The sequence below is a fragment of the Carassius gibelio genome, chromosome A4 (genome assembly GCF_023724105.1).
Source record: "Carassius gibelio isolate Cgi1373 ecotype wild population from Czech Republic chromosome A4, carGib1.2-hapl.c, whole genome shotgun sequence".
NCBI classification, from domain to species: Eukaryota; Metazoa; Chordata; class Actinopteri; order Cypriniformes; family Cyprinidae; genus Carassius; species Carassius gibelio.
The window spans coordinates 29,680,949-30,142,187 of record NC_068374.1 but is presented as its reverse complement, the minus strand read 5'-3'; the positions used below and the strand labels follow the sequence as shown (position 1 = coordinate 30,142,187).

Below are 461,239 nucleotides of genomic sequence, written 5' to 3'. Positions count from 1 at the left end.
CATGATGTATTTGCAATGTCTAAGAACGTTCCTTGGATGTTATTATTCAAATCCAATAAAATTATTGTTGTTAAAAATGTAAGCAGGCGGCGTTATCACGTGGTGTTTGTTTATTTCTTCTGTTCAGTCTAAACTAATCAGCGTCGTTTGTGATTGCCCTGGATAATTTTTTATTTATATATATTTTTTAATTAAATATTAATGAATCAATATACCCGTTTGTTATAAACAGATTGATATTTTTGGACTAAAGAAATAAATAAAATGAACATGAATGGCTTTTCCTCCAATGAGAGTAACTAATGTTTTGCTTTTTAATAATTTGCATTAATAATTCATTATTAAATATACCATGCTAAGATAAAAACAAACAAAAGTTATACGATATTTGAATTAAGATGTTTACCTATTTCAATATGCTCAAACTAGTATTATAATATAATGTTAAGGCCTATATATTGCTTGTCGACGACACTAATGAGAGTTACTAAAAAGGTTTCCAAAATGTTCTGATATAGAGTCATTTGCATTGTACAAGCTCCCGACAAACGGAGGAATATCGCCCTCTTGTGGATAATATAATATTTATTTTGCAACCGAATATATATTTCATATATTAAAATATAATGTAAAAAATATTATGCAAGTTCTAGTATACAGTGCCATCACATTTCAGATTTGATATCCTCATCTTACCCTATTGTTGTCCTCATTAACACATACATGTTATTTTCAAACACTTCTCACTAGATGGCAGGCAAATGCTAGAATTATTATTTATTTTTATGTTTTTACAACTGAAGTTTGATGAAACAGCTGTTTTTTCTCTCTCTGATTTATTTATTTACATATAAGACTGCTATTGAAACTATTATTTACTATGGGATGATATCATAATTAAATATTTGTATTAAGTTGTTAAAGCATGACCCTCTGTCACTAAAGTGTTTAATAATGTTGTTTCAGGACAGACCCATGATTTCGGCATCTAAAGAGATTTGCTGGTCCATCTTTACAGTCTGTACCCAATGATTTATCACCTTAAGACGTTGAAAAACAGCACAAGAGAAGTTCCATTAACCTGTAATATCCGGTCTATTTTCTCTGCTTTTTGGATCGAGGCACTTCTGTGTCCATGGCAACCATGCTCACTGGGAATCATTTTAGTCCTTTTTCCTCAATGGCACAAACATTACACTTATTTTGCCCAACGAGGCAAGAGTTTGTACCCTGCCTGGGTCAAGTTGTCACTCTTGGAAAAGTACAAAGTGTACTGGAGAATACGGGACAGAACTTATTCAGAGTTACTTCCCATGTGAATCCCAGCAATTTTGTGTGGGCATAGGTATTGCTGAATTTAGCGCAAGTGAATAGAGGCATTGAAACCATTGACTCACTGTCCTAAGAACACAGAGGACGCTCATTACAGCAAACACCCCACACCGAACCACCAACATAAAGGGGTTTTTATGCAATCATTTTTGCATCCAGGTGTTTCAGTCAGAGATGACCTTTGTTTATTTCATTCGCTGTGTATAAGGACACAGCATGTTAATTAACGGGAAGAAGACCAGCTATCTCTTTCTCTCACCTGGGCAACTGCATGGTACCACTCACCTCTGTGCATGTAAGAATGTCATTTTCCCAGAAACAGAACATTCGTCCAATGCCTGTGATTAAAAATATACACACAAATATTCACACAGTGGGAATGAAGAACGTACACTGAAAGCAACAACTAATTTACTTGTGTATATATTAAGCTATTAATAGCACTTTGTTTATTTCATTATTAATGTATTATTTTAAATAATTCAATTCAATTCAATTCAATATTCTGAAATTCTTCATCATATCCCAGATGTTTCGATTTCCATGTCCATTATTCACTCATGTTCCTGCACACTTTTGTTTTTCCTCTCTAAATACCCACTGCGAAGAAGCTCGAATGCTGAAGAAAGTTCTTAGAAAATAGATTATATTTAGAGGCATTTAAAATAAACTCCCATTGAAGCAATGACGTTATTTAGTCGTCAATGGGCCTTGTTTGTCGTGAGCGTGCTGGGGTGGAATTGCTGATTATGATGACCGTATATTCTTAATGGTCATTCAGAGTAGTTCTCAGATCCGGCTTGGTGTGAGTAAAGCAGTGACTCATGCATGGATTGGTCTGAACAGGATGCCACCAAGGCAAATGTTAAAGCCTCAATATCTCTCTTTTTTTTGCATGTTTATTGTTTATTTTTAAATTAAACTTCTAATGTCACTTAAAAGGATAGTTCACTCAAGAATAACAATTTTCCAAGATGAAGTAAAATCCATCCAAGATGAAGATTGAGTTTGTTTCTTCATCAGAACAGATTTGGAAAAAATTTAGCATTACATCTCTTGCTCACCAATGGATCATCTGCAGTGAATGGGTGCCGTCAGATTGAGAGTCCAAACAGCTGATAAAAAAATCACAGTAATCCACAAGTAATCCACAAGACTCCAGTCTATCAGTTCACATCTTGTGAAAAGCTGTGTTTGTAAGAAATAACCCCAACATTAAGATGTTTTAATTTCTGAGACATTTCAGCACACATTCTTTACAACCTTCACAAAGTAACCAAGCCTGAAAAAAAGAAACAAGTGCAATATAAATTATATTCAGTCTCTCCATTTTCATATTTTATTTTGGGCACTATACACCAAGCTAAAAATAATGATATATGCAGTGCACATCCCTGCTCTGTCAGGTCCTCTATGCAGCTGAAGGGTAATAGCAAATCAGCTAATGTTTGAATAATGAAATTGAGAAGATAACCCTTCATGCTACATGAATACTGTACCCTTTCCTCTTACTGATGATAGCAAGATGATAGAAGTGTCCTTATATAGTATGTAAAAAGCCATTTTATTTTGACTGCACAAATAACACCTAGCAACAAGTATAACCAGACAGAGTTGTCTGTTGCTAACAACAACAAATACTCTCCGAGAACCCAAGAACATGTATGTTTATAATTGTGTACTGCTATGGTTTAAAAGAAAAAAGTTGTTAACAATAAAGCCATTATGATCTCAAACCAGTAATCAGTAGTTCAAATTTCTGAAATTCTAGGGACATAACAAGTATTGAGATGCACAATATATATATTCATGCATGTTCAATCAAAAATCAACCTTAAACATGCATGTATTGTGAAAACTAAGAATAAATGTGTTGATAACAATGTGCATGTAAATTTTCCTTCTAAAACTGAAGTCTATGCTTTCTTAGTGATAACAAGCAATCCCGCTGTTTCTTTAGTGCCTTCAGTGCTAAATCCTCTTAACATTTTTTTCTTTGTTCATACGTCTCCTTGATGTCTTTCATTAAAAACTGCATAAAACTTTTGTGTTAATAATGATTTGCCCTTTGAAATAAATCAGTCTTTCAGACAGTCTGTCGTCTCTTTGTGTGATTACATTATTTCTGATGATGTGAATGAATAAATAATAGAATTGTCTACATACTTTTGATCCTTTATTCATTATCCACTTTCATAACTTTCAATCTGTTTGTCTTGGAGTTAAACTGTAATTAAGTAAAACCAGTCTGAGGAGAAACTCAATAAATTAAATGCGTGAAATACAATCTTTCCTTGGAGCTTTTAAACACTGGCAATGAGACCCACTTATCTGCCTAATTAGCACATTGAAAATAAAATAAAAATGAAAGATATACACAACTGGAAAACATTAACACGCATTAATTAATCAAGTCATTTGCATGTAAATGAAAGGAATTCGATATCTTTGTATGGTGGTGTCTGCATCTGAGGGGGGTATTTGTGCCGTCTGGAAGCGCCAAACCAAACCAAACCATATCACTCCTCATTTTCATTCAGCCTGAGTTATACAAACTCACTTTTCTGCATGATAAATGTAATTATGCATACAGAAGGACTCGCATTAGGCCACCTGTTCCAATATCATATCACTCATTAGTCTCACATTGTGAGAGGTGCTGTAAATCATACAGTCTAAGTGGCTGAAGAGCCGAGTAGAACTTACAGAGGTCTGTTGCACATGGACATGAGCTTGTTTACTAAGATGCATTCAACTGGACGGGTTTAAAAGCAGTTCATTTAAGGACAGTAAATGTCCTACAACATTGCTGCAAAACAATAATATATTGCTGCAATAAATCTTATATGGAAAATAACTTCATGATCCTGTTCTGTAAGAACTTTTTGTTATTGTCCTTATAAACCTTACTCAGAATTATTACCTTGAATGGCACGATTGATTACAGTTACCATCAAAATGGCAGCTTTTAATTTTAGTACGAGCCTGGCAGCATGCGATATGGGGCTCTGTTTGATGAGAAATAGACTTGATAGTGATTTTCTGCAGAGAGTGTTTGTAAAGCCTAATCCTCTTTAGACATCCCACATCCTCCTAAAGAAACAATGGGAACCAAATAAATAAATTAATAAATAAATGGCACCCAACATGAAGCTCCTGTGTAAACGTTTGTTGTGTTTAATGACTGGAGCCGATTATGTAACAGCTCTGGATGCTGTTTGGTGCCTTTGAAAGGAGATCAGGTGCTGGCGGGTAGTATGGCATTGAGCTAATTGTCTGTCAGTATTACATAATTCTTTTAACCAAGATCATTATATCCTGCTCAAATGCTCATTTGAAGTTATGACAACATGCCATCCCCCTTGAAGGTTAACAGTTACATAACAACAGTTCTGGCTCACCTGTAAAGGCCACAGCTCCAGCTCGCTGCTGCATGCATATGAGCCAGAATCATGAACTCGCTTTTTATCAAGTTTTATTCTTTATTCATTCACATAATCAGAAACAATGTAATCACAAAAAGGTCTAGAGACTAAACACATCTATCAACAAAAAGGTAAAGCCATGTAGTAAAGTAAAGTTTTAAAGTTTCAAGTTTTATACATTTTGAGAATAAAGGAATCCACTGATATTACAAATCTGGCAAACGAACTGTATTCATTTTATAGTAAATAAAGCAAAACCTATTTTGAGAAAAAAATAATAGTACAAATAATAATAATCAATTTTAAATTAGGTAACACATAATTATGTTATTAGATTGGTTAGATTACATATATTGATTAGATAAAATGTAAACATGTTGATGTAAAAACAGATGAAAATGATCCGACACTGACCAATTTCCAACTCAAAGCAATCAATTAAACAGTATACTCCCAATATATTGTGCATGCTTCTTGACAAGTTAAAGTAGCTATAATGATCTTGCTGAATAACTGCAGATCCGGATTCAAAGGCATGAATTCCCCAAAAACAATTTGGGAAATTTACTGCAGCTTCTCTTATAAGGAGCAATTTGCATGTTCAAGGCTAGGTTTGATTATCCAGATTTAAAAGGTAACTCTGAAGGCAATCTGTTTGATTTTCAGCACAAATGGGCATTTATGCTTTGATAAAAAAAAACGTCACTTTTGCAGCAAACAATTTCAAATCAGAAATGATGTTCAATGAGCAGTACACCCAAAAGCATTTCAAGCCATGATTAAGGCTTGTTGTGACCTATGAATATAGATTGATGGTTGGAAACAGACACATTGACAACATTTAATGAACCATGAAATAATTCCCCTTTCAGTTTGTAATTGTAATAATATTCGTCTCTAGATCTATCCATATATGACCGACCTCAAACAGCTGATAGTACTCAAACAATGAGATGTACTTACAAGTACTTGTAATCTCAAAGTCAGCTATACCACAAGACAGTTGTTTAGCAGTAAAAGGTCACCCATGTGAATGTTCGTCAGCGGCTATGTTAATATTGTGCCAAATGCTTTGAGGTCTTTCCCAACAAGGACTTCATAAAGGTCAGGCCATGTCTAGACTTCCTCAGCATTTCGTCTTCTTAACCAAATGCCAGCAAACAAACACATTTTTGATAATAGCATGAATTTATGACAACATCAAAACATACAAATAAAAAAAGGGAAAAGAAAGCCGAATAACTCTCTGATTGTGTAAGACATCTTGTAATCTAGGCTGTCAGAGTATATGTGTGGAAAAAGTCTCACATTTTCCAGGCAAATGTTCAAAGTTTTAAGTACTTACATCTGCATACGCACATAAAGTAGCACACTTGAGTGAAGAAGAGTGACAGAAGGCGTAAAGTGCTTTTGTTCCTTGTGTTGCTGAAAATGGTAATGAATTCAACTGTCAGTCTGCAATCCTCAAGTCTGAACTATAAATCTGTTTAAAGAATATGATACTGACCTTCGAAAAGACTAAAAGAAAAAGAAAAACTCGACAAACTAATGGAAAGTTGAAGTGGAAACTTTTCATAAATCCTAAGAGTCTCTCAGTTAGTAAATATGCTTGATTGTGGAGGAGGGAATGTGTAATAATTTAAATGTTATTCTTTTTATATTTGCGTTGTTGGAAAAATTGCAAAGCTCAGGCTGCTGATTCACTTCAGTAAGCAAGCAATCATTTCTTTTGGGCAAATACTGTAATGGTGATGTGCAGATTTTCTTTTTTCTTTTATTTGCACATCCAGATCACCCAATCATTGGGTAAGCCAATACTATCATCATATTTATTTAATTATTTATTTAATAATTTTTTGCCTGATGCAATGGCGCGTAAATTACACAATTTAATATGATTATACTATTAGTACACATATAGTTATAATATTATTAATAACTAATTATTTTTATTTTTATTTAATAACATTATACACTTCCAGAGGTATGCTCACCAAAGCTGCCTTTATTTGATCAATGCAATACAATGAAAATAGTAATATTCTGAGATATTACCATTTGAACAAATGTTTTCTATTTTAATATACATTTTTAAAATGTGATTTATTCCTGTGATGGCGTAGCTGAATTTTCAGCAGTTATTTCTCCAGTCTTCAATGTCACATGATCCTTTAGTAATCATTGTAATATGCTGATTTGATGCTCCAGAAACATTTCTTCTTATTATTTTGAATTTGAGAATATTGTGATTTCCCATTTTTCAATGAACAGAAAGTTCAAAAGAACAACATTTAGTTAAAATAGTGAACTTTGTAACATTGTAAATGTCTTTCCTGTTACTTTACTTAATTTACTAATTTAATAATAATAATAATAACAAAATTGACACCAACTTTTGTCTAGTTTAAGAGAACATAATGCTTTTCAAAGTTTTGTCAAGTAAGAAAATGTTTGTCTGAATCATCCAGAAAAATAAAAAAATTAAACATTTCAGGATTCTGTGGCTTATGATTCCAATTAGGTTTTATAACTAATTATTAACCATGTTTCTTTGTAGCACACACTATATATATATATATATATATTGCCAACTGTTTTTCTCAGAAGAGAAGAAACTCCAGCTTTCTGAAGCAAATAAAACATTTCAAGACTTTTTCAGCTCTGCTTCGTGCAAGCCATCATCACTGTTTATGAGGAGAGAGAGAGCACTTAGTGACTGTGCCACTTTGAATCCTTTTTAGTATTCCTTCTGGCCTGTTTGTCCTTTATTACTCTCAGAAAGACACTCATACGGACAGACAGCAGGATAGATAGATAAATGCACACACAAATGCATACATCTGTGTATTTCTGTTTGTTTTTTTTTCTATTCATGATCTCCTTTTTCCTTTTTTGTTCTTTGTAATCTATTGCCTGTTCCAAGTTCTCAAGCAAACACACACACTTTTCTTTCACTCTCCATCCTAAGAGTTTTTTTTTTTTTTACTTTTTTTTTTACTTTTTTACTTGGATTGATGTTTTAAAGGTTGTAAAGTAAGGATTTTTGACAACTTAGTTCATAAAGCCCTCATTTCTGTAACGACAGGTAAATGAGGAGGAAGCAATTGCAGGCAATAAGATGATGTTTATTAGAAAGAGAGTCCAGAATGTTGGCAATGGCAAGGAAGGTCTACGGTGGCGTGAGAAGAGCTGGATGGTGAAGTCGATGGTGCAGGTGAAGGAGGTCAATGGGTGAAACCAGGAACAGACCGGAACACTGACACGAGGACGACAACACGAATCCAATCCAGCACACGAACACGGAAGACGGTAATCCAACTAGGACACGGAGACATGAGAGAGGATCTGACAACAGAGAGAGAGCGAGGTGAGTATAAGTAGCTGAGGTGTGATGAAGATCAGCTGGAGCGAGACAATCAACACCCAGGTGATGACAATCAACTAAACGAGCACATGGGGACAACGTAAGTACAAAAACAATCACAAAACATGACACGGAGGAAACACTGGATTTCCTACCGTGACAATTTCACTTTTCTCAAAACAACTCTAATTAAAAATTATTTAAGCAATTTCAACTTTTTTTATTTTAAATTTAAGGAGCCCAATTTTAATTTTAAGTTCTTTTTATTGGCACTTATCTTCCAGATCTCTGAACATGGATTATTATGCAAAAGTGAAATTAGTAATTCAAATTTGACTATACAGTACTTGTAGTACCATTAATGTAATCAATGTGACTCCAGTGGTTTAACCTCCGTTTTATGTGATGCATGTGCTTTGTTTGAGTAAAAAACATACTTTACTTTATTTAATAATAATAATAATAATAATAATAATAATGACAATATCCTGTATATGTCTGTGCATTACCTGAGCTCTCCTACTATTTATTTATTGAAAAAATGCCACAATAATAATATTAAATAAACAAATTAATTTAAATAACAAGAAAATAAGGAACAAGATGACAGTCTGTTCATTCTCTGCACTGTCCTATGAAGCATAACAACAACAACAACATGTTCTTATTAATATAATAATAATGCCTATTTATTCTTTGTATTCTTCTTCTTTTCTGCACTAAAACATAAGGATTAAAATATGGTAAAAAGCGGTAGCTGAAAGCTTAATAAAATCAAAAACAACATATAAAAATGTGTAAACTGGGAAATGTGAAGGACAGGAATCTGTGAATATTTCTGTGGGATCCTATAAACGCACATACAAATGCAAAAACAGATAATGAGAAAACCGTAATTAAATGCTAAAATAGAAGCCCAGTTTGGCCTGAGCAGATGTTTCTCAGCTGGATGAAAGAATTAAGTGTTCAGATCTATTTTAGAGGACACAAATCTAATCAGAACCTTCACCCAATGAAACTAATAAAAAAAAAAATAAGACTGTTTACCCATTATATTTGATCGTCTCAGAACAGCACGCAGAAATCTAAGACAAACTGTTTAGACATGAGCAACATCGGCAATGAAAAAACAAATTGCATCTAGAAATTACAGATGTCACATCAGAGTAGTTTTCACTGAGAGTGTATTATCCTGCTGCATGTTGTATCATCACACAGAGTCTCATCTGCCCCTGCTTCACTTATATTGACACTGTAATGCAGATCTCAGTTGCCGTTATGGGATTCATAGCGAAATACGCTTTTGAGAACTAGTCTGCAATTAACATCTGACCTCAATCAGATCTAATAGCTCTGAAAGCTGATCTGCAGCCATGCAGCAGCAACAGAGCAGCTCAATCACCAAATAAAACAAAAGTCCAATCCCATTACTGGAGTTAAAGGGGTCCAAAGGGGACAATCCCTTCTCCCACTGACCTGCAAAGGCCAGAATTGGAACCTCTGTGGTATAAAATTGAGTAGATATGTCACTTAAATGCAGTAAAATCAGAATGCATTGTCCTCTATATGCCTCAAAAAATGTCCCTGCCATCTCTAGCCCCAAAGTCGGAGGGGTGTTTGTCAAGCAATCAGGAAGTGCTGAGGGAGAGGCAGCCAATCATGGACGAGCTCCGAGAGGAACCGTAGGTTATCTGCAAGACGTCTCAGCAGTGTGAAGTGATTTAAGGGTGGACTGGAGGTTAATTAAAAAGGCAAGACAAGGGCAGAGAGAGGAGAGGGAAGGAAGATGTCTGTGTGTGTATTTGTGTGACTGACATTATGCTGGCAGGACTTTCAGACTGGCTGGCAGCGAGCAGCGAACACAAAGCCCAACAAAATATTTGGCCATGCATATCATTTGTATGATTCCGTGAAGGCAAAATCTTTTGCTTGAAAACATTGCTGCAGTTTGATTTTATGCTATTTATAATCAATTTATTTAGGGACAGTACAAACAATTAATTAAAATAAATATCAATTACTTTTAAAAGTATATATATATATATATATATATATATATATATATATATATATATATGTATATATGTATATATGTATATATATATATGTATATATGTATATATATATATATATATATATATATATATGTATATATGTATATATATATATATATATATATATATATATATATATATATATATATTTATATATATATATATATATATATATATATATATATATATATATATATATATATATATATATATATATATATATATATACAAAAAAGATGCATTGTTAATATGGAAATTTGCATGCCAGGTCCCTAAAAATGTGAAAATAATAACAATATTATATGGCGTCTATTTCTTTTATCATTCTTTATATATGTTGTCTGAATGTTAAACATAATGTACATTAGCTTAGTTCTTAAAAAAATGGACACAGATCTCAAAATGTGAGGGAAGTCAGCATGAAAGATTTCCAAGCACCAAGGGCCAAACAAAATAATATCAGCCACACACAGAAATGTCTCTGATACCCGAAGCATTTTGTTAGATGACTTAAGACGGGCCTAAATTATTAGCGTGCGCTTATTTCCTGCTGTTATAATGAGTTCGAACAAATGAACTGAATAAAAAATGTTTTAATCATAATGTCTTGTTCAGATGTGGCTTTTTCGAACACATTGTGCCACCATCATTTTAAGAAAGTGTAACCACACATTATTCAGTCCCACTAAATGATGACAATATGGGGCAGAGAACACAAGCTCAAACTCACCTGCTGTGGAGTTTGTCTTGTTTGAATGGCCATCTGCCATCTGGCCTTGCACGGAGGGTTGTAACAGTTTAGATCTTTTCGTGTGCACAGGCATTGATTTCAGCTGATGAGATCAATTGAATGAAGCCACGGCCACTTTGTCTTCATTGCTGGAGACTCAGAGGGACAGCTGTGTTTGTGTGTTATTCTACACCAGGAGCTGGCATTCCCATTGCCTGCATGTCAGTCAAGCTGAATGTCAACATCTGAACGCGGACGTCTCGTAGTTATTGACTCGGGGATCCTGAGCACACCGGAGCATAACCTCAAACTTGGATACTTATTACCTGTCAGCCAGCAGCTGCTTTCTTTTTCTCTGCTTGATTTCATTTGATTCGGCCCTTACGGTCAGCTACTAGACTTCTCAATTCATCTTTGTTTTCTTCTGCCTCTGAACTCTCTGAAGGTTCATTGAGTTTGTAAGCTATCTTAGTGCTGGGACTCTAACACTTCTTAACACGGAGAGGTTTGGAGCCAAAGTACTGCAATTAAAGTGCAAATGTGCTACCAAGAAGAGTGCATTTTTATTAAGGATTTAAAATAAATCGTATACACGTGCAATTTCACAAAACAGTAGAAAACAGCTGAAAATCCAGCTTTGCATGACAGGAATACATTGCAATTAATTTTGTTTAATGTATTTATGTATATAAATGTATTTCACAATATTAGTGATATTACTGTATTTTGTTAAATGCTGGCTTGCTGCACATAAGACAATTTAAAATAAATCAAACTTTTGAACAGTAGTTATTAGGATTAAGCTTAAAATTGCGCTACCAGTGCAAAACATAATTTAAAAAGAATGTTAATTTACTTCAATCATTTTTTTTAAACATTAGCTTTTCCTGAGGATACCACATTTTCAAGGCCAGCTCATCCATAAATTTCAGACGTTGAGCAAGGCTAACTCTAGCCACCGATGAAAACACAACACAGAACAAGCCTCCGACCCTAGTGATGTCAAAAGCATCAAAGCATGTCAAAAGGTATTTAATTCTTTATTGCCAAGATAAGTTTGTAGCCAAGTGTCTTGCTTTGATGCCACCCGACAGACACAAGGTGGGTGCTGGAAAAATTTTATGCCCTGCCGATTTCCACGTCGCGTTTTCTGTAACCGATGCTGCCGGCCCTGTCGCTGTCAATCTCGCCGGCGGTGGAGCGCTGGCATGTTTCTTCCCGCTGAGCTTGATCATGATGGCAGACCGCTTATGTAACCCATGATGCACGGCCGCGCTGCTGCTGTTGCTGTCAGCCAGGAAATCAATTTGCCTGGTGTTTCAGCAAACAACCTCATCTCCTCTGCGCCACTGTCTTCTTTTTGTGTTCATTTAACAAACCTCTTTTGCACTACGTTCACTTGGAAGCCTCTCTCATTCCTTCATTTGAGAGAAACTCTCAAACTGTGCTTTAGTTCCATACTTGTTGCTAAAGACTGTTGTGTAGGTGTATCTGATTTGCTGAACCCAGACGTTTTGATTCTCTTGAACCGTTTGACGCATATTTTGTGTGAAAGAGTCGCCGCAGGCATTGAAGTGTCACCAGTCGATCTGGGTGGATCCTGCAGGGCAATGGCATAGATTTGGCCACCTGCTTTCTGACCGATTCAAAAGCAGGTGAGAGACGCGCACAGCAGGTGAACAAGAGCGTCGCAAGACCAGACACGCACACAGAAACCTTACTCGTGACATTTATTTGACCCCAGGCGGAGTATTACTTGCCGTGGTGACCTTTACTTTGTTGCCTGAAGGATAAGATTTTCATCTTTCATTATGTGACAGCTCCCCGGTGAGATGTAGACATATTTTGTTGGAAAAGGAACATGCAGTATCTGGCATTTACATGTACTCTGTATTTGCATAGGAGTCCGTACATTGCAAAGCTTCTCGAATAATCAGAAAATCCAGACATTTTTTTTTTTTTTTTTTTACTTTAAGTGTTTTATGTCTAAAATTTGTTTGATAAATTTGGACAGATATGTAAATAATGATGGACACTCACATGAGATGAACCCCTAATTCATCAGTTGTCTAGAAAAACCTTTAGTTTCATCTGGTGACCATCATTTTAAGATCAGGTAACCAGTCTAATACTAAACAAATAAATTAAATTATACAAAATGTTTCTGAATGACCTAACATCTATTGATCACAACAGCCTCATACAGGCAGGGGACATGTAGTTGCCAAGGGCGCAAAATGACAGGGGGGTCCCACACAAAAGTTATAATGAAACCTGTAACTACTTCATAGCAGTGTGCTCACTGATAAATAATTATCACCTTATAACATTCATCAACCAATCAGAATCCAGCGTTCAACAGTTATAACATATAAAATACAAAAACAACCCTGTTCTTCAGCTCAAATAATCATGCAAACTGATTTAGTCCGCACACTGAGGGTTAAAATTTTCCCCATGATTTTTTTCTACTAAGATCCTTCTCCTCTCTCTCAGGTCTGAATGAGTCAGCTGGGGTGGAGACGTCTGTTTTACATGATCTTGAACAACACACAGATGATCTGCACACGTCACCCAGTGTGCCGGCACCACTCACAGTCCTGTTCTATTATTCATGTCCGTGTTCCGGAGTATTCGGTGCTCAAGGGGAGAAATCAATTAACCTTTAGGGCGATAGGAGACACATCGCCCAGCTTGAGAAATGGAAATTAATCTAAAGGTTAGAGGGGGGAAAACCCCTGGCACAGTCAAAGTCATGCTCTTTCATGTTTGCGATGCATCTGTGTGACAAAAACAAAGATGAGTGTTACAAATCATGCCACTCTCTAATTTGTATAATTGCTCTACCTGTGTTAATGTGCAATATGTTTTCTTGTATGAACAGAAGATTTATACATATTTTCCTGTGCTAGACATAAGGCAGCTTGTAATGTAAATATCTTGCAGCTCAAAAACACCTTGAAAAGAGGCCATTTTCTGCTTGGCTGTAATGAATAACGTCTGGCTATGGGTCACCGCCTCTGTTTTGAATATTAGAGGGGATCCAAAAGCCAGGACAAAGACTGCTCATGTAGATTGTTGATGCAGGCAAAAGCAGGATTGAGTCAATTATGTGAGGAACTCGGGAGGTTAAAAGGATAGAAAAGGATAGAAAGACTCTGCTAGACTTGGGAGGTTAAAAAGAAAGAAAGTAAAGTATGACCAAGCTAAACACAAGTCAAATTGAAAGAGCCAATTGCACACAGAAAAACTACTTTTCCATGAGCCGCCGACCTCAAATACAGATTTGTAATTTATAGGGTGTATATAAATAGCTAAAGGGTGCATTTTAGTACTACCTACTTGGATTACTAATTTGTGCCCTTTGGGAGTAGTTTTTGTACTAATAAAATAATCTTTTTTTTTTTTTTCTGACAACACATTTTGTCACATAAGCTACTCTGCATTACATTAAAAAAAAAAAAAATTCTAAGTAACATCTATTACAAATGTCCTTTTCCCAGGTAACTTAACCATTAACTAACATATTTTTTTTTTTTTGCAATGACTGTTAATCAGCTTTAAACTACAAATGGCTGAGAAACTATGTAGCTGTTATCCAGCTAGTCCCACACAGGTTTATGTTTTCTCACTCTGGACTTAAGTGTGCGCTCAGAAGCTCTTGACATTATGTCGGCTTTGAGAGGGTAATTTCAAACTGTGGATGAACCAGATAACTTTTTGGCACTGCTAAAATAAAGATTTGATGAATTGAACAAAGGAAGCAAGTACACTAGAGCACTCCCTCTTGATTAATTTTTAGCTCTATTTCCAATCTGACCACAATGCTCTGCACTTCAGCTTTGAAGAGTGCCTCTCTTGACCACATCATTTTGCAATGTGATTCCCAGATTAATGAGGAGTGATAATGGTTGGGTCAGTGGCACACTGACAGAATTAATAAGAATTGCAATTGACATCCCATGAAGGCACAGCATGTGACTAGAATTAAAACTGTCTCTCTGTCTTTCTCTCTCTCTATATATATACGTATATCATTTCAGAAAAATATTACTGAAACCTATTGAATTCTATGCAACAATTTATATACAATTATGAATATATAGCAAAAAACTTGTTATCCTTAAATCCTAAATAAATAAGTATACTGTCATTAGATCAAACCACAAAAAGTCCATGCTTCTAGTCCCATCAAAAGTTGGACACTGCAAAAAAAAAAAGATTAATATAACGAAAAAAAAATCAGGCTTTAAAATAAAGGCTTTTTGTTAACATCTATGGGTCCATAAAGAATCTTTAACATTGTTAGATCCTTTGAACTGGACAAAAGGATATTATAGCGGAACGTTTTTTTTTTTTTTTTTTGATAAATCAAGTGTTCTTAACACAGAGAAAAAAAAAATTACTCTTTTAACAACTGTTCACTAAAAGGCTTTATTGTAATTATTATTGCTATGAAAACTCCTTTTTGAAAGCTTAATTTTTTTAAGTGTATGGGCATATACAGTAATACAAATATTCACATTCAAGGTGTGAAACCAGGTCAGTTCATATCATATGCATTGACACTGAGCATAGAACAGTTCTCTGACTCACAATCATTGCCATTTTCAGCATCATCCATGACGCAAATATGATTACTGCTTTATCTGTATGAGCAATTCATAAACAAGACATCCTTGGAGGGGATGAGGCTAAGAAACTAAAGCTCATGAAAATCAAACGACATTATCATCATCATGATTCACAGAGCTGATCCAAAGCTTAGAAAACCATGACTCACTTTTTATAAAGACTGAATGAAAAGCACCAGTAGACTCTGTGAAAAAAAAAAAAATCAATTAGTGTTGTCTACAAATACATATTTTTATTATACTTTGAGTGATGACTTTGTGCATTAACAAGGTTTCTTGTTGCTTTAACATGCTACACTGAGAGTCAAGCTATTGAGGATCCTCTAATCCACTAAAGTGTCCAATTAAACCAGTGAGAATCTCACTGTCACTAGAGGAAAGAGACCAAACACACCATGCTTAAGTCTTTTTTGGAGCAGCTATAAGGCCAATATTGATCTCATGCTGGCTGCCTTTTTCATGTTTGCAATTCACACTTTTGCTTTTGCCTAGAATGTTCTCCTTAACGCAGAACCTCCCCCATGCCGGAGGTGAAGTTAGGACTCCCACCATATCACTTCCTAATCAGTTCTCACAGTAGGCCTCGTTTCACAGGTTCCAATTCATATCGTTCTCATGCAGAGATGCTGCACTGAATGCTTTTAACTTTTATAAAAGGCAATGATGCAGTTTCACCTGTGTATATCGGGATCTATCTCTTAAAGTGCAGTACTTTATATTGATTTTAAATTAACTGGAGTTTTTGCATTTAATCTCTGTTTGTTTTAACCAGAAACCACTTAGATAACACAGCATTGACTTTTTAAGCTTATAATCTAGCCCACTGCGATTGAAGAGATCCACAACGGAAATGCAAAAAACAAGGCTCCAAAAAGGTGTCAATAAATGGTTGAAAAAACTTAAGTATTTAGCCAAATGAACAGAAATGCATGCTTACATATAGAAGTTTCACCTTCCGTTTGTATCCCAAAGTTGCACAAAACATCTAAAGCACAAAGTCATTTGACCAAAAAAAGGATCAAAACATCACAGTTTGACCTCTTGGCTGAAATTAAAGATCACGCAAGCATCTGAAATAGTTAAACAAATGGTTAAAAAGATAAGAAATAGACACCCAATTACATGAATATGTAAATAAGTGCTGAACACAAGGTCAGCTGCAATTTAGTATGCAAATGTTAGTCGTTGTTTAGATACTGATTTTCATTGTAATTGTATCTTAAGTAATTATTGTTGTTTTTATGATTATAAAACATGAATTGGGTTCTGGTTTGGGTCTGTTTCTGAATGAACATGCTGTTTCTTTGCTCTCATGCTCTGTGTTCACGATACCAGCAGTGAGAAGAAGCACAGAGCAGGAGCGTCCTGTCCCAGACATTTTCTGTAAATTAAAAGCATGGTCCATTTATCTCCTGTCAGCAAAAACTTTCAGATTTGACGGGACGTGAGTTCAAAGAAAGTGTGACAGCTGAATACACAGTGGGATCAATTTCAGATCCAGATTTTATTTCATGTTACATTCTGTCTTGGTGAGAACTTGAGAACTACTTGAGCTGTTGGTTCATTGTAAAATGTGCCTATAATTTTATTATATTGTTTATTTTTTTATTTTTATTTTTTTGCTGTGGTGCCATATCTGACTTGGCAGTGATGTTGTTTTGGACTGTAACAATCAGTGATTAGTGTTTGACAATGAGTGGGTCATTTTGAGTAGAAAATGAATTTCAGGTGTCACAAAACAGTATGTTACTAAAACAAACAACAACTATCATCTAAACTAAACAACTAACAACAAAAGCAACTATAAAACAACTCAAAAAGAGTGAAAACATTTAACATTTTTTATTATTCATGTCCCATTGCATGATGGGAAATATGGGATCATAACTTTCATATTTACTTAAAGAATCCTACTGTAGTAAACATTACAAACACTTCCAAGTAAAATATACTTACAGTACGAGTTCCAACTTTAATTTTTGCAATCTTAAATTGAGCGCTAACATAGAATTTACTTTATATTTTTTAATTCTTGCCTTAACTTAATTATTTAATGTAGAAATTAAATTTGTTTTTATGTGGTATTTACTGCACCACAAAATCATTTTAATCAGTGCACACATACAGACGTAGTTTAGTCTTTGGTTCTTTTAATTGTGATGATTTTGGCAAAAAGATTCACTATCTCAACAAATTAGAATACTTCTTAAGACCAAAGGAGAAACCTCACTTTATTTCCCATGCACTACATGTCAAATTTCAAAAAGGCAAGTATTAAACAAAAGTGCATTCATACTCTCCTCACTCTTGGCTTCTGTTTGTCTCAGTGTCTCAGTGTGAACAAGTGTCTAGATAAACCTGAGCGAGCAAACAGATAAAGTTAAATAGGAAACCACAAAAGATCACACCATGAAAACAGGCTCTACACACCTTTGGTCTCACTGTCTCACTGTCAGGTGTGGCATGGCAGCTAGAAGGAAAAGGTCTGATAACATCGACAGCGGACCCAAAAGGGCAGTGAGCACATAAAAGGCTGAGGTGGAACGTACAGCTGCTGCCAGTGGTTATTCTACTCACAGATCACCCACAGAGCAGCGGCGCAATACATTACATGCATACAAAGAGAAAGGCTCCAGTCATTCCTACTGCATCTAATGGCAAGTGCTCACTGCATGCTGAATGCTTTTAGCTACTGTTGCACATGCTTTTGAAGTTATGGTACACATTATGGTTTTTAAATGTGTGTAAATTTCAATAGTTTACACTTATGTGAAAGAGAATATCAACAAAACACTTGGATGCCATGGATACTTATTATAAATGATACATTTCTCATAATTTATTATTATAAAATGAATAGTGACATTGCTAGCTTCTGTGTCAATACAATGTTCCAAATGTGCTAAAATCCATGACAAGAATCTGTTTTTGCAAGACAGTACAACATCTCAAACCTTATTGCTTTAAATGATACATCTAATAATAAAATAACAACAACGATGAGACAGTTATTTCAAGAAAGAAAGAAAGAAAGAAAGAAAGAAAGAAAGAAAGAAAGAAAGAAAGAAAGAAAGAAATATGAATAAACAAATGCTAAACCCAATATGATTCAGTATGCAAAAAAAGTCATTGTTGGTTTGATTAGTATAAAATAATTCTATAACATAATTAAAATAAAATGCCCCCCCCACCCACCAGTTTTGTTACATCTATTTGACTAGATTAACAGTGCAATTTTTTGTTTCACTGTTTGCTCAGTTTAGTTACTCACACCAGTACTCAGATTATTAATATGAATACATGTTAAATCTATTGTTTCATTTATTCAGGACATGAGGATGATAGGCTGAGAAAGACTGGGACGAGCATTCACTATAAATTTCTTAAACCTCTGTTAAAAGCAGCAACAGTGTTTCCAAGCAGGGTGTGATGTATAACAATGAGATTGAAACATCCCTAATCCTGCTCATCAAATATCAGCTATTCATTCACAGGATAACTTCTCAGTAAGAGCTATCATTCACTCCTGTCCAGTGAGCTTACATAAGCTTCTCTTATATAACGCAGTGTACCTGATTACGTAAGGTGTAGTTATAACTTTTAGACAGTCTCAGAACCACCATACAAAACACACACCTCTGTCACAGAACTGCTCTCACTAGCCTCTTTTGAAGGGAAGAGATTGGGGTGCTTTGCATTCATGAATAGACTCTCTTAGTGGATCTGCTGGTGGGTCGGTATCAATGGAGAATGAATGAAAATATCTTTCAATATTTGACCCCCGGTTGATGAGTGAGAGATTTATGAAGCATGGATTTGTTGGTCATGACTTGCGCTGTAAAAGCAATTCAGCCCTGTCTTATACGGCTACGCTTGACCAAATGTCTCACTGGTTAATGTTTCACATGAATGCTTCTGTCAGATATATTCCCAAGAGAGCTATAAAACTAATCTTGAAAGAGTACTTGGCCATTTACTCAAAACCTGAAAATTTATTGATGTCATTACTTCACCAAAATATCAAACCAAGCACCCCCCCCCCCCCCTTTTTTAAAGAAAGACAACGAGGACACTTTTCAAGCAAAACACTTTCAAGCACACAAAGTAACTCTCAATACTGCCTCTAAAATCTAAGTTGCTCTGTACTAAATTCTTGTTTAACTGTTCAAATCAATGTCATCCTACGCTAATTAATTTCTGAGCATATATCGGTTTTAAAAGGCTTGTTATTGAGTAAGTAAACCACATTGTGATAATCTTAACATTTTAACAGTTATGCTGATAAAATACGCTGTGGCTAAGAGTGAAAATCATCACTCTTCAATCAAGAAGTTGACGTTACTCTTTTAAAAATCAGATGCTGAGAGGATAATAACTAGATTTCACTGCAGCTCCAGAGACTTTTAAGAATGCTCTGTCATCTATGAGATATTAAAGAGTTGCAAAACCTGTTTCATACACAAAAGACCCAATAATCAGAGCTTTTCATGTTTATTTCTTATATTATATATAATAAATATTTAAATATAATAAATTGTTTCTATATAATACATATGGTGATTTTCTTCTTCAAGTAAAAGATCTGAAGCTGTAAGCATGAGGGTTTAATCTCTCTCTGAATGAGGATGAGCGAGTCACTGGAGAGTTGCTGCTCACAGACATCTTTTTTCCATCATGTTGCTTTAAGCTTCAAGCTAAGCTTCTCCATGGAGGTCTCAACCTGGAACCAGCTTTCCACATTCATAGCTGATTTAGATGAAAGCAGCAAATGGCCAGTTTCCCCAAAATGTCCCTGTTTCTTCTATAAATGTTTCCATTAACCGATCAGATACAGCGCAGGGTGATTGTCGCTAGTGTACTGCAGTGTGTTATAAGGTTTGAACACATCCATTAAGCACACGTGCAGTTGGAGTGCTCCTGCTGAGACACTTTCTTCCATCTCTTCCTACCTCCTTGTACGAAAAAGCCAATGGCGAAGATTTGCAGTGGATGCTCAGTCTAATTGGAGTTTAATTATAGCTCAGCTAGACAGTAAGGAAGACCTCCACCGGCAGTCCCCAGTATTGACTGGCGATGGGGTTGCCTTGGCAACGAGGCAATCAAAGAGCAAGACTGATGAACGGTGAACGCCTATTTGAGAGTAAAGCTGCGGTCCAGAGCATTCTTGCATGGACATATTCACACACACACATGCAAATGTCACACCATGGATGTGCTTTGGGAGACTTGTGAGGGTGTTTCATATTGACAATCACTGTATAATGCTCTTTATGGTCAAAATATTTTAAATACTGATAGGGATATCTTCAGATTTAATATTTATTTGTGTTGGCATGCCAAACCACACTAGTAACTGACCTTATATAGATATAGAAAATACTTCATACTCATTGTTACAACATTAATATGAAGTAGCACATCGGTTTGTTTGCACAAATCTCCATTGGTGCTAAAACAGATGTTGTAAACATAACTATAAAAAGCATCCTATTGTCATTCTAATCACATATTGTTAGAACAATCAAGATGTTCCTATACATTGACAAATATCAGCTACTAAACAATTGAGCGTGATTGTAACAGCCTGCATACAGTTTCCAATTGGCTCTGTTTTGACATTTTAATGTCATTTGTTACCATGGTGATCCTTGAAACGATAGCACCAACAAGAGGATGCAAGAACTGTTTTTATTCGTCAGGCTTGCTCCTTTTGATTTTTTCCCTCATGGACAATGGGAGAAAACAAAGATTTGTAATAAAAGAAAAATACAAATTGAGTGTTTTTGTTTGAAAATGGCAAAACAATTAGTACACTTAGGTAATTATGTCAATTATGAGAATTAGAATATGCATTTTAGAATCAGATTTTTTTTATCTTTTTATTTATTTATTTATTTAGCTTTTTTTTGTTATACTGAAATGAATTATAAATGAGAATACACTTGACTTTGACGTATACATTACAGGACACACATTACGATGAAATGCATAAAAATAATGATGCAAATGATAATATGCATTTGAAAAAAAGATTCTGAATTCACATTCAAATAAAATTAAAAAACGAACACTACTGAACAATTGCTATTGAGCTTTTTAAATCAGAACATGACTGATAGAAATGCACTACAAGAAATTGTTACTGTAGTTATGCAAGAATCGCCTCTTTTATGAATAATGACTTCACAATCACAGGGGGTGTCCAGCGGGTTAGCCATGCAGAGGTAATCACTCAGAACAGCTCGGTATGAGGCTCTAACAAACCTCTGCTCATCTTTAGACGTGTGTATGTGTGTGCGCATGACAATGTATTTGTGTGTGAAAAGATGATCATCAATTTCAGAGTGTGTTTGTGATGTGCGCTTATGCAGGTCCTCTATTGATTGTCAAGCAGCAGTTATACTAAGAGAACAACATGTTTTTGCTGATGTATTTACAGTTTTTCTGGAATGCACATTCAATGCATTATTGTCTTTTTGTCACTGAATTAGTACTAGCTAGCTAGGGAAATACAGAAAATAATCTTTAAAAAAAATCATTGTAAGCAGTTACTTGGTTTTAAAAAGGGTGACTTTTACAATCCTACAATGGGATTCTTGGGCAATGAACCTTAACACAGATGAAGAATTAATTTAACCTTTCAAGGAATGAGAAAGGATGTAGCAAATTATACAAGTGGCCCTAGGATACTGTCTGTTAACCATGTGATTAAAGGAAAACAACAGCTTATAATTAGTGGCAGGAGAAACAAGGAGTCGAATTTAACTTAGTTAAAGGTCAGCATGCTTTCTTTGAACCACAAAACAAAAATGACTTAAAGGGGTAGTTTACCCAAAATAAAAATTTGTTGAATATTAACTCACTGTCAGGGCATCCAAGATGTAGATGAGCTTGTTTTGAGTTTGTTTTTGAGAAATTTAGCATTAAAACTCTTTCTCACCAATGGAATCTCTGCACTGATAAAAACCATTATAATTCACAAGTAATATTTTCACTTCACAAGATGTTAACTGATGTCATGTTGTGGATTATTGTGATGTTTTTATCAGATGTTTGAACTTTCATTCTGTCGGCACTCATTCACTGTAGAGGAACCCTTGGTAAACAAGCGATGTAATGCTACATTTCTGTTCCGATTTAAAAACAAAGTCATCTACATCTTAGGGTAAGAAAATATTCAGCAGTTATTATATTAATATTTTTGGTTGAAGTATTCCTTTAAAATATAATGTTTTGCAACCTCTTATACTGTTTATGAATTTAAACACAAAATAAAACACATTATATGCTTTAACATGCAATCACCATATACTTTGTACGAAAACATCTTGCTCCTTTCTGGCTACAACAAAATAGCATGTGAGGAAGTATATCTTAATTACACAGTATGATTGCACAAAGGATAAAAACTGGAAGTTAAAGAAGTGACAGAACATAGATGCAGTATTGCTAAGACAAATCAAGAATAATAAAAAAAAAAAAAAAAAACTGCTGTACCTCATAAACCCAAGAATACATGCCTGAAATGTGCCAACATTTAAGAACAAGTCCTTGCACATTGTTTTTACTGTTTCATCTCCCAAATAGCTTTCAGTGTCATGAAAACAAATCTAAGTGATATTTCCTCCATGGCGAGAGTGTGAGATTTTCTCTGTAAATAAAGAGATAGTTACAAGAGTAATTTGGGTTTCTGCATCTTCCTGCTGCTCTAATGGATGTTTATGGACATGTGAGCCATGGGAGCGTCTGTACTTAATGGCGTGCCATAAGAACCGTATCATTGAAATGCTAATTGACATTACTTATCTTAAATATATTCGTCATTATTTTAGGTTATGGAATCTGCACATGCTATTTAATGCTGTATAAATACAGTGTTTTGACTGACCTATTGAACCGAACCAGCCATTCTGTTCTTACATATGCCAAATGGTGTTGGTTCAAAAATAAATACATTTTATGACCAGAAGCTGCACTAGTCTCTCATACTTATCAGTATTATTACTGAGAATGATGCAAATATAACTGACTATATCATAAAGTTAAAGTTCACCCAAAAATCTCACCCTCAGGCCATCCAAAATGCACCTTAATTTTCTTTTCTTTTTTTCTTTTTTTTTTTACATCAGAAAATACTTACAGAAATTTTGCATTACATCAATTGCTCACCAATGAATACTCTGCAGTAAATGCTTTTTTTTTTACTGTCACTTCTGGACAAAATATGAAACCATAATCCATAAAAAACACTTCCTCCAGGGAAAAAGTCCATTTTTTGTTGTACTCTCAAATAAAAATACTCTGACATTCTATATAATTGTTTTATACTGTTTTAACTTGTAAATAGTGCTTGAACTGTGCTGATTCTAATGAGACAACTTTTTTCCACTTGCCAAAATGATAGATGAGTCAATTTTAGCCATAAGTAACAGTTTGAAGTTAAAAATTCTCAATAATGGATTTGTTTACTACAAACAGACAGCTTTATGCGTGATAAGATGTTAAAGAATGGACTAGAGTCATGTCAATTGGATTATTGTGATGGATTATAGTGTGGCGTATTGTGATGTTTTTATCAGTGGTTTACACTCTCATTCAGACGGCACCCATTCACTGCACATGATACATTGGTGAGCAAGTGACTTAATGTTAAATTTCTCCAAATCTCATCTACATTTTGAATGGCCTGAGGTTAAGTAAATTATCAGCAATTTTTTTTTTTTTTGGGTGAAATATTCCTAAAATGTGCTAAAATACCTGCATTTATTCCTAAATTTGGTAAGAGACCTGAATTTATCTATGCTGATATGAGCAAAATATTTGTAAGTGCTGCATTTATTACATTAGCTCTTGCACATTAACATTCATCTGAACTTTATCCAGCACAATAGTGGCTCTTAGCTGTAAGTACAGCCTATTATAATTACATTTCAGCACCACGGACAGCCCCCATTGCTAGCAGACTGAGTAGACTTCATGAGAGAATAACATGCCACTTAAGCCTGAGAGTAAGTACTGTTTGATGGCAATCATTTTCATGGTTGTCATTCCTGGAAAGAGATATTCCCAGCACAGGGCACGTGCACACACACTCACACACCTCTAAGAAACCAGGTCACGTTTTTCTTATAGCATTACACTGTTATTGTGTTCAACAAATGCATTAGGAAAGAAAATGGTCACATCCAAATAGAACAGGAGCGAGACTCAAGGATGCATAAACTGCAAAGAAAATGTTGATTACATTAAACTAATCGGAAAACAGTTTGATTACTTCCATTTATTTATTTATTTATTCACATCTCAGTGGCACAGGAACAATGAAATGGAATCCACACTGATATTAAATTCGTGATTAAATTAAATATGTTAGAAACATTAATAATAATATTAATAAACTGCAGAGACAACTATGTGGAGATTTTCAATTGCGGTCACTTATTCAGAAAAGATCTGCTACATACTGGGTCAGTCAGGGTTTTGATTGAACCCAGAAACTTTTGTTCTATATCCAGTCTGCCTGTATAAATCAACCAGGCAAAACTATGTCCATGTGTTTAGTGAGACAAGCGCATTCTCTGAAGTCGATGGTCTTACAGGGCAAAGCCACATACACATGGGTCTGCATGAGGATGATGCCTCTACTGCTCCCCAGTTTGTGTTTGGTTGTCAAGGAGATTGTCAGACTGTATGAGCAGCACTGAGTCAAGCACATAGTGTTCTCTCATTCATTAAACCTCGTGTTCTATTAAATACAAGGTCTATTCATATCTGACTTGTTTCTACCTCTGAAAATTAATGTTTACAATTCATTTGTAAACTCCTTTTGTATAAATAATTGATAATAAAGTAAAAATACGTTCAATGAACTATTACACAGAACTTTATCAAAGAGCTTTAAAGTAGAACAGTTAAAGCAAATACAAGTACAATAAAAAAAAAAATTATGAAGCAATGAGTGGTCATGTATAGGATGCATATATTCATATAAAATAGAAATAAACATCATACTGCATACAGTGCAGTTTGCTTACAGCTCATTCTCAAAGAAAAAGCATGTTCCATTGGAAGAACTTGTTTTCCCTCAAATAATGAGAACATAATGTATATTTTGCGTTCTATTTATGTTCCTCCCTCTCTAGACAACGCGTGTCTCCGATTGGGCAGTGTAGAAATGCCCCTAACAATGTTTCCCCGCGCCAAAGAATCTGGTGCGCCTTTGCGCGGAGGACATGGACTTAGATGCATCACTCTCTCTCCATTCCCTTATGCATCAGCTGCGCTTAGCAGCTCACATGGTGGCCCAATGAACCCTCGCCCTCACGCAGCGTCCAACATACAATGGATTAATAGGAAAGACATGAATGTCCGCACAGAGGACGGCATCAGCCTGTGCCAAAGGGCTATACAAATAGTGACGGAGCTGTGCCTCGCCGGGCACGTCGACCGGGAGAAATGCGCGGATATATTTCCACTGGAGAGCAACATACCAGGTAAAGGAAGTTCAGGTAAATGTAACCTAAACGATGTTTTGTTATCCTCTCACAAACATATTTCCCCTGGAACTTTAGTTAGAGAGGCACGCTCACACGAGCGCGCCGAGGAAGATCGCTGAAAGTTTGAAAAGTTTGTTCACGGTTATAGAAACATTCTTAACATTACCTGAAATCATCCATTACCCTGGCAGACGGTTCCACTTGTTGATTTTCAGTGAGCAAAAAGTTAGAAATTGGCAACACTATTCGTTTTCAGTTTTATTTCACTGGGCCGGTTTATAGTAAGGTACAAATGCTGCAAGATACACATGTGTGTAGATACACCATTAACCTCTAAATGGTACATATTAGAACTTTAAAATATTAGTGCCTGAAGTACTTTTCTTTTTTTGGTGTAACATTTCTTGCGTCAGACGTTTCGTAAAAAAAATACTGCATGAAAAACTCGCTAGTTTTCTCCGATAAAACGTAGTAAATAAATGTAAGTAGCCTACTACAAGTGAATAACGCATATATTTGATCTACAAAATCTGCATGTTTCAATATATATATATATATATATATATATATATATATATATATATATATATATTTTTTTTTTTTTTTGCCAAAAACGTATCCCTATTCAATTAAGTGTGCAACCTACAGCACCACACTACTAGGATGAGTAACACTAATGCAATCCATGAATGTTTTGTGCATTCATTTATTGTGGAAATCTTGGTCAATATATTTGTTTTAACCCTGAAGTCCAGAGCAAACCGAAATTAAATACAGAGCTACAAGTGACATAGGCTTTAAAGTCTCTTGAAACATCAGACAGCACAAGATGTTCTATACTGCAAAGAGTGGGGAATAAGGTTCACAATGAAGTATGGCCATGTGTATCAGAAGCCAGAAATAAAATTACATGACAGAATGCTGATGCAAATGATATCAATATATTTTTATAATCATATTCTTAAATTTTCAGGGAAGTGGTCATGTATGAGAAAAAGTCCATCTCTGTAGCTCATTTCTTATTGGTTAGTAGCACCATTAGCAGGATGGTGCTAAAACTCTCTTCATGATACAGCAATCAACTATAATTATGTGTTGCACTGTGCAGTGCACTAAGTAGCGGAAACTCTTGCACCTGTTGGACACATATGTAGGTTCAACAGTGCCACTCATTCAGAGACCTTTTAGCATCAAAATTGTGACTGAGATAATTAACATTTTTAAATTAAGTTTTTTGAGTCCCTGTGAAACAACTTTTTTATTCTTTGGTTGCATGGACCACCAAAATGGGGAGTAAAATGACTCAAATCTCTGCTTTACTAAACAAGCACATTTTTAGTCTTCTTTTTCTTATACCTTGCCCTCTCTTTCTTTTCTTTTTCTCTCTCCCTCTTTCTCCTGTTTGTCTGTCATGCATAATTTATTGTTGCTGGTGCTCTCTGTCTGCTTGTCTGGTGATCATTTATCTCTTTCTCCTGTCCTCGTCTCCTTTTCCCCTCACCTTCTGTTCTTCACAATCTCCTCAACACACTCTCCTTCCAATCTTGCCTCTTTTCTCTCTCTCTCTCTCTCTCTCTTCCTCTTGTTGCTTGTAGACATCTCTGTAAGTCTCCTAGCTGTGGTCGTAGGTTTCTGTGGGCTCGCCCTTTTGGTAGTCTCTCTCTTTGTCTTTTGGAAGCTGTGCTGGCCCATTTGGAGAAGCAAGGCGCTCTCATCCAATGCTGACAGCTGCCGGCTGGAGGTGCTGCCTGAGGCTCCCCTGTCCCCAGCCCGACCTCCGGTGACTCGTTCCGTTTCTCCTCATCCTGAGGCCAAGGCAATTGGAACTGTGGGAAGGCAGCCATCGCAAATCCAGCATGAGGATGAGAACGATAAGAAGAGGAAGGTACCAGAAGTGAAGGTCAATGGGCGCAGCTCGGTTAAGATTCTGGAGGCAGCCATGAAGATCAGCCAGACATCACCAGACATACCTGCTGAGGTGCAGCAGGCCCTGCATAACCATCTGAGCAAGCAGGCCAAAATCCAGAGGCAGACCACTGAACCTACATCATCCTCCAGGTGATGCACACATCTGAATGCCAATTGCATGGTAAAGTACAGTACATAGAGATCTACTTTTGATGCTGGATTGCACATTGTATGACACTACAGAAGGGAGTTAATCATTTCATTATTGCCACTTGAGTAAATAACTTAAGTAAAAAAAATATATATATATGCTTGGTATAATTGAGAGGATATGCTTATAAAGGGATGCCTTTACTGAATGATAAACGTGTACCGAATGGTTTGATCACTGCCTTTGAATGCAGCAAATGACAGAGCAGCTGTTTTTTCATTTATGAGATATCCAGAATTATGTTTTTCATGGCTGCCTTCCAGCTAGAAATAAAACAACCTAAGCTGCACCAGCATTTATAATAAAAATCATTTTGAAAAACATTTTCTGTTACTGAACATCTATTTATACTACAAAAAAATCTATACAGTATCATTTTAAAATATTTACATTATTACAAAGTAACTACTTTAAATGTTATTTAAACAATATATGTAAAATATATGCTTCTATATATACTAATAGATGGATATATATATATACCCATATATATATATATATATATATATATATATATATATATATATATATATATATATATATATATATATATATATATATATGTATATATATATATATATATATATGTATATATATATATATATATATATGTATATATATATATATATATATATATATATATATATATATATATATATATATATATATATATATCCAAATAAAAGGAATTAAGGAATAAAATAGTTTTTTTTTATTCTTTGTAATTATTATCAAAACTCTATTTTTACATATTCACCCTGTTGATGTGTGATGGCACATCTCCTGGTTGCTGCATATGCCCATTAATCACTATAGCTCACCAATCAGAGCCCTAGAGTCACATTGCCATGGCAACAGAATTACATGACCCCAGCAATTAAACAATCAGTTTTTCTTCACTTTGTTTCACGTGGAACCGTGTTTAAAGAGAGCAGGGATGTAATTAGTGTTGCCACGCAATAGCCCTGACATGCTGTGACCGTTTGCCCGACTGGAGAGGTGAGGAACAGCTGTGCTCAGATTTACATGGAATCCATTGTTGATACGCCACAGAACTGTCATCAAAAACTTCAACGTGCTTTAACAAATAAGGTGTCCTTGATGGGGTGCACATTGATGGGGTGCAAAAAAAGGTTAGGTAAAGCTACTGAAAGGTCATAGTGAAAGACTGGCTGGCTCTACTTGGGTTGACACATCCCCCTCCCCCCATTCTTCTGTCATTTCATAAATATTAACTTATCTGGAAATACATTACATGGATTCGAGTTTCACTTCTAATATTAATAAAACAATAAAATAAATAAAGAGGCAGATACTGTATGCCTTGAAATAATGGCAAACCTTCTTCAAAAGACTTTAAAAATGCTAAATGTGAAGCTAGTTTCTTTGAAATGGTCATTTCATGGTCGGTTGATCACTAAAGTGAGCAGAACTATGTTGTGAAGAAGATCAAGTTAAACTATTTTTAATGAGTTAATGCACTATTGTAGGTTTTTAATCATTTAGTTTTCTGGAGAAGAAACTGAAGATATGTGAATTGTTATTATTATGTAACTCCTTATTGTTTTACAATGCCTCAAGTGCTTATTTCGAAGATTTGACTCACAGCCACAACCCATTAAGTGCAGTAAGAAATTACATACTTTTTTCCACATATAAAGCAAAAAATATCCATTAAATTCATTTATTATCTCAGCTGGAATTCAGGTCTGTTTCTATTGTGCTATAGTTACAATGTTATATTGAAGTATGTACAATTAATTTAACCATGGATGAGCATGATGCCCATTCCTTCAAAAATTTACTTTTGCTGTAATTAGATAAACACTATTGTTAGATAGCTCGCATGAACCAAAATCAATGAGTAGAGAGGTTTTATTTCATGTAGTGAATAGGTTTTAGTTTATTTTGCAACAGGTGACTGACAGGTATATGTGCTAATAAAAAAGAAGTGATCTTCCAAACATCCAAAGACAGTAGTTAATTATATCTTCAATTCATCATTGCATTGTTTCAGGATGTTTGTGCAAATTGCAAGGTGTAATGTAAAGCAAACATGCAGGTGACAGACAAGAGTTGGACAAACTAAAGAGAGAGAGCTTATTTTTTCCAGACTTATAAGGGGGAAAAAATGTTAACATTTGGTAAATATTATGATTAATATATCAGAAGTTAATTATGTTAAATTATATAATACATCACTTTTTCGTATCATGCTGTCATTGTCATATGTTTGTTGTCATCGTCCTAAAGGTGCTAGTTGCTAGGAAACACCAAGGATAAGTAAAGAACTATGATTTCCTCATGAGTCATGATGAGTGTTGAAAATAGGTTTTCTAGTAAAAAAGATCCAGGTCTAACTATTGTGATATTGAAATATTGTCAAGCCTACATTATAAAGGTTGCTAAAAATGAAATCAAAGAAGAACATGCCATACTTAAGTGCTAGGGAGTAACTATCTAAAAGGAACCTTGCTACTATTTCCCCAAAAAATTACATTTTGCCTTGAAAACTAACTCACACTCAGACCATAAGATGTAGACAAGGTTTTTCCCATCAGAACAGATTTGGTCAAATTTAGCACTTGCTCACTTCCTCAAATGGATCCTCTGCAGTGAATGGGTGCCGTCACAATAATCCACAAGTAATCCACATGACTCCAGTCCATCAGTTAACATCTTGTGAAGAAAAAAATCTGCACGTTTGTAAAAAAACAACAACTGGTTAACTGGTGGACTGTGTTGTTTTAATCAGATGTTAGAACTTTCATCCTGATGGCACCCTTTTACTACAGAAGATCCATTAGTAACTGCAAAATATTTTGATAAATTTTTTCATAAGTAGCAATAAAGTTCTTCTCTTTTGTTATAGGCACAATTCTTTCCGCCGACACCTTCCGCGGCAGATGAATGTGACCAGTGTGGACTTCACCATGGACACTCTACCTGTGCGCCAGTCGTCTACAGTCAGTATCGGTCGTATCAAACCTGAGCTGTACAAGCAGAAGTCTGTGGACTCTGAAGAGGGCGCCAAGGAGCCGGTAGAGACGTGCGGCAAGCTGAGCTTTGCCCTCAGCTACGACTACGAGGAACAAGCTCTAGTGGTTCGCATTCTAAAGGCCCTGGACCTGCCCGCCAAAGACTTCACAGGAACCTCTGACCCCTACGTGAAGATCTACCTGCTTCCAGAGCGCAAAAAGAAGTTTCAGACGAGGGTCCACCGCAAGACGCTTAACCCCACGTTCGACGAGACATTCTGCTTCCCTGTGGAGTACAGTGAGCTGTGCAATCGCAAGTTGCACTTCAGCGTGTTCGATTTTGACCGCTTTACGAGTCATGACATGATCGGTGAGGTGGTGGTTGATAACCTGTTTGAGCTCTCTGACCTATCACGCGAAGCTGTGGTTTGGAAGGACATCCTTGTTGCAACTACAGTAAGTACAGTCCATATAGAAAACAAAGGCCATAACCAGTACTTTCCTCTGATACCTTAATTAGACCATATTTTTGGAATCGTTGTCCACCATTCAGAGTTCAATTGGGAATGTCTTTCTAATTAAATTTGTATTGAATTTGAGTTAAGGTGGCAAACAGGAAGTATAATTTGAATTTTAGGAAACATAACTTTAATGAATACAAACTTGACAAAAATTTCTTTGAAAAATAAACGAACAAATGGATGAAAAGAAGTACAAGGACAGCTGTATTCACATATGTACTAACTGGTCACATACTTCTTCAGTGAAACAGAGCTCAAGGGGAACTGACTGCACATATGTGGAGGTCTCATTAACGGATAGATTGATCTGTTATGTAAAGCTAGGTGTAGGGGAGACTCATCGGCAAACTGAGTCACCCTTTCAGGGCACCCACATACCCCTTCCAAATATAGATACACTTGCCAGTTTCCAGAGCCACAGCACAGGAAGCATGATTATCAAGCCAGAGCCTTCAAACGACAGCCATGACTAATCCAACAGGTGTGGAATTGAGTTTGTTCTACCGTCCCACTGACTGCAGACTACAATAAGAAATGTTATTGGCAGTACATTTTTAGGTCAAAGGAACATAAACAGTTTCCTCTGTAGTATTTTTTTAGGTTGCTTAGTCAGATTGGCCTACATGATAATGAATCCCACTCACTACGCCTCAGTTAATATATCAGAGCTTATGTAACCGCACCAGTCATGTTATTTATGAGGGATTTTTAAGGACAGCTCTTATAAAAGGAACAGTTCTACCCAAAATGAAAATTCAGTCATCATTTACTTACCCTCATGCCATTCAAAATCATTGTGACTTCCATTCTTCTTCGGTAAATAGAATATATTTTAAAGAATGTTATAACCGTTTTTGTTCATATAACATATATGACATAATATTTTTATAATATGTTATTATTATAGTAGTCAATGGGATCCAAAACAACCCCAGTGGACACTCATTGACCTTCATTGTATGGACTGCAACACGAGACATTTTTCAAAATATCCTATTTTGTATTTCACATATAAAGTCATACAGGTTTGAAGCAACATGAGGGTGAGTAAATTATAATATATATTTTTTTCTTTTTGGATAAACTATCCCTTTAATAGATAGCGTTTGAATAATATAAAAGTATTTAGCCTTATCATAGGCATATACTATATTACTAAATATCTGAAGAAAAAAGGTTGTAAAGGTTAGGTAAAGAAAAAGGTTTGGGCACTTAGTTCAGAATCTATGATATCTCACAGCACCTCAAACATTAAAACCTTTTTAAGTGGTAATATGCAAACAAGTTTGACGTTATATTATATATTATTACATTACTGACTTGTCAAATTGCTAGATGATGTGTAGAGGTGAAAGGCATAGTTTGTCACACTCACCTCACTTACAGTGATTCAGATGCATTTAACAATGACTTCCCTCTGCCTTCCTGCTTCAAAGACAAAGTAAGTGGTGACAGCGTTTCATTTTGTTCACCACAGAGAGAATCTGTAATGAGTCATTCCTGTTTGGGAAACGCAATTGCGTCTTCCTACTTATTTGATGCATCATTCTCTTTCAGGCTCATTAATTTCCTCATTGTGTTGTTTTCAGCATATTTATTCATTTCTCTGTTGTCTGCTTGACAGGGATGCACATTTCGGTGTCTGTCAAAGCACTTATGTTGTATTTTCTAACATTTGGATCATTCTCATGCCATTTCCTTCTCATCTCTTCAACAACTATTGCTTTGCCTCATAGCTACAATTCTGAAGTATTGATGTTTAGTGTTGGAAAGGCAGTGGAGAGATTTCGACCTGTTGTGCTCCATTATAAGAGTATTACAACTGCCCTTTAGGGACAAAAACTGACTCTCAGAACCAGACCAGCTGCTCTAAGGCCCCCAACTGCGGAAAGAAGCTAGTAACTCTCAATTCCTAAAATAGTCGGAGCCATAGATTGCAGCCCTGCTCCTATACACTTCCGCCTGCACATTGAACCCCTCTATTTTATCTTTAGCTGACGTTTGAAGGTCTAATTTTGTTCTCTGTTTTTGGAGCACATTGCTACTGTGGCACAAGGCCATTCAGATCTGGAGGAGGGGAAGCTGGCCAGTCAAAACAGGAAGGGTATTATTGCCCCAAAAAGATTTGTGAATTGTTTTGGACATAGATGCTGATCGTAGATGTGACTCCAGAACTAGCCAGTGGCTCTCTGTATTCAACAGTTGTGGTGTGGATAACAAGAGCAGTCAGAGGAGGGGATAGGATGTGACAGAAAGGGATCTGACATCATAATACAACAGAGGAGGTACCACATCTGTTTGATATATAATCAGTGTTGGGATATAATCTTGTCAATTATGGGCAACTGCATGGCTTTGTCAGAAATAATGAGTGACAGTAAAGACATTTATATTGTTACTTGACAGATTAATAATTATTTGTAGCTGCCTTTGAAGCAATTATTGCTGTCTTATTCCAGGACTGAAGGGCTGTAAATAGCAAAATACACACGGGCCTTTTAGAATAATCTTTACCACCTCTGGAAAGCTAGTAAAGGTCAGAGAAGCTAGATTTGTCTCTTTCAAAATTGAGTTATTTAATCGCACGGGAACCAGCCACCCAAACTATACATCCCCCAGAAACGCTTCCGCACACAAACACAGCTGTTATGAAAGTCTTAATGTCTTTCTGGAAAATGCTTGCTTTATTAGAAAAGTCATATTTCTTTCCACAACTGTGTAGTTGTTTTCTCCCTGAAGTTTTTACAGATTTAATATAGAATAAGGCTTTGTTTAAACCTGATGAGCAAACATTAGTCCAATATCTCCCAAGCTATGTTGTTGTTGACGAGGCAAATAAAAGTCTATTTGGAGAGTCAGTCGATAACGATTTTGTTTGCAGTCGCATGAAGTGCTCTCTCGAGAAAGACTCATACTCATATGTATTACAATATATATACAATATTCTTTCTTTCTTTCTTTCTTTCTTACTTTCTTTCTTTCTTTCTTTCTTTCTTTCAGGAGAGTGTTGATCTGGGTGAAATTATGTATTCTCTTTGCTATCTTCCCACGGCTGGACGCATGACCCTCACCGTCATCAAATGTCGCAATCTGAAAGCCATGGACATAACCGGCTACTCTGGTCAGTGTTAACCCTCATTTTCTGTCCCTCACAATTGTACTGTCTTTATGCTTTGGGGTTCCAAACCTGCTCCTTGCAAAGTTTAGCTCCTGCCTACCCCAAAATATTTGCTAATATCCTAAAGACTTTGATTAGCTTTGTTTAATTAGGATTTGAGTTTAATTCTGCATATTAGTGCCCCTCCAGGAGCAGGATTAGACACCCCTGATTTAGAAACTCCAATGAAAGTGAAAATAATAATTGGAATTTTTGAATCAGTTCTCTCCTTATTTACAGAAACTGTTGAAACCTAAATAATCAATCAAATCACAATTTAGACATGCACTTTTGAAAAAAATGTCAATAGTATCCAATATATTAAGGTTTTAAATACAAAAATGCAAGAGCGTAGGTTTGCTTTTGAAATTGGTGGGGACATACAGTAAACCCAAGTACCCCCAACACCCATTCATTTTTACTGTTTTGATAGACCTTTTATCACAGTTTCATGTCACCTAAAGTCTTCAACTATAGCTTATGTTTGCCAACATATTCATAACTCCTAAACACGTTTTTTTAAGTATGTTTAACAGACAATGATTACACAGCTGTTATTTTGTGAACCAACAACATCAGCATCAGAGTGCTGGTTGTCTTTATCACGCATCACTGTATTTAAAAATGAATCAAATTGGTCCCAGGATTATTCTAATTCTTATTTACTCCGCTGTATAAAAAAAAAAAAAAAAAAAAAAAAAAAACACCTTTAATGCGCATCTGATTGAACTGCATTTACATTTATATAGCACATTTTCTAAACACTGAAAGCGCTTTACATTGCCAGGGGGTATCTCCTCATCCACTAATAATGACTTTATCCTAGACTGGAAGATTGTGTGTCTTACCGCACAACCTTTTTCTGTCCATATGCTTTTATATAGGGAGCTAATAATAGCCATTTATTGCGCTTTCTCTTTTCATTTGCTCTGTTTTGTCAAACACCTTCAAAACGTCAAACTCATCGATGCAACTTTGTTAATTCCTGAAGTGAACTTTTATTTGAACTGCTGTCTTGAATTGAAATGCGTCCGAAATTACAATACTAAACATACATATATTTAATTGTTTGAACAAAATTATTGCTGGGGACAGTTTGGCACTTGCTGGATATTGGTAGGGACAAGTCCTCCAATTCTACGCCCCTGCAAAAATGTATTGTAGGAAAATAAATCCAATTAAACTACAGGCAGAAGTTTCTTTCTTCAGTCAATCAGAAGAAATGTGAAAATTAATTGCATTTTGTTTATGCCTTAGGTCTCTGCAAACCCCCAAAAAGATATACAGTTTTTTTATAGAGGACACTTGATGCATGTTATTAGGTTAACATTTTGTTTATGTATGAGTTCTCATAAACCATCAGCTAGACACATCAATGTTAAGTACATTTGGTGAGATATTAAAATATCCGTGGGGTCTGTCAAATCGCAAGCAGAACATAGGTTAAGACAGCTAAAAAGAAAATAAATTAAAGTGAGCAATATCACACTCATAGCAATGCAGTATGGCTGTATATCAGCATGCTGTGATTACCTTACAGCCGTGCCAATATACAGTCATATTGCATTGCTCCGGGTGTGATATTGTGTTACAAAGGCACAAATGAACCACCATGAGAAATACTGCAAGCGGAGTGGTACAAACATTGAAATGGTCGGATTCTGAATATCACACTGTTGGAAATGGCTCTCAGCCAATTAGATTCCAAAACCAGAAAGAACTGTTGTATAAATGCAAATAAAACTATGTTCTTCCATGCATAAACTATTATTTAGGTCTGTTTGATTTTGGAAAAAAGCTTTACTCTTTGTGTTACGGATCTGAAAAGATTCAGACACATTCACTTTGCTGCTTTCCGTAGATCCATATGTTAAAGTCTCCCTCATATGTGATGGTCGGAGACTGAAGAAGCGGAAGACGACCACCAAAAAGAACACACTCAACCCTGTCTATAATGAGGCCATCATTTTCGACATCCCACCTGAGAATGTGGAGCAGGTCAGCCTGTCGATCACGGTGATGGATTACGACAGGTCAGTCCTTGCTCCTTTGGATGATATCAAAACTGTGACCATACGAATTCATAGCATACTGAAGACTAATTATTCCGGCATGAAAGATGATAATGATGATGATTATAATATTAAGTCAGATACTATGTCAGGAAACCACTCATGCTTGGCAGTTGTTATTCAAATATTGGCAGCAAACATCTTAATGGCGATCTTTCAGTCTGCTCTTGTAAACACTGCTGTGTAAATGTATTAAATCAGACAGCTACACTATAATTAAGGGCAGATTATGGCATCAAAACATTCCTCAACCAATAAGGAGTAAATATATATGTGGGTGGATGTGGGACCATTTATACAAAGGTCCTGTTGATCAAGTATAATATTTCCTCTGATTTCCTTAGTCTTTTTATCTGGATGCACATACTTTCTGTCCTGAGATAGCTAGCTAACGTCACTGCAAACGGTTTCTAAAACAAGTCTTATGTTGTGTTTCTCTTTCAGAGTTGGACACAATGAAGTGATAGGGGTGTGTAGGGCAGGGCCAGATGCGGAGGGGCTTGGGAGGGACCACTGGAACGAGATGCTAGCTTACCCACGCAAGCCCATCACCCACTGGCATGCACTTTGTGAGGTGAGAAACTAGGAATCTGAACAGAAAGCAGGAACCAGCTGTCATTTGCCCTATAGGAAAAGTGTTTTGCATTATGTGATTTTTTTTTATGGCTTTTATGTATATTATTTTTATTTTGTGGGATTTACTGAATATGAGTTTTTTTTTCTTTTTCAATAACTAATTAATAATCAAATATTATATATTTGCAATGGACCTAATGCAATAAATATCTGTACTTTGGGCTTATTCTGATCCATTTGCCAAGTGCATTTAAGTATAATATGTCGTAAACTACTTGATATTTTGGTATTATCTGTCCCTGCAGTGGCCAGGAAGAGCATCCAGTTTTGAGAGTCAAGGATCATGTCCATCCCCAAAACCTTCACAGACCCCTTAACATCCTGGAGTCCACACAAATCTAACTGCAAAACACATTTGGTTTGTATAATTAATAGGGTATATTTTTCTCCAGTTGTAGCTTGTAACGTTGCTTTTTTATTTAGAAAATGACTAATCAATACTGGTATCCCTGCTACAGACCCAATCAAGTATTTGATTCTTCGACATTTTGTTTTAATGGTGCTGAGTTTATGGGCTTCTAAAACAATAGTTTTCAGGTCACTTTGAAGCTGAGAGTAAAAAAAAAAAAAAATGTTACGCCTCTTGCTGTTTGACAGTATAATGATTCCTTGAAATTTTACAGACACATTAAAAGAGAGTGCTTATAATTTCGTATTCTTAAACATTTCAGATACATATTCCCCTGTCTGGTGAAAATATTTGACACATTTAATGCAGGGTCAGGGGAGTGAAAATAAAGAGGTGTTTGAATATGAAATCAAGACCTGTTTGGTATGCAGTACATTCATACAAGACCAAATGGAGAACAATGAAGTTGTCAACATTGTTACAATTATTTATCAAGACTGTAATATGTCTATACTTTACAGTTGCTTAACATTTCTTTATATCAGCTAATATGCTGAGATGTCAAAAGTCTACAACTGAGCAAAGATAGATCTTCTTTCTAGAGTTTGTCATCATGACTCTGAGGGGCATTATGAAGGAGAAAGCATTGTCAAAGCATGTTTACAATACATAAATAACAAATCTACTGACTGACATCATTTGCTCCTTAATTGATGCTTTTAAAAACTTCATGTTAATAAAACTGTTGTAACACTGATTTTAAGGTATAAACATTAAATTTAATCACATATTATAATTTAATGATGTGCTCATTATACTTGAACGTCTCAAAGTTGGTAAATAAATGGAAAATGTATAAAAAATAATTCAGCTTTAAAAATAATATATGTATATAGGATAAGAGGATAAGAAGCTTCATGAAGGTATTGATGTGTTTATCAAATTTAGCAAGCACTGAAAGTTAACTTAAGAGCTGTCATAATATACCAAATAATTAGGTGTTAAAAAAAAATTCTTAGAAAGCATATACTGAAAATTATGGTCAAAATCAACAGTAGCCAATGTAGCATGTTTTATTGTAGTCGTTTTTGAGAAGAAAAACAAACTGGATAAAATTGTTGATTGCTCCCAATATCATCAACACGCAGAATAATGTTGATATAAATTGATATTATCTTTAAATACATGAAAATCTTACCGAACATTAAATTCTCAAATCTAAAAACAATCATCCCACTCCTGTTCTCATTTCCTAGAGTTATTGATGTATTATTAAATTTCACTGCTTGCAACCAAAAAATTGTTCCTTTACCATTCCTAAAACTCTTAAACTTGAAAAACATTCTGATTGTGTTTGTAAAACTAGACAAGTAAATTAACTTTTAATGGTGTCTGGCACATGCAGAGAGATCCCGCTGTTGGAAAGTTGCATGCAATTCTGTTAAGATGCTATAAATAATTCCATCAGGCGAATATTAGCGAAAATATGCTATATGCAGATCAATTACTCCCAAGACTTCAGATGACATTCAAAAGGAAATCAGTGTTGATGTGTCATTAACAATAAAAATAAAATGAAGATGATGAGCTTCCTTTAGGGGGGGTCAAGAATGAATTGTCGTAATTTTCAAAGAATTAATAACATCAAAAGCAATTAACGTGATAGATTTTTATTTTATTTTTTTCTGCAAAAATAGAGGTGGAACACTGCCAACTGCGCAAACATTAGGTACAATTCATGAAGCATCCGCTTTCTGGTAATTTAAAAATGGATGGACAATAGAGAAACTTAATTTACTTTTCATCTGAGTGAAATTTGCGTGATGATTAGTAGCCATGTGGTCAAGTTTAGTATTCTTTGTGTGAACACATCCAGCATATATCAAGTCGGTATGCAAATAATATGGTACACATATAATATTGCACACCTAATGTTTTAAAGTTGGACCCTCATGATTGGGATTTCTGACTGTATTCTGGTGTGTCCATTAAGTAATAATACAATGATGGCAATTACACAAATGGCTGTGTACTGTTAACATTAATTTGCACAAGACAGTGCTTCTGCCCCAGAGCTCGGTCGATGTGATAGAACAAAGATGATGTATTCTTGTAGCATGCTGATACCAGTACATTAAACATTGTTTAGAAACTTAAACTCCTATTATTACTGAGAGGTATAATTTTTTATTTCATTTCAAGTGTGTATATATAATTGAGGATTTCTTTGATTTATTATGTTGTTAAAGTGCATTTCTATGGATCGTTTGGTGATTGGTTTGTACTATGGGCTCGTGATCTTGAATAACTTTATACACGATTTGCATATATTGTGTAATGGCTTCTAAAAATTGTACAACTGTTTTGATTAGCACTCAACTATTTGAGGTGACTTCTTGTTCTTGCTATTGATGACCTGCTTCTCAGTCATTCTTTGTCATACTTGCACCTGACAACTAAAACGATCGCTGTGTATGTTGTTATGATGTGTACAGTTTGTGATAACTTTTGTAATGAAAAAAAAAAAAAAAACAAAGCAAAAAAACAAATGCAGTAAATATTTGAAATATAATTTTACTGGATGTTTCAAATGTATTTTAACTAAATAAATTCTTAATTGTCAAAGTGCATTTTACAATTGTTGTATATATTGTTGTTTTATTGCTTAGAGTGTCAACTTAAAAAAAAAAAGGCTAGAAAATTATTACACAGAGCATCTGCAGCCAGTGTTATTTTAGCATCACTGAGATGCTATTCAATTTTGTATAAATATTTTGCATCAGTTTTTATTTTTATTTTTCATTTTCATTTTAGTAGTATTAGCAATTTTGTAGTTTTTGTCATTTTTATTATTTTTTAGTCTATATAGATTTTATTGATATTTCACATTTTTATTAATTTATTTCATTTATTTGTTTTAGTTTTTGCTCATCAAGTTAAAATAAATTAAAATAAGAAATTATCTAAAATGTATTTAGTTATTTATTCAATATCAGTTTATGTAACTTGTTAATGTAAATGTATATGGGTTTAATTTTACCATAAAAGCCCTGCTTGCAATTATCATTTCTAGACTTCAATTCCATGCATATGAAATATTATGAGATTATTCTATTATATAACTTATTATAGAATATACATTTTTAAACTAAAAATGTACACAGATATATTCCACATTTGAAGCTTTTCACATTTGTCAATTTCAGAAATGGCGACTAAGTATGGATGAAGTAGAAAATGGTCCATTGAGTATGACACTGTATCTTCTGAGAGATGAAGCATGTCTTTCAGATAGCAGCAAGTGAGAGAGAAAGCTCTGTGCCCTGCGCTGTACCAATTTTTCAGACAATTTACTTAATGGTGTCACACTGTTCAGAGGTAATTAGGCTTTCCCTCATGTTTAATAATTAATGACACAGACAGAGTGGGAAAGAGAGCGAGAGCACGAGAAAGAAAGACCTCAAGCCTATTAAGGAGATGAAAGGCAAGACATTTCAGCGGTTTGTCAAACTAACTCATATTTGATCATCTTTAAGTGGAAAATACCTTTACAATATGCAGAAAAGCCCCTATTCTGTCTCTTATTTTGTTGGAATCACTATAAAATGATAGACATTACAAAAAAAATCTCAAAATGTAATGGCTGTGAAGAAGCAGTTGTGAACAATTCATGTTCGGAGACATGAGTTTGACCCACATCAAGGATGCATTAAGCAAAAAACCAGAGCCAAATGGCTAAAAGAGAAGATAGAAGCACCAGTCAGATGATGCATGTATTGAAGAATAAAAAGCATGCTTAACACAAAAAAGGAGATGCTGGTGAATGAGGTGTTGCTTTCTATCTTACCTCTGAGCCTTGGACTGCTAAAAGGTGCCTCATCAAAAGAATGGCGCACCTAAGAAAACCTTGATCAGGCTGACAGGCAACTGCCATTTCTTTCATCTCTGCGGTTATCAAAGAGTCGTCTGCCTCAATGGTTTGCAGTCCACTTGGTTTGCTGGGGAAAGAGATGGCAGAAAACCAATTGGACCTAATGTTGAGCTTACATCTTGTTATCATGAGCTAAGAGGAATATCATGATATAAGAGGAACTGGATTGAGTCAGACAGTCATTGCAAAGGATATTTAGGGATATTTACTGTCAAATATTTAATTCAGATTTATTTACTTAAATACAGATTGCCATGATTGACCAGAGTCAAGTATCGAGAGAACATCAAGAAAAGTGTAAAACGGTAAATATTTTCAAGAAAAAGAAAATAAAAGAAAAACACACACCAAACACATAAACAAACAAAACCTCCAATAATGGTTTTAATTATTCTTCTAAAAATACAATATTTGTCTGAAATGGTAGTCAATAGATATGTCTGCTAGACCCCTCCAGAGTAAAAATAGGACATCACCAGTCTGCTCAATAAAACCAATAATAAACAAAAAACAAGTCTCCATCAAAAAACACAGCATCCAGGAATAAAGTATGAGAGAAAGAGTTTGAGGCTACTGTCATCTTAATGCCCTCTTGAGTTCTATTATACAGGAATGATTGGACATCTGAGTGGCCAAAGCCTGCATGCTGTCTACATCTTAGAAAATCTACCGTGCATTTAGTCTCCTTAGATAGAGGCTTTAGGGCCAGCAAGTGTGAATGTGTTCACCTTGTCAGTTTAATTGTTGAACTGTCACTCACAACAAGGCAACAAGGGTCCATTTATATCCCCTCGGGCTGACGTCTGACATGTTCTCCATTCTAGCCATTTCTGGAGACCAACGCGAGACGATGAATGTGAACAACTTGTGCTTTCCTGGTATCTGAGAAACTGCTTTAGACTGAACGTGTTAATGGGAATTGTCATCATTAATCCAAAACATCTACATTTATTCTTATATTATTCTGTTTTCAAAGGCATTTTTCATTCTTTCATAATTAACCTACAAAAAAAAAAAAAAAAAAAAAAATAGGATATCTCAAATAATTAACTTTTTTCCATATGATGAAAATTGAGTTATTTTAGTATCATTGTAGGATAAAGTAAATGCTGAAAGAACTGTTTTATCATCAATCTGAAAGGTTTAATTGATCCAGTTTTATACAGAGTGACGTTTGGAAATTATTGGAAAAGCTTTATAACAGCTTTTTTTCCCTGTTAGAATATCTGATTAGGTGAACCAAATTAAAATATCAGGCATGTAATAAGCCTTCAATAGCATCTAATAGCACATCAGGTGGTTGTAGTCCACTGCATTTGTTTGGTTTAGTTATAATGAGGACTTTTCTCCAATGTCCTCAAAACTGAGGTCAAAATGAAGAAAACTTTCTAATATGCATGTCTGAACAATTTGCTTGTCAGACTGTACATTTCCAGAGCAAGAAATAACAACTTCAGTCCTAATTGTTATGATGAGTTGAGCAGTTTGCAAACAAGTTGAACAAAAATTAATCCGTCTCAAATGGTTTGGGCTTCTAATTGATTTAAACTTCCATTGATTTAAACGTCTTTCTATAAACATTTACAGCTCATTTTTGAGGGAAGTTATCCTCACACAAAATTTTAGCAGACAAGAGTTTTAGCTCTGCTGAAAACATATCCTGTCTTCTGTCACTATACCTCATCTTTGATTTTGAATTAGTGCTAACCTTATCCCTGAGAGACAGAGGTTATATGAGTGTTTTCATGTTGAGAGGACGTATGGGACAGGGAGCTCATCTCTCCATTATGAGGTTTTTCACAGTCACCCTTCCAAGCCCAGATGATTTTAATGCTGAAAACCAACAAAAAGTTGTGGATTGAATAATAAGCGGGAGGACAGGTAGCAATGCTGTACTCATAATAGCCCCAGAGAACATCTGAACACAATGCTTCCATATGCATCTGACTCATAAATGCCATATGTCCTTTTCTGTTCAGCAAAGAACTGTTATGTCATTTGAAGGTTTAATTATTAGAGGGCATCACATGTCTGCTGCTTATATTTCACACATTCTGTTTGAGCAGTCACAGTCAACAATGTGCTCAATCTGACTGCTTCCACTAATATTATGTGAAAAAAATGCATTGAATTTTTAAGTATGAACTTCAGTCATCTTTAATCTATATGTGCAAAAATACGGTCATGTAAGCGTGAGATGGCTAAAAAGAATGCACAAAAAAATGCATCGTGACAAAAAGCATGCATAAAAATACATGACAAAAAAAAAAGAAAAAAAAAAAAACTAGAGAAAATACTAATAAAATATATATTTTTTATATAAAAATGTAAACAATCTAGACAAATATGTGGTTAAATGTGATTTCAACATACATTTTCATATTTTTCTAAGGCAATTTTAAAGTTAAAGCACATTCTTCCCAATTAATAAAGCTACTAGCTTAGTATAATTTTTCAATATGCATTTTACCACTAATGACTGTTTAGAGAATCTCTATCATGGTTCTCATTGAGCATTATGCAGTTTGTTAAACAATTTAATCAATTACTGTCTTTATTTCCTGAAATGCTGGCTCTCACGTATAAAGCGCAGCGCTGACTTTCCAAGCTACTGACAGAGATGCCGGCAGTGGATGTGTATTGATATGAGGAACCAGAAATAGACATTTTGCCCCTTGGATCAGAGCACAGAAATCATCTTTCATTAGAGCTCTCTTGCCTGATTTACTCTGACACACACACCCACACATACAAACTCGTGAATAAACAAAACTGGTGTATATGTGTGTGTGAAAGGAGAGGGAAAACAGTTCACATTGGGATGCAGTGCAAACTAAGGGCATGATCAAATATAGAATGGATCATCATCTAGCTTTCTGAAATTGTCTGACACATGCTTTTTTAAATCCGTTTTCATGCAACACTGGAATAATCTGTCTGAACTCAGGCACATTTTGAAACAACAATTTGTTCAGTTTGTGTAGAACGGAGGAATGATTTACTAAAAAAAAGGTTAAATTTGTATGCTGATTTCATTGGAAAAAAGTGCAAATATCTTCTAAGCATCACAATGAGCCTAAAAGTCTTTGTTATTCACAATTGTGTTTGGTGACTCAGGTGGGGAAGAAATTACACACTTCAGATTTATTTGATGTTCTAGTAAAACAGGTACTTTTTTCAAGACACACATCCTATTAATTTAGCTTGTGTCCTATCCGGTCTTCTTGATGCTTTGAAACTCTCAAGGATTAGTGACTGCATCTACTTCATGTGTTATGACAGCATTCCTATCACTTACAGAGCTCCAGCTCTAATTCCCTGAATTATGCATCTGACTTTGACTCACAATCACTTCGCATTGGTGACACTAAACATGTTTTTTAATCCAAGTACTGCATGTCACATTCGGTCATCCAGCGTGGTCTTGGATTTAAGCATGGTTGCCTATTCCCGTTCCCGTCTAATCTGAGAATGCTATATCGTAAATCGCTAGCGAGAACAGAGAAACGTGATGGTGAATTTTAATGATGACATTCATTACAATGATCAATGAAGAGTAAGCCATCATGGTAAATACAGCCTCATGTCTTTCTCCTGCTCTCTGCACACACTGTCCTGCTCTCATAAGCACATAAATGGCCTATTTGTTATAAACATAAAATACTAAATGGCCATGTTTCCTTTTAACTCATATAGTTTTAAAGGAACCTATTAATGGTGGGCAAGAAGATAAATGACTGACAGACAGACAGACGGACGGATGGACAAATGGATGGAAATTGATAGATAGAATGATGGACAAAAATGCAAAGACAGACAGATAGGCAGATGTATAGAAAAATGATTAGACAGATAAACAAATGACAGAATGAATGACAGATAGGCAAAAATAACAAAAGATAGATAGATAGATAGATTCTAATGAACATGCATTTTAAAAAGTCTTTGAATGTCAGAAAAAAGACAAGGAAAAATAGTTGATTATTGATCACTACAACCCTTTTTTTTTCTCTTTGTAAATTACCCAGTGACACTCAATAACTAAGTTCTGTTCTTTGGAAATGTTATTTCTATGAATGAGAGTCCAGACGCCTACACCACACAATCGTGAGTCATTGACTGAGACTTGGTTTCTCAGAGTCAGTGGGTGCCGCCAACTGTGCACTGTTAGATCACTGCACTGTGAGACATGCACACCAAAACACAACTACACAGACTTGCTGGAATTCTAACAAGCTAAAATCAGTGCTGCAGTTGCAGAGGTCAAATAAACTACTATTTTTCATAATTAATCTTAGATCATTGCAGTTTAACCCTCCTATAATATAAGCAGAAAATAAGACCAAATACCAAATTCTCAAATGTGTGTTTAATCTCATCTGAAAAAAAAAAGTAAAAACAGGTCATTCAATGCCTTGAAAAAGCATTAGCAAATATCTGCAATATGCCCTAAAGTGAGACTGCTCACCATCTGGCACGTAATCATTGAGCTTTTAACAGCAGGCAAAACATCTGTGATCAGAGTCTGATGTCCATTAAGAGAAGGCAAAGCTCTGCTGTTGGCTTGAGCGGTGACAGGCTTGAAATTTGAGAATAAGGATCATAAAGGGGAAGGTAGATTGATGCCCTCATGGTTGAGCTAAACCTGTTTGATACTGTCGGCTAGACACAGGTCCTATCTTAATTTGGTGAGCAGTGGAGATAAACCTGCCAGTGCTGTGTGCAAAACTGATCCATCCATCCTGGTGCCAATACAATGATAAGAAGCCCAGTGCGAGAGTGTGAGATGGAGGGTTACAGACATATCTAGCCTATATAGTAAATTATGGAAGCGAGGTGCAAAAAACCTAGCATTACCTAGAAATCTAGCATTACATCACTTGCTCACCAATGAATCATCTGCAGTGAATTGGTGCCGTCATAAAGAGAGTCCAAATAGCTGATAAAAACATCATGATAATCCACAACATCAATTAAAATCGTGTGGAACAAAAAAACCCATCCAGAAAAAATACATATTCATAATACTATCCACAATATTGCTCTCGCCAGTAAAAATGTCTTCTTGTCTGAATCAGGAGATAAATATGCACAGATCAATCAGTTTACAGGGTAAAACAGTCCAAAACCTTTTTAAACAAATATGTTGATGGATTTTGATGTTAGTGGATAACTAGGAATTAACTTTTTATTGGACTCTCAATCTGACGGCACCCATTCACTCATCTATCTATCTATCTCTATCTACTGTATCTGTTTGTCTGTCTGTCGTTCACTTCATTAATGGCTGGGAAGCCGCAGGGTGTAAAGATAGTTTGGGCAATGCTTATTGTGGACTTGGCCTCCTGCAGTCTCTATGGAAACCTCTGTCTGCTTCTGCAGTCTCTAAAAGAATTTAACAGGTATACCTGCGTTCCCACTGTGACCAGACGGCAGATAATGCTGGCATCAGTCACAGCTGTTCTTTGAGAATGATTCTTTTATTGCTGGAGCACACTTGTGATTTAATTGCTTGTGAGTAACACTTCGCATTACAGCATCATCCAGTTGAACTGCAGTAAATAGACCCGTGATTAATATGAGCACAATATCTGTATTTTGTAGCAAAGCTGTGAATCTTACCTATCTCTTTTTTATTGGCTACAGTAGTGCAGTGTGACCTAACATGGCTCTAGTTTGACAATCTTTGGCTGTTTAAAGGATAACAATTGAATGAATACATACCAAAGAATGCCAAAATCTAAATTAAGAATTTGATGTTACTTTTGTTGTTGTTGTTTTTAACTTATTTTAGGATAAAGGATGGATAGAGAGACAGACAGACAGACAGAGAGAGACATGACACATATTTCAGGAGTTTAAATATGCTCGGCCAGTCACATGTTTCCATCTTGTGATTAAAATGTGAACTGCAGTTGAAAATGTGCAAGATGTAACCTCATCTAACCTCATTTGTCCCTGTCACTTTCAAATATGACATACTGATAAATTCCATATTCCTTAAGAAAAATAAGTATAAAAATGTAAAAATGGGTTTAAATGTAACCATTACAACAACATTATAAAAACAACACAAAAACATACTACATCATTCATTATGTGATAATGACATTTTAGAAATACAATTGAATGATTAGGCTGTTTGAACAGCTTGGAACTGACATCACAGAAAAGCACAAAAACTATTCAATGTATGGGTAAATATGTTATCATTGGCTATATGGGAAAATGAATAGGAAAAAAGGGATATTTGGGGAAAAGGATAATGGAAGCTCAATCATTGACACACACACTCATGTTTGTTTTTGTGAAAAGTGGGGAGATCCCATAGGTGTAATGGTTTTTATAATGTAGAAACTGTATATTATATCACCCTTCACCAACCCTACACCTAACCCTAACCTTTACAGGAAACTTTGTGCATTTTTACTTTTTACAAAAAACATGCACCCCCCCCCCCCCCCCCCCACACACACACAAAACACACACACACGTGTGTTTTTGTGAAAAGTTGTTCAAAGACGGAGAGAGAAATGTTTTAATCAATTATCATTTTAAAATAAAACTGCAGGAATGTTTGATAACAACTGTATTGTCGTCTTAAATCCAGAAGATGGCAGTAAATAAAAGACGAAAAGTAATGTTAGACCACCTGAGCAAGGGGTGTGGTTGTTTTAACCCTAGCCTACTGTACAAATAACAGAACACGAGCAAAGAGAGGCAGTAATTTTTCGTGGGACTATGCACAACCAAATATTGGATTAAATTAAACATGTTAATGATGGCAGCTCGAATGCATTTTATGTGACGTGGGTATTTATACCATTACATCAAGCTAAACATATTTTTTGGCTTTCTTGTTTTTGGTGGTCAATTATTTTCATGACACGGCAACGGAAATGAGCTGAACTACAGTGTGGACACAACCAGCACCATGGACAGCGACCGCTACATTTCAGCACCAGTGTAATGTGGGCTTCTAGGAGGAATGAGTCGAACCCTCCGACACAAATGGAAATTATTCAAAATATGACGCAGTTACTAAAGTAATGTGTGATCAACTTTACATATTAAAGTAATTAGAAATTAAATCAGAACAAGCAATATGAAGAAATGAAAATAAGACAATTGTGAGACAGCTTTACCTGTCTTCCTGCCTTCTGCTGATGGTTGTATGAGAATGGGTAAATATATATATATATATATATATATATATATATATATATATATATATATATATATATATATATATATATATATATATATATATAAATATATATAATTTTTAAGCAGATTAATACCAAACATGCTGATTTAGTTGATTACCTGATATTAAAATGCACCAGGTAGCAAATAACAACAACAATTATAAGAAACAGCAGAAGCAGTAGTTGATCACACACTTTTTTCATCTTAAATTGGCTCCTCTTCTCCATGCTCTGTTACAAAAAAGGAGAGAAGATTAATCAGTAAATATTGAGATAACATCATCATGATTCTTTGAGTTTTTCTTCTAAAAATGTAGAACAAATTGATAAACACTTGATACATTGAACACACTAAAAAAAATCACCTTCTCTCATGGTTGTTGCATCATCATAGACCTCAGTTGTGTCATCTGTGAAAAAAAAACACAGATACAATTTCACTCTCTCTAAACTAAAATTAAGCTGTTTTTGCTCCTTACTACATTACTTTATTTTCAGAATGACCATTTTAGCATGGAAAACTCAAACTCACAATTCAGTCTATCAGTGTTGACATATTCTTCTGGAGCCTCTTGGTCCATTTTGTCTGTATAAATAAAAACCAATAAATCATACACTAAGAAACGTCCATTAAAAAAGTTCTAAACAAATATAGTGTTGAATTTTGATGTGCAGGTGATGACTTTTCACTGGAGTAAATTAACTTGTATTTCAGCTAGAAGCAACAGTTTAAAGTTAAAACATCATGATGGATTTGTTTATAACAAACACTGTTTTTCCACTTTACAAGGTATTAACTGGACTGAAGTAGTGTGGATTGCATGTGGTTAATTGTGATATGTTTATCAGCTGGTTGGACTCTTATTCTGATGGCACCCAGACACTGCAGAGAACACAGTTGGTGAACAAATGATCTAATGCTAAATTTCTCCAAATCTTTTTCAATGAAGAAACAAAGTCATCTACATTTTGGATGACCTGAGGAGTATTTTAATTTTTAGGTGAAGTTTTTAGTGAAGTTAGAGTTCAGAAACACTGATTTGGATATCTACACTTGTTTAGACCTCACCCTCAGACTAACACCTGTGTGCTCTCACACTGACTGCAGCTTGCGCAAACCTTTTTTTTTTACACAAACACAGCAATGTGGTTTCCACTGCTGGATTCTGTGGTTAAAAGCAGGAAGCCTATCAGGATTAACATATCTTTAACTTTAACTGTCAAAAAAGACATGTAGAAACATTAGACATATCAGCATAGCAAAAAAAAAAAATAATTAAAAATAAAAAAAATTCAATTATAAATTCACAACTACAATGTTCATAATAAAGGTGATCATTTCAGGAGCCTCACCCTTCTGAGTGAAGTGATTTTGTCTGTGATAAATTTCCTCATAAACGGCCTCAGACATCGTCCTGTGTCTCCTCTTAAAGAGAGCTGTGAGTGTAGACAGACAAACCTGCTGTCAGTTCACAACACATTGATCACTGATCACACACTCAATAAGACACAATATGACAGTCTCTGGATCTCTCCTACCTCTCCTCATCACTCTGTTCTGCTGAATCAGTATAAGCAGTGGCACTAAGAGCAGTAAGAGCACAACTCCCAGAACAATCACAAGCACTGGGGAAGACACTGGTTGAGGAGTTTGTGGAGGAGAGACTGATGTGGAGCGCACTGGAGGAGAAACTGGAGGAGAAGCTGACGATGTTGTGGCAGGAGTAGTGGACACTGACACATCTGATAAATCTGCCAAAACAGAAACAAACATATTATGAGTACATAAAATGATATAAAATTAATATTATTACTCAGTGTTTTTTAGTGACCTGCACAGGTGAGTCCAGCGTGCTCTTTGTGGGAGCAGTCAGTGTGGTTATTCAGGGAGAGAGGACAGTCCCACAGGTGAATCTCATTCCCTCTGCACTCGACTTTGTTCATCCACACAACACCTTCACCAGCACCAAAGACTGAATTCCTATCAGCCCTCAGTGCTGCTCCACAACCCAGCTGCCTGCAGACCACCTGAGCATCGCTGATGTCCCAGTGATCATCACAGACTGAGCCCCACACAGTGTTATGATACACCTCCAGCCTCCCAGAGCACCGGCCGTCCCCTCCACTCAGTCTGAGAGGAAGATAGTCTGAAATAACAAGGAGACTCATCAGTTATCACTTACCAGCCAGACAATTCACAACTATAAAGTGAAAAAAAAGCTATTAGGCATTGATTTATTATTGCTTTCATTACTAAAATAAAACCTACTCACTTGAACACTGTCTCTGGTGAGGAGATGCTGAACATGTCGGACGACTCTGTGTAGACTCAGGAATCTCTTTCTCTGTGATTATAACATGCAAGACCCAACAAACCTCTGATTAAGATGGAAACTAAACTTTCATGAAAACTACATAACAAACAATAACGTATTCATGATTTTGATTTACTGTTAAAAAAAGGAAGGAAAAGAAAGAAATGCATTTTTAATCATTAAATTAATTCTTACCAGAGCAAATGATATTGGCCACCTCATTTTCATAACAGCTGTTCTGGCCCCAGGGTAAAGATGGACACTGCCACAAAGTTTTGTCATCTTTTCGACATATAAGAAGATCTAACCAATTAGGAGTAGATCTAAGTCCCTCTGAATTACTGGGTTCACTGCCAGATCTTCCACAGTTCAGCTCTTGACAGATCAGACTCGCTGTGTCTCTGTCCATCTGGTTCCAGCACACATTACCCCAGGATCCATTGTAGAAAACCTCCAGATTCCCTTGACAGCCCTCAGTTAACCTGATCTCTTTAAACTCTAGATGAAAGATACTGCATTTAATTCAGTTATTAAATTGTGTAAATACCAGTACACTGAAATTATTTGATTCTAAAGGTGACTAAACATATATATATATATATATATATATATATATATATATATATATATTATTTTTATAATATATATATATATATATATATATTTTCCAGATAATGAAAGTAGCTGCTGCTGGTAATTGTTGTTGCCAAAATGTGTGAGACTTTACCTGAGCACACGACTCCTACATCCTCCTTGTGTATGCAGTCATGTTTTCCCCAGCCTGGAGAAGAGCAGCTCCACAGGGACGTCTCATTCCCCTCACACTCCACCTCATCCAGCCATATGTGTCCAGAACCAGGACCAAACCAGGCTGGTACCTGCTGGTTACTGAGGGCCACTCCACACTGCAGCTGTCTGCACACCACATGAGCATCTTTAATATCCCAGGAGTCATCACACACTGTCCCCCATGAGCCGCTGTGAAAAACCTCCAGCCTCCCTGCACAGTCTCCCCCAGAACCCACCAGCCTGATGGACCCCCGACCTGATATTCAGAGACAGAAAAACACATTATTGATCACGAACAACTGAAGAATCTGTCCAGATGTTGTTCTTCTCACCGATGCAGGTGATTGACAGCTGTTGTGTGGAGCTGCAGTTGAGAGTTTGTGGAGAGCTGCAGTTCCCCAGATGAGCTTCACTCCCAGAGCACTGGAAGCCCGTCACACACTCATGACTGTGTTCAGGACTGGATGAAGAGGAGCTGTAGAAGTTCAGCACAGAGCCACAGCCCAGCTGTCTGCAGACCACAGAGGATTCAGAGAGACTCCAGGAGTCCAGCAGAACTCTCCTCCAGACCTGATGGATGAAAACTTCCACCTCCCCCTCACACTGTCTCTCTCCAGACAACCGCACCAGACCGTCATGAAGAGCCAGAGAGGAATCTGAGTTAAAGATGTGGCATTTTATTAAGGTATTACATGGTCATCTATAATATATTTTTCATTAAAATCCTCTCACTAGAGCAGATGACTCCAACATCTCGTCTATGAGAACATTCAGCTCGACTCCATGAAGAGATGGAACATTCTGAGAGTTTGGTTTCATTCCCATCACAATCAATCACATCAGCCCAGATTTCACTACTTCCCTCTCCAAACCAGTCTGATCCCAAAACAGACACAGCAATCCCACAATTCAGCTGTCTACAGAGAACACTGGCAGCTCTCATATCCCAGCATGCATCACACACTGTGCCCCATTTACTGAAGTACTGACGTTCGACTCGACCAGAACAAGAGTCTGAACCATTTACCAGCCTGAGATCAGTGTAACCTGGACAAAAGTTAGTGAAACAAAACAAAATTTTTAACAATACTTACTCTTCTTTGGAAAAGAGAATGTTTTTTTTTTTATAATTTTTTTCTGTATACTGTATATTACATGTAAAGAAAGGTCAAATATTACTCAACCAGAGCATATTAATCCTACAGCATTTTCATGGGAACAGTGTTTATGTGAAGAGTTGGATGTAGAACATAATTCAATGTGTGATTCGTCTCCTCTGCACTGAATCTCTTCTTTCCAAATCTTAGCATCTCCTTTGCCAAAAGCAGCTGCTCCCAGCACCTGTACAGGAGCCCCACAGTCCAGCTCTCTACACACAACCTCTGCATCCTGCTGGTCAAAGACAGCGTCACACACTGACATCAACGTCTTTGTTTGAAGTATCTCTAACCTCCCAGCACAATGATGAGACCCATTTACTAGACTGGGGAGGCGACCTGTGTGTATACATGATAGAAATAAATATCAAAACAATCATTTCATTATAACTATTGTTCAGTTTTTTCTCTCTATGAAATCATTCAGGAAGATTGGAAAGTTTGACCTTTGCAGAAGACTCCAGCATCTTCCTTATGATCACAGTTATTGTCACCCCATCCTTTTGTTTTACATTTCTTCAGTGTTGTCTCTGATCCAGTACACTTTACTTCATCCATCCAGATTTTTCCTGATCCTTGTCCAAAGTGAGCAACGCCAACTGCACGTGAAGGTTTTTCACAGTCCAGCTCTCTACACACCACTTCAGCATCAGTCATATCCCAGCCATCATCACACACCGTTCCCCACTGACCTTTATGAAAAACCTCCACTCTACCAGAACAGGGACTGATACCACCAACCAACCTCACATTGCCTGTACACAACAGACACAAGAGTCTTTTGCATAAACATTCAAATGTAATTTATGCTCTCAAATTACCTGATAAAAAAATAATAATAATAATAGTAATAATAATAATTGAAAAAAGTTTTTCTGCTGAAATAAAAACAGTAAAAGCAGCTCCTAAAATATTACTTCTCTTTTTTTCATTTTTTTTTTTATTGAGTAATTTACCCGATACAAAGAGTGTAAGTACAGAGCAGAAACTATTACCCAAAAACCCCTGCCCGATAATAGGCTACAATGAAGTAAAACAAACTAAAGCTAATAAAGCAAAGCATTTTGTCTGTAAGTAAATAATTATTTAACACCAGTAAGAAATCTTTAAGTTAAACACTGAACTGTTAAATAATTTTCCAGAAACTCTTTGGCCCATAGCTGAAGATTCACCGACCTGCAGCAGTGAGTGTGACGACTGTCGACATTAAGAGGACCTCCAGACAGCTTTTCATCTTCCTCTTCCTCTGCTCTACAACTTCTCATCAGCTTTCAGTGATTATGAAGAAAAAAAGACTTCCTGTCTCAATCAGGGCGAACTTTCAAGAATTAACAGACAAAATCACCGAACAGCTTCAGTGACAAACTTTTCTTTAGAGGAATTTTCAGCTTTCTTTATATACATATAGAGAACATCAATACTGATGAACAGGACTCCTCCTCCACCTCACAGAGAGACAGAAAAGCTGCAAAAGTTAAAGTGCTGACAAAGTCCCCCAGCTGTCATGAGACTGATTGTGGGAAACACTTAAGTGTACATTCAGCATCAAAGTCTGACACCTGCAGAGAAGAGATACAAGCACTGATAACTAACTGCTGATGACAAACACTGACAACAGCCCTGGTTTGAGGAGCACTGGGTGTTTATCACATGCTAAGAAAGAGAGACATACTAAAGAACAATTTGTAAATAACAATAAACATTATTCCACAGACTCTTTATTAGAAAACAATCTATTCAAAACAATCACATAGTAAGCAAACCTAAAACAAATATATGAAACAAAGTCTGTTTAAAAAAAAAAAGCTCAGCTCAGAGTGCATGTCATGTATTTGTGACTGTCAGAAACCCCCTCTGCAGGACATAAAGTGAACATGTTTTGATAATTGCTCAGAGCTGATGTTTGTAAGAGTAGATTTTACACTTAGTAGATTCCAATGACTTTTAGCAAAATATAAAAGTCCACCAGCAGTGGGTCTACATTTAACCCTCTGGCCCTCTTTGGTCATTTTTGACTGAAAAATTTTATATTTTTAAATTTAAAAAAATCGTAGCTTCAACGGAATGAGATGACACTTTGCGACTTTTGTCACATTAGCAATATTAACAATCATAGACATGATTTGGATATGTTAAAGAGTCCAAAAAAAGTCCTTTCCTTCTTCGCGGTCAAAAATGACCAACATAGGAAATTAATGGGAAATACGAAAACATTTGAAAACACAGTGAATCTTTTGGTGGAACAAACTACAAATCAGCCACTGGTCAGGAAAAAAAGTGTGCAGCAATCAAGGGGTGACTCTCCAGAACATCAGGAGTGCAAAACAGACACCAATCAATAAATGGAAAAAATACAAAAGGGGCTCTCTCTCTCTCTCTCTCACACACACACACACACACAGAAATGAACCGGTAAGACTCCAAGAGAGCGCATTGTGAGAATATATGAAATCAATAAATGGAAAAAAAGGCTTGCATTCTCTCTATCTATCTCTTTCTCTCAGACACACAAATTATCTATTAAGACTACATCAGAGTAATTTTTTTTTTTATATAAATCATAAATCATTTTTTGAATGATCACTTTTCATTCGTTATTTTGTTAGATTTTTTATTTATCAAATACTGAGTAACATAAATGCTTTCTATTTGTTCCCTTTCTAACAAGATTTTAATATTTGACTGTAATCATAATGTAAAACCTGATACTTATCTTACTAAAAATATCTAAACCTTGACAAAAAGTAATCTTTTAGAATGTCTAGATATAGATCTAAATGCAAAGCCTAAAACATGAAGAGATGAGGTCTAAAAAACTATGGGAATCCAAAAGCCTCTGTATATATCTATAGAGGGTGCTAATACAAGAGGTTATGCAAGATTACACAAGTTTTTCTTCAGATTTCAAAGGATTTTAAATGGTTTCACTCTATTTAAATGTGAACTATTGCATTTATTAAAAAATAGTAAATAAATAAAGAGATAAAAAAATATTTATTCTAATGGAGAAAATAGCTCATTATAATTGAATAAATATTGCATAGTATCCTAAAATTAGCTAAAATTATAAATAATAATAATAAAAAATGATTAAACAAATATATATTACATTTGTTTTCCTGAAGAAAAAAAAAATCAAGTAACATTTCAAGGCTTCGGTCACTTTTGACCACGAAGAAGGTGAGTGTCTCCTAAACGAAGAGGGCCAGAGGGTTAAAAGTAACAATTTCATAAGTTGATGGTGCTGTGAACTGTTACAGATTCAGGCAGTGGCAGCTTAAAGGCAAAAATTCTGAACTCATCACAATTATATAGAAAATTATTGAATCTTTTATTTTTGTATTTATTTATTTATTTTTCTCGCAAAGGGTACATGACGGAAATGTTTCAAAGCAAAATGCAGCAATACATTTTAAAAAACCCATGAAAGCAGAAGTTTTTTTTTTTTTTTTCAGAAATTAAAACTGATTTAGAAGATTTTATGACAGAATATTGGTTGATTGTGGCTAAAAATACAGTATATAGAACTCAAACACTTAAACTCTGCAGGCCACTTAAAACGCTGCTTTGAGGCAGTGAGTGTGGTTTAAATTATTCAGTCCATCCCTGTTTTACTGGATCCTCCTCCACATCACCATAGTCTGTTATTAAAAAAACAAGGTCAAATTTATGTATCAGCAATGCATGCTTTAACAAGTATAATTAACACAATGTTTGCAGTCAATTTAAATTAGCTAATGTGACATCAGAAATTGTTAGATTAAGAGAAACTGATAATATAAAGCTAATATAAAAACCAAACCATTATGATTCAGTAACAAAAGGTGTTAATAACATACCATACAATGTCAATCATATATTCCCTGACATTCTTCACATCATCATACTCCTCCTGAACACCTTCTGATATAAATGTGGCTCCTATTAATAACATAACATAAAAAACAGTATTCATACTTTGCATGCCTCTATAATTTGAAGCAAAAATAATGAGAAAAAAAAAACCTTGTTCTCATGTAGAAGTGTATAATTCAAAACCCAGACCTGCTTTATCATTGCAGAACTGTGGTATAATGACGACATCATCATAGTCTTCTGGTAAGTCATCTACAACAAAATAAAGACAAATTAAATGCATCCGTTATCATAAAAAAAAAAAAAAAATCTATTTATCATCTTTCTTTATTTAAAGAAAAACACTATAGCTTTAATTTTTTTTTCTGTTCTAGCTTCTTGTTTTTGTGTGTGTGACTGGGTGTGTGTGTGCGTGTTTGTTTATATATATATAAACAAACCCAATTCCAAAAAAGTTGGGACACCGTACAAATTATGAATAAAAACTGAATGCAATAATGTGGAAGCTTCAAATTTCTATATTTTATTCAGAATACAACACAGAGGACATATCAAATGTTTAAACTGAGAGAAAAAATTATTTTAATATATTTTAGTTGGGACAAGGCCATGTTTACCACTGTGTGGCATCCCCTCTTCTTTTTATAACAGTCTGCAAACATCTGGGGACTGGAGGAAAGTTGCACAAGTTTGGGAATAGGAATGTTGTCCCATTCTTGTCTAATACAGGCTTCTAGCTGCTCAACTGTCTTAGGTCTTCTTTGTCGCATCTTCCTCTTTATGATGTGCCATATGTTTTCTATGGGTGAAAGATCTGGACTGCAGGCTGGCCATTTCAGTACCCGGATCCTTCTTCTATGCAGCCATGATGTTGTAATTGATGCAGTATGTGATCTGGCATTGTCACGTTGGAAAATGCAAGTTCTTCCCTAAAAAGAGACAATGTCTGGATAGGAGCATATGTTGTTCTAGAACTTGGATATACCTTTCAGCATTGATGGTGCCTTTCCAGATGTGTAAGCTGCCCATGCCACCTGATCAGGAAAAAGCCATTCACATCCACGTCTCTTGGCAGATCAGTCTGATATGCTTGAAGCACCACCATCATGTGTAATAAAGCCTCAGCCTGACCTGCCGCTGCGTATGCCTTGACATTTAAGCAAGATGTATTTCTTGAAGGGGCTTAGATGACAAGGAGGGAGATCTTTCTACACGGGACATCCTCTCATAGCCATTTTTGCACAACTCCAATGCTGAAACTGATGGATGCAAGAAGAAAATTACCTCTTTCATTTCTTTCTCTGTATGGAGAACAGGGAGAAATGGAAGGCTCACCTGAGCTGGAGGGCTATGGTCAGAACGATAACGTTCATCAAGGCGGTCCCATTGTGTCACCTTGTAAGCGCACTTTCATGGCAAGTCCAACTTTGCCGTAGCACGGTCCATAACCTCCAACAGCTCTACATACGCTGGGCAGGAGAATTGAGAAGGCTCAGCCCCAGCTTCTTCACCATCCTCAAATATCTCCTGCTTTTCCTGGGTAAAAACCCAGCAGAGCACTAACCTTAGTATCAGAAAGTGTTAAAGATATAACATCGTCCTCCCAAGGCTCTCTCTCATCCGCCGCCATTACGAGCATGAAAGTTAGGGTCCCTCTATAAACCATTCATTACAGAGCCACCTGAAATTCTCAAAAGCTCATTCTCCTCCATGCCTCAGCAGCGGCGGGTCCTGAACTGTGGGAAGCAGATAGCTGACTTTTTTTCCTCGGAAAAAGAGACGAACGAGAGCTGAGCTCAAAGATGCACACATTGTCCAAATGCTTGCTAGTAGTCGCCATGATAGACAGAAAAAGATCAATGCAACAGCGAATGGCACAAGTGGATTGTGTTCACTGACAATGTTTCTGGAATTATTCCTGAGTTCATGTTGTGATTTCCATTGCAGTAGCATTCCTGTATGTGTTGCAGTGCCGTCTAAGGGCTCGAAGATCACGGCATCCAGTATGGTTTTCCGGCCTTGACCCTTATGCACAGAGATTGTTTCCAATTCTCTGAATCTTTGGATGATATTATTCACTGTAGATGATGATAACTTCAAACTCTTTGCAGTTTCTCTCTGAGAAACTCCTTTCTGATATCGATCCACTATCTTTCGCCATAGCATTAGGGAAATTGGTGATCCTTGGCCCATCTTGACTTCTGAGAGACACTGCCAATCTGAGATGCTCTTTGTATACCCAATCATGTTGCCAATTAACCTAACAAGTTGCAAACTGGTCCTCCAGCTGTTCCTTATATGTAAATGTATCTTTTCAGGCCTCTTATTGCTACCTGTCCCAATTTTTTTGGAAATGTATAGCTCTCATGAAATCCAAAATTAGCCATTATTTGGCATGACATTTCAAAATGTCTCACTTTCAACATTTGATATGTTATCTATATTATATTGCGAAGAAAATATGTTTATAATATTTGTAAATTATTCCATTCCTTTTTTACTCACAATTTGTACAGTGTCCCAACTTTTTTGGAATCGTGTTTGTATATATATATAGTCAGTTTTCACTTCTACAGCAGATTTTTTTTTTTTTTAAAGGAAATACATACATATATTATTACTATTATTATTGATTATTGATAACAACAACAACAACAACAACAACAATAATAATAATAATAATAATAATAATAATAATAATAATAATAATAATAATAATAATAATAATGTACTGAATGATTAATAGAATTTAAACTCTGCTAAGATGGATGTTTTTAATTAATTTAACATACATACTTTTCTGTGTGTAAAGGATAACATTATTATATTTCAGTCCTCTAACCTGAAATAAGATCATCAGCATCTTCATACCCAGATTGGTGTTCGGTAGAAACAACACTTCCTATTAATATGTAATTGAACAATCAGAAAAAGTTTACATTCACAAATCAGCCCCCACCCACCTTTAGCTCATATAACACTATCTGTATCCTTACAGATGACACAAACAAGGTCCCACAAATAAATCATTGTGATTTACTCTACTCACCCCCTCTGAATAAAGAGATTACCATATGGATCTCCACAATTCTGACACTATGACACTTACTCACCCCTTTGAGTGAAGAGACTGTGTCTATTAGTGGGTCTGTGCTGAATCTCCTCATAAACGGCCTCAGTCGCCATCCTGTGCCTCATCTTAGAGAGAGCTGTGAGTGTAGACAGACAAACCTGCTGTCAGTTCACAACACATGACTGATCACACACTGAATGAGACACAATATGACAGTCTCTGGATCTCTCCTACCTCTCCTCATCACTCTGTTCTGCTGAATCAGTATAAGCAGTGGCACTAAGAGCAGTAAGAGCACAACTCCCAGAACAATCACAAGCACTGGGAGAGACACTGGTGGAGGAGTTTGTGGAGGAGAGACTGATGTTGAGCGCACTGGAGGAGAAACTGGAGGAGAAGCTGATGATGTTGTGGCAGGAATAGTGGACATTGACACATCTGATAAATCAGTCAAAACAAAAAAAATTCCATATTATGAATACATAAAATTATCTAAAAAGTAATATTATTCCTCAGTGTTTTGTCATGACCTGTACAGGTGAGTCCAGCGTGCTCTTTGTGTGAGCAGTCAGTGTGGTTATTCAGGGAGAGAGGACAGTCCCACAGGTGAATCTCATTCCCTCTGCACTCGACTTTGTTCATCCACACAACACCTTCACCAGCACCAAAGACTGAATTCCCATCAGCCCTCAGTGCTGCTCCACAACCCAGCTGCCTGCAGACCACCTGAGCATCGCTGATGTCCCACTGATCATCACAGACTGAGCCCCACACAGCGTTATGATACACCTCCAGCCTCCCAGAGCACCGGCCGTCCCCTCCACTCAGTCTGAGAGGAACATAATCTAAAACACACACATCAGCACTGACCAGCTTCCGCAAAACATTCACAACAAAAAGGATACAACCTGTTTTCTAACAGTTTAAATCTGTTTAATTTAGTGAAGTGAAAATAAAAAGTGTGCAATAATTATATAATTTATAAAATACAAACATATAATAACTACTTGTACACTGTCTCTGGTGAGGAGATGATGAAGTAGCACATGTCAGATGACTCCGTGGAGACTCATGGCTCTCCTCCTCTGAGATTACAAAAAAATTACATTTGCAAACATCATAAATCAAGGACATTCTACTTTATAAATAATACATAAAATACAGACAAAACATAACAATTTCAAACCATCTTAAATCAGTTAAATATAATCTTACCTGAGCAGGTGATCATGGCCACTTCATCGTTATTACAGTAGTTTTGACCCCAGGGTGAAGAAGGACACTGCCATAAAGTGGAATCATGTCGCCGACATTTAAGTTTATCAAGCCAATTATGAGACTTCAGTCCCTCTGAATTACTGGGTTCACTGCCAGATCTTCCACAGTTCAGCTCTTGACAGATCAGACTCGCTGTGTCTCTGTCCATCTGGTTCCAGCACACATTACCCCAGGATCCATTGTAGAAAACCTCCAGATTCCCTTCACAGCCCTCAGTTAACCTGATCTCTTTAAACTCTAGATACAAAAGCATGAGAATCAACCTCCAGTCTTTTAATTAGGAGTAGCAATAAAAAAAGAATTTAACAATTCCTCCATTACTATTTGTTTGTGTGTGTGTGCGCATCAGGACATTTGATGTGCAAGAAGTTCTGTTTTTTATTTTATTTTATTTTTGATGGATGATGAAACTGCATATAAATAAGAATCAATTCTTAGTTGTACAATGCAAATTCAGTGGATAATGCTAACCATCAGTGCCATGCAGTATATGGGTTATTGAAATATTATTATTTAAATTATCGTTTACAGTTTACCTGAGCACACAACTCCTACATCCTCCTTGTGTTGACAATCATGTTTTCCCCAGCCTGAAGAAGAGCAGCTCCACAGGGACGTCTCATTCCCCTCACACTCCACCTCATCCAGCCATATGTGTCCAGAACCAGGACCAAACCAGGCTGGTACCGGCTGGTTACTGAGGGCCACTCCACACTGCAGCTGTCTGCACACCACATGAGCATCTTTAATATCCCAGGAGTCATCACACACTGTCCCCCATGAGCCATTGTGAAAAACCTCCAGCCTCCCTGCACAGTCTCCCCCAGAACCCACCATCCTGATGGACCCCCGACCTGATATTCAGAGACAGAAAAACACATTATTGATCACGAACAACTGCAGAATCTGTCCAGATGTTGTTCTTCTCACCGATGCAGGTGATTGACAGCTGTTGTGTGGAGCTGCAGTTGAGAGTTTGTGGAGAGCTGCAGTTCCCCAGATGAGCTTCACTCCCAGAGCACTGGAAGCCCGTCACACACTCATGACTGTGTTCAGGACTGGATGAAGAGGAGCTGTAGAAGTTCAGCACAGAGCCACAGCCCAGCTGTCTGCAGACCACAGAGGATTCAGAGAGACTCCAGGAGTCCAGGAGAACTCTCCTCCAGACCTGATGGATGAAAACCTCCACCTCCCCCTCACACTGTCTCTCTCCAGAAAACCGCACCAGACCGTCATGAAGAGCCAGAGAGGAATCTGAGAAGAAGATGTGGCAATATATTAAGATGTTGCATGGTAATTTATAACATATTTTTCAATAAAATCCTCTTACCAGAGCAGATGACTCCAACATCTCGTCTATGAGAACATTCAGCTCGACTCCATGAAGAGATGGAACATTCTGAGAGTTTTGTTTCATTCCCGTCACAATCAAACACATCAGCCCAGATTTCACCACTACCCTCTCCAAACCAGTCTGATCCCACAACAGACACAGCAATCCCACAATTCAGCTGTCTACAGAGGACACTGGTGGCTCTTATATCCCAGCATGCATCACACACTGTGCCCCACTCATTGAGAAACTGAACCTCCACTCTTCCAGAACAAGAATCTGAACCGTTTTTTAGTCTGAGATCTGAATAAAGTAACCTGAAGATAGAAAATATAAAGTATAATCCAGTTGACAAAGAAATGCTTAATTTAAAAATAAAATGAAAAGACCCTGAATATTGATACTTAACTAGAGCAGACCAGTTCCACAATGTTGTCACTGCTGCAGTTCTGTTTGTGTGATGATGATAATGAACAAAATGAAATCTGAGATTCATTTCCTCTGCACTGAATTTCTTGTGTCCACATCGGAGCGTCTCCTTTGTCAAAAGCAGCTGCTCCCAGCACCTGTACAGGAGCCCCACAGTCCAGCTCTCTACACACAACCTCTGCATCCTGCTGGTCAAAGACAGCGTCACACACTGACATCCACGTCTGATCATCCATTATCTTTAATCTCCCAGCGCATAGATGAGATCCATTAACAAGTCTGGAAGGTTTATCACCTGTTTGTTTTACATACATGAACAGAGACAAAAATAGATAAATTCCATTGCAAAAATGAATTGCTGAATTCCAGAAAAAAAACATAATAATTATCTGTCAACGAGTTAAATGATTTACCCGAACAGATGACTCCAGAATCAGAACTGTGAGTACATTCATGTTTGCTCCATCCTGATGACCCACAGTTCTTCAGTGTAGACTCTGATCCAGTACATAACACAAGACTCATCCAGATTGGTCCTGATCCTGATCCAAAATGAGCATCACTCAGAGCATCTACAGGTTCTCCACAGTCCAACTCTCTACACACCACTGCAGCTTCAGCCATATCCCAACCAAGATCACACACTGTTCCCCATTGACCTCTATGAAGAACCTCCACTCGACCAGCACAGCGACTGTTGTCACCAGCTAACCTCACATTTTTTTTATCTAAATGAGAAGAGAGAGACTATGAGTAAAGGCTTAAGATAATTAAAAGCACAATATGTAAGATTTTTTTAATTAAAATATCCCAAAACCATTAGAACAGTATTATATATTTTGCTTATATGTGTACTTATATTCTCCCAAATGTTTTTAAGGATGTTTAAATCCAGAGAAATAAGCACTTTTAATTAGTTTAGTTGACCGTGTCCATAATTTCATTGCGTCGGCTGCCAATGATGTCATAACCCCTTGATTTTTCTGGTTCCTTTTCATAAGTATACTTCAATGCTGCGATGACATCTTTCGCTATGTCAACGCCTCCGGTGTGTCGAATGTCTGAAGCCCTTATACCATCACGCAAATTTATTGGCAAATAGCACTTAGCACCGCCCCTAGCATGCTGTACATCACATATGCTCATACATGATTGCTGCATGCTATTTCATCAGATTTTAATTCCTTCAGGAAGTGAATCATCTGTCGCTTGTTGGTAAGAGATTCTTGTGTTCTAAGCAATCTATTTATATAGAGCAGTTTACTCTTCTAAGGTGGACACAATGAGTTCTCTGGTATGTATGGATGCAGGTTAAATGGAATCATGAGGAAACAGGTAGGAAGATTGCTTTGCGGCCTTTACCTATTGTGGAATCAGTAATATCTGTGTTTTAAAATAAGTTGCACTCTGGGCTCACTCTCTTTCTGAGGAAGGAGAGATGTTTGTTCAACTCGCTGTTCTAGTTCTGCGGTTGCCGAGGCACCACACAAGCTCGGCACTTGGGGTGACGGCGATGAGCCAGAGTGTTCAGAGAGTAAGAGAAATGAATTAATCCCCTTCTCTCGCTATCTTCCCCGGACTGCGTGCGTTCATCAGAGGAGTGACTCGTGAGACAGGTGGTTAGTCAAATCTAATTCCTGCTCCGGAAGCTCGTAATTGATTATTTCGGCTGCGGATTGGATGATGGATATGGTATTTCGACAATGTTCTGGCTCAACCATGATTTTATGTTATGGACATTTTAAAACTAATAATAAAATATGTTCGTAATGGATACAGGCCTATTTATGAAGTTGACTTTATGTGGTATCAGAACTATTATGGTGGTAACTAGCCTAGGCTATTTCATAATGTCATTAAAGTGTTTAAATTGGCAATCACTTTTGATATTTCAAATCTGGCAAACAATCTGGCTCTAAATTACGTACAGTATGTGGTGCAGTGGTGCAGAAGCAGCACTGACTCATTGTGCTTTCACACAGGACACGTTTGCAATCCACTACTGATCCACGGCTGTTTAGGCCAAAAACAGCAGCCCTGAAAGACCAAGACAACTAGAGCCCCAGATACAGATCCCCTGTAAACACCTTGTCTTAGAGGACCACCAGGACAAGACCACAGGAAACAGGTGATTCTTCTGCACAATCTGACTTTGCTGCAACCTGGAATTGAACTACTGGTTTCGTCTGGTCAGAGGAAAACTGGCCCCCCAACTGAGCCTGGTTTCTCCCAAGGTTTTTTTTCATGGTTTCTCCCATGGAGTTTCGGTTCCTTGCCGCTTAGTTGTGATAAATGCGCAGATAAATGCATCATTTTGCATTATTGACACACTGTTTTCCTAATGAATGTTGTTCAGTTGCTTTTACACAATGTATTTTGTTTAAAGCACTATATAAATAAAGGTGACTTGACTTGTTTATCTAAAGGTGCTCTTTTTCTGGTTTTAAACCTAGCAAAAAACCCACGTGTTGAGTGTGAAACACAGTAGGCTTTAATTAGTATACATTTATTGTTAAATGACTGCATTTCCGTGCCAATCCATGTTAATTTTTACCACGACAGTGCTGTCACTTTAATTCAGCACATACAACACAGCAAAAATAGACTCGGTACGTAAACGATCGCTGCACTGCTGCAGCCGCACCGCTCCTGGAAGTGACTGACCACAACCACGTACAGTGTGAATGCTCTAATCCATTAAAATGGGTGCGTAAAAAATTATGCAACGCATACGCACTGCAGACATAGTATGTGTGAAACACGCATAACGCGGCGGGATTTTGCTTTAAGCCATGAAGTCCAGCTGCTTGTAGCGCTAAGGTTTTTTGCTACAGAGAGCTTCATCAAGGTCGTGGGAGAGGGCTACGGCCTAAGCAAGACCTCTGTGTGGAAGTGCGTCCACACTGTCACCAATGCCCTTCTGTGCCATGCTGGGGATTACATCCGGCTGCCGGCAACACGTCAGGAGGTCCAGCAGGTGCAGCAGGGCTGTCATGCCATTGCTGGCATCCCCAGAGTCTTGGGCCTGGTGGATGGCACACTCATCCCTATTGCCAATCCTTCAGTGATTGATCAGGCGTACATATCGCGAAAGGGATACGCGGCCATAAACGTGCAGGTTATAGTGGACCATAGGGGTGTGATCTCCGACATGTTTCATTTGCATACAATGTGTTGTCTTTCTTAACGCTGTAATACACCTTCGTGTGAAATGGAAAATCGATTCCTGAGCAGTCGATGCCAACTAATTCAGCACCTTCACTTGAGACAGCACCTTTGGAATGTCGAACTTAAGAGGCAGCGTGTTAAGAAACTTCCTAAGGGACACTTCGGGGAACACACAACGGAACATAAATAACTTTGGTAAGATATAGCTTTCGAGTCTTCTTAGTGTGCTAAGAGTGAGCGTTATCGGGGAACCGGGCCCTGATTAGTTCATAGTTCAGGTCTATCAGGTTTTTGACTTGTTGCTTAATCATGTGACAGCCCCATACGCTAAACCAATGCAGTCTGAGCCAGAAAGAGAATTGATTAGTCATAGTTTGGGTCTATCAGGTTTTTGACTTGTTCCTTAATCATGTGACAAACCCATATTGAGCCGGAAAGAGAATTGATTAGTTCATGTTTCGGGTTGTTCGTTTTTTTGTCACGTGGCGTGACAACATTGGCTAGAGTAATTAGTTAATTTACAACTGTCCTTACAAATAGATGCATAGACCTTATTATTATTTTTTATTATAATTATTGGTTAAGCTATAAATTTTGTCCATGTGATGGCGAAATCACTTTGATAAAGAAGATACATATATATTTTACAGTGGATTCTAATATTCAAAAATGACCTTGTTATATGATTTACAGGTCCTTCTCAAATAATTAGCATATTGTGATAAAAGTTCATTATTTTCCATAATTGAATGATAAAAATTAAACTTTCAGATATTTTAGATTCATTGCACAACAACTTAAATATTTCAGGTCCTTTATTGTTTTAATACTGATGATTTTGGCATGCAGCTCATGAAAACCCAAAATTCATATCTCAAAAAATTAGCATATTTCATCCGACCAATAAAAGAAAAGTGTTTTTAATACAAAAAAAGTCAACCTTCAAATAATTATGTTCAGTTATGCACTCAATACTTGGTCGGGAATCCTTTTGCAGAAATGACTGCTTCATTGCGGCATGGCATGGAGGCAATCAGCCTGTGGCACTGCTGAGGTGTTATGGAGGCCCAGGATGCTTCGATAGTGGCCTTAAGCTCATCCAGAGTGTTGGGTCTTGCGTCTCTCAACTTTCTCTTCACAATATCCCACAGATTTTCTATGGGGTTCAGGTCAGGAGAGTTGTCAGGCCAATTGAGCACAGTAATACCATGGTCAGTAAACCATTTACCAGTGGTTTTGGCACTGTGAGCAGGTGCCAGGTCGTGCTGAAAAACGAAATCATCTCCATAAAGCTTTTCAGCAGATGGAAGCATGAAGTGCTCCAAAATCTCCTGATAAATAGCTGCATTGACCCTGCCCTTGATAAAACACAGTGGACCAACACCAGCAGCTGACATGGCACCCCAGACCATCACTGACTGTGGCTACTTGACACTGGACTTCAGGCATTTTGGCATTTCCTTCTCCCCAGTCTTCCTCCAGACTCTGGCACTTTGATTTCCGAATGACATGCAAAATTTGCTTTCATCTGAAAAAAGTACTTTGGACCACTGAGCAACAGTCCAGTGCTGCTTCTCTGTAGCCCATTTCCTGCACACGCCTGTGCCCGGTGGCTCTGGATGTTTCTACTCCAGACTCAGTCCACTGCTTCCGCAGATCCCCCAAGGTCTGGAATCGTATTTTCTTCACAATCTTCCTCAGGGTCCGGTCACCTCTTCTCGTTGTGCAGTGTTTTTTGCCACACTTTTTCCTTCTCACAGACTTCCCACTGAGGTGCCTTGATACAGCACTCTGGGAACAGCCTATTCGTTCAGAAATGTATTTCTGTGTCTTACCCTCTCGCTTGAGGGTGTCAATGATGGCCTTCTGGACAGCAGTCGGGTTGGCAGTCTTACCCATGATTGCGGTTTTGAGTAATGAACCAGGCTGGGAGTTTTTAAAAGCCTCAGGAATCTTTTGCAGGTGTTTAGAGTTAATTAGTTGATTCAGATGATTAGGTTAATAGCTCGTTTAGAGAACCCTTTCATGATATGCACATTTTTTGAGTTTTCATGAGCTGTATGCCAAAATCATCAGTATTAAAACAATAAAAGACATGAAATATTTCAGTTGGTGTGCAATGAATCTAAAATATATGAAAGTTTAATTTTTATCATTACATTATGGAAAATAATGAACTTTTATCACAATATGCTAATTTTTTGAGAAGGACCTGTATGTCTTTTGAGTTCACCCTTCAGACTAGACTATAGAACTGTAGTATTACTTTTTTAGGATTAAAAATGTTATTTGATTTTTAATTTATGTCTTTATGTCCTTTTTGAGCAATCTTCTTGTACATATTAGACCAAAATGTCAAGTTTGCCTAGGAGAAGCAATTATTATACCAGCAAACAGGGAGAGGTGGAAGATAAGTCCCGTTGCTGCTGGACCACCCTCCAAATTGCATTGTTTCACCTTGCCGTTACCCCGTTCTGTTCCGGGTGCCTGAAGTGATGTTTTTGTTGCCTGCACAAAGCCCAACACAACGCCCTGGGAGCGTCTTGCTGTTTTAGCAAATTCAATAAAACACAAAAATACTCAAAGAGAGAACAAATTACCTCTTCCACTATTTAAGATCACCACATTTCCTTACAGCAACTCTTACAGTGACTACAGTGCCCGATTCAACCCCTCGCCATGCAGGCTGAGGCATGGGAGGCCAGAATAGGGGTTTAAAAAAATAAAAGAGGTTACGTACTACAATTTGTTCGGAGGCCCCCGTTATTCAATCCTATCCTCTGTGACAGGCGAGGATGTGCATGTCCTTCGCTCATAGGTAAAAATCTATGCTGGCGAAAAGGGCCATAGAAGTGGTCCCCCCAGCAGAGAGCGAGTCAGGCATCTTCAGCCGGTACTTCCTCATCCCCAAAAAGGATGGCAGTCTCAGTCCCATCCTCAATTTGAGGCATCTGAACCGGGCCCTGATGAAGCGCTCATTCAGAATGATCACTTTTAAGCAGATCCTCAGACAAAAACGCCCAGGGGACTGGTTCTTTTCCCTGGATTTGGAAACATTTGCTTTCGAGGGAGTGGCATATCAATACACTGTCCTTCCATTCGAGCTGTCCCTGGCTCCCCGCACTTTTACAAAGTGCATAGATGCAACTCTCTCCTCTCTGAGACATGGGGATTAGCTTTGTCCCGTACACGTTCTGAGGCCCCTTGGTGCCTGAACTGTAGGAGTTCAACAAGATGACTTGTGTAATTACATCCCCAACTGGTCTGGGATATTTTACGTATTCATTACAAGCCCTTCTTAGTGCTCTGGGTAATGTGACTGTTCTTAACCCTCTGGAGTCGATTAACGTGAATATGTGTTTTGTGGCATGTTCTCCTGCTAACACAGAAAATAACTTAAATTACACTTTCAGTTTTTATCATACAGATAAGAGTAACACATCAATCGAATCTGTAAAGGGTCTTATTTTATTTTTATACACACATAAAAACAACAAAACTTTCTGCATTTACAAAATAAAGAAAACAAACAGGGTGCGTGATCTGCAGTGGTCTGCTGTGATCTTAATTTGGAAACGCATAATTAAAATAAACTGTAACTCAGCAAATACTCATCAAAGGGACATGAGAGATATATCTAGAAAGCTTGACATGTCTACTACTGAGCAAGTCCTGAAAACAAATATTCTGTAATAAAGTAATCCATATGAAAACAACACCCTATCCTGTAAACAAAGCAGGGAGACTGTTATTGAAATTGTTTTGTTTTTTTACTGTTCGCTTTGCGCTGAGAGGAATAAAACATAATTCACCCCAAGAAGACATGCTGAGGATTATCTCAGGATTTGAGTTTTGGATTTCCTCAGAAAAAAAAGAATGAAGCGCTTGATCCAGCAGAGATCATAAACATGAGTATGTCTTTTTTTATTATTAATCTACTTGTATTAGTTTTCACACAACATGTTCACATTTTACTATTTAGACTTTTCCCAAACTATAATTCCTGACTAAATGTGAAAAAGTAAAACATTATTGTTTAAATCAGATCATCTAAATGTTCTACTGTACTACTAGCATCAGTAACCATAAAAATTATGTTAATAATGTAGTTAATCATTTAGTATATTTGAGAGCACATAAACAATATAAACTTTGGAAATGCTAGTTATGTGATGTTCATTTATTTATTTCAACATTACACAATACCAGTCAATACCACTTTGCTAAAGCAGCAATATTGTTTAATTTAGTTTTTCTATTTTAAATAACTGCTTTCTATATGAATATATTTTAAAATGTAATTTATTTCTGAGATCAAAGATAAAATACCAGCATCCAGTAATACTCCAAGTGTAACAATATACACTATACCATTTAAAAGCTCGGAGTCAGTAAATATAGAAATTAAAACTTTTATTTAGCACACAAGTAATGATACATTAAATAATCATGTTTGTACGACGTATGTAACCCTAGTTCCTCGAGGGAATGAGACGCTGCGTCGAAACGCTTTGGGGAACGCGTTTAGCGTGAGCGACTCTGAATATGATATCTAATCTGTCTTATAGAAGAGTGTGTGACGTAAGCGACCAGGAAGCTAAAAAGTCACGAGCCGCACAGCTAGCTTCAGCTTCGAGTACCAGCAAGCGCCGGCAGGGGTGCCGGGGGTATGGCCTCGAGACGCAATGTCTCGTTCCCTCGAGGAACTAGGGTTACATACGTAACCTAGAGACGTTCCTCTTCAGGAACTCGAGCTGCATCGAAACGCTTTGGGGAATGAGAACCAACGCTGCCAGACTACCAAACCCCTGCCTAGTGTGTATCCGAAGAGCACAGCTTAGGACAAGGGGAATGAATACCCCATGTAGAGTGAGCCTTGGCTCCCGACAGCGGGGGACGACCAGAGGACTCAGAGTGGCATTGATAGTCTCAACTACCCAACAACTAATAGTCTGCTTAGAAGCAGGGAAACCCCACTTGGGGGGACCGCAGCATGCAAGCAATTGGTCCATTTTTCTCTACAGGGCAGCTCTGTGGGCGTATGCATCCAGCGCTCGAGCTCGACACACACAATTTAGCTTCTCTTGGTCGGGCTCGCGAAGGGAGGAGGACAGAAGGCCTGCAGCACTACAGGTTGTGGTGTGATAGAGGGCACCTTAGGAACATATCCTGCTCGAGGGTATATAAACACTTTGGTCATGCCAGGTGCAAAATCAAGATAGGTAGGGGCCACTGAGAGGGCCTGTAAATCTCATACTCTCCTCAGAGAGGTAATGGCCAACAGAAAGGCGGTTTTAAGAGTCAGATGTCTATCTCAGATATCTTGAATCGGTTGAATGGAGATTTGTAAAGAGCCTCTAACACCACACCCAAGTCCCAGGGGGGAACACAGGACCGTACTGGAGGTCTCAGCCTCAGTGCACCATGGAAACGTGTAACTAGGGGGTGTCTTCCCAGAGACTGGCCATCGAGAAGGGCGTGGTAGGCCGCAATAGCCGCCATGTAGACCTTCAACGTGGAGTGGGTCAACCCAGCAGAGAGCCTAGCCTGTAGAAACTGCAGAACTGTATCAACCGGGCAATTTGCTGGGTCTAACTGGCGGTCTCTGCACCATGAGGTGAAGAGTTTCCACCTCAGGGGCGTACAGTTTCCTCGTTGAGGGAGCTCTGGATTGGAGAAGGGTCTCAACAACCTCGGTTGAGAGACCGGCTGCTAACAGTTGTGCCACACACCCATATCTTCCACAACTCCGGACGAGGGTGAATTATCGTACCCTGCGCCTGCGAGATTAGGTCCGTCCTGATCGGTATCTCTCATGGAGAGCCGCCGAGGAGCGAGACTAGATCTGAGAACCATACTCGGCCCGTCCAGAACGGGGCTACTAACAACAGATGAACCCCGTCCCGCCGCACTCTCGCCAGTACTCCCAGTAGCAGAGCGATAGGGGAAGTGCGTACAGACGAAGCCTCGGCCAAGTCTGTACCATGGCGTCCAGTCCCAGAGGAACTGGATTAACTAGAGAGAACCAAAGGGGGCATTGTGACGTCTCTTGAGATGCAAATAGGTCTACTTGAGCCCTGCCAAATACTCTCCATATCTGCTTCACTACTTCTGGGTGAAGTCTCCATTCCCCGGGCCTCAGCCCCTGCCTTGACAGTATGTCTGCTCCCATATTTTGTTTCCCAGGAATATATACTGCTCTTAATGAGAGGAGTTTGCTCTGTGAAAACACCAGGATCTGGTGCACCTGCTTGTACAAAGGGCGCGAACACAAACCTCCCTGGTGGTTGATATAAGAGACCACCGATGTGTTGTCGGTGCGCACCAACACATGGTGACCCCTTAGGTCTGGGAGGAAGTGCTTAAGTGCACGATAAACTGCTAGCATTTCTAGACAATTGATATGCCATGTTAGATGTCGATCGCTCCACAGACCACGGGCAGGGTGGCCACTCATGACTGCACCCCAGCCGGTGAGGGATGCGTCCGTCGCTAGTGTTACACGGCGACAAGGAGCACCCAGCACCGGGCCCTGTTTCAAGAACCAAGGTTTCTTCCACATGTCTAAGGCACGGAGGCAGCGCCGCGTGACCTTGATAGTGCGAAGTAGATTGCCCCTCGGGGAAAATCCCTTGGTTCAGAGCGTTGCTTCGGCCTCCAGTCCCGACGCAGGGGGAGTGCGGGCGGCAACGCTCTGACTACAGACTGGGAGGGCTGCTCTCGCCCAGCAGCCCCTCCAGTATACATAATTTCTCAGAGTGAGATAAGTGTCATTACATTCCTCAGAATTTAATGCAAACAAACAATCAGACAAGTAAACACAGTCTGCATTGTTAATATAATTCATATCTAACTTCTCATAGTCAGATAGATACTGAATTTAATTCCTCAGAATTAATGCAGTTAACCAATCAGACGAGTAAAGACGGTCTGGATTTGGTAAGATTTACATCAAAACTGAAAATGAGGTAGTACACACGTTGCCTCTGCAATACGCGAGCCGCTTAGTCACACAAACAATAGAAATCTCCTCAGAGATAAGTAGCAGCAGCTGCGAGTTCACAGAGGGGGAAGGAACCACTTCACATGCTTCCAAACCTCAAGATGAACTCTAAATCTAGGGAATATGGGTGGAGATAGGTAGAGCAGTCTTCGCCCCGTCCCGTTAGATATGCGAGAAGCACAGTCAGCCCCCTTATTTTTATTAAGGGGGCTGCACTCGGGCTTCCGCACCCGGAGATCGGGCAGATCTGGCGGGTGAGGTAGTAGATAGGGACGCACCCATCTCCCTACCTTCCAGCAGATCTTATCTACGAACCCAGCGAGTGCAGGCGCCGCTCCGTTTTGGCGAAAGCAGGACCGACACCGCGAGGAACGCTGGCGAAAACTCCCCCTCGAGAGAGTCCTCCAGGATCGAATCGTCCACACTGGCTTGTACCAGTGCAGGCAGTCGGCTCCCTCAAGAGCCAAAACAGCGTGCCTCAATCCCAGGCAGACCGCGCACAGCCCGTGTATTCTCACTCGTGATGAACACACAATCTGAAACGCAATCTGGATTCGCCTTTCAGATGTCTCGTCTTAGCTTTGCTCTTTGACTATTGCTTACTCTTTGAGGAGCTATTAGTGACAAACAACAATAAATAAGACTGACAAGACAGAATGACATGCACACACAGAGCGCTTGCTGAAAACACAGAAGCTGAAGCCAGCTGTGCGGCTCGTGCCTTTATAGCTTCCTGGTCGCTTACGTCACCTCGCCCGTGACGTCACACTCTTCTATAAGGCAGATTAGATATCATATTCAGAGTCGCTCACGCTAAATGCGTTCCCCAAAGCGTTTCGACGCAGCTCGAGTTCCTGAAGAGGAACTTAAATTTAAGATTGTAGTTTAGGAAATTGAAAACAACAGCGAACATGGAGACACAGCATGCTATTAGCACTGTTGTGGAGAATATTCCCGGCATTTGCAAACTGAAGCCCGGACAAGAAGAGTGTTTGTTTCATATTTTTAATGGAGGTGACGTTGTGGCCCTACTCCCGACAGGTTTTGGGAAAAGTTTAATTTATCAACTGTTACCAATCTTCAGCGAGAAACTGGGGAGGCAAGAGTCCGGCAAGGCTATAATTGTGATTGTGTCCCCCTTGGTTGCTCTCATGCAGGTTAAGGAGGCAGCGAAACTCTCTCCCTGATGCTAAAAATTCAGCTTTGAATGTCAGTTTTGTTCCTAATAAACTGTTTAAATGCAGTAGCAAGTGAAAGACAAGTTATTTTGTGGTATAATCAAATATATTCTAAATAAACAACAAACATAAAAATATATCAATTTTATTTTGTCCTCTGAATATTTTGCCCTTGGAACTCTTCCCTCTCACATACCTGAATATTTTGTCCTTGGAACTCTTCCCTCTCACACACCTGACTGAAAGGCTCATTATGCAGATCATTATGCAGGCCTTTGTCTTTTCAGGTGTAAATCACACTAATATTCGTGGTCAATCACATCTGAAACAAAAAGTGTCTTAGACAATTTTTATCAATCTATTTTTTTCTGTGAGTAAACAAGATGATTTTCACATAATTTTGAAACAAAAATTCTAGGCTACAAGCTCCAGGTTTCACAGTCTTGTGAACAAATGTTCTGTATGTGTTTTATGACATTATTTCAGTAACTTCTAAATTTTCGTTTTTCTCTAACTAATGTGACGAGTCAGCTGCCTCCTCCCTGATTATCATCGGCCGCCATGTTAATGGCCTCCTTTACTGCTACTCGGACTACTCCCCAGTGTTTAGACGTACTCCCTCTCAGCCGTGTGTCTTAATTTTATTTATCAAAAATCTATTTCAACCATGGTAAACCATTGCTGTATTGTGGGGTGTAATAGCGCAACACATAATTGCTATGAAAAAAAATGAAAATGGATTAACTTTCCACCACTTTCCTGCTTGGAGGCGCAACCACGGAGACCATAACATTTAAATATTAATTTATATAGTTTAAGTCAACATTGAACATTGAACATTGAACATTGAAAATAAGGGAAAATTCCCGAGTTACTCATCAATTAAATCGAAATGGATGGGAGGGCAAGGGGGTAGCAACAGGACAACGCAGCTTACCTTTGTCTGGATTACTGTATTACTGTATACTGTTTGCCGGCTTTATGATCTGCAGCTCCTGAACCCATCCATTTGTGAACTGATCATGAGACTCCAATGACTTGTAGCTTTGGAACTGTTCTGAAGTGTAGGCGCTCACAAAACAAACAAGGTAGCCGAGGATATCTGTAATGCAAAAGTGAGGCAGCAAGTCGTCGTCGGTCCTCCACTGCTTGTTGGAAATTTCATATGGATCCAAACCGTCAATAGTGCCAATTTTGTCCACATATCGGTCCCTGGCATCCCTATTTAGCATATCCCTGTAAATCCCACAACCTTTTCATGATTTTAACATATTTTTTCTTTTTCCTAACTCTACTTATTCTCGTTCAACTTGCTGTATGTTTACATTCGCAAGGCCATTAATAGCCGCCATGTCCCAGAATGCAACATGGCACACAAGCCATATAAAAGCCTCTCCGGGGCCTGACGCCATGCCCACTGTGTCTATCGTTTTCTCCTCCTGTTACACTACGCATAAACGCTGTTTTCTCAAAAGCACAATCATGTATATACATGCTATTTACATATCATTATAGCCCAGTTTCTATGAATACAGTGTTTTCAGAATTGTGTCATGCATATGTTTATAAGTAACTAAAAATAGCACAAAATTCAGGGCATGTCACAGACTCCGCAGCTCACATTTTTCACATGACACGCAAGCGTGTTGGAAGCGTTTCCAGACAAAACAGAATAGGAAAATATGTTTATATGTCATTTTGTACACAAATACATATTAATTAATGACATTTTGATGTTTGAAAGTCTATAGTTTGACATAAATTCAGATATAAATGTATTTTAAAAAATAAATAAATAATTATTGATTTTCAAATATTGCACCTGTCAAACATAATCTATTTTGCTGTCAATACTGTTGACGGTGTCCTTTATCAGTAGACTTTACATTAATGCTTAACATGAAGGTGTAGATGTCTAAAAAAAGTTTAAATTGTTGTCATGAAGACAAGAGCATGGTTGGTCGGCTTCCTCCCTCTATGTCACCTACAGCAGCAGCAGCATGTCAGTGGCGCATCAGGAATGGTTCTGGTGTGTAAATACACAGAAAATGCGAAGCTGCCACAACGCAAATGACACGCCATGCAGCCAGTGTGTCACCGGCCTTATGAGCTGGATTTGTGGAATTTTGCAACACACATTTGTTGTGCAACATAGTTTTTGGCACTTCAGGCTACCAACATTATTTGCATAACTAGGCCTAATCACTATTCTTCTCATCGCAACTGAGTTGCACTAAGCTGAACTACTTTGTGAACGGGTTCACGAGTAAGAGTATCTCTTATGGCAAGCTAGCCTGAGTTATAGTGTTTACCAACCCTGGTGGCAGATCACTTAGGTCTGCCTCGTCCCGTCCAGAAGCCACACGTGGAGGTTCCAAAGGTGCCAAGCCCCTGAGAGAGAAGGTCTCTCCTCAGGGGGATGCGCCAGTGAGGGGCTGTCAAGCGGAGCATGATTTCCGAAAACCAGGTCCGGGTTGGCCAGTAAGGCACAACCAACAGGACCTGTTCCTCATCCTCCCTGACCTTGCATACTTGCGTAGAGCCCGAGGCCAGCTGTGTGCCAGTGCATCTGTGCCCAGGGGGCCCTGGGACAGGGAATAGTACAGCTGGCAGTGGGAGGACTCGTGGGAAGCAAACAGGTCTACCTGGGCTTCCCCAAATTGACTCCAGATCAGCTGGACCGTCTGGGGATGGAGTCGCCATTCCCCGGGAAAGGTGAGTTGTCGTGAGAGTGTGATGGTGACAGGATGTGTACCACGGCGCTATGCCCATCTCGGGACTTGGGAGTGCAACCAGTGCTGAAGTGGCCTCATATGGAGCAACCCGAGCGGCGTGACTGCGGCTGTGGATGCCATATGCCCCAGAAGCCTCTGAAAGTGTTTCAGTAGTACCCATGTCCTGCCTCTGAAGGAACTCAGGCAGTTCAGCACTGACTGGGCATGCTTGCTGGTGAGCCGTGCCATCATACTCACCGAGTCTAACTCCATACTGAGATAAGAGATTCTCTTCACAGGGGAGAGCTTGCTCTTCTCTCGGTTGACCAGAAGCCCCAAATGACTGAGGTGCCAGAGCACCAAGTCCATGTGATCGCACAACTACTCTCGGGACCGGGCCTTAATGAGCCAGTCGTCGATATAGTTGAGGATCCTGATGCCCACTTCCCAGAGTGGGGCAAGGGCGCCCTCCACGAGCTTCGTGAAGACACGGGGGGACAGGGAGAGCCCGGAGGGGAGGACCTTGTACTGCCATGCCTGACCCTCGAATGCAAACCGCAGAAACGGTCTGTGGCGAGGGAGGATCGAGACATGAAAGTACGCATCTTTCAGGTCGATCGCTGCAAACCAGTCCTGGGGCTGAACGCATTTGAGAATGCGTTTTTGCGTCAGCATCTTGAATGGGAGCTTGTGCAGGGCCCGATTCAAGACTCGCAGATCCAGGATAGGCCGAAGGTGTAAAACCCCGTCCTCACCTCAGCGTGACGGGTTGGGCAGCGCAAGCCACGCTCCCAAACTAAGTACAAGTGGCACCAAAGGGACAGTTGACATACCCGCAGTGGTGCAGCGATGGGGAGTTGTGTCGGATTTCCCAGAAGGCATCGCGTTCCAAGTCATCACAGACACACTCCTCGTGTTCCCGGAGGAACTGGCCAGAGACGCGTGGAGAGGCGTTGCGTTTCTGAACTGCGACCTCTTGACCGCTGGCGACAGGGGGCATCGTGGGTGAGAATGAGGAGGCAGTGCGTGGTTCATCATCAACCCGCGAGCCTTGCATCCTCGGAGGAAAGGGAAATTGCTCTTCTATGAAAAAGTGGGTGCCGCCGAACATTGGACCAGTGGTGGAACAGAAAGAAACAAAGAGTGGGGGAAGGAGTGGCTCTGTCTCCGCCAGCTCCTGAAGAGCAGTCTCCCACATCTCTGAGTTGCCCATGTCAGGGCCGCTTAGTCGTCTTCCTAGAGGACTTCGCAGCCAGAAGTGACATGGAGGGTGCCACTCTCCTGCCCGGGGCTCGACACGCCAGCCTCGAAGAACTCTCAGCACGGGGCGAGGCTAATGTGGAGGATGCTGGGGGGCTGGGTTTCGTTTTCCGTTTATTAAACAAAATGAAAAAACTAAAATCAAACCGTTTCTCATTTATCTTTATTTATTTTTAAATAGAAAATAGAATGACCAAAATATACACGGACCCAACAGCTACAGCGGAAAGAAAAGAAAGAGAAGAGCGACAGCAGTTGAATTTTGGGGCTGAGCTCCGTCGGGTTTGTCTTGACAAAGTCGGACCAACAACAATATCTAAAAGCTGCTGAATTTATTATTATTTGGGTGTTTATTTTGAATTGCAGATTCTGACATGATAGCCAGGGGACTAAGGTTTTCACGGATGAAATAGTGCACATAGAAATGTCTCTGTGGACGGCGCCGTCTTTTATTTCAACCCGTTATAATCGCTGTAGGCTATCACTGCAATAGATTGACCAAACTCCCCACCACAATCATTCCCTTTAAATAGATTCCATAATGGTTTGCCAGCTGATGATGATGATGAAGCCTATTAGATAGAGATAGCTTCGACATTTGATCACTGTGGTTGGTTACAAAGACTTTACTATTCTGAAAATAATAATGAGATACAAACCTGTAAATATTCAATCGACTTTTCTTAAATTCAAAACAAAATATTAATGAATTCGGAATTTCCATTTCTGAATAGTTGCTATATGGTCACGCAGGTTTGCGCATGGCCCCGAAAAATATAGCCTATCAACAATTATGTTGTTTCCCCGAACATGATCCCTCTGCCAACTTTTTGAACATTTGGTCATTTATTTATTATTACTATTATTAGGCTATTATAATTATTTAGATAACGCATAGGCCTAAATATAAATGATCAGAAACAAATCGCTTCAACACGTCGAGTTGTTTTTGATTCGGTGTATCAAACTAGTGGATTGAACTCACTCATTAAGACAGTGACTTTCTGCCACCTGGTGTCTGTTTTAGTTTCATATTAAACGTAGGCTATCACTTCATTGATTCCATCATGTCATATTTATGGCTTCAAAATGTAGGCCTAAGACACTTCATAATATTTGTATGCACTTGTAGGCTAATTGCTGTGTAAATGCACTAAGATCTCTTCTGTATTGATGGCTCTGATGAAGCTCTGGTTGGATTTTAGTGGTAGGCTAACTGCCTTATAGGCTGCAGTCTTCTAACTGAATTTATCGATGTGGATTAACGTGATTAACGTGGATTAACGTGACGTTCATACATTTTATTATAAGGCTGTTGCTGTCAGTATTGTTTTTGGAAAATAGGCTACATTCAAATGCAATGGTCTCGTTTCAAAAGCATTGGTCAATATGCTTGCGTCGACTTCACTGTAGCCCAGGGGTTCCCAAACTTTTTAGCCCGCGACCCCATGATAAATGCGCTGCTGCCCCGCGACCCCCCCCCCCCCAAAAAAAAACACCTCTCGTCGCGTGAAATGTACAGCAAATCAATTTTATGCCCAGTCTCAAAGCACACGAAGTTATATTTTATTGTTCTGCGTGCAAGATCAGTGTTACAATTCTGCATGAGCTGCTCGATATCCACCTGTTCTCTCTCGGAAAGTAACTGTGCATGTTGGGTTGAACTCGTTCATTATTCTGCCATCAGGAACCAGTCGAGTAAGTCTGAGCTGCTCACACGCGTGCTCACACCCGTGCGCGCGCGCGCGCGCACACACACACACACACACACACACGCACGCACGCACACACACACACACTAATCCGCTAGATGTGTCACTTTATGCTTTCCATGGTGACGCGTCATTGCTTGTCACGTGACATACCACAGCAACAACAGAGCTGAATGAATGATCCGCTTTTGTCATTTTTCCTTTTTTATTCAAAATATTAACAAATTTGTTAGATATGGCATGAAATAGCTGATATTCCGATTGTCAAATATATGCAAGTGGAAGTGTTTTGTTGTTTAAACACCTTTATAACGATCGCGTTAGTTGAGCTGTATGCGCGATGGGCGCCGCCATCTTAGTTTGTGCCGCAGACGCAGTTCAGAGAATTAGATCTGTTGGATTTACAACATGTGAATTCATCCACTTCTCCCGAAATACATAAAAGTAAGTGGCTGGTGAACTGGGAGAATAATGGAGTAAACTTTAAAGTTACTTACACAATGTGTATCTGATATGAATAAAATGTGTCTAATTATAATGAAAAAGATTATTATTGCCTCTTCCTTTGACATCAGTGTGTATTTTACAAACTCTAAATGTATTGTTTTTTCTAGTACTTATATGTCTGAAACCTAAAATAAACATTATGTGGTTGAAAACACTGAAAAGTTGTGATGACAGCTCTGAGCGCACTTGTCTCTGGCTCAGCGCCAGCCAACTCGCAAGAGCACATTTGAATTTCACGTCATGCACTGACCGGTGTGGTCGTACACTCCAGGGACTAGCCTAGACTGATCACACCGGTGTGATCGTACGTGCGATGCGAAAGAGTTAAATTAATTGAAACAAAAATATATAAAGCCTATATCGAAATCATCCACCGTGGGGTCGCGACCCCTACTTTGGGAACCACTGCTGTAGCCTATGTGCCCTGCTTCCTTTCCGTGAGTTTTGACCGAAAAATTGAAAATATCAAGCGCTTCCGTTTCAGAGTCCCTGTTTCATGTTTGTTAGCCCAGGACATTTTACAAATCCAGACCAAACGATGTTCTACGGCCATGTCCGGAATAAAGACTAGCCTATCCATGCCACACAGTAAGATTTTAACCATATACCTCGCAGTCACAGACCATATCAACGTCAGTGATACTTATTGTATTTCACCACAGGGTGTCACTGTGGCTTCAACCCTTCGCCTTCGCTTACTCTGAGCTCGATTGCTATGTCTGAGGTAAACCACGCCCTCCTCATTACCCTACGCAGGAAGAAATGTAGGAAGAAATAAATGAAGAAATAAATAAATGTAGAAATACATAAATGTAGAAATAAATAAATGTAAAAATAAATAAATGTATAAATAAATAAATGTATAAATGAATAAATGTATAAATAAATAAAATAAGAAATAAATAAATATGGGAAAAAATATATACATAAATAAGGAAATAAATGTATAAATAATTATTTATTTTCGTTTTTTTTGCTTTTCTATATATATATATATATATATATATATATTTTTTTTTTTTTACATTTATTTGTATATTTATTTATGTATTTATTTATTTTTTATTTTGGCAGACGTGGTATTCCATATAAATTATGCCCTGCTCCTTGCACTACTAATATATTCTGCCAGAGAGGACTGCAACTGCAATGCATCGTCATTTTGAATATTGTGGTACTGCTCTTTGTCACATCTGTAATAAATTATTATGATTAATTACATGTGTCTATCTGTTACGTTTCTCTTATAGACTGTATACTTTATACACTCACTCTTTATTGGTTGATTTGTTCTTTATAAAAATAAATAGAAAATTATCATATTACCCCAATTTTACAGTATCTGCACTGGCTACCTATTAAGATCTGTATCAGTTACAAATTATTATTACTTACCTATAAGGCCCTTAATGGTTTAGCTCCTGCGTACCTAACTAGCCTTATACCATGCTACAATCCATCACGCTCCCTAAGGTCATAAAACACTGGACTTTTGGTAGTTCCCTTTCGAAAGCTTTAGTCAATGCTGCACTGCTCAGTGCATTGAGAAACATCTTATTTGTGACCAGCTGTGAATAATGCGTGTAACACGTCGATAGAATTGACCCGGTGGTAATATAGCTTCGGCTGATGACGTGCATCAACAGGTGTTTTGTCTTCAGATCATTCTGTGCATATGTGCGTCAGGAAGATTCTTCTCGTCAGCTAAAGATTTTCGCAGGATGAGTCAACAAAACAGTAAGTGTTGTGTTCCTCCATGCTCTCGTCCTATGTATGAGCTGGATACACATGATTACTGTTTTGTTTGTTTGGGGGAAGAGCACGCGTTTCTGGCTTTAGAGACGGGCGAGTGCGAGCATTGTGAACTGCTCTCAGTGAAGATGCTTCATGCTCGTCTGAACTATTTTCAGACCACACCCACCTTTTCATCAGAGGGCTCTCGTGTGGATCTGCGTGATGAGCAAGTGACAGGCTTGACCCTTTCGCTTGCAGTGTCACCGGACCCACGCATCCTCTCTCTTGATCTCGAAGCGCGCTCCGGTGCTTCTTCGGTTCATGAGGAGGATGATATAATTTTTTGGGTCTTCGGGCAATGAGCAGTCCGCCTCTGAGCATTCCTCTCGCGAGAGAAAAATCGGTCGAGGAACTCCTCGAGGTGGTTACTCGTGCGGTGGACAGGTTGTAGCTTGACTGGCCACGCGAACAAGAGACCCCAAATGTAGTAAGCTGGAGGATAGGTTTCTGTCAGGTGGTAGGAGAGAGAGACCACAAGATCAGTCTCTCCCCTTTTTCGAGGACCTCCATGATGAGCTATCGAAGTCATGGAGCAAACCGTATACTTCCCGCATCTTTGTGCCCTCGACGTTGACTTTTTCAACTATCGTGGATGCGAAGGCGCGGGGGTATTCGGAGATGCCTCGGGTTGAAGAGACGCTTGCGAGCTATCTCTCGTCCGATTCCTGTTAATAGAGTTTATCGTCTGGTTGACTATGTCTTGTATTAAAGGTGCTGTAGGGAACTTTTGTAAAAAAATATTTTTTACATATTTATTAAACCTGTCATTATGTCCTGACAGTAGAATATGAGACAGATAATCTGTGAAAACAAACAAGCTCCTCTGGCTCCTCCCATTGGTCCTATTGCCATTTGCAGAAACTCCTAAAAAATAACCAATCAGAGCTGCGGTCCGTAACTTTGTTTGTGTTCAAAATGTAGAAGAATGTATATAATAAGAGAGTACACCATGAATCCATTTTCCAAACCGTGTTTTTGGCTTGTCCTGAATCACTAGGGTCCACCTATAATAAGTTTTTATGTTCTGACTATTTTAGATTGCTTCGGGGGTACCGCGGCGGAGTAACCCAGTACCTTTGTGATTCTTCATAGACATAAACAGAGAGAAGTAGTTCCGGCTACAATGTTCTTCCGCAAGACGCAAGCAGTTCTGTTTATTAACCGCTAGAGCGTCAAAAGTTTCCTACCGCAGCTTTAACTTTTCAGAAAATTCCTGTCATTTGCACATAAACTGATCACCACTTATAAGCTACTACTAAATAATGTAGAAACGGAATTTTCTGTAAAGTTGCTTTGCAATGATTTGTATCGCAAAAAGCGCTTTACAAATAAACTTGAACTTAATTTAATTGAATGGTATAGCGTTCCCATAGCGATGATGTCATCGCAGCAATGAAGTGAACCTATAAAATGGAACATCTCGATTACATTTGTAACCTTGGTTCCCTGAACAGGGAGCAAGATGCTGCAATGCTGGTCGTTCCATACCTTCAATAGCACTTCCTTCATCATAGTGTAAAATCTGATGAAATAACATGCAGCACGCATGTATGAGCATACATAACATATGCTCGCGTGGTGCTTAGCGTTATTGGCCAATAAATTGGAATGATGGTATAAGGGCTTCAGACATTCATCACACTGGAGGTGTTACCATATTCAGGGAACGTCTCGGTTACGTACGTAACCCTCGTTCCCTGATGGAGGGAACGGAGACGTTATGTCGACAGACAAATGGGGTCTCACTTGGGAGGCCAATCATCTCTGATTTTAAGAGAAAACGCCAATGAAATTGGCAAGTGGATTAACACACCTGAGCCACTCCCCGTGCCAGCGGGTATAAATAGGGCGACAGGTGCATCCACTCATTAGGTTTTACGCTGAGGAGCCGAGAACGTGTCCCGGCAACAGCGAATGGTTCAAGGTTGTGGCATGCGGACATAACGTCTCCGTTCCCTCCATCAGGGAACGAGGGTTACGTACGTAACCGAGACGTTCCCTATCTGTCGGTCACTACGAGTTATGTCGACCGACAAATGGGGTCCTTTGGAAAACGCCATAACCTGAACCCCGTCACAACCCTGAGGCGCTGCAATTGTTGACAAGCCTTGGCGTGCCACAAAAGCTACGCTTAAGGTCGTAACCTACCCAAAGCCCCAGCGCAAATTCACTGACCTTGGTACCGAAGGGGCCAAAGGGTGAGTACATCGCTGCTGGAGAAGGCCATGCTGCTGTTCCGCCCACATAAAGTAAATGGAAGGGATTCCAACCTTCAGAGAAAGATTGCTTCAAATCTTCCCTATTTGTTCTTTCAGCTGGCAAGACAATGGGGAAGCGAGCCTTTAGGAAAAGGTCGCTACGGAGACCACATCCTACCCGTAGGGAGGTGACATGTGGATATACCGATATGGACTGACCCAGGGGGCAGTACTACATATGGAAGGGGTCTCTGAGGCAGGTCCTACCTTGGAGTAGGGATGGAACGGCTGCCAGAAGAGACTGACAGAACGATCTGTCAAGGGAAGACACGGGTTTGCCAAGAGGGAAACCTTACCATGGAAGAATACACATATGGGATTACCCGTAGGGAACCCAGCCATATGGACACCTAGCCCAGTACGGGGGCTGACCGGCTCCGGGCATGCTAACGCCAGTACTGGGCCTGGCGACAGACTGCTCCGCCAAGTCTGACGCCGAGGGTGCTGGAGGACGCTCGACCAGGGTACGCCAACCGGGGAACTCTACTGGGAGAAGAAGGCGCTCACATCCCCATGTTAGGGGGAATGGCGCAGCAAGCAAGACACCCAGCCAGCCCTTCCCGCCAATTACCTGCTACCCAACACACGGGAAGAAACTGGCTCTACACGGAGGTTGTAAAACCTCGCAAAGGTGTTAGGTGTCGCCCAGCCCGCAGCTCGACAGATGTCTGACAGAGAGGCGCCGTGCGCCAACGCATAGGAGAGGGAAACTGGGGGAAACGAATACTTGCGTAAAGCCCGAGGCCAGCTGTGTGCCAGTGCATCTGTGCCCAGGGGGGCCTGGGACAGGGAATAGTACAGCTGGCAGTGGGAGGACTCGTGGGAAGCAAACAGGTCTACCTGGGCTTTCCGGAATCGACACCAGATCAGCTGGACCGTCTGGGGATGGAGTCGCCATTCCCCGGGGAAAGTGAGCTGTCGTGAGAGCACGTCGGCTGCACGATTGAGCTCCCCCGGGATGTGGACAGCGCGCAGCGACTTGAGCCACGTCTGACTCCAGAGGAGGAGATGGCGGGCAAGTTGAGACATGCGACGTGATCGTAGACCGCCCTGTCGGTTGATGTACGAAACAGCCGCAGTGTTGTCCGTGCGGACCAACACGTGCTTGTCCAGCACTAGCGGACGAAACCGTCGCAAAGCTAGATGCACTGCCAGCAACTCCAGGCAGTTGATGTGCCAAAGCAGTCGAGGTCCTGTCCAGGACCCTGAAGCTGCCTGCCCGTTGCATGTCGCGCCCCAGCCCGAGTTGGAGGCATCTGTTGTGACAACAACGTGCCGGGACACTTGTTCTAAGGACACGCCGGCCCGTAGAAAAGCAAGGTCCGACCAAGGACTGAATAGGCGGCGACACATCAGTGTGATGGTGACACGATGTGTACCGTGGCGCCATGCCCATCTCGGGACTCGGGAGTGTAACCAGTGCTGAAGTGGTCTCATATGAAGCAACCCGAGCGGCGTGACTGCGGCTGCGGATGCCATATGCCCCAGGAGCCTCTGAAAGTGTTTCAGTGGTACCACTGTCCTGCCTCTGAAGCAACTCAGGCAGTTCAGCACTGACTGGGCGTGCTCGCTGGTGAGACGTGCCGTCATACTCACCGAGTCTAACTCCAAACCGAGATAAGAGATTCTCTGCACAGGGGAGAGCTTGCTCTTCTCCCGGGTTGACCTGAAGCCCCAACTGACTGAGGTGCCGAAGCACGAAGTCCCTGTGATCGCACAACTCTTCTCGGGACCGGGCCATAATGAGCCAGTCGTCGAGATAGTTCAGGATCCTGATGCCCACTTCCCAGAGTGTGGGCAAGGGCGCCCTCCGCGAGCTTCGTGAAGACACGGGGGGACAGGGAGAGCCCGAAGGGGAGGACCTTGTACTGCCATGCCTGACCCTCAAAAGCAAAGCGCAGGAACGGTCTGTGACGAGGGAGGATAGAGACATGAAAGTACGTGTCTTTCAGGTCGATCGCTGCAAACCAGTCCTGGGGCTGGACGCATTTGATAATGCGTTTCTGCGTCAACATCCTGAACGGGAGCTTGTGTAGGGCCCGATTCAAGACTCGCAGATCCAGGATAGGTCGAAGGCCACCGCTTTTCTTGGGCACGATGAAGTAAGGGCTGTAGAACCCCGTCCTCATCTCGGCTGGAGGGACCGGCTCGATTGCATCCTTCGCCAGGAGGACAGCAATCTCCTCGCGCAAGACAGGGGCGTCCTGGACTGCCACCGAAGTCTCGAGCACGCCATTGAACTTGGGGGGTTGCGGGGCGAACTGAATCGCATAGCCGAGTCGGACCGTCCGGATGAGCCAGTGTGACGGATTGGGCAGCGCAAGCCACGCTCCCAGATACCGTACAAGTGGCACCAAAGGGACAGTCGACATACCCGCAGTGGTGCAGCGACCCTCCCACCCTCCGGGGGAAGGAGTGGCGCTGTCTTCGCCATCTCCTGAAGAGCAGTTCTCCGCATCTCCGAGTTGCCCGTGTCAGGGCCGCTTGGTCGACTTCTTCGAGGACTTCGCAGCCGGGAGTGACACGGGGGGCGCCGCTCTCCTGCGCGGGGCTTGACGAGCCGGCCTCGAAGAACTCTCAGCACGGGGCGGAGCTGGTGTGGAGGGCGCAGGGGAGCGCCCACAGCGACGAGCAGGCTGAGGCGCTACCCGCGACGGAACGGTGGCAGCCGGAGAGCCACGTCGGGGCAGGATGTGCTGGATGGCCTCAGTCTGCTTCTGTACCGCCGAGAACTGCTGGGCAAAGTCCTCGACAGTGTCGCGGAACAGGCCTGCCTGGGAGATGGGAGCGTCGAGAAAGCGAGCTTTGTCGATGTCCCTCATCTCGGCCAGGTTCAGCCAGAGATGCCACTCCTGGACCACCAACGTGGACACCTTCCCGAGGGACCGCGCCGTGACCTTCGTCGCCCGTAAGGCGAAGTCAGTCGCCGTGCGCAGCTCCTGCATCAACCCCGGGTCGGTACCACCCTCGTGCATTGCTTTAAGTGCCTTGGCTTGGTGTACCTGCAGGATGGCCATGGCATGCAGGGCAGAGGCAGCTTGGCCCGCAGCACTGTAAGCCTTGGCAGCGAGTGCGGCCGACAGCTTACAGGCCTTGGACGGGAGACGCGGACGATTCCTCCAAGTGGCGGCGTTTTGCGGGCACAGGTGCACCGCAACCGCCCTCTCCACCTGGGGAACCTCTACGTACCCCCTGGCTGCCCCGCCGTCGAGGGTGGTGAGGATGGAAGAGGGAGAGGAGCGGCTTCTGGCCGTGAAAGGGGCCGTCCACGACTTCGTCACCTCTTCATGCACCTCCGGGAAGAAAGGCACCGGAGCAGAACGAGGTTGTGAGCCGCGTCCCGCGCCGAGAAACCAATCATCCAGCCGCGAGGGCTCGGGACTGGGCGGTGTAGTCACCTCCAGCCCGATACTCACGGCTGCCCGGGCAAGCATGGCCGACAACTCCAAGTCCGATTCGGCAGCAGCGACAACACCCGAGGGGGGCAGCCCCGCCGAACCTTCATCCTCGGAGGTCGATAACCCATCCCCCGATGCAGCAATCGACATCTGGTCTTCGGGCGGCGCACCGAAAGACACGCTGGGACCGCTGTGAGACGGCCCAGCAGAATCAATCGGCAGCTGCACGGGACAGTCGCTGCGTGAGGAGTGAGAGGTCCGTGGGGCGTGGCCCGGCGGAGAAGCTCTCACTGTGATCCTCAGATCTCCCAGAGCGCCAGCCGGCGGCCCTCTGCTCGAGCCAGAGAGACCGGGACGGGTGGCGACAGAGGGGTCTGCTGCACTCCCCTTGAGGAGTGAGAGACGCGATCGCAGCGCTGCCATGTTCATACGCCCACAGTAGACGCATGAATCATCCACGAGCACAGCCTCAGCGTGTTGGACGCCCAGACACTGCAGACAACGCTCGTGACCGTCAACCGAAGACAGGAAACGGCCGCATCCAGAAGGACACGGACGAAACGGCATCTTGAAAAAGAGGCGAATCGTCCGTGATTTGCTCTTTTAGAAAACTGTCTCTTTTAGCCGAAGCGCCCAGGGGAATCGCCGTCTCGCAGGGACACTGCTGTAACGCGCCGTCACACCGACCAGGAACAGCTTTACACAAAACAAAGATGATGGCTTTGTAGCGACTTGTTGTCATCGACTACTCGGCTCCGAAGCAAAAATCTAATGAGTGGATGCACCTGTCGCCCTATTTATACCCGCTGGCACGGGGAGTGGCTCAGGTGTGTTAATCCACTTGCCAATTTCATTGGCGTTTTCTCTTAAAATCAGAGATGATTGGCCTCCCAAGTGAGACCCCATTTGTCGGTCGACATAACTCGTAGTGACCGACAGATAGGGAACCAAGGTTACATATATAACAAAGATGTTTTATTTTGTTGAAAACATGGAAACCCCAAAGATACTTTTTAATATGTTATGCATTTTATTAGACCGGTGACGAATGCACAGAGTAGCATTATAATAGAACTTTCTAGTTTCTATTAAATTTATTTTAAGGTGTCCTTGTTACACATGCTACATATACTTACTATTATAATAACAATAAATTATACATATTTCAAATGTATGTGGTATAAAACAAATCTGTTTTACCCCACATAGCCTATGCATGACCGGAAGAAGCGGAAGCGGTCGACTATGGCATAATAAAATCTCTGCTGCTATTGAGCTGTGTATTGCGCTTTCCTTCATTAGCAATCATTTCCAGCGGCCTCATTCCGCTTCCACGACTCTTAGCCCCACCCTGCTTCATACTACAGTGACCTTAATAAGTCTATTAATACATTAGATTATCAATGTACATGATTTCTGCCCGAGTCCCATCAGATTGCATCGCCTGTGGGGATGAAGACAACAACTCCCATGATTCCACAATCAAGGCATAATCAAACGCCTTTGTTTCTTGTTTCTTGTAAATAATCACCCTCTAGCAATGAAAATCTATATTTTACCATTAATAGATATTATTGTTATTATATTATTTTAACTCTTACCAGTACATAGCATACCCTGGTAGTTGTCATGTGAACTGTTGTTTTCATGTGATGGTAATGTTGGACAGAGGTGAATCTGAGACTCATTTCCTCTGCACTGAATCTCTTGTGTCCACATCTGAGTGTCTCCTTTGTCAAAAGCAGCTGCTCCCAGCACCTGTACAGGAGCCCCACAGTCCAGCTCTCTACACACAACCTCTGCATCCTGCTGGTCAAAGACAGCGTCACACACTGATATCCATGTCTGATCATGAAGTATCTCAACTCTCCCAGAGCAACTAGAGTTTTTTGTCAGCCTGAGGCCTGAAGTAGTAAGAGACAGCAAATGTTCAATGTTAAGTTGTATAGATTTGGAAAAACATGAGGGTGAGTAAATGACTTAAATTTTAAAGCAGGAGAATTATTAGTGATGTAAACACAGGGCAGAGTTTGGTGCAGCTTACCTGAGCAGATGACTCCCGCATCTTTAGTATGATCGCAATCATAAACACCCCATTCTACTGACCCACAATTCTTCAATGTAGACTCTGATCCAATACATGTTGAGCGATTTGTCCAGATTGGTCCTGATCCAGGTCCAAAATGAGCATCACCCAGAGCATCGACAGGTTCTCCACAGTCAAGCTCTCTACACACCACCGCAGCATCAGCCATATCCCAACCAATATCACAGACTGTTCCCCACTGACCTCTATGAAGAACCTCCACTCTACCAGCACAGCGACTGTGACCACCAACTAACCTCACATTAATTAAGTCTATGTAATAAATAGGGACAGATGTGGAAAAAAAATGGACAAAGTATAAAAATGATGGAGAAAAAAGTACCACACAAAGGGGAAAAAACTACTGTGACAATTCAATATTTAGTTCACAGTTTGGGGATATTAAATTGGATTTTAGTTTATAAAAAAAAAAAAAATTATCAAACCTGCACACACTAGTCCAACATTAGAACAGTTGTTTTCATTTGATGGTGACATTGGACAGAGGTGAATCTTAGATTCATTTCCTGTACAATGAATCTCTTGTAAACCCCTGGTCTGATTGTGAAGCATCTCTAACCTCCCAGAAGAGGGAGAACCCCCAACCAGCCTGACTTCTGAGAAAAAACAACAACATTTAAATTAGGGAATTTAAATTCTGTATCATATATAATAAATAATATTTATTTGATCTAATGAAATAAAATACATTTGCTATGAAATTTACTATGAATCTAGAGAATCATAGAATGTTTTTTTTCAAAGGTGGCACCACTGAGTTCAGCTGCCATCCATGTCACTCCGCTTTGAGTGACATGGACGGCATCAGTGTTTTTATTTACTTTCTTTTGCTCTCTCTTTTTACACAGATATCGTCTGCACTGATCACTTATGAAAGGAAAACTATTGAACATTTGACACCACTTCACTAACCGGTTTCATGACACTACCTCTATTGCTGCTATGTAAATACCCCATACAACCTGTATGCAGATTAGTCCTGTTCCTCATGTAAATTCTATGTACTTATTATAGTAATTACAATAACTATGTAATAACTAGGTACTAACCCTGAACCTACCCCTAAACCTAACCCTACCCCATGTAGTTACCTTGTATTACCAGAACTTTCTTAGATAAATACACTGTAAGTACACTGTAAGTACATGTTAGTACACATACTGTAAAATAAAGTGCAACCCACATTCTTCTCTTGTACATTCCTGCTCATCTTAATATTTATTAAGTCTACAGTATAGTGTTCTGCAAATTTTTTTTCATAACCATTTTATTTTATTCTTTTTTTATCTTACTTTTTCCATACCATATTTATATTTAATTTTCTTGTGTTTGTATTCTTTAATAATTGCAATGTCCATGGAGCATACCTGAAATACATTTCACTGCTGGTCATATGAAGAGTTCGGATGCAAAAACCTCTCTGTGCCATTTAAAAATTTATTCTAAAAAGTAGCATTTTAATCAGGCTCCCATGCTTGGGCTCAGTAATTTCACTTTAATGCCAATAAATAGTTTATTTTCTTTTCCATTAAAGTAAAATAACTGAACATAAACATAGGAGCATTAGAATATAATCATTTTAGAAGAAAATGTTGAATGGCAGTTCATATGCAACTCTTCATATGCTCTCCATATAACCATGTATGTGACAAACTTTTGAATCTAAAATGGCAAGCCAAAATGGCTCATATCATATTGGCATGGTCAGAAATCTGAATACATAGTGTCATTAACACTCTGCTCACATTTTCATGTCAATAAAACTATGGCCAGCCTAGTTGCAGTGAGGAAAAAAGGACAGAAACTAACAAGCTGAAATAGGAATACATGCAGTATAAAACTGAAGGGCTCATTTCATACAGTTTGTTTTTCTTACACAGATCTGACAGCTTGTGTGTTCACAGAGGTGGTTACAGAAGATACAATTATGACTATTCTACTTTTTGTGAAATTATTCTGTATAATATAGGGTTTCTATATAGGGTTTTTAGATTACCTGAACAAATGACTTGAGCATTCTTATCAGTACACAGATCAGGATAACTTGATTGGATCAATCCACATTTCTTAAGTGTGGACTCAAATCCAGTGCACGCCACATTTTTCAATGACATCGGTCCTGATCCAGGTTCCAAACGAGCAACATACAAAGCATCTACAGGTTCTCCACAATCCAGCTCTCTACACACCACTGCAGCATCAGCCATATCCCAGCCAGCACCACACACTGTTCCCCACTGACCTCTGTGAAGAACCTCCACTCGACCAGCACAGCGACTGTGACCACCAACCAACCTCACATTCCTTATCTCTATGAATGAGAAAGAGAGAAAAAAAGTGAGTGGAGATTTTAAATATATTACAATTAAAAAAACTGCTGTTGCATTTTGAATTCCTACCAGAACACGTTAAGTAAATGGTGTGCTCATGAAAACAGCTGCTTTGGACTGATAGTGATGTTGGACAGAGATGAATCTGAGACTCATTTCCTCTGCACTGAATCTGTTGTGTCCACATCTGAGTGTCCCCTTTGTCAAAAGCAGCTGCTCCCAGCACCTGTACAGGAGCCCCACAGTCCAGCTCTCTACACACAACCTCTGCATCCTGCTGGTCAAAGACAGCATCACACACTGACATCCACGTCTGATTATGAAGGATCTCTAACCTCCCAGAGCAGCGAGAATCTCCAACCAACCTGACTTCTAAGACAAAGAAAATCAACCAAAATCATGACTTATAGAAAAACTAAATTACAGCCTTTGAAACACACACACACACACACACACACACACAACATGGATTAACACAAATATGGAATTTTATATATCTTTCTCAGTTCCGTAATTTAATCATTAAAATGTTCTTTTTTAAAGGCCAATGTACTGTAGAAGCACATAAATCTTACATAGATATTCATTGTAATATGGAAAATATATTACCTGAGCAGATAACTCCATTATCTTTAGAATGATCACATCTACTTTTACCCCAGCCCAATGACCCACAGTCCTTCAGTGTAGACTCTGATCCAGTACACATGACATAATTCATCCAGATTGGTCCTGATCCTGATCCAAAATGAGCATCACTCAGAGCATCTACAGGTTCTCCACAGTCCAGCTCTCTACACACCACTGCAGCATCAGCCAAATCCCAGCCATCACCACACACTGTTCCCCACTGACCTCTGTGAAGAACCTCCACTCGACCAGCACAGCGACTGTGGCCACCGACCAACCTCACATTTACACGAACTAAATATTGAGCAGTAACAAATGAGAGAAAGATGAAGGGATTAGAGAGTAAGTGAGTTCGAAGAATAACAAAAAATGTTCTATTTAATATATTTTATTATTTAAATAATTAATATTATTTACTCTTGTATATCTCTTGCTTAGGTTAACATTTTTTGTCTTATTTTGTCGTAATTTTCTTTTGATCTCGACAAATCTCTGAACTCATTCCTAATGTACTTACCAGCTGTGATGAGTATTACATCTGAAGACAGTAAAATTAGTATCAAGTATCTTCCTATCATCCTCAGCATGATTAACTCAACACCAAGTACAAGCTTCTCTGCACTGATGTTACGTGAGTACAGACATCCTCTCAGTCTCCTTAATAATAGAGAAAGAGGTCCAACTCCCTCCAATCACACTCGCTATTACCTTATAAGACACAACAGAGGAAATCATCAAACAACTTCAGTGACAAATAAGAGGCGTTTCTGATTTTCTATATACTATATATGTACATCAATACTGATTAACCCCTCCTCCCCACACATCCAGATGCCCCATTGAGGGGAAGTGCATGCGCACACACACACACACACACACACACACACACAGTGTATACATATATAGACAGGAGACAGGAAACTCTCCAGTTTATTTACAGCATCAGAGCCAAACACCTGCAGAGACGAGAACAAAACACTGATAACTAACTGTCCTAAAAATGTCCTAATAACAGTGTATACAGGTGTTAGCATGACATTAAACTCAACTCTCTAAAATTAATAAAACTGTAAAATGGCATCAAGAAAGTTAAGAAATGAGCATCAATTATTTTAAACCTTCCGTCTAAACATAATTTCTCAGATTAATATGAAATTGACGTAATTCCACAAAAGTGGCTTCAGATGGCCCACAAAAAAAAACATAATTCTCATTCTGTAAAGACAAGCATGTTGTTCCTTTTGTGAACAGTAGAGAAGGACTGTGTGCTCCATTTCTGCTAAAGCAGTATGTACAACACATTCATCCTTCCAGAGTATTCTACAATGTGGACCAGAGATTTGGCCATGTAGTCAAAGTTCTGCAGGTGAGACTATGCCTCTTAAAACTACTTAGAAGAAAGTGCAAATACAATGCTTTCCACACTTAAATAAGTGAAAATTAAAATGCCCCAAGTAGGTTTAAAAAATACCTACTTTTTTACCTGTAGCCTCAAAATGTCAAATAATGTACAACATTAATTGATTAGAGGTTTAAAATTAAAAAAATAAAAAAATAAAAAAAAACTGCCAAATGCAACCAGGCCACATTACATGACTTAATTTGATTGAAAATATATGGCAATAATGGTCAATTCACAACTAGCAAGAAGTTTAACTTGTTTAACTGGAAGAAGAAACTTTTAGCTCATGACAAATTTTATCTGTAACCTACAAAAAGTAACATGCAAGTAATACAAAAGATCTGATACCATATTATACCATAGATTTGCTTTAATCATATGGGCGAGTAACCAACAAACATGTTTCTATTACTGCAGTCTGTTACTTCATCTTCTTTTGCATTATGTCATTTGGTGTCATTGTATGACACCAAAGTACCAAGAGAGTGATTTGAATGCATAAGGAGCGGTCTTCTCTGCTCTCTATAGCTCTTATGAATGTCATACAATGATCGATCTACACAGCACAAACAGCCAAAATCTGGATATTTTAGGCAATATAAAAATCCTCGTTCCAAACCTGAATGAGTTGAACATATGTATGTTGAACATAAAAGAAGATATTTTGAAGATTGCTGGTAATCAAACAGTTAGTGTTTCCTATTGACTTCGATAGTATTTATTTTCCTACTGTGGAAGTCAATGGGAACCACCAACTGTTTAATTACCAGCAATCTTCAAATATCTTCTTTTATGTTCAATATAAGAAAGAATCTCAGACAGGTTTTTTTTTTTTTGGGGTGAACTCTTCCTTTAACGCACACTTAACCTAACGATTATGCTCCCCAAATTATTCAAGGCTTAGCGTATCCCATCATGCATCATGTTCAGGAACTTGTGCTCTGAAACCGTGAAATGGAGGAAAGCATTTGACTGTAAGTTAATATAATTAGCTATTACATATAATTTGGTAGTAAAACATGTTTTACATTTTATTGGAACAAAGATGAGTATGTGTATTACGTACATCATTTGCAATTGTTTTTGTCTTTTTGCACCATTATCTGTAAACCTTATAGATGGTTGTGTGTAATAATTCAAGTAGATCAGCAGTTATGAAATACTCAGACCATCCCATCGACCACCAACAACTATTCCACATTCAAAGTCACTTATGTCACTTTTCTTCCCCATTCTGCTCGGTTCGAGCTTCAGCAGATTGCCTTTATCATGTCTACAGGTCTAAATGCATTAAGGCATGATTGGCTGATTAGATGTTTGCACTAACAGTTGAAGTGGCCAGTGAGTGTATTAGAGATAACAAAATGGGAACTCAACCAATCAACAATCTAAATCAACCAAAATAAAACCTGCAACTACATACTACTGCTTGTCAGCACTGAAGAAGCTCTGATTAAGTTGTACACAGCATTGAACAAGTCAGTACTGAAGGTAAGGACAATTTCCAACAAAAGGATTTTAAAAGTACCAAAAAAATTGCAGGACATGGTTTCATTTATGACTGCAACACACGTACATAGAGGACTTCACAACAGGCAGCTCTGCACTTATTTTATATAGTTTATATTTTAATAATTTTCTGTTGTTCTGCATTTTCAATGTGTAACAGGTTGTTGAACTACACTTGTACTGCAACACTTCTAAAGCCTGATAAATTCTAAGTATTTATCTATTGGTTAAAAACACAGCTGATCACATCAGATAATATTTGATACAGACTTTTTGTGTATATGTGTAATGTAGAAGTTCGATTTTTTTTCTTCCCCATTTATCAACTCACAAAAGTCAAATATTAAATAATATTAAATAATATTAAATCACTGATGGTCGTTTGGGTTTATATTTAGAATATCTTCGAATGTGTTGCTTGTGCTTTGTTGTGTAATGTCTTACTTAAATACACATAACAATTTGTCTGAAATGTTTTTTATTGATATTAAAAGGCCCAAAAAATTTCCACAAAAGACAAAATTTTAAAAGTTGATACAAAAATGGGGGAAAATATAAAAACTTGATTTAACATCAGTAACAATATCACTCAAACTTTGTTCAGATTTGTTGAACCGAGGCAATGGATGATCACTGAGCCAAATGTCCTACTTCTTTGTTTGACTCCTCCTTCACATTATCATACTCTGTTATTAAATACAAAATATTAAACCATGTCAAATAATATAATTAGAAAAATATTTTAAAAGTCTAAACAATTTAAAACTGTATAAAATATTAAAATATAAATAAAGACGTAAGAATAATGAGAACAAAAGGGTTATAATAACTTACCCAACAGGTTTTTCACATCTTCACTGACACATCACATCACATCATCATACTCCTCCTGAACTCTCTCTGATCAAGAATGACATAAACATGCAATTTTAGTTTATAAAACATTTCATCTCATTTGAAGGATCCCTTTTCCCTTAAGTGAGTTGATGACAAAGAACAAATGTCTAATACTCATGTCAACATGGAATGGGTGATTTAAAAAAAAAGGAAAAAAAGAACAATGTATAGCTCTGTGCTTCTCACCTGTTACCTCTTGAGAGCTCAGTCTATTAATGATGACATCATCATAATTCTCAGGTGTGTCCACTATACATAAAAATGAGTAAAAATTTTATGAGCCAAAAAAAAAAAAAAAACTTTAATTTACAATATTATATGTAACCATCTTTATTTTAGAGGAATGTAAAAAATATATATAAAACACCTTTTTTGATATTAGTGCTGCGGCCGCTCGTCATGAAATCATCATAGCTCTCCGGTGTTTCCTCTACAAATTCACACATTCATCACAGACACACATTCATTACATTCAGAACAATTTTGAAATATCTATCTTAAATATACTGTAATATTTTGATTTAAAAGTATATTATATGCTGCTGTAGATTAAGAGAGTGACACCTGTCTCACGATCTGGTTTCAGTCCATCAGTGATGACATCATCATAGTATCCCAGAGTGATTTCCTTCATCTCTTCTGCATCAACAGACAATATGTTTAGATACAAAAGCCAAAAATGTCTCTTGTTGCAGATCTTGAGACTGAGACTCTGTTAAACATCATGTGATCAATTTAAAATGTCACTGACCATTTAGGCCACTGTTGCTGGTGATATCATCATAATATGCAGTCTTAAATTCTTTTGCTAAAAAAGGAGAGCAGACTCTTAATATACAAGTAAACATCAGTATCTGAATAGAGTCAATAATCAAATTTATAATGAAATTACTAATGACATTTATTTATGCATTTTGGTGAATTCATTTTTTTAGTGTATTATGGAATGATTATGCTCTCTAACCTGAGAGAAACTCATCAGCATCTTCATACCCAGAATGCAGTTCTTCAGAGATGAGACTCCCTGTTAAAGAAGAGCAAAACAGAAACATGTTCATCATTACAAACAGACTGAATCAGTTTCCTTTCGATTATAAAACACTGTTTTAGTGACAACACAGCATATTACTTTAGTAATTACACAATTGCTTTATTATTTAAAGTATTCAAGAAATAAATCCCATGATGTTAGCCTATTAGCAAACACACATTAACCCATTCCTCGCTGCCTTCCAGAAATATACACAGGAAGAGACAAACACACCTGGATCTACTGTACATGTACAAACATATAAGTTCCTGCTTATGACCCTGTAAAAATACACACAGGAAGAGACGCTGAGAGAAACTCTCTCTCTCTATCTCTCTCTCACATACACACACACACACACACACACACACACACACATACATAAACCTGTAGCTATGTGGTTTTCTGTCAGGAATTCTGTGGTTTGAAGCAGGAGGTTTAACAGGACTAATAATAGATGAACATCTACTGTCTGACAGACTCTTATTAATGGTATTAAATGAGATTGATGGCTCATGTCTCACCCCTCTGAGTGAAGTGATTGTGTCTGTGCTGAATCTCCTCATAAACGGCCTCAGACATCGTCCTGTGTCTCCTCTTAGAGAGAGCTGTGAGTGTAGACAGACAAACCTGCATCAGTTCACAACACATGACTGATCACACACTGAATAAGACACAATATGACAGTCTCTGGATCTCTCCTACCTCTCTTCATCACTCTGTTCTGCTGAATCAGTATAAGCAGTGGCACTAAGAGCAGTAAGAGCACAACTCCCAGAACAATCACAAGCACTGAGAGAGACACTGGTGGAGGAGTTTGTGAAGGAGAGACTGATGTTGAGCGCACTGGAGGAGAAACTGATGATGTTGTAGCAGGAGAAGTGGACAGTGACATATCTGACAAATCTGTCAAAACACAATAAAAAAACATGCAAATGACTGATTAAACACAACTATTCTTAGCACTAAAAATATCAAACGATCTTGCTGTGACCTTCACAGTTGAGTGTAACAACTTTCTTGCGGGAGCAGTCAGTGTGGTTATTCAGGGAGAGAGGACAGTCCCACAGGTGAATCTCATTCCCTCTGCACTCGACTTTGTTCATCCACACAACACCTTCACCAGCACCAAAGACTGAATTCCCATCAGCCCTCAGTGCTGCTCCACAACCCAGCTGCCTGCAGACCACCTGAGCATCTCTGATGTCCCACTGATCATCACAGACTGAGCCCCACACAGCGTTATGATACACCTCCAGCCTCCCAGAGCACCGGCCGTCCCCTCCACGCAGTCTGAGAGGAACATGACCTAAAACACACACATCAGCACTGAACAGCTTCAGCACAACATTTACAACAAAACACACTAAAACTAGAGCTATGGGCCTTTAATGCTGTGGTTAATTTTAATTTTACATAAAAAATAGTTCAGTGTTGATGTGGACAGATGCTATTGAAGCAGATAAACTTTAGATGAAAAAATAAATAAATAAATACAAGAACAATATATAATGAACTTACTTGAACACTGTCTCCAGTGTGGATATGAAGTAGAACACGTCAGATGACTCCGAGGAGACTCAGGAATTTCCTCCTCTGAGATGAAAACTTGTTAAAAATGTTTTACTTCTGAACAAAACATCATAAATCAATAAAATACATAAAATAGCCATATTTTAAACAAGCAGTATACCTTGTCAAACCATCTTAAATATCTTACTTGAGCAGGTGATTTTGGCCACTTCATTATTACAGTCATTCTTTCCCCAGGGTGAAGATGGACACTGCCATAAAGTGGAGTCATGTCGTCGACATTTAAGATTATCAAGCCAATTATAAGACTTCAGTCCCTCTGAATTACTGGGTACACTGCCAGATCTTCCACAGTTCAGCTCTTGACAGATCAGACTCGCTGTGTCTCTGTCCATCTGGTTGTAACACACATTACCCCAGGATCCATTGTAGAAAACCTCCAGATTCCCTTCACAGCCCTCAGTTAACCTGATCTCTTTAAACTCTAGATGAAAAAGAATGATAAATCAACCTTAGATCTCATACAAAACATATATTTTCAAACATTACATTACATAACGTTACATTTGAGTGAAACATCTGATTTATTTTATTTTACAACAGTAAATGGTTTACCTGAGCACATGACTCCTACATCCTCCTTGTGTTGACAGTCATGTTTTCCCCAGCCTGGAGAAGAGCAGCTCCACAGAGACGTCTCATTCCCCTCACACTCCACCTCATCTAGCCATATGTGTCCAGAACCAGGACCAAACCAGGCTGGTACCTGCTGGTTACTGAGGGCCACTCCACACTGCAGCTGTCTGCACACCACATGAGCATCTTTAATATCCCAGGAGTCATCACACACTGTCCCCCATGAGCCGCTGTGAAAAACCTCCAGCCTCCCTGCACAGTCTCCCCCTGAACCCACCAGCCTGATGGACCCACGGCCTGATATTCAGAGACAGAAAAACACATTATTGATCACGAACAACTGAAGAATCTGTCCAGATGTTGTTCTTCTCACCGATGCAGGTGATTGACAGCTGTTGTGTGGAGCTGCAGTTGAGAGTTTGTGGAGAGCTGCAGTTCCCCAGATGAGCTTCACTCCCAGAGCACTGGAAGCCCGTCACACACTCATGACTGTGTTCAGGACTGGATGAAGAGGAGCCGGAGAAGTTCAGCACAGAGCCACAGCCCAGCTGTCTGCAGACCACAGAGGATTCAGAGAGACTCCAGGAGTCCAGCAGAACTCTCCTCCAGACCTGATGGATGAAAACTTCCACCTCCCCCTCACACTGTCTCTCTCCAGACAACCGCACCAGACCGTCATGAAGAGCCAGAGAGGAATCTGAAGATAATATTTATTTATCATTTAGTGTTTATCTAAAATATACTTAAAAAATAAGTAGTTTAAGTCTTGAACCCATGACTTCATCACGGCAAGAATGGACTCACTAGAGCAGATGACTCCAACATCTCGACTATGAGAACATTCAGCTCGACTCCATGAAGAGATGGAACATTCTGAGAGTTTTGTTTCATTCCCGTCACAATCAAACACATCAGCCCAGATTTCACCACTTCCTTCTCCAAACCAGTCTGATCCCACAACAGACACAGCAATCCCACAATTCAGCTGTCTACAGAGGACACTGGCAGCTCTCATATCCCAGCATGCATCACACACTGTGCCCCATTTACTGGAGTACTGACGTTCAACTCGACCAGAACAAGAGTCTGAACCATTTACCAGCCTGAGATCAGTGTAACCTGGACATAACATGAGAGTTTATTTAAACAGTATAAAAACAATACTGTCTTGTGCAAGCTTATGTATGTTTCACTGTGTGTAAAACTATGAAGAACAGAACTACAATTTCTGTGATCAAAATATATTATATTAAGTATAAATATATAAATTATATTTCTATGTATTCTGAGTATATAGTTATATACTGTATATGCTTATACAAAAAAAAATATTTATACTCAACCAGAACACATCACTCCCACATAATTGTCATGTGAACAGGTGATTTCATGTAAAGTTGATGTTGGACAGAGGTGAATGTGTGATTCATTTCCTCTGCACTGAATCTCTTGTGTCCACATCTGAGCGTCTCCTTTACCAAAAGCAGCTGCTCCCAGCACCTGTACAGGAGCCCCACAGTCCAGCTCTCTACACACAACCTCTGCATCCTGCTGGTCAAAGGCAGCGTCACACACTGACATCCACATCCGATCATGAAGTATCTCCAATCTCCCAGAGCAGAGGTGAGGTCCAATAGTAAGTCTGGAATGATTATAATCTTTTCATACAAAATAAACCATACATATCAGGTTTATTTAGAGTGTCAATTTTAAGTGTACATTTAATAGGCACAAAATTTAAATCAACATTTGTAGATTTTAATGAAATTATTCCAGTTTGTTAAAAAAAAATACAAAATTAAAAACACATTGAGGTTAGATTTAAAAAAAAACAAAATTCACTAATCAGATGTGCCCTCTCAAAACAAACAAACAAACACACACACACATTTTTCTTTTACTGAAGACAAATGGCACAGCAAGTTGGTACTGCAGTTTCCCGATGACAGGTCCCCATGACAGGTCAAGAGTGATATCAAAACATACCCAGTCACCAAAATATCCCTTTTATATAAATGTGAATTTACAGTATTCATTTAGGTAAACAAGTCATGTTTAGCAAAAAAAAAAAAAAAAAATTAAGGAGGTGTGTATGCACAGGAAAGAACAAAAATTATCTATTTTAATGATTCAAAATTGTTATCTCAGCTCTGAATGTCTCTGTTTAAATTAGCATAGTAAATAAGAAATAGCTTTTTGCGCTGATAGCATGCACAAGAGTGGCACAGCTGTTTAGTGAATTTGCTCCGAAATGTTTTGAAGATCAATCTCAGTCACCTGAACAATTGACTCCTGCATCTCTATTATGATTACAGTTATGTAAACCCCATCCTGCTGATCCACAATTCTTCAGTGTAGATTCTGATCCAGTACAAAAGACAATACCCATCCAGATCGGTCCTGATCCTGGTCCAAAATGAGCAGCTCCCAGAGCATCTAGAGGTTTTCCACAGTCCAGCTCTCTACACACCACTGCAGCATCAGCCATATCCCAGTAATTATCACACACTGTTCCCCACTGACCTCTGTGAAGAACCTCCACTCTACCTGCACAGCGACTGTGACCACCAACCAACCTCACATTCACACGGTCTGCATATTAAACAGAGAGAAAGAGAATGAGAGATGAAGAGACAATAAACAAGAAAACATCATAATAATCTAAAAAAAAAAAAGAAAAAAAAAGATTTTTTCTTAAAATAAATTAGTTCGTACCAGCACACACCAGTACAGCATCATTGTCATCAGAACAGTTGTATTTGTGTGGCAGTGATGTAGAACAGAAGTGAATCTGAGATTCATTTCCTCTGCACTGAATCTCTTGTGTCCACATCTGAGCGTCTCCTTTACCAAAAGCAGCTGCTCCCAGCACCTGTACAGGAGCCCCACAGTCCAGCTCTCTACACACAACCTCTGCATCCTGCTGGTCAAAGACAGCGTCACACACTGACATCCACGTCTGATTATTAAGGATCTCTAACCTCCCAGAGCATCGAGAACCTCCAACCAGCCGGACTTCTATATAAAAAAAAAAAAAAAGATTTTAAACAGTTTTAATATAATAATTATAATAATAATAATAATTATAATAATAATAGTAATAATAAACATTTATACATTAATACATTTATTAATTCACTGTAGCAGATGCTTTTTAATAGTGACAAACATTTAAACATTTTTAAGGAGTGCTGAGAATGGCTGAGAGTACTCATGGAAAAGATGTTTCATGTTTCTAGAAGGTATAGATTTGTTCGTGTGTGTGTGGGTGTGTGGGTGTGTGCATGTTTAGCTCATGTTAGTTATGTGAACAATTTTCAGTAATGTAATGATGTGGAACAGCTCACCTGAACAAATGACTCCAGCGTCTTTACTATGATCACAGTTATGTTTACCCCATCCTTTTGATCTACAGTTGCCCAGTGTTGACTCTGATCCAAAACATAAGAGAGTACCCAACCAGACTGGCCCTGATCCCTGACCAAAATGAGCATTCCTCAGAGCATCTAGAGGTTCTCCACAGTCCAGCTCTCTACACACCACTGCGGCATCAGCCATATCCCAACCAACACCACACACTGTTCCCCACTGACCATCATGATGAACCTCCACTGTCCCACTGCAGGGACTTTTACCACCAACCAACCTCACATTCACACTATCTTTTAGTGTAACAGATAAATAAGATATCAAAAGAAAGAAAAGGGGAATAAACAAGATTGGGAAAAAAAAGAACAGGTAGAAAATAACCACTTTAATAAATATATTATAGCATAAGCGCAGCATAATACAATTACATATAAATGTTTGATATGAGATTATTTTCGTCCTAATCTCCTTGAAGCATAAACCTACCAGAAGTGAGTTTTGAAATATAGCACAGAAATATGAGCATCCGACAGTTCTCCATCCTCTCCTGCTCAACAAACTATTTTCGTCAGCTGAAAAAGCAGCACAGGTTTCTCCTCTGCTCCTTCAAACACACTGACGAAACTGGCTCCTGTCAGCCCCCTAAAGAGAGAGAGAGACTCACAGCTGCCAATGACACTCACTGTTACCTTATTAGACACAACAGAGGAAATCATCAAACACAATCAGGGACAAATCAGAGGAGACATTTCTGATTTTCACCATATATATCAAATTAACGTCAGCGCTGAAAATGACTCCACCTCCATTCAGTGAAGATGTGCACACACACACCTGCCAGAGGACAAAAATAGTCCCACCTCATACAGGAGACATAAAAGATTTCAGAGAGAGGAAGCACTCCAGGATATTTACAGCATCAACACCTGCTGGGACACAGAAACTGATAACTGATCACTTTATACATATATTTCACTTTTACAATAAATAAATAATTCCTTACAAATTGTGGAATATATTTCTTCATAAATAACACATAATTCCCAAAGAAATGTTCAACCCTGTCACCTATTATGGCATTCTTATTATTCTTATTATATTTTATAATTTTCAAATAAATGTTAATATTCATTGTAAGAACAATGGGGGGTGGTGACAGAAAAAAATGCTTTACTGTAAATAAACCGCTTTCATTCATTACAGCAAGTATTAAAGTACATGGGCTTTTGCGTTGCAATTGTAGCAATGTAGCAATTTGTTACTCAACTACAAGATGGCAGCAAAAAACTATTTATTCTAATGACAAGCTGCAAGGTGCATTTCATCCTGCAATGAGTTAGTCTTCCAATAGATGGCAGCCAAACACTAATTCCAGAAACAAGAAATTCCAGAAATATATCTGTTTTATGCATAATACAATTTTTAATGACTTTATTTCTGGTCAAACAGACATTTTTTATTGTAGTAAATTGTTTTGTTTTATAAAAAGCCTGAAATTAGACAATTAAACATAATAGTGCTTCATAAAATATTGAGGTCTGAGAGATGAGAGATACTGAGAATTTAAGTTTTATTAACAACCACTGCAGGTGACAAACTGTTTATTTATCAACAATAAATTATTATAAACTATTAAATTAAGAGGAGGCATATTAGAGAATGACAATCTCAACTCTTTAAAAGTTATATTAAAAAAGACACCTACATAAAACACAATCAGCACTTTCTGAAGAATACAATCCAGCATGTAACAGACACCATTTCTTCGGTGTGCACTTTACTATTATTTTCTTCTTTTCATACGGGATCTACGATCGAATTTACAAATTATGTATCACTCTTATCTTAGCAAACTTGGCAGCGTATTCACTGAAAAAAATGCAAGTGATCACACTGGAACCTCTATGACTGGCAAAGTGCACTTTGCTTCCACTCTCTGCACAAACTATTGGATACAGCGCACATTTATCCAAGTTTAACGTTTAAACCTTATTTGCTTGACCTGTTTTATATCTAGAGATTTTATTTTAGACAAGTTGTGATTATTTGAGAAGGCTAAATAGATCAAACATTGGCTCACTGTCTGCTGCTGGCCACTTGGTCTAAATTAACTTAATAAAAAAACAAAACGAAATATAGTCACTTTGCCATTACATACAAAACTGAACTATTTTAATAGCTGGAACGGTAGTACAAGCTGTTTTGGGAGAAGGGGAAAAAAGACGGACTCGGGCCAGTAATTCTGATAAGCTGTTGGACACGGGCAGGGCTAGGGTGTGAGCATCTCGGGCCAAGCCAGGCTATGGCCTAAATTTGAGGTCCGTGCAAGGCTCTACAACTAATATTAAGGCCTGTAATAGTAGGATTAATGTCATAAAGATGAATGTTTTGTGGATGGCAAACTTCATTATTTAAATAAAAGTCTATACGGGTAACAACATTAAATGTCAATATGGACATGAGAGTGAAACAAAAACATCAATGTGATCAATATCCAATATAAAAGTTTCATATGAGCAGCATTGAATTGCACTTTATTTATAATCTGCACATCTGTCAAAACCACACAGACGGTTATAAAGCTTCGAGTGTAAGCTCTCTTTGACACCATCTATCAATCACAAGTCTCTCCATTGATAGAACATGTGCACCAGATAACTATCAAACCGAATGAAACAATTGAAATACTGCAAAATCCAATACAAACAAACAAACAAAAAAACATTCCCTGCTTATTTGCAGGAGATATCAAAGTTACTACATCAACTTCTCAACAATACTTAAGACAACCTGTTTAGCACGCATTTCAGTTGGAAATGTGATGGATGTTTTGTTAATTCCCCTTGAGACCCATTACACATTTCTAGGGTCATGTTTAAGGACTGTAACAGATGAACAAATCATGAAGAATGAAGAAGAGTGGGCCGCAGTATTATGACTGGGTTGAATTAAAAACCTTTTTTCTTATGCAAGTCTTTCATTCAACTACAAGTCTGTTTGATTAGTTTTTACAATGCAATACTGCTGATGTCATACAGTACCAAACTGCAACCACTGTATTCATAAAAGCAGCAGCTGCTCTAGTGTACTATGCCACTGAATTAATCAAACTAACTTGAATATTGAGGGAAACATATCCTCTGCAATGAATATGGACATGGTTGAACCGGAGCAAGCAACATCCTCTGGAAGTCTCTTCACAAACATAACTCTAGTATTCAAAACAAATGGCGATACACCAAAAGACTCACTCTTCAACTCACACCGCATTGTTTTTCTGTTTATGTCTCACAACACATTTAAAGGGACACATCACTTATGCCACCTGATCCAAATGATCAGTGCCAATGAGCAGGCCTTAAAAGGTACACTTCCTATCTCAAAAAAATAAAAATAAATAAATAAATAAATAAATAAATAATAATAATAATAAATATATATAAATATATATATATATATATATATATATATATATATATATATATATATATATATATATATATATATATATATATACATATATACACACACACACACACACACACACACACACACTGTATTTTTCGGAGTATAAGTCGCACCTGAGTATAAGCGCATCAGTCCAAAAATACGTCATAATGAGGAAAAAAAACATATCTCACTGAACTATAAATCGCATTTATTTACAACCAAGAACCAAGAGAAAACATTACCGTCTACAGCCGCGAGAGGGCGCTCTATATCTTCAGTGTAGGCTACAGTAGCACTGATATATATATATATATATATATATATATATATATATATACACACATCACTGATTTTTACAATCAAAATTGGATTGAGGCCTATGATGAATAGATGATTCTAGATGAGCATATGTTTGAGTGTGAGAGAGAAATAGAGACGAGATTGAAAGAGAAAGAAATAATTATAGAGAATTTTCCATCTGTGCATCCTGTTAGTCACCTTGAATCACTGATGAAAAGATAAATCGCTCCTCTCACACCTTGCAACAAGGCACTCAAGTTAAAAAATACTTTATATGATACTTCAGAATTATTGCACATTTTGGCAAATTTGTTGATAATTTATACGAATACCAAATCTATTTTGTGCATTTTCATACAATTAGCTTATGCCCAACTGACAGTTATGTGTATGGCTGTACTTTTATCCTGTTTTTGTGTACAGTTCAGGAATCATGTTACACTTGTTCTCAACCCTGCTTGTGCTTCTATATCCACTCAGGATATATTATTATAGATGAACCATCAGTTAAATCAAGTTCCCAGCATATCCATAAGTAAAAAGAGTATTGGACCTGATCAAAATAATCAACTTAACTGAGCACAGCTTGTTTCAATCCAAATTCAAATTACAGCGAGCTTTTCATAATCACTGACTTAAGATCATTAATGTACTTGGCAAGCACACCCAGAGTACCTACAGTGTTATGAAATGGTTTATACATAATAAAACCCTCCATGTATGGTTTATAAGCGTTTTTTCAAAACGCTTATAAACCATACATATTTTGTACTTTTTTGAGAAAGTAAAAATGCACAAAGTTTCCTGTGAGGGTTAGGTTTAGGTGTAGGGTTGGTGAATGGCGATATAATATACAGTTTGTGCAGTATAAAAACCATTACGCCTATGGGATGAACCCACTTTTCACAAAAACAAACATGTGTGTGTCTGTGTGTGTCTGTGTGTGTGTGTGGGTTAGGGTTAGAAAAAAACGACGAGGCTTTGGAGTACAAGTTCCCAACACGTTTCTCACTGCCAATAGAAAATTACATACCCTTCAGATTATTCAAAAATTATTTTTTTAAGAGAGATTTTTTTTAATGTAGTTTAAAAACTAAATGCACAGGGAGTAAGTCACATGAAGAGGGTGAACTTTGCACTCCTTGTTGACTTGCACATTACTGTGACCTGATGGTTTGGCTTTGACTCACAGAAGCTTATTAAACCTGAAAACAGGTCTTTAGGGTTTGAGTCACAAGTATCAGTCAACACTGAATCAGATCTGCTCTCTACAGCCATGATCAAGTATCTCAATAAACATTCCTCATCCTCTGCAAAACAGAAGGAAGGACAGGAGGGAATCTGGAGCCTCGTCTAGTTTACTAAAGCTCTTCGGCGACTAAAACAAAGACAGGTGGTTGTTTTCTGTCTAATGAGCTGATGATGTGGTGAGAGATATCTGATACTGGTCTTTTGGAGGAAAACGGTGTCAGTGTAGGATCTCAATATTTGTCATCGTGCGTGTTTCTGACTGAGATTAACCTAACAAGAAAAGGAAAATGACCAAATAAGGAAAAAACTCAAAAACAGGAGAACAGCAGTCCTTGATTGTTTCATGATTGATATATATGAGGCTATATTTTTCTTTAGGCCATGAAGATTTGCTGTGCCAACAATTACAAACCCGATTCCAAAAAAAGTTGGGACACTTTACAAATTGTGAGTAAAAAAGGAATGTAATAATTTACAAATCTCGTAAACTTATATTTTATTCACAATAGAATATAGATAACAAATGTTGAAAATGAGACATTTTGAAATGTCATGCCAAATATTGGCTCATTTTGGATTTCATGAGAGCTACACATTCCAAAAAAGTTGGGACAGGTAGCAATAAGAGGCCGGAAAAGTTAAATGTACATATAAGGAACAGCTGGAGGACCAATCTGCAACTTATTAGGTCAATTGGAAACTGCAGTGTTTGAAGTTATCATCATCTACAGTGCATAATATCATCAAGGGTCAAGGCCGGAAAACCATACTGGATGCCCGTGATCTTCGGCCCCTTAGACGGCACTGCATCACATACAGGAATGCTATACTGTAATGGAAATCACAACATGGGCTCAGGAATACTTCCAGAAAACATTGTCGGTGAACACAATCCACCGTGCTAAAACTCTATGGGTCAAAAAAGAAGCCATATATAAACATGATCCAGAAGCACAGGTGTTTTCTCTGGGCCAAGGGTAATTTAAAATGGACTGTTGCAAAGTGGAAAACTCTTCTGTGATCAGACGTATCAAAATTTGAAGTTCTTTTTGGAAAACTGGGATTCCATGTCACCCGGACTAAAGAGGACAAGGACAACCCAAGACGTCGTCTCTTTCAGGGAAGACCTTGCATTTTAACACATGACAATGCCAGACCACAAACTGCATTAATTACAACATGAGCAACTTGACTCCTCAGTTCCCAGATGTTTGCAGACTGTTATAAAAAGAAAGGGGAATGCCACACAGTGATAAACATGGCCTTGTCCCAACTTTTTTGAGATGTGTTGTTTGCCATGAAATTTAAAATCAACTTATTTTTCCCTTAAACTATCATGGCTTGATAGTTGTTTTCAGTTAAATAGCTGTCAGGAGTCTAGTTTTATTCCACTGCTCTTCTCTCTCTGTCTTTCACGTGCGCTCTCCTATAGCTGCAACTCATTCTCAATGAGCGTTCACTCTCCTGCTCTCCTCAAATCTGTTTCCCTCTTGACCTGATTTTCTGGTTATTTAGACCCCATGTTATTTTCACCTCTTGTCGTTTTTTTGTTTTGTTTGTTATTTCATGTCCATTGCTGCACATGAGTAGTATTGCTACTGATTCTTGTCCTGTATGTGCGTATGTCAGATGAGTTACTGCTCTGGCTTTCCTAAGTCAAGTCTTCTCTGTGCTGCACTTACTGCCTGATGGAGCCTGCACTTGTCTCTACCTGTGAGCACTACCTGGACGTCATTCATCCAGCCTGATTTCAGTCTGGATTTCGTTTTTCTGTTCTGTGTTCATGGTGAGCGTGATTTCACCAAGTACAACATGTTCCTGGATCAACATCCTTGTTGATCCTGGAACAACATTCCAATCAACCAATCAGAATTGAGATAACTTTTCAGAAAATATCTGTTTTAGGCTTAAAATCAGGGTAAAAAAAAAAAACAATTAAATCTTCTATGCCCTTGTTAATCATTTCCTGATTTTAAGGAATAAATTATGGGTATGGTTAGGTTTAGGGGTAGGGATTTGGTTAAGCTTATATTTTTGGACAATAATGTTGATCCAGGAACATGTCTTACTTGGCAAAACCACGGTGACCCTGTGTTCACCTAGACGACCTGTGATCGGCAGACAGCCTGTGTTGCATTTATTCTCTCTAATTTAAATAAATCATTAACTTTCACTTTTGGGTCTATTTCGAACTGTGAAAAAAATTATTATGTGCTCATCTTTAAAAAAAATAAAAGATGATATATTTAGAGTTCAAATTGATGCAAGATTCATCAGCTAATAAGCAAAGGATGTGGTTGAAGATGTGCAGGCAATGTGATGCTATTTGTGATGGGTGAACTAGAATTATGAAACTAGATGACATCCTGGCATTTCTACCACAGAAACACTCTTGAGCCTTCAGATACTGACTCAAAGAGAAACCACACACACACACCATCAACACACCCTGAGCAACAGCCACAAAACAACACACAAAAACAGATGAAATCAAACCACTTTTAACAAAAATTATGTTCACCCTTTTTTAACCTTGATTATAATACAAAATGTTTCTAGAGCAGCAAATCAGCGTATTAGAATGATTTCTGAAGGATCATGTGAACCTGAAGACTAAAGCATTCAGAAAATAAAGTTTTGTATCAAAGGAGTAAATTATATATTAAATTATATAAAAATAGAAAACTGTTATTTTAAATTATTAAAATGTTTCATAATAATACTGTATTTACTTTATATTTTAACAAATAAAAGCAGCCTTTGTGAACATAAGAAACTTCTGTCAAAAAGATACATTTTAACAACCCCAAAATTTTTATTGCATTTTAAAAGTGAAAGCTAAACATTATGTGGATGAAAACCTGTTGAACACATGCCACTCAAACAAGTCCCACACTGTGGTTTGAGGACTATTGGTGACGCAGATAAACACCGTTTACTCCAGCTATCATGTTAATCTAAACCATACCAAACTGAACAGGATCCAGAGTCCAGCACAGGCCTGAAAAATGAGTGAGATACAGAATGAGCAGTGCTTAAAAAATGCATGAGAGAGGGACAGTGTGCAAAACCATGTCAGCAATTTGATTATGAAACATTTGACTGCGAGTGAACTTCAACACTGTCTTAAGGAGATCAGTTGCTGTGAGGTGTTAAACTGAAGGATCTTCAGTTTATGTATGATAATAAAACACTAAAAAGTGAAGTGAGTATTTTTTTTTCCATTAAAATATATATTTAATGCACTATAAGTGACTGCTCAACCAAATGATGCTTGTGGGTGGGACTTCCTGTTTTCTGTTGAAGTAGGACACATTGCGTGGGCTCTTCTGAACTGAGTCAGCAAATGCAAGCCCTGAGAGGAGATATTATGTAAAAAGTATTACGCTGTCAAAATGAAAAAAACATAGCAGTTAATTCTGCTCAGGCAAGTAAAATTCTATGCAAAATTTTCATAAATCTGTGGGATACTGCTAGTGACACAAAAATTACACACTTCACTTTTAAATGTAATCATGCAGTAATCTTACAGGGTTTTGAGACTAAAAGACACATTGTTCATTTCCACTGGAACTGCAGTAACTGCAGAACAGCAGTGCTTGTAAAGCGAGCCGCTCTGACATCATCAAGCTGAAACACCACATGTTGTACTGCCTCTTCTTGAGTTAGTGATCAAACAGACAGTCTGGTGAAGGGGAGAGTGTTTGTGATGTCAGTCCAAATTCTGCAAACATTTCAGGTGTTTTAGTTCTTTCCCTTCAGCAATCGAGAGCCTGTGATGTGATCACCAGGCTTTAAAAGACAATGAGATGTTATTAAAGCCCTGCTGTGCTTCATAGCACAGTAATTATGTGATCAAAATATCACATTTTGAAGGCACTCCAATCATTTCTGTGCTGTCTGCTTTATGAAAAAGTGTCTAAGAGAAATAGAGAGAGAGAGAGAGAGAGAGAGAGAGAGAGAGATTGGAAACCACATGCTCTCTTAAAACTAACATCAAGTCTTAAAGGAAAAGTCCACCTATAAATAAAAATCTGCCATCATTTACTTATAAGCTATATGACTTCATTTCTCTGCAGAAAACAAACAAAGATATTTTGAAAAACAAGAGTGCTTTTTGTCCACACAATGAAAGTCAGTGGAGACTAATGGAGTTGTTTTGGAGCCTGGTAAATTTTAAATAATAATAATAATTTTTATCAATTACATTAAATTTACATTTATAATTCTAAACAAGTAAATGTTTAATAATAATAAAAATATTATTAAATAATGAATTAACTAATTATATTTAAGAAACAATTTATTATTTATCATAAACTACTATATTATTCATTATAAAATAATAATAATAATAATAATAATAATAATTATTATTATTATTATATTTAATAAATTATTTTACATTTACATTTAGTCATTTAATTAACTAATTATATTTAAGAAACAATTAATTATTTATCATAAACTACTATATTATTCATTATAAAATAATAATAATAATAATAATAATAATTATTATTATTATTATTATTATTATTATTATTATTATTATTATATTTAATAAATTATTTTAGATTTACATTTAGTCATTTAGCAGACACTTTTATCCAAAGCGACAGATAAGGTAAATGAGGACAACAGAAGCAATCAAACTGACAAAAGAGCAACAATATGGCAAGTCTCGGTTAGTACACTTACCAAGGTATTTTATATATGTTTATATGTGTATATATGCACATGTTTTATTTAATTCATTATTGCATAAAAATTAATACCATAATTGTAAGAATGGTATATATTTGTAAATGTAGGACTAAAAAAAAAATGTAGCGCTCCAAACAGAAAAAAAAGTTCTTGTACTGCAGGTCCTTGTACTACAGATGCGTAGAGCCAATGGCATAGGAATAAACAAGAGGAGTGGCTCTCCGCACACTGATCCACCCAAGACTGGAAGTCCACAAAAATTATTTTATTTTTCAAATTGCATCGTGCAAAAAGGTGCAAAGTGCATGTGGGTTAAAAAGAGAATAGACACCAGCAAACGTTTCAGCGCATTGCTATCTTCAGTGCTCATTTAGAAAACAACATTCACCCTGTTTAAGCAAGTCAGCAATTAAGGACAATCAGCTGAATGCAGTTATCTCAGAATCTCAATTGTCTCGTAGAATTACAAACAAGTATATATATACACACACATTTCAAATGAACAACTTTCAATGATAATACAGCACTACAGACACACAAAAAGAAAGAATGTTTTACAAAAAACAAGAAAATTCAAGTTCTTCATTCATACCCTCAGGAAATAAAGATTTAAGTTTAAAGATCCAAAAAGCCTCCCTTTGCAATAATTTTCTATCTCTATCTCCACCTCTCCTGTGAGGTAGAATCCTCTTGATGCCCATTTGTAAATGATAATCATTATAGATGTTAATTATTCGGACAGTGTAATAATTTTAAAAATGATAGGATGTTATTAGAATGTTACAATTATTGTATAAAATTTACAGTAAAATAATAATAATAATTTTGATGATGATGATGATTATTATATACATTATTTAACAAACAAATGTGTGTGTGTGTGTGTGTGTGTGACAGGAAGTGTTCTTACCCTGTGTGTCCTGATCAACAGGTACCACAGGTAGCCTTTCCCTGAACCCACAATCTTTCATCTGAGATGAAGAAACCGATGATGAAAAAGATTACATTCAGTTTGTTTTTAACTAAAGCACATTGGAAACATTTTACTTGTTTGACTGGACAACCCTCAACCCCAGACATTGCCTGCATAAATTCATCTGGTCAGAACTTCGTCTGATGACACTCCTACAGACAGACAGTGCATGAAATATGACCTTCTGATAACCTTGAATGTGACATGCATAATAATCCCAATAAAGATCCAGTGGAATGTAAATATGTTTTCAGTGCTTCTGATCTGACTGCAGTTACCTTCTATAATGTCTCCAGTCATCAGTATCAGATTCTGCATCAGATCTTCCAGCTGCATACAGACCCCAGACCTGGTAAACAGTGGGCTTTCACTACCCTCATCTGTCCACCAACTTCTTTGAGGCATTGCAGCAACCAAAGTTATTGTTTTCCTTCTTTAAAAGGAAATATATTTATATAATTATATAAATAAATATTGATATATGCGTGTGTATATATATATATATATATATATATATATATATATATATATATATATATATATATATATATATATATATATATATATATATATATAAAAGGATGCGCTATGAATCAGACTGAGGTTCTCTTACCTTCTATCGCCCTCATGCGGTCTTGTGAGGAACTGATAGCACACAACAGTTCCTCTGGACTCAAACACTCGAACGTGCTCCAAACATCACGCGTGTAAAAGTCCACAGTGTGCGCATTTGAGATACTTAACGATATGGAGAGAAAGCGCTTAACCTCATCTATTGTTCACGGACACAGAACAGTGAGAATATTAAGCATTAGCAGCAGCTGTCGACTCAGTATTTAAGACATAAGTAGTCAAATCAGGATCAGTGAGCGACCGAATTTTCGGCCATGTTGGGTGTACCAGTCTGCGTTTTGTTGAATTGGGGATTTGAATATGTTGCCCTTACAAAAATGCCGTTTTTTGATAAGTAATGACTTTCGACCTTTTCCACGTCATAATTGTGCGTCTTTACACGAGAAACATCGGTTTTGTTAGCGGGCAGATGCTAAGTTAACGTGAGACATGGCACCTTTAAAACAAAATGATAAAAGTAAAGGTCCAAATAGAGGAAAATGCTTTAATAACAAATTTGCACATGGCGGTTTATCACACAACGCCAAAAAGAAAAGAAAATGGGTTCCGGAGAACAAAGTTTTTGATGGTGGTTTAAAAGAAGGTGAGTAAATGTGTTTTCGATGTAGAACATTCATATTGAATAATCTAATTTGACATAAGGGGCAAATAAAAGACGTCTGAAATGAGGGGACAAAATCTAGGGTAAAACGCATATGCCTAGTTCTTAGATATGCTTTATTAGTATTCATGTTGGTTACATACATTTTTCAAACTTTATACCATGTACTGTATATATACTAAGATTTTTTATTTTATTTACACTATGAACCAGTATATACACTACATAGTTCATAGTGTGCATACAAACGACCAAACTTAAAATGAATTCCGTTTGAATCTCATCTCTCTCATTTTCGTTCTTAGGTCAGGGGTTTGCTTTCAAAAGGAAGGAGAAAATAAAACATGAATACAACAAACTTCTTCGAAAAGAGAGGAAGAAAATGCAACCCTCAAAAATCCATTTAGAGGAGGAATATCCCGATCATCTGAGACATCTATACCTTGCAGAACGAGAACGACTAGACGAAGAAGAACAAGAAAAAAAGAAGAAAAGATGTAAAGGGAGAGCAGTAGATGAAGAGACAGAAGTAGACGATGAACTAAAATCAGTGCTGGATTCTCCTTTCACTGAGAAATGCATCTCAAACACAACAACTGACAAAACTACTGCCTCTGATTCAGCTAATGAACCAGCAGAGTCTGACAGGTATAGTAACAGTTATATATATATATATATATATATATATATATATATATATACACACAAATAGACAAAGCCACATGACTGATTTATGATTTATGTCATCAGCTCCCACAAGACTCCCACAAAATTCATACAAGAAAAGCAGAAGCAGAAAATGTCATCGTATCAGAAGACAAAGCAAGAATATGAAAGGATAAAGGAGGAACGTGCAAGAAAAAGAGAGGTGAGGAAATCAAACCTAGCAAATATATCATTATGATGGAATTGTTGTACAGTTTTCTATTCCCTAATGAATGTCATGTCATTAAGGACCCATTTTGTCATGTGAACATACAGTTTAATCATCCTTTACATTGTTTAGTAAAGGATTAATGGATGTTTTATTATGCGTGTCTGTGTAGGAATTCTTGAAAGACAAAGCTCAGCGAGAAGAGGCTCTGAAGAAATACAAGGAGAAGAAAACGGCAACATATCAGTTGTTGAAAAGAAAAACCAAAAAGGGTCAGCCCAACCTTAACCTGCATATGGAGCTGTTGCTGCAAAAGATTCAAGCTCAGCGCAAATAATTCATTATCATTCACAAAATTACACTGTAAAGTTAAAATGCACCATTACTCAATAAACTGTGCAGTTTGGGGGTGAGATTGTATTTTTTACCTCAAGAATGTGCATACATTTGCATATTATCTTTTTCTTTCCCAGTAATATTTCTTGTAAATAAATTATACTCTTTTTAAGTTAATTCAAGATTACAGTACAGGACTAATGCCAGGCCCAGGACATAAGCTTATGGAAAAACATGAAGCTTTATAATATCTATTATGTTGTAAATCTATTTTTATCATTATATTTAGGTAAATAATGCTGTCAGCAGCCTAAAAGTGCAATAGTACCTAAAAATACTTTATTAAACATTTATAGCATTACTTTCTTCTTTTCTCTAACCACTCTTTAAAAAGTATTTTTGTGACATGAAGTTGGAATGATATATTTTGTTTATTAGGTGAAAAACATTGACATCAAAATAATAGACCAAATGCTAAAATACCAAAAATTTTATGTGTTGATACTGAATTTTGCAAAGCATCTTATTTTTAATACAAAAATATTTAAAATAACATAAAAACATAAGGCATTGATGTATTAGTAGCAATATGAGAAGCTCCCAGCATTTCCAGTAACTGTAATATGATTTCATGAACAGTGGCAGAGGGTGTGGCCATTGAGTCATATGGCCCCTCCTTCTTTGTGTGACTTCTCCCCCACATCATCATAGTCTGTAAAAAAAAAATAAAATAAAAAAATTCACGTTCATTTTTACAATCATAATTTAGTTTAAATAGGGTTTCAATTAGCAAAATAATGATTAAAAGTAGATTATGTAAAAAGATGACAAACATCATCATTGCTGTTCTTCACATCACCATACTCCTCATGATCTCCCTCTGATACACATGTGAAATAAAACCTTGTAACACAGCTTGTGTCATTCATCTCATGAGACTGAGACTATAAGATTTGACCTGATAAAGCCATGTTAGTTCACTAATTGTAGAAACACATTCTGTCCAATAATGATCTTGTGTGTCCACTACACATACATGAAGATCTAAACAGAAATGTCACATCATCATATCAGCACTAAGAGAGAGAAAAAGATTTTATATCAGAGATTTCCTAACCTGTTTCTGAAGGGCCACTGTCCTGCAGAGTTTAGCTCCAACCCTAATTAAACACAACTGTCCTGAACCAAAGTAATCAAGGTCTTCAGACTCACTAAGTGCTTCTCAAACGGGATACACACCCTAGTGAGGACACATTCTTCCTAGTCCAGTCCTTCTGAGGATTCAAGGCTAGAATGATATGGTGCACATGGCTACATCATAAATGTTTCTGTCACAGAGAAAAATACTACTAGAATTATAATTGGAATAATACTTTATACTGAAGAATTTTTTTTATTAACTTTCTTTTAATGCAGTACAGGTAATGAATGTCTGGTTTATATTACACATATTTTAGCATTATGTGTTTCTTCTACAACTAAACAAATAAAAACAATACTTTCACCTAAAAAAAGTTGGGACACTGTACACATTGTGGATAAAAACAGAATGCAGTGATGTTGTTTCAAATTTCAATATTTTATTCAGAATACAAGATGACATCAAATGTTTTAACTGAGAAAATGCATAATTTTAAGGGAAAAATAAGTGGATTTTAAATTTCACGGCATCAACACATCTCAAGTCCATGTTTACCACTGTGTGGCATCCCCTCTTCTTTTTATAACAGTCTGCAAGCGTCTGGGGACTGAGGAGATAAGTTGCTCAAGTTTAGGAGTAGGAATGTTGCTCAACTGTCTTAGGTCTTCTTTGTCGCATCTTCCTCTTTATGATGTGCCATATGTTTTCTATGGGTGAAAGATCTGGACTGCAGGCTGGCCATTTCAGTACCTGGATCCTTCTTCTATGCAGCCATGATGTTGTAACTGATGCAGTTTGTGATCTGGCATTGTCATGTTGGAAAATGCAAGGTCTTCCTTGAAAGAGACGACGTCTGGATGGGAGCATGTTGTTCTAGAACTTGGATATACCTTTCAGCATTGATGGTGCCTTTTCAGATGTGTAAGCTGATGTGTTTACACACAGAGATTGTTCCAGATTCTCTGACTCTTTGGATGATATTATGCACTGTAGATGATGAACTTCAAACTCAATTGCAATTTTTCTCTGAGAAACTCCTTTCTGATATTGCTTCACTATTTTTCACTGCAGCATTGGGGGAATTAGTGATCCTCTGCCCATCTTGACTTCTTGAGAGACCCTGCCACACTGAGAGGCTCTGTTTTTTTTTTTGTTTTGTTTGTTTGTTTGTTTTACACCCAATCATGTTAACAATTGACCTGATAAGTTGCAAATTGGTCCTTTAGCTGTTCCTTATATGTACATTTAACTTTTCCGGCCTCCTCTTGCTACCTGTCCCAACTTTTTTGGAATGTGTAGCTCTCATGAAATCCAAAATGAGCCAATATTTGGCATGACATTTCAAAATTTCTCACTTTCAACATTTGATATGTTATCTATATTCTATTGTGAATAAAATATAAGTTTATGAGATTTGAAAAAAATATTCCATTCCTTTCTTACTCACAATTTATACAGTGTCCCAACTTTTTTGGAATCGGGTTTGCATATAATATATATATATATATATATATATATATATATATATATATATATATATATATATATATATATATATATATATATATATATATATATATATATATATTGCATAACATAAGGAAATTGAACAAGCTCACTGTCGATTTAAATTTTCAGATAATTCATTTTTTGTGAATTGGTATCTGTGCAAAGGATTGTAGGCAACTGAAGGACAAAAAGGAGACACCTGAGAAGCACTTGCTAGAAACATCCAGACCAAGTGTGTTAGAGATGGATGAAGCTAAACTCTTGGACCTCCAGGAGCAGGACTGGACATGCCTGCTTTATGTATTTAAATATTTAATCTAATTACAGAATAACAAAGTGATACCTGTCTCACGATCTGGTTTCAGTCCTTCAGAGATGACATCATCATAGTATCCCGGTGTGATTTGCTTAATCTCTTCTGCATCAAAACGTGTGGTATATTTGGGCATATTGGAATATTTTTTTAGAAACAAAATGTAAAATATTATTTTGCAGGTCTGCTATTTTTAATAGGATAAATGTTTTAGTATAATGAACAGCTGAGTCATTGGTGACATTTAATTTACTGGAATAATTCTGTTTGTGTGATTTTGAGTGTGAATGACATTTTATATATATTTCATTTAGTTTGAACGTCAAATGCTTTATTTTTAGGTAATAATTTAAATATATTTCAGCTCTCTAACCTGAGAGAAGCTCATCAGCATTTTCATACCCAGAATGCAGTTCTTCAGAGATGAGACTCCCTGTTAAAGAAGAGCAGAACAGTCAGAAACATGTTCATCATTACAAACAGACTAAATCCTCATTTTCTCTGCATCATAAAGCATTGTGTTAGTGAAAACATAGCAAAAATGTCAATTACATGCATTTAAAAAAAAAGTTTGAGACAGAATGTTTTTGTTGGGCCAATTAGCTAACACACACACACAATGTATCCTCACATGAACCCATTTCTCACTGCCTTCCAGAAATACACTCAGGAAGATACGCATGCCTGACACAAACACATGAACATGCACCTGCAGCTCTGTGGTTTTCTGTCAGGAATTCTGTGGTTTGAAGCAGGAGGTTTAACAGGACTAATAATAGATGAACATCAACTGTCTGACAGACTCTTATTAATGCTATTAAATGAGATTGATGGCTCATGTCTCACCCCTCTGAGTGAAGTGATTGTGTCTGTGCTGAATCTCCTCATAAACGGCCTCAGACATCGTCCTGTGTCTCCTCTTAGAGAGAGCTGTGAGTGTAGACAGACAAACCTGCTGTCAGTTCACAACACATGACTGATCACACACTGAATAAGACACAATATGACAGTCTCTGGATCTCTCTTACCTCTCCTCATCACTCTGTTCTGCTGAATCAGTATAAGCAGTGGCACTAAGAGCAGTAAGAGCACAACTCCCAGAACAATCACAAGCACTGGGAGAGACTCTGGTGGAGGAGTTTGTGGAGGAGAGACTGATGTTGAGTGCACTGAAGGAGAAACTGGAGGAGAAGCTGATGATGTTGTGGCAGGAGTAGTGGACACTGACACATCTGGCAAAACGGACACAAACACATTAAAAAAAATGATGAATGCATAAAATGATCTAAAATTAAATGTTTTCCTCAGTGTGACCTGCACAAGTGAGTCCAGCGTGCTCTTTGTGGGAGCAGTCCGTGTGGTTATTCAGGGAGAGAGGACAGTCCCACAGGTGAATCTCATTCCCTCTGCACTCGACTTTGTTCATCCACACAACACCTTCACCAGCACCAAAGACTGAATTCCCATCAGCCCTCAGTGCTGCTCCACAACCCAGCTGCCTGCAGACCACCTGAGCATCGCTGATGTCCCACTGATCATCACAGACTGAGCCCCACACAGCGTTATGATACACCTCCAGCCTCCCAGAGCACCGGCCGTCCCCTCCACGAAGTCTGAGAGGAACATGATCTAAAACACATATCAGCACTGACTATCTTCAGCACAACATTTACAACAAAACACAAACTAATATTAAAACTGTGATTATTTTCTGAGGTTAATAATTTATATTTTGAAAATGCATACATAAATAATATAACAGTAATTTGCTAGGAAAATATAGGCTTACATTAACAAACATTCAACAGATTTGTTGTAAATAAACTTACTTGCACACTGTCTCTGGTAAGGAGATGGTGAGGTAAAACATGTCATATGACTCTGAGGCGACTCACGAGTTTCCTCCTCTGAGATCATAACATGATAAAAAAAGAAAAGTGGACAGAATATTAGGATGAGACATCTGTCATCTCTCAGTGAGAGCCAATTGTCAGTGTGAAAACTGCTAAACACTTTAACCTTACAAATAATTTCACTCTTCCCATCAGCTCACTTTAGTTCTCAGAAACATTTAATTCAATCAGGACCACTTCCGTCAAGTATATTTATGACAATTATAATTGCACACAGTTAGTGTTGGCGGTATGGTTATGTTCTGGGCAACACTCCACATGCCTGTCCATGCAGCCATGCTTGGACAGAGCGGGGAGAGCAGCGAGACAAACACCCCTGGGGTACAGAACAGAACCATTATAAGCATATATAATTACAATTCACAATTACGTGAGTTGTAAACAAAATGCGAGACTGCTTCCAATGAAGAGACTGTAGGGAAAGAACAAGGTTAGATCAGATTACAGGTTCAGTTGGTGGAGTTGGAGTTAATTGCAAGCAGTGATGCGATGGAAGAGACACTGAAGAATGGGAATTTAAATAGACCGCAGTCCGCAGGTGATAGGTGTCAAGACTGGATTGGTACACGTCAGGAACTGCTGACTGTCAGCTGATGCAAGCGTGACTAACGTGGCCTGACTGAACTAACGTGATGCTCGATGTTGACCTACCCCATTAGACATAAAAATGTATATACTGAAGAATGATTCTAAAAATGCAGCTGATACAAAAAATAAAGACTATGGACACCAAATGGACCTACAATTATAGAATCACCCAGAAGGATTATTATTGAGATCATACTAAAAGATTTAAATATCATCCAACCTGAGCAGGTTAATTTTGCCACTTCATCTTCACCACAGTCATTCTGTCCCCACGGTGAAGATGGACACTGCCACAGATATGAATCATGTGGTCGACATGTAACTTTATCCAGCCAGTTAGGAGCTGATTCCACTCTTGCTGTAGAAGCAGAAAAAACACCAGATCTTCCACAGTTTAGCTCTTGACAAATCAGACTCGCTGTGTCTCTGTCCATGTGGTTCCAGCACACATTACCCCAGGATCCATTGTAGAAAACCTCCAGATTCCCTTCACAGCCCTCAGTTAGCCTGATCTCTTTAAACTCTGGAGAGAAAAGGATATGCATTTAAACAATTAAAATTCAGGTTGTGATTGACCAAAACAGTGATTTATTTAATATGAGGCTGATGCATGCTTCAAGCATTGATTGCTTCTAAAAACAGATAAGCAAAACTTATTAAAAATAGCTCCATGATGTGTTTTTAAAATACTGAAAAAAAAATCTGTATTAATAATACAGTAATATCATTGCAACCATTTTATCCTTTTGTAGTCTGTAGTGAACTTTTTTTTCTTATGAAGACAGTATTTATTAAAAATAATAGTAATTTACTGTCAAATCAATATTTTGTGTTGAAGTATTTGGTAAGTAGTCATGAACTATAAAGTCAGACAGTCATTAACTCAAAACAAACCCCTTCAGACCCATTTTTGTCCCTGATCACCATGGATTTTGATGATAACATGGTATATTTTCTAAAAAACAACTATATCTTTGATAAAAATTTCCTCTAGTGTACTGTTTACCTGAGCACACGACTCCTACATCCTCCTTGTGTTGACAGTCATGTTTTCCCCAGCCTGGAGAAGAGCAGCTCCACAGGGACGTCTCGTTCCCCTCACACTCTACCTCATCCAGCCATATGGGTCCAGAACAAGGACCAAACCAGGCTGGTACCTGCTGGTTACTGAGGGCCACTCCACACTGCAGCTGTCTGCACACCACATGAGCATCTTTAATATCCCAGGAGTCATCACACACTGTCCCCCATGAGCCGCTGTGAAAAACCTCCAGCCTCCCTGCACAGTCTCCCCCAGAACCCACCAGCCTGATGGACCCAAGACCTGATATTCAGAGAAAGAAAAACACATTATTGATCACAAACAACTGAAGAATCTGTCCAGATGTTGTTCTTCTTACCGATGCAGGTGATTGACAGCTGTTGTGTTGAGCTGCAGTTGAGAGTTTGTGGAGAGCTGCAGTTCCCCAGATGGGCTTCACTCCCAGAGCACTGGAAGCCCGTCACACACTCATGACTGTGTTCAGGACTGGATGAAGAGGAGCCAGAGAAGTTCAGCACAGAGCCACAGCCCAGCTGTCTGCAGACCACAGAGGATTCAGAGAGACTCCAGGAGTCCAGCAGAACTCTCCTCCAGACCTGATGGAAGAAAACTTCCACCTCCCCCTCACACTGTCTCTCTCCAGACAACCGCACCAGACCGTCATGAAGAGCCAGAGAGGAATCTGAAGAGAGTATTTATTTATCAAATACTTAAAAAATAAGTTATTTTAGTCTGAAACCCATGACTTCATCACGGCATGAATGGACTCACTAGAGCAGATGACTCCAACATCTCGACTATGAGAACATTCAGCTCGACTCCATGAAGAGATAGAACATTCTGAGAGTTTTGTTTCATTCCCGTCACAATCAAACACATCAGCCCAGATTTCACCACTTCCCTCTCCAAACCAGTCTGATCCCACAACAGACACAGCAATCCCACAATTCAGCTGTCTACAGAGGACACTGGCAGCTCTCATATCCCAGCATGCATCACACACTGTGCCCCATTTACTGAAGTACTGACGTTCAACTCGACCAGAACAAGAGTCTGAACCATTTACCAGCCTGAGATCAGTGTAACCTGGACAAAGAATAGAAAGTTTAGTTTAACAGAAAAAAGGGTGTTTAAAAAAAAAAAAACTAGTTTGTGATTCTCTCAATAAGTGACTATTGATCTATTACCAGAACATAACAGTCCAATGGCATTCTCATGGGTGCAATTTTGTTTGAGAGATAATGATGTCGGACACAATGATATATAGGATTCATCTCCACTACACTGAATCTCTTGTGTCCACATCTGAGCGTCTCCTTTACCAAAAGCAGCTGCTCCCAGCACCTGTACAGGAGCCCCACAGTCCAGCTCTCTACACACAACCTCTGCATCCTGCTGGTCAAAGACAGCGTCACACACTGACATCCACATCTGATTTTGAGGCACTTCTACTCTGCCAGAACAGTGAGATCCTCCAACCAGCCTGACTCCTTAAATAAAAAAAATTACACATTCAATGATATTTGCTAATTTTTGTCCTAATATTACTTTATAAAGCTAAACCAGATGCCTTTCATCAATTATCAGCAGTTTTGTGTGTGTGTGTGTAAAATTCACCTAAAATTCTAACTTTTTTTTTGCTCATGAGAGTGAGTATAATATGTTTTTCATTTAATGGATATCATAAAAAAATTTGATCAAACTGCACCCAGCATGTCATTAAAATGCTCAATCTTTGAATGAATGAGATACTATGTATATTTGATACACAAAAGAAATCATCTGGAACAAAAATGCATGTTGTCCACAAAATGCTTTTTGTGTGTTCCATATATTCATTCAGCATGTCACATAATATTTATATTACATAAAGCAATGAATGTGCAGTATCCTGGAATTCTGTGCGAGAAAAGATTAGTAATTATGAAATAAGTCTAGATGATCTTACCAGAGCAGATGACTCCAGCATCTTCAGCATGATTAGCTTCTATTCCCCATCCATTGAATCTACAGTTTTTCAATGTAAACTCTGATCCAGTACACTGTAAATTAGAAACCCAGACTCTTCCTGATCCTTCACCAAAATGAGCACCCTTTGGTGCAGTTAAAGCCTCTCCACAGCCAAGTTCTTTACACACCACTGCAGCATCAGGCAAATCCCAGCCAAGATCATGCACTGTTCCCCACTGACCATCATGAAGAACCTCCACTCGACCAGCACAGCGACTGTGACCACCTACTAATCTCACTGTTTCTGAAGGTAGAAGGAAACAAGAAAGATAAAGTAAATTGTTTTATTTATTATTTATTTTTTTCTCAGTAATTTTGTCAATATACTCATAGTTCATATTTTTGTCACCTACCAGCACATACAATGCTTAGATCGTTCTCATGGGAACAAAATTGTGAAGGTGAAGCTGGACAAAGAGCAAACTGAGACTCATTTCCTCTGCACTGAATCTCTTGTGTCCACATCTGAGCGTCTCCTTTGCCAAAAGCAGCTGCTCCCAGCACCTGTACAGGAGCCCCACAGTCCAGCTCTCTACACACAACCTCTGCATCCTGCTGGTCAAAGACAGTGGCACACACTGTGTACCATGTGTTCCCATGAGGCACCTCTAACCTCCCAGAACAGCGAGAACCTCCAACAAGCCTGATGCCTGAAATGTTAGTTATATCAAACTGTTTAAAATCATAATATAACATTAAAAAATCCCCCCCAATAAAAAAGCTTATATACTGTACTAGGAGAGGAGTGTTGTGATGTTGTGCTTAAACAGCTTTTCGCCACAATTTTGCCACAAATTAAAGTTCTTTTGAAATCTGCAACTTATCTTAAAGAGTGGAAGAAAAAGGAAGGACCAAGTCCAAGCCTAATCAAGTTTATTACTGATGTAATACCAAATTTTCCATTTTATTGAAAAGTAACACTAATAGAACATCAGTTTGAATTTTGTACATTCATTTATTTAAAAGTTTAAGGTCTGTTCTTAACATGTGAAAGTGTAATATTTAGAGTAAATATTATATATGAAATTACAGAAGAGCATTTCAGGTGGCATTAACCTGACCACAATTCAAATAATAAACCATCTTTATTTTTTCATGCACTGTAGATCCTTAATGTTTTTACACAGACACAACTTCTGCTTTCACCTCACATCATACAGTGGTTCTATATGATTGATGTAGTATTCTGTGATTTCTGCCCTGTAGCTCAATTCTAAATGGTTAAACTCACCATGTATTACATCACTCATTTGACTCTCCTGGTGGTTTAAATTCTAATTAAATAATCTACTTAGTACATGCATGCTTTATAATGTATTTATTTTTTTAATGAAAGGTAGTGATAAAATCAGTCTACCTGAGCAGATAATGCCAACATCTTCACTATGTCCACAGTTATGGCCACCCATTTTTGTTTTTGAACAATCAAATATTGAAGACTCAGATCCACTACATATCACATCATCCATCCAGATTTTTCCTGATCCTGGTCCAAAGTGAACAGCACGCATTGTGTTTGAAGTTTCGTCACAGCCCAGCTCTCTACACACCACTGCAGTGTTTGTCAAAGCCCAGTAATCATCACACACGGTTCCCCATTCTCCATCATAATAAACCTCCACCCTACCAGCACAAGAATTATTACCATTCACCAGCCTCACATTTCCTGCAGACAAGATACAGAATGATGTATATAAAATATGATTGAGAGAAGACAAACAACAGAGAAAAGTCAGCTAAAGAGAGAGGAACAGAGAAAATGACCATGAGAGAGAGAGAGAAAAAAAAGAAACTCACCTTTATATTAATGCAAAGACTACACATACAGAAGAGGAACTATAAATTATATTATGACCAATTCATAACACAAACACAAACAGTCAATCACTATAACATTACTAACACATAACGATCCGGAGTGTACGTACCAGCTGTGGAGAGTTTGATCACAGAAGACAAAAAAATGAGAGTTAGACAGTTCTCCATCTTTACTGATCATACACTTTGTTTGATCAACTCTGAACTGAAAGGTTCAAGAGAGACAGAGACAGAAAGCTGCACAACCACCAAACAACAAGCCAATCACAAACACTTTTACCTTATTAAACAGAAGAGAGGAAATCATCAAAAAGCTTCACTGACTAATCAGAAGGCGTATTTATGATTTTCACCATATTTATTAAAAGTACGTCAGCATTGATGAACAGGACTCCTCCTCCATCTGACAGAGACACTTAACTGGGGAGAAACACACAAGAAAAAGAAGTGACAAAGTCAAACATACAGGAAACTGATTTCAGTGATAGGTAACATTCCAGTTTATTAACAGCATCAAAGCCCAGCATTTACCGATATAGAAATACTAACACTCATAACAAATAAGATCATAAAATATAAAATCAAATGTACTTTTTTAAGAATTGTTTTAGCTACTGTTATTTAGAAGTATATTTTAGCAATGCTTGTCAATTCACAGCATATATTAATACATATAGTATTTTAGTAGGGCATTTTGTTAAAATAAAATAAAATAAAATAAAATAAATCAAATCTATGGTCATGCACAGTTCATCATACAAGAGCCAAGTTTGCAGCTGCACTTTTATATGTTTAATTCTGCAATACTGATCTATTCCTGTGGGTGGCAGTAAAAAAGAGATGACAAATGTAATGCCTACAGTAAAGGTGCTTCTCCACTTGAGCGACTGAGACATGAGCCACAGTTTTTATGGACTCTCTTTGGGCTTCTCCCTTTACTTCATGCCTCCACGTCCCCCCGATTGCCTCATAGACAGTAAAAGATTGCCTGCGAGCTTACGGTCAGGCCACACCCACTCCACCACCATCACACTTAACACTGGCGTACAACTGGGCTGTGTGCTGAGCCCATTCCTTTACTCCCTTTACACCCACGACTGCAAGCCTGTGCATGGATGTCACTCCATAATTAAGTTTGCAGATGACACCACGGTGATTAGCCTCATCACAGACTGCCTACAGGGAAGAGGTAAAGCATCTGGCCACATGGTGCGATGACAATAACCTGCTCCTTAACACCAATAAGACTAAGGAGCTCATTGTGGACTTCAGGATGAAAAAAGGCCCCCATCCACATTAACGGGATGGTTGTTGAACGTGTCTCCAGCTTCAAGTTCCTGGGAACCACCATCTCGGAGGACCTGTCCTGGGCCAAAACACCTCCAGCCTGGTCAAGAAGGCTCACCATCGCCTCTTCTTCCTCATGACACTGAAGAAGAACCAGCTGTCTTCAGCCGTCCTGGTGAACTTTTACCGGTGTGCGATCGAGAGTATCCTGACCAGTTGCATCACAGTCTGGTATGGGAACTGCTCAATGGCTGACCGCAAAGCACTGAGGGTGTTGAAAACTGACCAACGCATCACAGGGACACCACTTCCTGCTCTTGAGGACATCCAAAGGAAACACTGTCCACGACGAGCTCGCAGCATTCTCAAGGACTCCCCTGACCACGGACTGCTGAACCTCCTGTCCTCCGGGAGGTACTTCAGGAGCTTCCGGACAAGGACCAGCAGATTCAGGAACAGCTTTTTCCCTAAAGCTGTCTCCTGGCTGAACTCTGTCCTGTGTCTTATTTTCAGTCTGTTGTTTAGAATAAGAACTAGCAATTCCTGAAATAATCTTTTGAATACTGTTCTTTGTTATTAAGCCATAATAAACTTAAGTTATTTTAAATTGATTTTTATGGTTTATAGAGAAGAAATGTGACTTTTAAACGTGTTACAGTTTGTTGATTTACATATAACTCAACACTTCTACAGCTTGAGAAAAGATGCAAGTATTATTCTTATTTATCTATCGATTGAAAACACACCTGATCACATACAATTATGCCATACAAATTGTTTATTTTTTTCTGTTATGAAAGTTACTTTAATAATGCATTCAAAATAAATAAGCATTCTTCACTCACAAAACTCAATTTTTTTTTGCTGTGGTGATGCTGAGGGCTGTGGAATCACTGCTGGTCATTTAAGGTTTATATTTAGGATGTATTCAATTGTCACCACAGCAGTTGTGCATTAAAAGGTAAGGTCAGACTTTTGATGTCAGGGTTTGTGTAATGTCTTATTGAAATACAAACAAAAAAATGTGTCTGGAAAGTTTTTTTATTGCTATTAGCTAGGCAAAAAAACAAAAACAAAACAACAAAATCTCACAAAGGCATAGAAGCTTTAATACAAAAAGAAAAGAAAAAAACACTTGGTGAAACATAAAACCCCAAGGTTTGACATATCAATAAACAATATCATTCAAACTGTGTTCAAATTTGTTGAACTGAGGCAGTGGATGATAACTGGGCCAAATCTTCTTTGTTTGACTCCTCCTCCACATCATCATAATCTGTTATTTAAAATATAAAAAAAAAATCATGTCAAATGTTATAATTGGACAAAATTATATATATATATAAAAAAGTGAAACATATTACAATATAAATAATGATACTGAAATAACTACAAAAAAGGGTTACAATAACTTACCCAACAGGTTTTTCACATCTTCACTGAAACTCATCACATCATCTCTCTCTCTGATCAAGAATGACAGGAAAACATGTCATATCATTAAAGGAATCCCTTTTCCTTTTAGATATTTGAACAAATGTCTAATACTCATCTAAACATGCAAAGGATGATAAAAATGTAGTTCTGTGCATCTCACCTGTTACCCCTTGAGAGCTCGGTCTTTTAATGATGACATCATCATAATCATCTCGTGTGTCCACTACAAATGAAAATATCAGTCAAAATGAAACATATTAAAAAAGTAATTTATAATATTATCTGAAATTATCTTGATTTCAGAGTGATATTATTTTAAAAAGTTGATAAAATCGTAAACACCTATTTTGATATCAGAGTCTATCATCATAGCTCTCAGGTGTGTCTTCTACAGATTCACACATTCATCACAGACAAAAAATCATTACATTCAGAACAAATTTGAAACATCTATCCTAAATATACTGTTATATTTTGATTTAAAAGTATATTATATTCCTTCCACCGCCCGACGATATCCCCAGTTAAGGTCAACAGGTGCCCATCTCTACTGTAAACAGTGTTGGTAGGGCACTGCTTCCCCCTACTGAGGCGTCGAACAGTTTGCCAGAATCTCTTCGAGGCCAACCGATAGTCCTTCTCCATGGCCTCACCGAACTCACCGAACTCCTCCCAGGCCCGAGTTTTTGCCTCCACGACAGTCCGCTTGGCCTGCCGGTACCTGTCAGCTGCCTCCGGAGTCCCACAAGCCATCCAGGCCCGATAGGACTCCTTCTTCAGCTTGACAGCATCCCTTACTTCCGGTGTCCACCACCGGGTTCGGGGATTGCCGCCTCGACAGGCACCGGAGACCTTACGGCCACAGCTCCGAGCAGCCGCAGCGACAATGGAGGTGGAGAACATGGTCCACTCGGACTCAATATCTCCAGACTCCCTCGGGATCCGGTCGAAGCTCTGCCGGAGGTGGGAGTTGAAGATCTCTCTGACAGGGGGCTCGGCCAAACGTTCCCAACAGACCCTCACAGTACGTTTGGGTCTGCCGAGTCTGTCCAGCTTCCTCCCCCGCCATCGGATCCAACTCACCACCAGGTGGTGATCAGTTGACAGCTCCGCCCCTCTCTTCACCCGAGTGTCCAAGACATATGGCCGAAGGTCTGATGACACGACCACAAAGTCGATCATCGACCTCCGGCCAAGGGTGTCCTGGTGCCACGTGCACTGGTGGACATCCTTATGCTTGAACATGGTGTTCGTTATGGACAAACCGTGGTTAGCACAGAAATCCAATAACAGAACACCGCTCGGATTCAGGTCAGGGGGGCCGTTCCTCCCAATCACGCCCCTCCAGGTGTCACTGTCACTGCCCACATGAGCGTTGAAGTCCCCCAGTAGAACGACGGAGTCTCCAGTCGGAGCACTTTCCAGCACCCCTCCCAGAGACTCCAAGAAGGCCGGGTAGTCCGCACTGCCGTTCGGCCCGTAGGCACAAACGACAGTGAGAGACCTATCCCCGACTCGAAGGCGCAGGGAAGCGACCCTCTCGTTCACCGGGGTAAACTCCAACACATGGCGGCTGAGCTGGGGGGCTATTAGCAAACCCACTCCAGCCCTCCGCCTCTCACCATGGGCAACTCCAGAGTGGTAGAGAGTCCAGCCTCTCTCAAGAAGTGTGGTTCCAGAGCCCAAGCTGTGCGTTGAGGTGAGCCCGACTATCTCTAGTCGGTACCTCTCGACCTCCCGCACAAGCTCAGGCTCCTTCCCCGCCAACGAGGTGACATTCCACGTCCCTAAAGCCAGATTCCGTGTCCAGAGATCGGGTCGTCGGGGGTCTCGCCTTCGACTGTCGCCCGATCCTCTATGCACCGGCCCCTTACGCTCCCTCCTGCAGGTGGTGAGCCCACAGGAGGGCGGCCCCACGTCACTCCTTCGGGCTAAGCCCGGCCGGACCCCATGGGGGAAGGCCCGGCCACCAGGCGCTCGCATACGAGCCCCAACCCCGGGCCTGGCTCCAGGGTGGGGCCCCGGCTGCGCCATGCCGGGCGACGTCACGGTCCTTGATTTTAATTTTGCCATAAGGGGTTTTATGAACTGTTCTTAGTCTCAGTAGGGGGAAGCAGTGCCCTACCAACACTGTTTACAGTAGAGATGGGCACCTGTTGACCTTAACTGGGGATATCGTCGGGCGGTGGAAGGAATACTTCGAGGATCTTCTCAATCCCACCGACTTGTGTTCCGTTGAGGAAGCAGTGGCTGGGGACTCGGAGGAGCACTCGTCCATCACCCGGGCTGAAGTCATCGAGGTAGTTTAAAAGCTCCTCGGTGGCAAGGCACCTGGGGTGGACGAGATCCGCCCCGAGTACCTCAAGTCTCTGGATGTTGTGGGGCTGTCTTGGCTGGCACGCCTCTGCAACATCGCATGGCGGTTGGGGACAGTACCTCTGGACTGGCAGACCGGGGTGGTGGTCCCTCTTTTCAAGAAGGGGGACCGGAGAGTGTGTTCCAACTATAGGGGGATCACACTTCTCAGCCTCCCTGGAAAAGTCTATGCCAGGGTACTGGAGAGGAGAATTCGGCCGATAGTGGAACCTCGGATCCAGGAGGAACAGTGTGGTTTTCGTCCCGGTCGTGGAACACTGGACCAGCTCTATACCCTTTCCAGGGTGCTGGAGGGTTCATGGGAGTTTGCCCAACCAGTCCACATGTGTTTTGTGGACTTGGAGAAGGCATTCGACCGTGTTCCTCGCGACATCCTGTGGAGGGTGCTCCGGGAGTATGGGGTCGGCGGCTCCCTACTTAGGGCTGTTCGGTCCCTGTACGACCGGAGCAAGAGCTTGGTTCGCATTGCCGGCAGTAAGTCAGACCTGTTCCCGGTGCATGTTGGACTCCGGCAGGGCTGCCCTTTGTCACCGGTTCTGTTCATAATTTTTATGGACAGAATTTCTAGGCGCAGCCAAGGGCCGGAGAGTGTCCGGTTTGGGGACCATACGATTTCGTCGCTGCTTTTTGCGGATGATGTTGTCGTGTTGGCATCCTCAGACCAGGACCTTCAGTGTGCATTGGGACGGTTTGCAGCCGAGTGTGAATCGGCTGGGATGAGAATCAGCACCTCCAAGTCCGAGGCCATGGTTCTCAGTCGGAAAAGGGTGGATTGCCCACTTCAGGTTGGTGGAGAGTTCCTGCCTCAAGTGGAGGAGTTCAGGTATCTTGGAGTCTTGTTCACGAGTGAGGGAAGGATGGAACGTGAGATTGACAGACGGATCGGTGCAGCTTCTGCAGTAATGCGGTCGCTGTACCGGTCTGTCGTGGTGAAGAAGGAGCTGAGCTGTAAGGCAAAGCTCTCGATTTACCGGTCAATCTACGTTCCTACTCTCACCTATGGTCATGAGCTGTGGGTCATGACCGAAAGGACAAGATCCCGGATACAGGCGGCCGAAATGAGCTTTCTCCGTCGGGTGGCTGGGCGCTCCCTTAGAGATAGGGTGAGAAGCTCGGTCACTCGGGAGGAGCTCAGAGTAGAGCCGTTGCTCCTCCACATCGAGAGGAGCCAGCTGAGGTGGCTCGGGCATCTATTTCGGATGCCTCCTGGATGCCTTCCCAGGGAGGTGTTCCAGGCACGTCTCACCGGGAGGAGGCCCCGGGGAAGACCCAGGACACGCTGGAGGGACTATCTCTCCCGGCTGGCCTGGGAACGCCTCGGGGTCCCCCCGGAAGAGCTGGAGGAAGTGGCTAGGGAGAGGGAAGTCTGGGCGTCTCTGCTTAGACTGTTGCCCCCGCGACCCGGCCCCGGATAAGCGGAAGATGATGGATGGATGGAAGTATATTATATCTCACGATCTGGTTTCGGTCCATTAGTGATGACATCATCATAGTATCCCAGAGTGATTTCCTTCACCATATCTTCTGCATCAACACACAATATATTTGGACACAAAAGTCAAAAAAACATTCTTGTTGCAGATCATGGGACTGATAATTTATTAAACATTTTGGCAATGAGTCATGATCAATTAAAAAAGTCACTGACCTTTTAGGCCACTGCTACTGGTGACATCATCATAATATGCAGTATTGGACTCTTTTCCTAACAAAGTTAATATACAAGTAAACAGCAGTATCTGAATAGAAATGAGTCATTAATCAAATATATAATAGAATTACTAGTTACAATTATCTCTTTGTTTAGTTAAATTCATTATTTATTTATTTTTTAGTGTGAAATGTGGAATGTGTATTCACTTCAGCTCTCAGACCTGAGAGAAACTCATCAGCATCTTCATACCCAGAATGCAGTTCTTCAGAGATAAAACTCCCTGTTAAATAAAAGCAGAACATTCAGAAACATTTTCATCATTAATAACCGACTGAATCCAAATTTTTACTGGAGCATAAAAAAGACAAGACATCCCAATAACGAAAAACTATTCACATTTAAAAAGTATTATAGATAGAAATTTCTTTTTATTATTAGCAAACACACATGTAATGTATCCTCACATGAACCTATTCCTCACTGCCTTCCAGAAATACACACACACACAAACACACACACACACACACACACACCCACACAAGTGCCTACACTTAAAATTATATGAACACCTGCTTGTGACCCTCTAAAAATATACACAGGAAGAGACAGTGACTAACACACACACACACACACACACGAAAATGCACCTGCAGGTCTGTGGTTTTCTGTCAGGAATTCTGTGGTTTGAAGCAGGAGGTTTAACAGGACTAATAATAGATGAACATCAACTGTCTTACAGACTCTTATTAATGACATTAAAGAGATTGATGGCTCATGTCTCACCCCTCTGAGTGAAGTGATTGTGTCTGTGCTGAATCTCCTCATAAACAGCCTCAGACATCGTGCTGTGTCTCCTCTTAGAGAGAGCTGTGAGTGTAGACAGACAAACCTGCATCAGTTCACAACACATGACTGATCACACACTGAATAAGACACAATATGACAGTCTCTGGATCTCTCCTACCTCTCCTCATCACTCTGTTCTGCTGAATCAGTATAAGCAGTGGCACTAAGAGCAGTAAGAGCACAACTCCCAGAACAATCACAAGCACTGGGGGAGACTCTGGTGGAGGAATTTGTGAAGGAGAGACTGATGTTGAGCGCACTGGAGGAGAAGCTGATGATGTTGTGGCAGGAGTAATGTACATTGACACATCTAGCAAATCTATGAAAACACATTTAAAATTATGATAGCCTTGAATACACAAATATTATTTTGCTCTAAAATGATCAAATTATGTCGTGACCTGCACAGGTGAGTCCAGCGTGCTCTTTGTGGGAGCAGTCAGTGTGGTTATTCAGGGAGAGAGGACAGTCCCACAGGTGAATCTCATTCCCTCTGCATTTGACTCTTTTTATCCACACAATACCTTCACCAGCACCAAATGTTGAATTCCCATCAGCCCTCAGTGCTGCTCCACAACCCAGCTGCCTGCAGACCACCTGAGCATCGCTGATGTCCCACTGATCATCACAGACTGAGCCCCACACAGCGTTATGATACACCTCCAGCCTCCCAGAGCACCGGCCATCCCCTCCACTCAGTCTGAGAGGAATATGATCTAAAACACATCAACCACTGACCAGCTTCAGCACAACATTTGAAACATACGTTTGCAAAGCATTTTATAACCATATTGTGACGAGTGGGGCGGGGCCGAGGGACATGGGAACGAGGAGTCCGTGAGGGGCTGATGCGCTGTTTTGTGTTTATTTTGTGATTATTAAAGTTTAATTTTGATTGTGCGCCGGTTTCCGCCTCCTTCTTCCCGTAGTAATGGAGATTTTATTATTACACATATGAAGTTGTAATAACCCGAGAATGTGAATTCAATATTCAGTTGCATTTGTTGATATTAATAATTCAGGAAACTGTGAATAAAAATTCTTTCTTTTAACCAACTTACTTGAACACCGTCTCTGGTATGGGGATGGTGAGGTGGAACATGTCAAATGACTCCGTGGAGACTCACGAGTCTGATCTTCTGAGATTAAAACATGATAAAGTTTCACCATTGAATAGAAAAGTTATAAAAAGGAATAAAAACTAATCATATTGAAACAAGCATGGCTACTTCAAATAATATTAATGAGTTATCTTAAGTTAAATATCATCTTACCAGAGCAGGTGATTTTGGCCACTTCATTATCACAGTCATTCTGTCCCCAGGGTGAAGATGGACACTGCCATAAAGTGGAGTCATGTCGTCTACATTTAAGTTTATCAAGCCAATTATGAGGCTTCTGTCCCTCTGAATAACTGGGTTCACTGCCAGATCTTCCACAGTTAATTTCTTGACAGATCAGACTCGCTGTATCTCTGTTCATCTGGTTCCAGCACACATTACCCCAGGATCCATTGTAGAAAACCTCTACATTCCCTTCACAGCCCTCAGTTAACCTGATCTCTTTAAACTCTAGATGGAAAAGGAAGAGTATCAACTCTCACATAACTCAAGTCTGTTAATTAGGGATGCTAATCATAATAAAGAATTGAACAATTCATATTCTAAAGAAATAAATTCTAAAGAAATAAATATTTGGAAAAAAATAAAGAAAATAAATAGAGAGAAAAAAATAACATCTTATTGCCAAATTATGAGGTAATATAAATAACAATACATTTAAAACCATTCTTGCAAAAGATGTATGCAAAGCTCTCGGTTACTAATGTAACCTTGGTTCTCTCCCGATGAGGGAACGAGTGTTGCATAAACTAGCTTACGCTATGCGAAAATCCCTTTTTCTCGAGTATACTGAAGACAAAAAATTATCCTTAATTTTGCATTAATTTAAAGCACATTCCTGCCCAAGCAGACCTAGGCGAGACATGTCGTGCGCCTATTGGTCGCTCTGCAGCAACTGCTGTAACTTATCAAAGGACTGCTCATGACGTAGGCACCAATGGGGCGCTGGCGCCCCTGCTTGTCACGTCCCGCCAAAATGGGCATGGCTTATATCTATATAAGCTGGGTCCATATAGGTTACTCTTCAGTTTTTCATAGATAACACGAAAAACGGAATGTAGCACAAGCACAGCAGGTTTACGCTACACTCGTATCTACACTACAACCTCATCTAGAGAGAACCAAGGTTACGTTAGTAACTGAGAGCATTCTCTTATGAGAGTCCTCTCGTGTTGCTTAAGCTAGCTTATGGTACGGGAACCGAATGTAAATTGCCATGCGTGTGTAGTAACATCCACACATATATTTCCCAGAGCATGAGCCAGAGGTATACAAGACAGTGGGTAAATCTAGACCAACAAAGTGGGTTCGAGAATATAATATTATCATCTAAGGACAGATGTGTTTATCATAGTATGACAGTCAGATCTGTTAGGCTTAGCTCCGTGCTATAAGCATGCTCACAAAACACTGTTTGCACGACCCCGAGTCCGAGAAATCAGTGCCTATACATATAGACTGACAACAGCTTAGCCTGCAAGGCAGGGACTTCCAGGTTATATAACCTATTATTATTAATTATGCATCTGGAAAGGCTCTGTTTTGACATGGCTAGCCCCTTACCACAACCACCAAAAGAAACAAAGAGCTGCTCTGACTGTCTGAAAACAGCAGACTGTCCGAAATATATCCTCAGCACCCTGACCGGGCAGAGGAGGTTCACATCGTCCTCGCTATCAGATCTCGGAAGAGCTGACAGTGAAATGTCTCGTGCCCTGAACGGAGTGGAAGGCACTTTGGGGACATAACCGTGTCTCAGTTTGAGAATGACTTTAGAGTCATTAGGTCCAAACTCGATACACGCAGCACTCACAGAGAGCACATACAGGTCGCCCACTCGCTTGACTGAGAGGAGAGCCACAAGGAAAGCGGTCTTAAATGAAAGATACCGCAGATCCATCTCCTAGCACCTCTCAGGAAACGAATTATGAGATTGTTCCTTCCTAGTGACTGGCCATGTGATGGATATTGAAGAGAGAGGACTCAAATGCGAGGGCAAAATGACAGTCTTTAATTAAACAAGGGAAAGCCACAGGTAAATCCAACCAAGGAGTACAAAAGATGAGAACCGAGGAAGACCCGAAGGCTGGGTATAAATAACACAGGTAACCTCTGTGGCTGGAACGACCAGCAGGCTGGCGAGGCGGAGGCTTGACCGGGCTCAGGGGAGAACCGGAGATCGGAGCTCGCAGAGCGGGGAGGCCGCGGCGTTGGACAGCAGGTAAGGTTCTATACAGGACAGGACAGAACACGACCAACTTCTAGTGAAGACGCCAAAGACAACAGCTTCATTCGGAAGTAACAATCTGACAAAGAGACACGAGAACGAGAGGGTAGAAGTAGCCCAAATAACGAGGCAGGATGAGAACCAGGTGGAGGGGAAATTATCTTAATGAGAAGTGAAGACAGCTGTGACACAGAAGCGAAGAGCGAGGGAGACAGGAGGGGAGAAACCAGCAGGGGGAGACAGAGAGAGAAAAAGAGAGAGATAGAGACAGGATCATGACAAGACCATGACAGGCCAAGCATAGGTTTGACAAATGCTGCTATGGCAGCCACGTATACTTTGAGCGTACACCACGTACACTTCTCCAACAGCTCCTGAAGGAAAGAGAGGATCTCCACAACACTACAGCATTGTGGGTTTATGTCTCGACCCGAGTATCAGCCAGCAAACACTGACCAATTTGAGGCATAAAGCCTTCTAGTAGAAGGTGCTTTCGCCTGCGTAGTAGTGTTCAACACTCCCTCTGGGAGGTCCTCAGGTACCCGTTGATGGCTCAGACGTGCAGAGCCCATAGGTCGGGACGCGGGTGCCAAATCGCATCCCTGGCCTGAGAGAGGAGATCCCTCCTCACTGGAATCAGCCACGGGGCGTGCTCACTACCATCAGCTCTGGGAACCAAACCTGGTTCTTCCAGAATGGCGCCACAAGGAGAACAGGGCATTCGCACTCCCTGATTCGCTTGATCACCTGTGGTAACAGTGTCACCGGGGGAAATGCATAAAGGGGGCAGCTGGGCCATACATGGGCCAGCACATCCCTCTCTTTGGTGAAAAATAGTGTGGCAGTGCGCATTCTCTGGTGACGCAAAGAGATCGACTTCCGCTTTGCTACAGGTGTCCTATAGTTATTGGACTACCTGGGAGTGTAGGGACCAGCATGTCTGGGCACACATTTTGACATCCCGGCACATGCGCTGCTCTCAGTGAGAGAAGGTTGCGCTGTGACCACACAAGGATGTAAGAATGTAAGAAACCACTGCCATGTTGTCCGTACGGACTAAGACATTGTGGCCCTTTAAGCAGGGGAGGAAATGTCCCAAAGCATTCTCGGCCACTTTCATCTCCAGACAGCCCCTCCTGGGCCGCCCACAGGCCAAATACCGGCCTGCCTTCGTAGAGGGCATGCCAACCTGAGTAGAACATACCCAAATGCACGCCTGACTGATACCAATCTGCCACCTTCCAGGGCTCCAGTGCTGCCACACAGTTCTGAGTCACTCTGAGGCAAATAGCGGCAGATGTCCAAGCTCGACATGGAACCCGTGTTTTCAGCCAGTGCTGCAGAGGGCGCATGTAAAGCAACCCTAGTTGGAGCATTGCCGAGGCCGAAGCCGTAAGGCCCTGCTTCCTCTGAAAATTCTTGAGAGGAAAAATGCTGCCGGCCCTAAAAACCACTGCTGAGCATTGTATTCGCAGTGCATGCTCTGAAGTGAGACGTACTGTCGTCGATACAGAGTCCAAATCTGTTCCCAGAGACTAGATTTTCTGACTGGGAGATAGCGAGCTCTTGGTCTAATTGATTTGGAGACCCAAATCCTTTAAATGGCTGAGTAATAAAGCCCTGTGCATCTGTCCTGCTTCTGACTGCGCTAGAATTAGCCAGTCATCCAGATAATTAAAAATTCGATAATTCATGTACTTTGTGAATGTACGAGGCGCCCAAGATAGATTAAACGACAGGACGGTGTACTGATAGCTCTGGCCCTCGAAGACGAATCGCAAGAAAGGCCTGTGATGGGTGTTATTTGAATCTGAAAATAGGTATCTTTTAGATCCACTGAGATAAAGCAGTCTCTTGGACGAATCTGCGTGAGAATCTGTCTGGTTGTGAGCATTATGAACGAGCTCTGAATGAGGGCTTTGTACAAACCTGCATCACTCTGAATCGGCAGAACGGTTTGTATAAAAAAAAGCCGGCGGAAAATGGCACCTTCCAGCTCATAGTCAGCTCCTCCTGGAGTTCCGGCAGGAATGGAGGGGCCTCGCGTCAGGTGTCAAGTGTTGCCTGCCCAGGCGGGTTCCTCAGGCAGAGACCAATCCAGGCCGAGGTCTTCAACAACCTGGTTGAGAAGGCGGAGGAGCTCCACGTTGAAGCTTGACCACACACCACTCGACTCTTGTGTGGAAGGGGTGGCGGACTCCGTTGCTGAAACAACGCCTCAGCTCATTTCGCGACACTTCGCTGACTAGATGAAAAATCGAAGCGTAACCTGTCTGAACCCAGCAAATATCGACATAAGCCTCGTCCATTTTGGCGGGATGTGACGTGCAGGGGTGCCCGTGCCCTCACTGGTGCCTACGTCACAAGCAGTCCTTTGATAGGTTACAGCAGTTCTTGCAGAGCGACCATTAGGCGCGCAAGCTGTCTCACCATGGGCAGCAATGCACTTTAAATTAATGCAAAAATAAGGATAATTTTTTGGCTTCGGTATTCTCAAGAAAAAGGGATTTTCCAGTACCAGCTAGTTTACGCAACACGAGAGGACTCTCATAAGAGAACTCTGTAATGACTTCTCACAGTCAGAGGCAGCATACTGTTAATGCAATAACTGGTCTTAACTATATATATATATATATATATATAGTACAGACCAAAAGTTTGGACACACTTTCTCATTCAAAGAGTTTTCTTTATTTTCATGACTTGTAGAGTCACACTGAAGGCATCAAGGGCTATTTGACCAAGAAGGACAGTTGAAATCTGAATATAGACAGACTCTCAGTTCCGAAACCCTACTGCACCCTAACATGACTAAGAATGGATTTTATCAATCGCATACATAGGTTATTAAAATTTTCAAAATGTAATCAATTTATTTAAATACAATTCCTTCTGTTTACCTGAGCACACGACTCCTACATCCTCCTTGTGCTGACAGTCATGTTCTCCCCAACCTGGAGAAGAGCAACTCCACAGGGACGTCTCATTCCCCTCACACTCCACCTCATCCAGCCATATGTGTCCAGAACCAGGACCAAACCAGGCTGGTACCTGCTGGTTACTGAGGGCCACTCCACACTGCAGCTGTCTGCACACCACATGAGCATCTTTAATATCCCAGGAGTCATCACACACTGTCCCCCATGAGCCATTGTGAAAAACCTCCAGCCTCCCTGCACAGTCTCCCCCAGAACCCACCAGCCTGATGGACCCCCGACCTGATATTCAGAGAAAAAAAAGAGTGATTGTACATGAACATTATTGATTACTAACAACTAAATAACCTGCCCAGAAGTAGATTTTCTTACCAAAGTTTGTGATTGACAGCTGCTGTGTGGAGCTGTAGTTTCCCAGATGAGTTTCATTGTCTGGAGAGAGTATTTATTTGTCATTCAGTGTTTATTTAAAATATATAAACATAATATATACATTTGTTAAAATGTGCAGTTTTATTCTGAAACCCATGATATCATTGTGGTGTGAATTTGCTCACTAGAGCAGACGACTCCAACATCTCGTCTATGAGAACATTCAGCTCGACTCCATGAAGAGATGGAACATTCTGAGAGTTTTGTTTCATTCCCGTCACAATCAAACACATCAGCCCAGATTTCACCACTTCCCTCTCCAAACCAGTCTGATCCCACAACAGACACAGCAATCCCACAATTCAGCTGTCTACATAGGACACTGGCAGCTCTCATATCCCAGCAAGCATCACAGACTGTGCCCCAATCATTGAGGAACTGAAGCTCCACTCTTCCAGAACAAGAGTTTGAACCATTTACCAGCCTGAGATCAGTGTAACCTGGACAAACAAGTGACATTTAAACAGTGTAAATCTATAGTCAAGATAACTGAGGAATACAGCAGCATTATATTATGTATGCTTGTATGTAATTTATCTAAAGATATGGCAAATGTTAATACTCAACCAGTACAGATAACTCCAACATCATTGTCATGGGAACAACTGTGCTTTTGTGAAGATGATCGTTGGCAGATGTCTATTTGTGATTCATTTCCTCTGCACTGAATCTCTTGTGTCGACATCTGAGTGTCTCCTTTGTCAAAAGTAGCTGCTCCCAGCACCTGTACAGGAGCCCCACAGTCCAGCTCTCTACACACAACCTCTGCATCCTTCTGGTCAAAGGCAGCAGCACACACTGAACCCCATCCTTCAGTACGGAGCATCTCCACTCTTCCAGAACACAGGTGAAACCCATCAACAAGTCGAAGTCTTTTTTCTGAGTCTTTGAGTTATAAATATAGATAATTAATTAAACATCTCTACTCAGCTGGAACACTAGAGAAAACACTAGACTGTTATTAAATTATTTCATTTATTCTACACTATTTTTTTCTGCAATTTTAACTTCCATACATAATTTTATAGTCTTTATTAAAGTACATATTAATCAGACGGTCTGAATAATATAAAAGACATTTAATGGTGTTTCTGTCCATTATAGTTTGTTATAAAAAAAGGGGGGATGAGGATGAATATATTATTATGAAGAAAACAATTAAACAGATTGTTTGATTAATAAGATTGACATTGATGCAGTTTGGGAGAATTATGAAAGAGAGTGATGAAATAACAGTCTGAGGAGCAGCTTACCTAAACAGACGACACCAGCATCATGATCATGTTTACAGTACTGTACATACCGGCTGTCTGAACGGCAGTCTTTCAGTGCATTCTCTGATCCACTACAGTATACATTAGACATAGAAATTGATCCCGATCCTCGTCCAAAGTGAGCATTAAGTGTTGCTTTTACAGCCGTACCACAGTCCAGCTCTCTACAAACCACTGCAGCATCAGTCATATCCCAGTCCCGATGACACACTGTTCCCCACTGACCATCATGATAAACCTCCACTCGACCAGCACAGGGATTATTGCCATTCACCAACCTCACACTCACATTGTCTACACATGAAAGTGGGAGACAATTAGTGAACATACCAAACATAGTAAAAAGTAGTGAAGTGTAACATTACATGTAAATTATTTGAGCTCATTTAATAGTATAGATTACCTCTTGACCCTGAGCATGTACCTACCAGAGGTGATTATTTTTACCATATAACACAGAATCATCAGCATCAAGTTCTCCATCTGTTCCTTCTGCTAGACAAACACTATTTCTTCAGCTCAGAACACAGCATAAGTTTCTCCTCTGCTCCCTCAAAAACACACTGAAGAAACTGGCTCCTGTCAGCCCCCAAAGAGAGAGAGAGACTCACAGCTGCCAATGACACTCACTGTTACCTTATTAGACACAACAGAGGAAATCATCAAACACAATCAGTGACAAATCAGAAAGCAGCATTTTTATTTTCTCCATATATATCAATAAAGTGTGAGCGCTGATGATCGGGACTCCTCCTCCAGGACAGACTCTTGTCAGTCAGAAGTCAGTATATAATTTCAAACTAAACTTAAAGCAGATTGATACAGAAACACTGCAGCTTATATTCAGCATCAAAACCTGAACTTGAACACAGCAGACACAAGCACTGATGACTGAATTCTGTGCACTTAGCACTTACACAAACTTACTAGAACCAATTTCTCATGACTAATTTTAATGAATTTAACATTAATCTCACTGTTTCTATGAAAAAAGAAGTATACTATTACTGTAAGTGGATTTTTATAATTTGTTCCTTTATTATAACCAAGGAAACAATTAAACATGCTACATGCAGGCTAAAGTGATTTCTTTTAGTTTTTTTGTTTGTTTGTTTTAGTTTTTATTGAATTAAATATGATCTACTTTCAACAGGTTTTCAATACTTTCAATAGATATTGCTTAAAGATGAATAAAATGACAGCAATATTCATGTACGTTTAATGCTGCAATGCTGTATTTATCCAGATGTCAGTAAATCTTCTTATTGTAAAGACCAGCAGACAAGAATGTATTTACTTATTTATACATTTAGTTATTTCCACATTTATGTATTATTTATATATGTATTAATGTCCAATTTAAATAAATGTAAAAACATAAAAATATAGTTTTCAAGGAGGCCCTAGCATTTTGTGGGGTCCTTTAAATGAGCACACGAGACAAACTGAATGGGGCATGTTTTTTTCTTCTTTTTTAAGAACAGAATTAGAAAAGTGAGTGCTAAAGGGTTAGAGGGTCAAATAAAGATGGATGAGACATGTTTTTAGCCAAATCTTGAAGATGACTAAGGATTCTGCTGCTTGGATTAAGTTGAATAAAGTGAATAACACTATATTATTTTATAGAATACTGAACTCCTTGAAAGCACAATTAGAATGTAAAAGGGTGGCAATAAAACATGAAAAAAGTACAACATGTATAGAGTTTAAAAAAAAAAAAAAAAAAAAAAAAAAACTCAGGAGGTTCGTCATAATATGCTACATTGTTGTTATTTAAATGTTTATTTTTTCTTTATGATGGGTCATTACTTTTAAGTCATACCCATTGGCTACACATGCTAGATGATCAGACTAACTCATGAGCCAAAGTCTTGACATGATAGCTATGTTTATGCAACTGAGCATTTTTAGTTTGTTGTGAATTTAAAACATGGTTACCATCAAGACAAACAGAAACAGAAACAAACAGAAACAGAATGCAGCTGAGCAGAAAAGCATGTTGTTCACTTCCTGCAGAGGAGACGTCTATCCCTTCTGAACCATCACGATATTACCCCAGACCTCCCTCATATATAAATCTGTCAGTCATTAATTACATGAACAAAATATTGTTCTAGACTTTTCAATACATTATAATATCCTCTGGCCACATGTGCAGTCCTCATGCATCTCTGTAGTAGGACTATAGCATGTTCACAGGATCAGGAACCCTGCATTTTCTTCTGGTGATTTTCAGAGTCTTTCTGTAATGTACTAAGTTTTGGAATTGGGACATTTATTAAACACTACAAAAAAAAAAAAAAACTGAGTCACCACATAGTTTTCAACCAACTTATGAATCAGACTGGGAAGATACCGCTCCACTTCACACTGTCCACTGAAATTTGAGCTTCTTTAAGACACACACACAATATATAGCAACTCAATGGCTATGACATCTTGACTAACAGATAGAAGCAAAATTAAGACATTAATTCCTGTTTTGTACACATTTTCATAATAACAGTGCTGTCAAATGATAAAAAAAGATAATAAAAATTTTCTGTAATTCACAATTAATTGCATAATACATCATATATTTATATTGTTAAAATTAATGTAGAAACAACAAAAATATTATATATTTTAAATAAGAGTTTGATAAGGCACAATATGAGTTAAATTAGTTTTTACTTAGTAGCCTATATTATTAATGAAGACCAGTAATGTACCAACATTCAGAATTATATTATATACAATTATTATTATTCAGAAGTATATTTTAGCAATGCTTGTCAAGTACACACCAGTTTACATATATTAATGCATATAGTATATTAGTAGGGCATAAAAAAAAGAAATAAAAAAAAAGAGTAGGCCATTAATAAAATATAAAAACAGTTCATCATACAGCAAAAGTTGTATGTTTAATTCTGCAATACTGAACTATGCTGTTGGGGTGGCAGTAAAGGACTGAGATGGTAAACTTGAGGACTACTGAAATGTTAAATGAATAATAGAACTGAATCAAAAACTGTAACGGGATATTAACATCAAAATAAAATAAGAAAAAAAAAAAAGAGCGCTTGATGAAGTGGATACTTACAATCAACCGAAACGAACCTGCAGCTCCATACTATCTCTGTCAGCAGTGAGAAGATGTAATATTGTGTGGAGCTTCGAATGACTCGGTACTGCAGGGAAGGACAACTACCGACCAAAATAATATTAAAAGTATCAAGAAGTAGTAGTACATTGCCATGATTTCATTTATGACTGCAGCATACATGCAGCATGTGACGTCAGACTATAGTCAACTGTGCTTGTTTTATGTTGATGGGTTATATTGTTTTGTTAAGCATTATAAAGTCATAATGTATTGCTAAATTTATTATAAAGTGATTAATATGGATTATTGTAGGGAAAAAAAGTATTTTAAATGTGTTACAGGTTCTTGAATTACATATAACTCAACACTTATAAAGCTTGATAAATTATGCATATACAAGTAAAATTATTTATCATTGTTATTATTAAAATTATTATTTATTTATTCAGTATTTATCCACTTACAAATCTCTAGTCTAGTGCTTGCTGCAGCACTGCTGAAGACTGTTAAATCACTCACGGTCATTTGGTCATATGTTTAAGATGTCTTCATCTATCACTGTGGTTGTCTCATGATCTTTAAGTTTGATTTCGAGGTTCTCATTGAAATACACACACACACACACACACGCACACACACACACACACCCACACACACACACACAGTCATATAAGTCTAAAAAGTTTTATTTTAATTGATATTAACAAGGCCCAAAAATACAAAACTCACAAAGGCTTAAAAGTTGAAATACAAAAATTGGGGGGTGGGGGCTGGGGGGTTCGGTAATATAAAAAACTGAGATGTGACATATCAATATCAGTATCACTTAAACCTTGTTCAGATTTGTTGAACCGAGGCAGTGGATGATCACTGAGCTGAATGCACCACGTCTTTGTTTGACTCCTCCTCCACATCATCATAATCTGTTATTAAATACAAAATATTAAATCAGGTCAAATGTTGTTATTGGATGAAAGCCTAAACTGGAAAATATTAACTAAATTTAAATAAAGATGTTAATATAATGAGAACAAAAGGGTTTTAATAACTTACCCAACAGGTTTCTCACATCTTCACTGACACTCATCACATCATCATACTCCTCCTGAACTCTCTCTGATCAAGAATTACATAAATACATGTCATAAAACATCTGTCATAAATAATCTCATTTGAAGGATCCCTTGATTAAACAGAACACGTCTGAGGCCTAGTTCACATATACATGGGTATGTTTTTAAACAGGAGTTTTTCCTCCATTTAAAAATAATAATAATCTTGTCCACATGAACACACAAAAACAATCAATGAAGTGCAGTCAAGAGCATGGAGTAAATGGCCCTTGTGTCTCGCTTGTGCTTTGTCAGCTGTTGACTATAGTGGTGCTTATTTTTCTCTTGCTTGTGTTTTTTGGTTTCCCATTTGTTCTCTCATTTACTTCTATTAAAGTCCTGCAGTTAGATCCTTATCTCAGCCAGCTTTCTCCAGCACATTATAATACTCATGTAAATATGCGTAGGGTAATAAAAAAGAATTATGTGCATCTCACCTGTTAAACCTCGAGAGCTCTGTCTATTCATGATCACATCATCATAATTCTATGGTGTGTTCACTACATATGCCAACATGATTTAAAATTAAATGTAAGTCAAAAAGCCCATTAAGACAGTATTGCTGTGCTGTTGCTTATGTCTAGTGGCATTTCTTTTTCAGACAAGTTAAGAGTGATTACAATCATCTGGGTTTAAATCACGCCCAAATTGATTTGACTTTGAAGCAATATTTAAACTGAAGCTCGCAAAAGGCAGCTATGGTAAGAGGTAACACATTTCCTGAGCAGGCGCCAAGTGCTGTCAAACACAAAACACACTGGCCAAGCTAACCAATAACAGCACACACTGGCCCAGCTAACCAATCACGGCACATCTCATATTCCAGAAGGTGGGCATTCATTAGATACATGAACTATTCAAGCCGTTCATGCAAACTGGGGCAAGAGGTATAATGTTTTTCAAATAACCAAGTATGAGAGCCTGTTGTAGTACATCCCCAAAACAACATCAATACTTTGTAAAAGAGCATAATAGGACCCCTTTAAAATTGTTTTAATTACTTATTTCTGCAGTTGGTCTAATGCCTCTGTAGTGCTTGGTCCCATAATTGCTGGTTGCAGCTATATTTAGGGACCAAGCACCGAAGGTGCGATGGCAACTATTGCATCCGTGGGCGTTTTATTATTTTTTTTCTTCTTCTTCTTCTTGCTCTATGGTAGCCAATAGAACCACTTGCAGGAAAAGTTGTGAAATCTGGCACACTGATAGAGGATAGTCTCAACATTAACCAAAGCAAATTTGGAGTCTCTAACTCTTGGAGTCGCTACCACTTGTCCAAACTTTCACTCATGTTTATGCTAATAACTTTTTAACCGTAAGGCACAGAAGGAAAATCTTTTTTTCCTCTGAATCCTTGGCTCATGTTGAGTCAAATTAACTCCAAAATAATATAAAAAAAAATCTTAAAATGTAATTTTATTTTGTTGTTTTTTTTCTATTGTTATTGTAATCATCGTTCGTCCAATTCTCACCAAAATGCGCTCAAATAATCTTCAGACCATGCTGCCAAAAAGTTGCAATGACACTTGAGGCTGTATCTCTGCAATGTTTTGGCATATTGACACCAAACTTTGTGTGTGCCATTGTCAACTTACACAGAACACAGCACATTGATTTGATAACAGAGCCACCAATAGGTCAAATGTGATAAGCCAATAAATCTGTGCCTCTTGTGTACTCTGAATTGGCTCATTTATAGTTTGTTTGATCACATCATTATAAACAAGTGTGAACAATTTTTAATTTTGTGTAAACGATGACAACTGTGCTTTAGTTGTGTTTAACGTTTGCCGCTTGTGTCTAGCATTTTGAAGAACAAATGAATCACAGTGTGATTAATGTTTAAGTAAATAAGAATGTGCTTAAGTGGACTGGGAAGGAAGACTGGGAAGTTGTGGCTTAATGGTTAGAGAGTTTGACTCCCAATCGAAAGGTTGTGAGTTTGAGTCCCGGGCCGGCAGGAATTGTGGGTGGGGGGAGTGCATGTACAGTTCTCTCTCCACCTTCAATACCATGACTTAGGTGCCCTTGAGCAAGGCATCAACCCCCCCAACTGCTCCCTGGGTGCCGCAGCATAAATGGCTGCCCACTGCTCCGGGTGTGTGTTCACAGTGTGTGTGTGTACACTGCTCTGTGTGCGCACTTTGGATGGGTTAAATGCAGAACAGAAATTCTGAGTATGGGTCTTGGCTGAATGCCACGTCACTTTCAGAGTTTTGCAAAATCATGGGGAAGACTGCTGATCTGACAGTTGTCCAGAGGAGCCACTGAAGGCCACTGTCAGATAAACCTGGGCTTCCATATAAACCTCAGCAGTGCCACTAACTGATCACCTCCATGCCACGCTGAATTGAGGCAGTAATTAAAGCAAAAGGAGCCCAAATCAAGTATTGAGTACATGTTCAGTAAATGAACATGCTTTCCAAAAGACCAAAAAAAAAAAAAAAAAAAAAAAAAAATCGCAATTTATTATTATTATTTTTTTTTGGTCTTATGAAGTATTCTAATTCGCTCATAATAGTGAATTTGTATGTTTTGTTAAATGTGAGCCCAATTTATCACAATTTAAAGAACCAAAGACTTAACTTTAACAACTTAAACTACTGCAGTCTGTGTGCAATGAATTTATTTAATACACAGTTAAGTTTCACAATTTGAGTTGAATTACTGAAATAAATGAACTTCATTATGATGTTCTAATCAAAAGCACAAACAGTGTGTTAATACATTATCAAATGAATTGGACCGATTGTGTACAACAGCAGAAGGCTATTCAGACATTGTTTTCTGCTGTAAAAAAAAATATATAATTTGCCATCATATGAAAGATATTTATACTAGTGTGTTTAACACTGTAATGTGTAATACATCCAGCAGATGGCAGCAAAACACTTATTGTAAAGAGGAGCAGACAAATCACACTTTTTTTTTCAGACAGAAAATGTTCACTTATTTGTTCACAGCTAAATTTCAGCTTCAAATCTAAATTGTTTAATGTAGTCTTAATGAAGTCTGACACAATGTATAAACTCACAATGTGATCGAATACTAGCAAAAATTATAATCTTAACCTTTAACTCCATACCGAATAATTTATATATATATATCTAAAAAATATATATATAAATTATTTGTGTTTGGGACGCTGTGAGAACGGAGGTTGTAGTGTATACAGTAAGTTTGATAGCGTTTAGCTTAAATGATTAATATCAATAAACAGTGCTCATAAACGGCTGCTGAGGTCATATTCTCAAGTGAAGTGAGTTGAGGCTTGGACCCGGAAAAAGCGATTCTTACGTCATCACTTAACAACCCAATAACTCATTTCAGACTCAGAGCACATTCATTTTACTTTTTATCTGCTGCTTTAATGTATTCTAACACTCAGAGTGACAGAATAATGTAGCTTTGAGAGTGAGAGTGATATTTCTCTCATTTTATTATTATTCTTTTTTAATAATAATTTCAAAAGCAGGGGCGGTGTTCTGTCGATTTGTCCTACGCTGTCAGATTTTCCTACCTCCCACTAAAACAGTGGGTAGTACAATTTCGCAACGAAAAATGCTACTGTAAAGTTATGGTTTATTAACGTCTACACCTACCACAACCCTAATCATACCCTTACAGTACTGCAAATACAGTAATTATGTGTTATATTCGCGGTTGTAGCTAGAAGGGATACAGCTACAGGAAACCAACAATAAATATTATTTTCTACCAATTAGATTGCATTTTTATTAAAGTCTACACCTACCCCAACCCTAAACCTACCCTTACAGTAATGCAGATACACTAAATATCGTTGTTTAACATGAGACAAAGGACGCGATATTGATGTGCGTGTGCGCAGTAAACCCGGGTAGGAAAATCTGTCAGGGTAGGATAAAATGTCAGGACAGCGGACCTAACGAGTAAGTGAGGCAAGCAGCCGCGTGAGAACATCCACAGTCTGCACATTAGGGATACTTAATGATATGGAAAGTGCTTCACTTAGTTTTTTCTTTTAAAGTATCAATGGATATGTCATTAAATGCCATTGTTCACAGCAAGATAAAAAAGTGAGAATATTTAACCAGAAGGAGTTGTCACAGTATTGAAGACAAAAGTAGTCAAATCAGGATATGATTCACTGAACGACCGGATGTGCAGCCATGTTGGGTGTACCAGTCTGTGTTTTGTTTAATGGGTGAATAGAATATGATGCCCTTAAAAAAAATGGCATTTATTTTTTTCTTATTAGTAATGCCTTGTGACCATTCATACGTCATTATTGTGCGTCTTTAAATGAGAAATGTCTCTGGATACTTTCGTAACCTCGGCTCCCTTAGAGACAGGAACAAGACATGGCGTTAACGTCTTGAAGAGCCCACTTCCTTCCTGACCTACCTGAAATCTTTTTGCACAAAGCCAGTGAAGTTGCAGCTCTCACTGGCCAATGCCAGCCAAGACGGCGAATGGTGGTGGTGCACCGCCACTACATAATGCAGCGTATTGGAGAGATAAACTCAAAATCTTTAGACTGAACCAATAGTACAGCAGATCAGAGCAGTGAACATGGTGGCCTATGCCATGTATCATTTCCCGTCTCTCAGGGAACCGAGGTTACGACAGTAACAGACGACAGGTCTCTAAGAGCGCCTGATAATAAGCGGGAATGTCGGGCACAATACAACACACATAGAGAATAGCTGCATCGAGGTGCCACAGTCTTAACTTGATGGTGGTCCCACTCCCGAACTCCCTACAGGACATTGTCGAAACCACCAGTGTAGTCAAGCGACTAGTGGTTCCAGGTAGAACCATGGGTCGTACTCACCGATAGGACCTGTGAGGCTAATGACTGCATGTCCAAATAGTAGGACCTGGCAAAGGTATTCTTCGGAGACCATCGAGCCACCAAACTCCTTTAGTCCACGCCCACGAGGAGGTGACAGCCCTCGTCGATTGGTCTCTGACATCAATAGGACATTCCATATCATGGCTAGAATATGCCAAGGCAATAGCGTCAACCACCCATTGTGACAGCAGTTGTTTAGAGACAGGCTGCCCTTTGGCGCTGCCTCCGAAGCATACAAACATTTGCTCGGATTGACGAAACTGGGCCGTGCGGTATATATCGTGTCGTAAAGCCCTCACCGGACACAACACCTGACTCAGTGTTGAGAGCGATTTAGGCACGTTGACAATTTTGGCTTAGGTGTGACGTTAAAATCACCTGGTCCTAAAGCAGGGCAATCAGAAACACAATTTTAAGTGAGAGCCCCTTCAAGACGATAGACTGAAATAGCTTGACTGGCGGGAGGGCTAGAGCTCCCAGCACCAGAGCCGGATCCCAGGATGACATTGTATGGGGGCAGCAGGGTTTTAGTCCTCGCGCCTCTCAAAAATCTGATCACTAGATCGCGTTTCCCAAATGAGCGCCCATCAAAAGCAGCGTGAAAAGCTGAAATAGCTGCAAAGTAAACCTTAATTGTGGAGGGCATACTGCCGCAATCCATTCGTTGCTGCCGAAAATCCGGAATGTCAGACATGGGGCAGTTTCCCGGGTCCTGACCATTCGATTCACACCATCTCTCAAACACTGTCCATTTACAAACACACAGGCATCTTGTAGAAGTGGCTCATGCCTCTGCAATCATGTCCATCATGCGTCGAGATAATGAACCAGTGTTTACCGGTTCCCGCATACCACCCACACCTGAAGTTTCCACCATTCTAGGTTGGGGTGCCATATTGAGCTGTCCGCCTGAGACAGGAGTTCTCGTCTCAGCGGGATCGGACATGGGGGAGATGTTAGAATTTCCAGAAGATCAGGAGACCAAGGCCTGTTCGGCCAGTACAGAGCGACTAATAACACTGATGCCTTCTCCTATCTGATTTTGAGCAGCACTTGTGACAAAATCTTCAGTGGGTGGAATGTATACAGCCATGGCGTTATGAGTGCATCCCCACCCAGGGTAGATCATGACAGAGAGAAGAACAAAGGGCAATGCGTGTTCTCTACTGTCGCTAACAGGTCTACCTCTGCTTTCCCAAACCATTCCCAGATCAGCATCACTGTCCCAGGGTTCAGTCTCCAGTCCCCGTGAGGAATCCTGTTACGGTAGGGAACTTTTGACGCTCTAGCGGTTAATAAACAGAACTGCTTGCGTCTTGCGGAAGAACATTGTAGCCGGAACTACTTCTCTCTGTTTATGTCTATGAAGAATCACAAAGGTACTGGGTTACTCCGCCGCGGTACCCCCGAAGCAATCTAAAATAGTCTGAATATAAACACTTATTATAGATGTACCCTAGTGATTCAGGACAAGCTAAAAACACTGTTTGGAAAACGGATTCATGGTGTACTCGCTTATTATATACATTTTTCTACATTATGAACACAAACAAAGTTATGGACCGCAGCTCTGATTGGTTGTTTCTTACCGGGAGTGGATGGCTTTCTGCAAATGGCAATAGGAGCACTGGGAGGAGCACTGAGAGGAGCCCTGAGCCCAGAGATCTGTCTCATATTCTACTGTCAGGACATAATGATAGGTTTAACAAATATGTAAAAAATATATTTTTACAAAAGTTACCTACTGCAGCTTTAATTGCATTTTAAACATACACAAAACAGACATCAGCCCACAGCAAAAGACATTCTCGTAGTCACCTGCAAGTGCCAAGAAGACTTCGTGAGAACATTTCAGACGACAGCGGCGGGCCCACCGCTCAGTGCTGTCCTCCTCTGCACCCTCTCATCAGGAACCAGGCTTTTGTTTTGACGAAGGGGCTCATCTGGGATGGTTTCCACCTTTCTTGGAGCCGTCATGCCTTTTCATTGATACCCTCTGCCACAGAGTTTTGGTACGAACAGACAGCTCCTGGTCTGGTGCTGATGAAGTGAAAACAAAGGGTGGGCGATTCGACGGCTGGTTAGAAGCAGATGAGGATCTACTATGCAAAGGAGGCTGTGCTGCAACCCGGTGCGGCAGGAATTGTCTCATCGCCATAGAGATTAGAGTTGCCTTTGAGAAACGCTCCACAATAACCTCCACTGCGTCTCCAAATAGGCCAGATGGAGATACAGGACCGCTGAGCAGTGCCCTCCTGTCCGCATCCTTCAGCTCGGTGAGTGTCAGCCACAGGTGCCGATGGACCATAACTATGTAGCCCATGGTCTGTCTGGTCTTCTTTGTGGCTTTGAGCACACATCCATTGCTGTGCGTAAATCTTTAAACATCTCTGAATCCGCTCCACCCTCGTCCAGGGATTTCAAGAAGCTGTGCCAGAAAAACTTAGAGCACTGCCATCGTGTGCAGAGCTGAGATCGCTTCTCCTGAGGCAGCATACTATGGCAAGCCAAATTAACTTTTATTCATTCGCAGGATATGTATTCTTGATATCAACAATTCAATTTTTACTAGTAACAATGTTAATTCTTGATATCAACAATTACATTTCCACTAGTAACAATTAGAATTTTTGATATCAACAATTACATTTTCACTAGTAACAATGTTAATTTTTGATATCAGGAATTAGATTTATACTAGTAACAATTGCTATTTTTGATATCAACAATTACATTTCCACTAGTAACAATGTTAATTCTTGATATCAGGAATTGTATTTTCACTAGTTAAATGTCACCATAGGCTTCCATTCAAATTTAATTGTTGATATCAAGAATTGCTTTCTTACTAGTTGAAATTCCGATCTCACATATCAGAAATACAATTCTTACTAGTAAAGACCTTTATTTTTGATATCAGTAATCACATAGTTACTAGTAAAGACGTCTATTCTTGATATCAACAATTTAATTGTTGATATCAACAATTTAATTCTTGATATCAACAATTTAATTGTCACTAGTGCCAATGTTCATTTCTGATATCATGAATGTAATTGTTACTAGTAAGAATGCCATTTTAGATATCAGAAATTACCCTCCCAATTGTTGATATCAGAAATACATTTTCAGATATCAGAAATGAACAGTGTCACTAGTAACAATTACATTTTTGATATCAAGAATTAACATTTCAACTAGTAACAACTAAATTGTTGATATCAAGAATTCACATTTTTACTAGTAAAAATGTCATTGTTGATATCAAAAATTATATTTTTACTAGTAAGAAATACAAAGCTGATATGTGAATTTAGAATTGTAACTAGTAACAAATGCATTTTGATATCTGTAATAGTTTTGGCGCCGTTTTAACATTTAAACATGTGAATTGTTGATATCAACAATTTAATTCTTGATAACAACAATTTAATTGTTGATATCAATAATTGAATTGTTGATATCAACAATTACATTTCCACTAGTAACAACACGTATTCTTGATATCAACAATGACGTCATCACTCGCAGAAATAAGTTCATCATATCAACAATGAAATTACAACTAGTAATACACTTAATTCTTGATATCAGTAACTTAATTCTTACATGTTAAAATTGCATTTTCACTAGTAAAAATTGTAATTTAAGATATCATTAATTCCTTTTTGGATATGTGCATATCAATGAACCCCTTTTTGGATATGTGCATAATTTGATGACGAGTCCAACCCTTTATGAATGTTTATGGAGGATAGACGACAAGGTAAAGAGTCCAACAGAGAATGGGCACATTCGATTGCCCTCTCGTGAAAATAAAATGCTCCTGTAGGCTATTTTTAATAATTATTTTTATTTTATTTTGACAGAGAATATTCAACTCCGCCTACCAACGCATGTTAGTGTTTGTCAAAAGTGTAAAAAGACACCATTATCCTATCAGTTAATGTGGCGCAGACGGTAGAGCACGAAGCAATTGCTTTTGGAGGCGACAGACCCGGGTTCGATCCCGCCTTCTGCCGAGCTTTTTACTTCACCCTTTTCACGTCCCCTATCACATCGAAAGGCTTATATTTTCAATAAAACTCAGCGAAATTATCGAAAAGTGGAAAATAACGCGGATATTGTGTAAGGCTAGGGCTAATTGTAGGGAAGGTTTCCATTTAATCATTTGTAAATAACAATTATAATTTACTCTCAATATGTTATTATTGTAGCCTATACTGTTTTATAATGTAGCCTAATACAATAATGAGGTGCACATATTGGTCACTACTTGCAATAAGCAACACAAACAGCATCAAACTACTATTACTGTAAGAAAATACTCATATTATCAAATAAGGTAAATACAATCTATTGCTAATAAAATATGCTATTTTCACTTAGTGTAAATATAATTCATTGTATTCAAATAGCCCCTGCCAAAATCAAATTCTAAACCATCAGCCAATTTCAAGTGGAAGATGATGGCTGTGATATTACGTTTATCCACTAGAGGGAGCAAGATTATAAGGATTTATTTATTGAAAATAAATGTGTATAACTGTAGTGTAGCAACAGTAGTTTAATGTTATTAGTGTGCATAGAAATATGTTAAATGCTTGTAGATCATTTACCCCAATAAAACAAACTTGATTAAATATACAGTATCTACAGAAGAAATGACACTTTGCTACAAGTGTACAGCTTGTATAACAGTGTAAATTTATTTACCAGTCCTCTTGTCCACCGATGCTTCAAGAACCGGACAACATGTTATATAAAAATAATTCCTATTAGGACACGACTCATTCATGTCAACGATATTCCAAATAATAATAATAATAAAGTCCAGTAAAATATTTGTATGATGCATTATTACCTGTTTTTATTTTTGGATGTATTTTTTTTATTTGATATAGGCTATTAGAAGAAAGTGTAATAAAACCAAAAATAAAACCCTGAACAAACGACATGAAGTTATTTTTAAAACTAAATGAATGCCTTGTTCATTTTTCCTTTTAATTATCCGAAGGACTTGGTGGCCAAAAAAAAGAAACAGCATCGATTTACAAAAATGAATCCAGCCTCAATATAATTTTCAAGTTTCAAAACAACAAATCAAATAAATAAAGGAGGAGCCGTTTCTGCAAGTGGACGTTCTTCTGCCATCTTTGGCCAATGATGACGCTAGAACGAGGGGTGTCGGAAAATCTCATTAATATTCATGATCTCCTTTATTTTTGATATCAGTAATCACGTGGTTACTAGTACAGACGTCGATTCTTGATATCAAAAATTAAATTCTTGATATCAACAATTTAATTGTCACTAGTAACAATGTTAATTCTTGATATCAACAATTCGATTTTCACTAGTTAAAATGTTGATTCTTGATATCAGGAACTAGATTTCTATTAGTAATAATTGCTATTTTTGATATCAACAATTCAATTTTCACTAGTAAAAATGTTAATTCTTGATATCAATAATTCAATTTCCACTAGTAACAATGTTAATTTTTAATATCAGGAATTAGATTTCTACTAGTAACAATTGCTATTTTTGATATCAACAATTCAATTTCCACTAGTAACAATGTTAATTTTTAATATCAGGAATTAGATTTATACTAGTAACAATTGCTATTTTTGATATCAACAATTCAATTTCCACTAGTAACAATGTTAATTCTTGATATCAGGAATTGTATTTTCACTAGTTAAATGTCACCATAGGCTTCCATTCAAATTTAATTGTTGATATCAAGAATTGCTTTCTTACTAGTTGAAATTCCGATTTCACATATCAGAAATACAATTCTTACTAGTAAAGACCTTTATTTTTGATATCAGTAATCACATGGTTACTAGTACTGACGTCGATTCTTGATATCAACAATTTAATTCTTGATATCAACAATTTAATTCTTGATATCAACAATTTAATTCTTGATATCAACAATTACATTTTCACTAGTAAGGACACGTATTCTTGATATCAAAAATGACGTCATCAGAAATGCAGAAATGCGTTTATCATATCAAAAATGAAATTACAACTAGTAATACACATAATTCTTGATATCTTTAACTTAATTGTTACATGTTAAAATTACATTTTCACTTGTAAAAAGTTTTATTTTAGATATCATGAATTCCTTTTTGGATATGTGCATATCAATGAACTCCTTTTTGGATATGTGCATAATTTAATGACGAGTGCAACCCTTTATGAATGCTTATTGCTGATAAACGACAAAATAAAGAGCCCAAAAGAGAATGGGCACATTCGATTGCCTTCTCATGAAAATTAAACACTTCTGTAGGTTATTTTTTATAATTATTTGTATTTTATTTTGACAGAGACTATTTAACTCCGCCTACCAACGCGTGTTAGTGTTTGTCAAAAATGCAAAAAGACATCTAAAAGCTATCAATGATTGTGTCGCAGATGGTAGGACGCGAGGTAATTGTTTTTGGAGGCAACAGACCCGGGTTCGATCCCGCCTTCTGCCGAGCTTTTTACTTCACCCTTTTCACGTCCCCTATCACATCGAAAGGCTTATATTTTCAATAAAACTCAACGAAATTATCGAAAAGTGAAAAATAACGTGGAGATTGTGTAAGGCTAGGGCTAGTTGTAGGGACGGTTTCCATTTAATCATTTGTAAATAACAATTATAATTTACTCTCAGTATGTTATTATTGTAGCCTATACTGTTTTATAATGTGGCCTACAACAATAATGAGGTGCACATATTGGTCACTACTTGCACTAAGTAGCACGAACAGCATCAAACTATTACTGTAAGAAAATACTCATATTTATTAAAAAGTGTAAATAGAATCTATTGCTAATAAAATATGCTATTTTCACTTAGTGTAAATATAATTCATTGTATTCAAATAGCCCCTGGCAAAATCAAACTCTAAACTATCAGCCAATTCAACTGAAAGATTAAGGCTGTGGTATTAATTTTTCAGATTTCTAAGGATTCTTCTAAGCCTTTTTCAGTTTTATTTACATTTAATAATTTTGCAGACGCTTTTATCCAAAGCGACTTACAAATGAGAACAATAGAAGCAGTCAGGTCAACAAGAGAACAACAACAGTATACAAGTGCCATGACAAGTCTCAGTTAGTCTAGTACAGAACGCATATCCAGGTTTTTTTTTTTTATATTAAATATGAAAAGAAAGAAAAGTGCTAGTATTAGTTGGTTAAGTGCTTGCGAAAAAGATGAATCTTAAGATGTTTCATGAAAATGAGTAAAAACTCAGCTGTACGAATTGAGATTGGGAGGTCATTCCACCAACTGGACACAGTCCAGGAAAAGGTCCGTGAGAGTGATTTTGAACTTCTTTGGGATGGCACCACAAGGCGTCGTTCACTTGCAGAGTGCAAACTTCTGGAGGGCACATATGATTTAACCAGTGAGTTTAGGTATGTTGGTGTCGTGCCAGTGGTCGTCTTGTAGGCAAGCATCAGTACCTTGAATCTGATGCGAGCGGCTACTGGTAGCCAGTGTAACCTGATGAGGAGAGTAGTAACGTCAGCTTTTTTTGACTCATTAAAGACAACCCTTTCTGCTGCATTCTGGATCAGTTGCAAAGGCTTGATAGTACATGCAGGAAGAGCCAGGAGGACATTACCATAGTCCAGTCTGGAGAGTAGACAAGAAGTTCTGTGGCTTGCTCTGACAGGAAGTGTCTAATCTTCCTAATGTTGTATAAGGCAAATCTGCAGGACTGGCTCGTTGTAGCAATGTGGTCTGTGAAGTATAACTGATGATCCATCATAACTCATAGGTTTCTGGCTGAATTGAAAATAAATGCAATAAATGTGTATAACCGTAGTGTAGCGACAGTAGTTTAATATTATTGGTGTGCATAGAAATATGTTTAAAGCTTGTAGATAATTTACCCCAATAAAACAAACTTGATTAAATATACAGTATCTCACAGAAGTGAGTACACTCCTCACATTTTTGTAAACGTTTTATTATACCTTTTCATGTGACAACACTGAAAAAATGACACTTTGCTACAATTTAAAGTAGTGAGTGTACAGCTTGTATAACAGTGTAAATTTACTGTCCCTTCAAAATAACTCAACACATACCCATTAATGTCTAAAGCGCCGGCCACAAAAGTGAGTACACTCCTAAGTGAAAATTTTCAAATTGGGTCCATTAGCCATTTTCTCTCCCTGGTGTCATGTGACTCGTTAGTGTTTCAAGATCTCAGGTGTGAATGGGGAGCAGGTGTGTTAATCTAGCTCTCACTCTCTCATACTGGTCACTGGAAGTTCAACACGGCACCTCATGGCAAAGAACTCTCTGAGGATCTGAAAAAAAGAATTGTTGCTCTACATAAAGATGACGTGGGCTATAAGAACATCGCCAAGACACTGAAACTGAGCTGCAGCACGGTGGTTTAACAGGATAGGTTTCACTCAGAACAGGCCTCGCCATGGTCAACCAAAGAAGTTGAGTGCACGTGCTCAGCATCATATCCAGATGTCGTGTTTGGGAAATAGACGTATGAGTGCTGCCAGCATTGCTGCAGAGGTTGAAGGGGTGGGGGGTCAGCCTGTCAGTGCTCAGACTGCATCAGATTGGTCTGCAGGGCTGTCGTCCCAGAAGGAAGTCTCTTCTGTAGATGATGCACAAGAAAGCCTGCAAACAGTCTGCTGAAGACAAGCAGACTAAAGACATTACTGGAACCATGTCCTGTGATCTGATGAGACCAAAATAAACGTATTCCCTTCAGATAGTGTCAAGCGTGTGGCGGCGACCAGGTGAGGAGTACAACAAGACAATGTGTCTTGCCTTCAGTCAAGCATGGTGGTGGAAGTGTCATGGTCTGGGGCTGCATGAGTGCTGCCGGTACTGGGGAGATGATACAGTTCACTGAGGGAACCATGAATGCCAACGTGTACTGTGAAATACTGAAGCAGAGCATGATCCCCTCCCTTTAGAGACTGGGCCACAGGGAAGTATTCCAACATGATAACGACCCCAAACACACCTTCAAGACGACCACTGCATTGCTAAAGAAGCTGAGGTGAAAGGTGATGGATTGGTCAAGCATGGGCATCGTCAAATGGAAGGTGGAAGAGCACAAGGTCTCTAAGATCTGGAAGAGGACTCCAGTGGCAACATGTGATGCTCTGGTGAAATCCAAGCCCAAGGTTTCATGGGCTTTCATAACATTGAAATGGCTGAGACAGACATGAGAAAGAGGTTCAATAGACTTTATCATTCCTCTTGTCCACCGCTGCTTCATAATGCATATTAGGACACGACTCATTCAGGTAGCCAGCGATATTATAAAAAAAGAAAAGAAAAAAAAGGTCCAGTAAAACGTTTGTATGATGCATTATCCCCTTTAATGTTTTTCCTTTTGGTTGTTTTTTATTTTTTATTTGATGTATTAGAGGAAAGTGTAATAAAACCAAAAATAAACGCCTGAAAAAACGACATGAAGACACTTTTAAAACTAAACGAATGCCTTGTTCAATTTTCCTTTTAAGTATCCGAAGGACTTGGTGGCCAATAAAAAGAAACAGCATCTACTTACTTTTTTACAATTAACAAACAAAATAATAATAATAATAATAATAATAATAATAATAATGTCACGGTTTTACGCTGCCTGAAGGAATACGGAGTCGAGGATAAACGGGATAAGGCTTTTAATATATCCAACACAGGGGATATCCAACATGGAGCACAGAGGTAGACACACGTAAGTAGCAAGTGGTCACAAGTGAGCACAAGTGAGCACAAGTGAGGACAAGTGAGAAGACCCGACAAAACAGAACTGAAGGACAAGGCTTATGTACAACAGATAATTGGGGAAACACAGGTGGATGGAATCATTAAATTAACAGGGACATGGAACACATGAGGAAGATAATGGACACACCTGGGAACTAATCAAACACGGAAAGACAGAAACTGGGTCACGGGCAAAAACACATTAAATGAGTCCAGGTGTGTGACAGTACTCCCCCCTCCCGGTAGGTGCGTCCTCGCACCGTAGAAACAACAGGGGGAGGCGTAGGTGGGAACTTGGGAGGAGGTTCCGGTGGAGGACGGACTTCCAGGAGGGGGCCAGCAGACAGGGACCACAGAAGGAGGAGCCAGGGAGGAGACGACGGAGGAAGGAGCCAGGGAGGAGACAGGAGCAGGAGGAGCCAGATGGTCCACCAGAGACCAGCCAGGACGGAGATCCAAGGTGGGGTGGACGGCGGGAGGAGCCATGGTGAAGGAAGGGTCGACGACACCAGGGGGCCGACAGGCGGAGACTGCACCGGTGGGTGAGGAGCCCAAGATGGAGCAGCACAGCCGCAGAGCCAGGGTGACGTCGAGGATCCGGAGGGCCTAGGTGGAGCTGAAGGCTCAGGCGACCAAGGCAGAGGCGGGGTCCTGGCAGACCGCTGTGGAGCCGGAGTGACCGAGGATGGAGGTGGAACTGGAGGGAAGGAGGAGCCTGACAGAGCCGGAGGGATGGAGTGACGAGGTGGAACCAGAGGAGTGGAGTCCCGAGGCGACGGATGGTCGACGACTGACCAAGGTGGAGCCGGAGGGACGAGGGAGCCCGGTGGAGCAGGTGGGATGACAGGCCACGGTGGAGACGAGGGAGCTAAGAGCCAAGGCGGAGCCGCTGGGTCGAAGGACCGAGGAGGAGTCCAGGGCTCGGAGGCTGGAGGCGGAGACAGGGCCTTAACACGCCAAGGCGGAGCTGGAGACTGGCAGTCCAGCAGCGAACCACCGCGCCCCGATGGCGCGGACTGAGGGTGAGCTGCGGGACTGACTGGCACCAGCAGGGATGACGAGGAACTGGCTGGTCTAGGAGGAGGAGAGAGGAGAAGGATGGGAGGAAGGACAGGAGGATCAGGACTGGACGGAACCAGCGAAAGAGGAGTAGAGGGACCAGCAGGTTTGGGAGGAGGCGGGAGAGGGAGGCTGGGAGGGAATACAGGAGACACAGAAGATTCAGGGCTGGGCGGAACCAGCGGAGACACAGAAAATTCAGAGCTGGGCGGAACCAGCGGAGACACAGAAGATTCAGAGCTGGGCGGAACCAGCGGAGACACAGAAGATTCAGAGCTGGGTGGAACCAGCGGAGACACAGAAGATTCAGAGCTGGGCGGAACCAGCGGAGACACAGAAGATTCAGAGCTGGGCGGAACCAGCGGAGACACAGCAGATTCAGAGCTGGGCGGAACCAGCGGAGACACAGAAAATTCAGAGCTGGGCGGAACCAGCGGAGACACAGAAGATTCAGAGCTGGGCGGAACCAGCGGAGACACAGAAGATTCAGAGCTGGGCGGAACCAGCGGAGACACAGAAGATTCAGAGCTGGGCGGAACCAGCGGAGACACAGAAGATTCAGAGCTGGGCGGAACCAGCGGAGAAACAGAAAACTCAGGGCTGGGCGGAACCAGCGGAGAAACAGAAGATTCAGAGCTGGGCGGAGCCAGCGGAGATACAGGAAACTCAGGGCTGGGCGGAACCAGAGGAGAAACAGAAAACTCAGGGCTGGGCGTAACCAGCGGAGAAACAGAAAACTCAGGGCTGGGCGTAACCAGCGGAGAAACAGAAAACTCAGGGCTGGGCGTAACCAGCGGAGAAACAGAAAACTCAGGGCTGGGCGTAACCAGCGGAGAAACAGAAAACTCAGGGCTGGGCGTAACCAGCGGAGAAACAGAAAACTCAGGGCTGGGCGGAACCAGCGGAAATGGAGCAGCGGAAATGACTGGAGGAGGTAGGAGTGGGAGACTGAGAGGGTATACAGGGGAATCAGGGCTGGACGGAACCAGCGGGGAAACAGGAAAATTAGGGATTACCTCCATAGACCAGTCCATCAGATCCAGAACTTGCTCCATATGATCTTCAGAGACTGCATACAGCTCACCCTCAGTCGCAGGAGTGTGGGCAGGGCTTTCCTCCACGCCCTCGATCTCCACGAGGACTCCCACGATGCACGGTGTTGCCGGCTCACACACCTGGTCAGTCGCGCTCTCGAGATCCGGCTCCCTGTCGGTGAATGGCTCGGGCTCTGCGGCTGCGGTGGGCTCTGGCTCCGTGTAGCGGGGTGGTGGCTGGCTGGTCTCTGGGTCGGGAGTGGGGCTGGCGAGGTCCTCTATGGGGCAGATGGTGAAAGATGAGCCATTTCTCGCCAGAGTCCACTCCACGAATGCGGCGAAATCCTCTCGAGGACCATCTTCGGACGACAACGCTCTGCATTTGGGGTTCAGGCTGGTGTTGTAGAAGGTGCAGAGCGCGCCGTCCGGGTAGCTGGTGGCATTAGCTAATAGGAAAAACTGTCTGGTATGGTCCTCGAGAGAACGTCCTTCCTGCTTCAGCAGGAGGATGAGGAATTCGGGACGATAGAGGGGATCCATAGACACTAAGAAAAGAAAAGACTGTGAAAAAACAAAAGCAAAACGGAGGGAAGAACACGCAGTTTTCTATTTTCTCTTTTGAGGTCGGGTCTTCTGTCACGGTTTTACGCTGCCTGAAGGAATACGGAGTCGAGGATAAACGGGATAAGGCTTTTAATATATCCAACACAGGGGATATCCAACATGGAGCACAGAGGTAGACACACGTAAGTAGCAAGTGGTCACAAGTGAGCACAAGTGAGGACAAGTGAGAAGACCCGACAAAACAGAACTGAAGGACAAGGCTTATGTACAACAGATAATTGGGGAAACACAGGTGGATGGAATCATTAAATTAACAGGGACATGGAACACATGAGGAAGATAATGGACACACCTGGGAACTAATCAAACACGGAAAGACAGAAACTGGGTCACGGGCAAAAACACATTAAATGAGTCCAGGTGTGTGACAAATAATAATAATAATAATAATAATCCAGCCATAATATAATTTTGAAGTTTCAACGAAAAAATAAATTAAATAAAGGAGGAGCCGTTTCTGCACGTGGACGTTCTTCTGCCATCTTTGGCCAATGCTGACGCTTGAACGAGGGGTGTCGGAAAATCTCATTAATATTCATGATCTCCTTTATTTTTGATATCAGTAATCACGTGGTTACTAGTACAGACGTCGATTCTTGATATCAACAATTTAATTCTTGATATCAACAATTTAATTCTTGATATCAACAATTTATTTGTCACTAGTAACAATGTTAATTCTTGATATCAACAATTCGATTTTCACTAGTTAAAATGTTGATTCTTGATATCAGGAATTAGATTTCTACTAGTAACAACTGCTATTTTTGATATCAACAATTTAATTTCCACTAGTAACAATGTTAATTCTTGATATCAACAATTCAATTTTCACTAGTAACAATGTTAATTCTTGATATCAACAATTCAATTTCCACTAGTAACAATGTTAATTCTTGATATCAGGAATTGTATTTTCACTAGTTAAATGCCACCATAGACTTCCATTCAAATTTAATTGTTGATATCAATAATTACTTTCTTACTAGTTGAAATTCCGATCTCACATATCAGAAATACAATTCTTACTAGTAAAGACCTTTATTTTTGATATCAGTAATCACACGTTACTAGTACCGACGTCAATTCTTGATATCAACAATTGAATTGTTGATATCAACAATTACATTTCCACTAGTAACGACACATATTCTTGATATCACAAATGACGTCATCAGAAATGCAAAAATGCGTTTATCATATCAAAAATGAAATAACAACTAGTAATACACATAATTCTTGATATCTTTAACTTAATTGTTACATGTTAAAATTACATTTTCACTAGTAAAAATTGTTATTTTAGTTATCATGAATTCCTTTTTGGATATGTGCATAGCAATGAACTCCTTTTTGGATATGTGCATAATTTAATGACGAGTGCAACCTTTTATGAATGTTTATGGCGGATAAACTTCAAGATACAGAGCACAAAAGAGAATGGGCACATTCGATTGCCCTCTTATGAAAATAAAACGCTCCTGTAGGCTATTTTTAATAATTATTTTGTTTTTATTCCGACAGGGACGATTTAACTCCACCTACAAACGTAGGGTAGTGTTTGTCAAAGATGTTAAAAGACATTGGAGTATTATCGTTTTCTGTGGCGCAGATGGTTAAGCGCCAAGCATGTACGTTTTGACGCGACGGACCTGGGTTCGATTCCGCCTTTTGCCGAGCTCTTTCTTTATCCTTTTCACGTCCCGTATCACATCGGAAAGGCATGTATTTTCAATAAAACTCAACGAAATTATCGAAAAGTGAAAAATAACATGGATATTGGGTAAGGTTAGGGCTAGTTGTAGGAGCTCCGGAAAGTTACCGTTTGGATGGCATTTAATTTCAAATTAAATAGCATTAGTGTGCATTGCATACATTAGAAATACATCGATTAAAATTTGCAATCAGACTTATGACGTTACATTACTTAACATTTATTTAAGACACTTTTTCGATTATATATCGAAAGCAATTTAGAGAGAAATGGCTATGTGGAATATGTGGAATCTGTGTACTAGGAATATGTTACTACGTTCCAGTTCACCCAGTAGCCTATTGCAGGCGGTGTTATGCTAAATAGAGTGTGGTGCTGATGTGCATGTTTCTAATCTTTTTCCGATTTTATTTATACAGTTATGTTTGTATTTATTATCGTTTTCAGCTGTTTGTCATGTATGAATTATTCAGAATGATTATTTTAATAAAACATGTTTTTTTTTTTTTTTTTTCACCGTCATTGTGAATTGTACCTTGTTTAATCGGTTCTGTGCATTACTTTAACTTTAAAGTATTACCGGAACACCTGTATAGATTGTGGGTGTAACAAAAATAAGTGCTTTTCTTTTTCTAGAGTCTTGCATTACAGATTGCAGGGACTGATAGCCTTGACTGGATTTGAATACACCTCTCACGTTTCGTATTTTTATAATAGCTTTTAATATGACAGTACCTGAAGAAATGACACTTTGCTACAATGTAAAGTAGTGAGTATACAGCTTGTATAACAGTGTACATATATTTACCATTCCTCTTGTCCACCGATGCTTCAAGAACCGGATAACATGTTATATAAAAAATTATTCCTTTTAGGACACGACTCATTCAATGTAGCCAACGATATTCAAAAAAAAAAAAAAAAAAAAAAAAAAAGTCCAGTAAACCGTTTGTATGATGCATTGTTATCTGTTATATTTTTTCCTTTAGATGTGTTTTTTATTTGATGTATCAGAAGAAAGTGTAATAAAAACAAAAATAAACACCTGAAAAAGCGACATGAAGTTATTTATAAAACTAAATTAATGCCTTGTTCACTTTTCCTTTAATTATCCGAAGGACTTGGTGGCCAATAAAAGGAAACAGCATAAATGTTTTTTTGTTTGTTTTTTACAATTAACAATTTTTTTTACAAATGAATCCGGCCATAATATAATTTTTCAAGTTTCACTGACAAAAATAAATAAAAGAGGAGCCGTTTCTGCACGTGGACGTTCTTCTGCCATCTTTGGCAAATGCTGAAAAAGGAGGAGTGTCGAAAATCTCATTAATATTCATGATCTCATTACCATAGCTATTCTTACATGTAAAAATGGCATTTCTACATATCTGTAAAAGTATTTTTACTAGTTAAAATGTTATTTAAGATATCAGTAATTCTATTTTCACTAGTTGCAAGGACGATTTCAGATATCAACTGCCTTTGTTGATATCAATAATTACTTTGTTACTAGTAACAATGTGAATTCTTGATATCAACAATTTAGTTGTTACTAGTTGAAATGTTAATTCTTGATATCAGTAAATGTATTTCAACATGTTACAATTGTTATTTTTGATATCTGAAAAATAATTTCTGATATCAATATAATTTCTGATATCTAAAATGGCTTTCTTACTAGTAACAATCACATTCATGATATCAGAAATGAACATTGGCACTAGTGACAATTAAATTGTTGATATCAATAATTAAATTGTTGATATCAACAATTAAATTGTTGATATCAAGAATAGACGTCTTTACTAGTAACCATGTGATTACTGATATCAAAAATAAATGTCTTTACTAGTAAGAATTGTATTTCTGATATGTGAAATCGGAATTTCAACTAGTAAGAAAGCAATTCTTGATATCAACAATTAAATTTGAATGGAAGCCTATGGTGACATTTAACTAGTGAAAATACAATTCCTGATATCAAGAATTAACATTGTTACTAGTGGAAATTGAATTGTTGATATCAAAAATAGCAATTGTTACTAGTAGAAATCTAATTCCTGATATCAAAAATTAACATTGTTACTAGTGGAAATTGAATTGTTGATATCAAAAATAGCAATTGTTACTAGTAGAAATCTAATTCCTGATATCAAGAATTAACATTTTGACTAGTGAAAATTGAATTGTTGATATCAAAAATACATATCCTGCAAATTAATAAAAGTTAATTTGGCTTGCCTATTGGCATTCCCAGGTTAAAAATAATTGATATCAAGAATTAACATTGTTACTAGTTGAAATATAATTCCTGATATCAAGAATTAGCATTGTTACTAGTGGAAATGTAATTGTTGATATCAAGAATTTACATTGTTACTAGTGGAAATGTAATTGTTGATATCAAAAATTCTAATTGTTACTAGTGGAAATGTAATTGTTGATATCAAGAATTAACATTGTTACTAGTGAAAATTGAATTGTTGATATCAAGAATACATATCCTGCGAATGAATAAAAGTTAATTTGGCTTGCCATAGCATACACTTTGTATACAATGTGTGCAGTCAGACAGCAGGGCCTTGATGACAGCATAGCACCTGTCTTCAGGGAGGCAGAGGAGGTGATGTATTCCTCGATAGGCAGCATACATGTGTATCCACAGGCTTCTGCTCCGTTGACTTTAGTAAAGATCTCCGACACACCGAGTGAGCGCGAGCTGATAGGGGCGCAGCCCACACCTTAGCGACCTCATGGTGCAGGTCTGGGAGGAATGAGGCTCACTTCCTCTGAGCCGTAGCTCTGCAGCCCGATTAAAGGAACCAAGAATCCAGCTTGCTCTTAGCTGATTCGTTGGGAGATTCCCACTCTAGGCCGAGAACACTCACGGCCTTGGTGTTCATCCTGAAATGCAGTGTGTCCCTCCTCTTCAGAGTGCTCCTTAGCGAGCGAGAGGAGGCTCTGAAGAAATAGAAGGAGAAGAAAACGGCAACATGACAGTTGTTGCAAAGAAAAACAAGGGGCCCTATTTTAACGATCTGAAACGCAAGTGTCAAAGCGCAAAGCGCAAGTAAGTTTGTGGGCGGGTCTCGGCGCTGTTGCTATTTTCCCGGCGGGATAAATGGCTCTTGCGCCCGGCGCAAATCTAAAATGGGTTGGTCTGAAATAGCTTCATTATTCATAGGTGTGGTTTGGGCGAAACGTGAAATAAACCAATCAGAGCGTCATCCAACATTCCCTTTAAAAGCAGGTGCGCAAGTTCCATTATGGATTGCTATTATTATGGCGTATTTACCAGGCGCACGCCAGGAGCGGTTCACAGCCGAGGAGACTGATGTTCTTGTAAGAGCCGTGAAAGACAGAGAAGTTGTGTTATATGGGGATGGGAGAAACCCACCCAAAATAGCGTCGGTTAAACAGGCGTGGGAGGAAATAGCCACAATTGTTTCATCGTTTTATTTTCCTGGTTCTTGACGGACAAACCAATTTGTCAGATGTCCTTATATACATATATGACCTCAAACAGGTCTGATCCTTAATTACTACAATTAGCCTGAATAATTTGTAAGCTAGATTTATCCCTATTTTTTCACATCTTCGTGGCACACCACAATGATTACCGTCATCTCATGTGTTAATATTTTTTTAGTGTAACAATTTATGATTTGCAAAAATAACTGTTGCATCTGTGTAGATTACATGAGCAAAGTGTATGCGCGTTGTGCACGCTACACTGAAAAAATAAAAACCTTGTATCAACTTAAAAAAATTGAAGTAATCAATCACACGAAACATTTGACATTGACTCAATGTAAATAATTTAATTTAGTTTAACTTGAAAATTTTAAATCCATGCAAACCACTTTTTAAAGGTTGATCAATCTAATTATTTTAGGTTGGAACAAACTAATTTTTTTAAATTAGAACAAACCAACTAAACTAATATGTATAGGTTAAATTAAATAAATTATTTTAGTTTGGAACAAACTAATTTTTATAGGTCCGATTAAATTAATTATTTTATTTAATTAATGATTTCAATACATTTTAATCAATGACTACTCAGAACACTTTTCCTTTAGAACACATTTATTGTTCAATAAACTCACAACATTGAACATTTGCTTCAAATGTATGAAGATTGACAGCAGAAATACTTGAAACACTGCAATCAGTCTCTTCAGTTGTTCATAAGACTTGGCCTTATTCAACCTTTGTACCTGGTAGCCATCGAACTTGGGCAGCCACATTTGTAAATGCTGCAGTGAAAATGCAGCCTTGTTAGTACAACCTTTTTATTAAAAGGATCTAAAGTCTTGGCTGTAAAAACACAATAAAATGTAACAATTATGCAATTATACAATTAATCCCTGTACAGCTGGGTGGTCAGTCTAGTGACTTTTGGGGTCATCTTTATTCCATCAAGCTCCATCAGGACCTTTTGCACAAATTCAAAGGTGAACTGTAGCCTTTTTGGATATTTTAGGTTTAGTGTATATATGAGCCCAGCAACCGATGGCAACTCGTTCAGGACCTCTTTTCCTTCGACAACAATTTTAATGTCTTTAGGTGGATGGAGAGGATCCTCTTTCCCAGTGATAAAGATCGCCATGGTTGTCTGCTCCAGTTCTTCAACCTCATTATCCTGCACAAAAAAAGAAAGAAAATATGTTATAATTTCAGAAAATCTCCCGATTTCATGTTAGATCATAATGTGCCAAGCTCTTATACAATCTAAACTTTCAAAACAAAACATTTGATTAGCAAATCAAAATAATCAAATGTTCATTACAAGGGATGTGACTAAATTAAAAGTAATGATCTAGTTTTACTTGGTAGATCTGGTAGACAACTTCCCAGATGAGAGCAAATTTTACACTTTAGGATGCCTAATTATCACAAACGTCCTCATGACATTGGAAATAGAACTTACCACAAGCAATGATCACTGGCAGGAGATTCCAAATAATTTGCACAGCAGGAACAGCTGATTGGTGGCTGCTTCCCTGAAGCTGAAAGAGAAAACATGATTTAAGTTTCAGCCATCAAAGTGTGTTAACTACTAACATCATACACAAATTAAGAATACCCAACATTTAACATTAATAGATCTATACTTTATTTTATGATTTTAGGAAAGCTGGCTAAAATTTTGGTAAATTTCTACCACATGTAAATGCTGTTAATAGTGTAGCAAACTAACGTTACCAGATACAAATAGCTGCGCCTTGTAATATTATGGCTGATAAATACTGAACACAAGATAATTAGGAGTGTAAATAAAAGATCACATAGGATCTTTAGCTATTGATAGCATAAGTAACCATTACCATTAGTCAAGTTTCAGAGTTTCAGGGATGCAAACACATGTAAAATGGAGTCAAAAAGTATTTTGGGCAGTTCGATTCAATAAAACGGTTGAAAAAAAAACAGCATAGGTCTCTGCAGGAATGTAATGGGTGTTACCAAATCAGGGTGTTTTTACACCATGATACCTGATTGGCTAATGTCATAGTGATGTTAGGTTTAGGGGTGGGGTTTGGTAAGGGTGATGATTTTAATTGCATGATTTAGAAACACCCAACAGTTTGAAAACACTCACAAGGTGATAAATGCCCACTTTTGCTCTGCAGAGACCTAAGTCAAAAAAAAAAAAAAACCCAGTCCATCTGTTCTTTTACGCTCAACGTATTGACGTCATTAGAGAAGTCTATCAAATATAAAGTCCGTAATCATAACTTTAGTCAGTTAAAAACCTCATAATCATGGAAAGTTTACAATTAAGTTTTGCAACAACACACCGAATACAGTAACAGCAATAATGTGCATGAGGATTTAAGTCTTGAAGATATAAAGTAAATAAATTAGATGTTATAAGGGCTGAAATCGTAATCCACTTACTATACATAATTTATTGCAATGTATTTGTTATGAAATAAACTTACGTTTCGCCAGGTCAGAATCAATAACAAAAGAACCAGTTCAGTTCAGACGCTCTGTGTGTCAGTCTGCTTCACGCTGAATCATGCATGCGCAGTATCATCAGCTCATAGGTTATCAAATCGGACGTGTCCGACAGAAACGATTCTCGGTTCAGTGTACGTACTGCTGATCGGAAAACTGATGCAACTGGTTCTTGACTCGAGAAAGAGAACCGCTCCAGCAGTGGGCGTGTTCGTTTGTAATCTGGCTCGGCGTTCATCTTCAATTCTCTCTTCACAGCAGTTCAGTCAGTGTACTGTTTGAGTAAATGAATAACACTGGGATATTGGTTTGTTTGAACTCAGAGGGAGTGTCAGCCACATTAAAAAAGTTAACAGCATAAGTCATTTGTGGATTAATGCTTATTGGAGACGTGAATCGTTTCAAACGATTCAGTTCGATTTGGTGAACTGGTTCAAACGGTTCACTAAGAAGAACCGGTTAAATCGAACGATTCGTTCACGGCACAAAGCGAAGAAATGTCGAGCGCACAAATCCTCGTGTATATCTGTCCAACAGTTTATCGATCATTTGTTTCTTCACGGTTTTAAATTCCATTTATTGTTGGTTTGATGCCAATTCATAGTTCTTGTAATGTGTGATCTAACAGACACACGGTGGCGAGTCGTTTTTAAAACAGCATAAAACTCCAACAAAATAATCATTTTATGCAAATCCACAGCCCTTTATCTACAGATCAAGCATCATAATGTGAATATATCATATTGGAGAGAGTTTTACCGTGTATCCTGCTCGATCCTGCTGTAACGGACGAGGCGCGCGGTTTGAATATAAAATGGAGAATGATTGACAGCCGCAGGGAGAGGGAAGACGAGTTTCCGTAAACTGTAATTTAATGATCTAAATATAATTCTGTCCCTCAGATTAAGCTATGGAATGACTTCAGATGACTTTGTGAAATTATAATCAGAACCTCTCAGAACTGAACGATTCACACAAGTCATGCAGACTGACGCGAAAAAAGCGGGAGGTGTCGAAAAGCGCGCTGTTTGCATCCATGAAGTTTGAAGCTTGAACCTGGGGATTTACTACTGCATTTCAAGTGTCAGAAATTCAGCGGGAAAAAAATGTCTAGCATAATTATGCATTTAGAAATAATAGTGATATCCTAGTGATAGTTACATACTATCGAGCGTGAATGATGAAATTACGAGTCAAGGCCAGTCAGGTAAAACGTTAATTGAAAGAAAAAAATGAATAAACATTAAGGGTATACAAAGTTGATTATTTTACCTTCTTCAGGGTTGCTCGTAGTTCTTCTGTGTCTCTCAGCCAGCCTGGAGGGGTCTGTTGAAGTGTAAGTTACTGCAGCCGCCGCTTAACACACAGTTCAACTGTAACGGACGTTTTTTTTTTTTTTTAAATTCTTTAAATAAACAGGTCAGGTGGTCAGAGAGCGGAACTCCAACTCAGCAATGCGCATGTGCAAACCATGCTTAATTTAATAAAATTGCTTTGATCAAATGAATAAATTCAGTTTAATGTCCCGCTGCAAATCATATTGTATCCATGTAAAAAAAATGGATTCAACCATAAATATAAACTAAAACGTTTAGTTTAAATGAAAAAAACAATAATTTTAAGCTATTTCAACGACAAAATACACATTAAACGAATAACAGCAATGTTAGACTTTTTTCAGTGTATACATTATGGTCAAGCATGCGCCCTTAAAATAGCATAATGAACAACGCGCAACGCGCCACTGACTTTAGACTAGGTTTTTTCTGGTCAGTGGCGCAATTGTTTAATGGAACAGCAAAATAGCACCAGGGATTGTTTGCACCGGAACACGCCTCCTTTTTTGCGCTGAACCGCCCAGGGAGCGCAAGTTCATCCACTAGTTTAGCGACGTGCTTCTGTGGAGGGAAAAGCGCGCTTTGCGCAGGTGCAAAATAGGAATGACACATGCGTCGGTGTACAAAGTCAATTGCGCTGGGTGCAAGATAGGGCCCCAAAAAGAGTTAGACTCACCTTAACCTGCATATGGAGCTGTTGCTGCAAAAGATTGAAGCTCAGCACAAATAATTCCGTATCATCCACAAAATCAGACTGCAATCACACAATAAACTGTGCAGTATGGGTGAGGTTGTTGTTTTTTTTGACCTCAAGGATTTTTTTTCTTTTCCAGTAATATTTCTTGTATATAAAATATTAAATTATACTCTTAAGTTAATTCAAGATGACAGTACAGAACTAATACTAGGGATGTCCCGATCTGATCCACGACATCGGTATTGTGCAGATACTGGCCCAGAACACTAGATCGGAGATCTGAGGTGAGAAAAAAATATGATCTGATTCCTATGCCCAATTTCCAACACAAACCATGGGAAAATCTAGCTTAAACCATCGCCTAAATGCTTGAATATTAGCATTTTTCTTGCTGCGACATCCAGTTAAGCGCGCTGCCTGTGACGTGACAACAGTAGTGGCCAATTATAGTTGCATGCTCGCTCTCACCTCATGTTTGCCGCTGTCGCCTGACTGCAAATGATCATAACTGATGGACAACTTTGCTCTGGAAAAGACAACACTAGTCCGGCACAAGGATAAGGAAAAGAAAAAAAGCCCAAGATGGGGCCCATGATGTTGAAATTATATATTTTGTTTATTAGGTGAAAAGCATTGATATCAAAATAGTAATAAAATACCAAATGCTAAAGTGTTATACTGTTGTTTGTCATATATGTTTTTATATAACTGGCCCACCTATCTTGGCCAGGACACTACTGTAAAAGAGATTCTTATTCTCAGTGAGGTTCTCTCCTGGTTAAATAAAGGCAAATGAAAATACAAATATTAAAAAATAATATAATAAAATAAAAATACAAATATTTAAATTTGTTGATACTGAATTTTGCAAACATCTTTTCATACAAAAATATTTAAAATAACATAAAAACATAAGGCATTGATGCATTAGTAGCAATATGAGAAGCTCCCAGCATCTCCAGTAACTGTAATATGATTTCATGAACAGAGGCAGAGGGTGTGGCCATTGAGTCATATAGCCCCTCCTTCTTTGTGTGTCTCCTCCCCCACATCATCATAGTCTGTTTTAAAAAAAAAACAAGCACATTCATGTTTTTTTTGTTTTGTTTTTTTTTTTTTTTATAATGGTGATTTAGTTTAAATAGGGTTTAAATGAGTGACAATGACTAAAAGTAGATTATGTTGAAAGATGACAAAAAACATACCTAACAGGTTTCTCTCATCTTCATTGCTGTTCTTCACATCATCATACTCGGGATCTCCCTCTGATACACATGTGAAATAAAACTTCACATTATAATGTTTAACACAGCTTGTGTAATTCATCTCATTCTCCTCATGACTGTCTGAGACTATTAGATTAAACCTGATAAATCCAGATTCAATATATCATAGAACCATTTATAAGAGTGATGATAAATTGCAGTTCTGTGTGACTCACTTGTTGCACCTTGAAAATTTTGTCCAATGATGATGATATCATCATAGTGATCTAGTGTGTCCACTACACATACATGAAGACAGAAAAAGAACAAATGTCTTATCATATCAGTACTGAGCATCATTTTAAAGGTATTATGTTAAACATAAAAAAGGCTCTGTTCACTCGTTGTGACATCGTCACAACTCTCATATCAGCCTTCTACAAATTAAACATGAAACATTACACCCATACAAATTATATATTATATAGAGAGAGAGAAAAATATTTTATATCAGAGATGTCCTAACCTGTTCCTGAAGGGCCACTGTCCTGCAGAGTTTAGCTCCAACCCTAATTAAACACAACTGTCCTGAACCAAAGTAATCAAGGTCTTCAGACTCACTAAGTGCTTCTCAGATGGAATACACATCCTAGTGAGGACACATCCTTCCTAGTCCAGTCCTTCTGAGGATTCAAGGCTAGAATGATATGGTCTAAGTGCACATGGCTACATCATAAATGTTTCTGTAGCAGCAGAAAAATACTAATAGAATTTTAATTTGAATAAAACTTTATACTTAACTTTTTATTTAATTAAATTTTTTAACTAACTTTATTTTAATGCAGTACAGGTAATGACCGTTTGTGGTCTCTCATTGGTTTACATTACACTAGACATGTGCCGGATTAGTGACAAATCTAGCGACTTATCGGACAATCATTTTTTAGTCTCTGAGACTCTCTGGTGCTGCCGCACGAGCGTGAGGTCTCTCTTTCCCAGCATATGCTGTGTTTAGAGAGCACAGAGAGGAGCACCACTTTCAGGTAAAAAAAAAAAAAAAAAAAAAAAAAAAAAAAGATATTCTGTTGCTTCTAAGCAAGTATAGCTGACATCAGTCAGAGCACAACCACGGACTTTGTGTATTTGATTTCATTAGTGCATATTAATGTTTGAGAGCTGGTTATGTAGTCTTAATGGACCGCGTTTCAGTCATTATAATATTGATTCCGTTATCTGACAACAAAAACATTAAAATATAGTAATAAAAACAGTTTTATTTAGAATTAAATTAAATGGCAAAATTAAATTGCAGTATGTGAGCATACGGAGGCAATACAATACAACGCACTTACGTCATAAATTTGCTAATTAGCACATGATGTCATCTAGTACATGTTCTCATTATTTATTTTTATTAATTAATTTTTCAAAACACCCCCCCCCCCTCTGTTTTTTCACAAATTGCACACTGAACGTATATACCGTATGTAATTATAAAAAATGCATTTCATGGTGAAGGCAGTAGACAGACGAAGAATACACGTGATGCGCCATTAGCGTGACGCAGCTGCACGCATGCTCCATACCCGGGAAAAGACAACAGTAGTCTTGCGCCAAGAAAATGAAAATTTTATGTAATTTCTGAATGCTTGAGACTATAAAATAGATAAGTCAAATCATAGCCTAGTCAAGTGTCTAGCTACAATTGTAATTTGAAAATAATACAAATTAATTATAGTTTAGTTATTTTACGATTTTATTAAAGTTCTATTTTGACCCCTATAGTAGTTTTTTTTTTTTTTTTTTACTTCCATAATTTGGGTAGGGGGCACAATAATACAATTCTGCTCAGGGCACCCATTTGGCCAGGAGCGGCCCTGCATACTTTAACATCCCCAGTGTCCCTCTCATGGGACACTGCACTTATTCACAAAAGTACACAATTTTGCATTTGCTTTAAAGCCCTACTGGTTACCATCAACCCATCACCCACCAAAGACCCCAAACAGCTTTATATATTTTTCTGTATTGCTTTATTCTATTTAAATGTTCAGTTATTTTTGTTATAAGAAAAAAGTTATTTAACCTGTTACACTATATAATGACCACTTTTCAAATACCGTGATACAGAGAGCTGCACGGGTCCGATTTTGTAAATCTGCACCCGCCCGTACCCGCAGTGCTTAAAACCGCATCCGACCCGTTTTCCAACAGCAGCACTAATTAAAATCCGCACCCAACCCGCTTAAAATAGAACCGACACCCGACCCGCACCCAAAATCAAATCAGTTAAGCAAATCACATTAGACACACTTTTTTATTTTATTGCCAGGTCATACAGAAGTTATTTATGGAAAACTCTTTTTAAAAGATGTTCATTTTTTATACATTTTATCTTAATTTTGATCAATGATTTATCTATCAATTGCCCGTATTTAATAAATAAGAAGCAAATATATAGCAGACAATGTAATAACCTAAGTGTAGCCTAATTGACAGAATTCCTAAAAAAAAAAAAAAATTTGCTAATTAAAAGTTAAATATTTTTTGTGTCACACATGCATGCATGTCTATTTCCCTTTATATTAAATATAAAACGCATGTGGAATGATTTTTCCAATGTCTGGACTCCTTTATTAATGGAGTATATAACAGACGTTTCAATATATTGGTATTAAATGCATTTTCGGATAATTTATATTTCACGTTTACTCTTTGGTCCATCAGTGCTTGAGTCACTTTATAAGAATAAAATATCTCCTAATAAAATACAAAATTGACTGATTTATGAATGTATATGCATATTTCTCATCAGTCGGAAATACAGATAAATGCTTTCATTTGTTTTATTTTTTATCCTGAAAGAAAACAGAACAAAAAAATAGCGAATCATACCACCGTCTGAGGTTGTGCTTCAAATCGAACGCACCCATTTTTAAATCGTTCACAGCTGAGCATCGCGAGAGGCGGATCTGCGCCAGAGCGCGCATGTGAATGAGCTGCACAAAGTCATTTTCAGATGCAAAAAACAAAACAAAAAAAAAACCCTGTAAAAACCCAATAACCCTGGATAGCCTAGATTAGGCCCATATTCACAAATGTGTTAGCTATGGAATTAAATATCTGATATTCCGATTGTCAAATACATGCAAGTGGAAGTGTATTGTTGTTTAAACACCTTTATAACGATCGCGTTAGTTGAGATGTATGCGAGATATAATTTTATGTAACAAATTTTGAAATACGCTTAAATCAAACACATTTTAATTCAGATTATTGTTCATTGGAACACACGCTCTGTCGCTCCCTATCATTCCTCACTCATTCTAACTTAGTATTTTGACAATCACGTCTTTTCGAACGGAGAGATATAGACGGTTTCAACGGCAACAACATAAACAAACGTTATTGTGCATGAGCGCTTTTGTGGACCTAACTTAACTTCCAGTAAACTTCCAAATAGAATCAATAACAACAGCCAAGTTCGTCTAAGGTAGATATTTTTTGATAACAAACAAAATGTTTGCTGCGTGGATCGGGCGGACTTAATGAAAATGCAAATTCATTATTTGCCAACAGGAGATGTTTTAAAGCATAGACATAAAGCGCGAGAAATAGAGGTTTAGCTGTAAACAGTAACAGCTGTAAACGAAGCAGAGCTGGTACGCTCACACGCTGCTTTATCAGGCATATAACATGCAAGTCTTCCTTCAGAAATACAGCGATATAAAAACACCTGTGCCTCGCTTTGATATTTAAACATATAAATGTAAGGAATTATTGTTATTTAACGTGCAGTACGTAACGTTACTCAATGAAGCCTTTTTGAAAAAAGTTCAGTTTTAAAATTGTGGCGAGTCTCCAAAAATAAATAAATGTATGGGAAACACATCCCACAGCACAACCACCCGAGCCCAACTTCAGTCTACTCACCACCTTAACTTTAACTGCGTTTGTAGAAGGCACTGCAGCCAGACCGATATACACAACACAGACCGGAAGTTAACTTAGGTCCAGGCGCGTGCGCCCGTTGAAACCGTCTATATGAATTATGAGACCCCTATCAAGTCAATATTCCATCTAGCTAGTAGTAATATATGTTAAAAAACACGGTCGCCTTTCGTTAATAATTATAATTACGTTATATAATGATATCGAACAAGTTAGAGAACTGCATTAGAAGCTACTTTATTCTGCTAGATATAGAACAAATGTAGATTTCCATGAGAGCTAGTGCGTCTGCGTTTTACACAAGACATCATCGTTTCACAAAATATAAGAATAGATACAGTTAGCTGAATGGATGCATACCTGTTTATCAGAATGCAAGCGAGTTCGGCATCTCTCTGTAGTTTCAGCTTGTCACGAAGCTCTCTCTATCTTGGAAATGCAACTCCAATATTTCCCCGTGTCTTGTTGCTTCTCTTGTCCCAAAACCATCTCGGGTCATTTATTTCACCCGTACGTTTGCGCTTCACGGAACGTGCAGGCAAAGCATAATCATGATCCATAACTAAGTTATTGATTGAGGTTTAAATACGAATATAAACAATATAAATATAAAATATAATAGTCTCGATAAAGGCTACTACTTTTTCTTCTTCGTCTCGTCTTTGTTTCTGTTCGCCTTTGTATTTGGCGGTTCCGCAGGAAGTTAGATAAACTAGAGGGGTCAAAGTTTATATGACGCCATAGATGGGCGACAAAACGGAAATAAAGAAACGTGCCGTGTCTTCTAATTAAACTATAATTTTCTCCGGATTTGAAATTTCGTGGAAACTGTCGGGATGATGTAAGTACACAACTAAAAAATATATATAACATACATAGTGATTTTTGCTATTTTTAAAGCAGAAAAATTACATATTGCACCTTTAACTGATCTTAACGTCTGTTAACTAATGACTCAGGCAGCCGTGGTGATTTTTTTTTTTTAAGTGGAACGTAGGCCTATTTTTACGTTTGCACGTGACTGTTTTGAACTCGTGTTTCCCTGTGTCCGACCCGACCCGCACCCGACACAGTTGGATATTTTTCACCCGTTTCAGAAAAATTTGCGGGTCACCCGTCGGGTACCCGAACCCGTGCAGGACTCTACCGTGATCATTATCAATTAATCGCAACAGGAAAATTTGAAACCGGCATATCCCTACATTACACATAGTTTAGCATTACTTGATTAATTTATAACTAAACTAAATAAAATAAAACAATGCTTTCACCTTAAAAAAAAAAAACATAAATAAAAAAATTATATATATATATATATATATATATATATATATATATATATATATATATATATATATATATATATATATATATATATTGCATAATATTAAATGAGATTGATGGCTCATGTCTCACCCCTCTGAGTGAAGTGATTGTGTCTGTGCTGAATCTCCTCATAAACGGTCTCAGACATCGTCCTGTGTCTCCTCTTAGAGAGAGCTGTGAGTGTAGACAGACAAACCTGCTGTCAGTTCACAACACATGACTGATCACACACTGAATAAGACACAATATGACAGTCTCTGGATCTCTCCTACCTCTCTTCATCACTCTGTTCTGCTGAATCAGTATAAGCAGTGGCACTAAGAGCAGTAAGAGCACAACTCCCAGAACAATCACAAGCACTGGGAGAGACACTGGTGGAGGAGTTTGTGGAGGAGAGACTGATGTTGAGCGCACTGGAGGTGAAACTATAGGAGAAGCTGATGATGTTGTGCCAGGAATAGTGGACACTGACAAATCTGTCAAAATACACAAACACATTAAAAACCATACAACTACACAAATATTCCCTCTAAAATTTTCAAATGAATATTATTCTTTAGTGTTTGTTTTGACCTGCACAGGTGAGTCTAACAAGCTTCTTGCGGGAGCAGTCGGTGTGGTTATTCAGGGAGAGAGGACAGTCCCACAGGTGAATCTCATTCCCTCTGCACTTGACTTCGTTCATCCACACAACACCTTCACCAGCACCAAAGACTGAATTCCCATCAGCCCTCAGTGCTGCTCCACAACCCAGCTGCCTGCAGACCACCTGAGCATCGCTGATGTCCCAGTGATCATCACAGACTGAGCCCCACACAGCGTTATGATACACCTCCAGCCTCCCAGAGCACCGGCCGTCCCCTCCACTCAGTCTGAGAGGAACATGACCTAAAACACACACACACACATCAGCACTGACCAGCTTCAGCACAATATTCACAACAAAACACACACTAATAATGAAGGTAGATGCTTTTAAAACTTTGATTATTTTCTGAGGTAAATAATTTATATTTTGAAAATGCATATATAAATAATTTAACAGTAATTTGCTATGAAAATATAGGCTTACATTAACAAACATTCAACAGATTTGTTGTAAATAAACTTACTTGCACACTGTCTCTGGTAAGGAGATGGTGAGGTAAAACATGTCAGATGACTCTGAGGCGACTCACGAGTTTCCTCCTCTGAGATTATAACATGATAAAAAAAGAAAAGTGAACAGAATATTAGGATGAGACATCTGACATCTCTCAGAGAGAACCAATTGTCAGTGTGAAAACTGCTAAACATTTTACCCTCACAAATCATTTCACTCTTCCCATCAGCTGACTTTCACGAGTACACGCTTGCATATAATTAGTTGAGGTATGGTATGCGTATTTGGCGTGCTGTCCGGGGAAGGGCTCCGAGCTTGGGAATGGCCCAAATCTAGAGTACCCCCCCTCCCCGTCTAGTTGTAAACTGAACTCGAAGTGAGGAGATGGGGTGGAGGAGGGATGCTGATAAACTGGCAATGGATAGAGGTAAGTCAGCGGTATTTATACTATGGTATTGATTACTTGATTGTGGTCCACCGGTGTTGATTAGGCTAAGTATCTGATGCGCTCCTCCAGAACCTTGTTACTAAAACCACATTTCACGAGTTCACGCTTACATATAATTAGCTGAGGTATGGTATGCATATTTGGTGTGCTGTCTGGCGAAGGGCTCCGAGCTCGGGAATGGCCCAAACCTAGAGTACCTCCCAAAAAGCAAATGAACAAGAGGACAGCTGCCAGATTAAGAAAGCCCTCCACAGTAGCATTGAGTACTGGTGGGGGCTGATTTTATTTTTCTGAGAAGTCATCTCATTGGCAGGCCGGAAGAGCCTACGTACTTCAGTGGGAGCGACTTAAGCATTGGAAGGGTAGGCCCTACCAGCTGCAGGTTAATGGTACACAAAGGTAAAGTTGTGTGGCCAGGAGGCTTTCACCAGGATCCAACAGGAACTTCATGTTCGCTGTATTGGCTGGGTCAGTGTCGCAGGCCGTAGGGTGGCCATGAGGCTCTCGCCCGAAGTCCGATGGGAGCTTGAACTCACGGCAACGGACGGGTAAGCCTTGACGACCATAGAATGGTAAAGGAGGTTCTCACAGCCTCCCACGGGCGCTGGATATTCATAAAATGGAAAGGTCAGCTTGGCGGGTGTAAAAAGGAAAGGAAAGGTTGTCTGGCTAGGAGGCTCTCGCTGGCATCCAATCGGAGCACAATGCTTGCGGCACTGAATGTGTACACCCGTAGTCGGACGGAAAGGCCAAGAGTGCTTGACTGGGAGGGCTCTTGCAACCTTTGACGAAAGTTCAATATTTGTGCATGGACGAGTAAGTGATGCCGTTAGTTGAAGGGAAACATTCACTCTGCGGGGAAAACTCTTGCAGCATCTGACGGGTAACTCTGCCGGTAGAAAAGGTAAGGTTTGCTCGACCGGGAGGCTCTCGCGGTATCTGACAGGAATTCAATACTCACTGTATCGGATGGGTGAGCCTTGCCGGTAGTTGGAGAAATATTTACTCCACTGGGAGCACTTTGCAGCACCTGACAGGGAGTTCGATACTCAGAGCAATTTGAGATGTCTAAAGGGGTTGCTATGAGGATTACTTGCATAGTTGTTTAGCAAATCCAATGAGATGCTTCCGATAACATCAGAAAATCTTTGATCAGCTTGCATTTGAAGTTAAGCGTACGACAAAATAGAATTTCCTGTCCTGTCAGTATACCTCAAATAAGTGCCATGAATCTGGATGCATGGGCATAGCTTAAAAGCTGAGTGATGTCAACTTTTGCCAGCCAAGAGTAAAAAAATGCTTTCTCCTCTCTCCATATTGATTGCCTGCTCATTTTTCTACGGATGGGAGAGAGAATTCAGAGCCTTTGAGGTGATGCTTTGAAACGGCAAATTATTTGGAGCTGACAGACTGATTAAGAGTTTCTTATCCTGAAATTTTCAGATTAACCACTCCAGTGGGCTAATGAGAAAATGAGAAGGAGGGGCTTCAAAAATGCTGATCATGAATCCCCCTTTTTTCGCTACCTATAGGGGAAATCTGAACAGATTATTTCAGTGAATAGCTGAAACGTAATAAAAAAATAGGCTGCTGGCTCCCACTGTTAATTTTTCATTTATTTATTTTTGTTTTTTTGGAAAAGCACTCTCTGTATTAGCTTAAACCCCTCAAGTTTACATTGGTTACTGTATTCTTTCAATTGCTCTAAACATTTGGGTGACCTTTTTTATTGAATGCTGGACATCAAGTTGTTGTTATTTTCATCTGAAAGAAGAACTTTTTTTCAGTAAGCTAGGCCCTATTTGTTCAGTAAGCTTGTTTCAGTAAGCTATGTGTTTTCAAGGCTTCAAGGTTTTATTGAATGCTATCTCTATACAAGTGCAAAGTAATGCATTCTTAGTCAGTCTTTTATTTTGTCATTTTAAGAGTAATAAACATATATTGCAATGTTAAGGAATTCATGTTTTACTCATTCAGATATGTAAATCAACGTTTATAAATTGTTAGTAGTCAATTAATGGGGAGATGATCGAAATCGAATCGGTCTGGAAAAATTAATCGTTAGATTAATCGATGCATCGAAAAAATAATCGCTAGATTAATCGTTTAAAAAATAATAATTTATCCCAGCCCTAGTGGGGACAAGAGCCGTGGGTATGGAGTGAGGCTGGTGGAGTGATTTGGAAATGAGCGACACCTGCTCGACCCACCGGTCTCGAGTCCCACGGAGGAGATGGAAGGATATAAAACAGGAGCAACGAAAGTGAAGGACGAGAGATGACCAGGCCTGGATTTTTTTTGTGTTTTGATTTTGTTTGTGTTTTGTGTTTATTTGATTATTAAAGCCATTTTGATTGTGTCTGCCGGTTCCCGTCTCCTCCTTCCCACGAAAGAACATTGTTACAATATGATTAAAGTGTACATTTTAATTAAATGGGGGGTGATCGTAAGAATGGTTAGGGTGTGGGGGAACATAGAGAAGTAAAGGGGAGCATGAGAGGAGGAGGAGAGATAGATGCTTGAGCCGTGAAGCTTGCTTCGGCTGCTGTAGTTTTTGGCTGCGGGAAAAATAGAATGGTTAGTAACATTTGATGGGGCAAGCTAAAAAAAAATGCCTGGGTAGCCTACTGTGTTGCCAGCTTAGCAATTGGTTGCCTGATTTGACAATTCCTCAAGCCTTGTCCACATTCGCATGTTTGTGTTGGAAAAGCATATTTTCCTATTGTTTTGGCTTTCTGGCCTTTTTAAACAGCCTCCAGAGCAGATAAATTTGGAATGCTGTTTTCACATTGTAGTATGGACTTTGGAAGAGGCTTTTGAAAACGATGAAGCATGTTTAGTCGGGTAAAACACTGTACCAATAGACATGATTATAGCAGTAATGTTAATTGCAGTTATGTGCTATTCACTTTTAAGTGGTTTCTAAAGATATTTACTTTGCATGCTTTTCATATTACAGTCCTAAAAAAACAACAACACTTGCTCTCCTGCGGCAATGCACGAGGGTAGTTGCGTTTTAGATAAATTCTGAGTGATCACGCCAGTAAATGGTGAAATATGTCCCTAAATAAATTGGTCCTGCCAGAATAATTGCATGCAACTTATGTCGGTATCAGGGTTTAAACATACACAGTAAGGCAAATGCAATGTCTTCAGACATTTCAGTGTGGATGACGACTCTGGAAAAAATGCCTTAGCTTCATGGTTAAAAATGGCATCTTCATCGACAGAATTACGTCATAACTTCATAACGTTGTTTAACAAACTTTAGCAACGAAACCTTCATTTAGCATATTCACCTGAAAATGTATTGATTTACAATACGCAGTCTGTGCCGCTAGTGGAGGCAGCCTCAAACTGCACTGTGGCCGGAAAAGCCGCGGTGAAAAGGCTAAGCCACAGCGGGAAGCGAGTGACGCTTGCTCAAGGAGAGCCTGGTCTTGAGTGGGACAATCGTGGTATCGAGCGATGTGAGCTCGGGGATTTGCACGGTCTATTGGCCAAAACGTTTGGCTTGGCGAGAAGAGCAGCTGTTGGCAATAATGCGAAATGGTGCTCAGCGGCCGTGTTTGGCGAGGTAGGAGTGATCATGGGTCTGGCAAAAAGCGGCAGATCTGAAAAAATCCCCGGTATAGATCTCTTCATTGGAAGGAAAAATTGGGTCTGTGATAATATGACAAACAGAGCAAACCGAATGCTGATAGAGGTAAGTCAGCGGTAATTATACTATGGTATTGATTACTTGATTGTAGTCCACCGGTGTTGATTAGGCTAAGTATCTGATACGCTCCTCCCGAACCTTGTTACTAAAACCACATTTAGTTTGTATTTAAGTTTATTACCCAATTAGTCATAAAAAATAATAATGTACAGAAACAAAAAAATAATGACTATGGACACCAAATATACATTCAATTATAGAATCACCCAGTAGGATTATTATTGAGACCATATTAAATTATTTAAATATCATTCAACCTGAGCAGGTGATTTTGGCCACTTCATCTTCACCACAGTCATTCTGTCCCCACGTTGAAGATGGACACTGCCACAGATATGAATCATGTGGTCGACATGTAACTTTATCCAGCCAGTTAGGAGCTGATTTCACTCTTGCTGTAGAAGCAGACAAAACACCAGATCTTCCACAGTTCAGCTCTTGACAGATCAGACTCGCTGTGTCTCCCTCCATCTGGTTCCAGCACACATTACCCCAGGATCCATTGTAGAAAACCTCCACATTCCCTTTACAGCCCTCAGTTAATCTGATCTCTTTAAACTCTAGAGAGAATAGGATGTGCATTTAACAATTAAAATTCAGTTTGTGATTAAGCTAAAATATGAACCAAAACATGATGCATGCTGCAAGTACTGATTGCATCTAAAAACAGATGAGCAAAACATATAATATATAGCTCCATGAATTGTTTTTAAAATACAGATAAATTATTTATTAATAATATAGCAATGTCCCTGCAAACATATGATTGTTTTATATTCTGTAATGAATTATTTTTTTTATCTTAGGAAGGCAGTACATATTTAAAAGTAATTTACTCTCAAATCAATATTTTGTGTTGAAGTATTTGGTAAGTAGTCATGAACTGTAAAGTCAGACAGTCATTAACTCAAAACAAACCCCTTCAGATCCATTTTAATCCTGATGACCATGTATTTTAATGATTACATGGTATATTTTCTTAAAAACAACTATATCTTTGATAAACATTTCTTCTAGTGTACTGTTTACCTGAGCACACGACTCCTACATCCTCCTTGTGTTTGCAGTCATGTTTTCCCCAGCCTGGAGAAGAGCAGCTCCACAGGGACGTCTCATTCCCCTCACACTCCACCTCATCCAGCCATATGTGTCCAGAACCAGGACCAAACCAGGCTGGTACCTGCTGGTTACTGAGGGCCACTCCACACTGCAGCTGTCTGCACACCACATGAGCATCTTTAATATCCCAGGAGTCATCACACACTGTCCCCCATGAGCCGCTGTGAAAAACCTCCAGCCTCCCTGCACAGTCTCCCCCTGAACCCACCAGCCTGAGGGACCCCCGACCTGATATTCAGAGAAAGAAAAACACATTATTGATCACAAACAACTGAAGAATCTCTCCAGATGTTGTTCTTCTCACCAAGGCAGGTGATTGACAGCTGTTGTGTGGAGCTGCAGTTGAGAGTTTGTGGAGATCTGCAGTTCCCCAGATGAGCTTCACTCCCAGAGCACTGGAAGCCCATCACACACTCATGACTGTGTTCAGGACTGGATGAAGAGGAGCTGTAGAAGTTCAGCACAGAGCCACAGCCCAGCTGTCTGCATACCACAGAGGATTCAGAGAGACTCCAGGAGTCCAGCAGAACTCTCCTCCAGACCTGATGGAAGAAAACTTCCACCTCCCCCTCACACTGTCTCTCTCCAGACAACCGAACCAGACCGTCATGAAGAGCCAGAGAGGAATCTGAGTTAAAGATGCTAAACTTTACTAAAATTTTACAATTTTGAGAACATGCTTAACGTAAATATTATATTTTTACATAAAATCAGAAATAAAAAAAACACTCACTAGAGCAGATGACTCCAACATCTCGACTATGAGAACATTCAGCTCGACTCCATGAAGAGATGGAACATTCTGAGAGTTTTGTTTCATTGCCGTCACAATCAAACACATCAGCCCAGATTTCACCACTTCCTTCTCCAAACCAGTCTGATCCCACAACAGACACAGCAATCCCACAATTCAGCTGTCTACAGAGGACACTGGCAGCTCTCATATCCCAGCATGCATCACACAGTGTGCCCCATTTACTGAAGTACTGACGTTCAACTCGACCAGAACAAGGGTCTGAACCATTTACCAGCCTGAGATCAGTGTAACCTGGACATAACATGAAAGTTTATTTAAACAGTATAAAAACAAAAGGCAAGTAAAAACTCATTTTAGCAGAAAACAAACATTGCTGAACTACAGTATGTTAATTTAAAAAATATAATGCTTACAATACTGCATTACTCACCAAAAAAATGGTAACCAATTATGTTACCAATTATGTTACATTTTTTCGAAAAAACAAAAACTTGTTAAAAAAATTGTTACTTTACCATTACACTTTTTAATGGCGGTAGGTTGCATTGAAGCAATGCAAATAAAATAGCAGAACTGACTGTCCATTGTGATATTTATGCTCATGTTTGAAATCCTGTATAATTAACTTGCAAATTAATCAGTCAGGTCTGCCAAGTGACATCTTTTATAACTAATGAACAAAACAAACCACATTCTGTCTAGTGTAGGCTTGTGTATGTTTCACTGTACATGTCTGCATGACTATGAAGAAAAGAATTGCAATTCGGTGATCAAAATGTATCATATTATATATAAATATATAAAGTATATTTCTATGTATTCTGTGTGTATATAGTTATATACTGTATATGCTTATATAAACACAAAGATTTGCTAAATATTTATACTCAACCAGAACACATCACTCCCACATCATTTTCATGAGAACAGTTGTTTCCATGTGATGGTGATGTTTGACAGAGGTGAATCTGAGACTCATTTCCTCTGCACTGAATCTCTTGTGTCCACATCTGAGTGTCTCCTTTGTCAAAAGCAGCTGCTCCCAGCACCTGTACAGGAGCCCCACAGTCCAGCTCTCTACACACAACCTCTGCATCCTGCTGGTCAAAGACAGCATCACACACTGACATCCACGTCTGATTATGATATATCTCCAATCTCCCAGAGCACAAGTGAGGTCCCATTATAAGTCTGGAATGATGATGATCTGTTCATATTAAATTAAATGTTCATATTAAATAAAACCATACAAATCAGATTTATAGTGTCAATTTCAAGTGTAAATTTAATAGGCACAAGATTTAAATAAAATTTTTAGATTTTAATGAAAGTATTCTAATTTGTTAAACAAAATGACAAAATTAATAACACACTGAGGTTATAATTTATACCAAAATAAAATGAGCAAAATTTACAAATCAGTTGTGCCCTCCCAAAACAAACACACAAACACAATTTTTGCTGTACACAAATGGCACAGCAAGTTGATACTGCAGAGTTTGTGCCACAACACACTAGAGCTGTGATGGGCTGACAGGTTGTCAGGAGTGATATAAAAACGTATCCAGTCTCCAAAATATACCTTTTATATAAATGTGAATTTACAGTTTTCATTTTTTCATTCAAGTAATAAGCCATATTTAATTAAAAAAGGAGGTGTGTATGTGCGAGAAAGAACAAAAAAGCACAAAAGTGGCACAGCTGTTTAGTGAATTTGCTCCAAAATATTTTGAAGATCAATCTCAGTCACCTGAACAATTGACTCCTGCATCTTCACTATGATTACAGCTATGTATACCCCATCCGAATGATCCACAGTTCTTCAGTGTAGATTCTGATCCAGTACAATAGGTCATACCCATCCAGATCGGTCCTGATCCTGCTCCAAAATGAGCAGCACCCAGAGCATCTACAGGTTCTCCACAGCTCAGCTCTCTACACACCACTGAAGCATCACCCAAATCCCAGTAATCATCACACACTGTTCCCCACTGACCTCTGTGAAGAACCTCCACTCTACCAGCACAGCGACTGCTACCATTTACCAGTCTCACATTCACACTGTCTAAATATTGAACAGAGAGAATAAACCATAAAGAAATATTGAAAGACAGAGAGAAAGCAAAGGTCAAGGTGAGATTGCAAAACCACTCAAAATCTGAAAAAATTGTTTTAATTCCGACCTGCACACATCAGTCCAACATCATTGCCATGCAAACAGTTGTCATGTGATAGTGATGTAGAACAGAGGTGAATCTGAGACTCATTTCCTCTGCACTGAATCTCTTGTGTCCACATCTGAGCGTCTCCTTTGTCAAAAGCAGCTGCTCCCAGCACCTGTACAGGAGCCCCACAGTCCAGCTCTCTACACACAACCTCTGCATCCTGCTGGTCAAAGACAGCGTCACACACTGACATCCACGTCTGATTATGAAGGATCTCTAACCTCCCAGAGCAGCGAGAATCTCCAACCAGCCTGACACCTGAACAATGGAAAAAAGAAAGACTGGTAACACTTAATAAGGTTATGTTTGTTAATATGTTAAGGCATTGGGTATCACAACCTAATAATGAACATTATTTTAAAACATTTATTGATCTAAGATAATGCTATTTAATCAATATTGCTTCTTTAAATTCAGGGTTATCCAACATGATGCATTAACAATTTACAAAAAATTGATATGTTTTAAATGTATACGTAGAAATTAATACTGCCCTAGGTTAATACATGTTGTAAAATAATGATTCTTTGTTAAGTTCATGAAACTTAATGGTAATAAATTTAACCTCATTATAACGTGATATCAAATATTAAATTATACATCTGTGTCAAGGCGCGGCAAATGGTGCCAAGAAAAGAACAGGGTCTGGGTCCAAATGCAGGGAATAATATTTTAAATAGAACAAAAAAGGCCAACAAGGCAAAAACAAAACAGAAACAAATCACAGGGAACAAGAGCGGACGCAGCCGACATGCAAAACACGGTTAAACATACGTGATTACAATTAATCCGCGGGAAGTAATTTTGAACAGGGGGTGCTGTGAATTTTTTTTTTTTTTTTTTTACAAAAAACCTATGAGCCTATAGGCCTATTTAAAATACATTTTAAAAATATATACATTGAGATTTACTACTTTATTGTCATATACACTTCAGTGCACAGCCAGCCAGGGTCTGAAACACACAGACATCAGTTCTCAGATATGCGCAATGCGCTATTAATCTGAAGCAGAATCAGAATCAGAAATAATAGTTTAAATAATAGTTTAATAATCGAAAAAAACGAAATAATTACTTTCCTTACAATTTCAGATAGCCTATACATACATGCAACTCATTTAGATACAACAAATAATATTACAACAAAATATAATATTAATCAAACTTCACAATAACGCTAAAACAATGCAATCGATTTGGTCAGCTGGCTTGAGTCACTGCACGTTTATGTCACACGCAACTCTATTAACTCCAAAATCTTTTTACGCACACCACAAGGAAATAATCTCTGACTATTTAAGCAATTTGTTTATTGAACAGTTCTCCACATCCATTACGCAAAGAACACACGCACAGTATAAAGCTTTCTGTCTCCATCTCCAACCTTTTTACACAAACCACAAGGAATATCCGACTATTTAATAGGGCTGGGTAAAAAAATAGATTTTTCGATTAATCGTTTTTTAAAATGTGGTCGATTCAAAATCGATTCTCAAAGGCCATGAATCGATTTTTTTTCCCTATTTATTTCCGCATACATTGAATGTAAGATTAGCGTTAATCTAATTACAAATCTCCTCCACTAGATGTCACCCTCTTATGTGCCTTGTGCGATGTTACCAACGAACCTATCATTCATTCATTCAGTTTAAAGCAGTGGTTCCATTTTCTGCAATGTGCGTCAGGTCATGCTCCCGTTCGCGTCTTACAGACTGCATCTTAAAGCCTCTTATACTTTCTGCGTCCTCGAGTCCGCTATGGACCGCTATGCAGGCGTGATGTAAACATCGCCATCGGAGAGTGTGTACCGAGTCTGAGCAGACAACCGCGCGGACAGGTGCGCGTGGTCAGTTGTCTTCAAAAGCACAATTGCACATGTTCAGGCAGTGTGAAGAATCCCATTGCCAATCGAACTAATCGTGCCGGGCTCGGGCTTGTGCGGTAAATGAGCGGTCATGTAATGTTTCGATTAGCGCGAGAAATATGCGAAAATGTATGCTGAGTAGTTGAAACGGAGGCTTGCTTCTGACGATTACGTTTTGGTAGCACCAGCAACTAAAGCAAAGTCTGAGGTTTGGAAAAGTTTTGACCTTGTTTATAATGAGAATAATGAGTGAATAATGATGCACCATCAGTGTGCGCAGGAACGCGCTGAAGACATCTACAGTGGATTCAGTGATTTTCCTCCACATAAACACTTAAGCCTTACCTAATCTTGGTGAGTAAATGTTTTTCAAATAATAACTAAATATTACTTGAGTCTTAAATGCATAATGTAGACAGAGTAGGCTATATAAGCTAATGTTGGCATTATTATTTCATTATGTCAGCTGCTATGGCGAAGCAAATCCGGCAGAGCCTTTATCTTAATTCATTTCGTTATTGCCAAATACCCATCTTAATTTATAATTTATCTTAATTAAATTTTTTAAGAAAGACTTGTTTTTATTGGTGCGTTGGCCTATTTATATGCTAAATGAGCCTATACCTTAGGGCTATTTATAGAGTGCTGAGATGTTACGATGTTACAGAGGACTTATTTTATTTCTTTGTTCAAACTTCCAAGTGGCCTATTACGTTAGTCATGTATAAATTATGTTAAATTATGTATAAATGACTCATTCCTGACAAAAGGCAAAAGAGCTGTGTGCTGCTTACATTTGAATACTGTCGGGTTGTAAATGGGTTCGGGCTCTTAAAAAGCTGTCAATCAAAATGTACGTGTCGGCTCGGGGCGTGTCGGGCTTATATTTTAAGGCCCGATTACATCTCTAATAGAAAATCGAATCGAAAATCGAAATCGAATCGAGGATCGAAATAGAATCGATTTGAGAGCTTGTGAATCGAAATCGAATCGATCTGGAACATCTGAATCGATACCCAGCCCTACTATTTAAACGTTATTTAACAGTTCTCCACAACCATTACACAAAGAACACACGAACGAAATAATACTCTCCATCTCCATCCCCACCACCTTAAAAAAATACTATAGTGTACTACTTACAATTGCTTGGCTAGTCAAAGCTGATCCCACACTTGTTGCCAAAAAAAAATAAATGTTACAAGCGCGTTACAAATATTTTAATAGGCCTACATTTTTTTTTTCTCCCTCTCGTCACTAGGGGGTGCTGCAGCACCCCCAGCACCCCCACTTCCCGCGGCCATGGGCAAAGGGCCGTTACATAGTCAACGCGAGAAATGCGAGCAAGCAACGCGAGAGACGCGCTCCCTTTCATAGTGTAAACAGTGGACGCAAGCGTCACGTGCAATACACCGCTCACGCAACAGGGGGTAGTAGAGTCGGGTGATATTAGTGGAGTCGGGTCGCGTGATATTCAGATCACAATGGCAACTGAAGAGGAGTGTATTCTGTTGCTGATTTTACATCGGTGGCAACAAAGGCAACGCAGAGATAGACGGTGGTAAGTTCGCATAATTTTTCCTCTTCGCCCGCCATTGTATTCAAACCTTCTTCTTCTGTAAACACAATATACTTGAATTAATGTACAATACTTGCAATGTCGCCCCCACTGAGCATAGTATTGCGTACATCAGCGCGTCGCGTATCAAAAACTAGGACGTTACATTTGGCTACGACGCATAATGGTGGCCGAAGCATAACGATGCGTAGCCTCTGGGACGCGTATGCGTACAGATGTGTTGACTATGAATCGGCCCAAAGAGGTGGGAGTGTGGAGAATATATACTCGTAAACAAATGGGGAACAGCTGTGTGTATGAGTATGTGACAGGTGTGTCGAACTAGTGACCAGGTGTGCGTGTAAGTGGAAATGAGTCCGGGAGAATGGAAGTGGCACCCTCTGGTGGTGAGAGGGAGGACCACCGGGTCCGGACTCATTACAGTCTGATGCTTATTTTAGATCTGGACATTATTTTATAAAAAAAAAAAAAAAAAAACCTTGTTTATTCTAAAACATTTTTGTGAAATTTTTGGACAAATAAAAATATGTAGGCTATACATTATGCATTATACATGATTAAAGAAAAAAATAATGAATAAGGAAAATAAACTGTTAAACAGCACTTAAAAAAATATATTAATGAAAGGTTGATTTAAGGCTGGTGGCTCATCACTAAAGATTTAAGCAATTTACCTGAACAGATGACTCCAGCATCTCCATAAGGACTACAGCCTTGTTCAACATCTCCATATGACGCACATTTCTTTAGTGTAGATTCTGATCCAGTACACATGACATAATTCATCCAAACTGTTTGCAATCCTGGTCCAAAACGAGCATCACTTAGAGCATCTACAGGTTCTCCACAGTCCAGCTCTCTACACACCACTGCAGCATCAGGCATATCCCAACCAACACCACACACTTTTCCCCATTGACCTCTATGAAGAACCTCCACTCGACCAGCACAGCGACTGTAACCACCAACTAACCTCACATTCACACTGTCTGTATTAAACAGAGAGAATGAGAGATGAAGAGACAATAAAAGGCAGAGATAAAGAAATATTGAAATCAGGCAAAACACAGAGAGAATAAAGAAGAAAACCACATACTAATCTTAAAAAAATGGTTTTACTGCAAATAAATTAATTCCTACCAGCACACAACAGTCCAACATCACTGTCATGTGAACAGTTGTTTTCATGTGATGGTGATGTTGGACAGCGGTGAATCTGAGATTCATTTCCTCTACACTGAATCTCTTGTGTCCACATCTGAGCGTCTCCTTTGTCAAAAGCAGCTGCTCCCAGCACCTGTACAGGAGCTCCACAGTCCAGCTCTCTACACACAACCTCTGCATCCTGCTGGTCAAAGACAGCATCACACACTGACATCCACGTCTGATTATGAAGGATCTCTAACCTCCCAGAGCAGCGAGAACCTCCAACCAGTCTTACTTCTATAAAAAAATAAAAATAATAATCGGTTGTGATATAACAACAACAATAATAATATTAATAATAATAATGATGATGATGATAATAATGATAGTTATTATTTGTGTATTATTATTAATAATAATAATAATAATAACAATAATAATCATAATTAGTTATTAATGATGATAATAATAATAATAATAATAATAATAATAATAATAATAATAAATGATAGAAGATAGATTCTTTAGATTTGAATATAGTTTTTTTTTAAATCTCTGAATCAGCTGTTTAGCAAATGATTGCAAGAAATGCTGATAATTTTGTAAGATGTGTGACAAATGTAACAAAAATTCTTTTATTGAGAAAAAAAGGGAAGAGGGGGTAAAATATAAAACAGCAAATATATACATTTATTCATTCAGAGCAGATGCTTTTTAACAGTGAATAACTTTTAAACATTTTTTAGGAGTGCATAAATGGCTAAGAATACTCATAGAGGAGATGAACTATTATATGTTTTGTGTGTGTGTGCATGTTTAGCTCATGTTAGTTATGTGAACAATTTTCAGAGATGTAATGATTTGGAACAGCTCACCTGAACAAATGACTCCAGCGTCTTCACTGTGAGTACAGTTATGTGTACCCCATCCTGCTGATCTACACTTGACCAGTGTTAACTCTGATCCAAAACATAAGACAGCATTCATCCAGATTGGTCCTGATCCTGATCCAAAATGAGCATTCCTCGGAGCATCTACAGGTTCTCCACAGTCCAGCTCTCTACACACCACTGCAGCATTAACCAAATCCCAGCCACGGTCACACACTGTTCCCCACTGACCTTCATGAAGAACTTCCACTCGACCAGCACAGGGACTGTTACCACCAGCCAACCTCACATTCACAATGTCTGTTAGTGCAACAGATAAATAAGACACCAAGAGAGAGAAAAGCAGAATAAACAAGATAGGAAAAAAAGGAACAGCAAGAAAATAACAGCTTTAATAAATACATTATAGAATAACCGCTGCATAATACAACTACATATAAATGTTTGATTTGAGATTATTTTCGTCCTTATCTCCTTGAAGCATAAACTTACCAGAAGTGATGAGTTTTAAAATATAGCACAGAAATATCAGCATCTGACAGTTCTCCATCATTTTCTGCTCAACAAACTATTTTCGTCAGCTGAAAACGCAGCACAAGTTATTCATCTGCTCCCTCAAACACACTGAAGAAACTGGCTCTGTCAGCCCCCTAAAGAGAGAGAGAGAGAGAGACTCACAGCTGCCAATGACACTCACTGTTACCTTATTAGACACAGCAGAGGAAATCATCAAACACAATCAGTGACAAATCAGAGGAGGCATTTCTGATTTTCACCATATTTATAAAATTAACGTCAGCGCTGAACAGGACTCCTCCTCCTCCATAGAGACTCTTCAGTGAAGATGTGCACACACACCTGCCAGAGGCAAAAATAGACACACCTCATACAGGAGACATTAAAGTTTACAGAGAGAGGAAGCACTCCGGGATATTTACAGCATCAACACCTGCTGAGATACAGAGACTGATAGCTGATCACTATAAACGTATATTTCACTTTTACAATAAGTAAATAAATAAATAAATCCTTAAAAAATGTGAGAAAAAAAAACTACAGCATTGACAAGAAAAACAAATAATATAAATTAATTTTCTCAATTTGTGTCAACTGAAATCATCAAGCTCAACCATTAACCATTTACCAAATAATTATCTAATGCATACACACACATATCTTCACATAAATGTTCATAACACATAATTTCCAAACTCCCAAAGAAATTTGCAACCCTGTCACCCATTATTGCATTCTTTTTCTTTTCCTTGTTATATTTTATAATTTTCCAATAAATTTTAATGTTCATTGTTAGAAAAATGGGGGGGGGGTCACAAAAATCAATGTCTTACTGTAAATAAACCGCTTTCATTTATTACAGCAAGTATTAAAGTAGATGGGCTTGTAGGCTGAATATACCAATGTGTTACTCAACCACAAGATGACAGCAAAAACTATAACCATTGTTGCCTGAGAATAAGGAACGAGACGCTGCATCCTAGAGGGCACTTTGGGCACTGTCAGCATAACCGGTGCCTGAAGCACGAATTAAATAACGACAATGAACTTGACATTGGCAGGCGGAAGCCTATGATGTAGGCAAATGACTGACTGCGGATATAAAAGGGCACTTATAGAACACATCATCCTCTTTTTTTGTCTAAGGAGACATGGGCATGATACCGAAGCATGGCAAAGAGATGCAGCGTCTAATTCCCTATTCTCAGGGAACCATGGTTACATGTGTAACCTGAGACATTCCCTTTCGAAAGGGAACTCCATGCTGCGTCCTCTAGAGGGCGCTTTGGGAACAGTATACCAACGCTGCCATGATAGGTAACTTTTTTCCCTGAGGCAAGACTTGAGGAACAACACTCAAGGAACAAGGAACAACACAGGACTTGAGGGCTGAACACTTGATTCAAAGTTTAGCTGGAGTTTAGGTGAATGGCCTCAGCAGAACGACTCTCTTAAGCGAGAGGAGGCCAAACCTACTCACGATAAAGACTGTCTATCAAGGCATCCCCACAGCGGGCCAAACTGTTGATTACATGCTTAGCTATAGCTCAGGTGAGCGGAGGACTCAGCAGAATGACTCTCTTAAGCGAGAGCAGGCCAAACCTACTCAACATAAAGACTGTCTATCAAGATGGCCCCACAGAAGGCCAAACACTTGATTACAAACTTAGCTAGAGCATAGATGAGTGGAGGCCTCAGCAGAATGACTCTTAAGCAAGAGGATGCCTGACAACACTCAGCGCTAAAGACAGTTACCCAGTGGGCACCTTGATGTCAATTTGACGTCAAATATTAGACAAGATTTGATCAAGATGCTGCAAAACATAATTTCAAAGTCAGATTATACATCAAGTCCTTCCAGTGGTTAATTGGTGAAAATATTAGGTTCATCCCATACTGAAATTGATTATGTAAGTATATGGGCCAACATGTTTGACATTGAGTTGACATCAAATCAACATCGTGTTATAGGCGTTCAGTTGATGTCATATTGACATCATATTGATATCAACCCAGCGGGCAATTGATATCAAATAGACATCAAATTGACATCAAACATAGTCATCAAATAATTTTTTTTTTTCTTCAAAATGCATCCATTCGGCATGTCATATGTTGTTTGATTTTTGCATGACTTGTAACTTCTGGGACTTCTGTGGTTAAAAACATATAAACAACAACAACAAAAAACTATTCATAAAATGTAGGCATAAATTACTGACAATGAAAGAGGTGAATATATTATATTTTACCAAAAATATACTGATTTGCTTAATTACAAATAAAAAAAATTATGCAGCATTTTTGCTGTAACCACACATTAAGTAAGTGTTGGTGCAGTGGATAAGACACATGCCTTTGGTGTGAGAGACCTGGGTTCAAATCCACTGTGACACACCAATGTGTCCCTGAGCAAGACACTTAACCCCTAGATGCTCCAGAGGCGTGTGACCTCTGACATATATATAGCAATTGTAAGTCGCTTTGGATAAAAGTGTCAGCTAAATGAAATTGTAATACCAAGTGTATACGGTATTACAACTACATGTTCATTTAAGAAAAATTTACAAAATTCTGATATAAACCAGTGGATTTAATAAAACACGTCTTGCATTTAATACTGTTTTGTCATTATTCTTGTGGTCTAGAATAGGACATCAATGTGTTAAAAATGTTTTTAAAAAATGCAAATCAAATGAATGTCAAAACTTGACGGCAATTTAATGTCAAGTTTTGACATCGATTTGATTTGCATTTTTGACCAGTTCTTTGATGACTATGTTTGACGTCAATTTGATGTCTATTTGACATCAATTGCCCACTGGGTAGCGAGGCTCACAAAAAAGAACACATATCAATAGTATTGTTCAAGCAGAGCTATGGAGAGTGGAGGCTTCAGCAGAATGACTCTCATAAACAGGGCCGGCCCTGACCAATTTGCTGCCCTAGGCAAGATTTTACCTGGCGCCCCATGCATCACAGCCCATTTCACCCTGTCATTGTGCTCATGATTTAGCATATATATATATATATATATATATATATATATATATATACACACACACACACACACACACACACACACACACATTACAGCAGAACTGTTTCCAACACTCATAATAAATCATCATATTAGAATGATTTCTAAAGGATCATGTGATAGACTGGATGTCACATGTGACACTGAAGAATGGAGTAATGATGCTGAAAATTTAGCTTTGCATCACAGAAATAAATGATAATTTAAAGTATAATAAATTGAAAACAAATTATTTTAAATTGTAATAATATATCACAATATTAAATTTTTTCTGTATTTTTGATCAAATAAATGCAGGCTTGGTGAGCAGAAGAAACTTCTTTCAAAAACATTAAAAATAGTAATGTTTCCAAACTTTTGGCCTGTACTGTATCCCCCCAAAACTGCACAACTGTAGAGTAAAACATTAATAAAAAAGTGATAAAAACTGCGTCTTAAAACTGACATGATTGTACAAAATCACAGTCTGGGGACTCAGAACTCAGAACAACTGCTAACATTAAGTTTAAGGTAAAAATAACTGCTGTGAAATTATAGTATCTTACTCCTATGCAATAAATTGTTCTTTCACTACATCTCTTTACCTCTGTCTTTATCCTCTTCTCTTCTTTTTGGCACTGTATCTATCGCAGACTATGCTCATTTATAATGTGTCATGTAAATACGGCCTTCCGTCACAATCAGGAAACTTTCACCGTGTCTAGAACTGGCACGAGCTGCCAGACCCGTTTCTACGAGCTGTGTGTTAACAAAAGCAGTGCTGTCTACATTGGATGCGGCGTCGGGCACGCTACACAACAAATTACCAACAACTGATCGTGCGCACGCTCTGTTTCTGACACACTTCAAGCACTCGATAGGCGGGGGAAGATTGAAGAGCCGGACTTGTTTTTTTTTTTTTTTTTTTTTGCTTTATTTGGTAGTATTTCGAATTAATGGTTTTTAAATAGTAGCCTATTATAAAAAAAATTCACTCGTTCACTCATTCTGGAGCCCCTATGGATGAGTGGCGCCCTTAGCATTTGCCTATACCGCCTATGCCGCGGGCCGGCCCTGCTCATAAATGAGAGGAAGCCTAGCACTGAATCCTCTTAGAGAAACTCTTAAGAGTGTAGGCCTCAGCATGACGACTCTCTGGGCTTATTCCTCAAGAATAAGGCAGAACAGAAACCACCGCGAATGCAAGGCATTAAGCTTGTTCAACTCCTTCGAGAGGCAAATGAGTACGTGCAACCGCTGGCTAAAACTTGAGTACAGAACTCTGCTCTAGTAGTTCCGCGAATGCCACAGTGAGGGCATCCCACTCTCTCGTGAGTCAAGCTCATATGAGCTTCATACACAAAAATTGAAGACAAAACAAGTTATATCCGCAGTCAATCATTTGCTTAGGTCATAGGATTCCGCCTGCCAATGTCAAGTTCATTGTCATTATTTCATTCATGCTTCAGGCACTGGTTATGGTGACAGCGTTCCCAAAGCGCCCTCTATAGGATGCAGCGTGGAGTTCCTTTTCAAAAGGGAAATATTTATTCTAATTTCATCCTGTAATGCGTTAGTCTTCCAATAGATGGAAGCAAACACTTATTCCAGAAACGAGCTGATAAGTGTCTTGTGCTCATGTTACACCAGTAGAGTGTCTCAGAGTTGAACACTTAATAAATAATTAGTTTTTTCTTTTAATAACATTTGTAATGACTTTATTTCTGGACAAACAGACATTTTTATTGTAGTAAATAGCTTTGGTTAAAAAGCCTGAATTTAGACAATATAGTGCTTCATAATACATTGAGGTCTGAGAGGTGAGTAGGTGTAGGTGACAAACTGTTCATTTATAAATTAAGCAATAAATTAAGAGGAAGCATATTAAATTCATTAAAGTCATTATAAAATTTAAAAAGATACTTCAGTTGAGGAAAAAAAAATCACCTAAATACAACACGATCAGTGCTTTGAGAAGAATACAATCCAGCATGTTACAAACACCACTTCTACTTTGTTTGTGCACTTTACTATTCTTTTACACATTTAAGACTCTTTACTGTCCAAAGCAGATCTTCACAGATGCTCTATTTTCATTCTCTATCTCCAGACTAGTTCAAGTTTTTACCAGTGCCACCAACATCTGTCCATAAGCACTGAATCAGCAGAAAATTCCAGCTCAAAATCAGATCAGACATCCACAGATGTCCATAAACAGATGTGGATGTATGATGTCCACAGATCATATATCCACATCTGTCCATAAACACTGAATCATCAGAAAATTCCAGCTCAAAATCATATCATACATCCACATATGAAATAATCACCACATGTTCCAGCATAGTTAGATTCTAAGCTTCCTTCAGCTTCCCATTAAGATGAAGGATCACCCCGAGATTCATTAGAGCTGCTGGATGCTGGGAAATAAAAAAACAGTTAATCAGCATAAGGATGGCTAAAGAATTAGGATTAAAAAATAGAAAAATAAATAAAACTGACATTCTAAAACTGTAAAGGCAACAATTATGATGAAGGACAGTGCTTTTAATCTTAAAGTTGAGAAGTATGTTATTAAATAACATGTAAAAATAATAATTTCTGCTAGGTAACATTATAACATCTGATAGAATGACTAAAGTATGTGCTTACATCAGGTCTTAAATCTGCTGCCTTCCCATTAAACCTTTCAGCTGCCTCATTCAGACTGGCCTGTCTGTGTACAAACACATATATTAAGTTAAGGATGTGGATGATGAAAAAAGTCCACCCGCAAACAACCTGAAGCAAACCTGTGCAGATGTAGCTGTGTGAGTTGAGACACACACAGACACATACACCTGAGCATACAAGCAGTGCTAAAAACCACATCAAACTCAGAACTGTCCAGCTCTGCAGCTTTCTGAGCCATCACTGCTGCCTCTGAGTCTCTTCCAACAGAAACTGACCTGACAGACAGAAACAAACACAGAGGATTGAAAACCACTCACACACAGCAGACCAGAAGCCCACAGGTCAAACAGTCAGAGATCAGTGAAGAACAAGCATCCAAAAACACACAGAGACAAAGAAAGAGAGAGGGGAATCAGGCATATTGAACCACAGTATATAAAATCAGTATATCTCTATATAAAAATAAATCTTAATCATAATAATCATAATAACTTACAATATATAATATTTTCTTTAGAATTATAAATTATACATCTCTCTATTATTTACATAAAATCAACATTTATGATGATAATAATCTAAAATAAATAACAATTAAATGCATTCATAAATAAAATAAATAAACAGTGGAATATTTAAAGACACTATCAAATAAAATGTCAAGTGCAACTGAGCACTTTATTAAACAAATTAGAAGGGAATCAAATCAATCAGAAAGGAAATCAGATTGTAGCGTGATGCATATAGCAGTTTCCTTTAGCAGGATCCAGATCTATTGCCTTCAGGAAGTAATGCTCTGCTTCAGACTTCTACGCTTTGTGCTGTATGTGATGCTACACATTATCAAAGAATGGGAAAATACACTTCCTTTACAGTTCAGTGCTGATTGCTTCCATGTTGGTTTTACCATTGCAAATGTTCTTGTTATAAGCAGTGTAGTTATATTAGGCTTGCTTCACTGAACGCTTCTGTGGCAAACACTTCAGATAAAAAAAGAATAAAAAAAGAATAAAGAAATACCCTGGAAAGCGGAGACATTTCATGCTCTCATTGGCTACGGTTTTCTGAAAAGCATTCAACTCCATCCAAGAGCGTTTATCAAATGCATAGACTTATACTTTAAGTCAAGGTTTCAAAAAAAAATAAAAAATTATAATAATAGGTGGTTTCAGATTTGAATCCAAAAGGGTTAATACAAAAGGGTAAATACAAAACAAGCTATTGTTTTAGATTTAACCACAGATTTAATTATCAACTAAAGCATTAAATTTGTATGTAGACACAGACAGGGGTGAAATATAAATGTGAACATCTGAAAAGACAGGTTTTAAAGATGTCATCACTGTTATGTTGGTGTTGGTGTTGATGTCTGAGAGATGTTTGTGCATCAATGTTTCTCTCAAGGACAAATCGATTCAAAGAAATCTCAGCACTAGGGTCTCATGTAGGGTCACCTGTAGCTCAATTTAAGATTTTAATAACCAGATATCTTTGGGGTCTGCTATCAACTTGGTCTCCCCTTTTCTAGTTTAATATGATAACTGAATTTAATATTTAATTACTCTTTCACAAATCCATTTAGCTTCAAGACTTCACATTAAATAGCAGCCACAATCTGTTAAACGTTCAGTAAAAAAGCCTGAGACTACTAAAAATGCTTCTATTCTGCATAAACATGAATATAAAAATAATAATGAACAGTTGTGTTTTGCTTTTGTTTTCTGAGGTTTAAATATGTTTTGTTTTTTTACCTAGAATTCCCACTTCATGCCAACAAATCAAATGCAGAGAAAAGCATGTCATGGGGATGAGTTTGAGGAATTATGAAAGACCTTTTGATCGGGAGAGATAAAACCTTCTGGAGCAATATGTTTGCAATCATACAATGTAACTGAATTTGAACATGTGACTCTAAGCAACTGAGCTAACTAATGACTACAAGTTAAAATTTAAATACCAATGTCCTGTGCTTTACTCCAGAAGAAACACATGTACTAACACATGTACAGTTGAATGGACTCTGAAGTTACTTTGGATAAAAGCATCTGCCAAAAGAAATAAATGTAAACTCATCACATCTGTGGACACTGAATCAGTAACACAAGGACACATTATTTATGTATCAGATTCCAGTCACATCTCCAGATCTATAAATGTTTCTATATATATATATATATTTTTTTTTTGCATATCTTTCTTGGTAACCTAATTAACCCTCTCGGTTTGCCTTAGCTAAATATCTCTACTATGTGAGCCTAAAATGCATCATACTATTTGTACCATAGTTTGGGTTACCAGATAACCAGTTCATCATGCCATTCATAAAATATGCAAATCAGGTGTCACTGAGACAAAGAAACACTTTCCTGCTGAAACGATATGCCTTGTTATTGGTCAATCCAACCAAAAGGGGTGTTACCGGGAAACCAGATAAAACCTCTTCCACACCCAAAAAGTTTGCTTCTCTTAACTTGCGGTTCCCTGGAGACACCCATCACCTTAGACACCTCGAGACTCCCCATTGGGGGCGGTTGAGAGTCCGATCTTCTAACAGTTTTCAGCAACTTTATTGATCCACTAAGTTCGAAGCAGTTAACCCATGGATGAAATGACAAGGGTTTCACTTCTAGCAGGATTCAACAGGAATCTATGCATTATACATGCACTGGGACACTTTACTTTTACAGACCAGATACTTTATAGAACCAATGCAAGTATACTCTTGTTAACTATTAAGATGCGCTTCTAGGCTTTGGCCCCTTTTTAATCAAGGGGATGAGATTTTTTGATGGTTCTTAACAGGTTGTGATTTGGTTTATGAGTAAATACTGCCATGACTCTCCACTGTCGTGCGTGTGAGCGCTCGCTCCCTCTCTCTCCCTCTCTCTCTTTCTCTCTATCCATGCCCTCATTGCGTTGGCATCTATGTTTAATGTGTGTATGTTTGTGTTTAATCTGATGTTGCATGTTCCCTGTAGTGTTGTTTAATCCGTATGTATTCACACTTGGTTGTATGTGTTCGCTGCTCACAGGACGAGGTCACTTTACCGTTACGGATTCTTGTATAAAGTACCTTGAGAATTCTGAACTATAAATTAACTCCAACATCCCTAGTATTATCCAATTAAGACTTGTCCCATCCTGCTGACGCACAGTCCCTCAGGGTGGATTCCGAACCAATATATTTGACATGACTCCTCCAGATTGGTCTCACCCCTTGTCCAAAGTGTGCCTTAGAAAGAGCATCTACAAGTTTCCCACATTCCCTCTCTCTACACACCACTGCAGCATCAGCCATATCACAAATGCCAAGTCTTTTTCTGTTTTCCACCCCAGAACATATCCCTCCTCTATTTATTTTGAGACTACGTCCTTTATTGTTCCAATGTCCCTTGTACTCACTTGATGATAAAATACATTTTTAGCTAATTTAAAATGCTAAACAAAAGTAAATTGTTTCCTTTAATTATTTTTAACAAATAAGCATTTGATTATTTATGACATTTATTAAAGAAGATTTTCACAGAATGATTTTGGCAAATGACTTCAGAAATGTATATCACTGCAACTGATCTCAACAAGACATTAAAATACCATAAAATCCACAGGACAGTTATCACTTGTTGTTCACTTCAAAACAAACGGAACTAAAATCATAGTGTGCTGGCTCAGTCTGAACTGTCATTAGAGAAATCCAACATTATTTTGTCTGTCTATATATTCACAAACAAATCTGAGCATAATACCCAAGTATCCAGCACTTATTGAAAGAAAAGAAAGAAAGAAAGAAAGAAAGAAAGAAAGAAAGAAAGAAAGAAAGAAAGAAAGAAAAACAAAATCTTCCATCACTGAATTAATAAAAAAGAGGGGGAAAATATAAAAAATCAAACAACATAGATTAAATATTAAAGTCACCTTCTTACATCTCATTTATTTGAAAGGAACACAAAAAGTGAAAATATGAAATCAAACACTTAAACCTGAGCATGAACTGTAGCAATCATGGCAATAAACACACTAGAAATTATGTTTGCAGTAATTATGTTGTTCAAGATATGTTTATGACTCCAAATATATAAAAAATGTATCAAAGAGAACTCTAAATGTATTTAAAAAAATTGTCAAGCAAATAACAAACAAGCAAACAAAACAAAAAACAAAACAAACAACAGAGCTTTTAATGAGCAGTGACATTGAGTGGGGCCACTGAGTCATATACAGTAGCCCCTGCCTCATCATTCAACTCCCCTACATCATCATAGTCTGCAAAAAAAAAAAAAAAAACACTTATTCAATATTGTGATTGCATCAGTATTTCAGCAAATTGTCTGTCTGTAAATTCCTACAGAAATTGTGCAACAAAAAAAAGGTGCAGAAATCGCAAGACCAAAAAATAAAAAATACCTGACAGGTTTCTCACATCTTCATTGCTGTTCTCCAGATCATCATCACACTCCTCCTGATCTCCCTCTTTAATGCAAATGTATTAAAAAAAAAGTCTTCATGACTATCTGAGAATATCAGATTGAACCTGATAAAGCCATGCTGATTCACTTATAGTAGAAACCCATGTTCAATATATCATAGAAAACAAAACATAACTAAAAATGAAGTTCTGTGACTCACCTGTTACACATTGAGAGCACTGTCTACTTATGACGTCATCATAATTCTCTGGTGTGTCCTCTACACACACACACAAGCATTTATTTTATATTTAATATGTTGAGTATAAAATAAAGCTGATAAAATATTATTCTGTTTTTATTTGAACTACCCTTCACCTTAAAGAAATAGGGTGTAAAAATGCATGAAAAAAATAAAACTTTTTTAGTACCATAGTTCTGTTCACAAGTAATGACATCATCATAATAGTCCTCTGGTGTGTCATCTAAAAATTTAACATTAAACCAATGTCATAATACTCAAAACAAACTTATACTAATACACAGATTGTAGAATTACAGAGAGAGAACTACAACAAAAAGTACAGAGAAGCACCAGCACCTGTCTTATGATCATGTTTTAGTCCATCAATGATGACATCATCATAGTAGCCTGGTGTAATTTCAGTGGCCACCCCCAAAAAAATAATGAATAAATAAATAAAAATAATCATCCTCATCATCATCACTTACAAATTTCACTGTTTATGGGTCATATATTTTCTGTAAATTGTGAATTTTACCATTTAAACTGGTTTATCAAGTATGTAAATCAGCTCTCTAACCTGAGAGAAGATCATCAACATCTTCATAAGTATGCAGATCTTCAGAGTTTAGACTCCCTTTTAAAAGAGAGCAGAAGAGTCAGAAACATGTCAGAATCATTACTAATATTCATTACCTTTGGAGCATAAAGATTGTTGAGAAAAAGTAAAAGATATGACCCACAAAATAATTTCAGACCTTTCTTCTTCTTCTTTTGGAAATGTGTCATTTTTGTAGGAATCAGTATTGCAAGCAATGATGATGTTAAGATCACCTTAACTTTAAATATGGATGAGATAAACTGACTTTTAATCAATTGCACTATAAGGGTAATTGGAAATGAGTGTGATAAACCTCCAGAAAACAATAAAGTGCAGATTTTCCCTTTTACATTATATCCATCTAATAACCCTTTAGATTTAAGACACCATTACACTATTACCTTATTGAGGTCTTTTCTGCATAACATATGAATGATGCATTTATGGCCCATTATGGATTTCTTTTTATTTCATTTTGGAATGACTGACTGAATTGTATTTTATTGACTGGTTGATAACCAGAAGGCCACCTGTGTACTGCATACCAATATCTGCACATGTAGTATGCAAACCCATTCCTCCCTACCTTTCAAAATCTGCATATAGGAAGAGACAACTAACAAACATATGAACCTCTCCTTCAGAAAAGAAATAAAAATTAATAAAAATAGAAAAATATCAAGTCACATTTATTTATATTACACTTTATACAATAACAATTATGAGGTACAATCACAAGACTGAACTATATTTCCAGAAAACCAGCTCTTTTTGTAGTTGATACTTATTAAATCTGATTAAGCAGATGTGAATGACAGATAAAGCTTTAATTCTACAGTGGATCATATCTGTATCACTTGTCTTTTTTTTCTGTATAACTGCTTTGCAAAGATTTGCATTGTGAAAAGAGCTATACAAGTAAACTTGAATTGAATTTAACCGATGTCTCCTATCAATTAATGATGAAATGATATAATGATTCATAATTAAGAGATAAGGATGAAAGATTTCCCATTACTAGAGTAACAAAACTTTAACACTGTTAAGTGATGTGTTTTGCTTGATGTCATTACTTTCTCAACAAGATTTTCACAATTATCTAAACACATTACTTCACAACATAAGTTGAGTTCCAATCAATTAAAAGAGGACTTCACAGGACATTCCACTATTTTACGTGAACCTCTAATCCAAATAATAAGAGAATAAGAGTATATCAATACATCACTTTACAGGAAGTTGAGAGGGAAATTTATGAACCTGTCCTTATGCATTACTACAGTACTTAAATAAGTTTAACTGAAATAAATGCCTCAGAAAGGAGGTGAGGCTTTTCGTTGAATTTAATTAGTACCAGGTGGGGATTGCATGATTGTTTGTAGGTATAATATGCAGAATATGCAAAAGTTACAATGAAAGAGGAGAAGTGAACACTGTGTAGTGGCCCTTTGAATCAGAATGCAGTTGGGTCATTCTACAGAAACGTCCACTTCTGGTATGGCAAAATGTCTTAAAATGGATTTCTTTTTATGACATTTAAACGTAGACCCCATTATTAGATTACCTTTTGACTTTATGAATACATATAAATAAAAGCTGAATTAATGTTCTTTTTAGCATTTTTGTGCAATTATTTCAAGACCACATTTTTTTGGTCACTGGTGTTACCTTCTTTATCAATATCAAAATACTTTATGAAATATATTTTCTCAAACAAAACATTTTCAGCACATGTAGTCAGTGTTACCGAAAAATAATGAAAATGCAGTACATACTGCATCAAAATACAGTAACACAGTAACACAGCACAGTAACACCAGTGACACAATGAGTCACCAGTGACACACATAAAACCTGATATACTGATCTTCACTGGTGTTACCCAAAAGGAAGGTCACACTAGTGACAGTAAAACCAGTGACAATTTTCCTGAAAAATGTATTTTACAAAATGTCTGCTTTAAACTATCAAACCATATGTTGTCAATCATTGCATACACCAAATTAAGTAGTGTAAAACATTTGTATTATAGTTTTTTTTTTCTTTATAATTCCCTAACAATAAATAGGTCATACCAGTGATGTCAACTAAAAGCTTCATATGAAATCATAAGTTAAATGAAAAGAATTCTGATAACTGAAAAGAAACAGTGGACTTACAATAACATGTGACTTTTTTCATAGATCTTTTGAAAATATGAAGGAGGAAGTCAAGTGATGTTATCAGTGTGATTTTTATTTCAAAATAACAGATTTTTTGTCAAACGGTAACACCAGTGACACAACTTAAGGGAACCATTGTTTTTATGATATATTTTATAACATTTATTCACCATTTTTTTAATATATATTTTGCCATTTATATCATATATTTGATAGTTATGAATACACTATTGTATTTTAAATAGTAGAAAACCCTGTTTTTGACTGCAAAATAAAGCACTTTCCCTCTCTACATTGCTTTGGTGAAAAGACGTTTTGTGGTGCTTAGAATTTGTTAACATTTATTAAAAACAAAGAATGCCACATTGCTTTCAATTGTAATATATCTGTAAAGGCTAGGGACAGAAAAATGGATGTTTCTGTAGAATGACCCAATTATATGCAATTATATCACATGATGCCTTACCTCTCCGAGAGACGTGACAGATTTCCTCATAAACTGGCTCAATCAGTGTCTTGTGTAGTCCTGTGTACCAGTCAGAGAGAGCTGTGAGTGTAGACAGACAAACCTGCATCAGTTTACAACACATGAAACACACTGAATAAGACACAATATGACAGTCTCTGGATCTCTCCTACCTCTCTTCATCACTCTGTTCTGCTGAATCAGTATAAGCAGTGGCACTAAGAGCAGTAAGAGCACAACTCCCAGAACAATCACAAGCACTGGGAGAGACACTGGTGGAGGAGTTTGTGGAGGAGAGACTGATGTTGAGGGCACTGAAGGAGAAACTGGAGGAGAAGCTGATGATGTTGAGGCAGGAGTAGTGGACACTGACACATCTGACAAAACAGACACAAACACATTAAAAACATGCAAATGCACAAATATTTGCTTCTCAATGATTAAATGAATATAAATCCTCAGTGTTTGCTGTGACCTGCACAGGTGAGTCCAGCGTGCTCTTTGTGTGAGCAGTCAGTTTGGTTTTTCAGGGAGAGAGGACAGTCCCACAGGTGAATCTCATTCCCTCTGCACTCGACTTTGTTCATCCACACAACACCTTCACCAGCACCAAAGACTGAATTCCCATCAGCCCTCAGTGCTGCTCCACAACCCAGCTGCCTGCAGACCACCTGAGCATCGCTGATGTCCCACTGATCATCACAGACTGAGCCCCACACAGCGTTATGATACACCTCCAGCCTCCCAGAGCACCGGCCGTCCCCTCCACTCAGTCTGAGAGGAACATGATCTAAAACACACACACATCAGCACTGACCAGCTTCAGCACACAGTTCAAAAAACAACAAAAATAACAACACACTGCAGTTTAAAGTTAAAAGAGTCTATGGCTGTGACAGAGCTATTTTGAGTTATCTATCAAAAATAGTGAATTTATATGTGGAAAAATGTAGTAAATATTTAAACCTATTTGTTGTCAAATAAACTCACTTGAATGCGGTTTCTGGTGAGGAGATGCTGAACATGATAGATGGCTCCGTGGAGACCCAGAGCTCTTCTCCTCTGAGATTATAACATGATCACCAATTAACAGATTTGTTATTTATATAGAAAAATCACCAAGTGGTCTAAAATCTTACCTGAGCAGGTGATTTTGGCCACTTCATCATTATCACAGGCAGTCTGTCCCCAGGGTGAAGAAGGACACTGCCATAAAGTGGAGTCATGTGGTCGACAATGAAAAAAATCAAGCCAGTTGTGTGACTTCAGTCCCACTGAATATCTGATTTCACTGCCAGATCTTCCACAGTTCAGCTCTTGACAGATCAGACTCGCTGTGTCTCTGTCCATCTTGTTCCAGCACACATTACCCCAGGATCCATTGTAGAAAACCTCCACATTCCCCTCACAGCCCTCAGTTAACCTGATCTCTTTGAACTCTAGATGGAAAAATTATTTGTTATTTTTAAATGATTTATAAGTTATTTGAGTGCCTTTGAAAATTAAATATAAAAATGCCTATATTTTACAATTTGCAGTGGTAAGATGCATGTCCTTGTCAGACTATGAAAAGTTAGAAGTGGAGTTCTGGGTCAAAGTGCAAGAATCTTTCAATTGAATTTTTCAGGAGTGTTTAAGTACTGTATTCTCTTCGCATTAAAAAAATTAAATCATTTAAAGGAAACACTTCCAGAATTCTTTTGAAAATGGAAACACTTTGGAATAAGAACAATTTTCAACCCCCTTCTTGATCTGTATAATGTAAATACACTAGAATTTATTTATTTATTGTTTACCTGAGCACACGACTCCTACATCCTCCTTGTGTTTGCAGTCATGTTTTCCCCAGCCTGGAGAAGAGCAGCTCCACAGGGACGTCTCATTCCCCTCACACTCCACCTCATCCAGCCATATGTGTCCAGAACCAGGACCAAACCAGGCTGGTACCGGCTGGTTACTGAGGGCCACTCCACACTGCAGCTGTCTGCACACCACATGAGCATCTTTAATATCCCAGGAGTCATCACACACTGTCCCCCATGAGCCGTTGTGAAAAACCTCCAGCCTCCCTGCACAGTCTCCCCCAGAACCCACCAGCCTGATGGACCTGCGACCTGATATTCAGAGACAGAAAAACACTTTATTTATCACAAACAACTGAAGAATCTGTCCAGATGTTATTCTTCTCACCGATGCAAGTGATTGACAGCTGTTGTGTGGAGCTGCAGTTAAGAGTTTGTGGAGAGCTGCAGTTCCCCAGATGAGCTTCACTCCCAGAGCACTGGAAGCCCGTCACACACTCATGACTGTGTTCAGGACTGGATGAAGAGGAGCCGGAGAAGTTCAGCAAAGAGCCACAGCCCAGCTGTCTGCAGACCACAGAGGATTCAGAGAGACTCCAGGAGTCCAGCAGAACTCTCCTCCAGACCTGATGGATGAAAACTTCCACCTCCCCCTCACACTGTCTCTCTCCAGACAACCGCACCAGACCCTCATGAAGAGCCAGAGAGGAATCTGAGGGAAAAAAATGTGATTGGAATATATTTTTTTATAAACTTAGATTTGTGGTAGAACATACTGAAATAGACTTCAATATACATAATTTAGAGAGTTTATCGGTATCATACTCTCAGTGTCAAATAAGTTTACCAGAGCAGATGACTCCAACATCTCGTCTATGAGAACATTCAGCTCGACTCCATGAAGAGATCGAACATTCTGAGAGTTTTGTTTCATTCCCGTCACAATCAAACACATCAGCCCAGATTTCACTACTTCCCTCTCCAAACCAGTCTGATCCCACAACAGACACAGCAATCCCACAATTCAGCTGTCTACAGAGGACACTGGCAGCTCTCATATCCCAGCATGCATCACACACTGTGCCCCATTTGCTGAGAAACTGAAGCTCCACTCTTCCAGAACAAGAGTCTGAACCGTTTACCAGCCTGAGATCTGTGTATCCTGAATACAGAACAGAGAGGTTAGAAACAAAGTATAATGCAGCTGTCAGAGAATAAATTATATTTCCTCTAAAACAAATGAAGAAAAAGTGAATATTAATACTTAACCAGAACAGAACAGTCCCACAGTGTTGTCACTGGTGCAGTTGTGGTTGTGTGATGATGATATTGAACAAAATGAAATTTGAGATTCATTTCCTCTGCACTGAATTTCTTGTGTCCACATCTGAGTGTCTCCTTTGTCAAAAGCAGCTGCTCCCAGCACCTGTACAGGAGCCCCACAGTCCAGCTCTCTACACACAACCTCTGCATCCTGCTGGTCAAAGACAGCATCACACACTGACATCCACGTCTGATTATGAAGGATCTCTAACCTCCCAGAGCACAGGTTAGATCCATTAATGAGTCTGGAAGGTTTATGGCCTGTTTGGATAAAGTACATGAACTACAGTGCACAGTAGACAAAGATAATTGCTTGATAGCTATACAATATACACAACAATACACACACATACATACAACAACAAAAAAAGTTTTCCAAACAAAACAATAATTCACCATATATTCACAAACAATAAGTTAAATGATTTACCTGAACAGATTACTCCAGAATCAGATTTGTGAGTACAGTCGTGTTTGCTCCATCCTGTTGACCCACAGTTCTTCAGTGTAGGCTCTGATCCAGTACATAATACAAGAAACATCCAGATTGGTCCTGATCCTTGTCCAAAATGAGCAGCACCCAGAGCATCTACAGGTTCTCCACAGTCCAGCTCTCTACACACCACTGCAGCATCAGGCATATCCCAACCAAGATCACACACTGTTCCCCACTGACCTCTATGAAGAACCTCCACTCGACCAGCACAGCGACTGTGACCACCAACCAGCCTCACATTCTTTTTATCTAAGTCACAGGAGAATAGAGATAAAACTGTGGGTGTGTCTCTATAAACTCCCATATTGTGAATCGTTATATTGCGTACACAGATTCCCAGACAGCAAGCAGTTTCGGCCCGGATCCGGCCCACATCTGGCCCGCATGGATTTCACACAGGCCAGATCTGGGCCGGATCTGGGACGAAACTGCTTGCTGTCTGGGATTTGGGCACAGCACAGTGGTTCACTACAGACTGGAATACTGATTTTACAATTTCTAGTGACATCACTATGTGCTTTTGTTGGTTTATGTGATTTATGTTTCACAATTCAGAATTGTGAAAGGAAATATACTGAATATCTGGTTTTTGCAGTGCACTGTGTGATTTTTAGGGAGCAAATATTACAGTGCACTCAAAGGATTTTGTGATTGAGACAGCCCTTAAAAATGTCTGGCTCCCAGGTTAGTGATTGAGACGCACCCTATGAGAAAAAATATATGAGGTACTACTCTCATATTATTTGAACTCTCACCAGCACAGAAAAGCTTCTGATAATCATCACGTGAACAACTGTCTTTGTGTAAGGAAGTTGGACATAGGTGAATCTGAGACTCATTTCCTCTACACTGAATCTCTTGTGTCCACATCTGAGCGTCTCCTTTGTCAAAAGCAGCTGCTCCCAGCACCTGTACATGAGCCCCACAGTCCAGCTCTCTACACACAACCTCTGCATCCTGCTGGTCAAAGACAGTGTCACACACTGACATCCACGTCTGATCATGAAGTATCTCTAAGCTCCCAGAACAACTGGAGTTTCCAATAAGCCTGACACCTGAAGTAGCAAGAAATAAGAAACCAGAAAAGAAAAAAATGTGTTTGTTATGTAAACATGTAATTCTTGTCATTTGGCCTATCACAAAGCACTTATTACTGTTAAAAGGAGTTGAATAGGGAAATTAATGGGGAAAATAATTGGTTACCAAGTCTCAAGTCACTCCAAACTACTCCAACTATCTTTCTTTGATTGAAGAAAAAGGGGGATTTTAGAGAGTAAGTAAACAATGACTAACTTTACATTTTTGGATGAACTGTCCCTTTGAGTCAAGTGGAGTATCAGTGATGTAAAAAAGGGCTTATTTGAAACAGCTTACCTGAGCATATGACTCCAGCATCTTTAGTATGATCACATTGAAATAACCCCCATTCCACTGTTCCACAGTTCTTTAGCGTAGATTCTGATCCAGTACATAACTTCAGATTTGTCCAGATTGGTCCTGATCCTGGTCCAAAATGAGCATCACCCAGAGCATCTACAGGTTCTCCACAGTCCAGCTCTCTACACACCACTGCAGCATCAGCCATATCCCAACCAGCATCACACACTGTTCCCCACTGACCTCTGTGAAACACCTCCACTCTACCAGCACAGCGACTGTGACCACCAACCAACCTCACTCTCATGCTGCCTATAAAATGAACGGAGACAGAGAGAGCAAAATGTGTATGGACAAAAGAGAAAAAAACGGTTTCAAACAAAAAGAGAGAAAAAAATAAAAATAAAAACAAGGCTCAAACCTGCACACATCAGTCCAACATCATTTTCATGTGAACAGTTGTTTTGATCTGATGGTGATGTTGGACAGAGGTGAATCTGAGATTCATTTCCTCTGCACTGAATCTCTTGTGTCCACATCTGAGTGTCTCCTTTGTCAAAAGCAGCTGCTCCCAGCACCTGTACAGGAGCCCCACAGTCCAGCTCTCTACACACAACCTCTGCATCCTGCTGGTCAAAGACAGTGTCACACACTGACATCCACGTCTGATTATGAAGGATCTCTAACCTCCCAGAGCAGCGAGAACCTCCAACCAGCCGGACTTCTGAAGAGAAAAAAAAAATACAAAAATGAAAAGAAGAACTTTTAAGTTAGAGAATTTCAAAAATGAGTCCTACAGTATAAATCATATAATGAGAAATCATATTTTCCTTGATCTTCTGAAATAAAAGACATCATAAAAACATTACAAATTTCAGCAAAATATTTTCCACTGTCCAAAAACTTGTCTACAAGACAACTACATTGTCGTAAGCTACAAAAACATCCCTCACAGAAAACAGTGCATTGTTGCTTTAAAAAATTGAATACATGAGCCACATTCTCATCGTAAATGACATATCACATTAGAATGTACAGTAGAGTTTATTTTAACAGGGCCTATTTTAACAGTACTGATGGACAAAAATAAAGGTAGAAAAGGGTAAAAAAAGAAAAAAAGAAAATAAATTAGCTTATGTCTGCTTTTGGTGCAGTTGTTTTGTAATATGGGGTTTCTAGCTTAAGCTTACCTGAACAAATGACTTGAGCGTTTTTTTCACGACACTTGTCATGAAAATCTGAAAACATCGATCCACATTTCATGAGTGTTGACTCTGATCCAGTACATTTTGCATGTTTCATCCAGATTGGTCCTGATCCCAGTCCAAAATGAGCTGCACTCAGAGCGTCTACAGGTTCTCCACAGTCCAGCTCTCTACACACCACTGCAGCATCAGCCAAATCCCAACCATCACCACACACTGTTCCCCACTGACCTCTGTGAAGAACCTCCACTCGACCAGCACAGCGACTGTGACCACCAACCAACCTCACTTTTATGATCTCTGTGAATGTTAAAGAGTGCAATAGCAAATGCGAGAGTAAATTTTAATTGTTAAAATAAAATGAAATTAAATTTGTTGTTTTACTTAAAATGATTACCAGAACACAGCAAAGCAATGTTGTTTACATAAGAACAATTTTGTTTTTGTGATGGTGATGTTGGACAAAGGTGAATCTGAGACTCATTTCCTCTGCACTGAATTTCTTGTTTCCACATCTGAGCGTCTCCTTTGTCAAAAGCAGCTGCTCCCAGCACCTGTACAGGAGCCCCACAGTCCAGCTCTCTACACACAACCTCTGCATCCTGCTGGTCAAAGTCAGCATCACACACTGACATCCACGTCTGATTATGAAGTATCTCTAACCTCCCAGAGCAGCGAGAATCTCCAACCAGCCGGACATCTATAAAATAAAACAACAAATCAGCAAAATTATGGCTTAGAGAAAAAGAATATGGTACTGTACTTCAAGAAAATTATTTGTACATATAAGCCAGTAATGACATGACTAAGAATATGTAAAATGTCATACCTGAGCAGATGACTCCAGCATCTTTATTATGAGAACAGTAGTTTTTTCTCCAGCCTGATGATCCACAGTTCTTCAGTGAAGACTCTGATCCAGCACACACAACAAAATTCATCCAGATTGGTCCTGATCCTGGTCCAAAATGAGCATCACCCAGAGCATCTACAGGTTCTCCGCAGTCCAGCTCTCTACACACCACTGCAGCATCAGCCAAATCCCAGTAATTATCACACACTGTTCCCCACTGACCTCTGTGAAACACCTCCACTCGACCAGAACAGGAATGGTTGCCACCAACCAACCTCACATTCTTTTCATCTAAGTGACAGAAGTATACAGAGAGAGACTGTAGGTGCCTCTATTTAAAGGAATATTCAGAGCTAATTATAAGCAGAGCTCAGACAACAACAATTTTGTTATGTTGATTAATACAAAAAATCATGCTGATTCCCTCTTAAAGGTTATTATTTTAATGAAAAGCACTTAATATCTCTATCTAAAAATCTTGGTGTATTACTAAAAAAATGTATGCTCCATAAAAAGCTCTGGAAAAATAATAATTAAAAAAACACACACAAAAAAAAATTCTTAAATCAGCATCTGTACATGTATGGCAGGCTTTTCGTTTCAGTGTCTGTTGAATTCCAACACAGGCACACCTCATTCTGCTTAATGAAGTACTGATTAGGTGATCACCTCAACCATTTTTTTTTATGAGTAAAGGGAGGACTGGTGACGATCTGGGGGTGCTTTATGCAAGGATGGAATTGAGCACATTCATCTTTGTGAGGGGAAAAAGAATCAAGCCACGTACAAGGTTGTCCTGTAAGAAAACTTGCTTTCTTCTCGGGCAATGTTCCACAATTTTGAGGACTGATTTTTCCAGCAAGACAGTGCTCTATGCCACACAGCCTGGTCAGTTAAGATATGGATGGACCTTAACCCCACTGAAAACCTCTGGATTGTGAAGATGGATGATTACAAGCCAGTAAAGCCGAGCTGCTTGAATTTTCTTTAATTTTGCCAAGAGCGGCATTGAATCACCTAACAGCAATGTGAAACACTGGTGGAGAACATGGCAAGACGCATGAAAGCTGTGATTGAAAATCAGTGCTATTCCACCAAATATAGATTTCTAATCTCTTCCTAAGTTAAAACATTTGTGTTCTTTAAAAATGAATATGAACTTTCTTTGCATTATTTAAGATTTTGTTGTTGATAATTTGATCAGTTGTAATTTTCTTGAAATAGATGCTTTACAAATTTTATTTTACTCAAACACATATAAATAGTAAAACCAAAGAAACCTTTGCAGTGGTCTCTTAATTTTTTTCCAGAGCTGTAGTTTTTATTATTATTATTATTATTATTATTATTATTATTATTATTATTTTATCTTGTTTCTTGTGATCACACTTTCTTGTGAACATAATGAGGCATTTATGCTGCAGGATCATGTATAAGCAATTGATGTTTTCATTTTGTCAGTGATACTTCCAATTCTTTTATCAAATCAGAACTTTATCATCATAGATACTCTAATGTCCCCAAATGTGTGATCAGTTTTACTGCCACCCAGCTTGAATGACTGGGACATATGCATGGTTATACATTTACATTTAGTGATTTAACAGATGCATTTATCCATGCAACTTACAAACAAGAAAAATAGAAACAATTAAACCAACAAATGAGCAACAATATGAAGAGTTCAGAAGTGTCTTCTGAAATTTTCATCTAAAATTAGCATTTTTATCAGGCTCCGGTATTTTTTCTTCAGTTATTTCACTATAATGGCATAGAAAAGGACCTATACTTTGCCATTAAAGTAAAATTACTGAACCTAAACATAGGAACCTGATAAAAAATATAAATTTTACGAGATTTCAGATAGCACTTAGAGGCTTTTACATCTGAACACTTCTTATGAAAAAGGTAGGAGAAGTCTCAGTTAGTCTAATATGGTTAAAGAAAGATTTTTGACACAATGATTAAATTGTTTGTGACCAGAGAAGCAGGTGCAGGTGAGTAATGTATGCAAGGTTAAGACAACATTTTCTATTTTGATATCACATGAAAATTATATTTTGATCACAAGATTGGAAAACTATTATATTGTAATAAGGATTACACAGTCATCTAAAAAATCATTACCATATAATTACTTTTTTTTTTTTTTACATAACAGTGATCGAAGAAAATACTTTTTTTTTTTTTTTTTTTAACTGTATCTCTTTTTACTTCTGTACTTACCAGCTGTGATGAGCATTACAACTGAAGACAATAAAATGAGTGTCAGGCATCTTCCCATCATCCTCAGCATGATTAACTCAACACCCACAAGTTTCTCCGCGCTTATGATACAGAAGTACAAGTACTCTCTCCTTAATGAGAGAGAAAGAGGCCCAACACCCTCCAATCACACTCGCTATTACCTTATTAGACACAACAGAGGAAATCATCAAACAACTTCAGTGACAAATCAGAGGAGGCTTTTCAGATTTTCTCCATATACATCAAAATAGTCCGTGCTGATTGGACCCACCCATAAAGACAAAATCACAAAAATAAACTGTAAAGAAGTCTTACAGGAGACAGGAAGCTCACTGGTTTATTTACAGCATCAAAGTCAACACCTGCAGAGACAAGATCAAAAATCAGAATAACTAATAAAAAACTGTGTTACATACATTTACATACATACGTAACTGTTTATACACACATCTACTTTTTAGTTTATACATACATTTACTCTTTGTAAAATATGACTGTAAAATAGCATACTGTAAATCTTTTTTTAAGCATTATTGTCTTTATTAAGGGCACAGAATATAAGCAAGTTATTTCACAAGTGAAAGTCAGAATGTTCCTCCATAATATGTATTGTCTATATTGCAAAATAATTTCTCTGACTGATCTAAAATTTTCTTTAAATTCCACATTACTGGTTTCTTTCAGATGGCCCAGAAAGACCATCAATTTCTAATGCTGATGATACACCGAGAAACTTTTTGAACAATGTTGCCATCGACAGGCAACTAGGTGAGACACGGGGCACACGACCGATCTGAAGTATCCAGATGTTCCATTCTCAATGGGAAAGTGCCTATAAACAACATTGCTAAAAAAAAGTTGCCCGGAAAAAATTGCTTAAAAAGTTGCCCTGTGTTTTTATAAGCCTAACTCCGTCTCAGTGAAGATGAGCATGTTGTTCACCTTGTGACCAGCAGAGAGAGCCAGTGCACTGTATACTGTGCAAGAGAAGCATATGTTTAATAAAATCAATTAAAGGGTACATAACATACACAATGTCACCTAATCTCATGTTAATCTTGAGTACATATAGAGTAGTACTGCATCCTTCATATATCCAAAAAAGTCTTTCGTTTTATCATATTTGTACAAAATTCCCTGCTTTACGCATGCGCGAGTCCAGACTTGTCCAGACTTGTCTGGTGCATGCGCAAAAGTTTTCAGTTAGACGCTACTGTCCAGCATAATAGTTTGATACGGAGTTTCCCTGGCTTTATTCCTTTAAAGTCTGTTTTTCCTTTGTGTGGTATTGCTGTGCGTTTATAACTCCGTAAGTAATAATATTTATTATCATAGTAGATGTGTTTCAGAGTGTGTCATAGCGTAATTCAGTTTATTTTACCTCAGGAAAATAATTGCATCAATATAAGTACCATAGATGTAATCCTCACGTATATGACGAATTTATTTGTTTATTTGCAATCAAAGATGCTTATTTATTTGTTTAAGAGCATTGCTTGTCATATGTGTCAATGTAAATATTTATTTAGTCTCTGACCAGCATTTTAATAATTATTACAATGAGCACAGCGGAGCGCTAGAACAGCGCGCACACACAGTGTAATTTGACACCACTTGTAAGCAGCAGCAGTCCCGGTCTGCTAATAAAGCTGCATAAGTGTTCAAATGTGAAAATAAGCTCTTGTTTATTTTGTTTACTATTTCATCAGACAATTAGTTCTATGTAGAGTTCCTATATCATACAGTATATTGTTTTATCTTTGCATCTGTCATTTCTCATTTCATATTATAACATGTATATTTATCATCTTTATTTGTTTTCTGACAGAAACCACATTTTGTGCATATTCACACAAATAAACATTCAGACTTGACATGTTCACTCTGGAGTAGCTGCAGTTCTTTCTAACCGGAGAAATAGGCCAGCTGAGTTCCAACCACCCAACTGCGCACAGAATATCCCACAAATTGGTCCTTCGAGCCGGATCGGGACATCAGCTGCGCTATGGCTACATCCAGAGATTACTATGAGGGAGAACAAGTACCAGATCCTCGTCCAAGTCGTACCCGGCGGGTACCCACCTACTTGGAGGATTATGTGCTTGATTATCCACATCTGATGCATGCTCATCCATCACCAGCAGATGGCACTCAAGGAATACCTAATGTAAGCCAGGACCCATATAAGGGCTATATTACTCCTCCTCCCTTGGAGAGAGACTTTGAAGGTGGAAACCTGCACCACTTGGAGGCACGATGGAGAGATTTAAGCAGTGAGATGAGAGAGCTTCAGATCAGAATGGACAGTGCTAGACAAGCATCCTTCGCTTCTAGATCTCCTGTTTATGCACATTATAAGAGCATTTCTCAGGCTGAACTCAAGAACATGGGATTACAACCTTCTATGACTGTAGCATCATCTCCACACTATGAGGAAACACTCTATCATGAGCCCCCTATGCAGCAGCGCCCACAATCAAGCATGCAGCCAAGTAATATAGCTCGTGTAGCTTCTCTGCCAGGGCCGAAACCTCAAAGGCTGCTTTCTGAACTCCGACGGGCAGACTCATGGCCTCCTACAGCTGCCCAGCCTGCCCATCCTCAGATACAGCATCAGCCAAGCCTGATACAGCCTGCGCCTTCTCGTGTGCAGCCCCAACGTCAGCCAGTTGCTGCACAATCTGTTCCAGTCTCACTGCCGCCACAGTACCAGCAGACAGTGCCAGCTCCAGTTCAGCCTGTGCCAATTCAACCAACAATGCATCTGCATCACCCTTTTCAACCACCACCTCCTCCTCCTCGGCCTGGACCACAATCACAACATTATCATCCTACAAACAATGTGACGCCTGGACTGATGGAGATGGTCATTGCTTCTTCCTATGGCATACCAAAACCAAGGCTGGCAGTATTTTCATCAGGGAAGGAAAGTGATTTCCTGATGCTCAAGAAAGGGTTGGACAGCGTCCTTGGCCCACACAGACATTTAACAGAGGACTATAAGTATCGAGTGCTTTTGGATCACCTACATCTGCCTGCTGCTTACCAGGTAGCTAAGAGGTATGTCAACAGCCCATATCCTTACACCAGTGCCATGCAGGCTCTTGAACAGAGATACGGTCAACCAAGACAATTAATTCAGAGCGAGCTTAGAGCAATCCTTAATGCTCCAGCTATTCGACCAGGTGATGCACAGGGATTTGAAGACTTTGCAGCAGCTGTTAACACACTTGTGGGCATGTTGAACACAATGGAAGGGCCATCTAGATATGAGCTGCAGTGTGGTTCCCACGTTGACACTTTACTGACCAAACTTCCTGTCAGTTACAGAGACTCATTCATAGAATACTGTCTCAACCAGCACATCATCATGAGTGGCAGTTCTAGAACTTATACATTGTCAGAATTTTCGGAGTGGCTGGAAAGGAAGTCCCAGGCCATTCAGATATCTCGACGGGTAACAGGGCCAGTGCAACCAGAAGCCTTTCGGCGAGAACAGAAATTCCTTCCTCACTCTAAAGCCAAGTCAGCCACAATTCTCACAGGCAGTGAACAACCTCAAGCCATCAATTTGCCCTCTAGCTCATCCACAGGATCTAAAATGGCAGCTACAGCTAAAAAGCAGGATCGCTTTAAGCCCTTTTGTCCCTTCTGCAACAACCATGAACATTACCTCAATGCTTGTCCAGCTTTTTGCAGGTTGAACCACACTCAAAGGGGAAGCTGGGTGAAGGACCACAATAAATGCTGGAGGTGTGGACGAGGTCACAAACCAGACAGCTGTACTCTTAAGAGAGCGTGTTCTACATGTGGGGGACTCCACTTGCCCGTTCTACATGAAGTTGCAGTTGCTGTGGAGAATCAGAGCATACTAACAGTGAGCACAACCAATTCTCAAGTTTACTTGGATCAAACCAGTCACTCAGGCAGAGTCATGCTGAAAGTAGTTCCAGTAAGACTTCGCAGCGGCAAAAGGTTTCTGGACACTCATGCAGTGCTGGACGACGGGTCTGAAAAAACAATCATACTACCTGCAGCAGCCAAACATCTGCATTTAGAAGGACCTGAGGAAGTGCTGGCTCTTAGAACAATAAGACACGACCTTGTTCACCTGAGAGGTACCACCGTCTCCTTTGAGGTATCAGCTCTGTCACACCTGAATGTAAAACACCAGATTCATAAAGCTTTCACAGCTGCAGATCTTAATCTTGCTGAGCAGTCTTGTCCAGTAGACACGCTGAAGAGAAGATATGGACACCTCAGGGACATTCCTTTACAAAGCTTCACCAAAGTACAGCCTCTGCTGCTCATAGGATCAGATTATCCGCAGCTGATTACACCAAACTGCCCAATTCGTATGGGTCCGCTTGGTAGCCCTATAGCAGTACACACACAGCTTGGCTGGACAGTGCAAGGACCAACAACCTTTTTCCAGCAACCCTCAAACATAAGCTCATGCCTTCACACCACATTCCTTTCACCTACACAAGAGTTACGTCAACATGTGGAGCGACTGTGGCAGCTTGACATACTGCCATCAAGGAACGAAAAAGAAGTAGTCCGTTCTAAACAAGATAAAGCTGCACTTGCCATGTTGGAACAGAAAACGGTACAAGTAACAGTTGATGGTGTGAATCGCTACGCTACTCCACTGCTGCGAAAAGTGGATGCACCCAAATTTCAGGCTTCACCAAATGCTGTCATGGCTCTTTTAAGAGCCACAGAACGCCGCTTGATTAAGGACACTAACCTGGCAAATGTGTATAACAAGGAGATTCACAAACTTGAAGAGGCATGTCAGAGACAACACTGAGGGCAATGAAGAGGTAGTTGAGTCTATCCAGCAGTCTTTCTATGTGGACAACTGCTTACAGTCACTTCAGTGTCAGCATCAGGCTAAGAAACTCATTGACAAAATGAGAACATTGTTGAATACTGGTGGGTTTGACATAAGGCAGTGGGCTAGCAATGTTCCTGATGTGATTGCTCACCTACCCTTCGAAGCAAAATCAGAGGGCTGTGAACTGTGGTTGTCAGCTAATAAAACTGATCCACAAGAGTCAGCACTTGGATTGATGTGGCACTGTTCACAAGACACTTTCAGTTACAAACACAGACCTGTCTCTACAAATGGTGAAACCTCAATGAGAACTGTTTATCGCATCCTGGCAAGCCAGTATGATCCACTCGGATACATCATACCCTTTACTACAAGGGCCAAAATTCTGGTTCAAACATTATGGAAGAGGGTTGAAAGCTGGGATGAACCTCTACCAGCTGATCTCCTTTCAGAATGGCATGCATGGGAAGAAGAGCTTCCAAACCTACAAAAAATAACAATACCTAGGTGTTACACACCAGCATGCAACAACACATCCTCTACTCTCGATATACATGTCTTCTGTGATGCTTCAGAGAAAGCATATGGCTCTGTGGCATATTTACGGGCAGAAACGGATGACTCTATCCAAGTTGTGTTTATCATGGCGAGGTCACGCGTGGCACCTAAGAAGCAACTCTCTGTGCCACGCCTTGAACTCTGTGCAGCATTGTCTGGGGCTCAGCTTGCCAAAACACTGAACTCCGAACTTACTCTTAACATCAGACAGACAGTCATGTGGTCAGACTCAACCACCGTGTTACACTGGATAAACTCTGAGTCATGCACCTACAAAGTTTTCGTAGGCACACGAATTGCAGAGATTCAAGACCTTGTTGGATGTGAAAACTGGAACTATGTAGATTCAGACAACAACCCTGCTGACGATATAACCCGGGGTAAGACCCTCACAGATCTGTCCCACACCTGCCGATGGAACCAAGGTCCAGAATTTTTGCAACAGTCTCCAGACCACTGGCCTATCCACCCCTCAGTGCCAGTGGAAGACTCAGATGAACTCCGCAAATCCAAATTCTGCGGTAATGTCTCAATCAATCATACCTCTTTACCTAATGTAGATAACTGCAAATCATGGGACAACCTTATCATGACCACATATGAGTTTCTGCATGGTGCTGCAGCACCCCCTATGTCTGCCACAGACCGCATAGAGACTGAAATGGCTGTACTCAAACGTGCACAGACTGAAAGCTTTCCTGATGAAGTACATGCCCTTCAAGCCAACAAACCTGTGCATTCAAACAGTCGATTAAGTTCCCTTGCTCCAGCATTAGACCCTGATCTAGGCCTGATTAGAGTTGGTGGTAGATTACGGAAAGCTGCAACACTACCAGAGGATGCACTTCACCCTATTGTGCTGGCACCAGAACACCCCATAACCAAACTGTTAATCCAAGATTTTGATAACCGCCTGATGCATGCAGGTCCTGAAAGAGTCTTCGCTGAGTTAAGACGAACCTATTGGGTTCTCAGAGGCCGTCAGATGGTCAAAAAGCACCAGAGACAATGTGCTGAATGTAGGAAATGGCGTGGCAAGCCTGTTATACCTAAAATGGCAGACATACCAGTTTCTCGTCTGAGGATTAATCAGCCTCCATTCTGGTCGACAGGGATGGACTGTTTTGGTCCCTACGTGATCAAAATTGGCAGACGGCAGGAAAAGAGATGGGGCATAATATTTAAATGTCTCACTACAAGGTGTGTACATCTCGACTTGTTATGCAACATGGATGCAGATTCCTTTTTATTAGCCCTCAGACGCTTCATAGCAAGAAGAGGAAAGCCCTTTGAACTTATCTGCGACAGAGGGACCAACTTCAGAGGGGGAGAGCGTGAGCTCTCTGAAGCTTTCGCAGAAATGGAACCATCCCTCCGAGAGCAGCTAGCCAACCAAAAAATTTCCTTCATATTCAACCCACCGCACGCGCCTCACTTTGGAGGAGTATGGGAGAGGGAAATTAAATCTGTCAAGGCTTCCCTCCAAGTTGTTCTGAAAGATCATACCTTCTCAGAGGAAGTCCTGAGTACAGTGTTGATCGAGGTGGAGGGTATCTTGAATTCAAAGCCCCTGGGGTATGTATCGTCTGATATAGCGGATCCAGACCCGATTACCCCCAATTTGCTGCTTATGGGGCGGCGAGATGCTTCCCTACCTCAGGCTGTCTATGGACCCAGTAATCTGCTTGGACGGCGTCGCTATAGACACAGCCAAGTGATCGCCGATCACTTCTGGACCCAGTTCCTCAGAAACTACCTACCAAGTCTTCAACTTCGACAGAAGTGGCAGAACATCACACCAAACCTAGCAGTCGATCAGGTTGTATTGATTGCAGATTCCCAACTTCCCAGAGCCCAATGGCCTGTCGGAAAGATAACCAGAGTCCTACCAAGTGATGATGGTGCAATCAGAGCTGCTGAAGTGGACATTAAAGGCAACACATACATCCGCCCTATGGCCAAACTGATTGTGCTACCAGAAATGCCTGAAGATTAGCTTGTAGCACCAGTCGCTAAGCTGGACATTTTGTGGAGTTACAAATTTCCTGTGTAAATTTGTGGGGCGGCTGTACAAAATTCCCTGCTTTACGCATGCGCGAGTCCAGACTTGTCCAGACTTGTCTGGTGCATGCGCAAAAGTTTTCAGTTAGACGCTACTGTCCAGCATAATAGTTTGATACGGAGTTTCCCTGGCTTTATTCCTTTAAAGTCTGTTTTTCCTTTGTGTGGTATTGCTGTGCGTTTATAACTCCGTAAGTAATAATATTTATTATCATAGTAGATGTGTTTCAGAGTGTGTCATAGCGTAATTCAGTTTATTTTACCTCAGGAAAATAATTGCATCAATATAAGTACCATAGATGTAATCCTCACGTATATGACGAATTTATTTGTTTATTTGCAATCAAAGATGCTTATTTATTTGTTTAAGAGCATTGCTTGTCATATGTGTCAATGTAAATATTTATTTAGTCTCTGACCAGCATTTTAATAATTATTACAATGAGCACAGCGGAGCGCTAGAACAGCGCGCACACACAGTGTAATTTGACACCACTTGTAAGCAGCAGCAGTCCCGGTCTGCTAATAAAGCTGCATAAGTGTTCAAATGTGAAAATAAGCTCTTGTTTATTTTGTTTACTATTTCATCAGACAATTAGTTCTATGTAGAGTTCCTATATCATACAGTATATTGTTTTATCTTTGCATCTGTCATTTCTCATTTCATATTATAACATGTATATTTATCATCTTTATTTGTTTTCTGACAGAAACCACATTTTGTGCATATTCACACAAATAAACATTCAGACTTGACATGTTCACTCTGGAGTAGCTGCAGTTCTTTCTAACCGGAGAAATAGGCCAGCTGAGTTCCAACCACCCAACTGCGCACAGAATATCCCACAATATTTATAAAAGAAAAATACAGCTTCCCGATTCTTTCTGGAAAAGACGAGCTCCTGGAGGCGTGCCGTGAGCGGAGCTATAATTCAGATGTTTTGTGTTGTTTCCAAGAACATATATTCACTTATGTGCTGATTTCCAACAAAATACAGAAATCTGATGCAGTTGTACTTACATGAATGGGGTCTTTTATCACAATGGACGGCTCCATGTTTTAATAGCAAACGATGTGCAAATCCAGCGTCGACTTGGGCCTTGTTTATAAAACATTTGTCACTAAAATGACCAGAACACACAAACGCACTTGATACACTACGTTGCTGCCCCGGAAAAACAAACTGCATCCACTGTTCATGTAACGCTGGGTTCTTTGGGAAGCTGAACACGGTAAACTTTCCCTCACATCCAAAAATGCACTTATTTGGAGGCATTCTCAAACAAATCCTATGCAACGCTGGCAACGATTTTGAAACACATTGACGTGCGCTGTCTCGCTCTCCTAGGGTCAAATGTGTGTGCGCGGGCGCGCTTTTCCGGGACAAATGCTCATATAAGGACTTCCGTTCTCATCTACTTCATTAGATCCACGATCGGGGAAAACCACCCGAGTCTTGTACCAACCCCGGAAGTAAGATTTTCGACACAGAAACTCTCAGTCAATTTTTAAAACTTTGGCCATTTTTAGCATGAGAATCCATCTCTTTAACACTGTGAACAACTCTGAATACACAAAACACCATTGTACCCCCCCCCCCTTTAATTTGAAGATAAACTAGCCTTTAAAATGCATCTTAATCCCAGAACATGGAAACAGCTTCAGCTTCAACTGAATAAGGCATAGAATCAGCTAAATTTACTATAAATTAAGGAGATAGCATGAATTACTGCATGAATTTCCTTCAAACTAGCTATAATATGTTTTATGTTTAAGCCATGATTTTGCCAAGTAAGACATGTTTCTGGATCAAAATTTTTTGATGGTCCTGGATCAACATTATTTTCTAAAATATAGATTTAACCCAATCCTTACCCGTAAACCTAACCTTACCCATAATTTATTCCTAAAATCAGTGTGAAATGATTGACTGACTGTCTACCCGCTGCCGAGCTCTGCCTGGGTCTGGTTTTCCCATCTCCCATTCTAGGGGTGTGTGATTGTCATATTGTCATATTGTTAAATTGTCATAAAATCGCTTTTGTCTCGGTTCATGTCAAATTAATTTGGATAAATAAGTCGCACCTGACTATAAGTCGCAGGACCAGCCTGTTCTAGAGATGTTACAACTTTTTGATAAAGCTCTAATTGGTTTTATTTTGGAAATATGTTTCAAAATCATCCTGAATGCATTTAGCATATACGTGTGTGCCAAAACAGTTAACAATCTAGCTTCTGAGTACAAAATTATTAACTTAATAATAGTGGCGTCAGTTAATTTTTTTGCAATTTCATAAAATTCTGAAATGATTGTACATTACGGGATTTTTTTAACTTATTGATTGTACATTGTACAGAGGTAAAAATGATCGTACAAATACGATAATTATCGAGACAACAGAAGCACTGATGACGACACAGCTGTTTCACGATTGGCCAGATTCTCCCAAGTTAGTATAACTGCAGACCGGAGATCTCCAAAATGGGGCGTGAACTCCAAAATTGTGTGTTTCGGGTTATTTAAGCCTTTTTTTAGTTCCAATAATGGCCACAAATCTGTGTTTTCAGAACCGATAAAAGATTTATTTGTATTTATTTTTTTATTGTAGTAGCGCTGTTGTATTGAGACACGTTTATCCTACAACACTGATAAAAGCATATAGCCCCACTGTATTAGTATTTAGCAAGGTGAGCCCCCTGGTCAGATGGTGCAGTGACAGCAATCTCTCTCTGAACGTGGAGACGAAAGACGAAGGAGATTGTTGTTGACTTCAGGAGAGAACACACTAAGCATGTTCCTCTGACCATCAATGGTGCGACTGTGGACAGAGTGAGCAGCACCAAGTTCACAGAGGACCTCTCCTGGACCTGTACGTATGTACTGTACATGTGGAAGAATTGACAATAAAGCAGACTTGACTTGAATTATATAGTCTTTTGAAGTTTAATCGTCACATTCATCCATAAACCTATTGCGATTTTTATCGTTCCATCGCTAAATTTAACACCCTCTTGAAATGATAATAAAAGCTTTTCTTGTACCATTACCATTGTACATGTACTTAAATATGATACAACTAAACTTAAGAGTTTTTAAGGACTCGCAGAAACCAAGTGGACAAAGTGGCTGACTTTCTTACACGCCACTATAAAACCGTTAATTAATAAAATGGATAAATGGATGAAAGTAATACAGTATAGACCATAAAATGTATCAGTTATCAATTATTTAGATATAAATGGCTTTGAAATCCAATCACATCAATTGTTTAGTTTATGAATGAAGTTTATGAATGTAAGTCTGATCAGTGATCCTTTAACAGGGTGATGTATTGACCAGCTCACTTGAGCAAATGACTCCAGCATCACTGCGATGATGACAGCTGCCATGAACACCCCAACCTTCAGGACTCCTCCTCCTCCATATAGAGAATCTTCAGTAAGGATGTGCAAATAATATTTTGTTTATAACTGCAATCATTAAGCTCAACCACTGAACCATGTTAAACAAATACTTATATATATATATATATATATATATATATATATATATATATATATATATATAAAAAAAGATGAATATATATCTTCAAAAATAACTACAACATATAACTCCCAAATTTGCAATCCTGTAATTTAATCTGGCATTATTATTATTATTATTATTTTAAACATTTTTCATTCAAGAATTTCATTCTATTATTAGAATAATAGTACAAAAATCTATGTCTTATTGTAAATAAACCGCTTTCATTCACTGCAGCAAGTATTAAAGAACATGGACTTGTCCGTTGAATGTAGCAATGTGTTTTTCAACCACAAGATGGAAGCAAAAAAACTATTCTAATGACTGCAAGGTGCATTTCATCCTGCAATGCGTTAGTCTTTCAATAGATGCCAGCAACGAGCTGATAAGAGTCTTGTGCTCGTGTTATAGCAGTAGAGAGTGTCTACATTTTGAACGCTTACTGGAACAGAAATACAGTATTTATGTTTTTCTTATAATAAAATTCTTAATTACTTTATTTCTGGTCAAGCATACATTTTTATTGTAGTAAACTGTTCTGGTTAAAAAGCCTGAAATTAGACAAAGCAAAATAATAGTGCTTCATAACACATTGAGGTCTGAGAGATGAGAGATACTGAGAATTTAAGTTTCATTAACAACCACTGTAGGTGACAAATTTTTCATTTATCAACAATAAATTAAGAGGCATATTAAATATCAGCATAACGACAATCTCAACTCTTTTTAAAAGTCATAGAAAAAGACACTTCCGTTGGGGGATAAAAATATCACCTAAATACAACAAGATCAGTGCTTTCAGAAGAATACAATCCAGCATGTTACAAACACCATTTCTTCTGTGTTTGTGCAATGTACTATTCTTTAACACTTTTAAGACTCTTTTCTGTCCAAAGCAGAACTTCACAGATGCTCTCTCTATCTTCATTCTCTACCTCCAGACTAGTTCAATTGTTAACCAGTTCCACCAACATCTGTCCATAAGCACTGAATCAGCGGGAAATTCCAGCTCAAAATCAGATCAGATGTCCACAGATGAAATAATCAGCAAATGTTCCAGCAGCAGATCACGTCCCGGAGGCTCGTAGACCCTAGAAAACTCGTAGAAAACAACGCCATTCAGCCAATCAAATTTGAGAACTGTTGTTATGTAATAATAACCATCTTTGAAGGAAGTGTAGATGATGAATTAGATGTTTGCCACTTACCTGTGGTGAGTTGTGCTTTTTGCACGTGGATCTCTTAAAATCCCCACAGAGGAGCAGCATGGGGCAAAACCTGTTCAGTGCATGTGTGAATCTGTGTGAGTCACACACAGGAACGAGAGACAGAGGAGATTATTTGTACCCCAGTGTAGTCAACCCACTCCTGTTCCACCCCGCTGACCTCAAGCTGTTGTCCCTTGACCATCAACCCCACTGGAGGACAACTGCTGTTTTCAGGGATCAACACAAGCTCTGAACTTATAAATACAGATACACAGTCAGACAGAATAGATGTCAATCTAAAAAGTATAAATTAAAAAAGCAATGGGAGAATAAGTAGTTTCTACGTAAAGCAGTTATTGTAATATGTGCTTCATTTTCTGCTGTTGTATAAAGAATTTATATATATATATATATATATATATATATATATATATATGTGTGTGTGTGTAGTGTGTGTGTGTGTGTGTGTGTGTGTGTGTGTTATAATACAGGAAAGACTTTATCACAGCTGAGGGTAAAATTGATTACTTGTGGATTATTGTGATGTTTTCATCAGCTGTTTGAATTCACATTCTGACGGCACCCATTCACTGCAGAGGATCCATTCAAGTGATGTAATGCTGAATTTCTCAAAATCTGTTCCCAACCTGTTGTCCCATAGAATATTGAATAGCTGCACTAAATTAAATTTATAATACAAGTGTCGTTTTAGTTCTGCCTTCCATATGTTATATGTATAAAAAATTTGTCATGTAAAATGCTGCTGGTCTAATTAGAGATTTTGTTATAGTTTGCATGCATCCTGACTCAAATAAGGAAGTGAGGATATTATGGGAAAATGTTTTCCAGCGCAAAACATTTTAATCTGAAACCTTTTACATTGCTGTCCAATTTGTGATAGGAAACACATTACAAAAACTTGTTTACATTTTCATCCACAACTGAAAAAAAAAAAAGATTTATTTACTAAAATCCTGTTAACACTTCAGACAGTGAGACAAAAAAGAAGCTGATTATTTTCAGATGGAGCTCATCATGCATCATTCTAGATGAGATTGGCATATGTTTGAGTGCGAGGGAGAAATAGAGACGAGATTGAAAGAGAGAGAAATAATAACAGAGTATTTTCCATCTGTGCATCCTGTTAGTCACTTTGAATCACTGATGAAAAGATGAATCGCTCCTCTCATTCCTTCCAATTCCCTTCGGCCTCACTCTCCTTCTTTTCCCATGCAGTTCCCTATAAAGCACTGATGCCTGATAAAGAAAATTGTGTTTTTTTCTTTGTTTCCTTCTTCCTCTCTTTCTCACACAGAACTGCCAGGGCCTGGATGTCCACAAAGCTAAAACAGCAAAGAAAAGTAGCATTCAAAAATCATAAGAGGCTATTAACACAGAATGCAGATTTGCACTCAACTGCACTGCTTTTTTATGTATTTTTTAAAAACACACAGCTGTTATAGTTGAATGTTGCACCTTGCAACGAGGCACTCAAGTTCGAAAATACTAAATCTAATTTGTGTGTTGTCATACGATTTGCTTATGCCCAACTGACAGATATGTGTAGGGCTGTACTTTTATACTGCTTTTCTACAAATCACACTTTTCTGTACGAATCACCTTGTACAAATTTATACAAAATTAACATCTCATAAGCAGCGCCTGATACTGTGTTCTAAAAGTTAAAAAATGTTTCTTATAGCAAGACCTGACAAGTTTGTCAGGAATCGTTACACTGGTCAAGCTGTATATTTCTGACTCACTAACAAGAACATGTTCAAAAAAAAAATGTGACGTGACATACAGCCAAGTATGGTGACCCATACTCTGAATTCGTGCTCTATATTTAACCCATCAAACGTGCACACACACAGCAGGAAACACACACACACACACACACACCAGCCATTTTTGCACCCTGGGAGCAGTTGGGGGTTCGGTGCCTTGCTCAAGGGCACCTCAGTCATGGTATTGAGGGTTGAGAGAGCACTGTACATTCAGTTCCCCAACCTACAATTACTGCAGGCCCGAGACACAAACCCACAACCTTTGGATTATGAGTCCAACTCTCTAACCATTAGGCCACGACTTCCCCAAAAAAATCAAGTTCCCAGCATATCCATAAGTAAAAAGAGAATTGGACCTGATCAAAATAATCAACTGAACTGAGCACAGCTTGTTTCAATCCAAAATCCATATTACAGCTTTTCATAATCACTGACCAAAGCACATTAATGTACTTGGCAGCACACCCAGAGTACTGTGTTATGAAATGGTTTATACATAATAAAACCCTCCACATGCCAAACTGTAAAGCAGACTCTGATTTCAATGTGGTTAACAGAGTTCACAGAGTCGTCAATGAGAAACCTTATCATGCTGCCAAGCCCTTTAATGTCTGATATACTCAAATCACAGACCTCTATAGAAAAGAAATGCACAGATCTGATAATGGGGAGGTTTTACTTGCTTTACATTACACAACTGATAAGTGACCCCTTGTATCACATGGAAACTGATCCCACAGAAACCTGCTGTCACTGTTTTGTGAGTATAAACAAAATGATTCTGTTAGGGCCTAAATTTTCAGTCTAACGTTCTTCACAGACGGCTGAGTGGTCAAGAAGGAAATGGGCATGTAAATTAAAACCTCCTGTAAGTTAGAAATCTTGAAAAAAGCAAAAACAATATTTGTTTTTTGTTTTTGGATCTGCTTTATGTGGTAAAAGTCTTTTGATATAAATGCTGTGAGAGTAAGTTGTTGACGTGGGCAAACTGTGTTGTGGTTTTGAAGTAAAGACTAAAACAAAAAGCCCCTCACACTTCTCTAATTATATGAGGATTAAACATCTTAACATGCACAAATGTAAGGGATTAACATACAGCAGAGGGTTAAATGTACAAGTTCTGTTATCTGTCCTACAAATGGTTTGTTACCTGCTCTTTCAAGTAGCAAAGTTTGTTCAAGGAGGATAAGATCCTCTATACATGGTGCCAAAGTGACTTTCAACTGAGGAAGATGCAAAAAAGACATAAATGAAGTTTATAATCAAAATAAAGGACAAATAAATTTATCTGTTTGTTTAAAATATTTTATGCTAAATTAAGTTATATTGCAAGTAAGATGTTTATATAAATATATGTACTTTAGAAAAAAAATGTAAACTCACATACACATATAATGCAAAATAAAAATATATATTTTATTATGTAATATTTTATATTGTTATATTTTACAGTTTAACAGAATAAACATAATATTTTGCAAAGTAAAACAGTTCTATATATATATAGAAATGTATAGGAAAATAATATATATTTATATAAATCTATTAATATAATTTCTTTAGTATATTATTGGAAAATGTTTACCAAATCAGCATATTATGTGACTCATAAGACTTCATACATTTCATCTATACCATCACAGGAATAAATTACATTTTAAAATATATTAAATAGTATATTTATATAAAATATAATACAGTATACATTATTTTACTGTTTAACAGAATTCTGCAGATTGTCCCTCAAAATCAAGGGAAAGTCCACTGACACGATGTGGGGATAAAATTGAATTGAATGTAGTTTAAAACTAAATGTACAGACAGTAAGTCACATGAAGAGGGTGAACTTTGCACGCCTTGTTGACTTGCACATTACTGTGACCTGATGGTTTGGCTTTGACTCACAGAAGCTTATTAAACCTGAAAACAGGTCTTTAGGGTTTGAGTCACAAGTATCAGTCAGCACTGAATCAGATCTGCTCTCTGCAGCCACGATCAAGTATCTCAATAAACATTCCTCATCCTCTGCAAAACAGAAGGAAGAGCCGGAGGGATTCTGGAGCCTCCTCTAGTTTACTAACGCTCTTCGGCGACTAAAACAAAGACAGACGGTTGTTTTCTGTCTAATGAGCTGATGATGTGGTGAGAGATATCTGATCCTGGTCTTTTGGAGGGGAACAGTGTAGGAGCTCAATATTTGTCATAGAGCATTTTTTTTTTTTTTTTTTTTACTAAGAGTTGATTCTGCTGCAGAGTGTGTTTCTGTTTTTACAGACTGTTTTTCAAAGCCAGGACTTTTTATTTTATTTTTTATTGAATTATAATTTACTGCCAAACCTTCAATAGTTGGCAATTTGGTTGGCAATATGGTTCTTTAAGTCTTGAAGATTTGATTTGCCAACAATTAGTATAAATATATTTTAAATGAATCATAGTGATCCCGTAAAATAACATGAAGAACTGCCAGATAAAACAGTTGACTCCACAGGCAGCTGAAACAGACAAGAAACAATTTTCTTTCATTTCAAAGCTGCTTGCTAACACAATTCATGCATCTTTGATTATGTTTGCTTACTTATTTATATTTTTAATTACTTCATTTGAAATGTTTGTCTCATTTGTGGCAACTAAAAAAAATGACAATTATGTCATCCACACAATCAGGCATGCAGAAGACTGAAAGAGATTAAGTTCATGCAGACTGCTTCACATCTGAACTTTCAATCATATTTAAAATAAGAAAAATCATATTAAAATACACAGTGCATCTAATTAAATCAGACAAATATGCATAGGCACATTTGCTGTACATTCTGGCATTCAAGCTTGACCAGCACATTACAGTCAATTGTGCAAACAGCCTCAATCGCATGAGACTGCCTTCTTTTTATGCAAATTCTGCAGGAGAAATGGGTTTTTAATGTATTAATATTTATATGATATATGGCACAATCAAATACTCACCCCTCCTCCAGCAGACACTCTCTCCAGAGCCTGAGAGGATAAAAAGAGTTTGTGAAGAGTCTGCAGGAAACAAGCTGGAACTAAAAAAACTTATGATAACACATGATATCATTGTTTGATAGTTGCTTTCAGTTAAATAGCATTATGTGCTCATCTAAAAAATATTGTATATTTAGTGTTAAAATGTGATGTAAGATTCATCAGCTAATAAACAAAGGATGTGGTTGAAGATGCGCGGGCAATGTGATGTTATTTGTGACATGTGAACCAGAATTACGAGACAAGCTGACATCCTGGCATTTCGACCACAGAAACAAGCCTGAGTCTTCAAATACTGACTAACAGAGAAACCACACACACACCATCATCACAAACTGAGCAACAACCACAAAACAACACACAAAAACAGATGAAATCAAACAGCTTTTAACATAAAAATACTGTTCACTTTTTAAAATAAATTATACTTGTAGTGAGCAAGGATGCATTAAAATTTACCAAAGATGACAGTAAAGTATAAAATATGTCTGTTTCAAATAAATGCTGTTCTTTTGAACTTTATATTTATCAAAGAATCATGTAAAACTTTTTCCAACCATTTTCAACTTTGATTATAATAAGAAAAGTTTCTAGAGCAGCAAATCAGCTTTTTAGAATGATTTCTGAAGGATCATGTGAACCTGAAGACTAAAGCATTCAGAAAATTCAGCTTTGCAACACAGGAATAAATTATATTTTAAATTACATCAAAAACAGAAAACTTATTTTAAATCATAAAAATGTTTCACAATAATACTGTATTTATTTTATATTTGAACAAAGGAAAGCAGCCTCGGTGAACATAAGAGATTTCTTTTAAAAACATAAAAAATATTAACAACCCCAAATTTGTATTGCATTTTAAAACTGAAAGCTAAAAACTGTGTGGATGAGAACCTGTTGAACACATGCCACTCAAACAAGACCCGCGCTGTGGTTTGAGGACTATTGGTGACGCAGATAACCACTGTTTACTCCAGCTATCATGCTAATCTAAACCATGCCAAACTGAACAGGATCCTGAGTCCAGCACAGGCCTGAAAACTGTATGAGCTGTGCATAAAGAAAATGCAGGGACAGTGTGCAAAGCAATATCAGTATTTTCATTATGAAATGCCTGAATGTGAATGAACTTCAACACTTGAGGAGATCAGTGGCTGTGAGGAGTTAAACTGAAGGATCTTCAGTTAACATTTGATAATAAAACATTGTTCAAAACTGAAGTGTGTATTTTTTTAATGAAAATATAAATTTAATTCACTATAAATAAGTGACTGCTTAACCAAATGATGCTTGTGGGTGGGACTTCCTGTTTTCTGTTGAAGTAGGAGCCATTGCGTGGGCTCTTCTGAACTGAGTCAGCAAATGCAAGCCCTGAGAGGAGATAATGTAAAAAGTATTACGCTGTCAAAATGAAAAAAACATAGCAGTTAATTCTGCTCAAGCAAGTTAAATTTATGCAAAATCTACATAAATCTGTGGGATACTGCTAGTGAGACATAAATGACACACTTCACCTTTAAATGCACAGCATGCTGTGATCTTACAGGTTTTGAGACTACAAGACACAATGTTCATTTACACTAGAACTGCATTAGTTTGACTACATTTTGTTTCTTCATCAGAACAAACGTTCTGACATCATCATGCTGAAACACCACGTTACATTTACATTTAGTCATTTATCAGACGCTTTTATCCAAAGCGACTTACAAATGAGGACAATAGAAGCAATCAAAAACAATAAAAGAGAACTGATATATACTGTAAGTGCTATAACAAGTCTTAGTTAGCTTAAAAACAGGAAACGTAGCAAGTGCTTTTAAATAATAAAATAAATAGAAAGAAAACAGATATATAAAAGAATAGAGCAAGGTAGTGTTAGAGGTCTTATTTTATATAATTCTATAATAAATGAAAAGAAAATAGAATACAAAAAGAATAGAATTAGAATAGTGAGTGTTAAAGTTAGAGGGTCAAATAAAGATGGAAGAGATGTGTTTTAAGCTGATTCTTGAAGATGGCTAAGGACTCAGCTGCTCAGATTGAGTTGGGGAGGTCATTCCACCAGGAGGGAAAATTTTATTTAAAAGTCCATAAAAGTGACTGTGCTTCTTTGGGAGGGCACAATCAAGTAATTCACTTGCAGAACGCAAGCTTCTAGAGGGCACATAAGTCTGAAGTAATAAATTTAGGTAAATGGGTGCATGTTATTTTTTATTTAGTACTGTCCTGAGTAAGATATTGTACATAAAATATTTTAACATTTATTCCACAAGACAAAAAAAATGCTGAAATTATTAAAATAACCCCCTCAAAAGCTTGGGAACCCATGAGTCCCTTGTTTGTTCCGAACAGTTAAACTGAGCAGCGTTCTTCAGAAAAATCTTTAAGGTCCTGCAGATTCTTCAGTTTTCCAACATCTTTGCAGATTTGAACCCTTTCCAACAGGGACTTTGGGATATTATGATTTATAGATGCACCTTATCACACTGAGGACATTTGAGGGACTCAAATGATGCTCACTGATGCTCCAGAAGGAAACAAGATGCATTAAGAGCTGGGGGGTGAAACCAAGGGTTCCCAAACTTTTGAGTAGGGATATTTTAATAATTTCAGCATTTTTTTTGTCTTGTGGACTAAATGTTAATATCTTTTATGCACAATATCTCAGGACAGTACTAAATAAAATATAACATGCATTTAGTATGATCTCTCTTATTTTTTGAAAATTACTCATATTTTCACAGATTCTCCAAGGGGTACACAAACTTTCGAGCCCCACTGTATATATATATATATATATATATACAGCACACAGCTCCTGTTTGGCCCTGAACATTTGCAGAGTGCTGGGGGCCAAATCTCCACATGTTACAGGTCAACCAGAACTACATCCTGGACACCACACAGAGAAAAGAGAGAGGGAGAAAAAAAAAAGAAAAAAAAGGTAATTTAGAGAAATCAACAGAGACTTTGATCATTGATCAAAAATAATCTGCTATTGACGCAACCAGGTCCCTCTCCATGTTTAGCCTACATTTCACCTAATTAACATGATTATGATAATCGCAGGCATCTCGCTGAACTGTAATAGCAATGGAACAACTTCAGCTCCATATTCAAAGCCCACAGCTGGAACACTATTACAGCACAGAGTTTCTCTTGTTTTTTTATATGAGTTTAGTATGCATGAGTTTTTTGACCCCGATTGAATGTCATATGAAATTAATTCACAACACATTTACAATACAAAAATGTAATGCTTCAAATAGCATGGAAAAATACAGTTTGAGCACCTAATTAGTATTTTTCAAGCATTATATTATATGATGTTATGATATTATTAAAACAACGATGTAAAATTAGTTAATTTATTAATAATAATTTATTATTATTATTATTAACAATAATGCTAATCGTGATATTAAAATTTGTAGTATAGTAGTAGCCATATTGTATATATATGTAGCCATTTTATATATATAAATCCATCCTCAATGTCCAAAGGTTGTTTTCTTAGTGGCTCGGACCAGTTTCTGATAGGCTTTGGAGAACTTCTTCAGTTTCCTGTTCCTCTCATGAGCTCCATGTGTGTGTGTGTGTGTGTGTGTGTGTATATATATATATATATATATATATATATATATATATATATATATATATATAATAAAATAAAAGGAGGATATCATAAAATAAAAGCAGGAATCAGATTGAGCGCCTCTTACCTTCTATCGCCCTCACGCGGTCTTGTGAGGAACTGATAGCACACAAACAGTTCCTCTGAACTCGCGCTGCCTCTGTGCCGATCCGTTTTCTGAGAAGCACCATCTGTCTGCTGCTTTTCGTAGTCTTTACGTTCCCAGTTTGTGTGCCGGCTCATCGGCTGCCCTTTTGTTGCTCTTTTGAAGACTGTTTTTTGTTGAAACGCCACTCTCTATTAAAAGCTCATCATTTGCATTCTAGCTTTTGGGTCCCCATCTCTCCACACTACAAAATAATATTAGGGTGGGTAAATCCTGTGTATAATTTTGAATGATACATCCTAAACCTTGTTTGTAATAAAATATTGATTAGGTATTGACCAAACCTTTTTCCAAACAACATTGTCTGTTAGTTTATTCCAATGTGAATAAACATACAGTAAGGCAAAGACACAATATCTTATTGAAATAAAGCTCTTTTTTTTAAGAGAAAAGCAGATGTTATATAAGAACTCATTATACTAGGCAAAGACCACTCTTGGATGTTGATTCTTGTTTAAATAACATAACAAACTTCAGGAGAAATAGAACCAAAAATGTTGGCATAGTCCCCGGTGTAACAGGATTTTTATAATGTGCCAAAAAAAATAAAAAAAAAAACACATAAGTACCCAGACAGAAAATGTTATTTAATTTATTCACAGTTATGTTACATCTAAAATTATAATTAATTTCACGTAGAGCTCATTTCACATATAATAGTCTGTACAAATAAAACCAAATTAATCCATCTCAAGTTTTTTGTGTAAGGTCAGATCCTTCTCTGGAAGACCGACTGAAAGGTGGACCATGAAGAGGAGGAACTCATTGAAGGGCTGCAGAGACTGACACTGTCAAAATAAATGTTAAATAATTATGATACATGTAAAATCTGCATCAAAAAGTGGAAATATATATAACATTTTCTTTTTCTGTCACAAACAGTACAATAGCAACATTTACCATTGCATTGTTTGTTATTCCAACTTCTCTCCTCAATGTAGTTGCCCTTGTTCTGAACACACGGACCATGTGGAATGCAGGTTCAATAACTCTCCAAAAGGCCATTAAATGGTTCTACATCTCAAATCTAGATTGGATGAGACATGTTTTCCGAAAATACACACCAAACAGTGTAAATATTTTTTTGCCTGGACAGAACTTGTAAACCTTTTTTACATGCAAGGGAAAAAAAGGTAGATCTGTAAAATTATATTAGCTGGGGTTTTAGCTTATTCCCCCTCGTATCATTCTAAACCATTATGAATTTCTTCTGTGGGGTCTATGTAAATAGCTGACTGACAGTAGTATATGTTGACAGCTTTATTTTTATTTTTGGGCGAATTGTATATTAACATGTATTGCCTTGATCTACAAAAGAGGTTTTTAAACCACGGCGACAAAAACAAATAAATAATGACATTTAAAAATTCACAATAGGCCTACGTTGTGCTCCTAATATAGTTATAAGGGTTTAGATCTTACCTATTGTAGATTCTCATGCTTTTGTCATTCTTGAATAGGCACCTGCAGACTGTAGTATCAAATGTGATGTTAAAATCCTTACATCTAACATTATTACTCTGAATCCACTTATTTCGAGTTTCTTCATCCAGGGGAGAAGTGTGAGAAACCTTTTGAGGAGCCTCACAAAACGGGACACAGCAATAGTTGTGTAAACCAGAGATATACATAATTTATCGTTTATTCATTGTTTATTGAAAAAAGTTTGTGGCTGGTAATGCACTCACATACGGAAGAATACAGACCGGAACCACTTATGCTCCCTGAGATTTCACAGGAAATACATACAGTCTATGGCCCGTTTCTGCAGACCAACTGCCCCCTAGTGGTCGGGAGCATGTTGTTGTTTTGTGAGAATTTCATTGTGTTGTGGCTTAATGTCATTGTGCTGTGGCTTAATGTCATTGTGTTGTGGCTTAATGTTATTGTGTTGTGGCATAATGTTGTTGTGTTGTGGCATAATGTTGTTGTGTTGTGGCATAATGTTGTTGTGTTGTGCACTACTGGGCCGCCGTCCCCTCTCTGCCTAACGTACAGGATTGGCAAATTATATAAATTCCGTTACTTAGACTTGATTTAATCATATAGGGAAGTTGCATATGGACCTTTGCTTTTTAAGTTTAATTTATTGTCTACGAGATGGCAGTTAAATCCACATAAAGAAAATTATTACCTGTTGTTCACTTTGACACCGGTAGGAGACTGAAATCACAACTCAAAGTGCTGGATTAATCTAAAATGATTTAGATACTATTTATTTTTTATTTATTTATGTATGTATGTCTAGAAAAAAAATATTCAGATCATAATGTCCAAGTCAATAGCATTTACAAATAAAAACCAGCATGAATATCCACTAGCCTGTTATTACATATTCATATTTTATCTATTGTCAGCAGGGCACTTTCTAGCCATTTTGTCACATTTACAATTCTGTAATATTTAGCATCTTTTAGAGACATGCAATTCTTGCATCCTACAATGCTACTGTTTTCTTATGACAGTTGTTTTACACTTCAACATAGCCACTGAATAACATTTATGCAGACATCTTATTTTAGGTTGATCATGAATGCTTTCTAACATATATTCGACAACTGTCAGAATCATATTAGTGCAAGTCATTATAGCCATCATGTTATGTCAAAGGAAGACTCTCCAAAGTTTCAGTTATTTGAAAGGGGGGACTTTAAGAAAAGAGGAAATCAAGTCATAAATTATTAAGCCTAAAAATACTTAACCCTGATCCATAACCTTAATATTTTAACTAGGCATTAGTAGTTCTGTTACTGTTAGAAACAGTAGTTAGGTTACTCTAGATGTAACATGACAATATTTAAGTAGCATATTACAGAATATTAAAAAATCAAATGCAAAAAACTTGAAATAAAAATCAAATAAAAAGTGGGTGTGGTCACTGAGTCATACTACCCCTCCATCATTGTTTGACTCCTCCCCCACATCATCATAGTCTGCATTAAAAAGAAATAATGCTATGATCAGTATTCCAAAAGTAACTTAAATTTTATTTTTAATCAGCAAATTACAAATATATTTATTTGGTACGTTTTTGTGCCTTAAAATAGACAACTGATGAAGAATGGGGTGTGTCTGAACTTTTGACAGGCAATTTTATTGTTAATATATAATACTTAATATATTTAATAAATGTAGGAATCAAAAGGCAAAATGGTTACCTAACAGGTTTCTCACATCTTCAGTGATACTCCACACATCGTCATACCCCTCCTGATCTCCCTCTTTACACATGTTCAAAAAAAGATCATTTTATTTTTAACACCTTGATATTGTTTCATATAATAGACCCCTGTCCCCTAATGACAGATTGTTAGACTAGACCTGATAAAGCCATAGTGATTCTTCAAATGGTGTGTAGCCATTAATTATATGACAGAAACAAATGTAGATTATTAAATATAAGTTCTGTGACTCACCTTTTGCACATTGTGAGCACTGTCCGTTAATGATGACATCATCATAATTCTCTGGTGTGTCCACTACACACACACACACACACACACACACACAACATTATAAGCTCTTAAATATAACATTAAGCTGATAAAATAATAATTTGTTTTATCTGAACTGGCCTTCACTTCAAATTAATTTGGTGTAAAAATTAATGAGCAAAATTATATAAAAATAAAACCACATTTTTCAGTACCATAGTTCTGTCCAATAGTAATGACATCATAATATCCCTCTGGTGTGTCATCTACAAATTTTTTACATGAAACCAATACCATCACACTTAAAACAAACTTGAATGTACTGTATATATTTATATGCACATTATAGAAGTACAGATAAATAAATACAAGTAAAGAACAGGAAAGCATCAGCACCTGTTTCACAATCTGGTATCGGTCCACCAGTGAAGATATCCTCATAGATTCCTGGAGTGATCTCATTCAGCCTCTCTTCAAAATTAAAATAATATATAAAGTCATTAGTTTCCTGAAATTTCTGATTACACAGTTTGTAAATCACTTCTCTAACCTGAGAGAAGCTCATCAGCGTCTTGAGTGATGAGACTCCCTGTTAAAGGAGAGCACAACAATCAAACACGTTTTTTTTTTTTCTTTTGAAAATGTCATTTTGTAGGATTCAACTTTGCAAGCTGTTTTGAAAGTCAAGACCAACAACCTGATCCTTATACAAGCATGAGGTGCCAAGCTGACTTTAAACTGAAGGGTAATTGGTAATGTGCTAGCAATTGAAGAGAAGAAAGCACTGTGTAGAGTCCCTTTGAATCAATACACAGTCACACTCGCAGTTAATTTCTCCCATGATGCCTCACCTCTCTGAGTACATAGATTGTGTCTCTGATAAATTTCCTCATAAACTGGTTCATTTTGAGACTGAGTCCTGTGTAGTCCTGTGTACCAGTCAGAGAGAGCTGTGAGTGAAGAGAGAAAAACCTGTCAGTTCACAACACAAGATTGATCACACTCTGAATAAGACACAATATGACAGTCTCTGGATCTCTCCTACCTCTCCTCATCACTCTGTTCTGCTGAATCAGTATAAGCAGTGGCACTAAAAGCAGTAAGAGCACAACTCCCAGAACAATCACAAGCACTGTGGGAGACACTGGTGGATGAGTTTGTGGAGGAGACACTGATGTTGAGCGCACTGAAGGAGAAAGTGGAGGAGAAGCTGATGCTGTTGTGGCAGGAGTAGTGGACACTGACACATCTGACAAAACAGACAAACGCATTCAAAATCACAAATACATAAAATTATCTTAAAAGTAATATTATTCCTCAGTGTTTTTTGTGACCTGCACAAGTGAGTCCAGCGTACTCTTTGTGGGAGCAGTCAGTGTTTTTATTCATGGAGAGAGGACAGTCCCACAGGTGAATCTCATTCCCTCTGCACTCGACTTTGTTCATCCACACAATACCTTTACCAGCACCAAAGGTTGAATTCCCATCAGCCCTCAGTGCTGCTCCACAACCCAGCTGCCTGCAGACCACCTGAGCATCGCTGATGTCCCAGTGATCATCACAGACTGAGCCCCACACAGCGTTATGATACACCTCCAGCCTCCCAGAGCACCGGCCATCCCCTCCGATCAGTCTGAGAGGAACATGATCTAAAATACACACATCAACCACTCACCAGCTTCAGCACATTTACAACAAAATACACCCTAAAACTGAAGATGGAGTTTTAAAAGCAAATTTAAATGTAGATTTTAAATGCAAATAATGTGATTCACAGAGGCTTACAATAAGAAACATTAACTCATGTATTAGGAAACTTACGTGAACACTGTCTCTGGTGAGGAGATGTCAGACGACTCAGAGACTCATCACTCACCTCCACTAAAATGAAACCGTAAACAATAACAAAGACTCTTCCCGTCTGCTCTGTTTAGTTTTGCAGAAAAAAATTTGTTTACTTACCACATAACTGTGGCATTTTAGGAGAAAAAAAACTGTATCATCTCACCTAAACAAGTAATTCTGGCCACTTCACCTTTACCACAGTAGTTTTGACCCCAGGGTAAAGATGGACACTGCCATAAAGTGGAATCATGTGGTCGACATGTAACTTTATCCAGCCAGTTAGGAGCTGATTTCACTCTTGCTGTAGAATCAGACAAAACACCAGATCTTCCACAGTTCAGCTCTTGACAGATCAGACTCACTGTATCTCCCTCCATCTGGTTCCAGCACACATTACCCCAGGATCCATTGTAGAAAACCTCCAAATTCCCTTCACAGCCCTCACTTAACCTGATCTCTTTAAACTCTAGATGAAAATGAAAAGAAAATATAATTTAAAGCACCAAAAATTTAAAACCTGGGCATTATGTGAATGTGTTAAAAGTTTATTCCTATAACCTTCATATTAATCTCAAGTACAATAATAAAAAATAAAAAAACACACACAGCAGCATGTTTACCTGAGCACACGACTCCTACATCCTCCTTGTGCTGACAGTCATGTTTTCCCCAGCCTGGAGAAGAGCAGCTCCACAGGGACGTTTCATTCCCCTCACACTCCACCTCATCCAGCCATATGTGTCCAGAACCAGGTCCAAACCAGGCTGGTACCTGCTGGTTACTGAGGGCCACTCCACACTGCAGCTGTCTGCACACCACATGAGCATCTTTAATATCCCAGGAGTCATCACACACTGTCCCCCATGAGCCGTTGTGAAAAACCTCCAGCCTCCCTGCACAGTCTCCCCCAGAACCCACCAGCCTGATGGACCTGCGACCTGATATTCATAAAAAGAAAAACACATTATTTATCACGAACAAAGTAATCGAACTGAATAATCTGCCCAGATGTTGTTCTTCTCACCGATGCAAGTGATTGACAGCTGTTCTGTGGAGCTGCAGTTGAGAGTTTGTGGAGAGCTGCAGTTCCCCAGATGAGCTTCACTTCCAGAGCACTGGAAGCCCGTCACACACTCTTGACTGTGTTCAGGACTGGATGAAGAGGAGCCGGAGAAGTTCATCACAGAGCCACAGCCCAGCTGTCTGCAGACCACAGAGGATTCAGAGAGACTCCAGGAGTCCAGCAGAACTCTCCTCCAGACCTGATGGATGAAAACTTCCACCTCCCCCTCACACTGTCTCTCTCCAGACAAACGCACCAGACCCTCATGAAGAGTTAGAGAGGAATCTAAGCGAAAGATGTAGCATTTTATTATTATATTATATTATATTATATTATATTATATTATATTATATTATATTATATTATATTATATTATATTATATTATATTATATTAAGAAAAGTCATGACATTTGCCAAGTATGGTAACCCATACTCAGAATTTGTGCTCAGCATTTAACGCATCCAAGTGCACACACACAGCAGTGAGAAGTGAACACACTGTGAACACACACCCAGGGCAGTGGACAGCTATATATATCTAGCACCCGGGGAGCAAATGAGGGTTTAGTGCCTTGCTCGAGGGCACTTCATCCATTGGTATTGATGGTCGAAGAGAGCGCTGTTCATTCACTCCCCCCCACCTACAACTCCTGCCAGAAACGAGACTCGAATCTGTGACCTTCGGGTTATAAGTCCAACTGTCTAACCATTAGGCCACAGTTGCCCCTAATGAAATGAAATTAGATTCAAAATGATTAGTAGATGCACGCAAAATTATCCATGCACTGCATACATTTTATACCACAAACTAATGCCTTTCAGTTTGAGTCTGATCAATATTGGGATTAAATTATTGTGCAGTGATTTGTACAAATACAGACATGTTTGTTAATAAAAATGTTCTGTTCTGCATTAATGTATCATAAATTGCTCATGCAAAGAGGAATCTGTGCGTATGTGGATCAGGTGACACGTGTGCATTAATTGACGTCTAGTTCGAGTCAATCTTGTTTGGTGCATTTGGATTTAATTTCATTTGGAGTTCATTTTCATAGTTTACAGCATTTCATGTCCCACACACACAACTACCAATAAATAAAGCCCAGTGCTATTCATGAACGTAGGATTACATTAAAGCTGCAGTAGGTAACTTTTGTAAAAATATATTTTTTACATATTTGTTAAACCTGTCATTATGTCCTGACAGTAGAATATGAGACAGATAATCTGTGAAAAAAAAATCAAGCTCCTCTGGCTCCTCCCAGTGGTCCTATTGCCATTTGCAGAAATACATCACTCCCATTAAGAAACAACCAATCAGAGCTGGTGTCCGTAACTTTGTTTGTGTTCAAAATGTAGAAAAATGTATATAATAAGCGAGTACACCATGAATCCATTTTCCAAACCGTGTTTTTAGCTTGTCCTGAATCACTAGGGTGCTCCTATAATAAGTGTTTATATTCGGACTATTTTAGATTGCTTCGGGGGTACCGCGGCGGAGTAACCCAGTACCTTTGTGATTCTTCATAGACATAAACAGAGAGAAGTAGTTCCGGCTACAATGTTCTTCCGCAAGACGCAACAGTTCTGTTTATTAACCGCTAGAGCGTCAAAAGTTGCCTACTTTTGTGCTTTAATGTGCAGAATTTTGTTCAAATAGAGACATATTTGGGAAAACAAATGTTAAAGTTTTATTAAATTATCATATTTTGTGCATGTAGCAATTAAAATGTGCATTTGTGGGATCAGACGACAGGCGTTCATTCATTCAGTTGATTATATTTGATTCATTTGAATTTTGAGGCATTTCCTCTCATAAAACATTCCTAAAACATTCCTTTTGCTAAAAGCCAGATTTATAAATGTTACATTGTGTTCCGTTTCAAACGTTCACTCCCATTATATATGGGAAAATTCCTTTCTGCTGAAGCCTGATTTGTTCACGTTAGTGTAGCTGCACAAACAAATGGCGATTTAGCAATTTCCAAAAGAACAAATTTTCAGCATGCGTTGTTCCAAATGGCGCTCCGCGAGTGTGGTTCAATGCACAATGAAGATGGCCACAGTGAGTGAGCCACCTGCCTCAGCCCATGCTATGCTCCTGTCTAAGCTCGCAGGTTGCCTTGTTCTGTCAAACCCACCTGTCTTTTTCCTCCCCTAAGAGTAAAAAAACTGTGGGGCAGTGGATCTCTCTGTGTGGGCTCGGGCGGTGTCAGGTCGGCTCAGCACCCATGTGTCCAGCCCTCCCCACGTCCTCTTAAACTGGTGTGCTTCACAAATGAGGACCAGTGCCCATCTTCAGCTGCAAGTGGACTGGTCTCATTCGACGCATCCAAAGAGGACAGCATTCCTCTCGCCAGTGCCCAGCCCCGTTCTTGCTAGACATCCATGAAGAGCTTACCAAGATGTAGCGAGCCCCCTTACTCAACACAGGTAAACCCCTCCTTTGGAGCAGCTCTCACTACCATTGATGGCGCTGACGAAAAGGGATACACCAAACATCCCAAAAGATCTATGCCTGCCGTCTGCTCGCGGCTTAAAGGGCCATGCAGCACATCCATCTAAGCCCTGCAGGACCACTTCAGCTATCGCTAACAAGGCTTACGCAGCAGCCAGACAGGCTGGCTCAGCGCTGCAGAAAATGGCAGTCTTCAAGCCAAACTTCTCTGCAGTATGAATGAGTCTGGCCAGGAGCACCAAGAGGCCTTTAAAGAGCTGCACACAGCAACAGATCTTGCTCTGCGTGTTACAAAGTCCACAGCGCAAGCAATCAGCAAGATCATGGCCAGCCTGGTGGTGTTGGAGCACCGTTCTCGCGGGGCCCCTCACCTCTTCAAACACCTCTGAGAGAGTTTCGTTTGCAGTGGGTCACGTCATGCAGGTGCCCGAATACATTTGTGACGAGTGGGGAGGGGGCCAAGAGCCGTAGGAACGAGGCAAGGAGTGAAGACAGTGAAGGACGAGAGAGGACAACGCCTGGATTCATTTTGCATTTTGGTTTTGTTTGTGCGCGGCAGTCATCCGTGAGGGGCTGCCATGCTGTTTTGTCTTTATTTTATAATTAAAGTTTAATTTGTTTGTCCGCCGGTTCCCGCCTCCTCCTTCCCACGAAAGAACAGCTTTACATTATTACCACTGTGATAGTGGAACCAAATACTTTAAAGAGCAAAATTCCTCATCCTCTAGCAATCACTTACACAAACGTAGACTCCCCCTTTTTTCAAGCTCTCGTTTGAAAAAATAAAACCTCTCGCTTCCCGTTATATGGCTTGGACAGCCTTTCCAGGAATCTCGAAATGGGTTTTGGAAACAATTTGACGAGGCTACTCACTGCAGTTCGCTCAAAGGCTGCCCCACTTCAGAGGCATTGTGCAATCTTCTTTCCTGGACAACGATGCTATTGTTCTCGGGCAAGATGTGCAAGCACTACTTGCAATATGGCGCTGTGGAAATAGTGCACCCAGCAAACAGTGATTCTGGCTTTTTCAGCGGCGATTTCCTCATTCCAAAGAGAATGGCGGGCTCAGACCCATTCTAGATCTCAGACATCTGAACAGCTCGCTTATGTGCCAGTCATCCAAGATGACGGTCAAGAAAATTCTCGCGCATAATTGCCCTGAGGATTGGTTTTTGAATGTTACATTACATTGGCTTATCAGTATGCAGTCCTTCCATTTGTACTGTCCCTGGCCCCACGTACTTTTATGAAGTGCATAGACGCGGCTCTGTCCCCTCTCAGGCAGATTGGAATCTGCATATTAAACTACCATGGCGATTGGCTCAACCAATGCAAGAGCCAGTTGTTGGCCAGACGACGAACTGTCTTTCTGAGAATTGTTATGGGCCCTAATGCGGACATGAATCTTGCCGGGTAAGTCTCTGACAATTCGCCGACTGACGGCTTAAGGGGTGACATGCCCCCTGAGGGTTTTTCAGAGGAAGCTTGACCTTATGGCCGCTGCCGCCTCTGTAACTCTTCTGGGCCTGCTCCACATGCAGCCCCTCCAATTTTTGCTAAAGGCCAGAGTCCTGCCCCACACTTGGTGGTTGAAGAGATTTCCGGTCAGGGTGGATCACTGCTGTATCGAAGCTGTGGCCCACTGGAAAGTGATCATGACAGATGCGTTTAACTCCGGGTTGTGTAAGCTGTTGGACGGTAATCCGGCTTTTGAATCCTGGACAGCTCAGAAGCGATGGCTACATATAAACTGCCTGGAAATGTCTCCTTAACCCTTTGTTTCTTCCTTCCAGCAATCAAAAGCCACCGGTAAGTGGTGTCTTATATCAATCACCAAGACGGCCACAGATCTCACGCCTTATACAGAGTGGTTCATCGCCTTCTTCTCTGGGCACAGAAAGAACATATGGTTCTCATGCCCCCAGTTAAGGTTGGGGCGAAATAATGCCCAAGTCCCTTTGGGCCCATGTTAGAGCTCTAACACTGGGCTCGCACAGCAGCATGTAATTGTTGCTCATAGTGCGGCATGATTGGAATTGTTCCCATACATAAAGGGAGTGAATGTTTGAAAGGGAATGCTTTGCTTAACATGACCTTGATTGCCAGAGATAAGGGAATGAGCGTTATGTCACTTGCCACACTACAAGCTGCATGAATCAATGATTGTCGCTTCAGTCGAATGATGAATGGCGCTATGGGCTGACTTATAGAGTGGTTGGTCCCGCCCCTTTTGGCGTGCTTAAGTGCAATTGGTTTGTGCAGCAACACACATGTAAACAAATCAGGATTTGGCAGAAAGCAAAAAAAAAATTTTTTTCTATACATAACGTTCATTCCCTTATCTCAGGGAACAGAGGACACACTAAGTAACTAAAGAGTTTTCTTTGTTTCGGCTATTCTCATCTGCCCGTCGAAATACAAGTACAAATACAGTTTTATTGAACTTGTTCTAACTTAACTCATCTTGAGACACAGAATAGTTTATATTAATTTTGCCAAACAAGAACTTTGTGACAATAGCTTACCATGTTTTTTGTTGTTGTTGTTGTTTTATTTCTGTCACGTTGACATTTATTCCTTCCTTGTAGGCTATTATTATTATTATTATGCTAAGATGCTATTATTATGCTACTATTATGCATTTCTCTCATACTGCAGTTCAGAGATGGCATCGTCTACTTCATCTTTGCATAATAATAATAATAATAATAATAATAGCCTACAAGGAAGGAATAACGGACAACGTGTAAAACAACAACAACAGAAAACAACATGGTAAGCTTTTTTTTTGGGGGGGGGGGGGGGGGGGTTTGGCTCCCAGTTTACATGAGGGCAGTCTGAAGTTAATGTCCATAGAAGATAACCAGACTCTGTAACCACACACTTAAAGTGGGGGCTTAGTATGGTGGCAGTCCGCCAACGTCTTGTTCCTCTCGCCGGTCTGAGTGAGGGCTTCTCTGGCAATCCTCCATGTACAGAGGAATCTCTGAATAAATGCATGCACGGAAGGAACAATGGCATTGGATTCTTGAGAGGGGAATAATGGTGGCTGGTAGCCTAAACAGCACCGGAAGGAAGACAAACCCCTAGACAAGACCGGGAGGGAGTTATGCGCATACTCTACCATGGTTAACCTGGAACTCCAAGATGACAGTTCAGCAGATGCCAGACACAACGCATCCTGGTGGGCATTCTCGGCCTGACCATTAGTCTTCGGGTGATATCTGGAGGATAGGCTTGCAGTCACTCCCAGCTTTCGATAGAACTCTGTCCAAAACCTAGACACCAACTGGGGACCCCTTTCAGAAACCACATTCACTGGGAGGCCATGAATTTGGAAAACGTGATCTAAGACAATAGTCACTGTCTCCCTCGCTGAAGGCCATTTGGAGAGGGGAATAAAATGGACCACCTTTGAGAACCTGTCCACCACAGTCAGAACTACTGTCTTGCCACTAAATAGAGGCAAGCCAGTAATGAAGTCCAGCTATGTGTGACCAGGGCCGCGAAGAAACCAACAATGGTAGGAGTAGCCCTGCTGGGGGTCGATTGGATCCCTTGCCCGCAGCACAAATTGGACAGGCCGACACAAACTTTTGAGGATCCTGCGCCACGGACAGCCACCAATACCGCTGCTTAATTTTGATTCCCTATGGGGTGAGTAATATTAGTGAGATGGGTGAAAGGGTTCTGGCAGAAATAGGTTCGGCCGAAATCCCCAAAATTTGTTGCCAATCTGTAATCCATGAAGTTGCCCTCCGCTCCAGAGACGATTAATTCCGAAACTTGTAAAACAGCTCCCCCAAACTGTACAGAACAGAACATTTTTATTCACAAACATGTCTGTATTAGTACAAATTGCTGCACAATAATTTAATCTCGAATTCCACAGACTCAAATTGAAAGGCATTTGTTTTGGTTAGTAAGATACGTTTAAAATGTATGCAGTACTGTACATGGATAATTTTGCATGCATCTATTAATCATTACTATTTCATCCCTTTATATGATTTGAAACGGCAGAATGTAAGAGTTAGCGAGCTGTATAGCCTAACTGATGAAAATAACCATAATTTTTACACATTCAGTTAAATATTGCACTGCAAAGCTCAATAACATTTTTAACTTGTCTATAACTCTGCAAATGACCATGGAATAAGTGGGATAATCAATGGTTTGCCATGCATAAAAGGATTTGCACACCAAACCATTGATTATCCCATTATATTATATTATATTATATTATATTATATTATATTATATTATATTATATTATATTATATTATATTATATTATATTATATTATATTATATTATATTATAGCATGATCATTTATAACACATTTTTCAATAAAGTCCTCTCACTAGAGCAGATGACTCCAACATCTCGTCTGTGAGAACATTCAGCTCGACTCCATGAAGAGATGGAACATTCTGAGAGTTTTGTTTCATTCCCGTCACAATCAAACACATCAGCCCAGATTTCACCACTTCCTTCTCCAAACCAGTCTGATCCCACAACAGACACAGCAATCCCACAATTCAGCTGTGTACAGAGAACACTTGCAGCTCTCATATCCCAGCATGCATCACACACTGTGCCCCATTTACTGAAGTACTGACGTTCGACTCGACCAGAACAGATGTCAGGACCGTTTACCAGCTTGAGATCAATGTAACCTAGACAAAGAAGATGGTCTTAATGAAACAGAACAGGAAAGATAATGGTATGAATAATTGTAAATTCTTCAGTTGGTTCTGTTGAATACAATCTAAGCAGGGCTTGACATCAACATTTTTGTTCACCTTCGACTGTGGCTAGTGGTTTTCGAAAGTTACTAGCCACTCAGCATTTTCACTGGCCACAATTTCACTGTTAGGAAATGACATTTTATATGATTAAAGTTGACTATGGTATGCTAAGACACCGTAGCTAGATTTACAACTTCTTTAAATGCAAATGTCATGATTTAGTACATGATTCTCTGTGGTGGATCATATACCAGCAATTCTCAACCTGATTTCCACTTTTTTGTTCAACTGTCTTTTCTTTGCTGTTTCCATATATTTACAGGGTATCTGAAGGATTTTTAAAGTTAAGCCTTCTTTTTTTTCCTTTTTTTTTTTTAGATCTGCAAAAATAAAATTAATACCCTATGTGTGGGGTAGGACAATGCATATAGTAACATTGTAACCATAAAATAATATAATTTACAATTCAGATTAAAAATTGGGCATTGGGCTGTCCTTACTATCAAGCCCTGTGTAATTCCGCAAGTTTGTTAACCTTAAAGGTTGCAAAGTGGATGTGCTTGCTAAGGCTTTAAAAAAAAATCCAGCTGGGCCTGGATACATAAGACAAAACACTTCTGCTGTGTTTTGACTTTTGAATCATACAGTGCTCATTATTCAATACCAACATAGTCTTTTGAAGATTAATCGTAAATCAATAGCCTATCATGATTCTTGTCTTTCCGTCCCCAAATTTAAGACCTCTTGAAATTCTAACAGGCTTTTCATGTAACATTTTAGAAATTTTATATTTAATACAACTAATTTTAGAGTTCTTCAGGACCCGCAGAAATCAACCAAAGATGCTAATGACTGTTACACATCACTACTGATATCCAAGCCATGTACAATTTTACTATATTAAATAATACGATTTGTTTAAAAATTATACCAGAACACATCAGTTCCACATGATTGTCACGGGCGCAGTTTATATTATTTGATGTTGACGATGGACAGCGCCGAATTAGTTTTTCATTTCCTTTGCACTGAATCTCTTGTGTCCACATCTGAGTGTCTCCTTTGTCAAAAGCAGCTGCTCCCAGCACCTGTACAGGAGCCCCACAGTCCAGCTCTCTACACACAACCTCTGCATCCTGCTGGTCAAAGACAGCGGCACACACTGACATCCACTTCTGATCATGAAGGATCTCTAACCTCCCAGAGCACAGGTAAGGCCCATCAGCAAGTCTTGTAAATCGTCCATAGTTTATAGTTTCTGATTAAACAGACAATACCATTTTTCACTATGATTATGATACAGAAATAAATCAATAGCAAGTACTTTAATTAATAAAAATTAGAGCTTTAACAGTACGCGTATTGTGTACTGTATGATTCACGGGCAAATTCCAAATGGAAGTGATCATCCTTATCACCTTGGAGTGGAGACTAGTTTGGAGTGAGCAGGTCAAGTGTGTGCCATTATGTAGTAGTTTTGGAATCCACTTGGCAGAGAGAGTGACAATTACCTTGTAATCTTCAGCTAGCATGTTCCCTTGACGATGCAACATGGGCTGCATCTGAAAACTTAGGCAGCTGATTTGCTGCCTTGCTGCTGTATGAGGCAATGGCTTTGCAGGCAGTGTTTTTGCACAAAGGCACCTCATGAAACTGATTTCGGACAGGCTTCTAAGGCAACTTTCAGATGGCATCTTTATTTTTCGGCTTAACTGTCACAGAATGGAACGCACAAGATTATGGGATATCAAAGGAAGCTAAGGATACATCTATGCTGCCTTCAAAAATCGGCCCGATGAAGGCATCTCAGGAGACAGGAACTGAAGCTAACATTGAATTTGGACGTGTCTTGGTGCCTTCCTACTTTGGAATGCATCCTCTGAATGCAGCACTTTTCAGTTTTCGTATGCAGCTATGGTGTCTATCAGTAGATGTTGCTGTTTTAATGTCATAAATTTATTTTTATTGTTGTTAGCATAACTGTTGCAAATAACTTTTTTTTTTTTTATATATATGCTTATATAACTAATGTGTATAAAACATTTTAAAATATAAAATGTATATTTTTTTATGCCGGTGTACATCAGCGAAGTGCTGTTTTGCAATAACGTAATATTTAGCCACTCTAATGGGGAACCCGCCAAAAGAAAATTTGTATTTTAACCCCCGGAATGCACTTTTTATCGGGACCCCCTCGACATGCATTGGGCTAGTGTAGTAGCTATTGGGTGGGGTTTGTTGTGAAAACCTGGCAAGCATGCTGCATTGTCAGGGGAACATGCCAGCTGAAGATAACAAGCTAATTGTCACTCTCTCTGCCAAGTAGATTCCAAAAAACTACATAATGGCACACATTGCCCTGCTCACTCCATCCCTATCACCTTGGAGTGGAGACTAGTTTGATCACATCCATTTGGAATTTGCCCGTGAACCGTACAATACACATTATGTGTACTGTTACACCCCTACTAAAATATATGAATTATCAATTAATTGTTCATGAAATGCTTTGAAACCAATCAGTTAGTTTACATTGTATAAATGATATTTATTAATGAAAGTCTGATCATTGATGCATTAACAGGCTGATGTATGGAGCAGCTCACCGGAGCAAATGACTCCAGCATCTTCAGGATGACCACAGTTATGAACACCCCATCCTCTTGATCTACAGTCTTTCAGAGTTGACTCTGATCCACTACAGGCCACATCATCCATCCAGATTGGTCCTGATCCTTGTCCAAAGTAAGCTCCATTTACTGCATTTAAAGCCTCTCCGCATCCCATCTCTCTACACACCACTTCAGCATCAGTCATATCCCAGTCATCACCACACACTGTTCCCCACTGACCATTATGATGCACCTCCACTCTACCGCTGCAGGGACTGTTACCTCCAACCAACCTAACAGTGTTGAAATCTGTACATGAAAAAGAATTTAACCACACAGAGAGAGAGAGAGATGGTGGAGGATTTAACAACAGTAGTAGAACAGAAGTTACACAAATATTCATACATATTTTGAACTGGACAAATAAGAAAACAAATTATTTATTGTTGTTGTATTACAGTGTTTGACAATTGCGAAAATACTCTTTCTGAAATTAAGGCTCCTTTTCTTTAAACTTATCATATCTCCTGGAATACTAAACATTTATTTCCAAACTATTTTAACTCAACTATTTCTCAATAGCTTTTGCATCAGAACTAGACAAAACCATCAATTGAATGATAAGCTGTTATACACAGCAGCTACACATGGATGAGACAATTGTAAAACAATACCAACATGACTTGTAATTTCAGTAATAAATATTTTAAAGGTTAAACATTGACATTTTACCAGAACATTTAAGTCCCACGTTGTTTTCTTGAGAGCACTGTATGTCATGTGAAGTTGGACACAATCGAATGGTTGATTCATTTCCTCTGCACTGAATCTCTTGTGTCCACATCTGAGTGTCTCCTTTGTCAAAAGCAGCTGCTCCCAGCACCTGTACAGGAGCCCCACAGTCCAGCTCTCTACACACAACCTCTGCATCCTGCTGGTCAAAGACAGCGTCACACACTGACATCCACGTCTGATTATGAAGGATCTCTAACCTCCCAGAGCAGCGAGAACCTCCAACCAACCGGACTTCTGAACAATGACAAAAAAAAAATTATCATTGGTAACATTTCCTTCAAAATGCATACACAGATACTTCAGTAGGTTAGTGTTTTAGTAATATTTACTCAACACAGAAGACCATTTGTCACTATTATTATGATATAGACATAAAACAACAGCAAGTCAGTGTTAAAAACTTAATGACGTTAAATTACCAAAATACAATGAGAAAAACTTTCATATAAACGACAATCACCTAGTTTTTTTTACTCAAAACAAAGTGCTATTTGGAGACTAAATCTCCCCGTTTAAATTAGTTTGTGGATGGTTAGTACATAAGACAGAGTTGACAGCATGCGCAAGAGTGGCACGACTGTTTAGTGAATCTGCTCCAAAAAGTATTGAAGATCAGTCTCATTCACCTGAACAAATGACACCTGCATCTTTGCCATGATAACATCTGCTTTTACCCCATCCAGATGATCCACAGTTCTTCAGTGTAGATTCTGATCCAGTACATAATACTGTAGTCATCCAGATTGGTCCTGATCCTGGTCCAAAATGAGCAGCACCCAGAGCATCTACAGGTTCTCCGCAGTCCAGCTCTCTACACACCACTGCAGCATCAGCCAAATCCCAGTAATTATCACACACTGTTCCCCACTGACCTCTGTGAAGAACCTCCACTCGACCAGCACAGCGACTGTGACCACCAACCAACCTCACATTCACACTGTCTAAATAATGCACAAAGAGAATGAAATAAAACATTTTGAAAGACAGAGAGAAAGAAAATTTGAGATGCAAAAAGACACAAAATGATGATGAAAAAATACTAGATTGTAAAGATGATTTAAAGGGATAGCAATTCTAACCTGCACACATCAGTCCAAAATCATTGTCATGTGAACAGTTGTCATGTGATGGTGATTTTGGACAGAGGTGAATCTGAGACTCATTTCCTCTGCACTGAATCTCTTGTGTCCACATCTGAGCGTCTCCTTTGTCAAAAGCAGCTGCTCCCAGCACCTGTACAGGAGCTCCACAGTCCAGCTCTCTACACACAACCTCTGCGTCCTGCTGGTCAAAGACAGCATCACACACTGACATCCACGTCTGATTACGAAGGATCTCTAACCTCCCAGAGCAGTGTGAACCTCCAACCAACCTGACACCTGAATAATGAAAGAAAAAGAAACATTGGTAACATTTCATAATAAGGTTCAATTTATTAACATCAGGTAATTTATTTGTTACCCAATGTGATAATGAACAAAAATATTAGAAAAAAAGTTTATTTTATCAGTATACTATTGTTCATTTAAATTCAGGCTTATTCGTTATAAAAAATATGTGAATTTATACAAAATCCTATGTTAAAATTGTATACAACATTTACCTAGATTAATAAATGTTGTAAAAGTATTATTCCTTGTTAGCTCATGAAACATAATCAATTTAACTCAATTGTAACATGTTATCAGACATGAAACTATGGATGTCTGATGCTTATTTTAGACCTGGACATTATTTTTGTCTTTAAAAACACTCGCAAATTTTAGTACATTTTTAACAACATAATTGTAGTCTTCGCTGGTCAACCATTAAGCAATTTTCATTCATTTTAAAAGAAAAACAAGTTCTAAATTTGGATAAAAAGTTCGGTAGGTTTGAAGTAGTTTACCTGAGCAGATGACTCCAGCATCTTCACTATGATAACAGTTATGTTTACCCCAACCTCTTGACCCACACATCTTCAATGTGGATTCTGATCCAGTACACAAGACATAACTCATCCAGATTGGTCCTGATCCCAGTCCAAAATGAGCATCACTCAGAGCGTCTACAGGTTCTCCACAGTCCAGCTCTCTACACACCACTGCAGCATCAGCCATATCCCACCAGTCATCACACACTGTTCCCCACTGACCTCTATGAAGAACCTCCACTCTACCAGCACAGCGACTGTGACCACCAACCAACCTCACATTCACACTGTCTAAAAAATGAACAGAGAGAATGACAGATGTACAGGAAATAGAGGACAGAGGGAAACAAATATTAGGATTGAGCAGTAACACACACACAAATGTAAAAAATAAAAAATTGTTTTACTCAAAGAAAATGCATTCCAACCTGTACACACCAGTCCAACATCATTGTCATGTGAACAGTTGTTTTCATGTGATGGTGATGTTGGACAGACGTGTATCTGTGATTCATTTCCTCTGCACTGAATCTCTTGTGTCATCTTAGCGTCTCCTTTACCAAAAGCAGCTGCTCCCAGCACCTGTACAGGAGCCCCACAGTCCAGCTCTCTACACACAACCTCTGCATCCTGCTGGTCAAAGACAGCATCACACACTGACATCCACGTCTGATTATGAAGTATCTCTAACCTCCCAGAGCAGCGAGAAACTCCAGCCAGCCTGATTTCTGAATAATTAAAGAAAAAGAAACATTGGTAACACTTATTATTAAGGGTTAATTTGTTAATATCAATTAATGCATTCAGTATCATGAACACAATCGACAGTACGCCATTATTTGAAATCATTCATTGATCTAGGTTAATGTTAAATGTACCAATCATTTTTAACTCGTAGTTGTTCATCATGATGTATTAATGTTAATTTATACAAATTGCTATGTTTACAAACAAATGTAAATTGTAAAATAAAATTTAAAAAATGAAGTAAACAAAAAGAGCTTTACACAACATTTTTCAAGAAAATGCTGTTTCAGTCTTTTTCAGAGTATAAATTAGATCAATTAACAAAATAAGATTAATAAATGTTGTAAACTCATGATTATTTACACTTAACCTCATTATGTGTTAACAAATATTAAATATTCATTATGTATAATGTTTATTTTAGACACGGACATTATTTATCACATGAAAAAATTAAGTGGTAAATGTTTTAATCATATAAATATTAAGATTATTGGTCATCCATTAAGCACCATATATTAATGTAAAAACAAAAATTGAAAAAATTATTATTATTATTTACTATTGATAAGAGGTTTAAAGCAAGTGATTCATCACTATCGACAGGTTTAAAGTAGTTTACCTGAGCAGATGACTGCAGCATCTTCACTATGATGACAGATATGTTTACCCCAACCTCTTGACCCACAGTTCTTCAGTGTGGACTCTGGCCCCAAACACAAGACAAAACTCATCCAGATTGGTCCTGATCCTAGTCCAAAATGAGCTTCACCCAGAGCGTCTACAGGCTCTCCACAGTCCAGCTCTCTACACACCACTGCAGCATCAGCCAAATCCCAGTCATCATCACATACTGTTCCCCACTGACCTCTGTGAAACACCTCCACTCGACCAGCACAGCGTCTGTGACCACCAACCAACCTCACATTCATGCTGTCTGTATATTTAACAGAGAGAATGAGAAATAAAGAAACATTAAAGGACAGATGAAAAAATAGATATTGCAGAAACTGAGACATAAACAAGAAAACCACATATTTTTGTTAAAAATACTGAAAGATTCATTTCAACCTGCACACATTACTCCAACATCATTGTCATGAGAACAGTTGTTTTGATGTGATGGTGATCTCGGACAGAGGTTAATCTGAGACTCATTTCCTCTACACTGAATCTCTTGTGTCCACATCTGAGCGTCTCCTTTGTCAAAAGCAGCTGCTCCCAGCACCTGTACAGGAGCCCCACAGTCCAGCTCTCTACACACAACCTCTGCATCCTGCTGGTCAAAGACAGCGTCACACACTGACATCCACGTCTGATCAAGAAGGATCTCTAACCTCCCAGAGCAGCGAGTTCCTCCAACCAGTCTGACTTCTGAAACAACACAGATCATTTAAATAGTAGTCTTTCGAATGAGATGTTAAACCGAGGTCCTAACTCTCTGTGGTCATTAAAATCCCATGGTACTTCTCATAAAGAGTAGGGGTGTAACCCCAGTGTCCTGGCCAAATTGCCCTGTTGACCTTTGTCAATCATGGCCTCCTAATAATCCCAACCACTTGATTGGCTCTATGACTTTCTCTCCTCTCCACCTGTAGCTGGTGTGTTGTGAGCGCACTGCCACCATTGTCCTGTGGCTGTCGCCGTTTCATCCAAGTGGATGCTGCACACTAGTGGTGGTTTAGGAGAGACCCCCCTACATGATTGTAAAGCGCTCTGGGTGTACAACAATACACAATAAAGCGCTATATAAATGCATCATTCATTCAGTTGTTGTTAATAAGAACAGCAACAACAATAAGGGTAGCAGAGATGTGATTTTAGTTGTTTTTAGAAAGTATAGATTTTGTGTGTGTTTAGTTTAGTTTATGTTCGTAAAATGTGAACAATTTTCAGTGTTTTCATAACTTGTAACAGCTCACCTGAGCAGATGACTCCAGCATTTTTACTATCATGGCAGCCATATATACGCCATCCTTTTGATGCACAGTTCTTCAGTGTGGCCTCTGATCCAGTACACATGACAGTACTCATCCAAATTGTTTCTGATTCTGATCCAAAATGAGCAGCACTCAGAGCGTCTACAGGTTCTCCACAGTCCAGCTCTCTACAGACCACTGCAGCATCAGCCATATCCCAGTCATCACCACACACTGTTCCCCACTGACCTCTGTGAAGAACCTCCACTCGACCAGCACAGCGACTGTTACCACCAACCAACCTCACATTCACACTCTCTGTATGAATAATACACCAAGAGAAAGAAAGGGGGAACAAACAAGATTAAAAAATGGGAAGAAAATAACAGCTTTAATAAATTAATACAGTATAACTGTTGAATAATACTATCACATATAAATGTTTGATTTTATATTATTTTCCTTCTTCAAGCATAAACCTACCAGATGTGATGAGATTTATAATATAGCACAGAAATATTAGCATCAGACAGCTCGCCATCATTTTCTGCTCATATTATTTTCATCAGCGCAAAACACAGCACAAGTCTCTCCTCTGCTCCCTCAAACACACTGAAGAAACTGGCTCCTGTCAGCCCCCTAAAGAGAGAGAGAGACTCACAGCTGCCAATGACACTCATTGTTACCTTATTAGACACAACAGAGGAAATCATCAAACACAATCAGTGACAAATCAGAGGAGACATTTCTGATTTTCACCATATATATCAAAAGAACGTCAGCGCTTAACAGAACTCCTCCTCCTCCATATAGAGACTCTTCAGTGAAAATGCGCACACACACCTGCCAGAGGCAAAAATAGACACACATCATACAGGAGACATTAAAGATTTCAGAGAGAGGAAGCACTCCGGGATATTTACAGCATCAACACCTGCTGAGATAAAGAGACTGATAAAGGCTCACTTTAAAAAATATATTTCCCTCATACAATAAATAAATAAAAATTCTTAAAAAAAAAACTTAATTCAAATAATTATAAAAATAAAATAAAATATATATCTTAAAAAATATATATAACTGCAGAATTTCACAAATTTGCAACCCTGTTCCCTATTCTAGCATTATTATTATTGTTATTATTATTTATAATTGACCATTCAATTTTAGTATTTATTGTTAGTAAATTTTAAATAAAATGCTTTCATTCATTACAGCAAGTATTAAAGGGATAGTTCACTTTGAAATTAAATTTTGGTATGTTTTAGCTTACCTCAAGGGCATCCAAGATGTAGGTGTCTTTGTTTCCGCAGTAGTTTCCATTTTGATATTTTTAGGTCAACCCGTTCTTGTCTTTCACGCATATAATGAAGTTTTATTCTGAAGTTTTACCTTTTACTGTGAAGATCTAAACATATTTAGACATACAGGAAATCACAAGACGATTTTGATATATCAACAGTAGGGCTGTACAAAAAATGTAATGCAATTTTCATGCACATCTTGTCAGTAAAGGCACTCCTGTGATTATTAGTATATCTCAAGCATGTGCGTTCAGATCAGGATTGCCAGGTTTTCAAAACAAAACCTGCTCAATTACTTCTAAAAACTAGCCCAATCACATTTTGTTCCCGGCGATAAAATAAACACTTTTTGGTGGGTTTGCCTCGGTAAAATTTGCATTTTAGGGGATATACATCATGTTATTTGTGTTGGGGTCGCTTCATTCCGGGGACATGAAAAACAACCGCAGACGTGGCAACACTGGTTGTCCTTCACTACACAGAGCTATTCATTGACAATCTACATAAAATCGCTTTCAAAATCGGAGGTGTTTCTTTGTCGATTTTGAAAGCGATTTTGTGTAGCTTGTCAGTGGACTATGGCTCTGTGTAGTAAATAATGCTCCATCTGAACCAGTATTGCCAAGTCAGCGGTTGTTTTTCATGTCCGCGGATTGAAGCGACCCCAATACCAATAACATGATGTTTAGCCCCTAAAATGCAAATTTTACCAAGCCCAAAAAACGTGTATTTTAACCCCGGGAAGCAATTTTTCATCGGGGAACCTCCTGGAAAAGCGATTGGGCTAGTTTTGAGAAGCAAGTGGGCAGGATTTGTTTTGAAAACCTGGCAACCCTGATCTGAATGCACGTGCTTGAGATGTGCTTCTAATCACAGGAGCACCTTTACGAGATGAATCAAAATCGCACTCAATTTTTAGCACAGCCCTAATCAACAGACAATGATTAATTTTTTTCAGAACCATGTTTATTTGAACCAGAATACACAGATCAAGTACTCAGGAGCGATGGAGGAAGCATCTGCTGCAGCAGCACGTCTTCAAGCCTCAGAGAAACAGAGATCTCTTCAAAATTGGTGGTGTTTTAGTAGCAAGTGCTGTGAGATGCCAACAGAAGTGGACAGCATACTGTATGTTGTCACGAATGGAACATAGCAATGCCACAACTACAAGACAACGAGGAGTACATTGACAGTATCACATTACACACCTGCCTGACTGAAGATCCTGAGTTTTCTCCACTGTTGAGCCACAGCGTTTTGCATGTTGTGTTTAATTTGCCACGTATAAACTGGAGGCGACATCCAAGGCCCTCAGATCACTTGGACGTGGTTGTGTACAAGAGGTAAAAACTTTATAAATACTTTTCATTTTCTCACAAAAACCATTCGTTTCATGTCTTAGGCCATCAATGTGTACTTACGATGGGGAATTGTATAATTTGGACTTCTCTGTGCATGCTCTTTGAGGTGGTGACCATAGACCTGCATTATATGAGTGACAGACAAGAACGGTTTAAACTAAAAATATCAAAATTTAAACTACTGCGGAAACAAAGTCACCTACATCTTGGATGCCCTTGAGGTAATAAATAATGGACATTTTGCTGATTCTGAAAGGGGGACACAAACACTGGTACACAAACAATGCAGCTTATATTCAGCATCAAAACCTGAACCTAAACACAGATAATACAAGAACTGTTGACTTCTGTAAGTCTGAATACTTCACTTATACAAACTTACTAGAATCTTTTCTCATTTCTCATGACTAATTTTAATGAATTTTACATTTTAATCTCACTGTTTCTGAATAAATGCATAATATAATTGTAAGTGGATTCTACTAATTTTGTTATTTCATTTTAAAATATGATTACACAATATATTTACATTTATTAATTTAGCAGACGCTTTTATCAAAAGTGACTTACAAATGAGGACAGTGGAAGCAATAAAAAATAACAAAAAGAGCAATGATATATAAGTGCTATAACAAGTCTCAGTTAACTTAACACAGTACATGTAGCAAGGGCTTTTAAATAATATAATAAATAAAGAAAACATATAGAATAGAAAAAGAATCGAGCAAGCTAGTGTTAGAGGTCTTATGTACACACACACACACACACACACACACAATTGCATAATAAATGAAAATAAAATAGAAAACAAAAAGATTTTTTAAGAATATAATCAGAATAGTGAGTGCTAAAGTTAGAGGGTCAAATAAAGATGGAAGAGATAGGTTTTAAGCTGATACTTGAAGATGGCTAAGGACTCAGCTGCTCGGATTGAGTTGGCAAGGTCATTCCACCAGGAGGGAACATTTAAAAGTTTAAAAGTTAAAAAATGTAAAAGTCAGTAAAAGTGACTTTGTGCTTCTTTGGGATTGCACAATCAAGCTCGTTCACTTGCAGAATGCAAGCTTCTAGGGCACATAAGTCTGAAGTAATACATTTAGGTAAATGGTCCAAGAACTTAGCCCTGAGGCACCCCAGTAGTTAGATGTTGTGACTTGGACACCTCACCTCTCCAAGATACTTTGAAGGACCTATTAGATACGCAAGACTTAAACCACTGAAGTGTGGTTCCTGAGATGCCCCTTTGCCAGTACGGTTGATAGGAGGATCTGGTGGGTAACCGTGTCAAAAGCAGCCGACAGATCAAGCAGGATAAGTACTAAAGATTTGGATTCCGCTCTTGCCAGTCTTAGGGATTCAACAACTGAGAGCAAGGCAGCCTCAGTTGAATGTCCACTTCTGAAGCCAGATTGGTTGCTCTCAAGGACGTTGTTGTATGTGAGAAATGTAGAGACTTGGTTGAACACAGCTCGTTCAGTTGTTTTTGCAATGAAAGGAAGAAGGGAAACTGGTCTGTAGTTCACTAAAAGAGATGGGTTGAGGGTGGGTTTCTTAAGTAGTGGAGTTATACGAGCCTGTCTAAATGATGAGGGAAAAACACCAGTGTGGAGGGATGTGTTAATGATGTAAGTGAGTGCAGGTACAACTGCAGGAGAAATGACTTGAAGGAGATGAGATGGAATAGGATCAAGCGGACAAGTAGTAGGATGATTAGAAAGGATGAGTTTGGAGAATTCTGCCTCGGAGAGTGAAGAAAAGGATGTAAATGAGTGTATGTTTGCTGGTGATATGAGCTTGACTGGTTGTGTTGTGAAAAATTGTGCACTGATGTTTTTAATTTTATTAATAAGAAACGTGGCAAAGTCGTCAGCTATTAGAGATGAAGCAGGAGGGGGAGGAGGAGGACAAAGAAGTTAGGAAAATGTTTTAAGCATGCGAGAGTTAGATTAATTGTTAATTTTGTTATGGAAGTATGTCATTTTAGCAGTGGAGACATTAGCAGTAGGTAGGAATGCGTGATGACGTAACATGCCATAATCAGTGCCATTGTTCGAGTATTCTGTTTTTTGCTTAAAAAATAAACGAGACACGCATTAGTGTGCTCAAAGTGAGAAGTTGTCCCTTGCAAATTACTGCAATGCCCACACTGGTGACCCCGACATTAGTCTGCTGGACGTATCCAGAGACACGACGCGATCATGACCGAGAACGCTGTCACCCTCAAACTCCCTGAATTCTGGGAATCGTCAGCATCGGCATGGTTCGCCCAGACTGAAGCGCAGTTCGCATTGCGTGAGATCACCGTGGATATGACAAAATATTACTACGTTTTGTGTCTGCTCTCGGAAATTCAACAGCATCCAGAGTGGTGAGCCTTCTTACGAATCCTCCCAAAAATGGGAAGTATACGGCATTTAAAGCCCACCTGTTGAAAACTTTTGAACTGTCAGACGCTGAGAGAGCCAGCAGAATTTTCTCACTTCAAGGACTGGGTGACAGCAAACCGTCTGAGCTCATGGACCGTATGCTGGATCTTTTGGGCGTACACAGACCTGATTTTCTTTTCATCCAGCTTTTCTTGCGTCAGCTGCCTTCCCAAGTGAGAGCTGCATTAGCCAACACCACAATCACTGACTGTCGTAGTCTAGCTGAAGAGGCTGATAAATTTTTCCTGGCAAGTCAGGGACATTTTGCGGTCGCGCTTTTTCCCGCGCACATCTCTTCAGTGATTTTTTGTGTGCACATGGACTGTTGTCGGACGTAAAGAACCGCCGTCTGATTGATGCTGTCACGTTTTGTTCTTATTCATGCACGCTCAGCGAAGCGGACTCCATATGACTGTCTAGCATGCTCTCAGCAGGATGATTTCCAATGTCTATTGGCCAGTTTCCCAGCCCTCACTCAGCCCACTTTCTCTTCATCTACTGTGAAGCATGGTGTGGAGCACCATCTCGCCACTACTGGTCCACCCGTCTATGCCCGCGCTCGGCGCCTCGACCTGACCAAGCTTGCCGTTGCAAAGGCTGAGTTTGCAAACATGGAATGCCTGGGCATAGTACGCCGATCCGACAGCCCGTGGGCATCACCCCTTCACATCGTCCCCAAACCTGGCGGTGGCTGGTGCCCGTGCAGCGACTACCGGTGGCTTAATGAGGCAACGGCACCTGACTGATACCCAGTCCCGAACATACAGGATTCAGCACACCTGGCTGGCAAGGTGATTTTTTCCAAGGTGGACCTTGTCCGGGGATATCATCAGGTGTCGGTACACCCACTGGACATTCCCAAAACGGCAGTGATCATGCCGTTTGGTCTGTTTGAGTTCCTGTGCATGCCGTTCGGCCTTGAAAGCGCCACCCAATCTTTCCAGCGCCTCATGGACTCTTGTTTTGCGGGACCTGCCTTTCCTTTTTGGGTACTTGGATGAAATCCTGGTAGCGAGCACATCCAAGTCTCAGCACCTGGCTCACCTCCGAACCCTTTTTGAGCGGCTTAGCCACCATGGACTAATTGTTAACCCTGCCAAGTGCCAGTTCGGTCTCTCCACCATCGACTTTCCTAGGACACAGAGTCACTAAGGACGGGGCTGTTCCTCTCCCATCAAAGGTGGAGGCAGTCATACAGTTCCCACACCCACTCACTGTCAAATCCCTACAGGAGTTCCTCGGCATGGTGAATTTTTATCACCGCTTCATCCCTCGAGCCACTCAGCTCATGGACCCTTGCACAAGGCTTTAAAAGGTTAACCCAAACACGCTGTGGACTGGACTGAGAGCAGAGTCAAGGCTTTTGATGCCACTAAAGCAGCATTAGCGAACGCCACCATGCTGGCGCATCCTTCTCCTACAGCCCCCATTGCCATCACCTCGGACGCCTCTGATTATGCTGTTGGTGCGGTTTACGAGCAGTGGGTAGGTGGGGCCTATCGTTCCCTCGGGGTGGAGGCGTCAAGTTTTTGATGCCATCCATGGTCTCTCCCACCCAGGTGCGAAAGCTTCACAGAGGCTTGTTTCAGCAAAGATTGTGTGGCACGGCCTCAAGAAGGATGTAAAGGACTGAGCTAACACCTGTGTTGAGTGCCAATGGGCCAAAGTACACCGCCACACTAAAGCCCCATTAGAAACATTCCCGGTTCCTGAGAGGCGTTTTGACCACATAAACGTGGACCTGGTTGGTCCTCTGCCCTACTCTAAAGGTTTCACATATTTGTTAACCATGGTTGACAGGACCACCCGCTGGCCTGAGGCTGTGCCACTGACATCGGGGGCATCTGTCGAGATGACACTGGCATTTATTGGCATCTGGATTGCCCGTTTCGGCACCCCTTCGGACATTTCCTCTGACCGAGGTGCACAGTTCACGTCCAAGCTTTGGGACGCTGTTGCACAGAGCCTCGGAGTGAGACTCCACCGCACGACTGTATATCACCCGCAGGCTAACGGACTCTGTGACCGTTTTCATAGATCGATGAAGGCTACCCTGCGTGCCAGCCTCAAAGACAGCAACTGGGTCGACAAGCTGATGCTGGGTATCAGGACTGCACCAAAGGAGGACCTTCAGTCCTCATCCACGGAGCTTGTTTATGGACAGCTGCTGTGAGAACCAGGGGATTTTGTCCCTAGCACCACAGTTCCCTGGTCTGCCACTCTCCAGCGGTCTACTCTACTGGATAATGCGAGGTTTTTTGCACCTGTCCCTACTTCCTGTCATGGCCTCCCTCAGTCGCACATCCCCACTGGACTTCAAACAGCCGACTATGTTTTCATTCGCCACAATGCCCACAGAGGACCGCCCTACGATGGCCCGTTCCGGGTTTTGGAGACAAGGGACAAACACTTTGTGGTTGACAGGGGTGGCAAACCGGAGCGACTCTCCATTGACCGCCTTAAACCAGCTCATTTGGACGTGGCCAGGCCCATTGACCTGGCCCAGCCCCCACGATGCGGACGGCCTCCTGCTCTGCCCCCACCCAGTGCTCCCACCACACCCAAGCCTCCCACACCCCATGCCCCTCACCCGGGTAATGACGGTACACCAGCTGCAGTTGGGTCTCCTCGACCTCCGGTACAGCGCAGTCGCTGTGGCCGGTTGATAAGCCCACCCCCACCCCCCCTTTGACAGTTGGGTTTTTCTGATATGGTGAATTCTGGGGGGACATGTGTAGTGAATGTGACAGACATAATTCACCATTGTTAAGTGTAGTTCTGTATACTGTGTTTTGCATAACTGTTCAGGGATCGTGGTCCCTTTAAATGTTCGGAATGCGTGATGACGTAACATGCCGGTCAGCGCCATTGTTCGAGTATTCTGTTTTTTGCTTAAAAAATAAACGAGACACGCATTCGTGTGGTCCAAGTGAGAAGTTGTCCCTTGAAAAATACTGCAATTCCCCATATATATATAATGTAATTATACATACATATGGAAATATAGAAATCAATTTGAGTATTGAAAAGCACCTTATCTGTGTCACAGTCTTCAGCTGGTGTGCCGGGAGGGCCACCATATGTGAGTGTTGTGTTTGTTGGCGCCATGTGCTCTGTCCTGTCTATTTTCTTACCCCACCTATCTTGTCACTTCATTAATGTTTTAGTTGCTCCACCTGTGTTTCTCCCTTGCTCCCGGACTCATTACCTTCACTCTGCACAGCTGTTTCATCCACTCACACACTTACACACACCTGGTGCCCATTGTCAATGAGTATATATTCTCCACTCTCACAACCACTGGCTGTCTGGCTGGATTAATTGCATATGTTTTCATGTCATGTCAGCTGCTTCTGCTCTTGTCCCTGTGATTTGTTTCCGTTTCGTTTTTTTGCCTTGTTGGCCTTTTTGTTCTCATTAAAGTAATAATTTCAATTTCAATTCATTTTTTTTTCCTAATGAATAAAGTTCAAGAAATATCTTACCGTTAAGCATTACTTACAAAAATGTAAGAATATCATTGAGACATCCTGCTCTTTTTGTGAATCTTTGCCTGAAATGATAAGTCATTTGATTAGGGATTGTCTTTTTACTCCGTACGTTTGGAGTAATATTAATGGTTTAATTAATTAGAAAAGTATGCATACATGCATGTGATGTTTCTATGATTTTTTTTATTATTTATTTTTTTGTAATTAAAATTAAAATATGGTCAAAATGAATTTCTTTATTTTGTTTATTGTTAAGTTTTACCAGGGATAGACACTGTCGGCCCTGGAGTGCTGATGTCCTGTAGAGTTTATCTCAGACCCTAATCTAACACACCTGACATTTTAATATATTGTAGAAAAAGATTATATAATAACAAAAATGCACAGTCATCATCTCACGCTGTGACCATCAAGATGAACCTCCAGCAGCAGAGAAACTACTGCTACCTACCAACATAAATTTTCCTGTACAAGTACAAATAGTGCTTTGAGTCTATATATTAATAGGTAAATTATGCTCTCGTAAAATTGAAAATAAAATGTAATGTCTTTAAAGTCTGTACACAGTCATTGTTATTTGTCTGATTAGGTTATAACGTGTGTATTGTATTTCCTAACTGAGTAACATCTGTTTCAGACTCATCAAGACTAAAAGCTAATTCTATGGCGTTTCCATAAAGTTAACGTGTTGTAAGTAATTATTAATTTAACCAACATTTAAATCATGAACTGGTTCAAAATACATACTGTAAACAAAATTACTGAAAAACTTGCAGTTAGCCTACTGAACTAATTAAAACAATATTACAAAATAATAACATAAGCACAGTGAATAACTGTGCACAGTGTATATGTTACAAAGCATACACTTTTATTCAGATTTCATAATGAGACCTTTGACATTAGTAATACACATGTTAAGATGTCTTGTCCTATCGGCTGATCAAATGTTCGTTACGTAATTAATGTGAATGTAATTTTTTAATAAGCAGGGGAAATTCCCAACATTATACAACCATTTACAGGCTTAGGACGCTTGAATTGTAAGAATGTACAGTGAGAGTTTAGATATAAAAATGCTGACTCGTTAGGTGACGTTTTCTAATAAAATTTATACGATTTACTAATTACTCAGTAGAATATGTGGGAATTCTAGAGCAAAGCAATATGGCAGAGTGGTGGCTTCATTTATTATGAAGTTTCAAACAAAACATTTCTGGCAGAAATTTTAATTGTATAATTCAATACAGAAACATAAAAATACATTAACGAAACACTGTTGGTGTAACAAAACAAATGAAACTTTAAAAGTATTCAGTTTCTTCTTGTTTTCCTGGTTTCTCCTCCACATCATCATAGTCTGTTATTGTAAAACAGGAGGAAATTTATGTATTAATACATACATTAAAATGCATTATAATAAATATTAATATTAGCAGTAAATTTAAATGCGATTTCATGATAACAGAAATTATCATGAAAAAAAATTTGATAATATAAAGTGATTATAAAGACTAAACAAAGGTGTTAATAACATACCAAACATGTCACTCATATACTCTGTGACATTCTTCACATCATCATACTCCTCATGAACACCCTCTGAAATAAATGTGTTTTATTTGATTAATTACATGAGAAGAAACCTATATCGGGGTGTCCAATCCTGCTCCTGAAGGGCCACAGTCCTAACCACAATCAAACACACTTGAACCATTTGATCAAGGTCTTCAGGGTTAGAAACTTGATATGTGTTTTGGGACAAGACAAAGCTAAACTCTGCAGGACACTGGCCCTCCAGGAGCAGGTTTGGTCATCACTGGACTACATACTTTATATGGCATGAAATGTGAAGAAAAATAAGGGGAAAAAATAATTTAAATTAAATCACACACCTGGTTTATCACCGGACAACTGTCGTACAATGACAACATCATCATAGTTTTCTGGTAAGTCATCTACAACAAAAACAGTAAGAAATTAACTGCATCCATCAGTTAAAACACATATATATATTAAAATATGCATTCTACCTTGAAAAAGGTCTATAAACAAACAGGTTTACTGTTCAGAAACCCGAAACCTTATAGAAAGGAAACCCATCAATTAAAGTCACTGACCTGTCATTTTTATTTTTGACCTGTAAATGTTTTAATTTTCTCCATAGTGATGGAAACATTATGGTAGATTTTGCTTAAATTAACATATACAAATGAATAAATGAATGAATTAAACCATATCTAAATTGTGTGTTGAATAGTGAACTGTACATAATTTCTGCACAGAAAATGTTTGCTAAGTAAAGTGCTAAGTGCTTGCTAAGTAAATATTTTTAATTAATTACATGCATTACACAACATACATAGGCTTCTGTATTTAGCAGGTAAGATGTATTTAAAGGGAAAGTTGACCCAAAAATTCAAATTCTGTCATTAATTAATCATCCTCATGTCGTTCCAAGCTTGTAAGACCTCGTTCATCTTCAGAACACTAATTAAGATATTTTTGATGAAAGCTTTCTGACCCTGCTTAGATAGCAATGGAACCAAAATGTTTCCAGGACATTGGTAAAATAGTCCAAGCTACAAGAACACTTTGTTTGCAAAGAAAACAAAAACAACGATTTTATTCAACACTCTTCTCCTCCAAGTCACTGTCCTCTGCCATTATTGAGAGTAGAATGACACATGCGTGTTCCACTGATGTCACATGGACTATTTTATTGATGTCCTTACTGTGTTTCTGGGCCCGGGAACATTTCAGTTGCATTGCTATCTATGAAGGGTCAGAAAGCTCTTTGATTTCATCAAAAAAACAAATCTTAATTTGTGTTCAGAAGATGAACAAAGGACTTACGGGTTTGGAACGACATGAGGGTGAGTAATTAATAACAGAATTTTTATTTTTGGGTCAACTAGCACTTTAATTCATCTAACCTGAAAGGAGCTCATCAGCATCTTCACATCCAGAATGCTGTTCTTCAGAAAGGACACTTCCTCTTATGAAGTAGAACCATTAGACACATTTAGAATCACAAATCTGCCAAAACCCCACTTCCTTTGGATCATTCAGCACTAACTCTATATAATTAAAAAAAAAAACACTCAACGTCCCACAAATGAATGTGTTTTGTTCCACTCATCCCTCAGAATTAAGTGTTTATCATCTTGACCTAAACAATGACACTTCATGACAGACACGATGACACTTACTCACCCCTCTGAGTGAAGAGACTGTTTCTGTGCTGAATCTCCTCATAAACGGTCTCAGACATCGTCCTGTGTCTCCTCTTAGAGAGAGCTGTGAGTGTAGACAGACAAACCTGCTGTCAGTTCACAACACATGACTGATCACACACTGAATAAGACACAATATGACAGTCTCTGGATCTCTCCTACCTCTCCTCATCACTCTGTTCTGCTGAATCAGTATAAGCAGTGGCACTAAGAGCAGTAAAAGCACAACTCCCAGAACAATCACAAGCACTGGGAGAGACACTGGTGGAGGAGTTTGTAAAGAAGCGACTGATGTGGAGCACACTGTAGGAGAAACTGGAGGAGAAGCTGATGATGTTGTGGCAGGAGCAGTGGATACTGACACATCTGACAAAACAGACACAAACACATTAAAGTCATGCAAATACACAAATAGTGACCCTGGACCACAAAAACTGTCATATGTTTTTTTATTTTTTTTTTTATTATTGAGATTTATACATAATCTGAAAGCTGAATAAATAAGCGTTCCATTGATGTTTGGTTTGTTAAGATATGACAATATTTGGTCAAAATACAACAATGTGAAAATCTGGAATGAGAGGATGCAAAAAAAAAATCTAAATATTGAGAAAATCCCCTTTAAAGTTGTCCAAATTCAGTTCTTAACAATGCATATTACTAATCAAAAATCAAGCTTTGGTATATTTACGGTAGGAAATTTACAAAATATCGTAGCACTTTATTTTACAGTCCTGTTCCTCATGTACATACTATGTACTTATTATAGCAATTACAATAACTATGTAATAACTAGGTACTAACCCTGAACCTACCCCTAAACCTAACCCTACCCCATGTAGTTACCTTGCGTTACCAGAACTTTCTTAGATAAATACACTATAAGTACACTATAAGTACATGTTAGTACATGTACTGTAAAATAAAGTGCAACCACATGATCTTTACTTAATATTCGAATTATTTTTGGCATAAAATAAAAATCTATAAATTTGACCCATACAATGTTTTTTTTTATTATTATTATTTAGCTATTGCAAAAAAGATATACCTCAGCGACTGGTTTTGTGTTTCAGGGTCACAACATTATTAACTTTAAAATGAATAATATTCCTGTGTTTGATGTGACCTGCACAGGTGAGTCTAACAAGCTTATTGCGTGAGCAGTCAGTGTGGTTATTCAGGGAGAGATCACAGTCCCACAGGTGAATCTCATTCCCTCTGCACTCGACTTTGTTCATCCACACAACACCTTCACCAGCACCAAAGACTGAATTCCCATCAGCCCTCAGTGCTGCTCCACAACCCAGCTGCCTGCAGACCACCTGAGCATCGCTGATGTCCCACTGATCATCACAGACTGAGCCCCACACAGCGTTATGATACACCTCCAGCCTCCCAGAGCACCGGCCGTCCCCTCCAATCAGTCTGAGAGGAAGATGCTCTGAAATAAAATGTAGAGACTCATCAGTTATCACTTACCAGCCAGACAATCCACAACTATATACTGAATAAAAAGCAGTTAGACATCCATTTATTATTGCTCTTCTTACTAAAACAAAACCTACTCACTTGAACACTGTCTCTGGTGAGGAGATGCTGAACATGTCAGACAACTCTGTGGAGACTCAGGACTCTTTTTCTCTGCGGTTATAGCATGCAAGAATTAACAAACATCTGATTTAGATGGAAACTAAACTTTTATGAAAACTCAACAACAAACAAAACTGTATTTATTTTGCTGAAATAAAATCAATCAAAAATGAAGAAATGTAATTACTATTATATAATTAAAATGAGTCTTACCAAAGCAAGTGTTATTGGCCACCTCATTATCATAACAGTTGTTCTGGCTCCAGGGTAAAGATGGACACTGCCACAATGTCCCATCGTGTTTTCGACAATTAAGATTATCTAACCAATTACGATTAGATCTAAGTCCCTTTGAATATCTTGGTTCACTGCCAGATCTTCCACAGTTCACCTCTTCACAGATCAGATTCGCTGTGTCTCTGTCCATCTGGTTGTAACACACATTTCCCCAGGATCCATTGTAGAAAACATCCACATTCCCTTCACAGCCCTCAGTTAACCTGATCTCTTTAAACTCTACATGGGAAAGTGTGAATTAATACAATTTTATTCAGGTTGTACTAAACCTGTGCTGAAGACAATTCTAATGCATGCTGCAATCACTGACAGCATTTAAAAATATTCCTGGACCCAATATGTTTTTAAATGTAGGATATTTCTTTGAAAAACATTCTGCTTACAGTACTGTTTACCTGAGCACACAACTCCTACATCCTCCTTGTGTTGACAGTCATGTTTTCCCCAGCCTAGAGAAGAGCAGCTCCACAGGGACGTCTCATTCCCCTCACACTCCACCTCATCCAGCCATATGAGTCCAAAACCAGGTCCAAACCAGGCTGGTACCTGCTGGTTACTGAGGGCCACTCCACACTGCAGCTGTCTGCACACCACATGAGCATCTTTAATATCCCAGGAGTCATCACACACTGTCCCCCATGAGCCATTGTGAAAAACCTCCAGCCTCCCTACACAGTCTCCCCCAGGACCCACCAGCCTGATGGACCCCTGACCTGATATTCAGAGATCACATTACAATAATCACATTATTGATCACAAACAACTGAAGAATCTGTCCAGATGTGTATGTTCTCACGGATGCAGGTGATTGACAGCTGTTGTATGGAGCTGCAGTTGAGAGTTCATGAGTTCACACTTACATACAATTGGGAGGGTAAAGTTTAATGCGTATTTGGCGTGCTGTCCGGAGGGAGGGCTCTGAGCTCGGAGTTCGGCCCGAACCCAGAGTACTCCCCCCTACCCTATGTAAGTGGTTTAGGACTAGAAGTGTGGAGAAGGGGTGGTGGGGGGATGCTGCGAGACTGTCAAATGAATTGAGGTGAGACTGCTGTATATATACCTCTTACCATTGATTGCTGAGTGCTCTCCACCTGTGTTAATTATCTGCTCGTGCTTCTCCCGAACTTTGTTAATAAAACATCATTTTGTGGAGATCTGCAGTTCCCCAGATGAGCTTCACTCCCAGAGCACTGGAAGCCCGTCACACACTCATGACTGTGTTCAGGACTGGATGAAGAGGAGCCGGAGAAGTTCAGCACAGAGCCACAGCCCAGCTGTCTGCAGACCACAGAGGATTCAGAGAGACTCCAGGAGTCCAGCAGAACTCTCCTCCAGACCTGATGGATGAAAACTTCCACCTCCCCCTCACACTGTCTCTCTCCAGACAACCGCACCAGACCATCATGAAGAGCCAGAGAGGAATCTGAGTAAAAAAGATCTGAAATTTTACTGAAATTTTACTAAAATACTACAAGTTTGAAAATAAAACGTTTTATATATTAATAAATCAATTTAGAAATAACCTACAAGAACATTAAATTTTCAGTCTAAAATAAATATGTTAAATACATTAGAGATTAAATATTGTATTTCTTATTGAGTCTTTGAGCAGCATAATATCAGTCAATCTTACAGTAATATGGCCTCACCAGAGCAGATGACTCCAACATCTCGTCTATGAGAACATTCAGCTCGACTCCATGAAGAGATGGAACATTCTGAGAGTTTTTTTTTAATTCCCGACACAATCAAACACATCAGCCCAGATTTCACCACTTCCCTCTCCAAACCAGTCTGATCCCACAACAGACAGAGCAATCCCACAATTCAGCTGTTTACAGAGAACACTGGCAGCTCTCATATCCCAGAATGCATCACACACTGTGCCCCATTTACTGAGGAACTGAAGCTCCACTCTTCCAGAACAAGAGTCTGAACTGTTTAACAGCCTGAGAGCAGTGTAACCTAGGCAAAGTAAGGAAAGTTCAGAAAAAAAATTATAAATGTATCTTTAGATTTATCACTTTATATCTTAAATCTAAGACATGACTATCAAAAACAAATGAAGAGATGCTGAATATTTATACTTAACCAGAGCAGATCAGTCCCACAGTGTTGTCACTGGTGCAGTTGTGTTTGTGTGGTGACAATATCGAACAGAATGAAATCTGAGATTCATTTCCTCTGCAGTGAATCTCTTGTGTCCACATCTGAGCGTCTCCTTTGTCAAAAGCAGCTGCTCCCAGCACCTGTACAGGAGCCCCACAGTTCAGCTCTCTACACACAACCTCTGCATCCTGCTGGTCAAAGACAGCATCACACACTAACATCCACATCTGATTATGATATATCTCCAACCTCCCAGAGCAAAGATGAGACCCATCAGAAAGTCTGGAGTGTTTATGACCCGTTTATATTGCATAAAAGTGAGCATTAGGTTAGCTTATTATGTTTAACAGGTTTTGGATGTGGCAAGTTTTACATGCAATTACATTTTTAACACTAAAAGTGTTTCATATATATACACATATACATTTTTGATGGTGTACTGTAAATGATGAAAGTCTTATTATTATTATTATTATCATTATTATTGCATTTCCCAAGATGAAAATTTTTATAATCATCTCCTCTCCTTCATATACAATATCTGCCTAGGCTGCTTCTTTTCATAAAAAATACCTTTGGTCACTTTTCCTTATGTTAAAAAGCAGATTCGAATACTGTTGCGTTCTTATTAGGGGTGTGCACAATCAGTCGATTATTAGATCTGTGATTATTATTCGAAAAAAATAAAAGCAGTATTTGATTTTACTATGTCTTGCCAATGCTGGCCGTAAATGCATGGAATCCATGATAAAGCACGCTAGCTAAAAGTCAGTTATAACTAAATGCACTGGGTGGCGCTGTGGAGCATGTCAACAACAAGATTATTTATTTGATCACAGAAGGTCGTCATCTGCCAACCGATGTTTGGACTTACTTGGATCAAAATTATCTTACAAAATGGAAATACTTTTGTGTTAAAAAAATAGTGTTAAAAACTTGTATTTTAAAAAATAATGTCAAATGGTTTTCTCGTTAAATGTCATATAAATAAATATTTGAATACTCGTTTTTTGGCCCGATGCCAAACTTAATTGACAACCCCTGCCCTATTCCCTTTTGTATTGTAAGGATGTCATGTATAGTGAGGCAAATAGAAGTGTTGCTCCGTTTCGGTCCTTTATTCACAACTGTGCCACATCAAGCGGCATGAACGAACACTCAATGAACGTAGACTCAATGCCGTATATCTCTCATTAGCTACGCATGCCACAAACAGGTATACATTGCTCTATATATTCTCAAACTATCATTACATCTTCCCCTTTTTCAAATAATATTCTGTAACACATGAGAATGTCACAACAACAAACACCAACAAAGATAAGAAACAAACATCTTTCAGTGTCTTCTTTTCTTGTCTTTTAACATCTTATTTAACAATTGTTCAGAACTTAAATCTTCTTTAGAATCACGAATGACTATCTAGGGCAGGGGTGCCCAGCCCTGCTCCTGGCAATCGACTGTCCTGCAAAGTTTAGCTCCAATCCTAATCAAACACACCTGAAGCAACTAATTAAGGTCTTCAGGCTCACATAAAATTAAAGGCAGGTGTGTTTGATTAGGGTTGGAGCCAAACTTTGCAGGACAGTCGATCGCCAGGAGCAGGTTTGGGCACCCCTGATCTGGGGATTCCGGGTAGACTACCAGTCACCCACGTAGAAGCCGAGGATTATTCTGCCTCACGTGGCAATCTATGTACTAACTATGAAATCTTTCATGTATCCCGGCTGTTTAACAACTCTTCCTTTACGCGTAACAACCCTTTTAGGTTGTCCTGGAACTTCTTGTTCTATGTTTTGATCCTGATTATTTGGATATTGTTCAGCTTGTGCCAGTTCCTCATCCACACTTTTCTCTTCATCTGAATCATGTTGGCATGAAGATGGATTGAGGAAGTGTAGATGCTTTCTGTTTCTTCTCAAGTCTCCATTCTTTGTGCAAATTATGTAAGATCTTGGTGTTGTGTGTTTGCATACAACCGTAGCAGTCTTGTTCCATACTTTCTCATTGCCCGTTTTGACTGTAACTGGATCTCCAGGTTTGAGTTCAGGCAACGATCGACAACCATGACGTCTGTCATAATAAAGCTTGTTATTAGCTTTCGCCATGTGGTGGAAAAATTCATTTAACATTGCTTCTGTATGCCTATATATGCATGTGTTTTCTTAGAATTGCTGTGTGGTTAAGAAGGGTGACACCTGGGGGGAAAACAGATGTCTGAGTATGACCTGAGAGGGTCATTGGGCCATAAAGTGGGGGAACAAGGCCTGAGGATGACCTGAGGGGGTCACCTAAGTCCTAAATGTGTGAGAAACCGCCCATAGAGAGTGTTCCTTGTTATGTGTGGAAAGTTACAGCTGTTCAGTCTGTATAACCTTGGAAGCAGCAGAGATATATAAGGTGCAGGACTGCCCTCTTACTGGGTCGGTTTCACTCTGCAGGAACTCAGTGTTGCTGTATGACTGTCTGACCTTCTTTGCAAAGAATAAATGCTTTCTTTTTAATTATACCTGAGAATGAGTCTGTCTCTTATGCTGATGAGAGTTGATTTAAATTTTGCCACAACAGCCATATTGTCGGTTTCTCTCACCTTCGAAAAATCAGGCCACTCAGGCATCAGTTTCTTTTGCGTTTCGGTGCGTTTGGTAATGGGGTATTCATCAGAGGTTCTCTGTGTTGTGCTGGTTTATTTATTCGACAGAAAGCACAGTTCTCTATAGATACCTGGATCTCCTTGCTAATCCCAGGCCAATCCTTTTCTACACTTGACGATCCCCATGTGACCATCATGAAGTTTCCTCTTGACCTCAGCTCTCATAGCACTTGGAACAACGATCCTGTCACTGTAAATCAGAAGATCATCACACACAGACATCATATCCTTCACAGCGAAGTAAGGCTTGACGTGCTCTGGAACTTGTGAAGGATACTTTGGCCATCCCTGTCTAACATACTTTATCACCACTTGCAACTCAGGATCAGTCTTTGTGCTTTCAATTACCTCGTTCATTCGTGAACATGACATTGGCCAGGCAGCTCTAGTGTACTCCTCCAAAGCCGTAATGTCATTCATAAGCTCCACTGAATCCAGATCTGGTGTTGAAGATGGATGTTTAGAAAGAGCATCAGCTCCAACCAGTGATTTACCTGGCACATATTCAGCTTTAGCATTGAACCTCATCAATCGAATCAACAGTCGCTGGCATCTCAAAGGAACCATGTCATTTTCCTTGCTGTTGATGAGCGGAATCAACGGTTTATGATCCGTGTGAATTACAAAACTGTCCAGACCGTACAAGTATTTGGAAAATCTCTCACAAGCCCACACCACGCTGAGACATTCTTTTTCAATCTGTGCGTATTTGGTTTCGGTGTTGGTTAAGGTACGCGAACAGTAAGCTACAGGTCTCCAACATCCATCATGCTGCTGGAAGAGGACTCCTCCTAGTCCATAACTGCTAGCGTCTGCACTTACAATGGTTGGTTTGGAAAGATAGAACTGGTGCTTCAGTCAGGAGCTCTTTGACTCTTGTGAGTGCTTGTTCCTGTGCATGACTCCAAGTCCAAACTGTATCGGCTTTAAGGAGATCATTAAGTGGGCGGGTTGTTTCAGCCAAGCCAGGTAGGTATCGACCTAGATAATGAACCATTCCCAAAATCCTCTTTACTTCTGTCACATTCTTTGGAGGCTGAATATTCAGTATGACCTCAACCTTTTTCTCATCTGGTCTGACTCCACGAGCATCAATGATATGACCCAGAAATTGTATCTGCTTTTGCCTCAAAAGACATTTGTCATCATTGAGTTTCAATCCCGCATCAAAAAGTGTCTTCAAGACCCTCTTTAAACGACAATCGTGAATCTCTGGTGTTTCTCCGTAGATTATTATGTCATCCATGTATGCTGCTGTACCTTCATGGTCTCTTAAGAGGTTATTCATCTCTCTTTGAAATATCTCTGGTGCGCTGGAGATTCCAAAAGGAAGCCTATGAAAGAAATACCTCCCAAACGGTGTTATAAATGTCGTGAATTTAGCACTCTCCTTCTCCAGAGGAATTTGCCAAAATCCACTCGTTGCATCTAGTAGTGAAAACATTGTTGCACCTGACAACTGAGGAAGTATATCATCAAGGGTTGGTAGAATATACCTTTCTCGTTCGACTGCTTGATTTAAACAATTTAGACCTACACATATTCTCACCTGGCCATTCATCCTAGGCACAGGTATCATCGGTGCACACCATTCAGTAGGCTCTTTAATTTCTTCAATCACGCCACACTTCACCATTCTGTTTAGTTCAGCTTTCACTTTAGAAAGTAAGGGAACCAACACTCTCCTGGCTGTCGTAATGGCATATGGGACTGCATCCGCTTTCAGCTTGATTTTCACAGGAGCGGTTCTCAAAAGTCCAACCGACTCACAGGGTGAACTCACGTCGTTAATCCATTGAACTAACCCCAGGGCAGCAGAAACTTCTCGACTCAACAAATTATTAACAGACTGACCTGTTATGACAAAAACAGTAAAGCAGTACTTGTTTCCCTTGTGGTGCGTGCTGGCCTCAAATCTTCCTGAACTTCTTAATTTCCCTCCTGGACAATCCAGTGCTGCATTCACGAACATTAAGTTAGGCCTTGTGTTGAGAGCTTTATAGGTTTGTTCCGATATGACACTAATGTCTGCACCAGTGTCTATATTAAACTCCACATCCGTATCTTGAATCCTCATGGTTATGGACCATGCGTCACTTGAGTCCTTTACTGTGATTGCTCCAAGGAAAAACGAATCTTCGAGCTCGTCCTGCACTACATTTACATCACTAACATGTAGGGTACGACACACAATAGCATAATGGCCTCTCTTACCGCACTTTCGACACTCTGCTCTTCTCGCTGGGCAGTTGACGCTCTTTGGATGTTGTTTGCCACAACGCATGCATTTCCCCTCAATTGGGTCATTTAATTGTGTGTTTTTCTGGCTATTTGTTCTCTGTGTCCATTTTCTCTCTCTGCTTTCTGGCTTGAACGCTCCTTTTGGTCGAAATGATGCACTGTGCTTTCTCCGTACGACTTCATTGAATGCTGTAGAGCCATTCTGTTCGGAAACGTGACTTTTTATCTGTTCCGATTGCCGTGTGTGCCTACATGCTCTCTCAAGCGACAAGTCAGACATCATTTGTAATCTTTGGGACATCACTTTATCCAGAACACCAATCACCAGTCTGTCTCTTATATTTTCACTTTTATCTTCTCCAAATGCGCATGTTTCAGCCAGTTCATGTAAGGTACGAATTAATTCTTCCACGCTTTGACCTTGCTTTTGAACACGCTGATAAAATCTCGCCCGTTCATGTATCACGTTGACTTTAGGCACAAAGTAATTGTTCAGCTTTTCTAAAACTATGTCGTACCTATTCTCGTCACCATCCGCTGCATACACAAATGTATTGATGATGTGTTCTGCCTCCTTCCCGAGAGAATATAAAAGCGTACAAACCTGAACTTCTCCCGACTCTTTGTCCAGCTTCGTGGCTATTCAGAATCTGTGTAAACGCTGCTTCCATTCAGGCCAGAGCTCGGGATGACTGAAGTCAAAACTTTCGGGTGGAGAAAACTTTGCCATGTTGACACTTTGACTTCTTACACCATGTAATGTTAGGATGTCATGTATAGTCAGGCAAATAGAAGCATTGCTCCGTTTCGGTCCTTTATTCACAACTGCGTCACATCAAGCGGCATGAATGAACACACTGTAGACTCTCATATCTCTCATTAGCTACGCATGCCACAAACAGGTATACATTGCTCTACATATTACCGTATATAGCCTAACAGATTCTCAAACTATCATTACACCTTTGAAGGGCAGATCCTTCGAAGTGTGTTCTTTGAAATTTGCAGGGAATTGAATCTTGTATAAACATCTGGAAAACCCTTGGCGAAGAAAATGACTGACGAAATGCTACCTTGACAGTGCTGCTTGTGCTTGCAGCATTCAGTACTCCATCAATTGTCGTAAATAAATACTTATTTTATTCAAATATTTTCTAATTGAAAATAATTTATATTTTAATTATAATTTAAAGTTTATATTTTTCTTTATACTTTTTGAATCTTTAATCCAACATAGCACTGAGTTGTTAGAAAAGAAATGCATGACATGATTGCTTGATGACCTCAGGAACACATGAATCTTATTTTTAAACTAATTCAATGAACCAAACTGTCCGAAAAGAACGGGTTCGCAGAAATGAATCAGACTTTGCATGAGGATTAGCAGAGACAAGACCACAGCAGAGTCAGGGCAGGCAGGAAACAATACATACGAAAATCCAAACAACAGAGCAAGGAGATTGGGGCAGGTAACAAACAATCGTGAAACAGGTAAGAGTCATAGGTCAAACACGGTAATCCAACAGAGTAGCACAAGCAAACACTGAGAAATATCAACCAAGGCAAAATAAGATTTCACAATAAGAGCATGTGAGTGTGCAGTTTAAATAGTCCTGGCAATGAGAAACAGGTGCGCTCGTAATCAGCGCCAGGTGGGGGGTCATGGGAAAAGAAGTACAAGAGGAAATCTACTATTTAGGTGATGTTGCCCTCTTGTGCTAATTGGGGGAACCACAGAGGCATGATTCGGGACAAGCTCTATCCCTCTTTATACTTATTAGCTCATTGTGACTGGCTAAATGTTTTTGATGTACTGTATAAATGTACAGAAATTAAGAATGAGCATGTTTTCGCAGTTCAGTTTCAATAAACTATATATCATTGTAGTTGTCATTCACTTAAAATGCTTCTTAAAAGGCTTAGTTTACCCAAAAATGAAAATTAGGCTGTGTTTTACCAAAGTCCTTTTAGGCAAGTCGTGCCACTCGGCCGCCATTTTGGCAACACCTCCGGGCAGCTATTTCGGACTAACAAGACCAGGCTCCTATCTAAATGAAATGGCAGAGAGTCAGAACTGCACTTTCACTGGTCACTGGGACATAAAACTGCATGTATAGAAACAACAGTAAAATATGATAAAAATCGCTGGAAAATTTGGATGACTTTGCCCCAAAATAATGTTTAAATGCCTTTTTCCCCACAGGTTATACTTTTACTACGGATGCGCAAGGGTTCCTCAACTGTGCGCATAAGTCAGTGGAACCAGACGATAGGCTTAAATGTTTCCCAGCTTGACTGTTAAAAGCAGATGATTGGCTTTCCCGCAAGAGGGGTGCGACATGTGCATACAACCGCCATCTTTGCTGTTATGGGTTTTCCGTGTATAGTTGTATTGAGGATAGAGGAAGTGGCATGACTCTTATAAATTGTTTCTGGTTTTACTAATCACAGAGGCAAACTAAGTGTATATGACTTTCTTCTTTCAAACAAATCCATTCAGAGTTATATTAAAAATTGTCTTGGCAATTTCCAAGCTCTATCATTGCAGTGCTTCAGTCCAAAAGAAGTTAAATAAATAAATAAAAAGTGCACATCCATACAAAAAGTCATAATTCATCCATAATTCAAAATGTTATAATCATTTTAATCTTGCTTGTGCTCACTGTTTTAAATGGAAGGAGTTCTGGATGGATGAGGTATGAGTTCAGCTTTGCGCATGCGTCACAACTGTCACGTTAGGTGTTAGGAAACACGAAGAAGGAACCAATTTGCAGGTACGTCGTTTATTAAAGGGGTAATCCAATAGAGTAAACAGTCCAGGCAGGGTCAAAACCAGCAGATCAAAGCAGACATAAACAAGACACTAACGCAAGGCAAGACAAGGATGACGGGAATGAATAACGGTAACATTTAAACAAGGACTCCGTAACATAGACTGAGACAGACTGGGTATTTATACACAGAAGGATAATGGGGAAACAGGAGACAGGTGTGGGGAACAATCAATTACGTAACAAGGAGGAAGGTGACCATATAAGGGAACAGGAAGTGATCTGGGACAGACACCGTGAGAAGGAGGACATCTAGTGGAACCCCGGGGAACAACAACCCAGACACTGTGACAGTACCCCCCCTCTACGGAGCGGCTCCCAGACACTCCAAGACAAAACACAACACAGAGACCAGGAGGGAGGCGGACAGGTGGAGGCTCAGGGGGAGGGACGGAGGGCCAGAAAAGGAACACATGGGGACAAACACCAGAAATGTAAACCTAAAACAGGGAGACCAGGAGGGAGGAGGACCGGAGGAGGTACAGGGGGAGGGACGGAGGGCCAGACTAAACTAAAGGGAACAGACAGAAACATAACAGAACTCAAAAAACACAAAACAGAAGTCCATGAAGGACATGTTGAGGCGTCCACCAGGGCGGAGCAGATGACCACCACAGCCGTGTGGTCAAGGCCAGAGCCCTCCAGGGCGGAGCGGAAGACCACCACGGCCTTGTGGTCAAAGTCAAAACCCTCCAGGGCGGAGCGGAAGACCACCACAGCCTTGTGGTCAAAGTCAGAGCCCTCCAGGGCGGAGCGGAAGACCACCACAGCCTTGTGGTCACCGCCAGAGTCCCCCTGGGCGGAGCGGACGACCACCACATCCTCGTGGTCACTGCCTCAGCCTCCAGAACGGCATCGATCACCACATCGGGAACGACCTTGGGCACCGCCTCGGCATCGGGCACCGCCTCGGGAACAGCATCGGGCACCGCCTCGGCCTCTCGAACAGCAGCGAGCACCTCCTCGAGAACAGCCTCGGCCTTGGGAACAGCATCAGGCTCCGCCTCGGGAACAGCATCAGGCTCCGCCTCGGGAACAGCATCGGGCTCCGCCTCGGAAACTGCATCGGGCACCGCCTCGGGAACTGCATCGGGCACCGCCTCGGGAACTGCATCGGGCACCGCCTCGGGCACTGCATCGGGCACCGCCTCGGGCACTGCATCGGGCACCGCCTCGGGGACTGCATCGGGCACCGCCTCGGGGACTGCATCGGGCACCGCCTCGGGGACTGCATCGGGCACCGCCTCGGGAATTGCATCGGGCACCGCCTCGGCCTCTCGAACAGCAGCGAGCGCCTCCTCGGGAACAGCCTCAGCCTCGGGAACAGCATCGGGCACCACCTCGGGAACAGCATCGGGCACCGCCTCGGGAACTGCATCGGGCACCGCCTCGGGGACTGCATCGGGCACCGCCTCGGGGACTGCATCGGGCACCGCCTCGGGAATTGCATCGGGCACCGCCTCGGCCCCTCGAACAGCAGCGAGCACCTCCTCGGGAGCAGCCTCGGGAACAGCATCGGGCATCGCCTCGGGAACTGCATCGGGCACCGCCTCGGGAACTGCATCGGGCACCGCCTCGGGAACCGCATCGGGCACCGCCTCGGGAACCGCATCGGGCACCGCCTCGGGAACCGCATCGGGCACCGCCTCGGCCTCCAGAACGGCAACGGACTGTGCCTCGGCATCGGGAACAGCATCGGGCACCGCCTCGGGAACCGCATCGGGCACCGCCTTGGCCTCCAGAACGGCAACGGAATGTGCCTCGGCATCGGGCACCGCCTCGGAAACAGCATCGGGCACCGCCTCGGGAACCGCATAGGGCACCGCCTCGGGAACCGCATCGGGCATCGCCTCGGGAACTGCATCGGGCACTGCATCGGGCACTGCCTCGGCCTCTCGAACAGCATCGAGCACCTCCTCGGGAACAGCCTCAGCCTCGGGAACATTCTCCAGGACTTGAGGGACGGTCGACGCCTGTCTCCTCGTCCTCCGCCCCCTATGACGGCGAGTCGGTGGCACCTGTACTGGCGACTCAGGCGTTGAATCAACCATCTTGTGCCTTGGTTCTGGGCTGGTGGCCATCTTGTGCTGTGGCTCTGGGCTGGCGGCCATCTTGTGCTGTGGCGCTGGCTCAGCGGCCATGACGTGAACCGTCTTGGGAACTTCTAGTATACCCGATAGCCTCTCGAAGTAGTCGAGAAGGGTATTAGCGGCCCTTTTGGGCGTTGGTGTTGAGCTGGCAGCCATCTTGCCCTGTGGGGTGAGGCTGGCTTCCATCTGGCCTCGTGGTGCGGGGTTGGTGGTTACGCACCACAGCGGCGCTGGGTCGGTGGCCATCTTGCGCCGTGCTTCCTCTCGCCCACCTCCTCCTCGACGACCTCCCCTGGTTCCACGGAAAACCACCAGGCGAGTTCCTTCGAAACCGCCTCTGTCCCGCTCTGTGACTGGGGATGAGGCATGGGCAGACATACCTGCTGGTTCTCTTGGTGACGGAGTCCTTCTGTCACGTTAGGTGTTAGGAAACACGAAGAAGGAACCAATTTGCAGGTACGTCGTTTATTAAAGGGGTAATCCAATAGAGTAAACAGTCCAGGCAGGGTCAAAACCAGCAGATCAAAGCAGACATTAACAAGACACTAACGCAAGGCAAGACAAGGATGACGGGAATGAATAACGGTAACATTTAAACAAGGACTCCGTAACATAGACTGAGACAGACTGGGTATTTATACACAGAAGGATAATGGGGAAACAGGAGACAGGTGGGGGGAACAATCAATTACGTAACAAGGAGGAAGGTGACCATATAAGGGAACAGGAAGTGATCTGGGACAGACACCGTGAGAAGGAGGACATCTAGTGGAACCCCGGGGAACAACAACCCAGACACTGTGACAACAACATAACAACAGTCACGAATTAGAAGTTCAAAACGAGAATTTGTAAAGAAGAATGTCAGAGGATTTCAATACACTGCAACCTGAAGACTACAATAGAACTTGGAATAGACAGGAACATTTTTAATATAAATACAACTGCATTCGTCTGAAAGAAGAACACCTAGGATGCCTCTAGAGTAAAACACAGCCTCATTTTCATTTTTGGGTGAACTAACCCTTTAAATCTTTACAGTTGAGGTCACAGATCTCTTTTAGTATTTGGAATTGAGCACCCTGCATATTCTGTTGAATATCTTGAAACTCTTAAGTTTTAAACAACATGAAGGTAAACATATGATAAAAATGATGATGAACTGTAATATTTTTTTTAATTCATTGTGAAAATGCAGTAAAATAATCATGGCAGATTCAAAAAAAAAAAAGTTAAGTTGCCTAATTCTTAAGTGGTAATTCATTCTAAGAATAAGACAGGCTTGTTTGAATCACAGATAACCCCATCCAAAAATATATATCTTTATTTTCTATATCTTTTATCCCTTATGAAACAAAAATATATTGCAGTATATTGGAAAATGTCATGTAATATATTAGGCATATATTCTTATATATATTTATTTTTTCCAATATATTGCAATATATTGAAAGCGGCAATCATTTGTATATTTTGCAATATATTATATAATATATGTATCATCAATATATCATTAAATGTATTCAAATATATAAAATATTAGAAAATAAAAAGGGAAAATTATATATTACAATATATCACAATATATTTTAAGAAATATATTGGTAAATCTATTTTCCTTTCGTAAGGGATTTTATAGAAAAAAATTATCAGAAAGTGTGGGTTTGAGGTTAAATTTTATTCACCTGAGCAGATGACTCCAGCATCATGATTATGAGTGCAGGCATATAAATTCCAACCTGCTGATCCACAGTTCTTCAGTGTAGACTCTGTTCCTGTACATGTTAAAACACTCATCCAGATTGGTCCTGATCCTTGACCAAAATGAGCATTAACCAAAGCATCTACAGGTTCTCCACAGTCCAGCTCTCTACACACTACTGCAGCATCAGCCATATCCCAGCCATCATCACACACTGTTCACCACTGACCTCTGTGAAAAACCTCCACTCGACCAGCACAAGGACTGTTACCATTTACCAATCTCACATTCATCACAACTAAGAGAAAAATAGAGAGAAAGACAGAGACAAAAATCAATCAATCAATCTAAAGAGATGTCCCTGCATTTAAAAGTGGCATGAAGGTTAGGTAGTTGCACTTTAGCCCTGTATGCTCTTTGAGCAAAAACGTCTCGGTTACATATGTAACCTTGGCTCCCTGAGTATATCTAAAGAACAACAGAGTATATTCTGACTAGCCCTCATGGCCAAGTAAGTATCCCGTCTGAGCTCCTTAACAGTCAGGCATTCTACCTCATTGAGCTGTTTTAATAAATCAGCTTAATAAGCATGAAGTACAGCCATGGAATGAAGTAAGGCTGCTGCCTGTCCAGTGGCCATGTAAGATTTACTAAGCGTAGAAGAGGTCATTCTACACGGTTTGGAAGGCAACAGGCAACGTGACTTCCACAATAGCCATGTTTCCACTGTCGAGCTTAAACCGGGCATGCTAGTGCGTGCTAGGGCCAGTCGCGTTTCCACTGTCACTTCCAGGGCTTGATTGTGCCTCTTCCGGGCTTCCTCTGGGCCAACGGCCAGGGTTTTTTGGCCGACGAAAACCTTGAGCCAAAGCGGGCCAGCTGGGGCTAGAGGAGGGGTTATGAACAAAGGCGGAGTTTCTCCGCGTCTGGAGTGCGTCAGCGCGGATCATTTCAGAAAGATAGCAGTATTAAAGATTTTTTAAAATAAGTCTTAAGGGGGAGAGTTCATAAGAGTAAAAAAATCACTCTTACTCAGAAGCGAGTGTTTGAAATGATGTGGACTATAATCACTAAACAAGGCAGAAATATTTATAAAATGCAACCAGGAGAAATCAGACGTCAGCTTCTTATTCTCTATCACAATTGTGTATTTATTTAGTAACATATTTAATCTGTCGTAAGTCTCGTCTCGAGAGTTTAGCTCCGCTTAGCATACAGTATGTCATAAAAATATAATAATGGTTTTTGTTCGGGAGCTTTTATAAAACTAGAGAGAGTCTGCACTGCGGATCATTTCAAGAAGGCTAACAGCTATAACACCAGCATTAAAAACTGTTTTAAATAAGTTGCTCAAAACTCACTTTCAGTCAGCAGCGAGTGTTTGAAATAACGCGATCCGATGTCGATTATTATCACTTAAGAAGGCAGAAATATTTTAAGCGATGTAAAAGACAATATGCGCTAAAGACTATAAACATGTTACCATAGTCAATATGGTAAATATGACCGCTTGAAGAAATCAGACGTCAAGCTGTTTATTCTCTATCACAATCATGTATTTATTTAGTAACTTATATTATCTGTCATAAGTCTCATCTCGAGAGTTTAGCTCCACGTAGCCTATCATAAAAAATATAATGTTTTTGTTCGGGAGCTTTTATAAAAATATGGATATTATCATTAATTCTAAATGTGACGTACAGGCTACTGTGGCTACAGATAAACAGAAACATCGGCTGAATAAGCAGACTATTTTCATATTTCACACATATTTCTGTGTGATTCATTTTGAGTCCTGATAAATTAATTCATTATGATCAATGTATCACTTATTCTATAGTGAACCATCGATGCTTTAGAATTTGAATATTTAACAAAGCATGCAAACAAACGGATGCTTTTATCATGTTTGTGTGTGATCGCGCATGTTCCAGTGACTTATTTCTTATTAGTTTTCTGATAACTTTTCTTTGTTGGTGAAATGATGGGGTTGCATGACGATGTTCCTGAGAGGCGTGTAAAGGGCATGTTTTAGTGACGCGCAGCGGAACTTCAGGACCGACTGTGGAAACCCTGCGCTATTCTGGCCTCTGTGCTACTGGCCCAAGGCTATTAGCCCCGCCTGGCCCGCTTTAAGCCCTGGCTCGCACTGGCCCGACAGTGGAAATGCAGCTAATGGAGCAGAAGTTGGCACGAGATGAGCCATGAGAGTTTCTTCAACAATCAGCATCACTGCAAAACAATGATCCGTCATTTTAGAAATAGTTTCTAAATCTGCGGCCTGCAGGATTTGTGATGCATGCCGAAAATAGCTGCTTCCCAGACTTTGAAATCTCATGGTGGAGGTCTTGAAAGAAGAGAAAAGGCCTAAGGGCCTGGGCTGGGGCGCAACTCATGAGAAATCATCCAGCTTTAATCTGATTTTAACCAGTTTATCTACAGCGTGAGCGACCATTTCTAACAGCTTGTTATATGACAGGGATGCACGCTTCTCCTGTCCGCTCGGAGGGAGACAGCTAGAAAAACAGTTGATACATCTTCTGTAACTCATCATGTTTGCTTGAGAGGAGTGAAAACTGCTCTGAAAAGGGAGCTAAGAACATGTGAAAAATGCTTTCCGATGGGCAACAGAAAATCTGCTTCCTGAAGGAATTGAAATCTGATTAAATGGCTCCTAGTAGAGCCATAGAGCCATAGAGCCATAGAGCCATAGAGTCTTGCAGCATTAAAGTGAACATATGAAAGGAAACAACTCTTATTTTATCTTCTTAGAAGTCTTAAAATACAGAGCATGAAGAATATTGACTACATTTACTGTCCTTTTCAGAGCAAAAGATCTGAAATAATAAAATTACTGATTTAAACAAATATATAACTACAGTGTATGTTTTAGTGGTGCTTGTCCATGCAACACCTGACAGAACTTGGGTTAATGATTATTATTGTATCCAAAATTTACCTATTATACAAAATATAACCTTTCAGAATAAACAAACAGAATCACAAAATACTATTATTTTGTAAAATTCCTTTAAGGAAATTATAGTTTAAGGAGATTCTAATACTTTCAGGACAAACACAGAATAACAGTGTTATATTTTATTTTATTTTATTTTTTCTCCTTTAAGCTGTGTGTGGGTGTGGTGAGGGCCCGACCAAGTGTACAGGGGCACATATGATCCTAGTTATGCCACTAATTGCTCTCATATTAATCTTCTTACCAGCACACAGAAGCGCCTGGATGTGTTTCTGTAATGCTGGACACATTTGAATCTGAGATTCATTTCCTCTGCACTGAATCTCTTGTGTCCACATCTGAGCGTCTCCTTTGTCAAAAGCAGCTGCTCCCAGCACCTGTACAGGAGCCCCACAGTCCAGCTCTCTACACACAACCTCTGCATCCTGCTGGTCAAAGACAGAGCCACACACTGACATCCACGTCTGATTATGAAGGATCTCTAACCTCCCAGAGCAGCGAGATCCTCCAACCAACCTGACACCAGTAGTAGTGAGAGAAAATAAACTTAAGATATAATTCACATGAACTATTAATACTATGATTAGCCTTAGAAGACACAGACGAATGCTGACGGTTCACTTAATGCCTTTTTTGGAAGGAAAAAGGCAAACACTTGACTCATTTCTGATTAGCAAGCTTAAAGAAAATACCAGGAGTCAGACTGCACAAGTATTAATGTCAGAAAAAATGGTACAATAAAAGATTCTGTGGAAGAATTTTATTTCATTCTATTGTCGATCGATCATTTTATTATCTGGATTTACATTTATCCATTTAAGTAAGTGACCTGATGTATAGCCAAGTACACACACACACGGAACAGTGGGCAGCCATTTTTGCTGTGGCACCTGGGGGTTTGGTGCCTTGCTCAAGGGTCTCACATCAGTAGTGGTATATTGAAGGTGGAAGTGGAAAGCTGTACATTCACTCCCCCCAACTACAATCCCTCACTGTAAACCCTAATAAGTTCACAGAACTCAAAAATTATTTTGTAACAGATTACACAAAAACATTTAAGTGATGTTTTTAAATGTTTTAGGTTTACATAAAATAAAAATTACATTTCCAGTTGCCTTAAATTATCTCAATGTTATCTTATAAATATTGATATTTCTCAACTTATAATTAGGGAGTAATTCACTAAAAAATTTCACTATTTTTCAACTCATATAATGTGGGAAATACACTCAAATTTTTCACTATTTTTCAACTCATATAATGTGGGAAATACACTCAAATTTTTCAATATTTTTCAACTCATATAATGTGGGAAATACACTCAAATTTTTCACTATTTTTCAACTTATATAATGTGGGAAATACACTCAAATTTTTCACTATTTTTCAACTTATATAATGTGGGAAATACACTCAAATTTTTCACTATTTTTCAACTCATATAATGTGTGAAATACACTTAAATTTTTCACTATTTTTCGACTCATATAATGTGGGAAATACACTCAATTTTCAACATTTTCCAACTCATATAATTTGGGAAATAAATTCAAAATTTTCAATAAATTTTAACTCTTAATGTGGGTGATGCACTCAAAATTAATTCTAAACTGAAATACTGATGTCGGCCCACTACACAATCAGCTAATAATGTTAGAAACCATGAAAGTGACACCACAGTGGCAATTTAACAACTTTTTTTATTTAATACAATGCACTTTTTAAAAGGCATAAATCAAAGGAGCAGGAGTCAAAAAGTGCTTGTGAAATTAAAAAAAAAAGAAAATGACCGCATAAAAACAAAATGTTTTTTAAAGTACAATATGTGTCAATAATAAAACATTCAAATAAAGTACTGGTTGTACTTCAACTGGCAACATCAAGTTCAATGTCCTAATCAATGTATTAAATCTGAGGTAGAAGAGGCAAACAGTGTCAAATCTTAAATCTGAGGTAGAACAGGCAAATTATTACATTTGTAAAAAGGGAGGGACTTTCTCAATACTCAACTCAACTCAAATAATCCATCCTGAGTGATTCACTCATTAAACAAATCATTCTTCAGCATCAGTAGACGCCCTTTCAGTGGTTTGTTGTCCTCAAGACACATCACAACTTTTTGGATAAATGTGAATGTAAGTTCAAGATTCTTTGGGTACTGTAGGTCTAGTGCATAGACATACCCAAAGAGCAGGAGAAATGAGTCAGCCAGAGTCGTGGGACCACTCACAAGTATTTCATCCTCCATGACGATACAGATGCTCTCAGGGCTGAAGAGGGCCGCATTAATAGTGTCATCCGTGACGACTGTCAGGAGAGCCACCGGAGTGTCAGTGAGGTCTGGACAATCTGCTTACTATAAAACACAAATAATACATGAATGAGTTCAGCTCCTCAAGGATACAAATCATGGTAATGATGTCTAGACATTACTGTCACGTTGCACTTAGACTGCAACTAAGCTACATGTTTAAACTATTTTCTTTACATAGGCTTATATCTTATGTTAGTTTCACACCTATCTGTTAGCATACTTTTTGTTGAGTGGAATGATTTACACTTACCTTTTCATTTATGTAATTTCTACACATCAGTTTGCAGAATAACAACTCAAGTAAAACAGGTCCTGGGGGATATTCCAGAAAGGACGTTCAACAAACTGAGCCTAACCCTGAACTCTTGAGTTAACTTACCCTGTGAAGTGAAACTGAGTTTTCAGTTCCAGAACAGCTGATCTGAGTTAGGTAAGTCGACTCTGAGTATGTTAACTCAGAGTTGAGCTCGTGCCTGACGACTAGTAAAAACTCATCATCAATGGAGCTCCCGTACGGTGACATTTTCTGACTGCGGCCATAATAAAAATCACTGACAGAGTTTTAGATGCGCTCGTCTTTATATTTTGAATTTAACATCACTTTATTTTATATTAGCCTTTGAGGAAGTGGTTGAATGTTGTTCAATGTTTTATTTAAGGCTATTTTATTTAATTCAAATCAGTTGAAAATGAAATATAAAAACAGTCTCACAATGGCTCCTCACTTTGTTTTTATTTCACATATTAAAGTAAAAGTTTATTTAGTGGATAATTTAACTTGTAGCTTTTACCACCAACAGATGCTGTTTAACAGATCTGTGTCCTAACATCCTCCTGAGTAGATGAACATGAAGTGGTGCTCACCTCCACCACATGCAACAGAGGCAGAGCAGCTGTTCCTGGGTTAGGGTTTCTCTCTGGAATGGATAACTCTGTTTCCCTCATCTCAGAGTTCACTCTGAGTTTTCACTTGCTTTCTGGAATACCCCCCTGGTTCTCCTAGAGTTCTTTGAGTGATGTCATGTGTTTAAGCTTCAATATGTATATATGTTTAGTGCTTCAGTTCAAGCTGATTGAATAGCTAAGCAAAGGGATTGATAGTTAGGCCAGTACACTTACATTACAGGTCCTGAAGAACTTGAAGGCATCTTCACGCAGGTACACAGGAAGAGCACGAAGGACGAGTGCCCGTCTTATATTTACATTACGTTGTTCCTAGATGTACAAAAAATATCCATTACAATAGTAATTACACAAATGCAGAGCAAACACTTTATCAAAGTGTTAAATAGCTCCATATTCTGGTGGTGGTCATTGTTATAGATGGTAGATTGAGTATTTGAGTCATCATTTCTTCAGTTAAACATTTTTTAAATTAAAACTTTCTATTGTAAATAATTTACCTCAAAGGAAAAACCGTCAAATTGTAAATCAAATTTCACATAAACAGTAGTTATTTGGACTTCTTCAAATTGAAGCTGAAAAGGTATCTTTTTAAGGTTCCTCTTTCTGATAGAAAACATCTTGTCAAGACATCTATCTCCTATGAGATGACAATGTTGTGTTCATGGCATAATCACTTAACCTCACAATTCGAGTCGGGGCAATTAACACGATGGCTTCTTACAGTTGTCTGCAAACAATCTGTTAATAATCTGTTTCTGAATCATGCAAAGTTAAAAATTCACCTGAAGGTCATAAATCATCATGATCCTGGCTAGCTCCTCCGCTATCTTGCCAGTCTTGGTGGCCTTGTCTCTGAACAAGGTAATGAGTTTAGGCGTGTGTCTGTCCAGCTCCTTGTAGAATTGATTGCGCAGGTTAACATTGTTGATTCGGTGGAACTCTGCAAACACCTGTACACGGACAGAATTACACAGAAATGCACAAAGATAAATTAGGAACAGAATTGTGAATGTATTTTAAAGAAGTTTTCTGTTGACAGGTAGCAAAACCAAGGGCAATTCTATTAGAGACGAGTCAGAATCAAGGTCAAAATAGAAAGTTAATTGTCCTTCATTTAAAACAGGCAGTACAATGTTATCTAAAGGAAATTAATCTAATTAACCTCTGTATACTTGGTTTACTGTGAATGGCAAAAATTTGTCACAGCGTGATGTGTTGTCAACTTTTACATCTGCCATTTGCTTTTCGGGGAATTTATTGAAAATTTAGATTTTTAAAAACAGTCATTTAAATATTGGAAAAATCAATCATGTTCAAAGTGGACATGCTAAAGAGTCATGTTGATTAATTGCTCTCAACAGGGAGAACCGTAAAATGATGTAGAAAGATTCTTTTTTTTTTTACCTGTGACTCCATAAGTAGGGCTGGCCATCTATCCACGACGTCTCTCACCCGTGGAGCTACAAGAGCTCCAACGATTTCTTGGCGACGAAGGGCATAGGTTGTGGTCATTAGCGACTTCATGTATGATTTCTTCTCTCATTGTTTCCAGAGTGGCTGGGGTTTGATCCTTTGATAGGTTGATGATGTAGTTGACCTCAGCTTTTCGAGCTTTCTTTATATTTTGATGGGGGTGATCATTGTGAACAATTGTGAACAAGGGGGGAAATGATTATGCCAACCAGCCGACAACACATCAGTAATTAAATTCTGTTCTTCTGAAAAAAATCTAAACCTTGCGAATCATTTAAAATTCAAATTAGTACACAATTTACAAAACTCACCTATTGGCACCTGTCTGATAGTGAAACACTGACTCTCTGTAGCACTCTTTGTAGTCCAATATCTGTACACAACATGCGCACAAAGATGATTTGTTAATGTTAAAATTTTTTTTTTAAATAATACATAATGATAAATGAAATTTGAAAAAGGGAATACACAGATAAAAAAGTCTCCAAATCTATCAAATACATTTATTGTACACTGCTCCGGGTGTGTGCTCACAGTGTGTGTGTGTGTGTTCACTGCTCTGTGTGTGTGCGTTTTGGATGGGTTAAATGCAGAGCACAAATTCTGAGTATGGGTCACCATACTTGGCTGAATGTCACTTCACTCACTCACTCATTATAGTAAAAATGAAAATGTTAAAAGATGAGCAAGTTAGTTATTAACAAAAAAATTAAAAAAAATAAAGTTGTGTGCTTATAGATATGCTATTTATGTTGTTGTTTTTAACAAAGTATTGATAAAGGGTTCAAGTGATCAATTGAAATAAAAAGATTGAAATAAATAGCAAAATAATAACTGTGGAAACACAAAATAAACCAATTGTTAATAACACTCTTTCATAATGCATCCTACCTGAACTGTTTCGAGAAGATCTCACAACCACACACTTGAGCCTACGAAATACAAACACAGGGCTGGTTAGCATCATGATAACACGCTCACATTATGTTGTTTAGTTACACGCGATCACAGACAGCTCGACCTAACCCAACGTAAAATATTTACTGCATAACGCAGACATTTATTTAAATATGTAACGTTATACTCAAAGTACACACATGCATTAACGACGAACAGCGAAAACGGCGGGAATCAGGGATAACGTTATGCTTTCGGACTCCGCCAGAGAATTCAAAACTCATGGACCTTCCTCAACCGTCAATGTCCCGGGCAAATATGCATTATGGGTAATGTAGTTCATCCAGGAAACCCGCTGATAACGTTACACTGCTGTAAGATGAACTAAGTAAGGTAACTTAACGTTAACGCATTTGTCACATTCAACAACTTCTAAAATTACAATTACTTGGATTTGTAATTATTTTATATATAATATATATATATAAAAAATATTAGAGTTACTTACCAAATCAGGGCTGATGATAAGACAGCGCTTAAGAAAATGAGAGCAATAAGACTAATGAAAATAACTGAGGTGGTGGTGGTTTGAAGCGGGGGTATAAAAGTACGCATTCCAAACAGATATAAACAATTAAAAACAAATTAAACTGTGTTCCACATCCACATGAGCTTGCCAAAACTTCACCCGCATCAAGGCAAATTCAAGATGGCTGACTCAGCTTTCCTGAGGGAGCGATAAGACCCACCCACCAATACGTCATGACGTCGATAACGTCATGACGCTAATACATGGTTCCTAAACTTTTTGAGCGTTCCACACAAATTAACTCTAAAATACTGAGCCCTATTCAATTAAAGTGACACAAATCTCAACAGAGCTCAAAACTTTATAGTTTGGTCAACTGCATAACGACATTTGACTGTTATGACCTTATTAGTTATGAGCTAGTACAACTGTTTGGGATTACAGTGCTGCCTGTACCAAGACTTGAACTAACAATTAGACCATGACTGCCCTGTAGTTGGCAGAAAAAGATATTTACTGATACATTCAAGTTTAACATTTTATCAGTTCCCTGATATTGTACCCATGACCTTGGTGTTACTCACACTTGGTGTTAAAAAAAATAAATAGATATAACACTTAAAGGTGCAGTGTGTAAATATTGGTGAGGTTTGCGAATTGCCACCAATGTCTCAATCCCCTGCTCACCCCTCCCTTTAGAGAAGCTACTTAATTATTAATTAAATTATATTGCACTTCTGTGAATAGATCCTTGCAAATATTACACATTCCACCTTTAAGGTTTGTGGATCAACAGTGGTTTATTTGGTTAAATTTTAGAACTGCTCACCTGAGCAAATGACTCCAGCATCTTTATCATGATTACAGTCATAATCATACAACTGAACTGACCCACAGTTCTTCAGTGTAGTCTCTGATCCAGTGCATATCATACGATTTTTCCAGATTGGTCCTGATCCTGGCCCAAAATGAGCAGCACTCTACACTCTACAGCATCTACAGGTTCTCCACAGTCCAGCTCTCTACACACCACTGCAGCTTCAGTCATATCCCAACCAGCATCACACACTGTTCCCCACTGACCTCTGTGAAGAACCTCCACTCGACCAGCACAGCGACTGTGACCACCAACCAACCTCACATTCACACGGTCTGTATACTGAATACAGAAAACAAGATGATAATAATTATGAACGGAGCAAATGACAGTAGGAAGAATCCCATAAAGAGAGAGAAAAAAATCTTTCATATATTGAGTCAGAAGATCTGACAAGATTTCAGTAAAATAAATGCTCAAACCTCCACACACCAGTCCAACATCATTGTCATGTGACCAGTATTTTTGTGGCAGTGATGTTGGACAGAGGTGAATCTGAGACTCATTTCCTCTGCACTGAATCTCTTGTGTCCACATCTGAGTGTCTCCTTTGTCAAAAGCAGCTGCTCCCAGCACCTGTACAGGAGCCCCACAGTCCAGCTCTCTACACACAACCTCTGCATCCTGCTGGTCAAAGACAGTGTCACACACTGACATCCACGTCTGATTATGAAGGATCTCTAACCTCCCAGAGCAGCGAGAACCTCCAACCAGTCTGATGCCTGAAAAAAACACCATAAGTATGAATTAGCCTTTAATTAATTTAGTACAGTGTTGACAGAACCGGGTTAATATGGTCATACTTCCTGGTTCTAGTAAGAACTCTAGCTGCTGCATTTATGACTAACCGAAGTTTGTTTTTTAAGCGTGCAGAACAACCACCCAATAAAGCATTAAAATAATCTAACCTTGATGTCATAAACGCATGGGCTAACATTTCTGCATTTGACATAAAGAGCATAGGTCATAATTTAGATATATTTTTGAGATGGAAAAATGCCTCAATGCCAGCTTCAACTTGCTTGCTTGGAAGATTCTAGTGAGTCTGAAGACCTTGCTTAGCTGGTTCAGGTGTGTTTAACTAGTGTTGGAGCTAAACTCTGCAGGACAGTGGCCCTCCAGGAACAAGTTTGGACACCTCTGTTTTAACAAAATGCAGTTGTGAGGTTACCTGAGCAGTTGACTCCAGCATTCTTGCTCTGACACACACTTTGGAAACCCCATATTACAGATCCACATTTTTTCAGTGTGGACTCAGATCCAATACATATAACATTATTCATCCAGATTGATCCTGACTTGAGTCCAACCTGAGCATCACTCAGAATATCTACAGGTTCTCCACAGTCCAGCTCTTTACACACCACTGCAGCATCAGCCAAATCCCAACCATTGTCACACACTCTTCCCCACAGACCTCTATGAAGAACCTCCACTGTCCCACTGCAGGGACTGTTACTATTAACCAACCGCACATTTATTATTTCTGTGTACAGTAAAAGAAAAAAATTAGAAGAGATCTATAAAATTTAAGTAAATATTTCCTATTGAAACAGACAACACATACCTGTACAAAGCAGTCCAACATTATTTTTGTGAGTACAGTTGTAATTGGGTGTGAATTTGAAAGATGTTGGACACATATGAATCTGAGACTCATCTCCTCTGCACTGAATCTCTTGTGTCCACATCTGAGCGTCTCCTTTGTCAAAAGCAGCTGCTCCCAGCACCTGTACAGGAGCCCCACAGTCCAGCTCTCTACACACAACCTCTGCATCCTGCTGGTCAAAGACAGCGTCACACACTGACATCCACGTCTGATTATGAAGGATCTCTAACCTCCCAGAGCAGCGAGAACCTCCAACCAGCCGGACTTCTGAAAAAACATAAATAATTGTATAGTTCTGTCAGGATCACTATTATCAAAATGACTGACACTTAGCATAGAGTTTGGATTGGTGGTATGGTTCTGTTCTAGGTAAAAACTTCCGGCCCATCCATGCAACCTATCATGAATGACCAGGGAGTGCAGCAAGAACTCCTTTAGGGTAAACAGAACAGAAATAATTTGTAGCAGATATCATTAATGTTATTAATGACATTTCAGTGTAACAACATTAATCAAGATAAAAGGAGTTGATTTAGGGAAACAAGGAATATCACAGGGAGGTGGATCTGGGGATGGAGAAGGGTAGTTTGCTCCTGAGCAAGCAATACAGCTACTGAATAATACTGAATAGATATCATGTAGGAGTGCCATAATAGGCATCATATTCCTATAGGTAGACATGCATCAACTGAGAGTCAACTGATGCAAGCATGACATAAAACATTATTTAGACTATATATATATAAAAACAGACCCTTCAAACCTAAAACCAGTAAATATCATTGGGATCTGAAAAATGCATAACTAATTTTATACATTTGAACATGCAAAGGAAAAAGTAAAAGGAAACATCTTAACACACAGAATTCGTAGACCTTATGTATCCCCGCCCATTTTCAGAACTGCACTCAGCTAAAAGAAGCCTAAGCTGGTTGGCTGGTTTTAGCTGATCATAATAGCTGGTCAGCAGGCTGGTTTTAGAGGGGTTTTGGCCACTTCTTTAGCTGGTCAGGCTGAAAGACCAGCTGGAACAATAAGTTAATACCACCTTGGCCTAGACCAACTTGACCAAAAAGACCAGCCAACCAGCTTAGGCTGGTTTTACCTGTATTATTTTATTTATTTTTAATTTAAGCAGGGAATTCTGTCTTCGGGATTGTTTCCACAGCGTGAATTTGTTGTATAAATTTATAAATGTTCATTTCAGAATCTTCCTGGTCTACTGATGTTTGTTATGATATCTGCTTCGACCATTACAATGCACATGATAACTTTGTTAACACTACAATAAGTAAATCCACTCCACCAGCTAATTACTCTTCAACAATGTTGTTATAGAGCAACTGCAAAAATGGAAGTTCAAAGACAACATTTTACATAGTTGCACATTCTTTTCTTGACTCGTCCATAACTAACAATTGCAAATGAAGTTGGAAGTAAACTAAACTTAAATCGGATACACATCTTATCAGCTCATGCAAATGCTTTAAATCCCACTGGTCATGTGATGATTCAATAAATAACACTAAACAGGGCAGTCAAAAACTAAAATATATTTTTTTCCTTTAATATTACTAATATTCTAATTATATTATAATTTTAAATAATTTAAATTAGAGGAAAAAACCCAGAGTCCACAAGCGAGAGCAATGAGTGGAATACTAATGCACCTAATTGTTAAAAAAAAAAATTATATCATGACTTTCTTTAAAATAAAAAAAGCATAACGTTATAACTAACATCATAAATAAAAAAACTGTCTTAATTGTATAAACTATTAGGAACAAATCAATATCATGTATTTAGGCATAGATGAATTAAGAGCCAAAGCACTGAACATGACATGAGATGTTTTAAAGACATGCTCATGAACAGAAAGAAATTGGAAATGAAATTATATTTTTGATGTATTTGTACATAAAATTTTGCAATAATATTGCTAAAGTGTGTTAAGAATATTTTCTTTTTGAAGCAATCTTTGTCATCAGACTTTAGAAAACTTTATTTCAAAAGTGGGACATGTTTTGACTAATGAGGGACAGTTAACTATACTACATTATTCAATAGATAAAATGTGCATTAAGAAAGTTAAAAGCCATATATGTATTTTGTTATATTTTTTGGGGCTCATAATGCACTAGTATTATTTATTTTAAGATCTGCAATTCAAAACTTAAAGATTGGAAAAAAATGGGATCCTGGACCATGATGAGTCCATGGCTGACAACTAAAGAGTGCTTATTCTTGTTATGAAATGTTTTTTACCATTACATTTTGCTTAACATGTGCTTTTGAAAATACGTTCCATATTTTGGCAGAGTATAGGAGTTTAACAACAGTTTAAAGACATTCCATATTCCAAAGTTTAAATCTTTTTTTAAACCTTTTATGAAATTATTTTGCTATCTTTATTCCAATTTTACATTTTTAACTTCATTTTAACTTCATGGTTGTAATCAATTATTTTATATAGTATGATTTCTGTGTTATATACTATTCTGTGTAAAAATGTGATGTTAAAAAAAAAAAAAAACTAAACTATTTTTCAAGCCAGCTCAGAAGCAACAGCTCAACCAGCTTGTAATCATGAATATGTGCTGAGTAAACAAATGTGGCATAAATGTGTTTACACATATATTAACGTTTAAAACATGAAATTATGAAAATGCAAATAATAAATATAAATAATAATAATATAAATAATTTATTAATTAGCGTTCACTATTCACTGTCTATCACACATTTGAAGTTTACCTTCTGGAAGAATTTATTTATTTATTTATTTTTTTTGCTATATGTTTCTTATCACACATTGTGCGCATCAGTCTAAAATGTTGTATACTATGGCATGGAGTACTTTAGCTGTTCATCCTTTAGATACAACAGCAACACTCGAGTGTGGCCACAAATGTGCAGATGCTACCTGAGCAGATGACTCCAGCATCTTTAGAATGTTCACAAAAACTTCGGTCCCATCCTGCTGATTCACAGTCCTTCAGTGTGGATTCTGAACCAACACATCTGACAAAAGCCATCCAGACTGGTCCTGATCCTGGTCCAAAGTGTGCATTAGCCAGAGCATCTACAGGTTCTCCACAGTCCAGCTCTCTACACACCACTGCAGCATCAGCCAAATCCCAGTCATCATCACACACTGTTCCTCACTGACCTCTGTGAAGAACCTCCACTCGACCAGCACAGCAACTGTGACCACCAACCAACCTCACATTCACATGGCCTGTATATTTTAAACAATTGAGAGAGACAAAGAAAGGTAATATTGTGAATGAATAAATAATAATCTCTTTCTTTTTTATATACTTGTGTACTGTACCAGCTGTGATGAGTATTGCAACTGTAAAAAGTAAAATGAACGTAAAGTATCTTGCTATCATCCTCAGCATGATTAACTCGGCACCCAGTAAGCTTCTCCGCACTGATGATACAGAAGTACAGACATCCTCTCAGCCTCCTTAATGCAAGAAAAAAGTGTCCCAACACCCTCCAGTCACACTCACTATTACCTTATTAGACATAACAGAGGAAATCATCAAACAACCTCAGTGACAAATCAGAGGAGGCTTTTCTGATTTTCACCATATATATCAAAGCTGTCAGTGCTGATGAACTCCTCCTCCCCACACATCAAGATGCCTCACTGAGGGGAGACACGGAGATACACACACACACACACACACATTTGACATACAGGAGACAGGAAACTCTCCAGTTTATTTACAGCATCAAAGCCAAACACCTGCAGAAACAAGATAAAAGCACTGATAACTAACTGTGAATCTCCAAAACACTATTAAAGTCTATTATTGTATAGATATGTCAGCATGACATACTAAACTCAACTTTGAAAATTGTAAAATGACATAAAATTACAATTGAATAAATAAAGACTTACCTTTAGTTTAAGTCTAAATAGATTATTATTAGTGGGAGGCAGAAAAGATTTTTCTCCATTCATTCTTGTAACTAATGTGAAATGTATTTAATCCCATAAAACTTTTTATTCCATCAGATGACCCACGAAACCCGTAATTGCTCTTCAATGTTGTTTTCCTTGTGACCAGCAGAGAGAGTCAGTGTGCTACTATACGTTCTGCTTATCCAACTTGTGTTGCACATTCATACTTCCAAAGCAGTGTAGCAACAGACTAAAATTGTACATTTAAACAAAGAAATAATAAATTAATCTCTGTGTATTTTAGCTTGAGAAAAAAAAGATAGTTTTGATAGTATCAGTGGTATCTCACGCATTAAATAAAGATAAATTAGAAAATAATTTAGTATGACAACATTTAAAATAAACCCTCCACATAACACAACATAGAAAACCAAACTAACTGGTTTACATGTACTGTAAGTCAGACTGTCTCCTCTCATCTACATGTTAGTGGTTCTTCTCCAGAATATTTTACAATGTGACTTTTGTCTAGTCAAAGTTTGGTCTACATGAGACTAGACGCAGTCTTAAAGCTACGGAGAAAAAAAAAGTGTTTGCCACCTTGCATAAGTGATTTTTGTTGTAGCAATGTATTATAGTAGTAATATACAATAATTGTAATATTGTCCCGTTTAGAAGGATTATAAATCTGTAAACATATCTACTAGTATCAGTAATCTGTCCTTTTAGAATGGTCTCAGATGTGTTATCAACACCTGTTAAATATACTTACAAACATACAAAGAATTTAAGATTGTTTCAAAATAAAACATTTTACAAATGCATTGTTTTTGTACACCTAGCCAACATTAGATTGGAGATTTAATTAAAGGACAAATCTGTGCCAACAAGAGTCAGTCAGCAATAAATGCTAAATATTTGTCTTTAAAAAATTGAATATTAATATTTCAAATGTAAAACAAAATTTAATGAGCACACGAGACAAACTGATTAAAAATGAATAACACTATATTATTTTATAGCACACCAAACTCATGGAAAGCACAAACAAAATGTGGCATTAAAAGGGTGGCGATAAACCATGAAAAAATGACAACAAGTCTAGAGAAAAAAAATTATAAAACTAAATAAAACTATATATCAGGAGGTTGGTCATCATACACTACATTATTGTCTAAATAAAAAATTTAAATAAAATAATATCTCACGAAACTTTAAAAGAAAAACCCTCAGCCCTCAGCTCAACAGGTGGAGACTCTGAAGAAATAAAAAAGGGTGAATAAAAGCAACAACAACAAGGATCAGCCCAAACTTAACCTGCAGATTAAGCTATTTCTGCAAAATAATTAAATTCAATGAAAATACAGTAATCAACTACAAAGACAAGACACGGTTCAAAGTTATTGAAACCATTTTAAAGTTGAATAGCACCATCACACAGTAAACTCTGCAGTTGGGACAGGTGTATAAATGTGCGTTTGAATTTATTTATTTTTTTAATCACATTTTACATGAAGTGTGCAATAAATCTTTGCTATCTGTCTTTGCTTTACAATAACTGATCTTTACAAAATGTGGTAAATAGAATGAATGGATTATATAATTTGCTTATTTGTTCATTAGGTAAAAAGTATTAATATCAGTATAAAAATAATAAGCTAAAAACTTTTTTTATTAAAAAATAAAAATGAAATAACAAAAAGCCATTGATGCATTAGTAGCAATATAAGAAAGTCCCAGTAGCTCCAGTATCTGTGATATGATTTCAATGGAAGAGATAGTAGGTGTGGTCACTGAGTCATATGGCCCCTCCTTCTTTGTTTGACTCCTCCCCCATATCATCATAGTCTGTTTAAAAAAAAAAATCAAATATTTCATTGTTATAATTTCATTTAGATTTAGTTTGAATTAGAAATGTAAACATTATAAACATATAGTTATAAAGTATGAGGTGACATCTTCATTGTGTTCTTCACGTTATCATCCTCCTCCTGATCTCCCTCTGATACACATGTAAAACAAAAGCTCACATTGTAATTTGTAATATAGTTTGTCATGTCATAGACAACTGGAGACTATTATATAAAACCTGATAAAGCTATTTTAACCTATACTTTATATTATGTAAAATGGAAAAACCAGAGTGAATTTATTTAGACAGACTGTGAACCATGTTTTGTTTTATTAAAATTTTCATTAGGGTAAATGTGGAACGTCACCTGACATAACCTGTAATAGTTCTCATTGCTTCCACTTGTCGGAGAACGTGCTAACAGCTGTTATGAATAATATCTATATTATTATAGATATCTATGGACTATGGAAGGTAATCAATTAGACTATCTAGCTGTTTTATTGTTGACATTTTATTCATTATATATATATATCCCCAGGAACACATGATAGGTAAAAATTGCTAGCCTGAATGCACTGTAAGTTGCTTTGGATAAAAGCTCCTGCAAAATGCATAAATTTAATTTAATTTATATATATATATATATATATATATATATATATATATATATATATATATATATATATATATATATATATATATATATATATATATATTAGGGCTGTCAAATGATTACAATTTTTAATCAAATTAATCAGAATTTTCAGTGGATTAATCATGATTAATCACTATTTGCCACTACACCTGAATCCTAACCATTTTTTTTCTGAAATGCATACCAAAAGATAAATAACAGGACACAGATACATAATTTTCATGTATTGTTTCATCATGTGGTTCTTTTTTTCTGAATTTCAAAAGTTTAACATTTACTTAGATCAAATTTACCTGAGCACTATATCAAACCATGCCATTTAACTACAGATAGTGTAAGAGTTTTAGGTGAACCAGTGGTTAAATATAGCCACATATCTAAGAAATTATGGATAGAGAAACTCGAAAGAATGAACTCAGAAACAAAACATTGCGCCACAATCACATAAAGCAGCACTCTTGTTTTTGGGAGGTGTTCATTTGCTCTGCCACAATACTTTAGGATCGATATTTTCACGTTCTGAAGGCTTCAAGTGCCAGTAAAACCAAGTAAAAATGCATATGCTTTCCCAAACAGCTGTAATTTTCGCTGCATTGCATGTAGGCGTTCTGCGCATGCGCATTGTGAAACACAGGACGCTATAACACAGTGATCCTCAAATCTGGCTCGCGAGATCCACTTTCCTGCGAAGTTTAGCTCTAACCCTAATCAAACACGCATGAGTTTGCTAATCAGTGTCTTTAGGATCATTAGTAAATCACAGGCAGGTGTGTTTAATTGGAGTCTGCGCTAAACTCTGCAGGAAACTCGCGAGCCAGATTTGAGGATCACTACTATAACAGGAAGAAGAAGCTCCAGCGTATCAACTACCAAAGTCATCTCTGTTTATCGAGCTTGGCATGAATGTATTTGAGAGTAACTGGGGTAAAACCTTAAGCTTCTTCTGTGTTTTCGTCGCGGCGCTCGCCGCTGTTTTTTTACTATCTTGAGAATTCAGAGATCGACGAGACTTTCCTAACCTGAATAATTTGTCACACTGCGCATGCGTGAAATGCGTAAAAAAATTTGACATAATTAACAACAAACAACTAATTAACGCCGTTAACGCGCTATTTTTGACAGCCCTAATATATATATATATATATATATATATATATATAGTGTCACGGGAGGAGCACAAGACAGACACAGTGGGCGTGGCGTCAGGCCTCTCTCATATCATATTTTAACAGGGAACCTGGTGTTCTCGTCGTGCTGCGGGGTTCGTGTGGGTCGGGCAGTGTTCATCGAGAAAGGGTCCAGGCAAGGTGCGGAGTCCGGGGGCCGCACGCACTCCCCTCCTCGGTCCGGGGCGCGAGGGGCGGCGGCTTCCTCTAGCGGCCGCATCTCTCTCGTTGGCCGCGGCGCTGGTAGGGGATGGACGGCCCGATCTCTGTTTATCGAGCTTGGCATGAATGTATTTGAGAGTAACTGGGGTAAATACTTAAGCTTCTTCTGTGTTTTCGTCGCGGCGCTCGCCGCTGTTTTTTACTATCTTGAGAATTCAGAGATCGACGAGACTTTCCTAACCTGAATAATTTGTCACACTGCGCATGCTTGAAATGCGTTAAAAAATTTGACATAATTAACGACAAACAACTAATTAACGCCGTTAACGCGCTATTTTTGACAGCCCTAATATAAATATATATATATATATATATATATATATATATATATATATATATATATATATATATATATATATATATATATATATATATATATATATATAGTGTCACGGGAGGAGCACAAGACAGACACAGTGGGCGTGGCGTCAGGCCTCTCTCATATCATATTTTAACAGGGAACCTGGTGTTCTCGTCGTGCTGCGGGGTTCGTGTGGGTCAGGCAGGGTTCATCGAGAAAGGGTCCAGGCAAGGTGCGGAGTCCGGGGGCCGCACGCACTCCCCTCCTCGGTCCGGGGCGCGAGGGGCGGCGGCTTCCTCTAGCGGCCGCATCTCTCTCGTTGGCAGCGGCGCTGGTAGGGGATGGACGGCCCGCCATCCTGGCCCGTCGGCTGTGTAAATGGGTGCGGTTCTCCTCCGGATCGCGGGTCCGGCAGCTCACGTCTCTTGTGGCGCGGGAGTCCCTCAACACACCCTTCCTGGACCCACGAGGACACCAGTGTGCATGCACGGGGAAGAGACCGGTCTCCCGAGGAGAGGCGCGTTGGGCTTTTAAACAGCGGCGGTGATGAGGCTCCATTCCTTTCAGGTGTGCCCCATCACACGCCGCCAGCCCTGACTCGTCCAGCGCCCCTCCTCTCACACACCCACTCCAGTCGGGAGCCTGGTGAAGGGCGGCGATTTAGGACGGGGTGCCGGTGACAATCAGGGAGGAGGCAGCGGACTCATCACATTCCCCCTCCCAAACGACATCCCCGTCATCAGGGCGCCGCCCACACGGGAGTGCTACCATCCTCAACCAGGCTCCAAACGGTCGGAGTGGGCGGGGATTCCTCTCCGGGCGGTCCTCCCTCTCGCAGCGCACCGGAACAGGGACAGAGTAACCGGGTTTTAGTGGCAGCCTCAACCACGGGGTAAAATGACAATAACAGAAGTCACTTACCCCTATTGTGGCTGGGAGGCTGTCCCCAGTTTTCCTCCGTCCCAGTCCGGGTTCCCACGAACGTTTGCAAGCGAGAGGGAGTGACGTCACCAGATGTTTCCCAACTGCGCTGTCTAGGCTCCGCCTTGCCCGCATTCTCCACCAGTGTCACGGGAGGAGCACAAGACAGACACAGTGGGCGTGGCGTCAGGCTCTCGGAGAGGCTTTTATTAACAGAAATCAAATGAAAACAGGGGATAAAGTGGCCAAAGGGGAAAAGTGTCCAAAACAACAGGGAACCTGGTGTCCTCGTCATGCTGCGGGGTTCGTGTGGGTCGGGCAGTGTTCATCGAGGAAGGGTCCATGCAAGGGGCGGAGTCCGGCGGCCGCACGCGCTCCCCTCCTCGGTCCAGGGCGCGAGGGGCAGCGGCTTCCTCTAGCGGCCGCATGTCTCTCGTTGGCCGTGGCGCTGGTAGGGGATGGACGGCCTGGCATCCTGGCCCGTCGGCCGTGTAAACGGGTGCGGTTCTCCTCCGGATCGCGGGTCCGGCAGCTCACGTCTCTTGTGGCGCGGGAGTCCCTCAACACACCCTTCCTGGACCCACGAGGACACCAGTGTGCATGCATGGGGAAGAGACCGGTCTCCCGAGGAGAGGTGCGTTGGGCTTTTAAACAGCGGCAGTGATGGGGCTACATTCCCTTCAGGTGTGCCCCATCACACGCCACCAGCCCTGACTCGTCCAGCGCCCCTCCTCTCACACACCCACTCCTGTCGGGAGCCTGGTGAGGGGCGGCGATTTAGGACGGGGTGCCGGTGACAATCAGGGAGGAGGCAGCGGACTCATCACAATATATATATATATATATATATATATATATATATATATATATATATATATATATATATATATATATATATATATATATATATATTCAAATGTTAGTGAAAAGAATACAAAATATATATGATGGACTTTGAAGGCATCTTGAGTTAAACTGTTTCATATCTAACAAAGCATATAAAAAAATGCTTGAACCGGAAGTACCAAGACTAGGATAAATGAATACGGAAGCATGTTGTGCATAACCTCTATAAAGTACAGCTGTCACAATTGTTGTGCGATAAGAGCAATCCTCCATAGGCAAGACCATTAGTTTGACCTTCACTTCCTTTCGAAGGCATGGCCAAAATCTGGTTTTTATCTTGAACTGTAGGTGGGCTTTTTGCCTATGCTGTGTCAAGTAAAAAGCTTCACTTTTTTTTAAACCATTAGCTCTTTTTATATTATTTTATTGCACTGTGTCGTGCATTTTTAAAAGCTTACATTCATTCTGTGTGAACAATGCCTGTTTATTCAGCTCACTGCATTTTAGGGTTAATTCACACTGCAACAATAGATGATGACAATAATAAGATTATAATTTTTTATATTATTTTTTTGCACAATTCAGCTAGACTTTCCACAACTTGAAAAATGCAGAATGAACATATTCAGTTAATGGAAACAAATGAAGACTAATGGCAACAGACACTGACAGAGAGACGCAATGATCCAATAAAACCTGACAAGTGTTTGTTGCGTTGGTCAGCATCTGTCACTGCAGTTTAACTAGTCTTCGCTTTGTGTGGCTGGCCTATTTTATAGCCACTGTTGAAGAGTCTTGACTCAAACAGCTGATGCAATTGTTCATATCATATTTTAACGTATTTAAAAATATAAGTGTGTAACACTATTGAGCTGATGGTATTTCAGCCATCTGTTCCATATTAATGAATCCTGACTCTAACACATTCTGCACTCAAATACCAGAACGTGAGTAAACAAAAACCTTCGTTTACAACATAATTCACAATTTGGGGCGCCGTGAAGTCGGTAACATCCTGCCGTGGGTGACAGTTATTACACCTATTGAGACTGTCCAGGGATACCCGTGAGCAGCCTCAAAGGAGAAACGAAACACATTCCACAACACACACACACCTAAGCACACACACACAAACAAACCTTTCTTAAAGTTCTTTACCTTTGTCATTTTATTAATAATATGTATTTTGAATGTTTGTGTATTGCATAAAAATGGTTAATCCTGTGTAAATGGTTAAAGTTGCTGAATTGTAAATGGGAAATGTTTTTGGAATGAATGTTCTCAAATAGAACCATGGGTTGTAACCCTACCCCTGACCAGCTCATAAAACTTTATGATCCCACTGGGAAACAGGACAGGAAAAAAGCCAGTTCACCGGTACCTTTTTCTCAATGTATCCTAAACTATTACTTTTTCAATGTGGTCTAAATCTATTAAGTATTGCTTTTTGGTGCATTAGATGTTTCCCCATATAAATTGGAATATCTGCAGTTTATATCGTGTGTTAATCAAAAACATTAAATGTGTGTAATTCTGCATTTGAATGTAACTTTGTGTTTCTATCAGCTATATATGTACTGTTTGGTGTTTTTGGAATTGTCATGTTGTGACCCAACTATCCACCTGTATAAAAGGTGTGGAAAATTTATTCATCTGAAATAAGTACTTTCTGGAATATCACTGCTGAAATCTGATATGCCCTAAATTATTAGGGTGGGTGTTTCCACAGGGACAAAGGAACTTTTTCCCGCTTCAGATCGCGGACGATCATTGGTTGTTCACGCGAACAGAGGCGTGAACCATTTCAAGCCATAAGAGCTGACCCAGGAAGTTCCGTGCTTGCTTGCTCTTAGTTCTTCTTCGCTTCCGCACTTCTGCTCGTCCCTCTTTCTCTCCCTTTTTCTCTCATTCATTAATTCTCTATCTCTCTCTCTCTCTCTCTCATTTGGATTCCGCTGTCTTGAACAAAGTTTACTGTCTGTAGTGTCGTACGCGTATTTACTCTGTGTGATTTGTAGTTTGATGTATTATTAGTTCAATTATTAAAAACCCATATATTCATGATTGCCTTTATCTAACACGCTCACATTACGAGTAAATGAAATGTCTGATCTTTAGCTACAAGCTTTACTTTTAGTAACTAAATTTATCATAATGATAGGATAATGTTTTCATGGCCAGAGAATATTTTTCCTTGAATCATAAGAGGTGATAGCTTTGTTGAAAATTGATAAGTTAATCTTACGTCCGTTTGCTGGACAAACCACTGTTTGATTTGCAGTAATTTACAGTAAGAGATATCACTATAATTGATATGAAGAATGGAATATTGACGTATTAATGAGTAAATTACAGTGCCCTGTAATGAGTTATTGATATATGCAATTTAACTATTTTTCATCTTCAATAATATTAATGTAACTGTCATATGATATATATGTATTAATCATATAAAAAAACACGAGGTGAACTGGAAGCAAAGCTGGACATGCACCAAAACACACACTTAGCAAGTCAGGAAGGATAAAACTATACAGTGTGATCCGCTTCTCCACTACAGGACCAAGGAGAACCCTCCATAATATAAACCACAGTATTGCCAAAAAACCAAACCCTGCTGCCCCACAAACCCATCTGTCCTCAGGTTCTACAGCTTTACCTCGTGAACAGTCTCAAGCACAACAGCTTCCACTGTAACTACAGCTATCTGTGAATCACCTTCTGCAAAAAAGCTGCCTGTTGGTGTCGCTGTTGGACAGTGTTTTCTCTACTTCCTGTTGGCCTTCTGTAGCTAATCATAGCTCCGTGTAGCTGTTTTTATTTTTTATTTTTTCTCTATAGTCTTTCTTACTATCACTGTCTGTCTGTTTGTTTGTTTGTTTTTTAAGTTGTAAAATATAACTTAATTCACACCATATTTCTGATATCATCGATCAATCTTATCAGATTAACTTTGATCGTTCACTCTTCCGTGACTGCAGTACACCTGCAAAGCGTTAACACTCGTTAGCTTGTCATTAGCGTTTTCTTTTCTCCTCTCCTCTCCTTTCTCACGCTGCAGTTTTTCACAAGTTCATCAAACAACCGCAGTAAGAATATTTCATCAAGCACGGTGAGTAATGGCTTCGCCTACTATCGTTATTTGCACCTCTTGCCACATGTACAGTTTATCTGTCTCTGTCGCTGATGAGGGATTCACATGTGATAAATGCAGGGAAATAGTTAGGCTGACAGAGAAGATTTCAGAATTAGAGACACGCATCCAAACTTTAATTGAGAACAGTAAGAATGTTAGGGCTCTAGATACGGCTTTGGATGCGTCTAGCTCAGGGACTCCTGTACATTGTTCGGTTCCGGAAACAGAACCCCTGCAGCAGGGCAACTGGGTGACGGTGAGGCAGCATAGTCATGGGTCAAAACACCGCTCTTCTGTTCCGATCAAAACATTAAACAGGTTCTCCCCACTCAGTGATGCACCCACTGAGAAACCTGATGAAAGTGCTCTAGTTATTGGTGATTCTATTGTACGGAACGTGAATATAGAGACAGCCACCATAGTCAAATGTTTACCGGGAGCCAGAGCGCCTGACATCTTGGCAAATTTAAAAGTGCTGGCTAATGCTAAACGTAAATACAGTAAGATTGTTATTCATGCCGGCGCTAATGATGTTCGACTTCGCCAGTCGGAGATCACTAAAAATAACTTTAAAGAGGTGTGTGAACTTGCAAGCACGATGTCAGACACTGTAATATGCTCTGGTCCCCTCCCTGCTTACCGTGGTGACGAGATGCATAGCAGATTGTCATCACTCAATGGCTGGATGTCTAAGTGGTGCCCACAGAATAACATAGGTTTCATAGACAATTGGACGAGCTTTTGGGGCAGACCTGACCTGTTTAAAAGAGATGGTCTTCATCCCTCCTGGGGTGGCGCCACTCTTCTGTCTAGAAATATGGCACATAGTCTTAGTGTTTATACTTGACTAACTGGGGCCCAGGTCAGGAAGCAGACAGACTGGCTAAACCGACCGTCTGCTAGCTGCCTCCTGTCACAGAGGTCAGTTAATTCTCAGCACATAGAGACTCTTTCACCTAGAAATCACACTATAGAGACTATGTCCGTTCCCCGAACTAGAAAATACAAAAAACGTCCAAATCAAGTTAAGGTTAACAATTTAATTTAGGTTCAACAAATAAAAAACAAATGCAATATGGATAAACAAATGATAAAGATTGGCTTATTGAATATCAGATCCATTTCTACGAAAACACTTTTCGTAAATAATATGATAACTGATCATAATATAGATGTGCTCTGTTTGACAGAAACTTGGCTAAAACCTGATGATTACATTATTTTAAATGAGTCCACCCCCAAGATTACTGTTATAAACATGAGCCGCGTCTAAAAGGCAAAGGGGGAGGAGTTGCTTCAATTTATAACAACGTTTTCAGGATTTCTCAGAGGGCAGGCTTCAAGTATAACTCGTTTGAAGTAATGGTGCTTCATATAACATTATCCAGGGAAACCAATGTTAATGATAAATCCCCTGTTATGTTTGTACTGGCTACTGTATACAGGCCACCAGGGCACCATACAGACTTTATTAAAGAGTTTGGTGATTTTACGTCCGAGGTAGTTCTGGCTGCAGATAAAGTTTTAATAGTTGGTGATTTTAATATCCATGTCGATAATGAAAAAGATGCATTGGGATCAGCATTTATAGACATTCTGAACTCTATTGGTGTTAGACAACATGTTTCAGGACCTACTCATTGTCGAAATCATACTCTAGATTTAATACTGTCACATGGAATTGATGTTGATAGTGTTGAAATTATTCAGCCAAGTGATGATATCTCAGATCATTATTTAGTTCTGTGTAAACTTCATATAGCCAAAATTGTAAATTCTACTTCTTGTTACAAGTATCGAAGAACCATCACTTCTACCACAAAAGACAGCTTTTTAAGTTATCTTCCTGATGTATCCGAATTCCTTAGCATATCCAAAACCTCAGAACAACTTGATGATGTAACAGAAACTATGGACTCTCTCTTTTCTAGCACTTTAAATACAGTTGCTCCTTTACGCTTAAGGAAGGTTAAGGAAAACAGTTTGACACCATGGTATAATGAGCATACTCGCACCCTAAAGAGAGCAGCCCGAAAAATGGAGCGCAGCTGGAGGAAAACAAAATTAGAGGTATTTCGTATTGCTTGGCGGGAAAGAAGCATATCCTATAGAAAAGCATTAAAAACTGCTAGATCTGATTACTTTTCTTCTCTTTTAGAAGAAAACAAACATAACCCCAGGTATTTATTCAATACAGTGGCTAAATTAACGAAAAATAAAGCCTCAACAAGTGTTGACATTTCCCAACACCACAACAGTAATGGCTTTATGAACTACTTTACTTCTAAAATCGATACTATTAGAGATAAAATTGCAACCATTCAGGCGTCAGCTACAGTATCACATCAGACAGTGCACTATAGACCCCCTGAGGAACAGTTCCACTCATTCTCTACTATAGGAGAGGAAGAATTTTATAAACTTGTTAAATCATCTAAACCAACAACATGTATGTTAGACCCTATACCATCTAAGCTCCTAAAAGAGGTGCTTCCAGAAGTCATAGGTCCTCTTCTGACTATTATTAATTCCTCATTGTCATTAGGATATGTCCCCAAAACCTTCAAACTGGCTGTTATTAAGCCTCTCATAAAAAAAACACAACTTGACCCCAGAGAACTTGTTAATTATAGACCAATCTCGAATCTCCCTTTTCTGTCCAAGATATTAGAAAAGGTGGTATCCTCACAATTATATTCCTTCTTAGAGAAAAATGGTATATGTGAGGATTTCCAGTCAGGATTTAGACCGTATCATAGTACTGAGACTGCTCTCCTTAGAGTTACAAATGATCTGCCCTTATCATCTGATCGTGGGTGTATCTCTCTATTAGTTTTATTGGATCTTAGTGCTGCGTTTGACACAGTTGACCACAACATTCTTTTGCATAGACTTGAACACTTTGTTGGCATCAGTGGAAGTGCATTAGCATGGTTTAAATCATACTTATATGACCGCCATCAGTTCGTAGCAGTGAATGAAGATGTATCATATCGATCACAAGTGCAGTATGGAGTACCTCAAGGCTCAGTACTAGGGCCGCTACTCTTCACGCTTTATATGTTACCCTTGGGAGATATCATCAGGAAACATGGTGTTAGCTTTCACTGTTATGTTGATGATACTCAGCTCTATATTTCCTCGCAGCCCGGTGAAACACACCAATTTGAAAAACTAATGGAATGCATAGTCGATATAAAAAAATTGGATGACGAGTAATTTCTTACTGCTAAATTCAGAAAAAACAGAGGTGTTAATAATAGGGCCTAAAAACTCTGCTTGTAACAACCTAGAACACTGTCTAAGACTTGATGGTTGCTCTGTCAATTCTTCGTCATCAGTTAGGAACCTAGGTGTGCTACTTGATCGCAATCTTTCCTTAGAAAGCCACGTTTCTAGCATTTGTAAAACTGCATTTTTCCATCATAAAAATATATATTTAAATTACGGCCTATGCTCTCAATGTCAAATGCAGAAATGTTAATCCATGCATTTATGACTTCAAGGTTAGACTATTGTAATGCTTTATTGGGTGGTTGTTCTGCACGCTTGGTAAACAAACTACAGCTAGTCCAAAATGCAGCAGCAAGAGTTCTTACTAGAACCAGGAAGTATGACCATATTAGCCCGGTCCTGTCCACACTGCACTGGCTCCCTATCAAACATCGTATAGATTTTAAAATATTGCTTATTACTTATAAAGCCCTGAATGGTTTAGCACCTCAGTATTTGAATGAGCTCCTTTTACATTATACTCCTCTACGTCCGCTACGTTCTCAAAACTCAGGCAATTTGATAATACCTAGAATATCAAAATCAACTGCGGGCGGCAGATCCTTTTCCTATTTGGCGCCTAAACTCTGGAATAACCTACCTAACATTGTCCGGGAGGCAGACACACTCTTGAAGTTTAAATCTAGATTAAAGACCCATCTCTTTAACCTGGCATACACATAACATTCTAATATGCTTTTAATATCCAAATCCGTTAAAGGATTTTTAGGCTGCATTAATTAGGTAAACCGGAACCGAAACACTTCACATAACACCGTACTTTCTACATCATTAGAAGAATGGCATCTACGCTAATATTTGTCTTTTTCTCTCTTGTTCCGAGGTCACCGTGGCCACCAGATCCAGTCTGTATCCAGATCAGAGGGTCACTACAGTCACCCGGATCCAGTACGTATCCAGACCAGATGGTGGATCAGCACCTAGAAAGGACCTATACTGCCCAGAAAGACAGCGGAGACCAGGACAACTAGAGCCCCAGATACAGATCCCCTGTAAAGACCTTGTCTTAGAGGACCACCAGGACAAGACCACAGGAAACAGATGATTCTTCTGCACAATCTGACTTTGCTGCAGCCTGGAATTGAACTACTGGTTTCGTCTGGTCAGAGGAGAACTGGCCCCCCAACTGAGCCTGGTTTCTCCCAAGGTTTTTTTCTCCATTCTGTCATCGATGGAGTTTCGGTTCCTTGCCGCTGTCGCCTCTGGCTTGCTTAGTTGGGGTCACTTCATCTACAGCGATATCATTGACTTGATTGCAAATAAATGCACAGACACTATTTAAACTGAACAGAGATGACATCACTGAATTCAATGATGAACTGCCTTTAACTATCATTTTGCATTATTGACACACTGTGTTCCAAATGAATGTTGTTCAGTGCTTTGACGCAATGTATTTTGTTTAAAGCACTATATAAATAAAGGTGATTGATTGATTGATTGATATTCCTGATTAATTACCCAAATTCCCTATATATCATTTGAGTTCATTATTATGTACAACCCAGTGCGGCTACAAGTGTTTGGGGAGCTAAGTTAATTCTTTATCTCTTCCAACTCCACAAATGCACCTAATATGAAACCGCTTATCACTCTTGAAAATTTCATACAGGAAGATACTTTCACTGACAAACACATTAACATGCAGATTTGTGGTTTGGAGGCTGATAAACTATCATCAACAAATTCATCTGATTACACAAACACAGAAAGATAAACAGTTTCACCAATCTGACATTCTCAGTTCAGAGACTTTAATTGAAATATTAAAATCTTACTTTTTGTTTGGCTATGACCTTCACAGGTGAGTCTAACAAGCTTTTTGCGGGAGCAGTCAGTGTGGTTATTCAGGGAGAGAGGACAGTCCCACAGGTGAATCTCATTCCCTCTGCACTCGACTTTGTTCATCCACACAACACCTTCACCAGCACCAAAGACTGAATTTCCATCAGCCCTCAGTGCTGCTCCACAACCCAGCTGCCTGCAGACCACCTGAGCATCGCTGATGTCCCACTGATCATCACAGACTGAGCCCCACACAGCGTTATGATACACCTCCAGCCTCCCAGAGCACCGGCCGTCCCCTCCACTCAGTCTGAGAGGAACATGATCTAAAACACACATATAACACTGACCAGCTTCAGCACATTTACAACAAAACACACACTTAACCAAGATAGCTTTAAATGTATGATTAGACTTCTTTTTCTAGTTTTAATGTGCATATTTCAATGATATACTTGGAGAATAAGGTTTACGTTAACTAAAATTAAAATTTTGTACAATTATTATATCAATACAATTAAAATGTAATTACTTGAACACTGTTTCTGGTGAGGAGATGGTGAGATTGAACAGGTCAGATGACTACGAGGAGACTCCTGATTCTCCTGATTCTCCTCCTCTGAGACTAAAACATGAAGAGAACTGAACATTAGCACATAAGGGACATAAAATCTTTTAGTGAAACATATTAGTGTGAAAACATATAAATTAAGCCTCACAAATAATTTCTATGCTCTTTCCATCAGCAAAGTTTAACATAAGTTTACTCACGAATTATATAAACATTGTGTTTAAAGAAACATGAATACTGAGAACATTTTACATTATTTAAATATTATCTCACTTGAGCAGGTGATTTTGGCCACTTCATCATTATCACAGTTATTCTGTCCCCAGGGTGAAGATGGACACTGCCACAGATATGAATCATGTGGTCGACATGTAACTTTATCCAGCCAGTTAGGAGCTGATTCCACTCTTGCTGTAGAAGCAGAAAAAACACCAGATCTTCCACAGTTCAGCTCTTGACAGATCAGACTCGCTGTATCTCTGTCCATCTGGTTCCAGCACACATTACCCCAGGATCCATTGTAGAAAACCTCCAGATTCCCTTCACAGCCCTCAGTTAACCTGATCTCTTTAAACTCTAGATGAAAATGAACAGAAAATATAATTTTAAAATAACAAAATTGAAAAACCTGGGGATTATGGATACGTGAATGTGTTAAACGGTTGATTCTTAAACCTTTATATTAATTTTAAGCATAATTAAAAAAAATACAGCACCGTGTTTACCTGAGCATACGACTCCTACATCCTTCTTGTGTTGACAGTCATGTTTTCCCCAGCCTGGAGAAGAGCAGCTCCACAGGGACGTCTCATTCCCCTCACACTCCACCTCATCCAGCCATATGTGTCCAGAACCAGGACCAAACCAGGCTGGTACCTGCTGGTTACTGAGGGCCACTCCACACTGCAGCTGTCTGCACACCACATAAGCATCTTTAATATCCCAGGAGTCATCACACACTGTCCCCCATGAGCCGCTGTGAAAAACCTCCAGCCTCCCTGCACAGTCTCCCCCAGAACCCACCAGCCTGATGGACCCCTGACCTGATATTCAGAGAAAGAAAAACACATTATTGATCACGAACAACTGAAGAATCTGCCCGGATGTTGTTCTTCTCACCGATGCAGGTGATTGACAGCTGTTGTGTGGAGCTGCAGCTGAGAGTTCGTGGAGATCTGCAGTTCCCCAGATGAGCTTCACTCCCAGAGCACTGGAAGCCCGTCACACACTCATGACTGTGTTCAGGACTGGATGAAGAGGAGCCAGAGAAATTCAGCACAGAGCCACAGCCCAGCTGTCTGCAGACCACAGAGGATTCAGAGAGACTCCAGGAGTCCAGCAGAACTCTCCTCCAGACCTGATGGATGAAAACTTCCACCTCCCCCTCACACTGTCTCTCTCCAGACAACCGCACCAGACCGTCATGAAGAGCCAGAGAGGAATCTGAGTGAAAGATCTGACATTTTAATAAAATACTGTAAATGTGTTAAAGACCACAGTGGAACTCTGTAAATATTACATTTTATATAATTACATTTAAAACTTAAATGACAAAAGCATTAATCTTTAATCTGAAATGTATAGGGAATACATACATTTTGTATAAGATTAAGTCTTCCAGTAGCATAATGTAAGTAAATGCTACAGTAATATGAACTTTATATCATTGTTGCATTTTATATAAGTACATTTGAAACTTAAATGATATTAATATCATTAAAATGGCCTCACCAGAGCAGATGACTCCAACATCTCGTCTGTGAGAACATTCAGCTCGACTCCATGAAGAGATGGAACATTCTGAGAGTTTTGTTTCATTCCCGTCACAATCAAACACATCAGCCCAGATTTCACCACTTCCCTCTCCAAACCAGTCTGATCCCACAACAGACACAGCAATCCCACAATTCAGCTGTCTACAGAGGACACTGGCAGCTCTCATATCCCAGCATGCATCGCACACTGTGCCCCATTTACTGAAGTACTGACGTTCAACTCGACCAGAACAGATGTCAGGACCATTGACCAGCCTGAGATCAGTGTAACCTGGAGAAAGAACACAGAGTTTACTGAGATTTTAAATAAGAGAACAGAGATAATCTGAGTAATTTTTATGTTCTTAGTTCTGTTTAATACAGTCACTCATAGCTTATAATGATGGTACTACTCAAAAAATTTAATTTTAGTAAATGTAATAATTGGATTTGTTAAAATAAATAGGTTAAACATATAATTAAATGTATGCATATAGCAGACGCTTTTATCCAAAGCGACTTACAGTGCATTCAGGCTATCAATTTTTACCTATCACGTGTTCTCAAGGGATTCGAACCCTTAACTTTGCTCTACCAATTGAGCTACAGGAACATTATTTAATAATTACATAATATATCATAATTATATATTATATTATATTATTTACCAGAACATATCAGTCCGACATCATTTTCATGGGTGCAGTTTGTTTTAATCGAGTTTGATGATGGACAGCGTCGAATGTGTGATTCATCTCCTCTACACTGAATCTCTTGTGTCCACATCTGAGTGTCTCCTTTGCCAAAAGCAGCTGCTCCCAGCACCTGTACAGGAGCCCCACAGTCCAGCTCTCTACACACAACCTCTGCATCCTGCTGGTCAAAGACAGCGTCACACACTGACATCCACGTCTGATTATGAAGGATCTCTAACCTCCCAGAGCACAGGTGAGGTCCATCAGCAAGTCTTGTAAATCGTCCATAGTTTATAGTTTCTGATTAAATTTACACAACACAAAAGACAATCTGTCTCTATGATTATGATAAAGACATACAAATCAACATCAAGATAATAAAAAGAGATAAATTGATTAAAGTAGTAGGTTTAGACCATAAAATATATTTATTATTAATTAATTGTTCATGAAATGCTTTGGAATCAAATTAGTTTAATTTGCAAAAGTGATGTTTATGAATGTAAGTCTGATCAGTGCTGCATAAACAGGGTGATGTAGCAGCTCACCTGAGCAAATGACTCCAGCATCATATCGATGATCACAGTCATGAACACCCCATCCCCTTGATCTACAGTCTTTCAGAGTTGACTCTGATCCACTACAGGCCACTTGATTCATCAAGATTGGTCCTGATCCTTGTCCAAAGTAAGCCCCATACACTGCATTTAAAACCTCTCCACAGCTCATCTCTCTACACACCACTTCAGCATCAGTCAGATCCCAGTTATCACCACACACTGTTCCCCACTGACCATTATGATGAACCTCCACTCGACCACTGCAGGGACTGTTACCTCCAACCAACCTAACAGTCTCCAAATCTGTACATGAAAGAGACAGAAATAAATATAACCACAGTAGCAGTAGAACAGCCTACATACAATAGAATACAATACATACAATACAAAATCAAGATACAGAAATGTATGCTTAAACTAATGCTGTACAAGAAAAAGAAAAATACAAATAGTCTTATCATTAAATCATTCATAAAATGAAATTTCTTAATTGATGATTAGTGTTACAAGATCTTATTTTCTAGATATTACACAGGTCTCACTTTCTAGTGATTTGAGGCCATCACAGATTAACTGCTCATTTACACACACATTTAAATAAAACTATACTGTCCATTTGTGTACTCACCAGATGTGGTTAGAGTGAATATAGTGAAGAGTAAAACGAGTGTCAGACATCCCTCCATCATCTTCTGCTCGTCACACGTCTGTTTGACTGTCAGCACAAGTTTCTCTTCTGCTCCCTCAAACACACTGAAGAAACTGGCTCCTGTCAGCCCCCTAAAGAGAGAGAGAGAGAGACTCACAGCTGCCAATGACACTCACTGTTACCTTATTAGACACAACAGAGGAAATCATCAAATACAATCAGTGACAAATCAGAGGCATTTTTATTATTTGAGAAAGTGAGGGTCATCATAGATAAATCAGAACCGACATCACTCTGTAGGCATTCCTATTCTTGCTTAGTGTGCTATGTAGTAGGATATGTGGAGCCTGATTGCTGCTTCCTGTTTTCTTGCCATTGTGCCTGCACACCACATGGTTTCCTATCTGCCCTTTGTGCCCGGCAATCACATGTCCCTTTTTTCCACAGTGATAAGACACTATTTTTGATCTTGGTTGTTGGTCCAAATAATTGTTTCACTTCTGCATTTTGGTCATGAAATTTTTGCTGAGATCTCTACCCTGTAAACATAGCATTCTCAGTGTTCACTATGAAACCACCAGATTAATCTAGTTCCCTAACTCGCTTACTTAATGCATCCATATCATATCAATTTGTTGTTTTAATTCTGATCAGTTGTGCTCGTTTAGCTTGCATGTTATTCATGAAGGTATTTATGAACAAAGCATTTCATTATTGAATAGGAGTTTACACTCTTCAATCCATGCCTTTTTGAAGCACACATGTCTGAAGCAGATTCTTGAATCTTTTGCTTGGTTCTTGGAAGAAAATGTAATGATTTTCAGGCTTCTCCAAAACGTGTTAGTGGGCAATTGCAGCCGTGCCTGAGCCTGTTGTTTTATCATTATCATGACTCCGTGTCGGACACTCAGTGTTTAAAATTGCATCAGTTACTTCTTAACAGTGTTAAGAACAATGTTCTTAACAGAACTGCCCTGTAATCTGCACCAGAAAAATAAAGCATATTTAGTATGTGTTTGCAGAATAGTTAAGAATTTACCAGGATGTTGAGGGGAAGGTAAACTTTTGCATATTGTTTCCATCTCAGACATTTTTAATGGTCTAACATTGATGTTATTTCCAGCTCTTACCCATTCCATTGCATTTTGAGATCAATTTTACAGTTCAGTCTTGTTGTCAGGTAACTGACCGCATGCCTCAGTGTATGGACTAGTTATGTGTATTTTTTGACTTAACAGTTTCACCATGGATGGTGCAGAGGGTTCAGACATGTACTATGGTGGTGGTTTTCCTATTGTGGGGCAATTTTGTCTTGATACATAAGCAGCAACTTGTTTCATTTCTGGACCCTGATTTCAGACTTTTTTCATTTCCTGCCACACATAGTAACTTTTGGTCATATATTTATAATTCCATTGTGGGTCACCCCACCAGTCAACTTTTAGCCAATTTCATGCCTTCCTCTGTGAATGAACCCTCTCTTGGATATGGTTTTTCAGTTTGCGGTTTCATTTGCTCTGACCATCCAGCCAGATTGCTAACATATGTGCCAGCATAAATTCCCTGATTATGTCTGTACATAAAGTCGACTGCCATTTCCGTGGCTAGTGGTCTCGATACCAAATCCCCCATCTTCCACTTTTTGGGATTTAATAATTAATGTGCACAAAATTCTTCTGTACTCAATCGCCCAACCTCAATTGTAGTGCATGTATCGTATGGTAACAATAGGTGATGGTCCTATATATGATTTTCACAAGACATTTCGTCCTAATCGCCCCCAAAATGACCTTCTTTTATGGTGTGTTTTCTAATTTTGAACTTTGCCAAACCTTGTTAGGCTTTCGCACAAACCGTGTTCGGGTCATCCACTAGAACACCTTTTATAGTCAACATATCAACATGCAGTAACAATTGGGATTAATTTCCTAAATAGCATAAAGCCTTTAACTATAATAGGATTTTACATGCTCCCATGATCAAAAATACAGTGTGATCAGTACTGTATATCCAATCACTCTCCACGTTAAAGCTGCAGTCCATAGGTGGTGTTCTGGCTTTTAGTGCTCAAGCAGAGAAAGGCGTCTCAAAACACTTGAACACAGAATTTGCCTCTTTTTGCTCTTGTGCCGACAAATACATACAAAATATGTCAACATACCCGTCTTGGAAAGTATGTTCGAAAAAACTGTTGGTTATGTCTTAAGTGAAAGCAAACAGTTGAGAAAAAAATCTGATGTGTTTTATTTTGGATGTAATCATTGTCTCTTAAAGTGACCGCGCCTAATTTAGCTACTGGCAGCTGTAATGTTAATCCAAGAAAATGAAAGAGAGAAAATCACTCACTGCTCTTGACTGAATTACTCCTTAGTTTTAACAAGAATGAGTGCACAGTCAAACCAAAAATGATTCAGACGCCATATATTATAAAAAAAAAAAGTTTTAATAGTAGGTGCAGGACACTATAATTAATTTAGGTAAATGAGTATAGCAAAATAAAGCGAACTGCGACATATTATACCCAAAAAAAACTTCATACAGTGGACAACTAGTAAAATTGATAGAAAAAAAAGGGGAAAAAATTATTCCGACACTTTGACCTCATGTTTTGCTTATATGTGTTTTTTTTTCTTTAATTGCTAATGCAACCTTTTCACACCACAGTCTGAACGGAATTAAGCATTGCTTGGTAATTGTTCAACAAAGTATTGATAGTTGTGTAAATATTGCCATACTAACAGTTGTCTGAAGTTTGGGTTGATTGTTATCTTTCTATCAAAGTTATCTGATATTATCAAGATTAATTTGTTTCCGACAGTTCAACTCTGATTTCTTATCATATTTTATTACCATTTTATAAACTAGAGCAAATAAACTGTGATAATGTAAGAAATATTGTCTGAATACATTTTGGGTTGACAGTTCATTTATTTTTACAGTGAAGACTATGCAGACTATGAAGACTATATTTAATTATTTGTTTTCTGTACCTGTACACCTACAAACATGAAACAACTTAAACATTGTGCAATTAGCACAAATAAATAATTAGAATGAACATATAAATTAAACAATTTCAAACAGGGCCCACTGGTACCACCTTCAGCGGGGCCCCGCTGACCCCAGCTACGGCCCTGTTGAAAGTATAAATATGAACGTTTTCACTGGAGAATTTTACAAGTAACAGTTGGTTACTTAAGCACTGGTCGCATACTGTTTTTCCTGTAGCAACTTCTTAGTATTAATTATTTTGGTTTTGACTACATGTGAATCTCCAATCACTTATGACTGTCGTTTCAGCCTTTCAGGATTATAATCTGCCATTTATTCTAGCTGCTATGAAAAAGGGGTTTAAACAATCTGTCACCTGCAGCATCCTCACGTGTGATACAGCATACTAGCCGGGACAACTTCTTTACGTTTACAGATGTGATGTAAAGACGCTGCCCCATACTCAAATTTCCCGCAAAAACCTAACTCTACAATTTAAATAAGAAAACTTAATTACAAACTTAACACTGTGAATTGAGCTAAAGTAAGGCGATAGTTTTGAACATTGGCTTATTATGTACTTGCTTAAAAAGTGATTTTGGATAAAAAAATATTTTTACCAAAAAAGTTATGGACTGCAGCTTTAATAATTATCAAATTATGCCAGCCAAAGTGTAACAACAATGAAACCAAAATGTCAATAATGACTAGTGATTAACCAATCACTCTCCATGTTAATAATTATCAACTTATGGCGCTTTTCCACTGCATGGTACGGCACAGTACGGCTTGTACAGTTACCTTTTGGGGGGGTTTCCACTGGGTACAGTACTTGGGGCCTGGTTCTTTTTTTAGTATCACCTCGTTTAAGGTTCCAAGTGACATAACTGTTGCCAGGCAAAGTGTAACCACAATGGAGAGGCCACACTAACAATCTAGTTATTAAACCAACCTCTTCTTTTTATGAGATACAGGATCCAACAAGGTTAAGCCGTGTATTCAGTCCATAAATATCTGAAAACACTCACGCCTTTTATTGTAGGTCCTCCTCTGATCTCCGGCACACTTTGCCTTCTCGCTCTCTGTTTTTTTTCCTGGTTCACAAGGAGAGTCCCCCCTCTCACAAACGAGCCCCCAGCTGTTCGAATAAATTGTCTAAGAATATCTGATCGAGTTGAGCAGTCGAGCAGTGAGGCATAGAAGCTGGTTCCAGGGACCGATAATGACAAAGGCACAATCTTTATTGTGAGGGGCTTCGTTATAAATAAGTAACAAAGGAAGTGAAACTGTTAAATCAGCACAAGCAGGGAAATAAAATGAGACTAAAAACAGTTAAATAAATCATGTCTTGTGATTGTCTGGTGATGAAATGCAGATACATGCAACGGGGTTCCGAAGGCAAAAGCCACAGGGTAGTTATAGAATCTCACGCTTACTGAAATAAACAAATGTCTGAAATGTTTTTTATTGACATAAACAAGACCCAGAAAAACGAAAACAAACAAAGAAAAAAGTACAACAAAATTCCATGAAGGCAAAATTAAAAAGATTTCAATACAAAATGGGACACGGGGGGGCCTCAACATAACAAAATCACTCAAACTTTGTTCATATTTGTTGAACTGAGGCAGGGGATCTTATAACTGAGTCAAATGCCCAACTTCTTTATTTGACTTCTCCTCCACATAATCATAAACTGCTATTAAAAACAAAATCTCAAACCATGTCAAATATTTTAATTAAAAGAATATAAAAAAGAAAAACAATTTAAAAGTTAAATTATAAATAAAGATATTAATATAATGACAACAAGAGGGTTATAATAACTTACCCAACAGATTTTTCACATCTTCACTGACACTCATCACATCATCATACTCCTCCTGAACTCCCTCTGATCAAGAATGACAGAAAAACATGTCACATCAGTTTATAAAACACTTTCATTTAAAGGATCCCTTTTCCCTTAAGTGACTTACAAAGATCAAATGTCTAATACTCAGGTAAACATGGAAAGGGATGGAAAAAAACGTAGCTCTGCATATCACCTGTTATCCCTTGAGAGCTTGGTCTAAAAATGATGACATCTTAATAATGAAGCATGTGACCACAAGCAAAAACCACTTTCTAATGCCTTGGACCGGATCGGTAGACTCTTGATCCAGCGGTGCAGCAAGACAAGGTTATAGTTGAAAATGTTCTCATTTACATTGGGGAAACATATCAGCAACAACAACAAAAGGAAGAAAAAAAATGACAGCTTTAAAAAAAAAATCACAAAGGAACCCCTTTTAATTAAAGGGGGCCTATTATGCTCTTTTACAATGTCTTGAATTTGTTTTGGTGGTGTACGAGAACATGGTCAAATGCTTGGTGGTTCGAAAAATGTTTTTTTTTTTTTTTTACATAAATTACATTATTACAATACCTTTCTCCCCATCCTGGTACCACTTCAGAAAAACGAAATGTGATTGGTTAGCTGTCCTAGTGGGTTGTGATTGGTGAACAGTTTAGACAGTGTTTCAGTTCTGCCCCGCCCCTTGCCAAAGCAGCAAGTGTCTCTGTCTGCTCCGGTTAAGTTAAGAATGGCATCAATATTGACATATAATTGTGAGCCGGATTAAGACACAAATGTTTTATTTTTATTGTCTTTTAAATCTAACATTATAAAATGAATTACAGTGAAACTGTTATACAGTTGAATTTATTTTTACCATAGTCCAATGTTTCCCATGCTGCATTTATATCCAAACTCATTCTCTGCCAGCAGGAGGTGCTGTTGGAGTAATGGAGATCAAGGTTTCCCCAGGGGGGCATTTTTTTGCTAGCGGACCCCCACCTGCTGTTAGCATTCCATTGACTCCCATTCATTTTGGAGACAGAGAATAACTTTACATCTGAATCATTTAAAGACTCCGTTTGTCCATTAATTATTTCTAAAGAAACACGAAAATGTATAAAAGGTCCAATTACCTTGTATCTTACATTATGGCCCCATAGAAGCAGTTTTTGTAAAAATAGGCTAACTATTGCGTCATAACCTGCAACTCTGTCGCACAGTAGAGAAATTACCGTATGGACAGGAGAAGTTCGCAGACAATCTTTTACGGTCAATGAGGCAATCGGGGAAACGTGGAGGCATGAAGTCAAGAGAGAAGCCCATAGAGAGTCCATAAAAGCAACGGGACAAAATTGTTCAACTACGTCTGCAAGATTTGGGGGGATATATAAAATTTCTCCTGCCACAGCTATTAGAAGACTTACAATTGTCAGACAGGTTGCTCACGTGACATCTACGTCATCAAGCTCAGTTTAAGTCTGTGCAGTACGCTCGACCCCCAGGAAGTGCGTGCTTCTAATTGACTTCATTTGTCTCTGTTGAATCCAATGGGGTCGCTGTGTTCATTTCTTTTACTGTCTATGGGTTTCCCCAGTAAGTGCTGTACATAAAGCAGTGCTCCACTCGAAAAAAGAAAGAAATTCCTTTATCAGACATTACATGCAAGATTAAATGAAAACGCCATTTTTCTGAAGACAGTCGGTTTCCTTCAGAAATACAGTGATATAAAAACACATGCACTCAATGTATGGGAAACACTGTGGTCCTATAATTGAAATGTAAATTCTGCAGATTACAAAATTGTCCTGTATTGTTCTGTCAGCAATTTATTATAAATAGGTTTTCATAATTGTGACATACATATTTCCATGATTATTCAGGTGCATGTGTAATAACTAGCGAAAACTTGAGGCTACAGCAGCACTTCTTCATGTGTTGCACTCAACCAAGCATTCTAACAAGACCTCACACAGAAAGAACAGAGTTTATTGAGATTCTTAGTAAGAGAACAGAGATAATCTCAGTAATTGTCATGTTCTTTCTGTTTAATACAGTCACCCAAAGCTTATAATGGTGGTACTGATCAAACAATTAATTTTTTGTAAATGTAACAATTAGATTTACATAAATAGATAAAAAATTGTAACAGAACATATAAGTCTGACATCATTTTCGGGTGCAGTTTATTTTATCTGAGTTTGATGATGGACAGTGTTGAATGTGTGATTCATTTCCTCTGCACTGAATCTCGTGTCCACATCTGAGCATCTCCTTTGCCAAAAGCAGCTGCTCCCAGCACCTGTACAGGAGCCCCACAGTCCAGCTCTCTACACACAACCTCTGCATCCTGCTGGTCAAAGGCAGCGTCACACACTGAACCCCATCGTCCTCCAAAATATATTGTCCACTCTCCCAGAAAACAAGTGAGACCCAGCAAAAAGTCTTGACCTTCCATATTTTTTCAAAAGGATGAAAGTGAGTAGTTTAGACCCTAAAATATGCTAATAATCAATTAATCTACAAAAAACAAATTGCAATTATTTTAAACTTCATATAAGATGTGGATGAAAGTCTGATCAGTGATGCATTAACAGGGTGATGTATGAAGCAGCTCACCTGAGCAAATGACTACAGCATCTTCATCATGACCACAGCCAGCATGAACACCTCATTCTAATGATCTACAGTCCTTCAGTGTGGATTCTGATCTGCGACAGGCCACATTATCCATTCAGATTTGTCCTGATCCTCATCCAAAATGAGCACCATGCAGAGCCTCTGTAGTCTCTACACACCACTTCAGCATCAGTCATATCCCAGTCATCATCACAAACTGTTCCCCACTGACCATCATGATGAACCTCCACTCTACCGCTGCAGGGACTATCATTACCAACCAACCAAACAGTGTTGAAATCTGTACATGAAAGAGACAGAAAGATTTAACCACAGTAGCAGTAGAACAGAATCATAAGCAGAATACAGCTAAATCAAGATACAGAAAATTTAATAAATTCAAACTGACTAATTCAAAATAATGCAATACGAGAAAAATTACAAATAATCTGAAATTAAACTAATTGCATGTAAAAGATCAAATCATTCATAAAATGTAATTCTTAATTAATGATTAGTGTTAACAAGATATTTTTTTCTAGATATTACACAGGCATCTGTTCAGGATTTGAGGTCATCATATAAACGGCTCATTTCAACACACATTTAAGTTAAACTCTTTAAAGTCAATTTGTGTACTTACAAGATGTGGTTAGAGTGATTATAGTGGAGAGTAAAACAAGTGTCAGACATCCCTACATGTTCTTCTACTCGTCACACGTCTGTTTGACTGTCAGCACAAGTTTCTCCTCTGCTCCCTCAAACACACTGAAGAAACTGGCTCCTGTCAGCCCCCTAAAGAGAGAGAGAGACTCACAGCTGCCAATGACACTCACTGTTACCTTATTAGACTCAACAGAGGAAATCATCAAACACAATCAGCGACAAATCAGAGGCATTTTTATTTTCTCCATATATATCAGTGTGAGCGCTGATGAGCTCGACTCCTCCTCCAGCTTGAAGAGACACTATAAAGAGGAGCAGTCAAGTGTCTTGTTCTTGTGTCACCACGAAGAAGCTTCTCACTTTTTTCAAGACAAAACATTTTTTTTTTTATTCACAGCTGGAAATATAATTTATTTCATGTAGAGATCATTTCACAGCACATACACTTTACTTTTTGTCTGCTGCTATATTATATTCTTACACTCAGAATGATGTAAATACATTATAGTAGTGAGAGAGATATTTCTCATATTTTCATTAATTTTTTTAATAATCATCTCAAAAGCAGGGGCGGACTTAACCAATAAGCTTGGGGCCCCGAGGAATCCGAGGACCCCATCAGATATTCGCTCCAGTGTGTATTTGTGTTCTAGAGAGCGTCAATGTTCATATTTACAGCGTGTTTTGCAGCGTTGAGCAATTTAACCAATCACAGGCATATCTGATGATTTTCTGAATGCCAGATATTTAAGTTTGAATTCACAAATAAATTTTTATTTATATGCTAAAGATTTATTCTGCCTAGAATTAGAAAATATGAGCATATGGTACGGTATACTGTCCATGTCCAGAAAGGTAAGAAAAACATCATCAAAGTAGCTAGTCCATGTGACATCAGAGGGTCCGTTGGAATTTTTTGAAGCATCAAAAATACATTTTGGTCCAAAAACAGCAAAAACGACGACTTTATTCAGCATTGTCTTCTCTTCCGTGTCTGCTGTGAGAGAGAGTTCAAATCAAAGCAGGATATCCGGTTCGCGAACGAATCATTCAGTTCACCAAATCGAACTGAATCGTTTTAAACGATTCGCGTCTCTTATACGCATTAATCCACAAATGACTTAAGCTGTTCACTTTTTTTAATGTGGCTGACAACTCCCTCTGAGTTCAAACAAACCAATATCCCGGAGTAATACATGCACAGCATAACAGCATAAGGGTGAGTTATTAATGACATAATTTTCATTTTTGGGTGAACTTCCCCTTTAATGGTCTGTGGTTTTCGCTGCTATTCGCGCATATAAAGAGATGGTGAGTCAGGATCGGCAACTTCATCTTTGCGGCACTGAGTTTATCAATAAATAAATAAAATAGCTACTTACTATTATTTTTTTTCATTTATTTATACTGTGCATAAAGAACACAACGCATCACATTTTACACATTTCAATGACTAATTTTGAGCTGTGTCCAAGCAAACACAGCACTTCTGTGATGTTCTGATTTGCAATGATCTCTAAGCCACCATTTCTGCACAGTGCTTTTTTCCGATTAAAGAAACCCTGATTCTGACCTGATTATAGACATTGGGGTATTTGGGAGCGAAAAGTGGCGACAAGGGTAGAAAAAAACAATACTCCAGCCACGTAAAGAATGCACCGCCTTCTTGTTTCCATGGCGACGCGTTGTACTTGCCATGTGACACAACACAGCCAAAATAGATCTGTGTGACCCATGGATCGCTTTTATTTCGTTTGTCCTGTTTTATTCAAAATATTTGCAAACATACTCACTATATTATGAAATATCTGATATTCCGATCCTGCAATATGTGCAAGTAAATATATTTGGTAGCTTAAACACTTCTATATCGACCGTGTTAGTTGATCTATACCGGGTGATGGGCGCCGCCATGTTGGTTCGCGCTGAATCCGAGCTGCACGCACATTTATCCTCTCCGCCCGAAACACGTTGAAGTAGGTATCCGGTAAACTCGGAGAAGGACAGAGTAAACTTTAGTAACCTACACAATCTTTATATGATATCAATAAAAACATGAAGTCAGATTATATTTGTAAGGATCATTATTGCCGTTTCCTTATTCACCAGCGTGTATTTTACAAACTATAAATGTATGGTTTTGCTAGTACTTATGTGTATTTAAATGTCTTAAACCTAAAGCTTTATATGTTTGAAAACACTGAATAATTGTGATAATATGACCAGCGCTTGCATCCGATCTGGCTCAGCGCCAGTCAAAGCTCGAAAGCGGATATAAATTCAGCAGTTGATGACATGACGCACTGAGAGTTCTAATCACACCGCTGTGATCGTATGTGTCAAAGGGTTAACAAGTTTATTGGTTTACTTCGACAGTGCTTCCAGTGCTCCTTCCACAATTTAGTTAACGAACCTAAAATAAGTGAGAGGAGCAGCTAAATATCCTCTCATATTTTAATGACAACCAACAAAAAGATTTGTGACTCACCAAGAATTGTCTTCAAATTGGATAGATAGACGGATTCTTTCTTCCGCCTACTGGCATAACGTCAGAGAATGTTCTGGTATCGCTCAAGGCAAAGCCATTCAGAGTCAAAATTTCAAGAAAATATAATATAAAGCCAAGAGCTCTGCTTCTTCCCTTAAGTTGCATTGACACATTTCTGCCGCGTGTGCCGCCAATCGTTTGGGGGTGGAATTGCATGTGTAACATTTGTGAAGAATTCTCCGGTTGCTTTTCTCGTCGACGATTGATGAAACGGGGGCCAATTAGGGGCCAATCAGATTTCAGCAGGGACCAGGGCCCCTGTGGCCCCACCTCTAGAACCGCCCCTATATTAACAATAAAAAAAAAAAAAAAAACTGCATGACTAAAAAATAGCCGTCCTGGCGAGTATCCTAGTAAACATTTGGTTTTGTCTTAGGTGAATTTAAACATTTTGAGAAAGAAAACGCATGTAGGCCTATCAGTATTGGATCTGTGCATTTGTTCTTGTGACAGCAGCCTAAGGGGCCGTTCACATGTTGCGTCTTTTGCACGCTGAAGTTGTGCGGCAAGCACGTTCATAATAGAAGATTTTGCATGAAACATATCACAGCAAGAAAGTCTTTCATAGGCATCTAAGGAGGCGGATCCGAGCTGCCGGATCTGGCTTGTTCCAGCACAAATTAAGCCCTACGTAATATTATATTACTGACACTATGTGTTATCAGCATTTGGAACATGCATTAGCCTTTTGTTCGGGGGGGGGGTGGGGGGATGGGGAGAATAACATTTATGGAGAGCATTTCCTCTAGTGTACTGTTTACCTGAGCACACTACTCCTACATCCTCCTTGTGCTAACAGTCTTGTTTTACCCAGCCTGGAGAAGAGCAGCTCCACAGGGTCATCTCATTTCCCTCACACTCCACCTCATCCAGCCATATGTGTCCAGAACCAGGACCAAACCAGGCTGGTACCGGCTGGTTTATTTGTTTATTTGTTTGTTTATTTATTTGGGTCCCCATTAGCTTCCACAATGTGGTTGCTAGTCTTCCTGGGGCCCATAAATGTGCTGAAACGTATGTACAATTAAAAATACACAAATATAACATACATATAACTTACATATAACATAACCACATGTATACATTTATCCACATATACACATTCACACACATACAACATTTGAAAATGTCAGTACCTATATAACAGTCACAAATTAACTGGTGTAATGCTATTAATAATAATCTGTTTTAAAGTCTTCTTAAAATTACATATGTTGGATATATGCCTTGTTCTTAAGTCCAATTTATTCCAAGCAGATGACGATCTAACTAAAACTGTTCTTGTCATACAATTGGACCTTGCGGATGGAACCACTAACACACCTGAGCTCACCTGACGCGTAACATGTGCGTGACAATTCCCACTAAAAACCAATTTATCTACAAAAGATTTTGGATTGCTTTTAAATAGAGCATTGTGCATATAACAGAGAAGACTTATATTAAGTTTGTCCTCCACCTTTAGCCAGCCCAAACAGGTATGCATTTTATCCACACTGGAGCGAAAAGAGCAACCAAGGGCTACTCTTGCGGCTCTGTTCTGAATAATTTGTAATTTTTTCAGATGTCCCTGTGCAGCACTGGACCAAATTACTGGGCAGTACCCCAGATGTGACAGAACTAAAGATTGGACAACTGTTTTCATAACTAATGGTGGACAATATACTGAACATCTCCGGGAAAAAGCAATGCCTTTGGCCATTTTAGACACAATGTGGTCAATCTGATCAGCCCAAGAGAGCTGACTATCCAGCTTCACACCCAAGAGTTTAGTCTGACTCACCTGCTCTACCACAGATGTATCAATAATTAGATTTAAGTTGCAAGGCTTGCCAAGCATACGTTTAGTACCAAAGACTATACATTTAGTTTTAGATATATTGAGAGCTAGTTTATTAAGTTTCACCCAATTTGTAATGGCATTAAGTTCATTCTGCAAGGTACAACTTATATCAGTTATTGTAGGTGATGCATAAAACATTGTAGCATCATCTGCATACAGTACAACATCTGCTCTTGAAACAGCATGTGGCAAATCATTGACAAACACAGAAAACAACAATGGACCCAAACAGCTGCCCTGAGGAATACCACATGACAACTGTTTACAATCAAAAAAAGCTCCCGTTGAAAAATACTCGCTGACTTCTACCAGAGAGATAACTGCATATCAAGGACACAGACTGATGTGAAAACCCATAGCACTTAAGCTTAGACAGTAAAATGTCATGGTCAATAACATCAAAAGCTGCTGTGAAATCCAGCAGCACAGCACCCACAAGCTTTTTGTCATCCATAAAAGTTAGCCACTGGTCTACCATTTGTACCAATGCAGTGTTAGTGGAGTGTCCTGGCTTATAAGCATGCTGTGAATTGGAGAGCAAATTATTTGATACAAAGTACTGCATCATTTGATTAAAAAGTAACTTTTCAAATATTTTGCTCAATATAGGTAAAATGTTAATTGGTCTACAATTTGATTCAGTGAGACCTAATCTATCATCTTTCACTAAAGGTATAATTTTAGACTGCTTCCAAATTTCCGGAAACACCCCACTTATCACAGATCTATTAAAAATGTGACTGATAGGCTTGCATAAGATATTAGCAACAGTTTTAAATATTTTGCCATCCAAGTGATCTATACCTGCAGTTTTTTCCTCCGGGAGAGAGAGCAACATCTTTTCAACAATTTCCTCTTTAACTGTACAAAATGTCAATGAACAAGATTTATTCCTCATAATGTTCTTCACATTACTACAAGGTGAATCCTTAGGGTATGATAACATACTAGATCTTAAATTTGCAGTTTTCTTTATAAAAAAGTCATTCAAATGATTTGCTATATCTAAAGGTTTAGTGATTATTTCTGCTGCTGTTTCCAAATACATATTATTACATTTTGGTTTTTTACACATTATTTCATTTATAACCTTCCACAATTGCTTACTATTATTTGATGAGTTACTAATCTTTTGGCTAAAATATATTTTCTTTTTTAATCTATTTAATTTTGTCACTTTATTTCTCAACTTACAATAATACCTTTCATCCATATCACTTTTAGATTTTAGAGTTTCAGCTTTGGCATTATCCCTTTCCCTCATTATAGATTTTAGCTCTGCATCTAACCAAGGAGCATTATTGCTTTTTATCGACCTTTTTCTAATTGGTGCATGTTTGTCAACTATTTTCACAAACCTATCCATAAAAATACATAAAGAAGCATTAACATCCTCCTCGTCACAAACCGCCGACCAACTGGACCTCTCAACATCTTCCACAAACGCATTAGTATCGAATGTTTTATAAGACCTACGATAGACAATCCTTGCACCAAATTTAGGTAATTTAGTTTTCTTTGTTGTGATGATTAAATTATGATCACTGCATCCTACTCCAACTGAGATGACATGTGAACACAACTCATACACATTGGTAAAAATGTGGTCAATGCATGCTGATTTAAATTTACCATTCAAAGAAATTCTTGTGGGTTGTGTAACAATCTGCTTAAGGTTAGAAGCATTAGTTATAGTAATCATCTTTCTACGTAAATAACACTTCTTTGAAAACCAATCAATGTTGAAATCCCCCAAAAGAAAGATATCTTTGGTTTGAGCAGATGCCTTCTCAATGTTATCACATATCTTTTCCAAGTAATCTATATTTGAACTGGGAGGTCGGTAACAGCAGCCCACTAAAATGGGTTTGTTAAACTGAATATTTAACTGTAACCATATCATTTCAATATCGCTGCCCATCAAATCTTCCCTTGGAGTGACTGCAATATTTTCTCTAATATAGAATGCAACACCCCCACCATTTTGATTTCTATCTTTTCTAAATAGTCTGTACCCCTCAACAGCTAGCTGTGAATTATCAAAACTGCGGTCTAAGTGTGTTTCTGATAAGGCCAATACATGAATCCCATTGGAACAGATGTTTAAAATTTCATGAACCTTATTTCTGAGACTACAAATGTTCAAATGAGCTAAAACTAAACCTTTCTTAGGCAAGTTTGAAAGTAAATTTGACATATTAATAAGATTAAAACATCAAAACAAAACCATCAGGATAAGAATCTAAATAAAGGTCATGAGCAGTTAATCAGATGCTTGCTTTTGTCCATTTGCTGGCCAAATTATAAGCTTATCATACCTTAAGCTGGCTCTTTCACCTTTCTCTCTTGCCTCTTTCAGTTTTGGCAGCAGTTCACGTCTCCGTTGCTGCACCAAATCAGAAAAGTCTTCATTGATATAAATGTTTGTACCCTTTAATTTCTTGGTGGAGGAAAGGATGCGCTGTCGGTCTTTCAATCTAAGAAGCTTCACAACAATTTTTCTTGGCTTTCTTCTCTCATGGAATTGGCCAATCCGGTGGACCCTTTCCATCTCAATTGTAGAACTATCCAGACCCAAGTTATTAGACAGCATTTGTTGAATCTTCATTTCTAATCCACTAATTGTTTCGCCTTTTTCCTCCGCGATCCCATCAATTAGTAGATTAGATCTCCTTAACTGATTTTCAATGTGATCCAGCTTCTCAAACAGATCCTCCAATTCCTGCTTTGATTTTAAAACTGGTTACTGAGGGCCACTCCACACTGCAGCTGTCTGCACACCACATGAGCATCTTTAATATCCCAGGAGTCATCACACACTGTCCCCCATGAGCCGCTGTGAAAAACCTCCAGCCTCCCTGCACAGTCTCCCCCAGAACCCACCAGCCTGATGGACCCCCGACCTGATATTCAGAGACAGAAAAACATTATTGATCAAAAACAACTGAAAAATCTGTCCAGATGTTGTTCTTCTCACCAAAGCAGGTGATTGACAGCTGTTGTGTGGAGCTGCAGTTGAGAGTTTGTGGAGAGCTGCAGTTCCCCAGATGAGCTTCACTCCCAGAGCACTGGAAGCCCGTCACACACTCATGACTGTGTTCAGGACTGGATGAAGAGGAGCTGGAGAAGTTCAGCACAGAGCCACAGCCCAGCTGTCTGCAGACCACAGAGGATTCAGAGAGACTCCAGGAGTCCAGCAGAACTCTCCTCCAGACCTGATGGAAGAAAACTTCCACCTCCCCCTCACACTGTCTCTCTCCAGACAACCGAACCAGACCGTCATGAAGAGCCAGAGAGGAATCTGAGGAGATGATGTCATGTTTTATTAAATACTACAAATGTGTAAAGGACCACAGAGGAACATTTGCATAATAAATATGCTTTATAATTATTATTATATTTTATAATAATTAATTTCAAAACCTAAATGACACAAGCATTAATCTAAAGTGTGAAATGTACATGTATAGGGAAAAAATATTGTATATTGTACAAGGTCGAGTCTCTCAGAAGCATAATATTAGTAAATCTCACAGTTAATGGACTCACTAGAGCAGATGACTCCAACATCTCGTCTATGAGAACATTCAGCTCGACTCCATGAAGAGATGGAACATTCTGAGAGTTTTGTTTCATTCCCCTCACAATCAAACACATCAGCCCAGATTTCACCACTTCCTTCTCCAAACCAGTCTGATCCCACAACAGACACAGCAATCCCACAATTCAGCTGTCTACAGAGGACACTGGCAGCTCTCATATCCCAGCATCCATCACACACTGTGCCCCATTTACTGAAGTACTGACATTCAATTCAGCCAGAACAGATGTCAGGACCATTGACCAGTCTGAGATCAGTGTAACCTGGATTGGAAAGGAAAACTTATTTGAACAAGACATAACAGACTAGTTTAGAGGGAAGAACTGATTGTTCATTTTTATTGCTGTTGTTGTATTACCATTCATAATGCATAACATGCTCATTAGAAATGTTGATAAAACAATTGGATCTTGGTATATTTACCAATTAATTTTTTTTTTTTTTTATTTATGTACTGACAGGAGGATAAACAGGGACATTTTACCAGAACATATCAGTCCCATGTTGTTGTCTTGAGAGCACTCTGTGCAATATGAAGTTGGACACAATCGGATAAGTGATTCATTTCCTCTGCACTGAATCTCTTGTTTCCACATCTGAGCGTCTCCTTTGCCAAAAGCAGCTGCTCCCAGCACCTGTACAGGAGCCCCACAGTCCAGCTCTCTACACACAACCTCTGCATCCTTCTGGTCAAAGGCAGCATCACACACTGTGTACCATGTGTTCCCATAAAGCACCTCTAGCCTCCCGGAGCACAGGTGAGGTCCATCAGCAAGTCTTGTAAATCGTCCATAGTTTATGGTTTCTACATATTTGCATAATACACGAAAACAATTTAATTAGAGTCATGGTGAGTGAAACTGCCTTACTGTGAATGTTACAAACAAACAACTGTGAATGATTTAGTCTATCTTTCGATTGAAAATTATTGTATATTGCATATGTTGTGTTAAGAGAAGAAAGTTTGATAAGTGATTAAACAATGAGCTGCATGAAATCACTTACCTGAGCATCTGACTCCAGCATCATAATTATGATGGCCACAGTAGCACAGTATTACGTTCACCCCATCCTTTTGATCCACATTCCTTCAGTGTAGACTCTGATCCTTTACACTGCACTTCATTCATCCAGATTTTTCCTGATCCTCGTCCAAAGAAAGAATATTGTGGTGCTTGTAAAGCCTCTCCACAGCTCATCTCTCTACACACCACTGCAGCATCAGTCATATCCCAGTCATCATCACACACTGTTCCCCACTGACCATCATGAAGAACCTCCACTCGTCCAGCACAGTGACTGTCACCATTCACCAGCCTCACATTCACACGGTCTGTCCACGAGGGATACATCATAAAATAAGCATACAACAATAAAATATTAACGATATAGAAGTTATGAGAATAGCATGTATCTGCATAACATGTAAATCAACACAATATAGAATGTTTACTTTTTTTTTTAATTTCATCTGTCCCTGAATGTACTTACTAGCAGTGATAAATGTAACCACTGAAGACAATAAAATAAGTGTCAGACAGCTTTCCATCCCTTTGTTTGCCCCCAAAAAAATTATTAATTCAGCACCAAAGTTTCTCCTCTGCTCGCTCAAACACACTGTTTTTTTTTTTTTATTATTATACAGTGATGTATGAAACAGCTTACCTGAGCAGATAACTCCAGCATCTTCACCATTAGTACAGTCATTAACACCCCAACTTCCTGATCTACAGTTCTTCAGTGTAGACTCTGATCCACTAAAGGCCACATCATCCATCCAGATTGGTCCTGATCCTTGTCCAAAGTGAGCATTAAGTGTTGCTATTACAGCCGTACCACAGTCCAGCTCTCTACACACCACCGCAGCATCAGCCATATCCCAGCTATCATCACACACTGTTCCCCACTGACCTCTGTGAAACACCTCCACTCTACCAGCACAGCGACTGTGACCACCAACCAACCTCACATTCACACTGTCTGTCAGTTCACAATTATGCTTAATAATTTATAAAAATTCAGAATACTGAAAAGAGATTTTGTATATTATTTGTTTCTTTTTTTCCAGTAGCTATCTCTTAAATCTGAGTGTTTACTTACTGGCTGTAATGAGTGAAACAAATGAGAATAAAAAAATATATGCCAGATAGCTCTCCATTTCACTATACTCTCAGACAGTTCAGAACACAGCACAAGTTTCTCCTCTGCTCCCTCAAACACACTGAAGAAACTGGCTCATGTCAGCCCCCTAAAGAGAGAGAGAGAGACTCACAGCTGCCAATGACACTCACTGTTACCTTATTAGACACAACAGAGGAAATCATCAAACACAATCAGGGACAAATCAGAAAGCAGCATTTTTATTTTCTCCATATATATCAATAAAGTGTGAGCGTTGATGAGCGGGACTCCTCCTTCAGCGTGAGAGACACTTCACTGAGGACAGACTCGTGTCAGTCAGAAGTCAGTGTGGAGATAAAGTCACACTAAACTTAAAGCAGATTGATACAGAAACACTGCAGCTTATATTCAGCATCAAAACCTGAACCTGAACACAGCAGATACGAGCACTGATGACTGACTGCTCACTTCAGACACTTACCAAAACTTTACTTCACACAGAAAAAAAAGATATTTGCTATAAATATGGCACATATCCAAACAGAGGGCTATTCAGACAATCTGTAAATAAATTAAAAATAAAAAAAATAAATAAATTGGTTTCTATTCCAAATATATTCATTTGGCATTATATCAAAGACATTTTTAGCCTTCACGCCGTGTTACTGTGAACGGCGCTCAGCATAAGCGAGGCATTAAATAAACTCAGTGACATTGAAAATTAATCGCAATGTATGGTATAGCAACTGTACACAAGTACACATAAGCAGCACATTCCAGACACCCGCTTCTAACCGGAGCTAGACATGCAGTTGTGGAGCTTACCAGAATTAGACAGGACAATGTCCTCAACTGTGTGTAAGATTCAGATATCTTTATTAGTCCCCAAAGGGGCAATTCAGTTCTACAGCCAACCCATCCAATAAGGGTATTAGCACACAATAATATAAGGATTATAAAGTTAAAAATGTATACAATGATCACACCCTGACACGCATATACAGCACAACACACACATTCACCTGCCAGTGACAGAACAAAGCAGTGGAATCCAAGAGCCATTTATGTAGTTATGAGTTCTCATTCAAGAATCTTATAGGAGAGGGAAGGAATGAGTTTGCATACCGATTCGTTTTCCGTATTGGCACATAATAACGCCAACCTGACTGCATGAGCACAAATCCATACCTGACCACATGATCTGGTTGGCACAGTATTCTATCTGCTTTTTGGACCAATCTTTTTTTCCAGAGAGAACAGAGATCATTTAATTGGGTACCAGTAATTTTTGAGCATACTTTAACAATGTCGTTCAAACTCTTTTTGTCTTTCACAGCTAAACCATTAAACCAACCCAAGAAAGAAAAAGTTAATAGACTCTAAATGAATGCCTGATAGAATGTCCATAAAATTATTTTACAAACCCCAAAGGAGTTCATCAGTGCTATCAGTGTTCTCCCTGAAATTCAAGTGTGAGTCAAATACTGTGCCCAAATACTTGTATGTTTGAACCACTTGAACACCTTCATTGTGTATTACACTCAGTTTAGGTTCGTCACTAACCTTCCTAAAATCGATCATCAATTCTTTAGTCTTTGACACATTTAAGTCAAGGAGTTTGTCGTCGCACCATCTAGCAAACTCCTCAAGGCCACTGCTATGATCAGGTTGGTTGCCCTGTAAAAGGGACAACAGGGTTGTGTCATCTGAAAACTTCACTAAGTAGATGTTCTCCCAAGATGACCTGCAGTTGTCAGTGTATAATATGAAAAGAAGGGGGGAGAGCACACAGACCTGAGGAGAGCCTGTGTTTGATATGATAACAGATGACATATTTCCATTTACATAGACCTGCTGCCTTCTATTTGTTAAAAAGTTTAAGATGAGTAATAGGATCTGCTCAGGTAACTTAAAATATGACACTAATCGTTCAATCAGAATGTGAGGCTGCATTTTATTAAAAGCTGATCTAAAGTCAGCAAATAAAATTCTTACATATGGTGCAGGTTTCTCAAGATGTTTATACACCTTGTCAAGAATAAAAAGTTTTGCATCCTCTACACCCTTGCCCGCTTGATATGTGAACTGTAGAGGATCTAATTTGTCTACAGTTAGGGGGATGATTGTGCCCTTCAAGTTCTTTTCAAAACATTTAATGACCAGGGAAGTTAATGCAATTGGTCTAAAATCATTGAGGTCTTTAGAAAATGTTGTTTTTGGGATGGGTATTACGGTTGATGTTTTCCATAATTCAGGTATATCCCACTATCAGCACATTTTTAAAAGATAACTGTAAAAGCCTCACTAAGCTCCTCAGCACAATAATGGAGTGTACGCCCACAGATTGCGTCAGGACCGGGAGCCTTGCCTATTTTTATACTTTTAAGTAGTGTTGTAACTTTTTCCTGTTGTATTTTTATCCCTGTCTGAGGCTTACACATCTCTCTTTCGAACCTACAGAAAAATGTATTAAAAATATCTGGCAAATCCCCATCATCTATACCACTCAATTTTATTGGTTGCCCTGTTCTACACACAGGCTGATTAATGGCTGCCATGGTTTTAATGCCTTGCCACACTCTTAAAAAAAAGGGTTCCTCAAGGTTCTATATTGAACCCTTGGGTTCCGTACTTGGCCAATAGAACCTTTTACCAAAAAAATGGTTCTATTTAGAACCCTTGCATGCAAAGAACCCTTTTTTTTATTAAAATGGTTCTATTATTCATGTTTTATGACTGAAGTGTAAACTAAAGATTACACTATAATTATCCTTACTCAACACATTCACAAAGCATTTTGAGTCAAGACCCATGAGAATGACTGCTGTAGTCAAAAAGATTAATATCTACTCAGTGTATGATTTGAGCTGTACATTAGCATGAACATTATATTACTTTACATTATAGTTTACCTTTTTGACGAATCAATTTGTGAAGAAAAACAAACTAACCAGGAGTTTTCTTTATTTTGTTTACCATATTGTGATTGTTTTAATCTACCTAAGGGAACATTAAAAAACAAATAATCATAAAAAGACCCCTCCCCGGTGGCATATATGCGTTGCGTCATCCTTGAATTCCTATTGGTGGATGGGCGAAGATGAATCGCGAGAGGAGTCGAGGCAAGTGACAGTTAATTTTTCAAACTGAGGAGTCCTTCATTTCTGCTCGTTCATACACTAAGGTAAGTTAAGTTTTTACATTTTTGAAATGATTTTACCGAAATATTTTGTATTACAGTTAATATTTATATTTGTTAGAATAGCCCTTGTGTTAAACACTGATACTAGAAGCAAATTTGACCTCAAAAACACTGGCGTGAAGCACTGAAGGGCTTCGTCAGCCATCGGTTCTAGCCCTGTTAAATTAATTTTGCTCCGGTTTTTAATTTAATTAAGATACAGTCTTCCTTTATTTCCTTGTTAATGTTAATGGAATTGTTAACTACAGTAAGATAGCTGTATTATAATTAGACGAGCTTCGAGTCAGAAGCGTGAATTTTAACGTTCATTTCAATGAAGCGAGCGCTCGTTGTTCAAATAAACGGCTCCGATTCAAATAAAAGTCAGCCGGGTGGAAGACGGAGGTGAATGATTATGTGAAAGTGTGTCGCAGTTTCACATATAGGCCTACTCATTTTGCGGTGAGTATTTTCCCCAGGCCTATGTTAACAGGTGTAACGTTAGAAGTTCTTAACTTTGGCCCGCAAGATACTTTCGTGCCGTTTTTTAACTCCAACCCAGACCAAACGAGGATCTTGATTAGCTTGTTCAGGTGTGTTTTATCAGGGTTGGAGCTAAACTCAGCAGAAAAGTGGACACTGCTACAGTTCAAAACTTCCGGCCGGTCTGTCGCTATTAAAACTGTTTAAAGACACAGTTGCAGTGCAGCGGTTTTTTTGTTTACTGTGACGCATGCGCTGGATTAAAGTGATGATAGCACAAGGTTACATTTTAGTAATCAAATATTCTAAAGCCAAAAATGTTACGTGTGTGTTTAACGTTAGGTGTGTTTAATGCATAGTTGGTTTACGAAGTGTTATTTATGCTTTGTTTTTTTTTTAATCCCCAGATAACCATGGTTGATAAATGGTCAGTAGATGACACGTGCCACTGGCTTGAAACTATAAACCTCATTGATGCAAAAGAAAGTTTCAGAGGTAACGTTACAGATGAAAATTTATAAATGTTCATTTTGTGATGTTGTGAAGTTTCAACTCACAAAGTTTCTAACTCACCTGCAAGTGCAACATAACCACCAAGCAGATTTTAGATTTACCTGTGACATTGAGGGATGTTTTAGAAGATATAAAACTGTTGCAAGTTACAGAAACCATATCTATCGAAAGCACAGACAAGTTTTGCATCATCCCCTATTTGAAAAGGCTACTTTATTTGAAGAGAACAATGAAAGTGAGGAGGAGGTTCCTGAAGATGATCTGCTAGAGAACAACTAAAATTCTTTGCTTGGAATTGATTTAAAAACTGTGTTATTGGGACTGAGACAGCATGTACTGTTGTTTTGTATTTAAGATTCTGCATGAAATGACAATGAGGTTTGAACCGACTTGGCGAAGAACATGGAAACGTTTCAGAATGGAATGGCCCCAAACATCATCAGGAGTGCAAAAGAAGGAAGTCAAAAAAAAAAAAAAAAACTACGCCAATCTCATTGGACTAGCAGAGGAAACCACAGAAGGTAACTACGCCATATATCTTTCCCCATCTAACCTATCTGTTCCATGCCCAGTGTAAAGTTGCATTGTTTGCATTGTCAATGTAAAGGTTGTATCTCCTATAAATTGTATAAGTGAAAACATGTATTAAAATAATGCAAATATTAAAGGAACAGTTAACCCCCAAATAAAAATCGTCATCCTTTACTCACCTCTTGTCATTTCAAATCTTTATGGCTTTCTTCTTCAGAACACAGTAGAAGATATTTTGAAGAAGGATGGTAACCAAACAACGACGGTGCCCATTGGTTTGGTGTCTATATAATAGAAGTGAATGAGTACCAGCATTGTTCGGTCACCAACATTCTTCAAAATAATTTTTTTGTGTCATGCTGAAGAAAGAAAGCTATATAGGTTTAAAATGACAAGAGTGAGTGAATGATGACAGAATGTTCATTTTTGGGTAAACTATCCCTTTAATTGATTTCTGTACCTAATATACAATAATTTGTATCTGTTTGTAGGTCTCGTTAGTAATGCTGCACTCATTTTATTGCCAGCACTATTTAGAGAAAACGCCAGCTTCCTCTACTGTGTAGATAGTGTAAGTATAGTCTTCTGTAGTTTCATTAATATTTGATGCACTTGACTTGAATTAAAGGAACTGTTCATGGAAATATAAAAATATTAGTCAGTTTACTCACCCTTATGCCAAATTTGTAACAATTAAAAAAAAAATTACATTTACCCTATAATTTACTCACTCTCTTCCTTAGTCATAAACTTTGTACTGTTTGCACTGCTTTGCAATGTCATTGAATGGCACCCCAATTTAAATCATAAAAGAAATCTGTACAACTCCAGGGTTTAATACTTGTCTTCTAAAGCAAAATGGTATGTACAAATGGTACGTTAGTGAGATTACATTTGCCAAGATAGGTTGCTATAATTAGACTATGTATAGATAAGGGAATAACATCCAATGGGTTGGCACATCAGCTTTACATCGATAATTATGAGCCTTGCTGGTTCTTGCATGTCACGTTTTTAGCTGTCATATCTGTGTTGTGTCATGAACTATTCATTTAAAAGAACGAAAGAACCGATGAGATTCAAAGTAATCAAAGTGGAACTGACGTGGTAATGTTGACATTCAAACACATTACAAAGCTTTTTATTATTAAATATATCTCAGATTGTGTTAAACTGGAGAAACAGTCATATACATTGGTTGTTTTTTTGGTAAGTAAATTATGGGGTAATTTTTAAGTCTATTTGATGACTTCTGTTAATTGGTGAAAAGCACTCAAAAGGTGAAATGTTTGTTTTACAGGAACCCAAAGGTGCTACACCAACCATAGTGTTTAACGGCTCTCCTGATCCCCTCAAGGCTGAAAGTGTCAGCATAATAATGGACAATGTGAACATCATAAGAGAGGCAGACATTGACATGACACAGGCTGTGGAATGCCTATTTGCAGTCAATTTTCTCTTCAATGTGCAGTACCCGGTTGACATTAAGCACACAATGACTTTTATTTAAAAATATATGCTTAACCTTAGACAACAGCACGGCAAAAGAACACCAATACCTGTACTGAAAATGTATAGTCAACTTGTGTAAATTGTAGAGCTATTTAATAGTTGTTTTAACTGTTCATGTATTGATTTTTATCTGCACTGTTAAATATAAAAAATGATTTGTTTTTCCTCATTTCAGAGATATATGTAAAAGTGAAGTACTGTATATGTACGTAAACAAGCTTATGTATGTTTATTGCAAAGTGAAAATGCTTAAATGAAATAATTCAAACTAAATGGTTAAATGTAATTAAACATCTTAAATGTGAAATTTGCTGTCTAACACAGAGTATACAGAGGTGTAATTTTAAATGACACTAAATTTTTTGTATAAACAGTTGAATAAATTGAAACATTTTAAATTTTCTGGATTGTTTATATTTTCTTATTCAATAATAATTTTAACTTGTTTAATAATAAAGAACCCTTAAATGGTTCTATATAGAACCATCTAACTTGGATTCAAAGAACCATTTGGGGTTCTTTTTATGGAACCCATTAAAGTGGTTCTATATAGAACCATTTTGGAGTTCCATATATGAAGCGGGTGATAGAACCATTTTTGGTTCTAAATAGAACCATTTCTTTTAAGAGTGCAGGCTGCCTTTAAATCCCCACTATTATATTGATTTTCAATTTTATTCTTGTATTGGCTTTTTGCTTTCCTTATTTCATTTTTGACTTCTCTTGAGACAGCTTTTTTCTCTACCAGGTCTCCTAAATAGAATGTCTTTTTTTCCCTGTTGATAACACTTTTCAATTAATTCGTTACACAAGGCTTGTTATTAGGATAAATTACCACTTTTTTAGATGGAATTATCATATCAACACAATATTTGACATAGGCAGACGTTGTTTCTGTAAGTTCATTAATATCATTACAAGTGTCATAAAAACAAGTCCAATAAGTACATTCCACACACCCCTGTAGAGAGGAAATGCTGTCTTCTGTCCAAAGTTTTATGTTTTTTCCTCACGCTCAAGGCGTCTGAACGCCTGCTTAAACACAGACATCAAATAAATACTGTTGTGGTAGGAGGCACCAAGTGGTGGCATAGCCATAGATCTATAGCAGGGTTTCCCACACATTGATTTATTTGTGGCGGGCCGCCACAATATCAAAACCGACCGCCACAAATAGATTATTCACTGAATAAACATGAGCACTACACGTTTCAAAAACCGTTTTTTTTATGTAACTTTATTTCAGAAGGTAACCGACTGTATTCAGAATTTTTTTTTTTATGTCAGTTTCATTTAATCTTGCACGTAATGCCTGATAAAGCAGCATTTGTGAGCTCAGCCCTGCTTTACAGCCCATTACTGGAGAAACCTCTATCTCTCCCGCTCTTACAGCGCCTCCTGCTGGCAGAAAATTAATTTGCATATACATATACATATACATATATTGTATATGGGGGCGGGGAGTGCCGCCACAAATAGAGTGAAAGGCTGTGGGAAACACTCTCCATTTACTGAACCATAACATAGATCTAAAGTGGTGTTCCTCTGCGTTGTAGAACAAGTTATATACTGTTCATATGATCTTAAGGTCTTGTCTAAAGTACAGTGGTTAAAATCTCCTATAAAAAACTTGGGGGTCTCTGGGCAAATAGAGTCCAGTCTGTGAGTGACATCATCGATCACTTGCGCTGCAATTGAAGCACTGGCTCGCGAATGAATGTACACAAGCGTATAAAACAGTTGTTGGAACTCTCGAGGTAAATAGAACGGCCGGAAAGACACAGTCAATAATATCCGAAGTGCATATTCTTTCTCTCACTACCACAGTGTTACAGTACCTTTTGTTTACGTAGAGACACACTCCTCCTCCCCGACTTTTCCCAGTTGTCATCGGGTCTCGGTCCAGGCGAATTGGGCTATCAAACCCACTCATAATCAGGTCCTAGTCCCGGTCTAACTCCCTAGCCATGCTTCCGAGAAGGCGAGAAGACAAGTGTCTCTTATGCTGTGTTCACACCAAACGCGAATAGAGCGTCTGGCGCGAATGATTTCAATGTTAAGTCAATGCAAAGGCGCGTTTACGCGCGTCTTGAGGTCTCGCGGCGCGAATGGGGCGTTAAGCGCGGCGCGGAAGACGCGAATTCGCCTCATTCGCGCGTCTAGTTCGCGCGAATGACGCGAATTGACGCGCGAAACGCGCGTTAAGCGCGAATGGTGCTTTTTGTACATTTAGCGTTTGACGCGAATTCGCGTCTGCCGCCCGAGTTGAAAAATTTGAACTTTGGCGTCAATTCGCGCCGCGTTAACCAATCAGGAGCCTGCTAGGAGTCACTCATTCAACAGTATGTTCCTGCAGCCTCCGGTTGTGCAGGAATACCTTTCTCCACTCATTCAACAAGGAGGAACGACAGATGTTGTCAGTGAGCAGTCAACCGGAGCTATATGACAAAAGTTCATATTTCTATAGAGACAGGAATAAAAAGGACCTATATATATATATATATATATATATATATATATATATATATATATATATATATATATATATATATATATAAACATATTAATAGATAAATTGAATAAAGGCCAAAGATAAGAAACGTTTCATTTTACCCCAAACGAATTATATTTTATCTTGAACCACTAAAGAGACATCAGAGCCAGCGGCCAATATCAGAACATCTAGCCGAGGTAAGGCTACTCTCGGCGGATACATGAGCTCCCGCTGATCGCATGGAGCTCATCTCCGAGATCGGCGAAACACATTTTTTAAATAGGAGTCATTCCACGAAACCGGTATGATTTGGACTTAAACATTTTTAGATTTTTTACCTATATATATTACTTTTCTGAACACACCACAGCAATAATGACATATTCAACTCCCAGAAAAACATATTTTCCCACCTCAGGCATCAAATCCCTATTTATTATTGGTTACTATTTTAAGGTAAGGGCACTATTAATCTTCAACCCCGTTATGGACACTATGGGAGCTCTCTGAATATGATTATAAAATTTATTTGTAATGAAATCAACATTTTCCTCTTATTCAGATGTCCCTCACACTTAATTCAATAATTGCAAATATAAAAGTTACATAAAATCTCACTTTTGCTATACTTAAGCCTGAAACGGTCACTTTTTGTGACAGCAACCTCATCATTTTTTTACCAAAGTTGTGGTTTAACTTCAGAATTTAAATTAAAATCAGTATTCTTATTATTGCTCTGAACATTTCAGACTGAGTTCAACAAATATTAAATAACTTTATCATAAACTTAAAAAAATAATTAATAAAAACTTAAGTGTAACAGGGTTGAGACTAGGGTAACAGGGTTGAAGATGGTAACGGGGTTGAAGAGACAAATACAGTTTAACTTATAAACAATTGTTTTTTACTCAAATTCACTGTAAGATTTTCTATAAACACTGCATTTCAATATGTTACCAAGAAAGACAACAAATATAAATTACAATTGAACTGAGTTTTATTAACCCGACTGCAGGAAAAACAACAATAACAGCTACATTAGAACATTATAAACTGACAAATCGGACTGATCTGGTTCTCAACTTGTCACTTTTGCAGTTAGCTGTCTATCCCTTTCTTTGTTGGTCTACTGATATTGGTTACTGATGTCTTTAATTAGTGATTGGTGATACAGCAACATCTTCCTGATTCTGGGGTTTACAGGGCAATTTGCTGTTAGTTCATTCACCTTTGACCGAGGTGAATCAGAATTCTTCTTTAAACGTTGGCACCTTTTTTTGTATTTTTCTTTGTTTTCTTTCTTTTTCCAGGCTTTCCTGAAGTTCTTCTATTTTCTTCTTCAGCCTGTTTCTTTCTTTTCTTATTTTTTTCTTCCCATCAACATGTTACCTACAAACACAATCAATATATTGGTCAATAATGATGAGAAATGGATATGATAAGGTTAATTGGGGAAATAACGCTGGGAAAAGGATGAAAGAAATCAGGGCTCTGTTGAAGGGTAAAAAGTCTTGACAAATCTTTATCCGTTTGAAGGATGCCAAAACAGCAAGCAGCCATAAATCTGATGTGTTTTTTTTCAGTCTATCACATGCAAACTAAATTAACTTCACTTTTTTCTAAAGTGTTCAATTTTTCCAAAACTTTCTACCACTCAGCCTAGTCAATTTTTAAACTCTTAAAGGGTTAGTTCACCCAGATAGCAAATTTATGTAATTAATAACTTACCCTCATGTTGTTTCAAACCCGTAAGACCTTCGCTTATCTTCGGAACACAGTTTAAGATATTTTAGATTTAGTCCGAGAGCTCTCAGCCCCTCCATTGAAACTGTGTGTACTCTCTACTGTCCATGTCCAGAAACGTAAGAAAAACATCTTCAAAGTAGTCCATGTGACATCAGAGGGTCAGTTAGAATTTTCTGAAGCATCGAAAAATACATTTTGGTCCAAAAATGGCAAAAATGACGACTTTATTCAGCATTGTCTTCTCTTTCGTGTCTGTTGTGAGAGAGAGTTCAAAACAAAGCAGTCTGGATATCCGGTTCGCGAACGAATCATTCAGTTCACCAAATCGCGCTGAATCATTTTAAATGGTTCGCATCTCTAATACGCATTAATCCACAAATTACTTAAGCTTTTAACTTTTTTAATGTGACTGACACTCCCTCTGAGTTCAAACAAACCAATATCCCGGAGTAATTCATGTACTCAAACAGTACACTGACTGAACTGCTGTGAAGATGAACAGCGCTGTTGTCGGTGCCATCACAGACTCATACATTAGATGTCTGTAGATGTTTAAATTGAAATTAAAAATAAAAATAAAATAAAAAAATTATTTCATATTTTTTAATTTACTTAACACTGAGGTGTGAAAATCTAGGCAGTAATATATTAATTAATTTAAATTACTGGATAACGTCAGATCCAAAGAGTTAAAAACACAACCCCATCACAATCTCACTACCCCATTAATATTAAATAAGTAACGGGGTTGAGTGTGACAGGGTTGTGATTATTTGCTCAAAATGGCCACTGCTCTACATGTAGTGAATGATAGGGGAGTACATGGCATGCATGATTTTAAGAAATTGTGTATATTGTTGAAATAACAAAGATAATTTTCACAAGTAATAGTTTTCTATCTTTATTTGATGTAACAGGGTTGAGTCGTTAAGCTTGACAACAACAATATCACAATATAAATAAGTTATAATTATAAAAGATGGTGGTAACTCGCCTGTGTCTGCTCACAATGTTGGTCAGAAGACTTCAATGATGTCACTTCCTGTTATTGATGCCAGATAAGGATCAGTTCATTATTTTTATGGGGGGAGAATGATATGCGTAACGGGGTTGAGGGGTTACTGAGGGACGGTACTAAATAATGTAATTTTAATGAATAATCATGAATTTATTTAGAAAAAAATCATTAACAGCAAATAAGCACAGATAGATATTTATGGGAAAGGCAAAATGTATGGACTTTTATTTTATTTTATTGTTAATATTCCAAGTACACTTTCATAGAAGGCCACGAGGGACATGACAAATAGGTGGTGTCAACTGAAAAAAAACAAGATAATTTCTAATTTAAAGATAAAATGTATATCATGTTTTCAAACTTTATTAAAGGAGACATTTCAATTGATACAAAAAACTTTTAAAAATAGATTTTGGTGACCCAATAGATAAAATACACTTGAAAAGGTCAGAGGGACTCAAATCGTACCGGTTTCGTGGAATGACTCATAGACGCTGTCATTATAAATAAACCGCATATTTGAGTTTAAAACAACTACATTCTCGCCTGAAATATTTTTAAAACTACATTTCATCACACAGTAACAGCAATATTTTAAATTATCCGAATAAAAATGGCGGTTGAAAATGCTGCTTGAACTCAGCTGTCAGAAGCCCCCCCATGACGCGAATTCGCGTCTGTTGTGAAGTTAATTTCACGCGCGAATGAAGCGAATTACTCGCGCGAATGATCTCAAAATGGTCAAGCGGCAAACTAGACGCGGTAGACGCGAATTTGACGCTCTATTCGCGTTTGATGTGAACACAGCCCCATTCGCGCCGCGAGACCTCCAGACGCGCGTAAACGCGCCTTTGCATTGACTTAACATTGAAATCATTCGCGCCAGACGCTCTATTCGCGTTTGGTGTGAACACAGCATTATACCGGGTTCGCTCTTGATCCAAGCTTCCAGCTTGTCTGTCTTGTGTCTTAAAGGGGGGGTGAAATGCTCGTTTTCACTCAATATCATGTTAATCTTGAGTACCTATAGAGTAGTACTGCATCCTTCATAACTCCAAAAAGTATTTAGTTTTATTATATTCATAAGAGAAAGATAGTCTGTACCGATTTTTCCCGGAAAAACACGAGCGCCTGGAGGCGTGACGTGTGGACGGAGCTAAAGAATCACGAGCGCCAGTTGCGTTGAGAGTAGGGCTGGGCGATATGGAGCAAAAAATATATCTCGATATATTTTGCTATATCTCGATATACGATATATATCTCGATATCTTTACAGGAAAAATAACCCCCAAAAAACTACTGCAAAAACAAATATGGCAAATATTACATGTTAAGGGGCCTATGAAACATTTTATTTTTTTCTTCACCATAGGTTTTATTGTTACCTAATTCTGTGTTTTAGCATGTGCAATTATTTAAATGCATAAAAACAACTTAATTAGTTAAAAACAATTCTTAAAATAGCCTTATGTGAAATGTTTTTTTCCCTTCAGAAATTCTGTGTATTTACATTTTTCTGATTATCAAATGAATGCATAAAACATTCATTTAATTTATCTTTTAATTATTTAAAATTAAGCAAACTTTATTTTTTGGTAAACAAAGGGGATTTACTATTAAAAATAAAACATGGGAGAAATGTTGTGTGATTATTCCTTATAAAATTATGTTCGTTTCATTTTAATAGTAGTAGTAGTGGGCTATCTACATTCTGCTGTACAATAGTAATAGATTTCTGTCAAATACTTTTATTTTGACGGGTTTACCTTTACAGTTTTCTGTATGTGATACTACAGTCTATGATGTGATATGAGCTAGTCTTACTCAAATCAAACGGTCAGATGCTCATGAAGTGACTCTCAGTGCAGTTCTGGAGATGTTCCTCATGTGTTCACGTCTTTATTTAGAGAGAGGAAAGACAATGAAATCAGCGCGAGCGTTATGCGAGCTTCCGTGTTTAATGAATGAAGACGCGCTTCTGCTCCATTCGTTGACGCAGACACGCAGAACATGCAGGATTCATATTTAAATAGACTTTTCCGGGTTAATATTTGCAGATATTAGTCCATTTAGCGATTTGATGTAAGTGCATGACCGACTTTTGATTAATTCATTTAAAATTTGACCAATTCCGTGACATTCCGCGTTAAACTGTAAATTCCATTTTTATGACTGGATTCCGCGATTCCGTCCGCGTTTCATTGGGCCCTACAGTAGACATCTGCCTGCCGTTCGCCCTATGCCTTAAAACTGAAGTATCTCCATATAATGGAGCCAGTTGTCTTTTTTTTGACTAGTTCTCTACACGCGAGGTGAGAGGGGACAAAAGCCATAGACAGTAAAAGAAATGGACACAGCGACCACATTGGAACTCAATTGAGACAAATGAAGCCCAGTTTTAGCGTTTTTTAGCACTTCCGTTTCTGACGCGCAGACTCAAACGAAGCTTGACGACGTCAGCAACCTGTCTGCCAGATGTAAATCTTCTAAGTGGCTGTGCGTGCAAACTGCCATCGTTAATCTTGAAGAGACGGCGAGCTTGAGCGGGGAGTTCTTTGTCGTGAGTGAGCAGGAGTAAGTATTCTGATTAATTATTTTGTATAGTATTTTAAAATGGAACGCCAGTACGCCATATTAAGTTAATTTGCTGCGAGCTTCTCCACCTGTCTGTACGGTAATGCGACAGAGAGCCGAGTGGTTATGACGCAATCGTTAGCCTATTTTTTACAAAAACTGTTTATACGGGGCCATAATGTAACATAGAAGGTAATGGAGCCCTTTATACATTGTCGTGTATCTTTAGAAATAAATAATGGACAAACAGAGTCTTTAAACACCTCAGATGTAAAGTTATTCGCTGTCAAAGTGACGCCAAAATGAATGGGAGTCAATGGGAATGCTAACGCAAGGGAAGTTCTGCTAAAAGATGGCAGCCCCCACCCGACTTCAACTTCCGGTCGAGTTCCTTGCCCCTTGACAAAAGCAAGGAGGCCGGGGGCGAGCGAGCGGGGGCGAGCACAGCACAGGGAAGGCAAACAAGGAAAGTGGCGGAATCAAAATATAAACAATATATCGATATATACGATATGTCAAAATCCATATCGTGTTTAAAAAATATCTTGATATATTTTAAATATCGAGATATCGCCCACCCCTAGTTGAGAGCATGTGGAAGCTGTGACAGCTGTGAAGGCTGAAACTGAACGAGAGCAGCAGCAGCAGCAGCAGCAGCAGCAGCAAGGACTCGCTCCGAGCGGGGCTCGAACCCCGGTCTCCGATGGGAGGCGGACGCACTAACAAGGAGGCAGAGATATTTTAAGCAGTTTTACTCACCGCCTGTGGTTCCAACACACAATCGTGACCCTTTTTCGTTGGGATTGCATCATCCTTAAGAAATAAACGATACGCAAATCCGTCGTCAAACGTGGGCTTTGTTTGTAAAACAAGCATTTTAGAAATGCAGGGAACAAACACAAACACTTGCACAACTCCGTTGATGCTCTGTAAAAATAAACTCCATCCACTGGTCCCTTAATGCTGTTTTTTCTTTGGTAATCTGTGCAGGGTTGTCTTGCCCTGGCAACCAAAAACACACTCCTTTTGTGACATTTGGCGACGCTCTCGCTCTGATCAGTGATTGTCTGTGCACAGCCTCTCTCTGCTCTGCTATACGGGAGCGCGTGCTCTTCCGGCAAACGTGCCCTCAGGACCCATATAAGGAAATTCCGCTCCATCTAACGTCACACAGAGCCATACTTGAAAAAAACTTTCCAAAATTTGTGACAAACCGGAAGGAGTATTTTTGGAACAGAAATACTCCTTCAAATGTACAACTTAATTTTTGAAACTTTGTCCATGTTTAGCATGGGAATCCAACTCTTTAACAGTGTAAAAAACTCAGTATGCATGAAATAGCATTTCACCCCCCCCCCCCCCCTTTAACAGTGTAAAAAACTCAGTATGCATGAAATAGCATTTCACTCCCCCTTTAACCTCATCTATTGTTCACTGACACAAATGTGCTTTAGTTAAAAACAATCAGAACAGCTGCTGCTAACGCTGAATATTTTCACTGTTCTGTTTGTTTTTAACTAAAGCACATTTGAAACATTTACCTGTTTGACTGGACAGCATTTGAAATAGGAGAAACAAGAGAAACGCGCTTGCACATGGTTAAAGCCATTACACTATAAACTGTCTAAAGTTGTTACTGTACAAGCACAGTAAACTATTTCTACAAAAATATCATTGCACTACTGTTATTTTGCATATAATACATTGTTCAACAATACTTTTGCACACTCATCCAACTGTATTTTTTACCACTGTTCTCACGCTCCTGCTATTCATAATGTATAATCCTTCATTGCTCTGTTCATAATGTACGTACAATCCCTACATTGCATTCATATTTATATTCTGTATATACTCTTCTCAATATTGTATATAGCAACTCCACTGTACATTCTGTATATCATAGCTTTACTTACTCTGCACTTTTATGTATATAAAACACTATATTCTTGCACTTCTGGTTAGATGCTAACTGCATTTCATTAGCTCTGTACTTGTACTCTGCATAATGACAATAAAGTTGAATCTAATCTAATCTAAGATGTTGCCTCAGTATTTAAGACATAAGTAGTCAAATCAGGATCAGTGAGCGACCGAATGTTCGGCCATGTTGGGTGTACCAGTCTGCGTTTTGTTGAATTGGGGATTTGAATATGTTGCCCTTACAAAAAATGCGTTCCCTTTCATAGGTCCCTTCGATGCTGCATTGACGTCACCGTATGGGAACACCCCTCGGTGTGACGAATGTCTGAAGCTCTATACCATCCCGCCAATCCTACTGGCCAAATAGCGCTTGGCACCGCCCTACGCATGCGTACGCATCGTATACCTGAGTGCCGCGCGCTATTTCACTCAGATTTCATTCCTTCTGGAAAGCGAATCATCTGTGCCCTAAGGAAACCATCTTGTGTTCTCAGCGTTTTTTTCTTTGAGCAGTGTTCAACTCCTCTTCGCAGACGCGATGAGTCAACGAAAGGTAAGAGCCATATAATGGGTTTATCATGAGGAGGCACTCATGAGAGTTCGTTAGCAGCCTCTCTACATGTTCTCTCTGTGATAGCCTACGGCTACAGTTTAAAAAAAAAAAAAAATAATAATAATCTGCGCTCTGGAGTGTATTTTGTATAGGTTGCCTCGCGTCTAACCCCCACCATTATGCTTCTGCAGTCGCCGAGGCGCCGCACGAGGTGGTGGTTTGGGGCGATATGTGTGGCTTTGACTATGAATACAGTGATGCACTGGGGTTTTACACTTGCTCGCTCTCCCCCACTCGAGCGTGTTAATCAGCAGATCTGCTTTTTCAAACTATGTTTGTCCACCGCTACTTCGGACTCAGAGTAGGCTCTGGCTGGTACATGCGGTTCTCTCCCTCCGAGCGGACAGGAGAAACGCGCCTCCCCTTCCTCAGTGAGCTGTTGAATGTGGTTACCTGCGTGGTGGATAAACTATCCCCCCCGTGAGCCGCTACCCTTCTTCACGGACCTCCACCAAGAGGTTTCGAGGTCCTGGAAGCAGCCTTAATCAGCGCACGTCACGAACGCCGCAGGTTTCGCCACCATTGCTGACATGGCGGACTGCTGTTATACAGCGATGCCGCTGTGGACGAACTCTCTAGCCGAACGGATCGCACCGAACTCGGCCGCGGCCTAAAGTCTCGTCGAAGGTGTGTCGAGTCGTGTCCAATCTCGGCAAATTTACTTCACTTTATGGCGGTTCTTAACGAGAAAGATATTACAACCGGAGGCTGTGAAGAAGCTGCGGGGGCAACAGATTTGGTGCTAAGTGTTACCAAACACACTGCCCGAGCAGTGAACCGTTCTATGACGGGGTTAACGGTCGAGCGCCACCTTGGCACCTCTTGCCGACATTACAAAAACCAGAGTTGGACGACAAAAGCCTCTCGTCCTCAATCCCCACGCTCTAACATTGACTGTCTCGCAGCAAAGGCACCTCGAGCATCATTGAATTGAGCTATCACTTGAACGCCCCCTCAGACACTCTGCACAATCCAGAGTCTGAGGGACGGCACAAGAGTCTGACAAAGACGGCCAGTTTATGAACGGCTCACAGCTGCCGCGTTCTAGCTAGCGGCATGGCCTGATGTTTATCTTGTTGGATTAAAACCTGCCGTGGATACGCTTCAGGATTAGTCACAACGAAACGTAGTGACTTTTACACATGCGCTTTCCTTGCTTACGGATGCTGTGAGCTTTCCATGCTCGGACGTTAATGCATGTGGGAACGCTGCAGGCGGAGGCTTGGAAACCAATACATTTTATGGGCTGCCGGGTAGCGCTTGCCCGGCATTTTCACTATGGGTGTCACGCACAATTTGTCACGGATACACCATTCAGTTCAGAAAGGCCCACCTTTTTGCCATGGAAATCTCCCATGGTTGTTAACCAAATCATGGTGCTGCAGCAGGAGCATCTCTGCGGGCTATAAAAGTAGACCCCTCTCAGATTCGCTTTAGAGGGCAAAGCGTATCAATACTGTGTTCTTCTTTCGGCTTAGCCTTGGCTCATCGAGTATTTTTGAACGCATGGATGCAGTTCTGGCCCTGTTGCGGCTACAGGGCGTTTGTGTATTGAACTGCCTGGACGATTGGCTGGTGTTTAGAACAATCGCAGACTCAAGCACACTCCCATCGGGATCTTGTGCTGAATCATCTAAACAGCCTGGGCTTATGCATAAATTTCTAGAAGTGTTTTAATTCCCTCTCAGCGGATAACCTTCTGGAATAAACTTGGACTCTCACGTGATGACAGCCAGACTATCTCTCCCGCGTGCTCAGTCTCTTGCGTCATGCGTGCGTCACTTCAAAGTGAGTTGCACAGTGATGGTGAGTTTGTGCCTCAGACTTTTAGGTCTAATGGCAGTGGCATCCCCTGTAATCCGTCTGGGCTTACTTCATATGCGCCCTTTTTAGTGGTGGACGACAAGCCGGAACATTTCACCCCATTGTCTTTTGCATCGGACGATTTTGGTGACACGGAGATGTGTTATGTCAATAAGACAATGGATGTCAACCGAATTCCTTCTAGCTGGAGTTCGGCTGGGGATTTGTGCTTCCCGAGAGACTGTCATGACGGACGCGTCTTTGACCAGTTGGGGAGCTGTTTATCATGGGCGCTCAGCTCACGGAGTATGGACGGCGACACAACGCAGTTGGCATATAAACAGGTTGGAATTACTGGCGCTTTTTCTAGCTCTCCAGTATTTCTCGAATCTGCTGATCGGCTGTCATGTACTACTCAGGTCAGACAACATAGCGGTTGTGTCATATCTGAATCATCAAGGAGGATTATGCACTCGCCCACTGTGCAGGCTGGCAAGAAATATTCTTCTTTGGTCTCAGAACAGATTTCTATCGATCCGAGCTGTTCATGTCCCCGGACATTTGAACTTTGGAGCGGATTTGCTATCCAGACAGACTCTGGAGCAGGGGGAGTGAAGGTTGCACCCCCAAACAGTGAGCCTTTTAGGGCAAATATTTGGAGAAGCAAGAGTGGACTTATTCGCGTCGAGCATGACTACGCATTGCCCGCTGTGGTTCTCCCTATGCCCTCCATCGCCCCTGGGCTTTGATGCGTTAGCTCACAATTGGCCTAGAACCAGCTTGTATGCTTTTCCCCCAATTTGTTTAATTCCAGCGGTGTTATCCAGGATACGGCTGGACAGAGTGGAGCAGCTGCTGCTGGTGGCTCCGTGGTGGCCCACACAGCTGTGGTTTGCGGACCTGGTGAGTCTGTTAGCGGGCTCTCCTTGGAGATTCCCCTCAGACAGGACTTACTATCGCAAGCACAGGGAATGATTTGGCACCAAGACCAGATCTATGGAAGCTGTGGGCATGGCCTCTGAGCGGGGTGAGTTAATATGTCCCGGTCTTTCTGTTTAAACCACCGAGACTATAATGAATTCTAGGGCAGCTTCTACGAGACGCTTATATGCTTTCAAATGGAAACTGTTTACGATCTGGTGTGGAATTTGTAATTGGATCCAGTTTACTGCCCAGTGGCTTTAGTACCGGAGTTCCTTCAAGACGGTTTCTCTGATGGAGTAACGCCAGTCACTCTGAAAGTTTACGTGGAAGCCATTTCAGCTAACCCTGTATATATAGATGGTGCTTCAGTGGGGCGTCATCCGCTGGTCTCTCATTTTATACAAGGTGCGCGAAGGCTGAGGCCTTTCCGCCTTGTGCGAGTTCCTTCATGGGATTTATCCATTGTGTTGCAAGGTTTATCAGGGCATCCATTTGAGCCCTTTGAAACTATACCGGATAAAATCCTGACTTAAAGACAGTTCTTCTTGTGGCTTTATCCTCCCTCAAGAGAGTTGAGGGATTTACAGGCTTTTTCTGTTTCGCCCTCGTGCATGGATTTTGCACCAGGCTCTGAAAGTATTGCTGCGACGAGGCCTAATTATGTCCCTATGTCACTTCGAACCCTTTTCACTTTCAACAAGTGGTCTTGGAGGCTTTATCCCCTGCAGAGGCAGGGTCAGGAGATCTGAGTCTTTGCCCTGTCAGAGTGCTGAAGACTTATGTTGATCGAACATCTCCATGGCATAAGTCCGACCAGCTTTGTCTGTTAGGACACAAAATAGAGGCCATGCTGAGTTTTGGAATCTGATTACGTAATCCAGATTACATGTAATCCGTTACTACCCAGCTCTGTATGTGTGTGTGTGTATATATATATATATATATATATATATATATATATATATATATATATATATATATATATATATATATATATATATATACACATACAGATGATATACATATGAGAATGAGAATGAGAGATAAAGAAAAAACAGAGGGATAGAGGGAAAAATTTATATTGCAGAAACAACATACAATCTTTAATATATATATATATATATATATATATATATATATATATATATATATATTAATTGTTAAAATTAAACATTTTATTTATAAATATTTAAAAAAGAAAATCATTCCAACCTGCGCACACCAGTCTAACATCATTGTGGTGTGAATAGTTGTTTTCATGTGATAGTGATGCTGGACAGAGGTGAATCTGATACTCGTTTCCTCTGCACTGAATCTCTTGTGTCCACATCTGAGCGTCTCCTTTGTCAAAAGCAGCTGCTCCCAGCACCTGTACAGGAGCCCCACAGTCCAGCTCTCTACACACAACCTCTGCATCCTGCTGGTCAAAGACAGCGTCACACACTGACATCCACGTCTGATTATGAAGGATCTGTAACCTCCCAGAGCAGCGAGAACCTCCAACCAGCCGGACTCCTGAAAGAACACAAATAATTTTAAAATAGTTTTTGTTTTTAATAATAATAATAATAACAGCTATAGCAGAGACACAGTAAAGAAAACTGTGAAGGAGTGCATTAATAATTTTAAGTACTCATGGAACAGATGTGCTATTAGATGTTTTTAGAAAGTATGTGAAATGTGAACAATTTTAAGTGATTTCATAACTTGTAACAGCTCACCTGAGCAGATGACTCCAGCATCTTTACTATGATCACAGCCATATTTACCCCATCCAAGAAAAGGGGAATAAACAAGATTGAAAAAAAATTACTATTACATATAAATAGTTTGACTTGAGATTATTTTCCTCCTTGAAGCATAGACCTACCAGAGGTGATGAACTGTATCATATAGCACAGAAATCTGAGCATCAGACAGCTCTCCATCGTTTTCTGCTCAACAAACAATTTTCATCAGCTCAAAAAACAGTACAAGTTTCTTTGTGCGTTGAATGTAGCAATGTGTTTCTCAACCACAAGATGGCAGCAAAAAACTATGTATTCAAGGTGCATTTCATCCTGCAATGGGTTAAGTCTTCCAATGGATGGCAGCAAACACTTATTCCAGAAACGAGCTGATACGTGTCTTTTGCTCGTGTTACAGTGTCTAGGTGTTGAAGGCTTACAGGAACAGAAATAATTATGTTTTTCATAGAATAAAATTCTTAATTTCTTTATTTCTGGTCAAACAGGTATTTTATTTTAGTAAATTGTTTTGGTTAAAAAGCCGGAAATTAGACAAAGCAACATAATAGTGCTTCATAATAGATAGAGGTCTAAGAGATGAGACATACTGAGAATTTAAGTTTTATTAAGAACCATTGTAGGTTAACTTAACCCGCGGGGCCGATAGGGCGTGGCAGGGCGTGGCTGTCAATTTAATAACCTTTGTTTTAGAAAAATATTCAATAACTATCATAAACTATATATCATTTGAAAGCTAAAACACTCAATATCCACGTTCTGAGCTTGTTTTTTTTTTTTTTTTTTTTTAAATCAATACAGCAGAGAGGAAATGGTTAACATAAATACTGAAGGACCGGTCATTTAAACTTGTACAAATTGCGCGGCAATACTTACGTTTCATCGCCTATAGTTCTGGGTCAGCTCGGACTATTCCAAGAAACACCAGCACACATTTCAAGTTAAGGGTCCACTCTTCAAGATGCATCCCACTTTTTAATCCAAAACAACAAATAAATAGGGGAAAAAACGAAAGACCCTCCTTTGTTTACATGCGCGATTTGAGTTATAGTTGTAGATAGCGTCCATTTTCAAAGAAATATCGATTCTAAATCGTATTCAAGCTCTCTTCTCATAGAATGGTCTCTTCCGAGTAAAATGAACCCTCCCTCGTCTCTTTCCTTCAATCACAGGCGATGTTATAGCCCAGAACACTCCAGGGGTCACTGACTGGTTTAGCGAGGTGTCAATCGCCACACCTCGTGTTTGGCTATTGTAAGCTAGCCAATGTCTAGCCAGCACAGTTTTGATCAATGGAAGTGTTAGCCAACCATAAGGACGTTTACAGCGATTCACAGTTTCCACCGTTACGTAATCAGTTTGAAGAATCTCCGTGCGCAAAACTTTAGTATGTGTCGCAACGCGGAATTGGCGGTTGGCAACACTGGGTTTGACTGAAGCTAGGATGGAAGGAAGTGGGGTGGCAGGAAGTGATCTAGACATGGAGGAAGAGATTGATGGCGGGAGAAATAAAGTAAATAAAAATAGAAAGTGGACTGTAGTGGAAAAGAGGAAAAGGAAGAAAGATTGGAGCCAAACGTCAGGTACTGAAAACGAGGGAGAAGATAGTCAAAGTAGAAGAAGTAAGGAGGAGTACAAGGTATTGGTGAAATTTAGTTCTGAGGCAGTAAATCAAATGAATCCATTGAAACTTACCAAGGCACTGAAAGAAACGATCGGTATAATTGAAGGTGCTAAAATTTTGCGAGATGGAAAAATGATTGTTTTTTGTAAAGATAGTAAGCAACAGAAGGCTGCTGTGGGGATTAAAACATTAGTTGGGCAAAAAGTGACGTGCAGTGTCGTGGAAGGAAAGAAATGGATACAAGGAGTTATCTCAGGTATTCCCACCGATATTTCAGTGGATGTTATAAAGAGAAACATCTCAGGAGCAACGGTTTTAGAAGCGAGGAGGTTGAAATACACTCTGAATAAAGAGAGACTGGATAGCCTTTCGGTAATGCTACGTTTTGATGAGGAGAAAATGCCAAGTAGAGTATTCCTTGGAGCAATGAGTTATGTGGTAAGACTGTTTATCCCTCCTCCGTTGAGATGTTTTAAGTGCCAGAAGTATGGGCATGTGGCTGCGGTGTGTAGAGGTAAGCAACGTTGTGCGAGATGTGGGGGAGAACATGAATATGGGGGATGTGAAGAAGGTGTAAAACCTAAGTGCTGTAATTGTGGGGGAGATCACAGTGCAGGATATGGAGGATGTCAAGTGAGGAAAAGTGCTGCTATGGTACAGAATGTCAAGGTAGTGGAAGGAATAACATATGCAGAGGCTATTAAACGAGTTAAGGATACAGAAAAAGCAGTTGAAAAGATAGCAGTTCTGCCAAAGATAAGGGAAGAGAATACAAAAGTGGGAAAGCAGAAGGAATGTGTGTTAATTGAAGACAGGCTGGCTTTTCTCACTTTCATTGCTGAAGTAGTGAATTGTTCGGCTCAGACAGAAAGTAGGACTGAGAGAATTAAAATCATAATTAGAGCAGCAGACAAATATCTAAGTATTGATGGGGTAATGGTAGAACAGGTAAATGAGAAATTAAATGTGCGTACCAATAACACACAGACAGAGCATGGAGGGGCTTAATGGTAGTGATTGTCTTGCAGTGGAATGCAAGAAGCCTTATATCTAATGGACAGGAATTTAAAAAATATGTTGAGGATTTTAATATAATATGTGTACAGGAGACATGGTTAAAACCTAACTTGAGTTTTGTGGTTCAGGGATATTCTGTTGTGCGTAAAGATAGAAATAAAGGAACTGGTGGAGGTGTGATAACTTTTATAAAGCAAGATGTGGCCTTTCGGGAGGTAAATGTTATTGAAGAACTTGAGGCAGTGGTGGTAGAAGTGAAAGCTGAAAGTCAAAATATTAGGATAATTAATTTCTACAATCCATGTAAAAGTCTAAATAAAGAGTTGTACAAAGATATAGGAGGTGATGGGAACTGTAGGGTAGTGTGGTGTGGTGACTTTAATGCACATAGTACCTTATGGAGAAGCACAAATAATGATCCAAATGGGAAAGTGGTGGAAGAAATTTTAGATGAAAATGATCTTGTATGTCTGAATGATGGTAGTGTTACAAGGATGGATGTAGTCAGAGGAAGGCATTCAGTATTAGATCTAACAATTGTATCTAGTGGATTAGCAAGAAAATGTAAATGGGAAGTATGTGAGCAAAGTAGTATGGGTAGTGACCATTATCCTATTAAATGTAGTATTGGGATTGAAGTAGAGGAATGTCTTGAAGAGAACATTCAAAGGTGGAGATTTAAAAAAGCAAATTGGGAAGAGTTCAAAGAAATATGTGAAAGTAAAATGGCAGGTATGAAAGTAAACTTAGGAGACATAGAGGAACTGAATAAGGAAATAAATTATATTCTTTGTAATAGCTAATTAGGTAATAGGAAAAAATAAAGGTATCAGGGGAAAAAAAGGCAGTACCTTGGTGGACAGACGATTGTAGTGAAGTAATTAAAATGAGAAATAAAGCGTTAAGAAAAGTGAAAAAAAAAAACATATTTATTTGATGACTTAATAGCATATAAGAGAGCCCAGGCAGATGTAAGAAGAGTAATAAGGGTGAATAAAAGGAAGTATTGGAGGACTTTTTGTGATGAAATAGGTGAGAGTACAGATATAAGTGAAATGTGGAATATGATAAGAAAGATGGGAGGGATTCAAATGTATAAAGGTGTCCCAACGTTAATCAAAGATGATAAATATATTACATCTAATGAAGAAAAGGCAGAGGAGTTAGTAGAAGCTTTTGTAAAGGTTCACAGTGATAGTAACATATCAGATGAGATGAGAAAGTATAGAGAGCAAATCATGAGTGAAAATCCCAATACAATGGTTCAAAGAGTGCTTGAGGGTGATGTAATGGATGAAGGGTTTACCATCTATGAGTTGAAACGGGTACTACAAGGGGTCAGGCATACATCTCCAGGGAAGGACGATATATGTTATGAAATGATAAAACATCTTTCAGATGTGTCCCTGAATTTTGTCTTACTACTTTTCAATAAGATATGGGAAATAGGTAAACTTCCCTCTTCATGGAAACATGGTGTAATCTTTCCAATTGCAAAACCTGGGAAGAATCATTCGTTAGCATCTAGTTATAGACCGATTGCATTAACATCAAATATGTGTAAATTAATGGAAAGAATGGTAATAGGCAGATTAAATTATGTTATAGAAAAGGAAAATCTTTTGTGCCAATATCAAAGCGGATTTAGAAAAGGACGAAATACCATGGATTCAGTTATATGCTTAGAATCGGGAATCAGAAAGGCAATGGTAAATAAAGAAGTATTAGTTGGAGTATTTTTTGATGTTGAAAAGGCTTACGACATGTTATGGAGAGAGGGACTTTTAATTAAATTAGAAAAGATGGGCATTAAAGGGAAAATGTATAATTGGATAATGGATTTTCTGTTAAATAGCACTGTGGAAACGGGGTAGAAATGTGACATATGTGGAAAGCTGTATGCAGAAAGCCATCATAGAAGTGGAAAAATGGGCTAATAACTGGAGCTTTAGAATGTCTGTTGAAAAAACAAAAGTAATATGCTTTTCTAAGAAAAAGAAATTACCAAGTACTAAACTTAAGTTATATGATAAGGTATTAGAACAGGTCTCAGAAGTTAGGTTCCTTGGGATCTGGATGGATTCTAGACTTACTTTTGCGTCACACATCAAGAAAGGGGTTGAAAAATTTAAAAAGGGAGTTAATGTTCTCAGGTGTCTTGCAGGAGTAGATTGGGGGGCAAATCGGTATTCCTTAAAGAGAATTTACTGTGCAATGATAAGGCCAATTATTGATTATGGTGGCATAGTATACAGTTCAGCAGCACCTTCCATACTAAAGAAAGTAAATGGAGTACAATCCCAAGCACTGAGAATAGCATGTGGGGCATTTATAACATCTCCAATCTCTGCTTTGCAGGTTGAAATGGCAGAAATGCCTTTAGAAATTAGGAGAATTAAGCTGAAAATGGCGTATTGGTGCTCCGTAAAGGGACATGCAGATGCTCATCCAGTAAAAGATGTGGTAAAAGAAAGTTGGGAGCATGAATATGCAAGTTTTAATAGTTTTGGATGGAATGCTGATAAAGTTGGCAAAGATATTGGAATAGATGGTATAGTCATGAATCATACGGTAATTATACCAAGTGTACCCCCTTGGATGTACAAAATGCCTTTAGTGGACCTACAATTAAACATCATAAAGAATGAAAAGGGAAGGTGTGTATCTATGAATATAGCAGTGGTAAATTATTTGAATCAGAACTATAACAATAGAGTTCAGATATTTACTGATGGGTCTAAAAATCCTCAATCTGGTTATACAGCAGCAGCAATATATACCTCATATTGAACAAAGTACTGTTAAAAGGCTGTCTAAAGATATATCAGTATTTACAACAGAACTTATGGCAATATTCATAGCAATGATATGGGTAGAAGAATCTAATATTAAGGATACAGTCATATGCTCTGATTCATATTTAAGAGTGGAATGTCAGATGCTAGACAAGATATCTTATACGATATATTACAGATTTTGTACAGAATAAATCCACTAGACAAAAATATATCATTTTTATGGGTACCAGCTCATGTTGGAGTTGAGGGAAATGAGATAGTGGGCAAACTGGCAAAGACGGGATTAAAAAAGGATGAAGTCGACATAGAGATTAAGCAAAGCTGAAGCTAAGTGCATTGTAAGAAAAGCGTTAAAGAGTTAAAAGGAAGACATCTGTACAATATTCAGGATACAGTGGGGAGTGAAAGGAGAAAATATGGATCCAGAAGAGATGATACAATTATCTCGAGGATACGCATTGGGCACACCAGATTAAATTATTATTTACACATGTTAGGTAAAAGTGAGACAGATGGGTGCATCCATTGTGGGGTGGAAGAAACAGTGGAGCATGTGCTTGTTCAATGTCAAGCATATAGTGAGGAACGAGCTCAACTTGTGGAAGATCTAAAGGAACTGAAAGTTCAGCTAGCAATAAAAGATTTATTTCAGAGTGCACAGATACAACCAAAAGTTTACACTATTTTATTTAAATTTCAACGAGTTTCAACGCCATTCTCTTCAATGCTTATATATGTTTATCTTGTGTTTGCAGCGTTTGATTCATGTTAGCTGTATTAGATTATAAAAATCACAACGGAGAGGGAAAATATGAGGGGCTACATGATTTATTTATGCTTGTTTGTGCGTGCGTATGTATATTGAGTGCGTGCGCGCGCGCGCGTGTGTGTGTGTGTTTCTTTGTTTGTTTGTGCATATGCATGAGTATTGAGTGTGTGTTTGTGCATGTTTACAAACATTGGGTATGTATGTTTATGTGTGTGTATACAACATGTGACATTGTTGCAAGTTTGATTTGATTGGTTTACACACTCTTTCTCCCTTTCCTGTGTTTCAGTGACTTTCGTATCCTGTTTGTCAGAGAACAAAGCTTTTTGGTGACTGCCTTGAGTGTCTTCCTACACTGTAAATACTGTAAATAGTTTCTTTTAGTTTTTCAGTTACTTGAAATGCTTAATAATTAGCAGAGAAAAAAAAATACTATTACAAAATGTAAAATGTAAAATAGATAAATTTGTATTTTACAGGTTTTGTTTATTTGCTCTAAAATGATCACTGATCAAATATGTTTTCATTATTAGAATTGTTCAAAATAAAGAGTTTCGTTCAAATGTTCTGAAATAGTTTTGTTTTTGTGTGTGGTTTCATGGGTAGATGAGTTCTGAACTGATATTCATATGTAGTTTATGAAGTAACAGGAGTCTCTAAATAGCCTTTTTGAAAGGATTCCTAGACTTTTCTTGAAATAAAAGATCTAAATTACTTTTCCAAAGCTTATATTTAAATAAAATACCATAAAAATGTACTTTCTGCAGGTTTTTACCAATTTTTTTTATTTCAGCTTTGATTATAAGGTGTCCATTTGGAGTCCCCAAATAGCTTTTTTGAAAGGACGCCTAGACTTTCTTACAAATAAAAGCTTACAGAAACTACATTTTTGGGAGTATTATCTTCAAATTTGAATCAAAACATGGTCAGACATTCAGCTTTATGTTTATGGTATGTTTAGGCATTTGGCATCCCCAAGTCCCATCCATTTTCCCTTAGTGAATTTCATTCAAACGTATCGTGAGTCACTTTCATGTACGTTTTACCTTGTTTTACTCTATTACTATACTAATTCTGAGTTATTATGACTTCAGAGTAATAAAGGTTTAAATGTCTAGTTTCAGACAAAACCAGATTTATAAATTGACACCATAGGGTTCAAGAGCTACAGACATATTTATTTGGGTATGTCGTTTTTCAGAAAATGCTCAAAAATAGGGGCGCAGGTTAAGAGGTTAAAAACTTTTCATTCATCAACAATAAATTAACAGGAGGCATATTAATTATCAGCATAATGACAATCTCAACCCTTTTGAACGTAATTATAATATAAAAGACACTTCCGTTGAGGAAAAAAATATCACCTAAATACAACATGATCAGCGCTTTCAGAAGAATACAATCCAGCATGTTACAAACACTATTTCTTCTGTTTGTGCAATTTACTATTCTTTTACACATTTAAGACTCTTTACTTTCCAAAGCAGAACTTCACAGATGCTCCATCTTTATTCTCTAACTCCAGACTAGTTTTTACCAGTTCCACCAACATCTGTCCATAAGCACTGAATCAGCAGAAAATTCCAGCTCAAAAATCAGATCAGACGTCCAAAGATGAAATAATCAGCAGATGTGCCAGCAGCAGATCACGTCCCGGAGGCTCGTAGACCCTGTTTCTCCTTGACAGAGTTTGTGGAGGTTGGACTAAGTGATGAGGTCTGGTTTGAGCTGCAGCAAATGGAGGAAGTTTCTCTCAGCTTGAAGGATCGTCCTGAGATTCATCAGAGCTGCTGGATGCTGGAAATCAAGAGACAGTTAATCAGCATGAGGATGACTAAAGGTTTAATTAAAGGTTCATTAGGATTAAAAAATAGAAAAATAAACAAAACTGGCATACTAAAACAGCAGAGGCAACAAGTATGATGGAAGACTTTAATCTTAAAGAACATATCATATGAGAAGTTTGTTTTTACATAACGCATGTAAAAGAATAATTTCTGCTAGGTAACGTTATAACATCTGATAGAATGACTAAAGCACGTGCTTACATCAGGTCTTAAATCTGCTGCCTTCCCATAATACATTTCAGCTGCCTCATTCAGACTGTCTGTGGACAAACACAGCAGCAACAACAAGTGTTCAATGATATGAAATCTATATGTCTATGTATTTATTTAGCAAGTGGCTATGGATGTTGATGATGAAACAAGTGGAGTCCACCTGCAAATCGCCTGAAACAAAACTGTGCAGATATAGCTGTGTGAGTTTTTGACAGAGAGAGAGAGAGAGAGAGAGAGAAAGAGAGAGAGAGGCGCACACACACACCTGAGCATATGAGCAGCGCTGAACACCACGTCAAACTCAGAACTGTCCAGCTCTGCAGCTTTCTGAGCCATCACTGCTGCCTCTCCCAGACGAGTCTCTTCCAACAGAAACTGACCTGACAGACAAAAACAAACACAGAGGAGCTCACAGGATTGAAAACTACAAACACTCACACACAGCAGACCAGAAGGCCTCAGGTCAAACAGTCAGAGATCAGTGAAGAACAAGCATCCAAAAACACACAGAGACAAAGAAAGAGAGAGTGGAATCAGGCATAGTGAACCACAGTATATAAAATCAGTATATCTGTATATTAAAATAATCTTAATCGTAATTTTTAATAATCATAATAACTTACAATATATAATAATTTCAATAGAATTATAAATTATAAATGTATATACATTATTTACATAAAATCAATATAAAATGTAAAATAATAATAATCTAAAATAAATAACAATTAAATGTATTCAGAAATAAAATAAATAAATGATGGAATATTTAAAGACACTATCAAATAAAATGTCAAGTGCAATTGAGCACTTTATTTAACAAATTAGACAGGAATCAAATCAATAAGAAAGGAAATCAGATTGTACTGTGATGCATATAGCAGTTTCCTTTCGCAGGATCCAGATCTATTGCCTTCAGGAAGTAATGCTCTGCTTCAGACTTCTACGCTTTGTGCTGTATGTGATGCTAGACATTATCAAAGAATGGGAAAATACACTTCCTTTACGGTTCAGTGCTGATTGCTTCCATGTTGGTTTTACCTTTGCAAATGTTCTTGTTATAAGCAGTGTGGTTATATTAGGCTTGCTTCACTGAATGCTTCTGTGGCAAACACTTCAGATAAAAAAAGAATAAAGAAATACCCTGGAAAGCTGAGACATTTCATGCTCTCCTTGGCTACAGTTTCTGAAAAGCATTCAACTCTATCCAAGAGCGTTTATCAAATGCATAGATTTATAATACTTTAAGTCAAGGTTTCAAATAATAATAATAATAATAATAATAATAATAATAATAATAATAATCAGTGGTTTCAGTTTTGAATCTAAAAGGGTAAATACAAAACAAGCTATTGTTTTTGATTTAACCAGAGATTTAATTATCAACTAAAGCATTACATTGGCTTTTATTTTTCAGGGACATATTTAAGTTAAAACACAGACGGCTAAACTCTATACAAAGCTGGACAGAAAAGTAAAACAGAAAAGTAAATGTCCAGAATTGTTCTAGTACAACATGACTTCAGTCATTTTGTCTGATGATTTCCTGAGTAACCAAGCTAATTCTCAGCAGTTCTTCAACAGCTGGTCAAAAGCTCAACAGTTTTCAATAAGTAAAGAGAATTTCATTAAACAAGGCTTGAGGGGAAAATATCCAGTTTTAAGATGTGTGTTTTTAGCGGACAGGTCGGTTATATTGTATGTAAACAGAGACAGGGTGAAAGGGGTGAAATATAAATGTGAACATCTGAAAAGACCGGTTTTAAAGATATCATCACTGTGATGTTGGTGTTGATGTCTGAGAGACGTTTGTGCATCAATGTTTCTCTCAAGGACAAATCGACTAAAAGAAATCTCAGCACTAGGGTCTCATGTATCATCTGTGGCTCAATTGAAGATTTTAATAACCAGATATCTTTGGGGTCTGCTATCCACTTGGTCTCCCCTTTTCTAATTTAATATGATAACTGAATTATTTAATATTGAATTACTCTTTCACAAATCCATTTAGCTTCAAGATTTCACATTAATACTGAACATTTAATAGCAGCCACAATGTGTTAAACATACAGCTGTCACAGTGTCTGGGTTGTGTTCCCTGGGTTTCCACTAGATGTCTGCCTTTCCCCACGGTGTCTGTCACTTCATTAATCACATTCCTCACGTCCCTGCCTAATCAGTGCACCCAGCTGTCACTAGTTATCAATTATTTCACTCGGCCAATTTCCCATTAGCGTTTGTCTCTCCTTGTGCATTTATACCTGGTCTGTCTTAGTATGTGTCACGGATTGCTTGTTGAATGTTAATTCATGTCCGTCTTCTAGTCGTGCCCTTGCCTTGCCTTGTCTTCGTGTTTTGTTTATGTTTTGATTTGTTGGATATCGACCCCTGCCTGGACTGTTTATTCTTTGGATTGCCCCTTTAATAAATACATACCAGCAATTGGTTCTCTCTCCGTGGTTTCCTGTATCACCGATCGTGACAGAAGGACTCTGTCACAGCAAGAACCAGCGATATGTCGTTTTCCCCTTCCCCAGCCAAGATGGCAGGGCTTAGAACAAAGTATCTTCTGTTGACCGCCCTCCGCCAAGAGGGCAATGAAGTAGGTGCCCTGGCACAGGTCTTCTGGTCCCTGGCCGAGGGTATGGGTTACAACAATGCGGACCTAAAGGACTATTTCAATAGCGGGCTGGATGATCCAGTGTCTCAGGAGGATATGGCACATTTAGAGACACTGGAATTCTGGGAGTTTGTATATTATTTGCAGCATAGGCTTCCGTGGGATGCCCCAGCCACTCCTGTCTCTTCCGGTGTGATGGCCGCCGGTCCAGCGCCACTGCCCAAAATGGCCACCGGTCCAGCGCCACAGCCCAAGATGGGCGCCAGCCCAGCGCCACAACACCAGGTGGTCACCAGCCCAGTACCACAGCACAAGATGGCCGCTAACCCAGCGCCGATGCCCAAGGTGGCCACCGGTCCAGAGCCACGGTCCAAGATGGCCGCTAATCCAGTGCCGCTGCACAAGATGGCTGTCAGCCCAGCACCACAGCACAAGATGGCCGCTAACCCAGCGCCAATGCCCAAGTTGGCCACCGGTCCAGCGCCACAGCACAATATGGCCGCCTGTCCAGAGTCATGGCACAAGATGGCTGCTTGCCCAGCGCCACTGCACGGGATTGCAGTCACAGCTGACCCTCCGGAGTCGAGTCAGGCTCCAGTGAACTTTCCAGAGTCGAGTCAGGTGCCAGTTGCCCCCCCCAGAGTCGAGTCAGGTTCCAGTCGGCCCTCCAGAGTCGAGTCAGGTTCCAGTCGGCCCTCCAGAGTCGAGTCAGGTTCCAGTCGGCCCTCCAGAGCCGAGTCAGGTTCCAGTCGGCCCTCCAGAGCCGAGTCAGGTTCCAGTCGGCCCTCCAGAGTCGAGTCAGGTTCCAGTCGGCCCTCCAGAGTCGAGTCAGGTTCCAGTGTCACTGCTGTCCCTCCAGAGTCAGGGCTAGTCACCGCTGACCCTCCAGAGTCAGGGCTAGTCACCGCTGACCCTCCAGAGTCAGGGCTAGTCACCGCTGACCCTCCAGAGTCAGGGCTAGTCACCGCTGACCCTCCAGAGTCAGGGCTAGTCACCGCTGACCCTCCAGAGTCAGGGCTAGTCACCACTGACCTTCCAGAGTCGGGTCAAGTCACCACTGACCTTCCAGAGTCGGGTCAAATCACTGGTGATCTTCAAGTACTGAGTCAAGTCGCCGATGACCTTCAAGGACTGAGTCAAGTCACCGGGGACCTTCATGAACAAATGCAAGTCACCAACAATCTTCATGAGCAGAGTCAGGTCAGCACCGATCTTTGGGAGTCCAGTAGAAACACCATGGGATTACCAAAGTTTCGTCCTCCCGCTGGTCTGGCTGCACAGCTTTCTGCTCGGCCCTGGGGGGCTTCCACCCTGACCAGACGGTTGTGGTGGTCTTCTGCTCTGCCCTGGAGGGCTTCCGCCTTGACCACACGGATGTGGTGGTCTTCTGCTCCACCCTGGGGGGCTTCCGCCCTGACCACATGGTTGTGGTGGTCTTTTGCTCCGCCCCTGGGGGACTCCAGTCTCTAGCCCTGCATCCCTCCCCCTGAACCTCCTCTGTTCCACCTCCATGTCCTAAAATATACAGTTGAATGGATTCTGCAGTTACTTTGGACAAAAGCATCTGCCAAAATAAATAAATGTAAACTCATCACATCTCTACTGAATCAGTAACACAAGGACAAATTATTTATGTATCAGATTCAAGTCACATCTCCATCTCTTTTTTCCCCCATTCTAAATGAAGGAGAAGTACTGTGGCATAAAACTGCAAAGGAAAAAAAAATGAACTGGTATGAGTTATTGAAGCAAGAGAGCTACGAGAATGAAGGGAAGATCAACAGGTGAGCAGATCCATAAGGGTGATCGTTACTTAGAGATGGATTGCATGATTTGCAATCTCTTATCTCTTACAGGAGAACTGGAAGGCCAACAGGGGTGATGGGGCACACACCTCAGTTAAGACTTAGGAGTATTCTTGGAAGGAGATCTGAGGAGATATTCACTGGAGAGGTAGCTATAACTAGACCAGAGGCAGATTCCACTGTGTAGTCACAAGGTTGAATATAATATAATATAATATAATATAATATAATATAATATAATATAATATAATATAATATAATATAATATATAGTGGTGGGCCGTCCCGTATGAAAGGAAAATATATTTACCAATATATTTCTTAAAATATATTGTGATATATTGTAATATATTATTTTCCCTTTTTATTTTCTAATATATTATATATTTGAATACATTAAATATACAAATGATTGCCGCTTTCAATATATTGCAATATATTGGAAAAAATAAATATATATAAGAATATATGCCTAATATATTACATGATATTTTCCAATATACTGCAATATATTTTTGTTTCATAAGGGGTTATCGGCGTTAACGTGCTGCGTTAACGTGAGACTCTTATCTTATCTTTTTCACGTGTTTTTATGCCTTACCGCTTGTCGATTTAAACATTAAATCATCCAAACACAAGACGCGGAAAAGCTGAACAGAGTAGCCGGTTACTCGCGCGCTGTGTTCGGTGCGCACAAGAGAGATCGAGAGCCGAATATCACGGACAGCGACACTGAACCGAGCTCTCTTCTGTGAAGTTCTCCTCGAAATCCCTCGTGCACCTGAACGAACAAATACAAATCGCAGTTTGAACAAACAAAAAGATGTGAAAGAGCCCAATTCAGTACTTGCGGTGTTCTGGTGTTCATGTCCAAGTTTGGCTGGAAGGGTCGTCAGAGGCTCTTTAAAACTGTTTTGACACCACTGACTGGAATATGTTTAAGGAGGTGGCCACATATAATAACACCACAGACCTCAAGAGTACTCTGAGATTGTCTCTGCATGCATCACCAAGTGTGTCGGGATAATAGCCCATCACTTCAGTGACAGCAGAGACTCTCAGAGCCTGTGGCAGGGGATACAGACCATTACGGACTACAAGCCCCCACCTCGGACCTGTGACAGCACCATCTCCCCGCTGAACGAGCTGAATGCCTTCTTCATTTGCTTTGAAGCACAAAACAGCACCACGGCACAGAAGACTCCACCTCCTCCCGGTGACCAGGTGATGATGCTGTCCCCGACGGTGTCCCCCACAAGAGCTCCGTCACCACCTGCTTATGCCCAGACCGTGTGAGGAGATCCTTCAGCAGGATAAACACACATAAAACTCTGGGTCCTGACAACATTCCTGGGCTCGTAATGAGAGACTGTGCAATGGAACTCACCGATGTCTTCACAGACATTTTCAACATCTCGCTTAGTCAGGCTGTTGTCTCCACATGCTTCAAGCTACCACCATCATTCCAGTCCCAAAGAAGCCATCTCCATCCTGCTTCAATGACTACCATCCTGTTGCACTTACCACCATTCTCATGAAGTTCTTTGAATGGCTATTCATGCACCACATCAAGTCCTCCCTCCCTCCCTCCCTCCCTGGAACCCTTCAAGTTTCAACTATTTTAAATTTGGACAGTTTAGCTCTGCTCTTTTACAAAATGTTTTTCCTCATGGGGCTTATTTAAATCTGGTGCTGTCCGGAATATGTTGCTGTTTCCGTAGAGCTTTCAAATTGACAAGGGGAGAAGATGATTTTTCATCTTAACAAGAACTTCACCTAAGTTACGTCAACAACTTTGGTGTGAGTATTGTTCTATCATCTACTAGCAAATCTAGCTAATAAGTATGGAATGATATTCCGGACATTATTCAAAAGGAATTGCAAATTGTATTTGCAATTTCATTTTCAATTTGTGGACGCATAAAATGTGACATAATCCAAACGCAAATGCAAATCGCGCATTACCGTTTGCATTTTCGTTTAAGCGAACGCACATAGTCTGCCAAATTTAAAATGGAAATGCAAAGTCTGTTTGCAATTTTGTTTCCCATATCTTGTGAGCTATGAGCCTGTCATATTTAAATAGCAATATTAATTACCACATTTGCCTTTTCACTCTCTCTGCACTGCACATGTAAACTGCCAAAACTCAAATGGAATCGCAATTCCTTTTTGCATTTGAATTTCCAACGTTTACACGGAAACCTGTCAATCAAGTGACAGGGGTGGGGCCATTTTATTGGGCATGTTTGCATTGGGAAGTGACGTCACTCACAGTCGATGGTAATAAAAGAGGCAATTGATATAATATTTAGTTTCATTTGTAATGACTGTATATATACACATTTCCCTGAACTAAGTACATTTCTGCTGCTATTATTATGTTTAAATGAAAATGAAAGAAGGCAGTGTTATTTCATATCCTTTTTCGTTTTATTGTAAATATACAGTGAGGAAAATTGCAATAGTCAAGGTGAGCTGACATGTTATCAAGTACGCTGCTGTTTGCAGAATTACCGGACCTGTGTGCTCACAGACATCACACTCCCGAGTCGAATCCACAAAGTCTGAACTACAGAGGATGCAAGTCCGAAATCAGCGTACTTTGTATTGAGAAACGCACACAGACCTACGTCACCAGTCTATTTGCCTAATCTTCCCGGTGTTACGGTTTAACTGGTTACCGTGTTATCTGGTGACCAACTTCCTGTTTCAGGTCTCCGAGTCCCACGGAGGAGATGGAACCGGTTTATTGAATCGAAATGTCCGGAAGAATCGGTTCGCGGAAAAGAACAAAACTTCCCATCACTACTGGTGATCGAAAAAACCGATGCAACCGGATCTTGACTCGAGAATGAGTTAATCTTTTGTTCATTATCTGGCTCGGCTTGGTGTTCATCTTCAGTTCTCTCTTCACAGCAGTTCAGTCAGTGAACTGTTTGAGTAAATGAATTACTCCATGATACTGGTTTGTTTGAACTCAGAGGGAGTGTTAGCCCCATTAAAAAAGTTAACAGCTTAAGTCATTTGTGGATTAATGCGTATTGGAGACACGGACCGGTTAAAACGATTCAGGTTGATTTGGTGAACTGGTTCAAAAAGATCCGGTCACATCGAATGATTCGTTCGTGAACCGGATATGACAAACTGCTTTGTTTTGAACTCTCTCACAACAGACACGGAAGAGAAGACAATGCTGAATAAAGTCATAGTTTTTGCTATTTTTAGACCAAAATGTATTTCGATGCTTAAAAATATTCTAACTGACCCTCTGATGTCACATGGACTACTTTGATTATGTTTTTCTTACCTTTCTGGACATGGACAGTATACCGTACACACAGTTTCAATGGAGGGACTGAGAGCTCTCGGACTAAATCTAAGATATCTTAAACTCTGTTCCGATGATTAATGGAGGTCTTACTGGTTTGGAACGACATGAGGGTAAGTTATTAATGACATAATTTTCATTTTTGGGTGAACCAACCCTTTAAGGCAAGAATAAAAAAATAAGTAAATTCTATGTTAGTACTCAATTTAAGCTTGTAGAAATTAAAGTTGGAACTCAAGGATTCTTTAAGTAAACATCAAATTTATGATCCCATATTTCCCATCATGCACTGGGGCATGAATAATTAAAAATGTTACATTTTTCACAGTTTTTGAGTTGTATTTACACTGTTTTATGGTTGCTTTTGATGTTATGTTTAGTAACATACTCTTTTGTGACATCTGGAGTTAATTTTATACTCAAAATGACCCATTCATACTCAAACACTATTCAATTATCGTTACCGTCATTGTGTGTGGTGTACCATTATTCAGGTCTCTTAGAAATGGGAACTACGGAGTTACATTATTGGCATTCTTGTTTGGGAGATAAAAAAAGATCTCTTGGATCAGAAAAATAAAGTTAGAGTTGAAATTATTGGGTTTGCTTTATTTGTCTGAATATTAATGAAAGATACAATAAGAGATTAAAAAAAAACTATTGGATTAAAATACATTTTAGTATGTAGAATTTAAATGATTAAATTTATCTGGTTGCACATAATTAATATGAGCAAATTCTACTCAAAATAGTTTAGCTAAAAGTTTTAATATAGTTAATTTGAAATTACTGAAAGAGATGAATAAACTCAACTTATAAAATATAAGTATACTCAACTTCAAAATATCAGTACACTTAAAAAATATTTCTGGATTTAGATAAATCTATTTTGTGCCGAACATGAAAAAAAATTTCAGTGTAGGTTTGTGTTCATGACCATATTTAAGTAGCATATGTCAGAATATCAAGAAATAGAATGAAATTGAAATAAATCAAATAAACAGAGGCAGTGGGTGTGGCCACTGAGTCATACGACCCCTCCATTATCGTTTGACTCCTCCCCAACATCATCATAGTCTGCATTAAAAAAGAAAAAAAAATAATGCCATGATCAGAATTCCAAAAGTAACTTATTTTTAATCAGCAAATTACAAATATATTTTTGTAAGTTTTTAGCCTTAAAATAGATGTGAATGAAGTGTCTGAATTTTTGACAGGCAATTTTATTAATAATTGTATTCTTAATATATAATACTTAATATATTTAATAAATGTAGGAATCAAAAGACTAAAGGGTTACCTAACAGGGTTTTCACATCTTCAGTGATACTCCACACATCATCATACTCCTCCTGATCTCCCTCTTTACACATGTACAGAAAAGATCATTTAATTTTTTTTAACACCTTGATATTGTGTCATATAGACCCCTGTCCCCTCATGACAGATTGTTAGACTACATCCGATAAAACCATAGGGATTCATTAAACAGTGTGCAAACATTAATTATGTCAAAGAAACAAATGTAGATGATTAAAAATAAGTTTTTTGACTCACCTTTTGCACCTTGAGAGTACTGTCCATTAATGATGACATCATCATAATTCTCTGGTGTGTCCACTACACACACACATACAAGATTATTAGCTCTTAAATCATCACCCCTATTCGTCACATACTGCCGTTTGGTCATTTCCCCCTCATGTCCATAAGCCGACGCTTAGGGCAGGGCCGCATTAAGACTATGAGGGGCCCCTGGGCTTTACCTCTTGAGGGGCCCTTCCAGGGCTCGACAATACGGTCTGCCCGATTGCCCGAGGCTAGTGTGAATGACGCTCGGGTCAGTAGACGGAATGGTCACTTGCCCGATCGGGCCAGTGCTGTAGGGTGTGCGTTATATGTAGTCTATGATATCGTAATTGTTGATTTAACAATCTGATATTAACGAATATGCATCTCACTTTACAAAAAACAAACAAAAACACACCCATTCTGTGCACGCATGAACTACGTCACGTAGTCTATTAGGTTAGACTTGTGCATGTGATTTAGTCTTAATGCCTCAGAATTCAAATATGCCCCTGTATATATTTCATATTTATATAATTTAATATCTGTGTTAACCAATATTACACAAAGAGTGCCGTTTTTCTCCAAATATTAGCATGATTACAAATCAGCGTACAGTTTAATAAACAAGAACTTAATGTTAAGTGACTTACATTTTAGACACCAAATCGTCTGTTTCGTTGTATTTTGCCTACGAAAATGGTTCCAAAGTCCACAGAATTGTTTTGCGTCTCTGAGCCATAGACAGTAAAAGAAATGGACACAGTGACCCCATTGGATTCAATGGAGACAAGTGAAATCAATTAGAAGCACACACTTCCTGGGGGTCGGGCGTACTTTGCAGACTCAAACTGAGCTTGATGACGTCGATGTCAAGTGAGCAACCTGTAAGTCTTCTAATCGTCCAGAGAAGGCAAGCGTGAACAGAAGCAAATTTTGGTAAGTATTCCGATTAATTATCTCCCTTGACTTTACGCCTCCATGTCCCCCTGATAGCCTCATAGACAGTTAAAGATTGCCTGTGAGCTTCTCCTCCTGTCCATACGGTAATTTCTCTACTGTGCGACAGAGAGTTGCTGGTTATGACTCAATCGTTAGCCTGTTTTTTACAAAAACTGCTTCTACGGGACCATAATGTAAGATACAAGGTAATGGAGCCTGTGGCGGGGGGGCGTGGTTTAGCGAAGTCTGCAGCGGGAGAGAGAATCAGGAGACGCGCGGTAAGTGAGTAGTTTGGGCAAAAACTATCAACCCCTGTTTCTTGTTTCAGTAATTGGCGCGGAGAGAGTATAAAATGCCAGGAGAGACAGAAGCAGTCGAGAGAGAAATGGATAGCTGACGTGAACCGGAACCGGAATGAGTAAACCGGAAGTGTGCGATTGTTTCTTTGTTGATGTCAGAGTTAAAGGCACCATTGGTGTTTATAAAGTTTAAGTTTTATTTTGAGTTAATAAATTAATCAGCAGTCCAGCCGGCCCCTTTGTCCTCTTCCTTTCCTCCCACGAACTTACTACACTGGTGCCAAAACCCGGGAAAGGAAAAAGGAGTGCCGCCGCTATGCAGAGTCCTTCCTCTACGCCATTTGCGGACGTTATTTCATCCCTCGTGGCCCTACATCAGGAGCAACACCAGGCCCTGCTGGACTTGAGAATGGATCAGGAGCGGTGATTCCACGCCATCCTTTAAGCCCAGCAGGAGGACCGCGAGAGGTTCCGGAGCTGAATCGACAGGGAGGTTCGCGCCGAGGCCACGGGAACCGCCCGCGGTTCCCTCTCACTTACCCCTCCACAAGATGGGACCACAAGATGACTCAGAAGTATTCCTAGAACTGTTCGAGAAATCAGTGGAAGCGTGCGGCTGGCCCCACGACCAATGGCCAGTCTGTCTCATCCCCCTGCTCTCGGGCGAGTCCCAGGTGGCCGCACAACAGCTACCGGTGGCGAACCTCCTAGTCTTCGACGACCCAAAGAAGGCCATTGTTCAGCGGGTCGGCCAGACCCCAGAGCAGCACCGCCAGTGCTTCCGTTCCCTGGACCTGGGGGAATCCGGTCGGCCCTTCGCGATGGCCCAGCAGCTCCAGGACTCCTGCCGCAAGTGGCTACTGGCCGAGGGGAGTGACGTGGAACACATCATCGACCTCGTGGTGCTGAAGCAATTCATTGCTCGGCTACCGAAGAAGGCAGATGAGTGGGTCCAGTGCCACCGTCCCATGTCACTGGACTCGGCCATCCATCTAGCAGAGGACCACATGGTGGCGTGCCCAGGGGTCAGCGTACCATTAACATCTCTCTCTCTCTCCCTCTCTCTCCTCCCCGTCTCTATCTCGACCTGTCCGTCTCCCTAGGTCCCGTCCAGCCGGCCCTCCTCGTGTCCCGCCCCGGGGGCAGGGCGGGATTGACCAAGGTCATTTCGTGAATCCAAGGACCCCGCCCAGGGGGGGCGGGGCTTATGGCTGCCGGAGGGGACAGCGCTTCTGTTTCTCCACTCTCTCCGCGCCAATTCTACAATTCTACAGGTCTGGGCTGGCCTGTTGGCATTGTGGGGACCCGGAGCATTTCGTGGACAGGTGTCCAGTGATGGAGGTGAGGACAATGATCCGGGTCCCGGACGTCCCACAGGTCACCCCCGGTCAGGCTGGCGAGTACCAAATACCTGTGAGTATCAAGGGAGGTACATATCCGGCCTTGGTGGATTCAGGATGTAACCAAACCTCAATCCATCAAAGCCTGATTCAACCGGGGGCATTGGATACAAGCCGCGTGGTTAAGGTGCGGTGCGTACACGGGTATGTGGTGGAGTATCCGGTTGTCCCAATTATTATTCAATTCCGGGGACAAAAGCATAGTGTAGAGGTGGCGGTTAGTCCCCACCTCCGGCATCCGATAATTTTGGGAACGAATTGGCCTGTGTTTACGGTTTTCGTTCCCGAGGAGAAGGCCATGGAGGAGTACATCAGGGAGGCGCTGGCTCAAGGATACATCCCCCCATCTACCTCCCCTGCTGCTTCCAGTTTCTTCTTCGTGGCCAAGAAGGATGGAGGTTTACGGCCATGTATCGCTTATAGAGCCCTTAACAAGATAACTCAGAAGTTCCGATATCCTCTTCCCCTCGTCCCAGCGGTCCTAGAACATCTCCATGGTGCCACTGTATTCACCAAGTTGGACCTCTGCAGCGCGTATAACCTAATCCGGATACGTGAGGGGGGCGAGTGGAAGACCGCCTTCATCACCCCTACTGGTCACTACGAGTATTGTGTTATGCCGTATGGGCTTGTAAACGACCCCTCCGTATTCCAGGACTTCATACATGAGGTGCTCCGGGATTTCCTCCATCAGTTCATCCTAGTCTATATCGATGACATCTTGATATACTGCCGGAGCCAGGCAGAACATCAACGCCACGTTGCGGATGTCCTGCAACGCCTGGGGGAATACTAGCTCTACCTGAAAGCAGAGAAGTGTTCATTCCAGCAACCCTCAGTGCAGTTCCTTGGATATACCATCGACTGCAGTGGCATCCAGATGGACGAGGGGAAGGTAAGCGCCGTCAGGGACTGGCCCATTCCTACCACTATAAAGGAACTGCAGCGATTCCTTGGCTTTGCCAACTTTTATAGATGATTCATTCAGAATTTTAGTACTATCACCAGTCCGCTAACCAACCTCCTTCGTCAGAAGCCCAAGTCCCTGTCATGGACTCCTGCCGCCACCGAAGCCTTCCAGGCCTTGAAGCTGGCCTTCACGACCGCCCCACTCCTCGTGCATCCAAACCCCGAGTTACCATTCATTGCGGAAGTGGACGCCTTTACCACCGGAGTGAGAGCGGTCCTTTCTCAGCAGCAGGGGACGCCCAGCCGCCTCCACCCATGTGCCGCCTTCTCCAGGAAACTTAACCCGGCGGAGGTGAATTATGACTTCGGGAATAAGGAGCTACTTGCCATCAAGCTTGCCATGGAGGAGTGGAGACATTGGCTGGAGGGAGCCAAACAACCATTTCAGGTTCTCACTGACCACAAAAATCTGGAATACCTTAGAGCAGCCAAGAGACTCAACCCCAGACAAGCCCGCTGGGCGCTATTCTTCACCCACTTCCAGTTCTCCATCTCCTACCGCCCTGGGGCTAAAAACTTAAAGGCTGATGCCCTGTCCAGATGTTATGCACCCGAAGAAAGGTCAGAGAACCCCAAACCCATCCTCCTGGAAAAAGTCATAGTCGCCCCTATCACCTGGTCAGCAGAGACTCTACCTCCAGCCGAAGCTCCTAACAACACCCCGCCGGGTTGCCCACCAGGACACCAGTACGTCCCCAGGACACGGCGCACTCCACTCATCCACTCCACCCATACATCACTTGGCACTGGTCACCCGGGGGTCAATGAAACCCTCTCGTTGCTACGGGAACGCTTCTGGTGGCCCAACATGGCCTCGGATGTCAGAAGGTACGTGAGTGGATGTACCAGCTGCGCCATGTCCAAGAGTCCTCACCATCTACCATCTGGCAAACTCCATCCTCTGTCCGTTCCCAATCGCCCGTGGTCACACCTAGGGGTGGATTTCATTACGGACCTTCCACCCTCTGACAATAACACATGTATTCTGATTATTGTGGATAGATTATCTAAAGCTTGTTATCTTCTTCCTCTGAAGGGTCTCCCCACTGCCATGGAAATGGCAGAACTAATGTTTAACCATGTCTTCAGGTACTTCGGCATCCCAGAGGGCATTGTGTCGGATCGGGGCCCCCAGTTCATCTCCCGGGTATAGAGAGCGTTTCACTCCCTCCTAGGTGTGGCCATCAGCCTGTCCTCCGGCTACCACCCACAATCCAACGGGCAGACGGAAAGAAAGGTCCAGGAGATCGGACGCTTCCTCTGTACCTTCTGTCACGGCCACCAGAACTCCTGGAACCAATTCCTGGGGTGGGCCGAGTACGCACAGAACTCCCTCCGTCAACCCACCACCGGACTCACACCCTTCCAGTGCGTACTCAGCTACCAGCCACCTCTATTACCCTGGTCTGGAGAGCCCTCTGATGTTCCTGCTGTCGACTGTTGGTTGCGGGAGAGCGAGAGGGTCTGGGACGCGGCCCATCACCAGCTGCAACGGGCGTTCCGCAGACGCAGGACGGCAGCCAACCTTCACCGGTCTGAGGCCCCCCAGTATCAACCCGGTCAGAAGGTCTGGCTGTCTACCAGGGACATCTGCCTGCGTCTACCTTGCCACAAGCTCAGTCCCCGATACATTGGCCCATTCACAATCACCCAGCAGATCAATCCGGTCACCTACAAACTCCAGTTTTCCCCTGAGTACCGGATTCACCCCACATTCTATGTCTCACTCCTGAAACCTCCCCATCCTACTGTTCTTCCCTCCACAGAACCTGGCGGGATGGAAGCCCCCCCTCCTCTCCTCCTAGATGACGGCACAGCCTACTCGGTCAAGGACATCCTGGATTCCCAGCGGCGTGGTGGGCAGCTGGAATACTTAGTGGACTGGGAAGGATACGGTCCAGAGGAACGTTCCTGGGTCCCACGCAACGATATCTTGGATCCCGCCTTGCTGGATACCTTCCACTCCATGCATCCCAACCGACCTGCTCCCAGGGGAAGAGGACGCCCACCACGTCGTCGGGGTCCCCGGCCCTCAGGAGCGGGCCCTGGGGAGGGGGGTACTGTTACAAACACGCCAGGTTCCACCACCACACAATCACAGCGCACACCCTCACCTGAGTACTGAACCATCACCACCTGATCCTCATCACCAGTCATCCACCGCAGCACCATAAAAGCCACACACACGCACCCAGTCATTGTCCGGTCACGTTTGCCACAAGATCATTCCTGTGTGCTAACTATTAGGACTAACTCCTCTTTACCTTCTCTCCAAGGATAACCTCCAAAGACTCCTCTTCTATCTTCTCTCTAAGGATTGTCTCCGAAGTCCTCAAAACCCCAACTGTGCGTGTGTGTGGTCACTACCTTCCCGGCACAGATCCTAACACCCATCCACTCCTCACTACCTGCTCCTCTGCTTGTGTCTTTAGTAACAAGAGTGCTTTATGTAAATCATTATGCTAGTATGATAAGGCCTATTTAATTACATGTATGCAGAATTTTTCGCATCAACATTGCAAGACATAAAAATTATTATAATCCACAGCTATAGTGTGGTGGCTAACTAACTACTGGGAGCTCAACTAAGTCGTTAAGTTTAAAAGGAGTTAATTATTTTGATAGACTCTCACATCTAGCTACTGCTGCCAGCCTGCTAGTATATAACCAACCTGTTCTTTTTTGTGAACCACTTTCATATTTACGAGACATTGCTGTCACATTAGATTAGCAATTAGATTAGTTATTGTCATCATTAGAATAGGCGGCAATTATCTTATAAAGAATTCAACGTAAGTAAGTCACGTGAGTTCGATACAGGCCAATAACTGAATGCTTTCAGACAATGAAGAATTGTATTGGATTTCAGACAATTAAATAATGCCCAGTGTGACTGATGACTGCAGGGTTCATTGAGTGAGAGGGTTTGACTGACACTTCTCGAGAAGGATTTGCAACGCCGCAGGTGCATTCAAAGCAAAGCGATAAAGCGTAATTTTAAAGGGATAGCCAACGAATTATAAATCTGATTACAATATTTTCCGGCATCATCGGGACCCTCCCCCAGCCCTGGGCCCTGGGCTTAAGCCCAGGTAAGCCTGTGCATTAATGCGGCCCAGGTTGAGGGTACCCCATATTCGTCGCTTGACAACATAGAGAGGGGTCGTCCGATATTTGAATGCAAAAGACATGTTTTAAGCATACAGCAAATATTCAGTCCTGTAAATATGTCATTTTAATGTAACATTAGACCAAAATTATATTAAAAAGCTGTCATACCGGTTTCTGCCCCACGAAAATATATGGTCACTGCACCAATGAATGATTATAACAGTATTTTCGCCGCACGCTACTGCAAAATAAACATTTGCAGCATAAAATCAGTCACCTGAAACCATACTTTCCAGCGCAGGAAAACTACTAGATGGATAACCCTGTTTCGTCAAAATCCAAAGATGAGGGATTTGCATTCAAATAACGGACGACCCCTCTCTACGTTGTCAAGCGATGAATAGGGGGTACCCTCAACGTAGGCTTATGGACGTGAGGGGGAAATGACCAAACGGCTGTATGTGACGAATAGGGGTGAGAATGTGTTGCTTAAATATAACATTAAGCTGAAAATAATTATTTGTTTTATCTGAACTGGCCTTCACTTAAAAATAATAGGGTGTAAAAATTCATGAGCAAAATTATGTAAAAATAAAACCACCTTTTTCAGTACCATAGTTCTGTCCACTAGTAATGACATCATAATATCCTTCTGGTGTGTCATCTACAAATTTAACATGAAACCAATGCCATCACATGTACAGTAATATAATATTAGAATTACAGAGAAAGAAATACAATTACAGTACAGAAAAGCATCAGCACCTGTTTCACAATCTGGTATCGGTCCACCAGTGAAGATACCCTCATAGATTCCTGGAGATATCTCATTCACCCTCTCTTCAAAATCAAAATAATATATAATGTCATTAGTTTCCTGAAATTTCTGAATTTCACAGTTTATAAATCATCTCTCAAACCTGAGAGAAGCTCATCAGTATCTTCAGTGATGAGGCTGCCTGTTAAAGGAGAGCAGAACAATCAAACCTTTTTTTGTTTGTTTTGAAAATGTCATCTTTATAGGGTTTTTGCAAGCTGTTTTGAAAGTTAAGATCAACAACCTGATCCTTATATAAGCATGAGGTGCCAAGCTGACTTTAACATTGTAAGGGTAATTAGTAATGAGCTAGCAATTGAAGAGAAGAAAGCACTGTGTAAAGACCCTTTGAATCAATACACAGTTACAGTTACATTCTTTCATGATGCCTCACCTCTATTACTAAATTGATTGTGTCTGTGATAAATTTCCTCATAAACTGGCTCAGTTTGAGACTGAGTCCTGTGTAGTCCTGTGTACCAGTCGGAGAGAGCTGTGAGTGTAGACAGACAAACTTGCTGTCAGTTCACAACACATGACTGATCACACACTGAATAAGACACAATATGACAGTCTCTGGATCTCTCCTACCTCTCCTCATCACTCTGTTCTGCTGAATCAGTATAAGCAGTGGCACTAAGAGCAGTAAGAGCACAACCCCCAGAACAATCACTAGCACTGGGAGAGACACTGGTGGAGGAGTTTGTGGAGAAGGGACTGATTTTGATCGCACTGGAGGAGAAACTGATGATGTTGTGGCAGGAATGGTGGACACTGACACATCTGAAAAAACAGACACAAACACATTCAAAATCACGAATATATAAAATGATCTAAAAAGTAATATTATTCCTCAGTGTTTGCTGTGACCTGCACAGGTGAGCCCAGCATGCTCTTTGTGGGAGCAGTCAGTGTGGTTATTCAGAGAGAGAGGACAGTCCCACAGGTGAATCTCATTCCCTCTGCATTCAATATTGTTCATCCACACAACACCTTCACCAGCACCAAAGACTGAATTCCCATCAGCCCTCAGTGCTGCTCCACAACCCAGCTGCCTGCAGATCACCTGAGCATCGCTGATGTCCCACTGATCATCACAGACTGAGCCCCACACAGCGTTATGATACACCTCCAGCCTCCCAGAGCACCGGCCGTCCCCTCCACTCAGTCTGAGAGGAACATGATCTAAAACACACACATCAACCAGAACAGACCAGTTTCAGCACAACATTTACAACAAAATACACTCTAAAACTGAAGATGGAGTTTTAAAAGCAGATTTAAAGGCACTGGTTTTAAATGCAAATAATGGGATGCACAGATAATAATATATAAGAAAGATTAACTAATGTATTAGGAAACTTACTTGAACACTGTCTCTGGTGAGGAGATGCTGAACATGTCGGACGACTCAGAGACTCATCACTCTCCTCCACTAAAATGAAACATTAAACAATCGCAAAGACTTTTCCTGTCTGCTCTGTTTAGTTTTGCAGAAAAATTAGTTTACTTACCACATACACTACAGACCAAAAGTTTGGAAACATTACTATTTTTAAAGTTTTTGAAAGAAGTTTCTCCTGCTCATCAAGCCTGCATTTATTTTATCAAAAATACAGAAAAAAATGTAATATTGTGATATATTATTACAATTTAAAATAATTGTTTTTAAATGTATTATACTTTAAATTATCATTTATGTGATGCAAAGCTGAATTTTTCTGGATTATTATCACATGATCCTTTAGAAATCATTCTAATATGATGATTCATTATCAAAGTTGGAAACAGTTCTGCTGCTTAATATTTTTTCAGAACATGTGATACTTTTTTAGGATACTTTGATGAATAAAAAGAAAAAAAAAAGGTATGTTTTTAAAATATAAATATTTTGTAATAACAATATACACTACTGGTCAGTAATTTGGGGTCAGTAATTTGTTTTATTTCTTTCTTTTTTAAATAAAATCAATACTTTTATTCAGCAAGGATGTGTTAAATTGATAAAAAGTGAAAATATTATTTGAATATATATTATTAGAATTTTTATTTTATATATTTTTAATAAATGCAGTTCTTTTTAACCTTTTATTCATCAAATATATTAGGCAGCAGAACTGTTTCCAACAGTCATAATAAATCAGAATATTATAATGGTTTCTAAATGATCATGTGATAAACTGGATGTTACATGTGACACTAAAGGCTGGATTAATGATACTGAAAATTCAGCTTTGCATCACAGGAATATTTTTTTGTTTGTTTGTTTAAGTATATTCAAATAGAAAACTATTATTTTAAGTTGTAATACTATTTCACAATAATACTGTTTTTTTCTGTATTTTTGATAAAATAAATGCAGGCTTGATGAGCAGAAGAAACTTCTTTCAAAAACATTAAAAATAATAATGTTTCCATTGTGGCATTTAAGGAAATATGACTACTGAGACCATATTAAATCATTTAAATGCTGTATCATCTCACCTAAACAAGTAATTCTGGCCACTTCATCTTCACCACAGTAGTTTTGACCCCAGGGTAAAGATGGACACTGCCATAAAGTGGAATCATGTGGTCGACATGTAACTTTATCCAGCCAGTTAGGAGCTGATTTCACTCTTGCTGTAGAATCAGACAAAACACCAGATCTTCCACAGTTCAGCTCTTGACAGATCAGACTCGCTGTGTCTCCCTCCATCTGGTTCCAGCACACATTACCCCAGGATCCATTGTAGAAAACCTCCACATTCCCTAGACAGCCATCAGTTAACCTGACCTCTTTAAACTCTAGATGAAAAAAAATAATTAAAATACCAAAATTGGAAACCTGAGGATTATGTATATGTTAATGTGTTAAAAGGTTATATCTATAATCTTTATATTAGTTTCAAGTATAACAATAAAAATATTAAAGCTGCAAGCAGCGATGAACGGGCCCTCGCACCCGGGCTCACCACCACCCGTTGCCCATAGGAGGAACCATGAACGTTGGGACATATGTTTATAAAACAGTAAATATTTTTTCAACTTCCTGTTTCATAGTATTAATAGCATCCTTTAGCACATAGTAAGTGAATGTTTGAAAATATTTCTAGCATGATTAGCACACAATGGCATATTTTATTGTGTTGCTAATAGTTCATAAAATTGTTAAACATGACACTTCCTGTAGCCAGCAGGTGGCGCTATGACTATAACTGAATACGGGCATGCTGATGTGTTCAGTACGGGACTCTTATCAAACGTGTGAAGTTTGGGGCAGATTGGACGTTGCTAGCTTGAGTTACAACAACTTCCTTATTCAATGCCATAGTTGCATGCTTTAACACTTAGCTAAGTGTTGCTAGCATGTTTTATTATGGTTCTAGCATGTTGCCAGCCTATTTAACCCTTTTTGACACTTTTTTAATTTATTCTTAGGAGTTCATAACAGTGTTAACATTGTTACTTCCTTTTTCACTACATTATTAGCATGCTTTAGCACTAAGCTAAGTGTTGCTAGCATGTATTAGTATGTATCTAGTATGTTGCCAGCCTATTTAACACTTGTTTAAACTTTTTAATTTGTCCCTAGGAGTCCATAACATTGTTAACCTTGTCACTTCCTGTTACCAGCAGGTGGCGCTATGACTATAACTGAATTTGGTCATGGGTGATTGTTCAGAGCAGAACACCTATCACACGTGTGCAGTTTGGGGAAGATCGGACATTGCTTGCCTTAGTTACAGCAACTTTCTTTATCACTACATTATTAGCATGCTTTAGCACTAAGCTAATGTTGCTAGCATGTATTAGTATGTATCTAGTATGTTGCCAGCCTATTTAACACTTGTTTACACGTTTTAATATGTTCCTAGGAGTCTGTAATAGTGTTAACCATGTCACTTCCTGTTACCAGCAGGTGGCGCTATGACTATAACTGAATTTGGTCATGGGTGTTTGTTCAGAACAGAACACCTATCACACGTGTGAAGTTTGGGGAAGATTGGACATTGCTTGCCTGAGTTACAGCAACTTCCTTTTTCACTACATTATTAGCATGCTTTAGCACTAAGCTAAGTGTTGCTAGCATGTATTAGTATGTATCTAGTATGTTGCCAGCCTATTTAACACTTGTTTACACTTTTTAATATGTTCCTAGGAGTCTGTAACAGTGTTAACCATGTCACTTCCTGTTACCAGCAGGTGGCGCTATGACTATAACTGAATTTTTTCATGGGTTCTTGTTCAGGACAGAACACCTATCACACGTGTGCAGTTTGGGGAAGATTGGACATTGCTTGCCTGAGTTACAGCAACTTCCTTTTTCACTACATTATTAGCATGCTTTAGCACTAAGCTAAGTGTTGCTAGCATGTATTAGTATGCATCTAGTATGTTGACAGCCTATTTAACACTTGTTTACACTTTTTAATATGTTCCTAGAAGTCTGTAACTGTGTTAACCATGTCACTTCCTGTTACCAGCAGGTGGCGCTATGATTATAACTGAATTTGGTCATGGTTGTTTGTTCAGGACAGAACACCTATCACACGTGTGAAGTTTGGGGAAGATCGGACATTGCTTGCCTGAGTCACAGCAACTTCCTTTTTCACTACATTATTAGCATGCTTTAGCACTAAGCTAATTGTTTCTAGCATATATTAGTATGTATCTAGTATGTTGCCAGCCTATTTAACACTTGTTTACACTTTTTAATATGTTCCTAGGAGTCTGTAACAGTGTTAACCATGTCACTTCCTGTTACCAGCAGGTGGCGCTATGACTATAACTGAATTTGGTCATGGTTGTTTGTTCAGGACAGAACACCTATCACACGTGTGCAGTTTGGGGAAGATCGGACATTGCTTGCCTTTTTTACAGCAACTTCCTTTTTCACTACATTTGTAGCATGCTTTAGCACTAAGCTAAGCGTTGCTAGCATGTATTAGTATGTATCTAGTATGTTGCCAGCCTATTTAACACTTGTTTACACTTTTTAATATGTTCCTAGGAGTCTGTAATAGTGTTAACTATGACACTTCCTGTTACCAGCAGGTGGCGCTATGACTATAACTGAATTTTTTCATGGGTTTTTGTTCAGGACAGAACACCTATCACACGTGTGCAGTTTGGGGAAGATCGGACATTGCTTGCCTGAGTTACAGCAACTTCCTTTTTCACTACATTATTAGCATGCTTTAGCACTAAGCTAAGTGTTGCTAGCATGTATTAGTATGTATCTAGTATGTTGACAGCCTATTTAACACTTGTTTACACTTTTTAATATTTTCCTAGAAGTCTGTAACAGTGTTAACCATGTCACTTCCTGTTACCAGCAGGTGGCGCTATGACTATAACTGAATTTGGTCATGGTTGTTTGTTCAGGACAGAACACCTATCACATGTGTGAAGTTTGGGGAAGATCAGACATTGCTTGCCTGAGTCACAGCAACTTCCTTTTTCACTACATTATTAGCATGCTTTAGCACTAAGCTATGTGTTGCTAGCATGTATTAGTATGCATCTAGTATGTTGTCAACCTATTTAACACTTGTTGATGCTTTTTAATATGTTCCTAGGAGTCCATAACAGTGTTAACCTTGTCACTTCCTGATACCAGCAGGTGGCGCTATGACTATAACTGAATTTGGTCATGGGTGTTTGTTCAGGACAGAACACCTATCACATGTGTGAAGTTTGGGGAAGATCGGACATCGCATGCCTGAGTTACAGCAACTTCCTGTTTCATGGCGAAACATCAAACTTTGTCAGGCCGCCAGGGACAAAACACAAAACCTTCGCAATTTAACATCACAAAGGTCTTATGATGACCCTCACCAAATTTTAAGATAATCCGATTAAAACTGTAGGAGGAGTTTGTCAAAGTATGAGGCTTTGAAATGGAAAAAACTGCACAAAAATCATACAGAAAATTCAAAATAACTTACTTCCTGTTGGGTTTTGGATTTTGTACCAAGATACTTTTTTGTAGGTGATGGTGTGTTAAATGTGTGTATTGATTTTCATGAATGTACGTGAAACACAGCTCGAGGCGCACTCCGTTGAAATTTAACAGGTGGCGCTATCGAGCCATTTTGCCACACCCACTTCTGAAACCTATATCACATGTAAATTTTCACCAGTCCTGATGTGTGTGCAAAGTTCGTGAGTTTTGGAGCATGTTTAGGCCCTCAAAAATGCGATTGATGACGGAGAAGAAGAAGAAGAAGAAGAAGAAGAAGAAGAAGAAGAATAAACGGAGCAATTCCAATAGGGTCCTCGCACTGCAGTGCTCGGGCCCTAATTAAAGCTGCAAGCAGCGATGAACGGGCCCTCGCACCCGGGCTCACCGGCAGCGAGTGGCTTTAGTTAATAGGTGAACGGTGAGAAATATGCGTTTAAACTCATAAATATAAGTAGAATATATCAATGTTTATTCCATATATGTGCCAATCTTCCTGTTGCCAGCAGGTGGCGCTATCATTATAATGAAATATTGGCCTTCAGATGTGTTCAGGGCAGGTCTTTTATCGAACATGTGAGGTTTGGGGACGATTGGACATTTTATGCCTGAGTTACAACAACATCCTATTTCATGGCGAAACATCGAAATTTGTCAGGCCGCCATGGACACGCCCTTTAACGAAACCTCAAGATCTTTGCAATTTAAGATTGCAAAAGGCTTTAGATTACACTGACCAAGTGTGGTGTTGATCTGAATAAATCTCTAGGAGGAGTTCGTTAAAGTACAACCCCTGAAAATGGCCAAAACAACACTAATTTTGCAGAGAAAATTCTAAATAACTGACTTCCTGTTGGGATTCGGATTTCGTACCAAGAGACTTTTTCGTAGATATTGGTGTGTTACATGTGTGTACCGATTTTTGTACATGTACGTGAAACATAGCTCGAGGCGCACTCCATTTAAAGTGTATTTGCACTCCGTTGAAAGTGTATAGATGGCGCTATCGAGCCATTTTGCCACACTCGATGGAATATTGGCCTTCAGATCTGTTTAGGCCAGGACCCTTATCACACAAGTGAAGTTTGGGCAAGATCGGACATTTTATGCCTGAGTTATAACATCTTTTATTCCCATGGCAAGACATCGAACTTCATCACGGCGCCATGGACACACCTTTTAACCAAAACTCAAGATCTTCACAACTAAACATCACACAGGTCTTTAGATTAGACTGACCACAACAAAGACATTGATGTCATAAAATTTCTAGGAGTAGTTTGTCGCAGTGTAAAATATGTAACTTCCTGTTGCCAATAGGTGGCGCTATGACTATAACTGAATATTGGCATGCAGATCTGTTCAGGTCAAGAGTCTTATCCAACATGTGAAGTTTGGGGCAGATTGCACATTGTATGTCTGAGTTACAGCAACTTCCTTTTTCATGGCGAAACATCGAAATTTGTCAGGCCGCCATGGACCCGCCCTTTAACAAAACCTCAAATAATTCGCAATTTATTATCGCAAAGGGCTTTAGATTACACTGACTAAGTTTGATGTTGATCTGAATAAATCTCTAGGAGGAGTTCGTTAAAGTACAACCCCTGAAAATGGCAAAAACAACACCAATTTTGAAGGGAAAATTCAAAATAACCGACTTCCTGTTGGGATCCGGATTTCGTACCAAGATACTTTTTTGTAGGTATTGGAGTGTTACATGTGTGTACCAATTTTTGTACATGTACGTGAAACATAGCTCGAGGCGCACTCCGTTGAATGTGTATAGGTGGCGCTATAGAGCCATTCTGCCACACCCGGTGGAATATTGGGTTACACTTTATTTTGATAGTCCACTTTAGACATTCTACTGACTATAAGTAACTTTGTAACTACATATCAACTAAATCTCGGAAATTTGCAACTACATGTCTACTAACTCTCAGAGTAGACGGCTAGGGTAGGTTTAGGGTTAGTGTTAGGGGTAGGTTTAGGCTTAGTTTAAGTTGACAAAGAAAGTGTTAGAAGATGTTTAGCAGACAGTCTACTAATCCTCTTTTAACTGCTAGTTGACATGTAGTTGCAAAGTTACTTACTGCTAGTAGAGTGTCTAAAGTGGACTATCAAAATAAAGTGTTACCGAATATTGGCCTGCAGATCTGTTCAGGCCAGGACTCTTATCACACATGTGAAGTTTGGGGAAGATCAGACATTTTATGCCTGAGTTATAACATCTTTTATTCCCATGGCGAGACATCGAACTTCGTCGCAGCGCCATGAACAAGCCTTTTAACGAAAACTCAAGACCTTCACAACTGAACATCGCACAGGCCTTTAGATTAGACTGACCACAAAAAAGACATTGATGTCAAAAAAATTCTAGGAGTAGTTCGTCACAGCGTAAAATATGACACTTCCTGTTGCCAATAGGTGGCGCTATGACTATAACTGAATATGGGCATGTCAATCTGTTCAGGTTCGGAGTCTCATCAAACATGTGAAGTTTGGGGAAGATTGAACATTTTATGCTTGAGTTACAACAACTTCTCTTGCTGTGGCAAGACCATAGACAGTAAAAGAAATGGACACAGCGACCCCATTGGAACTCTATTGAGACAAATGAAGCCCAGTTTTAGCGTTTTTTAGCACTTCCGTTTCTGACGCGCAGACTCAAACGAAGCTGGAGGACGTCAGCAACCTGTCTGGCAGATGTAAATCTTCTAAGTGGCTGTGCGTGCAAACTGCCATCGTTAATCTTGCAGAGACGGCGAGCTTGAGCGGGGAGTTCTTTGTCGTGAGTGAGCAGGAGTAAGTATTCTGATTAATTATTTTGTATAGTATTTTAAAATGTAACGCCAGTACGCCATATTAAGTTAATTGCCTGCGAGCTTCTCCTCCTGTCTGTACGGTAATGCGACAGAGAGACGAGTGGTTATGATGCAATCGTTAGCCTATTTTTTACAAAAACTGTTTATACGGGGCCATAATGTAACATAGAAGGTAATGGAGCCCTTTATACATTGTCGTGTATCTTTAGAAATAAATAATGGACAAACAGAGTCTTTAAACGCCTCAGATGTAAAGTTATTCGCTGTCAAAGTGACGCCAAAATGAATGGGAGTCAATGGGAATGCTAACGCAAGTGAAGTTCTGCTAAAAGATGGCAGCCCCCACCCGACTTCAACTTCCGGTCGAGTTCCTTGCCCCTTGGGCAAGACATCAAATTTTGTCATGGCGCCATGGAAACGCCCTTTAACAAAAACTCAAGATCTTCAAAAGTTAACATTGCACAGGCCTTTAGATTAGACTGACCACAAAATATATGTTAATCTCAAAAAAATTATAGGAGTAGTTTGTCGCAGCGAAAAACATGTCACTTCCACTTGGGCCATATGGTTATAAAATAATAAATATTTTTTTGCCACATTTCCTGCTGCCAACAGGTGGCATTATGATTATAACTGAATATCGCCATGTAAATGTATTTAGGCCAGGACTCTTACCAAACATGCAAAGTTTCAGGCAGATCAGACATCTCATGTTTAAGTTAGTATGAAATAAGTCATCCCTGTTGTCAGCAGGCGGCGCTATACTTATAATTGAATATTGGCCTTTAGTTGTGTTCAGGCCAGGACTCTTATAAAACATGTGAAGTTTGGGTCAGATTGGGAATTGTATGCATGAGTTACAACAACTTCCTGTTTCATAGTATTAATAGCATCCTTTAGCACATAGTAAGTGTTGTTAGAATGTTTGAAAATATTTCTAGCATGATTAGCACACAATGGCATATTTTATTGTGTTGCTAATAGTTCATAAAATTGTTAAACAGGACACTTCCTGTTGCCAGCATGTGGTGCTATGAATATAACCGAATCTGGGCATGTTGATGTATTCAGGACAGGACCCTTGTCAAACGTGTGAAGTTTGGGGCAGATCGGACGTTGCTAGCCTGAGTTACAGCAACTTCCTTATTCACTACATTAGTACCATGCTTTAGCACTTAGCTAAGTGTTGCTAGCATATATTATTATGTATCTAGTAGGTTGCCAGCCTATTTAACACTTTTTGACACTTTTTAATATGTTCCTAGGAGTCTGTAACAGTGTTAACATGCCACTTCCTGTTACCACAGGTGGCGCTATGACTATAACCGAATCTGGGCATGTTGATGTATTCAGGACAGGACCCTTGTCAAACGTGTGAAGTTTGGGGCAGATTGGGAATTGTATGCATGAGTTACAACAACTTCCTGTTTCATAGTATTAATAGCATCCTTTAGCACATAGTAAGTGTTGTTAGAATGTTTGAAAATATTTCTAGCATGATTAGCACACAATGGCAAATTTTATTGTGTTGCAAATAGTGCATAAAATTGTTAAACATGACACTTCCTGTTGCCAGCAGGTGGCGCTATGACTATAACTGAATACGGGCATGCTGATGTGTTCAGTACGGGACTCTTGTCAAACGTGTGAAGTTTGGGGCAGATCGGACGTTGCTAGCTTGAGTTACAACAACTTCCTTATTCAATGCCATAGTTGCATGCTTTAACACTTAGCTAAGTGTTGCTAGCATGTTTTATTATGGTTCTAGCATGTTGCCAGCCTATTTAACCCTTTTTGACACTTTTTTAATTTATTCTTAGGAGTTCATAACAGTGTTAACATTGTTACTTCCTTTTTCACTACATTATTAGCATGCCTTAGCACTAAGCTAAGTGTTGCTAGCATGTATTAGTATGTATATAGTATGTTGCCAGCCTATTTAACACTTGTTTACACTTTTTAATTTGTTCCTAGGAGTCCATAACATTGTTAACCTTGTCACTTCCTGTTACCAGCAGGTGGCGCTATGACTACTACTGAATTTGGTCATGAGTGTTTATTCAGAACAGAACACCTATCAAATGTGTGAAGTTTGGGGAATATCAGACATTGCTTGCCTGAGTTACAGCAACTTCCTTTAAGTGTTGCTAGCATGTATTAGTATGTATCTAGTATGTTGCCAGCCTATTTAACACTTGTTTACACTTTTTAATATGTTCCTAAGAGTTTGTAACAGTGTTAACCATGTCACTTCCTGTTACCAGCATATGGCGCTATGACTATGACTGAATTTGGTCATGGTTGTTTGTTCAGGACAGAACACCTATCACACGTGTGAAGTTTGGGGAAGATCGGACATTACTTGCCTTTTTTACAGCAACTTTCTTTTTCACTACATTATTAGCATGCTTTAGCACTAAGCTAAGTGTTGCGAGCATATATTAGTATGTATCTAGTATGTTGCCAGCCTATTTAACACTTGTTTACACATTTTAATATGTTCCTAAGAGTCTGTTACAGTGTTAACCATGTCACTTCCTGTTACCAGCAGGTGGCGCTATGACTATAACTGAATTTTTTCCTGGGTTTTTGTTCAGGACAGAACACCTATCACACGTATGAAGTTTGGGGAAGATCGAACATTGCTTGCCTTAGTTACAGCAAATTCCTTTTTCACTGCCTTAGTAGAATGCTTCAACACTTAGCTAAGTGTTGCTAGCATGATTTATTATGTTTCTAGCATGTTGCCAGCCTATTTAACACTTTTTGACACTTTTTAATTTGTTCCTAGGAGTCCATAACATTGTTAACCTTGTCACTTCCTGTTACAAGCAGGTGGCGCTATGACTATTACTGAATTTTTTCATGGGTTTTTGTTAAGGACAGAACACCTATCACACGTATGAAGTTTGGGGAAGATCGGACATTGCTTGCCTTAGTTACAGCAACTTTCTTTTTCACTACATTATTAACATGCTTTAACACTTAGCTAATGATGCTAGCATGTATTATTATGTATCTAGTATGTTGCCAGCCTATTTAACACTTGTTTACACTTTTTAATATGTTCCTAGGAGTCTGTAATAGTGTTAACCATGTCACTTCCTGTTACCAGCAGGGGGCGCTATGACTACAACTGAATTTGGTCATGGGTGTTTGTTCAGGACAGAACACCTATCGGTAACACTTTAGAATAAGGTTCCATTAGTTAACGTTAGTTAATGTATTAATTAACATGAACAAACAATGAATAATACATTTATTACTGTATTTATTCATCTTCGTTAATGTTAGTTAATGAAAATACAGTTATTCATTGTTAGTTCATGCTTATTCACAGTGCATTAACTAATGTTAACAAGCACAACTTTTGATTTAAATAATGCATTAGTAAATGTTGGAATTAACATGAACTAAGACTTATAAATGCTGTAGAAGGATTGTTCTTGCTTAGTTCATGTTAACGAAAGTAGTTAACTAACATTAACTAATGGAACCTTATTCTAAAGTGTTACCCACCTATCACATGTGTGAAGTTTGGGGAAGATCGGACATTGCATGCCTGAGTTACAGCAACTTCCTGTTTCACAGCGAAACATCAAACTTTGTCAGGCCGCCAGGGACCCACCCCTTGACGAAAAATCAAAACCTTCGCAATTTGACATCACAAAGGTCTTATGATGAACCTCACCAAATTTTAAGATAATCCGATTAAAACTGTAGGAGGAGTTCGTCAAAGTACAAGGCATGGAAATGGAAAAAACAGCACAAAAATCATACAGGAAATTCAAAATAACTTACTTCCTGTTGGGTTTTGGATTTTGTACCAAGAGACTTTTTTGTAGGTAATTGTGTGTTACATGTGTGTTCCGATTTTCATGAATGTATGTGAAACACAGCTCGAGGCGCACTCCGTTGAAATTTAACAGGTGGCGCTATCGAGCCATTTTGCCACACTCACTTTAGATGTAAATTTTCGCCAGTCCTGATGCGTGTGCAAAGTTTCGTGAGTTTTGGAGCATGTTTAGGCCCTCAAAAATGCGACTCATGACGGAGAAGAAGAAGAAGAAGAAACGGAGCAATTCCAATAGGGTCCTCGCACTGCAGTGCTCGGGCCCTAATAATAATAATAATAATAATAAACGGAGCGATTCCAAGAGGGTCCTCGCACCATCGGTGCTCGGGCCCTAATAAACAAAGCAGATACAAGAGGGTCCTCGCACCTCGGTGCTCGGGCCCTAATAATCCTTAGGGGAACAATAGGGCTCTCGCCCTCCAGGCTTGAGCCCTAATAAACGGAGCAATTCCAATAGGGTCCTCGCACTGCAGTGCTCGGGCCCAAAAAAAACACATTCGCATATTTACCTGAGCACACGACTCCTACATCCTCCTTGTGTATGCAGTCATGTTTTCCCCAGCCTGGAGAAGAACAGCTCCACAGGGACGTCTCATTCCCCTCACACTTCACCTCATCCAGCCATATGGGTCCAGAACCAGGACCAAACCAGGCTGGTACCGGCTGGTTACTGAGGGCCACTCCACACTGCAGCTGTCTGCACACCACATGAGCATCTTTAATATCCCAGGAGTCATCACAGACTGTCCCCCATGAGCCAATGTAAAAAACCTCCAGCCTCCCTGCACAGTCTCCCCCAGAACCCACCAGCCTGATGGACCCATGACCTGATGTTCAGAGACAGAAAAAAACATTATTGATCACGAACAACTGAAGAATCTGTCCAGATGTTGTTCTTCTCACCGATGCAGGAGATTGACAGCTGTTGTGTGGAGCTGCAGTTGAGAGTTTGTGGAGAGCTGCAGTTTCCCAGATGAGCTTCACTCCCAGAGCACTGGAAGCCCGTCACACACTCATGACTGTGTTCAGGACTGGATGAAGAGGAGCTGTAGATGTTCAGCACAGAGCCACAGCCCAGCTGTCTGCAGACCACAGAAGATTCATTTAGACTCCAGGAGTCCAGCAGAACTCTCCTCCAGACCTGATGGATGAAAACTTCCACCTCCCCCTCACACTGTCTCTCTCCAGACAACTGCACCAGGCCATCATGAAGAGCCAGAGAGGAATCTGAGTGAAATATGTAGATTATATTATTATGTTATATTATTCCATGGTCTGCACAGGTAGTTCCAAGTCACTTTAACACACACACACACACGCACAGAGAGAGTGAAGCTTAAACTCTATTTATTTGATCATTCATCATATTTCATTCCAATATTTCACCCAAAATTCTACAAAACAATAAATAATAATAATAATAATAAAAACTATTTAATCAATACAGATTACAGCCCTTTCATTACATCTTTAAAACCAAAATTTCATCCACCCCAACTTCACACAGAAAACTCCCTACTGACCACATTGCAGAAAAAAATCTATTATATTATTAACTAATTTGAAATACGCAAACTCAATTTTAATACGAGGAGCCACCATCCCCTTCAGAACTCTCTCTGCATCAGTTGAACCAGTTCCTAATATCCTATTTTTCTGTGTCCTCCAAATTGCCATCCTGGCTGTTCCCCAAAGGTAATTTAACAAAACTACTTTTCTTCGATCCCTGACTTTGTACTTTGGACCACTGATAAAAACTTCATAGGAAAATTCCTCACCCATACTTTCAAAACAAACCTCTAAAAAAAGTAAAAAGACCTCTTAACCTCTCACACTGGATAAACAAATGTTTTATTCTCTGTTCGTAGCTTCTGTCGTAGTCTTCAGCTGGTGTGCCCAGGAGGGCCAACATTTGACTTTGTCTTTCTGTGAGCATATGGCTTGTGTTGTGTTTGCTTGGTGCCATGTGCTCTCTCCTGTCTATTTTCTAACCTCGCCCATCTTGTTACCTCATCATTGTTTTAGTTGCTCCACTTGTGTTTCTCCCTTTCCTCTGGACTCCATTCCCCTAAACTCCACTCACCTGTTCTCTTGTTACCTCATTCCTTGATTTAATTTGTCCCAGCTGTTACCTGATTGCCTCTTCTTTATAAGCTTCCTGTGTTTTCTGTTCTGGGCTCGTTTGTCTCACATAGGTACCGGTTAATGCCTTTGATGGCTGGCTACTCTGTGTTCAGTTTATGTCTTGTAACTTTGAACGCAACTCTGGGTTTTTCCCCACTTTGGGGTGGTTTCAATTGTGTTTTTGTTTATTTTGGTGACGTATAAATAAAGTCTTCCCATCTGTCTGCACTTGAGTCTTCGCCTCTTGCGATCCGTGACAGTACAAACAAGCCATTTGAAGATACAGCGGCGATGGGATTTTCTTATACCCTGCTTCCGGACGACCAAGGATCCAGACCCCTACCATTGGGCCGCATCCCTGCCCACAAGACAATCGTTCCTTCGGGCTGTTCCTTCGAGAGCACCCTCATTTCTCTGTTTTTAAGCCTGGACGAGCCTGTCAACTGGATGGAACTGGGGGAGCTAGATAATTGATCCTATTGGGAGATGGTCGACCACATCATCGATTTAAAGGAGGTGGAACTGCTGGAGGGTGCCCCCCTCCCAGTATGGGCTGCTGTTCCAGGACCTCCCCAGGTAATGCTGACCACTTCCAGTTTCATGGGGTCATTCTCTGGGCAGGTTGAGCTTAGACGCAGCATGCAGGATCCTCCACTGATGTCCGCAAGGGATGCAATGGCTGCTCACAATCCTCCCAATGCGGCGGCATCCGATCACAGCCCTATTGAGGCGGCGGCATCTGCTCACGACCCTGCCGAGGCAGTAGCGCCTGCTCACGACCCTGCCAAGGAAGCGGCGCCTGCTCACAACCCTGCCGAGGCGGCGGCACCTGCTCACGACCCTGCCGAGGCAGCGGCACCTGCTCACGACCCTGCCGAGGCGGCGTCCACTCACGACCTTGCCGAGGCAGCGGCGTTTGCTCACAACCTTACCGAGGCAGCAGTGTCCGCTCAAGACCCTGCAGAGGTAGCGGCATCCGCTCACGACTCTCCCAGGCAGAGGCGTCTGGTCACATAATGTCGACCACTTCCAGTTTCTTGGGGTCATTCTCTGGGCACGTTGGGCTTAGACTCAGCTTGCAGGATCCTCCACTGATGTCCGCGAGGGATGCAATGGCTGCTCACGATCCTCCCGAGGCATTGGCGTCCGCTCACAATCCTCCCGATGTGGCGGCATCCGATCACAGCCCTATTGAGGCGGTGGCATCTGCTCACGACCCTGCCGAGGCAGTGGCGCCTGCTCACGACCCTGCCGAGGAAGCAGCGCCTGCTCACGACCCTGCCGAGGTGGCAGCACCTGCTCACGACCCTGCCAAGGCGGCGGCACCTGCTCATGACCCTGCCGAGGCAGCGGCACCTGCTCACGACCCTGCCGAGGCAGCGGCACCTGCTCACGACCCTGCCGAGGTGGCGGCACCTGCTCACGACCCTGCCGAGGCAGCAGCACCTGCTTACGACCCTGCCGAGGTGGCGGCGTCCACTCACGACCTTGCCGAGGCAGCGGTGTCTGCTCACAACCTTACCGAGGCGGCAGTGTCCGCTCAAGACCCTGCAGAGGTAGCGGCATCCGCTCACGACTCTCCCAGGCGGCGTCTGGTCACAATTCCGCCGAGGCAGGGGCGTCCGCTTACAGTTCACATGAGGTGGCAGAGTCCATCCACAAGGTTTCTGAGGCGACGTCCACTCACAAAGTTTCTGAGGTGGCGGCGGTGGTGTCCGCTCACAGTTTCCCCAGAGGCGGCAGATGAAGCTGTAGTGCCACCCTCTCGGAAACTGAGGAGGAGGAGGAAGAGGGCTTTCGTCATTCAAGGCCTGGAGGCCTTCCCAGATCCTGGTGCCGTCCCAGAGCCGCCCAAGCTCCTTGCCCTGCCGGCGCTGCCCTTGATGGCAGCTCTATTCTGCCTTTTTACTTAAGCCGTTTAAAAAAAAAAAAAAAAAAACTGGTCAGACTTAACTTCCCCAAAAATCCTAGTGACTTTTTGTTAGCCGATCATATGAAGGCCTTAACACTTAATGTCCACTAGAGGGGGGGACAACCCTTACTAAAAATAACCATGGTTTTGTTATAGTAAAACTGTAGTAACCCATGGTTTTTTGGCGTGTTGACTACCATTTGTATAACCACAGATTTACTACAAATACCATGGTTAAACTATGGTTAATTTAGCAAAACCATGGTTAATTTGTGATTACCATGGTTTAACTATAGTAACCATGGTTTTTTGGTTTTATTTGTAGTAAAACCATGGTTAATTTTCATAAGGGAAGGTTTATGTTTACATTAGTTTAAATGACAAATAAATACATGAAATTCATCTATACTGCCATGAATATGCCATATCTGTTGATATGCCATATCCATGAATATGCTATAATAACACAGGTTATTCATTGATAGATGGGGGGGGGGGGGATATACCTTAGCTCAATGATAGCTGTATAATATAAAACAACATTAACTACTGCAGCTGGTATTAAATAAAAATGATTATGTTTTCGAAAACTGCAAGTCAAATATAGAATAGAGGGCCACACGCTTGCACTGAATGTAGCATTGAATAGACTGAACATGAGCAATACCCATGTTACTGTTTTAGCACCATATTTGTTCCTTCTAGTTTACTGAGATTTGGTTAGGATATTTAAAGATGCAGTTTTTATTTTAATTCTGCCTCCAACAGATCCTCGATTTGCGATTTCAATTTGAGGTTATGAAAAACAAAGGGATCAGCATCACTGTGACTATATATATATATATATATATAATTTTTTTTTTTTTTTCACTTATCCCTCCTTACTTCAAAACATCTGTTGGAGGCCCTTCATGGCTTGGAAAATGTTTCCAGACAGATTCAGGAGATTGTTTCCAATACACAGTGATCAGCACATAGGGCAAACGTAGTGATAATCTTAAAGGAAACATTAATGTGTCTTATCTGAAGAGGTACCCACACACACACACACACACAAAATAAATAAAAACTGCATCTTTAAATATCCTAACCAAAACACAGTAAACTAGAAGGAACAAATATGGTGCTAAAACGGTAATAGTAGTAGTATTTGGCATCAGCCGCAGTTAATGTTGACATCTAGCAGGAGTGTTATGGGTTGCAAGGTCTGTTTTGACCAATGGATAGAGACCTCAAGGCAGTGCCCTAAATACAGATCTGAAGAATGAAAAGACGGAGCTGAAGGTGTAGCGATTCGACCAATCAGAGGAAAGCAGCATTTTTTAGCACAGCCCACAAGTGCGAATGAAATATTGAAGCCATACACCGTTATCGTTCGATTTGTAAACCCCAAACGACAAAATGAGATATCGAGCCAAAAACTCATTTTCCGTTTGTTAAACTAAACGGGAAATTAAATGATCAAAATGAACACAGACCAGACGGGCTTTGGTTCTACTAGAGATTTTTAGTTGTTTTTAGTTTTAGTTTTAAGTTGAGCGAGCGTGTATCAAGAGTTGAGCACGCACAGAATTAAGAGGCTGAGAGAGAGGGGGGGGGACTTGACAGCAGGAGGGCAGGGTTTCATATTTTATTGAAGCAGCCCTGGGCGCCGCCATTGGCTAGCGGAGGAAGGAGATACATATTGCCAATGAATGCGGTTTGAATTTGGATCTGCTCCTCACACCAAGCATCACATGGATATAGGATTTAAATAAAAATAAAATACTTTCATGATCATTTTATTTAATGCTTGTGCATGGCAGCATACTAATTAAAAATTATGTGCCCCTACTCTCTATTATAGATCAGTGTGTCCCATAGTAAACCAAATAAATATTACATAACGGTAACGGTTATACTCTCTCTCTCTCTTTCTTTTCATGTAAGGATTCTAAGTTTATTTGTACCAAGAATACTAATATAAAATTTAATAAAATTATAATTAAGTGCAGTTTAATGCACTTGACTGATTTGCTTAATTTTTAAATGATAATGTTTCATTCTGTTTTGACTTGCCATTTCAAAGGCTACATTTTAACAATACTACACTGTACATTAAAAATGTATATGATAATTTAACCATTATCATGCAATATTGTATTTATCTTGTTTATCATGGGTCACATAATATGCTGCCAGATCTTAGCCTGATTTGGGCCACATATCACTGGACTGATCTGGGCCACACTCCTCCCACCAACAATCGGCCAACATGTTGTTTGCCAGATCCCCGCCGTGCTGTCATTGCCACACATGGCCCAGCTCTGGCTGAAAGAGTACATGTCATTGCCGACAGGAGGCCAGCAGTGCCACCTTGAGGCCACATGTGGGCTAAGTCTGTTTGCTATGTGGGTTGTCCATTAATTATTTCTAAAGAAACACGAAAATGTATAAAAGGCTCCATTACCTTGTATATTACGTTATGGCCCTGTAGAAGCAGTTTTTGTAAAAATAGGCTAACGATTGCATGATAACCTGTGACACTCTGTTGCAAAGTAGAAAAAATACCGTATGGACAGGAGGAGATTCTCGCAGACAATCTTTTACTGTCTGTGAGGCTATCAGGGGGACGTGGAGGCATAAAGTCAAGGGAGATGATTTTTCAAAATACTTACCAAAATCTGCTCCTGTTCACGCTCGCCTTCTCCGCAAGATTCGGTGGGTGATTCAGATTTCTCTTGGCACAGCGATTAGAAGACTACAATTATCAGACAAGTTGCTCATGTGACATCTACGTCATTAAGTTCAGTTTGAGTCCGTGCAGTATGCTCGACCCCCAGGAAGTGCGTGTTTCTAATTGACTTCACTTGTCACTGTTGAATCCAATGGGGTCGCTGTATCCATTTCTTGTACTGTCTATGCTTGAAGCTCAGAGAATAAGTTTGTGAGAGAGCACCTGAGTAAACTGCATGATAGGGGTTATTACTGCACATTAATATGGATAAATTAATTTCACGAGTTCACGCTTACATATAATTAGCTTAGGTATGGTTTGCGTATTGGGCATGCTCTCCGGGGAAGGGCTCCGAGCTCGGGAATGGCCCGAACCTAGAGTACCCCCCCCCCCTTCCCCATCTAATTATAAAGTGAACTCGAAGTGAGGAGATGGGGTGGAGGAGGGATGCTGATGAACCGGCAATGGATAGAGGTAAGTCAGCGATATTTATACTGTGGGATTGATTACTAGATTGTGGTCCACCTGTGTTGATTAGGCTAAGTATCTGACACACTCCTCCCGAACATTGTTAACGAGAACATAATTTCACGAGTTCAAGCTTACATATAATTAGCTTAGGTATGGTATGCGTATTTGGCGTGCTGTCCAGGGAAGGGCTCCGAGCTCAGGAATGGCCCGAACCTAGTGTACCCCCCAAAAAGCAAATGGACAAGAGGACAGCCACCAGATTAAGGACGCCCCCCAAAATAGCATTGACTACTGGCGGGGGCTGATTTTATTTTCTGAGCCTACGTACTCCAATGGGAGCGACTTAAGCATTGGGAAGGTAGTCCCTGCCGGCTGCAGGTACTGGACTATGTGGTTAGAGGCGCCCGGTTGGTAGGGCTCGAGCCGATACTCAACAGGGGCTCACACATTGGAACGGTCCTACCAGCCGATGAGGAGGAGCGGCGTGGTTGTATAGCCCGACTCTTAGGGCCCAAGTTGCCTTGTCGAACATCGAACGGGTAAGCCTCGCCAGGCGGGGGGAAAAGATGTGAGGGTAGCAGAGGGTTTTTTGATGGGAGGTTGAGACTCGTGGCGTCGGACGGTTAAGCCTCGCCTATCATCAAATGGAAAGGTAAAGTCATGTGGCCTGGAGACTCTCGCCGACATTCGACGGGAACACACACGATCGAACGGGTAAGCCTCTCTGACCATAGAAAAGGAAAAGGTAAGTTCCTCGAGCTGCATCGAGCGCTTTTGGGGAACGCCTTTGGCAAGAACAACTCTGAATATCATGTGCAATCAGTCCAATGGAAGAGCGTGACGTCACAGGCGGGGTGACGTAGCGACCAGGAAGCTATAAAAGCACGTGCCGTGCAGCTGGCTTCAGCTTCGCGTCTTTCAGCAAGCGCTCTGTGTGTGCATGTTCAAAAGTCTGTCTTGTAAGTCTTATTTATTGTTGTCCGTCCCAATAAAGACATAATGCCAAAGAGCAAAGCAAAGACTAGACACGTGAAGGGCGAATCCAAATCGCGCTATAAATTGTGTATTCCTCCCTGCCAACGCTACATCACGGCTGGGGATACACATTATTTATGCGTGGGGTCGAAGCACGCTGACTCGGCCTTCGAGGGAGCCGACTGTCCGCATTGTGAACAATTGCCAATGCGGACGCTTCAATCCCGGAGGGCTCTCTTCGAGGAGGGAGCGTTCGCCAGCATTCCCCGCGGTCCTGGCCCCGCTTCTGCTGAGGCAGAATGGCTGCTGCACTCGTGGGGTTCGCAGGTGGATCTGGCGGAGGGTGTGGAGATGGGGCAGTCCTTATCTCCTTCCTCATCTGCCAGATCCTGCGCCCAAACCCTGGGTTCGGAAGTAAACTAGATGAGCGGTTTCTGCGGCTGAGACAGCCACCTCCAGCCCGGAGCCTTCCCTTTATTCCCAACCTCCACAAAGAAATAGCGAGGTCATGGAAACACCCTTATTCGACCCGTCTCTTCGGCCCGACTCTCAATATTACGGCAATGTCGCGGGGCTCAATGAGCAAGGGTACAGAGCGATGCCCGGGGTTGAACAGACGCTTACGAGCTATCTGTCACCCGGTTCGGCGTCGTCTCTGAAAGCTCCGGCCTTGCCCACAAAACCGTTAAAAACAACATCTACATTAATGGGCAAGGGCTATGTGGTAGCAGGTCAGGCGGGGGCGTGCCTTCACACTATTGCCGTCCTCCAAGCATATCAAGCTGACCTGCTGAGAGATGTAGACGAGGGAGAGGGGATCAAGTCCGACAATATTGCAGAGCTTAGACAGACCGCTGATCAATCCCTCCGTGCTACCAAAGAGACTGCTCGCGCGATTGGCCGAACTATGGCAGCCTTGGTGGCCATGGAGAGGCATTTATGGCTGACCCTGTCTCAGATAAGAGAGCGTGACAGGGTCTGCCTCCTGGACGCCCCGCTCCAAGCCTCGGGCCTGTTCGGCGACACAGTTAATACCGTCGTCGACAGGTTCCAGGAGGTGCGCAAACAGGTGGTGGCGTTCCAGAGTTTCCTCCCTCGTCGCTCTCGTGGGTTATCTGGGCGGGAGATACCCACGCCACTAGCAGGCTCCTCATACTGCGAGGCTCAAAAACAGAGCAGGGACTTCCAAGCCAAAATCTGATCTTCGTACAATTATCGAAGCCAGGAAATCCTCGACAAAGAGGTCCTGACGCCAGAGTCGCAGTGACCTTGAGGGTAGCCCCTACTGGGGTAGAGCGGTGTCCACCTCATTATATGGTGCACGTCTCACCCCGGTGCCCTCTGGAGGCCGGTCTGCCAACCCTGCCAGTGTTTCAGGGCGCAGCGGTTTCCTGCGAGCATCACTCCCAGTTATGTCCACCCGCGAGCGTAGCGGAGCTAGGAAGCTCGCCACCCCTTCGGGGGCCTCTTACACCAGAGATCAGTCTCGAGAGACTGATTCCCTTAGTACATTATCTAGCAGTGTGGAAACAACTACCAAATGTATCTCAATGGGTCCTGCACACAGTAGAAAGAGGCTATTGTATTCAGTCCGGCCGTCCACCGCTGACATTCAATGGGGTTACACCGACAGTCGTCGGCCACCAGCTGATGATGGAACAAGAAGTGAATACCCTATTAAGGAAGGAGTCCATCGAGGTGGTCCCTCCTCTAGACAGGGAATCCGGGTTTTACAGCCGGTATTTCATAGTTCCAAAGAAGGATGGGGGGTTGCACCCGATCTTAGACTTACGTCAGTTAAACCTCTCAGTAATGTCGCTGAAGTTCAAAATGCTCACTGTCAAGCAGGTTGTAGCTCAAATCAGATCCGAGGACTGGTTTGTCACAATAGATCTCAAAGACGCATACTTCCACATATCCATCCTTCCACAACACAGGAAGTTTCTGAGGTTCGCTTTCGGGGGCAAAGCTTATCAATATTGAGTACTTCCCTTCGACCTTGCACTCTCACCCCGCACGTTCACGAAATGTGTAGATGCGGCTCTGGTACCCCTCCGTATGCAGGGCATCCGTATTCTGAATTACATCGACGATTTCTTTGATTTTAGCTCAATCAGAGCAGATAGCGTTTCGACATCGAGGTGTCGTTCTAGCCCATATGGGGGAGCTGGGTTTGAGACTGAATGCCAAGAAGAGTGTACTTTCTCCAGTTCAGAGAACCACCTATCTAGGCGTAGTATGGGATTCGACCAAGATGCAGGCACGTATGTCTCCTGCTCGGATCGAGTCAATCCTTCCCTCAGTCAAGAGAGTCAGAGAAGGCCAGTCACTCACTGTCAAACAGTTTCAGAGACTGTTAGGGCTCATGGCAGCTGCATCCAACGTGATACCTTTTGGCCTCCTGCACATAAGGCCCCTACAGTGGTGGCTCAAGACCAAGGGGTTTTCCCCGAGGGGAAATCCATTGCGAACTATCAAGGTCACACGGCGATGCCTTCATGCCTTAGACATATGGAAGAAACCTTGGTTCTTGAATCAGGGCCCGGTGCTGGGAGCTCTTGGTCGCCGTGTAACGCTAGTGACAGATGCTTAGATGGACCTCTTCGCGACTCGAGAGACATCGCAATGTCCCCTCTGTTCTCTCTAGTTCACCCAGCTCCACTCGGACTAGATGCCATGACACAGACTTGGCCGAGGCTTCGTCTGTACGCCTTTCCCCCCATCGCTCTGCTCCCGGAAGTTCTGGCGAGAGTACGCCGGGACGGGGTCCGTCTGCTATTAGTAGTCCCGTTCTGGCCGGGCCGAGTATGGTTTGAAGATCTGATCTCTCTCCTCGACGGCTCTAAATGGTAGAACCCGATCAGGACAGATCTACTCTCTCAGGCGCATGGCAAGATAATCCACCCTCAAGTGGAAGTGGAAGTTGTGGGTGTGGCCCCTGAGGAGGCACAGTTCCTAGCTTCCAGTCTATCAACCGAGGTTGTTGAGACCCTCCTCTAATCCAGAGCTCCCTCTACGAGGAAACTGTATGCCCTGAAGTGGAAACTCTTCACTTCATGGTGCAGAGACCGCCAGCTTGACCCTGTTAACTGCCCAGTTGGTACAGTTCTGGAGTTTCTGCAAGCTAGGCTCTCTGTAGGGTTAACTCACTCCACCCTAAAGGTGTACATGGCGGCCATAGCTGCTTACCATGTCATTTTCGATGGTCAGTCAGTGGGTAGGCACCCCCTAGTTACACGTTTCCTCTGCGGTGCACTGAGGCTGAGACCTCCAGTATGGTCCCGTATTCCCCCATGGGACTTGGTTGTGGTATTAGAGGCTCTCTGTAAAGCTCCATTCGAGCCAATTCAAGATATTTCAGATAGACATCTGACCCTTAAGACTGCCCTGTTACTGGCGATTATGTCTCTAAAGAGAGTTGGAGACCTTCAGGCCCTTTCGGTGGCCCCTAACTACCTAGACTTTGCCCCTGGTATGGCCAAAGCATTCTTATACCCTCGAGCGGGTTATGTTCCTAAAGTTCCCTGTGTTACATCACAACCTATCGCACTGCAGGCCTTCTGTCCTCCTCCCTTTCAGGAGCCAGACCAGGAGAAGCTAAACTGTATGTGTCCAGTGCTGCCCTGTGGAGAAAATCTGACCAATTGCTTGTTTGCTACGGTCCTCCTAAAAAGGGTTCCCCTGCCTCTAAGCAGACACTTAGTCGTTGGATAGTCGAGGCTATCAACGTCTTATATGAGTCCTCTGGTCTTCCCCTTCCTTTGGGAGCCAAGGCTCACTCTACACGGAGTATGGCTGCCTCTAAGGCCTTTCTAGCAGGTGTGTCCCTCTTGGACATCTGCAACGCTGCGGGATGGTCCACGCCCTCTACATTTGCCAGATTTTATAATCTTGATATGCGAGCCGCTCCTGGCTCTTCTGTCTTCTCGCCTTAGCTGTGCTCTTTGGATACACACTAGGCAGGGTTTGGTAGTCTGGCAGTGTTGGCACATCGTTCCCCAAAAGCGCTCTACGCAGCTCGAGTTCCTGAAGAGGAACGTCCCTAGCCTAAAGCCAGCTGCACGGCACGTGCTTTTATAGCTTCCTGGTCGCTACGTCACCCCACCTGTGACGTCACACTCTTCCATTGGACTGATTGCACACGATATTCAGAGTTGTTCTTGCCAAAGGCGTTCCCCAAAAGTGCTCATTCCCTCGAGGAACTAGGGTTACATTTATAACCTAGGGCCGTTTATCTAGACGGGAGACTCTCGCCGACGTCCGATGTGAGCTTGTACTCACCGCATCGAACGGGTTAGCCTCTCCGGATGAAAGATGGAAAGGTAAAGTAGGGTGGTCAGGAGGCTCCCACCAGCATCCAACAGGAACTTTGTGCTCGCTGTATCAGCTGGGACAGCATCGCAGGCCATAGGATGGGAGAAGTAAGTTTGGGTGGCTGCAGGGCTCTCGCCGACCTCTGATGTGAGCTTGTACTCGCAGCATCGGACGGGAAAGCCTCAACGACCGTAGAAATGGAAAAGGAGGTTTTCGCAGGCCTCCCGCGGGTTCTGGATAGTGCATGGTGGAAATGACAGCTTGTGGCTGTAAGGAGAAAGGAAAGGTAGTCTGGCCAGGAGGCTCTCGCCGACATCCGATGGGAGCACACGCATCGAATGGGTAAGCCTCGCTGGCCGAAGAATGGAAAAGGTAAGTTTGTCTAGCCGGGAGGTTCTCGCTGACATCCGATGGGAGCTTCCTACTCGCCCCATAGAAAGGGTCTTCAATATTTGCGCACGGACGTGTAAGCAACGCCGTTAGTTGGAGGAAAACATCCACTCGACTGGGACATCTCTTGCGGCATCTGACGGCGTTTTAAATACTCGTGACATCAGACGGGTAACTGCTCCGATAGTTTGTCGGAAAAAGCAAGGTTTGCTCGACCGGGAGGCAATTTGGCGGGAATTCAATAGTCACTTTATTGGATGGGTGAGCCTTACCGGTAGTTGGAGAATGTATTTATTTTGTTTTATTATTATTATTTATTTATTTCATTATTATTTTTATTTTTTTTACTGGGAGCGCTTTGCAGCACCTGGCGGAGAGTTCAATACTCAGAGCAATTTGAGTTGTCTAAAGGGGATGCTGTGAGGGTTACTTGTGTAGTGGTTTAGCAAATCCAAAACGCTGTCCTTGTCCTGTCAGTGTACCTCGAATAAGTGCCATGAATCTGGATGCATGGGCATAGCTTAAAGCAGAGGTGATGTCATCCTTCCCCGCAGAAAGCTTTTAAAAATAAATATATTTATTTTTTTCACTCTCTCTCCATATTGATTGCTTGATCATTGTTCTACGGTTGTGAGAGAGAATTCATCAAGAGCCATCGAGACGGTTACGTTTTTAAATGGCAAACTATATGTAGCTGACGGATTGATTAAGAGTTTTCAAATTCTTGGTTAAGAATTTTCAGATTAACCACTCCAGTGGGCTAATGAGAAAACGAGAAGGCGGGGCTTCAAAATGGTTCATGAGCAGCTTTTTTTTTTTTTGCGCCACCTATAGGGGAAATCTGAACAGATTATTTCGGAGAATAGCTGAAACGTATAGCAACATTTGAGGTCGGGACATGATTGCTGCAGCATGCCTATTGTAAAGAATTTTCCAATATTAAAGATGGTGTACATTTGAATTAAATGTTTAGCAAAACGAGGTGTAGGTTGTACAGTGACGTGTAGAACTATTGTCGGGAACGTTTGGGCCCTTGAAGGCTTTTGATATGATTAGCATGTATGTTAGATTGTTAGCGATGCGTTACGTTAAGTTTGTTCTATGGAGCAGTATGATTCATTTTTTTAAAGCTCCTGCGGGAGCAGACACTGCTGCGGCAGTGGAGAAATGTGTATAAAGGCTCCTGCGGGAGCAGACATGCTTCAGCGGTGGAGAAATGTGGATAGAGGCTCCTGTGGGAGCAGACGCTGCTGCGGCGGTGGAGAATATAGATAGGCTCCTGCGGGAGCAGACGCTGCTGCGTCGGTGGATAAATATAGATAGAGGCTCCTGCGGGAGCAGACAATGCTGCGGCGGTGGATAAATATAGATAGAGGTTACTCCGGGAGCAGACGTTGCTGCGGCGGTGTAAAAATATGCATAGGATCCTGTGGGAGCAGACGCTGCTCTGTCAGTGGATAAATATAGTGTGACGAGCGTCCCGATTCCACATCAGCGTCGCCCTGGTAATTCACTAGGAACACCGGCTCGAGGTTCATCATGGGCTGATCACTCGCACCTGCCTCTCATCAGCCGGTCCTCATATAAACAGCATGCACACAGGGAAAGGGTGAGAAGCCTCTCCACGAGCTAGCACACTGACTCTCCTCTCTCTCTGCCACCAGAAACCAGCCTGTGACCAGAAGACTTGCCATGAGCACTCCACCGACTCACCTGCACCTGGACCCGAGTGAGAGCTCCTTTTGCACGCCAAATCACCGTCATCACCCCTGCAACCCTTCACTTTACAATAAAATCCACCCCCCGGGGCTTTACATTTGAGTTTGCTCCTGCGTATTCCTTCCACCCCCCACACTGGTGGAGAACACGGGCAATACCGTGGAAGGAATACAATTCTGCGGTTCCCCAGCGACTCACACTCCTTCTTGTTTTTTTTTGTGTTTTTCTCTGCCAGGCGGCCGCTGCTCCCCAAACCTCCAGAATGGAAGAAATACTCCAGCGTCTAACGGAGGTCAGCATCCGCCATCAACAGATAACGGAACACCTAGCCGCTCGAGTGGACCAGACCGAGCGAGAACTCGGCGAGCTGCGGGCAGCGCCCACTCGATTCAACTGCCCGATGCATGAGCGAAAAGTGTCCCAGCTACTCCCCAAGATGACTGTTGATGACGATATAAAGGCCTTTCTCCAAATGTTCAAAAACACAGCTGCCCAGGAGGACTGGGAGAGCACTGACTGGGCATGATTGGTCGCCCCTCTCCTCACTGGCGAAGCTCAGGAGGCCTCCAAGTGCGCATGGTGGACGGGAAGGAACTAAAACCAGGGCCCCATCCTCTCCCGCACTTCATCGTCCAAAATGGCCTACTCTACTGTGTTGCACAGCGAAGGGGGGAGGAAAAAACTTTGTTAGTGGAACCCCGGACGAAGACGGAAATGGTGCAAGAGTTGGCTCACTCGCACCCCCTGGCGGGCCACCTGGGGCCCGAGAATACCACTCACCGGGTTAGGGATCGCTTCCATTGGCCCGGGCTGGAAGCTGAGGTCAAACATTTCTGCCAGGTTTGGGGTTTCACCCCCTTCGAGCTGCTGTTCGGGCGCCAGCCTCAGGGACTGCTAGATATCACCAGGGAAGCATGGGAGCAACAGCCGGTCCCCCACCACTCCGTCATTGAACGTGAAGGCGATGAGGGAAAGAATCGACCGGGTCATGCCATTAGTCTGGGAACACCTCGCCATGGCACAGCAAGCACAGTAGCGGCACTATGACCGGGCCGCCCAGCCCCGCGAGTTCCAGCCTGGAGACCGGGTAATGGCCCTTATCCCCAACTCCGCCTGCAAGTTCTTGGCCGAAAAACTCGGGCCCGCCACCTACCGAGTCCACCAGCCGGGGCAGCGGAAACCAGACCAAATCTACCACATCAACTTTCTCAAAAGGTGGGTCAGGACCAGAGACCAGCTAGCGGACCTCACCACCAGGGATCCGGTCAGAGTGGATGTTAACCCGGAACTGTCAGCAACCCAAAAGACAAAGCTGCAACACCTGGTCAGTCAGTTCCCAGATTTGTTCTCGTCGGCCCCCGGTCGGACCCACGTGATCCAACACAAGATCCACACCCCAGAGTCATCATCCGGCAATGGCCCTACCATGTCCCAGAGGCTCGTCGGCAGGCTATTGAAGAGGAAATTCAACAAATTCTGAAGTTAGGTAATTGAGCCATCAAACAGCTCTTGGTCCAGCCCTATCGGCATGGTCCCCATGCCCGAAGGCACCCTCCGCTTCTGCAATGATTTCCGCCGCCTGAACGAGGTCTCGACTTTCGACGGCTACCCCATGCCTCGGGTGGATGAGCTTCTCGATCGCCTGGGACAGGCCCGCTATATCTCCACCATGGACCTCACCAAGGGATACTCGCAGGTTCCCCTATCTGAAGCCGCCAAGCCCAAGACCGCCTTCAGTACCCCTGGTGGGCACTGGCAATACCGGACCCTCCCGTTCGGCCTACACGCGGCCCCGGCCATGTTCCAACGGATGATGGACATCTAACTGCGGCCTCACCAGGCCTACGCTGCAGCATCCCTGGATGATGTGGTCATCCACTCCGAGCGCTGGGAAGACCACCTGGACCGTCTGCGGAGGGTGCTGATGGAGCTACGTAGGGCTGGGCTCACTGTCAACCCCCAGAAGTGCCACCTGGGCTTGACGGAGGCAAGGTTTCTGGGTTTCCAAGTCGGACGGGGACTCATCCGACCACAGGAGAAGAAGGTAAAGGGGAAAGGGTGAGAAGCCTCTCCATGAGCTAGCACACTGACTCTCCTCTCTCTCTGCCACCAGAAAGCAGCCTGTGACCAGAAGACTTTGCCACGAGCACTCCATCGACTCACCTGCACCTGGACCCGAGTGAGAGCTCCTTTTGCACGCCGAATCACTGTCATCACCCCCACAACCCTTCACTTTACAATAAAATCCACACTCCGGGGCTTTACATTTGAGCTTGCTCCTGCGTATTCCTTCCACCCCGCCACAATAGATAGAAGCTCCTGCGGGAGCAGACGCTGCTGCGTTGGTGGATAAATATAGATAGAGGCTCCTGCGGGAGCAGACGCTGCTGCGGCGGTGGATAGATATAGATAGAGGTTACTACGGGAGCATTTGCTGCTGCGGCGGTAAATAAATATAGATAAGCTCCTGCGGGAGCAGACGCTGCTGCGTCGGTGGATAAATGGAAGCTTTAGGCTAAGTTCTGCCAGGAAGACTCAATCACTTCGTCACTAATTACCTTCATCATTATCCAATCACGTCTTTATACTCCTGTATAAAAGATCGTACTTACACATGTTTGAGTTCGCAGATGCCGACGCGACAACAACCGCAGATTCCGACGCGATTGTACTTGCTCAAGCTGTTGTGTTTATTCATCTACTTGCTGTAATTAAGTTCGTTCCCCGCAAACTATCTAGAGTTTGACGTTCCTCTAAGATGCACACGGGATCGTTGGCTTAGCTCCGTGTCGCGGCGATTATCTGCAGTCGTTTGTGTTGGATGATTTACAAGCTTTTCTCGGCAGAGGATGTGAACATTGGCGGAGTTCCGTGTGCTTCCAGGCCAGGGTTGCCAGGTTCTCAAAACCGCCAGTTACTACTATTTAAAAAAAAAAAAAAAAAAAAACGGTCTTGGCAACGCTGGTGCTTTCCGAGATGTCGCGTCAGTGCTGCTTGGGTCTCAACACCTGAAAAGACTTTGGTCTCAATCAACAAATATTCATCCGTACGCTCACGTGAACCTGCACGAATGAAGTCTCTCCGGACCAGCAGACAGAATTAAGGCTGCCGGTCTCTTCGGCATCTCGCCTCCATCACTTCACAAGTCTACAGCATTATAAGTATCATTTCGTTCTATGCACTTGCGGCGCCTGGGCATTAACTTATTCTCTGCAAGGATTTATACTCACACGTTCAAATAAAGCACTGGGCGTTTCGTGCTTGTTTATCTAGCAGACTTGCACAGCATAATTAAGATGTTGATCATGGTGCATGCAATTTTCTGAATAACTTCTTCGTAATGAGGCACTTTAAGGCTAATCATAAACCCTACAATCTTTATACTGATAAAGATTTTTCGCATTTCTGAAAAAAAAAAAAAAAAAAAAAGCTCTGTCTAGCACACTTGAGATTCGCTGTTTTAATCCTATGCTTTAATCATTGTTTATTCAGTCTTTCATTTGCGTTATTCCTGAAAAGTTCATACTCTAATGGGATTCTATGGTTGCAGATGCAGGGAACCGCTGCTCTCACCTCATCTTTACATGGCTTACTCTTGGGCTAGCGCATTATGAACACTGGATCTACCAAGCTGATGCGTATATGGACCCTCCTTTTGAGTCGTAGGTAAGATTCGGCTCAATGCTCAGTCAGCAGGCATATAACTCCACGTGACACGAGTTGCTGCTGACCTTATTTCAGAGTAGTGAGACATCTCCAGTTTAAACCGAATATTAATTAGCAGGCATGGTTTGTTTGCACTCCTGGTCTCCGTCTCAAGGCGTGGTCACACTAGACTTTAAACATGCGAAATTATTTCGAACGCCACTGCGAATATGGGCGGGAGCAAGATAAACTGTCTCCCCTCAATTATCACAAGATGGATTAATATGTGCTTGCTAGCACTGTGTCTTTTGCGAAGGCGTCGAAAGCGTTTTATTATATTGTAACGTTACTCTGTATCTCTATATACACCCTAAGGGGAGGAGGGGGAGAAGAAGAGAAGAAAAAAAAAATAAAAAATTATAAAACGTTGTCATTCCAATGTATCATCTGTTCCCGTCGACACTACAAACCATGCAGCTTCTTTTCTTTTATAAATCTTTTAATGTATTATAAAATAGGACGCTGCGCAACAGCTAAAGTTATATAGCGCTTCCTTTTTGAATTTTTGTACAGAGAGGTCATGCAGCAATGTATCGCTCTTCTACTGGTCCACATCCTCGCGTTATGCAAATTCCCTGGTCAGAGTTCACCAAACTTGAACTTTGGAACGCAGCGAAATGCGAAATTTCGCATAAGCTTGCGTTTCCGGTCCGACGCATTCGCATGCGTATGAATGGAGTCAATGGAGAGAAAAGTGCAGTGTGACCGCCCATCACTCATAGCTAACTAACGGCTGGAGGGGCACGTTAAGGAGGTTCTGCTCATGCTGTCAAACTGACGTCATCAGAAAAATTAAGTGGAAATGTTCAGAATTTGATAAGATTACTAAGACAAACAATGTTTAATTGTTTACATTAAGATTAGCAATGTGTGCTAGTAAGCTTAAGTCAATTCGATTTATGCGTATTTTAAACTTAACCTCTGATACGTAAACTTAATAAAATAAAATAAAAAATAAATAAAAAAAAATTGGGGAGTGACAGTTAAGGGGTTAAGCTACAATCAAGGCTTGTTTATTTCGCGCATCTACTGGTGTTGGTTCATCACTCTTACTCGGCTGTTGCGGCTTTCACTTTACACTTTTAGACTTCAGACAGCTGTGCCCTCAGCCAACCCGGATTCTTCAGTCTGCCCTCCGTTAGCAGACATAATACTGAACGAAGTGCTTACGTCAGCTGGAAATCACATTTCTAAGGTGTCGCTCCCTCTACAATCAAGCCTACACGTTGCATGGTCCGCTCTAATGTTTTTCCTTCCAGTTTTTGCGTTCCTATTCTATATTCGACCGTTGCTCCTTCTCGTCTTAATAAAAAAAAAAAAAAAAATCGCAATCTTAAATTTTCTCTATTCGCAGACTCCTTGCCAGCATCTAATCCACGCTAAATTTTATAATCTAATTTTCAAGCCTTTTGGTTATTCAGTTCTATTACTACTTGAGGGGTTAGCTAAATCTTCCAACAAATTAAAGACAATGTCTGCCTATTACCCTGCCCATATTGCAAAATTAATTACTTCCATCTGCTACGGCCTTCCTTCGAAGTACCTCAATATTCTTCTCGAGGCAGTGTTTATCTGCCTTCTACAGGTTATGCTTCCAGGGGAATTCACTTCAAACCAATCAATTTGATCCTGCTCGCGGCATTTCCTTCAGATCTATGATTCGCACCAAAAATTCTTCACACTCTCCTCAAGCACTCAAAAACCGATGTGCAAGGTTCTGGTGTCACCTTAACAATTCTAAAATCAATAAATCCTGTCCCTTCTCTGCATGGTGAAATTTCTTAAAATCCGACCTAGAATTTCTAAAACGCACCAGCTCTATTTTTCCTAACGGAGCACCCGTTTCCAAGGCTGTTTAGAACTCACTTAACCACTGTTCTCAAAGCTGCAGTCTATCTACTGGCCATTCATTCAGAATTGGGGCAGCTGAACGAGGGATCTCTACATCAGCTGTTAAGATCATGGGCAGATGGTCTTCCTCAGCATTTGAATCATACATCAGAACTGATTCAAAACCATTATTGAAGCTCAGCAAGCTCTCCTGTAACTAATCAGGTAAATTCATGCAATTACTGGTGGTGGTGTTACTATATCTGTATGGTCTATCAAGGCCTGTACATGTCTGGCCTTTGTGGCTATTTCTGTATGGTCTTTCGAGGCCTGTCTGTGTCTGCCTATCGTGGCTATTTCTGTACGGTCGATCGAGACCTGTCCGTGTCCGGCTATCATGGCTATTTTTCTGTACGGTCTATCAAGGCCTGTCCCATGTCTGCCTATTGTGGCTGTCTGTGTCTGCCTATCGTGGCTATTTCTGTACGGTCTATCGAGACCTGTCCGTGTCCGGCTATTATGGCTATTTTTCTGTACGGTCTATCAAGGCCTGTCCCATGTCTGCCTATTGTGGCATGTCTGTGTCTGGCCTATTGTGGCTATTTCTGTACGGTCTATCGAGGCCTATCTGTGTGTGGCTATAATGGCTATTTCTGTACGGCCTATCGAGGCCTGTCCGTGTCTGCCTATCGTGGCTGTCTGTGTCTGGCCTATCGTGGCTATTTCTGTACGGCCTATCAAGGCCTGTCCGTGTCCGGCCATCATGGCTATTTTTCTGTACGGTCTATTCAGGCCTGTCCTGTGTCTGCCTATTGTGGCTATTTCTGTACGGCCTATTGAGGCCTGTCTGTGTCTGCCATTGTGGCTGTCTGCGTCTGGCCTATCGTGGCTATTTATGTACGGTCTATCAAGGCCTGTCTGCGTCTGCCTATCGTGGCTAATCATGGTCTATCGAGGCCTGTCTTGCGTCTGCCTGTCGTGGCTGTCTGCGTCTGGCCTATTGTGGCTATTTCTGTACGGTCTATCGAGGCCTGTCCGTGTGTGCCTATCGTGGCTGTCTGCGTCTGGCCTATTGTGGCTATTTCCGTTGGTGTATCGAGGCCTGTCCGTGTCTGGCTATCATGGCTATTTTTCTGTATGGTCTATCGAGGCCTATCTGTGTCTGGCCATCATGGCTATTTCTTTACGGTCTATCGAGGCCTGTCTGCGTCTGCCTATTTTGGCTGTCTGCGTCTGGCCTATCGTGGCTATTTATATATGGTCTATCGAGGCCTGTCTGTGTCTGGCTATCATGGCTATTTTTCTGTACGGTCTATCGAGGCTGTCTGTGTTCTGCCTATCATGGCTATTCCGTATGGTCTATCGAGGCCTGTCTGCGTCTGCCTATCGTGGCTGTCTGCGTCTGGCCTATCGTGGCTATTTCTGTTGGTCTATTGAGGCCTGTCTGTGTCTGCCTACTGTGGCTGTCTGCGTGAGGCCTATCGTGGCTATTTATGTTGGTCTATCGGGGCCTGTCTGTGTCTGCCTATCGTGGCTGTCTCCGTCTGGCCTATCGTGGCTATTTATGTACGGTCTATTGGGGCCTGTCTGTGTCTGCCTATCGTGGCTGTCTGCGTCTGGCCTATCGGGCTATTTATGTTCGGCCAATTGGGGCCTGTCCGCGTTTGCCTATCGTGGCTGTCTGCGTCTGGCCTATCGTGGCTATTTATGGTCGGCCTATCGGGGCCTGTCCGTGTCTGCCTATCATGGCTATTTCTGTTGGTCTATCGAGGCCTGTCTGTGTCTGCCTATCGTGGCTATTTCTGTTGGTCTATCGAGGCCTGTCTGTGCCTGCCTATCGTGGCTGTCTGTGTCTGCCTATCGTGGCTATTTCTGTTGGTCTATCAAGGCCTGTCCATGCCTACCTATCGTGGCTGTCTGTGTCTGCCTATCGTTTCTGTCTGTGTCTGGCCTATTGCGGCTATTCCTGTAAAAAACTTAAAAAGTTTAATCTAACGTCATTTTACTGGTCATGCTAACTCTCTTTCTATTTCTTCCAGGAACCTTAGGATTCACAACTGGTGGGTATACTTTATCTACTTTTTTGGGGGGAAGGCTGGCCCCGTCTGGAGGTCTCATAATCCACCTAATTTTGGGAGTCTGCTGCGCCCCTGCCTTCGGTCTTCAGGCAGGAAATGCAGATTCGCTACCCTCGGATTACGAACCATGGACGGAGCCTTCCGCCAAAGAAATTTATAATTGTGCTCGCTGAGCTGTCAATAAATGTATGCTTCGTACATTCCTCTATCTCCCGAGTCTTTCTGGTAGAAATGGAAGCTTTAGCCTAAGTTCTGCCAGGAAGACTCAATCACTTCGTCACTAATTACCTTCATCATTATCCAATCACGTCTTTATACTCCTGTATAAAAGATCGTACTTACACATGTTTGAGTTCGCAGATGCCGACGCAACAACAACCTCCACCCTCCCCACCACCACCAGGATGGTCCTGTCCTTACCTTCCAGGGGGGTCTGCTGCGCCCCTGCCTTCGGTCTTCAGGCAGGAAATGCAGATTCGCTACCCTCGGATTACGAACCATGGACGGGGCCTTCCGCCAAAGAAATTTATAATTGTGCTCGCTGAGCTGTCAATAAATGTATGCTTCGTACATTCCTCTATCTCCCGAGTCTTTCTGGTAGAAATATATATAGAGGCTCCTGCTGGAGCAGACACTGCTGTGGCAGTGGTTAGATATGGAAGAGGCTCCTGCGGGAGCAGACGCTGCTGCAGTGGTGGATAATTATAGATAGAGGCTCCTGCGGGAGCAGACACTGCTGCGGCAGTGGAGAAATATGGATAGAGGCTCCTGCGGGAGCAGATACTGCTGCGGCAGTGAAGAAATATGGATAGAGGCTCCTGCGGGAGCAGACACTGCTGCGGCAGTGGATAAATATGGATAGAGGCTCCTGCGGGAGCAGACACTGCTGTGGCAGTGGAGAAATATGGATAGAGGCTCCTGCGGGAGCAGACACTGCTGCGGCAGTGGAGAAATATGGATAGAGGCTCCTTCGGGAGCAGAAACTGCTGTGGCAGTGGGGAGGGATAGCTTCTTGAGCCACCTGCGGCTTGAGCTTGAAAAAAAAAAAAAAAATAAAAAAAAAGTGCCTGGGTAGCCTACTGTGTTACCAGCTTAGCAATTGGTTGCCTGGTTTGAAAATACCTCAAGCCTTGTCCACATTAGTACGTTCCTGCTGGAAGCATGTTTTCCGCTAGTTTTGGCCTTCTGGCTTTTTTAAACGGTCTCCAGAGTGGATAAATTTGGAATACTGTTTTCGCGTTGTAGGATGGACTGTGGAAACAGGGGCTTTGAAAACGATGAAGCATGTTTAGTTTTGTAAAACATTGTACCAACCGACGTAGTTAAAATGGTAAAGATGATTGCAGTTATGTGCTATTCACTTTCAAGCAGATTCTAAAGATATTTACTTTGTATGCTTTTCGTATTACAGTCCAGAAAAGGCAACAGAAATTTTACTCACCCTTGCTGTCCTGCAGCAAAACACAAGGGTAGTTGTGTTTTAGATAAATTCTGAGTGATCACGCAAGTAAATGGTGAAATATGTCCCTTGATAGATTGCAGATATGTGCACTGAATATAACCTAACAGAGCACTCGGATCACTAGGATCTAGTCAGTATGAAATACCAAAGGTTCACACAAACAAGGGGAGTCGGCTTTTAACATTTTAGTTACTATGCCGCCCGCAGTTGGAATCAGCTTCCAGAAGAGATCAGATGTGCTAATACACTAGTCACATTTAAATCTAGACTTAAAACTCATGTGTTAAGCTGTGCATTTATTGAATGAGCACTTGTGCAATGTCCAAACTTTTTTTTTCTGTTTCTAACAGTTTTTAAATTCATTTTAAATAAGTACATTTTTTAAAATCATTTTTAAAAAGTTAAAAAATTGCTTGTTTTATTTATTTATTATATTATTTCCCTTCATAATTATTTCACTTTGTTTTATGTTAAGCACTTTGAATTACCATTTTGTACGAAATGTGCTATATAAATAAACTTGCCTTACCTAAATAAATAGGTCCTGCCAGAATAATTGCATGCAACTTATGTCTGTATCATCTAAGTGAGGTTTAAACATGCACGGTAGGGCAAATGTAATGTCTTCAGACATTTCGGTCTGGATGGCTCGCCTTGAAAAAAAATGTGTTGGCTTCGTGGTTAAATGGCATCATCATCCAACAGAATTACGTCATGACGTCATTTAACAACTTTAGCTGCTAGAGGAGGCAGCCTCAAACTGTGCTGCGGCTGGAAAAGCCATGGTGAAAAGGCTGGGCCGTGACGGGAAGCGAGAGAGACTTGCTGCGGTGAGAACTGGGGTGCGGCCCAGGCTGGTTGCTGCTGCTGCGATCCAGCGCTCGAGGAGAGCCCGGTCTTGAGTGGGAGCGAGGCGAGCTCGGGCTCTGGGATTTGCATGGTCTATTGGCCACAACGTGTTGCATTGCGAGAAGAGCAGCAGTCGCGATGAAGCTTAATGGTGTTTGTCAGCCATGTTTGGCGAGGTAGGAGTGATCGTGGGTCCGGAAAAGTGGCAGATCTGAAAAATCCCCGGTACAGATCTCTTCGTTGGAAGGAAGATTGGGTCTGTGATAAGATGACAGACAGAGCGGATTGAATGCTGATTACCCATCAATGGATAGAGGTAAGTCAGCGATATTTATACTGCGGGATTGATTACTAGATTGTGGTCCACCTGTGTTGATTAGGTTAAGTATCTGATGCGCTCCTCCCAAACCTTGTTAACGAGAACATCATTTATTGAGCACTGAATAGTTTTTTCTTTGCTCAAGGGATTTCGATCAAGCGATCAATGTCTGTTCAAAATATAATGTAATGTGCTTGCAAATATATAGTTCTCTGTGTTCAAATGTACAATTACTCGCTCAGGATTGAGGCACACATATAAAACGAATAAATATTCAGCGTTGGTCCATTTAAAAACATGTACACCTGTCGCCTAAACTGCAACACGTGTCGTAAAGCAGCATTTTTACAACCAAGTGGAACCATTCTAATTCCACTGGCAAGTTTTCCAAATCGAGAAAGCTCTCGCTCAATGTTGGCATCCGGAATAAAAGTCAGAACATTAGAAACCATCACCTTCATCGTGATTGAAACTAAAGGTTGAACAGGAACAAATGAGCCACTTACTGAAATCCCACTCTCGATCAAAACATGAACCAGATTTTCTTCTTTCAGAAATATCACTACGGCCTTGTTCATCCTAGAAGCCAAGATGATATTATCATGGCCCACGCGTTCTGTCATGTCCATCACACACCTGATCCCGTGCTAGAGCGACAGGCCTGACGCCTGCACACTGTGTGAGACGCCATCCCTACCTCCGACAAGCCACAACTCTCACGGAAAACAAACTCAGTTTTTTTTTTTTTTTTTTTTTGTATTAATTTATTTATTTTTTCAATTTAAATAATTGAATAAAATAAAATGAAAAGCAAGTAACTGTGAAAGTTGTAAAAATTTCCTCTCACCTAGATCACCCTCCCATGTAATCCCTTCCCAATTCCCAGCATGCTCCAGAGAGAGAGAGAGAGAGAGACTTCCTACACAGAAGTAGGCCAGGAGTAGGCCACATTCAGGAGTAAGCCAAAACTTGTCAACGCTGCCCCGCGACATTTATTTATAAACTGGATTAACATTAGATACTGGATCACTGCATTATATTCCTCAGCAACAAGTATCTTTTTAACTAAAGTAACAAAACTCACAAATTGTTTGTAGAGAGAGATGCACAGACACACACACACACTACTGTCATCTTTATCTTGCTCGATCAAACGATTAATTCAAATAACTATTATAATTCATTCAAATAAATGTGATCTGACTGAACTATTTCATCTCTTTGTTGCTCTTTTACTAGAGCTAGCGAGCCGTAACTGATGAAAATAACCGTAATTTTAACACATTTGGTCAAATATTGCACTACAAAAAGCATTTTTCCGTAAAATCCTCTCACCAGAGCAGATGACTCCAACATCTTGACTTTTTGAACATTCCGCTCGACTCCATGAAGAGATGGAACATTCTGAGAGTTTTGTTTCATTCCCGTCACAATCAAACACATCTGCCCAGATTTCACCACTTCCCTCTCCAAACCAGTCTGATCCCACAACAGACACAGCAATCCCACAATTCAGCTGTCTACAGAGGACACTGGTAGCTCTCATATCCCAGCATGCATCACACACTGTGCCCCATTTACTGAAGTACTGACGTTCGACACGACCAGAACAGATGTCAGGGCCGTTTACCAGTCTGAGATCAGTGTAACCTGAACAAAGAACATGGTCTTAATGAGACAGAACAGGAAAGATAATAGTATGAATAATGATTAATTCTTCAGTTGGTTCTGTTTAATACAATTAAAGCAGGGCTTGACATTAACATTTTTGTTCACCAGCCACTGGCCACTGTGGCTAGTGGTTTTCAAAAGTTATAGCCACTCAGCATTTTCATTGGGCACAATTTTGTTTTTAGGAAATTACATTTTATATGATTAAAGTTGACTATAGTATGCTTAAACACTGTAGCTAAATTTAAGACTTCTTTAAATGCAAATGTCATGATTTAGTACATGATTCTTTGTGCTGGGTCATATACCAGCAATTCTAAACCTGATTTGAAATTTTTTGTTGAACTGTCTTTTCTTTTGTTTGTTTCCATATATTTACAGAGTATCTGCAGGATTTTTTAAATTAAGCATTTTAAGAGCTTTTTTGCACAAATAAAATTAATATCATATGAGTTGAGTAGGGCAATGTCTAGTAACACATTAAACCATAAAACAACATGATTTACAATACAGATTAAAAATTGGGCATTGGGCAGTTCTTACCTCAAAGGTTCCGAAGTGCTTGCTAAGCCTTTCTCAAATAAAAAAAACAATCCAGCTGGGCCTGGATACATAAGAAAAAAACACTTGTGTTGTATTTTGAGCTCATACAGAGCTCATTGTTCAATACAAACATAGTCTTTTGAAGCTTTATCACATTAATCCATAGCCTTTCGTGATTCTTGCCTTTCTATCCGCAAATTTAAGACATCTTGAAATTCTAACAGGCTTTTCATGTAGCATTTTAGAAATGTTACATTTGATACAACTAAATTTAGCGTTCTCAAGGACTAAAGTTGCTAATAACTGTGTTACATGTCACTAATGATATCCACCAACATTGTTAAAGTCAAGCCCTGTACAATATTAGTCAATTTAACAATAAGATTAGTTCAAAAATGATACCAGAACACATCAGTTTTATGTGATTGTCATGGGTGCAGTTTATATTATTTGAAGTTGATGATGGGCAGCGTCGAATGTGTGATTCATCTCCTCTGCACTGAATCTCTTGTGTCCACATCCGAGTATTTCCTTTGTCAAAAGCAGCTGCTCCCAGCACCTGTACAGGAGCCCCACAGTCGAGCTCTCTACACACAACCTCTGCATCCTGCTGGTCAAAGACAGTGTCACACACTGACATCCACGTCTGATCACGAAGGATCTCTAATCTCCCAGAGCACAGGTGAGGTCCATCAGCAAGTCTTGTAAATCGTCCATAGTTTATAGTTTCTGATCACATTTACACAACACACAAGACCACTTGTCACTATGATTAAGATACATGTACAGACATAAATCAACAGAAAGTCCCTTAATTAATAAAACGATATTAATGGATTAAAGGGTAACACTTTAGAATAAGGTTCCATTAGTTAATGTTAGTTAATGTATTAATTAACATGAACAAACAATGAATAATACATTTATTACTGTATTTATTCATCTTCGTTAATGTTAGTTAATGAAAATACAGTTATTAATTGTTAGTTCATGGTAATTAACAGTGCATTAACTAATGTTAACAAGCACAACTTTTGATTTAAATAATGCATTAGTAAATGTTGAAATTAACATGAACTAAGACTTATAAATGCTGTAGAAGGATTGTTCTTGCTTAGTTCATGTTAACGAAAGTAGTTAACTAACATTAACTAATGGAACCTTATTCTAAAGTGTTACCAATTAAAGTAATATGTTTTGACCATAAAATATATTAATTATCAATTAATTGTTCATGAAATGTTTTTTTTTATTAAATTACATACCAGTTAGTTTAAATTTCATAAATTATGTTTATGAACAAAAGTCTGATCAGTGATGCATTAAAAAGGTGAGGTATGGAGCAGCTCACCTGAGCAAATGACTCCAGCATCATATCGATGATCACAGTTATGAACACCCCATCCTAATGATCTACAGTCCTTCAGGGTGGACTCTGATCCACTACAGGCCACGTCATCCATCCAGATTGGTCCTGATCCTTGTCCAAAGTAAGCCCCATACACTGCATTTAAAGCCTCTCCACAGCTCAGCTCTCTACACACCACTGCAGCATCAGTCAGATCCCAGTTCCAATCACACACTGTTCCCCACTGACCATCTATATTCACCTCGACTCTACCACTGCAGGAACTGTTACCACCAACCAACCTTACAGTCTCAAAATCTGTAAATGAAAAGGAGAATGTAACAATAGAAAGCGAGAGAGAATTATGGTCATATAATTAGAATATCACCAAAAAGTTGATTTATTTCACTAATTCCATTCAAAAAAACTTGCATATTATATTCATTCATTACGCACAGACTGATATATTTCAAATGTTAATTTATTTGAATTTTGATGATTATAACTGACAACTAAGGAAAATCCCAAATTCAGTATCTCAGAAAATTTGAATATTGTGAAAAGGTTCAATATTGAAGACATCTGGTGCCACACTCTAATCAGCTAATTAACTCAAAACACCTGCAAAAGCCTTTAAATGGTCTCTCAGTCTAGTTCTGTACACAATCATGTGGAAGAATGCTGACTTGACAGTTGTCCAAAAGACGGCCACTGACACCTTGCACAAGGAGGGAAAGACACAAAAGGACATTGCTAAAGAGACTGGCTGTTCACAGAGCTATGTCCAAGCACATTAATAGAGAGGCAAAGGGAAGGAAAATATGTGGTAGAAAAAAGTGTACAAGCAATAGGGATAACTGCACCCAGGAGAGGATTGTGAAATAAAACCCATTCAAAAATGTGGGGGAGATTCACAAAAAAGTGGACTGCAGCTGGAGTGAGTGCTTCAAAAACCACTACTAACAGACATATGAAAGACATGGGTTTCAGCTGTCGCATTCCTTGTGTCACGCCACTTTTGAACAACAGACAGTGCCAGAAGCATCTAAAGACAAAAAGGACTGGACTGCTGCTGAGTGGTCCAAAGTTATGTTCCCTGATGAAAGTAAATTTTGCATTTCCTTTGGAAATCAGGGTCCCATAGTCTGGTGGAAGAGAGGAGAGGCACACAATCCATATTGCTTGTGGTCCAGTGTAAAAGTGTAATTACTAAAAGAGCTCCACGAGTGACGGGGTGTCTTTTTAAAGATGTCTTTCCACTCGTGCATTTCTGGATGTGGTTGCTTCCTGGCTCCATCTGATGGTCACGATCACTGCATCTCGTGCCTGGGCCTCGAGCACGCTGAGGCAGTGTTCATGGATGAGTCATGTTCTCCTTGTAGGAACATGATCATCGCGATGTTGCGATCAAGGCTCCTTTTCATCAAACAAGGTGGACTCCCCCTCCCTATGCCCCATTTTAGTTTCTCCTTTAAGAGGAGGGCTACTTCGGCTTATGGCCAGGGTGATCTGAGGATCACAATGAGGGCTTCACCGCCGAGTGAGTCTCCACGGGCCCCTCACTTTTCCAGTCAGATCCAGAGCTGACTGCTATGCTTGCCCGGGCCGCTGAGAGCGTTGGGTTGCCATGGAAGGCACCTCCATATCCCGAACGTTCAAGGCTGGATGATTGGTTCTTGGGGGTGCCGCATTCTGATTGTCGGCAGCCACCTCCATTTCCATTCTTCACAGAAGTGAATGAGGAGATCACTAGGTCCTGGAGGGCACCTTTTTCTGCAGAAGCAGAAGCAGACGGAGGCAATCAGACACATCCTGCTCCGGCGGCCCGCTGCTGCTGTCACCCAGCTGCCAGTCACAGCTCCTCCGCCTGCACGTCGCCAAGGGTGCCCTAGTGCTGCCTCCACCTCTGCCCCAACCCGGCCCGTAAAGCGCCAGGGCAAGTGGCGCCCCTGAGACGGGTGACATGGAGTCTCAGGATCCTGCTCTTCAGGAGATGGCGAAGGCACCGCTCCTTCCCCTGGAGAAGGGCCGGGTGGAGAATCTTTGGTTTACTTTTTGTTCTGTTCTGCCACTGGCTCCCCATCCAGTGGTACCCGAACATTCAACAAAAGAGCAGTTTCCTGTTTCTCTGGGTTTCAAGAGGGCCAGGATGGGGTGCACGAGTCATGCTGCTTGGGGTGCTTCATATGAGACCGCTTCAGCGTTGGTTTCACGATCGAGTCCCGAGATGGGCATGGCAATGCGGCACACACCAGGTCTTGGTTACCCCATCCTGCCACCAAACCTTCAGCCTGTGGTCGGACCTTGCCTTCTATAGGCAGGGGTTCCCCTAGTGCAAGTGTCCAGGCATGTTGTTGTTTCAACAGATGCCTCCGCCATCGACTGGGGTGCCATGTGCAATGGGCATGTAGCTTCAGGCACCTGGACAGGGCCTCGCCTGCAGTGGCATATCAATTGCCTCGAGTTGCTGGCAGTGTGGCATGCTCTGTGCCACTTCAGATCGGGGCTACGCGACAAGCATGTTCTGGTCCGTACGGACAACACTGCAACCTTTGCGTACATCAACCACCAAGGCGGTCTGCGCTCCCGTCGCATGTCGCAAATCGCCCGTCATCTCTTCCTTTGGAGTCAGAAACATCTGGGGACACTTCATGCTGTTCACGTCCCAGGCAAGCTCAATCGTCCAGCCGACGAGCTCTAATGACAGCCTGCCCTTCTGTGAGAATGGCGACTCCACCCCGAGACCGTCCAGCTGATCTGGAGACACTTCGGGGACACTCAGGTAGACCTGTTCGCCTCCCTGGACACGTCCCACTGCCAGCTTTTCTACTCCCTGTCTGAGGGGACCCTACACGCCTATGCGCTGAAGTGGAACCTGTTTATCGATTGATGTTTTTCCCGCCAGGAAGACCCCCGTAGATGCCCAATCGCGGTTGTGCTCTCCTTTCTGCAAGATGGGCTGGAGTGAAGGCTGTATCCCTCCACTCTCAAAGAGTATGTTGCTGCTATTGCCGCACATCACAATGCAGTAGATGGCAAGTCCATTGGGAAGCATGACCTGGTCATCAGGTTCCTTAAGGGGGCAAGGAGGCTGAACCCTCTGCACCCTCATCTGGTACCCTCTTGGGATCTCCCCTTGGACCTGATGGCCTTGAAGCAGGAGCCCTTAGAGCCTTTTCAATCAGTAGAGTTTAAGTTTCTGTCGCTGAAGACAGCACTCCTAACTGCATTGGCTTTGGTCAAGAGGGTCGGGGACCTGCAGGCGTTTTCGGTCAATGATACATGCCTCGAATTTGGGCCAGCCAACTCTAACGAGACCCCGGCCCGGATACGTGCCCAAAGTTCCTACCACACCCTTCAGGGATCAGGTGGTAAACTTGCAAAAGCAGCCCAGCCTTCGCCTTGCTCTGTCCCGTTCGTGCTCTGCGTATTTATGTGGACTGCACGCAGAGCTTCAGGACCTCAGACCAGCTCTTTCTCTGCTTCGGAGGACAGCAGAAGTGAAAGGCTCTCCAAACAAAGACTTGCCCACTGGATAGTGGAGGCTATAGTCTTAGCATATCAGGCCCGTCACTTAACGTGCCCCCTGGAAATGAGAGCACACTCTATAAGAGCTTTGGCTTCCTCCTGGGTTTTGGCACGGGGTGCCTCGATAGCAGACATCTGTAGAGCTGCTGTCTGGGCGATGCCTAATACGTTTGCGTGATTCTATAATCTTTGTGTAGAGCCTGTGTCCTCCCTACGGCCAGTCCATGTGTAATTCCACGTTACCTCCTATGCGCAGGATGTGGTTCCACAGCACCCCCCTACTTGGGTACGCTTTCCCAGTGTTATCCAATTCTCACTGTATGGAACAGCAGTGCGGGTTCCTCTGCCTAAGCCCTGTCCTGTCTTCCACCCCAACTGGTGTGGGGGGACTTGCCGGCTTTCGCAGGGCACTGGAGGGGGTCAGCAATAGTGGCGTTTTCCATACAGTCCCCGATTTCGTCAGTCACTGACGTAACGTTGAACGTCAATCAAATGACAAAGCTTATATACACTGGAGCTACACATGAATGTGACAATTCTAAAACACAACCATCATATGATTTCTAATTTCAGTAATAAATGTTTTAAAGGTTAAACATTGACATTTTACCAGAACATATCAGTCCCACGTTGTTTTCTTGAGAGCACTGTATGTCATGTGAAGTTGGACACAAAAGAATAAATGATTCATTTCCTCTACACTGAATCTCTTGTGTCCACATCTGAGCATCTCTTTTGACAAAAGCAGCTGCTCCCAGCACCTGTACAGGAGAACCACAGCCCAGCTCTCTACACACAACCTCTGCATCCTGCTGGTCAAAAACAGCAGCACACACTGACATCCACATCTGATTATGAAGGATCTCTAACCTCCCAGAGCAGCGAGAACCTCCAACCAATCTGATGCCTGAACAAAGAAAGAAAAATAAACATTGGTAACATTTCCTTCAAAATACATACACAGATACTTCAGTAGGTTAGTGTTTTTAGTAATATTTACACAATACAGAAGACCATCTGTCTAGGGTTATGATATAGACATAAAACAATAACAAGTCAGTGTCAGTGTAAAAAATTCATGACATTAAATTACCAAAATAAAATGAGCAAAATGTTCATATACATGACAATCACCTATTTTATTTACTTTAGACAAAGTGCTATTTGTACACTGAATGTCCACGTTTAAATTAATTTGTGGATGGCTTGTACATAAGACAGAGTTGATAGCATGTGCAAGAGTGGCATGACCGTTTAGTGAATTTGCTCCAAAAAGGATTGAAGATCACTCTCATTCACCTGAACAAATGACACCAGCATCTTTGCTATGATCACATCTGCTTTTACCCCATCCGAATGATCCACAGTTCTTCAGTGTAGATTCAGATCCAGTACATAATACTGTAGTCATCCAGATTGGTCCTGATCCCGATCCAAAACGAGAATCACCCATAGCATCTACAGGTTCTCCACAGTCCAGCTCTCTACACACCACTGCAGCATCAGTCATATCCCAGAAATCATGACACACTGTTCCCCACTGACCTCTATGAAGAACCTCCACTCGACCAGCACAGCGACTGTGACCATCAACCAACCGCACATTCACACTGTCTGTATAATACACAAAGAGAATGAAACAAAAAATATTGAAAGAGAAAGAAAAAGAAAATTTGAGATGCAAAACGACTCAAACATTCTACATTTTAAAAAGGATTTAAAAGGAAAATAATTCTAACCTGCAAACATCAGACCAACATCATTGTCATGTGAACAGTTGTTTTCATGCGATGGTGATGTTGGACAGAGATGAATCTGAGACTCATTTCCTCTGCACTGAATCTCTTGTGTCCACATCTGAGCGTCTCCTTTGTCAAAAGCAGCTGCTCCCAGCACCTGTACAGGAGCCCCACAGTCCAGCTCTCTACACACAACCTCTGCATCCTGCTGGTCAAAGACAGCATCACACACTGACATCCACGTCTGATTATGAAGGATCTCTAACCTCCCAGAGCAGCGAGAACCTCCAACCAGTCTGACATCTGAACAATGAAAAAAAAAAAAAAAAAAAAAAAATATATATATATATATATATATATATATATATATATATATAAACACTGGTAACACTTCATAATAAGATTCATCTTGTTAAAGGGATACTTCACCCAAAAATGAAAATTATGTAATTAATAACTCACCCTCATGTTACTCAAGTCAGTGTACTGTTTGAGAAAATTAATTACTCCGGGATATTGGTTTGTTTGAACTCAGAGGAAGTGTCAGCCACATTAAAAAAGTTAACAGCTTAAGTCATTTGTGGATTAATGCGTATTGGAGACGCGAACGGTTTAAAAACGATTTAGTTCCATTTGGTGAACTGTTTCTAAAAGATCCGGTTACATCGCATGATTCGTTTGCGAACCGGATATGACAAACTGCTGTGTTTTGAACTGTCTTACAACAGACACTGTAATGTTCGGCCTTCTGTTATTCAAGAAGTCACGCATGAACATTTGTGCTGCTAGCTTCTATGAGCAGCAAGCTATATTTTTATTTTATAGACATCCTCAACATGGTATGTCCAACAACTTTCTGTCTGCTTGTTCGTCTATCTACAACATAAGCATCACACAGAAGGAAAGGCTATACTGCCACCTTGTGGTTACTCAATAGAATGCCTATCATTACATCCCCTTTCCAAAGTTATAAAACAAAGGTTAACTAAACAGCTCTTTTTTTTTTTTTTTTTAACTTAACTTTTAACTTTGCTTGTAATAAAGCCTTACGAACATGCAAAAAGTCAAAATGTTAACAATAACAAGGCACTCTACTCTAAACAACAATGTAAAGCATTATACTTTTTCAATAAGTCTCTCAGGTGGTTTTCTAGGTCTAGTAGACCTTCTGATTGGTTCAGTCATTTGAGAGGCTGTGGTATTAGGCTCAGCTTGGTGTGCATTCGGTGTATCATTTTGTTTTTCAGATTCAGTTTCACCGTGTTTGTCAGTGTCCTCATGAGTCTTTAACAGACTCCTCCTGTTTCTCCTCACTTTTTGTCCATCCTCTGTTTCCACAACGTAAGATCTAGGTCCGACTTCACTGAGCACGGTCGCTTTTCTGTCCCAGCAATTAGGTCCCTCGATTCTCACAGTGTCCTTTTCACAAAGAGGTTCCAGACTTTTTGTAGCTCTGTCATAGGCCATTTTTTGTCTGATTTTGAGTCTCTTTTTGTTGTTAATCCAGTTGTTATTGTCTCGTCCTGGTTGCAATTGTGGTAGCGTGGTGCGGAGCTTGCGACACATAAGCAGCTCAGCAGGGGACGCTCCACACTCCAGAGGTGCAGCTCTGTAGCTAAGTAAAGCAAGGTGAGGATCAGTCTTACCGTCCTTGGCTTTCTTCAGTAGTCTCTTAACAATTTGTACTCCCTTTTCAGCCTGACCATTGGCTTGTGGGTACAATGGGCTTGAGGTAACATGCTGGAATCCGTAGTACTTCGCAAACTCTTTAAACTCTCCACAGTCATACTGCGGACCGTTGTCACTCACAACACATTGTGGGATTCCGTGTCTGGCAAAGAACCCTTTCATGTGCACTATAACAGACTGTGCGGTGGTGCTGGAGAGTTGCGCAATCTCAGGGTAGTTCGAGTAATAGTCTATAACAAGAAGATAATCCTTGCCATACAGATGAAATAAATCTGTGCCCACCTTTTGCCAAGGGGCAGTGGGAAGGTCAGCCACCAGCATTGGCTCCTTGACTTGTTTGTAGTGGTGTCTGAGGCAGATGTCACATTTCTCAATCATTTCCTCTATGTCTTTGTTGATACCTGGCCAGTAGATGGCTTCACGTGCTCTTCTCTTACATTTTTCCACTCCCAGGTGTCCTTCATGAAGACGTTGAAGCATGTCCTTGCGCATGGTCTGTGGGATAACAATCCTGTTCTTTCTCAGCAGGAGTCCTTTTGACATACACAGCTCTGCCCGCACCGGGAAAAACTGTGGGCAAACTCCTTTTGACCATCCGTTGTTTACACAGTGAGACACTTTGTGTAACATGGAGTCTTTTGCTGTCTCTTTAACAATCTGCTGCAGTATGGTGTCTGATGCAGGCAGTGAGGCAGTGACCATGTTGATGTGTATTTCAATATCTTCTGCTGCGGTGTTCTCAGCTGTGCCACTGTTGAGTTCTGGTGCTCTAGAAAGTGTGTCAGCAAGCACTATGTATTTACCTGGCGTGTATATTAGGTCAAAGTCATAGCGCTGCAATGTCATCATCATACGTTGGATTCTGGGCGACATGTCATTGAGATTCTTTTTACGGATTGATATGAGTGGTTTATGATCAGTTTCTGCTGTGAATGTGGGCAGTCCATAAACATAAGTGTGAAATTTCCCACACCCAAACACTAGGCCCAGCGTCTCCTTCTCAATCTGAGCATAGCGTTTTTCAGTCTCAGTCATCGATCTTGATGCATATGCTACAGGTTGCCATTTTTCTTCATTCATTTGTAGCAATACGGCTCCTAGTCCGTCTTTTGATGCATCAGTGGAGACTTTGGTTGGTTTTGTTGGATCAAAGTAGGTTAAAACTGGTTCAGCAGTCACAGTTCTCTTCAGTTCTTTCCATTCTTTTTCATGTTTTGTGGTCCACTCAAATGCAACGTTGTGATGCAGCAGTTCTCTGAGGCATTTCGTTTTTGAGGAGAGGTTGGGAATGAACTTACCCAGAAAGTTTACCATCCCCATTGCTCGCAAAACTCCTTTTTTATCAGTTGGAGCTGGCATATTCAGTATGGCTTGCACTTTTGTTTTGTCTGGAAGCACGCCGTTTGCTGTGAGCTTGTCTCCTAAGAATGTCATTTCTGTCACTCCAACAAGACATTTCTCTCTTTTTAGTTTTAGTCCATACTTTTTCACTCTCTGTAACAGCTTCTCAAGTCTCTCATCATGTTGTTGTTTTGTGTTTCCCCAGACAACTATGTCATCAATGTACACTCGTGTTCCTTCCAGACCCTCTATGATTGACTCCATAGCTCTGTGAAAGATCTCTGGCGCTGACTTGATGCCAAATGGAAGCCTCAGAAAACAGTAACGCCCAAATGGTGTGTTAAAGGTGGTGTACCTGCTGCTTTCTGGGTCCAGTTTCAGCTGCCAAAATCCATGCGAGGCGTCTAATTTGCTGAAGTACTTTGCACCGGCCATGTCACTCAGAATTTCTTCTCTCTTTGGGATTTGATAATGTTCTCTTTTAATATTTTCATTCAAATCTTTAGGATCTAGGCAGACACGTAACTCAGGGGAGTTTCTTTTTTTAACACATGTGATGGAATTTACCCAGTCTGTGGGCTCTTCCACTCGCTCGATGACTCCCATCTGTGTCATTCTGTTCAGTTCCTTTTTAAGTCCTGCTTTAAGAGGTGCTGGCACTCTCCTTGGGGCATGCACTACAGGTTTAGCATCTTCCTTGAGCTGTATTTTGTAAGTGTAAGGTAGTGTACCATGTCCTTTAAAGACAGTCGCGTATTTGTTCACAATACTTGTACTACCTTCGCTTTGTGACAGCATTTTGATTTGATTGTCTATTTTTATGTTATCACTGTTGATCTGGTAGATCCTCTTGACTAGTCCAAGATCTTCAGATGCTTTGTCTCCGAGGATCGACTCGTGTCCACTTGGCACTATTGTAAACATCAAGTGGTGTTGTCTGCCTTTTGCAGTCAATTTGAGCCTACAACTACCCATAGTTTTTATTGGCTGATTGTTGTATGCTTTTAATGACATTGTCTTGTCTGCAACTCTTTTTGGTTTCTCTTCAAGAGCTTTCAGATCATTTTCATTGATCAAGTTGGCTTTGGCTCCGGTGTCAATTTTGAAGGTTACTAGTGTCCCATTGACTAACAGAGGTGCAGTCCATTTATCATCTTTTACTGCACGTACAGCATGCTCTGTGTCACTTGCTTTTTGGGGCTGTACGTAGCTTTTCTCACACGACACCATTTTGATGAAAAATGTCTCGCTCAAATCATCACTGTCATCTGGGTCATCATGCACTATGTGTATTTTTTTTCTGGTATGACACATTTTCGCATAGTGATTATGCTTTTTACACTTTGCACATGTTTTTCCAAATGCAGGGCATTGTCTCGGTCTGTGCGTTTCACCACACTTCTTACAGTCAAACTGTGTTTGATCATCGTCTCTCTTTTTGTCTTTTTGTTTGAACTTGAACTGTGATTTTCCTTTCATTTTCACTACATTCACGGACTCGCTTTCTTGGTCATATGGCACCGCTTGAAAAGTAAGAGCATGTTGCTTTGCCAGCTCATTAGCTTGACATATTTTTATTGCACTTGCCAGTGTGAGATCCGCTTCCCTCAACAGCTTTTCTCTTAGCTTCTTTTCATTTGTCCCATAAACAATCTGATCCCTTATCATTGAGTTTTTTAGATCACCAAAGTTGCAGGACTGAGCTTTTATTTTGAGATCGGTGAGATAATTATCAAACGACTCACCAGGCTGTTGGAGACGAGAACGAAATACATATCTCTCGTATGTTTCATTTTTTTTCGAAAGACAGTGTTCATCAAACTTCTTTAGGACCTCGTCAAACTTGTCTTTATCGTCGGGTTCATTATACACAAAGGTGTTGAATACTTCAATAGCCTCCGCTCCTGCGATGGTTAGCAAAAGGGCTATTTTTCTTTCTTCCGCCCGACGATCAACTCCAACCGCGGCAATGTAGAGCTGAAATTGTTGCTTGAAGGTTCGCCAGTTCGCATCCACATTCCCCGTCATTTTCAGCGGAGTTGGTGGTTTTACTGCGTCCATCTTGCATCAGTTCTTTTCCTGACCCCAGTCCTGGTACCATGTAATGTTCGGCCTTCTGTTATTCAAGAAGTCACGCATGAACATTTGTGCTGCTAGCTTCTATGAGCAGCAAGCTATATTTTTATTTTATAGACATCCTCAACATGGTATGTCCAACAACTTTCTGTCTGCTTGTTCGTCTATCTACAACATAAGCATCACACAGAAGGAAAGGCTATACTGCCACCTTGTGGTTACTCAATAGAATGCCTATCATTACAGACACGGAAGAGAAGACAATGCTGAATAAAGTCGTAGTTTTTGCAATTTTTGGACCAAAATGTATTTTCGATGCTTCAAAAAATTCTAACTGACTGTTAACCTTTCCTGTTTCTGTTTCCTAACCGTGGTTGGGGGAGACAGAGGAGATCCGTCTTCTCCTGGGCCGGAAGTTCTCCTCCTGGGGTTAACTCCCTAAACTTCACGCTGCTTAGTGCGATGGTAGCATATAAAAACAAAGAGGCCGTCTTGCCGAAGAGTTTAGGTGCTTTATTTTGCTGGCTGCACTGAAATACGCTGCACACAGCTAACTACCTGCACTGGTCACCCATAGACAGTAAAAGAAATGGACACAGCGACCCCACTGGAACTCAATTGAGACAAATGAAGCCCAGTTTTAGCGTTTTTTAGCACTTCCCTTTCTGACGCGCAGACTCAAACGAAGCTTGAAGACGTCAGCAACCTGTCTGACAGATGTAAATCTTCTAGTAGCTGTGAATGCAAACTGCCATCGTTAATCTTGCAGAGACGGTGAGCTTGAGCAGGGAGTTCTTTGTCGTGAGTGAGCAGGAGTAAGTATTCTGATTGATTATTTTGTATAGTATTTTAAAATGTAACGCCAGTACGCCATATTAAGTTAATTGCCTACGAGCTTCTCCTCCAGTCTGTACGGTAATGCGACAGAGAGACGAGTGGTTATGACGCAATCGTTAGCCTATTTTTTACTAAAACTGTTTCTACGGGGCCATAATGTAACATAGAAGGTAATGGAGCCCTTTATACATTGTCGTGTATCTTTAGAAATAAATAATGGACAAACAGAGTCTTTAAACGCCTCAGATGTAAAGTTATTCGCTGTCAAAGTGACGCCAAAATGAATGGGAGTCAATGGGAATGCTAACGCAAGTGAAGTTCTGCTAAAAGATGGCAGCCCCCACCCGACTTCAACTTCCGGTCGAGTTCCTTGCCCCTTGCGGTCACCGTATCACTCTCACACACACTCATCCGCTGCTTCGCGGGGATCAGACAGGGGGGAGGGGCGCACCTCGGACATGCACACTCACTCACTCTCATTCACACAAACACACTGAGCTGTCCTAAACTAAACACATTGAAGACACATCCCACAACATGACCCTCTGATGTCACTTTTATGATGTTTTTATTACCTTTCTGGACATGGACAGTATACTGTACACACAGCTTCAATGGAGGGACTGAGAGCTCTCGGACTAAAACTAAAATATCTTAAACTGTGTTCCAAAAATAAACGGAGGTCTTAAGGGTTTGGAACAACATGAGGGTAAGTTATTAATGACATAATTTTGAAAATTGGGCGAACTAACCCTTTAACATCAGGTTATCCCATTATAACATTAGTTATCCCAATGTAATTATGCAAACAGTTATTTTAAAACATTTAAGTTTTATTAATCAGTATACTATTGTTCATTTCAGTTCAGTCTTGCTCATCATAAAAATTTATATAACATTTACCTGAATTAATAAATGTTGGAAAAGTATGATTCTTTGATAGATCATGAAACATAATGCTAATCTATTTAACCCCACTGTAACATATTATCAGATATTAAACTATGTATGTCTGATGCTTATTTTAGACCTGGACATTATTTGTGTCATGAAACACACTGGTACATTTTTTAACAACAAAATTCTTGTCATCCTTGGTTAACTATTAAGAATTATTCATTATTTTTAAAAGAAAAACTTTTTATTTCTAAATTTGGAAAAACTGTTGAAATAAATACGAATTTTAAAGAAAGGTTTATTTAAGGCAGGTGGTTCATCACTGAGGACAGGTTTGAAGTAGTTTACCTGAGCAGATGACTCCAGCATCATTACTATGACCACAATCATGTTTACCCCATCCTCTTGACCCACACATCTTCAAAGTGGACTCTGATCCAGTACACAAGACAAAACTCATCCAGATTGGTCCTGATCCTGGTCCAAAATGAGCATCACCCAGAGCATCTATAGGTTCCCCACAGTCCAGCTCTCTACAAACCACTGCAGCATCAGCCATATCCCAACCAGCGTCACACACTGTTCCCCACTGACCTCTATGAAGAACCTCCACTCTACCATCACAGTGACTGTAACCATTAACCAGTCTCACATTCACACTGTCTAAATAATGAATAGAAAGAATGGCAGATGTATAGAAAATAGAGGACAGAGGGAAATAAATAATAAAATTGGGCAGTAACACAGATACGCACACAAAAGGTAAAAAATAAAAATAGTTTTACTCAAAGAAAATGAATTCCAACCTGTACACATCAGTCCAAAATCTTTGTCATGATAACAGTTGTTTTCATGTGATAGTGATGCTGGACAGAGGTGAATCTGAGACTCATCTCCTCTGCACTGAATCTCTTGTGTCCACATCTGAGAGTCTCCTTTGTCAAAAGCAGCTGCTCCCAGCACCTGTACAGGAGCCCCACAGTCCAGCTCTCTACACACAACCTCTGCATCCTGCTGGTCAAAGACAGCATCACACACTGACATCCACGTCTGATTATGAAGTATCTCTACCCTCCCATAGCAGCGAGATCCTCCAACCAGTCTGATGCCTGAAACAACAAAAGAATAAGAAACATTGGTAACACTTCATATTAAAAGGACATTTCACCCAAAAATTTTAATTATGTCATTAATAACTAACCCTCATGTCGTTCCAAACCCGTAAGACCGGAACACAGTTTAAGATATTTTAGATTTAGTCCGAGAGCTTTCTGTCCCTCCATTGAAAATGTATGTACGGTGTCCATGTCCAGAAAGGTAATAAAAACATCATCAAAGTAGTCCATGTGACATCAGAGAGTCAGTTAGAATTTGTTGAAGCATCGAAAATACATTTGAGCAGTGAACGCGCTCACAACAGACCCAGAAGAGAAGACAATGCTGAATAAAGTCGTAGTTTTTGTTATTTTTGGACCAAAATTTATTTTTGATGCTTCAACAAATTCTACCTGACCCTCTGAAGTCAAATGGACTACTTTGATGATGTTTTTATTATCTTTCTGGACATGGACTATGTATGAACTGTATATAGATTTTCAATGGAGGGACAGAAGGCTCTCGGACTATATATAAAATATCTTAAACTGTGTTCCGAAGATGAATGGAGGTCTTACGGATTTGGAACGACATGAGGGTGAGTCATTAATGACATAATTTTCATTTTTGGGTAAACTAACTCTTTAAGGATTAATTTGTTAACATCAATTAATGCATTCAGTATCATGAACACAATCAACAGTTATTTGAAATCATTAATTAATCTAGGTTAATGTTAAATTTTTAACTCATAATTGTTCATCATGATGTATTAATGTTGATTTATACAAACTGATCAGTTTAAAAGTAAATGTACATTGTGAAAAAAAAAATTGTTGTCGTAAACAAAAAGATTTTTACTGAATATTTTACAAGAAAATGCTGTTTGTCTTTTTCAGTGTAGAAAGAAGATTAACTAGTTAACAAAATACAGTTAATAAGATTATTTGTTATTTCATAAAACTTAAAGTTTAACCTCATAATGTGTTAACAAATATTAAATATGCGTTATGTATAATGTTATTTTTATACTTTATATGTAATGTTTATTTTAGACCTGGGCCCGGTTCCCCGATAACGCTCACTCTTAGCGCGCTAAGAAGACCTCGAAAGATATATCTTACCAAAGTTGTTTATGTTCCTAAGTGTGTTCCCCGAAGTGTCCCTTATGAAGCTTCTTAGCACGCTGCCTCGTACGTCCGAGGTTACAAGAGCGCTGTCCAAAGTCAGGGTGCTGAATTAGTTGGCATCGATTGCTCATGAATCGATTTTCCACTTCACGCGAAGGTGCAATACAGCGTTAAGAAAGACAACACGTTCTATGCAAATGAATCATTCCTCAAATTATTACAGTAACATTTATTTTAACATAGTTTAAGTTATCAGTAAAATATAGACTATAAATTAAATTATCATATGGTCAGTAATATGTTCACGCGATATGTTGTGACGGTTAGACGAACCGGCTATCCCTTGCCAATCATCTATCCCGTTGTGCCACTTGTGCCGCTTCTTGACATGGGTTTAACGACTTATAAAAATTATATAATACACTTTTATATTAATGGTAAGGTACTTTCCAATCAGAATTGATTGGAAAGCAGCTGCAGTTACTTCTGTTTAATGCAGTATTGATTGCAACTGGTTTATGTTTTTAATAAAAAGCAACCTACCTACAATGAACAGAGAGAGAGAGAGTTAGATACAAAATATGCTGGGGAAGCAACGTAAAAAAGGGCACCAAGCCTCTCGTCAGAGGAACTTGAAGTTTTGCTGGACCTTGCCACCAGGTCAGATAACACACCCCTATGGTCCACTATAACCTGCACGTTTATGGCCGCGTCTCCCTTTCGCGATAAGTAGCCTACGCCTGATCAATCACAGATGGATTGCCGATAGGGATGAGGGCCATCCACCAGGATGCAATCCCCGGCATGGCGCAGAAGGGCGTTGGTGACATTGTGGACGCACCTCCACACAGAGGTCTTGATTAGGCTGTAGCCCTCTCCCACGACCTCGAACAATCTCTCTGTAACAACAAAAAAAAAAGAAAGGAAAAAAAAGTAGCGCTGGGCTTTAGGGCTTAAAGCAAAATTCCGCCGCGTTTGCCTGGCAAGCGCAGGTCTGAGAAGGTCCAGCAGCTCCATAATGAGCTGTCTTGGGAGGGCACATTTTTTTTAATATAGCCACGTCAGGCAAAATGTCAAAAGGACTTAAGTTTTGCCGAATAAAAAAATTGACATGGGCTAAACGGCTCCGCGTCCACGTCCGGCTCCGTCTTTGATTCAATACAATGACACGTTGGATCGCTGCCATATAGTTGGTCGGTTACTGGACACCACCGTGCTAACCCATTTATAGATATTAGCCATTTAGAGCCAAATTGTTTGCCAGATTTTAATTTTTAAAAAATTGATTGTCAATTCGCTTTAATTACATTACGAAAAAGCATACCACCACATAAAGTCAACTTCATAAATAGGCCTGTATCCATTGCGAACATAATTTATTATGAGTCTTAAAAAATAACATAAAATCATTGTTGAGCCAAAACATTGTCAACATACCATAGTTTGACTTATACTTCGCTGCGCTGATTTCTAAAGACTGCTGTACAGTACCATCTTGAGCTCAAACAACGCTAAGAGAGAGCTTATGAATGGTCCAGACCAACCTTACGAAAGTATGACTTACAGAAGATATACTTAGCGTACGAACGTGTCGGGAATCGTGCCATAAGGTTAAGAGAGAGGTTAAGGAATAGGTTTAGAACTACTTAGCGATAAGACCGTTTTGGGGAACCGGGCCCTGGACATTATTACATGAAAAAAAAAAGTGGTACAATTTTTAATCATATAAAAATTTAATTAGCTGGTCATCCATGAAGCACCATTTATTAATTTAAAAACAAGATTAATCACTATGGACCGATTTGAAGTAATTTACCTGAGCAGATGACTCCAGAATCTTTACTATGATCACAGTTTTGTTTACCCCATCCTTCTGACCCACACATCTTCAAAGTGGACTCTGATCCAGAACACAAGACAAAACTCATCCAGATTGGTCCTGATCCTGATTCAAATTCAAAATGAGCAGCACTCAGAGCATCTACAGGTTCTCCACAGTCCAGCTCTCTACAAACCACTGCAGCATCAGCCATATCCCAACCATCATCACACACTGTTCCCCACTGACCTCTGTGAAGAACCTCCACTCTACCAGCACAGCGACTGTGACCACCAACTAACCTAACATTCAGATGGTCTGTAAACAAAGAGAACGAGAGATAAAGAAACATTAAAGGACAGAGGGAAAAAAAATATTGCTGAAATAGAGACATAATCAAGAAAACAACTGAAAAATAAATGTCAACCTTCGCACACCAGTCCAACATCACTGTCATGTGAACAGGTGTTTTCATGTGATGGTGATGTTGAACAGAGGTGAATCTGAGATTCGTCTCCTCTACACTGAATCTCTTGTGTCCACATCTGAGCATCTCCTTTGTCAAAAGCAGCTGCTCCCAGCACCTGTACAGGAGCCCCACAGTCCAGCTCTCTACACACAACCTCTGCATCCTGCTGGTCAAAGACAGCGTCACACACTGACATCCACATCTGATTATGAAGGATCTCTAACCTCCCAGAGCAGCGAGATCCTCCAACCAGCCGGACTTCTGTAACAACACAGATAATTTAAATAGTTGTTGTCAATAACAATAACACCACCAACAACAATAATAATAATGATAATAATAATAATAATAATAATAATAATAATAATAATAATAATAATAGAAGTAGTAGAGACACAGTGAAGAAAAATGTGAAGGAGTGCATTAATAATTGTAATTATTCATGGAACAGATGTGATATTAAATGTTTTTAGAAAGTGTAGATTCTGTGTTTTGTTTAGTTTATGTTTGTGGAATATGAAAAATTTTCAGTGATTTCATAACTTGTAACAGCTCACCTGAGCAGATGACTCCAGCATCTTTACTATGATCACAACGATATTTACCCCATCCCCCTGATGCACAGTTCTTCAATGTGGACTCTGATCCAGTACACATGACATAATTTATCCAGATTGGCCCTGATCCTGGTCCAAAATAAGAATCACCCAGAGCATCTACAGGTTCTCCACAGTCCAGCTCTCTACACACCACTGCAGCTTCAGTCATATCCCACCAGTCATCACACACTGTTCCCCACTGACCTCTATGAAGAACCTCCACTCGCCCAGCACAGCGACTGTGACCACCAACCAACCTCACATTCATACTGTCTGTTAGTGCAACAGATAAATAAGACACCAAGAGAAAGAAAAGAGGAATAACAAGATTGAAAAAATAAGAATGTGAAGAAAATAACAGCTTTAATAAATTTGTTACAGTATAACCACGTCATAATACTATTACATAAAGGTTTGATTTGAGATGATTTTCCCTCTTGAAGCATAAACCTACCAGAGGTGATGAGTTTTATCATATAGCACAGAAATATGAGCATCCGACAGTTCTCCATCATCTCCTGCTCAACAAACTATTTTCGTCAGCTGAAAATGCAGCACAAGTTTCTCCTCTGCTCCTTCAAACACACTGAAGAAACTGGCTCCTGTCAGCCCCCTAAAGAGAGAGAGAGAGATTCACAGCTGCCAATGACACTCACTGTTACCTTATTAGACACAACAGAGGAAATCATCAAACACAATCAGTGACAAATCAGAGGAGGCATTTCTGAATTTCACCATATATATCAAAAGAACGTCCGCGCTGAAAAGAACTCCTCCTCCATATAGAGACTCTTCAGTGAAAATGCGCACACACACCTGCCAGATGCAAAAATAGTCCCACATCATACAGAAGACATTAAAGATTTCAGAGAGAGGAAGCACTCTGGGATATTTACAGAATCAACACCTGCTGAGATACAGAGACTGATAAAGGCTCACTTTAAACATATATTTCCCTCATACAATAAATAAATGAAAATTCCTAAAAAAAAAAAATAATAATAAATTACACCCAGCAGATAACAATTTACAGCATGACAGGAAAACAAGTTTTATCTTAATACCTTTTATCAAACTCAAATTTATTTTATTCTGTTTTCTCAATTTATAGTGTTAACTGCAATCAAGCTCAACCACTGAACCCTGTTAAACAAATAATTCTAAAAAAAAATTTATATATATCTTCAAAATAACTACAACATATAACTCCCAAATTTATTGTAAATAAACAGCTTTCATTAACTACAGCAAGTATTAAAGCGTTGAATGTAGCAATGTGTAACTCAACCACAAGATTGAAGCAAAAAAACTATTTATTCTAATGACTGCAAGGTACATTTCATACTGCAATGCGTTAGTCTTCCAGTAGATGGAAGCAAACACTTATTCCAGAAACGAGCTGATAAGTGTCTTGTGCTCATGTTACAGCAGTAGAGAGTGTCTCAGTGTTGAACACTTACTGGAACAGAATATAATTCGTTTTTTCTTATAATAAAATTCTTAATAACTTTATTTCTGGTCAAACATTGTTTTGGTTAAAAACATGAAAACAACATAATAGTGCTTCATAATAGATTGAGGTCTGAGAGATGAGAGATACTGAGAATTTAACCCATTTAACTATTGTTAAATTAAACCTATAATGTTGCCGCAGTTTATAGTTGTCATTTTCCTTTCCTTTTCCTTTCCATTTTCTAGATGTTATCCATGTTTTATTTCTCAATGACATGCAAGTAAACAAACAAATAAAGGATTTTAAGAAAAAAATAAGGTATCCGCTTTCTTCCTGTCACACGAAGCTGTCAACTTCCCCCCTACTTCCAAGAAGCATGGCGAAGGCAAACCCTCCTAAAGAAATGTCATTTTCATATTACTAATATTTTTATTTATTTATATATATATATATATCAATATAATCATGAAGGTCCCTAGAATCATCCAAACAAAACAAATCTTCCAGAAGATCTATAGTTTTTTGTAAACTTGTCCAAATGTCCAAGTGGCAACTATAGCTGCCGCACATTCAAATATGATTTTCAAGAAAATAAACTAAAACCAGGGAAAAATAAATGCAATAACTGTTCACATAGGACACTATTAATGTTCTGTGCAGTATTAAGTTTTTTATTTAGTTTTATTTTGATTTGTATTTGTATAGATTCTGAAATATAGCGCGATCTGATGGCTAATATGCTAATAAGGTTGCATAGTCAAATTTTTCTTCAAAGACATAATTCAGTTGTTTATTTTGTTGTTTAATTCTGTAAATCGATGTTTGTGAATGTGAAAATGTCCATGCCACTGTATTTTGTAAATCATTCTGTAATTAGTATTTTTGTGTTTCTTTCAGTTTTACAGTAAAGTAAAGTGTGCTTTGGTTAAGCACAACGAAAAACGTGTGATGGAGCTTTATTTCTGTTAGCTATTTGTCAATCTTTGGTTCAGTACACCATTGCCAGGGCAGAATAGTAAAATGTCAACTGCACGGCGGGTGAAGACAAACAATCAGGATTCCATCCAGCTTACATGTAATACTACATTATCAAGATGGATGAGTCACAGCCTCGCAGGAAAGAAGTGGAAGTTGACCAACCTCTAGAAACAAGATCACTGTCAAGCAGATCACGTCGTTCGAGTATATCTTCGGCTAGTGGAGCTGCAACCACAGCAAGAGCTAAATTAGCCGCATGCAAAGTAAAGGCCACTTATGCCGAAAAGGAAGCCATCACAATGAGAGAAAGAGCTCAAATCGAAGAGCATTAACAGAAAGCACTAGCAGAGACAGCTCGCAGAAAAGTAGAGTTGAAGCTGATTTATACGTGTTGAAACTGCAGAAAGAAGCACAAGTTATGTGACACAGAGTTATGTTGCAGGCTCACTAAGTTCTCTTCCTCCAAGAGTGAAGGAGGAGTCGAATGCAGAGACAATTCCTAAAAAGCAGGAACAGAAAACTCGACACAACTTCCAGTGTTCTGTTCCAATTTGATGACTGTCCAGAAAATTACTGGGCGTGGAAAACGTCTTTTCGAGCTGTAACCAGTGAACTCAATATAGCTAGTAGAGAGGAGATCGATCTTCTTGTCAAATGGATTGGTCCTGATTCGTCCAGTCATGCCAAACGAATCACATCAGTTCATGTCAGTGATCCTACCTTAGTATCTCGTATGATATGGCGTCCCCTGGAGGACTGCTATGGGTGTCCAGAGGTAATCGAGCAGGTGATGTTAAAGAAACTTGACACATTTCCTCGCATCACAATCAAAGACACCCATCGTCTGAGAGATCTTGGGGATTTGCTGCTCGAGCTGCAGACAGCAAAAGAAAGTGGTCATTTACCTGGACTTGCTTACCTTGACACAGCACGGGGAGTCAACCCCATCATAGAAAAACTCCCATTCAGTCTTCAAGACAAGTGGATAACGAAAGGTTCCATGTACAAAGAAGACCATAATGTATACTTTCCTCCTTTCATCTTCTTTGTTGAATTTGTTTGTAGACAAGCAAGACCTAGAAATGAATCTAGTTTTGCTCTTGCTTCACCTGGCTACTCAAACAACACAATATCCGACGGGGCTGACAAGTTGAGTAACAGAACTTCTGTCTTCGTCAAGAAAACTGAAATAATGGCTGCACAACCAAACCAAGACAGAAACTTAGACAAGAATGTAGATCCAGACAAGTTTTGTAACATACACAATAAAGCTCATCCATTTTACAAGTGTCGCACATTCAGGAGCAATCACCTGAATGAACGAAAAGCACATTTGAAGGAAAAGTTTATCTGTTTTAGATGTTGTGCTTCCACTAAGCATGTTGCAAGAGACTGCAGAGCATCTGTTAAGTGCAGAGAATGCAACAGTGACCAACACATTGCAGCCATGCATCCGGGTCCTGCTCCGTGGTCCACTGAAGTGTCTGTATCAATAGCAAAGAGCCAAACACATTTATGCTGTACTGGACGAACAGAGTAATAGATCATTAGTGAAGTCACAGTTCTTTGATCTGTTCAACATCGTTAGCAGTTCTTCCCCCTATACACTGAAGACTTGTTCAGGTGTAGTGACTACGGCGGGGAGGAAAGTAAATGGTCTCTCTGTCAAATCGATTGATAGGAAAACAGTAGTTGCTCTTCCGCCTTTGATAGAGTGTAACACTTTACCAGATGACAGATCTGAGATTCCTACACCAGAGATAGCACCTCACTGCTGTGTCAGATAAAATTCCGCCATTAGATCCTTGTGCTCCTATCCTTCTCCTCTTGGGTTGAGATATTCTTAGTGTGCACAAAGTGCGTGAACAATGAAATGGACTCCTCAACACACCATACACACAGCGCTTGGACCTGGGCTGGGTGAAGTTTACCTGAATGGGACTCATTGTCAGTCCAGCGTGAACGCTTATAAGACCAACATACTTCCTAATGGCCGAACTTCATTCTACTCTCCATGCACAAAAGTTTTCAATGTCATAGAACGGGGTGAGTCACCTTTTTTGTCATATCTGCCCGACCCACCATGTTCTCTCAAGAGTTCGAAAACCAGTGGGTGCTATACAAAGGGTTTTAAAAGAGAATTTCTTCTTCAGATCTTCAGAGGATGATAAATCAGCTTTATCTGTAGAGGATAGAGTCTTTCTCGACATAATGGACAAAGAGGTGTACCTTGATGATGATAACCACTGGGTGGCGCCACTTCCATTACGCTCTCCAAGAAAGCAACTCCCGAACAACAGAGAGCAAGCTATACAAAGGCTGAACTCATTGCAGCGCACTCTTTCAAAGAATTCAAAGTGATTGAAAATGAGCAAGCACATCCTGCTCCACCCTTACAATCAGGGGAAGAATGTTGGTATTTACCAATTTTTGGAGTTTACCACCCACACAAACCTGACAAAATCAGGGTGGTCTTTGATTCGAGCACCCAGTATAGAGGGGTGTCCCGTAATGATGTTTTGATGAGCGGACCTGATCTTAACAATAACCTATTGGGTGTGCAGTTGTGCTTCTGTCGAGAGAAAGTAGCTGTGATGGCAGACATAGAACAAATGTTCTATTGTTACAAGTAAAAGAGCAGCATCGCAGCAGAACTTAGCGAAGCAGAGTACGGAATGGATGCTAAGGACTTTGTGTTTCGCAACTAATACGTTGACGATGGCATTACATCTATCCCTACTGTAAAAAGTAAAAAGAAGCCATTGATCTCCTAAAGCGTACGCAAGCAATGCTATCGAAGTCAAGCTTAAATCTGCATAAAGTGGCTTCTAACAGTGCTTCAGTGATGGAAGCTTAACCATCTATTGAGAGAGCCAAAGATCTCAAAGACCTGGATTTTGATAAAGACTCAATGCCTCTCCAACGCAGCCTTGGTATAAGTTGGAACATCAAGGCAGACTGCTTTACATTAAAGGTTCTCAAGATCTCAAACCCTTCACTCGAAGAGGGATCCTTTTCACTGTCAATAGTTTATATGATCCTCTCGTGTTTGTCTGTCCAGTCACTATGCAAGGTAAAGCTCTAGTGAGAGAACTTTCAACCAAACAACAGAATTGGGACACTGTTCTTCTGGCAGACAAAAGAGATCCTTGGAAGGTAAGGACTTCATCTCTGGCAGAGCTTGATCGATTGCAAATACCATGATCTTATGTCCCAACCTCACTGTGCGGAGCTCAGGTTCGAGAGTTGTGTATCTTCTTGAATGCAACTGGTTCTCAGGTCCAGAGTTTTTTAGGGAATGTGACCCTATAGAATGGAGTTTAGGAGATTCATATGGACTTGTTAAAGCAGAAGAGGATGTTGAAATTCGCCCCCAAGTGAACACACTGGCAACTAACGTCAAAGAGCACTTACTAAGCTCAAGAGATTTGAACGTTTCTCAAGCTGGAGATCCTTGTTGAGAGCTGTCGCTACTCTGATGCACATCGCAAAATCATTTTCACAATCTTTTCCTGACACACTCTGCCAAAAATGGCATCTGTGTACTTAAACTACAGATGTGGAGATATCACAAGCCAAGTCGACTATAGTCAAAACCGCACTACGAAAAGTGAACGAGGAGGAATTTAAGAATTTAACTAAGTTTGGAAAAGTCTTGGAGCCCAGCACCCTCCTGATGCTTGACCCCTTTGTGGACAACGAGGGTATGTTAAGAGTTGGGGGTCGCATTCACTGTGCTGACATCTCTGATCTAGAGAAGCATCCCTTGATAATACCTCCCAACCATCACGTGACTGGCCTTTTAATTCAGCATTATCATGATCAAGTGGCTCATCAAGGCCGGCATTTTACTCTGGGGTACTATACATACTATACATAGTGCTGGATTGTGGATAGTCAGTGGCAAAAGATCTGTTTCAAATATCATCCACAAATGTGTGCTATGCCAGGAACTGAGAGGTAAAGTGGAGAGTCAGAAGATGTTGGCTTTGCCCTCAGATAGAGTTTCTGTTGATCCACCTTTCACACACACAGGTCTTGATGTTTTTGGACCATTCACTGTGGTGACACATAAGACAAGAGGGCACAACGTTGAGAACGAGCGATGGGCTGTCATATTCAGTTGCTTAAATACCAGAACAGTTCACTTAGAGGTTGTGGAGTTCCTATCAGCATCAAGCTTTATTTGTGCTTTGCTTCGCTTCTTGGCTGTCAGAGGCACAGTGAAGCACTTTCATTCTGACAGGGGGACAAATACTCAGACTTGGGAGGAGTGTGGGAAAGAATGATCAGGATTGCCAGATGTATTCTGGAGGCTCTCTTGGTGAAAATTCCCACAAGACTCACGCATGAGGTCTTAACAACTTTAATGGCAGAACTCATGGACATAATGAATTCCAGACCCTTAATCCCAATCTCATCAGATGCGGGTATGCCTCAAGTGCTTTCAACAGCAATGCTCTTAACTCAGAAGGCGAGTGTTGCTCCTGCTTCTCTAGGAAATTTTGAGATCGGTCACCTGCACAAAAATCAGTGGTGTCAAGTCCAGATGTTGGCTGATTCATTCTGGAGGCGATGGAAGCAGGAGTACTTGTCTCCCTTGCAACCCAGGAGAAAATGGACAGAGGAGAGAGAGAGTATTCAGGAAGGAGACATTGTTCTTTTGAAGGATAGGGAAGCTAAGTGCAGTGAGTGGCCAATTGGTCTCATAGCAAAGAATATAGCTTTATTTGATGGAGAAATTTGTAAGGTTATCGTGAAGACTGCTAAGCAGGGGGTATTCAGAGAATACTTAAGACCTATGTGTGATGTTGTCTTACTTTTGTCAAATAATCGGAATGCATAGTGGTATAACAAGTTCAGACAGGAACCACTTTGGCAAGTTTACTTGAGTTTATTGAACACAATTTATCTTTGGCGGTATGGTTCCTTATGGGGGTTCTTGCTCCCAGAATAATTGAACATACAAGAGCTTTAACATTAACCCCCCGGAACCATGAATTTAGAAATACATAATAATTAAGACTTTTAATAAAGTCTTTAAAGCAAACGGTGATAATCATGTAGATGTGGAAGTGGTACGTCTATCCTGTAGCCTGGTTATGAAGATGGGTGTCTCTCCGCAAAGAGGTCCATGCCAGCTAAGATTTTTGGAAGCCTTAGTGATCTGAAACAAACAAGACAACAGCCAGAAGGTGCGCAGTAATGTGCTCATGCATATAATGGGATGGGAGGGAGGGTTGCGAGTCGTTGAGCATACTTACCAAGCAGTAGTGGCACGTATATATATATATGTCCCGTGTCTAATAGGAGAGATGTGGTGATTGGAGCGATTTGACAGCTGACCGCATCAGCTGTTCACAGCCTTGCCTCCTTGGCCTGACTGAACTGACGCTGCGCTCGATTTATACCAGGCGGGAGTATTCTGTGCAGTATAAGTTTTTTCTTTAGTTTAATTTTGATTTGTATAAGTAGTTCATGTGTGACACCTTGTGGTGGAAAACTTTATTACAATACTCAATAGAACGCAACAGCAAGCACGTAAAACAATAGAAGAAGAGTCGTTTTCTGTGATCTGCATTTTGGTTGCTGTCTAATCCTTGGAGTAGATACGAGCGTAAGTTATAAATTTCATATTGAAAATAAATGCAATAATGTTGTGTTAGTTTAATTAAAAGCTGGTCGTTATTCAGATGTTTAGCATGGTAACCATGACACCTACACAGCAAAATCCCCAGTGTTAATTTAACACTCTGAGTGTGGATTATATAAACACTGAATCAGTGTTAAAAGCAACACTGAAGCAGAGTTGAAGTTAATGAGATAATTAAGAAGTTAATTGAGTTATGATTGACCATTATTGAAGACACCTGATGTTAACAAGCAGAATCACCAAATGAGAAAAATCACAATTTGTGCGTCACCATCATAGTGGTCAGTGTTTGCTTTAGTTAGGATCTTGACCCTTCAGTTATTAACTTTAGATTTTGTGTGGCTGTGGTAACTGAGTTATACCATACAGACTGACCACAGCAAAGGCAATCTTATGGTATTGATTGTGGTTTGGACTAATTGTCATGGATTGACCTGAATGCCTGAGTTCAGGTTTCTTTGCTGTGTACATAAATAAGATGGATAAAAAAGTGATCCAGCATTTTTGCCATAATATGACATGTTTTTAAAACTTAGTTCTACATAAAGAAAGAGTTCTTTAGTTTAGACACACAGACATCAAGAATCAGCGTGAGCATCACAACAACGGTGACCGTCAAAAAAGCATGTTGTAGCCAATAAAAACTCATCCATGGCTCCCATCATGCATTGCGGCATGAATAAATTATGAGCTGATCTGTCTTTTTAACTTTTTATTCTAACTATATTTTATTTTTGCTGTTTTAATGTGAATCTTTAGTATCTAGTTTTGTGATGTTCAGAGTAGATCTGTTTATCTGGATATGCTGTTTGTCACCGTTTTTGAGATTCATATGCTGATTCTTGTTATTTGTGTGGGCCTAAAATTAAAATTCTTTAATAAAAAAAAAAATCTGAATCACAGAATCACAAGAGATGTCTACAAAATGTATAGAAAATACAGACTCTTTCGTTGTGTAATCAAAGCTGTTACAATCAATAATGATCCATAAGAAGAGAAGAGACTGTAAAAGAGTTCAGTGATTAAGGTCAAGCAACAATTACATTAAAACATAATCATCAACACCCAGTGATTTTTGCTCTTGGCTTGACACAAAAACTTTTAATTTAAAAAGTCACAAGCCAAGAGCCCAACTAAAGCAAACACTGATCACTATAATGGTGACACACAAATTGTGATTTTCTCGTTTGGTGAGTCTGCTTGTTAATATCAGGTGTCTTCAATAATGGTCAATCATAACTCAATTAACTTCTTAATTATCTCATTAACTTCAACTCTGCTTCAGTGTTACTTTTAACACTGCTTCAGTGTTTATATAATCCACACTCAGTGTTAAATTAACACTGGGGATTTTGCTGTGTACAATAGTAGGTAAAACCCAGTAAACAAGACATTTACCATGTTTTTTTTAGTTTTTTTTTTTTTTTTATCACAGTAACTGTAGTTTTACTATGGTATAGTAATAGCACAATAATCACCTAAATAACTATAAAATATAATACCACTGTAATTGTAGTGTTTTAATGTGCTTTTATATGACATATTTCACAGTAATCACATTTACTGTACCATGCTTGTAATACCTTTTTAATGTAAAAAAAAAAAAAAAATTCCCATCTTGCAGTTCAATTTATATTAGTTTATTCACCTTATTTTCCATGGCAACAACGGTGCCGCCATTGCGCTCGTTTTGTCATCTTACTTCCGGCTGAGGGACCGGATGTGACGTACCTAAGCTAGTGGCTGGTTAGATAACAGAACGCAGAACGAACAGAAGTATGATATATGCTCAGTTAGGGGCTGCATAACAATTGTACCAACGATGTAGCGAACACATTGTGACGCGGTCGGAGTGTTGTGGTGCACTTTACAATTTACACCCACCACCTAAAGAAGAGAAGCACATGAGGAAATGGATGAAGGCGCTAAATTTGAAGCGCCCACCCAAGCGCTCTTATGTGTGTCCGTACCATTTCATGGACGGGAAGGCGACTGACGAACACCCTTACCCCGAGAAATGGCTCGACTACGATGTCCCGTTAAAGAGGTCACGCCGGGGATGAAAAGGTTGTCAGATTCGGGTAAGCTAACCTTAACTAGCTATGTGTTTGCTCGCCTAACGTTAGATTTATGAAGTCCGTTCTATGAATACATTTATGATCAGTAACAGGCAGTTAACAAAGTACAACGAATGTTCCATGTTTACCATTGTCCACCTATTTATGTAATATTTACGGTAGTACAATATTATAATACATTACAATAGCTCACATTATTCCTGCTACAGAGATTGCAGGTGATAGCAGGCCAGCTAGCTACATTTCTTATTCAGATACTGACCTACGTTTGAACACTACAGTTAAGAGTGTGTATACTGTTTTGTCTCTAATGCAGCTCTTTCTCTCTCTCTCTCACACACACACAGTTCTAAGTTCGTGTCACAAAATATATTAATTCTCATGATATATTGTAAGTACTAATGTAAAAATGTTTAATTATTTACACAGATGTATCGATGACCGCCAGTGATGCAGTGGACAACTGTGAGGGTGATCAGATCCACATGCCCCTGATCTTGCTGAAAGTCACCAGAAGTTACCTGCCGTGATAGTTATTTTTTATGAACCTTTACAAAGTCACCAGAAGTTACCTGCTGTAATAGTTATCATGAACCTTTACAGTGTCACCTGACATTACCTGCTGTAAATAGTTTTTATTTATTTATCTTAATTTGATCTTTTTTTTTTCATCTTTAATCTCTGATTTGAAGGAATAAGTCATGTCAAGTTTGCAAGTTAATTCCATCTTGGTTTATTACATTAAATAAACAATTAAAGTAAATGTTGAAATTTTATAGGATGGTCAGTAGAAGGTGTCTCTTGCTTCCTGAAAACAACAAACACTGATAAACACATCACAAATGATTTTATACAACTTATATTAAATTATCCATGTTCTAAAAAACAAATCACAGTCTGCCTCTTGTTTAACACAACTGATTTAAAAAAACTTATTTCATATAGTTAGTCTTCACCCACATCCTCTACACCCCATCCCAATTACCTAACATGGCCGCGGGAAGTGGGGGTGCTGGGGGTGCTGCAGCACCCCCTAGTGACGAGAGGGAGATAAAAAAAAATGTAGGCCTATTAAAATATTTTGCACAATTTATAAATTCCTTATGAATATTTTAGAAAATGATTTTGAAACACGTAGGCTATTACGTATATTTTGGATTTTAATTTAATATTTTGAGGCCTAATCAACACAGGTTCGGAAGTTACGTTGTCAACGTCAGGCAGGCAGGTTTGGTCGCCGAGTAACGAGGTTTCCCGCTCGTTCCATGCAGAATACATCCATCTTTATATAATACAGCGCACCTAGACATTTGGACACCTGTAACCAGGGCACCCCGCCTGCATGTAGCTCAGGTAAGAGTATGGTGCTGCCGCGCTTGTAACATTTATTTTTTCGGCAACAAGTGTGGGATCAGCTTTGACTAGCCAACCAATTGTAAGTAGTACACTATAAAATTTTTGTAAGGTGGTGGGGATGGAGATGGAGAGTATTATTTCGTTCGTGTGTTATTTGCGTAATGGTTGAGGAGAACTGTTAAATAACGTTTAAATAGTCAGAGATTATTTCCTTGTGGTTTGTGTAAAAAGGTTGGAGATGGAGACAGAAAGCTTTATACTGTGCGTGTGTTCTTTGCGTAATGGATGTGGAGAACTGTTCAATAAACAAATTGCTTAAATAGTCAGTGATTATTTCCTTGTGGTGTGCGTAAAAAAGATTTTGGAGTTAATAGAGTTGCGTGTGACAAACGTGACATAAACGTGCAGTGACTCAAGCCAGCTGACCAAATCGATTGGATTGTTTTAGCGTTATTGTGAAGTTTGATTAATATTATATTTTTTTGTAATATTATTTGTTGTATCTAAATATGTTGCATGTATGTATAGGCTATCTGAAATTGTAATGAAAGTAATTATTTCGTTTTCTTTCGATTATTAAACTATTATTTCTGAGAACTGATGTCTGTACGTTTCAGACCCTGGCTGGCTGTGCACTGAAGTGTATATGACAATAAAGTAGTAAATCTCAATGCATTTATTTTTAAAATGTATTTTAAATAGGCCTATAGGCTCATAGGTTTTTTGTCAAAAAAAAAAAAAAAAATTCACAGCACCCCCTGTTCAAAATTACTTCCCGCGGCCCTGTTACCTAATATCCTATCCTTAACCTAAATATTCTCATTCCTGCTTATTTACAAAGCTGCAAGTATCTTGTGGAAAGCAGCAGGTAGCCTGCCTGAAACTCATCTGACACGAGGAAGCATACACTTAAAATAAAAGGTTTGTAGTCTAGCTACAGTCTTGGCACAGAATTGCTGATTGTGTGGCACATGTAACTTGCTGTGATGGAACCCAAATGAGCAGCTTACAGGCCCTCAGCCCTGTACAGAACATGGCAAACCTAAAATACATTTCAAAGATTTTACAGTTTTCTTATTTCAGAATCATTTATTATTATTACACTTGACGTTTACCTACATTATTCATTGATTAGACTTAATGTACACCTACCAAATCTTACCTTTTGCATATACACTGTGCAGAATTAAGAGGCAAGATGATTTTCTGATCATACTTTTTGGTAAAATTTGCCAATTCCAAACCAAACCAATCTTAACTACTAATTTTGGATTTAATCTTTTATAAGGGATATATAATCTTTGTTTGGCTTGTTTTATCTGTAAAATAAAATCTGCCTAATAATTATACAATTAGTATGTATAATTATATAAACGTTCACTTACCTTACTCCACTGTACAATTAAGTTATTAGACAAAATCCTTAGTCTGATGATGGTCATCAAACACGTTATTATACTTTTAAACATTTATAACTTCATGTATATTAACATCACACACACACACAAAACTAACCAGCACCATGCTGAGAGGTTTAGATTGCTCGACTGGCTGGTGGCACGTTCAATTTTAAAAAAGACGAAAAAACCCTCCCTGTGTAACAGTACATGACCCACTGTCTCACTATGTAAATACTGGTAAGCCTCGGTACATTTTTTTAAAATCATTTTTCCTTGCTGCTCCATCAACTCCTCCTGACAGGGTAGGTTAACTCCGGCCACTTCATATCGTCTAACATTACCCACGTTAGCAGCGTCGATGGATGGGACAATTTGAGACCATTTGATCGTCGTAAGACGTTTTCATCATGCTCGCAATTTATAACATAACGTTCTTTGTCATTTCGCCACAGTTATAGCTAGCTATAAACAATCTTACAACTACTAAACTAGTAACCGGACGTGCCGTATAGGTTTAGCGGAAGTCGGATGACAAAATGCGGAAATGCGAAGTATTAACCCCTTTACGTGCGAACATCGCTGACGGCCCCAGTTTATTATTGTTTCACTTTCACAGCACATTAAACATCACTGTCTTACTTCATCTGGACAAACTATGCATCAATTGAAAGTTTAAAGACTCTAGCTTCGATATTTGACCAATATTTTGATAAAACATTGTTGCAGTGACAGATATTTAGTGATTTATGTCAGGAGTGCAAAATAATAAATCCGTATTATGCCACATTTTGAATAGAAATTCACCACTCACTCATATTCAGTCACGTCAGCAGCGGTTTATTTGTGTTCACATAGACTCACTGAACAGCGTCAATAAGGATTTATAGACCAAAGATGCATATCTGCGGAGATATATGGATATATTTACTGATGTTTACTTCATATTTCTTCAGACAGAATCGTCATTTCTATTCATTTTCCACGGATTTACGCGATCGGATGATAAACAGCCTCTCCCAGCGATCTGTGTATGTGTTTGCTGTGCCGGCAGCTCGTGCTGTGTGGCTCAGACTCTGATTGGGTCTTCCCAAAAGTCAATCTGAGAGTGTAATATCTGGACACCGCCCCATCGTGTCACATGCTTCCTGCACACTTCCTGGTAGTTATCTGGCCAAAACAACACTGAAACACCTCTGTACACACAAAATATCCGAACAATAAACCCGCGATTACGATAGTAAAGCTTGGTATGAGAATTTCTTGAGATCTGGGGCGTTTTTATAAAAAAAAATCGAAAATGTACATCGGAAATGCTAACTTGTGCAGCGATGAAAAAGGCTACAAATAACATATTTTTACAACAGTAAACGACCAAATTCCACCCCTGATCGCTAAAGGAAGTTATTATAAACACTCGATCGGGGTTTAAAGTGAGTTTTTAGTAAAAGTGTACTAATAATTTCATAAATTGTCAGATGTAGCTTGATGCTAACGTTAGCACCAATGCTACTAATATCAGGTGCTTTTCTTCTTCATCATGCATTTTTGTCACAATAATTCACGTAAGGTCGTAAGAAAATGTTTTGTTGTATTTTTATAGTAAGACTTTTGATAAATAAGGGCTAAATGCAAACAGAGACTGAAGTGAGGTTGCTGCTTTGTGTCTTTGTAAAGCCTGAAAAACCACAATCAAGGCTAATAAAGGTGGAATAAAAACAAAAGAATAATGATAAAAGAATAATGCGGATAATGTGTCATACCTGGCGGAGGTGTGAAAGACTCGTTTGGTGAGAACAATGGAATAACAGATAGGGATTAATCGGGCAGTTTTCACAGCCAAACAAACACAAAATACACAGGAGAGTTTACATGTGAGATCTCACAGAGATGACAAGGGCCATAAATCAATCTGATTAGCCTTCTCTAAAAACACACATGACATGGCCGTAGAAAATATTTCATAAAATTCGCCGTTTTACAGATTCGATTATGAAATTTTTTATGAAGGTTTGGAAGACTTGTGGCCTTAGCTACACTGTGTTTTCAAACTCATTTCCTACATCAACATTTTTTTAAATACATTTAAAACATATGTTTTTTATATTTTTATTTTTGTTTTTATGTTTGAGCTTATATATCTCTATTATCATAACAGTCTGAGTGATTCTGATTCCTGAACAGTAAACTTTAAAGTGTCACAACACAACAAAGGTTGATTATGTATCTAGTCAGAAAGAATCATGAGCAGAAACCTTTTTATTTTGGGTATGTCATTTCTGTCTCCATGCCAAAAAAGGGGGGTTACTAGTAAGGGGTTAAAAGTGGGCGGGGCGGAATAAGGTGAATATCTTAAATATTTTGCTCACAGATCACTATTAACATTCTGTATATAATTCTGTTTCATTTTCTTTCCCCTTGTATTTATTTTTTAGCTGAAAAGACGTAAAGGAAGCAGTCACCCCTGTGGTGTTTGTGGAGAGGTATTCCTTCAGAAATGGAGAAGACAGAAAGCTGCAGAGATAGGTTGGTCTGTGATATTTTGTCCCTTTTATCAAACATTCCTGCTGTTATCATTTGCACAGCATTTGTTGTTTCTTAAACTGTTGTAGGGTCCAAATACCCACACTTGCCATCTTTGCACATTTCCTTTATTTGGCCCAAGTGAGCATGAAGATCACAAGTGTGTGTCGATCTTAACATGACAAAGTTCGTTTCAACTTTGCATTTTAAAATAAACTTCTAAATGTCTTTTCAATAGTCCCTTTTAAAGCTGCGGTAGGGAACTTTTGATGCTCTAGCGGTTAATAAACAGAACTGCTTGCGTCTTGCGGAAGAACATCGTAGCCGGAACTACTTCTCCCTGTTTATGTCTATGAAGAATCACAAAGGTACTGGGTTACTCCGCCGCGGTACCCCTGAAGCAATCTAAAATAGTCCGAATATAAACACTTATTATAGGTGCACTCTAGTGATTCAGGACAAGCTAAAAACACGGTTTGGAAAATGGATTCATAGTGTACTCGCTTATTATATAAATTTTTCTACATTTTGAACACAAATAAAGTTACGGACCGCAGCTCTGATTGGTTATTTTTAACCGGGAGCGATGGAGTTTCTGCAAATGGCAATAGGACCACTGAGAGGAGCCAGAGGAACTTGATTTTTTTCACAGATTATCTGTCTCATATTCTACTGTCAGGACATAATGACAGGTTTAATAAATATGTAAAAAATATTTTTTTACAAAAGTTCCCTACAGCACCTTTAAAGATGACAATTTAATTTGTGGTGCTTCTAATTAAGTGACAAAAAGAAGTTACAAATGATGTACAAAATAAATATACTTTTCTGTGCACCAAGAAAACGTGCAACACTTTGTTTTACTACTAAAT

At 39.7% G+C, this 461,239-nt stretch overlaps 9 protein-coding genes, 9 long non-coding RNA genes and 1 pseudogene across 24 annotated transcripts; 4 read left to right on the top strand and 15 right to left on the bottom strand.

The window, feature by feature from the left end:
* The first annotated feature begins 25,743 nt into the window (after window positions 1–25,743).
* Window positions 25,744–40,490, top strand: LOC127976499 (synaptotagmin-10-like). 2 transcript variants are annotated; one of them, XM_052580951.1, is made up of 7 exons: window positions 25,744–26,032; window positions 27,631–28,093; window positions 31,027–31,588; window positions 34,654–34,774; window positions 36,672–36,843; window positions 37,327–37,456; window positions 37,764–40,490. In XM_052580951.1, exons 1-7 carry the CDS (start codon window positions 25,846–25,848, stop codon window positions 37,833–37,835), a joined length of 1,707 nt encoding a protein of 568 aa, XP_052436911.1. In that variant the 5' UTR covers window positions 25,744–25,845; the 3' UTR covers window positions 37,836–40,490. The 2 variants fall into 2 exon arrangements, with proteins under 2 accessions (XP_052436911.1, XP_052436918.1); XM_052580958.1 differs by having other exon boundaries at window positions 25,769–26,047.
* An 8,609-nt stretch (window positions 40,491–49,099) lies between these two features.
* Window positions 49,100–50,422, bottom strand: LOC127976470 (uncharacterized). Its single transcript, XR_008157810.1, has 4 exons — window positions 50,360–50,422; window positions 49,539–49,592; window positions 49,372–49,416; window positions 49,100–49,237 (listed from the first exon to the last, which is right to left on the bottom strand). It is a non-coding gene; the product is annotated as an uncharacterized LOC127976470 (long non-coding RNA).
* Window positions 50,423–50,541: 119 nt separating this feature from the next.
* LOC127971124 (deleted in malignant brain tumors 1 protein-like) lies at window positions 50,542–93,939 on the bottom strand. Its single transcript, XM_052573938.1, is given in 20 exon segments — window positions 50,542–50,758; window positions 50,913–51,153; window positions 51,280–51,351; window positions 51,517–51,819; window positions 52,049–52,366; window positions 52,404–52,766; window positions 52,843–53,157; window positions 53,295–53,606; window positions 53,714–54,022; window positions 62,010–62,327; window positions 62,810–63,263; window positions 63,265–63,530; window positions 63,655–63,963; window positions 89,829–90,131; window positions 90,272–90,586; window positions 90,760–90,866; window positions 92,447–92,645; window positions 92,734–93,036; window positions 93,274–93,554; window positions 93,926–93,939. Coding segments are annotated over 20 exon segments (5,319 nt in total).
* Window positions 93,940–96,666: 2,727 nt separating this feature from the next.
* On the bottom strand, window positions 96,667–322,836 carry LOC127976399 (scavenger receptor cysteine-rich type 1 protein M130-like). The gene is made up of 27 exons (XM_052580796.1): window positions 322,532–322,836; window positions 322,223–322,374; window positions 321,583–321,897; window positions 321,008–321,334; window positions 320,317–320,631; window positions 319,685–320,028; window positions 319,311–319,623; window positions 318,859–319,161; window positions 318,547–318,633; window positions 318,008–318,340; window positions 252,630–252,944; window positions 211,800–211,885; window positions 187,128–187,365; window positions 141,032–141,295; window positions 123,266–123,319; window positions 122,480–122,782; window positions 121,588–121,665; window positions 121,073–121,387; window positions 120,787–120,990; window positions 98,657–98,740; window positions 98,067–98,126; window positions 97,854–97,910; window positions 97,667–97,741; window positions 97,470–97,532; window positions 97,289–97,351; window positions 97,040–97,105; window positions 96,667–96,891 (listed from the first exon to the last, which is right to left on the bottom strand). Coding segments are annotated over exons 1-26 (4,785 nt in total). The 5' UTR covers window positions 322,534–322,836; the 3' UTR covers window positions 96,667–96,891; window positions 97,040–97,070.
* Window positions 101,275–115,186, bottom strand: LOC127976301 (scavenger receptor cysteine-rich type 1 protein M130-like). Its single transcript, XM_052580646.1, has 6 exons — window positions 114,965–115,186; window positions 114,630–114,784; window positions 103,017–103,319; window positions 102,579–102,893; window positions 101,645–101,943; window positions 101,275–101,420 (listed from the first exon to the last, which is right to left on the bottom strand). Exons 2-5 carry the CDS (start codon window positions 114,754–114,756, stop codon window positions 101,654–101,656), a joined length of 1,035 nt encoding a protein of 344 aa, XP_052436606.1. The 5' UTR covers window positions 114,757–114,784; window positions 114,965–115,186; the 3' UTR covers window positions 101,275–101,420; window positions 101,645–101,653.
* Window positions 115,330–116,872, top strand: LOC127976351 (thyroid transcription factor 1-associated protein 26 homolog). The gene is made up of 4 exons (XM_052580717.1): window positions 115,330–115,567; window positions 115,891–116,233; window positions 116,336–116,453; window positions 116,632–116,872. The coding sequence occupies exons 1-4, from the start codon at window positions 115,414–115,416 to the stop codon at window positions 116,794–116,796; spliced, it is 780 nt and encodes a 259-aa protein (XP_052436677.1). The 5' UTR covers window positions 115,330–115,413; the 3' UTR covers window positions 116,797–116,872.
* LOC127976375 (scavenger receptor cysteine-rich type 1 protein M130-like) lies at window positions 146,543–181,136 on the bottom strand. Its single transcript, XM_052580760.1, has 7 exons — window positions 181,007–181,136; window positions 180,706–180,909; window positions 180,524–180,607; window positions 175,393–175,455; window positions 175,157–175,216; window positions 146,861–146,923; window positions 146,543–146,730 (listed from the first exon to the last, which is right to left on the bottom strand). Exons 1-7 carry the CDS (start codon window positions 181,116–181,118, stop codon window positions 146,675–146,677), a joined length of 642 nt encoding a protein of 213 aa, XP_052436720.1. The 5' UTR covers window positions 181,119–181,136; the 3' UTR covers window positions 146,543–146,674.
* On the bottom strand, window positions 170,047–173,323 carry LOC127976431 (uncharacterized). Its single transcript, XR_008157785.1, has 3 exons — window positions 173,190–173,323; window positions 170,887–170,965; window positions 170,047–170,598 (listed from the first exon to the last, which is right to left on the bottom strand). It is a non-coding gene; the product is annotated as an uncharacterized LOC127976431 (long non-coding RNA).
* Window positions 188,645–195,309, bottom strand: LOC127976493 (uncharacterized). The gene is made up of 3 exons (XR_008157820.1): window positions 195,270–195,309; window positions 194,585–194,691; window positions 188,645–188,668 (listed from the first exon to the last, which is right to left on the bottom strand). It is a non-coding gene; the product is annotated as an uncharacterized LOC127976493 (long non-coding RNA).
* On the bottom strand, window positions 205,580–205,943 carry LOC127976481 (uncharacterized). Its single transcript, XR_008157817.1, has 2 exons — window positions 205,897–205,943; window positions 205,580–205,755 (listed from the first exon to the last, which is right to left on the bottom strand). It is a non-coding gene; the product is annotated as an uncharacterized LOC127976481 (long non-coding RNA).
* Window positions 219,805–226,983, top strand: LOC127976288 (uncharacterized). 2 transcript variants are annotated; one of them, XR_008157766.1, is made up of 2 exons: window positions 219,805–219,983; window positions 226,844–226,983. XR_008157766.1 is itself a non-coding variant. In XM_052580614.1 (2 exons), exon 1 carries the CDS (start codon window positions 223,432–223,434, stop codon window positions 226,066–226,068), a length of 2,637 nt encoding a protein of 878 aa, XP_052436574.1. In that variant the 5' UTR covers window positions 221,691–223,431; the 3' UTR covers window positions 226,069–226,324; window positions 226,844–226,983. The 2 variants fall into 2 exon arrangements, 1 of the variants encoding a protein (XP_052436574.1); XM_052580614.1 differs by lacking the exon at window positions 219,805–219,983 and adding an exon at window positions 221,691–226,324.
* Window positions 229,745–235,992, bottom strand: LOC127976416 (uncharacterized). 4 transcript variants are annotated; one of them, XR_008157781.1, is made up of 6 exons: window positions 235,620–235,992; window positions 233,806–233,878; window positions 231,397–232,211; window positions 231,047–231,164; window positions 230,869–230,959; window positions 229,746–230,751 (listed from the first exon to the last, which is right to left on the bottom strand). It is a non-coding gene; the product is annotated as an uncharacterized LOC127976416 (long non-coding RNA). The 4 variants fall into 4 exon arrangements; XR_008157783.1 differs by having other exon boundaries at window positions 229,745–230,759; window positions 230,869–231,164; XR_008157784.1 differs by having other exon boundaries at window positions 229,745–230,751; window positions 230,869–231,122.
* On the bottom strand, window positions 240,043–241,167 carry LOC127976461 (uncharacterized). Of its 2 annotated transcripts, XR_008157803.1 has the most exons (3): window positions 240,887–241,167; window positions 240,365–240,491; window positions 240,043–240,252 (listed from the first exon to the last, which is right to left on the bottom strand). It is a non-coding gene; the product is annotated as an uncharacterized LOC127976461 (long non-coding RNA). The 2 variants fall into 2 exon arrangements; XR_008157804.1 differs by lacking the exon at window positions 240,887–241,167 and having other exon boundaries at window positions 240,365–240,560.
* Window positions 241,791–243,850, bottom strand: LOC127976456 (uncharacterized). Its single transcript, XR_008157802.1, has 6 exons — window positions 243,750–243,850; window positions 243,449–243,487; window positions 243,295–243,369; window positions 242,881–242,943; window positions 242,623–242,685; window positions 241,791–242,397 (listed from the first exon to the last, which is right to left on the bottom strand). It is a non-coding gene; the product is annotated as an uncharacterized LOC127976456 (long non-coding RNA).
* Window positions 270,565–272,777, bottom strand: LOC127976441 (uncharacterized). The gene is made up of 4 exons (XR_008157790.1): window positions 272,520–272,777; window positions 271,479–271,541; window positions 271,123–271,185; window positions 270,565–270,943 (listed from the first exon to the last, which is right to left on the bottom strand). It is a non-coding gene; the product is annotated as an uncharacterized LOC127976441 (long non-coding RNA).
* Window positions 275,619–340,734, bottom strand: LOC127976334 (scavenger receptor cysteine-rich type 1 protein M130-like; annotated as a pseudogene).
* Window positions 338,902–379,245, bottom strand: LOC127971116 (scavenger receptor cysteine-rich type 1 protein M130-like). The gene is made up of 11 exons (XM_052573931.1): window positions 379,215–379,245; window positions 379,110–379,172; window positions 378,853–378,915; window positions 375,330–375,494; window positions 370,063–370,177; window positions 361,655–361,667; window positions 361,506–361,563; window positions 360,997–361,299; window positions 340,002–340,328; window positions 339,354–339,684; window positions 338,902–339,153 (listed from the first exon to the last, which is right to left on the bottom strand). Exons 1-10 carry the CDS (start codon window positions 379,243–379,245, stop codon window positions 339,380–339,382), a joined length of 1,443 nt encoding a protein of 480 aa, XP_052429891.1. The 3' UTR covers window positions 338,902–339,153; window positions 339,354–339,379.
* Window positions 343,586–347,311, top strand: LOC127976445 (uncharacterized). Its single transcript, XR_008157798.1, has 5 exons — window positions 343,586–343,653; window positions 344,541–344,628; window positions 345,002–345,167; window positions 345,669–345,748; window positions 346,478–347,311. It is a non-coding gene; the product is annotated as an uncharacterized LOC127976445 (long non-coding RNA).
* Window positions 379,246–386,742: 7,497 nt separating the features above from the next.
* On the bottom strand, window positions 386,743–445,197 carry LOC127971109 (deleted in malignant brain tumors 1 protein-like). Its single transcript, XM_052573918.1, is given in 19 exon segments — window positions 386,743–386,801; window positions 387,054–387,152; window positions 387,251–387,442; window positions 387,530–387,844; window positions 388,026–388,094; window positions 389,144–389,446; window positions 399,794–400,111; window positions 400,149–400,511; window positions 425,484–425,798; window positions 426,765–427,063; window positions 431,836–432,145; window positions 432,538–432,852; window positions 432,978–433,286; window positions 434,237–436,545; window positions 440,141–440,480; window positions 440,624–440,926; window positions 443,859–444,179; window positions 444,271–444,591; window positions 444,888–445,197. Coding segments are annotated over 19 exon segments (7,170 nt in total).
* Window positions 445,198–461,239: the final 16,042 nt, after the last annotated feature.

What these genes read in the sequence shown, in the direction of transcription:
- LOC127976351 (XM_052580717.1), top strand. Translation starts at nt 115,414, where the DNA reads ATGGCACCTTTAAAACAAAATGATAAAAGTAAAGGTCCAAATAGAGGA. An exon ending in TGATGGTGGTTTAAAAGAAG is followed by an intron (nt 115,568 to 115,890) that starts GTGAGTAAATGT and finishes TTTCGTTCTTAG; the next exon opens with GTCAGGGGTTTGCTTTCAAA. An exon ending in GAACCAGCAGAGTCTGACAG is followed by an intron (nt 116,234 to 116,335) that starts GTATAGTAACAG and finishes TTATGTCATCAG; the next exon opens with CTCCCACAAGACTCCCACAA.
- LOC127976399 (XM_052580796.1), bottom strand. An exon ending in GAACAGAGTGATGAGGAGAG is followed by an intron (nt 98,741 to 120,786) that starts GTAAGAGAGATC and finishes CTACACTCACAG; the next exon opens with CTCTCTCTAAGAGGAGACAC. An exon ending in CAGCACTAATATCAAAAAAG is followed by an intron (nt 97,352 to 97,469) that starts GTGTTTTATATA and finishes TTTTATGTATAG; the next exon opens with TGGACACACCTGAGAATTAT.
- LOC127971116 (XM_052573931.1), bottom strand. Translation starts at nt 379,245, where the DNA reads ATGACCAAACGGCAGTATGTGACGAATAGGG. An exon ending in GCAGTATGTGACGAATAGGG is followed by an intron (nt 379,173 to 379,214) that starts GTGATGATTTAA and finishes GTGTGTGTGTAG; the next exon opens with TGGACACACCAGAGAATTAT. An exon ending in TGTTAGACTGGTGTGCGCAG is followed by an intron (nt 340,329 to 360,996) that starts GTTGGAATGATT and finishes GTGAACTGACAG; the next exon opens with ACAGTGTGAATGTGAGGTTG.
- LOC127976301 (XM_052580646.1), bottom strand. Translation starts at nt 114,756, where the DNA reads ATGCCTCAAAGAAGTTGGTGGACAGATGAGGGTAGTGAAAGCCCACTG. An exon ending in TGCTGTACTGGTGTGTGCTG is followed by an intron (nt 102,894 to 103,016) that starts GTACGAACTAAT and finishes TTTAATATGCAG; the next exon opens with ACCGTGTGAATGTGAGGTTG. An exon ending in TGCAGGAGTCAATTGTTCAG is followed by an intron (nt 101,944 to 102,578) that starts GTGACTGAGATT and finishes TAATCATTCCAG; the next exon opens with ACTTACTATTGGACCTCACC.
- LOC127976288 (XM_052580614.1), top strand. Translation starts at nt 223,432, where the DNA reads ATGTGTATAACAAGGAGATTCACAAACTTGAAGAGGCATGTCAGAGAC.
- LOC127976499 (XM_052580958.1), top strand. Translation starts at nt 25,846, where the DNA reads ATGAACCCTCGCCCTCACGCAGCGTCCAACATACAATGGATTAATAGG. An exon ending in GAACCTACATCATCCTCCAG is followed by an intron (nt 28,094 to 31,026) that starts GTGATGCACACA and finishes CTTTTGTTATAG; the next exon opens with GCACAATTCTTTCCGCCGAC. An exon ending in ACGGTGATGGATTACGACAG is followed by an intron (nt 36,844 to 37,326) that starts GTCAGTCCTTGC and finishes TTTCTCTTTCAG; the next exon opens with AGTTGGACACAATGAAGTGA.
- LOC127976375 (XM_052580760.1), bottom strand. Translation starts at nt 181,118, where the DNA reads ATGAACGAAGTCAAGTGCAGAGGGAATGAGATTCACCTGTGGGACTGT. An exon ending in AGATGAGAGAAACCTGTTAG is followed by an intron (nt 146,924 to 175,156) that starts GTATGTTTTTTG and finishes ATTCTTGATCAG; the next exon opens with AGAGAGTTCAGGAGGAGTAT. An exon ending in AGATGTGAGAAACCTGTTGG is followed by an intron (nt 146,731 to 146,860) that starts GTAAGTTATTAA and finishes ATTTAATAACAG; the next exon opens with ATTATGATGATGTGGAGGAG.